Here is a 576,716-nt window from a genome sequence, read left to right as displayed (position 1 = left end):
AGAAACTGGACCCCAACCATTCAAGTTATACCATTGAAGCTCTCGCCATCAAATATACAGTACATAAAGCTTGAATTTTTGAAGGTTCCACTTTGGCTTCAGATCTGGGGTCAGGGAACACATCCACAGGTCTGAAAGGACATGTAGCAGTCAAGGAGCAATTAACAAGAAAAACATTAACAACATTACTGAATGTGTGGGTGCAACTTTCTGTTAAAGGATTTAAATGCTTTAATTGTGATGATGAAAAATGAATAACTTGTACTTAGCTACTTGTACTGTTTTGACTGGAAATTAAATAAAGAATCGGTGGTCTCTGAATTTTAGACAGCACTATTGCTTTCATCAAGCAAACTGTGCATCTCCAACAAGGCATCATTTTTTAACATGCAATGAAAGTTAAAGGAAACATAGTTTTACACGATATACATTTCTATAGTTCCAGATCCATTCATTACAAAATATACACATGATGTAAAGAGGCACTGGCATGTTCAAACATTGTAGTTTCACACTGTGAACACACTAAAGCAAATCATCACTGTGGAACCAAACATTAGAAAATCAACATTGCGTGTGAAAAATCATCCACTTAACTTTGACCAGTTATGTATATTTTTTGGAACAGTGGCACACATCTCAGCATCCACTCAGCACTTGAAGTCCAACAAAACAAAGACAATCTTACAATGAACAAAAACAAGATCACACTTTTAATAAAATATACACATGCTGTACACTTGGCCCTCGGGCCACCCACTAGAACTGACCAAGAAAACCTCTAGGACAAGAAAAAAGCTCCTACCTCTTCTCTGTCTCTCAATTCAGAGTCCGCTCCTGTCACGAGTCTTCCTTTTTAAAACACACCTGTCTTTTTCCTGTCCTCCTCGCCTGGAAAAATGAAGCGTGTTCTGTGGTTCAGGAAGACCCCAGCAGAATCTTAAAGAGAGCGTGTGCCTCCGTGGGTGTGGATATCCCAGAAGCAGATAGGAATCCTCTCTCCTCCAGAAGCAGCAGCAGCCCGGCTGACTCAACAGCTCAATGAGGGTGACTACAGGACTACAGAGGCAACAGCAGAGTCAGGCTCAAACACACACACACACACATCCCATCTCTCTACATACACACACTGCCTCGGCACACACACAACAGGCCCTATCGCAACTATCCATACTCATCGCTACCCTATTCCTTAGAATAGCTGCTCCCCTATTTTCTCTCCATCACCTTCTCTCACTTTCCTGAGCCTGGTTTGATTCTCATATTTTCAGCATCTCTCTCCTCCACCATCATTATTCTGAATGTGTATTTTTAAGGATGATTGAGGAGAAGCCGTTGGAAAATCTAGACTGATGCCCAGGGTAACAGGAGGTCTCTTAATGCTTGCTACATGAAGGACAGGAAGCAAAAAAAAAAAAAAGCAGAGTGCCAGTCTTCAAAAGAACTGCAGTGGGAATTCAGATCCTTTCATATTCATTCTCTCTGACACAGACATATGCTATATTTACAGTTAATTAGGAAAGAGGTTGTAAAAGAAGCTTTAAAAAGGCACTAGGTGAGAATAAAGATGTGAATCTTCTAAGGGAGTGAAGTACAAAAACACCTGAACGATTTTAGAGCCACTTGCCAATCCTGCACATCAACTCAAAGCACAGCCCTAATAACCATGGTGGCATGTGATGTTCAATTAGAATTTGAGTGCCATGACTTCTCTTTCAAGCAATGAATTAAGGCTGTCTAATAACCCTTCAAACGTGAACGTCCTCTGTATTTAATAATACAAAACAATTTATTATAAATACACACGAGAATAATCAGCGGAATATACCCATCCGAAAAACACCACATTTATATTAGTGCAGGAAAGTATCCACAAGCGATCCGACTGGGACAAAACACAAAATTACACAACGTACTCTCATGTTCTACCTACAACATGATAAATATGCAAAATATACAAAAGGTTTGCTTTGCTGACTAGAGATTAGCACTTGGGATGGATGCAAGAAAAAAATCAGAGCTGCCTTATTAAGATTGGTTTTAAGACAAGTATTCAAACAGTTCATTATTTTATACATATAGTGTTTACTAGTGTTTTAGTCAGCCCCTTCAAATGAAATACATTTTGTGTTTCAATTATACACTTGTATTTTATGTTTTCATTTAGTTATTCACTTTGTTTCAGTTACTTTGTACTAGGTATGGATGGGCGGTATCCACATTTTTCATACCGTAATATCGCCTCAAAATAGTATCGTGGTGTACGGTATTACCGTGGGGAGGCGGTGATGTCAGGCTGCGTTGTCTGTGAGCACAAACTGGAGTGAATTTAGCTAAACACAGCCCGACAGAGCACACCGACACGTGTTTACGATAAAACACCATTTCTGATGGAGAGCGAATTTCAGTGACTGGTGCTGGAGGAACAGAAAAGCTCGAAAATAAGCAAAATAAGACGGTTCTGCACTGTTCAGAAGCACAACTGGGGCTAACGGGCACTTGTGGTTTAGCACACCACAGCACATTTTTCAGCAAATTGAGGCTCAAAACACACATATTTAGAGAATAAAGCCATATACCCGTGAGCACAAAGTCAAGCGAAGGATTTTCTGAGAATTTTGTCTATTTACCGCTTTCTTCCTTTCTTTTAACCCGAACTCAGCGTTAAACTTACAACTGCAGTGGGCTATGGGGCTTGTGTCTTTCTCCACCCGTTTTCAGACCGTTACATCAGCAGTCAATGAGCTCCCACAGCGCCCCCTCCCTGTGACTCTCTTAAATGCACATGAACATTTTACCCGAGATTTAAAGACACAGAACAGAAATTTGACACACCACACACCATGAATACCGCCCTCATTTTGAGATACCGTCCACATTTTAAAATACCACAGTTTACGGTATCATCATTAGCATCCCTAGCACTAGGCAAAAAAAAATCTAATAAAATATTTTTGCTACCATTTATGATATTTAATATTAGGAGAAACACCCAGAACTGTTAACTGAGTTTTATTTCTATGCAATTATTCATTAATATCACAATATTTTTTTTTGTGAAATGTTAAATGGTAAAAGTTTTTAACACACTGCATGTAACTTTCAAACCAGTTTCTAAACCAAACCTAATCGTAAAGCCAGGCAACAGTGTATTCATCAACATTTCATGAACCAGCTTCGTGATGTAGATTTCAGAGACATGAAAAAGCAAATCTGATGCATGGTATCCATTACCTTCACTGTAAACAACTCTGATCCTTTCTGTAAAAGAGGCGTTTCATATTAAATTACGTTCCACAAAAAAATGTTTTCTTTGTTTTTCTAAATCGCTAGAGCTTACATTTAATGTAATAAATGCTGCAAAAAATATTAGGGGATGTGTAACCCATACTGACAGTGCTCTGCATGCGTGTCTGCTAGGCCTCACCTGCAGAGCTTTTTCCAGCAAAGAGCTGCCCTGGCTATCACGAAGGTCCTTACCATGGCGTATTTACAATGTCTAGAACATTATAGAACGTTCCTTCACTCACGTACATTCACAGGATGTTCAACAATATCCCTAAATAATGTTTGTTAAGTTACTATTTGAGAACAGCTGTCTTTGGTTCCTCACAGATGTTTATCTCGCAGCAGCACTCTCTAATGCCTAATGTCTGATTATACCACAGTTAGTTCTGACCCTGCAGTGTGATTGGCTGAGAGACTGGAAAGGCACGCCATTATTGCACGATAATGATACTCTGATCGAAGCTCTTCTGGTATTACTCTGCAAAATACATACGTTTAATACCTGTAAATCTTGAATTTGGCTCCATAAATTTGTAACAATATATAATATATAAAATGATAATGTCAAAATGATGATTACTTTCTGGTTTACTTTAATACTGCATCAGATATGGGTTTTTATATAAAAATGACATGCTATATTTTTGTTATTTGTGCTGAACAATGCTTCTCATTTAGAACTATGTCAAGGCCATATTTTATTTTCTATAACACTAGCCTCATCTTTACAGCCTAAATTTGTAATACATTTGTAACATCTTGCTTTAATGCTATGAAAATTGAATAAAAGTCAAGGCTGTATTGCTGCACAAGCTTCAGTGATTACAGTCAGCATACCTTTACCAGTAGGACAGGGTTATCATAGTAGTTTGGGCAAAATTAATACAACCTCTGCATCCAGCCATTTGTGAAATGCCTGTGGGTTTCAAGGGGTTTATATGGCTGAGTTAACCAGACCAGGACTTGCACTAATGGCTCGGTCTATTTTTGTTCAGTGTAAAGCAGCCTCATTTGGCAGAAAAGGTTAAAAAATAATAGGGATTAAAATAAATTAATTAATATCTGATTGAATTTTATGGAATGAATTCACTAACCAAAGACTTTTGGCTTGAAATTCTAAAATCATACTGAAATATTATTAAATATGATATTTAGTACTGAATAATTTGAAATTGTGTTAGAAAATGTATGTTTTATATTTATTTTTCATCAGTGATCAAATTATTTGGGTGGGAAGAATTCAAATTCATTTTCACTGATTCAATGTACAGACTTATTGCACACATAAAAATGTAAGTCATTTATAATTCAGTAGGTTTTCATTCAGTTTAAAGTATTTCATTTCAAAAACATTAGTCAGTTAAATACTATCATAGATTTATAGTTTAATTGTAACATTTGTAAGCATTCAGTTGGAGGCAGGAATGCATGGTTAGAAATATTTACAGTCGGGGCATAAATGGATCAATATAAGTTAACTATTTATCCACATAATAATCCCTTTTCCTTTCAGTTCAGTTACATAAACAGTTCAAGACAATCTGTTCAGGGAAATGATTTGAACCTCGTGACCACTTTATATAGTGGAATTTTGGCCCATAGCAAGTGTGCCTCTCTTCTTTGTTGGTTTTTCTGTGCACCATGAGTCACAAATAGTGAACTAAGCCATGGCCTAATGGTTAGAGAAGCAAGCTTGGCACTGGACGGTAGCTGGTTTGATCTCCAGCTAGAAATTTGGAGACAGCATAAATAAAGAAACATGGTGTGTACTCAACTGTCACTAGTAAACCGCGCATGTCTGTGTGCGTTCACGGCCATGGATGGGTTAAACGCAGAAGACAATGAAAAATAAACAAATGTTTGTACTTGCACAAAAGAAAAAATGCACAAAATAGCTGAGATGAAAAATAAGACACAACATTAAGTAGCACTTAAATATAGACACAGCTTCTGTGCGAGGACTAGTGTGATTTGCAGGTATTGAATTGTGCGCCTTCACTTCAGAAAACACAGCTCCACTGCTCCATGGCTCAGGGCTTGGGGTTTTATACCCCTGTGGCTGAGGCTTGGCAATTTTGCAATTTAGCTTAAAGTAGCTGAATGAGCTATTTACAAATAATTAGACACGGTGTATAGTAATCACTTATAATAAAAACTGAAATATTTCACTGAAAAAATGTGTTCTCATTTAAGCTCAGGTAAGTTCAGAGTGAACCAAGTGAAGGAAGGGATACTGTGAATTTCAAATATGAACGTTGATGGGTTAACTACACTCTGTAGCAGAGAGTGGAGGTGGTAATGGACATCTCAAAGATCTACACATCCTTCCATAAAGGAATGACACTTTTATCTATGTAAATGAGTAAGAGTGAATCTGAGGGACAGCTTCTGTCCTCCATGTTAAAGTTCATTAGAGCCACTGGGCTGGAACATTGACCTTAATGATTATGTTTAAGCAACTCTTAGCACCAAATAAAGGAGAAACTAAGCAGGCGGAACACATCTTTAAAAATATATATAAATAAATAAATAGATAGATAAAAATAAAAAGGTCTGGCTGGGCATGAGTCAGGCAGCTGCATTTGAGTGTGATGATGAGCGTGTTTAACCCAGGTTTGCACTAGGCCTAGTTTGTTCTGACTGGTGGCGTATGCAGACACTCAGAGGTAATTACATTTCCAGTCAGAATGAGCTTTCACGGATTCCATTCCGCTTATCAAATGTGTCCAATGCTGATCTGAGATCAGATTGCACCATATAAAAGCTCATTAATTACCTCAGGTTAGCCAGCAGCCGAGCAGCAGGACGGTGCAGGGGTAATTGAAAAGGCTTCCTGCTGTGTGTGTGTGTGTGTATGTAATGGATTGTATGTGCATGTTTAAGAGATTTGATTTGGGCTCTAGTGAAGTTTGCTTGTCCTTGTGGCTGTATGGATGAGAGACACGGTAGGTGTATTGTGGTATTTATACAGTGTGCATTTAGAAATGCTGTATGATCTGTTGGTTGTGTGTGTGTGTTTGTGTGTGTGTGTGAGAGAGAGAGTGAGAGAGAGAGAGGGAGAGAGAGAGAGAGAGAGAGAGAGAGAGAGAGCTTGAGGCAGCGCTTTTAGAGATGAGCTTGTCATAGTAAAACGGCCGAGGGTTTTGGAGGTTAAACAGTGTCGGCCATTTCTGCTGATGAGGGCCAAATCGAATGTCTGCAGTCTGGTTTAGAGTGTGTGAGTGCAAGGGAAAGAGAGGGAGAGTTAGAAAGAGAGGGAGCGAGAGTAAGAGAGGGGCAGGAAAGATAGATAAAGAAAAGGTAGGGCAGGAGAGATAAAGGAGAAAAGAGGGGGAGTGACAAAAAGGAGGAGAGTGTAAAAGATCGAGAGCTATAGGCATCATGTTCCATAAAAAGAATCACATTATCTCATAAGACTGAGTAAGAAAATTTATATAACACAGTGTAGTCTGGTCATAACACAGCTTTAACATGGTGAGTGTTCAGAAACAGTGCAGAAGTGTATGCATGACTGTGGTGCATTACTATTAGTTTTAGTTAGTGGTCTGTGCTGTTAGAACAAGCGGTTCAGCTCATTTGCTATTCATCTTAATTCTCCTGAAACATACAGGTACATTATACACATACACACACACGCACACACACACACACACACACACACACACACACACAAAAGCCTCCGGCATTTTCTACGCCTTCACGCCGTCTCATCTCTCGAGGTTAAAAGGTTGTCACAGTTCCTCCAACAAAGACTGATGGGTTAGTCATCAATGAGCTGAGCCATCCTTCATTCCTCTTTTCCTCCTTTTCCTCTCCTTCTTCCCTCCATCCAAAAGCCAAATCAATACAAATTGCACTTCTCCCTCAAGCCTGCTCTGTCCCATTCTGGCCAGCAGTATACACTCATAAATTAGGCTCTGAGCCACAGAGTGGACAGATAGAGCTTCTAATCAGAAAATGAGATGGAGGGAGCAGCCTGCAGGAAAGACCCACTGCATCCATTACATTATCACAGAGCAGGAGAGGGATCTGCACAAAACAGCCTATAGCCAGCCTCTAGCATTACAGCTTACAGCCTACTAAGATAAAGGCATAGTATCAGGATTTATAGCATAGGGTATAACACAGAAATTACCATATGCCATTAATTTCTGCTTCTCTTTAAACTTACATTAGAGTCCAAAGAAAGATGTATGTTTACAGTGCTGTAGAAATATATACGTGATTAAAAAGGCTGCTGAAAGTGTTCCAAACAATTTAAAATTCTCCTCCAGCTCTACCAACATTGTGACGACAAAAGGTACCATAAGAGTGTCAGCTTTTCTGACAGGGTAGGAAAATATTTCAGTGGACATGTTTGATGATTTCTAAAGTTGAATTCCATCTTGACGTCCTGTATGAATGATTTCTTTTGCACTTTTGTTCCTTGCTGCTGTGTTAGTTTTAAAGTGTATGGCGGACTGTGTTTGAAGTGTCCAGCAATATTTGAGCATTTGGCTACAGCACTGTCAAATGCACTGTTCTGCACTGCAATGGGGTGGTGAATAATGAGCGCAGTACAGGGCAGGCGTTCAAATTGTACCTTTTTTTGCAGTTGGAGTCATAGTACTCGCTCTGCCCATGCAGGATATGAAAACTTTCTCTGGAATGATCCATAGCTGTGCTGCATCTCTGAAATGCTCAGCTCACATTTCAGCATAATGCCTCTCTTCCATATATACTTCTCCTTAAAGCCATTTTAGATTTTTCCCCAATGCCTCAAGGCCTGAGGGGCACAACATACCTGTAAATTCACCAGACATGGACCAAAAAAAGATATACACAAGATATAGTAAAAATGCAAATGAGTCGGAATAGAAACATACTGCTATTTGATTCTGTTGAAGGGCCAACTCTGTATTTCAAACCCAATAACCAATGAATTACAAAGGAATCCTTAAGCACAGCATCGATTTTCAGTTTAACACAACACCTGAGACAACGGGACCTCAGTAATGAGTGCTTCTACAAACACACTGCACACATGCTCATGCACACACAGGATTGTCTGGTCAAAATGCCAGGAAAATGCAGGATGCACATCAATCACACAGCAACAACCGTCAGACAAACATGTGTCTGCAATGCTCCGGAAGTGGCACAAACTCAATTTCAATGCGTTTATGGAGAAGAGGGCCTTGAACAAAGGAAATGGGTTTAAACTGAGGTCCGGCTATTGTCTGACAGGCAATAGAGTTGAAGGGTTTACACACAAAAGCAGACAATAGGGGGCTATCTAGCAGACAATAACACTAGAATTAGGCTCTCCAGCCCTCTCTCTCTATTTCTCTTTCACCCAGACATCAAAAGACAGGGGTGCAAGGGGATTCTATTACTCTGAATGGTGAAGGCGTGGTGTCCATTATAGATATGTGATCATAGGTGTGTGTGTGTGTGTGTGTGTGTGTGTGTGTGTGTGTGTGTGTGTGTGTGTGTGTGTGTGTGTGTGAGAGAGAGAGAGAGAGAGTGAGAGAGAGAGAGAGAGAGTGAGAGTGAAAGGGGTGCCCCTTTCCAGTCTGTTTTTACAATACAGCAAGCTTAAGCCAACAAGCCTAATGCATTTAAATGAATCCATATTGGGCAGTGAAGATGCATACAAGTAATAAGGGGCCCAGCACTGTGACTCACAGCAAGCACAGCTGACCACTTTTTCCCTGTTTCAGTGGGGGTCCATCTTCTCATTTGCATATTCATCCACTCACCCGAGAGGAGCATTTAATTTCCTCAAGTCACGTGAATATTTATGAGCCGATTTACCCCAAGGCTTAACCACATTGGCACTGAGGCTTAGTTACTGGAAATGGTCATCCATTTGTCCTTCGCTTCTTCAGTTAAGCTCCTCTCACTACCTCTCATGTGCTCTCGTTCTCTGCCAGATTTTCTTTCCTTTCTTTTACACTTTGCTTTCGTCCTTTCTTTCACTTTCATCTTTCTCCTGTCTTTCTGTCTTTCAGTCTCTCTCTCCCTGTGTGTGTGTATTTCTCCTCAAAATTTGTCTCACACACATCTCTATCCCTCACTCATTTTTATCTCTCTCTTTCTCCTCATCCCCATCTCCTCTCGCTCACTCGCTCATCTTTGCCCTGTCATTTTATTATTTATCTCATTAATGCAATATCCAATGATCATTTTTCACTTATGGGCACCCCAACAGGTCAGAATATTAATATCTAAAAAAAAGGCAGCAGTCTTTCCATCAACTTAATGAGGATGTGATCCTTCTAATACTCTCTCTCTGCAGGAAATGGTATCTATATAATTCCAGTCCTGTGGAGAAGTGTGCATTTAAGCAGGCAGGCCATCAGCTGCATTATCAGGATTCAATGGTTCTCTCTAGTTCTCCTGTGTACAGTTTCACAGGATGATGAAGTTACATTTGAGAGAGGGAGAGAAAGAGAGTGTGGAGCGGTAGGGAAGGAAAGAGAGAGAGAGAGAGAGAGAGAGAGAGAGAGAGAGAGAGAGAGAGAGAGGAGAAAAAAACTGAGTTTGCAAGTGAAGTGTGGATCTACCCTATTATAAATCACACATGCCACTCTGTGGTAAATATTTGCATGTGCTAATTGGGATCATTAATGCTTAGACAGCAGCACAGAGGCATGTGAGCAAGGCCTAGCATTACTAGATAAGTTCACTCTCTTAATGGGAGATCATTTAGCCTGGGCATCTATTGTGCTGATGAATACAACTGGACCCTGATAGGGGCCTGAGGAAGTGAGCGTGTTTCTTTAATGACTTCTGCCTGGGGTTACAAGAAGGATATTACAGCTAAAAACAAAGAGCACCATCATGTCATTAATGCTTTTAATGAATAAGAGCAAAAACTGCACGAGCTTGTTTGTGTTGATATCCAAAGTAGTGATGGATTTGTTAGCATGTTTACATGTTTTTGAACCAGTGACTCCAATTCATTAAAAGCTTTTTTTTTGCCCCGACAGTCTCATTGCATTGGAAATGAACTTGCTACTGAGCGGATAGTAATATCTTATAAAAAGTGCACTAGCCAGCACTAACAAACACTATCTGTTGCCAAGTAGCTATCTTCCCACAGTGGATCCTTAGCATTATTACCCAGAGCGTGCTGGAAATATCCACTTTCAACTATTGTAATAAATTTGAATGAGATTACTGCCTTAAAACCAGTTTAGAGACTATATGTACTTTACCAATGAATACTGGAAACATACAGTAACAGTAGACAGAACTGTGAAGAGTTAGACTTCATGAACAGCTCATTAAAATCCTTCTCCCTAAGATGTCCTCCTCTAAAGTCATTAAGCTGAAACTGACTGAGCCTTTTAAAACCCCTCTTACATTTCATCGTCAATAACAACTGCAATCAGTGTGAATGTAACCATAATGAGATACAAAACAGCTTACAGATCTACAAGTTTGCTGTATACTATGAAAAATATAATGCACACAAAGCAAAGCACACCTGTAATTTCCAACGGTTCTGTATGTGACTTGTCCTATGAGATGTGTGTGTAATTTGCAAACCAATACTTTTTCCACATGCACCTAGCCATACAGAAGATATGTTCCCATTCTGGTTCAAGAATAGAACCACTATATAATACGGTTAAACACACACACTGATCTGCTATAACGGGCAGCACAGTGGCGCAGCAGGTAGTGTCGCAGTCACACAGAGATTGTGGGTTCAAGTCCCGCTCCGGGTGACTGTCTGTGACAAGTTTGGTGTGTTCTCCCCGTGTCTGCGTGGGTTTCCTCCGGGTGCTCCGGTTTCCTCCCACGGACCAAAAACCGTGGATTAGCAACTCATAAAAGTGTCTATAGGTGGGATTATGTGTTTGTGTGTGTGTGTGTGTCACCTTGTGAAGAACTGGCCCCCCTCCAGGGTGTGTTCTTGCCTTGCTCCCTGTAATTCCAGGTAGGCTCCGGAACCACCGTGACCCTGAACTGGATAAGCGGATACAGACAATGAATGAATGATCTGCTATAACAATAAACTAATTTCCTTGTTTCTGCTGTCATTTTCTTTATTATCAGATTCACTTACCATAAGTGCACTTGCCTCCTTTCCTCATATTCTTCAAATAATCAATACCGCTAAAGCATCACCACTAAGCAGGTATTATTCGAGTGGTGCGTTAGTTTGGGTTGCACTGACACAGCCACAGAAGTACTGTTGGAAATGTTAAACACTGTGTACCCTCACTGTCCATTCTTTACAGAAATCTACATTATTGATCCACCTTCTAGATAGATAAGAAACAGTAGCTCACCTGGTGCTGGAGTTTGTGTTAGTTGTCCTCTAGTGGACACAGGATGCTGCCCAAAGTACGCTGTTGGCTGTATCTATATTGGTGGACAGGGTGACAATGTTTACACACACACACACATACACACACCATACACACTATATTGCCAAAAGTGTTCACTCACCCATCCAAACCTTTGAATTCAAGTGTTTCAATTACTTCCATGACCACAGGTCAATCTCAGTTCAGTGAATTCATGTGTGGTATCATGAAAGAATGCCACCTGTGCAACATGTCCAGTCGTGAAATTTCCTCGCTACTAAATATTCCACAGTCAACTGTCAGTGCTATTATAACAAATTAGAGGCAATTGGGAACAACAGCAACTCAGCCCCAAGGTGGTAGGGCACATAAAATAACAGAGCACCGTTCAGATGCTGATGCGCATAGTGTGCCGAACTCAGCAACTTTCTGCAGAGTCAATCGCTACAGACCTCCAAACTTCATGCGGCCTTCAGATTAACTTAAGAACAGTGCATAGAGTGCTTCATGGAATGGCTTTCCAGAGCCAAGCAGCTGCATCCAAGTTTTACATCAACAAGCGCAATGCCAAGTATCGGATGCAATGATGTAAAGCACACTGCCACTAGACATTAGAGCATTTGATATGTGTTCTCTAAAGTGACAAATCATGCTTCTCAGTTTGGTGAATCGATGGATGAGTCTGGGTTTGGCAGTTGCCAGGAGACTGCATTGACTGACTGCATTGTGCCAAGTGTAAAGTGTGGTGGAGGGGGGGATTATGGCATGAGGTTGTTTTTCAGGAGCTGGGCTCAGCCCTTTAGTTCCAGTGAAAGGAACTCTTAATGCTTCAGCATACCAAGAGATTTTGGACAATTTCATGCTCCCAACTTTGTGGGAACAGGGTGGCAATGGCTCTTTCTGTACCAACATGACTGGCACCACTGCACAAAACAAGGTCCATAAAGACATGGATGAGCTAATTTGGTGTGAAAGAACTTGACTTGCCTCGCACAGAGCCCTGACCTCCACCAGATAGCACATCTTTTGGATGAATTAGAGCGGAGACTGTGGGCCAGGCCTTCTCGTCCAACATCAGTGTCATCATGGTGCCAATTGACTTTGTTCTCTTGTGAGCCAGGCTATTCCTAAATAAGGAGTTAAAAGTATATTTTAAACCATTCTAATCTCTGTATGTATCCTTGGGAAAAAAACTGGTGAGATAAACAAAGCACTGTATTGCTTCTGAATATCTTCAATCAGTCTGGTGTCTTTTGGGCCCCTGCAGCTTAAAGGCAAACCCATCCCTCAGCATTAACCCCACAGGGGTTCTACTCCTCCAGCCTGGAGCTTTTATTCAGGGGAAACCCAGCACATGAGCAGCTCAGACAGACATAGACAGCCCCAATTCACACTCCCAGACAGCCTAGACAGACTCCCAAACCCAGCATCAAACCCCCACCAAACAAAGAGTTTTAATGGATTAGGGGGAAAGACAGAAAAAATCAAAGGCTTTACATGTAATACGTACATCACCTCTATGTGTCAAGGCTTACCCCAGAGTAAAGGGCATTGAACAATACTGCAGTGCTGATATGGGTTTAGGTGAATATAGCTAGAAATCCTACAGATTCAGTGACAGATAAGCAGAAGTACTTTAACTTTGTTTCTGGTTCCTGCACTTTTATATATGTATTTTTACATGGGTCTTCCCTACTGCAGTGTGAGTCCACGTAAACCCAGCAATTTACCTACGTATTATTGTACCTGGGAAATTACTACAAGAACGCTTTTCTGAACAGTAGGTGACACATTACCAGGAAATACTGCAAAACTGTCCTGTGGAGAGTGGGTAGGATGGCCCTTCACTCAGGGCAGTGCTAGCTAATGCTGGTGTATGTAAGCTGAACAAAACAGAACTTCAATGTAGAGGAGGCGATATAATATCATTCAGGTTAATACCGGTATGTATTTTAATTCTATAAGACGTTTGCCATATCGCATATTGTGACGTAAGCGTGAGCTTCTGACGTAGGCGCGTGAACGTGACTTCAGCTCAAGCTGGGGGATATATCGACAGATTCCATAGTATTTTTTACACCATTTTGAAAGTGACCATATTCGTTTGATTGAGTATGCCGAGGATATGCAGGTTTCCATCTGAATACATTTAAAACTATGCATAAATGTCCCATTCAGCTGTTTTTCTATTTCTCGCACGCACCCACCTACGCATGCGTGTGCACAAACAAACAGACACACATACACGCACCTCGCTGTCCTGCGAATCTTGTTTTAGCACCGCGTCTCAAAAAAGAAAATACATTTAACACATACATTTTTCCCTCAACACATCTGTGATGGCAATACAACTGAATGACTTTTAGAATCAAAGTAATTCTTTATACATAAAAATCACATTAGATAATAAGACTAAAAGTAATATTGTGGCGTTACCACTCACATAATGAGTGGCGCAGCAGGTAGTGTCGCAGTCACACATCTCCAGGGACCTGGAGGTTGTGGGTTCGAGTTGTGCTCTGGGTGATTGTCTGTGAGGAGTTTGGTGTGTTGTCTGCGTGGGTTTCCTCCGGGTGCTCCGGTTTCCTCCCATAGTCCAAAAACACACATTGGTAGGTGGACCGGCGACTCAGGTGTGAGTGTGTGTGTTGCCCTGTGAAAGACTGACGCTTCCTCCAGGGAGCATTCCCACCTTGCACCCAATGATTCCAGGTAGGCTCTAGACCCACCACGGCCCTGAACTTGATAAGTGGTTCCAGATAATGAATGAACGTGGAGCTGGGGGGAGGGTACTGTTTGTGAAGACACCATTTATTTACTTTTTTTATTGAAAAAATTAAGCAGCAGCTTGGATGCAGGCAATGTGTTTCTTAATGTGAGATTACTTTAAGTGTGCACAGTAACAGTACTATCTAGGAAAGGATCAGATCAGGACAGTGTAAGGATTAGGGCAAAAAAAAAAAAACTTGATCAGTTGATGTTGAGTTGTAAAGTTTAAAAATAGAAGTGACTGGCTTCACATGTCTTTGAGGATGCATTTCATAGTTTTTACCTTATCAGCTTTGTTGCAGTATGCGACAGGTGGGGTCTTGGGTAATGGCTGAAACTGAAGGGGACAAATGAAACAGTTGGTTGCTTTGGTTGTTTTGATTGATGCAGAATGAAAATTAGGTAGTACTGTTACCCTAAAATTACATCTTCAAAATCATTATGATGGTTCACTGACCTGAAATAGTGAGAACAGGGCCTATGTTTTTGCTATTCTTGTCTCAGTTATAACACTCTGCAATGGTAGGGGGAGCCTTAGAGCAAAAATACCAAATCTTATATGTCATTCTTTTACGGCATATAATTATTCTACCATTCACTGTAGATCAAAGGTAAATTCAGACATTGGAGCATTAATTCATTCATTGTCTATGACCGCTTATCCAAACTCCTCACAGACAGTCACCAGAAGCAGGACTCCAGCTCACCCTCTGTGTGACAGAGACACTACCTACTGTGCCACCCGACACTGGAGCAATTGTTTATATTTGTCTCATCATTGTGTTAACTCCCTAAAACCTACATGAACATTACATGTAAAGTTACCTGCTAATTTGAGGCTTTAAATATCTGATAATTTCATGGTAGATATTTCATGGCAGTCAGGCCAAAGCATTTTAGCAATATTTAATCTGTACTCATTTTTAATTATCTCACAGTTTCACAAAAGTCACTACATGGGTATTTACACCCATATTTATAGTGTGTTAGGATTAGTGAAGATTTTATTTAAACAAGCTTTCTCCAGGTTTGGCATCAAGCACAGTTTCAGTGTTTGAAAGGAAACAAAACAACAGCAAAATACATCCCACTGGCAATCTGACAGGATTTAGATAAGCCATGTTTGTGTGCATTTGTCTTAGAATTTATGTAATAAACTCCTCTTTATGACATTTTTCATCTAAGCATTTGTAAATTCTAAATATAAATATATATCTCAATGATTGCACATTCTTAAGATTAATGCCTTTAAAGAACATGTAAAAGTAGTATATTTAAGAATATGTTAAACTATTTTATTTCTTTAATGACCTAGTTAGGTTATTTGTTCTCTTTTAGTTATTCAGTAATTTATGCCAGATAATGAGAAATAGGTCTACCCAATCTACACAGTCTTTATATAGATAATAAGCTGCAAAATCAGTGTTTTTGTGATAACCAACACATTTCTATTTCTCCACCTATTCAGTCTACAGCAGTTAACTTTGCCTATTCATGTTGATAATGTAATGAGTGTTTCATTCCAAACGGCTCTTTTAATGAGGTATAACACAGGGCAACCAGCCTGAACAGAAGTCATTTACACCCCCCCACCCCACCCCCCACATGATAAAAACTTTGTATCTCCAATAAAGGAGTTTTATGAGCGAAGGAAACATCTGCTTAACTTTCACTGCATGTTATTTTAATAATATTTTATTTAGAATATCATCCCAATTGATCTGGTCTTCATGGAATCTTAACAATGTAAAACGTATGTCAAAATTACATTTAAAAAATGGAGATATGATGTTAACACAGATCCCTGGTGTTTTAATTAAATGTCTGTGACTTTTTTCTGAAAGACCAACAAGGATCAAACACCACAGCACAATTCTCCCAATTTCTAAACAGCCATGTTCAGAACAACTGGCTTCAATGTCTGTTCTTTTTATGAGAATGATCCACAGCTGGGTTCAGGGCGAGAGCCCAGGATCCAAATACAGGGTTATTTTGATTTCTTTGTTTCATTTGTGATTTTTGTTTTTATGAGGATAAGAAAACTGGAAAATAGAGTTGTTGTATTTGTGTTTGTGTGATTATTGAGAACAGGTGAACTGTCTGCCACATAATAAATGAAGATAGTGGCAAAATTCAAACAGAAAGGATGCCAGAAAGTGAACTCAAACAAAAGAAATCACTTTACTTCTTACACTGAAATTATTTCTTTTGTAGAGATATATATTCTGCTCTCTTTTTGGATCTCTCTTCTTTTATCTTTTATTTGACGCCGTCTTGTTTATCTCTTCTGATTTAGCTTTTCTTTAGAGCTATATTATTTTCTATTTTTCTTTGTCTTCATTTTTGAGCTGTATATTTTCACTTTTGGCTCTCTTTACTTTCCTTTTTCTTTCACTTTAAACTGTTGTATCCATTACCCCTCTACAAAGGTATATTTGGATGGGCTTATATACAGATCTCAGCATGTGAGCTCAGTCAGTACTGATTAGCGCTGAGGAGTCTGGGAGTTGGAGTTCTTTGAGCTGGTGGTGACAGTTGCCCTAGTGCGCCACCTAGGTCCCCTACTGGTAGGCTGCAGTGCCTCTTGACCCTTTATATATCTAATGGGTATAAAGAATATGAGAGATGGTCAAGTAAATATGAATGATGGCTGCTTTAGGAAGATAACTCCCTGATTGTTGTATGTGGATATAAAAATGCTAAATTTAAAAAATACAGGAAAATGTAAATTAATAAATGAGTTTGAAAGCTTAATAAATGGATCATGTGTGTGCTGTTTAAGGAGTTCAATCTTGTTCTGCATGCAAGCGTTTGTGTGTTTGCGTGCATGCACCTGAGTATCCTCGGCTCAGGCCTGTCAGCTTTCATAGCATCACAGCAGTTCAGGGTATTGTGGTGTATTATCAGGAGAAATACACACTATTCTTACCTTGGAGTCTGTCCCCTCTAAAAATACGCGTGTGTGTCGACAATGTGACGTTGAAAAATGGGAGCTGAGCAGCGAGCACCTCAGGCCTGAGCCTCGTAATGTAAACTCCAGCACCTGAAATATAAACCAGGGCCATGTTTAGAGACACACTCTTTGTTCTAACGTCAGCCAGCCCTGCCACTGACAACAGAATCCATTCTGAAAAAGCCCAACTAGCTCAGAAAAATGTGCAAGGACAAACTCCTCACCAAATATGGTCTGGGGCTTATCCAGTACAAGAGTGTGATGCATTTAAGGAGCTCACACCAGCCAAACTATTTGTTGCAGGTTTTAGATGTATGTGAGTCATTCAGTAGTACCATTCCAAGTTAAAATGTAAGAGTAGATGAGCACTGTTGGGGGTAATCAGTGTGAGTGGACTGAGCCTCAGATGATGTCAGAGAACTAAAACAGAACTCCATATCAGTCCATTACAGCAGTTTCCATAGCAGCCATCAGGCCACAATACACTTCAGTACACCCCGGACGAGGGAGCGGGCTTCATGTCTGATGCTAGTGCTGAAATAAATTTTGTTTCCTTTAAGGGAGAAATTTCTATTCATTATCTCAACAATAAGAATGCAATTTCACCACACACCCAAGCATATTTTATAACTTTAATAGTTTACTGAAACAATAAAAAAATGTATTATGCGGACAGTTGTGTTTGTTGTAGATACACAATAGTAGTAGTTTCAGCAGTTAATCAGGTTTATTATTATTACTGGTAGTGGTAGTATTAGTAGTAGTAGTAATAATAATAGATGTAGTAGGAGATGCAAGTGATATTCACATTTGTTTCTGTTGGTAGAAGTATGAATATTAGTAATATTTGTTGTTGTAGTTACAGTAAAATTAATTATAGTAGGTATAGTAAGAGTTGTAGCAACAGGGCAGTGATAGTAGTAATATTAAGTATTTTTAGCAATAGTAGTATTTTATTATTATAATCAGTGGTGTTGTAGTAGGATAGTAGAAGGGGTTTTAAGAATAGGAGCAGTAGTAGTAGTGATAGACCTCTGTAGACATAGATGACAGACTCTGCTGGGTTAGGTCTTTTCAAATCGATTGGAAGTGCTTTAACCTTTTGTGTAATACCTGCATTAATTGTAATCTGGTTGAAAGGGTGCATTGGTTTCTGAACATTCTGGTGACAGATTCGTTTTCTGTAACTGCTTCATTATATTCAGGGTCACATAGGGGCCAGAGCCTACCTGGAATCACTGGACACAAGGTAGGAACACCCCCAAACAGGGCACTAGTGCATCACAAGATACCACACACTCACACCTATAGACAATATTGAATAGCCAAATTGACCTATCATTGTGTTTTTGGACTGTTGGAGGAACCTGGAGGAAATCCGTACAAACACAGGGAAAACACAAAACTCTTCACTGAGAGTGATTTTATATATATCTATATATTCATTCATGTGTTTAATGGGCCTTGCGCCCAATGATTCCAGGTAGGCTCTGGACCCACCGCGACCCTGAATTGGATAAGCGGTTACAGATAATGAATGAATGAATGTGTGTAATGGCTTATCCAGTTCAGGGATTTGGAGGTATATATGAATTAATTGATATATATAGTTTAAAAAAATACCATCCGGGGTCGCCACAGTGGGCCAACCGTGATTCACACACCGATCTGGCACAGTTTTTACTAAAAAAAATTCCAATTTAAAAGTAAAAAAAACTCAGGCAGTTATATTAAGAAACTGCCCTTTGGGGCAGAGAAAGTAGTATTAGGCTGAGACTTCTTTTATGTTCAAGCATATGCTGATTTTATTCTCTCAGTCCAAAACAATGAAACACAGCAGATTGTGAATGCTTGTCCTAAGATTGTTGGTGTACAGTGGCAGTCTTTATGCATATACTGTTAACATAAGATGATAAGAAAAAACATTGTCAGCACTTACATTTTATTGCTGTTGGGAAGAAATCGTCAGATCACAAAAATGATAACTTTACAGGAAAATGAAAACACAAACCTTAACTTACGATGGAGGTTAATGTAAGAAGAATTTTTATTTTTCATGTAAGAAGACAATTTAATTTGATCCATTCATCAGGAAATGTCTACATAATATGATAGCTGACAACAAAACAAATAAATGGAGATGATTTTGACAGCCCTAGTCACCAGGGAGGCCAGTGTGGATTTACATTTGTTGATGCTTAGGGGTAAGGTAGTAAAGCTAGCTTAGAAGGGGGTGGGTCTGGGATGTGAGACTTCACTGTTAAGCCTTCTGGAGGTGTCAAGGGCTTAATTCAGCAAATCACTGAGGGGTAGTGCCTACCTGATGACCCCTGTGAAGAGCTAGTGATACAGTGGGTGGTCTGGGTGCTCATGTGATGGGCTCAATGAGTAACCTTAGATGTAAAGGGTAACTGGTTGCTGATTGGATCATAAACACCCACAGCAAACTTAGGGTGTATGATTGGAACAATAGAAATTGTGTGGCTGCCGGTAGGAAGAGTGTGGAGTGAGTGAACATCTAATGGATGGGCATAGGATATTTTATATCTTATCTTGTGTATGACTATAATTAATTGGGCCATTCATCATGGAATTCTTACACAATCAGCAGGAATGCTTTGTTCAAATGGTGTAGTAAAATGATAATTGACAAAAATGGAGATACATGTTTTCCAAAGAAATGTTGGATACAGGTTTCCAAAAGCCACATAATGTGTTTTTTCATTATTTTATGTACATGTCATGTAAACATAAACCCAGTTACTTTTTTTTATGGCTATAACAACAAGTGGTACAACAGGTCACATAATTGTCTAACAATTCCAGAATTTTGCAGTCTTGGCATTGAACCTCACGTCCGGTCACTGTCAGAACTTGATCTTTGTGTGCTCCTGTGTAAAAATGGGTGGGCACAATTATTCTTTATAAAGTAATAAACAAATGCAAACAAATGTAGGGGCGCAGGAGAATTGTTTTTTGAGTGTGTAGGGTGCAGTTCTGTGCTTTACTCTGTGTCACCTGCTTGTATGCCTTGCTCTCCCATCACAAGGTTGACAAATTTCTGAAATCAAATTAAGGAAGGCGAGACTTGGGAGGATCTTTTCTATTTTGCAGATAATGTATTACTCTGTAACTGCTGTACTATTTTCAATGGTTCATTAATTACAATAAGATCTGAAGTTAAAGAGCACCTGGAAGAAACCCACCAGACACAGGGAGAACATACCAAACTGCTCACAGACAGTCACCCGGAGCGGGACTCGAACCCAAAACCTCCAGGTTCCTGGAGCTATGTGACAGCGACACTACCTGCTGTGCCACCATGCCACTCGTAATATAATTATAATGTTAAAACATATTCCCTTTGTTTTTACTGTTATGTCTTATTTTTAATATACAGTATATTTGGCTTATTTAGGACTCCTGAATTTGTCTTACATGCTAAGAATGTTTTGTTAATTTTGTGTATTTGTGATTTTTTATGTATAAAGAATTACTTTGATCCTAAAATTCAGTCAGCTTTTTTGTCATCACAGATGTTTTGAGGTAGAAATGTAATGTAGTTTCATTTGTGTGGAATTAGCTCTGGCTGACTGTGTGGGCTTTGGTCCAATTTGGCCCACCTATGGCTATGCCCCTGCTGTCTGTAAGCAGCTTGGTGTGTTCTCGCTGTGTGTGCATGGGTTTCCTCCACGTGACGTATCCAGTTACAGAAGGATACAAAAAATGAATGAATGAACATTGTACTACTTATCTCCTGGCTGGGAGTATTCATGAAATAGTAAAAACTCTACCACAGGGCAAGGTCACATCAGGATTCCTGTTTATATTTTTTCCCTCTTTTTTCTATATGTTTTGGCTGTCTTTCTTCCCATCTTCTGTACTCTTCTCTTGGCCTCTTTCATCTTTCTCTTCAGCTCTCCCCTTTATTCGATAAACCAATAATAGCCTTTGATGCTTACAGGGGTAGTACAATCTTCCTCCAAATCAATCCCGGCACTTTTCTCCCCAAACTGGTCTCAGAGGAGCTGGATAACAGTGGGTTCATGCTGCTATTGTGTGGGCTTTATCGCTCCCTGAAAGCTACTTAAATCCATGCCTGGATGGCTGCTCAGTTTCACACTCCCACCGTTTTGACACCATTTCAGCCGTTTACCTGCCTGGACGTCTTCGGAGGTAGAGGAGAAATTCATGAGGAGCAGAGAGGGTGCTGGTTTATATACTGTGTGTAGTAGTGTTAATTACACTATATACACCAATAGCAATTTCCAATTTTTCTAGGTGCGCTAATTTGCAAAACGTGTTTATTTGTGCATACACAAATTGTACAGTCTGAAAAGTACTGCACTGCCACTGTCCCCATACCCAATGACAAGCATCAACAAGAGGACTGTGAAGCCCTCAAGCTCTGGTCTGTGGAATCTTGGTAATTCTTTAACATCAGTACCTGACCACGCTAATATTTATGGGACTGAGCACAGTCTAATTTTCACAGCAGTGATTTTGGCCATATGGTGTACAATAAGCCACAGAAAAGGCTGCAGACTCTTAGAGTTAACATGTGGCTTGTTTTTGGTTTACAGATGAAGTGGTTAAGGAAGTGTTGACAGAAAACTGTGGGGGAGGTAATAGGATAAACTCAGCTAATCTTTCAGAGTGACAGACGACCAATTTCACTCAGCACTAGGGAAAAGAAAGAGAATGTGTGTGTGTGAGAGAGAGCAAGAGAGAGAGAGAGAGAGAGAGAGAGAGAGACAGAGAGAGAGAAAATGAAGTGGAAGTTAACACCCACACAGCACAGACGCTGTGCAACGTCTGGCACAGTGTTTGGAATAAACTTCTATTAAAGTGAGTAGGGGGTGAATGGCATAGTAAGGCTTACAGTCTACACTAAAATTGTCGTGTACTCATTCATTCATTCATTTTCTGTTGCCACTTCATCCAGTTCACAGTCATTGTGGGTCTGGAGCCTACCTGTAAAATATACAATAAATGTCAGTTTAGATGTCACTTAAGTACTGAAGTAATGTCATTATACAGTACATATATTGTACAGCAGTCTACAGTAATGTTACTTTAATTCTACAGCAATAAAACCACTGCAAGATCCACTAGTGAACATCTGCCTGGCACTGAGACCCAGTTCATTCCGAGAACACTACCCCAACCTCAGCTTTGCTCTACCAACAACCTACTGATTCACTGACCCCAGTCTCAGATACACATCACACATATTACTGCAAATTAATTATTACATTATCTTTTTCATAAAATAACGTATTGTGTCATTAGCTTTAGTTTTACTTCGATATAGAATGCAGGGAATTCTGGAATAGTTCCGTTTTACAAGAACTTTAATATTATACAATACACTGTTCCAAAACAATATACTCCCAGAATAATAAAACATAATTTAAAAAGTGTGTTATTGTTATTGCTAAGCCCTGTCTTAAGTTTGACCAAATACACCAGAAACATAGAAAATATTGTATAAATCATAAGAGCTTAAGAAATGTACCTTAAGCTAATGTTACGCCATCCTCACTGTACAGAAAAAAAAGCTTAGATATTATTTCTTTGCCACAAAGCAGACTAGAGCTTTATATACACTGTTAGCAGTGGGTTTTATTCCAAAGCTGCGGATATTCTTCATATTTAAATGTTCCCTCCAGTGCTTCTCGACTTACTTAGCCGATTAACCAAGTTCACAGCTGGGCCACAGCGCTGCAGCGAGCTCCTAGTTGGAAAACAATTCATTTTGTAATGAGATGTTTATTTTAGAAGCAGCTTCAAACAGCCATTTTCCTCGTGTCCTTTTGTGAGGAGAAATCTTATGAAAGAATGAGTGGGGGAACAAATGGAGAGTGGTCTTTAATTAGCATTCAGGTACAGTATGTGACATCTGCTGCCACTTAGCATACGTCACCCCCCCCCCACACACACACACACACACACAAACACACACACTGTGACCTCAGTGAACTCTGGAGTAGCCATGCTGACATCCTCAGCAATAATGACCAGTTTCCATTAGACACACACACAAACACATTGAGAGTGTACACATCTCTGTCAAACAGGAAATACACACAATCTGCAGAGAAATGCTTAAACAGATATTTCAGCTTCAAAAAGTCATTTTTACCACCAAAAAGTAGCTATGAATATTTATGGAAGTAATTATTTATTATTTTATATTTTGTACAAATAGCAATACACATTAGAGTCAGAATCAAGCTGCTTTGTTGTCTCAGTTTTCTCTACAAATTCAGTCCCACACAGGGAAACCACTTTTAAAATGAGGTAAATTACATCTTTGATACAGCTAATAGGTGTCAGAATAATGACAGTTTAATAACATGAATAAATGTCTCACTGGAAAGATGACTGGTTGCTGTATTCAATCTAATTTTTATTCATTTATTTTAAATTTGAATAACTTTTTTTTTTTTTTTTTTTTTTTTTTAGAATTTCCACCAAATTACCCTTTTTTTCCCAATTATTTTTTGCTGGATTCTTAGCTCAATGCCATCCCCACAACATCATCAACACGAGAACAAATGTATGCTTCCTCTGAGACACATGATGCCCCAACCAACTCTTTTGGCACTGTTGCGATTTCCATTCCACCCACCCAGAGAAAGTGAAGTCAGTTACGCTCTCTTAGGACTCCCAGTCTCAGCTGAGATGTTATTAAGAATTGAACTGGATCTTAGACCACTAGTCTACTCAGGAGCCAAATCAGCCAAAAATCATTCATATTTTTAGCATGCAATCAGCTTACCTATTGTGAGTTACGTCTTCAGTATAAAATGTAAAAAATTGAGAGGAAAAATCACCTCTACAACAAGGTAATAGTGATGACATAAATGCACACACACACACACACACACACACACACACACATACACAATGTAATTAAATAAGGCACTCTATCCTGTGCAGAGAAAAGTTCAGTGCAAAAGGCCGCCCCACACTACCCACTCTCAGCCCACCCTAACCACAAAGCAAAAATGTCAGAGGCCATTGGAAAAAGCCGAGAGCTCCTCAGACACTCTGCATGCAGACAAGCCTCTCTCCTCCTCTTCTGCGTTTAATATCTCAGAGTGGGGGTGGGGTGGGGTGCAGCCAGGGGGATGGGGGCTACCGCTGAGACCAAGCAGAATATCTCTGTGATATTACACATTCTCCTCTCGTCTAGCAGACCTCATGGCTCAGGCAGGGGGACATTATGAATTCACTGCTTGTAGGTCTGTCCACTGGATGGAGGTTGCAAGTCTGGCAGAGGGAGGGAACAGAAAAGGGGTAGAGAGAGAGAGAGAGAGAGAGACGTTTAGTCATCTTAAAAGTGAGAGATCAGCAGTTTTAGAGCTGTATAAACTTGACACGGGTGTCTCAGTGGTCAGACGTAAGTTGCAGGGAGAGAAGAGGCCCTGCATCTCAAAACAGGAGTTAACAAGCATTTCAGCAGCGTGGATACTGATAGCACTCTGTCTGGTGGTGAGAATCCACTTAAGACTGGAAGAATATTTAATCACCTTGGAGGTTTTATTATTCTACAGTTTGGGTGCCTGATTGTGTGTGCAATAGTTTGGAGGAGTTTTTAAGTCTACATTCACCTCACTAAGACTATTAATTCATTATTACTGCTAATTTCCAATGAGGTACACTAATAAATAATCCTATAAGCATATCTAGGTTCTGTGAAAACAACTTGCAAGGACATGTAACTGCTATGTAGCCACCATTAGCATTAAAACTGCATCGCAATATCTATCAAGCTACCTATATAGACCACCATTAATAAAACAATAGCAATACTACATGCAAACAACTGGAGACACCACCATTTTCTCTCTCTCTCACTCTCTCTCTCTCTCTCTCTCTCTCTCTCTCTCTCTCTCTCTCTCTCTCTCTCTCTCTCTCTCTTTCAGCAAAAAACAGAATTTCAAATCAAGGATTCAGCTTTAATCTCACTGACCGCACAGTAACCATGGCACCGTTGCCATGTCGACTGTCAGTCCTGCTGTTTAGAGAGAGGGCCGCAAGTGTGGCCAGAAAATATAACTCTCACATTTGCAATGGATAAACAGGGATGGGACATGGTGTATTTACACAGACACACAAAAACGCACACAGACCTCAGACCCTATTCTTGTGTGTAAAATAATATTACCCTTTCAGAAGGGAATTAGGCTAAGCTAATATTACTGTGATCAATAGAGACAACAAGGTAGCTGTCTGGTGTTTGTTTAATCGGTCTGTATGTTTACCAGGAGTGTGTGTGGGATGGGGTTGCCTGTGTGTGTGTGTGTCTGTGTGTGTGAATGCAGTGTTAATATGATTTCACAGTGTACTTTCCTCGCTGCATGCACTGAAGGTCACAGTGGGAAAAACATCACATACTGGGAAAAAGCTCTTAACCTTAGACACAATACACCTAAAAGCTCTGCCCTTTACATTTACTCAATTACTGTGTGTGTGTGTGTGTGTGTGTGTGTGTGCGTAAGAGGGACAAATAGGCTGTGTTATCTATTTTTACCATTCATCATTCTTTCAGCCATCTAAAATTTCAGCACAAACAGACTTTTCTTCATTGTTCTACCTTCATAATGGTAAAACAATGCACATATTGTACACAACGGGCAACAGAATAACACTGAACATACTTCAAAATATTGTGGCATTTGCTTACAAAAGGCAAGCACAACATGTAGTGCATATTGGTGAAATACATTTTACTGAACCTACCTGGAATCACTGGGTGCAAGGCAGGAATACACCCTGGAGGGGGGTGCCAGTTCTTCACAGGGCAACACACACACACGGACACTTTTGAGTCACCAATCCACCTACCAACGTGTGTTTTTAGACTGTGGGAGGAAACCGGAGCACCCGAAGGAGAACTCACCAACTCCTCACAGACAGTCACCTGGAGCAGGAATCGAACTCACAACCTCCAGGTCCCTGGAGCTGTGTGACTGTGACACTACCTGCTGCACCACCGTGCCACCCTAGTGTCTTTTTATAGTTTCAGTCAAATAACCCTTGTGGACTCTTTTTTAAAGTGTAGTTTATTAATCACATAAAGGATGATACATTTCCAGATGATAATAAAATTAGAAACATCATTAATATTTGAATTTGACAAATGGTTATTGGTGTGTACATAGTCTGTGTGGAGCACACAAAATTAATTAAAGTTTCAGAATGAGAAAATTCTCAGTGTTAATATAATGTCTCATGATTGTAATCTTTTAGTCGGAGTATTTCTAAGATCTAGGTCCTGTGGGGTGTTCTTGATATGCAGTAGTTAGTTGCTACCAAAAGCTGGCCAAGGAAGAATAACTGTGAACCAGCAACAAGGTCCAAGGCCCACTGATGCATTTGGGGAGTCAAGGCTGGCCCGTGTGGTCTGACACCACAGAAGAGATACTGTAGCACAAACTGCCAAAAAAGCTGATGCTGGCTCTGACAGAAAATTGTCAGAAACACAGAGTGCATCACAGCTTGTTGCATCGTGGGCTGCATGCCCATGCTGACCTCTTCACTCCCTCATTCATCAATAAGCCTGGGCATCCATGGTCCTTTGACCAATTGTTTTGCAGGTACTAACCAATACAGTCTGAAAATAATGCACAAGACCTGCTATTTTTGAGATGTGTTGACCAAAACATTATTCAATAGTCATTATTTGGTCCTTTTCAAATCACTCAGATCCTTATATGTTTCCATTGTGCCTGCCTCCAACAAATCTACTTCAAGAGCTGACTGTTTACTTACTGCCAAATAGATGCCACTTCTTGACAGGTGAATTGTAATGAGATAAATGATGGCATTCACTTTATCTGTCAGTGGTTTTAATCTTGAGGCTGATCTGCATATAATTTACATGATGTGTTTAGCAAAACGAGGATAACTCCAAACTTGAAAAGGTTAAAAATCTAGATAGATGGAATTCTTGGGGCATTTTGGCCTTCCACCAAAACTGAGAGGCAGAATGTTTGTGGTTATGTTGTAGAGTCAGGGGGGGTCTAATTGTCCTTCTGTGCTGAATTTAGAGAGACAAGGACAGGCCTGTGGTCACTGTGCTGACTGTGCACACCTCACTGCTTCAGGACTACTCTGATAGAAGTATAATTACATACAGCCAATGGAAGATACTGGAAGCAAGGTCTGCTCAGTAGGGGACTTGGATGAATACATGGACAAGTGTCTTACAGACTGCAGGACAGCCTGAATAAACATTACCCCAAATGTGGCAAACGTGCTGCATATTCTTGGTGCTGTTTCTGGGAGGAACAAACATGGGCAGAGTACTGTGGTAATACACAGAAAAATACAGCAAGAAAGAGCCATTGCTTGCCAGATATTGAGACCTCATTCATCTGCATTATTAACGTGTTAAACCTGACTGATTAGTTACTGATAAGCTCCCATAATCTCCTTAGCTAAAACAGTGGAAACAAGGTAAAGCCATTAGCCCTTACAGACGTAAAGTTAGTGCATAAAGGACATAATGTTAGTGCATAAAAATTATATACTACATATAGTTACACTATATATATATATATATATATATATATTAGGGCTGTATCACTCACAATAATATCGTCTTAATTTTTATAACAATGAAAAAAAAAATCAATATTGTGATAATAGTGATATTCTGACTTGTTTACGTAATGATGTCATGCAATTGCCCATAATATGGCATACATTATTTACATGAGTCATATAGGCACAGTGAAGTACGGTGGAAAGTGACTCTGAGGTGGAGGAATTTGCTCAAAAAAGGGGAGTGACTTCAGTTGTGTGGAGGTGGTTTGGTTACAAAATATCAGTACAATAAACCATTGTATTATGCTAGAAATGCAAGAAGCCTTTAATATTATTATCACTTTTACATATATTTTTATTGAAATTAAATATTGTTTTCTGTGACACCAAGAATATCGTTATTGCCAAAATACCCTGAAATATTGTGATATTATTTTAGATCTATATCGTCCACCCCTAATATATGAACTACAAAAGACTGGTGCCAATTCTAGGGTCTGTTCTTTCATAGCACCCAATTAGTCTATATTGGCTCCAGTCATTACAGAAGTTGAATGAATAAATAAATGAGCTACACTGTTGTACTCAGTTGGATTCAGTGATGCTCTATCCAGAGAAGAGTGTTCCACTAAAACACAACTCAGTCCTTAGGAGCTTATACCTCTCAAGCTGACACTTGGCATTGGGCATGTTCTCATTAGATTTATGTGGAATGCCTGCAATGCATCACATTTTATTTCATGTGGCAATTACATAGTCTGTGTGTGCACAACTGAATGTGAACTATAAATTAGCTGAACTGAATCATGGTGTCTGAGGTGTCTACAAAACTTTTAGACATATCCTTTAACTATTCTTGCCAGCTGAAACTAATTATATAGACCAGCTCAGACGAAGTCTTTTGATTGGATGTGAGAGTTCCATGGGCACTGATATAGAGTATAACAGCACTGAGATTTACAACTCTACATGTATCCCTCTGCTTTACAGGAGTGCTTTATTAACCATTCATTAAGGAAGGTCACACCAGAGGAGCTCTACAGTATCAGCAGCTACCTTGGGCTTTGGGTGGATTTAACTCCTTATAAACATACATAAAAGTATTCTGCCTTGTAGTAATGCAGATCTACACAGAGTAGCAAGCTAATGAACAGGTCAGAAAATAGAAAATTGCAAGGTGGAGATGCAGGGATTTGCTCTAACTACATATTATCACCTTCTACAAGTCTTTTTTCTTTATTTCTTAGCACTGGCAATCATTAGCTGAAAATGCTGTTTATACCAAACATTAAAAACACTACCTTTATAAAATAATAATCCAGGGTACAAATTATAGTATACTCACTGAAATGTGTTTGTCTGTGTAAACTGTCTCTCTCAAGCCACTAAACGATGTATAGTTGCTGTGTTTGATGCTGATTTATGTACCTGCTTATTTTAGATAAAAGAAGCAAAAAGGAGTTGATCACGGACAGAAAGAGCTTTTCTAATGCACTCTCAATGACTCCCATGAGGCTCATTACCAGAACTAAAGTTCCTCACACACTGAACTTCTCCTGTACTCTGTGACAGGGCTATTTTTTAATGAGTGAGAGAGCTTCACCACTAAATGGAGTCCACTGTGATAATGTGACATCACTCTTCTCTTTCACTCTGCCTTTTTGTACATTCCACTAATTTATTTCTTAAAACTTCTTTCTTCAAACGATTCTCTCCATCTCTCTCTTTCTCTCTCTCTCTCTCTCTCTCTCTCTCTCTCTCTCTCTCTCTCAATGTATGAGAACGCCCCAAACAATTTTCCAAAGCCCCAACAGGAATATTATATATAAACATATACACTCATTAAGACCATTAACTAGAGAACCACGCAGAGACAGAATTATGACCCTCGCACGAAGAGTCCCAGTAACAAAGGCTTCAACTCCAACCAACTCCACTGCATTAGTGCTGCAGTCTGACTCTCAGACAAAACAAAACCCAAAGGCACTCAGTTATTCCACATCTAAGAGAATATCAACACTGAGCAAGCAGACACACTGCCAGGCATCTGGAGGGGAGAGAGAGGCAGACACACAGAGAAACAGAGAGAGCGCCGATCCCACTACTAATACAGCACTGACCACCTTCAAACTTAAAGCCCACAGACTTATAATGACACATCAAACCCATGGCCTTAAGGTTAGAGAAGATGGCTTGAGCTACTTTTTCAGTCCTTTGGACTGGAAGGAACAATATGGTTGGTGGAAGTGAAGGAACAGCACCTTGTCCTGCCTCAACATTCATACCTAAAGTTAGCAACGAACCTAACACCCAACTGCTCCCTGGGTGCTGAGGTGCCTGAAATTTGAAATATATAGTCAAAATGTGCTTTTTTTAAACACATTTAAATAAAATTTTAAAAAGTCCACCTTAAAATATTTGCATTCACTAGTTAGAAAAAGGTTCTGGGTAATTTTGGAGTTGCTTTTTGGTAACAGATAGATAGAATGTATCCTCAGAAGGATCCAAGCAGCCCCTTTTACATTTATACATTAAAATATGATGTTCCCATATTGTTGACACAGCCTAAGCTCACCATGTCTCATGAGAGATTTAAGTTGCTGAGGCTTGGTTTGATGCACAAACACAACTGCCAGTGTGACAAAAAAAAAGAAAAAACAAAAAAGACACTAGTATGTAGTTGTTTGTTTTTATCAGAAAAACTAAGACTCCGTTGTTATGCACAATGGATCCTATATAGTCCAACAGCTAGATAAAGTAGATAGTCTGTATTTAAGTAATGTTGATTTTAGTATAAACCACCTGGCATCACCTATTATTTCATTAATTTATGTGTTAATTTGTCTTAGGTTTCAATGGCTCAGTAATACTTGAGCCTTGCAATGAAGAACAGTATATATGATATTTTTTCTAAGCAAATCTTAACCCCAGTGGCAGCACAGTGGTGCAGCAGGTAGTGTCGCAGTCACATAGCTCCAGGGACCTATAGGTTGTGGGTTCGAGTCTGTGACTGTCTGTGAGGAGTTTGGTGTGTTATTTCCGTGTCCGCATGGGTTTCCTCCGGGTGCTCCAAACACACGTTGGTAGGTGGATTGGCGACTCAAATGTCACAGTGGCTCCGACCCCACTGTGACCCTGAACTGGATAAGTGGTTACAAACAATGAATGAAATCTTATGCATGAAATGACACTTTTTGTTGCCCTCTATTTAAAATAAAGCAGCGACTAAAGCACTAAAAATAAATGCTTTTAACTATAAGAAATGTATTTTTTTTAAAAACATTTACTTGGCTATGAATTATTTCAAGTAGGGTGGTACAGCAGGTAGTGTCGGAGTCACACAGCTCCGGGTGACTGTCTGTGAGGAGTTTGGTGTGTTCTCCCCGTGTACACATGGGTTTCCTCTGGGTGCTCCGGATTCCTCCCACGGTCCAATTTGGAAAAATTTAAACAACACATTCACACGCAGACTATCACACTCACTGGAATAATGTTCATTCATTCATTCATTATCTGTAACCGCTTATCCAGTTCAGGGTCGAGTCCAGAGCCTACCTGGAATCATTGGGCACAAGGCGGGAATACACCCTGGAGGGGGCGGCAGTCCTTCACAGGGCAACACAGACACACACACACATTCACTCACACTTTTGAGTCACCAATCCACCTACCAGCATGTGTTTTCGGACTGTGGGAGGAAACTGGAGCACCCGGAGGAAACCCACGCGGACATGGGGAGAACACACCAACTCCTCACAGACAGTCACCCGGAGCGGGAATTGAACCCCTCAACCTCCAGGCACCTGGAGCTGTATGACTGCGACACTACCTGCTGCACCACTGTGCCACCCCCTGGAATAATGTCATCTGCTTTTATTCTAATGTTGGGCATTATCTGTTGTTTATTTGTTTGTTTCTTAGCAAATAAACACTCACTGCTCAGATAAATAGCTTTTTAAATTTCATAATCTCTGGTGCCTAAAACCATTGCACAATACTGTATATTCAGTGTTAATTCTCTACTTATATCTTATATATAAACTGTTAAAAAAGTGAAGAAAAACAGATAAACCAGGCTTTTGATTTAACCTCCGGCTCTAATTTGGAAAGCTAAATTCTTCCTGTCTTCCCAAATAAAACTCAAACTCAGCTCAGACTGTCTGACTCTACACAGTCAGAAAAAACTGTCACTATGGTGATAACTTTTGCCGTCACTGTGGTGGTACCCTCAAGGGTACATATTCTGTGCCTTTAATTATGGAATATAATTGTACCTTGTTCTATTAGAAATGTAGATTTTAATTTCATGTCCAGAACTTATAATATTTTCTTTTATTTTACACAGTTCTATAATGAAAAATTGCAAATACTCACCTCTCCTTCTGAAGAAGAGATTGTAATGTATCTTTAGGGAACAGAACTGGACTTTAAAACCACTGTGGTACATTTAATGATAAATTTACACCGTTTGTACCTTTAGTAACCATGCCTTTTTTTTCGGAGAGTGTGAAGAACCTGAAGGTGAACTTCTCCTCCTCCTCTGTGGCTGAAGACAACGTACAATGTTTCAGTCCAATGACATTTCCACAATAACAGTTCACTCAACACCTTCTCCTCCATCCACTCTGACACTGTGGCCGTTCCACCCGTCTGCCCGATGTCCTCCCCCTCGTCAGGATGCCATGACAGAGTGACATTTTCCTTGTTAGGGGCCTAACGAGGCCAATGCCTCATTAAAGGTTATCTGTTAATTACCGCAACGAGTCAGGGGCAAAGGCTTGGGGATAAGAGGCAGGCTTCTTATCACATCGGGTTTAACCTTTTCAACAGCCTCCCACTATCCGCCCTCGTCCTGCTCCCGTACACAAACACGACGTCACCATGCACCGGCTCGCCAAGGGAAAACCTGTCCGTCTGAATGGCACGCTGTTAATGTGAGAAGCTGTGGAGAAGTGGCTGTGAATTGAAAAGGTCTGGCCACTTAAGGTTTCATCTGGAATGAGGACACACCTCACAGAATTCAGTGAGAAACTTGGCTGAGGTCTTCCAAAGCCAAGACAATCACCATAAGCACTTGTCGCCACTTGATTTCATTTTTCCCCGAAGTACGCACTTACAGTTGAGTGCCAATAGTTGCAACTTTTTATTCTAAAATGTCAAACAGAGTCAGAAAGAATGTTATTCAACAGGTAGTATCACTGTCACACAGCTCCAGGGTGCTCCTTTCCCCCCCCACAATCCAAAAAAAAAACCCACATGCAGCAGGGTGGATTGGCTGTGCAGATGTTTCCATAGGTGTGTGTGTGTGTGGTCCACAGGTGTGACTAGGGCCTGGTGCCTAGGGTATGTTCCTGCCTGTGCTCAGTGATTCTTGAGCCACTGCAACAGTGAACAGGATGAAGCGGGTTAATGGAAGCTCATTCATGCATCATTCATTCATTGTCTGTAACCACTTATCCAGTTTAGGGTCGCTGTGGGTCCGGAGCCTAGCAGGAATCACTGGACGCAAGGCAGGAGAACACCCTGGATTGGGCAACAGTCTATCATAGGGCAACACACACTCACACATTCACTCACACCTATGGAAACTTTCGAATAGTCTAATCACCTATTGATGTGTGTGTTTTTTATTTTGTTTGTTTGTTTTTTGTTTTTTTGTACTATGGGAGGAAACCAGAGCACCCGGAGGAAATTTACATAGACACTGGGAGAACAGACCAAACTCCTCACCCTGAGTGGGCTTGAACCCACCACAGGACCCTGGAGCTAGCGACACTAGCACTTGTGCCACCCAAATGGAAACTCAGGTTTCCCAAATGTCCCACAAGTCAAAATCATCTGCACCGGAAAGAAAATCTAGATTTCTTGTATATCTGGTATAATGTAGTGAAAAATGTAGGTGGTCTCTACATGGCAGACTGGGGTTGCCAGCTTCGATACAAACAAATCACTATAGAAATAAGAGTCCTTGGGCAAGACTCCTAACAATGGATTAACCACTCTCTGTAACATGATATAAGTTGCATGCCACTCTGGATATTTGTCTGTCTGGCATTGCGGTGCAACCAATAGTGTAGCTGCCACACAACTCCAGGATCTTGGAAACCTGGGTTTGAGTGTGTGATGCTCTGAGATGAATAGGTACTGTGCTGGCATCTCTCTACCTCATAGCTCCTCATAGCTGATCTCTGGTCATTGCTTTGTTGCGACTTGGCTGCTGTTGCTGGTGGATGCTGTACATTGTTGGTGATTGAGGCAACTCTCTAATTGTCCAAAGAATGTATTGTGCTTCAACCAGCTTCAGGGTCTAAGCATGTCTAGGCTGCTCAGCTGCAAATGAGAAAAGGAGAAACTAATGTGAACTAGATTTTTCACCAATCTTTTACTTTAAAAATATGCTCCTCTGCTTTCCTCATCATTAAAAAGGGATGTTACACTTCAAGTAAGTTCCCCTTTCAGTTGGCATAATATTAAACAAAAAGCAGCTCTAAACAAATGAGGCTTTTATCTAAATGAGCCTAATGTCTGCTGCTCAAACCAGCACAATAAAAACAGTGCCTATCAGCTTCATACGCTCTGAAGAAAAGCAGGCTTACATAATCCCCTCTCTCTCTCTCTCTCTCTCTCTCTCTCTCTCTCTCTCTCTCTCTCTCTCTCTCTCTTCTCTCTTTCTCTGTCTCTCTCTCTCTCTCTCTCTCTCTGTCTCTGTCTCTCTCTCTCTCTCTCTCTCTCTCTCTCTCTCTCTCTCTACATCCAGAGCAAGGCCAAATTTCACACGTACAATACAACAATGCCTCTTCTGGCAACCTCTCTTTCTCTTTTCAACAAATCCGCTGAGAGAGAGAGAGAAAGAGAGAGAGAAAGACAGCCGTGTGTAATTCCTCAAGGAATCTTATAGAATAATGGAGCCAGTCAGCAATCTCAATCGAGACACTGCAGACACGTTCAGCACACTGTCACTGGACGCTTCAAAGAAACAGCAGCATGGGAGGAAAAGGAGACTCACAAAGGTCACTGTCCTGAGAGCTCTCAGAGGACTGAATGGTAATGCTATTTGTCCCCTTGGACGCAAACTCTTTCAATGTCAACTGTGCCTTTAAAGAGGGCTAGAGGAAATGATTTAGGGATAAGAAGTGAGACTGAGAGCAGTGAAAATGGATGGAGGAGAGGAGTTTGACTAAATAAATGCTTTCAGTGATACTTTAAGGAGTTATTCTGTGAAAAATGTTCGCAATGTGTCTCTTAGGCCCTTGCCAAGGCAGGTTTGGTGTGTGAATTTTGCACCAGACAAAAGGATGGAAAACACTAGCCTGAAGGAAACTGCAGCTTTATGTTAGCAATATATTTGCAGATAAACAGAAATACAGAATATTAGACAACAAAGTATTAGTGTCTTTGATGCAACACACTGAACAGCACCCCATTGTTGAGCTGCTCTTAAACATGGATATGTATGTGACAGTGAATTACAAGCCATTTTTATGAGTTGCTTCACTGCTAAAGATAAGCAGGAAGAGGAGGTTTATATAGGTACTTATAATGATGATATATTAGCTAAATATAACTATACTCTATATTGGATATTTCCATTACTTGTTACATAACTTGTGATTATTACCAACAGCACTGGCCATACTTCCAGTGTACAGAACATAAATGGAGCCAAATAGAAGTAGCGGGTTAGGTAATATAACAGTGCACAGCAGGTATACACAGAGGTGTATAGTGCACTATCCACCAGTTTAGCACAGTGTAATTTCTGTGCTTAATTCATACAGTGATCTTTTAAACCCATATAGATTTAGTCTTCTACATGAACGAGTTCTATTCTGGAAGCATTTTCACAAGTTCAATTTTTAAATTCACTTCCCTATGCAGTTTCTGACACTGTATGAGACTCATTTATCTATAATAATGGACAAATGTACATCACATAGTGGCAGACATATTGAAGACTGAATTTTGTCTGCACTTTTCTCAGTTTTTTAGATCACAGTATGTCATGTAGCATCAGAAAGCACATAGGCAAGTCTATTTGAGACTCTAGTGGAGTAGGAGCAAAGACTAGGTACACACACAGAGAGAGAGAGAGACAGAGCGAGGGAGAGAGATTGAGTATACAGAAGAAGTTTGCAGCGGTTTGATCCATGTCGGTGTCAGTGGGTGCTGAGGCTGCAGAAAGCAGACATATTTACAGATCACTCACTGCTAATGTACTCCACACCATTAAACCACTGCCTCCACAGCAGCAGGAGCTAACCCTGGAGAGCTCCCCTAACAACAGGCCATTTTCCCTTTATAACAGCAAAGACTAAAGCAAGACTGGAGTTAGTAGAGTACAAGCACAAAGATGAGGTACATGGGACCAAAGAGAGCAGACTGTGTACCATGTGAACCAACTTAGTGACAGTTATGAATGGCCGTACTGAACTCAACTAAAAATAAAGGTTTGTGACAGCTTCTTTCTTACTGTGTATTACCGTAATTCCACACTAGCCTCCCTGGTGACTAACGCTGTACCTAGCCCCACTGGCACCGTTAATGCATGCTCAGTGCCCCCAGTTCCATGTGAACTTTACATGCTACATGTGCAACAATCAAAATAGCATCTCTAAAGTGCATTTCTCCAAGTAATCTGTGCTCTCCTTGTCCACAACAACTAACTAGAGTTTTCAACTGTTTCTGATAACTCCTTCACAGCTGCCCTTAATTTCCAGGCCCTGATGCCGAACTGTACAAGCAGGGATGTGGCCGACTTGGATGCAAATCCCATAACACCTATCTCCATTGGTCTTACATGTGCCTGCCACCCGTGTTTCCTCACCCCAGCCACCAAGTCCATGAATCTCAGCTTATTCCTTTTGAATGCTTCATCTACTGTATCCTCAAAAGGAACTGTTGAACTCTATGAAATAACCTATCCAGTATTATATCTTGTAACTCAGACACATGGTCTCTATTAAAAATTCAGTTCTTACTCCCAACTCCTGAAGTAAGCAGCCCTGGTATGAGGGTGGTCCTTATCAAATGTATAAATAACTATTCTGTTATGATTTCTTCAAAAGGTAGATCAGTAATGTATCTGATTTAACATCTGATTTGAAAAAAAAAAACTGTCTGAACAGAAAGGAAAGCCCAGACTAAGAGACACCCTGTTTAATGTGATCTCAGATAATACCATCTTTTAACCACTCTTCTTTGATGTGAATCATTTCTCTGTCTCAGGAGCCAGAACTGGGGCAAACGCATGTTGAAAGACCTGGCACAATACAAAGGAAACCATAAAATCACATTAATCGTATGTGTGCTCCTGCTTTGATCTTGCTTAGGCTCTTGACTGGGTGAATCATTTGGTTAAAGGGCACTGTGCAGAACCACTGACAGCAAGACCTACTGAACTTTTCCTTTAACCACGTCACACTCCACACAGCTGCCAAAAGCAAGGCCAAACAGCCAAGTCAAATATCATGATATCTATGTGTGTGTGTGTTTGTGTGTGTACTGAAGACAAAGAGCAGTTAACCAAACCCCCCGAGAGGCACATTTACTCCAGACATACGAGCTCTTAAAGCTCCCCCTCAGCTATGTGCTACTTGGACCTGAAATGCTCTGCTTTCGCCCTGTGGGGCGGCAATGCTTAAGAATAGCCAAATTGTTTCTGACCGAAACTGTCGTTCCAGCTCCAGTCCCTATGCTGCCTACAGACACAGAGCGCAACGCTGAATGGCAAACTTCATCTTCTCTCAGCTCACTCCTACTCCACTCAGCATTCTTCCTTCCCTCGTCCATCTTCCTTCAGTTAAGGGTGAGCTATCCATTTGTCTGTAGCTCTTTTTTGCTTTATCAAGTGTAAGGAGCCAATCACAGGTCACCAGTGCTGTGTTATAGGAGGAATCCTGTGTTGCAATTCTGTGACCATGGAAAGGTTATAAGGAAGGGCTGCAGTCCAAATGAAATTATAGTCATGTGCTGATTGGGCATGACTATAATTTAATTTGGACTGCAGCCCTGCTTGCCTTGGGTAACTACAAGAAAGTGGCAATGACAAAGCCACACTCTTAAACAAAGCTGCTTCAGCCAATCAGCTCTTAAGTAACTTATCCTTTCTTGGTAGTTTCAAACCGTGCTTATTATGAGCATAATTACAACGTAGAGCTTTATCTACCTTGTAGGGTTTCTGGTATCTACCCACTTGTTCACTTCTCTTGATAGTTAAACATGTTTATAAAAGAAACATGGTAATTTAACAGTTCCTCAGTGTTAGAAATTGAGTTGTGAGTTATTTATTTGAGAATGCACTTGGATTCTGTGTACCCAGGTTACTAACTTTCCTATCAATGCCTTTAATTAGAAAAGTCTGACTCTTAGATAATAAATATTCTCTGTCTTTTCACTAAGATCATGTGTAATACTTGGTCTTATCCATTTAATATATGTCCTCTATATGATCCACAATTTTTTAGGTTAGAGAAGGTTAGAGAAGCGAGTTTGAGACCGGAGGGTCTCCCAGGACAGAAAGGGAACATTTTTGCACTTGAGCAAGGCACCTAACCCCCAAACTGCTCCCTGGGCTCTGAGGTGGTTGGCAGCCCACTGCTCCAGTTATGTGTGTGTGTTCACTGCCCCTAGTGTATGTGAAGAATTACTTGCGAGTGTGTGTTTGTGTGATTACTGACACGGATAGGTTAAATGCAAAGATTCTAGAGATTAAAAAGGATGTTTCTTCTAATAGTTCACTGTGTAGGCCTACCTTAAAGTGGACATGAAACACCTTCATTATTAAGTGTTTTCTAAAAACTTAAATGTGTCTGAAATTATTTTGAGAATATTTTAATAATCAAACAGTTACATGTAAAATTATAATACATTAATATTTGATTCTGTCTGATAGTGCCGTTTGGGTCGCTGACATATTGCCGTTGCATCAGTGACTACATCATGAGGTTGGTTAGTTGGAACTAGATACAGGAGAACAGGCGCGGTCAAGGGAAACGTTTGTTATTTTGACGATATCATGGCTGAAGAAAAGATACTGAGGAGAAATGAAAGAAGAATGGTGCAAACACACATTTGTGTAGAGGAGGATCCAGCAGTTCTATGATGTTTGGAGAGGGTGGGAAACACTAGCTGGTGCACGCATTGTCACTGCACTGAAATACTGACTGCAAGCTAGTCCAGCTGCTGCCAGGAGGCTAATGTGGACCACTTGCTCAGGGATCTTTCATGCATAACCCTGACCCGAACTTACAAAATCCTTTGCTGCGAGCGAGAAGTCCATGCTCTCTGCGTGAAGTCCATGCAGAGTCGCTGGCGCAGCCTATCAACAGCAGGCATTGTAGCTAACTTTAGCTAACAATTTCAGTTTAGCTATTTAGCATGTTAAAGGGACAGAGGAAAGTTTGAAACGTCAGTATATGAAAGTCAATTTTATTTATTTTAAGTCATTGATATAAGCTGATGTTAGATAATATCCCTAGTCAATTTCTGGTTGATAAATGCAGTTCAGTTTGGCAGCTAGTAGGCCTGCTAGTTAGAAAGCTCATATCACCAGTTTGCTAGTTATAGTAGGCACATGCAGTGGTGGTGTCACTTACCACGGCTACGAAAACCAATATAATGTTAGTGAAATCTGTAATTTAAATCATACATTTTTGAAGCTAGTTTATTAAGTATAAGACTGGAAAGCTAGTGTATAATGGCATAATATAATCTGTTATTTTACAAAAATGGACTGCAAGTTAATCTACCTGGTCAGTAAACCAAAGAATATTGTCTGTCTGTCATATTTATTGTCATCTTTTCTGCTTATTCCATTTCAGGGTCATTGTGGCAAGAGGACAAGCAAAGAAACAGAAAGACATGTGTCCCCCACAGCAGCGGTCACCAGTCTTTACAAAGGGCTTGGGTGGCTGCAGGTTTTCATTCCAACCAAGCAGGAGCACACCATCTATAACTAACCAACTCTTCAAAGGAATACTAGGTAACGTTTGGGTTTTTTTGCTCTAGGGGCTCCCCCTAGTGTACTTCATATTTACAGCACTGTACTGAAATCAGTGGCAAGGGTTAAGGAGGATGGTGGTTTCCTACCCTCTTCCAAAACTCACATAGTGCAGTTTCTGCAGTGCTGAGCCCAGAGTAGCAATGACAGATGCTCTGTTCTCGCTATTACAGGTCAGTGGAGAATCGCAATGATTTTGAATCTGTATTTTATAGTAAAAATATTACATAAAGTTTCTTTAAAGAATAAGACTACAATAAAGAACACACTGCAATATTTTGACCTTACATTAGACCTTAAAAAACAGTTTCAAAATCATTGTGGTGCTCCACTAACCTGTAATAAGAAGAATAAGGCTTCTGTCATTACTACTCTGGGCTCAGCAACTACCCCCACCCCCATTGATTTCAGTACAGTGCTATAAATTTGAATTACACTAGGGTGAGCTCCAGGAGCAAAAGGCCTAAACCTTACATAGTGTTCACTTAAACAAGCAGAATCAGGTTTGCTTCTCCTTTACTGGAATGTAAACCTGCAGCCACACCAGCCCTTTGTGGATAAGATTGGTGACCCTGCCTCACAGTTTCCACCAGCTCTTCCTTATTTACTTGTAATTATATGTATTTACTTGTAATAAATTTAAATGAATTTGAATAAACAGTGTTATTATTCAGAAAATATTCACACTTCAGGTGTTATTGTTTTATTATTTTTCTGTGTCACTCCAACAGTGTTTCTCAACCTTGATTATGGAGACACCTTGCTGTGCATTTTAGTGGTTTCCAGGCTCCCAACACACCTGATTTAACTAATCAGCTCATTGACATGTACTTTCAGAGTAGTAGGTGGTGTGGTAAAACAGGCAAACCACTAAAATGTGCAGGGTGTCTCCAGGATCAGGGCTGAGAAACACTGTTCTAACAAGCTTACATTACCAGTTCCATATGAATATTATTAAATCTCCTATTATTATTTCCCTGTTTCATATGAGTCAAGCACAGTGCTTAATTAAATGACCTGGAATGTCAATCTTGCTAGTCGTACATATTTTATTTTTATATACTTTTATTATTATCTTTTTTAGTTTTTATTTTGTAGAATTAAATGCTGCATCCAGGGCAATACAAAACTGACGCTTTTGCATCAACTTTAACTTACTAACGCAAGCTAATGTAAAGTAATGCAGTTTCCCCAAGTCATCCAACCTCACGATGTTGCATTCAACGATACAACAACATGGCACAACACTTGTCTAATAAGTGCCATATGCATTGTCTGTTATTTTTAATTTAGTTTCACTGAGTGTTAAATCTATAAGATTTTTTTAAGAACGGGATTTGTCTTATAAATCACTTAACTTACATCTACTGTTTCATGTCTATTTTATTAGCATGGGCTTATGTATGTACTTACATACAAGATATTATTAGCAACTCCACTATAACAATTTATATCTGAATTTCTCACTTTTTCTTTTCTAATTATTTTAATGTTGATACCAATTTTATATTGAAAAAAAAATCGGCTATGTGTAATTAAAGCACTTGACTTAAGGAGTCTGATTTAAATAGGCTGCCATGCTCCGACTGCTCAGGCACTCTACTACCTTTAAGGAAAAATCTATAACTACAACTTGACAACAGAAAGAGTGAGTGTTCACAATGGATTAGTTATGGGATCAAAGTTGGTTCACTTTTCCTCTGATATTCCTTTCATGTATTGTCTGTCTTCAGTCCACTACTTATTCATTGTGTTATACAAATGGTATCATATGTCTAAAAAAAAAAAAAAAAGATCAACAAACATAATGTGGTAATGTTTGTGGACACCTGCTTATCCAATTATGAGTATTATACATATTTTGCCCATCTATTCTGCAGCAATAAACACTTAATCTTTTAGGAAGGTTTTACAAGATACATTGGAATATGTCTGTGAGGATTTGATGGCAGAGAACCTTAGGGAGTTGAGGTTGCTGAATTGTTAGTTCACAAAGCTACTCCAACTCATTTCAAACTTTCCTGAATGGTGTTCCATCTCTCCAGAGAATTCCCTTCTGTAGCTGCACAGTTAAATATGGATTTATGCCCCTCCAGCTTATGCTTGGCATTAAGCATGGTTACCATTGTTAAACAACAGAGCCAGCAATGGGTGCACATTTCACTAATATGGGCCATGTCAGTGATGGCTAAATTGGGGAGGCATACTCGGATACGATTTCTGGACAGGAGTTCAGGGTGGCTTCTGGATGTATCTGAAAAAGGGTGGAGATAATTCAGAGGTGGGAGCGAATTTGTGAATTTGAGGTGGAATTGATATTAGTTTGGAGAATATATATACAGGGCAGAGGGAAGACGTTTGTTATTACATGACTCCAATGTGCTATTACGAACCACGCCCATGAATGCTGAAATGCGAATGCAAACCCAGATTTTAGGCAGGAGTCCACACATATAGCTTCTGAATGTGTGTGAAGCTGAGCCCCCAAAATTACAGGCATGCTAAGTGCTCATTGACGAGAGAGTGAATGTAAGATAAACTTGATAGCTCTGTTGGTCGAGGATTTGGTTGGTATCTTGGGTCCTGAACTGCCTCTTATAAACTGGTGCATGACTAGTGGTGGCGGAAGAGCATTAATTTTGGTAAATGAAACGTCCTTTTTTAAAATTATGTTGTTGATGGAAGCATTATCGAGAAGAAGACCTGACAGAAGTATTTGTGTCCACGAAGGGCCACAAAGGGGTAGCGTTTGCGCAACAAGATAGTGTCACCAAGGTCAATTGCAACAGTTCATTAGGCAGGCGGGACTGTACCAGTGGCTGCCATAAAAGCTACTGAAACTGAAAAGGAAGCTGCAATAATGACATTTGAGACGTCCTCAGCTGGTAAAAAAGTTTAGCTAAAAAAATGCAGTTCCAGTTGCACACAAGGAAAAAAGTGAGAAAGACATGAGAAAGGGATGAGAGATTTATTGGAATGATACACATGGAAAAATTGAGAAGCCTGAGAACATCACCACGAGAACATTCTTCCCCTTCTGGCTATATTGGAAAGTTTAGTAAGAGCCTTTCAGTAAATCTGTCTCCTTTAACCGCATTTCCCTCTGTTTTGCTACACGTGCTTTTATATGAACCAGTAGAACAGGGTTTTTTCAAAGGGATCTGAAATGGAACATATTCAAATTCCTAAAGGCCAGTCTCTTTCCAAATATATTATTAATAAATTATTCATAACAGCATATTCAAAATATGAAAACACAAATTTACTAAACAGTTGCTATATAATTAACTACTGAATTTCATTTGGGAGGCACAGTGGTGCATCAGGGAGTCTCGCAGTCACACAGCTCCAGAACCTGGAGGGTGTGGGTTCAAGTCACGCTCCCGGTGTCACGGATCACGGGGCGGACTGACAGAGGCGGACGCATTTGCTAAAACACGGTGACATTTAATTTAACAAACAATATACCAAAACCAAGACAGACAACAGAGGAAACAACAATACTAGAAATTTAAACTAAACGACAGGACTTGGACTGGAGAGAAACAACAGGACATGAACAGGAACAAACAAAGGTGAAACAATACGACTGGGAAACTAAACAAAATGACATGACTCGACTAGACTTTAACTTGGACAGAGGGAAACAACAAGACTCGATACATAGCAAAAGACACGACATGACTAGGGAACCAACAGTACAATACGAAGTGAAATGAATGACAAACAGGACGTGAAACAAGAGGGCTTAAATGCTGACACAAATGAGACACACCTGGACAGATAACGAGGAGGACGGTTTAACACATGACATGGACGAGGAGGCGGAACAAAGGCGGGACAAGGGCGGAGACAAAGACATAAACAAAACATAGCCATGTGCTAAAAGCACATGACCGGGGAAAACAGACATGACGAGACGAGGGCGTAACACCCGGTGACTGTCTGTGAGGAGTTTGGTGTGTTCTCCCCGTGTCCACGTGGGTGTTCTCCATGTGCTCTGGTTTCCTCCCACAGTCCAAACACACACACATTCATAGGTGGATTGGTGACTCAAAAGTGTCCATAGGTGTGTGTGTGTGTGTGTTTGTGTCACCTTGTGAAGGACTAGCAACCAATTCAGGGTGGATAAGCGGTTACAGCCAATGAATGAATGAATGAATGAAATTCATTTTAGAGCATTAACTGCTGCAGGATATCAAGAGAGTTCCTTCTCTCTTGAAATCGCCGGTTCTCACTGCCAACTTTTTTCTTTGCTGTAGCCATCACCATATGTCATTCTGTGAATTACTTTGCTGGCCCAGAGAAACGAATGGCGTTTAAGTTTACCTTAGTTCATTAACACATTGGTGCAATCTGCTTGTATCCAATGGTCTCCAATTTTTTTTTTTCATAATAATTCGCTAGAAGGTCTGCAAAGGCATTAAATCCAGCGGCATAATCATTAACTTGGCTATTCCAAGCAGCAGTTTGGACCGTGACGTCACAAGGTCGATGTCACAATTTAACAAGCAGATGTCCGATATATTAGCGCACAGCTGCCACCGTCAGGTGAAAGAAAAATCTGCCAAGTGCCAGCGGGTCACTAATGATGTATTCTTAAAAGTGAAGCAGCGGGCCAATTAACATCTTACAGCGGGCCGCACTGGGCATGGGGGCCGTATTTAGTATACCCCCGCAGTACTCACTAAACAGCACTCACTAAAATAAAACTTTTACATTCATACTCGAAGAACTGAATTAATTAACTAGGGGAGTGAATGATGAAGGGAGACAGTGGGATGATGAGAGGAGAGGCAGCTAGTGAGAGGAGGAGTGCGAGTTGATGATGAGGAAGCCACGCAGTGAGGAGGCAGTGTATGGGACACAGCGCAGAGCAGGAGAAGAGCTGCACCAGCAGACAGAGCACACGCAGGAAAGTTACAATGGAGAGGGGCTGGAATGATGAGGGAAGTGGAGGGATCATGAGGGAAGTCTGGGGAGTTGATGATGAGGGGTTGTGATAATTAAACTTAAGTCAAGAGATAGGATGTTTTCATGCCATCGCATCGTGATTTGGGAGCTCCATGTACCATCACTGGGGACAAGAAATGAGGAGAAATTTTCTCTTGTTAGCAGGATGAGAAAAGGGTTTGCCGTGGTGCTGGAGCCCTTTCTGGAGCCCCGCAGCTGTCCAGGCAGCGATGGAGGAAAAAGCTGAAGGGCTTGGAGCAGCCAGAGTGGCAGTTGAATCATGCACAACGATGGCTGAATGCCTCTTCCAAAGCACAAGGCACAGGATCAGCAGATACGAGGCCAGAAAAGGAAGATAGCTCACTAGTAAATTAACTAGAGAGCATATAAGGCCAAAGTCACTGCAATAATTGTCAACACTGGTGAAATTGAGTCACTAGCAAAATATATGTATTTACAGATTATTTTGCTCAAGTGTAGTGTGACCTTGTCATTGTTTTTTTCAGGGACAGATGCTAAAGTAGCATCATAAAGGTGAGAGAATTAGGTGGAAAGGGTGTGTTTTCAAATCTCTCATTGCGTAGCATCATCATGCACCTACATATTCAAGCTCTTCACTTTATCACACCATTTAAAGCAGAGTCAGCTTAAAGCTCATAACAATCACTGAATCATTCTCTCATCCCAGTGAGAGAAGAGCCATTTGCACTGTCCCCACACAACGTGTGGCACACAGGGATACTAAACCTGCATCCTTGCTCGAGGAAGAAACACTGCTGTGTTGAGCGCTGCTTTGAACAGCTGCACCCTGGGCCAGGATGTGCATTATTGATCTGCTGCAACCATATGAACTGCAATCTGAGACAAAGGAAACCAAACAAAAAATATTCTTATGTTAGCAAGCTTGTCGAAAAACAGGCAAAAACATGAAAGTATTTTATTTAAATTGTATCCCTCTGATAAAAAATAAACAAATATTAGGTGCTCAGATTTTTGTGTGACGTTTAATTGAAAATTATAATTTTAACTCCTGATCTTTTGTCATCTTATGGTATCTGACAAATGTCATTTTATTTTTTTTTTAAATGTAATATGCTATGTTCACCATTGCTAACTTCAAAATTCTTTAAATTTTCTAAACCAAAACTCATACTCTTGGATATACAATTATCCCCAAGAAAAGTACAAATCGATGCACATGCTTTGTCATGCTTGTTTCTTGGTGGACCTCATAACGGATGCAGGGATGAATTACTTTTCTCATACTACTTAATTGTATATGGGTAGTTTTGTTGTTGAGTAAAATGAGAATTGTCATTTGTAATACTATGCACAAGTATAAAATGACAAAAGAGGAGGAGAATATTTTATTATTTTATTATTTAATAGTAAGTTTTAACATCACATAAACAAAAACGACTAATAATACACTAGAAATCTCAAGAATTGAATGTGCATAATTTGGAAAGCACTCCTTAAGCAAATCCAAGCTCTAGCAAGTTAACACACAGAAATTATTCATTAGCAAGTAATACATTGAAATGAAAATTACACTCACCAAATATTTAGTTAGCTAGCTAACACAGAAAAATGTTCTAAAACTATGTAGCATATTACTAAACATGCATTGGCAAGCTAACTTAGTAGCTATGTAGCAACCACATACTAGCATGCTAACCCACCATGTCCTACCATGTCCCTGCTAAAAAAAGTTGCTATTTTTGGAGATACAAGATTTTCATTGGACAACGATGATATTTGTCTTGAAAACCAGTATGCTGTTCAATCAGTATGATTATGCTAGGTGATAAGATAAAATAGCACAAAGAAACCTACACTAACCAGCCTTGTACTGGCAAAAAATTTAAAGGTGTACTCTTGCTAATTATGCAAGAATGTGAGAAATTAAGTAAGAAAATGTGCTCATGTTCCCTGTTCATTTGATGTATCAGCACATGACTCCAAATAACATCGTCAACACTGCAGACATGGACACTGACAGAGGGCCATTTAGAGCTATACCCTCTATACCTCACATTATCCTTCTGTCTCTCTCTCTTTCTGTACTCTCACTATCCTTCTGTACTCTCTCTATTAGCCTTCTTCTTTTTCACTCTGTCCTCGGTGAATAGATGGGTCTGTCAAGCACATGTCTGACTAATACTAACTAATTTCTCTCTTTCTCTCTCTCTCTCTCTCTCTCTCTCTCTCTGTCTCTCTCTCTCTCTTCGTGCTCTCTCTCCCCCACCTCAAGGTCACTACTGGCTTTATGGACAGTGGCCTTTCTTGTTGCCACAAACGTCATCTATTTCCCTGCCAGGCTCTTTGGGCAGAGTAGAGCCCAGGTCAGACTGTGAATGCTACCTGAATGGACAGCCTCTCTGACCCATCTCCATGGCAACACCTTGTCAATTACACACCACAAACACAAACTGCCAGGGTCACCTACAACTCAAGGGCACAGAGAGGGAGAGAGAAAGAGAGAGATGGGACAGGAAAGAGAACCAAGCAAAACCAGCGCTGTTAAGAATGGTGCTCATCAGTGTGAGAATGGTGCTGTGTTTGATCCGTGTGGTATTTGGACAAAAGCATGTCAAAGAAATATTATTAGGACACCAGGGAACTGTGTTAAGTTGTAAAGAGGGGTATGATATGCCCATTTTACAAATTATTTTCCAAGTTACTCCATGGTATGATGTGTTTTTAGGAACAAATAAGTTATTTGAATTAACTCTCCACACAGGCTTCTTAAATCTAAAAGGTGAATAGGTTATTCTTATACGTTATGGTCGATTATGTTTTTTTTTAACTGAGCAAAATTAATAACAAGCTAAATTAACACACATATACTTTAGCATATTTCCAGTACATTATTTTCAATTCCTTAACGGGCCTTAAATCGGTTATTAATTAAATAATCTACAAATCAAGTGTGGCACTTCAACTTACTCAACAACTGGCTGTTTTGTAAAATGAATCAGCATGAGTCAGACTACAGCAGTTACGTTACATTTTTATTTTTAATTAAGATAAACTTTATATTTGGTACATCTGGTTTTTTTGGAATCATGAATGGAGAAATAATCAATTATTGGAATTGGCTTTATCAATTGTCTTTGAGATTGAAATCAGAGTTGACCCAGGATTTCTTGACTCAAACAGCCACATGTGGATCATCACAATGCGTCCCATATTCAACTTTTGGAGAGCTGGGTTTGATGCAGTTATTTACTACGAGGCTCATATAATTGTACATAACAAAAAGATTGAGATAAAAAGCATCAGCATTATAATTCCACTATGTGCCATGGGAAGCAGTTGCAGGCCTTGAATAAGCTAAGACTTAACTCAATCTATAGGATAGGGTTAGGGTTATCATAGAAGAATGAAAGATCATCTAGGTCTGTCAGAGTAAATACACTTTGGATTAATGAGTCTTCAACACAAACACGAATATTCTCTCCCGAACTTAACGGATATCTTTGTTGTGCTGAAGTCCAGAAATATTAGAAAATAACCAAAACATAGTCAGAACATATTATGAATATTATGCTACACTATTGGAGTACAGCTGCAAACTTCGTAGAGCACTCACTTTGAAGTCAACATGTAGAGGTGCATAATGAAGGGCTTATTTTCTGTGTTAGCTCAATAACTTATTTTATGAATCACTCTTATGTTGTCTGTCCTTTTTGTCCCCCATGATGCTAACAGGCTAATTATCTTCCTTTGTGCTCCATGATGCTAACTGCATGGGTATCAGCAGGCAATTATATATTGATGAAGAGATGGATCAACACTGCATCCCATACAAATAAGTCTGTAAAAAAAAAAAAAAAAAAAAAGTAATTTTATTTAGTAAAGAGGCTCAGCAGGAGAGAAATTATATTTCCTCTACTTATTTCTGTGTGGCATAATTGTCACAATTCATTCAAACTTTAACATATGACAAAGGCATCTTGAGCAAATAAAGTATACAGAATATAAATACTGACCTGCTGAAAAAAATAAAATTTAATCCATCACCAACTGACCCTGAGTGAAAAGTAATAGCAGTGGTTCATTCATAATTTACTAGCTAACAAAATGTGTTTAGGCCCAGTAAAATGGTTAAATGCCCTTACTAGGCATCAAAAAAATAAAAATAAAAACCATAAATAAAGATCTTGGATTGGCTAATCAATGCCCTGACTCTTATGACATACAATGTGTGCCTAAACTAAATGAGCAATGTGAATGATCCTCAGCTATAAGGAATTGTTTGTACTTACAGTATTTACTAGTAGCACAACCAGTTATCAACATAAACATTTCTTCAATAACTGTTATTTCCTTATCTCATGGTAAGTATGGATATTTGGAAAACATGTGACAAATATACAAAAATTGAGGACCACCTAGAGGGTGTAAATACTATTTTCACATTTGGCCATGTTCCTGAAGTTCTGCTAGGCCCAGCTACCTAAGTGTAGAAGAAATGAAAGTTCATCTTTAAGTTCCTTTGAGAATAAAACGGCAATATTTAATTGACATTAAAGTCCCCAACTCAGTTCTGATCCTTTTGTTCAGGACAGTGGTGAAGAATTAGGGGTAGTTTTTACTCTTTTTCATTGCAAATGAAATGTAGGAAATAAAGGAAATATGATAATGAGGCAGAGCTAAGGTCCATAATAAAACCCCAAGGCTGCCAAACTGTGAAATATGCAACTAGAGATCTGACCCCAAATAGAGGTCACTCTACCACTGCGGGGTATTGGTGAATCATTCACACACATACACATACTGTGGGCCACTTTTTAAAAATTCCATCCATGCTTCCTTATAAAAGACTTCTCATTAACTACATGGTGCACACAACTATTATCCTTGTTTATTAAACCTTAGCCCAGTGTGTATTCAACCATGCCCACTTTTTCTGAGATTCAAACAACTGACATAATTGTTGAAAACAAACAATGTATAACACTCGTGTGAATGTGTCTTTGTATTTATATCAGTGGAGGATTCAGTAGTTATATATCTATTCCCCAATATAAAAACACCTTCATTCTACTGGAGCACACTCACCACAGTGCTGTAAGCATTTTTGAAATCATAAAATACAGTTCTAGCACCCTGAATAGAATTCACACTGGGAATTGTGACTCAAATCACTCAACACAAATTCTCATGCACCCACTTGAAGACTCCAGCAGAGTTACGATCCTCTTTCATTGCTCCAGAGCAGGTCAGTTCATAATGAGAAGTTTATGAGTGCACTCCTCCACAGATGGAGAGAGAGAGAGAGAGAAAAAGAGACTGTTCTCACACATACTTGGCCAAACAACAGGCACATTTAGAGCCAAAATTGTGGTATTAATTATTCATAGAGCTGGGAAAATAGGCCCTTGCAATATTTATCCATGATATTGACTTGACAGTGAGCAAGTGCCAGAGCAGTCACACAGTCCTGTGCTGAGGAGGGCTCAGGACCCCTGCAGCTGAGTGCCCCAGCCTTCCCACAGGCCACATTCAATTAAAGAAAACACACATACACAAACACACGCCAAGGGAATGAACCAAACTTGTGCACAAACATGCAGAATAATAAACAAATATTCATGATTTTACACACACAACTGACTGCAGATTTGCAAGAAAAAATATTTGCAAACACAGGCACACACACACAAACACACACAGCACACCCACGTGCACACATTAATTAGACAATTGTCAATAAGCAAAGCTCAGAAGTGTAGAAAGTATAGTGCCTAATAAAAACCTAATAAAATATGTAGGGGCTCCTGAGTGGCACAACCAATATCTGGACTTTAAATCTAGTTTCCAGTTTGGGGTTATGTGACCACAAGGTATGACACTGGGAGGTCAGTCAGTTAGATTAACATTTCCGCTAACAGCTAGTGATTATAAAACACAGGATCTTGAAGACCTCTGGTCTAAGCATGAGACCCTCTTTTTCAGGATATGAGATTTTGTTTCCTGCAAATCAGTGGCTGTGAATCCAAAAGAATGTAATTGGCCTCTCCCTCTGTGTCTAACAACAGTTAAAGCTGTTACAACTATGAAGATCCACTTGTGTAATTATAAAAGGCAAAGCTGAAGTTTTGATACACATGTAATTACATAAGCTTTACTACGGTAATCCATCTGTAACAGGTACTAATTCATCAGTAGTTACATTGTTGTTGCATATGTTGTTCATGTGTAACTACACAGTTTGACAATACAAAGTGGGACCCAAAAAAATGTTAAAATTCATAGAAAGCATATGGTTATACAATGTTTTATATAAAATTATGAAAATACAGCATACTACCTGCCTCAAAATAGTATGATCCACATTTTCCCTCAAACCCTTCCCCAGCCCCACTTTCAACAAAGCCACACTCGCGCACACACACACACTCACACACACAGATGCTAGTGCCTGCTACATTTGGACTGTCTGTGTTAGAGAGGTGGAGGGAGGGTGTTCATTTCCAGAGAAAAGAGCCAGGTTCAGGTGAAAAAAATGATGTGACTCCATTGCCCACAGTAGGGTGACCAGAAAAAAACATCACTGATTTAGCTTTAGTAATATTTACTGTATGAACAGGTTAAATGGAAAGCTGTCTGTATGTTGTATCAAATCACCTATGTAGACAATTATTCCTGCTTTAAGTTATTGACATCAAACCAGATAATTGAGTGTGCTGTAGCTACTGGTCTCACTGGGTGCTCAGCACCTGTGAAGCTCTGGTCCTAGAATCACCCCTGGTTACCAGCATGGTAACTGAGTGAGCTGGAGACAAAGCTTGTTGAAGGAACTGAGGGAGGAAATGGGAAAAGTCGTTTAAGATGGGATCTGGACTGCAGAACAGCACTACCACATAAAAATGGTAAAATCCAATGCCCAGTGTGAATAACAGACCAACAAACAAAATCTGAATTTGACCTCAAAGTGTAAAATTGATCAAGGTCTATGTACGATAAAATATCACTAAATTGATTATAATGCTTTATATAATAATTTAATGTATGCTGAGACTATATGGAAATATATAGTGTGTCTTTGCTTGCATCTGTTTAAACAATTCTTTTATTTAACACTACACTTACATATGGTTGAAAATTGTGAAAATGCTTTTATTTTTGCTTTTATTTAAATACACAAATACTTTACTGACCATTGATTTTTAGACTACTTTGCTTTCTACAAACACTAAATATTAGCATGGGAGTATGTGTGTGAAGAGGTTCTAGCTAGACGCTCTAGTGAGGTGCTCCATCACAATCTCTGAATATCTGTTACCCCTACACAAATACAAATACTAACACTTTATACATGAACAATGTATAAAGGACTTAATGGGAGTTGAATACAAAAGTGCAAAAGTGCAGCTTCTGATTGCCCTGAGGAAACAATGCCCTTCTCTCTCTCTCTCTCTCTCTCTCTCTCTCTCTCTCTCTCTCTCTCTCTCTCTCTCTCTCTCTCTCTCTCTCTCTCTCACACACACACACACACACACACAGACACACAATCATCCAGCTGCTAGCTTGAATTAAATATCATTTAAATAGAGAATGGGATTGTGCATGTGAATGTTGTAGCAGAAAAAAAGTCACTTTGATAAATAATCAACAGCTGCATGAGAGCTGTGTGTGTATAGATTGTGGGTTGCATTTGGGTAGTTTATAAAAATGGCAACACAGTGAGTTAGATCTGAAATGCCATCTAACTCAGTGTGCAGTGTTTGCCTTTTCCTCTGATCTGATTACAGTGTGAAATGGAATTGGAATAACATTACTATATATCATTGAACACAGTGCCTATAAGTCAGAGCAAAGGGGCAGGTGTGTGTGTATGAGTGTTTGTGTGTGTGTGTGTATGTGGTTGACAGCAGTGTTTGCGTCCTCAGAACCCACTACCAGTGATGTACATGATTATCTAATTTTCTCATGCTCTCGTTCGCTCACACAGACAGACAGACACACTCACACACACACACACACACACACACACACACACACACACACACACATCATTCTGCATGACTACTCCATATTCCCCAATCTACACAATGCTCTTCAACCCACAAATAAACGTCCTACACCTAACTGCCCAGTTATGTTCCATTATGTCATCGGATGCCCACACTGGCTAGTTTGCCATTGATAGATGATGGAACATAGAGGGCCATCTTACCCTCCCAGGGAGATTCAGGCCACTTATACTTTACTGGACTCATGGCTGAGGCCTCACTGGGAATGGAAAAACCTCCTAGTGCTAGAGACCAGGCTCACGCATTAGTGTACCTGAGTTTGTGAAAGTGACAGTTGTAAAAAGCACAAATGAATTGAAATTGTAGGTTCAGAGAGCTGTGTTTATATCAATAAGGACATGCTCATGCAAACATACAATCCTTAGATTGAAAAAGTGTAGAATGTGTTTGACATGTTGACATGTTTACAGACATGTGATTAGACTGCAATGATGTGCTCTTCTTTTAATGCTATTTTGAAAATGGCCTGTGCCTGTACATCACACACATACAGCAATCTGTGACTGGTCATTTTCAGTGTCAGTCAAAAGGCTCTTCCCTGTCAAAATACTTTGAGTGTTTCTTGGCCAGAGTAACCAAAGAGAGCTGACAGTAACCTAGGACTACAATGTAAAACTATCTACAGCAAATTTTACAGTAATAAGGTCTATGTTAAAATAAGCTTTACATTAGTTATGTAAATGTGAGTGACAGCAATCAGACGAGCTGAAAAATATATACATTATATTTTATATAATATACTTACCTCTGTCAACTAGTTACAATCATCTCTGAAGATGCTTCATAGCATAATTCACTGATAAACTGAGTGGAATATGTAATGTTAATCCTGAAGTATTTGGAGGTATACTATAAGTAATAAGCTAATTAAAAATGATGTAAAGCTGTTGGATACAAACAGATAATAATTTAACTTTTTAAGAATATTATTGTCTTTCCAGGTGGCAGGTAGTATCGCAGTCACACAGCTCCAGGGTCCTGTGGTTGTGGGTTCAAGTCTTTTGTCCGGGAAACGACGGAGCCTACCATTGAACTAATGTGGTACGATGCATCGTTAAACTAACCAACATCTGAAGTCCGACCATTTCCCAAAACCGTCGCACTGCACACAGTAGTTTGAACCATGTAGTCCGAAGTACAATGATTCCAGACGTGTTTGCTCAGGCGTTCACAGTGGGAAACTTCCAAAATCTCACACATTTTGTTAAATTATGCAAAAATATGAGAGTTGTGACCGAAATTCTTCATATTGTAATCATAATCAGCAGCATAAAGTATAAATATGCTTGATTAAAAATTAAATGCATATTTAGAAATAAAATGTAAAAATAATAGGCAAATAATAGGCAAAGATAATTTGTAACAAAAAAAAATTCTGTTTATTATTATGAAACATATATTGATAATATTGATTATATTGAAAAGTTTATAGTTCTGACAGCTGAAGGGTTTAGCAGTGTTCCTCACAGTGGGCTACATGTGAAAACCCTCTTTCATGTATAGCACGGAGGTGGGTTCGAGACCCTAGTACGTTCATTGAATGGTTTTTATAATGGCAACTGAAGCTCTCAGTGATGAATAACTGATTCAACAAAGTACTGTAACGTGTTCTATGTTACCTCCTTTCTCTCTCTCTCTCTCTCTCTCTCTCTCTGTATATATATATATATATATATATATATATATATATATATATATATATATATATATTTGTAGTATATAACATCTATATTTGAAGTTGATAACATCTTTTTACACACACACACACACACACACACACACACACACACACAAACACTTGTGTCTTCCATCATCGATGACGTAGGCACCAGGAACTAAGCTTCTAACCACAGGTCTGAAACTGTAGTTCCAACTACACAACTTAACAACAGTGTTTGCGAACATTCGGTGAAACCACAGTTTTGAGAAACACCTGTGTTGTTTAACGATGGTTCGGACTATGCAAGTTACCAACGTAGTTACCTTGATAGTTCCAACGACGATTTTGAGAAAGACTTGCATCTCAACTGCATCATTCAAACTATGTAAGCTGCTAACATATAGCAACTATGCTTTTGGAACACGCACCCCTGGTCAACTGTGTGAGAAGTTTGCGTGGATTTCCTCCCATGGTCCCAAAACACACATTGGTAGATGGATTGGCGACACAAAAGTGTCCCTAGGTGTGAGTGTGTGTCACCCTGCGCCCCCTCCAGGGTGTGTTCCCGCCTTGCGCCCAATGATTCCGGGTAGGCTCTGGACCCACCGCAACCATGAACTAGATAAGCGGTTACAGATAATAAATGAATATATTCTCTTTCCTTAAGCCAGTATGGAGCTTTCTGAGAAGGAATGGAAAATAGCAGAGGAAACTGGACGGAATAAGACAGTGTGATCTAACTTTGTGTGTGTGTGTGTGTGTGTGTGTGTTAGAGAGAGAAAGAAAGAGAGAGGAAAAGTGAGTTTGTGCTGCCTTATTCATGACTCTAGGCTGCTATAACAAAGACCCACCACAGAACACATTATAAAGAATACAACAGGCAGGCAACAGGTCACCCCAGTGGAAACAGAAAGCAGGGAGGATGATATTGTGGCTGAAGGTTATAAATGTGTAATGGAATGCCCTGGACATCCATGTGGACTCTTGAAGAAAAATAGAACCATTGCAGCTCCATTGACTCATCGCATCAAGGGACGAAAGCCTGGAGAGTAGCATAGTGCCGACACGTAATGTATTCTATGATTCAGATGAACCTGATTACTCTTTGTTTGCCATATTATGTGCTGTGTTATGTAATATTCTGTGACACCCACTCTCTTAGGAGTCTGAACCTTTTCACAAAGTTTAAAACTAATTGCATTTCAGGGTGCAATAAAATCTATAAATAAACTTGCATATACACTTGTGTAGTCCCATCCATTGTCAGGGGCTTTTTAGTTTATTATTTCCCACAAGTTTCACTTATAATATTGTTTATGTAGTATGAAGAGTCATAATATAGTTTACATGACCATATCTCATACTGTGTCTTTAAGATTGCTATTTGATGAGCTCCACACTGTGTCCACGCCCTGTCTACACATATCTTATTGGTCCACCTTGTCGATCAGAGTATGTTGGTCATCTTCTAATCCTTCGTCAGTGGAGAATTGACACTGATATTATTGGTTGGTGAAATATTCTTAGTCCAACAGTGACACTGACGGCTTTAAAAACTCCAGCGGTGCTGCTGTGTCTGCTCCACTAGTACCAACAAAACACACACTGACAATGATCCATCCATCCATTATCTGTAACTGTTTATCCAGTTCAGGGTCGCAGTGGGTCCAGAGCCTACCTGGAATTATTGGGCGCAAGGCAGGAATACACCCTGGAGGGGTCACCAGTCCTTCACAGGGCAACACAGACACACATACATTCACACACGGTCATTTTGAGTCGCCAATCCACCTACCAACGTGTGTTTTTGGACTGTGGGAGGAAACCGGAGCACCCGGAGGAAACCCACACGGACAACACACCAACTCCTCACCGACAGTCACCCGGAGCGGGAATCGAACCCACAACCTCCAGACCCCTGGAGCTGTGTGACTGCGACACTACCTGCTGCGCCACCATGCCGCCCCACTGAGAATCCACCAGCCAAATCATACCAGCTCTATGGTGGCCTTGTGGGTGTCCTCATCACTGAAGAATAGGGTGTGTGTGTGTGTGCAAAGCAACAGATGTTTTTGTGACATCACAAACATTATGGTTTTGCAGCTTAATTTCTATATACTGTAATAAATAATATATAAATGCTACAAGCAACCTCAAAATATTTTCAAAAAGTTAGCATTATTGTTTATCAACAGAGGGCAGTAGTGAGATGCAGGAAAGAGAGAAGATCTTGTTTGTTGCTGTGCATTTAATATCAGCTCTGTGTAGGGACAGGTTTGTTTTCTCCAACAGAAATAGCTTTGCTGTTTACATCTTCTAATGAACTCCTCTGGCTGAAATCTCCATTCACTTAACATAATGTAATATAAACAGTGCAGCACAACAGTAAACACACTGTTACAGCCCTTTGCCTACCCTTAGCTGTGAGATTTTACACCTTTCAGTTTCATCCCACTGCTTATATGCATTTTAAACCTTTCTTTTAAACACTTTTGTGTTTCTTCTTCCGTAGTAGTCGAGCATTCAGGACAGATTTGATGTCAACAAGAGGGGAATAAAAAATAATTAGACTAAGCAAGAGCAAGAAGTGCAAGAGCAAAAGTGAAAGTGATGGAGTACCATCACCACTGGGAGGAGTTGGAGTGGCATTTTCTTTCTTTTTCCTTGTCACTAGCTTGCTGCTTTAAATAGGTCTACATTACTGCAGTGTTTATGGGTTCAAATTTAAAATTATTCAACTCTATCTGTGAGGATTATCAACAGAGAATGGATGACTCATTCAATGGTAGAATGCAGTGGAATCTGGCAAACCAATTTCACCCATTGACCCTGCCTATTATGCCATGTACACACTACACAACTTTCAAATTCATCAGATCCCTGTACCTTTTTGGATCTTCTTGTAACCAGGAGTCTTGGAGTCTTTTGGTTTGCACAGTACATGACTCATTGCTCATTGTCAACATGGGGGACACAAATTACAAGATCTTTTTCCTTAAGGAACCCCAATGAGTCTGTCTCATCTCCAAAAATTCATTTGTTCACAAAAAAAGAAGAGAATATGCTACGGATATGGATGAGATGCATAAAGAAATGCGGGCCATGGGGATTGTCTATTCTACTTTTTTTTTTTAATGAAAACATAGCTGCCTACTGGTCAGGGGCGTAGCCGCATATGGGCCTGGGTCTACCCAAATTGGACCAAACCCCATCCAGTCAGCTAGAGATAATTCCACGTGTGCAAGTGCACATGTGTAGATACACCCCCTGTCCCAATACTAACACTTGTGCCCTCGCACAAATGCACATTCCCACTGGAGCATGATGGGATATATTTACGGTTGCCAACCGTCCTGTAAAACGGACAGTAATTTCTGGCTGTGCCACTGCTGCTGCTTTTTCTGAAAATGTGCATTCTGTGTGTATGCACATGTATTCTGATTCTGAATATATTATTGTTCAGTTAGCAGGCTTTATTGTCATGTCAGCTATGCATACACAGAGGTGAAAACAGTGACTCTCCAGAACCATGGTGTGACACAAAACGAGTGCACACAATAGTTCAATAATTAGCAAGGATGCAAATAAAAAATAGGATCAATAGACATTTTCATCAGCCGTATCTCACCATCACCGCACTCACAGCCAGTCACAACACTTTTACCACTACCAGATTCAGAGTCCCTGACAGGTTCAAATATTAAACCTGACAGATATTTGTCAGTTGTGTGCGAGGCAGCAGCAATCACTCGAAGAGTTCTCGGATCATAAGTTTCAGAGGTTCGCACATAGCGACTAAGCCTCTGATTTGCCTCTGACCCAAGGATTTCTTCAGTGTTTTTCAAATCACTATGACTGGAAAATTGGAGCTAAAATCATGTAGGGTGAGCCTGGTGTTAAGGAAGATTCATGCTTTGCCGTTTAATCAATGCGGAGTCTATGCTGTAGCCTGTGCAATGGCCTTTGCTGTTGTGAGCATTTATACTTGTGTGTTGGTACTTCAGTGTCAATTTACAGTTACAGCCAGGAAAGGAACAAATGCAATTCTGGTACTTTTTTCCTGCCTTGGGCCCTGCTCCTTGTAGTGAGGGTTTTTTTCTGCTTGTTCATACATTCCAAGTTGTCAAAACTATGTTTGAGGAAATCACTTCCCATGAATTTGCTGCCATCTGGCTGTTTTTTTAGGTGTGGTGAAAGGCAAGGCTTTAGCTGACATGTCCCTTGAAACAAAGATTCTCAGTAATTATCTAGTAAATTTTCAGTTCCACCTTAATTTCCGAAGCAGTTACATTCTAGTGCCATCCTGATGCCACTACCACATTTAAGGTGAAACTGGAAGGTTTAAAAAAAAAAAAAACATTGAGTAAGAAGCTGAATTAAGTCTCATAAAACAGAAAGGTAAGGGGTGGATAATAATGGACATTTCTGAAGGTGTATGATGCACTGAATTGGACTAAAGTCCAGCAGCACCTCTCTGATACCACTGCAGAATGAGTTGCCTACAGAGTACAGCTAGCAGCCAGGTAATAAAGCGCTGTTCTTTATTATTTGTGTTCTGATGATACATCAGGGTCCTGAAGGGTTGTTTCATTTTGTAGTGGAAGATTGTAACCACGACAAACTGTAAGTTCCAAGGGGCAAGGTGACACTAAAAACAAGGGGTAATGGTATAGATAAGGAATGAGATTGTATCTCCATAAATAAAAGGGCACTTTTAGCAGTAGTCTCAATCCACCAGAAGCCTGAGGTAGCTGCTGATGCTGTTGAGCTCCCCTTTTAAACCCCCTCTGGTGTGATAATTCTTAATGAAATGTTAATAAAACATTCTTGTAAAGTGGAGTAATACATGCAGCGTTTAAAGTCCCACTGCTGTAGTACTCTATGTCAGCACTCGTGGAATATCTTTTCTCCAATCAAATTACTTGGTAAGAATGAACTGTTGTGTAACTATTTTTATAATATGCTCTTCATATTTTACAGTTCATTTCTTACTATTTAGAAAATAATTCACAGTCTAATGTAAAGACATGTACTCTTAGAGATAGGCAAATGGATGGAAGGATAGATGGATGGAAACATCTCTTTATTCCTCTGTGAATATGATAAAGAACTGGGCTTGTGACCTTCAGGGAAGTGTTTAACACCCATGTCAGTTGCCAAGTTGTCACCAAGGGACAGGGTTACTATGGAAACAAAAAAGTAACAGACCCTCGGACTTTGCTCCATGTCGGCAGCCACAGTTAATTACAGAATCTGCTAGCCAAAGTACAAATACAGTAGGGCATATGTACAGAATATTAATTTGTGTGTGTGTGTGTGTGTGTGTACCAAGAATATATCACACTGTGGGGACCAAAACCAGTTTACACAATTCCATTTTGAGGTCTTCTCTTCCTTGTCTCTTCTTTGCACATTAATAGATAATAGCTGAAGACATGTTTTAAGGTTATGATTACAGTTAGGGTTCATCTCCACAAAATGAATGGAAGTTTATGTAATGAACCCAAAATTTCTAGAAACATGGATAAGTGTGTGTGTGTGTGTGTGTGTGTGTGTGTGTCTGAAAGCTCAAGGCATGACTACTGGCTTTAGAAAAGAGATCAGGTGTTTAAAGAGTCCCCGAGTGTATTCTGTTTCCCATCTGCCTGTGTGTTTTCCTAATGGCTGCAGGAGTTCCTTTAACCCCCTACACACACTCGGACACACACACCTTTTCTCAATGATCGATATGTAATGATTAAAATGATTAATAGTGGGGCCTGGTTTGGCCTGACTCTAATCCATCTCTGACAGACAGTGTGTATAATGAGAGGCTGGATATAGCATACATCCCAGTCTCCCTGCAGACACACCAGACGCCCCCCGGCCACCTTAACCAACTAACCCACTTTCACTGAGACAGAGAGGAGGGGTGTGTGAGAAAGAGACAAAAGCAACGTGAGAACGGTAGTGACTTATATGTTGTGGGTGATACTCTGAATCCAAAATATTATGATACTTCACAAATGAAAAATCACTATAAACAACACATCACATGATTTAGGCAGATATTCCAGACAGTAGCTGAATACTAGTTCCATAATCATTGAAAATGTTATGGTGTTATGGTGTGGTATATGGACAAAACCAAGGAGGTAAAAGAAAATCAACTGAAACAACAACAAGAAAAAAACAGACAGACCAAAAAAACAACTTTAGCTTACATAGAATGCTAGGCAGGTTTTCATATAGGCCTGGCATTGTCTTTCTTCATAACCCTTGAACTAACAGGAAGAAGGCATATGTCTCTCTAAAGTTCTCAAAAACAAGCAGAAACATGGACTCATCTGACCACAGCACATATAACCACTGTCCTTCATATAATCTGGTATGAGCTTGGGCACAGTTCATCTTTTTGAAAAAGAAATCTTAACTTTTTAACTTAACGTTTTGGGAGGGGGTAACACGATACAAAGGAACGTGTCACAGTAATGTGATTACTTTTTCTGTAATGATGTAACAAAGCACTGTTAAAAATTTTGTACTCACATTACAATTACTAACTTAATAAAGACTATGTTACTTTTCCTTGTCACATTTTCCTATAAAATGTAATTTATGTAATATTTTATCTGTAATGTAATATAAGCCCCTTGTCAATTTTGTACCTTTTAATTGATAAAGACTTTAAAGTTGTTAATTCAGTTGTAAAGCTTAGAAATGTGTTTTAGATTTTTTTTTTTTGTTTGTTGTTGATCACTTAAGTTTATTTGACTATATATATATATATATATATATATATATATATATATATATATATTGAGAAAACAGAACCATCAAGTGAAAGTAGTGAATTGAGTAAATTGATACATGCTTAATATTGCTGCTACTCGTATATGTTCCTAATTAAACTGGAAATAACTATTGTCTATAATTTTTGTACTTTCCTGATTTTTTCTTTGGTTTTATTCCAATGTTTTTGCATGGGTTTTAGAATGAAACTTAAAAGTAAAGTAATGAGGTTTCAGATTACGTTTTCCAATATTTCATTAGTAAAGGAAACCCATTACAATTTTAGTGAGTAGTGAGTAATCAGTAATGGATTACTTTTTTTGAGTAACTACCCCAACACTGCTTGCGAACACTTACCGGTATAAAACAAGAACAAAGTGAGACTAGGCAAGCCTAGTTTTGCCAGATTGCCATTAGCCGTATAGCCATACAGCCATTGTCACAGAGTTATTTCTGGCATTTCAAAAACAGGAAATCCCAAAATACATTCCCTTGTCATTGGAAGTCTGGAGAAGATTTGGTGCTTCATATCAATGTCTTTGTTTGCATATATCAAATAATACAAACTATACAAATAGTTTATCTTCTCAGTTGCTGACAGTGTGTGTATGATCAGGGAAAGTCTGTTATTTTCTGTTTAAACAATGCTACAAAACTGAAGCACCTTATTGAGATTCACCAGAAAGCAACAAGATTAACAGATAACAAGATAACATTTTAACTTTTTAGTTTTTCTAAAACCAAGCACTTTAATATTTTATCATCCAAATAATCTACAGTTGATAAAGAAACAGGGCATCTCTGGAAACTAGTTATTTATTACTGATATATATTTCTATAAGGGTCCGACTGATAAAACAGTGCTGTCACTAATCCACAGCCTCGTTTATTTTGAGTAACACCTCACTCTGGTGTTCTGGCTTTAATAATCCAGAGATGACTTTTAGTTTGTTAAATTTATAGTACAAAACAAAAGGCTGGGTCACAGAAACATTCTCCAAAAATAAAGAAGAGACTGTAATAAATATTACCTCAACAACATTAAACACAGTTCTGTTCGAGGCCCCAGTAAAACACTGAGCTGCTCACTGCGGTGGATGGTGGAACTACAGTGCTGAAGAGATTGTGTCCCAATTCAGCTCTCAACTCTCTGATCCCTTGAACACTTCAACCCTCGCACTTTCTGTTCACATTTCAACAATGTCATCAAAGTAAACACTTCAATGAAGGATTTAGGGGTTAAAGCAAGAAATTCGATGTGGGAAAGCCTGCAGACAGCAAAATCCTGGACATTTTTGCCGATTTAGAAATCCCTTTTTTAGATCCCAAAAAGAGTACTTCACCGGGGAAAAGTGGACATTTGGTCACGGCCAAATGGTTTGATATTTAGTTCATGAACTGGAATGTGAAATATGGCTAAACTAACAACAGACGGTGTAGTGATGTAGTGGCTCTACCTTAAGTCCTTTCTGTGAAATACGGCTGAATTAACGGTTCCTACTTATGCATCCACGTTTCAACAAATAATGTGTAAGTAAGTCAGCGTAAATGCTACTGTGGTAGGCAGTCTGGCAAATTACAGAATAAAGCTAGCCAGATCACTTTCAAATACTTGATATCAGATATAGCGATAGATGTAATGTTATGCTATTTAGCCAGCCAGCTAGCTAGCATGGAAAGTTTACAGTGATCTCCAGTTTACCCCACAACATATGTGTTTTTTTTTTCTTTAGTGACACAGACACTAGGAAACTGTAGCAAAGAGTAGAACTTTGGGATTTTAAACTGATTTCAGATTTCTCTCCTAAAGCAAATCAGTGTACATATGGCTTTCGTCACTCTGACACATTGGCATTTGAGTTTCAGCTGGATCAAAAGATTAGCTGAAGACAAAGGGATTGCGGCATTTGGACTGACCTAATTTTAGACAATAGCATCTCTCCAAACATACTGACACACTGCTGAAACACACTGCAATGTGGGATAAGGTTGTTATTTGCTGCGAGTGTATGATGGATTGACCCAGGACTAGATGGCTATTTATGGCCATCTGAAACCGGTGTTATCAGGTCGATGTGTTTAACTCTAGTGCCCTGCTATAGACAAAAACAAATGACTCAGCTGCACACACACCCACAGCACACATGCAGACAAACACAGTGTGAAAAGAACGGAAGCCCCCAGATAACAATGGGCTGACATTTGAACAGATTGCATCTCAATATAAAAAACTATATAAAAGCCCATATTGGCTGCTCATTCATTGTGATCCTGAACCTAACATATACTTTCTATCTTTTATTGCTTTCTCCAAACAAAAGACAATAAACTATATGTCCAAAAGTCTTCGAAGACAAGTAAAGGCTGTTACTGCAGCAAAGAGAGAGAAACTACCAATTCATATTCTTCATTTCAGTGGAAATTCTGGATGAGTAGACACTTTGATCAGTACCAAAGAGTTTGGCAAAATATACCTTATTGAAAAAGATGTGTTATGTTTAAGTATTATTTAAAAATATGAGTTGTAGTCCATACCTAATATTTCCAACATGGTGAATTTAAAGAAGAATAAAATACAAATTGTTCCTATAAAATTTGGAGCATTTCTACTGCTCCACTCATCATAAGATATGAATGATTTCAAAGGGAATTGGGTGTTTTCAAAAAAAAAAAAAAAAACACATAAACTGGGAAACATGAGGTTTTGATCTGACAGTGATGATGTATGGTGTGTATCTTAGTTCTGGACAAGAAGTTTTTTAATCCCTGTGTACTGGCTTTGGCAAACATGGGGCCTAGTGAACACTGCCTAAATTCCTCCAAGAGAAATTTCTTCATGGTAAGCAGCCACATATTAAATAATGGATTAAGGATGAAGACTCTTCAAAGCTGTTGGCACATAAAACAGTTGTGATATCCATTTGACATCAGTGGAGACACCATTCACGAGAATCACCAATACACTGTGCAATTACAAACCAAGAATGAGCAGAAAGCTCACACAGACTCTTTCATTTTCTCCCAGCTTTCATTTCCCTCTCTCCCTCCCTCCCTCCCACTCTTTTCCACTTGTGCTCTCTCTCTGTCTGTTTGAACATTGCACTGTTTGATAGGTCTGACCTTTTCATGCCTCTTGAGTTTGAATAGATTTGACTTCTTTTCTATGAGCTGCCATCATAGCAGTGTTCAAACAGACACTGAGGCAGATACAGGCAGGCGCATTACGTACACACATACATATGCCATTTAGTAAAAAGTGAGACTCACAGCAGGCAACCACAGACACACACACACAGAGTCCAGTGCACTAAGCTGGACTGTAGGGAACAAGTGAGCAAGAAAGGAATCCAGAAGAAGGACACAAAGCACCTCACACTTCAGAGGCCACATCCATCACCTGGACAGCTCTGTGTAAAATGTGTGTGTCTGGGGGCTGGGAGGTAACATGGGTATACTGCGGACAGAGAGAGTGAAGGTGCTTAAGGGCTGAACAAAGACAGAAGGAGAGGTGACTATAAAACATAAAAAAAATTGGCTGCAATGCCCTAGTGGCCGAAGACAATGCTCTAGTTCCATTCAGATCTTTGATCTACACTGAAGCAAAATAGCTTTCTGTCCAATTCTAATAAGACCAAAGCCAAATTTGGATCTCTTAAATACTGTCACCAACATAAGGGTACACCAGCATATCAGTTTAAACACTTAAAAAAAGTCTTAAAATACTGAAAGTTTAGCTCCAGAGTAAAGTTTAGAGTGGACCTGAAGCAGGTGGGGAACACAGAAAAAAATCTGTTAAGAAGATTGCAGCAAACTGAGCATGACATATAAACCCAACCCTTAGGAAAATATCTTGTCCACAGCAGCCTTCTGGTCAGAAAATGACCAGTGATGAATGGGGCAAGAAAGGCTGACAATGATACAGATCATCAGTCATGGCACTTTCGAGTCCATTTTCTTTCACTGAAACGAAGTTTAAACCATGATAAACAGCCCTAGACCATTACTTGTGCTCCACCAAACCTTTCACTGTGTTAACATTTTAAGTAGGCAAAATTTTCTTGGCCTCTGGCAAACCCAGATTATAACTGCATACTTTACACATTAGATTAACATTATATATAGTATATATTTTTTTATAGTTACTGAATGTGTCATAGAATTACTAGCTGAATTCTAACCCTGTAGCTTACGATGACTGATATCCACTCTTTTACTCTGTTTCACTCTAAAAATTTGCCTATTGTAAGTCCCTAGTGAACTTGAGCACTCACATGGTGAGGGGCTTTCATTCTTTCCATGTGAGCCTACTCAAGCACCAAAATTTCAAGTGCTGCCATACACACTTAAATCAACTCTAAACCCATCTACCGCAGTATATTAAGCTTTCCCTTATGCCATGTGATCTCCTCCCTGAGACTTGCTTTAGCTGAGGCTGAGTGATGGTATGTTTTGGCATGTGTCAGCTCACACTTTCATGATTAAGATATACTCTATATAGGCTCTGCTGCTCCTTAGGTAAGCAGGCCTCCTTCAAACCAATCTGCTCTGAGTATACAGACATGCTCGTGTGATCAGCAAAAGGAGTTTCCACTTTTCTGCAAACTGCAGCCGTTCTGTTGTGCAAACAAAAGTGTGTGAGTTGCAGAAACTTGGTTCAGTGTTGTTCTTTCACAGACACTTCAACATGAACATGAGCCACCACAAACATGCAGAGTAGACATCAGGAACTTGGCTTTGACTGCAGCAAAATCATCACTGGCCCGTCTCTCTCTCTTTTTCTATCTATCTCTCTAGCTGTTTACCTCTTTCCTCTCACACACCTCTTTGTTCAGTGCAGCAATTGCTGTATCTACTAAATCTACCTCTCTTTTCCAGCTTTACTTTTTTCTCTGACTCTGTCTGTTTGCTCTTTCTTGCTTCCTTCTCCAGGAACAAAGAGAAAAGCTTTGTGTTGAAGATTGGAAGCAGAATGAAAGAAATAGGAGAAAGAAAGACAAAGAGACTTATGAAGGAAGCACTATGGTGAGTATGTTCAGAATTCACAGGAGCTAAATGATTAGGGCAGAGAAGAGCATTATGAAAGATCACAACATGGCTTACATTTCTAGAATTGTGAGTAAAAAAAAAAGAAAAAAAAAAGCCTGACAGGCACTGAACAATGATTTGTTCACAGTAAATCCAACTTCTCCACTCATTATTCCGTACCTTTTCCCACTGAGACTCTCTGAGTCGGAGCAAGAGGTGAGTGAGATGCTAATCTCAGCATATGTAGGTTACTCTGTATTCACAGCGCTGTGAGTTATGCTTGGCTGAACTATCCTCCAGAGTGGAGTCTTATACATCTACAGACCACATGTACCCAAACTGCCCATCAAAAGTTTATCAACATTTTGACTTCTGTTTGACTTGCACTTTTATCATTCGTATTAAATGTCACAGGGGAACAATGGACCAGACCCCAGGTTTCACAGTCCCAGAGGTTGGTTATGTGGGAGCACAATCAGACCCTTTGTTCTCCCCATGACTGAAAAAGTTCTCTTTTAGGTGCAATCTCGAGAAACAACTTCCAACTTGCCAGAGTTGACATTTTAACCTACCTTAAGGTTCTCCCTGTTCCCTTTGTAATGGGGTTTCCTACTTTCAGTTTGAGTTCTACAACATCTGGGGGCTTGATCTGATGTAGCACAAGAAGTCTTTTGGTTCCACTGTGACATTATGTAAGAAAGTTACACCTTGAGTTCAAACGTGTGTAAATGCTCTTTTAGTGTTTATATAATGGCTTTTATTTTTCCTGGGAAGTCTTTGAACTAAACCTTCAAACACTGCTGTGATCATTTAATTGGACTGAGCCAAAAGAGCAGTAGTGAGGTCAGGTAGTGTTGCTGGGTGTTATTTCTGGATTGTTTTGTCTAGTTTCATTTTTTTAGGGCTGTAAAATAATAATAAAGATAATCAGAACTTCCTTGTTAGTAGTTTAGGTTGATGCTGGGAAGAAATATGGAGAAAATAAAAATATGTAAATTATTTTCATATATTTATTTGTCACGCCCTTGTCCTGTCATGCCTGTTTTCCCTGCCATGTGTTCTTTGCACATGGCTCTGTTTGTTATTGTCCATGTCTCCACCCATGTCCTGCCTTTCTTCCTCCTCCTTGTCAGTGTCATTTGTAATCCTGCCCCCTCGTTATCAGTCCAGGTGTCCCTTGTCTGTGGTGTTCATTTAAATTTCCTTGTCTCTGTGGTTCTTTGTTGGACGTTCCACCTTTAGTTTGCTTTCTACTGTCGGTTTGCTTTCTCCAGTCTGTCTGTCTTTGTCTGTTACTCATTCCCTTTAAGTCAGTCTTTGTATCTCTCTTGTCTCAGGTCTGTTTGTGTCTTTAGTCTGTTTAGCTTTCTCTGTTCAAGTTTATTCTGTTTAGCTTCTTTGTCTAGGCTCCTGTTAAGCTCTCAATGTATTGTCCTTCTGTTGAAGTCTCTCTGTCCAGGTGATTCTGTTCAAGTCTCTCTGTCTTGGTCTTTCTTTGTTTCAGTATCCTGTCTCATTATCCTAGTCTGTCTATCTGTTTTGTTCTTTTGTATAAATAAAAGTATTTTGTGTTATAGCAAGTGTGTCTGCCTCCGTCAGTCCCCGCGTTCCTGACATTTATTACTTATATAATGTTGAAAACATAACCCTAACACTTACTCTCTTCTGCAATCTGTAGACAATGCAGCACTTAGTAATCATTTTTAGTATACTGTCTTATATCTTTATTAGTTCTATACCTAGTGAAGATTCAGAAGATATTCAGTAAATATCAGATATATACTTGTAACTTTATCTTTAAATAATACACTAAATTCTTCAAAAATGTAAAAGTGAAGAATAAACATGATTGTGTTGCTGAGCTCTACACACTGGCTTTCTAAGAATAAGCATAGTGTCTTTGGCCCCTGAGCTTTGGGGTTTCCTTACAGAACAGTCTCTCCTGTCTGACGAATCCAGACGCTGTGACACTGCTGGCCCTTGGAGAAGAAGGGAGACGGGTGGCAGGCAGCATTTTTTTCGTTAGGAGAAAGAGCTCAAAGCATAAGGCACTGAGCAGGGAAGACACTCTCCAGCCTGTCTCTTTTCCTCCGCCACCGAGACTTTCCCTTGCTCCCCCTCAAGCCGCTACATCCCCAAGCGTGGGAATAATGAGCGTCATTACCGGCAGCAGGCAGTGCCATTGTCCACGAGGATATTACCAACCGGCACACTCAGTCAATTATTCAACCCTTCTCTCTCTCACATACACACACACAAGCGTTTGGGGGGTGGGGGGGAGTGTGCTACTTACACTGCTTCTAAGTAGGCCAAAGAGACAGAAATGGAAAAGTACAACACAGAGACTGAGCCGGGACCCCCGGTGTGTGTCGGCTGAAACAAGCCAAAAGAACAAAGCAAGTCTGGAGCCGTCAAACCCATTTAGCTCTAATGCCACTACATGAGCAGATGTAAATGTGATTAGCCTATTCCCATCTCGGGAAGTCATAGCAATGTCTATTCATTTACTGAATGAGTGGGTATTAATGAAGTCTACTGTATGTCAAGTTCAAAGAAAGATTAATCTATTAGAACCCTCCACTTTGATTACAGTGTCAACTTAAACTTTTTTAAGCATTGTGTTTTAATTACAACAAATCCCTCGTTATTCAGTGCAACTGTCAAACTACTTATATATATATATATATATATATATATATATATGAGATCCATTCGAATTGGCTGCTAATTAATTAATATAAACCTGAGAGGTGCAGCACAATTTTGAATCATTTTCTGGGTGGTCACAATTGTGACCTCACATTCTCAATTCATCCAAAATTATTGGTAAATCTGATTGTCTTTTTAATTTGGTCTGATGGGTTAAGTCATAACAGAAATCTGATTGATATATCCCAAAAAACAGGCTTGTCCCACATGAATAGTATCTGCAGATTATTTATTCCCAATAAAGTAAGTGAATTTATTATTAAAGTACGTCCAACCTTTTATAGAAGTCCAGATACTGTACTAGTGGCAATAGAAATGTTTCCCATTCTCATCACTCTCCTGCAGGGAGATAGGTGCTAATGATCTATGTCTAATCAGTACATATTCCTGATTGGTGACAGTTAGTGTGCAGCCACAGTTTCACTGAGCTGTTCTGTCTTATCAGGTTCACCCAGACAGCTTGTGTAAGTGTGTCTATCAACAGAGTCAATTCAGGAACAGTCCATTCACTCTAAACATAATCCTTTCCCAATTATCGAAGGGTCACCTGATTCAGCTTAGCACTAAAATATAACCGAGAGACTCTGTCACGCTCAGCTTTAAACTCTGCTTCTTCACAATGAATAAGTATTAGCAAGAATTTGGAAAAAGGTGCCATGCTCGTCAAGTGAAGGAGATGCGGGGGATGGAGGCATATGCAGAAGTGGACATTTAATCACAAAGACAAACGGAAACACCGGAACACATCATTCTAATAAACAACAGTGAACAAAAAATGCTGAGAATACAAAGGGTGCTAATAAAGGGGGATGCTCAGGGCTCACAGGTGTAGACCATGGCTAGAAGACAAGATAAGGAAAAACACGTGACAGACTAAACCCATGACAAATGGCAACAAAATACATACATAATTGTAAGCAAGTATATAAATATATTATAAATCTATTTATAAGATGTATGAAAAAGATCTGAAAAAGTTAATGAAATAGATGCAATCGTTCTGTGGCAAGCTTAATTAAAATGTTTTCAAATTACATGTTTATGAAGGAATATGAACAGGTAAGTGATGTGAATGATAAGTAATATGAATTCATATTGACCAGACATGGTAATGAGATTTTTTTTTATCTAGCTGCATATGAAAATATGTTGAGTGATGATGAGTTATGAGTAGGTTACTGTGTTTGAAAGTTAAATGGTAACAACTTTCAGTAGGTACATAACTATAATTAGATGATTTATTGAGATAAATATTTGTGTGTTAACAACCATTTGTTAATGTACCCTTTTTGTAATATGTTATCCCTTGGCACATGCACAGGGTATTTAAAAGCCATTAGTAAAACAGCTACATTTATGTCACATTTCTATGCTTTATGCATTTCTATGCTAATTTGTATGTTTCTATTTAAAGGGCATTTTTAATTTAGCTATGTAATCATAAAGCAACAAACCTTCAACTAAAGAGTAATCACAGATGCTTAGCAATCTTAGCGATCCGTTAATACCATACACAATCTTTAAGTATTCTTTTCTGGATACCTCCCATTGCCTTCTGCTGGAGCTAAATAAGACCCTGCAAAGAGATCAGTGGAGATACGTGGAATAAAAATAGAAATGATTCTAAAATGCTAATTACAGCATTAACACTCTTCTTTGCTGTTAGCATGAATTAGCATTAGCGACACTTGCCTGACTCCAGCACCAAATTCACTCTGACAGTAATGCATTAGAGAGAGAGAGAGAGAGAGAGAGAGAGAGAGAAAGAGAGGAGGAGGAGGAGAAGGGAAATAGATGACGAAGAGGGAGCGAGGGAGTTTATAATTTAGAGCTGGGTGGAAAAGTGCACGAGTGACCACAAAGATCTGTGGGAGTTATTAAGCCGATGTTGTTAAAAGTTGAGGAGTCCCAGTAAGACCTTCACAATGGAGTCGATCTCTGCATGTGTGTCATAAAGTATTGGGGCCTGCTGCAGTATCCCAGCTGTGGATTAAAAGTAAGAAGAGAGAGAGAGAGTGAGAGAGAGAGAAAGAGACGCACAGGCTTAAGTCTGATGTGTATCATTGTTGACTGTGGACTGTGTAAAAGGGGTCAGATAAATACATTCAGAGGTTTTATACTAATTCCTGACAGTGTGAGCGCTAGGCCACTGAAGCAGGCCCCCTATCCATTGAGATAACTGCTGAATATAGCATCCGCCGCTAATCCCATTTACTCTTTATGAACCAGCAGCCGCACTGAGCAGTCCAGGCCTCTTTTCTACTGTTCTTTTTATCAGCATGAGCTACCAAGCTCAGTTATTGGGTAGCACCCTCTCAAAGGCATACATGTATATAGATAGACCTACTTTTTTAATGCTGGATATATGAATAAGTTATTCCCACTGATGCACAAGAGTGGAATTAGAAAAATCATAGTGTATAAAGTCAACACTCTCCAGCCCTTTACAGTATCCATTTTAATCTTCAGTACATGCTGTTAGAGATTTAAGGTTTGGAGTATATGGGTGAGCATTCACAAACACACACACGGAGCTTAAACACAGATCATGCATAACTGACATCATGTCCTGGGGCTCAGTGAGTGTTCTGTCTAGTTTGGTCAGAGAGGCTGCTGACTGCAATGCAAGGTCAAAGGTCAAACTGCAGCTAAAAGCCACAAGCAGTGGTTTGACAGTGATGGGGGGGTTGGCCGTGGCTGTAGAATTTACCCCCTTTCCTTAGTCAAATACCCACCAGACATAAATGTGCCCTATATTTACCATTCCCTTTCCTCCTATCTAATTCCCTCCCATTCGTCCTCCTTTCCCCTCGCCCACTCTCTCTCTCTCTTCAGTTCTTTTCCTTTTAACTTAATTGAAAAAGACATGCTATCCACTTAATCCTGTGCCAGCCATTTTCTTAATTCACAAAGCCGCAGGTGACAAACTTAGGTGTTAAATATCATATTTCACTGTGTCTTTGATCTGAGCCTGCTCTGTGTGCCATGTGTGTTTCACTGACTGTTTTTCCAATAGACACAATTTACTTAAGTACTGCAAGATTTATGCTGTATTATTGTTGCATCTTGTTAAACAGGTTCTTCTGTGAATTTGTACATTCCCCTAGCATTCCCCTTTGTACATTTCCCTAAAATGAAATACTGTATCTCAACAAACATTTTCATGAATAATAGGTGTTTATTTTGTTGCTGGGAAATGTCCTGCTCACCAGCTGAATAGGGATTGTTAATAGTTCTCCCACTGAGACTGACTGTCCTTATGCAGTTAGTGATTATTCACCGATAACATCTGTCACGCTTTGCCCTGTTTCATGTGTTCTTGCTTTGTCTGTCTGAGCTTCCTTGTTTGCCATGTGCTAAGGAGCACATGGCTCTGTTTTTGTTCTGTTCCTGTCTCTTCCCTTGTCTCTGCATTAGCACCGCCCTCTCGTCAGTGTCGCCACCTGTGTCGCCTTTGTTGAGTTATTAAGGGGTGTATATATATATATATATATATATATATATATATATATATATAAAAGAGTTCTCCATTGTATATATACCCATTGATTTCAGTGCAGTGCAGATGTGTATTTGTCAGTATATGTCCTCAATGGTTCATGGTGCTTTTCTGTTTGTTCCTGCTTGGTTCTATATATTCTAGTTTGTATTTCTCTTTGTCCTACTCGTGATTATTTTCTGTCTGTGCTTTTGTTTCTCATAATAAATATTCCTTGCGTTTAAGTCCACCTTCTTGTCCACTCAACCATGACAACATCAGCCTCATCGCCATCACAGTGTCACGCCCTTGTCCTGTTGTGTCTGTTTTCCACGTCATGTGCTCTCTTAGCACATGGCTCTGTTTGTTATTGTTCATGTCTCCACCCTAGTCCCGCCTTTGTTCCTCCTCCTCGTCTGTGTCTCATTTGTAATCCTGCCTCCTCGTTATCAGTCTCAGGTGTCCTTGTGTGTATATAAGTCCCTTTGTCTCTGTATGTTTGTCATTCATTCGTTTCATGTCCCAGGTCATGTTGTTTAGCCCTCTAGTCTGTCTGGTCTGTTTGGTTTAGCTCTCCGATTAGTCTGTCTGTCTCTGCTGTTTCTCGTTTCATGTTGTCGTTTCTCAGTTATCTTTTTACTCAGTCTAGTCTGTCTGTCTCCACAGTTCTCAGCTGTTTCACCGTTGTCATTTCCTCCGTTGTTTTGCTCCCTGCAGTCTGTCTGTCTTGTCTGTCGCTCGTTCTCTTTCCTCATTCCGTTTTTTTCCGTTTGTCTGTGTCTCGTCTGTTCCTCATTTTGTTTTTGCCCGAGTCTTTGTCTTTTTATATTTCGTTTCTATAAATAAAGAGTTTACTGTGTTTTAGTGTGTGTGTCCGCCACCGTCAGTCCGACCCGTGATCCTGACACACAGACTGCTGGATCAAACACCAGGCTCATTGTTATTCCAGGGACTATGAATTGAAATTTTTTGGCTTAAAACATCCTCTACATTTAATAAATCATTCCCTGAATTTATTAATTTGTCTGCTCAGTTGAATAAATTGGGCCCTCAGTTTAATAATTAGTTTTATGTATTTAATAATTGTTCCCACAGTTAAACTAAGTGTCCCCAGAATAATGTCTCATTCCATTTGACCAATTCAAGGCACAATTTATTATACAGAAAGAATGAATTAATAAATTGAAAGGACACTTTAGTTTAACTGAGGAAATGATTTTCTTCAGATGTCCCTTCTTCATACTTTAAGCTTTTTAAAGCTGTGTCATGGGGGAGACCAAGCAAGTAAGTGGAATTGGCAATGATTGAGAAAAAATGTTTAATAATAAAAAGTATGAGGTAAGTATTTCCCATGTTCTTCTATTTGGAACAGATACAAGCATCTGAACCAGAACCCTGTGCTCAGGTGATTCAACTCCGGGCAGAAAGCCAGGTCACAAACTGTGAGCAACTCAGGCTAACCTCAGAACTTGGGTATAGACTGAAAGTTCAGGTGTAACTTTCCCACTGCTATATCTAACAAAATATCAGTAGAGAGGAATGAGAGCTAGTGACTGGGAGACATGTTTTATACACGCTCAATGATTGAGCTTGACGTTAAGGAAAAGGGGGAAAAGAAAGCAGCCCACGCTCTTTCAATACACGTTCTGCACCGAATATGTACTTAGTTCTCCAGCAATTTTCATACAGACAGATTCGAGTAACAAACCGATAAAGCCTGTGTCCAATCAAAGAGAGAGAGAGAGAGGTGGGGAGGAGGAGGGAGACAGAATAAGGAATGTGTCTCACACTGAAAACCCCTCTCTGCTTTACAAACCAGAGAGAGAGAGATCCTGTTTATTGATCAGATAAAAGCAGAGACACGCAGTAACAGAAGGGCTGCTACAGAAGATTGTCTCTCCCATAGATTCAGTTCATCTGGAAACAGCAGCCCCCTATGGAAGACAGCATCGAACAGCAGAGGAGGAGCAGTAAGAGCAAAACGCAGCAGTTTAAAGCCTAATTGGACTCTGGAAGGAAAGAGGAGTAAAAAAAAACCTTGCTTCAAAGCGTCTCTGTCAAGATTCCTTTAAATGTGTTATTAATATGTAATAAAAAAGATTAAACTAGGGCACAGTTTGGTTTTAGTTAGTGAGACACAAATATATTGGAGCCCAACATATTCAAATTAAATTCCGTGCTTTCACTTTTTATCTGGCTTTCATATAATCACTTGAATAAATTTGGGTGCACCTAAATATGGGTGCCATAAATACAGAAGCTCTGAAAGACCATTGTCTGCAAGTAATGTTTTACTCTTTGTTATATCTACGTTTAATTTTAAACCCCAGGGCCCTGGGGTTGTGGGTTCAAGCCCCACCTCAGGACACAATTTGTGAAAAGTTTGGTGTGTTCTTCCTGTGCTTGCGTGGGTTGTCTCCAGGTGCTCCAGTTTCCTCCCACAGTCCAAAAAGCCGTTGGTAGATGGATTGGCGACTCAAAAATGTCTGCTGATGTAATGTGGGATGCTCTGTGTTGGACTGGAGACTCTTGCAGGGTCTATTTCTGCCTTGCACCAAGTGAGGACCTACTAGGCTTCAGACCCACCACAACCTTGAACTGTATAAGTGATTAGAAAAAAAAGAAAGAATGAATGACATGACAGGATAATTTTTTTTTTGAAATTTCATATTATAAAAAATGTTTTTTTTTCTTGATATCTCAATACAATTATCCACAATATTTCTTGTGATAAATATTTTGCAATCCCAAATCTTTTGTGTCTTTACAAAAGAAAAAATAAATCTGCAAGCAAAATTAATCAAGAGCAGAAACAATATGCTGTGAATGCAAAACAGAAAAATATATCAACATTATATTTTTAAAAGATAGTTGGTTACCTCATTACTATTTGCAGTTATTTGATATTTTTGTTTGCATTTTGCCAGTTTTTGCTTTCATATATATATATATTCTTCTTTTTTTTCCCCAGTAAGGTCTTTTGCTTTTGGAATTTCTCTTTGCTTCAGCTTCGTTTTTTTGCTTCTGACTTTTGAAACAAATTTCACGAGGGAGGGTCTTAAAAGAAGGCATTTACTTTGAATCTCCATTTGTGGCCTTGGCTAGTGCCTAGATTAGTGTAAGCCCGACTACGCCACCTAGGGAATTTCACCCTAGGAAATAACCCCAAGTACTTTCCCAAAAGCACACAGGTACGTTCCAAAAAAAGAGAAGAGACACGAAATGGAGTTCAGCGTACAAAGTCCTTTACTCTCAGTTGTCTTGCAACATTTAAAATAACGATTTTATTAATAAGTTTAAAAAAAATAATAAAACAAAAGAATACAGTGGGGTTTTACCTACTGACTACTAAAAATAACCCCTACAAGGTTATTAACTAGATTCGCTCATCATAATGATCCTACCATTTGCATACATTTTAACTGGGTTCCAGCAGACGCTATCCTATACAGAGTTCCAATACTAGAGACTATACAACCCACACACAGGTTACCAAAAAGAACCCCCTTGGGGTAGTGACTTCACACACAACAGATCGAGTGCCCAAGAAAAAGGAAAAAAAATGTACAAAAAGGATAACCAGTCAACCAAAGGGACACTCATATACCAGGTTGCTCTGCAAGAACAGGTAAAAATACACAAGTACGTTAAACAGGCAGATCACACACTTAAAAGGACTGTAATACCCACAGCCCGAACACCATCCAAAATAATAACCAAAATAAAAGGGTTAATTTAAAAGGCAAGAAAAACAAAAGAACTCGATAACAAGAAAAACCCACAAGGGCAAATAATCAAAATAAAAGAGACAACCAGATAAAACAAGATAAAAGTGGTTCAACCCCACAATGTATCCACACAGGCAAAACAGCAGGAGACTAGGAGAAGCTCTGCTCCACACCACCTGGGCCACCTCCGATGGCGACACCCCAGAGCACCTAATAAAAGGAGCATTTTAATCATAAAAATATAAAACCGTCATAATAGGTGGGATAAAGCTAGCCATGTGCTAAGCACACATACCCTCTGTGCCTCAAACCCTTAAATCCATCTATAACTAAAAACATTCACCAGCATAACTAAAAGAATGGAATTTGTACCTTGATGCAGCTTGAAAGCCCACTCGTTCTCAGGCACACCAACATACATCAACTGCCTTATATGCACTGTCCCGGATTAGAGCTGCCGCTAACGGCAAGCAACGTGGTGAATCGACAGGGGGTGTGACACCTGTCTTCTTTCCAATAAGATCGTCCAAGACACTCAGAAGCAAGCACCGCAGTACCGCGACCCAAAGAATAAAAAGTGGGAGCTTAGCCTACCACATGCTAACTGCGTGTATATATACACACTGGAGCTAATGAGCAACAGCATGACCCAGGAGAGAAAGGGGAGGGGGGGGGCGGAGGAAGACTGCTCCTGAACTATGGTGGCTGCACAAGCCCAAAAATAACTAATGGCCCAGTGACAGCTCTACCTGCTACATTCTACCCCCACATTTTGTGTCGGCGTCCCGTCGACAAAATATTACCCAACACATGGACTAACACCAGGGTCTGAAATGTACAACAGCCATACTACCTGAATCAGATACCAAAGGTGCCGGGTTAGGAGCTACACTTGCCATGGACATTGGTAGATGATGAGGGTTCCTATGCTGGCCTGCTGTTACTCGAGTTGTTCGTCGCCTCTTATCTAACACTTGCTCAGCAACTTCTACCTCAGATATAACAGGGGAACCCGGACCACTAGGTCCAGCCCTGGGAGGAGGACTGGCTTCAACTGGGTTAACCCCTGGTGGAACTGGAATGGGCAATGGCTCCTGGGACCCAGCTTGAGGATAACCTACCACTAGCCACTGACCTAACTCTTCCTCCTCTGACTCTGAACCATCTTCTATGTTTGGGTTCCCTACTGGAGGAGATGCTGCAGAAGAGTTTGGAGAAACTAACTTTAACATTACCCGGTGTACCTGCCGGACCTGGCCCAAGTCTTGCAACGGGGCCACTGAATACACCACACCCCCAGGTTCAGGTACTTTTACTACCTGGTGAACAATGGCACTCCAAGCATCCTGGATTTTCTTACGTCCACGAACAGAATGATTCCTAAGATAAACCAACTGGCCTACCTGCAACTGGTCAGCTAAAAAAACCCTGATCATGACGTTCCTTGCGCCGCTGTGCTGCTACCAACAACCTCTCCCTTGCCCCTTTGAAAGCAACCTGGAGACGCCTCTGATGCTCCTGAACCCAATCACCAACTGCTCTACCCTCAGTCTCTGGGACCCTACCCAACAGGAAGTCCACTGGGAGTTGGGGTTCTTGGCCAAACAAGAGAAAATATGGTGATTCCCCTGTAGACTGATGAACAGATGAATTATAGTTAAAAACTAACTGAGGCAAATAATCTGGCCAATGGCTCTTCTGTTCCTGGGATAATGTGCGCAGCAGGTTATGCATTGTCCGATTAAATCGCTCACACTGGCCATTGCCTTGTGGATGGTATGGAGTAGTTCGTGTCTTCTGAATTCCATACAAATCGCAGAGCTGATAGACAAGAGAACTCTCAAAGCTTGCACCACAATCTGAATGTAAACGGGCCGGGACCCCATAACGATAAAACCAGTGCTGAACAAGCACCCTGGCCACTGTCTGAGCCCTTTGATCTCGAGTAGGAATCACTTGAGTAAACTTAGAGAAAACATCAGTTATAACTAAAACCTGTTCAGTACCATCCCTAGCAGGCTCCAGAAAAGAGAAGTCAATGGCCACTACCTCATTTGGTCTCGAAGCCAAAAGGTGTCCCATTGGAGCACGCAACTGTCTCTGTGGGGGTTTAGCGATGGTACACCTCTCACATTGCTGACACCACTGCTTAATATCATTAGCCATTCCAGGCCAATAACACCGCTCCCTTACTAATGCTGAAGTACGCTCTACCCCTTGATGGCCATGCTGGTTGTGCAATTGCTGCAGCACTTCCTCCTGCAGGCATTCTGGAAGCAAAAGCTGCATAATCTCTTCTCCACCATCTGGCTTTAGAATCCTACGGTACAACAAGTCATTACGCTGGACAATCCTATCCCATTGGCGAAGGAACCCCTGAGTCCGGGTTGACAAGTCTTCCTTCACACTCCGACTAGGTAGTCTATGCTCCTGCCAAAAAGAATTAAAACTGCGGATAGCTGGATCGGCTTCCTGCAAACACTTCAGGTCCCCAAAATCACGGGAGGGAAAAGCAGAAATAAAAAACTGAGCTACTGATGAAGGGGCTGACTCCCTACCCGGCTGCCGAAGAGCCAGAGGCAATGTCACACCACCCACTACTGAACCCTGCAGCTCTTCTGGCGTGGGCATTCTCTGCCGAGATAAGGAATCAGCATTTTTATTTATACGGCCTGGCCGATAACGGATAATATAATTAAATGCTGACAACTGAGCAACCCAACGCTGCTCTGTAGCACCCAACTTGGCAGTATTCAAATGGCTCAGGGGGTTATTGTCAGTCCAGACAACACACTCCTGACCCCAAAGATACTCACGAAATTTTTCTGTCATTGCCCACTTCAAACCCAAAAACTCCAGCTTCATTGAGCTATACAACTTTTCATTAGGGTTGAGGCTACGACTTGCATAGGCCACGGGACGCACTCGACCATCCTGTTCCTGGGAGAGCACTGCTCCCAAGCCCTGGTGACTAGCATCAACCTCTAAAATAAATGGAAGCGAGAAGTTGGCAAAGGCAAGTGTAGGTGCGTTCACAAGCTTGGACTTAAGGGTCTGAAAGCTGGTCTCACATGGCTCTAACCAGAAATCTGACAACTGGGAACCAGGGCCCTTCCTAGTCCTTGTCCCACCCAATTCAGCAACTAAGCGGTGCAAAGGAGCAGCCATTTTTGAAAACCCCTTAATAAACCGCCGGTAATAACTAGCAAAACCCAGGAATGAACGCAACTCTGAAACAGACGTGGGACGGGGCCAGTTAGCCACAGCAGATACCTTCTCAAAATCTGGGGATACTCCCTTATCAGACACCAAATGACCCAGGTACCGGACTTGATGGCGGAAGAAACAACATTTCTCCAACTTGGCCTTCAGCCCGGCTTGATCTAGTCGATTTAGCACCAACTCCAAACGACTCAAGTGCTGATCTAGGTCAGAAGAGAACACAATAATGTCATCCAGATACAGCAACACTGATTGGCAATTCTGATCACCGAACATCCTTTCCATCAGTCTCTGAAAGGTGCTAGGGGCATTACACAACCCAAAAGGCATGCGATTATATTGGAATAGACCAAAGGGGGTACAAAAAGCTGTCTTTGGGCGATCACCCTCCGTAACTGGAATTTGGTTGTACCCACTAGCTAAATCCATTGTCGAAAACCACTGGGCACCTGATAGGGCATCTAAAGTCTCCTCAATCCTAGGCAATGGAAATGCATCCTTCCTGGTTTTGCTGTTAAGCTTACGGTAGTCAACACACATCCGGAGGGTACCATCTTTTTTTCTAACCAGAACAATAGGCGAGGCATAAGGACTACAGCTTTCCTGAATAACCTGATTCTCAAGCAGCTGCTGAATGTGAGCCTTAACAGCCTCATAGTCAGATGGCTGGATGCGTCTGTATCTCTGTCTTACTGGCACCTCATCCAACAAAGGGATGTCATGGGAAACCAAACCCGTACAGCCAATATCCCCTTCGTAGGAAGAGAACACTGCAGCATACCTACAGAGAAGGGACCGCACCCTTCCCTGATCTATTGGGGACAAAACAGACAGATCCAATGCGTCAATTTGCTCCAAAATTGAACTGGGCTGAGCTGTTTGAGACTGAACCTGGGCAACCACCGTAGGGGGCTCACTCATTTCTTCTGTAACTCCAAGAGGCAGACTCACAACCTGTGCGCTAGTCAACAATCCTAAGGGACGGCGTGGGGGCAAAACAACCCTAGAGCAACCCACATTTACCAAGGGGACATACACGGTCCCTCCGACTACCTTGACTAGAGAAACAGCAACCAACAAGCCATCAGGTAAGGCACCTAAAGTATCAGGAGGTTCGAACAAAACCCCAGTAGTGCACTCACTGAGATGACTGGAACAGGTGGCAGCAACCATCTTGAATGTACCTGCTGGTATATGAATAGGTCTCCGCCCCCTAACCCTAGCTACCCCTGTGTCTTGTATAGAGGACCTATCAGAAACCTGATGACAATACTGCAGGGCTTGCTGCCAAGGTGGGGATGCGTGCACAACTGGCGGTAGGTCAAACAATGCAGGGCCATGCTGACAGAAGAGTTCCTGATAACACTCTCGAATGACGTTCATACCCAACACGCCAGGGACTATAGGTGAGGTACTACAACCTGGGGGATCTTTAATTACCAACCAACCACGGTTAGGGAGGGATTTTCCAAGTACCTCCACGGTTAACTCAACGTAGCCCACATAGGGTATTTCTAGCCCATTAGCCGCACGAAGCTGCAACCACCGGCAAGAACGCAAATCACCCTGAATGTGTTGACGAAAGAAACTCTCAACTATGGTTGAAACCATCGACCCTGTATCAAGCAAACAGTTCACCACCACACCGCCCAATTGAATAGCCACTTTTGGGCACTGCCCAACTAAGGACGGACTGGTCAACTGAAGTAAAGCAGGCTGTGAGGTAGAGCCAATACTGTCCCCTCCCACGGTGTGGCTCTGCACCTGGAAGGGAGCTAGTTTTCCGCCGGCTGAGAATTAGGGGCTGCACGACTCTGAGGAGGAGTCCCTATTGGGTGCACTGAAACACGTTCATTATCACAGTCGCTGGCGTAATGCCCTGGTTTTTGACAGCGTCTACAGATAATATTAGGCCGGCTAGGACCAGTAGGCCGAGAAGAGGCACCTAATTTAGCGATGCTCTGGGCTAACTGATTAATCTGTTCTTGCTGTTTAAACAGCATAGCCCTTAATTCTGTCATCTCAGAAGATTTAAAATTATCTGCAGCATGCTGAGCCTGATAAGACTCCCCAGACATCTGCAGTGCACACATAGAGGGGACAGAATAGCTCCTACCTCCCCCATTATCAGCTGACCTACTCTCACGCTCCCATCGGATGGCCGCTGCCCGCACCTGCAGCATAGAAAGTGCTGGTGTCTGACGAATCAACTGCTTTAGCTCCCTACACAAGGCAGAGTCTAGAACACTCTCCACAAACTGGTCACGAACCAACGTATCAGCATCCGGTACTACAGAAGGTGCACACTGCTTTATTTTTTCCATAAGGGCTAAAAGGGCATGAGAGTACTCCTGTAAAGATTCCCCTTCCCATTGCTTACGGCGAAAGAAACTCTCCTGCAGGGCAATATATGACTTCGAGCACCCATATAGCTCTTTAAGGATAGATAGAATCTTCTGAGGATCCTCCTTTTCCATTCTAGGCCTATACCTTATTTCATCCTTAGCTTCTCCTTCTAGATGATCTAACATAAAATAAGCCTGATCAATAGGCGCCAAATGGCGTGCCCGAATGCTTGCCTGTACCTCTTCACTCCACTCTTCTATACCTATACCAGCCCTGCCTCTAAACACTGGGCATTTACGCTCACGAGGAAGGTACAACACCCTTTCGACTGGGGTAGGGTTACTCACCAGCCCTCGAGATTCACCACCACTACTGGGACCTGGCTGAGACTGGGAAGAAGCCCTTTCCTGTAAAAGGCGCTCATTATCTGCCCGGAGCTGTTGCACCAAATCCCTCATTTCCTGAAGCTCACTGGCCATCATAAGGACAGAAGGGAAAGAAACAAATAAGAAAATGAATTAGCTTAACACCTCCTTACAGGCACACAAGTACAATCCTTGTGACCCAACGTCAACTGCTGTTTTGCCTTTGAATAAGAACAACAAGACAACACAACTGAACTCCAAAACACGTCTCTGTTTCTGGATCCTGCCGACTACGCCAAAAATGTGGCCTTGGCTAGTGCCTAGATTAGTGTAAGCCCGACTACGCCACCTAGGGAATTTCACCCTAGGAAATAACCCCAAGTACTTTCCCAAAAGCACACAGGTACGTTCCAAAAAAAAGAGAAGAGACACGAAATGGAGTTCAGCGTACAAAGTCCTTTACTCTCAGTTGTCTTGCAACATTTAAAATAACGATTTTATTAATAAGTTTAAAAAAAATAATAAAACAAAAGAATACAGTGGGGTTTTACCTACTGACTACTAAAAATAACCCCTACAAGGTTATTAACTAGATTCGTTCATCATAATGATCCTACCATTTGCATACATTTTAACTGGGTTCCAGCAGACGCTATCCTATACAGAGTTCCAATACTAGAGACTATACAACCCACACACAGGTTACCAAAAAGAACCCCCTTGGGGTAGTGACTTCACACACAACAGATCGAGTGCCCAAGAAAAAGGAAAAAAAATGTACAAAAAGGATAACCAGTCAACCAAAGGGACACTCATATACCAGGTTGCTCTGCAAGAACAGGTAAAAATACACAAGTACGTTAAACAGGCAGATCACACACTTAAAAGGACTGTAATACCCACAGCCCGAACACCATCCAAAATAATAACCAAAATAAAAGGGTTAATTTAAAAGGCAAGAAAAACAAAAGAACTCGATAACAAACAAGAAAAACCCACAAGGGCAAATAATCAAAATAAAAGAGACAACCAGATAAAACAAGATAAAAGTGGTTCGACCCCACAATGTATCCACACAGGCAAAACAGCAGGAGACTAGGAGAAGCTCTGCTCCACACCACCTGGGCCACCTCCGATGGCGACACCCCAGAGCACCTAATAAAAGGAGCATTTTAATCATAAAAATATAAAACCGTCATAATAGGTGGGATAAAGCTAGCCATGTGCTAAGCACACATACCCTCTGTGCCTCAAACCCTTAAATCCATCTATAACTAAAAACATTCACCAGCATAACTAAAAGAATGGAATTTGTACCTTGATGCAGCTTGAAAGCCCACTCGTTCTCAGGCACACCAACATACATCAACTGCCTTATATGCACTGTCCCGGATTAGAGCTGCCGCTAACGGCAAGCAACGTGGTGAATCGACAGGGGGTGTGACGCCTGTCTTCTTTCCAATAAGATCGTCCAAGACACTCAGAAGCAAGCACCGCAGTACCGCGACCCAAAGAATAAAAAGTGGGAGCTTAGCCTACCACATGCTAACTGCGTGTATATATACACTGGAGCTAATGAGCAACAGCATGACCCAGGAGAGAAAGGGGAGGGGGGGGGGCGGAGGAAAACTGCTCCTGAACTATGGTGGCTGCACAAGCCCAAAAATAACTAATGGCCCAGTGACAGCTCTACCTGCTACACATTGGTCAATGATTTTTCATTTCATTCATTTATTGTCTGTTACCGCTTATCATGTTCAGGGGGTCCAGAGCCTACCCAGAGTCGCTGGGCAAAAGGCTGAAACACACCCTGGAGGGGGCAGGTAACCAAGCATCTTTTAAAAAAATATTCTTTTGATATATTTTCTCTGTTTTACATTCACAAAATATACTTTTTATCCTTGATTCTGGATTCTACATTCTAGATTTTGCATGCATATATATTTAGGCTTTTTTAGAACCTTTGACACACAATTCACTGCATAGAAAATGCATAAACAGTACAATTTATAGCTAACAGTGAATTAAAAAACTATGACAAGCTGTCTATTTGTGTTACACATTGTAAAATGTTTTTTAATCATTCTGAATAATAAAGAATCACTGAATTCTTGAATCATCATATTCACACCGTTAACAAGAGGCCAAATGTTTATGAACTCGATTTATGTTTTTCAAGTTCATGTCAAGCTTTTGTCATGATTTCATCCGGTTCTGTTACAGTCTATCTATACATCCCTCTAAAAAGGAAGCGAGTCAATTCACTCAGTCACTAGTCCATGTGGCAGCACAGTGATACAGTCCACACATGACACCATGAGGTCACACAAGGTTTCTGACCCCATGGTCTTCTCTGGCTGTCCATAATGAAAAACAATTGTCCTGCCATGATGGGCCTGGGCCAGACAATCAGGAAGGATCGATGAGAGTGAGTGAGAATACACATTACCTTCTCTGGCCTGCTCTGGCCTCCGTCCAAGCCCTGAGCCACCAACACAGCATTTTCTCATTACAGGGTGAAACAATTTGAAGGCAGAGGGTCAGGGGGCGAGTGCAGGGTCACTGGGACAGAGTGAAGAGCTAGAGAGGGGCTAGGTAAGATGGAGAAAGAGGGCGGATCAGTCTGCTAAAATGAAATGAGAGCTGGCAATAAATGTGTCTGGGGAGGGTCTACAGATGTGACGCAGAGGTTAGCCACACAGATACATTCTTAATTTCTTAGCTCTCTTTCTATTACAGGGATCTCACCCTACATGTTTTCACTTTCAATTATCCTTGTATTCTTTAAAAAATAAAATATCCTTAATATTTTTTTTATGTTTAATGGAAAAAAAGTTGATTCAGTGTAAAAATCAATTTACACTAAATTGTAAATGTAGGGAAAGAGAAATAGAAAAAGAGAGAAGTAGAGTTGTGTGTGTATGCATGTCTTTGTGTATGTGTTTGTGTGTGAGTGTATTTGTGTGAATATGATCTAATGACCTCCGGCTGCTGACAAGGATATCATTCAGCTCTCACACCCCACTGAGACCCCTAACAGGGCCTGAGCTATGAGTCAGCTCCTCACTGACACACACATACACCCGCAAACACACAAGCTCTGCACTGTCTACTGGCTCAAATATTCTCCTTCATTTACGCCATTTGGTACCGTTTCATATGTTCCCTCCTACAGTCTCTTTCTCTCTCTCTGGGTAGAGTCACCTTAGATAACCCGAGATATAAACAGCAACCTTGTATATCTTTCCTGCTATCACGATTTACCTCTAGAGTCTTTTTTTCAGTGTAAATCTAGGATCTTCCACCCCCTGACAGTCCAAAATCTCTCTGGAGACTTTGCCCCCTGATGTGAGATAATCATCAGTGACACAGTGCCGCTCACGTTTGAAACAAACATTCTGTTATGTTAGAAAATAATTGCCATGTCCCAGACACATCTGGAGGCATGAAGTACAATCTTCAAACCGTCTTCAGTGTGCTTATGCTGTAACAGTGCAGTCATTGCAAGTATTCAAGATTTTAGTGTAGTTTATGTATTTAATAGGACAGTCAAAGGCTTAAATCATTAGCTGCATGCACGGTGCACTTGCACCATCACATTAGAAACTGCCCACTTGTTTCTGCTATAAACATTTTTGAAGTCAATAAGCGTCCTATTCTTTTACTGAATAGAGGCAAATGCATTAAAATAATATACACTAGTAGACACTTCTTCTTATTATTGCTTTCCCATTGCTGACAGAGAAGTGCATGCACAGTTTTTTCTACTTCCACAGAAAAACAAAAGGGTGGGACATATGAGCCTAAGCTCACCATACCCAATGGCGAAAGTGAGAAAGATTTGGGTGATGGAGCAGTGGAATTATGTGTTCAGATAAGCACCATCTAGTATCCTTGGAATGAGTTGAATATGTACAGTAGCTATGATATATGTGGAGTTGTACCTTGATGGGTGAGGTTTGGGTTTATTTAGCATGATGCGTGACTAGATCCTGGATTCAAAATTTGGCTTCTAAACAAAATATTAAGCCCACTTAATTCCTTATTTTAACACAAAAGAACTGACTTGCTGAAAATTAAAAATCACTCCATTGTATTGGTAACCGCAATTGGCCGAACCACATTATGTAGTTCTGCTTTAAATTACCAGAGAGTAGTAACCCTGCTTTGTCCTTCACATAAAAAAATGCTCAGGATCATGCAAATCATGACAACAAGACTAAACATACACACACACACACACACACACACACTCCAGGACCTCTCATCACTGTGAATTCTACTACTGCTTATGTACTGGCTCCCTAAACTAAGCATGACGTTGTTATGCTGCTAAGGAGCATTACTACACCCAATATATAGAAACATTTGCCCACTATAATAAGAAGGAAGTGGGGAAAAGGACAGTGGCAAAGAAGGCATTCAAACAAAAAAAGAGTGAATAAAACCAGAGTGAACTTTGGTTTAGTTGTTGGGTGTTTTGTTACATGTTAATGAGACATGAGGTAGGTGGATGCTGTTTAATAGAGAGGTATTGTGCGCCTCCCAGTTAACTTATCAAACCAAGTGGGCTTTTGGACCTAGAAAAGAATGTAGGCCGTGGTACTGTTTTGGTTGTAATTTCTCACAAACTGGCTTACATACTGGATTTTCTTCAAAATAATCTACCGCAGGTTTTAATGTCTACATTTAATGTTCTGTAATGTCCCCTTAAATTTCCCAGTGTCCCAGCATATATTCTTTGAATGGTTTTAACTTCCAGAAAATCAGGCTTTAGATATTATTGCTATTTTATTGGCAGGATTTTCACCCAGGAGCTGACTCAATGAACTCAATGAACTGTGAGCTGATCCACTAACTCTATTCCCAGATCTTCAAAGATGGCCATATAAAAGATAATTATTACACACACTGACCAAGGGGTCACTTGGACAGTGTGAGGGCAAACGGGCAGGGAACAAGGTGTTACCAAGTTTGTAAATTAATATTGTAAAATTTTATGATCATTAACTTCAGCTATTTTAAGGTGCACCCGGTGTGGACCCAGAGTTCATCAGACATGCAAAGCTTGTGTAATCTCTGTTGAAAAACCATGGAATGAAATGGGGTGCTCTAGAGCAGCTACATTAGTTTAAGTACACCATTCCCAATGCCAGTCCTGGGTTAACAGTGTATAGAACTGACTTGTGGAACTGTTTTTTTGTAGCATTTTAGAACAACATCCTATTCCACTGCAATAGACCCAACATGTAGTGAAATATTCTTTAGAGATGAGAAATGAGTAAGTTCTTGTTCATAGCTTTGATCTCAGAAGAAAGTTTTGGATGGGGAGGTTTCTAAAAAAGATCAATATCAAAGAGTGTCAATGCTCTATTAAATATCATCATTAGAATGTATTTTTAGAGCCGAAACACCTACAGTTACACTGGTTAAGTGGTATGCAAAGCCTGAGGAGTAGACACAAAACTAATTTCCGTTCACTTACACAGCCTTTGATCTGAAGAACAGTCAATCAACACATTAAACTCGCTGCACACCACTATCAGGCCCTGAGACAGCAATACACCCACTATTCCATTATACACACATTGATTTCTGATCGCTTTGGGAAGCAAGTCCAGGAAGGTAGACTCATTGCATGCTCCCCCTAAAACAGAGAGACTTTCTATATGAGATTGATTCTCAATTGATAAATGGGTTACAGCCAATGATTCATTGAGCGAGACTCAGAACCTGTGCATACCTAATAAGGCAGAGATATGTGTGGAATAAAGGGTATTGGATGCAGTGCTAACTGACTGCCAGCTTTTTATGCCAGCCATTTAGCACTTAATGTCTACAGGACAATAGGAAAACACAAAAATGTCATTGTGGAGACATGGAACAATACTTTCTTACAAGAAATTCTAGCTTTGTGAAAACGCAAAAAATAAAAAGATAATTTTTAAAGATCTGAAGGAAGGTTGGGCTAATTTGATCATTTTGATTTTCCTTGTGTAGCAGTTAAGAATACAGAAATGTAAAGGAAACTCCCCACAAAGACAGGAATACAAAATAAAATAGTGTGTTGGTGTTTAGTTTAGAGACCCAAAAATTATTTCTGGAGCATCCAAGCAGCAGGAGGCCAGCCTCTTCCTCTTTAGTGTGTTTTAATGACCACAGCATCATACTGCAATTAGATGGTGAAACATTCCCTCTAGAACAGCAAACTGACATAACAAGGTAAGTAAGTTCCTGTCATGACATCTCAAACCAGAACAGCAGTTCAATAAAGTCCTATTATAACAAACAAGTAATGTTAATAAAACAAAGCAGGTTAAAACAGATGCTACAATTACTATATTATATGGTAACAAACAGCAGACATCACCTGCTCATCCATATTTTGTGGATTTTCCCCTTCTGCTGCAATGAGTCAATATTTCTGAGAAGAATTTACTAGATGTTGGACTGCTGCTATGAGAATTTAGGAATTTAGGTCATGACGATCCCTTCCTGGATCAGGGCCTTTTCGTGGCAGAAGGGCTTGTGTGGTCTCATGACCTCCAGGGCTATGTTGTCAGGAGCTGTTAGCTCCCAATAGGGTCTCCCATGGTGAACAGGTCTGGAATGAATATCCAGACAAACATGATCCAAAAGCATCCCTATGAGTATACCCATTAAAACTCAGTGTACCCTGCCCGGGAGAGGGATACCGGGACCCACCCCTGGAGCCAGGCCAGGGGGTAGTGTCCGATGGCAAGCGCCTGGTGGCCAGGCAGCCCATAGCTCATCCCGAAATGGCAATGTGGGAGGATCATGTGGGCTCACCAACCGAGTGGTAGGGGTGCGGTGCAATGCCCATCAGGCACAGAGCGGGGGTGAAGGGGCCCTTGGCATTGTGAAACTTGTCAGTGGAAACTGGTTCTTGGTACGTGGAACATAACTTCACTGAGGTTACCGGGGTTCACCGGCTTACAGAGAGGAAAACTTTGACTGTTGTGTGTGCGTATGCACCGAACAGCAGCTCAGAGTATTCTGCCTTCTTGGAGGTAGTGAATGGAGTTCTAGAGAGGATTCCATGCACTGACTCTCTTGTTTTGCTGAGGGACTTCAATACTCACATTGGCAATGACTGGGAAACCTGGAGAGGAGTGATTGGGAGGAAAGGCCTGCCTGATCTGAACCTGAGTAGTGTGATGTTATTGGACTTCTGTGCTAGTCATGGTTTGTCCATAACAAACACCATGTTCGAACATAATGTTGCTCAAAAGTATACTTGTATCTAGAGCACCCTGGGCCAAAGGTCAATGATCGACTTTGTGGTTGTGTCTTCTGACCTGAGGCCATATGTTTTGCACACTCGGATAAAGAAAGGGCCTGCACTGTCAACCAATCACCATCTGGTGGTGAGTTGGATCCGATGGCAGGGAAAGCTGCCGGACAAACCTTGTAAGCCCAAACATATAGTGAGGTAGGGGGAATGAAGTCTGAATGGACACTGTTCCGGACTTCCATCATAGAAGTGGCTGCATGTAGCTGTGGTCAAGAGCTTGTCGGTGCCTGTTATGGCGGCAACCCAAGTACCCGTTGGTGGACACCGGGGGTGAGGGAAGCTGTCAAGTGGAAGAAGGAGGCTTTTCGGGATTGGCTAGCTCGGGGAACTTCCGATTCTGTGGATGGGTACTGGCAGGCGAAAAAGGCTGCAGCTGTGGCAGTGTGAAGCAAAATCCAGAGCATGGGAGGAGTTTGGAGAGGCCATGGAAAATGACTTCCCAGCAGCCTCAAAGGGGTTCTGGAAAACACTCTGACAGCTCAGGAGGGGGAGGGGGGACACTGTCCAAGCTGTGCTCAGCAAGGATGGTGAAACTCTGAATTCGACTGAACGTATTGTTGGGCGTTGGAAGGAGCACTTTGAGGAATTCCTTAACCCGAGAGACATGCCTCCTGTGCAGGATGTAGGGCTAGAAGTGTCTGGGGGGACGGATTCCATTTCCTTGGCTGAATTCTCTGAGGTGGTGAAAAAGCTTCGCAGTGGCAAAGCTCCAGGAGTGGATGAGATTCGCCCAGAGTTACTGAAGGCACTCAATACTGTGGGGCTGTCTTGGATGACACTATACAATATTGCATGGACCTCGAGAACGGTGCCTTTGGATTGTCAAACTGGGGTGGTGGTTCCTATTTTCAAAAAAGGGGACCGGAGAAAGTGTGCCAATTATGAACAATGCATTTCCTCCTGGTCGTGGAACTATGGACCAACCCTTTATTTTTCACAGATGATTGAGGGGGCGTGGGAATTTGCTACTCCATTATACACATGCTTTGTGGATTTGGAGAAGGCATATGACCATGTTCTCTGAGAGATTCTGAGGTTCTGTGGGAGGTGCCAGGTGAGTATGGGGTGCCAGGGTCGCTCCGGCGAGCCGTACGGTCCTTGTACTCTCAGAGTTTGAGTTGTGTTCACATCCTTGGTAGTAAGTCAAGCTTGTTCAGTGTGGGCATTGGACTCTGTCAGGGCTGTGCGTGGTTTCCACTCCTGTTCCTGATATTTATGGACAGGGTGGCGAGGCATAGCCTGGGACAGGAAGGCTTCCATCGAGGAGCTCAGGAGGTGGCATCTCTGCTTTTTGCGGACGATGTTGTTCTTCTGGCTTTTCCGCATGGAGGCCTCCAGTGTTCACTTGAGCAATTTGCAGCCGAGTGTGAAGCTGTTGGTATGCGGATCAGCACCTCCAAGTATGAGGCCATGGTTATCTCCCAGAAACAGATGGCATGCTCCCTTCAGGTAAGGGGTGAGAACCTGCCCCAAGTGAAGGAGTTCAAGTATCTTGGGTTCTTGTTCACGGGTGATGGGAAGAGGGATAGTGAGATTGACCGTAGGTTAGGTGCAGCGTCTGCAGTAATGCGATCACTGGTAAAGTGGAAAAAGATGATGATGATGATGATGATGATGTTGTTGAGGTCATGACGATAAGGTCAGGAACCCAAAGGAACTGATAGGTGGTCTTTCGTTTACATTAAAGGAACACTATGTAGTATTTTTCTACCTTACAATTACAGTTTCTAAATGACTGTAATGTTCCACAGAACTGTAATAGGGAGAATAGAGCCTCTGTTGTGGCTACCCTGGGTCCTCTGTTAGTTTACTGCACTAAGCAACTTCTGAATCATGTGGTGAAGGACTCTCATGAGAAATGGGCAATGCTTAAAGGCACATAGCTCACAAGTGAATGGTTGCCTAGCTACAAGAAGAATCTAGCTCCGTATTCCTGGTACGGACATTATATAACAGAGAGAGAAAGGAGGAGAAAAAGAGAGAGAAAGATAATGAGTGGTCATACAAGAGTTAATACTGGACTGAATTTACACAGTAGAGTGAGCTGAAACAGACATGAAGACACAAGTTGGAGCAGTATTTGTTGCCCTTTTTTCATGTGTTGGGGTGCTAGTTAGTAATAGATTTGTTGATGGAAGTGTTATAATAGGGTGACCATTGTAAGAGGTCTGCCTGGGGCTGGGGCGAGGCTGCCTGCTAAGCCACCTCAGTCACTAGAGGGAGACAGAGACACTCTTTATTTGAGGCAACTAGTTCAACCTGGGCTACTCCTACTTAAGGGAAGCTAACACATACCTCAGTGCTCAGTCTTGGGCTTCTCTTTTCAGAGTGCCGTGCAAGCCTGGCCGGTAATTTGGTAAAGGCTCTTGAGTTTTCTCCTGGGTCTCTCTATCTTCTGTTTCTCCACCAGAGCTTTCCTTCTGAGTTTCTCTGAGGGTTTTTCTGGTTTCTCTAGGGATTCAAAATGTTCTTTTCTTTACCATTTTTGGTATAAATAAATAATTAGAAATAAAATAAGTTGTGTTCTATCTTTAATTTCTTTTGTCTTGTCTTGTCCCTCCCATTTGTTTTGGGAAACTCTCTTGCCTTTGTTTTCTTTTGCTCAATTTGGAGCTGATCAGTTTTCCCCTGATATCTTAAGTTTTCCTCTCTTGTTTCATTTTTTCCTGGCACTCTTAACATCCAGAGGAGTTGTTTGTGTGTCTCTGCACTTGAGACCTATTTCTCTAGTGCTCTGTTGGTGGCTTGCCCTGTTCTGATCCACCCCTGGGTGAGCTGCCACATTATAACCATATTTGAGGGCAACTGCAAAATCCTCAAATATTCAAATACACCTGTAAAATCCTGCAAAATTAAAAAATGAGACACACGAGGCAGGTTGGTAGCACAAATGCTTCCATAACAATGAAACAATGCAGCTGACATATAATAAATAAATTTAAAAAATACTCTAAAATGATTAAAAAAACAAATGCCTTTCTGGATAAATTCCTTTCCATTCTACATTTGGCCCCAAGCAAAAATAATAAAATATTTTTGTCTTTTCTTGACTATTTTAAAGTGACTTGTTTACACCAGAAAACACCAGATAATGACAAACTGATGCGTTTTCCTTTTAACTGTGTTTTTAATCATTACAAAAAGCAAGCACCACATTTGATCAACAATATAAAAATACTTATTTCATATTTTATAAGGTCTGGCTGATAAAAACGCGCTGTATGTGAGAGCTATAATTCAGTTTCTCCCCTGTTTCGGCTTTAATGATCCAGAAATTTGGCTGGTTTTCTTCTAAAGTTAATGTTAAATAGAAAAACTGAAAAGATGTAAGTTGATTAATGGTCAGATGTGTCCGTGTATTTGTGTCGTTATAGGGACAGAAGTGACGACTTTTATTTTTTTAATACTAAGAGCAGAAAGTGAAAGGCTCGTGTGACACAAACACTTCCAAACTATGATTAATTACCTTAACAACTTTCAAAACATATCTGTTTGAGGCTCCAGTAAAACACAGCTGTGGAGTGGAGCTCGGCTGAAAGCACAAGAAGGTTTCTGCTCTGAGCTCCGACAGCTTGAATGTCATCAAAGTGCACACTTCAAGAAAGGCATTAGGGCTCATTGTAAGGATTGGGACAGGGGAAAGACTGTGGACAGCAAAATCCCTGACAGTTTTGGAATCCCGGCTGGACGCATTTTTTAGGTCCCGAAAAGAGGACCTAAAACACCTTGTGTAACAGTACTAGGGGAAGATCTGTGTGTACCAAGAGCAACAAAATGAGATCTATTGGTAAAGTAGGAAATGAACCAGGAACGTGCCGTGTCAGTTATGCCAATAGCTAAGAGACAGGAGATAAGTATGCTGTGATTAACAGTGTCAAATGCTGCACTCAAATCTAAGAAAAGAAGGATACTGAGTGCACCAGAGTCAGTAGCAAGTAGGATGCCATTTACAACCCACTGAAGGGTTGTCTCAGTACTGTGCTTTGTGCGGAAGCCAGACTAAAAAGGCTCAAAAAGGTTTTTGTCCATCAGGAATGACTGTAACTGAATGGCCACCACCCTTTCTAACAGCTTAGAAAAATACTGGAGGTTTGAAATAGGTCGGAAATGATCAAGATTGGCTGTGTTCAGACCAGGTTTTTTGAGAATGGGTGTGATGGCAGATGTTTTAAGACCTATGGGGACATGACCTGAGGTAAGAGAAATATTACTGAGATGGGAAATAGGGTTGGATAAAATGGTGGATTTTTTAAGAAGTGGGGTTTGAGCAGCATCGAGGAGACAGGTACAAGCATTGAATTTAGCTATAAGCTCTGATATAAAGACTGGATCAATGGGAGAGAAATGAGCCAGGGGTTTATGAGCTGGGATCAGATGAAAACTATGCTCAGTTGAAGAAGAAAATGAGAGGAGGTGATGGTCTATGAAAATCTTCACATTGCTCAGCAGTGTTAAAGTTCTTGATTGTGGCTAAATGTAGCAAAAGGTGTTTGGGGCTTGCTAACAGAATTATTAATAAGAGATTAAATGTATGCAGAATGGGCAGACTTTAAAGCAGCATTGTAAGAAATCATGTGGTCAGTGTAAGTTATTAAGTGCACAGTAAGGCCAGTATTCTTGAAGCGGCATTCCAGACGCCTACCATTGGTTTTCAAAGCACAGTTCAGGAGTGAACCAAGGGGAGGAGCGACCAGCAGGAACCTGTCTATTCTTTAAGGGAGCCAATTGGTCTAGTATCCCAGAAACAGTGTCATTAAAAAGAGTCAGAATGTCATCAGGACAGGACAGCCGAGAAATAGATGAAAGTGCAGAAGACTAAAAGAGGGCAAAAAATGATTGAGGTTCAATAGCTTTGATATTACGAAAAGAGACAGTAGATTTACTGCACTGGCGTGCAACCAAGATGTTAACAGATGCTTCAATATGTATGTCAGGACATCCTACACTATCCCAGAAACACCTGCTCGAACAAAGGTCTTGAAACCCCAGTGGTGTGGTTTGCTTGGAAGATATTGTCAAAGAGACCCAGCCATTGTTCCCTTGTAAGGGACCATCATCTCATTTATTGGGAACAGGTTCTCTCTCAATTTCCAGACACTTTTTCCTTATGTGCTCCTGCACTGGCCTGATTTTGCAGAGATGATCCTGGGCAGGATCTGATGTCTCATTTTGAAAGTAAATTATTCTTGAAAGGCATTTAAACCTTTTTATGGGCATCACAGCAGCAATTTTGGGATAATGTGTGGCTTCTGCCCAATAGCCATTTATAGATGGTATATACCAGCCCCAAGATCAGCTTAATACCAACATATGAGCTCATCCACAGTGGTTTTAATGCTGGCTCCAATTAGTTGACAACTGTAGAGATTTGTCTGTTCAGCAATAAGCTGGAACAGATCATCATCAAAGAACCTACAAAGAGAATCCAGCTCATCAGGTGCTCAGAATTCACTGGCAGCTGCTGTACACTGGTGCTCAAACCTTTTCTTCTGCCAACTGCTTAAAAAAAGCTGATTATAGCTGATTAATTTGCTAACTCAATTAAATCTCACAACTATCCAGTAGGTTTGTTACACATAACATCAATGTTATACTTATGTTTTATTGATATTACAATTTTGCATAGTTGGATATTTTACACCAAACTTATTATGGATTTCAGCATTAAAAAGTTGAGGATTGCACTTGGCTTGGCTTTTTGGGATTTTTGAGCCTGCTCCTCCTCCTCTTCTTCTTCTGTAGAAATACACCCACTCTCTGACTCTGTGTCTCCCTGCTGCCTGAAACTAATTTCCTCATCTTCATCACTGGTCTCTGAATCTGAAGAGCTTGCAGGGATCTCCTCTAACTCTCTCATCCTCTCTCTCATTCATCTACTCGCCTGTCTTTTGCCGTAAAATAAGCTAACTGATGCCCTGCAGGAAAATACATATACTGTTAAATAGCTAAACACAAATCTGTGCATATATATATATATATATAATCAGTGGCGGATACTGGTCTTTCAAGGAGGGGAAGCTCAATTTCAGCCTACATCATAAAATGTGTCGGTTCATTTATACATAAATTCTACCCTCCGTTCCTTTTTAAGAAATTGATCTGTGACCCTGTCGTACCAACAAGGCGTCTTTTCCAGGGACTTGACTAGTGTTCTCTCAATGGCCAGCAGAGCTAGGCTGCTTAAACGGCCTTGGCCCATGGGAAGTGTGTCCGCCTGTGCTCCCACGGATCTTTACACCAAAGGATCGCTGATTCGCTCATTTCGCTGTCAATCAAAAATGGATTCAGCCTCAGACAGATCATCCAATCATCATGCAGAAGCTGAGCGTCCGGGCCAGCGGAGGCCAGCCCACTGCCCCATAGACCCCCAGAGACGCTGAGCGTCCGATGGGTGGGACAAAGCCCAGCATTTATCCAATGACTCGCCTCGTTTCGCTGCACTTCGCTGCTTCACTATTGAACTCTGGACTCTCAGCGTCCTCACTGTTTAAAGCACTGTGAAACTGCAGGAATGATTGAGAGGAAAGCCGCGTCTTTACCAGTGATAAGAAGCTGATTCTGAACAAAAGTTGAGCGCGTTGTAGTGCATATTTATTCAATGACATGTACACACAACAGTATAAATATATATGGGTGCACGCCAGCGTCAGGTCAGTCTGCTCCAGAGAACAGAAAAAGAAAGTGAGAGGGGGAGAGAGACGAGAGGAAATATTACACAGATCAGTACAACTCAATGTGGAGTGTTAGTCAGTAGTTAGCCCTTCTCTTCTTCTTGTGACTGAGTTACCCTGGCGGATTTTAATGCCGCTGCTTCAGCTCCGGGAAGGAGCAGCTGGGCCGGTTATCAGCCCCCAGGTGTGGGTGGTTTCTCGCCCCGCCCCCAGGACCACGCGGCCGTTCGCTGTCCAAAACAGCGGGTATTGATGTCAGATCGGTGGCTTCCACCGCCGACCGAGAGGCCCGTGGCTGGCGTGGCTTGAAGCAGCTGGATTGGTGAGACGACCCTCGGCCACAATATATATACAGGGGTTGTACAATGAAACTGAAACACCTGGTTTTAGACCACAATAATTTATTAGTATGGTGTAGAGCCTCCAATACTGTGTCAATTCGTCTTGGGAATGACATATACAAGTCCTGCACAGTGGTCAGAGGGATTTTAAGCCATTCTTCTTGCAGGATAGTGGCCAGGTCATTACGTGATGCTGGTGGAGGAAAATGTTTCCTGACTCGCTTCTCCAAAACACCCCAAAGTGGCTCAGTAATATTTAGATCTGGTGACTGTGCAGGCCATGGGAGATGTTCAACTTCAGTTTCATGTTCATCAAACCAATCTTTCACCAGTCTTGCTGTGTGTACTGGTGCATTGTCATCCTGATACACGGCACCGCCTTCAGGATACAATGTTTGAACCATTGGATGCACATGGTCCTCCAGAATGGTTCGGTAGTCCTTGGCAGTGACGCGCCCATCTAGCACAAGTATTGGGCCAAGGGAATGCCATTTCATGGCATCCCAAACCATCACAGATCCACCTCCATGCTTCACTCTGGGCATGCAACAGTCTGGGTGGTACGCTTCTTTGGGGCTTCTCCACACCGTAAAGGATAACAGTAAACGTAGACTCATCAGAGAACACCACATTTTTCACATTGTCCACAGCCCAAGATTTGCGCTCCTTGCACCATTGAAACCGACGTTTGGCATTGGCATGAGTGACCAAAGGTTTGGCTATAGCAACCCGGTCGTGTATATTGACCCTGTGGAGCTCCCGACGGACAGTTCTGGTGGAAACAGAGTTGAGGTGCACATTTAATTCTGCCGTGATTAGGACAGCCGTGGTTTTTTGGAAACAATCCGGGTCAGCACCCGAACATTACTTTCAGACAACTTCCCCTTGCGTCCACAGTTAATCCTGTTGGATGTGTTTTGTCCTTGCAATGTGCAATTAATGAAGATTGGCCACCAGGCTGGTCCAATTTAGCCATGAAACCTCCCACACTAAAATGACAGGTGTTTCAGTTTCATTGTCCAACCCCTGTATATTTTGCAGTGAGAATTATAGTCTTTCAGTTTAAATCTAAATTTTGAATACTATGCAATGACTCACTTTCTACCCCTAATCAGACAGTGTATCTCAGGGGAAACAGTTTTTAAAAGTTGCTGAACAACACAAACTGTTAGACAATTTTTTCTTTATTATATCTTTATATGACATTGCATATTAAAGCAATAGTCATAATTACTATTATCTAAATGTTTTATGTTTATTAAAAGTAATAATATAAACATCTAATTATTCACCATTTGGTCAGTAAGTCCTGCACTACTGGTAGCCATGATGATTTCTGAGCAGGCTGACAAAACAATGACAGATAACTTGAACCAAATCATGTGACCTACATACTCACACCAGGCAAGTCTTTTGATAAATGATAACTTAATTGGGTGAAAACATTCTCTGATGCCTTACAGGATGTTAAATATGTTGTTTCTCCTGATGCATGCTGCCTGTTTTTAGAGTTAAGTGACTACTTCATAGAAATGGTCACGTTAAAGTAAGTGCCATAGACGTCAATGTATGTTTTGACTGGGTGGGCACACCTTTCTTTAAAATGTGTGTATGTATTTACACTGTCATAACACTAACAAATCTGCCGGTAAGGTTCCAGTTCGCGAACTAAATTTGGAACCGTTTGGCACATTTCCATCAACATAAACTGGTTGTCGAACCAGAAAATTTAGTTCTCAACTGGAACCACAAAAGTTGTTTTATCAGTTTTATTAGTAACTCAGGAAGGAGCTAGAGCCTCAAACACAGCATTATAAACTTGCACGGGGTCAATTTCAACATTTCATATAAATAAATAGGAAATAAAACAGGAACACGCTACAGTTCTGGGGCTGTGTTTGGCTCTGCGTTAGTTATGTTTCTCCGCTGTTCACAAGCTCAGCAGGACAGCTCGGAACTTGGCAACATTAACACGTATTATATCTCACTCTGATCTGACTCTGACTCCACGGTAAACAAATAATAAACAATGGCTCTGTCGTGACTCTGACTGTTTATTTGTGACTCTGGCACTGTGTTCAGCCACAGTGATGCCCCCCACTAATAACGTATCCTTGGTTCCCCTCTAAACTTGTAGAAACGCAGGCCAGTTCATTGGAAAGAACCATGGTTCCAAGATTCAGGAATGGAACTGGTTCAAGAACTACAGTTCTTTTCTTTCACTGCCCTTCTAAAAATCTCCATGACGAGAGATGAAGTAAAATGAGAGGAAATATTGGCCTTGTGTTTGAATAGTGGAGAGATTTTACAAGCAGCAACACTACAGAACAGTCAGAGCTGGCAAATTTCCTCTTGAACAGGTAACAGCAAATTATTACAGCAAAAATATATAGAAGTATAGACACCTATGAATAGGGGAAGCCCCAGTGGCTGCCTCAGGCTCCAGAACGCCTGAGATCAGCTCGCTCAGGGGGCCCTGGGTTGCACAGAAGCAGCTAGAGTTCTAGTTGATAGTGAAGGGGAAAAAAAATAAGAATATTCTACAATGACAGAGAAAACTAGACCCATTGACTAGTCCCACAATAGAGAACGGAGACCACTTTTCAACCATTTCCCGAAAGCTGAGCTCATTCGTCAGACTCTAATCGTTCTCCAGGGTACTGGTGTGGTGTTTCATATTTGTAGGAAAACCCAATTTTGCTTCTAGTCTTTCTCCTATGAAGTACACTAGCCCCAAATTGGAAAAAACATGTTATACTTGCTCAGCCCTGAGACACATTCTGTCCATACAGGAGCAGTGATGCACACTGGCCCGGAGTGGGCAGAGCACAAGTCAAGGAACAGACGGTTTGGCTGATTTAATAAGATGCAGTTTCCTATCAAATGAACAAGGTTCTCATTTGTGGTGAACAAAAAATCAAAATTCTACCATGACAGACAAAACTAGTTTCACAGATTACATATTAGCAGAGAACACAGACTCCTTTTTTCAAACATTCTCCAAAAGCAGAGCTCATACTATCAGTGGGTAATTCCACTGGCCCTGCCCACACTGGCGCTTAAGGCATGCAGCTCACCCACATCACATTTAGAGAAAGAGGAAGGTTGTCTTACATACCAATCTACTAAAATAACGTTTCCTATCAAATGACTAAGGTTCTTAATGATGGTGAAGAAAAAAAGCCAGATGTTTAAGAAAACTAATTTCCCAAATTAACTATCAGCAGAGAACAGACTCCTTTTTTCAACCATTCTTCAAAGGCTGAGCTCATCAGTCTGACCCTACTCTTCCTCCAAGGGCCTGGAGTGGCGTTCTCCACTTGGCAGGGCAGCTCATTCTCTGGCCCAAAACAAGAGGACCACCTCATTCTCACTCAGTTTCCAGACATCCATTGGTCCATACAGAGATAGTTTGAAAATAAAGAGATATTCTCCGCGGAATGAAGCTAAACGTGCAATTTGCACCATTTAAGGTGAAACAGAAAATCCGAATAAGAAACTGGCGAATAAGTAGCCAACTTCGGCATCATGGTTGGATGTTGGTTCGATTGGAGACAGAATCGATTGCTTATCCTTTGTATCCCGGATGTGTATCTGAATTTTTTTAACTCGTATTTTGACATCTTTATTTCAAAATATATTGTTTGAATTTTAAGCTTGAATTATTTTAATTTCAATTTATTAACCTTGAATAATTACAGTGAAAACGTGTTCTTGAAAAGTTTGAGTTAAATCAAGAGCAATTATATTCAGATGCATAATTGCGAAGCAAAATATTCAGAAATCTGGAAATATGGAAATCTGAAGACTTAAATTTAAAAGCAACAAAATTCAAATGCATAATTTCAGTGCAAAAATATTCAAAAGTGGTAATATTTCAAAAGCTGATGAGACAGATTTGCTTCCGTACCTGTTCCTTTATCAAGTATAGATTACTTAGTTGATAAAATGTTAAGATGCTTGGTTTTAGAAATGTTCAAGCTGCAATTTTAAGGTAAAAACACTAAATAGGTTTCCTTTAAAGAGACAGTGGCCCAATCGGATATTCTGAATTACTGTGTGAACAATAATTCACCCATTTATTTTAAAACTAAGGGTTTAGCAAAGATACAAAAATTCAATTCCAAAAGGCAGACATGAACTCCAATTTGTCATCGCAGTCACTTGTGAACAAATCCAGAGGGGTCTGTGTAAGGGCCCAGACACCAGGACATGCTGCATGTGTTGTACAAGGCTTTGAATTGTAATGTCACCATTAGAATGTGTGTCCTAAAACAACAGGCGCACAAGTGTTGGGAAGGTTAATGGGAAATTATTCAAACGCATTGGTATGCTAATCCTTCATCCCCGCACCACTGACAGCTTCCCTCTGACTGCTGTAATACATCATCTCTCTCTGTTTTTTTGGTGAGTTTCAATGAGGACACTGCTGAAAAATAGAAGGAGAAGCAAAATTTGAGTGTTTAACAGCAATGGTTTATTGAGTTCTGGGTGATGGCATGGCTGGAGTGCAAGCATTGTTCGATATGGAAAGAGCAGAGAGCAGTTTGATGAAGCGAGAGAGGATAAAATCCATACACAGGGCTTAAATGTGCATGTGCTAGAAAAATAGAGGAAGACGAGGACACAGAGTTCACATTCTGTACTTAATGTAATCACATTTTTCATGCCCATTCTGTATCATGTACTACTCTAAAAGAACAAATGTTTGAGTAAATATATATGTTTACTCAGTATTTCTTCTAGTCCCCCTTTTACTGCATCCTCTAGTATCCTCTAATCTTATGGGAAAGGCTTTTCATTTAATGTTTGAGTATTGCCATCAGGACTGACTGCATTCAGCTACAAGGGCTTTAATGATGTCAGATACATTTGAATGATTAGTTCTCACTAAAGGCACTTCACCTCAACACAAATTTACTGGAGGTAGGTCTATCACACCAGAAAACACAGATCCACCACTGCTGGGAGCCCCCTCCAAAGTGTGTGACCCACCACAACCCTGAACAGGAGCTTCAACTCTTCTGGGAAGGCTTTCTGCAAGGTTTAGGAGTGTGTTTATGGGAATTTATGACCATTTATCCAGAAGCACATTTGCGAGGTCAGACACTGATGTTGGATGAGGCGGCCTGGCTCACAGTTGAGGTTAGTACTCTGTACAGGCCAATCAATTTCTCGCTCATCCTTTTATAGACCTTGCTTTGTGCGTTGGTGCACATTCATGTTGGAACAGTAAGGGGCCATCCCCAAACTGTTCCCACAACATTGGGAGTAAAAAATTGTCCAAAATCTCTTGGTATACTGAAGCATTAAGTATTTCGTTCACTGGAACTAAGGGGCCGAGCCCACTTTTGGTAATAAAGTGTATGCAGGTGCACAGACTTATCATGTGCTTGGTCAGAAAATGAAGAGTCCTAAAATGTAACTGTTATAAGCATGCTCCAACTGTACCACAGTAATATGAACATTTGCCATGTTCTATGTTAGCAAACTAAGAGCTTGTCCCTTGGGCGGATGGCATAATTTTTTTTGCAATTCCAGATGGGGCCTTTAATCTCTGTGCAGCTGGCTAAATGCATTGTTAAACTCTCTCTTATCTATAATGGCATGAGGAGATTGTTATCTTTGACTCGAGGAGATCTGAAGGATAAAGACGCAAAGGAACTGTGAGCTGCACACACTCTCCCTGCCTGATAACAGCTCAGGGGACTTATTAGAGATGGAAAATTATAACAGGCAGCAAAAATAGTATTTTCAAAATGGCAGAGATTTTTATCTCTGGAAAAAAGCCTTCTAATCTTGACACGTTCTAACTGTGCTTAAAATAGTGCCCCCTGTCGGAAGAGACAACTAACGTGTCAGTATCTGGAACACACATTCACTCACGCACTCACACATATGGAAACTTTTGAGTCGCCAATTCATCTACCAGCGTGTGTTTTTGGACCATGAGAGGAAACCACAGCACTCGGAAGAAACCCACATGGACACAGGGAGAACAACACACCAAACTCCTCACAGACAGGAGACTGCCATTATTCAGTGCTTTAGAAATAAACATGTTGATTTGTTCCTGTGCCTTTAAATGTGTCTCCAATGAGAAGTTATGTTATACTTCAGATGAAGTCTTCCTTTCCTTCCAAAATTGATTGTGAAACATCTGTATTGCACACTTTCCAAACTACAAATCCGGCACCTCATTGGATGCTGGCTTCTGGTTCAGGTGGTAGAACCATAGCAACAGATTCTTAAATTACATAGGCGGAATCTTCCACACCTTTACAGGAAAGACTTCATCTACAGAGAGTTGGCTCTATTTTTACTAAGTGGGTCAGGTTTGTGCACTGGAGGCAACAGGGAGAGACCAATTTCACAGGCATAGCCCACATTAATTAAGGCATAAAAGGACTCACTATTTTCCGTAAAGGATGCCCAATGTTAGATAGATAGATAGATAGATAGATAGATAGATAGATAGATAGATAGATAGATAGATTCAGGAGAAATGCAGTTACCATCTACTAGAACAGCAAATAGGCATGGAGTATATTATGTATATGTTGTGCTTGGTACCGGAAAGTTGCTGGTTCACTCCCCAAGTCCGACTGAAAACGTCTATGGCTGAAGTGCCTTTAAGCACGGCACAAACCTGCTCCCAGGGTGCCTGCTCTGGGTGTGTGTTCACAGTCCCTAGTGCACTGTGTGTGTGTGTGTGTGTGTGTGTGTGTGTGTGTGTGTGTGTGTTCACTGCCACAGATGGGTTAAATGTGGAAGACACATTTCGTTGTACAATGACAAATAATGGCACATAATAAAAAAAATTATTATTTTCAAAAATAATACTAAAACAAAAAGGTTTGTGCTTTACTCAAAGGCACTTCAGTCATTGATGTTTCCATTCATCTTGGGGCGTGAACCAGCAACCTTCCGAAACCAAGCCTGGTTCTCTAACCATTAGACCAGAGCTGGGACTATAATATATACATAATAAATATATTTTCAGTAGATGAGAAGGAGTGCTAGTGGTGAGGTGAGGAGTTCAGCAGAGTTCATGTTGTGCTACACCTATTTACCATAGTGTTATAGTCTAATCTGAACTTAAACTGTTCTACTGCTTAACCTACACACAGTTTAATAAGGCAATACGGAGTACATTAGTCAGAACACCAACTCTTCACTGTATTATACTGCTGCTGTCTGAACCAAACCTATATTTCCATTTGTCTTGTTTTGTTTAGAAGATTTCGGGAATTCCCGCTTCCTCGTACATTGTGTAAAAATATGATGCTTAATAAATTCGTTAAATTAACTTAGCAATCTTTCTTGTCATAGACACAGAGAAACAATTATATAAACAAAGTAACTATTGTCTTAGAATACAATATCAGAGGAGGAATTTCAGAATCACAGCTAAACAGACACACAGGAGAATAACTGTCAAAGGAAATATTGAAGCAAGGCAAAGATGTCACTGTTTGGAGTGAAGAAAAAACAGCATATATTCTATAACAAATCATGTTTCTGAAAAGCTGTGAGCAAATGTTTGTGTATTGAGTAAGGTTTTTTGCTAATTTTATTAGGAGGGCACTACATTTTCTGCTCAGCAGCAGGTACGTGATTGTGGTTGTGAAAGATTTCTAGTCAGATTTTGGGAGCCAGATTTGCAGGGTTTAAAGTCTGGCCACCTACACTTGGGAGACACACAGCAAACTGCCTTTACACGTGTGAATGCGTTGTGTTTTAGCCGAGAGAAAATTAAAAACATGCTACAGGACCAAATCCCCCAGTGCTATCCCCTCCAGCACTAGGGCAGAATGATATATGAAAAAACCTATCATGCATATAATCCCTTTTAATATATTAAATATAATTATTTGTTGTTTTAAAAACAATTACTATATGCATACTGCAAATTTTAAGCATATATCATATAACACTCTGTGCACCATTACAGATAAGATGTATCAGTGGATTGGAGAGGACTGATTGTTTTATCCATCCAATACCTTACCTGATAATCTATTTTCTGTTGCCACCAAATTGGTTCCATCTCTAACTTTAAAGGTGCATTATCTGAGACAGCAGCAAGCAATTCATTTCAATGTAAAGTTGTAGTGGAGAAAGAAGCAAAACTCTGCTCAGTTTTGCTGTTCTCAAGGCTATATATTCACCCTCGGGACCAATCCCCAATGACAGCAACACCGAGCTCAACTATCTCTAAGCAAGTTGGTGGATTTTGCTACAAAACATACAGGACAACACAAACAACCACATAATCCCTAAAGAGAAAAAAAAAGTCCTTCAGCAAAAACAGCCTCCAACAAAAAGTGAGAAATGACAACAATCAAAACTAGACTGACGTTTCTAATATGGAGAACATGATTTTCCGCTGAAAGGCTCCAACAGGGCTCACAGTTATTCTCCTAGAAGCGCTCTCCCAGGTCAGGGACTCCTCTCCCGTTGATGTGATGTGATGGCACAGAAGGAACGATTGCTATCTCTTCTCTATTTCCCTTCATCAGGTAAATTCCTGCTTCACTCACTGCTGTGTGGTGTCTGACAGACTGAGAGTGTGGTTTTTCACGTTCCACATTAAATCCTGCTGCAATTACACACTGTGTAAAGCACAAGACTTAACTACCGCTCAGCTAGCCATGGCTCATTCAGACGTGGAGAATCTCTGATTTTATCGCCTACACCGTGGTGAGAACTCGCTCACGCAGGTGAAGGTGAGGCTTACTTCACACCGACAAAGAATGACAAACACTTTGTGTCCAAACAGTGAGTCCCCTGAACACTCCTGTTCTCACTGGACTTTTATAGTCCATGCTGGTTTGTACCCATTTGTATTGGTGTTTTGTAGACGTTGGTATGTGTTTTGGGTGATAGAAAAGCACTAGGTTGAATGATTATAATGTCCCATGTCTGTTTTCTTGAGTGGCTGACATGATAATGTTAGCTGTTGAGAACATTATGACTTTGTTGTGAAATGTATTCACTCAGCTGGAGTTAGTCAGTGACTTTTTCACTAGTGCGACCCCTGCTGGCAAAATCTCGGATAGTAACCCAAGATGGAATAAAAAGATGATAGAATCGAGGCATTCTAAGGGTCTGAAAGAGCTGAACCAAATACTTCAAGAAAAAAAAATGATTCACTGTGGAGAACATCCAGCTCAGCAGCATCACAAATCCCTTTTTTTCAACACTCCCCACCATTACTAAGCAGCATTTTGAAAACAAAAGAATACAAGGCCTTTTTAATATCAGTATAATGCATAAATCAGTAGAGGAAAGTAAATGGTAAGAATGTAGTTTTTCTAAAATCAGAACCCAAAATAGCTTTTAATCTTATTTGTGTAATATTGTGGAGAATTGATCAATTACACAAAGCAGTAAGATGACTTATTCAGTGAGTAAAAAGTGCTCATTGTCAGTGTATCAATTTAGGAAATGTTTTAAGTTCCTGACTGAGAAATGATGGTATTTATTTCTTGAAAATATGCTGAACCAATTAAATCGATATTATTACTGTTATATGAAGCACAGCAATTTGGCTGCAACACAGCAGCTGTCTGTTTTAGTCTTCATGCTGACAGGTTTAATTTACGACAGGACGAACTGGACAACTCAATCCTATAATCTTGTAGTTAGGAGGCTGAATGGCTGTCTGCTTGACATTTGAGTCACCAATCCACCTACCAACGTGTGTTTTTGGACAGTGGGAGGAAATCGGAGCACCCGGAGGAAACCCACGCGGCCACAGGGAGAACACACCAAACCCCTCACAGACAAGGAGCACGACTCTAACCAGGACCCTGGAGCTGTGTGACAGTGACACTATCTTTTGCACCACTGTGCCACACCCAGAGCAGATATGTAAAAAGTAAAATAAATAAACCTCTTCAGAATGTTATTGGCATGGTCTAACATCTAAAATCAGCGCCAGAAGCATCAGGAGAGTTGGCAAAAAATCTGGAAGGGGGTTTTACTTTCTGAACCTAAACTTGGCCACTTCTGGACGGGAGTGTTAGAAAGAGACTTCCATCACAAAAGGAAGTACTCTTGGCTTTTCTAGATATTTTGTGGCTCTCAGCTTACCATACACACTGTATTCTGAGCCACAGGTTGAGAGAGCTTTTAATTGGCTCAGCGGGTGATGGCCAGCAGCTTGATGTTCCTTATGCAATCTTACAGTTGGTAATGAGTTTCTGCTTCAGTTCCCCCACGGGACCAGCAGGCCCAAGGAGCATGGCGGCTAAATTAACGTGTTCAGAAAGAAAAGGAAGAGCTTGAGCAACAGCGCTGCCAATTTCAAGCCAAAGAAAAACACACACACACACAAATCCAATGTTATCTTTGGGTGTGACTGAATGGGCCATGTGATACTGCTGATCATCTTTGGAGGCTCTGAAGTGCACTTTCCCTGATTTTACTTTATATTTGATGGAGAAACATGAACAAACGTGTGACGATTTATATCTGCACCAGCTATAACCTTATAAAATCCTTGTTTCTACACTGTGTCCAATTTATCAGCTCCACTGACCACACAGGAGCACTTAGTAGTTCAACACTCACAGGCTGTAGTCCACTTATTGCTCTGCATACTTTGTTACATCATCTTATTCTCCAGTGGTCAGGTCCACCACAGAGCAGGTATGATTTGGGTGGCGGTAGAAAAAAAATAAGGTCTTGGGGTAGTAGGTGTACTTCTACAGTCGACGTATTTCAGTTAAATATAGATTAGACATGTATTAGATGTTTTAAAGCGTTTGTGTGTGTGTGTGTGTGTGTAGCATATAATCGCAATTCAAAGTTTAACCACTCTCCTGCGCCTTTGTAATTTTTTTTCAACAAAAATTGAGTAGTTTGAAAATGGCGAGCGAGAAGAATTCATCACTAAATTCAGAAGTGTTTGAATTTTGAATTACACGTTAAACAAAGATGTACAAATAAGTTTGAAAGCATTTAATACTTTCCTTAGCTCTTAAAAATGCTTTTGTCTTATCTTTCAAAATTGTTGTCCGAATAAAAACTGAAAAACTTTATTAAAAATAAAAATAAAATTGAGTGAGAGCTTCACTTTTCTTGCTTCACTCAGATGTTCACAACGAAATCATTTTCTGTTCTTCGTCTCACAGCTAAATGGTGAACACTGATCCTGGGTCGTCTGAGTGCTCAGTCTGGAGAGTATGGCTGCTGTGATTTCTGCAAACCACTAGATGTCACTGTTTTAAGTCCTTTAAATCTGGCCAATCAGGATGAAGCTTCAAAACAGCCTCCACCTGTTTGAGACTTGAATGATTACTAATTGCAGTCAGCTGTGTTGTCTCGGTTCAGTTCAGCAGCTTTCCCAGCAGTCTTGTTGCTTTCTGAAAACAGGACCTTATTTTGTTGTGTTTTGGCTGTTGTCTTTAGATGAGGCTGAATTTGGCTTCTCTTGGGTAAATGCATTTTAGAGATTTGATTTATTCATTGCTTGATATATTTACCAGCTTTAATGAATGCTGTAAACAAGGGTTGTTTGTAGATTGTAAAGTTCACTAGCTTTTTATTGTGTGTAGTTTTCTGTTATGAAATGTGCTGTTTTTGTTTGGTTTCATTTTATGGAACTTGTTGGATTATGTTTGAAGTCTTCCAGGTCTTGGTTGTTTGAAAGGGACAACAAATGTTTGATTTAACCTAGGTCCATTCAGTAAGGGCCAATGACTGAATCCATCTGAAGTTCCCATTCAATCCACTCACATCTGAAAGGGCTTGGTTCCCATCTGTAAAGCCAGTGTGATCCTCTTAAACTGTTTGAGCCAGGTCTATGAGGTAAGTCAGAATCTTTTTTCACACACATACACACAAATCCAATGTTATTGGATTCTCAAGGGCTATGTTCTGGTTTATGGAAACACTGGGTTCTTTCTCAAAGATTGATTCCAACCCGTAGAACCAGCTGGACCCATCTTTGGAGTCCAGAAGCCCTCTGGTGTAAAAGAAGGCCAGTTCTATACCCATCCCCATTCCAACATACAAACGTGCACACACACACACACACACGAGAGCAGCACTGTGTGAGCAAGCGCACAGCAGCAGGCACTACAGCTCTGTGCCTTTTTGGGGTCCCCTGTGAGACACAACCCTTCTGCCAGGCTTGAGAAGAGGAGAAACATCATCTTTAATAAATGAGCAAAACAACACGTTCAGGCAAAACCACTCTTTTCTTAAAAATGGTTTCTGTATGTCTGGTTCTGGGCAGGTAGTGTTGCAGTCACACAGCTCCAGGGACCTGCTCCAGGTGACTGTCTGTGAGGAGTCTGGTGTGTTCTCCCCATGTCCGTGTGGGTTTCCTCCGGGTGTGTGTGTTCACAGCCAAACCTGATGGGCTAATTGTGGAAGATGCATTTCAATGCATGTTGTACAAAAACAAATACATATTTCATGTTTCAAACATTTTATAGCAGATGAATCACAAAAGGATACAAGCCCTTCGTACCACAACAGTGAAATCTAGGAGATAATCCTGTTGCAAAATATATCCCAATTCACAGTATTTTAAAATCACACTCAAAAGTGGACAAAGCACCATTATAGGTGGGTTTCTGTTATACAGCATCTATTTAATCTATTTTGTATGCTGATATCACACCAAATATAATATACATGTTTGCATAGACTAAGAAAATGTTTATATTTAGCAGCACCTATAGAAGACATAACTTGTTTCTGGCCTTTGATGTATAATATAAATTATACATTTGTCTCCATTGGGCCATTTATAAAATTCTAACAGATTATCAAAGCTTTGTCTAAGCTTATCATTCCTTTCCTTGTTCTCATAAGTGTCCAATTTCTTCAAGCATTTATATGGAGAAAAAAAAACAACATTTTAATAGCAATATACACAACAAGAAAAATCAAGAGACAGGCTATTACTAATGGAGTTGGGAGTGGCTCTATCATGACAGGATACAGGCCACAGTGAGGACATATTCTCTGTATTGTTTTACAGAAACTTTGTGTGACCGTTGCTTGGGGTGCAAATAAGGGTTGAAGAGGATAACTCTTTGCCGTGTCACACTAGCGTAAGTATATTGTCGCTGTCCAAGGTAAAATGTATCTCCCAAAGTAACAACTTTACAGGAAAAGGAAAAAACCTTATTAACTTTCAATATAAGTCAATGTAAAAAATTTATTACAAATAATTCTGTAGCATTTCTATTGGCCCATTCACCGTGACATTTTTAAAGTTTGAAGGACAGCTACTCTTTTCAAATGATGCAGTAAAGTAAAAATCCAGAATAATGAAGATACATGTTTTTTATTGGAGGGTGATAATATAAAGCATTAATAGCTGTCTTAGTCTTAATAGCTGTTTGTTGGAAAACTGGTGTTGGTTAAAATCCTTTAAGCATCAGTTCATTCTCAGTTCAGTCTCTGTTACTGACAAGAGCTAGTGACAGGGCACATGTTCAGTACTGAGGCTGTTCACCACGGTATGGACCTGAGAACTTTTGTGGCAAAGGTACTGTTGCTCTCTATATTATTCCTCCCTTTATTTTCTTCTTTCTTAGCTTTCTCCAGTAGATTTCGCACTGTTTTAGAAAAGGAAATACGGGGATCAGAAGCAGGAAGGGCAGGGCAGTCACACTTCTCACGGAGCTCCAGGGCCTGCAAAAATAACAGACAGGTGAGCACACAAGATGCAGAGCATGATCTTTGACCTTACACGCACCTGTCTCCCAGCAGAACAGTGCTCTAAAGTTTAATACCTGAGGGAGGAAGGATTGGGGTGGACAGATCTATATTTACTTCTGGTGTTCAGGATGCAAAATACTTCACCTAAATAAACTGGACAACTTTACAGAGACAGCTCTGAAATCAGAGTGATCTCTAGCCTTGGATGTTTCTTTGAGTCAGTCCAACAAAAATGGGGACAGTGAAAGTGAAGGAACATCACTGTCCTGTTCCCTCAATCCAAGCAGGAAATGCCCTTGAGAAAGGCTCCCAAATGCTCACCAGGTGTTCTAATAAGAGTGGTTTCCTCTAAACTGTTTGTATACCAAACTACACAATTATTGGTTTACTCTCTAATCATGTTTAATCAGAGAAGGTTGGTTTTTTTTTTTTTTTTTTGTTTTGTTTTGTTTTGTTTTGTTTTTTTCCCCCCCAGCCATGCTCTCCTGGGACTCACAAGCACAATTTGAGCTTGTGATATTGTGACAGGTTAAATAAGTCTTGTTTTAAAAAGGTCATCACTGTTGATGCTACTCATACTTCTTTGATCCAAACCAAAGAACAATAACTGTGTGTGAAACCATACTAAACATCAAGTCTAACAATGTTCTGGGGAGGAAGGGACCTACAGGGAAAAGCCTAATTCAGAAGGCTTTTCTGGTCAAATCCTTACTCTGAACAAATCTCCCCAGAGGAACGTATCAGATACAGCTCTTGACACAAACTCTTTTCATTAGCACGGGAGACGGGCGGATTTAAGAAGTGCGTGTATGTTTGAAGATCAGGCCATTAGCGGGAACTTACAGCTCTGAACAGATAAATACATGTAAAAGTCTCTTGATGAAAGAGCTGCTTGTCCAAAGCTTATTGGCAACTATTACCCAAGGGAACATATTAGAGCCTTCGTGTGTCATCTAGTTATTCAGGGACCGATCTAAAATTGTCCACCCCTTTTAATAATACAAGCAGCTTTTAGGTAAGACCATACCAGATCAGTTATACATGACTGCACAAAGTAAACTTGCGATATGAGAAGTAAATCATAAGGAAACATCAGGAATACACATGACATACTAATGACTAATCACTACTTGAGTATGAGAGTTGGTTTTGTTGAGTTAATGCAACAATGCAAACATTTCATCCATGCTTGAAAGATATTCTTTGACTATGCAGAGATTTTGCAACAGATTTTACTATACAACATAAGTCATTCATCATCCACATATCAGTATGTGTTTATGGACTGTGAGAGGGAACAAAAGCACCCAGAGGAAATCCACACCGACACAGTCAGTTATTAAAGGAGTAATCAGTATATTTATGCACCAAAATGTAGCAAACAATATTTAGGAAAGTAATTATTTTTGAAACTTTGAGGTGGAACTCACATAAGACAAAAACTGTATGTAAACCTTTAAAAGGGTTTTACACAAGGACAGGAATGTTTAAAATTGTTTTATTACAGAATTTATTTAGAAATGAAAACAGCCATTAGATGTCAGTTAATGGGTTTGTCATAATTTAAATAAAAATCATTATGAAAAATTATTTTGCCATTCCACTGGAGCAAGCTTTTACTTAAATTTTCTTGATTTATTATTTCACTCAAATAAGTAAACTTTTATGTTTGGTTACTTCCTCTTTGATGTTGATGGCTAGCTCCCTAAACATATTTTAGAAGTGCACCAGAGCAACACTCTGACGTAGTAAAGGAAGACAGAAAGAAACAAAAGAAACAAGGGTTAGGATCCTCACTTATCCAACTACAGACCTCAGAACTACAATCAACTCACAGAGAAATCTCATGGTGGTCATTTTTAGCAAGATGATTGACCTTTTGTCTTGCTTTCCCTGTCTTTGACTGACACACTCACACTTCTACTTGACTTCTCCACAGGTGAGCTAAAGCTGCCTCTCAGAAACCATTCTCACACAGCACTGCGTCCTTCCACACACTAAGCCACTGCTTTGAGTCTATATTACCAGTGTTACAGGGTTGAAATCTACACTAATTAGAAAGTAACCTTGGTAATAGATGAGAGCAAAAGAAGAGATATTGGCTTGACATTAAGCAATGGACACTAAAGAGGATACATCTTATTGATGTCACAGCACTCTTGAAAGCAACATCTTTAATGAGTAATGCATGCAGTGCTTATAGATATACACTCAAACTTCACCTCCCCTTGTTTTTTATATAATGTACAACTCCACGCCATAAATGCATTAAGAAATCTCATTGTTTTCTTTAGGCTTCATTTGAAAAGCCCAATGCATTTTTTTTTAAATCAATCACAATCCATGTTTGATTCTCTTTAACCCACTGTAACATTGTTTAGGTGTTAGTGCTGGTTTTTGGATTCTTTATTTTTAAAACTCCATTGTTTTCAATGGATTTCTTACAGTTCTCAGTTGACTTTTTTATCCATTTGTATTTAGGGCCTTTTCATGTTTTCAGTGGAAATTGCTTTAAGTTTTTTTTTTTTGGGGGGGTCTTGATGCTTTTTCTCTGTTTATCATTAGGTTTACCTTTTTATTATTTTCCCCCATTTTGTTTTAACTTGCACAAAATGTAGACACAACTGACCTGAACAACATGAAATTAAAATATATTTAACCTTTTTGCTATACTCTGTGCTGGATTTCCTTCTTAAATGAGATTTATAATCCTTTCCAAATTTTAATGGATCTCTCTCTTGTTGAGGCCATGTTGGCTTTAAAATTAACCAAGTACAGTAGCTTGTTAATGTCATTGGACACTATCCATTTTAACTTCAGATTATTCAGAATATGTTCATTTTTATAAATGCAAATTACCATATAATACTTTAATAGTCCCCCTCTATTTGGTTAAGTTTCAGAATGCCATAATGTTAGGTTATTTAATGTGTCATTTGTGACTCGATAATTTGCTCTTAATAGGTTCACCACACTTAGAGAATGCTCACTGAAATTAATTATGTGCACAAGCGGTTGTAGCAATCCCACTTTGTCTATAGCTTCTAATGATTTTGAAACCCTAGTGTAGGAACCTAATCTAAACTACTCCTGCTATATGAATAAGTTGCCTTTCATTATTATAATGATTAAAAGAGTTGTCTCTAACTATTCCATAATATTATATATGATCACACAGTTCAACATTTGTGAACATGGTATTGAAATTCCTTTGTACCACAGCACCTTCTTAGGAACAACATAACCTTGTGAAGAAAGCTTGTGCAACAAGCAATAGCGGCCACACACTTTGGCTTGGGTTATTGTCATTATGAAGTATGTGGGGTTTGCATCTCTCTAGTTAAGTCTCTTGCAGGCCACTCAAAAGCAACTTCCCAAAGGAGTAATACAAGTGCACTAGGTTTGCCAGTGGATACACACACACACGCGTGCGCTTGATGGACAATTAACGTCTTTACCATCTGTTCCCCTCATGTTTGGAGCACCTCAGTGCCAGCATGCAGACAGGACTGTTTCACTCACTGTTACAGGTTCAAGCTGAAGGTTAAGTAAGCCCCAGTGAGTGATGAAAACAAACACACACCAAAAACACACACCCACAGCCACCTCCACCACTTTGCATTGTATATTAAACATCCATTTTGTGGAGTCAGTGGTGTGTGACGGCAGAGAGGACTGTGCATGTTCCTGTAAATGAGTGTCCTCCACATTCAACTCACTTGCCAGCTTTCTCTAAGCCTGCAGTGTGTCAAACTGAGCTCTTCATCTACAGACACACATACACAAGCACCCACACATCCAATCATCTGCAAAGAAAAGAAAAGGTGCCTGTGGAATTTGAGGAGATTCCAGGCAATGCAGGAAATGTGTTGAGCCAAGCAAGATTCAAACTATCACAGACAAACCTATTTCTTGGGTTTAGCAAAATACAGAGGAGAGAATATTCAAATTAGATGAAACAGCAAGATATATAATTGTAATTTATATTAAATACATAGTAGTGGTATTAAATTTATATTAAATGTGGTCCAGTGGCAAACATTTTGCAAATAACACACTGCTGCTGTTTATTATTGTCATGATATCAAAAGATATAAGACAAACTTGTATAGCACTGGCTGCAGGATTCATGAATGCTAATTGCTCTGTCTGTTCATATTTAAAACTTTGGTTTGCTGCATTAACATTTACTTTGGACTAAACAATGCTGTAATGACTCATGTTCTCCTTGCTCTCTCTGGCAAACTGACCATGAACAGTAAACAAACCATTTGATTGGCTTAGTTCAGTGAAGCTATAGCCATATTAACTGGATTAGCTGCGCACATTGTCTACTGCTGTGAGGGTCTGAAAAAAATAACCCAACATAAACATTATTTATTTATTCTCAAACTGGTCACAGATCCAGACTGGCCCAGATCTTGATTGAGTGATGATTCAATGTCCACCATTTGTTGGTGCCAGATCTATTGAATGTCTTTTGATGTGACTGTAATGAATTTACATTTGATGTACTAAGAGTGCAGCTTATCACTCCCACTGTATATAGCCCTGCCTACTAATTTTGGTGTTTAAAACACACAGGGTAATATTTAGCATCAATAGTCCAAAAACAAAACACAAACTGAAACTTCAGTAACAAAAATAGTGGTGGTTAAAACCTTCAGTAAAATGTTGCACATGAAGGTTATTTTACTTCAGCTTAAAAATAATGACTGTCATATTCAGTACATCTGGCCCCAAAAGTTTACATACTGTTATTTGGAAAGCAAACATTGTTTCAGCATGTATTTGAGGCTTGCATCTCTGTCTAACCGCTGCTGTGAGTTGAAGGAAGTCTCTAAATAATACATTGTTTGAGAATCTAGAACTAAGTTGCTGTGAAAGGCAGTGGAAAATGATGCAAAACCAGCCACCGTGATTTTTGTAATCAGCCACATGTGTAATATTTCCCTTTGCATTCCTGTGAGCCTCCTACATTGTGCATGGTTTTTGTGCTTATGGAAAAGAAGCTCATTTATATTTTGCCATGCATGTATTTAGACATATTTTACAATACATTCTGTCCTCTGTATCCATGGGGTATTGGCTCCAGGAACGAAAATGCACAGATGGTTAAGTTCCCTTTTGGAGCACACCCTGGACAGGGTGCCAGTCCATCACAGGACATATATGTGCGCACACACACACACACACTTTGAGTGAGTGTTATACACAAAATCAGAAAAAAATCTGCACATGTTCAATACAGAAGAAATTAGAAAATCAGTGCTTGACACTCTAGAACGTGCTCAATTTGTGCTTTTTTCAATACATGTATGTGGATACCTTGTACTAATTTTGGTTGTTAACATATAACCTGTCTAAATGGGTCCCTTTCATAATACTAGCAGCTGTTCTGTGATATAATACTAACTATAACTATGATTATCTCAATGCCATGGCCTCATTTATCACAATAATAACAAGATATAATCCCACTGCCCAACCCTAATTGAGAGTGAATAATTTACTATTGTGAACCAAGAAATCATTTCTCCTGTATTGGCTTACTTTGGCTAACCCAGTAGCCACAGGCATACCTTCATGCTTTGTGTGTGTACGTGTATGTGAGAATGTGAATATGAACCCTAACGACTGCAGAGCGGCAGGACAGTCTCTAGGCATCTTGTTAGTCTAGGTCGAGGCTGTAAATTGCAGACAGGCCTGGGAGCTCTGCACACTGCTATTCTGACTACTTCTCCTCACACCAGGAACTTCCAAACGAAAACATCATATCTTTGAATTATATTCCTTTGTTTCATTATCCATAAAAAGCAAAGGCACCTTCATATAAGGTTTACCTGCTAGTTCTGCTGAACATATTTAACTATTGGCTGCAGTGAGTCCTCTAGAGCTTTATCCTAGGAAGGTATTGAGAACAATCTAGGAGAGCTGAAATGCTTGTTTCTTCTAGGATCTAGATTGAAACCTGAAAATGTCAGAAACTGGAAGACTATGACAATTCGTCACTCTCTACAGGGAATGCCTATGGAGCCAGACTCAGAATTATAATGGTCATCATTCTGGGACATTTTACATTAATAACTAATATACATGGCTGTTTTCATTCAGATTATTATTGAAAGACTAAAAAGATGTTGTTGAATACAAGTCAATCAATGGTGTGATATAACGTTAGCCTATTTGAGTGTGATGTTATAGGTGTGTGCATTACCTCTGGGATCAGGCGATCAAGGTGTGTGACACGGCTGCGATGGGACGGGTGAGTGGACAGCCACTCTGGGGTAGTGTGTTCTCCCCTCAGTTGTTCGGCTAAATCCATCTGCTGCCAAAACACAGGTCCAGCCCTCACATCGGCACATGCCTTGGAAGAGACAAATGCATAGGTAAACAGATATGCAGACACAGAAACGCTCTGATTCATGTAAAAAAGATTTCCAATATTTTCACTGACTACCTTGACTGTGTTTTGTAAGTATAAAAAATAATTTATGCATACAACACACTCCAAAAAAGTTGGGACAAGGGCAAAATGAAAGTGAATGTATGACCATTTAGAGGAGAATCGGGTAATGATGTCCAAGGACTGTTGATCAGCTGAAGCCTTACATCAAGTCAGAATGGGCAATTCCCCTTGCAAAACAAGTCCCTTAACAATTAGTATCCCCAGTTCCCAAACAATTAAACAGAGTAATTAAAAGAAAAAAATGGTATGAGACAGTGTTAAATGTGCCTCTGTCCCAACTTTTTTGGAGTGTGTTGCAGGTGCCAGATTGTAAATATGGTTATATTTACAAATAACAGTTAAGTTCTTCAAAGAAAACAGTCAGTTAAATAAATCTTCAAGAAAATTAACAAATCACTTATTCCTCATTTTATTGCATTTAACAAAATATTTCTTCTGGAAATGCTGTTTGTAAATAGACATATTAAACAGCGTGGGACAACAGCAAGAGTTATCAAACAAAAGGTAAAAGAACTGTTTGATCAATTCTCCGCATATAAATGCATACAAACACCTGTTGCAATTTGTGATATTATGATTTTTTTTGCATGTAACACAGTGGCAAATATTTTCATTGATCTGACCCTGCATTGTTATGATTAAATACAGTGGAATTCTAGCTAGAATTTCAAACTGGAAATTCACTGTAATTTGATGACTAAACATTCATTCATTCATTCATTCATTATCTGTAACCGCTTATCCAGTTCAGGGTCACGGTGGGTCCAGAGCCTACCTGGAATCATTGGCAGGGCAGGAATACACCCTGGAGGGGGCGCCAGTCCTTCACAGGGCAACACACACACTCATACCCTCACACCTACGGACACTTTTGAGTCACCAATCCACCTACCAACGTGTGGTTTTTTTTTTGGACTGTGGGAGGAAACCCACACCAAACTCCTCACAGACAGTCACCCAGAGCGGGAATCAAACCCACAACCTCCAGGTCCCTGGAGCTGTGACTGCGACACTACCTGCTGCACCACCTATGACTAAACATTGCTAAATGTAAATAAATGAGTCAAGTTGTACGCCACACTTGGGTTTATCCACAATTGCAACAGTTGCTATGAAAAAGACATTGTGAGTGAAGCATTTATAGGATCTTCTCAGTCAAATTGTCAACCATGTGTCCTGTGCTGTATATAATCCTAAGCATTTTCTTCAGACAACACTGACCTTGGCTCTGAATATGTAAGTGTCTTTAGTCTAATTTCTGCCCACACATCTTTATTAAAGAGTGTTGTAGCTATCTGCAGACACTCTCCACAACAGCCTGACTCACGACTAGCCCAGCAAGGTTCTCTCCGTTACCGGGGTAACATGTCCATGTCCTTCACCGCACTGTGCAGTGGGTGGTGTGAGTGGATAAGAGCAAAGGGCGGGTGTATGTTTGAAGGGAGACTCCCACTAACAGGAAAAAGGGAAGCTGACCACTTCACACTAAAGGTCTGCTTAGAATGAAAATTATGAGGGCAGCACAATGCTCAACAAAGTCTCTGAACAAGCACAGAATGTGCTACAAAGCCTAAATTGCATGTGTAAACACTGCCATCTCATGGACAATGCAGATATGGCATTTATTAGTAGTAGTGGTATGCACCCCCCACATCACATTTATTTAATAATTTTTGCAGTTTACCATTAGCTTTTTCATGTTGTCGTAGTGACCAGCTCCATCAATCTTCATTTGCATGCAGTGTCTTTGTTTATCATCAGTGATGGGCAATGTGGCAATGTAGTAACTTTAAGGCACATTTCATCCAGGTCTTGTTATATAGTCTACAGACAATAATTAATCATGAATGCTTTATGTGGTGAGAATCATACCTATTCACATATTCTTTAAAAAAAAAGGTTTAGATTGTAGACTTTCCTTGCTGTTATGACCATTATTTAACTTACTAATATGAGTGTAGATTTAAATACCTTAGCAGCCATTTGCAGGCCAACCTGATCTGCCTCTGCTTCCAGTTTCCTGCTGAAGGGTCGGTCAAACATGAACTACAACACAGCCACACAAAGCTCTTACTCAGTATCAAGTACAAACTAAAAGAGTTATGTGAAAGGAAAGGTAATAGTTAGGGTTAAGGTTTATTTAAAAAAAATCTAATTTACAACATTTGACCTTTGGGCTAAATTTAATCAGTCAACTAAAGCCCTTTTTTGGTGTTGGTCAATTTTAAAGATTTGCAAACTAGCCAATATACATAATTATAGACCAATATTTAATAGTGCAAAAAAACTGCACATCTAAATTGTTCACTTGCTGAGTTGATCATGTGTCTTTTGACCCTGCATGTCAAAAAGAATACAAAATTCCAGCTTCAATTTCTATCTTTGTGCAATAACACAAAGTCTACAGTATTAAGCAGCTTGTGTCAAATGTATCATGGTTCAACCACTTATTTTACACAATCCTAACTGGAGAGCATAAGCTAAGATTACAATTAGCTTCATAAGACTATTAAAAAATCTAAAGAAGCAAACTTTGGAAACCACATTTGTTTTGTATGATCTTCTATACACTTTGTACAAGTTTGACTTGTACAAGGAAGTACTTTAGATAAGTTTAGTGGAAACAGGAGGGTGCTGTGAAACCGACACAATAGAAGAAATTAAACAGAACAATGGAGAAATAGAACAAAAGATACAACAAATCTGTCAAGTGAGAGAAAATGTCTACTTAAATAGAACAAAGGTTCAATACAATCCAAGATAAATTACATTTAAAACTAATTAAATCACGTACTATTATTAAATAGAGGTGTTAACATCTGCCAGCCATAATTTATTTCTAAACCAAACAAAGTAGTGATATTGCAGACTTTTAGAAAAGCAAGTAAGTGTGAAAGAAAAGTTAGAGCCACTAAAGTTCTAACTCTATGTAGATTTATACTTTACATTTCATATGCAGGTTGCATGACAAAAAAAATCAATAAAATCAATTTGCAGATTGTGCTGGCTTTTTATTGGGGGAACCCAAACTTTTCTGAGAATTCCTGATTTTCACTGAATTACTATATTGTGCTTGAATTATAACAGAACCTCTATTTTCATGGAAGAGATACATAAACTCTAAGCTAGCAAGATAAACCTTACTTTGTCCTGTTTCATTACAGGCCTAAAAGAGACAATCATGGAAGAGTAGTTTGGGGAAAAACCCAATCTTTCAGTTTACCTCTTTACTTCAAATGTAGTTTTGCAATGGACTAAAGGGCTCATGAATTATTAGATGCTATTAGCATTACTGTTTTTCCTATAAACTTATAGTGTTAAGCTCAAATAGACTTGCTTGTGTGATTATAGTACTGAATTGGACGATGAAAAAAATACAGAGAAAACTGAGGATGATCAATTAGTTTTAGAGAAAGGGAACATTTGTATACATTTGATGATCTGCCAAACTGTCACTTTAATCCTCAGGCATCTCTTACCTGGACCAGTTTGCTTTGAATCCAGTGGCCCAGCACAGCGAGGCTGTCTCTAGGACAGATGGCCCATATCGCTGTCAACATGATCACAGAGAAAAGATCCACCACATGAGACATGCTAGCCTGCTCAGCCTAATAGATAGACAGACAGACAGACAGATGGACAGACAGGGACAGAAAATCACAAGAATGAGAGAAAAAAAGATTGAGAGAGTGAGTGAAAAATGAGACAGAATTAATATTACATAGAACCAACTCACAATAAAGCTCATTATTTTAAAATTCAGTGTAGTGTAAGAGGCAGCCCTTTGTAGCTTTATTATCTTTGCTCATTTCATCATTCAAGTACTAATTTGTTTGTGTTTTGCAGGTGTAAAGTGAAATTACAGAGCATGTTATTTTTTATTGTTTATAGCCCTTTTTTTTGACAGTCCAATTATGCATGAGCACTTATCATAGCACCAGCAAAATAATAATAATAAAAACCTCCACAACAAAAACAACAAACTGTTTTGAATGAACCCAGATAAAAAAATAAATTTAATTACCACATGAATTAAAATACCACTGTGCAAATCAAGGCAAGTGACATCCCAGCAGTCAGAGCCCTGTCAGCCAGTGGCTCAACGAGCAGCATTAGCAAAATGTGCCGTAATGCAGATGGCATCAGAACTTTATATTACCTCCCGGAGCCATCAAAAGCAATCCTGTTCAAAAAAGCCTGTCTTTTCAGAAAGCTAACTCTTGCTCTAATATGCAACAGTCATTTCATTCACAGCAGCCTGGCAGTCACAGAGGTCTTAAAATCATTCTCATCTGTGTCTCATGGCACACAAAGACCATATTTGTCTTATAAATATCCAGTCTTTCTCCAAACTCTGCACTGAGGGCCCTTCACACACAAAGCCCTGAGGAAAACAAACAATAGAGACAGATCTAAAAGTCTCAATATGACTGACAAGCCTATAACAGCATAACAGTAATTGCTTGGAGACATACAAAAGAATCACCATCAAAACTTAAAAATACCACACTAGCATAAAATTGATTTATGGTACATAAAGTATGTGCTCCTTTAAGGAATAATTCAGAGAATAATCTTATTTAAGACAAGGACATCAATCAAAAATCTAGGCCAAACCCCCACTTCAGAATACACTCTGCCACAAAGCAAATTGGAAAAAGCTGTCAGTAGATAAAATCAGTATACAGGGGTCTTCGACTTACGACGTTGATCCGTTCCTACGTCGCATCGTAAACCGATTTTCGGTGTAAGTCGGAACATACGTACATACTGTACGTAAATAGCATACTGTAAGCACTTAACCTGTCCTAACACCTATCCTCCTCGGTCCCGAGCCGAGTAACCGTGTATTCTTCCGCCACGCACAACAAACACGAAGTTCGCGTTACGACGTTTACGACGCAAAACCACTTAAGTCGAAACAAGGCTTTATACAGTAAATGGGAGATGTGTCGTAACCATGAAACATCATAACTAGGGACTGACGTAACCCGAGGACCTCCTGTACATAAAATAATATAACTAAAATGATCACAGAATGTGATACACCAGGTATCTTTCAATTATGTCTGAAAGAGGCAATCTTGTAATAGAGAGGGCGTTGTATGTAGGATTTTATTAATTCATGCAATATATTAAGAGTTAGGGGGAAAGTATATTAAATTTAATTATTCACAATTTTAAACTTCAAAATAGTTCTTATGATTCTTTTTTGGACTTTAAACAAATGCAGCATATATATTTTCAGAACAGTTGTTATAAATGGTAAAATGAGATGAGGACTCCATTAATAATAGTCATAATTATCATGGGCCATTCTAATATTACCACGCTAACTGAGGTGCGCTCCTTCACAGTCTGCCCTGACACTCACCTCAGTGTACTGATGCAACAGCACTGAAAATACACAAATTCTCATTTTAAAACTTAACTGCAGTTAGTTCTTAATTGCACTTAGTACATTTAAAAGTGGAAGGACATTCCACTGCAGTTTAACCCTAGACCTGGAATGAAAGTAACATGATATGGCCAAAGAAATATAAACAATCAATTTTGAAGAGTTAAGAGTGTTTTATCTTTAAGGTAGAACGCATTTGGACAGCAAATAAGAGAATGCAATATTAATCCATCTGTTTAAAAAGTACAAGCTGCACAGCTCTCGCAGTAGAAAAAAAAGGTTAATTAAAATGAGTCCATTCCACATTCATGTAGTAATGACAGCAATAAGATCCAACAAATAAATCAGCAGGACTTACAGCATGACCAATCAGAGCATGAGCCATCTCATGACCTAGTACATAGACCAGCTGATTAATGTCGGTTATGGCCTCAAGCATTCCTGTAAACACAAATATTTTCCCATTCTGTTACACACACACACACACACACACACACACACATACAAAAACACACAAACACACAGAGATTAAGGCAAATATATGGTTCCAAACATTCAAACAGCACTTAAAATATTTTGGGGGTTTTGTTTGTTTGTTTTGCTTTAAGGGCTGCTAAAAATCTGTGAAAAATATATCTAGTCTTGTGTGCTAGCAAATTTAGGGACTAACCTGTTCAGGTCTTTGAAAAATAAAACAATGTATTCAAAATTAAATAAGTGCAGAATTATTTTTTCTATGTTTAAACTAGGGATGGGCGATATTGCAAAAAATAAAATCTCGATTTTTTTCCAAATTTATAAACGATTATTTTCTTTTTTTTAGTTCTTACCTAATGCAACAGACAAATCACAATCAATTTAATTCAACCTCTTTATTAGAAGGGACTAGAGGTGCAAAATACTGACATTTGTAAAAAAAGAAAAACGTTTAAAAAAAAAAATTTAAATAACTATTTCCATTTAACAATAGTAAATAGCAAGCTTAATTTTTTAATTTCTTTATTAAATAAAAATATTAAACAATTATATTCAGGAAAAACTTTTAATGCAGAACTTGCACATAACCCTTTGAAGTATAATACACCATGTTATTTGAAGTTTGTGTTGCTTGTAGTTTTCAGGTTTTGATGATTGTTTATTGGTGTCCCTGAATGATTTATGGAATGTTATCTGCATGGAATTTATCACAATTTCTATCCACAATTACACATAAGACACCCACATTTCACACCAGAGAGATGTGCACATACCAGTAATTATGCATAGTCTGTGTTTGTGGTTGCTTTTTAAATAGATTTTTTTTTTTTTTTACTTATTGTTTAGTGATTTAATTTGACAGCAAAATCTCGTTCTTGGGCGGCACGGTGGCGCAGCAGGTAGTGTCGCAGTCACACAGCTCCAGGGACCTGGAGGTTGTGGGTTTGATTCCCGCTCCGGGTGACTGTCTGCGAGGAATTTGGTGTGTTCTCCCCGTGTCTGTGTGAGTTTCCTCAGTGTGCTCCGGTTTCCTCCCACAGTCCAAAAACACACGGATAGGTGGATTGGCGACTCAAAAGTGCCCGTAGGTGTGAGTGTGTGAATGAATGTGTGAATGTGTGTGTGTTGCCCTGTGAAGGACTGGCGCCCCCTCCAGGGTGTATTCCTGCCTTGTGCCCAATGATTCCAGGTAGGCTCTGGACCCACTGCGACCCTGAACTGGATAAGCGCTTACAGGGGGATGCTGTGGCCGAGTTCAGAGGCGTCCTGCTGACCTTGTGAACAGCAGAGAAACGTAACCAAGAGGTCAGAGCTTCAAATACAGCATTATCGCCCAGTGGAGCTTGACAGGGTCATTTACAGCGTTTCATATAAATAAATAATAGGAAAAAAACAGGAACACGCCCCGTTTTTATTTGTTTCTGGTGCAGTTAGCCACAATGCCATGCGCATTGGTCAGAGCCGCAGCTCTTGGTTACGTTTCTCCCCTGTCCATAGAAACGCGGCGGTTCACTGGAAAGAACCAAGGCTCAAAGAATCAGGAATGGAACCGGTTCAAGAACAGGGGTTCATTTGGTGGAAAAGCACTATGGTTGACAGCAACAAATCAATGATTCAATGATTCTGATTGGTTAAACAAACCTTGCGATTTGATTGGTCCAGCTAAAGCTTTCCTATTGGTCCATCAATTGGCCGTCAAAACAGGGTCTTCTGTTTTGACGTTTTTTTGTCAAAAAAACTTCTGTTTTTTTTCTCTTTTTTCTGCAACTGCAAAAAGAGATTCACACACGCAGCAGAGAAGGCGAATGTGTGGGTTTTTTTCACTTCATTCAAAAAATCCCACTGTCACATTTGGAACATTAAAAAGGTTTGCTCTTGCACATTTTAAGCTGTTTGAGAAGGTACCGATTCACACATTCACGACATTTGATTTACAAATGCAAATCTTTTTTTCATATTTGTGAATTTAAATTATTTTTTTAAATAATAAAATAAAAAATAAAAATAAAAAAATAATAAATTATTATTGTTGTTGTTTTTTTAAATTTGTGCATTCCAATACATGTGGATTTTAGTTTTACGTGTATGTAGTTACTCAAATGCAATTAACAATTCAGTTAAATTTGTGAGTATTGTTTTACAAACTCAAAATCTTTTTGACCTTTTTTGACTCCATACTCCCCATGTCCACGTGGGTTTCCTCCGGGTGCTCCAGTTTCCTCCCACAGTCCAAAAACACACATTAGTAGGTGGATTGGTGACTCAAAAGTGTCCGTAGCTGTGAATGTGCGAGTGTGTGTGTGTTGCACTATGAAAGACTGCCGCCCCCTCCAGGGTGTGTTCCTGCCTTGTGCCCAATGATTCCAGGTAGGCTCTGGACCCACCGCAACCCTGAACTGGATAAGCGCTTACAGACAATGAAAGAACTATGGAGCTAATTTAGGTAGCATTTTAAGGAGGAGACATGCAGCTTTTTTCTGAGGAGTTTCCTAGCCCTTTGGAACCGGGAGCGTTGCCCGCGTGACACAAAACTAATTGGATTTTAGTTTTACGCATATGTAGTTGCTCAAACACAGTTACAAAGTCTGTTACATTTGTGAGTATTGTTTTACAAACTCAATCTTTTTGACCCTTTTTTGACTCCATAAGTCAAAAAACCAACTCCTCACAGACAGTTACCCGGAGCGGGAATCGAACCCACAACCTCCAGGTCCCTGGAGCTGTGTGACTGCGACACTACACTGTGTTTTGTTTTGTTTTTTTGTTTTTTTCTTTTTAATAAATATAATTTGTTTGATAAGTAGTTCCAAGCCTTTCAGCTGCACTAAACCACCATTAAGAAAATCTGATATTTGGAATGTACTCCTATTGCATTACAAATTTGGCATATTTGGTTTTGATACATTTATATACTCTGTAGCAACATTTTTATTATTCTTTAATTCAAGGATTTTTTTTACTTACCGGCAGAACAAAGGCATTGACACTAGGGCTCTCTACCAAGTGAACATTCCAGGGCAGCGAATTAATCCCTTCGATGTCTTGGTTCCTCTGGACCACGAACTGGACAACTTGCTCAATCAACTTATGTCTGGAGTCCGAAACAGGAAGGAATGAATTTGCATGCTCCTCCATACACTGTACGAGAGACAGAGAGAGAAATCTCCTTTTAATTAAAAACTCCCACAAAATTTTGTAAAATTTTCTTTTTCTTTTCATTTCTCATTTCATTTCACTGTGGCATTTCACAGGCATAAATGGCCGTGCTATACACTTTTCCTTAAAGGTGCATTGTCTGAGATTTTACACACTTAAATATCATTAAACGACTCATTTTAATATATAACTCGTGGTTATTGTCCTCTAGCTGTGTGTTATGTTTCTGTAGAAGAATATCCTGATACATATAGAGCAGTGGCGATTGCTCTAAGGCTGCAAGGGAAGCTCAGCTTCCCCTAAAATGTAAAAAAAAAAATGTTTCTTATCACTGGTAAAGACGCGGCTTTCCCGCAGTTTCACAGTGATTTAAACAGCACAGAGTTCAATAGCGAAGCAGCGAAGTGCAGCGAAACGAGGCGAGTCATTGGATAAATGCTGGGCTTTGTCCCGCCCATCGGACGCTCAGTGTCTTTGGGGGTCTATGGGGCAGTGGGCTGGCCTCGGCTGGCCCGGACGCTCAGCTTCTGCATGATGATTGGATGATCTGTCAGAGGCTAAATCCCTTTTTGATTAACAGCGAAATGAGCGAATCAGCGATCCGTGGGAGCACAGGCGGACACACTTCACATGGGCCAAGGCCGTTTAAGCAGCCTAGCTCTGCTGGCCATTGAGAGGACACTAGTCAAGTCCCTGGAAAAGACGCCTTGTTGGTACGACAGGGTCACAGATCATTTTCTTGAAAAGGAACGGAGGGTAGAATTTATGTATAAATAAACAAACACATTTTATGATGTAGGCCGAAATTGAGCTTCCCCTCCTTGAAAGACCAGCATCCGCCACTGATATAGAGTATTGTAAAAATGTCTTTGATCGTATATGATCGTATTGTGATGTTTTTTGCAATATTTGCTCATCCATAATAATCAGCAATTTAATTTTCACACAATACACAACTCTAAGTCTATTTCTAAACTGTTCTTTGTGAAATTAAATAATATCTCTTGAAAACAAATCTGCACAGAGAATTATGCTAGATTTGAAGTAAATTAAGAACTTGAGTAAACATGGAAAATGCATACACACTCACTGTCCTGATCATATGGGGATGGTGTTGTTTGTTTCCTAGTTTATGTGAGAGAAGCTTCTTGCATTACAGAATAAATATTCCTACCACATCTGAAGCATGCTGGGCCAGCTCCATGAAGTCCTTTCTGCTGATGACCAGCAATCTGCTCCTGCCAGTAATTGGAGATTCTTCTAAGTGGGTGAAGAAGAAAAGTGAAATGAAGAATAGAAGACCTGTGCCCACTCCCATCAGGTGCCACCTCCGTTGCCTTGCCCACTCATGGAAAAGCTGCTTTTTATTGGGCGGTAAAGATTTCCACCACTTCCTGATACTCCTACAAAAAAGAAACAGATAAAGAGTCTGTGAGAAGCTAAATAGCTTCACAAAACATAACTGTTGCACCACCTGCCGCCCTTTCACTATTTTCTGTTTTCTTCATTGTAACATGTTTTCTGTGTAGAATATTTTCTTCAAACAGCAAAAAACAAGATAAATATGACATTTCACCCATATTCATACCTGAAATACAATATTTATCTGTTACATGGCAATGTGACTAAACCTGAAGAACCAGAACACTTCATCTAAATTTTATGTCAGTCCAACTTCTCATACTCTCAATATTTCTCATACTTGTCAGTGATTATATAGAGGCTCAATAAACAGTGATATGAAATGTTTGGGCACCCCTGATAACTATCATGATTTTCCTTTATTTAAAGTATTTCCTGAATACTTTTAGCACTAATTATTCATTCATTATCTGTAACCGCTTATCCAGTTCAGGGTCGCAGTGGGTCGAGAGCCTACCTGGAATCATTGGGCGCACAAGGCGGGAATACACCCTGGAGGGGGCGCCAGTCCTTCTAGCACTAATTATTGGAACACAAAATTTATTTTGTTAGCTCAGTGACCCTTGACATACAGACACAGGTGAATCCAATTAAGAGAAAGGGTTAAGTGGCCAATTGCAAGTTTTTCTCCTTTTTGCATCTTCTCTGAAGAGTGGCAACATGGGAGCCTCTAAACAACTCTCAAATGACATGAAAACAAAGATTGTTCAATATCATGGTTTAGAGGAAGGATACAAAAAGCTATCTCAGAGATTTCAGCTGTCAGTTTCCACTTTGAGGAACATAGTGAGGAAATGGAAGACCACAGGCAAAGTTCTAGTTAAGACCTGAAGTGGCAGGCCAAGAAAATTCTCAGATAAGCAGAAGCGAAGGATGGTGAGAACAGTCATAGTCAACCCACAGACCAGCTCCAAAGACCTACAACATCATCTTCCTGCAGATGGTGTCACTGCGCATCGTTCAACTATTCAGCACACTTTGCACCAGGAGAGGCTGTATGGGAGAGTAATGCAGAAGAAGCCTTTTCTGCGCACACGCCACAAACAGAGTCGCTTAAGCACATTTGGACAAGCCAGCTTCATTTTGGAATAAGGTGCTGTGGACTGATGAAACTAAAACTGAGTTATTTGGACATAAGTGGCGGTATGCATGGCGGAAAAAAAACCCAGCATTCCAATGTTTTGTAAAGAAGAATGGTCCAAAATACCTTCAACCAGAATGCAGTCTCTCACTGGAAGCTATAGAAGTATTTAGAGGCTGTTTTTTCTGCAAAAAGAGGATCAACTAAATATTGATGCATGAAAATTTAATTAATTCCAAATGAAAACTTGTATCTTCTTTTAAATTTAAAATGAAACGCTTTGAACAGAATGTAAAAAGACCTGCCATGACAAGCATTTTTCTTTTGCAGTCAAATTGCTGTGTGTAGTAGGTGTATAAATATAAATATTTCAGCAAAATATGCCACCAAAATATGGTAACACATGTAGTGTCGCAGGCACATAACTCTAAGGTATTCCACAAACAGGACTGAGGTTAGCCAGATAAAATAACCCAATGTCAAGTCTGTTTAATAGGAAGAGATCTGAGGGACGTCTCTATTAGACAATCCTCAACTTTGTGCTTAAAGGACCCCTATGTAACTTCCTTTCCTCAAATTTACAGCTTCAAAATTGTTGTGATGTTCAAATAGAGCCACTGTTGTTGCTCAGCACCAGAAAATCTGCACTGCATAACCTTAAGGGGAGGAAAAGGAACCACACATCTTCCATCCCACTTCTTGATTTCAGTACAGTGCTACAAATAAACCCAGATCTTACTTAGTGTTTCTTGTTGTTAGTTCACACAGCCCCTCAGAAGACTATCTGTAAGACGTTTGTTGCGTTCTCCCCAGGTCTGCATGGATTTTCGCCGGGTGCTCCGGTTTTCTCTCACAATTCAGAAACACGTTTGTTGGTAGGTTGGCTGCTCAAAATAGGTGAGTGTGAGTGACTGTGAAGCCCTGTGATGTCCAGGGTGTGTTCCTGCCTTCACCCAGTGATTCCTTGTAGGATCTGGACCCTCCACATCCCTGAACAAAATGAAGAGGTCACAGAGAGTGAATGAATATCACAATAAGACTGACCTTCAACAGTACCTGTTTATGAATGGACCTTTTGTACATACTACATCCAACTATTTGATTTACATTACTTACATACATGTACATTATTTATGTATACCATGTTAAAATGCATTACAATTTTTTTCTTTTTTCAGTTCCTTTGTTGTAAAATTGTAATGCTCAGCTACATTTTAAATGAGGGTTTCCCCTCAATGTACTTCCGAGTGAAAATAAAAGTTTATGGATTGATTGATTTCTGGCACTTTAAACCTTAGGTTGCATATTTGAGATTTGGAAAAGTTATGTATATGGTTTCAGTCATAATAGAGCTGTAAAATCTCTCTCACCTTCCCAGGATAATAGCTGCCACTTTCTGGAGAGGTTTGAAGACCAGCCAAACGACGGGAGCTGGCAGAGCCCGGAGTGTAGAGGACGTGTGAAAGTTTTTTACGGATTCAGTTATTCCTGAGAAACGGTGAGTAAACTGGCGGACAGTTACGGAGCCAGATTCCAAGAGATTTGTTTTCTGGAATCTACACCAAACTCCAGACCTTGGGACTGGGGAAAAGAGGTTGGCGTTTCCCTGAAACGTGTGAAGATGCGGCGAATGCCGCCACCGAAACACAGAACGAGCATGAACTGCCTGAAAGGTTAGACGATGGATATAAATTAGCGCCATTTTACAGGTTTAAGAGAGGTCTAGACCGTTCAAACTGATCAGCTCTGGACTAGCAGGCTTTGAAACTGTCGGCATCACCTCAGTTAATAATTTCACATTACACAGTCAGCGCAAACTAGAGGAACACACACAGGACCGCCAGCGTTACCCCTGACTGGAGAATCCTGTGGGGTAGAGAACCTACAACAGTAACTGTACTGTGTATTAAAATAAAGTGTTTTATCTCACGGTGGTCAATTTAATATTAGTGACCTCTGAAACTCCTCTTCTGAACTTCAACTGTAGCGCTAGTGTGTCGCACGATAAACAGCCACCCCCTGAACAAACCAGGTGATTGTGGTTCCACACGAGCATTGCTTTCTACTGAGCGCGAGTTCTTGTGATTTTCGTTGTTTAGAATTTGAGTCACTTCTTTAAACGTGTATTTTTACCAAAACATATCGAAAAATACAGAATGGTGTGCAGTATTAAATTTGTCCATAGGTTTGGATGTGTTCCTGCGGATCTTGGCTCGGGGGTGTTCCCCGTCTCACAAATCAGACATCCACATGAGGCTGAAGTTGAGGATTATCCATTAGGAAGGTCACATTATAATATTGAGTGTATAATATTGCATGTCAGTTATAATATTGTGCATGTCTCATTCTAGGCTCAATTTTCTGAATAAACTGAGGAATCTTACTTTGTGGAACATGGTTCTGATTTTTACAGGTCTCGTGTTGCTGATCACACAGCATAACAAAAGAAAAACAAACAAACAAAAAAAAAAAAAAACACAATATATGTTACTTACTACTAGCAAGGAACACGTAAGGTTTAATAGAGATTATACCAATGGCCCAGCTTTACTTTGAACTGATGTGCTGGCATTCATAGCTAGAACCCACGTTTCAAGTTTGCTTTATTTATATAGTTATTTTTTCAGAGTTCACTAAAGTGCTTTACAACAGGAAATTAAATAAATAAATGACAAAGCCAGATCATATCAGACAAAAAAGATCATAAAAGACAAAATGACAAATTTCCACAAACACACACTCATCTTTTTCAGTGGCCAGTGAAAAAAGTTGATTTTTTTTCCCCTTCCCCCAGTTTAAACAAGCAGTTATTCCCCCCTAGTGTCATTATCAGAAACGGTTTCACTGTCTTGCAATGGGTTCTCAATTGAGATTGAGCCTGATTCAAGTCTGGTCCATGGAACAACACTGAAAATCTAGGCTCTGGGAGTCTCATATGCACAAAGCATATCCTGGATATAAGATGGAGCAAGGCCATTATAGCCTTAAAACCCATAAGAATTTTTTATATCTTAAAATGCACAGGGAGCTAATATAGACATGTATTTTGATATAAAATGATACAATCTTCTTCTGAAATATATTACATTGCAGTAATCCAGCCAAAATAGTTAAAAATACTGTTAAAAAAAAAAAAACTGTAAATGGCGGCATTGTAGCACATCAGGGTTATTGCCACTCAGCCCCCGGTTCCTGGGGTTGTGGATCAGAGCCAAAGCTCAGGTAACTCTGTAGTTTGTTGTGTTCTCCTATGTATGTGTGGGTTTCAGTGGACAAAGTACACAAACTATGTTCTTGAGTTAAAGTACAGATACTCAAAGTAAAATATTACTCCAAGAGTAGAAGTCCTCATTGTTGATCTCCACTTGAGTAAAAGTACGAAAGTAATTTCCGTTAAATGTACTTAAGTGTCAAAAGTCAAACTACCATGATTTATTATGGCTCTTACGTCCTATTATAATTTTTGTAACCAGACTGCTTAATCAATGCATTATAGGTAAAAACATTCTAGAGTTACTATTGGTTCACCATTCTTTTAATTAATCTGACATGAGTAAAAACAGCAGAAATGGCCAAAGATTAAATACAATGAATGGTGTTAAATCAACAATTACATACACCCAAGGTGCTGCCCCTCCAAGCCAACAGAGGTCGCTGTCTTCTGAGTATTAAGCCCAATTTATGATTTTGTGTTGAACCTAAGCAGTAGTCAGTGCTGCCTGATGTGCAACTCTCTGGAAATGCAACTTGTCACATTTACACAGACCACAACGACTGTGATTGGTCTGCAGTCGGACAAACATGGTTCAAATTGCTCAAGTCAAGAAGTTCAGAAATATTAACACTTTAAAGATTCATAAAACTAATACCACTACATTGTGTAGTACATAGGGTTGAAAATTATGTTTGAAATTCAGCCCTAGTGGTTTGGTGGTGTAATTGCAGAGTGACACAGACACCAACGCACAGATATAAGCTTTGTAGTAATTGGTAGGGAGGGGGAGGGAAGGGCTGGTATCCTACCCTCCTTCAAAAGTTACATAGTGCAGCTTCTGCAGTGCTGATTCCAGAGGAACAACGACAGAGGCTTTATTCTCTGATACAGGTCATTAAAGCATCACAATGATTTTGAAGCTGTCATTTTAAAGTAAAATATTACATCGTGTTCCTTTATGCTCTGTTTTGTCGACATAGTTGCAGAGGATTAGTTTGAGCTAGTTCTGCAATTCTGAGACGCCTGTTTTTTTCTGAATTTTTGCCTGAGTTTTTTTGTCTTTTGGACTTGTTTATCTCTCTGTACTGATTTTGGGGTTTGGGAATATTTTCTCTGGTTTTCACCTAGTTTCACGTATTGTGTTTAATAAATCTTCAACTGACTCTCCCCCTCGGTGAGTGCTTTATGACATCTACAGATCTATAAACCGTACACATTAATGTATAGTAGTTACTGATGACTCAAATACAGCAAAATAATACACTGTACAAATCGTTTTGTGAATTCATAATGGTTCTAAGGACTGAAAGTGATTACTTACAATCTCAAATTCGCACAACAGTTGATGAAAAGTCTTTTGTATGGTTGGTTTTAGGCGCAGAAATATTTTCACTTATTTTAGCGCTGTGTTCGTTCGTCTCCTACTGTGTCAAGCGGAGAGCTGTGCAAAGCCGGGAGATTTGTTCAGACACGTTATGGTTTACCCACACATCAACCTAAAGAAACAGATTTTCATAACGGAGTGGAGTAAAAAAAAAGTCGCACAATATGGAAACTAAAGTACAGATACACTAAAAAATATTTCAGTATTAAATAAGTGTTTTTTGGACTGTTGGGCAAAACCGAAGCACCCTTTAGAAACCCACCAGTGGTGCTTCAGTTTTATCCAACAGTCCAAAACACACTTTGCTGGGTGGATTGGCTACACAAAACTGTCCATAGCTGTAAGTGTGTGAGTAAATTTGTATTTGTGTGATGGGCTGGTAAGCTGTCCAGAGTGTGTTTCTGCCTTCCACTCAGTAAATCCAAATAGACTCTGGAACCACTGTGGCCCTGAACAGGACAATGTGGTTACAGACAATTAATGAATGATCAGTGATTTATTAAATTTTAGGTTAATATCAATAATAATTCCCAAATTTCATATGTGGAGTCTAACCTAAGCACTTGCCATCCACCTATTAATATCGGAGACAATTTTTTAATCTCATTAAAGAGCACTGATTACCAAATTCCAGAGGAAGGGACAACTGTTAATCTTCTACATAAGAGTGAAAAAACACATCTTCAGATAATCTAACCCAGGGGCAAAATGGAAAGAGAAAACAATGGCCCTCAAATTTACCTTGGGGGATGCCATAACTTAGATGTGGGGAAATGTTTCATTATACTTTATGTAAAGCAGAGAAAATAATCCAGCAGGAATTGCACAAATCACTACCCTACCCAGCCATTAACAGATCATTTGTCAGTGTGTTTTTCATACTCTGTAATAATCTAAAACACAAGCAAAAGAGTTCATAAAATGTTATTTTTTTCCATTAAAGAAAAAAAAGTAACATGATAGTAGACATTTCACAGAGTCATAGATTCTATACTATAGCTTAAAAGATGGGGCAATAATTACACTGGCTTTTTAGGATCCTTGTTATGATTCTTGAGTACTGCATATACTGTATATGTAGCATACTGAAAACTGCATGTCCTAATTATCGGACACAATCCATTGTCTCCAGGTTCTCTATATATTTTAGTATTGATATTCTGCATAATAAATACAATTTTTTTTAACAATGTATATAGTCTAGGTTATACCGTACTTTAAGACAATGAAATTCTGATATTGTAGCTTTCAAAAAACAAAAAATAAAAAAACAACAAAAAACATGCATCTCCAAAATAATAATTAAAGAAGGAAAAAACCTTTTTAACTTCCAAAGGAATTCAAAATAAAAAGATTTTATTCCAAGCAATTTTGGAGCAATTTTGGTGTGTTAAGCGACATTATTTTGGGAAAAAATAAATCCAAATAAGCTTTTGCTTTCTAAATAAGCAGAAAATATAACGACCTTTCATATCATCACTGTCCAGTGAAAAACCTGTATCTCCATGTTTGTCATTATTTTGTTTACTCTGTCATGGGAACAGAGCAGCTCTCATTCACATTAAGTGAAAATGTCATGAGGAATGGACCAATAGAAAAGCTCAAAAATTGCTTGGATAATATATTTTTTACATTGACTTCCATTGTAAGTTTTTTTCTTTTCCTATCAAGTTGCTATTTTGGAGGTACATGTTTTTCATTAGAGAGCAATGACATTTTCAAGACTTTTTAATCACTGTGTGTTTACAAAAATAAATACTGACAACAGTGTTGATATTAAATGTTTTTCCTTTTATGAAAAGGAGAATAAACAGTAATTTTAAAATTGGAATGAGAAATTGAGTGTACTCAATTAATACACTTAATACTTAATACACTTACATAATACACATAATTAATGTAAAATGTTCACCATGTCATCCAATTTGTATTTCCATTTTCTATTCTGTGTAGGCATGTTTTGTGAGGCTACAAAAATGTTTACAACCTAGGAATTTAAGAATGTAACACTTTTTTGACATTACTCTGCAACAACAGAAGTTTGTCATCAGGTCAGACGTTCTGCAATGACTGACTGCATTATAGGTACAATGACGTCTGTACTGGATATAACATTGCTGCCAGGACTTAAAGAACACCTTTTATCCAAATTGCTGCCATTAGTGCCAGACTGTTCCCCTGCAGTACACATCTCATCAAGACCTGCACCCCTGTCCTCTGGCTCAGAAGTGGCAAATGTATGTATAGGGGACTGTGTAATTGTTTCATGAAGGTGCAAGGAAGAGTTTATCACATCTTGGGCAGTCTCTCGCTTATCAATGAAATGTGAAATGAACAAAGTTTCAATCTGAACAAGGAAGGTTTCAGATTCTATTTCAGGTTTGTCTTCAAGAATCTTCCTTAATGACACAAGCAACTGCAAAACAGATAAAGGATCACAGTTACCTAAACTAACAACAACTATTGCATTACATAAGCAAATCAATGTTGTACTTTTATACCTTTTCAAGACATGTGAGAGAGGAATCTCGACGAAACAGCCGGTCCATAGGTACACATCTGAAAGAGATTGAATAAAATAGATAACCATTATTTCTTCATGCTAAATGTTAAGTTGCATATAAATGTGAGGTTGTTTCTATGATACCTTTGTTACTTGGTTTATTTTATTTTTCCAAGGCACTGAAATGTTGTTGCTTTGGTATTTTAGATGTACTATGGTGTTTATATGGGACTGGTATGGTATTGCAAGTGATTTTTGTGTGGTCACCAAAGTAGTTGTTAAAGGTTTGCTAGATGATGTCAGTTATGCTGTCCCAACAAGGGCTAGTTGAATCCTATGATACCAAGGACACAAATGTCCATTAGTAATAATCACCTAGCAATGGTCAAATCCTGATCCATGCCTCATGTGCCTTATGGTTTTTTTGTTTTTTTTTTACTGCTCTGCCTAAACCACCATCCTTCAGGTTGCATGGTAGAAAAGCATCAAGACTCTTCTTTCTTCCAGATGGTGGAATGAACTTCCAGAGTTTCACGTTGACAGGGATCAACGCTTATTGTTGTTTAGTATTTTTCTCTCTTTGGGTATCAGCACTGTTTCATTCTTAATCACTATTTTATTTGAAAGGTATTTGGACTTGAACATTTGATTAGTTTAGAATGCCTTCTCTGAGAATATGAAAAATCATTTTTTAAGATGCTCTGGATGAGTGTGCCTGCTAGATGACATAAATGCAAACTCTGGCTCATGTACCACTTTGTTGAAACTGTATATTAATGGATGCGGTGTATGACAAACCAATGAGTAAAATTAATTTTGAAAACTGCACAAACCCATGAGACTCTCTGTATTTGAACACCACCCATTCTGCTCTTCTCATCACCTCCATCCAATCAGGAAGTTCTGCAGACACCTGGTACTCAAACTTATACGGATCCCCTAAAATACACACACATCAGACACAAACCCTAAAATTTCACAAAAAGAACCCATCTCTAACTAAGTTACATATTTATTTGATATGTTAATAGATTCTAAAACACTTTTGGTACTATGGTTCATAATATACAGGTGCTGGTCATAAAGCTAGAATATCATGAAAAAGTTTATTTCAATAATTCCATTCAAAAAGTGAATCTTGTATATTATACTCATTCATTACCCACAGACTGAAATATTTCAAGTGTTTATTTCTTTTAATTTGATGATTATAACTGACAACTAATGAAAACCCCAAATTCAATATCTCTGAAAATTAGAATGTTACTTAAGACCAATACAAAAAACAGGATTTTTAGAAATGCTGGCCAACTGAAAAGTATGAACATGTACAGCACTCAATACTTAGTTGGGGCTCCTTTTGTTTTGGCTCCAAAAGGAGCCCCAACTAAGTATTGAGTGCTGTACATGTTCATACTTTTCAGCTGGCCAGCATTTCTAAAAATCCTGTTGCTGAATTACTGCAGCAATGCTGTATGAGTCGATCAGTCTGTGGCACTACTCAGGTGTTATGAGAGCCTCATGTGTAATGAATGAGTATAATACACAAGTTTCACATTTTGAATGTAATTACTGAAATAAATAAACTTTTTCATGATATTATAATTTTATGACCAGCACCTGTATGTTTTTTTTGTTGTGGTTGAAAGGATTTATGAGTACATTTTTATATACGGAACAACGATGTTTGAACATTCAAATTTATTCTCATTTGAAAAGATGCTTAGTACACACTGTGAGTGCCGGTGGGCCCCATCTCTTCCTCCACAAGTAGACAGGTAGTCTGGGACACAGGAGAAGGGTTAGTGGGGTTATATGGACTGACAATCATCCCTATAAATGGAGCTCCTCCTCGAGAGAAATAACTCTGCAGGAGACATAAAAAATTTGTTAGAGTGACAGACAGAGAAACATATAGTAGTTTTCTTTTGTTGATTTTTCAAAACCAAAGTGAGTTAAATCAGGTGAATTGAGACAGCTACACTACATTGCCAAAAGTATTCACTCACCCAACCAAATCACATCTGTGAAAGGATGATTCGCTCTCAGGAGCTCAGTGAATTCTATTGTGGTACAGTGACAGGATGCCAACTGTGCAACAAGTCAAGTTGTGAAATTTCTGTCAGTGGTATTATAACATATTGGAAGTGACAGGGAAAGACAACAACTCAGCCATGAAGTGGTAGGCCACATAAAATGACAGAGAGGGGTCACTGGATACTGAGGCGCATAGTGAGCAGAGGTCGCCAACTTTCTGCTGAGTCAATTGCTACAGACCTCCAAACTTCATGTGGCCTTCAGATTAGCTCAATAACAGTGCGTAGAGAGCTTCAAAGAATGTGTTTCCATGGCCAAGCAGCTGCATCCAAGCCTTACATCAGCAAGCGCAATGCAAAGCATCATTATGTTATGACATAAAGCATGCTGCCACTGGACTACACTCTCAGGGGGAAGGGGAGAAAAAAAGTAGAGGTATATATTGGTCACTGAAAGGTACACACAGTGTAAATATACCTTTAAAAAGGTATTAACAGTGGTGTAAAGTCAGTTTTGTTTCCTAAATGCACTTTACATTCCTTTATACATAAATCCTGGAGAATAAATGGGGCATATCAACAAAATTTTTAATTCTACAGTTTAATTCTACCCTAAAGGTTCTTAATACGTACCCTTCAAGGTACCACCAAAGGTAGAGTTTTTGTAAAAATGAAGAGCAGTGTTCCCTGGAGTGACGAATCACGCTTCTCTGTCTGGCAATCTAATGGACAAGTCTGGGTTTGGCAGTTATCAGGATAACAGTAATTGACTGACTGCATTGTGCCAAGTGTAAAGCTTGGTGAAGGTTGGAATTATGGTGTGGTGTTGTTTTTTTTTAGATTTGTGTTTGGCCCCTTAGTTCAGTGAAAGGAACTTTTAATGCTTCAGAATATCAAAAGATTTTGGACATTTTCAGTTTGGGGACAGCCCTTTTTTGTTCCAAAATGACTGCGTACCAGCGCACAAAGCAAGGTCATAAAGACATGGATGAGCAAGTTTGGTGTGGATGAAATTGACCGGCCTTAATCTGACAGAACACATCTGGGATGAATTAAAGCAGAAACTGTGAGACAGGCCTTCTCTTCCAATATCAGTGTCTGACCTCACAAATTGCGCGTCTGGAAGAACGGTCAAAAATGAATTTTCATACTCCTAAACCTTGTGGAAAGCCTTCCCAGAACAGATGAAGCTGTTATAACTGCAAAGGGTGGGCCATCATTATATTAAAACATATAGATTAAAAATAGGATGTCACTCATTCATATAAGTTCATATGCATGCAAAGGCAGACGAGCAAAAACTTTTGGCAACGTAATGCTTGTGCAGAAATTAGGTTCAGAAAGGTTATCGACAGACTGTGTTGTTTACTTTCGTTTTTTCAAGAGCCAGGAGCATGCATTTCCTTTCATCTTGTACTCAGCAATGTTTAAGAACAGTACAGAATTTCCTGTATAAACTCCTCCTACAACGCTGTATTTATCATCAGTATTTTTGAATTGGTCTAAGTAAATCCCAAACATTTCTTACCTGGTATTTGGCCTGGGTGTCAATATCTCTGATGGAAGGGTTGGGTTCAAAGGCAGGATGAGAATGATACCAGCCAACTACACTGTGACCTTTGCTCTCCAGCTGCTCAGAGGCCTGTGTCTGGGAGACAGGGTCCATTTCACACTGCATTCCAGTGCTAAGGCTGTTACAAGGCTCTGCTGCACAGATCTACAAACACACACATCTTCAGCGTACTCGGACATATCAAATTAAGATTAAAATAATGACTTAGTAATATTACTGGTGACTAAAAGGTTTTTGCATTATTGATTTTTCCTTGCGATTAGAGTTTATCAGAACATAAAAAACATATCAGAAAACACCAAACCCCAAGGAGTGGCACTGCTGTGTCTTACTGTGTTTTACCTGATACATGTGCATTTCTTTAATTTTATTTCATTATTATCATGAAAGAGAGATTTTTGAAAATGGTGTTGTATGGATGGATTTCCTTTTTTTATGTTTTCAGTTATATTCAGACACTTATGAATAAATCCTGAGTGAAGGTCCCAGCCCCTTGATCCATCCAGTCTAATTAAATGCCAATAACAACCCAAGGTATAATGCCCCAACACATTCTCTGAACATAATATATAATCAGTCTCAAAGTCACTGAATACTGTGGCAATGTAAGATGGTGTGGTGATGATTAAGTTGTCATATCACATAACCCAGACTGATTCATATTTCTGGAGTGACTTCATTTAAATTTGTCAATATCTTCTGTTAAAATTAAAAGCCTGAGTAACAGCTCTTATCTGCAGCATCAGTATCTCTTATCATATTCATTAAACCTCTCACCCTCAGCACTTTATTTTCATCATCATAAGATCCACCCAGCAGTCCAATCACCTCTCCCATAGAGACATGAGCATGCTGGCAGAAAAGAAATAAATTAATTTCAGAAATGTTAATGTACTAGTACATTCCAGTATAGAGAACATAGTGTGTTAAATAATTTATGAGCTTTAAACACCAGAAGGTAATCTGTTTTACTGAAAAAGAATACACTGTAGTTAGTACTGTAAAAGACTTAAAGGGACATTAAATATAATGCACAAAATTGTGGCTACAGTGGGTCACACCTACAAAATATCTGTTGCAAACATACCACATCCATGACAACCAGGGCTTCAACACACACTATCACTCTGAACGGTTCCTGAAAATAAAGGACATTATAATACTATTGGTCAGAGACTCTATCAAAATATTTCTGACAAAATGTGTGCACAAAACACTTACTTGTTTCTCCTCTCCAAAGACCTTGCATGGAATAAGCTGGAATGGATCAAAAGAGCTGCAACACAAAACATGGAGAGGACCAAGTTAATTTAGATGCTTCTCATAAAGAACTATGTTTCCCAAACATTAATCTTTAATGAAATACATTAACTAGTTCACACAGAAAAAGACACATGCTCACCCTCGTTTAGGTAGTTTGCAAGGCCTTGGTTGCTTCTTCCTCATTTCCTCCCTCCTAAGAGCAAGTTCCTCTGCACTTAAGTGCTAATCGAAAAGGGTAGAATAGACAAAAAATAAATCTTATTAGTTTCATTATATTCAATGAACAATCCATAGTAGTTACTAAGCATTGTATACAATTCATAACCTGAGTAAATGCCTAGGGTTCAGGTTAATGTGATAAACAAAAGTATTCTCAAAATCTCAACCGCAGTATTTAAAATTAATTAATCTTTTAACTACAAAGTGATACTATGATGTGAAAACCCTAGATTATGCTACAAAATATTTGACATATTTCAGGAATTTTATAAACTAATAAAATCAAAAGTAACTACCTCATATGTCTGACCCTCCAGATCTCTTGCATCACACCAGTTTCCCCACATGTCTCGCACACGTCTTTTTCTTGTGCGCTGAATTATAGAAAGACAGACCCAAACAGTTACTCCAGAGCTAGCTGTCAGAGGCAATACTATCTTAACCTTAAGAAAATAAAAAGTCTTTGGTTAGTGTTTAATATACGATACTATATCTTCTAATTCTTGTTATAATTATTCAGAGAGGGGTGAAATGATAAAAATAGAAGTTTGCTACTGAACATTTGTAGAAGCCTCTAGTTTACTGGGAGAATATTGTGTGGTCAGAGATCATCATCTTTGGAGAATAAATGGATGCGCATTTGACCCAAAAATATTATGCTACATTGAAATTAAGTGGTAGAGGCCTCATGGAGTAGGCCAATTCACTAATCCAATTTTTTATAGGCAAGGTAAATTAAGCCATGTACTGGATGATCCTTAAGAAGAATCTGTTGCCATTCAACAGGAAACAGATGAGATGGACTTTCCAACATGACAACAATCCAAAACATTCTGTAAAGGAGACTCTCAGCTGGTGCCACAAGAACAAAATAAAGCTGTTAAAATCATCCAGTCAGTCACCAGAATTTGTGAAAGGAAAATATGACTGAGATTAACCAGAGGCACTCGCCTTCTATGTAGAGCAAGGTGGCCAACTTCTGGCTCTTATCCTGTACAAGTGTAGCTCTTCCTTTCATAATACAACATATAGCTGTTATAAGCTAGTTAAAGGTATAAAGTTATTTAGTGATGGTAGGGACATGTCTCTACCAATATGCAGCGACCACTGAATTGTCCCTAGCAAAAATACAGTATGGTCCATAAATGTCTAGTCAATGTATTTGGTAAACAAACCGTTAAGATCTCGTTCTCTAAAGAAGTCTCACCTCCCAGGCCCACACACTAAGAAGCCAAAGCACTGTAAACACATGGCTGAGGGAAAGACACCATACACATTTTGTCTCATTGTGACATGTGTGTGAGTTTGTTTATGTGCATATGCACTCAGGCAGAAAGGCATCCAGAAATAAAGAATGTAGAGAATTATGGTAAAAATATACAAAAGGTATAAAAATTCCATGGATTGTACATAATACAAGGAAGAGGTCACAAACCCACTTGAAAACTGGGGGAAATTTCTATTATAAAGTTTCTTTTTATAAGATGCATCTTGCTTCTTACATTTAATTGAATAAATCTCACTTAGTATGTTCAATAATAAACAAATAAAGTTTACAGTTTTCAAATTAAGACACAATATTTGTTAAATAAATAAATAATTAAAACTAATGGTGCCCATGCCTTCTTGTTCAGTGATTTTGCCTAAGCCTCAACAGAAATGTTGAACAGTAAATACCGAAGTAACAGCCACAAGCTTCTCTCACCATAGACTGCAATCTCTGAGCCAGCTGATAGGCCTCCAGGCTGTCTCTGCTCTCCTTCAGACGAGAGCGATCCACTGGCCGTGGACGATTGTAGATGGCTTGATCTATGGGTTGGAATGAGGGATGGGTGTAATAAAGGACAGTACAGACTGTTGTGTTGAATAACTTGCCACACCTGATTTTTTTCAGGGAGACCAACTAAATGAAATTCAGAGACAGATGGTTAGAGCTTTACCACAGTTGAAGTTGATGGCTCCTATGAGTTCCAGGTAAGTGTGAATTCGACCAATGCAGTTCACGTCCCCACAGTTCTTTAACCCGGGACGCACTGACGTCTTATTCAAGTACTTGGGTTTACATTTTTCCCTAAAACACCCCCCACCCAAATACACACATTTAGTACCTGATATGAACGTCTTTTTAATAAAATTGTTTCATTACATTTCTAATATATGGTATTATTTATTTATTAGACTCTCCTCTAAAAACTCACCATTGGTCCAGTATATAGTTGCGGATTTTCAGATATCTCTCAGGTGTTTTTGAAGGACGGCCTTCAAAAAACTCAGGGATGGCTTGCTTTTCCTCTTCCGTGATAGTGCCTGTGTCCAGTGTCACTTCCTGTTCAGGGGCCTTTAACTCCTCCTCTTCCTCCTGGTCATCTTCTGCCTCCTCCACTGAACCACTTTCCACCTTATCTACAGCGAAGAATACCCATACCATCAGCATGTCAAATCAAAAAGTTTCTCAATAATTATTTGTGTAACTACTGCCCCATGGAATTATACAGAGCCTACAAACATGCAACATGCCAGTGTTTGATGCCATGATTACTATGATTGAGAACAGACAGTTGACACTATAATTTTTAAAAACATGGAAAATAAGATAAAGTGAGAAAAAAGTCTGCACACATTCTTACTTTTTAAACAGTATATTGCTGTAACCCAGTTTTTAGCTTATGATGGTAAATTATTAAAGTGTTGTGTATACAAGACACGTAAAGCTCTTTTACTTAAGATATGTATGCTACAAATTTTATGTTTATGTAATAGGTTACATTCAGCAAAGAAACAGTAGTTGATCCCTTTAGAGTAGTGGTTCTCACACTTTTAAGACCAAGTATCACCCATTATAAAATCAAAACCTCCAAATACCACCTTATAATAGAATGAGGCATGAGGCAAAGTCTTGCTTGAATTTTTGCGTGTGTTGCATGTTGCCTTTTGACTTGAAATTTACTTGCTTTAAAGAAAAATATTCTAAAATAATTACTAAAAATTGTAGACGGAATAAACACAATTAAATTGAATTGTTAAACACTATTATACATTTATGGGAAATTATGGGCCTTTTGAAAGATACAAAAGCAAGAAGAGTGGTCAATTTATGAGTTATGTGCTATAGGTGGAAACTGTGGTGCTTAGAGCAGGTGCTGACAGCGATTGTCTGTGCCTGTGTCAGTAGGTCAAGGAGGCACTGCTATTCTACTGTAAAACAGTGTTTTAGGACTCTAATGATTGGCCACATTGTTTCCCTTCAGCTGAGCGTTTTCTTATATTTTGTCTTTACATGTACAGAATTCTTTTGTCATTTTTTGCCTCTGGGCTCTTAGTTCTTCTGGGGTCCGGAGTATTTCTCTGACTTGTTCTTAGCTCGTATTTCACATTTCTGCCTTTCTCTTTTTGTAATAAAGTCCACATTCAGTCCATTTCTAGGCTTTGCTTACATCCAGTAAGTAGCTAAAACTGAGCTTTACATGGAATTAGAAAAAAGAATATTGAGGGAATCACGTGTCCTCCCTGGAAAAATGTGGGAGAACACTATCATTCCCCACATTCCCTTACAGGTGTAAGGAACTACAGCCCAGTGTACATTTTTTGAGGTCATCTGGCATGCCACTTCTTGCTGCTTCATCTACCACCATTGATAAGTGTACCACAGTTTGAGAACCACTGCTGAAGAGGATATCCACTTATTTTCACATACAAAAAGTGATCATTTGATCAGGGACACTGAAATTATTACATACAGCTATAGACTTATTATTAAGTAACATATAAAAATGCATCTTGCTACCATATTTTGACTTTGAATGTAATTGCAGTGATCTGCATGTACCTTGAGCACTTTCATCTCCAGGTAGGGTGTATGCATCTCTGCTAGAGTCAAAGTGACAGGCCTCACTCTGCATGACAGATTCTGGCTCAGACCCTGACTGAGAATTTTCACTGTTCACTTCAGAGCTTGTAACTGCAGGTCCAACAGACGTTTCCGCTGGAGTCGAGAAGTGGTTGTTCAATTTGCCTGTAGAGTCCACTACTGGAGCAGTCTCTCTTTGGTCATTCGGTTGCTCAGACTCTTGAGGTTCCTCTTTGAGATCTAACTGGCCCTCTGGCTGGGATACATTGTCACTGAGTTCATCTGTGATGTCAACATCTTCATCATCAGAAAGCTGTTCAATCCGTACAGCGGTGGACAGTACCGATATCTGTGGCTGGGCAGAGACATGGCTAGATCCAGGCGCTGGGGTTTGAAAAAGTGAATTCTGTTGTTTGACAGAGGACTCTTCAGTAGGACCATCACCTTTAGCCTTGAAGTTAAAAGGAAACACTAATAAAATCAGCTCATTAGATGCAAAATGCTTTTTGTGTAATGAAGATATGGGTTCCTGTTTGCAATGCCATACCTTGTTTTTCATATACTGCCTAGCATAGCTCTTAACCTGAAGAACAGTCCGAGTGCCAATGAGCTTTGCAATCTTTGTCCACCTCCGTCCATATTGAGCCTAGAAATCACACTATAAAATTCATAAACGGTACCTGTATACTAAAATATTAGAATTATAAGTACAGGTACAAGCTTGTACAAAACAATATGTTTGTTCCTTAACTTCAGTCTAAGATATCAAGCCAAAAATAATGTAAAATTATGGTAGATCCACACATACTAGTCCTTTCTCAAAAAGATCCTTCTCCTCTTGTGCCCATCGAGCTGTAGATACAGAGCTCTTTAATGGTGACCTGTTCAAAGAGACAAAATTCTCATCATTATTCTAGATACATATTTAATGATATTTACTGCTGGTGTCAAACTGATAAGGTAGAAAGTCAAAGGTAGAAGGTGCTGTATTTCTTACTTTTTTACTTTTGGCTTTTCCTCAGTCCATGACACTTTAGGTAATTTCTTACCTGTAAAGTAATACCTGAACCTAGTTAAGGAAATATTGAACTGATTTCTGTAATGCAAATAAAGCAAAATATACTCTGAGAAATTCTGACAACATGATATAAAAAAGATACTGCTCTTCCAGAAGCATGCTCTCAATAACTTCTCTGTTCTCATCACTAATTGAGCTGTCAAGAGTCCAGGGCTACAGAGGAAAACAAAAAACATTACAACATTAAACCAACGTATAACCACACGATGTATTCAGTGAAAATAACCCCCACCCTCCAGCTTTGCACTCTATATAGTCACTGAAGGATCTAATATAATGTAACGTAACTACCTAATATATGATATATAGTCAGGCTGGGCAATTAATCTAAATAGACAATTCAGAACTTCTAATCGACATAATCTTGTCTATATATCGATTATTGTCATTCTGTTATGTCCCCATTGTGTGTGTTCGTGTACTGTCCCTTTAAAACCACGTTTCCAAGCTGTATTCAAGTGATTCTACACCTATCTGTCACATGGTAGCATCCTAAATGCTGAGGCAGAGAAAGTGACTTCAGCAGCTCGTACCAAAGAAAAACACAGTGTCTGTGGTTTGGATGTGTTGTATTTTGACTACAATTAAGATGACACTGAACAAAATGAAGTCAAATGTAAACACTGAGAAAAAACAGTTTTAGCGTCCAAAGCACAATCACACACCAAATATAAACAGTGCTCAAAAAACGAGAGAGAAACAAGCTACCAACAACATTAGAAAAAAAATACCCCAGCTTTAATACTGGAATATATTTACAGTACAAGCATCGACACTGAACTATCAGGGTCAAAATACAAAAACAAAATAACTGTTCATTAATCGTAATAGTGGTAAAATGTACTATTAATTGTGATACTGATTTGCACTCATATTGCCCAGCACTAATATATGGTAAACATTAGGTAAATGTATCTCCAAACAGTAACTTTATAGAAGAAAGACAAAACCTTCTTAACTTTCAATAGAAGTTAATGTGAAAAAATATTTTATTCCAAGTAAGGGTAGAATCAGTGACAAACGATGATTTGGGAGAAATAATGACAAACACTAAGGGTATATAAAAAAATAAATAAATAAATTTTTAAAATAAACAATGTATATGTACTTATTGTGTGCACACATGCTGTCCCCATGTTCAGAAGGTTGAGTAAACCTTATAATAACTGAGGCAGACAGCACTACACCAATGTTATTGTCCATAATGTTACCCTACCAAGATAGCAGTGTTGGTCTTCCATGCTGACTGTAAGTACTGATCTTGAAGTATCTTCCCTCCAGTAAGATCACTTAAAAAAAAAAAAAAAAAAACAGAAATGCAACATATAAACATAGGATTCTCAAAAACCTGCATAAGCTTATCTTTATAAACCTACAAATATTTGTAAAAATTACTCAAACATATGTTGTCTTTCATAAAATCTAATGATGTCAACACTATTTGCAAGTTGACATATCTCCTCTAAGAGATTTATTTTTTAGATACATTTTCAGATGACTCGACACATGACAACAAAAGACCTTCATCACAGTGATATAATGCTAATGAAATATAGTCTCTGTCTAGACTGTCATAGAAGAAATTTTTTTTACAATTTTGAACCCTTTCTACTGGTCAATTTGTCATGAAATTGTCATGGAATAAATAAATAAATAAATAATGCTACAAGGTTTCCTTAAATGGCAAACTGAAACTTACTTTCACTAACAGCTAAAGAGCTAAAAAATGTTTTAAAAAAACATTTTTAAAAATGGGGACATATTAAAATATGCTGTCCGGTCAACTTAAAGACCCCATGCCAATCATTGATTAAACCCATATAATCTCATATCTGTTCATTAAATTAATATTTGAGATTCATGCCTTAAAAATGGCTTAAATGTAACAACATTTATTTTGTATGTGCTGATCTACAGGTGCATCTCAATAAATTAGAACATCATCAAAAAGTTCATTTTTTTCAGTAATTCAAAAAGTGAAACTCATTACATAGATTCATTACAAACAGTGTTCTGTTTCAAGCATTTTTTTTAAATGTTGATGATTATGGCTTTCAGCCAATGAAAACCCAAGATTTATTATCTCAGATAGTCAGGATATAAGATTTTTAATACAGAAATGTTGGCCTCCTGAAAGGTATGTAATGTATTTGCACTCAGTGCTTTGTTGTGGCTCCCACTGCATAAATTAGTGCATCAACGCAGCGTGGAGTGGAAGCGATCAGCCTGGCACTGCTGAGGTGTTACAGAAGCCCAGGTTTCTTACATAGCACTCTTCAGCTCATCTGCATTGTTGGGTCTGTTGTCTTTCATCTTCCTTTTGACAATACCCCATAGATTCTCTATGGGGTTTAGAATAGGCAAGTTTACTGGCCAATCAAGGACATACTGTGGTTATTAAACCAGGTATTGGTACTTTGAGCAGTGTGAATAGGAGGCAAGTCCTGCTGGAAAATGAAACCCACATCTCCATAAAGCTTGTCAGCAGAAGTAAGCATGAAGTGCTCTAAAATTTCCTGGTAGACAGCTGCGCTGACTTTGGGACTTGATATAACACAGTGGACCAACACCAGCAGATGACACGGCTCCGCAAACCATCACTGATTGTGGAAACTTTACACTGGACCTCAAACAGCTTGGATTGTGTGCGTCTCCAGTCTTCCTCCAGACTCTGGGACCTTGATTCCCAAATGAAATGCAAATTTTACTTTCATCTGAAAACAAGACTTTGGACAACTGAGCAACAGTCCAGTCCTTTTTCTCCTTGTCACAGATGAGACTCTTCTGGCGTTGTCATGAGTGGCTTGACACAAGGAATGTGACAGTTGTAGCCCATGTCCTGGAAACATCTGTGTGTGGTGGCTCTTGAAGCACTGACTCCAGCATCAGTCCACTCCTTGTGAATCTCTCCCAAATTTTAAAGGCTGCAGTTATCCCTGTTGCTTGTGCACCTTCTTCTACCACACATTTTCCTTCCGCTCAACTTTCCATTAATATGCTTGGATACAGCAAGAGGGTGTCAATGACTGCCTTCTGGACATCTGTCAAGTCAGCAGTCTTCACCAGACTAAGGGGACAATTTTAAAGGCCTAGGAAACCTTTGCATGTGTTTTGTGTTGATTATTCAAATTCTCTGAGATAATTACTTTTGGGTTTTCATTGGCTGTAAGCCATAATCATCAACATTAATAGAAATAAACGCTGGAAAGAGATCACTGTTTGTAATGAATCTATATAAAATATTGTCCCACTTTTTTAAATGAATTAGTGAAATAATTTTGAACTTTTTGATGATATTCAAATCTGAGATGTAGCTGAATATATATGAAATTTAGTCTCCATCTCCACTAACCCCTACTATACCCTATTTTTCTGACCAGTGCTGCAATACTGCTATTAAATTACAAATATTTGATATACATTAATGACCAGGCATGTTTTTATAACCAAGATCTGGTTTTTGAACACTGAATGTAGAGTCTCAGACTGACATTCCGTTCTAGTTGATGTCATGTACACGACACAATATCTGGCGGCCCTTGTTTGATCAATAAATAAATAAATAAATAAATAAATAACATTTTAAAAGCACTGTTTGGCTCTTGCAATTCGTAAATCACACCATTTCAATCTGCATTATCCGCATAAAAGGGACTATTTGAGCTCTAACCGCTCGCCTAGTGCTGGAGCTACCTGGATGTATCAATGAGACACGGCGCCGGGGTTTCTGGCTTAGTGCCGTAACCGTTCACCAGACAGCAAAGAAACAAGGGTTACAAACTGAGTGGCGTTAAAATATTATCAGTCTAACCCTGCCTTACTGCCAAAGGTGTGTGTATATGAGATTCCACTGGTGAATAAGTCTCTAATGTGTTTGTAGCTAACTCCGCTAACGATAACGTCAATAACCTGACTCAAATTAGTGTCGCAGCACATTTCACAAACTCACTATCAAACCAGAACCCAATTACACATCTCATTCTGAGTATAAGATGTATCATAAAAGGTTTCAAGCTTTTTTTTACCTATCCTCAGCATCACATTCGTCCCCCTCGATGTCAACAACATCTATCTCCTCCGCCATGACGGTGGTCAAAACAAACAGGACGAGAGCAGCCTCCAGTTTAACATGACGACCCCTCTTGGCTGGGAGTGTAACCTACAAGCCTGTAGTGAAGGTTTTACTGTGGTGCTGTAACGAAATACAATCATATCCATTTTAAAAGAAGCAATCTGTGATATTGACACCAAGCGTTTAAAATCGGAACTATAATACCGTTTCAAAAGAGTGGAGAGAGTTCTCTGCTGTTTCTCAATTTAAACAAATTGCAATAAATAAAATAAACAATTAAATCAGCAACTACAAAAAGACAAATTAAAACAAAAATAAATACATATTTTTCACACATACTAATCCTGCCCTTCTGTGTCCTCTATGAATTGCTCCAGCGATTAAAAATTCATGCTGATATCAAAATAAAATCCCAGAACAGAATAATCTAGTGTAATAGCATCACACTGCTACATACGCAATAAAGAGTGAACATGTGGGCACCATTTCCCTGCATTTACAACTCCACCTGAAACATTTAGACTAGACAAGGCTTAAGTTACTTGTCGATTTTCCCTTCCACCATAAATGTCATAGGAGGAGGCAGATCTTATCCACACTTTTCTTAGTCAAACATTTTGTGCCACCTCATTTGTGTCCGTTTACGAGTCCTAATGTCGTTAATCGCCATGGTCTTGTATTCTCTGTTCCTGAGGGACAGAGCTGAGGGACCGGAGAAAGTGTGCCAGTTATCGTGGTATCACACTTCTCAGTCTCCCTGAGAAAGTCTATGCCAAGGTGCTGGAAAGCAAAATCCATCCGATAGTCAAACCTAGGATTTTGGAAGGACAATGCGGATTTCCTCCTGGCCGTAGAACTATGGACCAACTCTTTACTTTTTCACAGATGATTGTGGTAGTGGGGGAATTTGGTACTCGACTCTACACATGCTTTGTGGATTTGGAGAAGGCAGTGTTCCCCCAAGAGATTCTGTGGGAGGTGATTTGTAAGTATGGGGTGCTAGGGTCACTCCAGCGAGCCGCGTGGTCCTTGTACTCTCAGAGTTTGAGTTGTGTTTGTATCCTTGGCAGTAAGTCAAGCTTGTTCAGTGTGGGCATTTGACTCTATCAGGACTATGACTTGTCTCCACTCCTGCTCCTGATTTTCATGGACAGGGTAGCAAGGCGTAGCCAGGGACAGGAAGGCTTCTGTCAAGGGGCTCGGGAGGTGGCATCTCTGCTGTTTGTGGACAATACTGTTCCTCTGGTTTCTTCGCACAGAGGCCTCTAGCGTTCAATTGAGCAGTCTGCAGCCAAGCGTGAATCGGTCAGTATGCAGATCAGCACCTTCAAGTCTGAGGCCATGGTTATCTCTTGGAAACAGATATCATGCTCCCTTCAGGGGGTGAGAGCCTACCCCAAGTATCTGGGGTTCTTGTTCACGAGTGATGGGAAAAGGGATAGTGAGATTGACCGCAAGTGAGTAATGCGATCACTGTACCGGACCGTTGTGGTGAAGAGAGAGCTGAGCCATAAAGCAAAGCTATCAATTTACTGGTCGGTCTACGTACCCCCTCTAACCTATGGTCATGGGGTCTGGGTAATGACCGAAGGAAAGAGATTACGGATACAATTGACTGGAAGGAGCCTTCTCCAATGGGTTCCTGGGCGTACTCTCTGTGATCAGGTGAGGAGCTCAGTGATTAGGGAGGAGGTTGGAGTAGAGTCTCTGCTCCTTTGTGTTGAGAGGAGTCAGTTAAGGAGGTTCGGGCATCTGATGAAGATGCCTCCTGGACACCTCCCACTGGAGGTATATCAAGCATGTCCAACTAGAAGGGGGCCCTGGGATTATACCTCCCGGCTGGCCTGGGAATGCCTGGGGATCCCCCAGGAAGAGCTGGTGGAAGTTGTGGGGGACAGAGACGTCTGGGCTTCTTTGCTTGCCCTGTTGCCACTGTGACCCTGAAATGGACAAAGATGATGATAATGACAAGTACAATTTTAGGGATTTGTAAAATCAGATTAGTTTCAAACTATAATTATTTTCCTGCAATCAACTGCATTTGTGAGAAAAGTAGTTCACAGGTTATTCACTTATATTTTAAGTCCTTTGTTGAATTGAGCATCTGTTCGGCTTTATGATCTATAGCTCTCAATATTGAGGTTTGGCAGGATGGTACGACGTCATGTCACTGTCCCAGGGATATGGGGTTTTGGGTTCAAGCTCCACCTAAGATGACTGTGAGGAGTTTGGGATGTTCTCCTTGTGTTTGGGTTCCCTCTGGGTCTTTTGGTTTGTTCCCACATACTAAAATTCCATGTTGGTAGGGAGACTGGCTACACTAACGTGTCCAAATGTGTGTGATGCCTTGTGATGGACTAGCACCCTAGCACTAGCATCTCCAGGGTGTGCTCCTGCCTGGTGCCCAGTGCCCAGTTTTTTTTTCTTTTTCAGACCCCCCCCCAAAAAAAAGACCTTTAATGTTCACTGCACTTATGGAACTACTCAATAACTGTTTAGTATTTTTTAGATGCCATCATTGGAATATTATTTTAGTAGTTTTTGTGAAAGTAATTTTATTGCAGTCATTATGTTAAGATTAGGCGGCACGGTGGCGCAGCAGGTAGTGTCGCAGTCACACAGCTCCAGGGACCTGGAGGTTGTGGGTTCGATTCCCGCTCCGGGTGACTGTCTGTGAGGAGTTTGGAGTGTTCTCCCCGTGTCCGTGTGGGTTTCCTCCCACGGTCTAAAAACACACGTTGGTAGGTCGATTGGCGACTCAAAAGTGTCCGTAGGTGTGAGTGTTGCCCTATGAAGGACTGCCGCCCCCTCCAGGGTGTATTCCCGCCTTGCGCCCAATGATTCCAGGTAGGCTCTGGACCCACCGCGACCCTGAATTGGATAAGCGGTTACAGATAATGAATGTTAAGATTAATTTTATCTTTATATAGATGTAGGCTACACTCCCTACCGCAGTTAGATATTAGTACTATTTTGCTCATTTAACACATGAAGAGGTTCTGTTCCGTTGTAGTGTGAGTTTAAATATATTAATTGCAAGTCTGAATAACAGAGGATTAGAACCAGTGAACGTGTGACACAGTTGTGTCAAGCCACTTTTATTTCATAGATTAAAAATAGCATTAAAATCATATATTGGCATATAACAGAAAAGCTGTTCAGAAGCATATCCTTCCCTTAAAACACAATTGGTACCAAAGTATTTAAAAGTGAATAGTTGATTGCCAATTGCTGGAGAACAGCAGAAATTGTTTCATGAGGCTTTTTTCTTCTTTCATCCCTGCCGCCTACATTTGTGATATCTTCATATCTACAGAGGACAAGGTGATCTCAGCGAAGACGATGTGAGCTCCCCAAAGATTAACAGCTGTTCAACAGTTTAGTAAAAATTAGATAGAATATTTTTAAAAATATAATTTAAGTTAGATGTTACAGTGTAATACCAGAGTTAATAGTTAACCTGGTTGTCTGTTTATGCTTGTAGAAATGTCAGTTAATATAATATAAAGGTGTATTGCTACACCCCTGAACACACCAGCAGGCCCCCTGCTGAATTACTTTACTGTTTTCCCAAAACAGTGGACTATTTATTGTGTCCATTTTAATGGTCCTGTTGTACTGCCAGTGCCTAGAATTTGCACATTTTATTTTATGCCGGGTATGTTCTGATCCAGAAACTTCCAATATGTGACAATTGGACCTTAAAGCAGGATTTCCTGGCAAATATGGCATGGCTGGAAATTCTAGAGAGGGCCTGTACACTGCCCACTCAGAGAGTGAGAACAGGTATGCACCCTTAGACTCCTGACCACAAATGCCTGTGGCATAACCAGGGATCAAACTTACCATCTCCCATTGATAGGTCAAACACAATTTAGAGAGCTACACATTTTAAAGTGGATATTGAACACATCATTGAAAAACATGTTCTTTTTTTGTCTATTTTTGGTTAACTACCTCATTTGAAACCAGCAGCTGTCCTTCATATTGTGTGAAAATAGAGATGCTCAAAACTTACTTGTGATAAATCTTTTCTCCTTGACTTCCATTGAAAGTTAAGGTTTTTCCTTCTCCTGTAAAGTTACTATTTTCCTTTGCACAACAAAGATGTATAGGAAAGGTTAAAAGGGGGGAAAATCACTTAAAAGCAAATCAAGACAACGACCAAACATAGTCATTAAACCTTTATTAAATTTCTCTTCATTCAGACGACCAGCCAGAAAGCTGAACCCTTTATGAACAATCACAGGAATTATCAGCGACATTCTCCTCAAAACCCTTCTCATCCGACTCTACATACAAGTCTTAGTAATCTATCACTTACTCATTAATGTGGTGCGTACACAATCGCCCTGTGCAACATTTACACATGATTAAGGTGCTCAACTCACATGAACATCTAGTTTCTGTTTTTACAGTTACAGTTAATGTGGCATGGACATCACAATGTGTTGCATGGCGTCAGGGGAACTAAGAGAAGTGGATCGGAGTAGAGAGGAACCTGTGCCCTAGGTTCCATCACTCTTCAGGCGGATCAGCAAGCACTAGCGACATTCACAAGACAACTACAAAACAGCAGAAAGACAAACATTAAAAACACTTTACAAAAGTCAGTAAAAGAGTATGCCTGCTACACTATACTTTTCATCCAATTGTTGGTAGCCACAATAAAACTGACTAAAACTCAAGGGTGAACTAACTAGCACTCAACTGACATGTTTGCTTTAAATATACCATACTGTTTTGTGCACATTTCTGTTTTCACCTATCATTGAACATTTAAATCCTACACATAACCACTAGGGTCGCTGAGACTGTTTATGATTTTATCCACAACCATCTACACCTAACAACATTTAAAGATGTAAGGATAATCCATATAAGCTTTATCAAAATTTGGATTTATTACTTTCAGAGTAAAACCATGAGCCACTGAACTTATAGGAATACTATGTAGTATTTTTACAGATTCAAAATTACTGTGATGCTCCTCCAACTTGTAATAGGGAGAACAACATCTATCTCACTGCTCTCTGGGGCTGCAACTCTAAAAATTAAACTATGCAATTTCTGAATCACAGGGCAGAGAATTGTCACAAGAACTGCATAATGATTTACGACATATCTCGTGTGTTTAGCTTGCTTGGTTTTCCCAGTATTGATTTTATGGCAGAGACTGCAATGACACCAAGTTGTCAGAGGAAGCAAGAAGGAAAAGAGTGCTGTACAAATAGTGGACTGATTTTATTCAGGGGAGGAAGCTGAGAGAGACATGACAAGACACCTTCTTCTTGTTGGACTAGTAAGTAATAACATGTTGTTGCATTTTCTTAATTGGTTGCTGTGTTAGTCAGTGATAGCTTTGTTGACAAAATTGTTATAATCAGGATTTAGTGTTTAGTTTGTTACACTATATGTTTCAGCTGCTCCAGGATTCAGAATATTATATTAAACTCCATTCACCTGCTGTGTCTCACTGGTAGAATTTTATCTCCGTGTCCACACAGTCAAAGAAGAGGTCGCCTAGCTCCTGGCCTTCCACCTCCCCTCTCAGCATGGCTTCAATCTCCTGCAGACACTGCAACTCTAAGAACCTCATAGTCTCCTGTAGAAGCAGCCCAGCATCCTGACACATACACGCATGCAATTCAAGTACAACTAAACATGCAAAAACACTCTTGGTTGTTCATTTGTCTATAACAGCAACACAAAATTAAAAGGCTTTTACATATTATATCATTCATTCATTATCTGTAACCACTTATCCAATTCAGGGTCGCGGTGGGTCCAGAGCCTACCTGGAATCATTGGGCGCAAGGTGGGAATACACCAGTCCTTCACAGGGCAACACAGACACACACACAAATTAACCCACACACTCACACCTACGGACACTTTTGAGTCGCCAATCCACCTGCAACGTGTGTTTTTGGACTGTGGGAGGAAACCGGAGCACCCGGAGGAAACCCACGCGGACACGGGGAGAACACACCAACTCCTCACAGACAGTCACCCGGAGCGGGAATCAAACCCACAACCTCCAGGCCCCTGGAGCTGTGTGACTGCGACACTACCTGCTGCATATTATATCACAATATGCTATTTAGGTATAATGTTAACAGTAATAATATGTAACGGTAAATGATAGCATACACCCCAAAGATGATTTTCCAGACATCAAAAACACAATGTTATATTACTATTTCAGTTTGTGTTTTCACATCTTTTTGTAGACAAACTGAATTCACTTGGTCAAACATTACTATATCTGTAGTTGGAATGAAAATAAACATGATGGATTGGTTGTATCCCAGCAATTAAATTCTTATTAACAAATGTTTTCTTATACTTATTTGGTCTTAATGCTCTTTTACCAATTTTTTAATAAGCTTGAATTTGTCTGGGAAATCTGCAAATACAGGGAAATAGGGCACAGCCATGGCCGTAAGGTTAGAGAAATGAGCTTTAGACTGGAAGCACACCGGTTCAATTCCTGGGACCAGCAAGAAAAAAATAATTCACAGCTGAAGTGCCCTTGAGCAAGGGACCTAACCCCCAAACTGCTTCCCAGGTGCTGAGGTGGTTGGCAGCCCCCTGCTCCAGTTGTGTGTGTTCACTGTCCCTGATGTCTATGAAGAATTGCTCACTAGTGTGTGTTTGTGTGCTCACTACCATGGATGGGTCAAATGCAGAGAAGCAATTTCCCCAAGGGGATCAATAAAGGTGTTTCTTCTTCAGAATAACTAAATGTAAAACATTCTTAGAAATATAAGTGACATGTAAAGTAATGCAAATAAAATTCCAAAGACTTTAGAGGGAGACTTTTCAAAGGTAGATTTTTGTACAAAATGCACTTTATATTTTAGGTGCCCAGCTTGGCAGGTCTTTTGTCTAGAGTTCCGTTGAAAAAGTTGAATTTGAAGGCAGGCCTCCAGTGATCACTTTAAACAGACCAGGGGTTGCAGACAAATAGTCAAAAAGACTAAAAAGCATATGGTTTAAATTCTTATCAGAACTAGCCAATAAGAGCTCACTTACAAAAATGCCACTAGCAGACTTTTAGCTTAGGCTATATGCCTAGTCAATTCAACCTCACCGGGTTTGCCTCCATGGCAGTCAGAGCTCCCTGATGGGCTTTGTAAAGCTCATGTTTCCTGTCCACTTTGTGCTGGAACCGAGGTTGTGTCCTCAGTGGATCATCTTTGCCATACTGTGGAGACACCACCATAGTAACTGGGCTCATGCTTTCAGAGAATATAAATGGCTTGAAAACAGACCTGTAGGATTAGAAATGCAATGGAAAGAAATATTTATACACTCAAGTCCTGGTGCCATTTTTTTCAATGATAGATTCCTTAAGATGACATGATACTGTCTAATGCAAAATGATTTTAAATCAATTGAATGTCTTTGCTATCCTTGGCTAATCCTTTTAAAACAGACTGCATGTAATGCCCCAGTCAGAACTCCATGTTTCATGGAGCATATTTTGAAAAAATGTTTTGCAGGGTCAAAGTATAGTATGCTAATGCTCAAACCGATTTGGTGTACTTGCACTTGATCAAGCTAAGAAACTTTAGTTAAGGGCTCTTGCAAGATCTCTATGTACATTGTAACTTGACTATAATGTCTAGTTCAGAGAATTACCTTGAAGGGTCTGGTGTGGCAGTGAAGAAGTGGACGCAAGGCATGCTGACATCTCGTGGAAGTATAGACACCATACTGCCAGTGGTGCGGAAACCTTCAGAATCCATACATATGCCACTGGTCTTGTCCCTCAAGATGTTCATCATCACCTCGGCTGTTACAGAGCCTGCAGACAACAAACACAGAGACAAAGTTTAAGACAAGTCCTGGAGAGGACTTGAGACACAGCCCTTTTGTTGATTTAGGAATAACTCTAGTTGCCCTTGTGCATTTGTAAACCTTAATGCAACTAACACTCTGTTGCTGGTTCATGGTTTGTCCCTCCTCAGAAAATGTGAGTAGCTTCTCAACACTGCTGACCGTGACCACATCACAAGTCCTACCATTTAAAGCTTAAACAATTGGCAAAGATACAAGAACCCTGGTCATGAACACTCAAACACTCAAACACTCAAAAACTGACTGTTTTTCTCATATATTCCAGTCTCTGATGTGTGCCATTGTTACTAAATAAAATACAATATAAATCATTAAAATACGCTACGTGTAGTCACAGCAAATTATTTTAAATTTCAAAAATATTTTAATAGCTTTTTTATTGTTGTTACGCAAATTAAACTCAGCAAAGCAAATTCTGTGTGTTGCAGTCACATATATATTCTAATCATACTATATACTGGTTCGTTACAGCTCACTTACCATCATGTTCTTGAAGCAGGGCCGTGCCTCCCTTATAGCGCTGCTTGGCTAACTCCATCCTGGCAGGAGGGTTATCTGGACTAAACACAGCAGTGAAGCTAAACTCCCCCTCCCCACTCCACCAACCCTGAGCCTGGGCCACCTGGCGTAGATCCGAGTGCTCAGCTGTGATTTCTGTGCCTATTGTCAGCTGGTTAGAGATGTTCTTAACTCCCTCTGACAGAGAAAAAAAATCAGAAATTATAAAATATTCTTTATTTAAACACTGCTTTAACTTAAGACGTATATGATAATATATATTACATTATAGGGTTGGGCGGTATAAGGATAATACCGTGGTATTAAAAAATGGTATTACGGTATGAAAAATGTGGATACCACCCATCCCTATTATATTACTCTAAAAACATTATATATTTGCAAATTTTAACTGCACTCTGTACAGGCACCTAAGTACCTTAAAAGTAGTGCCAGTTACCCTACATGCAGCGCCATCGTGCTGCCACACACAGGAACAGCTGTTTAAAATATATTCCGTTCCAAATACATCCAAACTACGAGATGTCAATTTAATAGCTGTTTCAAAAAGTAAAGAAGAATCACTGGAGAAAATCTCTGATTGTTCCTTTAAGGCCAGTGACAATTTTGTCACCCGAGGAATAAACCCGTCTCTTGGGATTTTTATTTTGAACCAAGCTATTTAGGCTATGTCCACACAGCAGATAACAGCGGCCCAAATCCAGTCTGTTTCTTCATATGTGATACGGCTGTGGCGTTTGTGTGGCTGTGTGAACAGCACAAATCACATTGGCATAAATCTGATTTTAACAAGTCAGATTCACTTTTCATATGTGAAATTGAAATCCAATCCATATCCGATCTGTTACAATGTGACTCGGCCAGATCAGAATTAATGTGATTTTTACATCACTCCGACAGTTGAGAATGATCCGTGGACCCGGGTCCAAAGCATTTTTGTGTTAATTTGAGGTGCTTGGGACATGTAAACGGTCTGGTCAAAGAATTTTTGCTTTGTTATAGAAATTGGGAAACGATAAATGTCTTAATCTAGATCCCTGTCTCTGATTTATGAGAAAATAAAACTTGTGTAAGATTGTATAAAGTGTTTTAATAAAACAAACACAAGACCAACTTCTTTAAGTGGTTCTATATCAGTTTATATTGTTCATGTCTATATGAAGCTTCTTAAAAGTGGATCATGTATATGTTGAACTCATTTTGTCAGCACTTGTCTCCTTTTTGGAGATATCTCGATGTTTGCAAGAGACTGGTAAATTTGCGCTCAGAGTGAAATAATCATCAGTTCATGTTTTAATTTTCTTTAAAATGTTAGAACTTTTTTTTTTTTACCATAGAACCTATCTGGAATAAACAATAGGGTCTTTTGTGATACTGCGCTGCACAGTGAAACAGTCCAGTCCCATTCCTTCAATTAAAAAATGAAAGTGCTTTGTATGAAACAGACTTGACATTTCTTTCTGGTCAGAGCACTTTTCTGCACATGCATGTCAGTTTAAAAGAGTGATCTGTTCAGACTGATGTCAGATATACAGTAGGTTACATTATATAGACAGTGCGAACAATCATTCATTGAATGTAACCACTTATAAAGTTCAGGGTCGCGGTGGGTCTACACGGAATCACTGGGTGCAAGGCAGGAACAGGGGGCGCCAGTCCTTCACAGGGCGACACACTCACACCTACGGACACTTTTTTAAGTATTCAATCCCCCTACAAACACAAACGTGTGTTTTTGGACTGTGGTAGAAAGCCAGAGCACCCAGAGGAAACCCGCATGGACACGGGGAGAACACAACACAACTCCTCACAGACAGTCACCTGAAGCTGGACTTGAACCCACAACCTCCAGGTCCCTGGAGCTGTGAGACTGGGACACTACGTGCTGCGCCACCATGCCGCCCCACAGTGTGAACAGCAGAACAAAAAAAAAGACAAGATTCAAAGACAATCCATAAAGCTAAAGTAGACTTCCTACTAGGGTATATCCACATCATAACTCAAAATACTGAATGGCTCTGACCAGTGATTTTCTGGGCGGCCCACAGTTTCCCAGCAGTCTCCAGGATCCAGGCTTCCTGGCGGTCAGCTAGCAGGAAGGTGTTATGGTAGCTGAATGGTTCAGGGTCTTCCTTGCAGGTCCCACCCTGGCCATGTTGCTCCAGGAGTTCAGTGATAACATGCAGAGCAGCCTTTGCACTGTCTGCTCGCTCCAGAGCCAACCTACCAACAAAGAGTGCCCTAGATTTATACTCAGAAAAGTATGACCATCCTATTACATTTCAGATGATTCAACAAACTCCATGGTTTGAATTCAAAGTCTCCATGGTATATATCTTTACACATTTGGTAGTGCACTGAGCTGAACACCTGTCATTAATTGGTTATTCATTATCTACATCATCTCCTTATTTCTCCATTCATTTTACCTCATCCACCTACCATAAGTACACCTTTGTAGTTCTACTATTATAGACTGAAGTCCCCCCCCCCAGTCCTTCATTTGTCAATACTGGTAGACGTAGATCATGCCCAGCAGTGCTGCAGGAAGGTTAAAAATATCACTGTGCACTCTTATTAGACACTCTTCCCTGTCTAGCACAGCACTCCTTTGTCTGACCCATTTCTGCCAACTCACACTAACACATCACCACTTTGTCAGTGTCACTGATGCACTGAGAATGATCCACAACCTACATACTTTTACCATCTCTTATGAAGTTATTTAGTGGTCTTGACCAAAGAGGTACAGATTGAAGTGGGCAAACAAACCATGAAGAGCAACAGATGGACCACTGGCCTCACAACTCGGCTGACAACATCAGTTCTTACAGATGTGTGCTTTACCCAAGCATCAAGTCAAACCCTAGTCATCAGCTCTTATCTGTGCTTTTCTCAGTCAGGGAATCAAACCTAATTAATCAGCTCTTACTCATCTGTACTTATTCAAACTAGGATTTAAAGGTGAAGTTTACACATTTTATAAAACTCATATGTTTCTCTGCTATTTGCTTGTTGTGCAGTCTGTTTGCATGCCCGATATCAGTCTAATGTGTTTACGAAGCTCCACTGTTCACGATGTCCACTATGTCAGATTAGCGCTATAAATGTGTGCCATGTCTTGGATGGGAGACTGGCAACACTACATGTTTGACATGGACCATTCTTCCTTTGCGTCATTCCGTGAGTTCAGAGTTTCTCAGGGAGGTGGGTCAAGAAACTGTCAATCATGGCTACAGAAGCACTGTGCTGCTGGCGATTTTGTGTTCCAAAAAGAACATGATTGTGAACCCATTCCTTTGTGTTTCAATTAGGAGACAATAGACTGCCTCCTGCAAAGAGAACTTAAGATAATATGTTAACATGTCAAGTGCATTTCCTCAGTTTCATTTTTTCACCTGACAGCGTTCTCTCTCTCATGACAGAGGCATCTGGAGTTATTTTAGACAACAGAGAGAATTCCAAAAGTTCAAACCAAAATGGGGATTGCTCTATTCTTTGCTTTTTTGGATTACTTAAGGTGGAAAGGTCTCGAGAAACGGCTAACTGCATTACCAAAAGTCTTACAAACAAAGCATCTCGAGTTACAAATGAGTTTCTGTGGTTATTCAAACAGTCAATAATACTTACAGACAAGTTCAAATTTAGCCATGTACAAACAGTCATTATTTTCCTCTCAAACATGCCGTTCCATCTTGAAAGACGCAGTGCTTAAAACATGAACTTGAACCCCTAATCTTTTGCTTGGAAAGCCATCTAACTACAACAAATATTATCCACTACCCCAGTAATCCAAATCATATCAGCAGTCTAAAATCACAAAATCTCCAAATAAAAAGTAGGGAAGAAAATTTGAATTTAATAAACAAATATTGAGTACATTGTTTATTCAAATGATTCCAGTGTGTTATTTTCTTTTTAAATGTCATATTGACTCCAGAAGCTATAGTTAAACATTCTGTAAATTAAAGTTCTTTCTTATAAAAGCGATCATATATCATATATATTCATCCTCAGCAAATAAAGCAAAAGTAACAAAAACAAATGAGGAAAAATTGATCTGCAGGACTCACCGCACCAGATCCATGCCTAACAACGCTTCCTCTGTACCCACAGCCTCACGGGTCCAAACCGCCTCATTTCCTACACACACTCCATGTTCATTGGCCCCCATCTCAGCCCCCCACAGCCAAGCAGGCCTGCTCAGTACCACTGCATTGGTGTGTTCTACTTGTGGAATTGAGATGTATGTGCACTGGAAAAGAAAACAAAATCTACTTTAATGAAAAACTATAATAACTCATTTTTAATCCGCCTTCATATGGTGCAACTATGATACAGTCACAGAGACAATAATATCAACATTGAAAGAGATGGGTGTGATGGCAGTGCCACTTGGTTTCATTACACTCAGCAACAGATAGAGGAAGCCCAGGAGGCTTTCATAATATACTTTTAAGCATTTTACAACCACAGAATTCAGAATTTATAGGATTCATTGACTCTCTTTTCCTTAGTTCACAGGGAACAGAAGCCAGGGTCCTAAAAGCCAACAGGTTTTAATTTTTAACCTAGTCACAAATTAATCAAGAAACTTTTGTTTACAGATATAAGCACAAAGGGCAAGAACTAAGAAGTTAATATTTCATTAAAGAAAGCCAAAATATATGGAGTACAGCATAAACACATACCCACAAAATCACACTAAATTTGAAATGTATATACAGGGTGGGCCATGTATATGGATACACCTTAATAAAATGGGAATGGTTGGTGATATTAACTTCCTGTTCCTCTTCTCCTGGAGAAATCCTAGCACAGGTTTCCAGTATCCGTAGTTTCAGATGCTGCACATCTTGATGGTATGGTGTGGTATATGAGGTACAAAGATAGTGGGGCCATTCTTCATCAGTGGAAACCTTAAGGCCACTGGATATGCGAAATTGCTACATGACGATGTGTTTTCCTGTTTATGCACTGAAGCTGGCATGTTCGCTGAGTTTTTCCAGCAAGATGGTGCACCACCACATTATGGGTGTCAAGTCCGAGCATTCCTAGATGAACAGTTTCCTGGAAAGTGGATTGGTTGTCGTGGGCCAGTTGAATGGCCCTCAATGTCTCCCGATCTGATCCCCTTAGACTTTTATCTTTGGTGTCATCTGAAGGCAATTGTCTATGCTGTGAAGATACGAGATGTGCAGCATCTGAATCTACGGATACTGGAAGCCTGTGTTAGCATTTCTCCTGTGGTGTTGCTATCAGTGTGTGAAGAGTGGGAGAAGAGGGTTGCATTGACAATCAACACAATGGGCAGCACTTTGAACACATTTTATAAGTGGTCAGAAACTTGTAAATAGCTCATGAAAGAATAAAGCTACGTTAAAACAAAGCACACCATTGTTTTTCTTGTGAAATGTCCAATAAGTTGATGTGTCACATGACCCTCTTCCCATTGAAAAAACAAAATTTGGATCCAAAATGTCCGACTTTAAAATGACCACCATGGTCACCACCCATCTTCAAAAGTTTTCCCCCTCCCATATACTAATGTGCAACAAACAGGAAGTTAATATCACCAACCATTCCCATTTTATTAAGGTGTATCCATTTAAATGGCCCACCCTGTACAGGAGTCTTAAACAGACCACTTTTCCCAACATGTCCTGTAGATATTTCTTTTATGTTGCCTGTAATAATCTGACTACTTCCGTGCATTTCTGCACATTAATGTGGTGCGAACATTTTAAAAGTCATGTCACTTACTTCCACTGTGGCCCCAGGGGCATGTGAGGCAGCAGGATAGTAAACCACTTCTTGCACCTCATCCCTCGGTCGGTCTGAATTCTTACCAAATATCACATGATCATATTTAGAACCAGGCGGAAGAGACACAAAACAGTCACATGACTGGGGTGGGTCAGCCATCCTAAAATATATCAATGGATCAAAGAGATTAATAATCTACTCTCCACCAAAATCAACCTCAACAGACCTCAATAAAGATGTTTAAGGCAAAAAAACAAACAAACAATAAAAATTTACAAGTCACCTTTGGTATAGAGGAAAGGTTATAGAATTTAACACAGAAAAAAATGCCCTTTTGGGCAGTAAATATACTGTTTTTGGCTGCCTTGTGTAAAATTAATTTCTTTTGTGCCTTTAATGTCTTTTGTGCATTCCTGCCTGTGTTCCTGTTTCACTGTTCTCCCTCTGTATTAAGCTTTTTGGCTACATGTTTTTTTTTTTGTAGTGTATTGTTTTGATCCTCATCACACATTTATTTCTGTTCTGTCATGTCAACTTTTACAAAAGAGGCAGTGGGCCTTGTGAAGGTTTCTTTGTTTGGATCAGAAAAATCAGCTGATACTGCTTCTCCAATGCAAGCAGTATCAATGCATGTAGCTGCTTAGCCACTGCCCCAGAGATGCACTTTCATTCATTCATTTGGTCTCAGGTCACAATAGTAAGGTTTGTGAATTTGAAATGAATGAAATTAAAAAATAAATGTTGTTTTTTTGCAATATACAACAAACAAATTTAAAGAAGGTTTCGCATTATTTTCTAAAGGATTTCCTTTGTTGATTTACTCATTCATTCATTATCTATAACCGCTCATCCTGTTCAGGATCACGGCGGGTCCAGAGACCACCCAGAATCACTGGGCGCAAGGCAGGAACACACCCTGGAGGGGGCACCAGTCCTTCACAGGGCAACACACACTCTCACATCTTCAGACAATTTTGAGTCGTCAATCCACCTACTAACGTGTTTTTGGACCGTGGGAGGAAACCCACGCGGACACGGGGAGAACACACCGAACTCCTCACAGACAGTCACCCGGAGCGAGAGTCGAACTCACAACCCCAAGACCCTGGAGCTGTGTGACTGCGACACTCCCTGCGCTTTTACTCCTTCATTCCCTCACTAATTAATTATTGCTACTAGCCTTAGCAATTTACATATAACGTTCTGCAGCAGCAGTCTTGTTTGTCAGACGTATAGAAGAGTTAATGTTTGGATTATATTTTTATAAATTGATTTGTAAATAAAAATCTATGAACAGAAAACGCCGAATCCTTAAAAATAATGAGAGAAGAAAAACACCCATACGAAAGAAGATAATCTCTTGAGAGGAACCAACGACTTTAAACAACCGTTAGCACTTAAGACCTAGTGTAGTGAACTAACGGACACTTAGCTAACAGGCTCCGTTAAGATTTAAACACATGTTTAACTTTAAAGTTGATTTAATAGTTTTAAAAGAGATGAATCTAGGTGCTGTTCGTTACAAAGAGATTAGACAGCACTGTTAGTGTTAAATCTCGTTCAGTGCTGGATCAGAGCGGAGACACTGCGGCTTAGCGATTCACCTTAACGCCTCCAGCTCCTCCACCCGCACCGACACGGACAGTCCGACTGTCAGCCCGAGAGACGAGCGCTTGGTGGATAACAGAACCAAACAAAACAAAGCCCCTGTTACCCGCACAATCATCACAGAGAAATAAATAGTCGAACAGGAGCAGGTTCATCATCTGACACTTCACAGATGGCCTGTCTCTGTTATCAAATATAAACATAAAACACATATTACAATTACACGCATGACACACAGATGCAGTGCTTGTTCTGATGCCTGACCTCGTGCCCATGGCTCTCCAGCGCGGTTACGTTTGAAACTGTTGAAATTTATACCTGTTTCAAGCTCCAGTTCGGGCAGCAAGCCTGTATAAGGCAGGGCTCTCGTCTGTGAACCTGCGATGTCAAAATAAAAGCCACCTCCTCTCAATTCTAGGCTGTAATTTATTTATCACTCTGTGTTTAGAGGTGTGTTTATCAACCAGTTTATTAATGAAGCAAAGAGAAAGGCTGTGTTAGAAATGCAGGCATTATTTTTATTATTGTGAAAGATAATTATTATGTTAGCATAGTCTGACAGTGCAGTGAGTTCATGCTTTGAACATATAGGAACATATAAGGTGTTTTTTAATGAGAAAAACGAATAAGGTTTCTTTAGGGGTAAAATCTGTGATAGATATAAATGTCCTGTTTCAATATATTCAGTCTTGTGCATATCTCCATATGTTCCTTGATCTATTGAACTGAGCAGTCACAATCCAAGTATTCAAACAATCAATCTTAGCAGTTGATAAGATATTTCAGGTAGTTTATAATGTGTCAAGGACAGTTGCAAACATGGTGAGGGTATGTGTTTATTCTGTTAAAATTCTCCCAAGATGGTTGCTAAAGTTGCAAAGGTATTTTTGGTGGCTGCTAAAGTGGTTGCTAGGGGTTGCTTACAAGTGGATGTTAAGGTGTCTCAGGTGGTTGTTATAATGTTGCTAAATGGATGTTCTTAGGGGGATACTTTGTGGTTGCTATAGTATACTAGATGAATGCTGGGGTGTTTGCTTAGAATGACCCAGGCCATTCATTGCTAGATGTTACATATGGTGATTTCTATGCCATTTCAGGTCATTGCTAAGGAGTCCCTAGTGACTGCTAGGCTAATTGCAATGGTATCACAAGTGGTTGCTAGGGTGATTGCTGTGGCTTTTCAGGTCTTAACTTAGGTATGGCTAGGTGGTTGCTATGGCCCCAGGAGGTGGTTAAGGAGTTTCTTGATGACTGCTGTGGTACTCCATGGGTTTAGTTGGGTGGTAGTGGTGTATGTGTGTCATAAGAAAAGTGCACACACATTTGTGTTTATCAGGTAACATGCAATCACAAAGCTGTATACAAGCTTGAATCACACAATAGGACCAAATAAATAAACAAAATATTCATCATCATCTCCTATTTCTGTCAGATGTTTGTCTGATATTTTTCCTGCTGTTTGCAAGATTTTGACAGCTCCAGATTGCTCTGTCTGATTGTGAGATGTACAATTGTATACAGCCTTTTGAATTCTTGTAGATATGTGGGTTCTTTCCCATACATCACAAACCTGTAAAACCATAGTATAGCAAAATATAGCAACATTTTAGCAACTGGAATGCCCCAGAAAGAGTTCTGCCTTTTCCTAATAAAATGCACACTTTTAGTTGGAACATATAGAGGAGTTTACATACAATAAAACAATAAATAAATAAATAGTCCCAGTGAATCACAGGATGTATTTCATTCCTCACATGAAAGTGTAGTATAATGGAATGAACATCTATTTGGATGATAGTGAACTGTGACTTGGTACTTAATCAATTAACAAAAACGAACCTTGGATTTGTTTTTGAGGATTGTCATTTTATCTTATCTCAATTTTTTCTTTTAAAGGAACAGCGTTCAAAGTGCAACACAGTGACCTGCTAAGAATATAAACTAATTCTAATAGATCCCTCAAGACATTTTTGGAGTGTGTTTTTGTTTGTTTTTTATGTGTTCTTTTCTAATATGTTATAAAATTACAGCAGCTTATATCCCAGCGATCAGTGCCATCCTAAACTTATCAGAAACATCATACTATAGTTATAGTAAAATATCAAAATATAGACTTGACGATTTATTACATGACCATAATTTACATCACAGTATGCTTTCTTGAGCATTCTTTCTGGATCATGTCAGTAGAGAATGTATGTAAATCCATCATGAAACGTCCTGTTTGGATGGATAGCAGGTTGTAAAATATTTTTAATACAACTTTTTTGTGAATGTGTTTTATGTGATTGCAAAAAAGAGAGTGATTTTTCCCACTTTTCTATCAAGCAATATTAATTCATTCATTGTCTGTAATCACTTATCCAGTTCTATGGACACTCTTGAGTTGCCACTTCACCTATCAACCTATATATGGACATAAGGAGAACCCACCAAACTCCTCGAAGACATTCACAAGTAGCGTGGCTCAAAACCACAACCCCAGGACCCTACAGCTGTGTGACAGCCACACTACCTGTTGTGCCATATCAAAAAATATGATCTTCATAATGTGGTTTTATACAAATGAAGGAAATGTACACTATAAGGTCCAAACATTTTTGACACATGCTTCTGAGAAATTTGTTCTGAAACTAGGATTAAACGGAAGCCTGTCATACTTTGATTCAATAACCACCACTACTCTTCTATGAAGGTTTAAAACTAAAGTCACTAAACTTTTAGTGAACAAGTAAACAAATTGCAGATGACGCAACAATTTTTAATCAAATGCTCATAGCTGTATATTCTGGCTTTATTAAACATCTCAGATAAATTAGATTTGTTTAATTAACATTATTGAATATTACCATTAATTCATTTCATAACTGAGCTCACAAAAAAAATAATGACATTATATTTTCCCCCCGTATCAAGTAGAGGATCATTTTGATGCATAGATAGATCAATGAATTGTTGATAGATGGATTTCACTAAAATAAATAAAAAAAATCTTCAGTCAGAGAACCAGACCCCTTTCCTGAAGAAAACCTCTAACACACTTTGCTCTATGGCAATTTGCATTTACAATCCTGAGAAATCACACGATCAACACTAAACACATATTCTATTGATAGAATGACAAAAGATAAGTTAAATTAAGTTACATGTATACACTGACTGCTAGGTCTCTTGGTCCTTTACCTGATGTGACAGATACCTGAGACAGTTTTATTTTATTTGAACGTCACCTCACAATAGTTCCAGCATCCTTTCTGTGGTCAATGCATGTTCTTGTTGCATCATTGAATATTATTTTCGTCCAATCATCCACACTCCATGATTGCTTGTCTTTTGTCCACTGTAACCTTGCTGTTCCTCTGTTTAGAGGTTCATGCTGGTTTCTCTATATGTTGGTTGCTGTGCATTTTCAATTTTCAGTGTACGTGGCTTTCAGTTTCAGTCCCAAAACGTTAATGTATCCCTGGGTCTTTTGTCACACAGTGTTTGTATTTCCTTCTCAAATGAGGTTTATAATCCTTTCCATTGTTTCAGCTGGAAACTCACTTGGCAACTCCATTGTCTCTTTCAATTAGCCAATATATGTTTAACATTGATAGTATATTTTTCTCTACATTACCTAGAAAACAAATTATGGTATTTACTAAAATAACTACATTTTATTTGTTTGATATGTTTCTTTAAGTCAGGAATGGTCAGCTATTAAATAAGGACTTTATAACTTTTTTTTTTCCTTATAAGTGCTTTATAACTTTCTAGCAAATGAATGACATTAAGCTCATGTATGGCTGCTCCACAGTATCGTGTTTTATTTAATGCTTTTCTGTACAGCTTGTCCAAACTATGCACACAATTAGATGTCTGTTCACTGTGGGTGTACCTTAAAGTGGCTGCATTCACTAATTAGTATCTGTGTCAACAGACCTTTGGAAATATGCCATACTCTATTTCACAAGCAGATCAATGTTTATTAATGATCCTGTTCATCTGAGGTGACAAAAGTAAAATCAGAAAGTACAGTCCTGTCCAGAATGTAATTTACAGTGGCTGTCTTCTCAAACCATCCCAAACTTACTTTAGAGATTTAACGGAATTAGAAAGAAAAATTCTGGGAAATGTTTTTAATTTCTCTATTTGAATTTGTCATCTCTGGTGTAAATAAAGTAACGCCAAAACAATGCTAAAGACACAGTCATGAAAGACAAAGTGTTTTATTTAGAAATTCACAGTTTCTATTGGCACTACATCTTTGTAGTTACAGTTACTCCTTTCCAAAAAATACTGTGCAGTACACCTTCACAGATTTCCTAGTGTGTGGGTTTTGGCGCCATCTACTGGTCAATGTAAGCAAGCCTTTGTCCACTAGAGGGCACCAGAGTATAGAAACAAACTTGGGGGAGAAGAAGCACTTGAACAGAATCTAGTGTAGAAAAAGACAAAAATAAAAGGCATGAGAACTCCAAAGTGCAGAAAAAGTGTCTGTACCACAGACATCGAATCACTGGGTTATAGACAGGTTAATATCCAAATATTCTTTTCCTTCTTCCACACTGTTCACAATAACATCCATATGCACACAAAACACAAAGTTAAACAAATGCGTTTTCATACATGGACAAAAAACAAAAACATAAGCACAAGGAGAGCATCATAGACACACACACAGCATTAAAATCCCCTCAGAATGTGGAATAACTCTTGGAACCATTCTGGATTTTCCCTTTAATTGCCAACCCCACCAGGAATTCACATTTTCTACCCTTACTGTTGTGTTCAGAGACGAGGTGATCAGACGTGTAAATTAACCCAATGACACGGACTGGTTAGCTAAAAACACAATGTGTAAACAACTTGGCTGACACAATAAAACTACAGTGGGACAGTAGAGTGGTCCAGTGAGCGCAGACACACATATAATGACAGAAAAAAGAGAAAGTCTGAGAGAGTAAGATGTTGTAAGTAAAATGATGCTTAATTTTTTTTAAAGGGGCATGTGCAGTTATAGAGATCCATGTGCATTCAAAATAGGTGTCGCACATAAAAAAGCAAACAGAAATGTGTCAGAAAGAGCAGGCTGATAGACATGCACAAACACCAAAAGATACACAGAGCCTCAGTCTCCTTTAAAACTACTTCCAGTAAAGATTAACCCATCAGAACAGACCCATCTTCAGCAATCCATTCTATTATATATATATATATATATATAATTTATTATATTATTATTATTTTTTCAACCCTTAACCAGGCTCAGATAGAGCCAGACGCACTTTCCTTAACTTATGCTTGACGTCTGGACATTTTAAAGTGTTAGGAGTCAAAGGCTAATTGGAAAAATTAAAAACTCTGATCATCATCAACATAATGAAATGTGCAATGGCTTTTTGGCTAGGACTCAGACTCTAGCTATGTCTGCACTAAATAAAACACAAAGGTGTTCAAGAGAGAAAAACCAAAAAATCTCTGGGAATATCTGTACCTATGTGCATGAGTGTTCTTTAATAAATACTGACGACAACACAAGGACACTGGAAAGGCTAGAAATTTGACTTGACCCATGATCCTAAGCCCCAAATGGCCCAAGTCAAAAGTGACATTTAAATAAATAAATAAATAAATCAGCAAACAAGTGTCCACTGTCGAACCCAGGTAGGTGCCAGAATATACAGTGTGTATGTGTGTATATATTATATATATGTGTGTGTGTGTGTTTGGCATAGACTACTTTCTGCAATGTTGGCTCATAGGAAACAGTAAACATGTCTAAAAGAGTTGGAGACTCTGCAAAATGCCACTGCAAAATGCCTTAAAGAAATGAATGAATGAATGAATGAATGAATGAATGAATATGATGTGGTTATCATACGTGTTGCCGCTGTGGATTCAGGCCCTGCCTGAATTTATGATCATCATCATACCATGAATATTCATTCAGGTCAAAACACACGAGAGAAAAGAAAGTGACGCAGTTTTTACAAGACCAGAAAAGAAAGAGAATGAAAAAGAGCATGGAAAATTTGGAAGCTGAAATGGATCTGTTCTTCATTCAGTTCTGCTCACTGGACTGAATAATATTAAAGTGCTGGAGAGCCCTGGGCTACAATGACGCCACACTGGTCCCACCAAACAACCACCAGGAACAATGAAAAAGATGGAGTTACACATACGCCCATAAAGAGACAGAGAGAGAGAGTGAGAGAATGTTAGTGAAAGTAAATCTGTGTCCCAACATGGAAAATTTCAGGAAAACACATGAATGAGACAAGCACTGACCATATTTAAAAAAATTAGAATAAGTGTTAAAGCAGCAAAAGGTGGAGAAACAGACAGCAGGCAGAAACCTGAGGCCTGTATTAGTGTGTCATAAACAGAGGGGGGTTGGTCTTAATGGTCACTGTTCTTATCCTCCTTAAGAGACTCAAATGAAATCTTCTGCTCATCATTGTGGACTGAGCAAAAACTGTAATATCTATTGATGGGGTAGCAAACTGGTCCACTTGAAAAGAAAGGAAATGGGGGGAGAGAAGGAAAAAAAAAAAAAAACAGACAATCCATACTACTCAAATGTCTTTTTTTGTAGTCCCCTCTGGAAGTACATAGTTTTTCCCTCCAAAAATGAAAGAAAACTAAACAAAAGGACCCTTCACCACTATTTGTGGACTGTTCAACTCTTCAAGAGAGTTCAATAAAAGAAATAAAGGCACATAAATAGGAGAGGATCTCAGAATAAAACAGAAATTGTATTTGTGGGGAAAAGTAGTGAGTTCCACTCTGTGCTTGAGCATATATGGCAGAGTCTGGCTCTGAGAAAGATGTGAAAGAGACAGAGACAGAGATAGAGGGAAGGAGAAAGACATATTGAAGATAGGATTAAATCCTCTAGAAACAAAATAAGAGGTGATTTATTGGAGGAGTGAAATGTCACTTTGTCCATGTGTTTGTGTGTATGACATACATGTGTAATACAGTGCTGATGGAAGGGTGGGCTTAAAACTTAAACACGACCGGTGACAGCTGCAGTCACTCCAAATGCCCCTACTCCCAATTCTTGCTTCCCCTTCATCAGCTCCTGCAATGTTGGCATGACGCCTGTTGTCACAGGAATGGAGGTGCGCAGAAGGCCCGTCCCAAATTGTCCATGTGGCTGTGATTGCTTTTGTCGCTGCCGCTGCTGCTGCTTTGGCTGCTGTTCAGCTGCCTTGGAGTGATGGCGCTTGATTGACCTCTTCTCCGTCCTGTTTTTGGATGGTGGGATGTCTGATGAGAGCTGATCATTCCATTGCACGCTGCAGCAGGACTCGTCTGATGCCGTGGATGAGGAAGATGAGGAGGAAGAAGAGGAGCCTTCAGAGCTGCCCTCAGACATGACATCTCTGGACAAGCAGGTGGATGCATCACCATCGCATATTGATGGCAGGAACAGAGGCATGTGGATATTGGTGCTCTTAGGGCCGCCATTAGCAACCATCACCTCGGCAACAGAGGCCCTCAGAGTCTCTGCCTTCTCGCCACCTTTCGTTTTGCAGCGCTTCTTCTGCAAGCAGGATCAGAGAAAGAAATATAGAAAAATATTTAATTTGGGTGCAGTAAGCAGTTAACACTTAAACCCATCTATAGCCATCTGAACCACCTTTATGCTGAGAGAATATCTAGATTTTTTGCAGAAGTTTATTGCAAAATTTGTCATTTTAAAATATATCATCTTTTATGAAAACAACTTTTCATACCAGAATCTAACCCTAGCTCAGGGGTCGGCAACCCGCAGCTCTTTGATCCCTCTGATGCGGCTCAGCTTTTGAAAATAATTACTGAGTATTTAATTAAAATGTAATTCAAATTTTCACTGAAATGTATTTCAGTTCATTTTCAAAATGTAATTCTATGAAGATTATGGCGATCTTGTAACATCTAAAATATTTTAAAATTAAAATATTTATGTCGCTTTTAATACACGTCACAACTTCCAACGTGCGACACCCGCCAGTGTGCGGTTTCTTGAACTTTTTGACCGCTGACTGCACGGCGCCAGTAAAATAATGACGGCACGCAGAGAGAGGACAGCATTCTTGTTTGCTGCCAGTGGATAATTCAAGTTCGGTGTTTTTTCCCCATTACTACAAGGACTCGAATAGACATTGAGTATTTTACTTAACCGTCAACACAACGTCTTTTTTTCAGAGTTATTTCATTTTTCTGCAGTCGTTCACTGATTTCATAAATGTAACACAGTATAGTCTGTTTATACATAGCACAAAGGCAAAAAAAAAACTGTTATGCGCAGTGTTATTTCATTTAGAATTTCAAAAAGGTTTTGTGGCTCCTAGTGTTTTCTTTACTGTGTGAAACGGGTCCAAACGGCTCTTTGGGTGGTAAAGGTTGCCGACACCTGTCCTAGCTCAAATGTATATGCAAAGACATTTGGTGTCTTTATACATATGTGCCTTAAACTGTATTTACTGTTTAATACTTGTGATATATAGGCACTGGTCATAAAATTTGAATATTACCAAAAAAAAAAAAAAAGTGTGGCACCATGTATCTTAAATATTGAACCTTTTCACAATATTCTAATTTTCTGAGATACTGAATTTGGGGTTTTCATTAGTTGTCAGTTATAATCATCAAATTAAAAGAAATAAACACTTGAAATATATCAGTCTGTATGTAATGAATGAGTATAATATACAAGTTTCACTTTTTAAATGTAATTACTGAAATAAATAAACTTTTTTCATGATATTGTAATTTTATAACCAGCACCTGTACATCTGGTTTGTATTTGTGATATACATCCTGGAATCTGCCCTATACACAGTATTTTCCACATTATTAAACATGTGACAAATTATTTATAGATGCGGTCAGAGACAAAGTTGTACCACATTTGATTTCTGGCCAGACCTGCACTTTAATGTGGAGAGAGAAAAATAAATATAAATAAATAAATAAAAACCCAACACATTTGAAGTGAACTAATTTACACAAGTGGATGAAACCAATGAAACCAGGACACAAAAGGGAAAAAAAGGAGAATATGATAAAAAAAAAAAAAGACCTAGTCCTACTTTATCCTCTGATCACACATCCATATAATGACTTTACAGCTTCTGTACTTCAGTCGGCAGAGAAGTGGTTCAGTTCAGGGCCAGTAAAAACACTAACAGCTGGGGCTGTGTTCCAAAACACTCACTATGTCCCATGTCCAGTATATGTATTAGATAACTCTTTTCATTATGTCTCACTGCATGTTTTGATAACTGGGCTACGTAGTGTCCAGTTTTTAATTCAGTTTCATTTTAAGTTCCCTGCTCATTATGGGTTAGGGAACACCAAGAACTCAAAAGACCAAGTGACTGGTTCAGAACTTAGCCCCTTACTTCACTATGGTCATGTACACACAGTAGCCCACCAAGGCAGGCAAACAGACACTGTACCTTTTTCTCTGGAGAAAACCTTAGAGGTTCTACAATGTACAAGTCATCTGGACCTACTAAAGAGGGGAGAGAGGGGGGCAGGTTAAAGGAATGGTATGGCAACCATGAACACATACAAGCATGAGTCCAATTGCAAGTAGTAGAATACAGTGCCAAAACAAAACAGCAGAAGATAGCATTTAAAAAAGGAAGTAGGCTGCAAAGAATGTTTCTGCAGTTTGGAAAAGCCTTTTAACAGGACCTGTTCATGTTTCTTAGCTGCTACTACTTGCAAATGTCTGAACAATGAGCCAGCCAAAAGCTTTAAAGCAAAAAACAAAAATATAAACCGTTTGTACCCTGAACACAAACGGGTAGTGACAAGTTCCCAACCCTGAGGGCAAACACCAACCGCACCTACATGTAAACCAGAGCAGTCAACACGCAGCAAAATGTGAGTGATCATAATGGAAATGACAGATACGTGGCATAGCCCTTACTTGCTTGATATTAAAACTGATGTTTAATGTGTCCAGGCCAATAAACATCTTTAATTCTATAAAGCAGAAATTGCAAGGGGCACTACTGCTGCTGATGTCTAGAACCTATCAAACATTTTTTTCCCCCCAATCTGTTTACGGAACTGTGCAAAGCAACATGTTATTCACATGCAAAATGACTGGGCCAAGGTAAAGGTCCATTCCACATGGTGTTCAAATAAACCAATTCCTCTGTAGCGCACAAAAAAATATGGAAGCACACAATATACACGTCTTTCATATAACAATCTGGGGTGATAGCACAATGTTAGTAAATACTAATGCTGCACTGGGAATTATGATGAAGGAAAAGGATGCAAAAGGGCTGCCTGGAGATATGTGACATGGAAGGAGCTGAGTGGCATGACCGAATTAGAGAGAGATAGAGAGATAGATAGATAGAAGCAGGTAGGGAGACAGAACTATCCCCTTGTCCCCTTGGTGACTTAGCAGAGACCCTTACCTTCAGAGGTAGGCAGCTGAAATGATTTGGAGCGTACGAGAGGGCAGGGAATTCTGCGCTTCAGACTCATATCATCGTATGATGAGAAACATCTGAGAAAGAGAGAAAAATGACAAGGGAATGAAAGAAAGAAAAAGATGTAGAGACAGAAGGAAGTGTGACAACAAGAAAGGAATATTAAGGAAAAAAATAGAACGAATGAGGTGAAACGGGAGAGAAGAGAGAAAAAAAATATATAGAATAAAAAGTAACAAAGGTACAAAAAGTAAAATGTCAAATATTTACAGCTTGAGGGCATGGCAGATTGACAAAAAACTTTTTTTGAAACTGTAGCATGAGAGTATGCATATAACATTGTATCAGAGGGTGTGAGAGAGAGAGAGAGAGAGAGGTGTGTGTGAGTGTACCTTTTGGGACTGGGGTAGTGGTTGCTCACAGGAATGGCAGAACTGCGGTTGTTATTAGAGGAACCACGACAACACTGCATACACAGCACCAGGCCCAGAGCAAGACATAATACCAGAGACACCACCAGATAACTCTGCCTGTCTGACACCTGCAACATAAAACACATTGGGTCTTAAAACAGCTTTGTCATGTGAAAACATGTAACAGTTCTAAAACGAGCATTGCGTGAGCAGAGTATGGTGTAGATAGATGTGTGCGAAAGTGCTTGCATACTTCTTTCTGTAACTGGCACACAGTAGCAGACAGGTTAAGCATGATCTTGGTAACATTCTCCAGCTGGCTCTGTAAAAGCTGGATGGAATCTGTTTGTTTCTGATCCTTTAAGAAAGCACAAACACAATGAGAGCAAGTCAGAGAGTGCACACACACACACAATTGTGAACATGTGCTCATCTAACAAATCTTTTGAAATTAAGGGTATTAATAAGGGTATTAATGTTTTCCCCCTTTGCTGCAGTAAGATGAGTTTGGATTCTGAAAAATAATGGGACCTATCCTGAAGGTCCTGGATGGTGCTCAATGTCTCCACAACGCAATGATGGGGTCTTTACTTCACATCAACAAAATTGGGATTGATTGTGGGTGCTTCAAGCTGCTCTATGTCATGTTTGGTGGTGGGACAAATTAAAGCAGCAAAAATCACCATTTAGAAGGGGTATCTACAAAGTTTAGAATAATATACAAATATTGTGATAATGACCTGCTCTTCTGCAATTCTGGAAGTGTTCTGCAGTTTAATGATGGTCTTATTGAATGCCTTTTGCATCTCCTCCATTTGTTTACGGTACCTAAGGGACAGCAATCAGAACCATCAAAAACAAAATAAAAAAATATAACAAGGAAACCATACTTCACTGATAAAAATAATTTTTACAACTTTATTAAGGAAGAGGATATGCATAAAATAGCCATACACTGTAAACAAAAATGAAATGCACCTACCTCTGGCTGAGTTCCTCCAGATATCTGCTACTGAGGGACATGTTCATCTCCAGTGCTTTGATCCTGTTGTTGAGTCTCATGAACACGGACTCCTTCTGGTTGGAGCCGTGCACTTGGTTACCGTTTCCATTGCCATGGCCCAGCTCTGATGCGTTTTGAGGCTCTGCGTAAAAGTCTGTGGCTGACCGTTGTGTGCCACTCTGGCTTACTGCTACACTGAGGAGGATGTCCTCCACCTCCTCCTCTTGGGGAGTGAGGGGTGGTGCATCTGCAACTTCAGTAGTTTTATGCTGGAAGTCTTTGGGCCCTGCAGATCGATTTGGATCTGTGGTCTCAGGGGCCAGGGTGGGGAGTTCGGTGGGAGGGGGGATATCTGTGGGCTGTGTGTGTGTGGGGAGAGGCTGGAGCAGTTGGTCTTTGGTTGGCACAGGGAGTTCTACTCTATCTGTTACAGTACTAAGGAGATCAGAGGTGGGAGCGTGCATGGAGGTGGTGGAGCTGGGACTGAGAGAGAGGTTACTGCTAATACTGCTGCTCTCTGCCATTTGCTCCAGGTACTGGGGCCTGGAATCTTGAAGTTCGAGCGTAAGGGGTGGCGTCTCTGGGACATCCTGGGTGGGGCTGGGTTTGGAAATTGAGGTGTCAGAGTAGCTGTGAGGGGGTATGGGTGAGGTGTGGCTGGGCTCCAGCAGAAGAGTATTAGGGGACAGCTCCACACTGGGCTCCAATTCTGCTGGGACTATTTCAGATGGGTCAATCTCATCCTGAGGGGCTTCAGAGGGCTGTTCTATTTCCAGAAATTTCTCAGATGATGGTGAAGAATCTTCAGCCGGGGAGGGCACAGTGAGTGGTGTGTGTGTTTTAGTGTGTGTGCTGCCGTGCATGTTCCGATCCTGACGCAGACGTTGGAGAGCCAAAGCGTCTGAACAGTAGAGGTGCAGGTGCTCGCTGAAGCTGGCCAGGCAGGACAGGGTATTAAGATAGCCACAGTAAAAGATATTCTCCTCCTTAAAGGCTTCTTCTCCTTCCCCTATCTTTTCCTCCTCTTCCCGCTCTTCCACCTCCAGCAGGGTCACAGTGGGTGGAGTTGGATCCTCTTCCTCATCTTCAATGAGGATTACAATGGGGCTCTCCTCAGAGGGAATCTCAGGAACTGGTTCAGTAACTTCCTTCACCAGAGTGGAGTCTAGCTCAGGAGTGTGCATCCTAGCAATACACAAAAAATAAGGTCAACCCTTTCTGCTTTTTTTTATTATTTATCTTTACTTCTCTAGAATACCTGGCAAGTTTGTAGAAACAATTCTAACAGAGGAGCACATGCTTACTCTGAGGCAGCCACAGCTTCATTTCAAACAGGCCTCAACAAAACATCATTAAACTCCTAAGCGTAGATGGCAAAGAATAAACATATTCTCCTGATGATGGGACCAGCATTTAGACAGTTACCAGTAGGATTAGTTTTCTTTAGGTATGGGCTTAACAATTAACAATACATATATCTGTATATCCACCAATGTCTACCGCAGAAAAGCAGAACACGAAGCCAATATAAATTTATGAAACTGGTGGGCCAAACACGCTTGTGTGGAGGGCATATGGGCTCTAGGGCTCCCACTCATGCTTTAACTGCTACTGGAATCTGAATCTGGAAGGAATGGAGGAGCATCCAAGAGTGATATTTTGGTGTGGCAAATGCTGGGAAAAAGAAAATAAATTAATAATAAAAATAAACTTATAAAATAAAACATTCTGCAACATTATGACAAGCTACAACATAAGGTATTTCATGACTAACCTTAAATATTAAGTTTGATAATTCTACAGACAATAATTTGTGAAAATGATTAATGCCCGTTTGAGCTTAAAAAAATAAATAAATAAATAAAAAGACTATAGCTAGAGGCAAAATATTGGGCAAAAATCTGGTAATCTTGAACCATGTGAAGAGGTGTAGGTTAGTGTGTGTGTGTGTGTGTGTGTGTGTAAAACATACATTGCTTCATTCTCAAAGGGAGTGGGTGTTGGTGAGAGCTTGCTCTCTGACGACAGTCCTGTGAAGTTTTCTGTCCCTGAGGATACATTCCCTACGAGGGGGCAAATACAATTTATTACAGACCTGTTTATATATCAGTAAAGGAAATAAACTACTTAGACAAAAGGAAGTAGAAATATAATTTTAAAAAGGAAATTGAAAAGGCAGTGGCCTGCAGCATTGAACTGAGATGAAGAGCAGAGAAAAGAGAGTCTGAGAGAGTACATGCGTCAAAGGCTCTACCCACAGCTGAGTTTAGCCAAGCCCCCACACCCCCAGCTGAATTCAACTCTTCATACAAAGAGATTCATTGTGCATCAAGAAACAAACACTCCACACACACACACACCCCAATTGTGGGGAACAGCAGCTCTTTCTGGTTTGTTCATGTTCAGAACCTGTGACTTTTAAGGTGACTGTTATATTTAAATGACTGAAGTTTGACTTGTCTCTAAATTTTTATTCACAGAAACTCGTTTGTAACTTGAATTGTTTCATTTTATAGCACTGTGTGTTCATTTTATGCAGTCAATTAGCTTTCAAGATTTTCAAGTCTTTCAAATTTAGAGTGGGTAATCTGGAACAACAAAAAAGTCACATTACCCACGTATGGAGCAGGAATAAAAAAAATCTTTTGCAACTAATATACTCATGATTTTCAAGATTTTCAGGAGCAGAGAGAGAGAGGAAGCCTAGCATGTCTGACTGAGACACTTTGTTCTTTTAATTGTTTGTTGACATTCTCACACACACACATATTTGCTCCATAAACCAGAAAAGGCCGCATTTATATATTTTTAACCTTGATTTAATTTAATTTATTTTGAATAAATATCTCCCATATAAAATGTGAGAGTTGTGGAGTGTTTTAAATTTCTTATGACAGATAGATGAAGACATAGGGAAACAAAATGATAGAGAAAGACACGTTGAATTAACCATCGGATTCTTAAGTGTTCTTTTGGTGGGTCCAGTCCTTGATTCTAAGCTTGTCAACATATTCATGGAGCAAGAGGTTCATATTACTACTGTGAAAATGCAGAGGAATAATGGACAATTTGAAATTTGAAAATTTTGAGCAAGCCTTGTGTCTGCTTCAGCTCAAACAACAAATGTCTGGGTTGTTCAAGGTCAGTTAAATGGTCAAGAGCCAAATTTGCGTGTCATATTTTGCCAATTACGTCAATATGTGCAATAACTCCCAAACTAATCACTTCGGGCAGCAAGGCAGGTTTGTTTTTAAGAAGCCTCTTGGCATAATGCCTGTTTGCTCAATGAGAGGGATAAAACTTTGCATTTGGAAAGGCCAACTCTTGGAAAAATAAATATGGTGCCTAGTTCTCAGAGTCAGAAGTTATTTGACTTGCAGTAAACACACTGTGATATACAGATTACCCTACTGTTCATTTGAAATTAAGAAGCTACCTTGAGGCAAACCTGACAAGGTGGTGTTGGCATGATCCCATTAACCACTCAGAAGAATATCAATCATAACTACAGCCAAAGCTATGTATCCAGGAATTGTGTATTTAGCTGTTCTTATAGATTTTTAAAAGCATTTACACTTCATCCTTTTCTCTAGACTCAGCCAAAGGTTTTCAGAGCGTTTTTAGTTGAGCATTCAGGCTTTTTGTTGTGCCGTTTCTCTTTAACTGCACTTCCACATCTTCATCAGTTTAAGAGAGTTACACTCTGGCAAACTCCCTTACATTTCCAACACTTTTTACTGCCAGACCTCTCAGCTCAAGCAGCTTTGGCAAAGCACCTTAAACACCCCCCACCCGTCATACACAGCTGTGAGCAAAACAGAGACTGTAGAACACTGCAAGGACAAGGAGGTGCCACCTTTTAAAATCTAGACAATTGTTCACGGACTCTTTTTACAGTTTATAATTTACTCACTACTATACACTGTTGAATAACTGCTAGAAAAATCTACTGGCATTAATCTAATGCAAGGCCCAAGATGTGGAGCTGGCATCGGGCTCCCATATGGATGATTTTATGATAACTGTTGGAGAAACATGAATTAATTTATTTATTTATTTTGTGAATTTATATTTACAGCTAGGTACGTTTTGTTCATGTTGTTAGAAAGGAAAGCTGTTTGCACCATGGGTGAAATCATAATGCTAAAGCCATTGACCTTACTTAAGCCCATTTCAGACATGCACAGTATCCCACAGGAGGAGCTGTGTGTGCAACCGCTAATGCCTGAAACATGGTATTATCTGAAATTTACCCTGCCAGCCACAAGTACAGGTCAAGTCTGGGTAAGTCCATGTGTGATCAGAGCAAATTTTTTGGAGAATTAACAGTGAATTCAGGCTGTGCTTCCAGCACACATTACACTAGCACTGCCCCATGCCTAAACCCCATGGAATATCTCCTATAGTGAAGTGACATCTGAAAAGGACAATCTCCATCTGTATGAAACACATATGAAAGAGCAACTTCTTGACTGATACACCAGGGTTTTATTTTTTGTCTCTTTATTTATTTGGCACATAATATGACATATGTGAAACATACGTATAAAGGTTTTTTTTTTTTAAATAATACAAAACATGCATCACAACTATCTGTTTTATAATGCTGACAATAAAGAGATTATCAGTGCTAACACATGTAAAAACAGCTTCAGTTCATGGCTTCATGCTTAGTTTCACAGCAAATGTAACTTCTGTTTGTCACAGAATTAAAGGAGCGCAAGGAGTGTGGAACCACTTATAGGCCAGTTTAAGGGTCTGAAGAAAAGACAGAAATAAATGTACCTTCAATCTGAGTTCCATCCTCGAGCTCTGGTTTCCCACCAAGGACATTAGCAGCAATGTTGTTGACCATCGTAAGGATGGCATCTGAAAAATGATCAACAATAGAAAACTATAAAAATCAAGTTCCTAAAATGCAGCCATTTTTTGAACAATTAATTGTTTCATATTAAAACACTGTAATTAATATTATTGAAATAGCAAGAGCTGCAATTTTATTGTAATTGACATTAACTATATTATTTTACACTTTAATTGTTATTTAATATTTTTGAACTGCCTGTATATTATTTTGACCATTCAGAAAGAAAGGGAGGGGGAGAGAGAAGAAAAAAAAAAAAAAAAAAAAAAAAACACACACACACACACACACACACACACACAACCACCACCAGCTGCCAGCTGTCCACTACCTGGAAATGCTGATTTTCACAGCCAGTATTTTTTATTTTTTTTTGTGAACAGTTAGTGAGCTATTCTTAATAGTTTTTCATGAATCATTTATCTCTAAATACACTTACAAAAAGAAATCATCATTTAATACTAAAAATATTCAAATCAAAGCTACACTTACCTATAGAAACCACATTAAAACCAAACAGAAACACACACACATCTGACTCTATGGCCTATCTGTCACAGATTCTTCCTCAGTCCTGAGATCTGGCCTGGCCCACAAAGACCTTATTTAGACTATGTATGTGTGCATGCATTTTCTGATTCCTGCTAATTAACCCAACATGGGGCCCTGTGTTAAGCCAATAGGATTGCAGCTTTCTTTCCAACCCAGAACCTCCCCTAGTATAGAAGCACCCCATGTCAACACATGGAAATAGTAATGTGAATGTGTGTGTGTGCACGTTTCTTGCGTCACTGGGTATAAAAAAAAAAAAAAAAAAAAAAAAGACTCCGTGCATACTGTGGTACTAGAAAATACAAAATCACTGAAATACATGTTAAACACTCGGACAAGTTCAGGAAGACACAGGGGGAAATTGGATTCTTTGAAGACTGCCACAATATCAAAATCCCCAGAGTATTTAATAATATTCCAGGTACCTTTTAAAAAGAAAACTACATTTATAAAGAATTATAAATGGTTTAAAAAAGACTGTTTAATACATGGTTATTAATTACACTGTGAACACATTTTTTTTCTCATACTAAATGTGTCAGAGAACTTAATGAAAATATAATCTCAAACCTGAGGATGTGAGTTTAGTCATTTCACACATTAAGGTACATATTATTAATGCATAAACATATACTCTGTTGGTGGTTAAGTCATCAAATGGTTAAACTTACTGATAGATATGTGATGAAGCCAACTGACTACATGCTGACTGATGGGAGAAGACAAAGTAAGGCATCCAGCAAGATCTGAGCTTTAATTGTATAGATGGATGTGGGATTCACTATTTGGCAAACAACTTGTTACCCTTTCTGTCTATGTGTTATAACTGATTATCAATTAATATTAATGATTTAACAACATCATTAATAACTATTTATAAACAGATTTTACACCATTTATAAACCTTTATAAGTGTAGTCTTATTCTAAATTGGTACCAAATTCCAATATGCTGGATATATACCTGAATAATCCCTTCAAATGTCCTTCCAAACCTTTTGTAGTTACTGTTTAAACACCAACAATTAAACAAATCCAGCACATAATCTGAAGGGTTACAAAAGCTTTTCAGCTGACTTTAGACATGCCTTGGAGGATCTTTAAACATAATCTCCATTATTTAAAAATTGTATCCTTTGTGGCTTTTCAAGTTACCAAAAATGTGAGCTCATGACTGTATTATAAAGTGCTGAGTTGTATTTGTAAAGTGCTGTTTATATGTAAGACACACTTGCAACTTTCAGTATGTGCCCTTCAATCTTTATACATTCCCAAAAGCAGAGTATCAAAGTGCAAGTCTAAAGCCTTGAAAGAAAAATATCAGAAAGCTGTACATACTTGTAGCAGAACCCAGAAGATTCTTTGACGATTTGTCTTCAGTCGGAAGGTATCCTGGTGGGTAATCTAAGAAATTGAGGTCTAGAGTTAAGAGAACAGCTTCAGTGCATTGGCTAATGAAAACACAGAGCAACTACAAACACAACATGTATACACAAACATAAATAATTTAAAAAAAGCACATGGTTTATCAAATGCAATATGCATTCTCTGTCTGTATTAGTAACAGTTAAAGATTAACTCATGCCCAAAACACATTTTAAATATTTACTACATTTATATAGTGTATGCCAGTATGAATTCATTCATTCATTCATTGTCTGTAACCGCTTATCCAGTTCAGGTTCGCGGTGGGTCCAGAGCCTACCAGGAATCATTGGGCGCAAGGAGGGAATACAGTCCTTCACAGGGCAACACACACATTTAGACCTACGTACACTTTTGAGTCGCCAATCCACCTACCAATGTGTGTTTTTGGATTGTGGGAGGAAACCAGAGCACCCGGAGGAAACCCACCCGGACACGAGGAGAACACACCAACTCCTCACAGAGGGTCACCCGGAGCGGGAATTGAACCCACAACCTCCAGGCCCCTGGAGCTTTGTGACTGCGACGCTACCTGCTGCGCCACCGTGCCCCTCTAGATAATATTCACTAAAATAAAACTATACTCTACTCCTCAGACAGTCACCTGGAGCGGGAATTGAACACGACTGCGACACTACCTGTTCCGCCAGTATGAATTAATATGATTATATGTACTTATGTGTATTGATTTTTTTTTTATTTGGGTCAAATATGTCTGTGCTCAGTTGTTACATTTCTAACAGATAGTTAAACAGCAGAACTCATCCGTTTTGAATACAGCGGCCATGATTTGCTCTTTATAACCCTAATTATTTTTAAACATTTAAATTTACAAGGTTGTTTTTTTCTGTAAAATGTGTGAGCAAATGGGAAATTATAGTCTAAATAAATAAATAAATATACACAAAAAAAAATCTAAATTAATTCTTAATTAACGTGTGGTGTACCTTCAGAAGAAACAAATTAACTTTAACTTCTGGGTCCTATTTCAAAGTGAGCAAGCAGAGGCCACTAAATATCCAAAAAGTATTACAAAAATGCAGCAAAAAAGGTAAGGAAGTTATACCATAGTCCTCGTCAAGATATTCAACCCTCTCTGAGGGATACTGAGGGTCAGCTATTTCGTCATACTCCTCAACCATACTGGTGCCAAACACCCTAAGAACCAGGAGACAGAAAATCATGCAATAGTCAGAGATTAGAGTATAAGGGAGAGGAGACCAGAAAAATAATTAAAAGCTCAGAGTGGGGTAAAGGGGAAGAAAAACAAGGATATACATGAAAAATACATACTGTACGGTATAAACCACATTCTTTAAAGGGATACTTCATTAAATATATATATATATATATATATATATATATATATATATATATATATATATATATATATATATATATATATATATATATATATCTCATTCCAAAGAACTAAGCTGCAGCAACTGGAGCAAGCTATATAAAGCATGCATCTAAAGACCTGAAGCAGGCATTGGTCATTTTCAGTAGGGGTGCATTAGTTTTTTTTTTGTCTTTCCTTCTTCTGGATGTTTTCCCTGCCTGCTCTCCCAAAGCATTGCTTGACAGAACGATGCTTGTGTGTGTGTGTGTGTGTGTGTGTGTGTGTGTGTGTGTACACACACATTTCCCTTGCTATGTGGCAGGTTTGCCCCTTTCACAGGCCTCTAAACCACAGTCACCATTTTGCCAATGCAAACTGCACAGACCAACATTTACAGCAGAAACTATTTAGGCTCAACCCGCTAACTCGAAAGCTAATACACTTAAAAAAAAAAATACTATTGCATTCAGTGAATCCTGTACAGTTTTATTCACCAAAACACACTGCTTTTTGTTACTTTTACAAGACAAGATATATTTTAAGATTAAAACCATTGTCATACGGAGTAGATTGCCTTATTACAATGGCTCCAGAGAAGGACCAACATTGTTAGCATCAAATCTGGTTAATGGAGCAACGGAAGAAGGTTGGCATAGTTGTACTGCCACACTACAAAAATTACACAAGAATAGTTTTAGGATAATGACAAACATTTTACGTTGTTGACATGGTCTACATCTTACAAGTTTCAATGTGATACAACATAAATGAGCAAATACAAGTCTAACGCGTTTTAATGGACTTTGAGGATCTGCTGCTAATGTCTTGGTGTCAGATACCAAAAGATGCCTTCAGAAGTCATGCCTTTATGGGTCAGAAGTGTTTTGGTGAAGTGTTTCTACAGGCCAAACAGGTGGATATACACTACTGTATAAACTTTTAGTATTCCTGCCTTAATAAACGCTGTTATTCTATTCTAACAACGTAAGCTAAATATAAGCTAAAAATCACCATTGTGTTTCATGTTTTAAATCACTAAATCCTTTTGAAAACAACCACAATATATTTAAGGGGTATCTGCTTGAGATTGAATGCCATACATGAGGAGTTCTGAGTGTTTATTTTAGATTTGCATTCTCAATGCAACCTCACTCACCTGATCAAACTAAGGGGGCAGAAATGTTCAGATCCAAAATGAGAGAGTAGTTCAACCTACAAAAAGAAAAAGCACAAAACTGTTAGAAAACAGAAACTTTTAGAATGTGTATACATCTACCCTCCTCCATCACAGACACAAAACACCCAGAGTAACATATCTGCAGGCCATGTTTGTTTGCATGTGTGGTTGTTTGTGTAAAAATGTGTCGTCATGCATTACTCTATTTGGACCCTGCCTCCAAAGCTCCCATTTCTCTGCATTCAAAATATCTACAAGATGAGAATGCTAACCTTTATGTACTTGATGAACATCTGATGCAAGAAAAAGAAGGGAGAGAGAAAGAAAGATAAACAAGATAAAGAATTAGTAAAAAGAGAGACTTGAAACATGCAAAAGGTGGCACGTTCAGAAAGTAATAATTATTCCCAGAATTTTGTTTCAACTTCCTTGACAAATTTGAGGCTGGTTGGAGAACCAGAGGAACCAGGCAGTTGGAATAAAACCCTGGAGGGGATTTTTACATTTACTTTTAGAATTTTGCCACCTCTGCAAGCCATAAGCAGTCAAGCGTTTCTTTTGATTTTCACTACCATGTTGTAAGCAATTCACAAACGAAAATGAAATATTTCCTGCGTGAAAACAAAATGCAAAGCAGAGAGCAAGAAAGACATGACTAGGCTACAAAATTTCACATGTAAAGAGATATACACAGTATTCAGCAGCACAGTAGAGCATGAAGGCACAAAGATCATAGAGAGTGAAGCTTCAATCTTTTATAACTGGTTCTTCCTGAATTAACAGTCTGAAATGCAAAGTCTCCAGATAAAATGGTAAAGCCCAAAGCCACACAAAAAATACCCAAAACAAAAACACAGAAATAGAAACGTAAGGAGAAAAGAGAAAGATGATAGAAAATAGATCAAATAAATGAATTTTGATTCATTCAAATAAATGAATTTATTAAAAAATTAAAAAAATTTTTAAAAACCTAAAGTAAAAGAAAGCATATATATATAAAATAAACCTGTCTCAAAAATTCCTTAAATTATAAAAATATGACTTTAAAATGCCACCCAAAAACTACCCACAATAAGGAAACTCCATTTCTATCTCTCTGCATGGATCTGATGTCTTATAACAAGCTGCTCTTTTTTTTCTATGGACAGAGGAAATCAAGGGCTCCATGAATGGCAAGACAATCACATACTGAAAATGACTGCCATGTTCACAGCACCCTATTCTCTACCTTTCATTCAGCAGCATGAAGAGAAGTTCAATAAGAGGGCTGTTTAGAAGGGTATCAAATACCACCTAATTAGGTCCCTATCTGAAACCGTATGCCAAGGCTTACTTTCACATATTTGGCATACAGCTGTTCATCCAATGGAAAGCTCTGCACCGTGCGTTCATCCCGGGCATGGAATGTGCCAAGCTTGATCCACTTATTAGTTGGATATCTGGTAGAAAACAGAGAGGAAATGTATTAATAATGAGCCGTTACTATTTACCGATTTCTATACTGATAGAAGAAAGCAAACAGGATAAAGAACTTCAGATGGTGCTATAATGCAATTTCTTATTGTTAAAGGACTTGACTAACTTATTTGAGTAAAGGAATATATTCAAGTGTTATTAGACTTGAAGACATTACTAATATATATATATATATATATATATATATATATATATATATATATATATAATATTTAATTTAACTAGACTGTGAACTATTTTGCAGTTTTATAGTTTGTTTTTTATGCAGTTGTTCATAACTAAATGCAATAAAATATAGTAATCTGTACCTTATTTAGTATAACACAGGTCTGTAGCGGAAATTCATCATACATTTATGAATCTTTAATGTATGCATTAATTGTGAGAAACAGGCACAACATTCACTAACAATAACACCACCACACATTGTCATCAATACATACATTTATTGCATTACAGTGAGGTCAATTCAAATAGGACCAGGTTTGCTTCTGTACTGAAGAACCTCTTGGTACATTATAGGGAATATTATAGGGAATTTCTCACTCCAGAAATAAACTATTAGAAGCAAAATTATTAATTTATTTACATGTCATCTTACACTAACCAAGCTTATATAGCATTTGAGTAATCTCACAATGTAATTCAGAGAGTCTGAGAAAAAGTGACTCAGATTCCAGAATGCAACACGGGTGGGGAATTAAATAACATACCTGTCACTGATGGAAACAAGGAAATCTTTTGGTGTGGAGGAGAAGAGTTCAAAGTTTGCAATGTCCAGCTGTTTGACTTGGATTGGCTCACAGAGCTCAATGACAAACCTGAAAACCAAATGGGTAAATTTCCCAACTTTTGTCACTGTGCTTCAGGCATCAAATTATATATTGTTTATATTTACAAAACACAATTGAGTTGATAAATGAAATATCTTTTTTGTCAGTTAAGTAATGTTTCAAGAGAAGTAACAATTCTCATATTTTTGTTTTTATAACATTTAGCAAAAAAATCCCTATAAAATATATAGATATCAATATATTTCCAATAAAAATATTCTGTCTACATAATTTGACTCTTCTCCTTGCTCATTCTCTTACAGGCAACAATAGTGACTCACCAGATTTTATTACTGCATGGGTTCAGCATGTAGAGATCCATATTCTCCATTAAAATGGCAGAAGTGCTCTAGAGAGGAAGAACACACACAGAAATGAGCCAGCTCTTTGGACACATCCATTAATGCACACAAATATGCATTGAGGAAAAGCCATTAAAAGTCTGGACTCTTCCATTATTTAGTTTTCTTCATAATCTCCACATGCTCCTAGTGATAATTCTGCACAAGAAAGGATGTGGCTTATTTTGAATCTTGGAAAGAAAAAAATTCCATAGTAATTAGAGATGATAGGAATATTACATCTCTTTAATTACAATGGAATTATAAAAAGCCTGTGGTGTGGCATGCAGTGAGGCCCCTGGGACAAAAAGTGATAACTTATAACTTAACTTGAAAGAAAGCCACCAAATACAAACTATACATTTATAAACAAAAGCTTCCCCCATAGGTAGTCCTGTTCTACCTTAGCCTCACTGTTGGCTGAGAGAATTTTGGCCCCACATTCCACAGAGGCGTAGTTATTCTTAAAGTTCTTCTGAACCTTCTTGACTGGGTGTGGACTGCCATTAGGTGAAGTGTGCAGTGACTGACCTGAAGGAGAAAAGAGGGAAAAAATCTAATTAATTTAAAATTTTATTTAAACACTAGGAAATTTTACTGTGATGAATAGTAAATCGCAAAAGAGGTCAGAAGATTTGCTACAGCTATATAATTGAGCTACAGTTTCTGAATAGAGCAAAATTACCTTTGTAAACTGGGGTTTTGATTAAAAATTTAAAATTCTGTTTTTTTTTGTGCTGTTCCAATACACACAAAGGAAATATGTGTATAACAAAACGTGTAATAGCAATAATATTCTGGGAGAAATACTTCATTTTCTGGAAAATTTTCAAAACTTTCAATACTTTCAGCCTTGACGGCAGTTACTGGCTAATTATTTTTTTTGCACAATTGAATAATAAACATGGAGTTAACATGGAGTAATCATGCATAAGTCTTGAAATTCAATTTCTTGTGAATTGTTTATGCAGGAGAAATATGATAATAACTTGGACAAATCTGTGAATGAACAGCAAGTTAGGTATGTGTAGACTACAATACATCATGTATGCACATATTTATTATCTCTCACTGATAATCTTTTACTGGAGCATTAAATAAATGTGTAGATATGTGTACACCACAAACGCTATGGGTCGTTACTAAACAAATAAACCAACATCAATAGAAAGTCTGCCTTTAACAATAGTGCAAACAACAGTTCTGCCCTGCTGTCTAGGTGAAAGTGGGGGAAAAGAAACAGCCAATTTGTTTCCCCAATAAAACATCAAAGGCCTCAAAAGAATTTTTTTTTTTTTCCCATTTTAAATTCTTTCCTTCTTGGTTTCAATCATGCAAAGAAAGCTGCACAGATAATTTTCCATATATCATATTCAATTAGTTGCATTTTCTGCTTCTGATTACAAATTTAGAAGCTGCAGTCCAAGTCTGGCATGGTTGTTAGTAGTCCAATATATTAAATAATTACTACTAAACTCCTGTAAGTTCTTTCAGCCATATCAAGCATATAAGAGGAACGTACAAGCTAATGTGTGTTTAATTAAGTATGTGAAATAAATTGTTAGGATTACACAGCAGTAATACATTTTTTTTTTATTTTCAAGGGAAGGGATAAATCACCTTATACGTAAAAACAAAAACAAAAGAACAGCCCATGTCTTGTACACATTCATGTATAAATATTGTAAAAAAATGTTGTATTTTGGAAGGGTTAGAGTATGCAGCTGTGCTGTATGTGGCTCTAAGACTAATCTCTGCTTCAGTGGACTGGGCTAGTCAATTACAGCAAGCTGAACATGTATGTGTGTGCGCGTGCATGTATATATGCTGTTATGCAACACTCGCTGTGCATGCTTCACTTACTAAAAGTGCCACAAAACATTGAAAACTAGGACAGAGCAAAATGAATCAAGCATGAGATGAAAAGGAATGGATTAATACAGACTTAAAGAGAAAGAACGAGAGAATGCTAGAGAGAAAAAAGAGAGAGACACACACAGCACAACATACCAGCGTGCACTAGACTGTCAAACAGATTTGCTACACAGTGTTTAGGTTCTAGCTAATCGACTCAGTTGCCGCACCATTGCCTGCTATATTAATGGCCCCCTCAAAGTGCTGTGTGCACGTGTACACTAAGAAGCAAGAGATGTACTTTGAAGAATGAAGTTTGAAGAATGCAGTGTCTGCCAGTGCTTTTTATTTATTTATTTCCTCATGGGTATAGAAACTTGCAGAATTAGCATGCTGTTATTAGAAAGGCCAGGTCTTAATTAAAGTCAAACACAACACATCCTAATCACAGACATTGTGTTTTCTCTGGCACGAGGTGGTCGAGTTGCTTGGTTGGCCTCAGCATGAAGGTTCTACCCATGTTGCTTCCAAGTGGAAGATAGGGGCAGTATGACGTGACTACAGTGTGGTGGTGTGGTTTTAACGAACACACAGTTGGAACATAACAGAATGAAAAAAATGTTTATATAATCGTTGTAGACAAGATTATGTCGATTAGAAGTTCTGAACGTTGATTTTGATTATTTTTCGATTAACTTCCAAGCCCTATGGTGTACACTGTTTACACGCACAGCTGGTGCTAATAGGCACTTGTGGTTTAGCACACCACAGCAGATTTTTCAGTGAACTGAGTCTCAAAACACGTATTCAGAGGATAAGCCAAGGATTTTCAGAAAATTTGTCTTGGTTTTTGTTTTTCTCCACCCGTTTTCAGACCATTACATCAGCAGTCAATGAGCTCCCACAGTGCCCCCTCCCTGTGAATCTCTTAAATGCACATGAACATTTTAGCCAACTTTTAGCCAAGACACAGAAGAGAAATTTGACACACCACACACACGCACCATAAATACAGCCCTCATTTTGAGATACATTCACATTTTTAAATACTGCTGTATACGGTATTATCATTTTACTGCCCAACTCTACCAGAAGCTCAATTTTGTTACATAAGATTACTGACTCTCAACATAATTTGACTAATGTATAGCACCAACCCAAAGAGAGCAAGGACTAATATGTACACTACCAGTCATGAATCCCTGACCAGTGATCAAACATCACTCGAGAGCCCAACAGGAAGTTTTAATACAGTGTAAATGTGAATTGTCATTTTAATGTCCTGTAAACTAAACAAAAATATAAATATATAAAAAAAATAAACAAAATATAAAGGACTGCTAGCAAGGACAATTAATGTTTGAAAATATTTTCAACTGACTTTTAATTAGAATGTTACAGAGTCCTGCTACATGAAGCATGGAGTGTGTGTGTGTGCCTGTGTGTGTATATATATATATATATATATATTTATAGGGTGCATGCAATGGATTATTCACTCACTTTTCTTTTCTTCCACCTCCATTACTTTCTTCTTCCACTCATCAAAGGTAGGGATGTCCTCTTTACTGGGAACAGGGGGATCAGTCCCTCCCTCAGAGTCACTCTAAAACATACACAAAACACCATAAGAAGATAAGAACACTAACCTTAACCAAGAGTTATAAAGGAACATATAGCTGATCATTTTGAAAACCAGAAACCTTCATACTAAAAAAGCTGTGGTCACTTCAGTGCCGTCAAATTTCACAATATCCCTGCTGTACCTCTCATACTCAAAAAAAAAGCTTCAAATTAATTTGCACTGAGGCTCAAAGCCTAGTGAGGTGTGAGTGAGTATTACATAAGCACTTTATGAAAGAGCACTCAGAGTTTCCAGTCTGGAGAAAGAAACTCTTAAATCCGATTACAAAAGCACATACAAGCATGTGTGCACACGAAGAGAAAGTGGCCTAAGCTTGTCTGGATTTTATCCACAAAGAGGTGATTAAACTATCCAGATGTTTGGACAGTGTTCTAACACACAGAAAGCCAGTAACAGATGTGGAAAATTTAAACATAACTCGGCTTAGTTACTACAAATTACAAAATGAACAGTTCTGACAGTTCCTAAAATATGATTTTGATATGCAACACACAAGATGATTTCACTATGAATGAATTCCACTTTAAAGACACAAATAATAGTGATACCTTTGCTACAAATAATGGTGCCATTAACTGACTATTAAATTCCACACAAAGACAAAGCTAAAAGACTGCAGGCTAAACAGGCTAATACATATTTATTTTAATTGGCATGAGGTTCGCCTTAAAATGCATCACAGGTATTCAGCTCAATTTCTGATTATGCATTTCAGCAGCAGCTGTACTGTCAACTTAGTGTGCTTCAACACATTGTGTTAAACGTTTATCTATAAGAATTCACTGACTGACATTTGGTCATGAGTTCATGTTTCTGACAATCAGCAATTTGTGTGTGTTTGTGTATGTAACTTATATCACCATTATATATCTATAAGCCTTTGCATTACAGTAATTTTTGCCCAACAGTGCTGAAACTATGACAATTACAGTAAAGCTTTCAGTGAAAACTGAGAATTATGATAATATAACACCCTTAATAGCTACTGAATGGTCAGTCTTAACATAAATACATATATATTGTAAGCCTAGGGTTTTAGGGTTTGTGATGCTAACTTATATTTCCTAATTAAATTCTCAGTAATTTCAGAATATATAATATTATATTGACCTGCGGGTCCTCTGGAGAAAGTGAGGTGTTGACTGTCGGCTCCAGCTCTGCGAGTTCCAGCTCAGCTGAGTCCTGGGAGGCAGCCAAGTCAGGATTGGTCCCCATCCCCTCATTCTCCATTGGGTCCACTGCCACACTGCAGACAGGGGCAGCAAGAAAATAGGGAAGCAAAGGAAAGAAAGACAGCAAGAGAGAATTAGAGAAGTGAAAACTGCTTGTAACACACACCAAAAAAACACCCACAACCCATGACAATTAAAAATACGTATCTGGTTGATTATTTCAATGTTGCAGTACAGCAAGCGACAAATTGAAAATAAATAATGAAAAAAAAAAAAAGATGAATGAAGGAATGCCAAGTATAATGAGAGGGTAGGAAGAGCAAGCTGAAACATGTGCTTCCATACTTCCCTGCAATCTGGTTACCCTAAGGTTACCAAGTCATCCTGTTATGTGGTTATGAATTAATGAGCTGGTTAGATGCCAGTAAGCCATCTGCTCTTCAGTACTCACCTGGTGACTGTGATGTCTGAGGCAAGGGGCTGGCTGGAGAGGGCCACAGAGGCCACCTCACACTGACTGGCACTAGAGTTCTTTAGTGGGGCACCATCAGGGGCAACCTCTAGTGCACTAAGGGGGAAAGAAATCATAGGCCATTTACCAAGGAAGGAGAGAGAGAGCGAGAGCGAGAGAGAGAGAGAGAGAGCGAGAGAGAGCGAGAGAGAGAGAGCGAGAAAGAGAGACAGAGAGAAAGAGAGACAGAGAGAGAGAGAGACAGAGAGAGAGAGAGAGAGACAGAGAGAGAGTTTGGATTTTTAGTGTTCTAGTATTGCTGAAAACTGATTCCTGCAGATAACTGTACTGGTCTTGGCTCATTGTGCTGCAGTGGGTCTACTAGCTGCTCACAGAGCATACAGAAGAATGTAAATTCTTCCCAGTGCCTAATGCAATGGCACATTACATCAGGCATTGCAGGTCCTAAATTCCAGGGAGAACATAAGCCACAAGGAATACCAAGCTGCCAAGCTGGGATTAATTCACAGACTGGAATGAGGTAGAAGCTGGTCCATTAGCAAAAGTCCAATAAGAAATCCAGAGAGAGTGGAATTGTGCCGTTGTTTTACTCAGTCTCACTGATGTGGATCAAATATGAAATGAAAAAATGCACTCAACATAAAACATGACGTAAAAGAACTCAGAAGTCTGAATAATGGAAGTATGGTAGAACATTGAATGAATCAGATGATTCCATGAGAAACAAAAGGAAAGTTATCCTGATCATTAAAAGGATAACAATTAAATACAGTCTTCCAATAAAAAGCATTAATCAAAGAAATCTGCCAAAAAATTCAGTTATTGAGCAAATTTAATACATTCTCCCCATCCCCTTTCTTTCTTGACAGGTCGGCCTGGTTTTACTCACCTGGAGGGGGTTTCAGAGGAAGGGTGTGAGGTAGATGAGGCTGCTTCTGGGGCAATTTTGAGCTCAGCAGTGAGTGGAGCATCTGTTTTGGGGTCTATGTGCACCTCTCCATGGGGTTCATCAGCAGGAGGAGCAGGAGCAGTAGTCTGATCCAGAGTGGCTGATGGCTGGGGAAGTTCGTTCTCCACCTGGGTTTGTGCTGGAAGTGGTGTTGGAGTTGACGTGTGGGTTTTTGACTGGGTGTGCTGTTGTTGGTCTGGTTCATAATGGGGCTCTGGTTGGTGTGGTCCTGGTTCATTGGTAGGGGGCAAATCTTCCTCCACTTTCTCCTCATCTACTATATTTACAGTCTATAAAACACAAAGCAGGATAAATTGGTTTCTTAACTGATTTTATCTTAATAACCGTTATGCACATTAAAACTAAAATAAAACAATTAGAGAGTTGTTCAAAATTAAATATCCATCTGACACATTTGTAATAGGGACATATTATACCCCTTTCTACACAAGTTGACACAGCTCTCTAGATTTTTAATAATATATCTGTGACATGCTTTATTTAAAAAAAATTAAAAAAAATAAAAATTCACATGGCACACATAACAGAGCACTTTTCTTACCCTATATAAACAGCCCTATATAAAAGCCCAGTGGTTTCAGCCACTGTTGAGAAAGCCTCATGAAATGAAATGAACTAGCTCATTTTCAAATGAAAGGCACCCAGCAGTGAGGAATTTTATTAATTATTCGTTTGTTCTCCTTTTCCATTGTCATTTTCCCCATATTTAATCAGTTCTTTTATTTCTTTGCACTCTCCAAACAAACCACACCATGGTTGGAAAGACTCAGGTAGAAGGCTGTACAATTCTGATGTGCCTGCTATCTCTTTAAAAGGCAGGAAATAATATCATCGTTTGTTTTATCATCTTTAAAAATTGTAGGCAGATCACACACAAAAAAAAGACTGGATTGTTTTGTTTTACTATTCGGTCTGAGGCACTCAAATGTGTGTTCGCTTTTTTTTGGCATATGTCCCATTTAAGGAACATATCTGAGTGAGAATGACAAAGACCATCTTCAGACTTGAGTCAGGTCTGATGGAAGCTGAGAAATAGCTCAAATTTTACCATTATAAAACCTACAAATACGCATCATGCCTATCAACTAACAATTTTAAGAGAGATCACTGAAGAATCACAAACTAACAATAAAATATATTTTTAAGGTGAACATAAGCACAGAAAGAAATTTTAAATATGACAAGACTGGAGTAGTTGGAACCTGTTGGACAGGCTAGTAGGATATGTACACACTAAAGGTACCTGTTTTTGTTTGTCTTTGTAAAGGGCACTTTCTGTAAGCTGCTCTTCTAATGCAACTCTCTCTGTCTCCAGCCCCAAGCTGTACGATGACTGTGTCTCCCATTCCTCCTCAACCTGCTAAAAGAATACAAAAAGCATGTTTAAAATGCAGACACACAAAAAACACAGCTAAAGCACTCCACAGTGTATTCCAAACACACTGGCTCTTAAGATGACTTGGGATAAAACCCTAGGCAACTGAAACCTCTCTTTCTAAGCGACAACTGATACTGCTGAAAGAGGTACACAGACACATATATACATACACACACATAGTTCTTAAATTCCAAAAAGGTCTGAAAAATTCCCTGATACGGTTTCATTAAAAATGCCTTATATCACAAAAAGGAAATATTTTTTCTCATTCAAATTGACCTTATGGCTAGTCTAGAGATATGCGAGAATACACACTAAGCGTTTCGCTTGATTTAGTTGACTAAATTCTGTATGCTCATGACAGCTGAGGTGTTTTGTAAAAACTAAAGTTATGCTGTTCCACCACATTTTCATGGATTGTAAAAATGTTAAATTAGCATGGACCTTTGAATATGTCTTGAGTAGCAATGCATCACAAAACAAATCCTTTAAAGTCAAGTTGGGTAAATCATTCTTTGTTGAGCCATTTTTGTTTAAGGAGGCAAGAAAGAGACAAAGGTCCTCTGAAGGGAAACTACATAGGTCTACTAGATAGGCCTGCAAAAAAAAAAAAGGGGGGAGGAAAAAAAAAAAAAAAACACCAAAATAACCAGAGACCATGAAATGAGACTGCTTTGGAAAATATAAGCAATCAAATAGACAAACTCCTGCTTTCTAAATTAAACTATATTTGGCTCCAAATTCTTCTGCCCTAGGCTTAATCGTAAGAGTGGGTTCGTAGTGGGTAAGTAAAGATTAACTAGTAAGTCTGACAAAACACTGACCATACCAACCCTTAAGACACTTGAGACAAAATAAAGTCTATTCAATGCTATCTCTGTGTTATGCTAAATTGTGAGAAAGAAAAACAAATTGATAAGGGGTGGATGGGGCGCATCACTGAACGCCTTTACAGATTAACCTGGTGATATGTGAGCTGAAGACATTTCTCTGAATGCAAGCCTGTTGCACAACCACAAAGCATATCTACAGGCATTTACATACTCTGTTCCCCTAGCACACAAACCTTGACCTTTTCCTTCCCCCACTCTCACACACCAGATCTAGATGTCAAATGGAATGTGACCCATCTTCCTCATCCTCACTGATGCAACAGAATACAGACTCAAAGCTTTTCAACTTAACAATTCAGCAGTGTGACAACATATTAGAGGTGGGGGTTTTCATTGAATTAAGGGATTCCACAGCAAGCTACAACTGAATTTCACATTAGAAATTACAGCGAGGTTATGAACTAGGTTGTGTTGGTTAGGTTTGAATTTAGAGACTTTTTTTTTTAAAGAGTACATTGTTCATATATTAAATGAAGCCATACAGGACACACTGGGCTGAAAATTCCTGCTGAATTAACAATGCATAATAGCAAAATAACTTCTTAAACACAATGTCTTACTCTCAGTATCATCAAAATTATGTCTACGTTTATTATATTTTAAAAAGTTTTATTAAACTTAAAAAAAACCTTAACAGAAGTCCAAGTAAAAGACATTCTGTTGTGGAGATATTGCATGTGGAATTCTGTCAGATTCATTGATTCATTTGGTTTTATTTATTGCTGGTTAGAGTCATTACCTTATCATTAGGCACCTCCTCTTGTGTTGCTTGAGGGTCACTATCCTGTGCAGTGAGTATTTGGCCTGTATAAGACTGTTCTGAACAATGGACATGACGACCAGGAGACCTGCAACACAAATACGGGACATGCATAAATAAAAAAATCCTTTAAAAACTATGAGAAATGGAAGCATGACGATAAAAGCAAATATAGTCAAAAAATACAGAAGATTCCCACTAGACTCAATTAAAGTAAGCCAACTATTACACACCAGTTACCAAATCCTCTATAATTAGTCCTATAACTACTGTTAGATCAAGTCTATTGTAAATATAAATATTCATGAGACCATTGGGCTGGAAATTTTTTTTTTACTGTATTTTTAACTTACTCAAATGAATAAGGAGTTCCTAAGCGGTGAGCAGAGATTACAACAGGCCTTCTCAATTGTTTTCCATACATTTCCCAGTGTAATTCTGAAAAAAATGCCCTCTAATAAACGTCCACAGTGCACCTTTAATATGTATGATAGTTAAAACCAAAGAGCACAACCCAAACTAATGAAAAATCACAACTGGGAGGTCAGAGTGGAAAGAGTATTCAGCAGCATAAAGCTGGTATGAGAAGAATTGGTAGTATTTGTGCTATTAATCCCAGAGAGAGCTTGCCAAGAGGTCTTCTGTTCATCAAGCCTGTAGAAAACAAACAAACTATGTTGATGGAAGGTAAACCCATTAGTTTGGAGATCAAAACCTCAGTACTGCAAATTCAGGAGGTAATGGTCATGGACAGAGGCAAAGTATCAATATTCTTTATCTGTAATTTGCAGTCGTGACAAATTCAGTGTCTACCTAGGAGCACTGGGCAGGACACTCCCTGGACAGGGTGTCAGTCCCTCACAGGGCACCACATGCTCACTCAACACATAGATACATTAGTATGGCCAGTTTACCTACCAAAGTGTATTTTTGGACTATGGAAGGAAACCAGAGCATCCAGAGGAACCCCATGCAGACACCGGAAGGACACACAAAACTCCTGATAGAGAGTGACCTGAGACAGGGACTGAACAAACAATCCTAGGACACAGGAGCTGTGTGAATGAGACAACATGTTGTGCCGCAATAATATGTAATGTGTAAAGAATCCTAAAATTACTAAAAAAAAAATAATAATAATAATAATAATTATATATAGTTATAATAATAAGTGGGCGGCATGGTTGCGCAGCAGGTAGTGTCACAGTCACACAGCTCCAGGGACCTGGAGGTTGTGGGTTCAATTCCAGGTGACTGTCTGTGAGGAGTTTGGTGTGTTCTCCCCGTGTCCGTGCGGGTTTCCTCCGGGTGCTCCGGTTTCCTCCCATGGTACAAAAACACACGTTGGTAGGTGGATTGGCGACTCAACAGTGTCCCTAGGTGTGAATGTGTGAGTGTGTGTGTTGCCCTGTGAAGGACTGGTGCCCCCTCCAGGGTGTATTCCCGCCTTAAGCCCAATGATTCCAGGTAGGCTCTGGACCCACCGCGACCCTGAACTGGATAAGCGGTTACAGATAATGAATGAATAATAAAAAAGGTGCTGTACTGTTTGGACAATATATTTAACTAATATTTAATGACATCCTGAAGAGCAGGACCTTTACTGACAATACTGGCCATACTGACATCCTTTGCTAAAAAGTCCCAAATTTATATTCTTTTTTTTTTTTTTACTTGTATAAAGGCATATAAATGTTTTTTGTAAGGCTAAACCATGTGGATCTATTTTCAACTTATTTCTGGTTATAGCTATAATCTTATCACTAGGCCTGTTTTTCTGTATTATATGTACAAATTTATCCAAATGTCAGCAAAAAAAAAACAAAAACATGAAAATATAACATATGGCCCAACGTTACCATTTTGGTGCAACCTTATGCAGCTTTTAAATTTAATTTTGGAATTAAATTAGACTTTTAAATCCCATGCATTATCAGTAACATATGGCCCAAAGTTACCATTTTGGTGCCACTTTATGCAGCTTTTAAATTTAATTTTGGAATTAAATTTGATTTTTAAATCCCATCCATTACACAGTAGACAGAAGTAAACAACTTCAGGCAATGTCACATGCCCTTGCTTTATTTTTCGAACTAAATTTAGGTTAGTCACGATAATAGAAATCAGGCTATTTACATGACATGAACTGATGCATCAAAATTATCCTGTTTCAACTGATGCCTCATGAAGGTTCAGCTGCTGCACCATAAAAGCCCCATCCTAATCTCACACTTCTGATTCCTGAAGATCTGTGTGGGGCAGAAGGGTTGGAATACCCTAAGCCCATGCTAAAATCTTCCTTTCAGATGAATGCGGCAACAGCTGGGCCTAGCTGACTGTCAGCTACAGCACACACACACACAGTAACTGGAGATCGTCACCTTGAAACCTGGCCTGAAACCTGCACACATGGACACAAATGTTAGCCTGCTGTCAGCACCCCTGTCTGGAGACATGGAGAACGTGGTCACTTCTACAGATAACTTCACATCACTTTAAAGGAACATTATGTAAGATCTGGTTTATTTCTTTCTAGGCTTCTCCCACAGTTGCAGACTAATTCACTTTTACAGCACTGCTCTAAATTTAACAAGGAGAAAGGGATGACGGAGGTTTACAAACCCCTCCTGTAAATTTTCTATAGAACTGAGCCCAGAGAAGACAGAATACCTATTCTCCATATTTCAGGTCACTGGAGCATTACAATGATATTGAAGCTGTTATTTTAAAATAAATATAGCACGTAGTGTGCATTTATTGATCCAGATTTGATTATACTACCGCAGTATGTTAAATCCATTTTAATCATTGTAGAGTAAATAGAACAAACAAGGAATGTTCATTGGATACATTAATTGCTCAAGGTTAGTCTTTTTTAGATTTCCTGTATTGTCCTTATCTGAAAGGCATGGACATTCAAGGATGCTAGTCTGCTTGGAGATTTGCAGTGACTTATCAAGTCACAGACATCTGAGACCACCAACTCACACTGAACATAACATGAGCTCATGACTGAGCATAACCTTTACATATCAAATGGCAAATACTTTGCCAATAATAAAGAGAGAATATAAGAGACTACTTTGTGTGGTTTAGCCTATGAAATGTTCTAGCTCAAAAACAAAATGCTGAATATTAGAATATTATATTTGTGAAGTCACATGACCTAAATTAATGTTTAAAAAAACTTACATTCCAAATGGCTCTATAAGTAAATTCCAAAAAAGAATCAATTTCTGAGTGTTGTAATAATGTGGGTTTCGAAGCAGCTTGCACATTTATGCAGGGACTATGTTGTTGTCAATGCTGCATTAGCTTCAACTAAAATGCACTCAAAGAAAAAGCAGCTCTTCAAGCTGCCTGATTCAACAAAAATCCATATACAGTAAACAGTACAAATATGCACAGAGTGTGATTTGGGGCATGTCTGAGCTTCTACCTCTCTACTGACATAATGAACTTACGAGAACTCACCAGAACAGAAGCCCACTCAAGGGTGAAAAACATGTGAATCCAAAAGCTGTGTACTAGAACAGTTAATAGATGCAACTGGATTGAGTGTGTTGAGTTTTTAATAAAGGAAATTCTCTCTTAAAACAGGCAGTGTTGTAAGTATGGCATGGCTTTTTCTAGAAAAGCTACCATTTCAGTAATAAGATTCTTTTCAAAACCAGTCTTGAAAGGAAATGGTTCTGATACCAATCTTATTTTAAAAAATATTTAATTGAACCATCACAAAACAGGGATAAGGAAATGTACTGATGTAGAGGCTTTGAAATACAAGCATTTGGATATTTGGATTTCAAGCAGAAATTATTATATTGATTTAGAATACAACTAACTACAAGTGAGAATTTTGGCCTTCTAGCAGAAATCTACGTTTACCTCTGAGCAAGAGAAGAAATAAAACATTTCAGACATCTAAACTTCATGTATTGAGCCCAAAAACCTAAAACTTTGCCCATATAATGATCTATATATAAATAAAATAAAAATAAATGTTCATAAATAAAATAATTAAACTCAATACTAGTTTATGATAGCGAAAAAAAAGCCATTTGGTCGATTTACATGCCAAAGCTAAAGTCAAAAGTGAGTAATACGTAAGGTGAATACAGTTCTTTTGATACAGCACTTTCTCACTCCATCTTCATTATTCATACTGGTGTGGTTTACATTACATCCACATTTCATAGAGAAGTTCTAGGGACTGCAGCCAAAGAATTTGGCACCAAAGGCCAGTCAGCCTTATACAGTCCAGGTCTAAAGCATAGGCAGTGGAAGAGAAAATGGTTGACAGAGCACTACACAATAAATGTGCAAGATCAATGAGCCAGCACTCTATTCAATGTGACAAATCACTTGGTCCTGGGCCAGGGTTTATTCTTTTTGTCTGTCTGCCTGAGTGGGACCAGGAAGGTCAGGCGCCCAACAAAATCCCTCAAATATTTCCTGTTAGCTTTTAATCTATTCAGTCTGCCAGAGAAAAGGAAAGCCAAAACCAGTCCACTTCTACAAATGTCAAAACACAGAAGAAATATCACATTGATGCATAAAAAGGTTTCACCAGTGTCAGCATAAAATTAAACACAAATTATTTTTAATGAGTATGTAATGAGTCTATCTGAATTTATAATCTTTAAAACACAGAAATGGTGCTCAGGACATCAACTGCTGGTACTTTACTGGTGTTCAGATGTAGACCATTCCTATGGCCCAGCAACCCATTCACAATATACTTTAACTGCTTAAATCCTAAAATGTTACAGCACCTAAAATGCTAAAGTTGCCATTTGCCTTTTTTATACTTTTTCCCCCCTTTACACAAACCGGCCTGTCTGGAATAAAAACCAACTAGACAAACCAAATTCTCTAGCAATTCATAAACTATTACTCCAAATGTCTCTTCTGCCTAAGTGTGCTGCCAGGCTTGACAGATGCTGTTCCACTGGCTAGATCAATGCTATTAGCTATTACCACTCTAGGTGTTACCAACAAGGTGTTAAATTAGCTGCTGAGGCAATCACTGCATTATCACAGCAGTAATTATCAAAAACAACCTCGATCAGATTACATCAGCGCAGAATATTTTGGTAGATACCCGTCATCAAAAATAAAAAACAGAAAATGTGTGTTTGTTGCAAATACAGTACATTCCTAAAAAATATTCTATTATGCTGACCAAAATTTAGCCCAACATTCAATATCTTGGCATCTACAAAGTGTATAGAATGTCTAAAAATCCACCTGTTTTATTTTTTCTGAATAAGAGAACACAAAGACACAACCCAACAATATGCATGTTTTAAATTCTATATTAGCACTCAAGACTGTAGGATTAGTGTGATTGGCCTATATAATGGTGCTGTCCTCATCCTCTCAGGCACGGCTTAGGCCAGTTTAAGCCTGACCTCAACACATTACAACAAATACATGGCAAGTTTTAAATGATTTATTTGTTAAACATTTAATATGTTAATCATATAGAAGACTCATTCTTTTTGAATATTTGAATATTCATATATTTAAGGCGTCATGATTCAATTAGAAGTGTTTTAACATAAATATGCAGAACTAGATGCTGACTCATGAATGCAGTGATAATACACTTCTAATGTCAAATGTGGTTTCTCAAGCTCAGACAAATATATGTAATATGTAACGTCACAAATGTACAGCTAGATATGATATGCTGTTGCCACTTAAACAGAGACACATGCCCAAGATTTGGGTTAAGACTTCAACCTAATTACATCTAAACTGAGCATGTTAAAATGACCCATCTACTAACTATGGTGTGCCCAAGGCCACGTCAATGCAATCAAAGCTTCCTGTGACAAAGCTTATTAGCCTGGCCTGGTAGTCGGCACAATTCCAACTTGATAATGCTGTTAGCATAAATAAGCACCTACTATCTGCATTATGAAGAAAGCCGAGAAGAAGGGGGCTGTGGAAAACAATATAAACCCTTTAATTTTCCATGGCTAATTCAGTTTATAAAAAATCTAAATACAGTTTTTGTTAAGGAACAGTCCCAAGATGAATCTTGTGATGCTGGCCAAGTTGCACAACTCATGATCAAAGACTTTAAGCAAAAGGAACTAAAACAGATTAAGTATTAAATTTTAGAGCATATAATCTGGTTAATATAAATCATTAGATTTATAAACAAGGTTTATTTTGGGTACAATTCATTTTCATATTAATATACCCATATAGCAGTCATGGATGGCACAGTTGTGCAACAGGTAGTGTTGCTGTCACAATTCCAGGATCCTGGGGTTGTGGGTTCGAGCACACTGAGTGACTGTCAGTGAGGAGTTTTGTGTGTTCTATGTGTCCGTGTGGGTTTCCTCCGGGTGCTCCGGTTTCCTCCCATGGTCCTAAAACACACGTTGGTAGGTGGATTGGCTACTCATAAATGTCCATAGGTGTGAGTAAGTGTGTGAGTGTGTGTCACCCTGTGAAGGACTGGCACCAGCTCCAGCTGCGACCCTAAACTGGATAAGCGGTTACAGACAATGAATGAATGAATTCAGGGTTTTCATTAGTTGTCAGTTATAATCATCAAATTAAAAGAAGTAAACACTTGAGATATATCAGTCTGTGTGTAATGAATGAGTATAATAAACAAGTTTCATTTTTTGAATGTAATTACTAAAATAAATCAACTTTTTCATGAAATTCTAATTTTAAGACCAGCACCTGTATTAGTCATTCACTACAGTTCAATACTGATATTAAACATGTGCCAGAATTACAGCCCCATCTTTAGAGCAATCACTGTAATTTTATATATATATATATATATATATATATATATATATATATATATATATATATATATATATATATATATATATATATATATATATATATATAAATAAAATTAGGCTAATTTTATTAACTAAAATTAACGTGATCTGTTCCATGAATTATATTAACTATTTTTTTTAAATAGCTTGGTGCTAAGAGATTGTTTTTACACAATTATTTGGTGAAAAATAATCAAGTCTCTTTGAACATTCTTACACTATTAACACAAAACCACTGAAGACAGCTTATTTTTAAGTTCAGTTGGATACACAGAAATCCACCCTGAAGTACAACAGGCTTATGAGAAACTACATTACTTTAAAAGACAAAGCCTGGTCTCAAAAGCTAAAGTCAGTGGTCTTGTTTACTGACCTCTCAGCGATTAAAGACCTCTTGAAAAGAACCTGTGATTCTTATTAAATGATTTTGCTTAAGCACTTCCATACAGAATCTCAATTTAGTATTGTAGAGAATGGGCCTTTCATTGCATTACACAAATATGCCAACAGATGCTAGGCATGATCAGGTGAAGGACTCAATTTAGCATTCTGCTGTCATGCTGCAGGGAGATTCATTTTAATGATCATTGGTCTCTGCATTATTCAATGAAGAGACCATGACTGAAGCTTTAGAGCCATACAACTTGTTCATTAATGTGTGCAAAGAAAATGGAAAAGAGCACAATCATCAAGCAGACAAGCCATGAAATATCCAGATAATATTTTCTTTGGACTGTCTGTTTACTGCTTTTCACACACACGTCAAACATAAGCTGCCCTAACAGAGGACGGAAATGCAATAATGTTCCAAAACTAAAGTGCTGTTGCTCCACTGAGGAAAAACCACAGCCAGCAGACACAGCTCTTTAAATAGGACAGAGAAACAGCCTACAGAAATACCATGAAATGGCAGTGCAGAAAGATAATTCATTTTACATTGTGCAACAACAATGCAATCAGGGAGAAAAACAAACAAACAATGCACTGCATATGAATGTTTTCTTGTATATTTAAACCAGTAAGGACAGAAATTCTAATTCATTACAGGTCCACTCTTTTCTAAACTTTTAGGAGGAGAAATGCTGGTAAACTTGATGCAGTACAATAAAAGAAGGAAGTGATAGAAAAGAGATAAAGCAGCTCTGGAGTGTGTACAGAGCCACGTGGCTAGGGGAGGAACAAGGGAACAGGCAGGCATGACGCCAGCCCTCTCCTGAAAAGTAGGGCAGAGCTTGGGCCAGACAAAAACATTCTGTCACTGGCCCAGTGGTTAGGAGGGATGTAGCTCAGACCTGCCTGAGCCAACAGTGCTATGCAAAACGAAGCTAGCAAAATGGCATCAAATCCCACTCATCCAACATAATCCTTTCCCTCTCATATGGAATGACTGAAGCAGACTAAAGCAGAATCATGATGTACAGACTATATGGAGGTCAGCAACATGTTGTCTGTAAGGTCAGAATGTAATTAATTAATCCAAAAGGCCCTTTTTAAGTTACATTTGGTTATGTTGTACATTGTTATGTAAAGTCAAAACAGTTTCAACAATGAGCTTACTCAGCTAAAATTCAGTATGTATTTCCTCACCATTCGCTAGCTCTCAAATCTGTTTGTGTACTCGAATCTGGTCTAATGATTTTACGAAGTCCCAGTGTCTGTAAATGAATGAAAAAACAAACTGGCTCGGTCCGGTATGCTAGTCTCTCTCTGCTCATAGCAGAAGCATCTGGAGTTATTTTAAGCCTGGCTCACACTACAGGCTTTTAATAATCCTAACCAATGTTAAAAACGAGATACCCCACACATGAAGCCATTTTCCACAGATTTTTCCATGCTTGTCCTCAAAGTGATACATGATACACCCTGACTGAAACACTACATACTTTCTGATAGCATGCATCAAAAGACAGCTCCGCTCCTCAAAACCTTGTGGGAGAACAGCTTTTCATTGATTTAATCATTTTATATATAATCTCACTCGATAAATAAGTATTTTTGCTGTTACTGGAAATTTTTATGAAAAAATTAGTGACCGTACAGATTTTCAGTTTTTTCACTGCGCCATATTTGAGTCAGTGTGTACATATCATGCACCAATCGAACGGTCAGACTCTCAGAATGACAGAGATATACACTAAAATGTAGGACTAAGGAATTAAAGCCAAAAAAATAAGATATTCCAAACTTCCTCAACGATGACAAAACCGCTGCTTCTCGAAGCCTGAAGAGCCCACAAGCTGCTCACACACAAAGTTAGCATAGCAGTGCTTACCTTAGATAGTCCCCTTCAAAATGAGACTAAATCTGAGTCAAACTTCTCCGTCAAACCGTGTGTGAGTAATCCTCATCTTGTGTCAAGAGTACTGGCCAAAAAATAAATAAATAAATAAATAAATAAATAAATAAAATTTTATTGTAAAAAAACTGCAAAAATTGTAGATCCCCGTGGATCCATGTCACTGCGCTCAGCTTTCCAACGACATGTTAATCAAATTTGTAGACCAATCAGGGGCAGAGTTATGGCGATGTGCACCCAAGGAGGCGGGACAAACACGCAGCAGAGCATATGTTTTCAGCACCTAAAAGACCCAAACACCGCGGGAGAGACTCAAACTTTTCTGTTTGACCGCCACAAGCTCCACAAACAATAATCAAGTCAGTAAACATGTTTTAAAGCTTAGTTGTCTTTTACTAGTTACATTTCCCCCACTGAGGACATTTAAATGCAGCAGGGGGTGTGGGGGAGGTTGTCTTGCTCTACAGCCAATCAGAGTGCAGCTCTCGCCTTTTAACACATCAGTCATTTAAAGGAACACTGTAGTCGGTGAGAAACAAGTGTAAACATCAGAAATAAAATCAGTATATTAGAATAAAACACACCATAACTAAGGGTTTTTACTCTTTGGCAAGGTGTAAATGGCCACTTGGTGAGGGACAGGAGACTAATTTCTCACAGAAAGTAAAGAAAAACACTAAGATGTTGACATTAGGTCTAGACAAGATATGTACACTGTATTTTTGCAGTAAAAGTAATATTTTTCCTTATGGAGAGCTTGGGGTCTAAAGAGACACTTGGAGAGGCCATCTGTCCACTGTCTGCACCAGCTTGAATAACTTCAAATCAGTAGGAGGTATCAACTCCAAATTTTACCTGATGGAAGTAGCCCCCTGGAGACACAATTTTAAAAAGAAAAAAAAGTAATGGGACTCATGAACTCTTCAGTTTATAGTTTATATTTACAATTCACAATCTGGGCAACCCTGGGCGAAGACTGGAGGAGTAAAGTTTAGATTATAGACAATATATAAACGATTATAGGCGATTGTTGGGAAGACTGAATCGGCCTCAAAATCTGCCAGATTATCCTGTAGTGTGGGGCCAGGCTATAGACAACGGACAGAACCCCAAGCATTGAAAAGCACAAACCAAAATAAGGATCGCTCTAGTCCTGCTCCATAGGTGGGTAATACTGGCTTATTTTTGGTATTTAGGATCACTTACGGTGGAAATGTCTCCAAACTCAGGAGTCAGCTAACTGCAGTAGCGTTTACAAAAAGCATTAACAAATGTGCTACAAAACTAAACAGCTCAAGTTACAAATAAGTTTCTGTGGTACTTAACAGTGAATAAATATTTACAGACAAGTTAAACATAAGCCACGTACAAACAACAGTCATTATTTTACCTCAAACCTACTATTTCACCTTAAAAGATGCATACCTTAGAGCTGTGTTTCCACAACCAGAGATGCTCCCCTTAAGTTAAACAAATAGTTGTTTTTTCATTTAAATTTTTACCTCAAAATTGTTGCGTCAGCCCATATAAGTAAATGGGCAGAGCACATACTGAAATAACATGGGAATTTGGCAAAATCAGTAATTTAAGTTTAAAAAGCAAGTTGCTTTGCTTTGATTCTTATTTTTCAGTGTCTGAGATGCCTGATAATGCAACGCCTCTAGCAAAATCTACTACTGAACTGCTGAAGTCTGACAGCAGGTTATCTTTAAATGGTTGTCAGAGAGAGACATCCCTGAAAGTCTTTACAGCAATTCCAGAAGTCTCTAGATTTCAGAGTGAAATCATTAGACGGAGCAAGGACAGTTACTGCAAACTCTGCACTACAGCAATGCATGTCACAGACTATGAGCTCATCCCTAGTCAGATTACAAACCTGCCATAGATATCATCAGCACTTTAGTATCATAATGGTATATAATCAAAGTGAGAGTCTGGGGAAAAAAATCACTAGTAGCTAGTTAATTTTGAATATCACGGCAAGCAAAAATCAGACAATTTACAAAAATAAATTAATTAATAATAAAAATAAATAAATAATACTGGGCCAATATTTTAAAGCTAAACTTCATGATGACAGGTGGCCCAAAAAAGTCTGAGACTTAGTTCTACAGGAGGGGGCAGGTCAAGAAGAAATGTACTTCCTTGGGTGGCACCTGTGCAGCATGTGCAGGAGATACAGCAGGATTCTTTGGAACTTTACCGGCTCTACTCACACATGCCTTCACTCAGCCACTACCTGGACTTTGTACTAGGGGGCTAGCAGGACAAATCTGGGTAATGTCTTGTACAAATATAACAAACATTTGCATTCACACATACAGCTCATCATGGTTAAGTGTAGAAAATCTTTGGGTTACCATGCATGTGTGAAAGGGGCTTATGTTTGTCTCCTGTTTTAATGGATAACAAAAATTAAATATATTGAATCTAGTCCAACAAGTTTTGAAAATAAGCCAGCCAGCTTCTGGGTTAACAAAACCTTTGGCAGAATACAACAAACTCTCCTTGGACCCCTCCTCTGTGTTTCCATGTCAACCAAGCTGCCAAAGATCCATGGGAGCAGGGGGAAATTTAGTAGTTCCCATTGGATACACAAACAGCCTCACCCACAAAGGAGACTAAAAGCTAGGGGAACTAGATGACGCTAGGCAGAACATAAGCTTACCATCTTAATATCACATGTGGCGCATACAAATGTCTACACAGAAGAGACTGCTCTTTGCGGCATAAAAATCATTAAAAGGTGCTGTATGGCAATGCCTTGGCAAGTCTCACCATGTATTTCACTGGCGGCTTTTCCACTACCACATATTCCCCATGAAATGTAGCCGGTGAAACCCCATTTCTAAAAGGGAACTGAGGACTTTGAAAACTACAGTGGAAATGTTAGGCGCTGTTTACTTGTTGTTTTAATTTTGTTTGGACTGAAGACCGAAGCTCTGTGGCCCAGTCACAGATCAGAAGGAAGAAGGAGAAGCATCCATTCAGAGAGCGCAAGGGTGATGGTGTTTTCACATATGAACTCAGGAAAATATCTGAAGAATCATGTCTGGACATTTTCCAGAGTTGCCCTTACACAAATGTAGTGTACAGCTGGAGATTTTCCATGTCAGACACATTTTCACCACAGGAAACGTTCTCTGTGGTTTAGGCGTGGGATGGTGCCTGTGTGGAATGTGCAGGTGACACAGCATAAATTCTCTGTGATTCTCTAGAACATTACCTGCTCTATTCTCACTCGGGCATTACCCGGGCTCTGTACTAGAGGACTAGCAGGATACAGTCCAGGTAATGTCCAGTACAAAGGATTCTGACGTTTGCGTTCACACATACAACTCTGCCAGGTAACGTCTAGAAAATATCTGGGTTACTGTGCATGTCTGATAGTGGTTTAAGTCTGCAGGCATCAGACAGCTGGAGAATTATCAAATGTCAAACCAGCAATCTAATCATAGTCATGCTAAGACATTGTGCCGTTCAAAAATTCCACCACAAAATCTCAGGAATATTTTTAATGACTAATAAATCAATTAATTTACACATAGATAATGAAATATCTGCATTAATTTATGCAAAAAAAAAAACCTCTGAACAATTTTAAACCATTACTACACCATTGTTCTCTTTGTTTCTATTCGTCTCCAACTACTGCATGGATGCCCTTTTTTTCTTACTTTTTCTTAGGGAACGAATCTGTGACTCCATGTTAGTAAATGTGCAGAACCATGTGACCAACTCATACTGCCAAATCACTGAGCAAATAGTGATGCGTAACGGCCATTGTAAATTTATAAAGTGAAGTCAGTATATCCTGAATATTAGTCAACCTCTCCTTGAAGTGACTGCAAATTCAGGTTTAATACATTTGATGTGTACACAGTCTTATGTTAATGGGTGTGACGCAAATAGACAAGGTTAGCTCCATCTATCAGCACGTGAACAAAGCACAGAATATAGGCTGAATTCAGAACGGGAGATTCACATCTAGGAGCAGTTAAATGGAATGACTTCTCAGAGACACAGTCATGCGGAACATGTGACCTAACCCTAACCCAGTGCTGTTGTACCAAAGACACAAATTCTTAAACATTTTAAAGCCACACAAATCTTAATTTGCAGCAGCAAATTTACACCAAGTTAAATATTCAAGTCTGTATAAATAATAACGGACAATAAATAAACTTAACTTAGCATTAATCAACTCTATAATAAATCTTTGCTTATAAACAAATTTTCAAAGGCACAAAAAAAATGCTGGTAAATCATACATGTGGATCATAGACGCAGATGGCTAGGGGGGTGTGAGGAACAGGGGTAATAGAGGTGTGTGATCTAATGCCATGTTTCCAAACCAGGTATGGGTGTGCAAAGTTTGTCCACTCTGATATGTTCAAAGTTTGTGAAACAATAGAATATGCACATGTAAAATAACATGTAAAAAGTCATAATGTTGTAATAGTGTATCAATTGGTCTAACAGTTACTGACAGTTATTTGTTTATGTGCTGATGAATCACTTGTGCTCAAAAAGAATGATTATTATTATTATTGTTGTTGTTGTTGTTGTTGTTGTGGTAAGGATGTGTGTTGCATTCTTCTACCGCTGGAATGTCAAAAAAAACAACAAAAAAAACGTTCTTGTTAAAAGAATGAATGTCCAGCTTATGTTTGATGTTCAGCTAAATGTTAGCTGTCTTGGAAAGAGAGAAAAGGCACCAAAAGGTAAGAACAATACAATATATATTCATTTGCCAATAACAATTTGTCAGTTTATAATTATGCTTTTAGTCTGTGTGTGGGCTGGGAAGGTGGGGGTGTCACTTCGCTTTTCTCAGATACTTCTTGACGAGGATTCAAGAAAAGGTTGTGAAACACTGATCTAAATGTGCAGAGATGGCTGCATTAAAAATTAAAGTAATTCACTAAAGACAACTCAGAGTGCACTTCAGTTATTCATGAATGTGCAAATGCACAAAGAACATGTGGCTAAAAAGAAGAAAAAGATAAAACACGATACACTAATGCCTGAGGTATTTCTTTTAATTATCAGTTGTTTTCATTATTTAAAAGGTAAAAATGAACTGTTGAGCTTTTTAACATGCCCATGTTTTGTTTTTCAAATGCTAGAATATGTATAATAATCAAAATAAGCAATAATCCTAAACAGGCAAATACAAACACTCTGGGTTTTTGACGTTATAAACTTAAGTAACCTAAGTAAGCCTGTCAGCTTGCATGGTGGGGGTGATTTCTATGTCATTAGAATAATGCCACAGTGAAGAAGCCAGAAGAAAAGCAAGGCATAGCAACATATTGTATTTTGTATGCTTCCCAAGATTTTGGCAGAGATGTGTTCTGTTTTTAGCTGAAAAGTATTTACATGAGTTACGGTGAAGAGGCAAACAAACCATGCATAGTCACATGGGCTGTGAAGGCCAACAATCTGTCAAGGATTCACTACCATCAGATGTGTAAGGCTTCAATGCTAACATTTCACTCATTTGGCAGACAGGGAGCAGAGACCACAGCTTATAGATTATGTTGCCTTCAAAGCCCCATTGGGACATGTATGAAACTTTAAGCATTGCCCAGGCAATGCATTTTAAGAGCCCTACCATGCCTCACTTCAGGCCCCCCTCAAGTCATAACCAGTAACCCCTACAGCTCTAGTGTCATTTGGAGCAGCAAGAGCAGAATGGTAAAGGTATAGGTTTCAGCCAAAAAAAGTTTTTATCCTGGATGTTCAAATAAGGCACCAGATTGATTAAATACCAGCTGTGTTGATCATGTTACTGGGCAGTCTAACTCAGTGTCATGCTGGCATTTATAGAATGCTGGAAAAACTGGAAAGTTTGGAGATTTTATTGCAGCTTAACCACTTTGTAGGAAAGAGTCAGAGGGGTAAACCGAGTTTGTATACTTCGAGATGGGGGGATGGGTATGAAACAGTCTGATGCCCCTGTAGCCCATGTCAGTATATTTCATAACATATAATATGCAGTACAGTGGCCTAGTGCACAAGTAAAATGTTATACTGTCCCTTTAAATAAAGCCATTATAATGTTGTTAAAAATGTTATTTAGTTTTAATTATTATTAAAATAAATAAATTAAAAAATCTGTAGCTCCTTCAGTAGCAGTGCAGATAAAGATTCCAGATTATTTTGATGCCTACTTCAAGAGGATTGTTTTAAACAAACAAAAATAGATAGAGAAGACTCTTCACTTTCATATACATGGAAAGATTCTGTTTACATTTTTTGGGCTGCAGTTGAACTGGACTGCTTTATTATCGTCCCTGAGCAAAGTCTTCATCCTCGCATCATCTGCTCAGTGCCACTTTATATATATTCAAAGCTCCTGGTTACACCGCTCTCACACATAATCCAGAAACAGATTACCCAAAGGAGCTGTACATATGAACACAACCACCCACAACGCTCATCCCGGACCTTAAACAGACTTATCCTTCTCCTAACTCCAGATGAATTCCAAGTTAGCGCATGTGAGAATGGTGTGGGAAAGTTTCTCCTGCACACGCAGCACAGGCACTGCTCTAGGGTTCTGTATAGAGTTTGCATCGACACATTACATATGTTATGGCATATGTTCGAGGAAGAAGTATAAATTGGGCTTAAAAGCATGTGCTTCATTTCCTGCTGAAAGAGACCACCTACTGCAGAAAATCTCTGGCTGTGTGCTGCATGTGTAAATGACCACGCCAGGACATTGCTGGACCCAATACTCTGGAATTTCTCTAGAAATTCTTCGGGGTTCATGAGTGAAAGAAGCAGGAACCGATTCGTTCTTCAACTGTACATTTTTTTTTACTTTTACAGAGGCAGAAGATCTACCCAATGCAAAAATGCTGAAGCTAAACACCATCATCATCACAGCTGCACGGCATTTTGACTGTGGCAGCTAGTGTCTGGCTATCCTGTGCTTTGAATGTCTGGTTCTGTTGGGGAAGATTTTGCACTGGGTGGCAGTTTGCCTCAAGATGTCCCACAAGGTTGACACAGGATTGACAACTGAATACCTGTCAGCATGTCAGTGTGTATGTCTTTTAGCGCTGGGCAGTAAAATGGTTAATTCTGTGTACTGTTTAAATTTTGTGTCACTCTGTGTTTCTTACATATCGTAATACCATGGTATGCAACAAAAAATGCAGAACAAAATTTAGTGCTGGGTAATTGAGATGCAGCGCAAACACTTCTGACTCATGCTGCTAGCAGTAATAATACAGTCACATTGATTTTGTTTCGCTCCCTCTCATAACTGCACAATTTTGCAGATGTTGTGCAGATTATTTCTAGTTGTATAAGAATATACAAACATTTGAATTTTATACGTGCACTTGACACAACAATAAGCTACAAACCAATAAAAGGACTCAGTCATGCAAAAAAGTCTAAATAAGTATTTAAAAAAAATTATATGAAGCCAGCAGAAATATATAAAAAACACTTTCATACACATTTTGGCCATACCAGTCAGCCCTAAGCTAAACCAGAACCTCACTGGGCAACATGTGGATTACAGGCTGTTTGTGATGCTTATACAAGATTGTAATAAAATTCCCTCATAACTCAAAAATGCTCTTATTTGGTATTTTCAGCAAGGATTTAACACGCAAATATGGCAACATTAATAGAGCTGGATCTTTATCTTTCAGAAGATGCACTATTTAATTTGAAATGCAAATAACAGGATTTTGCTATTTGCTAAAGTTTCATACTTCAGTTGTTATAGGCGTAATAACGCCATCTTAGACACTTAGAGCACAGTTCCTCTTAAGAAGGGACTAACAAGCCATCAGGAATAAAAGCTAACCAACAAGAATGTCTAACCTGTAAAGTCTCATACCTCACACCAGGAAGACGAAACATTTACGGAAGATTTGACACAGGGAATAAACCCAAGCTTACATAAGTAAATTAGATAGGTTTATGGGAAAGGAAACAACTGAAAAAAATTATTAAACTGGCAAATGCTGCATGGAAATCATGACCTTTCTAACTGATTTCTAATATATCTCTCACAACATTTTAAATGTTAATATTTAGTAAATACATTGCACAATAATACATACTTGTATTTATATACAGCAACAGCAATTATTCATTATTTTGATTGCACAATTTAGCATTCAATTAACAGAGTAAAGACAAGGTTAAACAGAGCAAACTCAACAAGCATAGAGAAATAAGTTTACTGATTAAATATAACAAAAATTAGAATGCCAAATAAAAAAAAATTAAAAAGAGAGAGAGATCCAGGTGAAACTGGCTAAAAAAAAAAAAAACAGAACTTCTATTACTCACTCCGCAAGTTAAATATGAGCAGTGGTTCATTCTCATTTAAACAAACAGGCAGTGAATCCTGTCATTCTGGATAGAGTGAAAACGGGGCTGAACCATGTGTGTCACTCGTTCAGACCCCAAGGAATTATGTTCACTAGTGGAAAAATGTCATATTTAAAGAAAAACAACAGGAATAAAAAAAAAAATCCACACATTCAAGTACCAAGATAAATGGGATAGACTGACACAGAGGTTCATCCATATTTTTAGAGTTTCACTTACTAAATCTTCCACCAGAATATTTTCCCTTGCATTCCCAACAGCAGTCAATTCCCACTTATATCCTTTACACAGGCCACACAGCCTCGACTCCATTGTCCCGTTAAGGTAACCACGTCCTTCCTATATTACATCATCCCTCTAGTTTATAAGTTAACCACTCAGAAGCTAAAAGCAAGAGCACAAATAACAAACAGACAAGGACTCAGCTGAACTTAAGAGGGCTTTAGTGGTTTTTTTAAGACACACAAAGACACAAACACTCAGAGTGTCCCTAAAGACTGCACATGTGGAACAGTCTACCTCTGGACATTAGGTTTGTACTCTCTGTTGATGCTTTTAAGTCTAGGCTTAAAACCTATTTTTAATCAATGAGCTTTTGGTTCAGTAAACTGATCATTGTTGTTGTTGTTGTTGTTGTTGTGTGTGGTTTTTTTTTTTTGTACATTTGATGTTGTTTTATATTGTCCTTTTAAATGTATTTTGCTTGTACAGCACTTTGGTTTAAAATGTGCTTTATAAATAAATAAATACTTACTTATCCTAAGAAAGAAAGAGGTCCTTCAATATAATACAAAAAGCCATGCACAGCTAGACTTTACGTTTTAAGCACTTATCTGCAATTTCTGCAACACTATTAAAAATAGTTTGTAAAAGAGTCTCAGTGTCAGATTGGCAAAGGTTGTTACAAAGATAAAGAATAATCTAATAAAAGGAGAGACACCATAACCATTGACTCTGTAAAATTTACACTCAGTTAAACAAATCTCATTTGAAATTAAAGGCTCACAATCGTAAGCAATGAAAAATGTAATGATAGGTGCTAAAAAGCTCAGTCAGTGTAAAATCAAGAAATATTTAAAAAGAGGTGAACTAATACTATCTAATGTATCTATGAATCAACATCTGCTAAATATAAACCTATTTTCTCAAGGGGTGCTGGGTGAAATAAAGACAGAATTAAAGCAGTAAATTGTTTGGAGATGCTGAATATTTTCGCTCTGTAGCCATATGTAGTGAATTTTCCAAGATCAGTGGTGAAATCTACAAAAGCATCATGAAACATGCTTAAATTCAGAATGCTAAAATGTTACAAAAATTGGCCATGCCACTTTTTCTGTTGCCACTTAGCATAGTGCTGGAAATCCCCCCCCCCCGAATCCTGAACGGTTTTGCCTAAAGCTAAAGTTGTCATCTGTACATGGCCTAAAATATACCAAAGTCTTCTGCTCATAAAGGCATAATATGTGCGTGTAGCACTAGGAGTGTTCAGCAAGTGCAATTGTTAACCACAGAGCTAACTACATTAGATACAACAAATCTGGTTTTACTATATGTATTATTATATTACCCGACATGATTTAAGTTAAAGGATCCTTAGAGTCTTGCTACTGTTTGCATGAATAAATTTAACAAATGACTTTTTATTGGAAACTTATGCTAACAGTAAATTTTATACAATTACATAATCAGACAGACTCATCCCATTGGCACTGCATTTACACACTAATCCAGGCCGCTGACTGTATTTAATAATGTCAAAGTTAAATGTTTAATAAGTATTTGTAAGTGATTTGTAAGTTTGTCTTATTGATTGAAAATCTGCAGTCAAGTGTTTAGGCTGGATTGGTCTTGCTTATTCGGCAGTTGGCATTTATACATGGCCCAAACATTCCAATGGCATCTCACTGGCAGGCACAGCATGGTTCCCTGGGTGTGGAAATGTGCAAGGCCAAAATAAAGAGCAGTTGCAACGTAAGAATAGAGCTCTGCAACTGTGACATTGCGTTTTTCTTCTAAGCACTCAGATCATAAAAAGAGAAAAGCATCTGTACTGTATACAAGTTTACCTCTCTTGATCCAAAGCAGATGGGAACAACATAAGATGGTATCAGACTAAGAACAGTAGCTAATACATGAATGGCCCTTCTGACTCAACAGGCATTATATAATGCAGATTATATCACAACTTCATTAATACAGAGAGCTTAGGCTAGGAGCATATAAAATGGTTAGCTGCCTGCTTTCAAACTGGAAACAAGGCTTAGACATGCTATACAAAAGAAAGGATGTGATGTATAATAAGCAGTGCATGGTGAACCATTACCACACCACATGTAGTATGCGTTGGGAATGGCAGGCTGGAGAATGAAAACACAGGCCTAAGCTCTTGGTGGTTGTTTCTAAGGCAACCTGCAGACTCCTCCTCCTTCCACTTCCAGGGTCGGTGAGGAACCATTTACAGAGGAATCAGTCATAAAAACAGAACCATCTTTTCTTCTTCCCCAGGATATGGTCTTTTGGAAACTGACTTATTAATGGTGGGGGGGAGTGCACACACACGGAGCGGTGGGCAGCCACCCAGCACCCAAGGAGCGGGTGGGGGTTAGGTGTCATGCTCCAGCTATGGATGGTGAAGGAGGAGAGAATGCTACTTCTTTACACACCCTTCCCCCAACTTTCCTTCCAGTCGGGGGTGATCTAACCAGTAACCTTCCAGTCTCAAGCCCACTTTACTACCCAACAAGCCACAGCTGTCCCCCATTATTCAGTACTAAGCTCAATTCATTTTCAAAAGATAAGAATCAAACTACTAGAGAAAGGCCTACCAGCCTGTCCTTTTATAGATTTGTGCCAGAGCAGCACTGTGTTCTGTCCACAACTGCAGGCTTTGTGTTTATCTGTGACTTGCCTTTTCTTTCTAGTTTTCTCTCTGGCCCTGGAGAAGGGTTAGACTTGAACAGCAGAAGATGGCTCTGAATGCTGGACACAACTAATAGATGTACACAGAGAAAAAAGGAGAAACATGGCTATGTTCTAAGAAAAGGAGCGAGAATCACATCTTGTTTGGGTGGGAGGTGGGAGGCTGGCTGCTAACGCTATGCTGTCGAAACAAAGCATACCTTTCAGCAGCCAAGCACAGTTCATTTTATGCCAACCTCACATCATCATGCTAAAAATAAAGATCATGAGTTTTCTCCTTTGCCACTGCATTTGCTCTTCCAAGCAACGAAAGCTAAATTCCTAAGTATACAGTAAAATTCCCCAATGTTTAGTAAAAATATTTTATAACAATATCAATCTTTCCAGTTAAGTTGATTAACATTATTTTTGGATTTCTAAGCATCATAACCATCACATATTTCAAATGAACACACAACAGTTGTGTGTAATACAGACTTCAACAAACGTGTTCAGTCAAATACATTTGAATAATGAATATTTTATGATGGCTCAGACAATAGGTTTTAACAGGAAATATTTGTTTTAAAGTAAGAAAATGGTAAATATACAATAAAATATTTCATAAAAAAAGAAATCTAAAAGAGTCACACAGAGACTAGAATTAGGTTCACAATACATGGTCATAAATCTGACACAACTGTAGTGAATCACTACCTTTCCTGAGTGCTGCCATGTGGCTTGGGGACATGATCAGAATACAGAGTGTAAAAAAACAAAAAGCTCCTCTTCTAACCTTTCTCTCCAGTACCAGAAACACTTTAAAAATATATCAACTGACATGTTATCACACAAAAACTGTTCACTCACCTTACTGAAGAATGAGCTTTGATAGACTAAGGTGTATTATTGCACCATTTTTACCATCAAAAACGAGCTGATACGAGTTGGTATGAGTCAACATATGATGAACCAGTTAATCTGCAAATCAACTGTTAGGACTAACCATCACGATAACTTACTTTTTCACAAATTTAAAAAGCGAACCTTTGATTTCAATACTGCTTCATTTTAACTTTTCACAGACCACACATTTTAATGATAAGAAATAAAACATGTACTCCAACGTCCATGTCATGCACAATTTAATTTTTTTCAAATATTGAAAATGATGGGTCCATTGAATTGAGTGTTCACAGTGAAACTCTCAAGATGCTAAAAAGGGTACTAAAAGCAAGCCACATTATGAAAGAGTGCTGCAGTGTGTGAAGAGGGCGGTTTCTCAGTTTCTTTAGCAAAAAAGTGCCACCACATGTTCTAACACTGATACAGACGACTGCTTGTCCAGAAACTCTATTTCCATTAGGTGAGAAGACCATGTACAATATACGGTAAACTGTTTTTTATTATTATTGCCAAATTGTCTTTTACTTTTTAACAATATATGTAATTTTATTTACAGTTAAGACCAAATGTAATCAATGAAAAAAAAATATTAAAGAGCAAGATTTAGTCTCAAGATTGCTGAGTCCAATCCATTACAGCAACACGAAGGTTGTAATCTGTCGTAAACAGGGATTTTGTCACAAGCACTGTAGAGTACAGTCTTTCTGGCTGGCGAGGAGTGTAATCACATTCTTAAAGCTCACTTCAAATTTTGTGGGCAGTGTTAGCAACCTTCTCAAGTTAATATACCCATAACAGATGTTAACCCTAAAAACATACACAACTAAAACTAAATATTACACCAGCCTAGAAGAGAACACAGGAGAAAGAAAAATAACAGAGCTTTCTATACTGTCCTTCGGCACAGCATGGTAAATTCTAGCTTGTCATATTACAGAGAATGAGATGGCTTTTTAAACTTATTCTCATGTATTAAATTTATATAAAGCACAAATTACATGGAAAAACTGCTACAAGATTAAAAAGCCCATGTAATCAAAAGCCAAATTTTTTCACCTTCATTTAAAAAGGCTCAGTATAAATAAAACAATAACAATAATGACAATTTTGGCACAGCATATAGCACATATGTTACAGTGGAACTCTAATAAAATGAATTAATGAGGCCTTTAATTAGTTGAGCAATGTAAGGCAGTTACGACTCTACAATCGCAGCTTATGGAGACTATTCTCTTTTTCAACAGAACTAAAAACAAGATAAATAAAATAAATGTATGCGACAAGGATTTATATGTGTAAAAAATATGAAAACAAATGACAGTCCTAATTAAAACTGCATTGGTTTATCAATGACTGATTGACTTAGGATTACAGAAAGGTTCTGAACTGAATACCTGATTTTGTAAATAACATGCACGTTATCTAACCTATATTTTAACAGACTAATCCAACCTAAGACAGTGGCTGTTAGCCCCGTCAATTAACCGCTACATTCACATTTCACAGGAGATGGGACTGTAACTGCAGTGGTCCCAGTGCCCCACAGCCACCAAGTAAACCGAGCCAGGATCGGGTAGTCTGTCTGTACAATGTATATCATAATAACCAACGTATAGACTAAGGCTACAGCTAACTGTAAGACCAACCATTAGTAAGAACTGGCCATAACATAGACTTTAAAATGTGTTAATAAACAATAAATAGTCACGAATGCATCAGCTAGAGAATGACTCATAATTCACAGAGGATGTTTCAAACTGAAGATTTATAATCTCGGTTTATATGTCTGAGCCGCTAACCAGGCTAGCTACGCATCTCACACTGAAGACTGTAGGCCACCGAGGAGGAAGACTGTCATCCATACCAGGTTTATGAAAGCTCTTCTATTAAATTACGGTCCTTATTTTGATAAAAGTGGTACGAGTGTGGATAATGTAACGTTAACTCACCAGCACAGGAAAGCTACAGTGAGGCACACCAACAAAACGCGCAGCCTCTTCATTATCTTCCCGCGGGGACCAACATCCTCGCTTCTTTACGGGTCGTCCTCCACTTTTAATGTTCAACAAAGCAGAAGACAAACGTTTTTACAGATAATTTCTTTTAAAATCTAAAAGTAGCGAGAACGCTTTTCTCGCTTCTCACCCAACTGGCCGTTTAGTTTTTCTCCCTGTGTAAACACTGAATTCACTCTCTCTCTCTTTTTCTCTCTCGCTGTTGCTCGTTTTTTCCTTCCCTCTCTATCTACCTATCTCTCTTTCTCTCGCTCCCCCTACAGCGGTTAACCTTCTCAACCAATAGGAATCCACCCACTCGCAATCACTGAACCAATCAGAGGCGGTCACCTCCTACAGAGGTCGGCAGTTTCCACCAATCGGAGCGCCCCGTGACACTTCACCCCACCCATACCTCTTTGAAGCTGAGTTGGAAGGCCTCTGGCCGGACGCGTCACGCTGAGATAAGCACATTTCCCAATGTCTCTGTAACGTTTGAACACGTAACACACAATGGAAGACGATAACTGAAACTGCCGGTTATTCAGTAATATTCAATTGTCTCAACACATATTCAGGATATTCTTTGTTTAGGAGTCTGTTGATGTGCAGGGATGGGTTTAATCATTTTTGCTGAATATTTTCAGCAATAGTCCTTATTTTCCCATTTTAGAAAAACCTCTTATAATAAGATATTACAGTGTTCCCTCGTTTATCGCGGGTGTTACGCTCCAGGACCACCCGCGATAAACGAAAATCCGCGAAGTAGGGACGCTATATTTATTTAAGTATTTATACACTATTCAAAGGCTTTATAAACCCTCCCCCACACTTTTACGCTACACAAACCTTTCCCATTCCCTTAATAACCATTCGTATTCGAGAGTAAATATGCACTGTTTACTGTAATTCGTAATATTTTATGGTTTACAACTTTCCTTTATTGTTAGAATTATTAATCTAATTGCATACATTTTGGGATTTTGTCATGTAAAAATTAATCAAATATATATATTTCCCGCCGATCTCTTTCCGAAGAAAACCCGGGAAATAGCGAAAATCCGCGATTTATTTTTTCCATTAATACTATTTAAAAACCCACAACGCACTGAAGCCTCGAAAGGTGAAGCGAAGTGGCGAAGGACAACTGTATAATGTTTTTTTTTATTATTTTTTTTTATTTAGCAGCTTACAATTTTTAAAAAAATCAGGTAGTTTAAAACCTTAACATTTTTTTCACATTCTGGATGGCAACAGACAGACTTCTAAAAAGCCTAGCCCTACTGGTGAAATCCTGTTTAAATGATCTAATTTTAAAAATTAAAAATTGTAAACACTGTTTAAATGATCTTGGTTGAACACCATTTACCAGACATTTTGCATGTATCCTTTGGTATCCAGGTGAACCACTAGGTCCATCCACCTGACTGACTCCAAAGCTGATAAATTCATCAGGATCAGAAAAATATTTTTGCTTTGAGAATTTACTTAAAAGTGATGCAGGCTATTGGTGCAGCCCTGTCTCAATGCCAGTGACTCCATTATGTGTCTTTCCAAGATTGAAGTAGGCTAAAGTGTATTATCATCACTCATCTCCATTCTTCATTCCTCAAGTCATAATAGATCCAGTGAAAGTTTTTCTGTGTTTCACTTATTTATTGGCCTCATTATATTGGTAACACGATTAGGATGCATTTGTATGAGTAATAGGGCATGATGACGTATTTAAATATCGTGTTCAGAAACAGATTAATAAGGCTTGGGGACTACTTTTTTTGATACCTTATTCATATGACTCAAAGGTGACATTCACGATTTTAATCAAAAACAAGTCTGAGAATGTTTCTTCAACATTTGCTAGCTCCTCACTCTTTTTTCTTGCTCAAAACTGGTTTCATGTATTACCAAAGTGTCTGTAAATATATAAGAAAATACAAAGGGTTAGGTGTGCTGTTTTTCTGTCTGGTCACAGCAGTAAAATGAAATTTCGGAGGTTTTTAGACAACAAAGAGACCTCCAAATGTCGGAAACCATGAACAGAGAAGAGGATATTGCACTATTCCTGCTCCATAGGTGGGTAATATTGACTTTTTGCTGTTGATGGATCCGACACTCGAGTAGAGCTAACTGCATGAAAGCAAACATAGAGAGAAAGGGATACAAATACAAACAGTCGAGTTTTCCCTTCAAACTAGTGATGTGTCGGTCGCGAACGAACCGGTTCAAAGAGCCGGCTCTTGTAAGTGAACGATGAGAGCCGGTTCCCATCTAAGACCGAGCCATTTTTTTCTAAGGCTTGTCATTCAACCAATCAGAGAACAACAAGCAAGTTCCAACCCTCCAACCCTCCGAGCTGAGACACTTTGTTTTCCTGAATGCCAGTCTGCCTTCCAAAAAATAGTTGAAGAAAATGTTAAATCAGTTAAATGTTTGTTGACAGTTGTGGTTGTTTTAATCACTACCGTTGAATGCTGCTGTTTTGCACTTTGCAGAGTATTTGTTTATTTTATTTCCCAGAAATGGATGATTATTTAATTTAATGAGCTATTTTGTAATACCTACCTTTTGGGTTCCATTGGCTATATTTCAGAGTTTACAAGTGATTTTTTATTAAGGTGTTTAAATAAAAATCCAGTTATTTATACAATTGAATGTGTGAGTGCAATCAGTGAGTTATTACAAGACAGCCATAAAAACAATTGGCCATTGCAACACCATTTATTGTTTTTAATATTGAACAATAATATTTTGTCCATATAGTCATGTAAAATGTAGGTAATGTTGTTCTGTACCAGTGGAAATAAGTGGTAAAACAAAGAGCCATTTAGGAGCCGGCTCTTCATGAAGAGCCGCGCCAAAAGATCCGGCTCCCCAAAAAGAGCCGAAATTCCCATCACTACTTCAAACTATTTGTTCCACTTTAAACGACACCTAGTTTCTGAACGTAAACAATCTCAGATGTTCCCTTTAATAAGTCGTACCTGCGAATTTTATTATGAAGGGTTGTCACCAGCAGGGCTCCGTAGACAGTAAGCCATATAACCCTGATTTCTCAAAAATAATTCCCTAACAAAAATGTATAAAATCATCCAGATCTTTAGACTAATGTTTGGAGATAAAGCAAAAGCACACCACGGTAAAATCAGAGAACAACTAAATATAAATTTGGCTCAATCCCAGCACAGAATTTATTCGCATCAAATTGTTGATCGCAAACCGTTACAAGCAGAAAACTCAATTTCCCAAAATGCAACATTCTGAGTTGGCCGAGGAGGTGCCTGCACGGATGAGATGACTGAATAAATATTTGTTGCATATAAGTAAACAAATAGTCGTTCCTTATTGATACTCCTAGTCTAATGTTAAATAATAACGTGTGTGTGCTGGTGACATGACGCCCCGCAGCGTGCGAGAGGCGGTGTGTCGGGGTCCTGAACTCTCAGTGTGAGGGAGACAGCTGTGAGAGAAGTTTGTGGAGGACAGTGCCTGTGTGGGAAAGTTCTGCTCGACTGGAGCGGGAGTTTGTCGGGGTGGATCAGTGGATCATATATTCCCTGAGAGCGTGTGTTTTTCCGGTTAATCATGCGTCTGTTTTGTGTAGTTTTGCGGGCTGTGGTGGCGTTGTGTTTGTGTTTTTCTGAGCGCTGGGTGGTCTTCGGCGCTTTCTCCCAATCTCTGGACAGCGACTTCACTTTCACCCTCCCTGCGGGAAAAAAAGAGTGCTTCTTCCAAACCATGAAAAAAGATGCCTCCCTGGAAATTGAATATCAGGTATTTATCAGTCTGTGCTCCGCAGAGTCGGTATGGCTTAGTTTATGACGAAACATTGGTTTATTTCTATGAGTCAACACCGTGCCCTATTACACCCAGTTAAAGGCTGTTAACTTATGTCACGGTAATAGTAGAAGTCAGGCTGCTGAACGATATGAATGTGGCCCGTATTCACACTGTAAATCAACTTCTCGAAATCAACTGGAAGTCCTCTCCACATATTCATTGTTTAAGGCAAAACACTTTTAGACCGTTAACCCTAACCTAACCCTGAGATGTACTTGCCACATGCTGAAATTTGACTTTTCTTATAATTCCAACTGAAGAAAACCTCCCGTGAAATTTAAGTTTTTACCATGAGCAAAATAATCAAATATTATCAAATGCAGTGGCTATGTTCCAAACTGTAACATCAGTGTTCCAAAGTCTCAAACAGGCGAAGAAGCAGGGGCTAATTGCGTATTCAAATATCTGTGTACACTGAATGAAGCGTAAAATGCAGATTTGTATCTCAGACACTTTTCTTAAAGTATTATGAGATTTGTTTAATAGAAATAACATCTACATTTTTAATTTATAAAAACAGATGAGTTTTTAGGGGTTTCGTGAGGACCTTGTAGGGGGGACGCTAATGTTGCTGATTATATTGTTTTCATGTACTCTTTGTCAGAAATAATTTTCTCTATTCGTTGCATGTCAATGTCTTATAACAGTACTATTAGTTATCAGATATCTCCATAAGACTGGTTGTGTTGTAGTGAGAAACCGACCAATGATAAAAGTCTAAAAATGATTAATGCAGAATATCTCAAAATCAATTCCTGAGGTATTTGATATACATTTAATTAAGTTTAGAATAAAAATTTAATTACGTTTAGCAATCATAGTAACACTGAATAAGCAGACATGGGGCACTCACAAACCAGTTTTGAAACATATCTGGGACCAATGCAACATGTTAAAAGTAGGTTAAATGTCAAAGTTGCACACTATGTTGCATTGCAGTCTGGTTGGGGAACATGTACATTTTCAACCCTATATCCACAAAGGTGAAAAAAAAAATTGAGGCTGCTTGTTCCTGTCTGAATATATTTGTGAACCTGCAGGTTCTGGATGGTGCGAGTCTTGATGTGGATTTCTACCTGTCCTCTCCCGCTGGTCACGTGCTCGCCTCTGACTTTAGAAAATCTGATGGAGTTCACACGTAGGTTCAACCCAACCAACAATCTTTACACAAGTTTCTCTTTTCTGAATAAGGTTTTTGTTTTAATTCAGATATTTTAAAGCTGTCTAATCTCTTATTTCAGAGTGGAGACTGAGGAAGGAGACTACATGTTCTGCTTTGACAACACATTTAGCACAGTATCTGAGAAGATCATATTCTTTGAGCTGATTCTGGATAACATGGGTGATGGGGAAGATCCAGAGGATTGGAAAGAGTATGTGCAGGGAGCTGACCTACTGGACATGAAATTGGAGGATATCATGGTGAGGGGAAATACTCTAACAACACTTTTCCACTGCATGGCCCCTAAACTACTGTACTTGACTATACTCTGCTTTTTTCCCCTTTTACATTTGGCAAATGTAGTACCTAGTACCTGGAACCACGTGCTTTTTTATTGTTTTTATTTATTTTTTTCCCCCTTGTGGTTCCAAGTGAGCTAAGTACGGACTGTAATGGGACATATAAAACCTCCGGAACGCAGACTAGTCAGAGACCATTTTCATTCTGCACAATACAATGGAGACATTAAGCACAATCTAGCCATTTGTAAAATCTCCATGCTGCAGTAGCATTTACATTTTCTGACTCACAACCACAGCCTGTAAAATGTTTTTTGAAGAGGTTCACATGTTCCTTGAATTGTTGGCTAATGTAAAACTCCAGTAAGAGCTGGATGGTGCAACAATGAACGAAAGAAATATACAGAATATGTCTGAACTGATGTGTGGCTAAGCTGTGTTCAGTCCAAAAACACAAAGAAGACACACAATGAGTAAACAGCGCTTAACATTACCACCTTAGATGTAGTTCTCAAATCCCACTGTTTCTGCTAGTGACATGTTTGGTGTGGTGTGGTAGCAGTACCAGGTACCAAAAAGATTAGGGTCATGTAGTGTAGATACAATGAAATGAAAAAGAGCCATAACTCAGCTGATGAAGTGTCCATGTCATAAAATACTCTTTTTACCCTTTACACAAAATTTCAGTTATTCCTCAACCAACCTGCCGAGTATGATATTACTGTTAATTTTGATCATTTTGGTATTCTGATATTGTCAGTTTTGATTGTGTTTTGAAGGGATTACTAGTGTTTTCCAATGGTATTCCAAGGCAAAAAGCAAAATGCATGTTGTTTTGTTAATTTAAAAAATGTTGAAAGATACACATTGTAAACATGTTGAAAGCTTTCTCTCTTACTCTTTGCTTAGTGAAAGTGAGGGGCTGATGATAAACTGGAAAAAGTAGACAAAATATGGTTGTTAACTCAGCTGAATATTAAATGGTCAGAATCTACTTCTATTTAACAAGGAAATAATCACCAGCATAAATGTTGCGATGACTTGCAGATAGAATGTGTGTGTGTCTGTGTTGCCCTGTGAAGGACTGGCGTCCCCTCCAGGGTGTATTCCTGCCTTGCGCCCGATGATTCCAGGTAGGCTCTGGACCCCCCGCGACCCTAAAATTGGATAAGCGGTTACAGATAATGGATGGATGGATGGACTTGCAGATACAGATATTGGTAATGCAGTTAGCTGTCTCCTGAGTTTGGAGACATTTGCACCTTAAGTGATCCAAAACAGCAAAATAAGTCATTATTACCAACCTATGGAGCTGGAATAGAACAATTCTCATTTTAAAAGTAGCATACTGGACAGAAACAAGTTTGTTTTCTTTTCTTTACAGGCTCATTTACAGACACTGGGGCTTTGTAAAAACATTAGACTGGTTTTGAGCACACAAACAGGCAGCAAATTATGAGGAAACATCTGAATTTGATTAAAATCATGAACTTCGCCTTAATTAATTGACAGTGGACATTTTAAGAAATAATTTTTTAAACTGAGTAATCAGGAATAGTCAAGTAGTTGTGCTGTGCCCAAGATTGAGCTATATTATAGCATATAAAGATTTGGGATTAGATTTTTCAGTTCAGGCAAGTACATGGTTATGTGCTGAATGCTTAAACACGGCCGTGCTCATGAGTACTGAATGACATAGCCAAGGAAACCACTCCGTTACTTCACTAGTCCAGAGCCAAATCTGTAAGCTGTCAAGCAGGTGGTGTAACTTTAAGGGACATCACCCAGTGCCTGTCAGCACTAGTTCTTCAAAAGAAAAGTCATAAAACATACGGAGAAATCCTGAAAGCTGAGTCATCTAACTGCATATTGGATTGGGAATATTTATTTTCCGTTGGAATTTCTACAGAATATATGCGCTTCCAATTCATAATTTACAGGCATACGGATGCATTGGCACTTTTAATTATACTTTTATAGTGTAAATATTTGCATCAGAACTGATCTAATATTAGCTTGGGGTGTTAGCGCTTATTTAATTGACCAGTCGATGGGGACAGATTTTACTTCCCGGTGAGTTTTGTCCGATGTTGTCCCTAATATTACATTTTTGCTATAAAACACACAAGGAAACAGAAGTGGAAAGAGTATTTAAATATTATATTCAAGTAAAAGCACTGTTACTTTGATTAAATTTTACTCAAGTAAACGTAAAATTATCGGTCTAAAAATATACTCAAGTAAAAGTAAAAAAAAATAGTGCATTTGAAATTTACTCAGAGTAAAAGTAGAGTGTAGAGCAAAAAGGACAAGGGGATATAAAGTTCAAACCATATATATGAAACAAGTAATTCAACAATAACAAGTAATTCATTAATACCAATAATAAAATTCAACACACACTGATGTATTTTTTGCTAATCTTACTAAAATAGAAAATCTTAATTTTAACTATCAATGCAATGGTACAACTATTATTTAATCTACTTGTACATCTTCTAATACACTGCATTATAAAGATGTCACCTTTCTTGCACTTGAAGACGAAGTGGTCCTTTAAATTTGGCCGGCGATTAATTTAATTCCAGAGCGACTGAATTTGACAGGGTTTTGCATTCAGCTGGGTCTGCACCAGTGACGGACATGTCTGTCTCCATATTTCTTCTGATTTTAGCGGTAGACTGAACCCATCATTCATTCCAATAGTTTCCGGTGCGCAATTTTTTTTGGATGTGATTTTAAATGTAGTGAAGTATAATACTTTAAGCAAAATGTACGTAAGTATAAGTAAAGATGCAGATTTCAAAAACTACTTTCAAAATTACAAGTTACTTTCCACCTTTGCAAGGAAAGAGAGGAAAATAGTCCACTGTTTACACAGAAAAACATAACTTGTTCCAACCTGCTGCCAGTGTTTCTTTTACATCACCTCACTCGTCCATTATGCTTTCTTACAGTCCTTCTTTCCCATTTTTCTTGACCACTGTTTTCGCAATTGTCCTCTTTGAACACTAATTTTAAAGGCTCAACACATGTATCCGTATTTGCCTGTATTTATTTAATGCTCTCTTTCTATCTCTCTCTCTTTTCAGGACACCATAAACAATGTGAAAGCTCGCTTGGGGAAGAGTCTTCAGATTCAGACATTGCTGAGAGCATTTGAAGCACGTGATCGCAACCTGCAGGAGAGCAACTACGAACGTGTTAACGTCTGGTCCTGCACAAACGTGGTGGTGATGATAGTGGTTTCCTGCATCCAGGTTTATCTTCTACGCAGCCTCTTCGATGATAAGAGGAAAACACGCACGTAGCACAGAGCCAGACTGCCCTGCTAACATCTGGGAGGAAAATAAATGCCTTCATCTGGGAATGAAGATGGAAATAACCTTTCTGTTTTCTCTCTCGCTAGAACCTTTTCATTAACCCCAGCACACCTCCTTTACACTTTCTCCTCCTGTCTACTTTGATCCGAGTGAAGACAATCAATTTCTACAATTACTGAGCCAAGGACACCCTAGAACTTTCCCTCAGCCAGTAGAACAAGATATAGATCTGTAAGCTGCTATGACATTTCACAAGATGTGGGTTTGCTGAGGTCCCTTTTTTAACGTGAGCAAAGAATCAACAGACAGATATTTTTGGTGTTTCTTATAATAGGTTTTTATATTAGTGTCTTTAATAAATTAAGTAAACCAATGGTAGACTATATTTCAGCCGCTGACACAAAGCTGCACTGGCTTTTGCAGATAATTTTTTGAGCTTATGGTGACTGTGAAGTAAAAAAGGTTTAATGACGGGGGAAATTAATGACATTTCTTTAACGGTTTGCATGTTGTTTTCCCCAATTAATTATGTTGCTTTTTTTTTTTCAAAAACACCAATGATGACAATTGTTTAAATTAAGTTGTAGTATGTAAGCTATTAAGTTATTTTGCCTTTGTACTGTTCAACAACATACCTGCTATGTCTAAAGCTTGTCAAAGGGATAACTGAGTAAGAAACATACAGTTAGATGCTGCTTTGAATTTCATTGTTTGAGCCTTAGCCTCCAGGCAAAAGTTATTAACATGGCACAGAGTCTGACCTAACGTCAGATGACAACACTAGTTCTTAGAAAACGTCCATTGTGCCAGCTGTTCTGATATGATAATATGACAGCACAGAAGGCTGCTTTTGGCTCAAGCTCAATATGGAGTAAAGAGAAAGGCCTTTGGCCACTTATAAATCACCACAGGGTAGAGCACCAGAATTCTTGACCCACAAGCAGTTCCTCTAGCCTTGCTGACAGCAGCTCTAATTACAGTAACCTGGCAGCCAGCAGGGCAGAGGGAGTGAGCCAGGTGTTCAAAGAGTGAGGAAATACTTTCCCCTCTGTATTCTGGAGGCTAGTATGTTTGTGGAAGAGCAGCTTTGCCTCTTAAGTGGTTTGGATGCTGGAATATAAGTTGAGAACCTGGCGTATGACTTGTATGAATTAACTGACCACATGGGTTTTTTTTTTTTTTTTTTTATGTAAACCAAATAGAGGAAGCTTTGTGCCCCTTAATTAAAATGGGTTGTCTGCCTAGTGATAGACTACTTCAGCTAGTTAGTCTATCTGCTTATAGTAATACGCTGTTGGTTTTTAAACTATTTGGCATAACTATATGAGAGGAATAAAAGAATCTTCCTTATTGATAGAAAGATAAGAAGACTGACAGGGTGAGAAAGTTATATTTGACCTTTTCATTCTTAGGGCTCTCTTATTTTCAAAGCTTGAGACTTGATCTTCAGATATATTTAACTACGTATTAATGGTCAAATCCTACTCAATATAAATGCTGTACGGGTCTTTAAAGGTTACATTCATGTTTAGATTGCATTGTTTATGTTGAATATAGAGTCAAAAGGCAATTAGTTTTTAAGAGTTGAAGTGATGTTAACTGTTTTAATCTGTTCTGTGACATGGACTGATTAATAGGTAAGAAACTTTCAAATTCATATTTTTGTTTCGCCTGCATATTTAGTTATTAATATTATTATTATTATTGTGTACCAGTCTCCCCAGTATTGCTTTACAAAATACATTTAAGGGAAAAATTATTGTAAACTATGTCTAAGGCATCAGGCAGTATATTCTTCACAATTTTAACAATTTTACTTATGCTATTTCTAAGAAACAAATCCCCAAAGTGTATAATGCTACACCTTAGCCTTAATTCTGTTTATGCGCACACACACATGCTACTAATTTGGTGCATTTGTGTAGCTTTAAAGACAGGCCCGTCAAGTTGACAGGATTGGTTCCTTAGGTTTATGACATAAGAAACCCTGGCTGTCTGAATTGTGACTGTCTGTGAATTACTGCTGTTTAAAAACAGAACTGCTCAGCCATGGCACTGACTGCTTATTTTATAAATTATGCATACTTTAGCAAACAAAAACACAGCATAGACATGGTGATTTTCACTGGAGATGTTTTTTCAGACATCTGGCTCCCATTGTATTACATATTGCTGCAAATGGCTCCAAGTCTCTGAAGAGCACTGCATTTCACCTCATTCTGAGAGGCTTTGTTTACTACTCAATGATTAAATTATACAGTATTGTTGAAAAATCAGGAATTCTCATTTGAACAGCTCTTAAGCACAGAAAACAAACATCTGATGAAAGACTATTGAATCTTTTATATCTTTAGCTCCATATCGCCTCCTTCTGGACGTTTCAGGAAGAAAACATTCTGCACTACAGCCCTGGCAATCCTGCTGTTAGTTAGGCATCTAATGGGATACATTTTGCTGTTGTGTATTCACCAGCAGTGCTTCAGACAGTATGTTACTGGATTGCACTATAGGATTGTGCCAGAGAAAAGATTTGAACCAATTCCTCTGAAGGTCCTGGCGGCACGTGTGCCAGGCATATGTTGTTGTTTCATATTCTGAACTTGTGCCAATAACTGTTTACTGTGGAATTAAACTGTGCCATTGATCAATTCTGACTGTCTGTATTCAATCATACATACTGAAACCCTTTTTAATTACTACCTCTTTGTACTCTTTATTTCTATCTATGTTTATGTATATAATTTGTTGGATAATTCCCTTTAATTTGCTGTTTTACCCTTAATCCATATAACGTTTCTAAACATGTTAGAAGCCCACAAATGTCATACGTATATATTACATAAAACGAAATGGCTGCTTGTCCCACCTGTGAGAACTGTGCAAATTGCAAGCCTTTGTTTTCACCACTTTTACAGATATCTGAATTTTCAATCAGTGTGAGAAACCACATACACAAGTAACTTTCATAAAAACAAAGGTTGATGAATAAGTAAATTGGAACATTTTATAGATTCCCAGATTAGGTGCTGGGTTTGGATCTCCAGTGCATGAGGAAAAAACTGAAAATACTGGCACCAACAGTTAGGCTAAAGACCACTTCAACAGACAGTTATATTCCAGGAGCTTTAAATATCTGTAATCATTTTGTATTTAATTTTATATATAATCATATTTTATAATAATGTATATTTAAGAAGAGAAGTAACAGCAGTTCTTAAGTGTAAAGAGACATCACTCTAACCTGCATTGAGCCACATTACTGTCTCCAACATTACAATATACATCCAACAATTTAAACAGACATGTGGAGAGAGAATGTTTTGCAAATATATATACACATGCTTTCAAAGGTGCCTCTGGAGAATGAAGGTCCTGACGGGCTATTCCTGACACTGGATTTAGGGCTTGGGCTGGACTTGCCTGGGTGATAATCCGATCAGGTGTCTGACATATGGCAATAGTTTCCATCCGTTTTTTTTATGATACTGACTAGGGGAACACTGTTAATAAAATTTGTATTATCTATTATATATTTACTTATTTTTCTTTAACAAATGAAGTTGTGCAAGTATGGTTTGAAAGGGAGCTTCATGAATTTAAACATAGAAAAATAAGAGAATGCTGTGTGTGCTGTATGAAGGCAGTGTGATCTAATTATAAATTTGGCCAAACAGAAAATTGTTTTATTCTGCTCAGGGTCATGATGTTTGGAATCCATCTGGAATCACTGGGTGCAAAACAGGAACCCACCCTGAACAGGGCACCAGTCCATTATAGTGCACCATACACTCATACCTCTGGACACTTAAATAGCACAGTCCAATTCAGCATGTATTTCTGGACCCACACAGACACAGGGAGAACATGCAAAACTCCCCACAGACAGTGACTCCAGGTGGTGTTTGAACTCACAACCCCAGAGTTGTGTAATGGCAATACAACTTCTATATAATTTTGTCGTAACATTTTTGAGACTGAAAATATGACAGGGACTATTGTTTACTCATTTGTTGCCACAAACATGGACACATGGAAATGTTGTAAAATGGAACCTTGTTATAAAAAAATAATGGTGAAAAGCATCTCACTGAAAAATAATGTAACTTGCTCAATCCACAAGGGGCTCTATTTAGTGATTAACGATACTGTCTCTTCATTAAATAGATTATATAGCTTTACTGTCATTGCTCTGTACATGTACAAGGCCCCAAAATGCAGTGGTGTAGTATACCATTACAAATGGAGTAATACAGTCACTGGTGTCCCATAGAAACTCTTGTAGTGTACTAATATATACACTCATATATTTAATACATCTAATATATCTCACTGACAACAATATAGCTGACAACAAACATCAGATTTTAGGTGAATTGCGAAACTCAGATGGTTTAAGTAACGTCCACTTTCAAATAAGAGTTGTCTAAATTTTTACTTCATTCCATCACACTTAAAACATTACTCTGGCTCTAGCTGACATTTCAATACCATAAAGTGTTATATCATTAGATTATTTTTCTATAGTATGTTCCAATAATATTGACTTAAAACAACCCGAGTAAAATGCACTCTTGAGAATTTAGTTAAATATCTATTAAAATATTTATTGAAATCCTGTTAACAAAGATAAGCTAATTTTAAAAGGACATCTTTAGGCGTTAGTGTATAACTGCAGCTACAGATAAGGGGACATGTTTAATTCGAAAGGGTACTGCTGGTGTGTAGCACCGGACTGTGAGATTTGGGACGGCCCCTTCTCCCTCAGGCGCATTGTCGCAGTTCCCCGACAGGGGGCGCCCCCTGTTCCGCCAAGTCTTATGTTTCCATTACTCGTCACATCCGGGAACCCTAGTGGAGAGATGTGTTCAGCGACGAGGAACGAACAGCGGAACTGGTAATAATTATATTATTACTTTCAACTCCTTGTCCGCTTATGTTAACGTCGCGAAAACACACTTTTTCAAATCTGCTTTATTCCGGAGTCTGTGCTGTGGGGTGGACAGCACATCAACCCTGAATTTTGCGATTAAACCCTGCCTCACCGGCTCTGTGCCATTTCCTATTCTTCAGTGTACACACAGCTGTGGAGTATCAGTGAAGACCACGGAGACAGGGACAACACTGACAGAATTTAGACAGAATCTTATCCATTCTGTGTTTCTAGCTCCTTTTTGTCCATCACTATTCCTCACAGCCACCAATAGTGCTAATTTTGATTACCTGCGCTATTTGTAGATGATAACTGCCCAATACAGGCTTTCGATGTAAGAGATTAAAAAGTAACACAGCCACTGAGTAACACAGGGCATAACAGAAGTGTTCGAATCATCCCTGATCTTCTCTATTAAAACTTTGTTTTCCTAATGTTGTTTTGGCAGGTGATGGGTGCAGACAGTGGTCCAGATGCCCCCCCGTCAGTTCCATGGAAGAAGGTCCTATATGAGCGGCAGCCCTACCCTGACAACTATGTGGACTGCCGCTTCTTGGAGGAGCTGCGGCGCAACATTAGAGTGCGGCAGTATCGCTACTGGGCTGTGGTGCGGGAAGCAGGCCTGGTAGCTCAGCAGGTTTCATGCGTGGCCGTGTTCCTCACACTGTGGTTCTACATGCATCGAGGAGACCTGGGTCCATCTGTGCTGCTCTGGGCCAGTCTCCTGTGTTCTCTGCTGGGCTATGGGCTCTATGAGGCTCTAGGAGGAAGTATCAGAGAGCGGACACGTATGGCAGACCTCCAGAGTGCAGCAATCTTCTTGGCCTTTACGTTTGGCTTCTCACCTGTGTTGAAGACACTGACAGAGTCTGTGAGCACGGACACTGTTTACGCCATGTCAGCTTTGATGCTGCTGGCCCACCTGGTGTCCTTCCCATACACGCAGCCCAGCCCTTCAGGCAGCCTGTCACTGAATGCAGCACTGTTTGGGTCTGTGTGTTTGGCCTCACGGCTGCCCGGGGCCCTGCACACCTTTGCCATGCTGAGCTGTGCCCTACTGGTGTTTGCTCTATGGCCCTGCCTGCTCCATCGCCTCAGGGATCGTGCAGAATGGAGCTTCCCCTCTGCCACAGCCCTAGTATGTGTGGTTGGGGTCGGAGGTTTGGCAAGCTTTTGGCCAGAAGGTGCTTTTCTACTGTTTTTAGCTCTGCTAATTCTCACGCTAGCTTGTCCATTGCTGCTGGTGCATTTACAGAGGCACAAGGACAACATTCACGGCCCCTGGGACGAGGCAGAGATCAGTGAAGACTTGTCACGCTTTCTGAGCTGACACAAAAGCACAAGTGATCGCAAGGACCTCTTTTCTTTCTAAAATTGTAACAGTACTGGTTTGTGCATTGTGTTGCACAAAGAATGAGAGTTTGCATTGATATAAATGCTCAGGGAAAACATGATATAAGATTTGTAAGTATTAGCAGACTAAATCTGTAACTAAGGTGTTTGTGAAAAAAGGGACCCGTGTTTTTTGTTGTTGTTATTTTTTTATTTTAAGAGATATTAAAATATTTGGTAAAATGATTCCAAATGTTTTTTAATGAGATTTTTATTGTAATAAAATGATAAAATACGTAATAAAATGATTTATGGCCCAATGTAAAAAAACGTTCTTTGGCCTATTCTTATACGTAAGCTTAATAGTAATTAAGTAAAATGTGTGTATAAAGCACTTTGACCTCTACTATGGTGAGTGCTGTATTTAGCTTGTTTAGTCAACATGGCTGAGATGTCAGGCTGAAAAACAAATTTACACATGACCATCAGTAGCAGAGTTACTAAAGTGGAAGTGATTAAACACAGGCCTGGTTTTGGAAATTAAGGAACAAGTCTCACAAAAGATGTCCTTAACATGAACATGGTTCTTACATTTAAGCTTAAATTACATCAAAACACGTTACTGAGGATTAGAAGCTCACGTTAGGTGTACTAGCTATGGTCGTGCACATGAGGAATTGAGTGGGTTATATTTCAAAGTTACTTGTCAAAATATAAAACTGCTTTTCTTATGTTTGTGTAGTTTAGTCTCCTTTGTTGAAACCTTTTGCGATTTAAACAAGTGATCCTAAACAATGATGCTTACCTTAATCAGCATAGCCTTATTGCTTCAGGAGCCATTTATGATCTTCAACATAACCTGATATTGAGCAGGTTGAATGTAGATTTATGAATATATTATTATTATTATTATTGTCTGTTGTTTACTTCTTCTGAAGTCTGATTTTCATTAGGTACATTATATTATGGCCTGGGCTTTGAATGGGGTGTTCATTTAATTTGTCACCTCAGCCAACCTAAATAAAGAAACAGTAACCTGTTTAATTTGAAAGAATAAAGAGGAGTTGGTGAATGGTGAATTTGTATAAATTACAACAGTGTTATAAAAACAGATGTTGGAACAGTTCCAATACTTTCAAAGAAAAAAAGAGTCTTGTCATGCTCACAGTAAACCTGTAAAAAAAAAGCGGGCACTTGCTTGTGTGCTAACCGCAGTTATCCAGGAGCAAAAGAGCTTTGTACGCTTCCAGTGGTCTTACCATGACTTAATTGCCAAGTGGTCTGTGCACGGTAATTCAGAGCCTGTAGGGGGAGCTCTTGTCGAAAAAATGATATCAGCAAATTGTCAGAGGTTAGCCAAAACGGGTCAATACAAAACTTCAGTCCACCCTTTTTGGTCCTGTGGTAAGGTTAAATTATTTTTAACATTCATTTGCAGCACAGTCTATAATGTGTTGAGAAAATAGCTCGAAACAAAGTATTTCTCAAACAATTTGGAGGCATATTTTTAAAAATAATCTGTATTGTTTTTTTTGATGAGGTTGTATTCAAGCACATTATGAACAGATATGGCTACATTCATAAAATCAAGAAAAAAACATATTAAATATTTTTAAGTTCATTTTCCATAGCAACAGAACCTTTCCTGAACTTTGACATTACTTACAAAATTCCAAAACCTTGTTTGTCAACAACTTAACATTCACTCTCTCTTTTACAAATGCTTACACACAATAATCTACATTCAAAGCATGTATCACAATTAATGCAGGCATATATACAGTGCAAAAGCAAGACTACAGTATGTCAGTCTGCTTCATTCACAAGTACAGTATAAATAAAATACTGCATAATTCTGCTCAGCCATTGCTCATCACCACATCTGGAGGCAAACGATTGTTGGCCTGACTGGTGTTCATGTTAGCCCATTGCAAATGGACTCTAACCACAAATCTAAGATCTTGTCTACCACCTCTAATGCCACACCAAAGGCGAGTGGAGAAGACTGTGGGCTGTAAGTAAAAATCTGAATATACAGCATTTTAAATTTCAGTACAGTCATGTGGAAAAGCAATTTGCCAGCGTTTTATGTCCTTTTTGTGGTTGGTCTTCTTTAGGACACAGGCCTGGTGTCACCTTGTGGGTGTTAGTGTGGTTGTCGAGAAGGCACTGCTGGTGGCTGTCTCCTGAAATATATACATACACACACAGAGTCAGTCAGTTCTCCAGTTTATGACTACCTCACAACTCGGCCAAATCCTTACAGCAAAATTACAATGGCTTAACTGCTTCAGTGTTTACATATGTTTGTGATATAAACTTGTATGCCAGATGCTGTGTGTTTAAAAGAGACACTGAACATGCATAGTTATATCTTTTTTATTTGGATTTGCTTCCATGAGATTCATTTCCAGATATGTGCTAATGATAATCTCACACAAACTAATAAAATAACTGTCCAGTTTTCAAATGCAAAAGCCCTTCCTCCTGAGCTTGTGTATTGAAGAGTACTCTGGAAAAAAGATGGTCACAATAATATTATTATTCATCAATATTCACTCCAACAGGAGTGTGAACTGAGCTTCCACAAGTTGCATAAGGCAGTGTTGTGGTCTGTTAGGGAGTGTAACTAAATGATTGTGTGTGTGTGTGTGTTTGGAGTGGTGGGGGCAGGGGGGCAGCGTTCTTGCAGTGCAGGTCCAGGAAAGATCCCTGTGGAGATTCAGGAATCTCTCTCTAATGGAGCTGGCAGAGAGGGAGAAGCTTTTTGGGATGGGAATGTGGAGAAAGGGAGACAGAGTGAGAAGGTGGCTTGTATTTTTCCTGATCTGCGGCGAGTGCCAGACAACTGAAAGAAAAGGGAAAGATGATGGAAAAGAAAGCAAAACAAGGTTTGATGAAACCAAGCAGATCTAACACCCTGGAAATACTGAAGGTTTAGGGTAGGAGAGAGACATAATGCAAGGACAATTTAACCTAATTTAGTGTATTAAATAAGGGAAAAGAAAGAAAAAGGGGTTTAAGAGGAGAGAGCATGAAAACCAGTGAATCAGTAAGGGTTTGAGGAACGTCCCTCATTTTTGGCGGATCCAATTCCATATGTATTAACGGGTATGTAATGAAAATGTGCATATTAATATGTGTGTCTAGAGGGCTTAGCAACTACCAAAAAAAAATGACTGGGTTGTGTTTTTAATCACAGTTTGTGGGTTGGTGGGCCCTCTGGTAGACCCTCTGTCTAAAAGTACTAAGACAAAACAATGAAAATTAGAACTGAGAATAAAAGAATTCTGAGCAAAAATTGCTAAAATGAGGAACCTTTTCTCCTCATTCTCGCTGCTGTGGTAAAGAGTGGCACAAAAAAGGTTCTTCTGAACAGCTCTTCTTAAAGAGGGAGAACAATGCTGTGGTGCTTTATTCTTATAGTGTTTTGACCAAAGCATATTGTAGACGTTTTATTAAGACACCAGAACAATGTAAACGTGAGGAAGAGGGGTATATTTTGTACATTTGATCTGAGATCTGATTTTAGACTAGTTCAGTAACACATTTTTCAGGATTGATCATTATGCCAAAAAGGGTTCTTACAAAAGAGGACCATAGTTAGTTCTGTAAAAAATACTTTGTATTCAAAGAACCTTTTTAAAGTCTTTGAGTATTTTTACATAATCTAAAGTTTCTAAACATTCCATAAAACATTTCTATACAATGATGAATACTAGACAGCGACGAACCCACAGAGGCCACAACAGAGTACACAAACAGTGGATGATATACAAGAAAGAATGAATACAAAATAAAGATCGATAAGGGTGAAGATGGGAAAGAAAACGTTTAAGACAAATAACACATAATAAAACGGGAATATAAATAACAGGGAAAAACATGAAGTGAAAAACAAAAGGGGTGGAGGTTGGATGGGAGAGAAAAAAGCAGGAGAAAAAGGGTGGAGGTCCAAACTGACCCATTTCAAAACACAGAGGAAATGAGGCAGAAAGGAAATGAATAGAGAGCCAAAGTGAACTAGGGAGTGAGAAAAGGAGAGAAAGAAAGAAAATGAATAGGGCATCTCATGGTGGTAAGAAACTCGAGTGGTGAAGGAAACGAATGCAAATTCAGAAGTAGCAGAGTAGTGAGGAGGAGAGATACGGAAAGAAAGCAGATGACACAGCTGACAAATATGATTAAAGTTAAAACAGCAAGATATTTCAGAGTGTAATCATCACACAGGTCCTCTGTTATAACTCACAACTCATTTCATTCTCCTGCTTTATTGGCTTTCTGTTAATCATAAAACGTATCTGAAACCCACATAAAGCAATCAAAAAACTGTATGAAACCTAAGAATTATTTATTTACTGCCTTTGCTGACTAGGCTCAGGCTTCCAAGGAACAAGGGGAGAGAGAGACAGGGGGTGGAGACAGACTATACAGAATGTTGGAGAAAAGAATATGAAAAACACATTTTCCAGTAGACCCCCACCCAGCTCAAGTAACCTCTGCTCTCACTGAGGCGGCATCTTAATTCAAGTCTCTATGTATGTATGCATGTGTGCAGATTCTTTTCCTTTGATTTATGGCTATAGATGGTTTTATAAATAAATGTGTGCATTGCATCTGCTAATATACATTTAATAACGATGATCAATAATGCATCTACACATAATCAGCTTCATGTTTCAACCTTATATCACAGCAACATTTTTAAAGAAGGTGACAAAGACAGCAGGATTTTGTGTCCTTTCCAAAGATCTACAGGCACATACCACGTAACTTATATTTTAATATTTGGAAATAAATATAATACCAGGTTAAATCTGTCATTACATTTATATTTTTAACTAGAGAAATATAACTTCGTATTTAAAGTGCAGAAGATGCTGAAAGCTTCAGATATACAGATATTCAGATGTACATACACATTACCAGCCACTAAAGAGAGTACATGTCAGTAGCTCATACCCTATAGAATGTATTATATTTCAAACAGGGTGCAATTTGGGATTCTGCCAGTGTTTAGTCATAGGGGCCCTAACCGTTTACATACTGAGTCTATTTCAGTTCAAGCCCACCTGATTCCACTTGTCCTCAGACCATCAGGCCTTGATTAGTTTATTCAGGTGTACTGTGGAGAGATGGAGTGAATATATGGATGCCTGAAGCTGTTTCCTAAAGACTATAAAAACCACCATGAGCTAGCTGGCGCAGAGTTTGGAATACAGTAAATATAAAGTTTCTGGATGCAAGCTAAGACATACTAGACATAATTCTCAATTGCATATTAAAGTCAAGCTAACATATACATGAAACATTTTATTGTGTTTGTTCATGTCCTAGGTCATGCTGTAATACTGTCCAAACACAGAGATTAAAAAAAGGAAAAAAAAAACCTTGAGGAATTCTGCTCAGGCAAGCAGATTATTTAAAAAAAAAAAAAAAAAATTACACAACTAAAAAAAAAGAAATTGTATACACCATTTACACAAAACACAAAAAAGGATTTTACTAATGACATTAAATAATTTCTCACTCCATCAAAACCAAACTCACATTTCCCATTGCATCTTGTCTGTTCCTTTGTAAACCCTTAGACAAATCCACTGAACTTAACCATCCATAGCACAGGTAAACAGATGGACATAAGGTCAACACGGCTGACCAGAGAAAGTATCTGGGTGATCTGCAATGTCATATATATAGAGACAGCCAAGTCTCCGTCCGTCTTAAGAAGGCTAAAAATGTCCTGGTGACGTATCAGACCAGCTAATATCACCCCGCATATTAAGCAGGATACATGGTATTTTATCTTTTAAAGTAAAAAAATTCTTGCTTCATCAAAGTTCAGTGAGTTTTACTTACTGTAAGATGCTTAATTGTGTGCAATTACCTATAAAAAGCTATTAAAATTTTATTGACCAATTATAATTTTTAAACACTGATTTGGACAATATCATGCCCTGTCCATATTACTTCCTGTCCAAATGTCCTGTTTCACTCGGAAATACATCACGTTAAGAAAGTAAAATGTGTTCTGATTTCCGTTTTACATTGACTTTATGCAAGAGGGCACATCTGCCAGCGCTGGGATTTATAAAAAAATGTCATTGCCCCACCCGAGCCATATCACCACACTTGCCATTGTCCACATACTCCTTACCTTCAGACAAGTGAACACACAGTGAATCATGAATCATAAAATCACCCCTAGGCTATCTTTAAATTATTAGTGCAACAAGGGTTGTGTTTTCAGAAATAGGGTGTATAATGTAAATTAAGGGAGAATCCTGGGAAAAACAGGAAGGTTGACAGGTATGCAAGAATACAGAATCCATGCTACAGAGCACAGCCATGTAGTTCAGCTGAGAAAACATTTTAGCAATTCCCAGTCTAGTGGTTTCAAGCATAGTTCACCCTGATAAATCACTGCTGTTCTCTGTTCACAAACTGTTAAAATATACACTATATTACCAAAATTATTCATACACCCATTCAGATAATTGATTTCAGGTGTTCCAATCACATCCATGGCCACAGGTGTATAATACCAAAAACCAAGGCATGCAGACTGCTTCAACAAACATTTGTGAAAGAATGAGTTGCTCTCAGGAGTTCAGTGAATTCCACAGTCATATCGTGATAGGATGCCACCTGTGTAATAAATCCAGTTGTGAAATGTCCCCGTTACTAAATATTCCACGGTCAGCTGTCAATGAAGTAGGGTATGATTGGGAACGACAGCAAATCAGCCAGAAATTGGTAAGCCATGTAAAATGACAGAGCAGAATCTGCGTATGCTGAGGTGCATAATGCATAGAAGTTGCCAAATTTTCTGCAGAGTCAATCACTACAAATTAGCTTAAGAATAGTGCATAGAGAGATTCATAGAATAGTTTCCATGGCCAAACAGGATTACCCATGCCTTACATCACCAAACAAAATGCAAAGTGTCAGAAGAAGTAGTGTAAACCATGCACTGGACTCTAGAGCCTGGGTCTGGCGGTCGTCAGGAGAACGGTACTTGACTGGTGATCTAAAGTTTAGATTAGTGTGCGAGCTAACTATCCAGTTATTCACCAAACTATGGGAAGGGAGTGAAAGACATAAACAAAGCAAACACAGAACTCAAAAAAATACAGAATGAGCGTGAATAAATTAGGGCTGCGGTCAACAGAAGACGGACAGACGCATTGCATTGGCTGAATTCATTCAACTTTTCACTGCACTGCATCCCCCATTCTCGATGCACTGGACCCATGATGCATCTCATGTCTGACGGAGCCATCGCTTCCCATTAAAAACGATGTGAGATATGTTGTGGTGCGGTGATGTGCCGGAGTAGTGTAAATGTAGCATAAGTCTGTGTACAGTAGAGATAGCAGAAACATTCTGTCTGCGTGTATAACAGAGTAGCATCGGTGATAGCAGCCTCATTGGTTTGGCTCGCAGAGCAGAGTAGCAGCGGGGAAGGCAGACCCACAAGTCGGCAGGACAGCAGATATAGCGGCCACACTGGGCTGGCATGTACAAGAAAGTACAGCATAGTAGTAACATTCTGTTCTCCAGTGATAGAGAGCTGTCAGTCACACATGGTCATTAGTATATTGGACCATGCCCACACCTATCTCTGAAGAGCATATTTTGGTCATTTGTGAGGAGAGATTTATCATATTTCTGTTTTGTGTGTTTATTTAAACTTTGCTGGACATTCCACATAACATCCAATTTCATTTAAATTATATAAAAAAGTATATAAAAAATCTAAATTGGTTCCCTGGGGCTTTAATGCTTCAGATTAATGCAAGAGATTTTGGACAATCCAACATGACTGCACACCAGTGCACAAAGCAAGGTTCATAAAGACACGGATTGAGGCATCGAGTCCTGACCTGAACACAAGCCCTGTTAAAACACATCTGAGATTAATAAGAGTGGAGATTAGCAACATTGAGCCAGGCCTTCTCGTCCAACATCAATGTCTGACCTCACAAATGCGTTTCAGGAAGAATGGTAAAAAATTCCCATAAGCACACTCCTTAACCTTCCTGGAACAGCTGAAGCTGTTGTAGCTACAAAGGGTGGACAGACATCATATTAAACCCAATGGATTAAGAAGGGGATGTCACTCAAATACATATGTGTGCGAAGGCAGATGAGTGAATACTTTTGGCAATATAGTGTATATGTCTAAATTCAAGAAAAATTGGAACACTTTGTACAATGCAGTAAAAACATGAATCTGTGATTTGTTAATACTCTTGAACTTTTATTTAACTGTGTTTTGTAAATATAAACACATATATAATCTGATGCCAGGAACACATGCCAAAAACTTTGAGAAGGACAAAATATGAGAGAACATCAGAAATACATATTAAGATATACATAAAGCTGATTTTCAACTTGATTTTCACTGTTGGGGATTTTGAGCATAAGTAATGCTTTACCTGGGAATGCTTGGGGCAACTCTGTTGGGACGATCTGTTGCATGAGAGTCTGTGTGGTTGGGGACTGCAGGGACTGAAGGAGCAGAGCGAGTAAAAATGGGAGGGGCAGGAGGAGCAGGCCCACGAGCAGGAACTCCAGGAGCAGATTGAGTCCTCTTAGGAACACCCTGTCCCGGTGGACATCTGCATGTGAGAAAGTATGCAAGAGTGGATGAATACAGGTAATGGTGGATAATGGTAGGTATGCACCAAGATGTAAATATTGAGCCTATAAAATAACCAATAATTAACAAAGGTTTGTAATATATATCAATTACAGTAAATTATCACTTAACTCTTTTACACTTTAGAACAACTTTAATCCATATATTAAATGCCAAAGCTCTAAAGATGGCTCCTTACGTATTTTTCCAAAGAGCATGACACATTGCACATTTGTATCTAATCACATAATACAACAATTAGTATCACTAGTTGTCTATTCCAAGGATTTTTTTGTGGTATACTCTTTTTTGGTATATATATATATGGTGTGCTTACCAGGAGGAAGATTTTATCCATTAGACACTAGACATCTGTGAGTTTTTAGTGCATGTGCAAAATAAAAACAGGATGCTAGGTTATTTTTTGTACATAGTTCCATTATTGGACAGATAACAATGTTTAAAATTTTCAGTACTATACCTATATCCTGCAAGATATTGTTTGCTTCTAGCGTTTTGTTTATGTAGCCATAAAGAACACTGCATTTTTGCATGTAAGTCCTAAATGGACTTTAAACCTCTACCAGTACTTCACAACCCTGGAGTATGTCTGCCATGCATATTTAGGTTTTCCCTGCACACAAACCTGAATGAATTAAAAAGAACGTTAACAAGCCCTTCGTGAGTTAGGGTGAATTATAGGTGAATGGGTGGGTATCAAACCCTTGTCTGCCATGTTGAATGCAGTGGTGTTATTAACTAATAAAATAGGCTGAACTTATTGCACTACAACAAACTTCAGTAACTTCAGCTGTCTATCACCAGCATATATCATCCACATTGTCCTTTTGTCCTGGAACTTCTGCAACTTCATCAGAACTATGATTTATATCAGTCCCCAGTCAGCTGGCTATGCCAAATCCAACCAGTGTACTAGTTCATACGTATTGTACCTGCGGTTGATGGTGCTGGTGTGCAGCCAAGAGTTGTCTACAGGCGGTGGCAGTGGAGTGGAAATGGTCGAGGTGGAGATGTCTGTGATGATATCCAGTGCCTCCTTCAGGGCAGAGTGTGTGCGCAGAACCTCTTCCCTGCGCAAAGCCTGCTCTGGAGACTCATCCATCAGAGTTGCCTGATCCTCTGTAGAGTACAGCTGAGCCAGCAGCTCTGAATGTATAAACTCCTTCACCTGCACAAGTACAGAAAGGAAAGAGAGGTGACGTGTGTGTGTGTGTGTGTGTGTGTGTATATATATATATATATATATATATGAAAGAAAAGAACAAACAATAGATGAATAGATGAAGGATCAAGATAACTGAATAAAAACATACAATTTTGAATGAGAACACTTCAACTTTTGACAAAACATGGACTAACCTACAAAGAGTGAAGACTCAGAAGATAAACTAACCATCCCCACAAAGTGATTCTTAGTTTAACAAAAGGCCTTAACAGTTCACTGATCTAATTACATCCTCCACTATCCCCTTCAATTACACAGAAACACAGTTAATACCTACCTAACAGTATTAGAAAACACACAAGATGCATATTTTCCCACATATGGATTTATGCAGTGTCCAAAACATTAAATTGCTCTCTTTCTTCACTCTGATGTAGCTGTACATTCCCTCATGTACCTTCATGAAGAGGAATGTGATACTAGTATGCTGTGAATGGGTTGTTGATGAAAGTCCCTTGTTTGAGAACATTTAAACATATATAGGGAAAATGTAGGAGCAAACTGACATTGCTGATCATCAGGTGCATTATAGTTTTGGGCATCAGGTCTCGGATGCTCTTGTAGACAATGCTCATGTAGGAGTCAACTAGATTGCGGATGGTCTCCACCTGCCTCTCCAGCTGAGGGTCCATTGAGAAGCTTTCTGTCTGCCCTGAGCTGTCACCATCTACCTGATGAAGAAGAAGAAGAATGAGGGAGAGAAGGGGAAAGGATTGAGAAGACATATATGAGTGTGGAGGAAGTGTAAGGATGGAGAAGTGATGAAATTTACGAGATGTTGAGAGGAGAAAAATGGGGAAAAGTGGAAGGAAAGCATAAGACAGTAACAGAATGATGGTTTCAGAATATAAGAGAAACAGACAGCAAGGAAAAGAGAGAGAGAGAGACCGAAAGAGAGAGAGAGAGAGAGAGAGAGAGAGAGAGAGATAGAGAGAGAGGAGAAGAATCACATGATGGGGGGTGTGGTAGACTTGTGTCAAAACAAATTATGGGAAGCCCTGACAGAACTCTGACATCACTCAACAAGTAAGCAAAAAAATGGAATGAGAAAGAAAGAGAGAGAGAAAGAGAGTGAGAAATAGAGAGAGAAGGGAGAATAAAAGGAGAGGGAGCTGATTAGAAACAGAGATTGGTGCCCCTCCTTCTCTGCTCCTCAACACAGTGACACAAGAGCTGAGGAATGCAGGCGGCCTGCTGATGGTGGAACAGCCGGGAAAGAGCTTGCAGCCTTCTGACCACACAGCTGAGCAGGGGACACACATTCAGAAAGAGGATACACACTCTCAGAATGGGACACACACCCAGAAAATGGACATAGATTCAGCAAGAATATTTACACACCAAAAAAGGACACACCAAAAAGGAGACACAGAGAAGACAGCTCTGTGTAAAACGTCAGAGATTGTTTCTACTTTATTTAATATCCAGTTCAAACAACCACAAAGATACCATTCATTCATGTTCTCAGGAGATACTTTGGGAGACATTATTGAACCTGAAAAGATGCTGTTTATCCTCCCACTGGGAGTAACACTGTGTTTAAATGACTGTGTATCTCTTAAGAATCTGTTACTTAAAAAAAGAAATTAAATAAACCAAGAACATTATTCGCTAATCAAGCTGTTCAGAACAATGCACTGACCGACCCAGAGGCTAGACCTGAACATATTTATCTGAATACTGAAGCATTAATAACTTTAAAGGCCAGTTTGCCTGATATCTGCACAGTACTCAATAAATGTTCTGAAACATTACTTCAATTCAACACATAAAACGCCAAATTTACACCATCCACATTACATCTTACTGTTTTTTTAACAATCACAGGTTTTTGAGATTTTTTTTTATATAAAATTAAAATTAGATTAAAATACACAACAGGTTTGTATTCAATTGTTTCTCTCTTCTTTATTTATGGGAACTCTTTGTTGATTTAATATCAAAGTAAGTTACCTGTAGATGCAGAAATGATAGATACAGACAGATATTTCTCTTATAAAGGCTGGGCCAATATTCTTTGCATTATCACAAATATATTGGTTTATTATAAAGATAGAAATTTACTTACATTATTCTTAACAATTTTAAGTTTTAATACATGCTTATTTATAGGATCTCAAAAATTCCATTGTTCAAAACAATTCGTCTGCATAAAAATAAAGAATACTTATTTAATTCTATAGTAAAATTATTTTTCCGGCGGCACAGTGGTGCAGCAGGTAGTGTCGCAGTGTGGGTTTGAGTCCCGCTCCGGGTGGGTTTCCTCCGGCTGCTCCGGTTTCCTCCCACAGTCCAAAAAACACACATTGGTAGGTATATTGGAGACTCAAAAGTGTCCGTGTGTGTGAGTGAATGTGTGAGTGTGTGTTGCCCCGTGAAGGACTGGCGCCCCCTCCAGGGTGTATTCCTGCCTTGCGCCCAATGATTCAAGGTAGGCTCTGGACCCACCGCGACCCTGAACTGGATAAGCAGTTACAGAAAATGAATAAATAATTTTTCCGCAGATTAAATGTAGTTTAAATACAGTCTACAGATGTCCCAAACATTTAATCTTCATTCATTTATTCATTGTTCACTTATACAATTAAGGGTTGCGGTGGATCACTGGGAGCAAGGCAGGAACACACTGTGGAGGGGGCACCAGTCCTTCACAGGGCAATATACACTCACACATTCACACCTATGGACACTTCTAAGTCGCCAATCCACCTACCAACATAGGAGCTGTGTAACTGCGACACTACCTGCTGCGCCACCGTGCCGCCCATTTAAATTTTTCACTTCCTTGTAATGCTACAAATTAAAGTTGAAAATTAAAATAATGTATTTCAAAAATCACTTACAATAACTGCAATCAAGGAACATGTTTAAATTCTAATGGAAAATGTTTATAATTTAGTATGTGACATTATGCCATAGCTGTAAAATCAGAAAAAAATCACATATACCAGACTAGGGCTCTGCATTAGGGAATGAACGGGAAAATACTCAATTGGGAAATCCCTTGTGCAGGGTGGGGAGATTCTTACTGTAGTTTTCTCAGGGTAGACTCCAGCCCGCAGCAAAGAGGCCTTCCAGCTGTCCACCTCCTCCTGTGTGTCACACGCCAGCTCCAGATGCCTGTAGTCCTTATACACGTTTCTATAGTAACAACAAACATGCAGTCTGACTGTGGTCATGGTAACACTTGCACTTATACACAAACAAGACAAACTGGAATATGATCACACAACCACACGTTCCTAAGCCACTCTAACTCCAGCCCATTATACCCACCTCACAGCTGTACCTATAAAACAAGCTCATTTATCACTCAACCTTTACAAATTTAATTTACAAATTATTACTAATTATCAGCAGTAATTATAGTATACAGATATATATTTTTTCCATTTGCCAGCACAAATAAACTCTGCTGAAATTATTTATATAAAAAGTAGACATTCCTACAATTTAATGAATATGCCAATACTCAGAAGAACTCTCACTGTGATGGCAACCCTTCCGGGCCTATAATCAATACTTTTAGTTAGGGAACATAATTGTACCACATTCAATATTAATTGTAGATTATAAAGTTTTGTTAATTTCATACATCCCATTTCATCTCCATGACTTATGTTACTTTATACAGTTCTGTAATCAAAGCTTAAAAATGTTCACCTCTCCTTCTAGAGAAGGAAATGAAATGTACCTTTAGGGAACACAACTGGACTTTAAAAGCACTGTGGTACCTTTAATGATACATTTACATCATTTGTACCTTTAGTTACCATACCTTATTAACAAACCTTTTTTTTCTGAGAGTGTACTTTGTGGTGCAGAGACAATGCTGTTGCAGCAAAGGGTGGACAAATGCCCTACTAATAACCTTGGTCTCAGAAGAAACTTTGGAAGAAGTATCTACAACTGTTTCACCATATAATGTATATCCTGCAACCCTACACAGACCCTCAACTTACTCCTAAGTTAGTCAGTTCAAGTTGCAATTTCTATCTCTTGGGTTTAGCCAGGAGAGAGGTAGAAATCTGGAGTCCAGCTCCCTCCATCTGTTCCACATTCCCCCTAATGACTGTGTTGTTTCTCTCTTCTTTGTGTCCTCTCCGCTCTTTCTCCCCCTCTGTTTCTATAGCCTGTTGTTTTTCTTTGTTGTGCCTGTGGGGCACAAGGCTCTAGGGCTGATAGAAAACATGGCTTTGCTTCACACTGTATTTCAAACTAAAATCCTCACAACACCAAGAACACACATCTCTGCATGAATCTAATCCACCACAACCAGTTACACCTAAATTTGAGCATAAATACACATGCTGCCACACATCTGCATTCACACCAACTACATACTAGTTACACAAAACACTCCAATAAAACCACACACCACATAACCTAAACTCATAAAGAATGCCTACAAAACATTGCTTTAGCAATCTGTTATGACTCAGTGGTACAAAGCCTAATTGGTTACTACTTCAGTCACAATAGCCTTTTAAAACTGCCTACACAACTTGGTTGTAACCTCTGTTAGGTTTATTTTTTTATGCTACTCATCACTCACTTATGAAGTTCTAGTTGATTTTTCATTTGGCCAAAATGCAAGGCACATATGATGGGCCTGAGCTACCAGAATTCAAAATTATATCTTAAAATATGTTACTATGTGCAAAAACAACCAACGAGCTCTTGTTCAGCCAAAGAAAATGCTTTGCAGTGTTTCCGGAGTGCAATGCTTTTTATGAAGTGTAGGCTTAAACATGTGCTTTCCTCAAAACAACCAAAGCTCTACAGGGCAATGTGCCATCACTTATGAAAGCCAAATGATCGCTCACACACCCATGCACACACACACACACCAGTGTCACGTTTGAGGAGCAACTTCACTTTTTCCAAACAGTGACTTATTCAAGTATCTAAATTTGTTTTCAATGCTATAGGTATCTTGTGATCAGTGAGAGAAAAAGTAGTTTTAGATTAACTTTTTTTAAAACATTTTTTGGTTCTGTGTCTGCGTGCATGTGTTTGTGTGTCCAGCTGTGCACTGTGCTGTGGCTTAGCCCATCCGAATCCCCTCGCCTCGCCTTCATGCCAGAGTAATTTCAGCGCTCTGGCACTAAGGCTTTTGCCGTCTGACATGAACACTGGCACTAAGACACACAGTGGGAAATATTAAAACGTGGCCTCACTATTTGAGAGAGAGAGAGAGAGAGAGAGATAGAGAGAGAAAGAGAGAGAGAGAGAAAGAGAGAGAGAGAGAGAGAGGGGGGGGGGGATGAATGGTTGTGTGCATGTGCAAGAAATTGAAGCTATTGAAACTCTTTGCATCTCATTTTTTATTTTCAATGTCAATTACCCCCTTAACGCTAAAGTCACCAAGTTTATTATGATAATGAAAGTGACTACAATGAAAACACAAACTAGTCACTTTTAATCTAAAAATGTTTGAGAAGGTGAATGGAGCCATGCTTTAGTGAATAGCAGTGTGTGCAAAACAGAGTGAGACAAAAAGAGAAATACCACTTACTGTATGTACATGAAAGCAACAGATAAATCGAGCTGCAACGTGTGTCTACAGCCCACTGCACTACTCTCAATGAAACAATGTGTGTTTATTAAAGTGTAACTGTGTATTTGCTTGCCACAACATTCCAACATCTCTCTAATTAAATAACTAATCAGTCCCAGCCACACCCACCCTCAGAAATGAAGCTGCTTTTCCTAGGAAAGAATCTTGGAAAGAAAAGAGGGGAGTGGGAATACATCATGGCCAGGAATGTGACAGTGTGTGTCCTACCACACTGCCTTTGTGTTTCTGTGTGTGTGAGAAAGGGGAAATAGAGTGTGACCCGGTGTAGAACTTCAAAACCTGCAGGTTAGCATGAATCAAAACTGATTCCAAACCTTGTATCTTCAATTTAGTTGTGAAAACCAGTGCAACAGGTAGCTTCACTGCCACAGCTCCAGGGCTCCGTGGTTGAGAGTTCAAACATTGCAGCTGACATTTTTAGCTTTTGTACAAAAAATATAAATAAGGTACAAAAGTTTGTTAGTTATGGTTCTGACAGTTATGATAAATATACAAATATTATAAAGTTCCATTCAGCTCTAGATATTAAAACATCTGCTTCTGCAAAATGAGGGGTTGGTGTCATTATAAAATATGATGCCATAGGGTGGGAAGGATTCATGCAACAAGTGGCAGTAATGATAAACATAAAAAGCTCCTAAAGTTCTCACAAACAACATAAAACAACATTTGAATGGAAATACTTCATATTTTCTTGTCAGCACAATTACTCTGACAATACGCAGTTACAAAATTTCACAGAAAAATATTTCATAAAGTACTCTTAGAATTATGAAGGTTTTAAAAAAATGGCTGCAGTCACTAGATAAATGTTGTAGATTGACCTTTCTCTGGACATAACAGGTCTGTCCCAAAACCTAGTGAACTCCCTAGGTATGCACTGACTGCATAAACAGCTGTTTAAGTAGACAGCATTCTAACGGTCGTCTTATTGAGAAGCTCTAGTTAGAGTGATTGCGTCATGGTTTATTCCCATCCCATGTTTTAATAGGTCTGTCCAAAAATCTAGTTAGCTGTCTAACTAGAGAGCATTTTGCATCATCATTTATATGCTCTCGCCCTGTGACTGTCCCAATTCTTAGATACCTCATTATGATGTTTACTAAGATATCTTAACTTGGCTGAACTTTAAGGCAGCATCGAACCCTTCCTCAACCGTGAAGGCAATCCCATGATGCAACACAAGAACAAACCCAGTCTCTTCTCCCAGAGCAAAAATAATTCAAATTACGATAAAAACGGGAAGAGTGGAATCCACTGTACAGAAATGAGGTGGCGCTAGCCGCTGAGGTAAAAAAACACCAGTTGCGTGCAGTGGGCAGTAACAAGCCGTGACACAATCGCTGTCTAAGTAGAGTGTCACAATATTGTGCCTCATGAGGGCAGATGACTGTTAGAACACTGCCAAATTAAACAGCTGTCTACTGAATCAGTGTTTACTTAGACAGCTCACTAGATTTTGGGACAGACACTTTACCTCTGTTTTTATCCATCCATTATCTGTAACCGCTTATCCAATTTAGGGTCGCGGGAGGTCCAGAGCCTACCTGGAATCATCGGGCGCAAGGCGGGAATACACCCTGGAGGGGACGCCAGTCATTCACAGGGCAACACAGACACACACACACATTCACTCACACCTACGGACACTTTCGAGTCGCCAATCCACCTGCAACGTGTGTTTTTGGACTGTGGGAGGAAACTGGAGCACCCGGAGGAAACCCACGCGGACACGGGGAGAACACACCAACTCGTCACAGACAGTCACCCGGAGCTGGAATCGAACCCACAACCTCCAGGCCCCTGGAGCTGTGTGACTGCGACACTACCTGCTGCGCCACCGTGCCGCCCTCTGTTTTTATCATTATTTAAATTATTTCTTCCCTGGGAGGCGAGCAAAATGAATGGGAGTTGTTGTTGCATTGCATCCTGGGATTGCCTTTGCGGCTAAGGAAGGGTTTGATGCTGCCTTAAAATTCTGCCAATTTAAGATATCTTAGTAGGCAGCATAATGAGGTATCTAAGGGCAGCCTATGTGTCAAGAGCACGCACACTGTGACGTAAAATGCTCTCTAGTTTGACAGCTCACTAGGTTTTGGGACAGACTCAACATGAACTCCAACTCTCAGGATCCCCCAGGAAGTCATGAGGGGTTGAGCGACAGCCACTCCACAAATCATAGAGGGCAACACCACAAGATTTAATGTGTTAGACCCATGCATGTGATAATTAAGCTCTGTTTGTAATCTCAGTTTGCAAAAATATTGTCTTGTCTCTGTGCATAATTTGCATTGTATTTGACTTGGCTTCATTTTCACAGGTTTGCACTTAGTGTTTGCCTTTTCTGTATATTTGCTATATATCTCTTCTTTGGTTCTGAAATTTGCTTTTCCTCTCACACCTGTTTTGCATTGCCGTGCTTATGAAAACATCTACATCTCAAACCACTGCTCTCTGCCTTTGCCACCATGCAAACAGCTGATGTAGATTCACTTCAGAAAACTGGAAGTTCTCAGAGACTTTTACTAAGACAGCACCATCAACTTATGAAAAACCTATTTTGCTCCCAACAGAAATGACTAAGTGATCTCCAGTGTTAAAGAACTGACTCAAAAATCACAAATTCTAAGATTCCCTGATATTACTGCTTTATCTGCACATACTCCACATACACATCTCCTCCTGTGATTCATACTACTAGTTTTCTTGTTAGTAAGCCAAACTTTAATAGGTTTAATAGTGAAGCCAACAGATATTGTGGCTTTTTTCCTGCAGTGATCGGCATATATTTCAGACTCCCCCTGAGCTCTGAATAAAGCAAAATTGCTTTTGTGGTCTCATGTTTTACAGTTAAAGCATTGAAATTGTCTACGGTGGTTTGGAGCATTTTAAAGTAGTTGTGTTGTAAACTATTTTTAACACAATTTAACACTGTATTTGACCAGGGTAGGGCTAGAGGGGATGATCTGACTCAGATCTGACAAAGGAAATGTTCTGTTGCTGACTATGTATTGCAGTTCTGTACCATTGCTGCAGAGAGTGGATGGAACAAACCAGCTCTCATTGTCGCATTCCGCAGGGGTCTTAAACCAGAGATAATTTTGGAACTGCCCTCATCAGTTTGCCAGTTTGCTTGAATCAATTTTAAACAATTGCCATTTGCCAAATGTATCCCACATGCACCTGCAAACCATGCAATGGACTCTTCCCATATATGTTCCAAGGAGAGAAGAATACGCTGGAGGGAGGATTTGTGATCATTTTGTGGTGATTCCAGACACCTAGTATGTGAGGGTCAGTTCTGCTTCTAGATACCAAATGTCTAAATCTTTTAATTCACCTGTTAACATAAATTGCAAGGGAGTCTCCAGGTGAGTCATTCTTCTCTTTCCAGCACTAATCAGCTCTGGAGCAGAGGGAAATATTTTTCAACCTGGAATGGTTTGAGACCTTCAGATTTTGTATACTAATCTTAAAACACTGTTTTGGATTACATGTTAATCAATGACTACTGAAACAATTTCCCTTCATGTTTAACTGACTTCATTTTTTCATGTTTTAGACACTGCAAAATTTCACATTATACTTTGACACCCCTGGCTAATGTGACAAAATTCATGCATTTCCTGGTCTGACCAGAAGATTTTGTCATGTACCCTATGTTGATATGATAAATGTTTACAACTCCCTCAATGGCCTAAGGACATCTATGTGGGGCAAAATATTTCACTAAACCAGACCTCATATAATCTTCTCACTTTAAAAAAAGGAGGCAAGGTGGAAACCACTTTTTTGAACTACAGGGAATACTATGACATTCTTGTGATGTCATTTGGACTCTCTATTGCCCCCTCTGTGTTCCAAGACTTTATTATTTATGATCTATGAGACAGAAGTGATAGGGAAATATGTCACGCAGGGCTACAACCAATGATAATTTTTAATTAATTAATAAGTTGATTTTTTTGTCATTCATTTTTTCATCATCAATCAATATATTACAAATGCCTTTTAATTTTAAACATATGAATATTCCCACTGCCTATCCACCCTTCTTCTCCCCATAACCTCCCCAGAAAATAGTAAAAAAAATTTAAATTGGCTAGATGATTTATTGAAAAACAACAATTGTGGCAGCATTTCAATGAAATGTAATGAACAATGCCATTTATAACACCTACTTTCACCCACCCCTTCTCTTTCCACAGGAATTTTCATTAGAGAGAAAAAATATTAACATGTCACACGTTCTGGGCTAAGGCTCTCTCTATGTTTTCAAAGCTATATTGCCTGCTGTAGACAAGAGGATCTAGCTACTCATGTCCTGAGTCAAAGTATGGGCTCCTTTGGCATCAGATCCTCACAGCATTAATTTCAGAGATGAGATTAGCACACAGTGTAAATAAGTAAAGCTCTTTATAATGAGTGAAGCCCAGAAACTAATCATGGCCATTTTGTTGTCTAGTATTCATCCTGGGATTTCAAAGTGGCAGCTCATATGAAAGTTGAGATAGAAGCTTTTTAGGCTTTTTTCTGAAGATAAATAGAAAATTCAGCAGCATAGCAGCCCCTCTTACTGCTGTATTAAAAAGTAATCCTAGAAAATTTACCAGGACTAGTCAAGCCACCCAGGCTTTTTATGCTCTTAAATAAGCATCTACAAAGGTTCTATCCTCAAGCACCCAGAATCACCTGAAACTTTTGTGGTTGAAGTAGAAGCCTCAGAGACTGGCATTGAGGCACGCCTCTTTAAGCATAGTTGCCCTAACAATAAGCTCAGATCATCTATGAGAAAAGAAAACCTTTCAATCGCTGTCCCATCGCTACCAGTGGGAGACGAAGTTAGTGAATGATTTCAGACACTACCTCATGTGGGTTTTTACAAAACAACACTGTGGATTATGGTTAATCTGATATCTGCTAGTGTACATGGGTTGTACACTACTTTTTGCAGTTCATCGTGGGATTGTTTAAGTGCACTGAAAATTGTCCACTATGTTTTCGGACACTTCTTCAAAACCCCAATATAGTGCACTATATAGTGAATAGGGCACAGTTTCAGACACAGCATATGAGTTCATTCATATGTTTTGTTTATCATGTAGTGTTTGTGCTCAATAATAGACACCTTAGACCTTGACAGCATTGAGCCTAATGCTGTTGTCTGTTCCCAAATTCCTGGTCCCAGGTTGCTATAGATTTTGTGATTGATCTTTGTTTAACACATGGGTGTACTGCTATCCTCACTATTACAGACTGCTTGTTCAGTGAGGTTTGTATCCTTTCAGTTTTTCAGACAGTTGTGTCCATCTTTGAATATGTATTTAAAAATCTTGGTATATCCAAGGACATTCTTTCAGACAGGGCATCACATTTCACTTTTAGTGCTTTTCCATCAAAAGAACTCTGAATCTTGAACCGGTTCCGTTCATGATTTTTGGAACCTTGGTGATTACCAGCGAACCGGCCAGTGTTTCCACCAGTTTTGATGGAAACTAAGGATACGTCATCAGCAGGTTGATGCCAGCAATTCACTGCCAGTACCAAAGCCATAGAGAAAAGGACTGAGTCACTGTTTATTCTTTGTTTATAGTGGGTTCGGGTCATAGTGAGGTATAATATGTGTTTAAATGCTGCAGAGTTCTGAGCTGTCACTGAGCTTGTAAACAAAGGAAAATGGTTCCAAATTAGGTTCATATACAGGAACATTCCAGTTGCTCACTTGGGAAAAAGCACTATTTTAGACTTTAGACTACTTTTTGTACACTTAGTACACTTAGGGGTTAATATAAGCCTCACATCTGGGTATCATCCTCAAGCTAATTATCAGCGTAAGAGACACAACCAGGAACTGGGTAATTTAATGAGGGTGATTTGTCTTTCTAACTTCATAGACAAATGTGACTATTTAATTTGTACTGAAATAGCCCAAATTCTCTTATTAACATCACAACAGGTATCACTCCATTCCAATGTCCCTTGGGTTATCAGCCACCTCTAGCACCTTGGACAGCAGCTGTTTGTAGCTTCCCTCCTATGAGGTGGTGTAAGAAAATGCAGGAAGAGACATATCATCACATTGAGGACATTCTGTGTTGTAATAATTCCTTTGCTTGGTGTCAAATTGGTTCTACCCCTCGTATTAAACTGATGATAGAGTTTGGCTATCAACAAGGAACACTAGTTTTGAGGTGGAATGCACAAAGTTGCAAGCAATATATATTTATCTTTTTCATAGTTCCCAAAAATAAATGATGTTACATACAAGCTTAACTTACACCCTTATTATCATATGTTGCATTCCTTTAATGTGTCCCACATTAAACCTGTTATTCCAGTTACTGTGGATGATGCCTCCTTGGATAACGTACCACCAACCCAGACGGTTAATGTCATAGGTGGACCAGCTCATTTCTTTGTTTGCTTACCTATGTTCTGACATTGCTTTCATTTCTCTTGTTTTCCCCATATTTCTTCCCTTTGCTTGTTCTGTACTATATGTTTTGGACTGCCTGGTTTATTAAAAGGTCTCAAATGACTTTTCAATAGGCTCAATGCCTCTGCTTACAAAAATAAACTTCATACATGCATCTTTATGTTTTCACACAAGCAAAAAGAAAAAAAATAATAATAATCACGAGAACCATTTTGCATAACATACTAATAACACCACACTCACAGTAAAGTATGGAGGTGGGAGCATCATTAAGTTGATTTGCATCTCTGCAAATAGTACTGTATATACTGAATAAGTCAGATGTCTATATGTTATAAATACTGGACATTTATTTATTCATGTTCTGTAAAGGCCTTGTCTTGGTCAGGGTTGCAGTATGTTATGAGCCTACCTAGAGCCTACCTAGTGGCAGCGACTCTACCTGTAGCACAACTATGTTGTCATACATATGGGATATGTGCTAATGTCCTGCCAACATATAAACACAAACATTATTGTGTGTGTGTGTGTCATCTGTCCACAAGTTCTTCACTAGGCTTTCCAGTTTGTGTCTGCTGATGGAAATGAATGCTCAGGAAACTCCTAAGAAGAAAGCAGCAAGGAGAACAGAGTGCTAAATTTCACCAAAGCAGCACAGTGGAGTGTGTGTGTATGTGTGTGTGTGTGTGTGTGTGTGTACATGTGTGTGTGTGAAAGTAGGTATTTGTGTGATTTTAGGCGTTTTTTTATGAATCTGTATTCCTTTTACAACCATCTGGCAATAAATCAAAGAAAAACTGTGAGTGAAAGTCATGACCTCCTATTAGAGGCTAGCCAGATACACACATACACACACACACACACACACACTCTGGTCGGTATGTGAGTGCTGAGCTGTTGAGTCAGTGTGTGGTTTGACTGTAACTAGCTGTGTCTCCAGCTCCCGGTCTATGGCCTCACACGTACTGACAACCACCCAAAAGTAAACTCACTCTACATGTGTCCATAGCTTTTGTCTTCCTGCATGTGTGTGTGTGTGTGTGTGTGTTTGTTTGAGAGAGATTTCCATTTCATTTTCAGGAAACTCTTTTTGTATTTACATTGTACTGAATTTGTATGAAGGGGTGGAAAATCCTAGTATATCAGAAACAATTAATCAAAACTACTGTAATAAAAAAACACTTTTTATGATATTCAGAAGATTTCCATTCTCACCATTTGCTAGCTCTCCTCTCTGTTTGTGTGCTGGAAACTGGTCTAATGTGTTTACGAAGCCCCAGTGTGAATTATTAAAAAAACAATCTGTCTGGTATGCTAGGCTTCCTCTCTCTTTCTCTCTGCTCATGTGAGAGAAAAGGCATCTGTCATTTTTTCAAACAACGGAAATAACTCCAAACATTCAAAAGCACAAACTGAGATGAGGATATTGCTCTATTCCTGCTCTACAGGTGGGTAATATGTCTCCAAATTCATGAGATTGTTAACTGCATTACTGACAGTGCTACAAAACTAACAACTCGAGTTACAGATGAGTTTCTGTGGTAATTCAAACATCCATCCATCCATTATCTGTAACCGCTTATCCAATTTAGGGTCGCGGGGGGTCCAGAGCCTACCTGGAATCATCGGGCGCAAGGCGGGAATACACTCTGGAGGGGACACACACCTTCACAGGGCAACACAGACACACACATTCACTCACACCTACGGACACTTTTCGAGTCGCCAATCCACCTGCAACGTGTGTTTTTGGACTGTGGGAGGAAACCGGAGCACCCGGAGGAAACCACGCGGACACGGGGAGAACACACCAACTCCTCACAGACAGTCACCCGGAGCGGGAATCGAACCCACAACCTCCAGGCCCCTGGAGCTGTGTGACTGCGACACTACCTGCTGCGCCACCGTGCCGCCCGTAATTCAAACAGTGAATAAAAATGTACAGACAAGTTAAACTTCAGTCACATGGGAAACAGTTGTTTTTCTTCTCAAACTTACTATTCCACCTTAAAAGACGCAACCCAGAGAGAATTGCGCTTCCTCATAATCGTAGACATTCCCTTTAAGCTGTGTGCACAATTATACTCATGTATCAGTAATTGGCACTTGTTAAGGTAGCTGAATTCATAAATTAGGATGTCTGCATAAGCTTGCAAATGTTGTGTATGACCGCACACCCTGACACATTGTCAGAAAACAAAATGCATGTATAAGATAACACTAACCTCTGCTCTGTGTTAAAGATGGAAAAGACATGCTTGCTAGACATGAAGGTCTTCTCCACATCGCGCAACTTTAGGTTATCCAGAGGCAGCATGTACTTTTTCTCCTTCTCCTAAAGGGTCAGACAAAGTGCAAAGGTCAAGAGTCAAGCTTTTGAAACCAGCCAACCTCAAGTTAGTCTCAAATCCCATCTTTAACATTTTTACGAACTGAGCAATCAAATGACCCTTAAGCATCACTGCAATGCCACAGTGACAGTGAAAAAATATTCCATACAAAACAACAATTTAATTTGACATGTTAGCACTTTGGCAAACATTAGTCAGCATTTTATAGTTAGCAAAAAAACCCCGCTAGGAATGAATGGTAATTTGGTTCTGGGAAGTAAGCATAAGTGGCAAGCATTCAAACTTGAATAGTTCATGTTTTCTTATTGCCCTTGTTTTCACTCCACAAAACGTATTTTACAGCTCTTCTACACATTGCCTACAAACTAGAGGTTTTTTAAGCAAATCCTTCCATAAAAAAATAATAAAAGCATGCTGTACATTATTTATTATTAATAATAATTCACTCACTGAAATAAATTTATTTATCTTGCATTTAATATCATTTATATTTGCAATAAGGAGAAAAGACATTATTACAGTAGCAGTTAAAAACTTACAGTGGCTACAGTTGTTTTGTGCATTTTTTTTTCAGTTTAAACTTGTTTGTAAATTCTTTTACATTTAAACAACAAAACAACTAGTCAACAAAAGTTAAAATTATGTGCAAATTTATTTCAGATATATAACTCTATAACTAATTAATTATTAAGTTTAAATTGCAAGACAAAACAACATCTATGACAAAGACAAATAAGTACTAAATTATGAATTATGGCCAAAGCTGAATTAGGTGTAATATATTGGGTGGAATATGCTACACATAGTGTCCGCATATAATTCCACATGTATAGTTACTTGATTTCTATATACAAGATTTCAAAGACCAAGCATGCCACCCTCAAAGAATGAAGGAATATTAGTGAAGACTGAGGCCATCTTTGTGAAACTATCCAGAATAAGTGTGGTCTGTGAAAAATTATAGACACACTGCAAAAATAAATATATAAATTAATAAATAAATATAAATAAAACAACAACCTGTATAAAGACTGAATTCACACAGGCAGCTGGAATTATTGTTGATTATTTCTGTCTTTGAAGAGAAAAAAATAATAACAAGGATAAAATGAAACCAAATGCAATAATTTAAAACCAGAGCGCTGCAATTTTATGTTTAACACCAATCAGCTCTAACGACAGTCAAAAGTTGTGCTACACAGCGTCTGAAGACTTTCAGGGCTGTTCGGATCTGTATCCATGTAATCATAGTTAGCATAGCTGGAGGGGAATGGCTACAAGAACAAATGCATAAGGATGCTGCAAGACTTTTTCAGAGCAGTGAAAGGTTTGAGAGGGGGCGAGAAAGAGAATGAAAGAGGGATTGAAAGATAGAAGGAGAAAGCCCACATGTGGAAGTCATTATTCAGACTGAGCCTCTAAAACACAACATTTCTCAAAATGAAGGAGGGGGAGTTTCCCCCTCTATACCCCCCCCCCCCCCCACACCCACCCATTCTTCTGTCCAGGAGAGGCTGGGGTCTCAGGAAACGTTTTGGATTACACCATGAATAACGGCACAACAGAGAACTTGGAAAGAGACTGAAGCAGAGAATGTGGGAACTGAAGATGGAAAAAACATAAACCACCAAGCCAGTATTGGAGCCTTCTATGACAGAACAAAACAACATATACCTTCGAGAAGCAAAAAATCAAAGCTTATCAATGAGATCATAATTTAGACAACCACAGGTCCCCTATCTCTCTCACTCTTCTCCTCTCACCCCCACCCCAACCCCCACCATTCTCACTCACTCTCTACCCCTCCTTCTTCGTTCCCTTCTAAACTTTCTCTTTTTTCCCTTCCAGAGGGGCCCACTTCCTGCCTGAGTTTTTAGAGGTTGAAAAAAAAGGTCAGAAATGACGGGCTGGCGTTAAGACTACAACATCTGGTACCGCTTTAGGGGGAGAGAGGGAGGGAACGAGAGGGAGAGAGAGAGAGAGAGAGAGAGAGAGAGAGAGAAACATAGTGTAAGTAGTCCAGAGCAAGAGTAGGAGTACAGAAGAGGATGGAGGGAAAGACACTGGAAGACAGAAGAGTAGAAGTGGAGGACAGCAGAACATAGGAATGAAGAATCAAGAGTATTCCGGAAAAAAGTGATAACGCAACAACGGACCACTCAAAAAATCGATTTCCCCAGGGTCCCATCAACCCTTATATGGCCAGCAGGTCCCTCCCTCTTTCTCTCTCTCCCTCTGTTTTTCTTACTCTCTCACCCGGTCTCCCTCACTCACTCGTTCTTCTTTCACTCTTTTTTCGCTATGCCTTCCCTAAACGTGCTGCCAGACTGACTGCCGGCTATGGGAGTGAAATGTGCCACGTCAAGACTGGATACGGGACCTGTGCAACTTGGACAAAATACACGGCTTCATGGTTTCAACCCCGGGATGGAGAGACAGAGTGAGAAGGAGAGAGAGAGAGAGAAAGACAAAAAAGGGACAAACTGACAGCTGAGGCCCGGTGCGTCTCCACCAAGAAGACACAGAGAGAGAGAGAGAGAGAGAGAGAGAGAGAGAGAGAGAGAGAGAGGAGAGAGAGAGACAGAGAGAGAGAGAGTGAGTGAGAGAGAGAGAGGGAGAGAGCGAGAGAGAGAGGTGGGGGAGAAAAATAGAAATGGTGACTATTTCTATCTTGTTTATTTTCTATCTTCCACCTCCTCCTGTGAATGTCTGGGCCAGCAGGAATGGGACTAGCAATAGAGTAGGTAGAGAGGAAAAAATAGTAAAGGAGGGAGAAACACAGAGAGAGAGAGAGAGAGAGAGAGAGAGGGTTGGGGATGGATCTCCTGCTCCGTCATCCCAGTGTTCAGACTACCTGTTCAGGATCATTCTGGTGTACAGTAGTCTGCACATTGGTTAGACTGTGCATGGACAAGCTACACTTAAATCCTCCATAAGACATACGCTAACAGACATATGACCTCTGTAGGTGGAAGGAAAGATGTAGGTTTTTCTATTTCCGTAGTATTTTCTTTCACTTTTGCTCTCTTTATAGCTTTCTTTTAATGCTGGTAATTACTGTGTTTTGCACTGTATGTAGTCATGGTGACCTCCTACACTCTTGAAATTAAAGGTGGCAAAAAGTTGATGACATAGAAGAACCACATTTGGTTCCCTAATAATTGTTCAATGGAATGTTTTTAAAATAAATATTATTCACTCATTTGAAAGATTATTTAGGAAGTCACAGGTGGCTCTTCTACTGTATTATTCCAAGGAAATCTAGTTAGCATTTTAAACAAAAAAAAAATTAGACCAAATACCTTAGATCTTACTTAAAATTTGGTGTCAAAAAGATAATGTCATAGAAGAACCCATTTATTTCCCTGGACAAACCTTACAAAGTTCTTCTATGTATTGTAAAAACGTTTCATTGATTCACAAAAAAAAAAAATAATGTGGCTATAAGCAGTGGTTGGTTTAAAAGCGGCAGAAAAGTACATTTTAGTTCAGATGAACAAAATCTACATTTTATATCAATTTAGCCCAACAGTGTGACATTTTCCAAAGAAACTGGCACCTTTATTTTTAGGAGTATATCTGAGAACTAGCAGACACTGTGTTTTTATATGTATATGTGTTAACAACTAACTGCTCTCAGAGTTATTTTAAATTAACAAGCGTTTTTTAATACTTTTTGCATGAATATGCTTAGAATTTCTAATAATACAAATGTCTATTAGTCACTGTGCAATATTAAGTGTGATGGCATTTTCAATACATGCTGTATAAACTGAATGTGTTTTCTGAGCTGTGAATATACATGTGTTCCTCTTGCAGATAATTTAAAAAAAATGACAGGTCTGTCCCTTCAGCTTTAAATTAACTCCCAGCTGCAGGCCACAGCCCACACTTTAATTCAGCCTATATATTAATAATCTCTGACTTCTGAACATATGCACACATACATTATCAGTATGGCGGTATGGGAGAGAGGTGTAGAGAGAGTGATTATGCAGAGGGCGAGTGGGAGTGGAGGAGGGTAAGCTGAGCAAAAGTCATCTGTTTTCCCTCATGCAGCATGACTGTGAGAGAGCAAGAGAGAAGAAAGAAGAGAGAGAGAGAGAGAGAGAGAGAGAGAGAGAGAGAGAGAGAGAGAAAGGGGAGGTGCAGGAATGTGTGTCTGTTTAGTGTTGGGCTGATTTACCCAAAGCAGCAGCACCAGAGAAGAACCCCAGCCATACTGAGACATCATCAGCAGACAATGCATGTGTGTGTGTATGTATGTGCATGTATGTGAGAGAGAGTGTGTGTGTGTGTGTGTGTGTGTGTGAGAGACAGAGAGAGAGAGAGAGAGAGAGAGAGTGTGTGTGTGTGTGTGTGTGTGTGTGTGAGAGAGAGAGAGAGAGAGAGAGAGAGAGAGAGAGAGAGAGAGAGAGAGAGAGAGAGAGAGATATCTCATTGGCTGGTGTAGTTGTACTCTAAGCTAATGATAGAGTCTTGTGAGTATTGGAGTAGGACAAATCTATTTGTGAGATCCAGCTATACGATAGGCTGCAAGGGGTGACAGGGTGTAGGAATGAGACGACAGCCATGAGGAATCTTTCTCTCTTTCTGCTTCTTTCTCTGCAGGCTCTCGGAGGCTGGTGTTTGGACAAAGCCTTACAATTTTCCAGCTAGGAATGTGTATGGTCCCAGAGAGACTGCCAACCAAAGAGAGCACAAGACGAAAAAAAAGAGCAGAGTAAGAATGAGAGTATGAGACAGAGAGAGAGAGAGAGAGAGAGAGAGAGAGAGAGAGAGAGAGAGAGAGAGAGAGAGAGAGAGAGAGAGAGAGAGAGAGAGCGTGTAAGCGTGTAGAGTGTGAAATAAAGATGAATGTAAGAAAACAGCAGATACAAATAAAAGTTTGATTAAGCCCAAAGAAAAGGAGCAAAATGGGTGGGAAGCTGTGATTCAGATCATACAAATACAAGAAGAAAGCTTAAGAGTTTACAGTATCATAATGGGAGTTTCAAAAAGATTTTTCAACTATAGATTGTTTGCATAGAATTCAAAACTCAGCACTAACAAATGTATGAAATTATACTAATTAATTACTTTGAATGTGCCTTTTACAGCCACTGCTTCTGTCTCCTTGTATGTGACAGTGTGACTGTCTATGTCTCGATAATCTAATCTAAAGCAGAAAAAAACTCTTGAGTCATATATATATATATATATATATATATATACTTAAACACAGAAATATTTGTACAAATATTTCAGGGGGTGTGTGTAGTTATAATAGGCTTGCTCCATATGCACATGTAAGCTTTTATATTGCTGTGTATTTGTGTTACTATGTGTTTATTCATCTAGCCATTTGTATTTGGCCCAGGATTTGTGAGTGGTAGAAAGAGAGAGAGAGAGAGAGAGAGAGAGAGAGAGAGAGAGAGAGAGAGAGGGAGAGAGAATGAGAGAGAGAGAGGGAGAGAGAATGAGAGAGAGAGAGGGAGTGAGAATGAGAGAGAGAGAGAGAAAGGGAGAGAGAGAGGGAGAGAGAATGAGAGAGATGAGAGAGAGAGAGAAAGAGAGAGAGAGAGAGAGAGTGTGTGTGTGTGTGTGTGTTAGTTTGGCTTGGGGGAGATCCAGCTGTGTCAGGGTGATCTGATCCAAATGCTTCAATTCCCAGCAGAGAGATAGAGGGAGAAGGGAGGGAGGCAGAGAGAGTGAGTGAGAGAGAGAGAGTGAGAGAGAGAGAGAGAGAGAGAGAGCAAGAAAAAGAGAGAGGGTAGAGGGGGTCATAGGGGGCAAAAGACATAAAGAATAAATGAGGAGAGAAAGAGAGGGAAGTCAGAAGGGAAAATAGAGCAACTGGGTGGGTTTTACATTTTACCACAAGTTCTGCACTAGTCATATGCACTAAGGACATTTTAAAGATACTCCTTGTGTCCACATAAATTAACATAGCATAAGATTACATTGCTTTCGATGGCTTTTGATTACATTTTTTTACCTTATTTATCAACAGTTGCTCCTTACACAATAGATGGAAAACAAAACCCTAATCCTAACCTCTTTTTTTTACATGGATCTTTCATATTGTCAGTTAACAATGTTTTCCCTTCTGTTGTAAAAATATAATTTTAGAAATACCCTTTTTTTTACAGCTAAAAATGAAAATGTCATTTTGGCATGTGTTACCTGTCCCCAAATGTGTGCAGGGTCTCCATTGCTACTGTATTGCTGTCATATTTAGGTTGTTATGCGCCTCCTATCCAATACATTTTATATAAGCAGTACAACAGCACACTTGAAAATGTGTTTTGGCCAGATCACAAAAGTGGACGCATGGGAATATATGAGTTTAGTTCTATTGTCAGGTGTTTCCTTCTGAATCTCCTTCTTTTCCCAGTGTGGCAGGCTGTGCCACCATTGGCTGAGAGCGTTGTCTGTCTGCCTGTCTACACTTGCTGTGCAGAACTTCCTGCACCTGTACAGCAGGCACAGACAGGCAGACAGATGGCAGCCCACCTGGCAAGGCCCACAGCACCAAGGACACATCAGCCAGTCACTGGAACATCACTGTATTATTGCTTATGAGGATGAAGCTTTTGTTGAAATAATACAATACTATATACAATATAAAGTTATCAAACACATCGTAAAAAAACTGTTAAACATCTTAACTCCATAAATTCCATACACTACTTCAGTTTTTAATTACACTAGTAATAACTTTAAAGTCTAAGTCATCTTTGCCATTCCTTTTTTTTACTACATGTTCAGGAGATACTGAGATTTTTTTTTTACTTTGAATACAAAACCTAAACCTATAATATTTTCATCATAAACAGCTGTTATTTTAATCATGAGAAAACAAACATTGTTAAATATGAGCCAGTTGGATATAAGGGGTTAAAACTCATGATAAAAATAAAGAAAGGGCTAATATAGTGACTATGTGATTGCAAAGTGCACCAATTGTTACCTCATCATCTTTAAACCAAGAGAGGCTCTCTGCAGTCAGCAGGAACCAGTATTCTTTGGCCCCTCCCTTCATAAGACTGATGTTGTTGATGGTCAGCCAGCCTTTTCTGATTACCTGCAGAGAAAGAGAGAGGTCAGTGTGAAAAGACTAGAGGCTACAATTTATGGGATAAAAGTAGAAAGACAGCAGAAGCACAAAAACTTTCATGAAAACTAAAGTTTTTTGAAGAAAGAATTGAAGAACCTGCACAGTGAATGTTTCAACAAACAATGTCAGTGATTGGGTAATTCCTCTGAATGACTCAACTCTGAATTTTATTGAAAGAAACAGAGTAAGTAGGATGTGAAGCCCTGGCACAGTCAGTGGTATACATACAGGCCAACAGAGGAAAAGGATGAGATTAGGGGAAGGAAATAAAGGAAGGACGGACTAAAATAAGAGTGATATGGGCAGAGGATGAGAGAGAGTGGAGGGATATGGGGGTGGAGGTGATTACAGGAGGGGAAACAGGAGCCCAGCTGGCAAAAAGTGCAAGGCAGAAAGAGAAAGCTTGTGCAAGAGGCAGAAGAGCCATACAATGTCCAATTATACACCTCATTGTATCCATTATCTCGAACATCAAGCAGTTAATTCATTAGTATGCAACAATTTAATTCAATAAAAATAAAAATGTGAAATAATAAACAAAGAACACAATTCATGCATTTTATGGGGTGGGGGTAGGGAATGAATAACGCCGTCCTCCTAAACCCCAACTGCTCCTTGGGTGCTGGGGATAGCCACTTGCCTCACTGTTATGTATTTATAACCCTTTATTTATATTTATAACCCACCAGTCTGTGTATGTTCACTGCCATGGATGGGTTAAATGTGGAAGACACAGTTTTTGTAGGTTGTACAATGACAAGTAAGGGCATATTTATTGAATATCCTGAAAAAGTAACTCAGTGCAAACTGGCTTAAATATCTTTAGGATATGATCATGGAAAGTAAAAGAAAAATGTGTAGAGGAATGTTAATGTATGACCATTGAATAATAAAGCAATGACTTTGCTTCTCGCATTTCAGTTAAAGATACACAGTACTTGAAAAGTTGAACATACATTTCCTCTGCAGAAAACACAGAAGCCTAATCAACTAAATACAATATTAACATTTTCAGTAGTGCTTTACCTTTTTATAACTGTCATTCTATTTTGGAAACATACACAGTTTACACTGTGTATTTCTTTTGAAAAAAACTGTCACTTTAATTTTCATTTGAATTCCCCATCCATGCAACTGAATTATCTAATGTTCTCTACTGATGCGATCTCCTGAATACGATTTCCCTGTCCCCAGTGGCCATTTTGAAAGGATTTTATCTTTCAAAATGTTCTTTGACTTCTTTTCCAAAAAGAACATACATACATATATAAATAAATAAATAAAAATACAGATTATTTTTCTTAGTAACAAATATTTTCCATTGGCTGATTGGAGGTTTATTTGGCGTATAAAATCACTCAGTAATGGCTGTGCATGTATCTGCCCAAGCTTGCAGCACTGCATCATTTCAGTCCCTTTGAGTCTTAAATGAACCTGCCTGCCAGTACACTCACTCACACACACGCAGGCATGCACAAATATGCCAGATGGATTGAGACCCGAAGCTAGAGTCTATGGATCTGAACGTTCCACCGGAGTTGAAAATATTCAGACCTGTTTTAAACATTAGCACACACTTACCTAACACAGACACCCCCCACCACCACACACAAGGGTTGTAGCCTGATACACAGCTGCAAACTACAGATTCAGTCACAGACAAAGGAATTAAGAAAAACTTAAAGGAGAAGTGCACAGATGTTTCTACATTTTTATATAATTAAATGGGTTAAAAACAGTTGTTAAATAGCACAACATATAATTCATGTTTCCACTGCTGTAAAGAAGTCAGTAAGCTTTTATAGACTAACCAATTTAAGATCAAATAATCATAGATTTACATCTTAATAACTGAAGGGTAAAATTCTTTTAAAAATTAAGGAATTTCACTGTTTTTCACTGACAGAAAAGAAAAGTGGTTAAGAATTAAAGAATTCAAGAACTTTCCATTTGTGATTAAAAGTGAGCTTTGAACATAACTGACAAAAGGTTGGAATACTGCAAATAAACAAAAGTTCAAGCTGCCTCAGAAGTAAATGAAATTGAGAATAGTAATCTTGAGAACATGAATCAAATGTAATTTATTAAATCATTCATATTCTGATTTTGCTTCCTTATGATCAGGATCGTATTTGGTTATCCAGAATTAATTTTTGCTAGAACACATCAGCTTTCACTTGATTAAAAATCACTTACACACTCATGGTGGAAATACGGTCTCTATCCTCACTGGCAGTTATGAATTGTGAAATGTTTTAGCAGCTCAAGATAACAAATGGAAAAAGAAAGAAGTGATATTTGCCACAGTTTCCAGGTAGGCTCCGAACCCACCGTGACCCTGAACTGGATGAAGTGTTAACTGCACTTAACAATACCAAACAGTATATTTGCAAAATGATGTGTCAAAGACAAGGTATTGAAATGCAGATTAATACATTTATTAACTTATTAATTTTTGAATGATACCCAACCCTAAATGTAAATTGTTTCAGGTGCAGATATTTATTTTAAGAATAAAATACATGGTCTGGAAACATTTATCCAGTTGAGGGTCGCAGTGTGTCCCAAGCCTAGCCAGAATCACTGGACGCAGAATCACACCCTGGAGGGGGAACCAGTCCTTCACAGAACGACACACACTCACACCTATGGGCACCTTTGTGTAGCCAATCCTCCTACCAATGTGTGTTTTTGGATTGTAGGTAGAAACCGGAGCACCCGGAGGAAACCCACGCAGACACGGGGTGAACAAGCCCCTTACAGACAGTCACCCAGAGCTGGACTCAAACCCATAACCCCAGGTCCCTGAAGCTGTGTGACACTGACACTACCTGATGTGCCACTGTTATGCCCCAAGAATAAAATATTAACTAAAGAATTATATAATTACATCAGAAATATAAAAGATCATTATTATACACATTGTATTGTAATAACCCAAACAAAAGAGGTGTGTCAAATATAAAAATGAATTACAGTACAATGTGTATTTTATATATATATATAATTCTTTAGAATTATTTAGTTTTATATATACACACACAGCAAGTGAAATAAGTATTGAACACGTCACCAATTTTGTAAGTAGTAAATATTTTTAAAGGCTCTATTGACATGAAATTCTCACCAGATGTCAGTAACAACCCATCCAATCCAAGAAGATATACGTAGTAATGAAAAACGATATGGGGAAAAAGTACTGAACAAACTTGCTGAAATTTATTTAATACTTTGTTCAAAAGCCTTTGCTGGTGATGACAGCTTCAAGATGCCTCCTGTATGGAGAAACTAGTCACATGCATTGCTCAGGTGTGATTTTGGCCCATTCTTCCACACAAACATTCTTCAAATAGGCTCCTTCTATGAACTCTGAGCTTTAGTTCGTTCCATAGATTTTCAGCATTTTTCGGGTGATGCAATGGCTTTTGACCTCAAATCATGGTGTGTATTATGACATCCAAGTTCAATTTGGTCTCATCTGACCACACTATGTTCTCCCAGTATTTCACAGGCTTTTATAAACATTGTTGATAAAACTTTAAATGATCTTCAGCAACGGAGAGCATTGGGGAGCATGCATACAGGAAATGGCGATTGAGTGCATTTTTGATTTCTTTGACTACTGTGTGTACTACTTGTGTCCACAACTTGTGGGGAGCATTTGGTCGTGGCCGGTTTATGGTGAAATGATGTTCTTTCCACTTTCAGATTATGGCTCACTGAGTTTAGAAATTAATTTGTAGCCAATGCCATGAGTATGTTTAGCAACAAAATGGTTGATAATGCCTTGAGACAGCTCACTGATTTTTTTCTCATCATGAGATGTTTCTTATGTGGCACCTTGGTAATGAGACACATTTTTATTACCATCAGTTGATCCAGCTGATATTAATTTGCGCTAAATTGCAGGCTTTATAATTACCAATCGATTTCATCTTGTGTCATGGCTTTCCACGTTTTTTGCACCTCTTTCTTCATGTGTCCAATACTTTTTCCGTGTCATTTCTCATTATTACACATAATTTATGAATTTATGGTTTGATTCCTTTGCAAGTGTGCATTTGAATGGTTTCCTTACCAAAATCTGGTGAGAATTTCATGCCAAGAGCCCCTTTAGAAATATATTTACATACAGAATTGGTGATGTGTTCAATACTTATTTCATCCGCTGTGTGTATGTATGTGTGTATATAAAGCAAAACAAGGGACTTATTGTCAAAACCAGTCTCCATTTGTTCACTTGCATTGTGCTTCAGTCACTCCATACTTCCTTTGTATATATGCTCTGTGCATCCTTCATGTGTTTGACAGATTCAGACACAGTTTCTAGTAGACAGGTTGTACAGGGTCTGCTCCCCATTGGAGAACTGAAGTGAATGTGCCTTTCTCATTTATTTACACAATAAAAGTCGTCCATTCTCAGTAAAGCATGCAGAACCAACGGAATGAGGCTGAGGCATCAGTATGATTCCTGCTTTACAGTAGACATATACCCTTTTTTCACATGTTAATTTCCCTGTGGTTTTAATGAAACATCTTTAACATGCTTTGGTCACAATAGTGCAAGGACCAAGCACCACAGAACCATTCTCCCTCTGTCTAACAGCTTGTTTCAGCTCTTGGTACTTTAAGCGAGAATGAGTCACAGGTCAGTTCAACACAAAAGCCCAGATGTGAGAAGTGAGGAGGAGAGGTTCTGGTTTTTAACCATATTTGTCTTTTTTTTCTTGCTTCTTTGTTCTCGTTTTTGCTGAGGACTTCAAATTTCCTCACTCTTTGAGTCTGTTTTACTTAGTGTGTGCACTTACATCTGAAAATGTGGTTGGTGAAACTGTGATGAGGGTGCAGGACAATCAAATAGTACCTGCACTCTACATAACTGGTAGTAAAAATCTGAATGACTCACTTGATCCCTTGTTTACTGACTTAGGGAGTCTACAAAAAAACTGACCAAGCAGACTTTTTTCATAACATGTCCCCTCACCCAAATGTTATGTTTATCTTAATATATTAAACCTATATGAGCAAACCAGTGAAAAATTTACAAAGCAAGCAAATATGGCATGGAGTGAATAAGCAAAAGGGGGCATGTCTGGAAAGTAAATCCCAAGATTTGCTTATGGTGTCATTTGCTTCAGATAACACAAATCAAAATCAACACAAACACACATATACACAAAGAAAATATGTGGTGACAGTGACAGTAGTAAAGCTTACAGACACTGGGCTCGTACAATTTGACTGGAAGGTGAAGGAGCAGCACCCTAAAAATATTAGAAATATAATAAAGAAAAAATAAAAGCATTACGATAACACAATTGAGCATCTTTGACTGAGCTAAAATATTTTAAAACTTCTTTTTTTCTCAAGTATGGCGCAGAGCTTTGTCTGAGAATGTTAATCCGTGACTGTAATGACAGAGGCATCTCTATCTCACACATGCACCATGTGTGAAACTAATGATTACTAACCATGCCACCTGCAGGACGGGCTAAGTATTGAGAGTCTTTAAGGGTGGAAGAAATGGGAATAGAGTATAAGGACAGAATTGCAGTGAAAAGAGTGTGAACCATGCACTGGCATGAAATTTTAGAAGAAAGGTTGAGAATACTGCACTAGAATAAAAGTAGGAATATGTGTTCAAATTTATTTGGAGATACATGTAACTGAAAGGTATAATTAGATTATTCAAAAAATAAAAGAAGAACTGATATAAAAAAATCATAGTTCAAAGTGAAAAATTACCCAGAAGCACTAAAGGAAATTAGCAGCATTGGGAGTCATATTTCTGATATAAAGAAGTCTTCAGGACTTTGTGGGTTAAACCAGCAGGATTTTGTCAGATGACCTTTCAGTAATGGAAGCTGTTTAAATGTTAGATAATGCTATCAATAGAAGTGGTACAACAATAAATTGTGATGACGCTATATAGTGATAGTTGTCACATAATTTCATGATGTGCCAACATGTGTAATCATGTATACATTCACAAAAAAGAAATATTAGAATATTCTCCACATTTAAGGTTCTAGCTAATGCCAGCTAGAGAAGCTAGTCGACTTAAAACCTCAAGCTTCCAACCTCTAGTTTCTCAGCAAGCTCACACTGAGACACATGTGATTCTCTTTATTATTCATTAGCAGCAGAGTATAATTTAACACAATGGTTCATAACCCTACTACTACTACTACTACTAATAATAATAATAATAAAAACCATTAAGCAATTTTAATGTTGGACTACTGAAACCTGGATTAGCTGTGCACTGGAGTACCTGTGCACACTTCACATCGATTATCTTAATTTAAAACATTTTCTACATTTTCTAGGTTTTTCTAAAGAATATTATGTCTGTTTCAAGTGTTATTCATTCCAGTGGTAAAAATGAAAGGAAATGGTATACAAACAATTTGTGTACAGAAAGAAACAGGTGGTGAGATGAACAGATAAACAATGAACAGCCATTTAATGTAACACAATAAAAATGACCACACAGAGACATGCATGTGACTTGTTAACAGAAGCAAAACTTGTAAACTAAGATATTAGACTTAAGATGTTAATAAAATAAACTTAACAATAACAAAATTAAACACAGAAAGCAAAAAAAAAAAAACATTCAGCAACAAATTCTGAGTGTTCTCCTGCTTTCTTTCCAGCACCACACTTTAATTTTGTTGATATAACCTTGCCCACCCACCTGGTTCCCTGCTGATGCCTTTTTACTCGTCTGATTATTTCTCTGCTGTGCACTGGAGGCAAGATGGTGGGGGACACAAGCAAAAAAGATAAAGAGAACTGTTCCATCATATATTTTAAATTGATTTTGCATCTGTACCCATACCCAGCTTAAGTAACTCACTTAGCGAAACCAATGAAGTCTTCATGGTTTGTGTTGATATAGGAAAGCTGAATCTCCATTGAAAGCAAAACCTGTTTGGAGATACCACAGTATAAATTAAATGAAAAAAACAAAAATTGTACAAAATGTATTGTTTTAATATTAACATTCAAAATGTTGTACAATATATTATGACCTGGTCTTTGGCTTGACTCTCTCGTTCCCGAATGTATGTTGTCACAATTCTCTCTGATTCCTCTTGTAACTTAGGAAAGGTCCTTAACTAAACACAGAACAAAAAAATAAATAAATAAATAAAAAATGCATGTGCTGTATTATGAGCATGGAAAATTAATACAGTGTCTCCAAATGCAGTTGACTTTCAAAGACACCTTTGCTGTCCAGATTTTAAACCTTCAATTTTGCACTGATAACTACCCAGTACTGAAAGCATATAAACCACCAATTATAATCATGAACATTTGGGGTGTGTGATTTCTGAAATATGTACTGCACAAACAGATAGTTCTTATTACTGTTGTTGTTATTATCTGACAATGTATGAAATTCTTTTGCTGATAAAATCAATAATAATTGAATATAATATGTGTAAATTTGGGTTTTTTTCCCCACATACCTATTGTTTTTATACATTCACCTTACCTTATTTATGCACTGTTTCACTGTGGCTATGAGCTCCTGGACAACCATATCCACACATTTCAGACACGGTTCTTTCAGCTTAACTATCTGCTTCTTCACAATGGCTTCAAATGCTAGGTCAGGGGTGAAAAGGCCTGTCCTAGACGAGCAGAAACAACAGTTCACCACACAGTACACAAAAAAATAAGCTGAGAGCAGAGGCAAAATATTGTGGCTAAGGGGCTATCAGAGAAAGTGATGTCATATTTGGGACCCAGACCTGATCCCGTGAATGTTTTTGATGGCATAGCTGATCTCGCGTCGCAACTCCTTCTCATCGAACTCCATCTGACAAGTGAACAATGACTGTAGTCCATGAACAAAGCAGCAACAGTGCTCAGGTCATCAAAATAACCAGTAAAATAAATGAGAGAATATCCTAAGTAAATATATAATCAGTGAACCTTAACGAGTTCAAACGGGAAGCGCTCGTGAAAGATACGGTTGATTTTGGCTCCTCCTGAAAGCTCAACTGTGTCCACTTGGTCACCAGAGCCCTCAATTCTCTTCTCAAAGTCCAGCCCAAAGTGCTGGATCAGCCTGGACAAGAGAAATAAGGAAAAATACAGCTTGTCTGTGGTGGTCTGGTGTACACTGGTAGTGAAGCATCCTTTTTCTCATATTTTCATTTTTGAAGTCATAATTCACTCTTACCATTTTCCAACCTCTCTTTAACCCTATCAAGCCAAGTATCTTGCTAGAGATCCAATATTAGAATTTGGGCTCTTTTACTCATTTAAAATCCCCACCAGAAAAGTTATAATATATGTGTAGATCATAATCTAAGCTTCTTGTGAGCAACCATATTTTCTTTTACGGTATGTAATAAGCACATATATTTGTTTATTGCTGAATGCAGTGATGGTTATCAACTATGTGTGTAAGCATATTTAGTGCACAGATTGACTAGGCATTGCTTCTGGGTATTGTGATTCGCTACATTAATGTTATAGCTGCAAATGAAGCATTATAAGGATTTGCATAAGTGTGAAAGTGTTTTCTTTGTGTGTTTGTGTGCTGTATGTGTATATACTGTTACTCACTGCATCAGTGCTTTGGTCTTTCGTGTGGGATCCTCAGGATTCATGTGTCTGTATTCCTCGGCCTCTTTATCGAGAGAGAGGAGCTGAGCTTGTAGTCGGCTGCGGAACGCTGGTAATGTTTCCCGGATATGATTGGTCAGTTGCTAAGGATATATGAGAATGTTCAAAAGGTTCCCTAATGGGACACTGCTGTTTCTATAGTCTATAGTTAGTATCCATCAGCTGGACCCAAATTCAGATTTTTTGGACATTCAGACCATAGCGTATAACTAATTTTAAACCACATCTCAACGTCAAAGTTCACTTTCAGAAAAAAGGTAAGGTAAAAGTACATTATTGATCACTAAATGTACACACAGTGTAAATGTACCTTTAAAGTACAGTGGTACAAAGTCCAGTTTTATCCTCTAAATGATTATGTTCCCTAATAAAAGTTACTGAATATGTACCCTTGAGAGTACCACCATTGACCAGTTTTGCTGACAGTGTTATTTATACTCTGTGCATCTCTCTCTCACCTGATTGAGCGACCTCTGTAGGTAGGGTGTGCCCATGAATTCCGCCATATGCCTGTACGCGGGGTGAGAAAGAAAAAACATCCGCTCAGCAGCAAGAGCTGCACTGATGTCCTTCTTTCCTTCAATATCCTTCTGACTGCGATTTACCACCCCAATGTAACCTAAACCAATCACAAACACCCACACCAAAGTTATTAAAGTTTTTATTTTTATTATGCTTTTTATCTCAGTTTTAATTTTGATTAATTCTATGGCAGAACAAAATTGTTTTCCTTTTATTAAATGCAGAGTTTTAGATTTAGAGTTTGATTATGTTTAAATATCTTTGAAAAAATATTATCTTTCTGATATTTTTACTTTAAATTTTATCTCATAAAATGATAAAAACAAATACCTAAAAAAAACATTCAGGCATAATAAAAATTTTCCTCTTAATCCAGACATCGAAGGGAATATACCAGGAGGGTTACCAAAGTTTGTTTCCTCGGTTAAAAACTACAGTTGCAATCAAAATCATTGAACTCCCATTGCAAATTATCAGATGTTTACAATAAATCAAATCAATCATACAAGAATAATTTAAATATCTCTATACAACTAATCAAACAAGTGGAATCTCCAAACTCAACACGAAAGATCTGTCCCAAATCCTAGTAAGCTGCCTAAACAGACTTCATAGACAGCTGTTTAAATAAGCAGCATTCTATTCTTATAAGGCAGATTATTGAGAGTAATGGATTCTGCTCTTCCCATTTTTATTGCAATTCTAATTATTTTTGATCTGGAAGAAGAGGAAATAGAGGGGAGTTGTGCTTGCATTGCACCATGGGATTGTCTTAGTGGCTAAGGAACGATTTCACTCTGTATTAAAATTTAGCCAAATGAAGGTATCTCAGTAGGGTTAGGGCAGCATATTTAAAATTATCTAAGAATTGGGACAGCCAATGTGTTGGGAAGGTGCACGCTATGATGTAAAATGCTCTTTATGCAGACAGCTCACTAGGTTTTGGGACTTTTTGTCATTTTTTGGGAGGGGAGTCATCTGACTGGGTATTGTTGGACCTTCCAGCTGCAGTAGGTGAGGCATAAAGTAGGAGCATTTGCCAGTTTGCAAACGGCTTGGATTTCCTAACTTTTGATTGAATTCATCTGGCCCTCCACATGTTGCAAGTTTCCAGTGTTAAAAAGGAGGCAAAGCAGCCCCATAGCATCACTGAGCCACCGCAATTCTTCAATGTAGGCAGGGTGTATTCAGCTTATGCTTCATTTTTCCTCCTCCAGACATAACCCTGATCCATAGGCCAGAATATTTCAGTTGTGTTCCATTTTTCTACAGAAAAGAATCCCAAAATGTCTGCTTCAATTTTATATGGTTTTAAGCATATCAGAACCAATTATCTTGTGCTTTTTGGGGCAGTAGATGTGTCTGTCTTGAGACCTTCTGCGTTTAGTATGTGCCTTTTTGTACAGACTGAAACATCAGTGTCTGCTGCCACTAAATCTAGCTGCAAGTGTTTTGCAGTAACTAAAGGGTTTTTGACAACCTGCCTCTTTACTTCCACGTAGTGCACCAAGTGTTTCTTTAACTTTGAACTTGTTAATTATGTTTCTTTATAAACATTCTGTGTTTTTTTGTATCCTTATCTTTGTTTTGTGCAATGATCCCTTCTCTTAACTTTCTGGACCACTCTCTGTTGATTTTGCCATATTTCTAATATGCAATCTAACGTCACACTTAACAAACCCTTAGCTAGTCCATGTAATTGATGTATTATAGCTCAAGTACATGATTAGTTGCCTCAGGTGTGTCTGATACAACACCTTGTTTACTTGTATGATGAATTCTATTTAGATGATGAATACAGGAATACTTTTACTTTCGAGTTTAATTTGTTCTGTGACTGAGCTCATAACTCAATTTGCTCATATATCAAATTAAAATTCCATATTAAAATGAATTGAAATTCTATTAATCCTCTCCAGCCCCCACAAACCACACCAATTTTTATGTTTTTAAATAAGAAAAATGTACTGTATAAAAACAAATAATGTATAAAAAAATTAATAATACATAATAAAAGGGAATGTAAAAAAAAATAGTTCTATTAAATGGATTTACCTTGAAAATCAGACAAAGATGCTGGCAGAGGTGGTGCTCTATCGCTTAACTTAACTTACTCACTACACACTTAATGCACTCATAAGTCAAGGTTTCACAATATATATATATAGAGAGAGAGAGAGAGAGAGTATATATATATATATATAATCAACAACCTGCATCAACCAGTTTAAGAGTAGTAAGACAAATATGGGAGAAACAAATGTTAACTCAGCATAACAGAGATCATGTTTTAAACTAATCTGCATGAAAAATAGTAGAGTAAGATTTCTATGAGATATTTCTGATCTGTGCTCTGTCAGGGAACTACATGTGTAAATTTATGAAACTGTACAAGTGTGTGTCTAATGCATTAAAGTGTAAGCAGGAAGCATGAAGACTGCACCTGGCCTTGGTTTAGCTGCTGTTGAGAGCATGGCCTGTAACTAGCATTGCTGGCATCAGTTCAATTCATATAGGCCAGTTCTGGCTGTAACCCAAAACCCTGGGGCAGTGGGACTAAGAGATTAAGCCCAGGCTTGGGAAAAATATGTCAACAGCATTACATCATTCAGTCAAAGAAGTAAATGTTGTCTCACAATTTATTACATTAATGTTACCTTATCTGAGTAGATTTTGAAAGTCTTTATTGTTATAGCTGGACAGCTTAGGGCAGAGCAAACTTATATACAATAGACCTCACCTCTTCGTAAGGGCAGTAACCTGTTTTCCAGCACATTCCTGGCATCTGTGCCTTCGTCCATCAAGTCCAGCTTTGTGATGACACCAATGGTGCGCTGACCTAAGACACAGTAACAGATCATGAGTTCCTTTCCCACAAAGATTATTAATCACATAATTAATCACAAGACAATTAATTCAGAATCTACAACAAATTATTCAATAACTGAAATACACAACTCCAAACAAATTTGGAAAGTTATGTAAAATACTATAAAAAAACAGGAGTGACTGGTAATTTCTGTCTGACCTGTACGGAATTTAAACATTATAAAAACACAATTTTTTGCTGAAATCAAGGGTATTAATAAGGAGTGTGTACCTCTGTTGCATAAACAGCCTCTCCTAGTGAGGTTTCACTTTACATTCTTAATGCTTTTTGCCAAATAAATCAGCATATTTAGCAAGGACATTCTTAAAAAAAACAGCATATAGTACCATCAGCAAGAAATGTCAGAATTGATTATAAAATTAATGGTGCCTTCACATTAATGCTAATAGTGCCTATTTTAATGCTAATAAAATTCTTGGTGGTCTTTATCTTTCTTTGCTTGAAGAACATGACACCCTTATTTCCATAAACAATCTGTGAGATTGCTTGTTAGACCACAATATATTTTTCAACTGAGAACCAGTATATTCCAAATAATGTTTAACACATGGATGATGATTGTTACATATGCTTAGTCATTCCAGTTTCTATCAATGAACAGGTTTATTTATTTGTGGTTTCTGGCTTTGCCCTTTAGACGTTGTGTTGCAGGCATCGATTTCATTGTGTATATTTTACAAAAACAAAGATTAACAAGGTAAAACATAGTTGAATAATAGTACAAAGGCAATTTGTCAAAAAGTGGATTTACAAACCACTGCTTCCTGAATTTATTTGTATTTGTATGACACTGTTTCAACTTTTTTTTTTATTAGAGGCATGTATGTGAAACTATAAATGATTAAGTGTGGCCACATATTCAGATTGTTCCAGTAAAAGATTTTTTTTCCAAAATCCTGTTTTAAGTAGCCCATAAACCACAACACAGTGCCCCGTTTTCCTCACCCTGTGGATCAACGTCTTTGGCCAGTTTGAGGGCGTCAGAGTTGGCGAGGTCCATGTTGGCAGGTGTGACAGCCAGAATGAGGCAGTTCTCACGGCAGATAAACTGCATGATCATGTCTCTGATCTGATATTCAATGTCTGGAGGCTGATCCCCCACTGGAACTTTAGTGATGCCTGGCAGGTCTATTAGAGTAAGGTTTAGCACTAAAAAAGAAAAAAATAGAGATTGAAAGGATAAATTACCTATTCGTTTGTTTGATTTAAAGTGATTATGTGAAATCAAAAGCATATATTAAATGATAAACTTCTATATGAACAGGTCTCAATTTCTTTATCAGTTTTATTTTAGTGCATCACTACATAGAAATTTGTCAAATCAGGGCAGTCAAAGTGATAATCATACCATTTGGTGAGTAAACACGTAGGTTGATGGGAATGGAGGAGATGCCTTTGTTTGCTCCTGTAATTCTTTCAGTCTCTGCTTCAATTTCCTGACGCACCTCATCAAAATCCGTAAACTTTTTCCCTTTACAGTGAAGGAATTCAGCATACTCTTCAAAGGGAAAGGAAGAGAGTAAATGATGGAGAGAGTTAAGGAGGTAAAATGGAGTTCAGCAGGTTAAAGGAGCAGAATTAATATTAAATTTCATTGTTTTTCCATTAAAATACCATGAATGAAAGCAGAAAAAACACGGCCTGGAAGACACTGCCCTCCAGTGGTCAATGAATTTCATAAGAGTATATTAAAATGGGTACCAAATCCCAGGCCTAGTGATCACAATGCATCATCCCTGTCTGTTTCCTCATCTTGCACACCTACTTTATTTACAGTTAATTAATTAAAAAGCTCCTACAATGCAGAGCATTAAGTCCCTTGGACATGTAACCAACAGAAAACTAAGAAAATTATACACTGAGTCATTTATGTCTGTATTAAGCATTTATTTCCATGAAAAAAAAATCAACATGAGAATAAATTTATATAAGCATTAATGCAATAAACTGTGTTTAATAGCTTTACATACACAAGCATTAACATAGAAAAACTACATATAACCAAACTGAGTTACATCTGTATCTCTACTGTATCACAAGCAAAACATAAGTCAGTAATTTTTCACATATATATACACACAGATAGATACATAAAGGCATTTGTGTTCCCTACCTGAGGACTCGCAGATTAACTGTAACACAAGTGGTCGTCTTGTGACAATTCCTGAGCCTCTCGGTAAGAAATCCCTTTAAATAATTATAGAGATGAAAGATTACAAATTCACAACCAGTGTATGAATGGTACAATGATTAATCTGAGGATTTATTGGACTAATGTTGCAACTACAGTTTAAATTGTAGTTATTTTCTATAACTTATGGTCCAGACCGGTCTGTATGATTGGTGCCATCAAAAATATTATGATGTTGCTGGCATAAAAATAAAAATGAGTTAGAAAATTTTATGATGAAAACACAGCTACAACATAACAACAGTGAACAGTAAAAATATAATATAATATATCCTGTTTTGACCTGGTGGACATTTGGCCACGCACCTGAACCAGAAACTTCCAAGAATAAAATCATAATATATGAAAAATAAAGATAGAATATTTAGAGAATGAAGTCAGAGTATTTCAATAAATTAATTAAGAATATTTTGAGAATAAAACCAGAACAAAGAACTAAGATTTAGTTAGTATTTTGCATCTTGGGAGGGTTTTTTTTTTTTTGCAGAGCTGGAAGGCGGGTTTGCGATGTAAATGGATGCTGCAAAAATGCATTTCATTTGTGAATTATTCTACAAAAAAATCCAAATGCACTGTTCTCATCACATTTTATATTCAAGCAAGAACATTTAAATAATTATGGCTGATTACAGGTGCCAGTGTCTGTGTGTGTGTTATAGCTGTCAGATGGGTGCAGAGAGTATGTTTGTTTTATTTTATTGGGTGTGACATTTTGCATATTTTAAAGGGTGCCATGATTGAAAAAAAGATCTGGACCAAGGTCCACCATTTGGTCATACCTCGTATCTCTAATCTCAAAATATTCTGATTTTATTCTCAATACATCTGCAAACAGTTCACAAGCTGTGTGTTGTTGGGTTAAATTTCTATACATAAAACCTAAGACAACAAGGGCAAATGTGTGGGCCATAAAATATATTACAGCACTTGTGATTTAAAAAAATGTATATTTGCAAACTGTGACTATTATATAGAAACAATTTACCTTTCCACCCTATACACACACACACATACTTCCTGGCCTAGTGGGAGAAATAACGGGATGCTTAAGCAAGTCCTGTGTTGGGTAACACAGTGAAACCATAAACTCAGCTACTCTCACTCCTACACCTCTTGGCACTCTTTATTACACTCCTAGCTACATATATAGAAATATACGCACAGCACTACTGCACTGCACAGGGTAAAATCAGTAACCAGTAACCCTAGACCAGGGGTGGGGAACCCTTGTCCTCTGTGGGGCATGTTCATATTTACTGAACTAAAGATCTGGTAGCAGGCCACACACAGGCCACAATCAACCAAACAATGAATATATATATATATATATATATATATATAATTAGTGTGCTTATATATTATAAGCCAACTAATCTGAACATTTTCCTCCTTCACAAACATGCTTCCAGTGCCTTCACTCAACACACTCTGTCACACTATCCAGCTCCTGTTTAGAAAAACCTAGCCATGTGGATTATTCCTGAGGATCTTCCTTTCCATATATGTCTTTTTTTTAAGAATAAATGTAGTAAGAGCTTCTCCACACTTGAGGTCCACTTGCTTTCCTTTCATTCAGCCAAAAAGCAATCCATTATCCATTTGTCTTGAAAGACAAGGCAATGGTTAAAAACTTTCTGTGGCATATACATTTTTGCAAGCTAGACCTTAATACCAGAGACAAAGCTATAGTTGAAGTTGCTTTTAAGGTTCTTGCAGCCAGTTGAATTGATTGATTGAACAGTGCTCATCTTATTTACATAACATCCAGTGGCTATTGTAGGAAGTCAGAAAAAAGCCAATAAAAAGTAGAATATATCTGACAGACCATATACAGTTGAACTAATGGCAGTATATGGCCTGCAGGCTGGAGTTTCCCCACACCTGCCCTAGAAACACAGAAAGGTTTAGAAAGATTTATCTATGTAGATAAGTGTTACATCTAATACACAAAATAATTTGTTAAAAATCAGAGCTGGGCAAGGATTTGCATTGGTTAATGGCCATCATTGGTAAATCAAAGCCTACCACTAGCAAGCCTAAAATTTAGCACAAAGCACAATCCAAGGGCATAGTAAGACTATTCATACCATGCATGTCTTGCCCCATTAGTCTGGGCAGTAGGCCATAATATTCTGGTACTGCCGAAAGTGATGTAGTTGTCTAGGGACACCCTCTGTAGCTCCCCTGAAGTGCAATTTTAGTACTGTTCTACAAGTCAGTTAAGGAGTGTATTCCCTGAGAGAAGGGAGAACAAAAATTAACAGGCCCCTAGCATATTTGCCCCGAGTTCCAAGACTGAAAAAAAATTATAATAGAATAATAATAATAATGAATATTCTGTTCACTTATTGGTAAACATTCTCAAAGGTGCACTATACTGAAAATGTGCATACTGATCAATTTCAAAGTACAAGCAAGTGTTATTATATTCATGCCAATTTGTTTAAAAGTTTAAAAATCTTATAGTGCATACTTGAACCTGTAGATACAAAAATCAAAACAGTTTATTTATTAACCATGTAATTACTGAGTTAAATATATTCATTACAATGGGGGGTGCTAGTAATGCCAGAATTCTTAACACAAGATTAAGGCTAACACAAGAATGGTTTTATACCCTGGAAAAAGACAAGGTGCCTTTCATCACTTCAGAAGTTCTTAGACAGTAAGTTGAAGACAAGTGTGGGGGGGGGAGAGGATTCAGGACTGCGCTGCAGAGTTGATGCAGGAAACAGGGTGTGTGGTGCTAAATCAGGAACACCACCCAAAATAGAGGGATAACTCCCTTAGGAGCAGACCCAGTTAGAAACAGAGACAGAGTGAGAAAGGCCAGCATGCAGGTAAAAGGTTGTACAAATGAACAAAAAAAAATCACGACCGCTCATAAGACATGTATTAGATAGACATGTTGCATAATGTTCTTATTCATTCACTGGGAGAGGGAAGGAAAGGGAGAGCTAATAGGTCAGGGTCTATAGGATGTAGAACCATAATTTTCTGGTTCAATTTGGTTGTTTAGCTCAGTTTTGACTCTGGTTGGTTGGTCTGGTATATGCACATTCCTCCTCAACAATGTGTCTTATTCTTAGCCTAAATTCCACTGATTCACATCACTTACCCCTGATCTCAACTCTCTGGCCATGAACAAAGATCCCCTTGAAACCACTGTACCCCATTCTTTTCCTTCTTTCTTATTCTGTATGTACTGCCTGCACATACGATACAGCAATAACATTCTAACATCTACAAATGTTGCTGCAGCCTATATTAAGGACCTAAAAACTCAAATAATCAAGTATAGGCTGATATCAATTTTTATTTTATAATAGATTTATTTGTTTATTTAACAAGGGTCATGAGTGTCAATTATAAACTGTGTGATGTCAAATATTAATGACATGTGACCTGCTACATATATTAAATTAAAACATCCTGAGAATATCACAATCTCATGCCCCTTTCAGAAATGCATATATGTTCCGGAGCTGTATGTGTGAACGCGACCACCCGTAACATTCGTCCCGGACCTTACCCGGACTTTATCCTCCTCGAGCCCCAGTGAATGTTCCGGGTAAAGTCCGAGACAGCGCATGTGAGAACGGCGCGGGAAATGTTTCGGTGTCTCTCCTGTGCGCCACGCCTAAAGCATGTGTTTCATCTCCTGCTGCAAGGGCACGCCTGAGGCAAAAACTATAAGGAGTAAGATTACTTTCAAAAATAAACGTGTGCATATACGTTCGTACATAAATATTTAATATGTACACAAAAGTCTGTTTTGTGTATGTTTTGTACGAATACGACTTAAAAAACTTACGATTATAAAGACGCATACGACTTGAATTATTATGGGTACGACTTCTAGATTACGAACACGAATTGGAAAGTGAGAACACTGTCAAGAATACGTTTCTGGACTCACAGGCAAGATGGATAGAGCAGAAGGCCAAGCGATCCGATATAGTGCGCATGCGTTTTATGCTGCGTCTTGTTTTGAACTGGTGGGAGTGTCAAATGAAAGTTTATGATGCCCCTTGTGCCCAATATGTTATTTTATTATATGGTATTAACCTGGATAGAAGTGTATTTACATATTAGAGACCAATTTCTATGTTTTATTTTATTTTAATGTGGTAACTGATGAATATATTGGAATAAGGAGAGTTGTTGACAGACAGATGAGATCTTGATTATCTCAGAAATTAAGTAATCCCAGGTTTACATATAAATTGTATAACCACAGATCATGTTTTTGAAGTCGTATTCATACAAAACACACACAAAACAGACTTATATATCCATTTACGAAAGTATATGAGGATGCACACGTTTATTTTAGACAGAAATCTTTCTTACTCCATATAAATATCCCACTGTGAGTTGCATGTGTGAACGACCGTTCAGGTGTTTTGCTACAAATTCTTCGGAGTTCATGTGTAAAAGGCACATTGCAGTATATCCATGTGTTGCAGTCACATGACCTTTTTTAACTATGTGGTTGCCATTTTGGGGACTGACTGCCTGTAAATAGATGTAAAAAATTAATATCGTCCTTAGACTAATATAATAATCTAGTACACAGCTCCTCGCCCTTTGCTAGAGTCACTTACAGCATTTAAATGCATAGAAGCCCACCATCTCTTTGTGAAAAGGCGTAAAATATCGCATTGAGTTTCATTATGAGGAGAAAAAATTTGCTATCCTCTGTTAGCCATATTAAAATTTTGTACATAAGATTTATTGGACATTAGCACATAAGTATCGAATCAGATTTGTGCCAAAAAGAATCGCACAAAAAATCATCTCAAATGTAAAACTTGCAAACAAAATATCCAGCTCCGACCTTTGTGCTCCATGACTTTGGTGTGAGCTCTCTGAGTTCTGCGCGTGCCATCTGATTTGTGTGTGCGAGCTGCACTAGCTCTACACGTGTGATTATTGAGTTTTGGCACACATTTCACGCGTGGGCGGGTTTTCTCAGAGGTGCTTTCCTATTGGCTAATTAGTTTTTGAGTGACAGCTCAATGCCCTGGACATTGTTCACGCTCTGAGTGCTGCAAGCGTGCAACAGCTATAGAGCACAAAGGTCAGAGCTGGATATTTTGTTTGCAAGTTATAAGTTTCACATTTGAAATTTTTTGGCACAAATCTGATTCCAGACATAAGCCTCCAATGCATTTCTCTGCCCTTTTTACCGAATATATGAGTTATTCATGTGCAAACATTTTATACAAACAGTAATTACGTTATTTCACTTGTGCATTGCTTCTCCACTCACAACTCATTGACAATGTACTGGATGGAGCTCCGTCACACAAGAGAATTATATCTTGCTCTACAGCTTGGTGGCATTACACCCCTTTGGTACTACCATTTGTGGCTGCTCTAAAGCATACCGTTCATCTTGTCAAGTTTTACATGAAGAATATTCAAGCAGGTTGTGCACAGCTAAACATTTATAACCAGTGTGTGTCAGTTCTGATCCACTAATTATAAATATTCTCTCCAATCATTTGGCCCTACACAATATTCCATTATCTATTCTTATTTCTTTCTCTCTCCCCTCTTTTCCTTCTTTCTATGGCCAATCCACTGGCCCTCTGTCATGCCAACACTCTCTCCTCTTTTCCTGAGGCATCTAGTGAACCATCTGATATCCGCAAGCTTCTCTGAGCAGAAGATCTTCTCCTCAGCCTGGCAGGAAGTGTGTGGGGACAGATGGCTTAGGGTGCAATTCATCTTTCATTGCTATAGCTACATGTACCAATTCCGTCTAATAACACAGCTCTAAATAGGCCATAATGTCACAGTCGATATGACGCAGGTTCATTTGTATATGTAGGCCTAAACAGCATGGTATCACCTAGTTCCACACTAGTGCTACAATTTCAACTATAATTATTCAGAAGGAAAGTCTTCCACTTGACTGTGATTTTGAGCTCATGTACTTCCAAATCTGATACAAAACGAAGTATACAGTATCAGTGACCTGGGCCTAAAAATGACTCCTAAACACCTGCAGCTCTCTTATCTTGACAGTTACTGACACAGAAGAAAAAATACATGCTTCTTCAAATTTGAGTAGAAATTAAGATATTCTTTCTTAAAGTTCATCTTTGAGAGACAGGAAAATATTAAACGGTGTAAACTGTTAATAGCTGCATGTGTTCTCTGAGAAAAGGGTTAAAAATCACAGAAAGCAAGCCTCAATATCTGTGCATGTTTTAAAATCGCTAAAAATTGTGAGAAGCAAAATATGCAACTAAAAACTGAGCATCATGTGTGGAAAAATCTCTGCCCATTTCTTTGCAAGGACACACTAAATTCTGACTAATTAATGTTTGTTTACAAAACTGAACATGGCTGTTGCAAACGGACTTCCACAAATGTCCATTGAAGCAAAATCATATGCCCTTTTTTGCATAAATAACAGCTGAACAGAGTTCTCAAAAGCTTGTTTCCTCATTTTTCCAGCTCATTATTACTTCACAAATTCTACAATTTGTACCAGCTCCCTCTTTCTAAATAGCAAAGTAATGATCATGTTTTACAGCGTTGCTGAAACAACTGAGTCATGTGTGCAAAGACTCTCATTCAGGATGGGTTGGCAGTAGGAATAGTCTTTATCCATGCAGCAGTAGATTCCATAGCAAACCTTACAAGATTTTAATTTGTGCTGTTCTTCCCCATTTTTCCTCCATTTTATCTACAAAGCTTTATCTTTACAATATTTTGCTTATATTTCTGTGTACATATAAATAAACATGGATTATGATACATACTTGAATACAAAATTTACTTCTAGAATAAATGTAAATGTGTGATGAAAATCACTTAAAACATATAACAGTGTATTTGAAAATATAATTTACCTAGCTGTGCAGGTGATGAGCAGGACACCTTTTGATCTGACCAGTCACAGATAAGGTGTCAGTTTCTGCTGAGCATCAAACAGACATGATCATTTCTAGCAGCTCCACTACACTTCACTTCACTTTTCCCCTTTGAAACTGATATGCACTAAGTATGGCAAACAATAGTCTGGCGTTCGCTAACAGTCACCATTTCCTGTGGACATTAACTTTCAGCAAGGAAATTTGTTTGGCAAGAGAGTGTCTTCCGCAGAAATGCTGTTCTCCTCTCCTCTATAAAAGGAAAATGGTGGCCATTTTAAAAATGCTGCATCATATACTAACCTACAGAATATATATTATTTATTAAGTATTATACAGAATACAGAACTAGAAAATAATAACTGAACTGGCTTTATTCAACTCAAAAAATACTTTGAATATTGACTTATTCCAAGCATCCCTTGATTTTAGATACAATTATTTGCTTCATAATAATAAAATAAACAATATATCATTTACTCTTTGCTATTTTAATAGTATGATGAGATAGTGACAAAGCATAATGTGTGACAATGATATCAGTTTCTACAGTGATTTTTTTTTAGAGTGGGATTTGTCTGGTCTACCTACTGGAAAAAAACTGAAAGTTACAATGCTGTACATTATTAGAGAGTAATTTATAATGTTGTGGTTTCGGATCCGACTAACAGCTTAAATGTGAAGTTCACGATCATAATCAAAAACTCAGATGTTTCCTCTCCATCTTCTAGCTCTTCAGTCTGTTTGTGAGCTCAAAACCCATCTACTGTGTTTGCAAAGCCCCAGTATTTTTATATGAGTAAACAAACTGCCCCTGTATGGTAGGCTTTTTCTCTATACTCTGCTCATATCAGAGGCATCTGGATATATTTAGACAAAGGAGAGTAATCCTAATGTTGATAATTACAAACCGAATTGCGAATTGTTCTATTCCTACTTTGTAGGTGGGTAATATTAACTTATTTTTGCTGTTTTGGGTCACTTAAGTTAAGCCAAACTTTGGCAGACAGCTAACTGCATTACTTGAGTTACAAACGAGTTTCTGTGGCAATTCAAACAGTAAATAAAAACTTACATTCAAGTTGAACTTCGGCCACGTACAAACTACAGTCATTTTTACCATTCTACTGTTCACCTGTAAAGACATGGAGCTGCATTTCCCCACAATCGTAAACATCCCCTTCAAGTCTCAAAACAGTGGTTTGGTTTAAAAATGTGGACAGCATTATATTTTTTAAATAGTGTCAAAATGTTAGTGTTAGTTTGTCATATGCTGCTATTGGATGTCTTCTGTTGGACGTTTCCCTACACTATCAATATAAATCTCATACCACCTTTAAAAACTGGGCTCCTGCCTACCGTGGGTAACAGGCCAGCACTAACATAATCTCACCCAACACTAGCTTTGACATCAGGGAGGGGTCAGGACATACTCCTTTACACTCTCTGATGTCCACTGAACATGAGGTGCATCCTCCCACATGTTTGCAAACCTCCTCAACATAGCCTTGGCACAGCATTAGATGGAGGAAGTGAGAGCGACTGCTGCAAAATACAGATGAGTGTATGATTATCTGCACCTGCTGTAGTCATATACAGTAATCCTAAAATTTACATGCAGCACGATGAATCAAAGCTATTAACAGCCATTTCAAAAGTAAATGGTTTCACTAGCAGTACTTTCAAAAGTAGTACATTACAGGTTTGTGGAAACCTGCTAACCCAACAATTCTTCAGAAATCAAGAATACATTAGACAAGTGCAGTACTGCTGCAGTAACAACATTTAAACTCTAAGAAGGTTTTAACATTGCTGTGGGATTTGACTGAATTCAGCCACATATGGATGTAGAAGGCATTCCATAAGTGGCATTGAGTAAGACAACTAAGGTTCATCCTAGTGCTTCAGAGGATGTAAAATAACTGATGGTGTGTCTTCATTTAATCAGAAATATACACTACAAGACAGGAAGATCACCAGGAACAGAGCTGGTGATCACTCATTTAAATGATAGTAATGTTAAGGAAATATTCCTCACTGTTTTTACCTGCCCACGAAGTTCTCCAAGACGGAGCTCTTCCCAGCGCTCTGGCCACCGACCACCGCTATCTGAGGTAGGTCCAGATTGCAGGTCTGGCCGATGGCACAGAAAGCATCATGGAGTCGATTGACAAGAGGAATGACTTCCTGCATGCCCTGGTTCCCCATCTTAAACAAAGAGGACACAGATATCTGTCAAAGACAATTAGTGTATAACCAATGTTATTTCCATTTGTCATGCCATTCAGAATTTGATCTATAAAAGTAGAAAATAGAGAGAGAGAGAGAGAAGATCATTCCTTATAGTTTCCAGTAGTCTGTAAAGGATTGCTTGAGGAGTTGATACGACATTGTAAAAGATCCTAAAAGTGTAAAGATTAGCTAGGGCTGCTAGACATATTTCACAATTCTTTTATGTATCCAGTCCTGTTGAAAAACCGCTGGTAACCATTAAGCCAAATACCATTAGGAAATTCCATTAAAAAAAACATCAGGTTATTTGGGCAAAATTTCTAATGGACTTAAAATGTATTCTTCCAAAACTGTGAAAAAACATCTCGTATGGATAAACCGTTTGTCACTGACTCACGGTTTAATAGTTTCTGATACACTGACAGGCACACGTTAGAGGCGTGTCGTAGACTGATGTACTGGCGAGGTTTTCAAACCACAGATGTTTTTATTTAATGTTAGTTTACAAATTCGGTCCACATAAGTAATTTGTGGTCAATTTGGTTAGATAAAATAACGGACGAAGTTAAGGCAGTTTTTTAAAATGTTTTTTGGGGTTTTCCTACCTCGTCTTCGTCGGCTAATGTCTTCTATCGTTAGAGTTAGCTGTGTGTTGAGTCTCTGCAGTTCAGTTAAATCTGATCCACCTCTGGACACACTCCTCACCGCTCCCTCACACACAACGGACTTTTCTCAGTCTTTCTGACACGAGAACCGTCTTCAAACGCTACAGTGTCCAGTGAAAGTGTGATATCCAGCTCTGCGCGGAAAGTTTGGGTACATGTCCGCTGTCTGAGTCGGGACCAACTTCTCGGTCTCGGTCTGACTCTCGCAAATGACAGTTAACGGCGATAGGCTGCGCATGCGCACAAACTCGACTCCTCACACCCCTTAGTGGACAATAAGACGACTAAATATTGCTGTATATATTTTCGCTTCCCGGACAGCTAAATCTCACATTTTACATTACCTACCAGTACATTAATGTTTCAAGTACATATCTAAATTTCCTCCCAGTTTAACACAACGTTTCAGAGTACCTTTCTCCCTTTCAGGGAGTATCGTTACTCCCTGCGATACATACAGAGGGATTCAGAACTGCATTTTTTAAGGTTATCATTCTTTTGATAAAGTATCAAAGTTGTTGATGTAATTCAAAAATCCAACTGGATTTATGCACAATTTCCATTTTCACAAATAACATCAATCTTTAGCCTAATATAAGGTAATATAAGCCATTAATTAAATCAAATGTAAAGCATGGTGCCCTTTTTTCATTTGGGAAGACAACATGCAATGTTTTAGTGGAACGAAAGAAACGTACACTACAACTATTTTCAAATATATTTGGTATTAAATACTTCAGAAATAAACTTTTAAATGAATACCTTGAGTTCATTATATATACTACAAACCTCTCACAGAATAAAGGTGTGGGTGTAAGGTATTTCTTGACAGGCCATCTTAAAATGCTAATTTACACGTGGGACAGCTGACATTTTTCTGTTCAGATCCATGAAACCCATCAGCAGAATTCATGAGTAAATCAGAACATCAATCAAGACAAATAAAAGTTTTGTTACTTTTGTCATTGTAATACAGCATGGCGAGTAAAAGCCCAGGCTTTTATTACACACACACACACACCTTCCCATGACCATTTTGTGCCTACAGCAAATGTACACTAGGTGTGTTCCAACTAGGTCCTGTCATGTTAAGTTCTAGCCGAAAAAAAAATACAAAAACACTGCTAAATGTTTGGCCAGTACAGTGGTGAAAAAGGGAGTGTTGTTGCCACCAGCTCCATTGCCCTGGGGTTGTGGGCTAATTCCCTGCCTCAGATCATGTGAAGCGTCTGAAGTCATCTCCTCATGCCCGGGTGTGTTTTCTCAGGGCGCTTGTTTCCTCCCACAAAAAAAATAAAAAATAATAATAAATAAATAAATAAATAAAACATCATTAGGTGGATTGGCCTTGTTAAGATGCCCACAGGTGAGAGGGACTTGGTGAGCTTGTGATGCATGCCTGTCTTGCACCCAGTAATTCTAACAGTCTATGAATGCAACATGACGCTAAACAGGACAATGGTTACAGAAGATGAATGAATGAGAATATTCTAATTGTTTAAAACCTCCATACACTTTTAATTTTCATTATAGTGTCAGTATATACAATTTGACAAACAATTTTTTCAATTCTAAAAATGCCAATGTTTAAATGTCTTTACACATTTTACATTTGGTGTTGTTTTATATTATCCTTTCAAATGTATTTTGCTTGTACAGCACTTTGCCCTGTACATAGCAACGTTCAAGCTACTCGCAGATTCTTCAGCATTGCAGAAATGTCTATTTGAGGGTTGCACGGGGCATTCTGACTGCTGCTCCGTAGTGCCCCCTGGAGGCCTTTGGCAGCCTGTTGCAATTCTTGTAGAGTGACAGGATGTTGGTGTCCTTCACATTCACCCCTGGAACACAGCAGCACCTCATTGACCTCACCCTCAATGGAACGAGAATACACAGTTGAGAACACAGTCTGTATCCGCTCCATCACAGACTGCCTCAGAGCTGAGTCACGACACACCAGGTTCAACATAAATACTCCTGAAAGGGAGGGAAATAAACCACTTATTAATTTACTATACCCTGCATTTTTGGTGTAATTTATGATTAACTACACAACATTCATATGGTTTTATTAACTAAAAACCTGAGAGGCTATTTAAATGATGTTGTTTTAACTCAATAAGTGCTGAAACACTTGATAGCTGAGCAGAGCTTAACAATTGTTGTTTTCTGTTACCACCCCAAAAAAATCTGATTTTTTTTTGTATATTCAGCAATGTGTAACTCTACTTCAAATTCTTATTTTTAATGAAAAAAGCATGAAAAACAATTAGTCCAGAAAAAACAAAAACATTTTTAAGCAGTTACCATACCTCGAGGGGTTAACAGCTTACAGACTTTCTCCAGGTGTGATATTTCTACAAAGGCAGGCGGTGGGCAGCTCATTCCCAGGGTGGGGTCTTTACTGTCAACGTCAAACATGATGACATCATAGAAATGTCCCCCTAAAAATAGGCGCAGACAGAATGGTGGGAATGAAAAAAGTTGGGAGGGGCAATGTGACAGTCCATTGCAGACATTTCAGAATGCAACACATGAAAAACACATTGCCCCACACTTATCGCTGAAATAGCTATCAGCTGGCACTGTCAACTATCAGCTGGCATTTACAAATAACAGTACAGTGAATGAAGATATAGTGATACAAATATACAACATGACTTCGTATGCTGCAGGCATGAGAATGTAAATGCTGCACCATCAAAACTGGAAGACCAATTTTAACACTGTAGAACTTTAGATGATCTGAATTTTGCATTAACATGTCCACATTAACACTTAAGGATATTGTAAATGTATTATGTAAGTGGACATGTTATGAAAATTTCAATAGGGACTGAAGCACCTACCAACCAACAAACTGAAATAATACAACAAAACATGTCAGGTTTTCAGTTTTTTTGTGTATATATATATATATATATATATTAATCTAACATTACTGAAGCTAGTTTAGTTGTCAAATGAAAACATTTCAGAATTCATCTGCAAGCTTCAAACATCACATATGAGCTATCCCTCACCTTGGCTTGCCAGTGTGCTGATATGCTCCAAGCCATCACCCACTATGACTTTCAGTCTCTCATCAGTGTGGAACCCAAACCAAGTCTGTGCCACTTCCAGCACTGCTGGGTCCAGCTCCGCCACCTCCACCTGCACATTGGGCACAAAGTCCCGCAGAAACTGGGGCAGACCTCCACCACCCAGGCCTACCACTAACACTGACACCATTGCATCTGTTCAACAGAGGACATTTCATATAAGTTTAAGGCAATAAACATTAACATACATTAAATGTTACAGCAACTATCATCAAAACCTCTATAGGAAATGTTTCTCCTTAAAATTTTGGTACAGGGCAGCACAATGTTGCTGGTGTTAGTGTCATTGTCACACAGCTCTAAAATTATTTGAGTATTTGAGATGAATTATTTCAGAAATATAACAATTTTGGGCTCTTTACATGGTGTTTCAGATTTAATAATTAGCATTTTCACTATACGTTCCAAATATGAAATGATCCCACCCCAATGCCATGTTCTCGGAATATTTTAGAGAAAAAATCTCGGAATAATTCGCTGCGTATATAATGGAGCAGACACAGTGTAACTGTGGAATGCAGTGTGCTGCTTAATTTATGCTATGGCATAGATTTCAGGAATAAGCACTCAGTTCTCTTCCACATCAGGGCCACAGTGCGATTAGTGTTTAAACCCTGAATCGGTGCACAAACCCATGGCATGTAGTTTCACATGATACAATTAATGATCACGAAAATAATGGATCGAGAGCGAGAAGAACTCCGGTGGCCACGAGGCTCCATTGCGTTACGGCTCGGACTCGTACAAAAAACTAAAGCCTTATGCATGAATTATTTATTAAACGCATTCACACGACATGACGCAGCCCCTGACTGAGATGCATAAGGCTTTAGTTTTTTGTACGAGTCCGAGCAGTAACGCAAATTGAGCCTCGTGGGCGCCGGAGTTCTACTTGCTCTGGATCCATTATTTTCGTGATCATTAATTGTATCATGTGAAACTACATGCCATGGGTTATTGCACCTATTCGGGGTTTAAACACTAATCACACTGTGGTCCTGATGTGGAAGAGAACTGAGTGCTTATTCCTAAAATCTATGCCATGACTTAAGCAACACACTGTATTCCACAGTTACACTGTGTCTGCTCCATTAAACGCAGCGAATTATTCAGAGATTTTTTCTCAGGATTATTCCGAGATTTTTTCTCAGAATTATTCCAAGATTATTTCGCAGAATTATTCCAAGATTATTTCTCGGAATTCTGACTTTAATCTCGGAATCTTGTTTTTTTTTTTTCTTTTCAATGCTGTGGCCCTAGGACTCCGTCGTAGGTGAATAACCACTACCTCTCATGATTTTTGCAAGATCACATTAGCTCACCTTTATTTTTGATCGTCTCCATTCCTAGCATGGCAAGGGCCGCAACCATCACCTCATGGTGAGTACAACAGAGAAATCCTCTGTCTATGATGTGGCCTTTTCCGGCAGAAGCTGGAGTGTCATTAGCAATGGGTTTTAATTTTTTCTTGCCTTTCTTTTTATGAGAAGAAGTGGCTGGAAAAGCAGGAAAAACCTTCAGTATTATATTTAGTACAATCCATGCACAAAAGACACAGATAATCCCTGATAAAGGAAAAAAATGACTTGTTTTAAATTTCAATAATTGGAAATGAGTGACTCACATGCGGTGGTGGAACGGAGGCGGCTTTCTGACTGTACTAGCTGGGCATTATTCATAAAGACTAATCTACGATACAAATGACCATCCTCCCCTCGCACATCCTCCACAGAATATTCCCCAGTTAAATCACTGACCCCACGGCCAACCACCTCTCTCCAGCCCAGATCACCCCCTACAGACAAGAATGGCACCTAAACCACAACAGGACAAAAAAGAGAAATAAAGGAAGAACATTTGAATGATCAACATTTGTCTTCAGGCTTAGTAACTTATGAAGTACATTTCAACATCCAGTTTCAAAACCTAAAATCCACTATACCTGTTGATTGACTGGCATTCCAGGTGGTGCCAGTTCCATCACCATAGGTGAGAGTTCAGACTGGACAGCCTGCATGTCTTCATACTCTTGTTCTCGATGCATTGCAACAATGATCAATCGCCGGAATTTAGCACTGGAAGCTAGCTGAGCACGGCCCTCAGGAGAGCCATACAACCAATCAGATTCACGGCCCTGAGGAACTACAGATACCAAACCTGTCATCATCTACATCATCACCATCAATAACAGTAGCTAGATAAGAGGTGTGAATAATAACTGCAGCTTACTTTGAATATAATTAATTCATGGTGAACATGTTCAATCAGTGCTGAACTTTGCCCGTTATTGATATTACATACTAAAGCTGAGAGAATTTAGGTTCACTAGTTTTTTGCATAACATATAAAATAGCCATATTTGTGATGTAGATGCCATGATTCCTGTTTCCATTCACCCCCACTCTACATACATTAACTCTATAAAAAATTAATATTTCACATTTTATTTGGGGTAGGGGGAAAATTGTCTCCATTTTGACAAACTAGAAAATTATTCATATCATGAGAGCAATTACATGCCACCTTCTAAGCACTCACCAATAAAAATGGCAAAGTTGTTGGCACGAGACACCTTGATGGAAGGTAGACTGTCTTGAACTGTGAGTGTATACCGAGGCCGTCCTGTGGCTGCATGGCACAATGTGAGGGTAGGTGCGCTAGTGGTATCTGTGCCACTTCTCAGCTTTTGAAGCATAAGGGCATAAGCCTGGCGCTCCTTTATCACCCCCAGCAGCTCAGGAACCGATGCCAATCTACAGGGGGCCCCATCTTCTCCCTGGCACAATTCTAGCACTGCAAATGGAGCAGGTTGGCGAAACTTTGTGCAGATGAGGATGAAGACAGGTAGAGCAAAGGATGAAGAATCTGGGTCCTGACTCTGTTGACTCAAGCAGTGGATTCGTATAGCCCAGCCAGATTCAGCAAAGTACTCCACAGCCAGCTTTATCACATGCTCCTGGGCTAGAGTCACACACACATAGCGTCCTCCCACGGTTAGGACCCTGGCCACCTCTGCCAGCATGCGGCTTGCCAGAGCACCTTCCTCCTCTGAGGCCATGGCGTCCAGGGTCCCCTTGTCCAGAGCAGCCTGGTAGCTGCTGCTTTCATAGCCTGTTTGAGAGGCATCCACCTGCTGGAAGACCAGGTCAGGTCGCCGCTGGGCATTTCTCTGGGTCATGTGACTCACCACTGTCTCGCTGATGTCAATGTTAGTCAAGTGACGGTAGCCCACATCGTAAAGCTGTTCACTCAGTTCTGAGTTACCACAACCCACCACTAAAACCTGACACAAAGAAAGGGTACAGTTATACATATTCATAAACATATGCAAAGCTATTTGGAAAATTAATTTTCCTCATTTCTGAATAGCACACATTCTGTTTCCATAAAAAAATAATAATAAAATACACATTTAAAGCACTCATATCCTGAAGTCACAAGTTTGTGGAAGAATGTAAGTTCTCTCACATTCCCTCCCTGGTCCTTACAGTCCATATACAGTATGCACACTAAGCTATAAACAGTGTGGTATGCATATATGTTTGAATAATCATGGATATAGTATACAGCATTTATCTACAGCCCAGACAGATGACATCAGTGACTAGTGAAGGCAGGCAATACAGACTGAGAGGAGGGTCAGTATTACCTTATCCCGGGGTTTGATGTATTTGTGAAGCACTCCACACAGAGAATTGTAGTCTCCATACCACTCAAAAGCCTTTTCTCCTCTTTTACGGAAAAAACGCTCCCAGTATTCCGCCGAGCTGAACTCCTCGGCGCTTCTGGGCAACAAACTCATTTTCAAGCTTCAATCCCTCAAAAATTGTATTCCCCACTTTCAGTAAGATATTCCAGATGCATTAGCACTGCACGATAACGGATGTGTAACTAGTTTACATTACCTATATAAACCGACTTAACAACAGCTAAAGTGTCTTAACATGCGACAGATTAAGTATTATATATATGGGACATTATGCAAGCTTCACACTCAGTATAAAGCAAAATATTATTTTATAAACACCAGCCAAAGTTCTGCTCTCCACCTCACTCGCTCTCCCACATGTTCGGTGGATCCACACGGACCGGTGTCAGGGACGGACAGAGGGAAAAGTGAACAGGCCCAATCTCCACACTCCCTTTGTAGTGCACTAGGTACGACACTAGAATAATGAACTGTACACCAAGGCAAAGTTTAAAATGATAGCAAAGATTCACGATATAGAGCCACATATTTACTATTCAGTGTTAGGCAAACAGTGCACTACTTGAGTTTAAAACCAACACTTACTGGCTCACATAGTGCACTATATAGGGACGAGGCTAGCTGAAATTGAACTCACCCAGAAGGCGGGTTTATGATGTAGAGCGAGCTTTGATTTGACAGTCTTACAGGACGGAATATGTATGTGTTTATTGATTGGTTAAAAGTTAGAAAAAACTGAACTGATTGGTTTTCTGTGAAGCGAATGTGACGAGGGAAGACGAGACGGGGAGCCCGGGGGTGAAAGCATGGCGGGACCGGCAGGGAGGTCCGTGGTGTTTGTGACTGGAAACGCGAAAAAATTAGAAGAGGTGAGGTTCAAGTAGTGCTTGCAATAACTCAGGCAAAAAGATGTGCTATCAAAATAAAATAAATGTTAGCAAATTAAGGCTAGTGTTTCTAATGGTTGGTTCGTGTGTGTTTTCTTTATTCCACACTCATTCAAGAACACAAGGGGCTCCTGCATATGTCAAAGAGGCGTGTTAGATGATACAAAACACAGACATGAACATAGGGTACAGTCTTCAGTACTGGGATTAGAAACACCTGATGTATGGCATGTAAATAGTCCATGTAGTCACTCGGCCACACTTTGCACTATGAAAGTGTTTCCTGATATTCCTTTTTAAAAATTGATTACGTCACGGGGAGCTTGCATTCAGCTAAAAGTCATTGAACACCGAGTGGCACCAATGCTGCATCTGTCGCTTCGAGTTAGGCAGGTGCCACTGGCAGTGTCAGTTGGGAGCTGACCAATGTGGCAGGTGACGACTAATCTAATGTGCCAGTGGTTTCCATTAGGTCCTATTATGAAAATGCTAATGTGTCTAACAAAATATACCAGTTTCTTTCTCCTCATGCAAAACTCTGGGATTTTTTACCTTGCTGGTGCAGAGGCAGTAGGCTTCTGTGCTTCTGAGGGTTTTGAATCTCTCTCCAGCGCAGGCAGAGGAGCTATGTATGAGATGAATTAATCTTTTTTTTCCCCCGTGCGTTTATATTAGTGCTGTGATCAGAAACCAGAAATTCGATCCCAAATATTGTGACCACAGCAAAAAATAAAATAAAATAAAGCAAAAAAAAAAAATTATCTGATTGCAGACCATGAATAGTCACTTGGTGACTGGACAAGTGCCAGTAGTAGTGACCAATGTGGCAGGTGCCAATCACCAGTGTGGCTTTGTTTTGTCAGCAAATGGTAGGTGCCACTGACATGTGGCAAATAACCAGTGGGGTAAATCAACATGTTCTGGTTTTGATTTGTTACTGTCCTCTGTGTGAATAGGTTGTTCAGATCCTCGGGGACAAATTTCCCTACAAACTAATTTCCAAGAAGATTGACTGTAAGTATGGACTCAGGTTGCCATGTATACTGCCTTTTGTTATTTTGTGTTTATTTTGACTGTTTAACGTTATATCCAGTGCCTGAATACCAGGGAGAACCAGATGAGATCTCCATACAGAAGTGTCAGGAGGCAGCAAGACAGGTTTGTCCTCTCCTGTAGATGGTTATATACTCTGAGCACTGGAATGCATTTAATGCTCTCTTGTGTATTTTTGTATAGATAGATGGGCCAGTAATAGTAGAAGATACCTGCCTTTGTTTCAGGGCACTGGGAGGGCTTCCAGGGCCCTACATGTAAGAAAACACTTATTCTATCTTTATCTCAATTACAGTGCAGTGGTTGATTTGTTGAAAACAGGCAATTCCTATTTGTAAGGTACCCTTTTGTTTGTGTTTCTTTAGCAAATGGTTCTTGGATAAGCTGAAGCCTGAGGGTGAGGACTTTTGTCTGCGTTAATAATTTGAGTGCCCAACCAATTAATGATCTCCATGAAATGTCATTTTGTTTAGTCTGATATGTTGTGGGTTTTTTCTTTTTTATCAGGCTTGTATAAACTTCTTGCTGGTTTTGAAGATAAATCTGCTTGGGCTCTTTGCACATTTGCATTTTGTGCTGGCAAACAAGAGCCAGTGCAGCTCTTCAGAGGAATAACTGAGGTTAGCAATTATTCTACATACACAATACCAAATACATGCAGTACTGTTGCAGTGTCCAAAGATATGACACATGTTGTATTTCATATTGAATTTTCTTGCTGTGATTAGTATGTCTAAAACATTAACAGATCTATCTGTATTTAGTGAAATATGTATTCTAACAATATACAGATAACAAGAACCATTTAGTTAGGTTGTGCAAAAATGCAGTAATCCACATTGCAAATGGATTCTTTTCTTCTATTTAGGGCCAAGTTGTGGAACCCAGAGGCCCTAGGGACTTTGGCTGGGATCCTTGTTTCCAGCCTGATGGATATGATAAAACGTGAGTGAATCAATTTTCTTTTATTGTAGAATTTCACCACTAGATGGCAGCTTTTACTGAGCAGTTATATATAGCCATGCTCCTGGTGACTGACATACTTTCCTGTGGTCTTTAGCACTAACCCTAACCAATCCCACCTGATCCATCTTATACTTCCCGGAGAATTCTTAATTCGTTAAGGGAAGTATATCGTATGTAGATTTGGGGTGAAACCTGCAGGAAGCTCCCCAGGATGATGGTTGATGACTGCTGAAAGAGTGATTAATAACATGAAAAATATTTGTACTATTTCAAAGCAGATTACATTCTGTCTGTGAAATTCTGCATATTTATAGATCTGTTATGTTGATTAAGTCATTGATTAATGACAAATGAAGGTGGTAATCAAGTTTGCTTTTGGAAGGGAAAAAGAAGGAAAGATATGTGTGCCTGTCGAATGTAGAAGAAAATGCAGCTAAAATATTACAATTCGGTTGTGATTTATTTTTAAATTTTTGTCATTTTATTTTTACTAAATTTAAAGTCAGATCCAATTTGTACATTTATATACAAAGCAAATACCATCTACGGTAAGGTACAAGGAACTGTTTGCTATGAAATCACATTCATTTGAAAATGTTAACATGTAAAATATCTCCTAAAAATAAAATGGGTTTGTGTGTATTAGTGTATTGTCTATATCTGTATCTGAAAACCAATTACGGAAGTATTTGTCTATTTATCTTAGGCCAGTTCTTTGTTAGTAATGCAATAATGGTCAGTGGTGACCATACATACTTTTGTTTTTATAGAACGTTGTTTCTAGCTCATCTTGAGAACCCGAGTACAGCTTTGAGTTTGAAGTTGGAAGTTTTTCTGTTTTGCAGTGTGCCATACTTTATGCAGTTGAGGGAGATATAATATTCTGTCAAGGTGTATTCTGTTCTTGCTGGCCTTTCTCACACTTCTTCTACTGCCTGGTCTATGTAGATATGCAGAGCTCCCTAAAGAAACCAAGAATAAAATCTCTCACCGTTACCGAGCACTGGCCGCCATGTCGGAACACTTCTCACATCTCAAAGATGCACCAGAGACCAAACGGCCCAAACAGGACAACTAACTGCACACAAGCACAGATGGTGCTCAGGCTATTTCATCTCAGTCTGTCCCAGCAACATCCAGGTAGTTTTTCAGTTGGAAGTCTCAAGTATGTCAGTAAAAATAATGTTCATATAAATGTTCAGTGCTTAAATTGTCCACTACCTTGTAATAAAATATTGTGTGTAACACACTTGTGTTGTTTGGTTATTGTTATAGACGTGACTAATTCATACGTTTGCCTTGAGGTGTGTTGAAATTAATTATTTACAGATGGCAAGTAGACAGATTTTCTGTAAAATTAGGCAGAAGTGTGCGGCATAAAATAGGCAGTATTATAAGGCATGCCAAATGCTTGAATTTGGCTGGACTTTTGTTTATTTTTGAAGCATTGTTTAAATGGTGACTGTAAAATTAAGCAAATAAATCGCTGAAATGGGTGTTCAATCAACCGCATTGTTTTAACAGGATATCAATTAAAATATTTTTATTGTTCACTTTTTTCCTACAGGCTATATTGTTACACCTTAAAAGAATATGGTGGTAATCATCTAACAATACAAAGGACAAACTTGGCCGAATGTTAAAATCTTTGAATCCATTGAACAGTTAGGATGTATGTGCAAACACTGGTATGGGACTGGCAATTCATTTTTCTAAAATAATCCTGAAATATGCAGTGGAATTACTTTGTGGGTGGAGGTGGCCTAGTTTAGACTATTGGGCTTACTGAAAAATTGTGCTTTATGAAATACCCTGTTAGTCAGCCAAGCAAGTGGCTGATGACAGCAGCGCTGAGGATGGATGCCTGTGGGCCTCAGGCTTATAAATTTACACACTGCTACTGTGACAGCTGCTGTTTGTTCACAAGGCCCCAACCCAGTTCAAATGAAGCTGGCTAATCTCATCACATGACCCACTGCTTGTGTTTCTCATCACATATGGTATTTGGTGAATGCTTTTTTACTTCTGTTTCTCACATTCACACTTTCTTTCCCCCTTTCTTCCCTCCATGTGCCTCCCAGGTTACAACGAGATTGACTCTAGTAAAAAAGATAAACAGTCACAGTTAATTCACATAACAGTAGTCCTGTTTCCCTCTCATCTAAAAGAAGATATTTACAACAGTCTTGCATTGTATGAAGAAGGCAGCTCACTTTTATTATTACAGGAATTGCAGTGGCTGGGTCAAAATCACATTGCAACAAGTAGGTAGGGCTGTATGTGGGGTTGCTGCAATTGAGCTGCAGGATCTCAGGGTCCTGGGTTCTTGGGTGACTTATTGTGAGGAGTTTGGTGTGTTCTCCCCATGTTTGCATGGGCTGGGTACTCCAGTTTCCTCACACAGTCCAAAAACACATGCGGGTTGTTGAAATGGAGATTGTGCAATGGAGCACAAGTTAATGGGTTGGTGTGTGATGCCTTCAGGGCACTGTCCATGGCATGTTCTTGCCCTGCATCAAATGATTCTGGACAATGAAGGAAGTGGTTTCAGAAGATGAATGAATAAACAATTAGGTATGTGTAAGTGAAGCTAGAGAGTACATTTTTTTTCTTATGATTACTGTTTAAATTGAAAACTAATCACAACTTTAGTGCAGAGCACATAATATAGCGTAACTGTTATTTTTATATTTTTCATTCTTTTATATAATTTGAAAATGCCACTTTCCATTTTTAAAGTATACACGGACTATTTAATGAATAATCCTTAACTTGCATTTTACAAGTGATTCAGTAATTTAATAATGACAAAACCAATTTTACATACATCACTCAGGAGTCACAATTCATTAACTTGTGTGTGGAGCATCTGTGGCTGAGACTAGGTTCCCTTAAGTCCACCATTGCTTTGCAACATGCCAGCACAATATTCAAACTTCTTTGTGCAGTTTTATTATCACAGTACATTTACTGATAATATTGGAGTTAATGTTACTGCAAATTGCACAAAATCAGGTAATTCATCATCATTTCACAAGTTGAAATAAGTGTTTAGTAATTACTGTTTCCTGGGAAGCTTGTCTTTATTCAGTTTGTTTCACACAGGCATAGTAAAATAAAAAAGAAATTAGAGTAAATTTACAAAAAACTTATTACTGGGTTTCAGTCCAGGTTGTGTTTTTTTTTTTTTGTTTTTTTACGAGACTCTTAAAATCAAATAATTACTTGGTAATTATGGTAATCTTAGATGATTGAATACTAAAAAAAAAAAAACAATGATTGTATTGTGACTTTGAAATTTGAGGATGTTTTTTTTTCCTAATCTTGTATAAAGTCTATGTTTTGGAGATACAAAACAGACAGTGTTCTTGTGCATTTGCCCTAGTGGACAAATAGATCAACATGAATTCCAATATTGATGGTAAAACCATACAAAAAGGTGCAGGTAAATAAGGTTCAGCAGAATAACAACCAGGATTAATTCATTAAGCCTTAGTGCGTCATTTCCTACAGCCCTGAATAACAGAGGAAATGTCAGGTACTTGCTACAAGGATTACGAGATCCTGGCTTAGATTACCTGCACTTCCAGTAAGAGTCATAAGCCAGTACTCCAGAGAGCCCAGTATGCCAGAGGCTGTTTTCAAGTCAAGCTTTTGGCCCAATGTCTGCAACATCTCACAGTATGATAAATCTTATGTTGAAGTGTTTATGTCCCAGATATGAATGCACCAACATTGCCCTATTGCAAAACTTTATGGAGCATTAAAACTAACTTTTTAGGAGTTACTAGCCACTCCAATGATGCGTCTCAAGTAAGCGAGCCAGAGACTGATCAAAATTATACTGTTTGTGTGCCCAAGCATCAAGTTTCTGCCCATGGATAATAATTTTGAATGGTATGGGTTATAGGCAGCTGAACCCACTCACTTCCTGAAGGTCTGTAGGCATGGGATGAGAGAGATGAAGTTGGGTAAGAGTTCTGTGAAGTAAAAGAATTTGAAAATAGCTACCCCAGGTCTGCATTCCTGCATTCAATATTGGGTAGAGACACAAACAATAGTAGACATCAGACAATGGCACAGGGGCAAGTGCCTAGGGAAAACATTCCCAGTATTTAAGCGCTCCTGTGGACTGTCCCTTTCAGATCCACATCAAAACATCTGTGGTCTCCTCGTCCCATTTCCTGCTGGGCTTATGAGCAAGAGTTCTTCCACTTCCTCTGAGAATGGTACCTTGAAACCTCAATTAAACACAACAACATTCCACACCACTTAATTCTATGGAAATAAGGCTGCCCACCAGGGTGTAAAGTTGTTGTTGTTGGTGGTGGACATCCGTCGGAACTCGGAAAATAATCTGTCAATAGACATAAACATTGTCTCCAAACAGTCCTAAAACATGAGACTCTGTACACAGCATGAGCCTACACTGATTGAAGTGCCATTTATACACACTTGTACTTCATTTCATTTGAAGGGCCAATTGCTCAAAGGTCTACTATGCTTATACATTTTAAACAAATTAATAATACATATTTATAATTCTTATATATGATAATAATATAATTGTACCTGATTTTTCTATTTTAATTTTGATTTTATTTTTTAACATGGTTACTGAATTCATGATTGAAGAAATTTAGGCTTCGAGTAAGCATTAGACATTCTGTTTAATTTACAGTGTATCTTCACAGAAATGGCTTGCCATATTCATTGGGCATCAGCTAAAATCCACATCCAAATTATATTTTTCATATAATGCCTAGGTTAATGGTGACTATGTACAGATGATAATGATGAAATGCAAAATACAATCAGTTTTTGCCATAAAGTTTTAAGATTGACAGTCCACACAAAGACACACACAATCAGCACATTCATTAATTCAGTCATTTATTGTCTGTAACCACTTATCCAGTTCAGGGTCGCAGTGGGCCCGCAGTCTACCCAGAATGACTGGACGCAAGGTGGGAACACACCCTGGAGGGGGCGCCAGTCCTTCGTAGAGTAACACACACTCACACATTCACATCTAGGAATACTTTTGAGTAGCCTGTTCAGCCAATGTTTATTTGAACTGTAAGGCATTTTTAAATAATTCTCATTAATTGCGTACATGCTCTCTATGCAGTTTTCTGCAGTAGGCTACAAAATTCCAAATAATTCTCATTTAATTATTGGTGGAAAGTGTCTGAATATTTAAATCCATGAAAGTTAATTCCAGAATGTGGAGGGCCAGCTTTCTAATTATCTAACATGCCTTACTGCATTTTATAATAACAACTATCCTTAAATTGCAGATTTAGCATCACACTGAATATTTTTTCTTTCTTTCTTTCTTTCTTTTTTGTTTGTACAGATTAAAATAATCCTAGAAATTTGATGCTTTTAGGAAACTAGGCCCTGTATTTGAGCAAAGAGTAATTCTTAAAACACATTGATGCATATAACTGTTTCTATTCATAGCATTGTATAATAGCCAAGCTAACAAGACAAGCTAGAGCCTACTGGTCAGATTTCTTGGCTACACACACATACATTTATTAGGAAGTACCCACCACCACAATATACACCACACCTGCCACAGATCAGTGAATTTTAAAGCACAGTGAAAATCCATGAAAATTAATCAAAGACAGGTACAGGTACAAGTGATTTTGCAGGTGAAATAGGCATCCTCAATCACCTAAGCCTGTCTATTTGTAATAGGACCCTAAACTGCACTCTGTCTCAGCAAGAAGTCTAGTATAAGCAGGGAATCCAGTTAAACAGGCCATAATCCTCTAACCCAAAACACATCAGTGTCTATAAGAACACCTGGCCCTACAGCCTGGGAGAGGGTTAATACCAAAATGTTTCCAAGGCTCAGACTGAGGAATCTGTTAACTCATGAGTACAAAGGAAAATTATAATAATTTTGGCTGTGTTTATTTGGGTAGTACGATAAATACTGATTTTAAAGTTTCACTAGAATTTTGTGCAAATGTGTGCATCTGTCCTTCTTCCAGTAATCCAGTTATTTACTGTATCTGCAATCCATTTGCTAAAATAGAGGATTTCTCTGAAGGGTTCCTTTTTGACTGAAGAACTGCGGGAAGCAGTCCATACTTTTAAGCAGCTGGCCAGCATCTGTTTGGCGCCTCTTCCTCTCTTGTGCTGAGTGGGAATTGCTCCACAGGCTGACCAATGATGGTCACATTTCCTGTCTTCTTTCAAATGCAATACTTATGCAAATCAAAAGTGATTCAGATCCAGCCATGTTGGTGCTTTTTTTCTTTTGAACAAAATACATTATGGGTCAGTTTTCCAGATAGGAAGTAAGCACAGTCATTCTTAAACTCATCTTCTAAATATTGAAAGTAAATTTGCAATGCTTTGTAGATGTAATCCTTGTGCATAAAACCAACATTATATTTTCGAATGTTTATAGATAACTCCTCATCTAACTCTCCTTTTAACAACAAGGGTATGAATAAGGATTATCCTTCCTATGCTGCAACATCAGCCTCTGTGTTACTAAGAAGGCTTTACTCTTGACTTTGGACCATTGCTGTAAGAATCTGGCTGAATTCAGACACAAGTAATTTGTGAGGTCAGGCGACAATAGTAGGTGATTAGTTCTGGATCACAAATGCTCATTCAACTCAATCCAAAAATTTTTGAATCCAAGTAATTATAATCATACACAAGATAAGATGTAAAATATCATATGCCAATCCATTACAGCTTCACATAGGGCCCACCGCACTCTCTTCTTACCTGCAGCCACCAAAATCCCTGATGAATCCTATACATTAACACTGGCCATTTATGATCCCATCAGCAACCAGCTATCCTCAACAACTATGGTTACTCATTGAGCCCAGCCCATGAGTACCCAAACCAACCACTGTATCACTAGCGCTTCACAGGAGTCATCAGGCAGGCACCTCCTCTCGTTGGTGCTTCGCTGAATTAAGCCCACAACACCTCCAGAAGGCTCAACAGTGAAATCTGGCTTCTCAGACCCACCCCCTCCAAGCCAGCTTTACAGTCCTACCTCACCCTTTACCATCAACAACCGTAAATCCACATTGACCTCCCTGGTGACTAAGGTTGTACCTAGCCCCACTGGCACCGTTAATGCATGCTCAATGACACCAGTTCCATGTGATCTTTACGTGCAACATCACCAACCACTACAACAGCACCTAGCTATCCTTACCCTTAACAACAAGGAATAATACTTCACTTTATATAATGTAAATGTACACTATATACCCAGTTTTGTAAACACTCTTTATACATGTGATGATCAGAACTTCTAGTCCACCAACTCCTTAACTGTGGTCAGTTTACAGAAAAGTATATATGGCAGCAGAAGTCTGTCACTGAAGAGTAGCTTTGATCTTTGATGACCACAGGTTAAGAGAAATGATCTCTCTACACTGTTTGAAACATTTAATGAACAGATGTGGCTTCTCACAAGACAAATGACAAAATAGTTTCCACTGTTCTTTCTGGAAAAAAATATTGCTTGAAGTGAGACTCTCCAGCCTCCCTTCAACTCGTTATTTTTCAACTATTTATTCACTCACACAAATACACAGCACATAGGTGTGACATCATGCTGGAACCTGTATGATTGTAATTATTCGGTTCCTCAGAAAAGAAATGAACAAACTTTGTTAGCTTTATCTGATTCCAAAATCTGACAAAATGTTTCCATAACAGTCATTAGAAAGTACTTGGTGTTCCAGAACAAACTCTATTTCCTTGTTGACTGATTAGTTTGGTTCTTGGGGTCAGTGGACAGATAATTCGGTTTTCAGCCTGTGGGGCAGGATTAAATTGGAAAAAGTAAGGAAGGAGTTGTTCTAATCAGTGAGCAATATAAGTCGATAAAATGGTAAAGAATGTAATTAATTAAGGTATTCATTCATGCATTGTCGTAACAACTTCATCTTGACCAGCATCTCAGTGGGTCCGGAACGTATCCACAATCATTGGACCAAATAGTGCCATGTAATTTCCTTATTGTATTCAGTAACCTGTGCCTGTAGATGTATTTTTGTGGGATATTCAAGATATTATATGTGATTTGTATCTACATCAGCTTAGTTTGTGGAATACTTATAAACATAACTACTCATTTCACAATGATTTATAATGTTTTAACCTTATAAATCAGGTTTGCTTTAACACAGATTGGTCATTTTTACAAATTCCAGTCTGTACACTGAACAGCAACCAAATTTATTGTCCATATTATCAGCTCCACTCACCATACAGGAGCACTTTGTAGCTCTACACTTCCAAGGTATGTTTCTCTCAGTGGCGGATGCTGGTCTTTCAAAGAGGGGAAGCTCAGTTTCGGCCTACATCATAAAATGTATCGGTTTATTTATACGTAAATTCTACCCTCCATTCCTTTTCAAGAAAATGATCTGTGACCCTGTCATACCAACAAGGCGTCTTTTCCAGGGACTTGACTAGTGTCCTCTCAATGGCCAGCAGAGCTAGGCTGCTTAAACAGCCTTGGCCCATGTGAAGTGTGTCCGCCTGTGAGTGCTTTGTGACGGTGGAGGGGCTCAGCAGCACCCGCTGGACAGAAAATGTGATAGAAGTCAGAAAGAGTGATAGGAGTCAGTCTCCAAACACAGCTACAAAAAAAAACACCAGAAATAGAAGATCGATTTGTCGCTAGTCATTTTTAACAAAGAGAATCTCGCTAAGAGATTTCGGAAAGTCTCCGGTTCAACTCAGAACAGAATGGAAATGTAACGCTCCCACGGATCTTAACACCAAAGGATCGCTGATTCGCTCATTTCGCTGTCAATCAAAAAGGGATTCAGCCTCAGACAGATCATCCAATCATCATGCAGAAGCTGAGCATCCGGGCCAGCCGAGGCCAGCCCACTGCCCCATAGACCCCCAGAGATGCTGAGCGTCCGATGGGCGGGACAAAGCCCAGCATTTATCCAATGACTCGTCTCGTTTCGCTGCTTCGCTATTGAACTCTGTGGACGCTCAGCGTCCACACTGTTTAAAGCACTGTGAAGCTGCGGGAATGATTGAGAGGAAAGTCGCGTCTTTACCAGTGATAAGAAGCTGATTGTGAACAAAAGTTGAGTGTGTTATAGTGCATATTTATTCAATGACATGTACACACAACAGTATATATTTGATCACTTATTTTTTGACCTTTTAGGGGAAGCTGAGCTTCCCTTGCAGTCTTAGAGCAATCGCCTCTGGTTTCTCTCCATACATAGACCATTTCTTTTGCAGTGACACTGATGCGGTGGTGATGTGTTAGTGTGTGTTGTGCTGGTAGGAGTGAATCCAACATAGGCCTGCTGTCCTGACCATTGAAGATCAGGATGAATGGGCATAAGAAATTATGCAGAGAAACAGGTAGACTACAGTCTGTAGTTGTAGAACTACAAAGTGCCCTTGAATGGTCAGTTGAGTTCCTAATCCAGTGATCATTCTGTGTATAATTTCTGTAGAAAAACACTGCGAGTAGAATGTGTAGTTCATGGGCAGTCACCATGCCCACTGCCAAGTATCAGCTACAGAGGAATAAAGCCCCATTCTTTGGACTGTACAGCAGTAGAACTGTGTTCTCTGGAGCTGTGAAGGACTACCTTATCATTTAGTCATTTTTAATTATGAGCTAATTATCCAACATCAGTATCTGACCTCATTTCTCTGGCTGAATGCAGACACTTCTAGTTAGATGAGTAGATACTATTGATACAGTAAACAGAAAACAATTATCCTAATGTTCTTTACGTATAGTTTAGTTTCATTGCAACTACTCTCTCTGAGTGGGATAATATCTTTTTTCATCTGCTTCCAGTGGAATAGCATATTTAACTTAATTTTGGGTACATGTTTGTGATTAGCAAGCAAGCTCTGTTTGTTTATCTAAGATGAAGGTTTGTGTGTGTGTATGTGTGCGTGAGAGAGAGAGAGAGAGAGAGAGAGAGAGAGAGTGAGGGAGGGAGGGAGGGAGTGGGAGAGAGAGAGGGAGGGAGTGGGAGAGAGGGAGGGGGTGAGAGAGGGAGAGAGAGAGAGAGAGAGAGAGAGAGAGAGAGAGAGAGATGAAATGATCTCGTAATTTCTTTTTCTAATTTCTTGGGTTTTTTAAAAGGTGGGACATCTGGGACTCATCAGTCACATGTTTGGGCTTTTTTTTTTTACCTCTGGCCCTGCATCCCCCATTATTTGTCATTCATAACCCTACAGCACACTCTGCTTTGCTCACTGAGAAATTTGACCTTAGACTTATATGCAGCTGGCAAAAGCATGTGTAGAATACTTTCAGAGAATTTACATGAATGCTACTTCGATGATTTTCTTAGAAACTGAAGTAAGAATTTTATAATCATGATATGTGAAGAGCTCAAGAGATGGGAAGACAACAGGAAACTATCAACATAGATTTGAGACACTTATGTATTCAGTTTATGTTACTGTGACACACAGCCTCAAATGTACTTCAGAGCAGAGGCGATTGCTCTAAGACTGCAAGGGAAGCTCAGCTTCCCCTAAAATGTCAAAAAAATAAGTGATCAAATATATACTGTTGTGTGTACATGTTCTTGAATAAATATGCACTACAACGCGCTCAGCTTTTGTTCAGAATCAGCTTCTTATCACTGGTAAAGACGCGGCTTTGCTCTCAATCATTCCCGCAGCCTCACAGTGATTTAAACGAGACGAGTCATTGGATAAATGCTGGGCTTTGTCCCGCCCATCGGACGCTCTGTGTCTCTGGGAGTCTATGGGACAGTGGGCTGGCCTCGGTTGGCCCGGACGCTCAGCTTCTGCATGATGATTGGATGATCTGTCTGAGGCTGAATCCCTTTTTGATTGACAGCGAAATTAGCGAATCAGCGATCCTTTGGTGTTAAGATCCGTGGGAGCGTTACATTTCCATTCTGTTCTGAGTTGAACCGGAGACTTTCCGAAATCTCTTAGCGAGATTCTCTTTGTTAAAAATGACTAGCGACAAATCGAGCTTCTATTTCTGATGTTTTTTTGTAGCTGCTTGTGTTTGGAGACTGACTCCTATCACTCTTTCTGACTTCTATCGCAGTTTCTGTCCAGCGGGTGCTGCTGAGCCCCTCCACCGTCACAAAGCACTCACAGGCGGACACACTTCACATGGGCCAGGGCCGTTTAAGCAGCCTAGCTCTGCTGGCCATTGAGAGGACACTAGTCAAGTCCCTGGAAAATACGCCTTATTGGTACGACAGGATCACAGATCATTTTCTTGAAAAGGGTAGAATTTATGTATAAATAAACCGACACATTTTATGATGTAGGCCGAAATTGAGCTTCCCCTCCTTGAAAGACCAGCATTCACCACTGCTTCAGAGGATCTTTCGATTGCTAGATATCACTACAGGATTGATCTTAATATTTCACCTAATAAGGTTTTTATGAAACATCCTTCTAGAACAAATCGTCAGTGATTCTGAGACACAACAGATGGAGACAAGAGAATTTCAATATATAATCTATAGTATATTAGACAGTGCAAATTTTAAGCAGGGAGTGTGGTTTCCTTTCAGTGTTTCACTAAAGGTCTTTCCATTAGGTTCATCTCTCTCAGTGTATTCTCTCAGGGATGACTGGGTGACATTAATGACAGGCCACAAAATAAAGCCTTCCTGTTTATGCTGAGGAAGTCACAGTAAATTATATATGTTGCTTTTTTCTCTCCAAAACTATTCAGCAAGACTTTAAAGTTTATAGTCAGAAAGGAACATGCCAACTATGCACACACATAAATCATGCATGAGAAAATTTGTATACACACATCTGTGTGTGTATGTGTGTTCATGAATACACAATATTTATGTAAGGTCAAATAAGTTATACATTTTTCTGCATCAGCAAAAAGAACACTAAAATATATCAAAAACTCATAATTACAAAGAAGCCTTCAAATTAAATATCTATGTCCCCTCTGTTCATTTCAAACATTTACAGACTGTTGTTTAAGAACGGGTAATGCAATGTAGTGGTAAATATAACCCTCAAACAACCTCTTTGAAAATTGTTGCTGGAATCAAATTAAAATTGGGTAAAATTTAAAAAAAAAATAATTAAAACTTTCTCATTTTGAATGCCTAAAATGCTGTCTTTGTACTGCATTCAATTAAATTATTTGCACATAATTGCATTTTGATTTTATTTACATTTTGTGGACTACGTCGACCACTGGGAGTTTTTTCAAAAGCGTCCTGCCCTCTACCACCAGCATGGACTTCACCTTAGTCATCTAGTTTCTGCAGTTCTCCCTGGGAACATCGAGGTTGTTCTACGCCAGGCCTGACATATCCCACCCACCCGCACAAATCAGGCAAGTAGATTATACAGTGAGCAGGTAAGTGATTTTAAGGATACACTTACAGATAATGGCCATTTGTCTGCCCATAGCAAGAACAAATATATCTACAATGCTTGCTCTCAGAAATATAAACATTTGTTACAGTATCAAAACCGTGTCTGTGCCCCGAATCAAACTAAAGCCCAGAAAATATATAAAACAGCATGCCCCAATATCCTAATCATTATTTAACCACCAGAAATAGAATGCAGTAACATCCCCTCAGACCTAAAGCTCAGCCTACTTAATATAAGAGCACTTAGCTCCAAGCAGTCATTATAAATGAAATTATAATGGAAAAGAAATTTGATGTTATATGTTCTATGATAAAGTAATAATTGTAGGAGACTTTAATATTCATTTGGAAAAAAGTGCAGTCACGTCATTCATAGATACTGTTGGTTTCAATCAAAATGTATTAGGCCATATATATTATTCTAATCATACACTAGACTTAGGTTTGACCCTGGGCACTAACATAAAACACCTAAATATACTACCTCAATATTCCGCAGTCTCAGACCACTACCTAATTTATATTATAAAATATGTACATGCCCATGTTACTATCTAAAGCACTGACTAACCCCATCTACAGCCCCTAAATTTACTGAAAACATCAAACATTTATTGACCTCAGTCTGTGGCCCATCAGACCCACTGGAGCTATACAGACTAACTGATTATTTAGATAAAACACTTCAATCAACTTTAGATAGTGTCACACCACTTTAGTATAAAAAGTAAAGACGTTAAAAACTTGCTCCATGGAATAATGCAGACACACTCACCTTAAAGCAAACTGTAAGGAAATTAGAGCAGAAATGACGGTCAACTAAACTGGAAGTATTTCACTGAGCCTTAATGCACGTTCAGCATATCTGTCCTCCCCGACATCTCTTACAAACAATCAGACAGCTACTGGTCCACAGATCCCAGCCATTTTATGAACAACAAAATTGGTATGGCTGATATAGAACAAAACATAGAAAAAAGATTAGTGGCCTTTGACCCACTTCCACAGCTAGAACTGAAGAAAATCATCTACTCGTCAAACTGTACGACCTGCACACTTGACCCAATACCAACTAAACTATTTAAATAAGTTTTACCAGTTATAATCAATCCCCTTTTAACAATCATACATTCATCCCTTAGACTGGTCCCATACACAACGCATTTAAACTAGCAGTTATTAAACCTCTGATCAAGAAACCAAACCTTGATCCTAGTGTATTATCCAATTACAGACCTATCCCCAACCTATCCCGACATTAATATGTAAGGTCTTAGAAAAAGCTGTGACCCAACAACTTTGCTCATACCTGTATAAGAATAACATATATGAAAAAATTCAATCTTGTTTTAGGCCACACCATAGCATTAAAAAGTTTTATTTAAGGTAACATAAATCTTCTTCTCACCTCTGATCAAGGCTGAATATCCATGCTAATTCTACTTGACCTCAGTGCAGCTTTTGATACAATTGACCATGCTATTCTGCTAGAAAGACTACAGGAACAGCCATATCATGGTTTAAGTCTTACCTTACAGATCACTACAATGATAAACCAACACTAAAAATATGGAGGACTATGTTAAAGAAGTGAATCATTGGATGTCGCACAATAGCCTTCTGCTGAACAGTGACAAAACAGAGGTTCTCCTTCTAGGTACAAAACCTGTTATTAGTAAGGTATCATTCTTGATACAAAATTTTGCAGACTTCCCTGTTCTTCCTAGCTCTTCAGCTTAAAATCTGTGTGTCATAATTGACTCGGATCTATAATTTAAGCAGCATATAGGTAACATTACACAAACTACTTTCTTACATCTTCGTCACATTGCTAAGTTAAGAAATGCCTTATCCCTGCCAGACGTGGAAAAGTTAGTTCATGCTTGTATTACATGCTCCAGCAGAAACCTAAAACTACCTAAAACTAGAAATTCTGCACTGGCTTCCAGTAAAATTCAGTATTGATTACAAAATTCATTTACTAACGTATAAAGCCCTGCATGGTCTCACCCCTGAATACCTGCGAGACCTCATCACGTATGCTATGAACCACCAAGATTACTCAGATCACAGGGTGCCAGACTCTAACTAGTTCCCAGAATTCATAAGACTTCAGCAGAGGGAAAATCTTTCTCCTACAAAGCCCCTCAGCTCTGGAACAATTTTCCAGCTAGTGTTTGGGATACAGACACAGTCAATATTTTTAAGTCTAGGCTCAAAACCCACGTGTTCAGTTTAGCTTTTGGCAACTAACATCTTCTTCTAGTTTAAGGTTGTTGTTTCAGGAACTCATGGGCATGGGGAATCATGATAAATTCGGATGATGTTCTCTGTGATGTTATGCTCACAATTTCTCTTGTTCGAGGATGGTGGAGCGGATTCATGTCATTGTCTGAGGATGCTCTAATGTCTGTGTTGCTTCTGGTTTCCCTCTTTCCAGTCAGTTAAAGTCAGATCTGCTGGAGTTACTACATTAATAAAAATAATCACATATGCTTTTCTACTGCACTCAACTAAACAAACTTCTTCATTTTCTGAGAAAATGGCAGCCCACTGATGGACGATTTTTTGCTGGATTCTCTTGCTGCACACCTCCATCTACTGCTGCCAGCCTCTGAACCCTCATCAAAACCCACTTTAATAAATTACACTGAAGTAGAAATGGAATCAGATTAGCAACACTTATGCTTCCAGTCTGATGCAATATTGCGGTCTCAGATTGGTGTAACAATAATAATAATAATAATAATAATTATTATTATTATTATTATTATTATTATTACTACTACACTGCAGCATTATGACACTTAACTGGTGATACTTAAAATTTCTATCAGTAGTTTGATCAAAGGTTTCTTCCTCCAGCCTCAAGGGAGTGTCCTTGCCAATGTTGCCTTCATCTTGCTCGCAGTGGGCTTTGATTCAAATGATCTGTTCTGATTTTAATTATGTAAAGCTGCTTTGTGACAACTTCAGTTGTAAAAAGCACTATATAAATAAATTTTGGCTGATTGAAATTATTTTCATTTGATATTCCCTTTACTTTACTTAGTGGATTATATCCAACCCTACCTGCCTTTAGCATTGTACTGCATGCGTATAGCAGGAGCAGTTCATACTTTCCAGAGCAGAAGGCCAAAATACGCTAGTAATGATTTATTTTAAAAACCATTAACATTTTACAGATAGTCCTGAAAAAGTCTTGTGATAAATATGAACTGTTCAACAGCTTTGTCAAGTGCCATTTGGAGCACTCACAATCTCATCTTTTCAGTCAGCCAAATACTTCTCACTCCCAGGAGAAACTTTCTGCTTTAGCAATCACCATTGCCTGAGCATGCGGAAAATATTTCAAGCTCGCTCAACCATTCTACAAAGAGCTGCTGCATCATTTGCTGTTTATTTGTTTCTATTTTTGATCATCAGATTTTATGTGCGTAAATCATTTAAGGATTTTGTGCATTTTTAAAAATATTATTTATAATACTGGAGGAGGACTGGTTCTTCTCAGGCAGGCCCTGATATATGTTACATATTTGTAGCTCAAGTGGTTGACGCTAGCCCTACAGATATCTAGGGAAATATATGATGATGAAACCAGGTCTGAATGAACAATTTTGCTTTTAATTATTTTACAGATTTTATTCCACATAAAATATGTAAATATATAAATGTGTAAATAAATACTTCAGATTTGAGTGCAATTGTTTCTGGTCTTTATTCTATGGAATGATTCTTTGAATATGTAGAATATAACACTTTATACCAAAAACACTGTCTATTTGTTAAGTTTTACAATTACAATATATGGGGAAAAGACTGTGGACAACTGCTCATCCAACTGTTCTTTTGAAATTAAGGATATTAATAAATAGCTAGTCCTTTCCCTCAAGTCTGTAGAATATGGAACCATTTCTGTGAGACATGTGGCATTCAGCTACAAAAGCAATACCACCACTGACCCATTTTTACAATGTCTCATTATGTAATCTGACAATGCATTTGTCTTTTGATATGAAAAAAAGTGTTATTTCATCTTATGCAAATGTCATTGTACCATGTACATGGAAAGTGAAGATGTGGGCAGTGAAGATACACTCAGAGCAATGGGCAGAAATCCCCAGCTCCAGGGGAGCAGCTGGGGGTTAGGGGCCTTGCTCAAGGGCACCTCAGCCATTGTTTGAGGTAAGAGGAAAACCACTTTTCAGTCCCAAGCCCACTTCTCTTATTCACCATCTTAGGCTGGTGGCATTGTATGGGATTTGAGGAGTCCTAACTAGTAATCTGGTGGAACTGGGTTAATTATTGGGGAAAAACTGTAATAGTATCAAAAGCAAAAGTAGCTTTTGAATAAGAGAGCTTGTTAAAACAGACAGAGCTAAATGATCTACTAATAAGAAATTCAGTTATCTAGATATATCAATATGATGGCTTTGCACCCACTGATTTCAGGTAGGCCCTGGATCCACTGTGACCAGTTTAGGGTTGTGGTGGGTCCAGAGCCTACCCAGAATCATTGGGCGCAAGGCAAGGACACACCCTGAAGGGAACGCCAGTCCTTCACAGGGCGACACACACACACACACACACACACACACCTACCAACGTGTGCTTTTGGAATGTGGAATGAAACCGGCGCACCTGGGGGAAACCCATGCGGACATTGGGAGAACACACCAACTCCTCACAGACAGTCACCAGGAGCGGGACTTGAACCCACAACCACCAGGTCCCTGGAGCTGTGTGACTGCAACACTACTGCGCCACCGTGCTGCCAGATGAAGCAATTACAGAATAAATTAAATAATGGATGATACATAATTATTTGATTTAAAAAGGACCAGTTGATTAACTTAGAAAAGTAGGCACTATTTCACCACATATTTAGCTAAGTGACCTTGAACCTTCCTTTCACATTTATTGTAGCAACACAATGCAGTAAGTTAAAACAAAACACGTTAAGGCTGTGTTTCGTTATATTGTAGTTCAGTGTAGTTCTAAAAATAAATCAGATAAACAATAGTGCAAATATACAGTACACTAGAAAGAATATGTAGATAGTGCACACTACAGTTAGTATTTAAACACAGGTTGCCAATTTGGCCAGAAGAAGTCAAGAAGTCAGGAAAAAAAGAGTCGCTAGTCCAAGCTACACATGACCGCATCCCACTTTTGGACTTCCTGGTCATCTGAGGTGGAGCGGAAAAGCCGAAAATCACTACAACGCACAGACACACATATCCCTGTCGAGACTCCCCGTTTCCACTGACAGAGACAAACTCAACCTCCAGGATTTCACACATCATCATTCCTCTGAGTTGTAGGTGCTCTTTAAACAGAGGAACACTCTTCAAAACGAGGTAGATCCAAACCCTCTACTGAGGGTTTTTTATTCACAGAGGCCTGTTTACTGTGTGGTTTACTTTGTGTTTTTACTGTTGTGTTGCTACAGCAGGGACGCAGCAGTGGGATACGCAGCGGTGCTTCTCTCATCATGTTTCATTTTTCGATACTACATCTCATGGTTTTATTTACTGTTCACAACTGGGGCAGTTAAACACGAAAGTGAGCCAACGGCAAGCAGAAAATCAAATCCCCTATCTTTGACAGCCAGCTAAACCGATAGCAGGGGCATTTAGCGTCTATAATAATAGAAACAAAAGCCTTTGTGCTGCAAAAAAACGTCAGATTTTGGGCTCGTGGGAAGTAGCCAGCATTCATCCTCTGGTCCCGATATGTCCCTGCTTGGTTATACTGGAACATACAAAATAATCGGCGTTTTCTCTCACTGTTAGCCAAGCTAGCTAACGTTAGCAGCTAAATTGTCTGCGCTCTGAGAGATGTAGCTAGCTAGTCAGCTAGCTAGCTGATTTGAATGACACCCCCCATGATAGATGTAATTTAAATTATGAGGTAAATTATGTTTTCTGTCTGAAATAATCATTCTTTTTACCATATCATAAAACGGCTGATGGAATCCATTTCTAGAAATGCGAATGAGGTCATGCCACACATTTTCATATCACCTAACCTACATTCCCTTCTGACGAATTGTCTCGTTCCCACTGGTGCATCCAGAATTGTAAGCCTGAGAATATTATACATACACTTCCATACCATTGGTTGCTTTCCTGACCGATAAAACCTTTTCAGAACAGGATTTAGACACTCTTATTTTAAAATGATGTACATAGCGTTAGATATAACAGTGTGGTTCAAGCCTAGATGTTCTTGTGTTATCTATCTAAAGGCTAAGGCTATGACACTTCCAATACTGTATCAGTTAATTGGACAAATGAACATTCACGACCTTCAAAATTTTAAACTTTATAATGAATAGACCCCTCAGTCTTATTTTTCATTTTGTGTGAAATCATAATATTAGGCTAAAAAACACATACTATTAGGCTAATTATGTTATGGTTAATGTCTTGTGTCACATTCGTACAACATAGAAAATAGTGCAGAGACACCTTCAGATGAGTGAACTCTTACCTCCCATTGCAGGCACGGATGCTCAGTTGGGCATCAGTTGTACAATTTCCATAGAAAGGAATCACATGAAATTGGAAATTTGGAGCATCATTGTGTATTCCTAAGGTCCTTATGCCGAAACCCAGGTGTGGGCTAAGGGTGTATAAAGCCTCCAGCATTGTGACCATGTTCTCTGGAGTGATGGGGCCATTGGAGTAAAATTTATCTCCACCAAAAGGGAAAAAAATAGCATGTAAAATTGGAACTCTATAGATTCAACAGTTTTAACTCATAAATATCAAGAGTTGGACCCTATCAAACATGAAGCTGTGAATGATTTAAAGCCTTTTAAAGGCACATTTTTGCAGATGTTTTCACAATATTTTGACTTTCAGTGTTCAGCCTATAAGGAAGTCCTTTCTATGCATTCGCCATCGTCTCACTGTCCCTTCTCCATTTTGTATCATCACATGGTTTTTCATACACATGAATTTCTCATGCCCTGTTCGTAACTTTCCATGTTGTTTAATGGCAATAAAATTGATGCTTATTCCAAGTTATATAATCAAATTCTAATGACAAAATGAGTAATCCTAAATACTGCAGTGGTTGTTAAATATATTTAAGGCCTTGTGGACTCTTGCCTGTTGCTGTCTATTTTATCTCTTTTACTAAAGTCCTTCTTTTCCTGTTTCATGCTGCTTTACCTTTATCAGCTTTAACTCTCTCTCCTTTTTTCTTTCCCCTCCTCCTTTTCCTACCTGCTTTTTTCACTAGACCCTCTTTAACCCCAATATCGCTCTCCTCTTCTCTGATTTCTGGATAATTCAACCGCACTTGTGGCCAGAAGGAGAGCCAGTTTTCCTACTGCTTTTCAGCACATCAAGCAGAAAGCAGGCTCAGAGAGCGGACAGTGACTCAATGGTACACAATACTGAATTTGGATTGAGGGTGGGAGGAGGGGAGTCCAAGGGATGTTGTGCAAAGTCTTCTATGGGTCATGACATTACCCAGCCTTGATGGGAAGTACCTTTTAAGACTATCTCTGCCAGAATATGTGTCTCCCAGGATATATTTGGGATATTTTGTAGCCAAGGTAAAATGTAGTTATTTCCCAGCATTTGCATAAGGCTAATTGAAAAAACACAATGTTCATAAGTATTTATACACCCTAATAATACCTGTCATAACCCTGTCACTTCCACTGTCAAAACTTTGTTCATCCGATTGGAAACTGATGTTTATCTATGCAAATTAGGGCTGGGAAGTCATTTTATATATGTTATTAACAGGCTTAACTTTCAATGGCAGTCAGTGTAAAAATATTTTTTATTTATTGTATCAGCTGAAATTAAGAAATATATTGTGATATAAATTCTGGACATATTGCCCGGCCTTAACAAAAATGGTTAAATTATTCTTATATTACTAACAATTTTTTCACATGGTTGTTTTAGGATCAGATCCCTTCAATGTAATGTTTTATTAACGAGGCCTCTGGTTCTTTAGCTGAGCAATAAAGCAGCCCAGTGACTGTGAGATATGTTATAGGCTCTTTATGGTAGTTAAATGTGCAGGATCTAAGGCTCTTACATAAAAAACTTTGTGACAAGAAGCATTTTGAGAAAAGCTCTTTAAAGCAACTACAAAGTAAACTGATAACTGTGTAGAATGGCTTTCACATTGGTCTTAAATGGCTGCTGTTTGATGTGATTCACCTGAGAGATGGTGCAAAGACCTTTACCACATATAGTTAAACTGTCCAATAAAAGCGTACTAGTTAAACATAAGCAGCATTTCCAGAACTTTGGTGTTTTTTTTTGTTGTTTTTTTTAATGCTAATTACCAAATCAGTGACCCTGTGCATATTGTGTGCATTCTGTCTTTCTGTGTTTATTTATTTACCCCCCCCCCCCCCATGATATTGCAGAGGGAGCCAGAGAGGGAGGAGCAGCCAGACGCCAGCATGCCTCCCAAATTCAAACGGCACCTCAATGATGACGAGGTCACTGGCTCTGTGCGCAGTGAGAGGGTAAGAAACACCACACCACAGGGCATTGTGATTCAGGTGAATAGGAGGTTATTTATAGCTCTAAAATCTGTAAATTGTCTACTAGTAGTGGTCACCAGAAGGTGCTAATTAAGCTACATCAGTTTTACAACTTTAATATATTCAGTAGAACTCAAAGGTATGCACTCAGTCCTTGATCAACATTCAGGCTGTTTTTAAAGGTAAATACAAAATAGTATGTTCCATCACTGTTTTTGTGTCAGAACAGTCTGAATCATGCAAAATCTAGTCTTGGACCCTCCAACTGTCTAGTGACGTGAGAAGACCTTTAGTTTATTCCACTAAGTAGACCAAATGCACTAAATGTTCTGTAACGCTCCTGGAGTGAATGGTACATTCAGGAAGAAATATGAAGTGTAGGTGATCTTTTCTAGGGGTATACACTGGTTAATTTCAGAAATCCACATTTGGAAAGGAATATTGGTCTCCAGTTTCCAGGTACAAGCAATACAAATTTTAGCTGCAATTAAAAGGATCTCAGTGAGCCTTAAAGCACAACCATTTTTAAGGTCAGAGTTGGTAAAATTATCCAATAGGCAAACCCAATGGGAAAAGATACCAAAAATCTCAGATAATGTGTTACAAATTCTCTGCTATAAGTCATGTACTTTAGGGCATGACCATGTGCAGTGTAAAAAAAGTACCATTAGTTAAACCACATCTGTAACAAAAGGGGGAAACATTTGAATTAAAAGTATCCAGCTTAGCTGGAGTATAAAAAAAGTTGGTGTAGGAAATTAAATTGAGTCAGTCTATATCTTGAGCTTATGGTAGAAGTAAGACCTATACAAAATCTGCCCACAAATTTGGATCTATAGACAACCCCAGTTCTTATTCCCACTTGATTTTTGATCTATCTGGATTGTATATTGACTTATTAGACAATAGTAATCTATGTACCTTTTGAAATAGCCTTACTCAGTGGTTCATATGAATAACATATGGATTCCAAGGCTGACATTGTTGGTAGATGCCACTGAGAAACGGAATTTGCTCAAATAAAGTTCCTCCATTGTAAATAAGAAATCTTTGTTATTTATCCCAAATTCTTGTTTAAATTGATCAAAATACACAATTTCTCCATCTTTATAACAATGTTCCAAATAAATAATTCCTTTGGTAAACCAATCTTTAGCAAGTTTATTTTGTAAGTATACTGGCAATAGATTATTTCCCCGCAAAGGGGTTTTGGGGGTTAGGAAATCTTTCAAGAAAATCTTGTATTTTCTCCCATGAATAAAGAGAATGAATAATTAGGGGATAGTCTGTTGTTAATTTAGCTAATTTTAAATTCCCTTTGTATACCAAATCAGAGGAGGAATCACCACAGAGGACAGTTTCTTCAATATTAAACCAAGAAGGCTTAGATTCATCATGTAAAATCTGAATTAAAAATCTTGCCTGCGCTGCCGAATAATACTTTGAAATCTGGTAATCTTAACCTACCTTGCTCAAAGTCCAACATTAATTTATCTAGACTAAGTCTAGGAGTTTTACCTCGCCATATAAAACATCTTATCAATGTATTAATTGACGATAAAAGTTTTTTGGTATTCGTATAGGTAGGGATTTAAATAAGTAGAGAAATTTGGGCGTTATTCATTTTGACAGCATTTATTTTACCTAGCAGAGAGAGAGAGGGAGGTCCATCCATCTATCAACATCTATGCTCACGTTTTGCCAAAAGAGGGTCGATATTTAATTTAAATAAATCCCGTATATTACTATTTATATTTATGCCTAAGTATCTAATTCCAGTGGTAGTACTTTTAAAGGGGAATTCGTGGCTAATCGAGTTATAATTAAAATCAGAAAGAGAAAGAATTTCAGATTTATCTAAATTGATTTTATATCCGCTAAAAAGACTATATAAATTAAGGAGTTCTCTTAACTTAGACAAAGAACCTACAAGATTAGTTAAATATAGCAAAATATCGTCCGCAAATAGTGAGGAATTGATGTCTAATGCACAGTTGTAAATGATGAGACTGAGTAAACGGCTCTAAATCTTTGAAAATACATTGTGCAAACATCTCATCAATGTTCCCAGGCACTCTGCTTCCTTTGTGTGTTATGGGAGAACAAACATCATTAGACAGATTAATGGCTCTCATCACTCTCATCAACTCAGCCCTGAGTTTCTCTGTGCTAGTTCCAGAGGAGGAAGTACAGAGCCTCTGTTACATAAGACAGTCACACACGGACACTCACTCCTGTCCTCCTCCCACCAGTGCACCAGTAATTACTACCAGTCCAGTCTTGGAAACAGATTGTTTTGCTCTTTCTCTCCTGTGTCTCATTTTTATTCTGTCTGCTTCTCTGTGCCTGAGTTTGGTTTTGTATTTGTCTTTGAATTGCCCAACTCTGTCATACTGTTGTATAAAAGCATAAAAGAGATCTGTGAAACAATCTATGTACACAGTTACACAGAATGCTTATGTATTATTTGATACAGTGTACAGCTGTTATGGACCAATGTCCATAAAATGCAGTAACAGACTCACCTGAATCCCTACATTTTTAAGATCCTTGTACATATTATTAGGTACTTTAGCATTATAGCTTGAGTGTAAAACTAAAGAAATGAACTTTAGACCCCAAAAATGTTGCTTGATTGATTAAATACAGGGATAAGGAAATGTAGACACATGCACACACACTTTTTGCCCAATATCAGTATGTGCTCTCACAAATATACTTATTTAACGGTGAAGTGCATGCAATCTACAAATACATTCTAGCTGTCTACTTCCCTGATTCTTCCTAGTTTTAGGTAGGGCAGACCAGATAAGTTCTTTGTCAGTAACTCAAACATCATCGCGCAGAAGCAGGACAAGCCTTCCTTAATCTGTTGCCACAAGGTAGAAACATAGTTCTCTAAAGTTTTTGCTGTTAAACAGTTGCCACACTTAAAGATGAATGAACTCTTCTGTAAATGAAAACACAACATAAAATTTGTCCTGTGTTATGGTATTTATTAAATATATGACAGGCTACGAATTTATAAATAATGACATCTTTACATTTGTTCCCTTTAGAGAATGTATTATGTTTCATAAAACAAACAAACACCAAAGACAAAATATAAATAAATAAATAAAATAAAACACAGGTCCAGAAATAAAGAAAATCCTTTTCAGAATGTTTTTTTACTGACTTAACACCTCTGAGGCTACTTAGAGGTGATGAGAGAAGCCAGGCGGTTGTAGTAAAATTCTGGAGTGGAATTTTACTTTGAAGTTTCACCTTTGCCACCACTGGTCTGCAGTTTGAAAATGCTTAAAACATTTTAAAAGGACATAAATTTTGATGCTGAATGGAGTGACAGAAATAGTCCAAATCTGTTAAGAATAGAACTATACATTACATTAAATGTTTATGTTCTCCTGTGTAACATAGGTTTAGAGATTGTGATTTTGCTGTGACAGCTGTGATCTTATAATTGTAACTTGAGAAGTATAACTTAAATGTTGGTGATTTGCTTAAACAATTTGAGAAAAATGGTCTGTTTCCCCAAAAAGAAAATAACTGAAAGTGACATTGTAACACTAGATGTTGTAGACCTGGCAGTACACATTAGTTAATGTGTAATTAACGAAAGTAATTTGTATAATTTTATTTCTCTTCTGTTACGTCTCATGGAATATTTGCTTATGCAGGGACTATGAGATGATGTTATTCTCTTCACTTTATTTGAAGTTTGAAATGCAGTTTGAAAACCAGCTGTGTAATGCTGTTTGACAGCGCAAAACTTTGGCATGTCAGAATAAGTCTTCCCAACTTTACCTCACAGTATTGCAGACTGCTTTGAAGAATGTCTTACTAATATTTCACACCCTTCAGGTGGCTGTTGCATAATATTTTTAACACCATTCCACAAACTAAATTATTTTTATATTACTGAGTAAAACCCATGTCACTGGGAAACTCACCAAGGAATGTGGTGTCTTGGAGTTATGTAAGATCATCTGGATGTTGAATCACCCAAAAAACACCCAAACTGCTTTGAATCATGTACTAATCGATCCCCTACAGCATGTACATCAAGTACAAGCTTGATGTACAAACATGATGTACGTTAAGCAAAATGCTGTAAAAATGTAAGTCACTCATATGTGAACCAGTCCTCCATTGATGTTTCTAGAAAACATCTTTGATTTGTTAATGTATATGGACATTCCAAAGGCTCCTTATTTAAATCTCTGAAAATACAAACAGATACTCATGAAACAAACGCAGGCCTTGTCTTCATGTGAGAATAGCAGCCTGCATCCCTGATGTTCTTTTGCACGTGTTACTCCTTTTGTTGTGGACTGAGTCTGCTGTTTATGGTGTCAGCCACAGAAGAAAGCTATTAACCTGCACTGAAGGCATTTAATGAGGCAGTGAGAGTCTGCTCACTCATACCTCCAACATCTGGACTCCCGTCACACAGAGAACAAGATCAAAAAGCACTCCAAAGTAGTTCAGATTAGTCTGACCCCTGTCCTTCTCTTTCCACAGAGGAACTTGCTGGAGGAAGACTCTGATGAAGAAGAAGACTTCTTTTTGTGAGTTGGTTAATGTGCTTTTTTTATTATCAAAATAGTTATACCCAGTTTTAAATATAATATTCTGATGCATTTAAATTTGTTCAATAACCAACTGTCCTAAAATAATTGTGAACTAGCTAGCTCCACATCACTCATTCAGCCCTTCATAACAGCAGTCATGGAAATGGTAGTTCTGGTTCTGAAATTCGTTTTTAAAATGCTTGGAATTACACACACACTTGAGTGACTGCGTACATCAAATTCATTTTCAATTAAAGCTCACGGTAATTTAAAAAATTCCTACCACCACCATGTGTTATATTTTTAAATTATATTTGTCTTAAATATGTCAGGGTTGGTCTTTTTTATTTTAATGATTAATGAATTTAATCAGCCCTGTGAAGGACTGGCGCCCCCTCCAGGGTGTATTCCCGCCTTGCGCCCAATGATTCCAGGTAGGCTCTGGACCCACCGCAACCCTGAACTGGATAAGCGATTACAGATAATGAATGAATGAATTTAATCATCTAAATTCCTAGATAATAAAAACCTTGAAAGCTATACACACAAGTATAAATACGCACATCAGTAAAATAATCTTTTAAATAATATGATATCGCGTTTTGTTACTATTTTATAAAACATTTATTTAATATGTTTACAGGAGAGGACCAACTGGACCCAGATTTGGGCCCCAGAATGACAAAATTAGACAGTAAGTTATGTTAGTGTTGATTTTCTTCTTGTGATTTATAATTATAATATATTTTTATATGACATTATTATTCACTTCAATGATTTAAATACTTATCATAGACAATGGTTTCATAATAGATGGATGTGTACACTGGGGGTACTGATGGGGGATAGCTTGTAAGGCAGGGCTGTTCAGCTTTTTTCCAGAAAGGGCAAATAATATTTCAGGTTTTCATTCCAAGCATGCAGGAGCACAGGGTATTAGATATATGGAGACCTATTGATGTCTCAAGTGGAATGATGTTTGCCTATGCTTGTTTAGGATGAAAACGTATTGTCAAACCAAGGCTTTTCAGTTAAGACTGGATACTGTTGTTGATGGAAAATGGACCCTAACAGTAAACAGACTTCTCAGAGTCTTGCCAGTTCTGCGGGAGTGTCCTTGACTTTCCCACATCTATGGCAACTCATTTCTTATGACATTATGTTCTCACAAAATGACTTCAGAAAACACACACACCCCTACCTCTGTCCAGTGATGAGACAGAGACACAATGTGGACAGCTCTACCCAGCACGATCTACTTGTAAGGCAGAAAATAGGTGTCATTTGTGTTTCATGTTTCATGAAACCATATTATTATGTATCATATTATGTGTATGTGTTTATATGTGCTTTTTTTATGTCTATGCTTTTTATGTTTTGCTCTGTGACCCCTCTTGACATTGACTTATTTGGTGTCCCTGTGTCCATGCCTTGTCTACTATGTTTAAATTGAAAGATATGGTTGAAAATGATAAAGTGTGAGTGATGAAAATCCAAGATGTTGCATTGTTCTGTTCATAGAAAGATTAAAATGCAAACACGACCTCCTGGTTCTTCAGAGTGGTTTTTGATTAAACTCTAAGACAAAATAACAAATTGGCAAATGATTAAAAAAAAAAGGGTATTTGTGGGACTAACCATTTTGATCTTACTTTACCCAAGACGTTGATGTTTGGCATGCCGTGTGTACTGTTTGGTGTTAGGACTGTGGTCAGAAGTTCCAGTGTTTCTCCCAGTGGACCTCTGGTAGTGGTGTTTCGACACATGCAGCTGCACAAGTTGTTTTTATGTAACCCAGAGTGAGGCTTTCATTCCGTCTGCTCTGAAGTCAAACACTGAAGAAAATATTTTATATTATTGAAAACGTACTGCTGCCTTGAGTTGGATTACATTGAGACCAGAACAGTACCAGTTGACCTTTACTACTGACTTGTTTTGGTTTCACCTGGGTTTTATTTTGCCAGGCAAATGGACCGAGAAGTACATTCTTGCCTATGCCAGGGGTATGAGTTATAGTTGTGTGTTGGACACTGCTGAGCATACTCCATGGCCATTGGGAAAAACCTTTTGCACAGATGTATGAAACATTTTGTTGGCAGTAGCTACTTCACAGGTTAACCAAGACTGCTTTAAGCAACCACAGGGGTATTCACACCTACAAGAGTCTATATTCACATGGTTATAAAAGTCACTCTAATTTTGAGCACATCTGTAGAGCCTCTATCAATCTCATTATAAGAAAAATAACATACAAACACCCAATAACACAGCCCAATTTGAGGAATTCTGAGGAGATCAGATTCTCAGTCAGATAAGCATTCAAGATCTTAAAATAAATGATGACACTGGGAAAACATCTGCAAAAACTTTGCTGTCTCTCTATATCATTTTTTTTATTTGTCAGGGTGCAGTCTCAAGTTGATGAAGTCATTGATGTGATGCAGGAGAACATCTCAAAGGTGATTGAGCGTGGAGAACGTCTGGATGACTTGCAGGACAAGTCTGGTGAGAAATGAAAGCCTTCACATACATAGAGAATAAAAAAATAAACAGGGATTAGTTCTCAGTCCATAATGATGAGTTTCCATCACAGCCAGAGTTACCTGTTCAGTTGCCTCATACTTGTTGATGGTTGCTTAGGTGCTGTTTGTTGTGGTGTGTGCTGAATATCTTATCAGGCATATGAATAACAGAGGATCAGAATGAATGAACATTTGCAACACGCTTTGGCAGAAAAGGAAATTGCAGGAGAAATCACAGTTGCACACAGATATGAGCAAAGTCATTATAAAATTAATTACTTAACATGAATGATTTCAAGAAGTATGAAAAGGGCAGCTCTGGGAAAGTCATTAAAGGTAGATCTCTGTGGTCAATTGACCGGTGCTCTCTGCTTCTAGTAATACATGACAGCCTCATGCTCCAGCCTCTTTCTCCCCATCCTCCACTTCTGGACTCATAGCCACTGTAACCCTGAAATGGGTATCAAGTGTAGAAGAGCTTCAGGCTCATGGTTTTACTGCCAGAAAGAGGGAATATATTTTTGCATTTATATAAGAATTAAATTTGAGATTAAATTCTCCTGTGTTTTGAGCCATTGTTTTTTTATGTCTGGTTTTATAATGTGATGAAATTAGAACATATAAAAATTTTAAAATGTCACTGGGACGACTTTACCAAGTTGTTTGAGTGTATGGTTTGATTTTGTATCATCAATTGTTATATTATAATGCAGGAGTAAAGTTGACTACATATCTAACTGACCAATAGCCAACTACAGGGAAATAAGGTAATAGACGCCTAGCAGACAGTTCTGCTGAATGTTGTAAATGTCCATAGGGAGTAGTTTTGTTCAAACAGTACTATCTCTGCTCTGATCTCTGCTCAGTGTGCTGCTTCAGAACCAGTAGAGTCACCTGCTTGTAAGAGGCATCTCTCTCCCCATACTCATAAAAACAATGCAGGAACAATGCAACAATAGTGTGGTCCAGTATTAAAAAAATTAAACCTTCTCTTGGATCAGTTTGGATCAGTATCTAGGCTGTGTAAGAAAGCTGTATGTTTCTCTTGGTGTGAATCAAGCAAGAGTTGTTTAGTTGTCCCATTGGTTTTTAGTTTGCTGGAAATTTCAGCTTTGTCGGATGTCCCTGTCAAAGGAGCTGTTGTTTAAAGGAAACAGGAGCCAAAGCAGTAAAGGGTGTTGAGTGTCTGAGCAGAACTTGTTGTAAAGGTCTGTTCTAAAAGAATAGTGTGGTGCTGTGTTTTCTTTTTCTCTTGCTCCTTCTGTGTTGCTCTGCAAGATTTCAGCATTATACTAGGTCCTGTTCAGTGATTACATAACTTGGTTCTCCCCTTCATTCGTAGTAAGAATGTCACACAATACAGACTTTGTGCAACATCTGGAATACTCACTACTGAGGTGCAATGTTTGCCACATGTTGGCAGCTGTGTCTGTGCTTGTACACTAGAATGTGTATACCTTTTTGAGTGTACAGAATACTGCATGCTTACAGATTCTGTGCTTGTGTGCTACAAGTCTACAGTTGTAACTATTCTCAATTTTGGAGCTGATACACTGCAGTGGTACATTTGATACAGTGTGATTGAATACATTAAGCCAAATTAAGCAGTGCCTGAAAATGTGCTTAATATGAATTTGTTATTGTTTCCCTTTTATGTTTATTATTTAAACTATTTATCATATTTCAATAGAAAGATTGCATTAATGATATGCACTAATGCATTGCAAACTTAAATAACTTTATTCAAATATAAAAAATATTTTTTGTTGTTGTAAATACAAGCTGTTACCTTTGTTTTTTTGTTATGAAGTATTATTTCTATCCTTATTTTTATTGTATGTATTTATTGTTCAAATGTCTAGTTTCCTTTTCAAGACAGCCATGTGTTATAAGCCAGGGTGCCTTCAGCTTTTAGAACATGTTTATACATCTTTTATCCGTTTGTGCACCACCTTTCGTAAGATGTAGCCTAAAAATATAAATGGAAGTTTTTTATGTCCTTATTTCTCCACCATGCTGTGCTCAACTAATGCCACCTTAGTTATGGAACATTTGATTTGTCGTTCTCTTGTAATTAAAGTTTACCTTTGTCATCCCAGTTGGCCTTGGTTCTCTAAGTTAATGAGGGCTGACAAGATTTCCAGACGAAGAAACAAAGCCTAGTCTGCAGACTGGATGTCTCTGCCATCCCAGCAGGCCCAGTGAATGTCAACAAGCATCTCCTGGAGACAAACAGAGCCAGTAATGGAGTGATCTCAGAAAGGCTCTTGTGTAACCACACGCTGAGGGGCACTGCGGAAAAAGCCTGTTCTCTCCATTCTTTCCACATAGAACTTTAAATGCCTGATTGATATTCCATGGCTTAGATAGGTTGGATATGCAGATGTTTGTGTTGACAGATGGAGATAAAGTTTGGCTCTGAGAGCAAAGGGGTGCCTTTGAATTGGAAAAAAAGCTTCTTTGCATTATATTGAATTAGGTGTCAGTGCTTGCTGTGAAACGTGTCTACTTTTGCACTATGAGATAATGGTTACCCTAAGAAAGCCTGCTGATCTGATCATTGAGCGGAATGATCCCAGCCCAGTTGGAGTAGGATGAGCTTAAGCCTTGCTTTGTTATTTAAAATTCATGAATATTTGCGTAAATATTGCATAATATTTAGCCATTGATAATAGCATGGAAGTAGGATAAAGTCCAAAACAACAAATGTGAATTAGAGAAGACCTTTGTCTTGACCTTTATGTTCCAGAGAGTCTATCAGACAACGCATCAGCATTCAGCAGTCGAGCCAAGCAGCTGCATAGGAGAATGTGGTGGAGGGACATGAAGGTAACTTTGCAAATATTTTTCGTTCTGGATCCAAGGTCATTCCAATTTCAAAAAGGTATTGAAATGTGCTTCTTTGCTCCAGAGGACACAATTACACTGCTCCACAACTCAGTGTTTTATGGGATGTAACCCCCTTCAGCTGACTCTTGGCCTTGAAAAAGTGCCTTAGATTGATTTCATGCTTTTCTGTGGACATTATACAAGTTATATTTGCGCACAAATGAACTTACAGTCAATACAGTAGTTGAATACACATTATAATGCTTAAGCAGAGTAGTATTCTCTCTCTCTGTCTACAATGGGGTCTAAACCATACAGCCTCTGTGTACTCTGACTTTTCCTGGAGACAAAGCCTGATCAGTACATCCCTATGGTTTATGTAATGTTTTGAGAGTTCAGTGTAGGTATGGATGTAGTTTTAAATGGGTTTATTTCTCTTCAGTGAACAACACTTGTTAATTTTGTTCTTAACGTAATGTGTTTTGTATGTAGGCAATCCCATGTTTTTCTTTCTTTCTCAACAGATGAAGATGATTGTTGCATTGGTGGTGGTCATATTGCTGCTCATTATAATCAGTACGTAATAAACTCACAGACATATTAAGCATTTTAGTCATGTATTTATCCCATGTCAGCTGTTGATTTACTGTTCTACACAGTGCAGTTGTAAACAAGTTTTATAATTGTCTAATATTCAAATTATTCAGACTCTGATAAACCTGATACTGAGGCATTATCTAGCTTGCGGATGTTAGTTAACTCTTGAGTATGATCTGTCTCCAGGTGATAGACAGGGAGACTGTAGCTCTGAACATTACTTTTGACCTTCTGTAAACTTTCTAATTTTCTCTCTCTCACTCTCTCTCTCTCTCTCTCTCTCTAGTCCCTATAATACTGCGGTATAAGTAGTTAATAGCGGGGAGGTTGGAGGCTTAATCGGCTCTTCCTCCCTCCTCCTCCTCCCCTTGTCATTCCACCACACCAGAAGAGGGTGCTGCAGGCCCAGTGTATCAGCCAACTACAGACTCAGCGGGACCGTCATCACAATGGGATGTGGGAGTGAAGCGTGCGTGTGTGTGTGTGTGTTTATGTTTCTTTCTAAAGTATGTGCATCCATCCTGAAATATGACAACATATCAAATGCTCAAGGTGATGACCTATGATTTAGATGGTTGCTGAAATCTCCTTTTTTTTCCAACACGCACACATTTGAAATTTTCTGTAGCTCTGCACCCAGTTCTTCTTATATTTATTTAATAATTACATTTATTACCAGGATCACCTGCTTGTAGGTTATGGTCACATTAATACTTAATCGGGTTTAATTGTGCTGTTCTCTTTTATGGTAAATTACAGGCTACATTACAGGCTATTACAGGCTTTTTCAGTTCCTACTTACCAGCAGTATTGAATTTCTCTTTCTCTCCCGCACGCGCACATACACACACACACACACACAAGGACACACACAAGATAATTAATTTATATTTTTTCCATCCCCAGTCAGTGAAATAGATTACTGGAATTCTCTAGGTTAGGAATTGCCATACAATAAATGATTTTGCATACAGAATAATCCCATTTGATTTTTAAACAAGAACTTATACCTTATCCAGGTTCCATTGGAGGAGAGGGGAAAGAAGTGATGCTTTTAAATGTTTGCTGCTATTACAATTTTCTCTAAAAGAAAACTACTTGTTGGTTACTTGGCAAGTGTACAAACTGTTAAATGATCACAGGCAATTGTGGTGAGCTGTATTGTTTGGCTTTTAAGGGGTCTTTTATCAAGGTTTCTGTCTGATGATTGATTGTGTTTTTATGAATTGCTGTAATTTTGCTTGTTTTGTGGGGCTCACTGGTTTTATGAGCTCACTTTAGGTGTGAGGTCATTCAAAACTGAATACTTGTCTAATGGTTTTTAATGTTACAACATTGAGGTGATAGAATGTGGAGGAACTGGAGCTGGGAGCTCATTAAAGTACCATTTCAGCTAGTTTATTGATATTCAGGCCTTTTGTTGGGCTCTTACCAGAAAGGCAATATTGTTAATAACAGACCTAACTGGCTCACATTGAATATTCCCAATTAAATCCTGGAGATAATAACTGAAGTATTTCTTGGAGATCACAGCTACTCGTCACCAGTACACATGAGTTTGAATGTTCAGATTGTCAAACTACTGCTTTATTAAGAGCTACTGAAGAGTGTTCATATCTTTTGCACAGAGTAAAATATGACTCAATTTTATTTAGCTTTTTTGAGTTATTAAACAAGTAATCAGCTTTGTATGGCCTATGTGAGATTTATCTTTAAAGTTTTAATTGAGCCATCTGTTAATGGAGCAGGCAACATGTTAATAGAGGGCAACATGGACACATCCTGTAAATTTGTATTAACTTGTATTGCTTTACTGACTATTATTATTATTATTATTATTATTTTTATTTTTATTTATATGTAAATAACCATTCCTTTAAAAAGTGAAAAATGGAATTGCATTGGCAGACTGTGAACTACTTTTGCGTTTTGAAATAAAGTGATTTTAAAGCGAGTCTGGCCGGATGCTTTTCAGAACCAGACCAATAACAGGAAAGAGACAGAGGAGGAGAGACAGAAACGTCTGCCACGCTAACCTGCACCACACAAAGCACAGATGTCTCCAATCCTTCATCTAATCCCAATCTTATAGCTCTGTTTTTCTTGCTTCAAGTTTCATTATTCATTCTTTTATTGGGTACAATTAAGGCACTTTTGCCCTGTTCTAATGTGTAATACAAAGTCCAAGGTCGCTACTAAAAGTGCTTTGGTCTTTATTTGTTGTTCCAGTCATTATTTCCTTTCTGCTTTTATCTGTCCAATAATCCTGACCTCCATCCCCAGCACACATGCACACTTTATATACATACACCCCTTTGTGTTTGTATGCCCTTATTCTCTGCTCTTCTCATTGCTTGTATGTTGTGTGGTGGTCTGCTGTCTAACAGCATCTTATACAATAGCAACTCACTGGAGCAATAGGCAATCAATTTATAGTGATATAGTTTTCAAACGTACAATTCAATTTCACTTATACATTGTCATGCTTAATATTCTGTTTTCATTTTACTACTCTTTGTCTGGTTAACTGTACTGACACTGATATAAATTGGGCCTCTTTCTGGTGCAGCTGGATCTGCTTTAAAAGAAGCAATCTGTCAATGTAAAGGCAAGTCCTATTGATGAGATTGAGGTTTGAATCCCAGTTATGTCATGTATCACTCCATGTGCAGGTGATGAATATCCTACAGAAAGTAATCCTTTAGATTCTCTGTGGGATGCCTAAAGATCAGGGCACTTCAGAACATTGAGTTCTCATGAGAATATTTTTTGCAAAAACCTTGAATAGTAAAAATGATCCAACTTATTCTGAAGAAATAAATAGAATTTATTTGTTACTTTATAAAGTATAGATTTAAATAGTCTTTTAATATTAGGACTCACAACAAAAGTGACCTCTTATAGGTCACTTATATATACAACATGCTAAAATACAATGTGTCTATATATTTGTAAAAAGCCTTTGTAATTATTGAATTCAGCTACTTTGAGGGTACATGCAGCTCATATTCTGTCTACAAATTATGTGAAATGGGACTCTCTGGAGCGTCAGGTTGCACGTGAACTTAAAAGTTATGTATATGTATATGTATGATTATGTATGAACTTAAAAGTGGTATAAAGTTCCCCCAGCAGTGAGCTGTGGAGCCAAATTCTATGGAGCGACAGCATTTCAGTCAGTACCTTTAGAATGAGTTGGGAGTTGTAAATTATCTAACACGCTTACCTAATCACACTCTGAATATAATAAAATCCTCACAATTATGTCATTTAATACACAATGAACATCTAGTTTAAAGCCTTGCAAGAGCAGCAGAAACTGCTGAAAAAGAAATGGTCACAAATATTGGATGTGTAAATGCAATGTCTTTTCCCTCTGTAGTAAACTGATTAATTATTCTGTTAATGATTAAAAAAAAAAAAGTGTTCCTTTTTTAATGAAAACATAACTGAGCCAGAGTGTCTACTGAATAAGTTACTCAACATGTGGCTACTGTACACTTTCTGCACTGTGAATGATACCTAGTCTCTCATAGCTAATGTAACAGGACTTTTCTGGCTTGCTTAGAGGACACAATGTCACAGGAACTGGCTTGGATACAATAATATCTGTTGCAGTGTTTAGTCACACAGCTAATAAATGCTAACTCTCATCACTCCTATAAGTCACGGTTAGTGCTTCCTATTGCTCTGTAGCCAAGCCGCGAGCATGTCTTTGAGCTGTTTTTGGATTGGCCTTTCGACACACACACATCCAGACATCACTGGAAGAATACAGAATTCTGCTGGAGGGTCAGTGTTGAAAGAGATTGATGTCTTGTGCTCTCATGGGACTAATAAAATTGTCAATATTTATTAGTGGGGCATTTAATATGATTTGATGACAACTTAATATTTGTCCAAATGTCTGTAGACACCTGCACATAGAAACATTTGGAATATTTCTGTGAGGACTTGGCTGCATTCAGTCACCAGAGCATTAGTAAAGCCAGATATCGATGCTAAATGTTTAGTTCTAGATCAAAAAATCTATTCCATCTCACCCAAAAGCACTCAACACTGTTCTACTACCCCAAGTTCACTGCAAATATCATTGAGCATGGTGATGACAGGCTCATGTACAGCAGCTTCAGAGTCTCCCTTTTTAAATATAAGCTTTTAAATAGAGATTAATATTATACTAGGTTATTATGTCTAGGGTTCACCTCAAAGTAGCTGAATTTGTGTTGCCACAGACAATTACAGAGTCTGTTCATTGTCACAATAACAGCAGTGGATTTCAATTCTTTTCCAGGTCACAGCTGAGTGAATTTGTAGAATATATGTTAATATATTCAAAAGACATCAATGTGCAAAATTAGAAGACCATCCTTTATTTAGTTTATATCCAATCAAATTTCAATATTAGGAAATATTGCACACAATAAAGGTGCTTCAAAATGTTCTTTGAGAGATGCCATAGAAGGTATGGAGAGATTAGTCATAAAATACTTGATGAATGCGTAAATGTTCATACACAAATTAAACATATGTCACAAATATGTTTCACTCTTTACAAATAAATATACCAATCCGTGTCTCACGGTCTGCAGTTTGTACAAATACAGTTAATTTCATGAATACGTGTGTTTGGTTTTCATAGATATGTCATAATTTTATGTGAGAATAAATGAACTCATTTACATTTACACTGTATGTATTTGTAAAGTGGCGGTGGCTTGTTCGCCTGCTGGCCACATTTGTGAACCAGCCTGCGTTTGCGTGTGGATCGGGTGAAATGCGAAAGGAAAGTCTCAAAATCCAAAAACCCGCGAGAGGAAATGAATGGTTTGATCCACAAACGCAGATTCAACAATATATAATAACACTTTAAATTCGAGACTTTTTCTTTACAAATACAGGAGGTCCTCGGGATACGTTAGTCCCGAGTTACGATGTTTCGTGGTTACGACACATCTCCCATTTACTGTATAAAGCCTTGTTTCGACTTAAGTGGTTTTGCGTCGTAAACGTCGTAACGCGAACTTCGTGTTTGTTGTGCGCGGCGGAAGAATACACGGTTACTCGGCTCGGGACCGAGGAGGATAGGTGTTAGGACAGGTTAAGTGCTTACAGTATGTTATTTACGTACAGTATGTACGTATGTTCCGACTTACACCGAAAATCGTAAGTCGAGGACCCCCTGTATATACTGTAAATTTAAACAAATGAATTTATTTTCGCATATTATTATGATATATCTATGAAAGTCATGTATTCATGAATGTAACTGTATTTGTACAAACTGCAGACTGTGAGACATGGATTGGGAAATGTTTATTTGTAAAGAGTGAAACATGTTTGTGACTTGTGTTTAATTTGTAGATGAACATTTACGCATTTGTAAAGTATTTTGAGACTAATCTCTCTCCATACCTCCTATGGCACCGCTCACAGAATCTTTTGTTGCACTTTTATTTTTAAGAGTCAATACATAAATAATTAATTTACTGCTGTAGCTTTAAAATTTGGTAAATGTCTATCGTGAGTGTATGCACATTTGTAACTACAATGAACAAAAGCACAGAAAAGATTTGATTAATAAAAGTCAAGTTTTTTCTTAATTTATTGTGAACTCTGTGTGGTTAATGCAGATGTTGTTTGAATTTTCTGCTTTTCACATTTCAGATACTCCCAAACACACAGAGGGATGAAGTAGCAAAGGTTCGGCAAGGATTGTGTTCAGCACATTTAAGCTCATGTTATGTTATAAAAAGCAAGAAACTGACCTGCTGCTAAACAGAAAAACATCTGTTGAGTAGACACACAAACATCCTCATGCACACACATAAAGCACAGAACTGACACTAATTAAGTAACATGGATGTGCACATACCTACATATCATCAACATAGTGAAGCATCATCAGCATGTACACATACAATAACTATCCTAGAGCACACAAACAATCACCGCATACGTACATATCGAAGATCAAATAGGGCGTACTCAATGCCTACTTTCTCAAATGTATATCGCCCTCAAGAGTAATTGATTAACATATAGACCCCCATGGTGCCACGTCTGTGTCACTTCTGCCCATGGCAGGTTTTTGAACAAGGTAACTCTATCCATCTTTGCACCCTCTCAGCAGCTCGTGTCTAGTATGTCCTACTGTGAGGCCCCCCACATGATGGAGCACCAGCAGCAAGCTGATAGGGGCATGAAGGCCTACCACACACCAGAATTAGAATCCAGCACAGAGTAAGGCATGAACATACTCTTTGGATGTCACTCTTAAAAACACATGCATATACAGGGACACAATTATACAATGCATGACATATAGGAGATATCAGGCAGCAAGGGAACATATAGTTATTTTAAATGTCTGTTGAAAAGCAGGAAATTAAACAGGACCGTGTTGAGTAACACATGAGCCTAAAGGCACTATGTCCAATGTCAAAAATCAGCTAGAAACCCAGATAATTTTGCTGTGGAGCACTATTTAATATACTTGGGATAAGATTTTGTTTGTTGATTGATAGCTAATCATCCAATATCTGTATCTGGTCTTATCAATGCTTATGACACAATGCCATCAAGTCCTCACAACAGCGTTTCAGCATCTACTGTCAAGCTTCACTAGTAAAGAAAAAGCAGGAGAAACTATGTTTTAATACCCTTCATTTCACAGGATATGTTAGATGAGCAGACATCCACCAACTTTTGGCCTTATACTGCAGTAATAACAAGCCCTAAAATGAGACGAAATTTTGCTCATTCTTAGCCCTATCACTTGTACCTGGAGATTGCCCTGATGAAGAGTTCAGTCAAGTCAAGTCAAGAGAGTTTTATTGTCAATTCTGCATATGTACAGGATTGAAATTACGTTACTCTCCTCTCCAAGATGCAGTAACATTTAAGTATATAAATATATGAAAGTGAACAAACAGAAGACAAGTGCAGGACATACGATACCAGCAGCTTACTGATAGACATACATGAGTCAATGGGACACTGACAGAAGACAATAACAAAAAAAATAAGAGTTTTGCTCCTTCACTAAAATACCTGGTTATGACATTTAGTCATTAATTATAGCAGACTATAATAGATGGGTTTTACTGAGGAGGGCTGTAAACAGGGTTATTTGGACTGATTTTGACTGATGAAGTATTCAGAATTTTTTTTAACTTTTTAACAACTGGTAATTCTGGTAAGTTACCATGGGAAAGTTCTAAGTATAACTTCAGAAAAGTTTAACGAAGTGATATGCATCATTAAACCATTGGTAGACTGGCAGAAAAAGCCTGGATAACGTCTCATACCAGACTGTAGTAAATGTACTGGTATCTGGGGCTGTTTTCTTTATAATCATGCTGCTGAACTGAGATCATTAACTCAGTGTACAAATGTATTTTGGATGCAAACCTGCATAAAAAAACACTCCAACAATAATGTGAACTTGACCAGTCACACAAAATTATTCTTGAAATGGTTACATTAAAATAAATGCCACTTGGTTTGTTATTTACTTTTTTAAAACTCTTACTATATTTTTTAAGCATTCAGTGACATCAATACTTCATACAGTGAACTATTAAACAAACACCCCAGAGTATTTAGTCATCTCTCTGTCACTTTCCACATTGTATAACACGCCTATGTCCACGTGCTTAGAGAAACTATTTGGAAAAAAGGGGAAAGAAATGATGGAATATTTTTGTTGTTGGAGGTAGTCACTCCCTCCCTTTCTCTCTCTTTCTCCTCCCACCTCCCTACCTTCTCTTCTCTATTCAGACTGTATAAATAACTCCTGCTTGGGGTCCCCAGGCTCAGAGAAACTGCATCCAGACCTGAGAGCACACACCGAAAAGGGATCAACAACTATCAATCACCAAAAAGACCAGACTCTGCATTAACCTGACACCTGCTTGAGAAAACTCACCAGGGAAAGGCAAGAACAAGACCGAAGCAGCCAGAGAGATAAAAGAGACTAAGCAGACACCAAGGGTCACTGGCAGTGAGGCAGCTCTTCATCAGTCTGTCTCTCATTTCGGCTGGGAAGGGTAGAATAAGGAACAGATTAGTAACAGTGTTGCTTAGGACAAGATCAGAAAGAATAAGCAGGGAGGATAAGAGTTGACAAGTCATCTGCTGGAGCATCCTTGAATAACAGAAGCAAAAAAGAGGAAGACCCCTATTTGTGTGCTTCAGCTGTTTATGATCAGCTCCACCATGTGGACCCTGACCATAGTTTGGATCTCCAGTCTGCTCATGAGCACCCAGGCTCAGGCCACCGCCAGCCTTTTGAGAGGGAATGATCGCAGTGGTCGTTGCCAGTACAGCTTCACTGTGGCTAGCCCAACGGAGGCCAGTTGCCCCTCAGTAGGCTCGGGACCAGAGATGGAATCCCTGAAATCCAGACTGGGGGTGCTGGAGGTTCTGGTAGCCCGTTTGGCTGGAGGGGAAGCACAACGCACAGTTGCTGGGACAGGACTCCAGGAAGCCTACAACCAGGCAATGGGAGAGAAAGCTCAACTTCAACAGGATAAGGACAGGTTGTCTCAGCAGGTGGCTGATCTCCAAAAGAGAGTGGCCGAGCTTCAGAAGGAGGCTGAGAGGCTGAGGAGCAGACCCTGCCAACAGCCACCTCCTCCCACTATACCACAGCACGACACTGGACTCCGACCTGCAGCTGGTGAGTACCTTCCATCTGTGAGTTATTGCAGGTCCCAGATTCTTATCCTGCACATTTTAAGTATTCTTGATCCCAACATTGGCCCTGTTATTGCTGTAGCCCAGTTCCCAGTATACCTCTAAAATATATTCAGTGTTTCTACTGGCTTAGGTGAAATGTTTTAACTAAAACTAGAACTAGGCCTGTTTGAGCAGATGGTGATAAAATTTGCATTGGTGTTTGCAGGTGATCATGAAGACATTATTTATTTGTAGGCATGAATGTGATCTGTGTTTACTTGTAATTGTCCTTTAAACTTGTGTCCTACGATCAATGAGCAAAGGACCAGTGTGTTTGCAGGGCATCCAATCAAAATGTGTTTTTGCAACACATTGATCAGGTCTGTTATCTTTACTAGGAATGAAAACACACTGCACTGAGGGCACGCATTCAGAGAATAGCTGAATAAAGAGTGGTTTGATGTAAATTTGCATGATGACAAAACAACTAACATAATTTGAAAAGCAGAAAAACAGTCTAGTAAACAGTTCCAGTGAAAAAATTCACATCCCTTCCAACCCTGATATAGAATGTTCCAGTTTGTTCACTATGGGTTGCTGGTAAAGTGAATAATGTACCCCTGAGAATACAGTCACATGTGACTGGTTGCATTAGTCACACATAGAGGTGGGTCCAGCAGTCACAGAGTGGTCCTTGTTAATAATCCTGCAACAACATGAATGGGATAAAGTTTCAGCTAAGAAATCCAGTCCATTAACTTTATAAAATAGAAAGAGAGCACCGTGTGAAAGAATTGCACTTTATTTACTCCATCAGTTCAACAGATAAAAACACAAAAATGACATAGATATAATAATAAATTAAAGTTACAATGTTAAAAGATCAATAAAGGTTAAGATGCCAGCGGAAATGTTGCAAAGAGCCCCCCATAGTCCCACACACTTTCATATTCACTGTCCATATTCCTTACTGGGTCATAAAAAAACATCCATCTTCATCCTCACACGCACCAACATTTTAAAAACCAAAGCCACACAGTTCAGACCAGAGTCCGGTGTCCTCTTTCTGCTAATATAAATAGCAATTTCAGCTTGAATTTTAGCCAAAATAAATCAAATAAAGCCTATTTGTTCACACTTTACACTTATAAAACTAAATGGACACCAGGGGGTCACTGCAGTGTTTACAATGGGCACAAAAGCATTCATAGCAAAAACACCTTGTAAAATATGCCACTGTCTGTTCCTAGCTGATTTTGAGAGAGAGAGAGAGAGAGAGAGAGAGAATGCCAGTGTGAGAGGTTTAGGGTCACTAAATCTTCTCAAGTCATTTTAAACTCTACACTTCAAAATTGCATGGGTGCTTAGACCAACAGGGTTTGAAACTCTCCTGTTACTTAAAAGTTTTGTAGTGAAAGCTTACTTTAATCTGATGTATTTTAACACATCCTCAAAATGCTGTAAAAATATATGGCCTTCCACCTGGAGCAGAGGAGGAACTCAGATAGCAGCCTCCTGCACAAACCTCTCTCTTATTTTCTCCTTGTGCTCCTTTTGTCCACATTCACCATTTGTTCTGCTCCTAATGTTGACACCTGACCTCCAAGTGCCTTGGCCAGCAGTGTCCGGAATGCACACACACACACACACACACACACACACATAGCCATGAGGAGAATAGATCAAGGAGCATGGTCCAAAAGGATCCAAAATGTGAATGGAGTGAAACCAGGGGGAGAAAAGTTGCAGTATTTTCAGGGGAATCTGTTTGTGTTGTTTTACTCATGAATATTGCAGGAGAAAAAGAGCCTCTGTGCCTTCATAGTACACAGAACACAGAAAAAAAATTATTTATGTGCAAACATATACAAAATCATACATGTATACTGTATCCTAAACATCTGCAGTCTTGACAGGACTCTACAGGCAGGATATAACAGGAATAACAATGCTAGTCAATGTCACAATGCATCAATCTCCGGACATGAACAACTGATTAATCTGCATTCATTAAAGCTGGGAATTAGACCTGTCTCATTAAAGCTGCGAGTAGGAGCCAAAGCGGTAAAGTAGCAGAACAATGGCTCCAGAAATTCATCTTGCCAGTCATAATAAACTTACAGTCAATCAGGTGTAAATGTTTTTTTTTTTTTTTTTTTTGCACAAATGTAGTCTCCGCTAACCCTGAAAAGTTCTGTTTATACTACTTTGGAATCTGTCAAGCAACATATGGCCCAGGCAAACAAAACAAACCTCAAAAACATTGTGTTAACCTTTGAAGATTGCTGGGCTAGCATCTATGTGCAAATGAATGCATTAGTAAATGACTGGTCAGATTTACAGCTGAACTTGTATTGAACTCATCTGAACGATTGCTACTTTCAATGCAATTTATGGCTACAATACAAGTTTAAAATAAAGTTTACCTGAACTAAACTCAGGGTGGTACAGTGGTGCAGTAGGCCAGGGACCTGGAGGTTGTGGGTTCAAGTCCAGCTCCAGGTGACTGTCTGTGAGGAGTTTTGTGTGGGTTTCCTCCGGGTGCTCCGGTTTCCTCCCACAGTCCAAAAACACACGTTGGTAGGTGGATTGGCGACACAGGTGTCCATAGGTGTGAGTGTGTCTATGTTGCCCTATGAAGGACTGGCGCCCCCTCCAGGGTGTATTCCCGCCTTGCGCCCAAAGATTCCATGTAGGCTCCGAACCCACCGCGACCCTGAACTGGATAAGCGGTTACAGACAATAAATGAATAAATGAACTAAACTCACTTATTTGTAAATAGTTTTTTGTACATCCTCAATTGAAACAAACTGAGATGGCAGCACGGTGGCACAGCAGATAGTGTCGTTGTCACACAGCTCCAGGGTCCTGGGGTGCGCCGGGTGACTGTGAGGAGTTGTGGACTGCCTCCCTGTGTCCGTGTGGGTTTCCTCCAGACAATGGTTCTTAATGCAGTGCCTTCTGAGGGATCATAGATCACATTTTTGCTCCTCAAGAACTTTCCTGCATGCTGCTTTCATAAGAAGTCATGATCACATTATTACTTTTTTAACTTGAGGCCCTAAATGTTGAAAAACAGTGTGATTAAACTCCATTCAACTTCCTTGATGAACTTCCTAAAAGATTTGAGAGAAACAGCTCATCATTGTTTTTCAGTCACCTCATGTGGGATGCAGTGTGCTAGTTACTGTCTGGAGTATTCTAGTCTCTCCTTGGTAGGCTGCATATGACAGACAATGAAGTTCAGTTAACTTTAAATTTTAGCCATCTGGAACTTCAACTTCCTTTCTCTTGTTTAGGCCCTGCCCCTTCTCATATGGTTTCCAGGCCAAGCAGGACACAAGGAGACACAAGCAGCCTCAGAGGTGAATTCCATCTAACAAACAAACAAACAAACACACAAACACACCTAACAAGATAAGCCACCATTTTGATTATTAAAAAAGGTGTGATAAAGAGGATAAATTAATGAGCTGTGCAAGTTTATACAAAAATATTAAGCAACAGGCGATTACAACGTAAAATAGGAACTGCTCACTTTAGACATTAATGCTAACTTTTACATTTTGTCTCAGATCAACAAAAAGCATATGGACCTTTCCTTAGACAGTTTGTCTTGGATTGTTGAAAATCATAGACCATATATATACACCACATCTCATTTTCAATGTGGAAGAAACTGCTGCATCTGGCTTCCACCTTTTGAATAAATGCAGAACTTTCTTTTATTTATTTATTTATTTAGTTTGCAATTTTTTTTTGCTCTCTGCCCTTACCTAGACCCTTCTTGGCAATATGGGGGCCCAGGATACCAGGAGCTGAAGGCTGAAGTGGCTGAGGTTCCCGCCTTAACCCCAGGTTTGACTGAAGTTACTACAGGTAATGCTAATTATACACTGCAGTCTTTACACAAACTGTAATACACACACAGAGAGAGAGAGAGAGAGAGAGAGAGAGAGAGAGATTAAAAACAATATAACAGAGAGAAGATGAAAGTGCTAAACAAATCTGAAATTGTAATCCATCAGAGAGATAACCTTGGGGACATTGTTTGCCAAGAAATTGGACTAAAAAAAAAAGTGCTTTACAATAGATATTTTAAACCTGTAACCAACATCATCAGCTTTTCCTTGTAAAATGTTTTTTTTTTTTTTTTTTAAACATTTCTGTTTATTACTATTATACCTTTTTTCCATTTATATGAAGAAGGTCATGACATTATGCATCTATATAGTGGATATGTGCTGAAGGAATATTAAATAACGACAACAAAATATCTAAACATTTCACACTATATGAATATTTTTAGTCTTACCAATTGAGATGCACTATTTGAGATGCAAGTTGATGGCGCACAGTCTCTGCTGACAGCACAAAAGCAAATACAGCTATTTTTACCAGAGGGCCTGGACCCTAAACAGTCCGGCTTATAAAAGGACTTGGATATTTTTGGTAAGGCACTAAAAAGGTAACATCAAGGATCATTTGATAAGACCTCGATGCAAAACAAACTCATGGGTTTTCCCCCTCAAGTCCTTGTGCATCCTGCCAAAGAACTTTTGCTCATAGCTACCAGTTATCTGTTTCAGAATATTTTAGGAAAGGAACAGAATAGCCCTGATCACTTGCAATAGAAAGAATGCCAGAATGACCTGCTGTCTCTCCAGTGAATGTATCTCAGTTAATTATACCTCTGTACTAACATCTTTTAGTCTTGTGTTAGTATACCCACACACATTTCTTAGAATAAACAAGTTTCAGACAAGACTTAGATCTATTGAATTCTTCACCTTTATAAAGATGCACCTGTTGTGGACACAGGTATTCAGTTGGGCATGTACAGCTTGTATAATCTCCACAGAAAACAAAAGGAAATGGAATGCTCTGTAGAAACTGCACATAATGGAGTTTCCACATTCTAAATGCAAAATGTAGACTAGAAGGGTCTAGAAAAGCACAAGTCTTTGAGCTCTGGAGTAGTGGAACTGCATTCTGCGGGGAGGCCGGGCCCTTTCAGTACCTCTGAGAAGTTTCATTTATGATGTTCTGAAATTGATCAAACGATCATTTTCTTCAGATGACTCTTCCTCAATCTCCCTGTGGTCTCTAACAGGCTGTGGTGAGCTGCTGTATGTGGGCGAGCCAGTGACACATCGTAAAGCAGACAGCATTGCTGGTAAGTACGGTGTGTGGATGCAGGATTCAGAACCTGTGGCACCATATGGCCCAGGAATGGTGTGGCGGATCGATTCAGTAGGTTCTGAGGTGCGGCAGCTCTTTGGCTATGAAGACATGGAGCAACTGTCCAGAGGCTTCCCTACCAAAGTTCTACTCTTGCCCGAAGCCGTGGAGAGCACAGGGGCCACAATGTATCGCGGCTCACTCTACTACCAGCGGCGCCGGAGCCGCACTCTCATACGCTATGACCTGGCCTCAGAGAGCGTGGCTGCCCGCAGGGACCTACCCCATGCGGGATTCCATGGGCAGTTTCCCTACTCTTGGGGTGGCTACACTGACATTGACTTTGCCGTAGATGAGGAGGGACTGTGGGTCATCTACAGCACTAACAAAGCTAAGGGAGCCATTGTGGTTTCCCAGCTGGACCCCCACAGTCTGGAAGTAAAGAGAAGCTGGGAGACTAACATCCGGAAAACCACAGTGGCCAATGCCTTTTTAATCTGTGGAAGGCTGTACACTGTGGCCAGCTATACCTCCCCCAACACCACAGTCAACTACAGCTTTGACACAGCCACCAGTCAAAGCAAAGCCATTTCAGTGCCCTTCAAGAACCGGCACCGCTACAACAGCATGATCGACTACAACCCAACTCAGAGGAAGCTTTTTGCCTGGGACAACTTCCACATGGTGTCGTATGACATTCGACTGGGGAAGAAACAGTAAATCTGTGTAATAAATACAACTGCGAGCTATCATAAGATGGGGAAGCGTATCACAGACTGCAAAACTGATCACGTTGCTTTGTGATTATTCACAAACTACAGTTTAAAAGAAAAGAATGATCATATCTAAGAATTCCATAATCAAGAACAAACACAGCCATATACACAAGCAAGGTCAACTCGTTTTCCCCAGTCATTAAAAAAACAAACAAAAACACAAGAACTGCATAAATATCAGGGAACTTCTAGACTCACCACACTTCACTCACCTATGCAGTCAAGCCTTAAAAGGCGTATGCCAGGATTTATGATTTGGCTTCTTCATTACTAAGCTACAAATGTAGCTAGAGAAATTCAGTCAACCACTTACAGCTGCTCTGGTCTCCAACTGTATGTGGTTGCACAATGTTCCTATCAACTTTTAATATTAATATTCCATAATGGACAATCTACACATTTTTGTGGTTGACATTGTATATGCATTATAACTTGCAAAAGATTATTTTTTATAGGTTGATTTTATGTATTCTTTTCTTTGCAGTGGCATGGCCCACTTAATGTGTTAATAGAGATTATTTTTCTACCTTTGCTTGTCTGAGATGTGTTTGTGTACAGCACTGAAAAGTTGTGGAATGGAAGGGTCTTTCAGCTACGAACATTAAACTGGATTAAATCTCTTTCAATATTTAAGATATACATAACATTTTACATGTAATTTATTTCTATTTTACATGTATAAGTATCAATTTCTGCTCAGTGAATACAGTATTGTTCTCAGATTGTGGTTATTCAGAGATTCTATACAATTTACAATAAATAAAGATTATTGAACAATGGAAGAACTCTGCACTTTTTTTTGGGGGGGGGGGGGGTGCTTATCACATTATTACCGAAATATACTGAAATATATATTTGAATATACAATTTATAGGTTTTATATTAATACAAAAAACACTCACTGCTGAATATCATTTTTAACAGCATATTATTTTATTAGTTTCTGTAACCAAACCAAGAGAATGTAAATAAGACCTTACATATTTTATTACAGCGATTTTACCCCTGTACAAGTAAAACAAAAAACAAAGAGGAAAAAAAAAAGAAAAAAAATCATTCCTCTCTCCACTCCTTCCTCTCCTGTTAAGTTTCTTCTTTGAGAGGGCCACACAAACACCTGTATATCTATAGCCCTCTCCCTTGCCAGAGCAATCTGGGAGGAATGGACTGGAGAGGGTAAAGGCCTAGTTGAATGAGGCCTGTGGTCATCACAACAGAAAAGTCCTTTTTGCTTCTGAACTAGAGTTCATTCTTTTTTTTCCATCCTTTCATGCTCTTCATTAGAGGCTGACTCATACTACAATGTTTTGTCTTCGTTTAAATTTTTATTATTAAAATAAAACAGTGCCGCTCAACTCAACCCAGACCCTACCTGACCTCCCTGTGCTGCAACTGGCTGTCAGAGAGATCAGGGTCCCGCCCTATGGCATTGTCAGCAGCACGGCTGGGAGAGTTGAGGCAAGGAGAATGAAAGACTAACGAAGTTTGAGTTGGCTGGGAAAGAAAGTGAAGCATTTGGAACTCCTCCACTTGTACGCAAATCAGTGAAGGGGAAGTTCTTGAAATAATAAGACGTCAGTCATAAGACTCGTCTAGTAAACAATTTTTTTTTTAAATAAAAAGAATGGGGAAAAACTATTTAAAAATAAAAGTAATGTACTATCTGTGGACCAAGCAGAGCTGTGAGCTATTATCAGACAACCTGTGTGTAGAAGGAAGTGGCTTTTTTTTTTTTTTTTATTTTTTTTATTTTTTTTTTAATAATGCCTAACCTTTGGCTAATAATTGAAAGTAGAGGTTTCAAATACATACATGCTCCCACTATCAACAACCATCACAATTTAAAAAAAAAAAAAAAAAAAAAAAAAAAAAAACCTACAGAGAAGGCAGGAAGGCTCACAGTGGAGACTGCAATCAACAAATCCATCCGTATTCAATCAATACTGTGTCTCTAACAGCACATTTCTCTTAGGGAGATCAAAAGCGCAAAAGACCAGAAGCATGTGAGAGTTATCAACTGATTTGTTTTGGCATACCACTTGTTCAAAAGTGATTTCACCACAGTGAGAAGGAATAAGTGAGCAGTGACCCTGCACAGATTGTGCACTCACAAATTAGGTGATGTGGGTAGTGCATGTTTTCTTCATGTCTTATACACCAAAACCTGAACAGCAAAAATTGAGCTTGAATAATAAAGCCAGACATTGCTCAAAACCTATTAAACATATTTGTTCCTTGAACTTTAAAACACAAAAAGAGGGGAGAGATAATTCTTCAGCAGAAATAACAGCGCCTCTAACAAATGCATCCTTTCTTAAAGAGGGGCGCCGTGGGGTGGACAATGTGGGGGGAGAGAAAAAAAAAAAAAAAAAAATCAAATTGCACACTCAGCAGCAAATTTAATTCTCCTGTTGCTTTGTATTTGTCCTGTACCCTACTCTGTGTACAGTGATTGATTTTCTCACTTCTGTTTATTTAAAAGGGGGGAAAACAAACAAAAACAAACAAACAAAAAAAAAAAACGCGCATCCATGCTAAAGGTGCCAACATACAAAAGACCCCTCATTCATAGTCAGAAGAGTACAGTGGGGAATCTGGAAAAATGTAGCAGGATGGGGGTATGATAAAGGCAGCATAGTACCTCTTAATCAGTATGCTATTGTTCATTTTGTATACACATACGTCTCTCCACAACCCAACTGTCCTGCTCTCCAGCAAGGCTGTATGCGTTATAGCAGATCTCTGTTAAGTCTCTCTATCTGTTTTCTGTCTTCTTGTAATTGGATGCCTTTACTTGCTCTCCTCTGGTTTGATGGCCTGGGGCTTGATTGGGCCGGTACGAATAGGCTTGGTTGTAGTGAGTGGTGCTGATTTGTCAGACTCAGCACGGTCAGGTGGAGCCCCCTGGTGGTTAGGAGCGACACTGTCAATAGGCTTGACCGCTGCGTCCATACGAGCCTTAGAAGCTGAAGCCTTTAATTGCTGCTGCTGCTGCTCAGAGAAAAACTTATGAGTGGATTGTAGTACCTCTGCTCTTTGCTTTGCCTAGAAGAGAAAAATTAAGAATAAAAAAAAATTCAAATCGTAAAGAAATATTTAATATATCCCTAATAAGTGAGTAACTTTTCCCATAGTTTTGCATTTATACCTTAAGGTCCTGCTCAGCTTTGAGAGCAGCCTGTGTGCCACGAGGTGCTAGAGGAGGCCCAGAGGGGACACGGGGTGGATGCTGGGGCCTGGGATGAGGCATCAGCCCCCCACTCATGTTGGGAGACATAGGGGGACCCATTGGAGTACGCTGCACTCCTCCAGGAAAAGAGTTGGCATGTGGGGGGCGTACCAGTGGTGACACCATGTTAGGCTGAGACAACATCTGAGGAAAACGAAAATGATAATGGCTATATTTAACATTTGTACTCATGCAGATAAAGACAACAAGTATATCATGAGTATTTTTAGCTGTTCACCTGTGGGTTGAACTGTCCAGGGAAGTGCTGTGGGATACGCATGCCTTGTGATCCAGATTGAAACTGTTTGGGATAGAGCATGCTGTTCATCTTACTTGACTGACTGCTAGGGCTTGTTGAGCTTGCCCTAAAGGGAGGAGGGGAAATTTTTTTTTTTAAAAAATACAGATTTTAAAAATGCTGCTAATACACATTGCATGGGAAAAAAGACGACATCTTGGATATATCCAGATGAAATAAATCTGACCATACCTATAAGGACTTGAGGTTGGAGTAGTGCTCCTTGCACTGATTGGAGGAGTTCCAGGTTTAACATCCATTCCACTTCCAAAAAGCTTCAGGTCCATCTCGCACATCTATCACATACAGAGATTACTCTCACTGAACATTAAAGGCTTCACATATATTGACAAAAAAATAAAACTTTTTAGATGCATTAGATTAACACAATAACAGTCAGAATTTTACGAATATCAGTCACAATTTCCATAAAAATAAAAGTGCATTTACAAATGCTGAGAACAAATTAATGTATGAGAAGTTGCGTGTACCTTGCTAGAAGGCTGAATCATGCTGTGTGTATTCTGGCCGATAAGGCCACGGTAAGGCTGGCTGGCTGGGGGTTGGCGGTTCAGGTTTGGTGGTTGGGCCTGTGGTGGAGTTGGGGGAAGGGACTGTGGCAAGGCCAGCAGTGGCTGACCCCCACCAGAACCAAAGCTTTGCAATGACAGCTGTGAGCCTGGCATAGGAACAGTAACCTGGAGAAAGATGTAACAGTAAACTGATTAATTTAAACTTCATTATGTAAGGATGGTAAATTTGGGAAACTTGCAATCTTTCTGGTAGTAATATGGAATTGCATGAAATATGCGGAAGAGCATTTCATAACCTTAGTCTTCAATGTTATGGACTTAACATTAAGCCCACTTTTTTCAGATTACTGAAGGTAATCTTTCAAGTATCAGATTCGGAATCATATTCTGTAAAAGCTAGACTAAGTAACTTGCTTGATTCGACGTGTAACAGAACATTTGATTATACAGTGGAACCTCTACCTACAAACTTGATCCGTTCCATGACCCGGTTCGTAAGTGGAAAAGTTCGTTTCTCGAGTCAATTTTCCCCATTTAAAATAATGGAAAGGCAATTAATGTGTTCCAGCCCCCACCCCGAAAGTCACCCTTTTTGAACTGATATGTTTACAAAACCCGCAAATTAGTAACAAACAAATAAATTTAGCATTACTAAAAATAAAATAGAAATACATTGGAAACAGTAATAAAAAAGAAATAAAAAAAGTTTTAAGTGGTTACATATCAAAGACATGTCGACTGGCTGGAGGAGTAACAGGCACTGGCTGCATGACGGGAGGTGGGGGATGGGTGGAATAACGGAGAGTAGGCGGGTGAATGTGGGGAGACGAAGCGTGGATACGGCTTAACTTAGCACGAATTTCGATGTCTGCTATTTACACGAATGCTAAATCTACAATTTGCCAATCTTAAAAGCTCACTCAAGTCTGGGCGCTGGGAGACTCGCCTATTGAGGCCAGTGGCCATTTCCTTCCAGCCGCCAGCTCGGCAGAGGCTCGGATTAGTTTCTACGTTCGTTAGTAGAGGTTCCACTGTATTACTGGTAATGGTCTAAAGCCTCCTTTCACTTGCTCTTTGCCTTGTAAGAAAGTTCACTCAACACTCCATTCAGCTTTTGCACATCCATTTACACTCAATATGGGTGCGTCCTAATTGTGCACTTAACACTAATACTAGTCTTTGAGTATGAAAGTTGAGAAGTATATAGTTAGAAGTATCAAACTAGGATATCCTGCAAAATTCACAATCCATATTTAGAACCAATTATATATTACTATTTAAACAAAAATTATTTTAACATGTTTTTCCTGTAGGATGCTATACATTACTCATATTTTTAATTCAAGGTTAGTTAATGAAGTACCACTCTTCTATGGGAGTCCTTGACATTTCAAAGTAAAAAATTTGTACTAACCTGCTGAACTATTAAGATTAGTATATCGATATATTAAAATATATCGAGATAGAATAGAGCGAGATGTGGATTGAGGCTATATTGATATTTGAAGTTTAAGTTTCTCTAAGCTTAAAAATTGTACAGAGCCATTATGTTCTCTCACTATGAGGCTTTGCTCTCAGTCAGTCTCTCACACACACAAAATGGAGGCGAGTAACAGAGTGACGAGGATTTAGTCTATAAAAAGAACATCGGTTCGGTTATATGGATATGGTTTGGATTTTACCGGTCAGATGAGAAGCAGAGACAGACTATCTGCAGGGAATATGCCGAAAGGAGGTAGTATCAAAATGAGGGAGTACTTTGTGCTGCTGTTGTAAGTGGTGAAATAGGCTGGTACCAAACTTCTGTACGAAGCCGTTAAACTCCATGGTGCTACTGTTCTGAATTATTCATGTCCCAGTACCACTAAACCGGTTCAGACAGCATTGCAAGCTTCATTAGCTAACGCTGTGCCTTACGATAATTGATATTATTAAGGCGATTGTTTACTACACAGCAAGGGATATGCCCCCCATCTCAACAGTAGAGCCAAAGGGCTACAAAAGGCTGATTAAAACTCCTGACCCATGTTTCCCCAATGTACAATTATGGGGAAAATATAAGACACCCAATGAAAATCTTTGTCTTAAACATATTTAAACATGGACATTTGAATATTGAAAGATGAGGTTCAGATAACACAAACCTGAATGTTCTGTTTATAAAATGTTCATATATTATCGTATATTGCCATTCAGCTAAAATATATCAGGATATAATTTTTTCCATATGGCTCAGCCTTAAGATGAGAACATATTATATACCCTACAGTATTAGTTTGTAGTACACAGCTGGGAAACAGCATTTATGTCTGTACAGATCAGCATGAACAACAGTCCCAGTAACATTACTTGGGTAAATCAGCCTGTTATGCTGAGCCACCTTTTTTGAGCCTATGCATATAACGTAAATCTGCGCAGATATTTGTTGTAGGCTGAACTTTAACCAAACACGACCTGAGTGTTGGATATTTAAGGTCCTACAGAGTGACTCGCAGCAGACAGATGATACTATTGTAGCAGATATTTCTTCTAACTCACTTTTCCTCAACTTAATTGTAACACATCTTAAGGGTGAAACTTTAAATACAAATAAATTAATGGTTCTACTGTACTGCACAGAAACAAAAATAAATAATATTAGAACACTGGCAATAATTCTCATGTATTTGTTCAGGGCACAAACATTAACTATAACAAACCCTTTTTTTTTTACCTGTTGTAATGCAGAGCTGGGACTTTGCGTGGAGCTGTAGTAGCTATTCTGTGTGTGCTGCTGAACTTGTCCAGAATACAGGTTTGAATGCTGACTCATCCCCGGGCGCTACAATAAAACCATAGTACTAATTAGACATACTATAAAGTAAAATGCTTATAAACGTTTTTGTATACATAAATTTTACATTTTACCAGTAAAAGACGTTAAACCCAACCTGTAATATGTGTGTATCTATGAGCTGGGAGCCACCCATCCCTGATGGTTGGTTGAGCTGGGGCTCAAACAAGATGGGGATGTGCTGGGTGTTGGAAGTCTGCTGGAAAGCCAGACTAGACTGAGGTTTGGCCAACTCTGGAGGCTGCACACCTGGGTAACTATGCAGGGCAGTTCCTGACAGCATCATAGGAGACGGCTGGGATAGGCTATTCTGCATGAATGCTTGCTGAGACCTGGAGAAATAATAAATATAAATAAATGAAGTGCCCAGTTTGGCACAAAACACAAAAATAAATTAAATGACTACAATGCTTACACAACAGGAGATACTCTTGAGTTCATTACGTCTGAATGATTAGGCATACCTATATGGCTGAATGGAGGAGCTGAAGAGATCTTGTGGCTGAGAAACTGGAGGGCCAGTGCTGAGGCCAAGCTGAGCCTGGTGCTGGGGTTGACCCTGCAGTGGGGCGTAGATGGGGATGGGAATCTGCTGCACTGCTGTAGGCTACAAGAGCACAAAATATTTAGATGTCAACAAACAATATATTTTACTGCATACATGCTAAACCTAGCAATAAACCTAGCTTTTATCTTTAATTCCGAGGATTTTAAGCAGAGAAAATATAAAACCGTGCTGAAAAAAAAAACTGATCCTCCCAAACCAACATCGAACACATGAATTGCACTGATCAGAACAATGTCATTACAGTTATAAAAAACCTGTGACAAATCCTTGGCAAAATTGTTTTCCAATTCAACATTTTTCTCCAGGCATACATTCAGAACATGTGAAGATTCACAGTTCATACCTGTGACAGACCAGGCTGAAAGCCTTGCTGCTGGGCAATGGAGGGTGGAGCTATGCGAGCATGCGGTGTGCCAAACAGGTGACTTGTATCCATGTAGAAAGCTGGGATTTGGGCTGCAGAACCTAGAACAAAAATATACAAAGTACTCTGACAACTTAATCCAAAAAGTTCAAAGAACTGAATAAAAAGTAAGAAACAATAAGAAGAAAAAGTAACAAAACCCAGAGAAATCAAGTCAATTTTCACTATATACAAAATAGAGTCTTAGCTTGTATTAGCATGTGTGTATTTATGAAAGAGCTACATTAATGACATACCTGCTGCAGACTGGGATACGAAGACTTGTGGTGCCTGCTGCTGCTGCGGTAACAAAGAGGGAACACAGCCGAGCTGGGAGAAACTGCTGTTGGACATTCCAGAACTGTGCAGCTGCTGAGGCTTCACTTTACAGATGTTGGGAGGGTCAGATGCAGACGTAGTCTTAGTGCTCAAAGATGATGTGGTGTAGGTGGAGGAACCTGCAAAATTAAATGTCATTAAAATCAAAATCCTGAAGAACAATGAGAAAGTACAACTACTTGAGAGCTTTTTGTACAAAGCAATATTAGGCAAAATAATGTACAATTACACTAAACACTGACATTTGAATCCATGGTGTTATTTGATTACTGGGTTTTTTTTAGTTCTATAGAGAATTTTATATCCTACCTGATAACGATGTACTAGGCGTAACGGAGGCCACAGGTATTGGAGGCACAGAGGCGCTGGAAAAGGAGCTATAGGAGGCACTGCCTGCTGCTCCTCCACTAGTGATTGGGGAGGCAGAGGAAGTGACAGGAGAGCTCTTTTCTCCCAGACTAGGGGAATTCTCCCATGCTTTACGAGCTGATTCCATCTGTATAAGTGGCAGAAATTAGCCATATTAATGCATACCACAACAGATTAAACTGAGACAGAAATGTATTAATTTGGTAAACATGGGAGCATCTGTAATGCATTATGTTGCAAAGCATTATAGAAGTATACCCTTATCTGAGTATGCTTGCTTATTGAGTCAGAGAATTGTAGCTTGTGCGCAAGTGCTTTACCTTCAGTGTAAGGTCCACTGTAGCAGGAGAGACAGTGCTGAGGCTGGAGCTTTGCTGTAGGGCTTCTCTTCGGGGCAGGGGCAGAGAGTGGGGCAGCGCCACCTGAACAAAAAGGAAAACATGGAAGGCTTCATAACATGTAAATTCATAACATGCAACAAGCAGACCAAAAGAAGAGACCAAGCATGCAAGAGGAAGAAAAACAAACAAGGTGAACACCTACAGTGCAAATATCACTCACATTAGCAACCAGGCTCTCCTCCATTTTGCTCCCTCCGGTGGGTACAGTGTCAGCCAGCGAGGAGGATGGAGTAGTGTAGTCAGTTACAGACTCCTGTTATAATTATATCATCCTCATTACTCATGGCATACATCATTGAACTCCATATAACATAAATCAACAAATAAATTCTTGTTTCTATATTCAATATATATTCATCAAATACAGGCAAGTTAAATTGCATTATCAAATAAGAAACTTTCTGCAACCAGCATAAATTATGGACATCCTGCCAGTTCTTTACCTTGGAGCTGTTTGAATATTCAGCAGAGGGGACTGTGATCATACCCTCAATATCTCCAAGTTCTGAAACTTTGTCTTTAGGAGGAGAGCTAGAGTCTCTGTCCCGACTGCCTCCAGGACCACCTTTCTCCAAGCCTTCTCCATCTGATTGGCGGCCATCTTTGGCCTTCCTGTTCTTCAAAGAGCGCTCTTTACCAATGGGACCCGGCTTATACTCCTTCTGTTCAGGAGCAGCCATATCAGGCAACTGGTGGATATACAGTCAGGGTTAGGTCATGTCAGTATTTATACTTCACAAGAATATAAGAATCACTGTATAATATTAGATACAATATAATCTATGATATATTTAAGAGAGTGTGAGAGCAACACAGCATATACTGGACTTTCATTAAATTATTAAAAAATTACTTACTTTCTGTGATTTGATAGGCCCAGCACGAGGTTGCTTCTGTCTCTGTTCTTTTGGCTCAGGTAATTTATTTTCAGATGTTTTTTCTAGCAGAGCTGGTACTCCATCACTGTCTGTGCTACCCGCAGAAGAGGGAGCCCCAAACTGGATACTCTGCATACCAAGCTCCACACCACTCTCTGTTCCAGTTTTAACACCCTAATCACATATACAAAAACATTAGAACATATTTAAAAACATATAGACTAAATAAGACACATATTGGAAGCATTATTAAGACTGTTGAAGTATTAAGATGATTTTAAAAGTACATTTTGAAAAACCCTTAAAATGCAATAGTGTATAAGAATGTAATCTGTTCCTTGTATGGGCCAAACAAGTCAGTGAGGTTCAAGTAAAAATCAATTTACATTAAATACATTTAATGAAATCATGTGAATATTATAATGTAGAGAGTACCACATTCACTTCAGAAGTCCCAGTGAAGGATGTCAAGGGCTTATTCCAGGCACTGACTGAGGGTGGTTGAGGAGGGCTGATAGGTCCAACTGTAAATAAGGACAAAGCAATTAATATAATGCTAATATGACAAAGACCAAAGGTGTGATATTTCGAAAAATCTACATTTGAATTTGCAGGGCTGCAAAAAAAAAGGGTAGTTAAAGGACAGTTTTCAGTCCTGATGGCAAGTTTACCATCTGTCAATTTAGCCCAGACAAATACAAATTTACTGTGATGTGAACTTAACCATTTTTCCAAAGGGTAGTTAAAAGGGTTTAAGCCTTGTCCTAGACCATGTCATTCTTTATACAGGGGGGGAGTGTTAAAAAAAATTCAATTTGCAGTGTAGTCCAAGACTAGGCTTAATCTCTGTCTATGGAAATCGTGTGCGTGCGATATGGTCAGAAGAGTCACTCATTACAATATTCTCTGCTAGCTTATGAACAAATATGAGGAAGTACACCAAATTAGACAGACCTGAAAGCATGACTTGTATAGGAAGAAAATGCAGCACTACTATGCTCTGAATTTGCTGTGAATTTCAAGTACCCCTCAACAATTCAACTGTATACATTGAAATTTGGACCGATACTTACGTTTCTTGACATCTGGGAGCACTGTGGAAGCAGGGACTTTGTTTTCCCAGAGCTCTGTACCCAGTGTATTGTGTGTCTGTGTTTTTGTAGAGAAGTCTACAGTTGCAGGGGGCAAAGGGGCTACAGCACCCTCTAAAGGCTGGGGAGAGCTTGTGGTCTGGGCCTGAGTTGGAAGGCTGTGCTGGGACACAGAGGCAGATGTCTGTGGCTGAGTCTGAGGCTGCTGGGATTGTTGAGATGAAGCAGTCTGGGACTGACTGACTGGGGTGGCAGCCTGCTGCTGTGACACTGCTGAAGCTTGCTGCTGTTGCTGCTTTTTGGCAAGTCTTGGAGGCAATTTAGAGCCGCCACCACTTCTGCTCTTCTCTCCTGAACCCTTTTTACCCCAATTCTATTAAAATAAAACAATAAATAAATCAATAAATAACTGATTAAAAAGTGGGAAAATATAACATGTATTTTTCTAAACCAGCATTTAAACCTCCCATGAAGTTTAACAAGAGCACAGATGGCATTAACTATGTTCACCGGCCAACTACAAGTCATTTTTACTCACCAGTGACTCAACTGCAATCTGTGACAATAAATGACAACAAAATGATTAAATCTGATTTTGACCTGTACAGTCTGTTCTTCCTTCTTTCTCCTCTCCTCATCCTGCAGACGTTTCTGCTGCTTCCGAGATACAACTTCTGTGAAGCCATCATCATTAGTGTTGGACTGCGGGTCCTCAAGAGTTGTGACCTCTGGATGATCATCAATAATCACAACACCTGGAGTAATCATGAAAAACAAAGCAAAATTAGCAATGTAATTTGAAAAATAAGGCTAAAATCTTCACGCATCAAACGCATCAAAAAATAGTTTAAAAGAAGAGATGGCATTATAAAATATGACACTCACTAGCATAGTTATTGAGGTCAAACTGAGAGAGAGCATTCTCCTTCTCTTTAGGTTTCTTCACGGCTTGCTTGGCCTCTTCTTTGCGGCGTCCAGGTGCTGGCTCTTTACTGGCCTTTTGACTTGCTCCTGCCTGAGTGATATCTGCACTCTGAGCTGCAGCACTACAAGGACAAACAACTCAGTATAAAAGAGACAGCAGAAATTTGCCTATAGCAACCTTAGGCAGTTATACAGGCTTGGGGTGTACTATAAATAACAGGAACAGAAACGTTTCAAATATGGATTAATCACAAATGGGACATCAGTACAGTTTACATAAAATATCACTCAAATCTGCAGTTTAATGGCACACATTTGAAGACAATAAGAATGATCTGGAATACTATGACAAAGCCATAGTAAAATAAATATATGAATGGTGACTGTAGGTATCAGGGTCTGAAAAACAAGTCAAAATGAAAGTCCTCTTCCACTTTCACTGATAATCAATGAAGCACTCACCCCCTACGTCCAGATTTGGCTCCAGAGCCACCTCTGCGCTCACTCTTGCCTCCGCTGTACCCTCTGCCTGGTTTGGCCCCACTGTTGCCTCTGCGATTCTGCCGATCAACTGGCCTCTGGCTGGAGAAGCTCCTCTTGGCTGTGGGGATAACCTCACGTTTTGGAGTTACCCCTCCATCAGCTGAGGACCTACTCTGGGATCCTGCGATTTGGGGAGGTACAGAAGCAGGAGTTGTGGCAGCAACAGCTGCTTCCAGTGCACCCTTCCTTTCCTCTCGTTCCCTACGCTCATTGAAGTCACTGCTTTCTGACGCAGTCTCCCATTCCTCGTTGGCCTGGTCTGAAGAGTTCTGATTGGATAGGTCAGGTGACTTGCTGCCAGCAGCAACCACTCTGGTAATTCCCATCTCAGGTAGTACTGTCTCTGTGACAGGAAATTCAGAAGGACTGGGGGCAGAAGCAATGGGTGCCGAGGTGGCAGCAGCACTTTCGGGTAAAGTGACAGGTGTTCCAGGAGCTTTGGATAAACTTGGGGAAACAGATGCAGGTGCTGGGTCAACCACTGCCTCTGCAGCAGCTGCTTCACCTGCTATGACTGCTGCTTCCCTTTCCTTAAGGCGCCTGAAACGTGGAGGTTTGTCCTGCCTGGGAGGTCGTGCAGGCCTTGGTCTTCGTGGTCTCTCTCTTGTGTTTTGGCCCCCTTCTCTTACTTTCTTGCCTTCATATTTAGGTAAGCGATGATCGGCTGGTGCACCTTCCAAGCGGGATGTGTCTGCTTCTTCTGGTCGGAACGTTTCCATGGGCTTGGAAGGCCATGATAGACTATCTCGTGCACCGGCCCTTCGCAGAGGAGCTGATCTTGGGGCACCTCTTTCTCTGCCGCCTCCTCTTCGGTTGTACAGTCCTCTACCACGTCTCGACGGTTCACCCTTTGGGAGAAATCCGGGTTTAGGGCGACCCTCCTCTTCAGCCCTAGAACCAGATTTGTCTGTCAGATGTCCAGGCCCAAACCCTGAGGCAGCTTTGGTGGAGGGGCGAGACTCGGGTAAATCGCGACGCAAAGGTCTACTGGACTTAGCACTGGGTTCACGATCAGAAGCTCCAGTGTCACTAGCAGACTCTCTCCCCTCACTTTCTGAATCTGTATCTGAGCCTCTTCTGCGTCTGCGTTTGGGTAGCACTTCAAAGTCTGAACTTTCGCTACGAGTCTCACTTTCTTCACGACACCGGAAACCTGTCCCACCCACAGCAGTTAGTAAATCTGAGCGGGAACGTGGTTCTCTATATGGCAATTCGCCTCTACTGCGTCCACGGTTGCCCCGCGCCCTACCACTGTAGCTACCCCTGTAACTACGGCCACGTGAGTAGTATTCACCCCGACCTCTGCCTTTAAAGTTTGCATCAGAAGACCAGTCATTTTCTCTCTCCACAACCCTGTCTCTTTCACGTTCCCTTTCTCTCTCCCGCTCCTCTCTCCGGTAGGATCTAGGTGGAAGGTTGGACTCTTTCCGAGAAGGTAACTTGGGTTCTGAACGTTTCTCACTGGGTGGAGGCTTGCTTGGTTTTTCATCATGTACAATTGCAGTAGCTGTACCTGCTGGGAGCCCTTGCTCTTTTGCCTTGCTAGTGCCAGTAGCAGCCATCTCCTCTGGTTCAGCCATGTTCTCCTTCTGATCATCAGAGGGCTTCTGTCTCTCAGACACTGCAGCTGCAGCAGACGAAGGGACTTTGACAGATGACCCTTCTTTCTTTGATCGCTCCCCTCGCTCATGTCGCTCCTCTTTTTCTCTCCTCTGTTCCCGTTCCTCCTTCATGTCCCGCAGGACAGGTTTCTTTATCGGTCCGGACCTCCTAACAGGGCGCTCCCCTCCAGCTCCATCTCTTCTACCTGTACCTGACACACGTGAGCCCCAACGCAATTCAGCCTTCTGCTTGCTGGATGCTGGCAATGGCAGCTTGTCAGTTTTGTGTACGCTTTCAGTAGCTGTAGGTGGGGTGCCCCGGTTAATTGCAGGTCCTGGAACAAAGGGCTCCTTTCTACTTTCCTCCAACCGTTCTGTGGTACTAGGGAGATCCAAGGCCTTTGGCGTTATTGAAACTCCTTCAAACCTTGGTTCTTCCAGTTTCAGTGAGTGGCTAGAACCTTGTGAGATGGTCCTTTTAATAACAGACTGCCCAATGGATTCAACCTCCTCTCTGCCTGAGTGTGGCGCTGTTTCTGGCTCAAAGGTTGATATGACTGGTGTTCTGTCTGTCTGTATGAGACTTGGCACCTCTTCTGGGGCATGGCTAAATGCAGAGAGAGTCTCAGAAGAGTCTCTAAAGAAGTCACTCTTAGTCCTGGGCTCCAGTGAGCTGGGTTCCTGGGGGTACACTGCCGACAGTCGCCTTTCCAGCTCCAGACCAGCATCCAATCTGGGAGAACATATGATGAAAGAATTTTAATCAGTTATGCTCATAAAATAATTTACATTATTTCATTTTGTTATTGACAAAGGTCATTCAAAATATGAGAGGCCTAATAGAGTTATGTAGTTGCTCAGAATAATCATTTGTAATTTGCCACATTAATGGTGGAAATTTAAAGACAGATTTTCTTCCATTTATTGGCATATATTGACTGCTAATACATTTTCCAATGCTGCAGCCAACAATTAATTCATTTGTGCAATTCTGTCCTCAAAACCAACAAATGTGACGAATATATAATTACACATAATTTCCTAACCTTTGCTCTTTGCAATCTTCCCGACATTTAGGGGGTGTGGCAGAGGGCAATGGTTCAGCTGAAGAATAAGGGTCAGAACCCCAAACCATTCGTGGTTCACTAGGAATGCCATGCTCTCTGATCGGACGGGTGAGGTGGTCAAAGGTGTCAGAACCAGAACTGCTGTTATCTGTGGGCTCTCTACGAACCAACTGCTTCTGAGGCATTCTACCTGCTAGAAATGAAAAATAAAATAAAACCATTAATGACAATCTGAAATGCAACTTAAGGATTAACACAATAAAACAATAATAGCCAGTAAAAGGTAGAAAGTAAAGCACATATAAGGAACACCAGAAATGCTGTAGAAAATTGAAAAGAAGCCAAGTCAGTGGTAAAATGAGATAAAAAGCACCCCTTATAAAGCATGTGTTTGATTAAGTACATAAGTGAGCAATATTCAAGCCGGTAACATGAAGTGCTTCATTGGGCAGACCAAGAGAAAGAACGTGCACCAAAGGGGACAGAAGATGATTAAGGATAAACACTCTGAAGGTGGAATAATCTACCTGGATGCATGGGTGGCATATCCATAGGAGGCCGTCCAGACATCATACGTGGGTCCATGTATGACTGCATCATTAACCAACGTGGATCAAAACCCATGGAGGCCAGATGTTGGTGGTGAGGACCCAGGGGCTGATAAAGAGAGCGATGCTGAGGAGGAACTGAACCTCCTGAGGGAGACACTGAGCCTCCACCACTCTGTTGTTGCTGCTGCTGCTGTTGTTGTTGCTGTTGCCATTGCTGTTGTTTTAGCTGCTCCTTTGAAAGAACAATGCTTGTCAAAATTTTGGCATTCTACCTATACTCAAGCATCTGATCTGACATGAAATCTAAAAGTTTTCTTTGTATGCCAATCACTCTACACTGTTCAAAGGTAACCAGAACTAACATATTCCTTCTCATTGGTGAATGGAGCTACTTTATATTAAAATAAATAAATAAATTAATAAATAAATAAAAATAAAATTGCGGTACACAGAAGTATTAATACCAATTGCTTAAATATCCATGTTGGCAACACTGGCAAAAACACTTTCATGATCAACATGCCTCATATAGTTCTTTTGTAGTCAACTGCCAACAAAGATTAAGACATTTATTTAACTTCTTTAAAAATAATACATTAATATAAAGTAGAAAATTTACATCTTGCATGTACGAAGAAATAATACTAACTTTGCCAGAAGACTTGATGCACACGTCAAATGCATAGATCTAATTTAATAGTACAGCAGACATTCACAGACAGCATAGTGCTAAAAGGTTCAGTGCTTTCTGCCAAGGAGGGGAGCAAATTAGCATTGAAGCCTGTATGCCCTTGATGACAAATACTGTGATTGTAGAATCCTTATATTTTTCACACCAAATCATGAGGAAAAAAAATTTGGATGAAACGGCACAAAAATGTAACACTTTCAGAAGTATATACCTGTTGTCTGAGGAAGCGTGGTGGCAGAGATTTCTGAAACTGTTTGGAGTATCCAGAGGGGAGTGATGGACGGACACTGGCAGCTGCCTCACCCTCATTTTCAAGCTGAGGATGAGGAGTGTCCTCATTGCCTGAGTGATCCAGCCGAGGAAGAGACAATTGAGGCTCCTCCACTGCAAAAATATGAATCATCATTTGATGTTGCATAGAGTGGAATAGGGTGAGACTGTAAAGCTTACCTTTTTTAAAAGACACTACACAAATGTTATGTACAAGTTCTATTTTTTACTACGGTGCCCTGAATACCATTTTTAAGACTTCAGTCATAGCATTTGACAAGGTCGATCTAAAATAAAGACTGAGCTGCAGCCCCAACATGCTTCCTTGCATTAGGATGTTGTAATGTGTTAAGCTGTTTTAGGCTTCATTCAGGATTTATGTTGACAATGCTGAATATCGGTGGATTGCTGGGACAGCAGAGCAGTTCACTTTTATGGATATGGGTGGATAGGAGCAGCGCCTTTATAGATAAGCACATTTATCTAGTATTTAAGATAATAAAATCTAAAACTCCTACACATAAAAACTAAAGACCTACCCAGTGAATGGTATCAATATATAGGGAAAGCCCCAGTTTTTAATCATCATCTAAAACTACATGTTCAGTTGGCAAAATGGTTAAGTTCACATCACAGTAAATTTGCATTTGTCTGGGCTAGGCAGACAGATGGTAAACTTGCCATCAGGAATGAAAACTGTCCTTACCTCGACATTCTTCAGAGTTAAAGTAGTCTCTCATTGGTTGTCTCTCCACCTGCACCTCATCAGTTACAACAACGTCTACCTCTGTTACTTGGGATTCCTGATCAGTCCTGTGGGCAGGAGGGCTGGGCTGCCTAGGAGCAAACTGTGACTCCTCCTCCACACTTGGTTCTGGTCTATCATGAGAAGGCATGGGCACAGTTGGGTGGGGCTGTTGTGGAGGACCAGCTTGAGGGATAGATGTTTCAGTAGGCAGGTTAGGCACTGCTTCAGTTTCTTCTGTCTCAGCATTGTGAACTGGTGTGGTTGATTTTGCAGTCTCTGTTGTAGCAGCAGGTCGTAGTTTCTCATTGAGTCGTTTGAGTTTCTCAGCACAGGCAGCTAGTCTTTGTTCCTCCATACGCCTCTCTTCTTCTTCACGCCGTCTCCGAGCACGTTCCACAGCTTCAGAAAGCTCAGACTGTTTCTTTCGTTTCTGCCGCCAGGCCTCAGAATCATCCTCATTTGCAGCTGCAGTGGACGGCTTTGCCACACGAGCAGCACTACTTCCTACAGTGCGCCCTGCTGCCTGACCCTGTGCAGATTATCATAAAACAGCTGTTCAACAACTTCATATGAACATGACCATATGAAAGAAAAGTCAGCTGTCTGAATTAAAAACTCATCTTATTTACAATGGGCACTTTAACCAAACAATTTTTATTCTCACATGCAAATATACAGTGAAACCTTGATTTACGAATGAATCAACTTATAAATTTTCCAAGATCTCCCCTAACATCCTCCACCTCTGCCAGCATCTTCGTCTTAAGTTAAATACACTTAATAGAACCAGTTTATTTCTTTACACACACATATATATATCCCCTAAATATAAAAAAGTTAATTCTATCATTACTTAATGATAATTAGACTTAATGATAGTGTGACCTGACCTAACTATTTACTAATGCTTACTGTCTTAAAGCCCCTTAGTCCTAAAAGTGGGTAATGTTTATGTCAGTATTTCCCTGACCAATCGCAAGGCTGCCCATAGCCTGAATAGGGTCAAGAGTACAGCAGAGATAGCAGCAACATTCGGTTGGTATGCTTAACAGCGGAGAGAGAGGTCACACCGGGCTGGCCTGTACAGCAGAGTAGCAGCAGGGATAATAGTCACACTTGGCTAGTAGTACAACAGAGATGGGAAGCATCAATTTGGAGAGATCTTAGAAGGCATCCCGTTAACGAAACCACACCAAAGACTTCTGTAGGTTCGTACATGAAAGGCTGTATAATGCCATTTCTACCCATCTGTGCCCTTTTATTGTTTATTTTGTGTAAATGACAACTGCAGTTCAGAGTAAAAACGCAGAAAACCAGCGACGGCTCGAGGCTGTGTTGCCATGGTAACAAACAGCATTCTGTCCGCCAGTGATAGAGAGCTGTCAGTCACACACGGTCATTAGTATATTGGATCACGCCCACACCAATCTGAGGAACATATTTTGGTTATTTTTGAGGAGAGATTTATCATTTCTCTATTGTGTGTTTTGTTTAAACTTTGCTGAATGTTTAACATAACATCCAAGTTTAAAATTACAAAATGGGTTCCAAGGTATGGAGGACCAAACCTGCCAAAACTAAAAAAAATAAATAACTCAAAATTAATTTTTTTACATAATAATGCTAATATAAAAATAAATTTAAAAACCCAGAGAAAATAAATAAAACCTTAAATTAAAATGTGTTTACCTGCATGTGTTAATTTATTTTCTCCTGACAAATTTATTTATTTTTTCTTTAAAAATATATTTGTTATTATTTTAATTTTTATTTATTAACTTAATAACTCTTCATTTATTTCTATGTATTTTTTGCATTCATTTGTTTGTTATTTTCTCATTTTCCTTGCTCTTATATAATAAGGGGGATGTCCATCAATGACGTAACCGTGTCTAAACATTCTTATTGGTTGATTGATGCCTGATGCTGTAAATCAACTGTACATGCCTTGCTCCATCAGCGGTATAGAAATGTCGGCCTTAACATACCCACAGCACAACCTGATGGAACACTGGGACACAGTCTGCCCACCAGCTCTCACACATCAGAATGAGCTGCAGAATGTGCTGCCAAAGACATATTTTTTTCTGAACTCCTGAACTGGATTACATCATTAAGGCATTCCGCTTTATTCGAAGAGTAAACACATCTATGAATGTATGACACAGGGCTGAAGGCGCAATTGAATCCATGAAATGGCATGGCCACTTAACAAGTGGATACATACATTGCTTCATTTCATTGAGGCGAGCAGCTGGTTCTCTGAGCAGATCCAACGCCAACCTTCGCCCTGACATTTGCGCTCTCAGAAACTTGCATTAGAATCAACCGCTCTGTTCTTGACTCGAAAAACACGCCCCTTTCATTAGCATATATTGTAGGAAATACAGAAATAAATGTGAAAAAATAAATAAATTTTGAAAGTGGTTTCTTGTCTCATAAAGACATTTATTTCTTTTGTTTTAACATTCCTCATTTTTTTTTCTCTTCTTTAATTCCACTTTTATTAATCTATTTATTTATATTTTAATTTTGGTCCTCCATACCCAGGGTCTTCTGGTAATGTTAATTACGTTACCCTTACTGTAAGATGCTACCGAAAACCTGTCACGACAGCTCCCTCAATGATAGTGAATTTGAAAGTGGGCTAATTTAAAGTGCCTTTTCACCCAAACCACAATCTTAGTTTTAAAGATGTTTAATGATAAACTTTTCATTAATATTAATGCATTCCAGTACATTATTTCTCATTATTTTATTGTATTACCCTGTAAATGTCCCTGTAACTGTTGTACTGTAAATTGTCCTTCATTATCTTGAAAAGGTGCTTATTAATAAAAATGTATTATTGTTAAATCTAAACGGAATAAATACCACTCTTTGTACATTAACCTACAATGTAACAAAATCACTTGTCATGACAAAGTCCTTATGATTAATACTTTGCAATAACACAAAATGCATTCTTTTACCTGGTAATCTGGCAATCCTGTTTTGTTGTATTGAGTCATATTTCCTGGAGAAGGAGCTCTAGGGTCTACATTTTCTGCCCAAGAGCCCTTGCTTTCGCTTTTCTCATCACCACCCTCCTTCCAGCCTTCCTGGGTCTCAGTGTTGCGTGAACGTATTCTGTCCACCTTACTCATCCACTCCCTGAATGTAAAAATATCCATGTCACATCCTATATTTATAATGCAGTGGTTCCAAAATTAGTTAAAAATGCCCATGGGATACAACTTCAATAGTTACAACAGATTTTGTTCAAGGCCAGTAATTATTCTTTTTAAATAATCAGCAAATTCTCCATTTAACGACCTTCATGATACAAAAGAATGTTAAAAATATGCAACAATAAAATCAATCAAATGACAATACAGATTAATCATTTACCAGTCTCCTTTCTCCTTGGCTGAATGGTTTTCCTCATCATCACTGAAGTTCAGTTTCTCTGTGTAGTCAACTTCCATTTGGGCACCTGCAGATAAATACAAATACAAAACATTATGATCTGCTGTATATTAATACTGAAACCATAAACAACTTCTATGCGCATTTGTGTAACAAAAATATCACGTTGCTTACCAGCCCAACCCTCATCAGCATCAGTGTCTAGATTGTCAAGCTCCTTCAGTTCAGAAGCACTAACAATAGAGGGCCGATCTGGATCCTGCATCCAGGACTGAGGTGGTGCTTGAGAAGGTCTTAAACCGCCTCTTGTACTCCTTAGGGAAAAGAATAAAATGAGCATGTTATTGAAGCTATCTAACAGTAAGTTTCAGATCATACTCAGAAAATAATTGGGACACACTTGAAATTTGTAAATCATCTTTGAGCTGTATTGCATAAATAAAAAAATAAAAAGTCTGAGGTTTCACCAAGAGGCCAACAAATATTACGGTGCCCACAATTGCATTTTGTTTTTCCAAAATTAACCAAAAAAATCTATATGGCACATTCATGGCTGCAGGCAGGACAGTTACCCTCTTCAGCAGCCATGTCTTTGCAAAATGTTGAAAACATCTTGAAAGCAGCAGATTGCTCCAAAATCTCTTTGAAGTTGAACGTTAATGGCATTGTCACAGTAGTGTAACTACCTTTGCCAAGCACACAGACAAAAACATAACAGATCTTAGCATTTAGAATTATTGCTGCTAAAATCTGGATGGACCCCTGGTCTAGAGAACATGGGCAGTACAATCCTTCTTTAAAAAAATAAATAAATACATAAACATTTCCACTGTACAATGGTCCATCCCAGATGCCATTGGCATGCCTGGAAACACAAAAGGCTTAATTTGGGCTAAGAAAATTTGTGGATGTAACTAAATAACATATATTTGACAAAGCAATTCTGAGCCCATGGGTTTACATTGATCAAAGATTAATGAGCATTGTTCCTGATGCATTGTCATCTGAGGGACTGGAAATCATGTTTGTTTTCTACTTAGTCTCATGCTCTCTTTTCTGATTCCTTGAAGACTTAAATTATGCATTATAAACAAATATTTAAATATAGTTCTATATTCTTCAATCATTTTCTTGCTCATTTCTTGCTAAAGTTGTGTTCATTAAGCCAGTTTTGGCTCCTAATTGACTAGGACTTTGCTGGATGCTGCTTTTGCACTAAATCAATCACATTCACTTGTTGACACCACCTGTTTCAATCTTATTACCATTTGATGGCAATAAAATGACCTTCATATACTTTTTATTTATATATTTATCCTGATTGACATATACAATTCACATTTTCTACATGTCCTTTTTTTGTGCTGTATTTATGCAACATAACTGCAAAAACGGAGCTAGCAAAACTGCATTAACATTTTACCTAAAATACAAAAGTCAGGGTTCAATAAAACCAAGGACTTCTGACTTATTACAATAATTTGCTTGTTGTGTATAACAAACTACTTTCACTAAAAATGACCAAGTGACATCATCTAGTGCCCTGACACAGGCATCTATTAAACCCTTTTTAGTTTAACTTGAATTACTCACTTTGATCCATCAGGTTGACCAGAAAATCTGAAGTTTCCCTGAACAGGTGGGTATGGCATCCGAGAATATCCAGCGAACATCTACACAAAAAATATGATTAATCTGGTTTTATTATTAAAAGAAAACTTATATATATATATATATATATATATATATATATATATATATATATATATATATATATATATATATAATAAAATATACCCCCCCCCCCACACACACACCACAATAATGTACAGACACACCAATCACCATTCTTTAATAAACTAATTATTTTCCTATACTATAAACACCATCCTAAACAAGCTATTTTTCTATAGCAGCAAGAAATCAATCAAGCCAATATCTTTAAAAGCGAATGAACCACAGCTCACATTGGGAACGAGCGTCCAGGGACGGTGAGTAGAATTTGCTTTTTAGCCAAACAAGAGCAAGGAGAACCTAGGCAAGCCTAGTTTTGCCAGACCGTCATTAGCCATTTTCAAAAAGGTGTTCCAAAAGACGTCCAATTTAGGGCATTTCAGAAACAGATACATACCCTTGTCATTGGAAGATCTGCAAACAGCTTTGGCGCTTCATATCAATGTTTGTTTACAATAATATCAAACTATAAAAATAGTTAATCTTGTCAGTTGCTGACAGTGTGTATGATCCGGGAAAACCTGCAATTTTCTGTTCACATAAAGCTACCAATCTGAAGCACCATGCTGAGATGACATTAAAGCAACTCGTTTACCAGAAAACAACAAGTTAAATTAACATTTCTAAAACCAAGCACCTTAACATTCAACCAAATCAACCAAGTAATCTATACTTGATAAATGAACCGGGCATCGCTGGGAACTAGATATTTATTACTGACTTACATTTCTATAAGGGTCAGAGTGATAAAGCGGCACTGTAACAAATTCACAGCCTCATTTATTTTGAGTAACTGCCCTGACGTTCTAGCTTTAATAATTTATTTTTTTTACTTTGTAAAGTTAAACAAAAAGCTGTGCAGATGTAATTTACTCAACAGAAAGTCAGTAACGGTTAGATGCATTCAGTTAGATAGCAAGAAATGGGGCAGGGGAAAGCCTGCAAACAGCAAAATCCCAGACATTTTTGGCTATTTACAAATCCCTGCTGGACGCATTTTAGGTCTCATATAGAGGACTTGTCTGAGGAAATGGGGACTATTGATCACTCTAATGTCAGTGGAAACATGCCGAACAGTTAAAATTTTGTTCACAAACTGGAATGTGAAATATGGCTGAAATAACAGTTCCTACTCATGCATGTGCATTTCAACATTAGGCATCAGTCAGTGAAAATGCCTCTTCTAGGCCAGCCCAGTAAGAAATAGGTGCACTGTGAAGAGGTTTAAGCATCACTGATCTAAAGCTAGAGTAATCACTTAAAAACATGTCAGCATATCCATATAATCTGATTGTTACACTTTTTACTAAACAGTGCCAATTAAGAATTAATATATAACTCATGTCCATTAAAATAGTTGCTCATGACTTAAATCACCTTTTCACTTACATAAGGTGGCATCATGTTCCTGAACTGGGCATGGAACTGAGAAGCTACACCTCCAGGTGGTTGCTGTCCACCATTAACCTTGTGCTGGGCAGCAGGAGCAGAAAGCCTGTCTCTGGCATCTCTCTTTTCCCCAGCAGCAGGTTTCCCTGCCTCATCGGAGTCCCCTGTGGGAGAAGGAGTGCCTCGACCAACCCCCACTTCCTCAGTGGCCTTGCTGTCCATTTCGGAGGGGCTGGGAGCTACGTTCAGGTTTCTACCTCCACCCTCCCGCCAGCTGCCCACATCTTTGGGGGGTGGGAAAGAACAGATTAAAACATTTAGCAACATTCTTAAAATTATTATTTGCCATTAAATTTCTGGAGTTAAAGAGTTCTTACTCTGAGGTCTGAGGCTGGGCCCTGGTCCATAGGGCTCCTCCTCCTGTTCGACTGATTTCTCTGTTTCACCTGCTGCCTGCAGACTGGGGAACTCCTGGTGGAACTGGCTGCTTATTCGCGGACCTCCTAATTGCACAGAATATTTTAATGAAAAACAGTAAGGTATGCAGCCATTAATTAAAAAGGCAAGGTAACAAAAATAGCTTTTAGTTCCTAAAACTAAGTTACAATTTCAAAAACCATTCTTACCATGCATACAAACAGAAAATTAGGTCACAGTGAAAACCAAAATAAAAGTTTATTTTCTATCAACCACATAAAGAAAAGCATGTGTACTGTTGCTAACCATCAAGTGGTCCAGGTTGCTTGTTGTTGGCCCACGAGCGGCTTGGGCCCAAAGGGGCTTCAGCCACCTGAGGAACAGCAGGCTTTGGCTGCGGAGGAGGGGTCTCCTGCTGCCTATAATCACAAAGAGGAGAATAAAAGCAGAGGGGGGTGGGGGAGAAAAAAAAATCTTAATTCAGACGCAATGCTGTCATTAGCAACAACATCAAAAAAAATGGAGCAGGGGAAAATGAAATTTTCCATGGCAGTAACTAAGGAGACTAGCATAAGGAGGAAAGAAGGATTATATAAAGAAATAGGAGTGTAGCAGTGGCAATAACCAAAAAAGTCAGAGAGTGGGTGCAGATGGTAACTTATGATATTAAACGACAATGGCTGTATCCTCATTTCACTAGTTCATAATAGATTAAACTGCTAAAACCACATTTTTATATATATATATATATATATATATATATATATATATATATATATATATATATATATATATATATATATATATATATATATATAAACCACATATATATATGAAATACATTTCCACAATCTGGATGTCTAATGGTCTAAGATTTAACTCTTCATTCCAGTGATTATATATTCCTAACTCTAGAGAGTTATTGTTTAGTGATTTCCCTGCTTAAACAGGCATACTAAATCCTGCAATAAATAGAAGAGCTGGATGCCAGACCTCCAGGACCAGAAAGGAAGAACCCAGCTTTATTCCATTTACCAATTATGATGGAACATTACAAAGATTATATTTAACTCATGCAGTTATTGAACATACATTAGGCAAAATTTACTGTTCATCCAACAGCCATAGTTATGTCATTTATGTCATAATTATCACAGCTGTTATTTTTGCTGTTCAGGCTCATTTATCTTAGGTACTACTTGACAAAATTGTTTTTTGGACTAGTATGTTGTACCTTTCTTCTCCAGGCTGGTCTTGTTTGGAGGCCCACCCACTACCGTCCTTTGGAACAATGCTGACGTTGGGATCGTTGCCTTTGTTCTCTGCCTTCAGGCTGGGAAGGTTGGCCGGTGGGGGCATACGTCGACTGACCGCAACTTTCCCCAAACTCTGGAGCCCATGTCTGGCGGCAACTAAAATGGAATATGTGCAAATTTGTTTTCAAGCTTACCCACATAGGATTTTTTAAATATTTATTTTTTTATTTTAAAAGCATAAACATGAAGTTAACCCAGAATTCACAAAAGGTTTAGCTAATCAAGAACGGCAGTACTCATGATGAACACAGAGTGGCTCACAAACTCTTTTACTTTATTTCCTCTCTCCTAAGGCTCATAGGCATGCATGGTGGTGAGTCAAGAGGACAAAGGCTGCTTATTTGAGTGGATGATGCTCTAGAGGGGAGCTGGGGGTAAATGAAACAAGGGGAACAAAATCCCATCCAGTACTTTACGTTCCTCCTAGATGAGCAACACTTAGTGAAATAATGTATGGCATCTTAAACTATATCCTTGTCAATGGAAGCACCTTGCAAATTCTGCTAGTCTTAAGACACAGGACCCTTTTAATTGTTCAACAAATCATACTGTACTGAGGAAAATCACGGTTGTGTTTGGTAAAGCATCCATTTTTGCCTTACCTGCAGTTTTCTGGGTCTCCAGAGACTTGCCCTTGTAAGTGTTGAAGAGGCTAAGGGTTGCATACTTGGTCTTGCCATCCTTTGCCTTGGTATTCTGCCCTGACTTCTCTGACATTTCGCTGGAAACTCATTGAGTCTGGTCCTTCGGCCTCGCCCCTCAGAACCAGCCTCCTGCAGAGGCAGAGAGAGAAAGAGAGAGAAATGTGAGTATACTATTCCTCTCCAAGTCTTGAAGGCAAGTTAGAAATGCCTCAGAGTTTACTTCCTTCCTGGCACAGAAATACATGCAAAAGCCCAAGTAAGATTTTGTAAAGTTAGACTGCCTAAAAAAAAAAAAAAAAATTAATAAAATAAAATATCTCTCAGTGGTTAGTTACAAAGCCGACACACTGGTGGAAACCTTTCCTATAAATGCCTTGTACTTGTATGAGTATGATTTATTGACTTAAATCATACTCCAATTACAACATTAACTTACATTCGATTCCTTGCTTGCATATTATGAAGTGTTTGTATGTTTTACCATCTAACAGACAACTTAAGATGCAAAACTTTAAACTTTAAAAGCACATTGCCATAAATCAATGAAACGTCATGTTGCCGTGCCGACTGGTGGACTGACAGCCAGAGGGGGTGGGGCAGAGCATACAAGAGCCACATGGAGGTCCATTCATAATTTATGATGTAGTGTCAAACACCGAGAGGGGCCAAAGCCAAATGACAGAAAATCATAGGGGCTGAGGTCAGGGTCACTTCAACAAACCTAGTTATTAACTCCTCCATACACTAAACCTACTTCACTAGAACATACAAAGGCACCTTCTCAGATCATAAGCATCAATGTTTTACTCTCATACAAACAGCTCAACCATCAAAGCCAGTTAAAAAAAAAACACCATAAAAAAAACTGGCTAAATCAATGCTGCATGGACAGAGCTAAAATAAATATACTGTCCAGGATCTTAGGGTAAAAATAAGCCTTTAAAACAGGCTGATGAGTTTTATTTCAGCTGTCAAAAAAAAAAAATCATACACTTCCAAGATGAGAAATGAAAGTGAAAGCAGTGTTGTTAGATCATCACTAAGTTACTAGGAAACACATGCATAAACAATTTCATTAAAATTAGTTTTCAATACAGATTTGGTTGATTTTTTTCTTAACAAATCCAAGGCATCTCCTTGAGCACAAAGTAGTGTTTAGATTAGGAGGAAAATTGGGAAGATAAGAAACTGAGGTTAAACAGACCTCTGTTGCAAAGAACTGGCCAAACAATCAGATGGAGAGCAGAGGCCTTAGAGGCAGGTGTCAGGCAAGGACACCATGCTAAAGCACTACAACCAAAGGGACCAAAGTGTCTGTCAAAGCTTTTGTCACTTCATTAGGGAGAGGCCAATGCGTTTGTATGTCCTTTATGCTTTAGCCTTCACCATCCAAATACCTGCATTAGTAACAGATCAAAAGATCAGTGACTAGCAGTTTGTAGTACTGAAATTATGTATGGCCCAAAAGAGGTCTCTCAGATTTGACAGTTTGTAAAAATTAAAGGAATGTGCTGGTATGAGGACATAGGAGACTTTTTTTTTGCTGGCATTAAACTTATTTCAGAACCATAATATATATATAAATACACCAATTAAATAGGACAACTTGTAAGACATCCTTAAATACCATTTGGCAATTTGTTGTTTATCTACTAATTTCCACCAGTGCTTCCTGCCAATTTCAATATATCTAGCATCTGTCTCCTAAATGCACAAAACTTCCACATAGGCACATAACCCTGATGTGCATCCAAGCAACCACCCTTACTGAACTAGTGCCCCTGGGGAACAGACTGAAGTCAATAGCTCATCAATAGATTGGGCAGGAGTGCTCCTATATAGAAAATAGTACTGCTTTGTAAAAGACAGCTTTTGGTCTCCACTGAGACTGGATCCTTAGAGTGAAACAGACACTGAGATCTTGCTCAAGTCTGTCAAATTGATCCTAATTCAGTATTAGAGGACCTTCAGTTACTCTACCTATTTTGTATAGGTTTTTACTCCAACAAGGAAGTACAGAGATGAACACTTGCTTGTCAATGTCTTCCCTGATTTCCCCCTCTTCTTATTACTGCAAAAAGGGAAGATGAATCATGTCTCATCTGTTCCTGCTTCTGGTGAGTCTAATGCCCCCTAACTGTGGCCCCACCAAAAAAACCAAGACTAATTTACTGTTAATTTCACACTGAGTATACAGTTGAATTTCCAATAGAGGTTTCAAGCTCTCCTTACTTTGTCAAGCTTCATGATGTAGGGCTAGCCCCAGCTTAGTCACAGCCTGGAATCACAGGCCTTTTCCCTCACGACTGTTGAATGGACTTCTGCGTTTAAAAGCCCATATGATTGGAAACTACAAGAGCCATATTTTTATATTAAAAGCTTTTCAATGTTGTTTTCAAAGTGTTGAAGTTATAAAACATTTGTTTACTCTCCAAATCTATATATAGAGAGTTAACTAAAAATGGCCCGTTTCGGGGATACCAACGTTTGTTTGTGTACTCGTTTAGTCTACTGTAGTTTAGATTCAGTCATTTATGAAGCTACAAACAGTACTTCACCTACGATTGATATTTTTTGGCCGAGGCACATCACAGAGGACCAATCAGAACAGAGTTAATATACATACATTGGTCTTAAAAGTTGGGCACACTAAAATAACCATTATATGGACTACGGAGAAGCCATGCTAAAACACTTCATGAAACATAAAACCACATACATTTAATGGCCTTCGATGCTACTTTGAACCCAAAGTGACTCAGTCCTAATATAAAAACTACCAAACCCGGACGGAAAAGCAAAGGTAGGGTTACCGTGTAACATTTCCAGGCAGATACTGAAGGGAAAGTGTGTTTTTTTTTGTGGATATGGGATTTGGGGGAGACCCCGGCCCGGTGAGCTGGCCTCTAGACACAAGCCCTCCTTAACGAAATCAACCTGAGCTGTTCACCTGCTCGATTCGGCCTAAAGCAAAACAAAAACCGACATACAACACAGCACACAGGCCCCAGGCGCTGTATGCGAGCAGTAACACCGCAGGATTACCGCGCTGGGTGGTCTCTGGAGGTGAATTTCTCCCGGATCGACCCTCGCAGGGCGCTAGCTTTAGCTCGACTCTCCTCCCGGCGTCGCCGCCGTGCTGAACACAGCACCGCGGCACCATCTCCAGAGAAAGGCTAAGCTAACCTGAGCCTTGACACGCCGCCCAGAGCTATGAACAGAGATGTTCAAATCATCCAGTCATGAAAATACCTGGCGTATGATTCCCCGTTTCCCATTCTACCTTAAACCGTGCAGCGGTTTACACTAAACCGCACCATTTAAGGTGGAAGTCAAAATTCGGATGGTAAGCTGAACTCCAGCTTCACTTGAAAAGAAGAAGCGTCTTAATGCGAAGCGTGGAGCAGACGCCAGGGGGGTACCACTACATCATATAAGATGGCACGGAAATTAAAATAAAGAGATCTGGAGATTTAGATGAGGACAGAAGTAGCGTGGAGCGCGCCTCCTGCCCATTATTGTTACCTGTCTCCGCCGGTCCTTCTCTCTCTCTCTCCGTAAAGCGGCTGTATCTCCGGCCCAGTGTGTGTCTCTCACTTTCTCTCTCTGTCTGGCGGTGGATTACAAAAGCTAACAAGCTAATATCTGCTATGCTACGTTAGCTTAGCTCCAGCTCGCGGTCTCTCTTAGCGCGAGGCCCCACCGCTCGCGGTCCTCCAGCAGCTCTTCTTTTCGTTTCTCGCTCCTTTTTTAACCGTTACGGGTGCTACGCTGCAGGGCCTGTACTGCGAGCCCCTGTCGTGTTTCGGCGCGGTCTTTTGTCCTAGGTTTCGCTGCTGGTGTCTAGCGTGAGACTCACCGGTCTCTTGCACTCTGAGGCCCGCGGCCTGCCGCTCGCTCAAAGATGGCACGCCGCCAACACACGGCCGTGACGTCACTGCGTTCGGAACGTTATTTGAGAAGCGGAGGCGCCGAGACGCCACGCCCGCAGGGGGCAGCACGAGCTAAAGGCTTAGAAGAAAATTATCTTTATTTTCTTTGTCACCATTTTTATTATCATTATTAGAATATATGCACGGAGAGAAACTTATGTATTTCCGCATATAAACAAGCCGACTGTGCTAACAGCTCGTTCATCTATTTCTAAACGCATCTGAACAATTGCCACATTTGAGTTTTACCACAGAAACACGTGGTTCTTCCTCTGTTTCGGGGGCAAAAGATAAAATCTTGCTTGAATGTTTTTGTTGCTTTATTACTGGAAATTTGAATGCTGTACACAAAATATATATATAAAAAAAAATTACTAAAACTTCTAGAGAGAACATAAACGACTAGCATAGGCCTTAACTGAATATTGTAAACACAATTACACATTTATGATAATATATAAAATTTATGGGAAATATAAGCATTTTAAAAGAAACTAGAATAAGTCAGTTTAATATTAATAATATGCTTTAATAAGCTATGCTCACAGCGGCTCTGCCCTTGTATCGGTAAGTGAAGGAGTGTGGTGCTGTGTTAAACAGTGCTTCAGGGCTCTAATGATACGAAGATCTATCCTCACGTACAGAATTATTGTTTTGTTTCTCTCCATTAGTGCCTCTGGAATTAGGTCTTCTGCACTCCAGAGTATTTCTCAGGCTTTGCCTCTGCTTGTTTTTCTCGTTTCACAGAAATAAACAGTCAACTACATGATACATTTCTACTTTATAATTGCATTGTTCCAAATATAGTTTGAAACAGGCAAATTCAGACAGCCAGGACTTCTTACATCATAAAACAAAGGAACCAATCCAGGACATGGTTTTTAAGCTGTAGGTAAATGGAGGACGGGTTGGTGGAGATAGTGAGGCAGAGACTAATTGTATAATCATAGATCTGTGCTGAATTAATGCAAAAGTGTAGGGTCAACTATTAACAATTTTAGGAGGATTTAAGGACAGAAACTTGTTCAAATGTGTTAAGGCCAATGCTAGAGAACAAATATTTAAGCAAAGTTTAATGAAACGATAGATAGAATGGCATGTTTAACATCTGCTGTTAAAAGTGCTGTTGACTCCAATCTGTTTGTGAGCTCGAAACCAATCTAATGTTTTTATGATGCCCTGGTGTCAGTAAATGGGGAAAAAATCTTTTAACTCTTCTTTTAGAAGAGATGCTATTTCATTCATTCATTGCTCAGTGCAAGAACTAGTAAAATTCAAAGAGGTGCTCTAAATTTTTAATTCAGTATCACAGTATTTCAAGTAAAGCAAGAAAATGTTTTGCATTTGCAGACACTGTACGATTTTTTTTAAAGGCAGCACAATCAATAGTTTGTGGCAACAGTGCATGTCTGGCAAATGCATAAATCTCACACTAAACTTTGTTTCTAGCTTTGGAACACTTCATTCCTCTACTATGTAGCAATTAGGTTCCAATTTCCTTTTTCAATAAGGTTTGAATGCTGTACAAAATAAAAAAAATATACAAAGATATGCACAGAATTCATTCATTTTCTGCAACCGTTTATCTATTTCAGGGTCACAGTGGGTCAACAGCCTATTGGGAATCACTGATTGCAAGGCATGCAAATAAATGATACAAAGACAATATTTAAAATGTTGAAACCAAGAAAAGGTTTGTCCATTTTGAATTTGATTCCAGCAGTTCATTCCAAAAAATGACAGGGGCATGTTTACTACTGTGTTGCATCACCTCTTATTTTTACAATAATTGATTTTCAGTGGGTGACAGGTCTGGAATTTTTTTTAGCACCCAGACTCGTTTACTAAAGAGCAAGCCTGTTGTAATCAATGAAGAATATGGATTGTATTATAGTTTTACCAACACCTTACTCCTGTTTGAGGGAAACAGATTTATATTAAAAACCTTAAAGCTAAATGTGAATCACTATAACAGAATGAATGTACTTAAATATATACTTCATTATAAATAGTATCCAACAAATGCACTGGTATATGAAGTGAGTAAAATGTGACTTCCTGGCACTCATTAAGTTTTGTATATTTTAACATAGAATACATATAGATGAATTTCTCCTCTGTAATACTGTATGTATTTGGAATTTTCTACATATAACAAAAACTATTTAATTCATAATTAATGTAGTAAGATTGTATACAAATCATATATTCATACACAGTATTTCACAAAATTATTTGCTAATGTTACCTGACAAAGACAATATATAAAGTCAATTTAAGATCACATGCAATTAATGTCAAATTCCAATACTGAAATTTTCAGTTAACTAAATTAAGAATTTTATTTTACATATCACATGCAAAAATAATTAGTAGAAAACAATAAGCATTATTAAATCAATTCATAATAAATGAATTAATTTTTTTTAATTAAAATGTAGGCTACATTACATGTAGATCCAGTTTATATTTAAATGAAATGTTTATTACAAACCAATACTATGCCCTTAAAGCTAGAATACAGGGCTTCATTGTAATAACGTTGCACCACTTGCAGAGGGAAGATGTAACGCCTTGTGAATTATTTGACAGAGGCTTATCCATAAGATTTAGAGTCTGTAAATTATATGCTTTTATATATAGTTTTAAAAATATGTAATTTTAAAAGGTTTCACTACCCTAAGACATACTATTCCCAGCAGCCTTATTTCATATATTATTCCTAAAGGAGATGAATCAGCAAAAATCTGCAATAAAGTGATCACTGCCTTGACCCGAGCTGTGGTAGATAAGCTGTTAGCCAGTTGAGGTGGGACGAGAAGTCTGGGAGGAAGCCAGTCAGACTAGACTTCTTGTAGTACACAGCTGAGAACAGAGTAGCAGCAGATAAGAACAGGACAAGAGGAAGAGAGGAGTGATGCGACTCCCTCACAGGGATGTTACGTGTTTTCATGGGCTGAGCCACACGTTCCCACTGGGTGAAGATAGCCTGGCGAGCCCCATCCCAGCGACCTGGACCATTCAGCCGATACTGATATGGAGTGACAGGACCAAATAGAACCCTCCAACCCAAACCAGGATCCGTTACAAATAACCATAGTAGTCTGGGACGCACACCCACTTGATCAGCCAGCTCATCCATATAGGGGAGGTAGTCCACTTGGATGGTGTGTCTCTGGGACGGCACATACCTGAGGGAGTATATCTTTTGTAAGTTTTTTTTTTTTAATTAATGAATTAATTTTTTATTTGCTACAATGTTTGCTGTTCCATAATTTTGACCTGAGGGATCTGGCAAATTTTTTTATATATAAGAATTACTATTGAAAGCTACTTCTGTGGGTGTAGATTTGTGTGTTCTACAAATAACAAATGCAGACCTTTCCTGAGGTGCCTATATTATTTTTTTATCCCTATTCCGGCAGCATTAAATTCTCTGAATGAGACACTGAAATATGCATATCAATCACACTATACATACAACTATTTATTAGCCTGTAGAGTAGAACAATAAGGAAAATGTCAAACTATACATGATTCAGGGCCTCTAGGACTAGAACTAGATTCCCCAGATTCCTGTTAAGAATTTAATAATAGCTTAATTTATTTTAAGTTTATCATATGTGCTGCAATTTCATAAACATTTGTCAGTGAGTGTTTTTTATTTTTTCCAGTATTTATTCATTCATTCATTTTCTGTAACTACTTCATGCTGGCGGCACAGTGACACAGCAGGTAGTGTCACAGTCCCACAGGTTGTGGTTTCAAGTCCCGCTCCAGGTGACTGTCTGTGAGGAATTTGGTGTGTTCTCCCCATTTCTGTGTGGGTTTCCTCCGGGTTCTTTGGCGACTCAAAAGTGTCCATAGGTGTGAGTGTATGAGTGAGTATGTGTGTGTTGCCCTGTTAAGGACTTCCAGGTAGGCTCCGGACCCACCGCGACCCTGAACTGGATAAGCGTTTACAGATAATGAATGAATGAATGCTTCATCCTGTTTAGTACTGCAGTACAGGTATGTAGTGGTTTATTACCTTTTAGCCATGCTATCCTCCTTTGCTTTGATGTCTTTTAGCATGTATTGCATTGATGGAAGCTTTAGCTGTCCTATAATGCGACATAAAACCATATCAGTCACATGCACATCGTATATTCTGGGGAAAATAAAACAATCTTTGATAACAGAAAATGCAACAGAAAAAACGGTACATAACATAGATATAACAGGTAATGCAGTTGTTTATTATGTTGAATCTCATAGCAAAATGTAAGATTTAAAAAATATTAACCAAAAAGGTGGGCCACAATCAGGCTGCTTTGGAGATTTAAAATGGTTTACCTTTAAAGACACGTGTAGCCCAGCGGGCCTGCATCTCAGAGATGGGCATGATGGCTCCCAGAGGTTGGATAAGGCCAATCACAGCAAGAGTGTGCCTTTCAAGGCCTGGTGGGAAAACATGCTTATACAGCGATGTCTTGTTTGCTTTCACTGATAACACATGATCAGGCAGGAATGGGAAAGAAAAAGTGTAGCCTGTAGCAAACACCACCAGGTCAATGTCATCCTCCACTGTACCATCTTCAAAGGCCACACTTGAGCCACGAAAATCCCGCACATTGGGCTTGATCAGCACAGTGCCCGATATGATGCGATTAGGCAGTTCATCATTCACCATGGGATGCTGGCTAAAAAGCCTGAGGGAAAGAAATGGGTTTGAGAAACTGCTCATCAAATATCCAAAACAAAATAGTAACCACCGGATTATACCTTCCAGCATAACCTTAATGGAAATACGCAAATGTTACATATTACAAAAACATATAGCATTTAACAAGAACTGAAAGCCAGTCCACTCTCTCCTTATTTATTTACACAGACATATCTTATGTACATTAATTCTTCCATACATCATCTAACACCAATTCTATTGTTGTTTGTGTCAATATACACTGATCTGCCATAACCTAATGATGCCCTCCTTGTTTCTGCACTCTTTGTCCATTCTCTCAGGTCCATTGATCATAAAGGAGCACATACTATAGTGTTTCTTTAAGCATCCTTATCTTAACAGCTGCTTTATGTACAGGCTGGGTTGATTAAAACTGACAATACCTTTGCTATCTCCAGTGAGGTTTAGATTAAACTGGGGTCAGGTTATCTGAAAAGATCCTTTATGTACCTTGAATATAATAATACAGATAATGAACTGAATGTTTTTAAACTAAATTAATATACCTGTGTTTTGGCTGTAGGCCATACATAGCATGGTTGAACCTCTCATTGAGCCTCTGCTCTCCCTTGCTGCACATCAATGCAAAGGGTGTAATAGATTGCATCATTTGAACTGCCCTGTTGAAGACCATGTCCAGGGGAATACCCTTATTTCCCACACGATTCAGGATCCAGGAACCCCTCCTTGTGCTCAGAAAAACCTGGAAAGAGAAAATACATTTGAGTTAAGACCAATGTCCTTCTATATAAAATAAGATAACACTTTATTGATCCTGAGGGAAATTGTATATATATATATATATTTTACAGAGATAACAATCACATTTGAGCAGGGGTGTATCAAGCTTTTCAAAAGTGGGGGTGTTCTCGGATGGGAAATTAAAATCCTTTCTGAAATACTCATAGCTAAATTCTAATTACAATCACAACCAATGATATCTTCTGGTTTTTCTATATTTTATGTACATCTAGGCCTACAGTATGGAAATACTGTGACTTTTGACTTAGCTATTGTGAGGATAGCTAATATTCCTTCTCTCCCCATACTACCATTACCTATGCATTTCAACCTATGCTGCCTTGCATGAAGTCCCAACTTATATAGTTAGTGCCAGGTGAATAAAACACTTGAAGGTGAAGAAAGTGAAGAGGTGAACAGGTGAAGAAAAAGCTTCATGGTCCCACATTTCCTAGATCTTTGAGTGAAAACCACAAAGCAGACACACAAGGGGTTACACATTGCAAGGTCGCAAACTGTCAACTCCATTTAATTGGGTTTGCTTGAAAAAGGAGTCTATCTTCCCCTGCCTTTTCCTTTTGTGCATCCTAATATTTCAGGACAAAAAGAGAACGATTTTTCAAAACGTCACTACAGATTAATGACTAGGGGGTCTAGTCTTTAACCAAAGCAAAGCCACAAGTAGCCCCTGCCTTTACAAAATAAGAGAAAAACAAAACTGAGTTGTGAACAGCTTTTAACTTTTCAACCAATATATACAGTTATCTAAAATATACAGTTATAATATCAGGAAAGGACACAATTATGAAATCAGTCTGCCCAAAATACTGCAGTGTTTAATGCTTGAACATATTGACTGGCTTTTTTAGCAGGCTTACTTTACATTAATCAAATCAGGTTTCCTCTGCTAGGATAATGCTATTTCAACTAGTGCATCAGTGGCTTTTTAATTTGGTTAATTAAAGATTGTAATAGGCATTCATTTAATGTTTATTCTTTATTTTAGTCTTGAAATGACACTCGCCGTCAGGAAACTCACTGCACCTTCTCGTGTACGTAGGGTTGCCAACATTCTAAAATCAAAATAAGAAATGCAAGGGCCTTGTAAATCATTTTCGACTGTAGTAAATCAGATAAAATATTTTTGTTGTCAGACATTTATTAAGCCAGCTGCCATCAGTAGAATCTGGCAAGTAGAATCTGTCCATGTATTTTGCAAATACTGTATTACCAGTTTAAAATTATTATTTTAAATTGTTCATTAATTACAATAGAGAATGGGCAACTACATAAAAGCACATTGCATTGTGGGTAGTGTTCACCATTTTAGAGGACAAACTCCATAGCAACAGAACAAAACAGCAAGCGCTCCCACTATTTTGCAAAATCCACGTAAAGAAGGAAAATAAACAAGCTACCACAAGTTACGTTTCCCGACTTGTTCCATGGTTTCACAGATTTATTTCCAAGCTGGAAAACTGAAACAACCCCATTCCATTTGCGATAGGTTTTCCACTCAAGTAGTGAGAACAATTATGGCAGTTAATAACACAACAATCTTTCACCATTTCACTGCGTTTTAGGCCGGATGACATACACAACACTGCAATGTGTATGTATCCACTCTACGCCACTTGTCCTCTTTTCCCAAAATGCCTTGCGTTGCTCACAGTGGTTGATGTCACATTCCCGTTCTCTATAAGATTTGAAGTGAAAGAATCTTATTGGTCTAAGAGTCTAAAAGACAGTCTCATCAAATTATCAGATGTCCAGTCAAAATGCCATAGAATTAATTGTGTTTAGGACTCATAATTGTCTTACACTAACTTTAATGTATATGAAAATATCTAATGTGATTAAAGCATAAAGAATTACTTTGATTAAAAAATTCATCTGTGATGTGTTGAAGGAGAATGAAATGTAATTTCTCCAGGACACAGTGCTAACATTATTTCTATCTAAAAGCAGAGTTGTAGTTCCTAGTGTTTCAGCTCTGACCCGCTGCTCTCAGTGCGGCTGCAAAACAACCCCCTGTTGGAGGGACTGTGACTCCATTGGCTGCAGAAATGAATGATGGACAGATAACTCTGGCTGCTGATTGAATAAATAAAGGTCAGGACCAATGAAAAGCTCTTTCTCTGTTTAGGTGCAGTGGAGATCTGCCCCTCACTCCGACTGAGAGAAAGCCCTGTGTTTCTGTCTATCGCCATAACAGTGTTACCTCAAAAATATGGAACAAAACGCGTCCCGCATCGGTTCAAAACGGAACACAGCTGATACATTTGCTGTGATTGGCTGAAAAGCCGTCTATGTATTCGTTTGCGTGTGTGTGTGTGTGTGTGTGCGTGCCTGCCTAGGCTTGCCGACCCCTGAGTTTCAAATTTTAGTATCGTTTTAATCTAATGGAGGAATGGAATCACACACCATCTAGTTGACTCAGTTGAATGCAGGATATTGCAGGGAAAAGGTGAAATTAATGCGGTTGTAGGACAATTATGTAAATATTCAGAGGGCCCGATAAAACAGCCTAACCGCTGTAGTTTGCCCCCCACTGGTGTACATGCTCAGAAACTGAGTAGCATCACAGCCAACACTTTCTGTATATTAATGTTATTAGTTTATGTTATTGGAGGAGATGGTGACATATAGAGCTTTGTTATTTTAAGTACCCTAAGCCTGACATTTATGCTGGTAGATCTTTCTTTTTTTTCAGATTTCAGAAGGTGTCTCAAAGCTGCTGAAAGCTGGTGTTGATGATTGTCATGGGTTACCAAATGTCATTTTAACCAAAACCTTGATGTAATACACATGTATAGGAACTTTGCTGTAGCAGTGGTGAACCTACCTGTTTGGCCATCCTGCTAAGCTCTACTGCAATGTCTCCTCCTGAATTGCCGATTCCAATCACAACCACTTTCTTGTCACGCCATTCTTCTGGAGTCTTGTAGTCCCGGCTGTGGAAATATTTACCCTTGAAACTGTCTAGACCTAAAGAGATGTAAATAATTATTTCCAAGACATCTCAAGATCTGACTGATCACAAAATTTAAAGAAGATTAAAACGTGTATGTTGATAATCATTTTTCTTATGCCTAATGAATAATGGTTTGCATTGCTTAATTGTTCTTGCACTAAACTAAATTCTGCCTATAGTTAATGCATTATTCTCTTACTACAGAGAAATTCTCTCCTATAATATTTAAATTTTTGTCACAATGTCTCAGTATGGTTTAGTGCTTGAAAACAACAGTTTCTTCTTCTTGAGCTTGATGTAGTGTGCTTTATATACGAAATGTGTTTTTACAATGCACCTATTTTCTGATTCTGATTTTGTTCTACCATGAATAATTGCAGGTAGGCTGAGTCCAACTAAAAATCCTAGAACTATAGCATAGCTTCAGGTGGTATTTAAGTTAGACATAGTAGACATAATATAAATTCTTGAACCCTCAAAATTCTTTTTTTAGAAAATGTGTAGTGGATGGCTACTGTTACCTGCAATACAGTGTGCTGTTAAAGCTTCTGTGTCACTTATAACCTTTATTAAGACAGTCCAAAGTATATCTTTGAGTTTGTGTCACAGTTTCCAATATTGACATTTTGTAACAGTCACTTTTTCAGACATTGTATCTTACAGAATATCATCAGGACTCATATTCACTGGCAGCATACTGCTGGACCAGAAAACCCCTAAAATCTGGTGAATGCACAATTTCTGGTAAAATATTTTCCTTGTAAAATAAATTCAAAATAATGTGGCTATGAATATTTAGCATTGTAAATATATCCATAGACAAACTGAATTGTGCTGATGTACCTGGAAAGTCTTTAAGAGGAAGGGAAGGGTGGCAGTGGTGTCCAGTGCAAACCAGCACAGCATCAAACACGTGTTTCTCTCTGTTTCCCTCTTTATCTTCTGTCTCAATGTCCCATTGGCCAGAATGAGCAAAGTCTGATCTTGGAGTGACTCTAAGGACTTTTGTCTGGAATTTAAGCAAAGCTTAAGAACTGGCACTTACTTATTTACTTACTTACTATATATATATATATATATATATATATATATATACACCTCGGTGGCACCTGTAAACACAGTCCAAAGATTACTTTGGTTGCTGCCACAATTTCCAATATTGACATTATGCAACAGTCTAAACTTCAAAGTTTTACTACAGTTCACTTTGATTCTTGCCATCTATCTACGCCTGCAGAATCTTAAAGACAATATTTGCTTTAATTGGTAAGCTCTTTTATCCCCATAAAAAAAATAAAATCTAGGAAATGCACAATATCTGTCAAAATATACACATAAAAGGTCCAAATAAACAAGGATTTTGAACCTTTACATAAATAAGCATTGGTTGTTTAATTGAAACATATCTAGGCATTCATTCATTATCTGTAACCGCTTATCCAATTTAGGGTCGCGGTGGGTCCAGAGCCTACCTGGAATCATTGGGCGCAAGGCGGGGAATACACCCTGGAGGGGACACACACACACACATACCTACGGACACTTTGGAGTCACCAATCCACCTACCAACGTGTGTTTTTGGACCGTGGGAGGAAACTGGAGCACCCGGAGGAAACCCACGTGGACACAGGGAGAACACACCAACTCCTCACAGACAGTCACACAGAGTGGGAATCGAACCCACAACCTCCAGGCCCCTGGAGCTGTGTGACACTACCTGCTGTGCCACCGTGCTGCCCCATATCTAGGCAATTTATGTTTATTTTGAGCATTGCCCTATTCAGAAACTCCAGTAGGCTTCCTTAAGGCTAAATAGGGAGACTGTGTTCATATCAGTAGAGTTGTAAGCTCACCTCTAAGTGAATGTACCGACTGAGCTGGAAGTGCTCGGCGTACATACGGAAGTAGTCCATGATGTAGGAGTTATGCATGTAGTTTGGGAAATGGGCAGGGATTGGAAAATCACTGAAGCACATCATCTCCTTTGAGGTGTTGATGATCACTGAGTGGTAGATGCTGGCCCTGTCTGCCTCAGGATTCTCCTGTGTAAGTCAGTGTGAAAGAGGAAAAACTTTTTGAGCATTGGAATTATTCTGACAATCTGAGGAAAACCATGTAGTAAATAACAACGCAATCTTACAAAAGTGACTTTTCACAATAACATTCAATGCAAGACCAAGGTTTATCCTTTCATCTCACTTTAAACCTCCAGAGTCCACCAATGTCATCACTGCTCTCGAAGCACACTGGCTCCAGCCCCTCGTCCAAGCAGCACTTTATGCAGGTAAGTCCAGAACTACCCCCTCCAATCACAGCCACTCGTCGAGCCATACTGGGAGGTAAAAGAAAAGAGAAATATACATCATGCAGACAAGAAGGGGTTGTTCAATCAAAGTTCATACACTTTGATTCATACACAATGATATGTTTTCTTTACCATCACAACAGCATAAACTTCATATAACTATAATGAACACTTACACAACTCAGTAAACAATTCAGTAAGCTAACATTATTTATTAATTCTTTCATCTTCTCTAACCACTTCATTGGTACTTTAAATGGAACACAGATAAAGCAAGGAGCCCACTCGATTACCCGTCTACAATCATTAACACAGTGCTGAACCATGGGATTATAATATCAAGTCCTATGGGCTGGACTGAATAGCTTTCAAATGAAGAGAAATGATGACTATAGTTTTAATTTTGCACAATACACTAATAATAATAAAACTGGTAGGTAGGATAAGTGCTGGAGTATACCTTTGATTAATGCTGATTATTTGTGATCTGTATTTAATTAGTTGCATCTGAGTCTGAAAACAATAATTGTCCAAAATCACTGTCACAATTTCAAGATGCACATAATCACAGTTAAGCACTGAATATCACAATGCCATAATGTGCATTACTACAGTGCTGGTGCAATATTGATTTTTAAATAGGAACAATGTGTCATTCTGTTAATTGTGTCTGTCAAAAAATTGTGATATTCGTTGGTCAGAAAAGGTAAGACTTCAGAAAGTATCCAACTCCTAAACTGACAAGTTGTACACATATTTAATAAAGTCGGGGCACATTCTAAACAGTACAAACATCCCTAAAACTGAGATATCACCACACACGGGTTTGGACGGTGCCTTTTAAGCAGTGGTGGAGGAGCAGTGTGAAGCTGCTTTTGTCGTTAGATGTTTGTTCAGAGCAGGTTTACGCTGATTTGTCCTGTAATATTTACTATGGTACGTTTTAACAGATATTAATTGGTCGTTTGCAGAGTAGACCAGCTGTTTCTCTGGCGAACCAAAGAATTAAGAAAGTCAAAGGATTAAAGTTTTCATTTCAGCTTCTAAACCTTCAAAAATTCAGAGCTCACTTCTGAAATGGTTGAGATTTCTTGTAAACATCTAAACATGTTGATACATGTTCATAATCCAATACTGAGATCAGACTGTACTAATTGATAGCCTCGATATCGACAACTCGACTATGGATTAATTTATCGCCATGTATAAAAAGATTATGAAGCAGAAGTTTGGATTTTGGCACACTCACCTTATTATCGAAGAGTCAACACTGTAACTGAATACAGGCAAACAGTAAACCCAGTACTTCCTCCCACTCCCCTTCCTAACCGCGCAAGAGGCGGAGAGAGAGAGAGAGAGATTGACCATTCCCTCTCCCCCACGTTTAAAAGGCACGAGAGAGAGAGACCTCCCTCTCTCCCACGTTTAAAAAATGCAGCTAAGATGTAAAATGTAATTATGCTGTTTTCTAGACAAACGAATCAACTTGAAACTTGTGTTAAATGATGTAAAACATCATAAAATGGCATGCACAAGAAAGACATTTTTACAATTACACCACTAATACATTACACTGTCCTTACAGACAGCAACAACAAAAAAGCTAAGAATATATGTGTAGAGTCACTGGTAATAAAGAGTAAAATTATATGTTGTTTGTTAGATTTGTGAGACCGTGAGATGCCTACTTACCACAACAGGTGTAAAGTAAACCAGAACCAGATGTTTTTTGTTTGAATTAACCACTTCACCTCATACTCAGAATTATGTATCAGCTGTATGCAAAACAGTTATAGAAAGCCAACTACCTAGCAACACTTAAACATCAACCCAGGTTACCAGGTTAGCAATCTTCTGGGATACTGCAGCCACCTCTTAGCTCCTGGGGCATCATTCAAAGACATAGAAATTCCTAGACACTACCTGGATTAAAATAACAGCCACTCTCATGATTACTGTGATTCAATATAAGGGACAGATCTGAACTGCAGGCAGGCCAGTCAAGCACACGCACCCTGTGGCTATGAAGCCACACTGTTGTAGCACATGAAGAGTGAGGCCTTGTTGAAATAACCATTGACCTACCAGGAAAAATGTCAACTTTATGGCTATATATTCATTCATTCACTTTCTGTAACAGCCCCCTATTAAGTTTGGAAGTGTGTTCTGTGCCTACCTAGAATCACTGGACGCAGGGCAGAATCACACCCTGGACAGGGCAGTAGTCTATCACAGGGCAAGACACACTCACACTGTCACTTACAAACCCACACCTATAGATAAATTTGAATAGCCAATCCAAGTTTGGACTGTGGATGCAAACCAGAACACCCAGAGGAAACCCACACAGACAAGGGTAGAATACACCAAACTCCTCAGACACATGGTGGGGCTCAAACCCACAGTTCCACAAAACTGTGTTACAGTTAAACAACCTGTTGCACCACCATGCCAGATGACAACATATATTTCTCAAAGATCCCAATTGACACCTTCACCTAATAGGTACATGTATTCATACATATGCAATTCATGCACTTTGAAAAGTGGTTCCAGCCTTGCCTTGTCTAGATTAAGATTTCCTTTCTATACTTTTTCTCAGCATTATGTATGTTATTGAAAAATCATAACATTTTTTGCCATCTTTGAATTGAAAAATTTACTTTTTGTATTCTCTCATGATGTTTGGCACCAGTTGGTTAGCCATGACACCTCACAGAAACTGAGCTTTTAGATGCACATTTTATTTTTTACCTGCTTTTTGTGTAGCATGTCAAGTAATTTTGACTAGTTGTGTATATTTACAAAATTTATATTTAATTATTTTTAATTCCATTCAAAAACTGAAACTTGTATTTTATACTTATTCATTACACACAGACTGGTTTTATTTCTTTTAATTTAATGCTTATAACTGACAACAAATGAAAACCCCAAATTCTCAAATGTTTTATAGGCATTTCATATTCATTCTTTCAATGATGCAATGAGTGTATCAGAAACAATTATTCTGGTTTTGACACACAACACAAGAAATCTATTTTCTTTCATATTGGGATTATTTTGTTATTTAAGCCTGTACCTTTGCAAGCTCTTTAACCTACACTGGTTCATTAACAGTTTTTTTTTTGTGATCAATTTTTTATTGTTTTAACACGGACAGTAACCAGTACTGCAAATACACATAACACAAATCTCACATATACACACACACACACACACACACAATAAACACGAGTACAAGCATAAACAGAAAAAGGATACTAACAGAGAAGAAAATAATAATAATAATAATAATAATAAAATAAATAAATCAATCAATCAAAAGGGGGAGGGGTGTTTTACAGCATATTCTTCAGGGAGGCAATTCCATCGTACCAAATATTAACATTTGCTTCATTAGCCCCATTAACTCTGGCAGTAGAGAGTTTCATATACATTATGTCCATGAAAGAAAAGGTCCAGGCACTAATTGAGAGAGAATGAGGAGGTTTCCAACGAACTGCAACCAATTTCTTTGCTGCAGTGAGACCTGCTAAAATAATACGTTTCTTACTTTTGGAAAGAGAGAGTTCTGAAAAGTTGTTAAGCAGCAGAGTAGGTATGTTGACAGGTAACTCCAGCGAAACAAGATTTGAAAGCCTAGTAGCAAACCTTGCCCCAAAATGAGGCTACAGGAGGGCATTCCCAATACATATGTATAAATGTACCACAAGCCTTTGTAAAACAAAGTGTGCACATAGGGTTATTAAGGATATTCATAAAAGAAAGTTTGCGAGGAGTAAGGTAGGTTCTGTGTATATAGTTCCAATGAATTAACTGATGATCAGTGTTCCGGGAAGTTTCTTGAATATTAGACCAGACCTTAGACCAGTCAAAATCATCATCTAAATCAGAGCAGTCCCGTTTCCAAAGTGAGTATGAAGAAAGAGGTAGATAGGATGCTTCTAAAAAAAAAACGATAAAGCCTAGAAACTAGACCCTTGGTTTTATTAGAGTTACTAAAGATGTCGTGAATTGGGTGGGTAGATAAACAATGTTGTAATGACATACCAGTTGCTCTAAGGGCAGATCTAAGCTGTAAATAAAAGAAAAATGAGGATGTGGGTAAATTAAAGCTGGATTGAATATCCTTAAATGGAAGTAAGCCCCTATCATCAAAAATGTTTCTTAAATGAAGAATACCCCTATCGACCCAGTGAGACGCAGTAATAGGCCTTCCTCCAATTAAAAGGCCTCTATTATTAAAAATTGGGGAATCTTTATGCCACTTACAAGATATATTAGCTAGTTTTTCCATGTCCCGCCAAGTCTGAATGAGATATAAAATAATTGGCCCAAACCGTAGTTGGCAGTGTTTGTTACTAAGGTTTGCGAAGAGAATATCCTCCAGTTTCCAAGGATTTATGGCATTTTGTTCAATCAGGCGCCAAGCGACACAAATTGTAGAGTCCAACCAGGAAAATAACTTAAAATTAGGAACTGCTAAACCACCTTCCTCTTGTCGCCTTTGTAGAATGGACATTTTTAGACGAGATCGCTTATTCCTCCAAATAAATTTAGACGTAACAGAATGAAGTTTTTCCCAATAATCAGAGGGAGGAGGAAGGGGAATACTGGTTCATAACAGTTATCAAGACATAATGATATGAAGATGATATAACAGATGTTTCCAAGATGATAATATCATTTTAAAAACAAAAAATCTAAAGAATCTAAAAAGATTTAGATATTAGCAACATCACTCAGCAGGCGGTTAGTTTATTGACTTATGCTCATGAAAAGAAAATACTCACAAAGAAAAGTGGAAAACCACCCGTTTAGGGATAAATGGACTGAAATTATTCACTTAATTATCTCACAATCAACCCCTCTGAAGTTTCAGCGTTGTGAAAGTTTGATGGACCTATAAGAACTTCGTAGTGGACCTCCAAAATTCATATTTCAGTATCACTGCTCTACAGAGAACAAAATTCACAATGACATTTTACAGCAAAATTCATACATCTCTTCTATCCACAATAAACTCTAAACTGTGCCAATGATGTAATGTTTCCCCAATGTGTTAAATTTTGTTATAGTGTATTTAAGTGTGTATGAGTGCCTCACTATATATTGTAAATGACTAGATATTCAACAACACTTAATTTGTCTTCTAAGATAATTGATTCTACCAGGGATATGGCATATGGACACTATATACTTTTCTGAAATCTTATATATTATTTGATTTGAGACTGTGATCTTACAGTTCCACAATGACAGAACTATATGAAGGTGATAAGGGATTTCATCCATGTGACCTGATCCTGAAGGAAGCTGGGGTTTCTCATTTGCAGTGAAATGACAGTGAAAATCAGCAGGATGCTCCCGGCCACACTCAGCCAGTGGATGTGGCTGGAGGATCTGGGCTCTGGAATGGGCCGTGTGTTTAAAGGCTGAGTAATGCGCTCCCACTGGGTAAAGATTGCCTGGCAAGCCCCCCTCCCAGCGGCCTGGACCCCTCAGCCGATACTGATATGGTGTAGTGGGACCAAACAGAACCCTCCAACTCAAACCAGGATCTGTTAAAAACAGCCAGAGGAGGTTGGGACGTACACCCACTTCCTGCGCGATGGTTTCTATATACGGCACGTAGTCCACTTCTAGAGCAGCACTCGCTGGATTTGAATATCTACAAAAGATTGAGAGACAAGTTCAAATAACAGGAGCACAGACGTTATAGTCTTCAATAAAAGAGAGGACCCTAAATATTACACATAAGTTTATATTCTCAAATGCTCAAATTTTCAGAGCACTCTAACTGACTAGGCCAAGCTGGAGAAAAAAAGAAGATTAAAGATAAAACCTGTTAATTTTTGCTTCCATTTCTTTCTTGATAATTCTCTGCATTTTAGCCAAAGGAGGAAGATGGATCTGTCCTTGAGGGAAAGAGAATATATTCAGTAACTTTAATAACATGTTTTACTCACAGTGTACTGCACTGAAAAATACTTTTAATAGACACTTGAAATATATCAGCCTGAGGGTGGTGTTAGAAATATCCATCCATCCATCCATTATCTGTAACCGCTTATCCAATTTAGGGTCGCGGGGGGTCCAGAGCCTACCTGGAATCATCGGGCGCATGGCGGGAATACACCCTGGAGGGGACGCCAGTCCTTCACAGGGCAACACAGACACACACACATTCACTCACACACTCACACCTACGGACACTTTCGAGTCGCCAATCCACCTGCAATGTGTGTTTTTTTGGACTGTGGGAGGAAACCGGAGCACCCGGAGGAAACCCACGCGGACACGGGGAGAAAACACCAACTCCTCACAGACAGTCACCCGGAGCGGGAATCGAACCCACAACCTCCAGGCCCCTGGAGCTGTGTGACTGCGACACTACCTGCTGCGCCACCGTGCCACCCTGTTAGAAATATACAAAATGCAATTTTCATTCATTCATTCATTATCTGTAACCACTTTTCCAGTTCAGGGTCGCGGTGGGTCCAGGGCATACCTGGAATCATCGGGTGCAAGGCGTGAATACACCATGGAGGGGGCGCCAGTCCTTCACAGGGCAACACACACACTCACACATTCACTCACACCTACGGACACTTCTGAGTCGCCAATCCACTTATCGTGTGTTTTCGGACCGTGGGAGGAAACCGGAGCACCCGGAGGAAACCCACGCGGACACGGGGAGAACAAACCAACTCCTCACAGACAGTCACCCGGAGCGGGACTCGAACCCACAACGTCCAGGTCCCTGGAGCTATGTGACTGCGACACTACCTGCTGCACCACCGTGACGCCCACAAAATGCAATTTTATGCAAAAGAAAAAAATACAAAATGCAATTTTATGCAAATAATTTAAACCCCACATTTAACTGGAAATAATACAAAGATAACATTTTATATGTTGAAATTGAGAATATTTTTTAAATTGTGCCTGTTTTGATTGTGTTGCCAGAAACACATTCCAAAACAGTAGGGACAGGTTCATGTTTAGCACTGTGTAACATCACCTCTTCTTTTAACAGCACTGTGTAAGCATTTTAGAGCTGAGGAGAATACATTAAACATCTTGGCATAACCTTAATATTGTTTTCCATTTCATAAAATACCAGTTGTTTTCAGTGGGTGACAGGTATGGACTATTTTAGCACACAGACTCTTTTACTAAGGAGCCAAGCAGTTGTAATCCATGCAGAATGTGGTCTGACCTTGTCTTACTGAAATAAGCACCCAACACTGTCTGGATAGCAGAATGTTGCTCCAAATCCTGTATATGTCATTCAGCATTAACAGTGCCAGCACAGATGTGTAAATCACTCATGCCACATGACCCTATAACATCAGAGATGCTACCTCTTGAATGCTGTGCCCTTATAACAAGCCAGACAGTCCGGTTCCTCTTTAGGGCAGAGCATCCATGATTTCCAAAAATCATTTGCAAATTATTCATTTGCAAAAGTTTCTTTTTATTGGTAGAAATTTTTTAAATGCAAAAATTTACATTACATTCAATTCTGTTGTAGTGTTACATTCATTAACCATTCTGTTATAATGAATTGTCCATATGTAACTAAACTATTAAAATTTCTTATTAATTAAACTAAAGGAAACATTTCCCAATTCACCTCTCTCCCCTGACAGTGTTTCTATTTATATATAGACTTTTCTTTGGTATAGTTAACTTGTATTTTTGGATGCAACGACAAACTGTGTTCACAGACAGTGGTTTTGGGAAGTGTTTCTGAGCCCATGCAGTGATTTCCACTACAGAATTATGTCTGATTTTAATTCAATGTCACCTGAGGTGGCGAAGATTACAGCCAGCTAGTGTTATATTTTGGTGCCTTGCAAATGCATATTGAGATTTCTCTAGATTCCCTGAATCTTTAAATTATATTATGTAATGTAGATGAAATTCATAATTTGTTCCCTATTAAGTTGAGAAATGTTATTATTGAATTGTTGCACTATTTGCCTTAGCCATTTATCACCAATGCAAGAACTGGAAAACACAAGATTACATGCTTCAGGAAATCAGGACTTAATGATTCATTCAATACCTGTGAAGACTCTGGTCACCCAGCGTGCCTGCATCTCTGCCAGAGGCATTATGGGTCCTGTGGCATTAAGAAACCCAATGAAGGCCAGTGTTGGATGCTCCAAGGACAGAGGGAAGACCCTTCTGAAGAGAGTCAGTTCTCCTTCTGGACCGTTCTTAATGAAGGGTGGCAAAAAGGGAAAGGACGCCTTGTACCCTGTACAGAAGACCACTGCATCAATCCCTCCTTCGATTGCTCCATTATCAAACACAACAGTGGAGCCACAGAACTCTCAAATGTTAGGTTTAATCTGCAGTGACCACTGGAGGATTCATGCTGGCAGCTCATCATTAATTAACGGGCGCCTGTCCAGTATCCTACAACAGAGAGACATCAAATAATTCAGAAACGCTTGACATATATCAATCAATAGATACTATGAGTATTATCCTTTCTTATTTACTTTCAGCTAAAATAACCTTTGGCTGTGAAAGTATTTTTTAATCATTAAAACCCTGTCCTGTGGGCTAAAGCTCAACTAAAATAGACTGCACAGTTAAATATTTATGGGCTGACAAGTACATGGTTAATGGGATGCAATGGGAAAACTAAAAATTACTATTATGATCTATTTTTCTGTTGTTTATACTATTTTGTAAACATGAATTTTTTTAATATAAATGACTATTTTCCTAATCACATGTTGAACAGAACTGAACTGAGTAGAATCAGATCCTAATGAAATTTGAAATGTTGTGATGCACTGAATCATTTCCTAATTACAGAGATTTATCCCTTATCTGTTGTGTCTGCAGGCAGTAAGCTCACTTTCTCAGCGAATCTGCTGATCTCCACTGCAATGTCTCCTCCAGAATTCCCAAACAGTACTCTCTTCCCACAGAATGCTTCAGGATCCTTATAATCCCAACTGTGAAGACATTTCCCTGGGAATGTATCTACTCCTGGAGAAGAAAAGAGAATCATAAGAGAATGAGATTGAAATATGAGGGAACTGTCTGAGTTTAGTGTGTGTGAAGAGAAGTGTGATCATACCAGGAAAAGCCAAGAGAGGAGTTACTGGACGTGTGAAATGTCCAGAACACACAAACACAGCATCAAACACGTGGGTTTCCTTACATCCGTCACTGCTCTCTGTTACCACCTCCCACTGACCAGAGTGAGAGAAATCATGTCGAAAAAAGAAGAAAGCCTTTTTCATATTGAAGGAGAAACCATATGTTCTTAATAATTAGTGGATTCTGTCACTTTAGGTGAACCCATTGCAGACAATGTTGTTCATGTCTGCACTTACAGGTTAGCCTCCACAGAAAAGCAGTCTGTTGGAAAAGCCCCCATCATTGTCCTGTGTAGCAGTGTTAACTGTTATATCTAGTCTAAAAGGTTCCCTAAATGTTCTAAATGCAAACTGCCTATTAATACCTTTCATTTCCAATGGCATGCTGGATTTGCAGATGTCCACAAACTAAGGATGGGAAAAAATGTGGTTCTGCACACAGCTTTGAAAGATTTTTTTGGACAGAAGTCCTATATCAGCTGCACAAACAAAGGAGGTACTTTCAGCTCAGAAATGTGATTCAGTACCCTGCAAAAGTCGAGCCATAAAAGTATGCAAATTATTGTTATAATAAACCGTACATTTAAGTTTTTACATTTAAGTTTTCCTGTTTTTGTAAACTATTAACAACTTCAGTTTTTTGTGTGTTCAATTTTAAAACAATACATTGCTTTCACTGGCAAAAACACATTTACTGCTGATAAAGAAAAGTTTTAAAACATTTGTTTAGGTGCCTATGGTATTTGTACACTATTTTACATACAGAAGAAAAGAGTGAAAAAGGACCTGAAATGATGTAAACAATTGTTCAAAAACACAAAGAAAGCAACCTTGAGGTGAATGTATTTGAGCAAGTCAAAGTGCTCTGCGTAGAGTCTGAAGTACTGCAGCAGCAGAGAGTTGTGCATGAAGTTTGGGAAGTGTGCTGGCATGGGGAAATCACTGAAACACATCATCTCTTTGGAAGTGTTCACCACCAGAGAGCGGTAAATACTGGAGCGCTCAGGCTCTGTGGTCTCCTGCACATGGAAGAAGCACAGAAACATGATTAAGGATGTGCAAAGTCCTTAAGACTACCCTTCATGTAGAATTTTGTAAAATAATCTAAGTACTGGTCATTCATTTTTCAGATCATATTCTTGAGGAAATTAGATATAAACTCATTTCAAAGGAAGAGACTTTCCAAAAGTCCTAAGTACAAGACATAGAAAAACCTTGGGAGATCCAGTAAAACACCGAACCATGAGATAAACAACATGTAAAAGATTTTATTTCTGACAGTCAGGAAAAATCAAGCTACACACTTGCTCCTGATTTCAACAAATCCACAAGTAATTCTGTCAATACTTCCACTGCAAGAATCCAGTGCTATGGGACTGAAAAGACGTGCAACTGTCAGAAAAGCAAGTATAATAAAGGTTGGCCATTTCAGTATATGACTAAGTCTATAACGGTTTAAGCATCAATTAACTGTCCGCTAAAATATCATAACTGACATGTGTAAGGACCGTAATGTGTGTTTGGAATGACGAAACAGTTTTAATATATTGATTCTGCTTGTTTTTTATCATTACAAGCTATTGTTTTTCATATTTGTTTTTCACAGGGATGATCTAAGGGTGGCACTGTGTTCTCCCCATGTCCACGTGGGTTTCCTCCCACGGTCCAAAACCACATGTTGGTAGGTGAATTGGTGACTCAATAGTGTCCATAGCTGTGAGTGTGTGTCACCCAGTGAAGGACTGGCACCCCCTCCAGGGTGTGTTCCCACCTTAGCTCCGGACCCACCGTGACCCTGAACTGGAGAAGCGGTTTCAGACAATGAATGAATAAATGAATGAACAGGGATGATCTAAACTTCAGCCCCTTTACTAGTGTGCACGAGTGAATGAATTTCATATTATGAGCCATCGTACCTATTTTGATGAAATGTGCAAGCTGCCTGTTTGTGCCCAAATTTATTAAACCTACTGCAGGGGGAAGAGCCTTTTCATGTAGAGCCTCCCTAAGCTTTGGAATGAGCTTCCAGTCCATGTTTGGGATCCTGACAGGGTCTCAATTATTAAGTTTAGGCTTAAAAGCTATTAATGTAGTCAAACATTTTGTAATTAGGTTCCCATTAAACCATATGGTGCAGATCTGGAGGTACATGGACATAGAAAATTGTAGTAAGATGTTGTTTGTTGATGGTGGAGCAGAGGGATGATCATATCTCTGGAAGCCATCATGTCTGTGCTACCTTTAGTTAGACTGTTCTAATAAGAACTTACACTCTAATAATTCTTGTGATGTCCAGTCATGTGGAAACTATTATCAAAATGCTGCATATATATTTCATTGCAGTGCTGAACTACCGATAATCTCTGACCTGATGCTGGAGAAAGACTGAATAAAGGTGTCTCTATCTGCCTGACATGCTTACATGCTTTTACAATGAGACAGCACCTACACGTCCCTCAAAACAAGTCTTAAAATTTGTGGATCGCTGCGTATTTCTGCATGTGCCTGGCTTTGTTTCTGGCAGTATATTGTACACACTGCTGAGGAAACCTCCCAGCTGTATTCTATTCCAAGTTGTGTGTGTGTTAATGAAGAGTTGGTGGATGGGTCACTAAAGGCAGGTGTAGTACCTCAGGCCCATGTGTCCTCAGCTTTCATGCCCTCTATAAGTCTATCACATCATATCCCCTGCACATTTTCTCACCTTAAACCTCCAGAGTCCTCTGATGTCATCACTACTCTCAAAGCACACTGGCTCCAGCCCTTCGTCCAAGCAGCACTTGATGCAGGTCAGTCCAGGATTGCCCCCTCTAATGACTGCCACTCGTTGAGCCATTCTTAAGAGTTAACAACCAGGGGGTCACTTTGACAGAACGCTGAAGGCTTATGTCATCATTTAAGAGCATTTATTTTGAAATGCCACAATGTCTTGATATCTTTATGATGTGTGGCTTTTCTTTTGAAATCAGTTCTCCTACGCGCTCTTACCCTAATGTTTAGGTATGTCAAATGTCAATGTCACTGTCACCTGAGAATAAGATGCGAATACCTGTGCCAGCGTCACCCGAACGTAAAGTGCCGATGCCTTTCTATGATATTACCGCTACTGCCACTGTGCCATTTTTATCAAAATCCACTCCAGCAGTTTCTACCAGGTACAATGTGGCCAAACCTGCCATCCTGATCCTGTTGGACAGTCCTCGGGTCCCTCCGTCTGTAAGCGACAGTCAAGCCCCATAGATGATTGGCTCACGCAGAAGCTAGTAAACAGAATCAGTGGAGGGCTGCTTTTCCACCTTAAACAAAGTTCATGCTTTAAAAAACACTCAACTCTATAAAAAGACAGGTGGCAAATGATCTCCTCCAGGCTCAGTCCACCAGTCTTGTGTAAAACAAACTTTACCATATTCCTTCATAGGGCTTGCACAGGACCTAAAACCTAATGCAAATACTGGAGCCTAAAAGGGGCTTTTCGGCTGTTAAGATGAATAACACCCTGGACTCCCTCATCTCTTGGTAAAAACAAGACACTTCGCTGGACCCAATGAAGTTTGTTCCAAATAAAACAAGAGCCTGAAATCCCCATTAAAAAGCCCTGTGGAGGCTGGAAGACAACCAAACAATTCCAGAGGGATGACACTATTAGAGAGAGACTTTTCTAATTCTATGGAAGCAAATCTGTCTCATCAGACTTTGAAATATTACCACCTATGCATTTGTAGCACTGAATTGTTTTTGCACTGAAATCTGAATATAATTGCTCTTGCATAGAGACTTTACTAATTCCCCTACATTTAATTTTTTTTTCCAGCTAAGACATAATTCTGCTGCTTCCTATAGAGCTAATTTGGGTACAAGAGTTTTGTGCATTTGGGAAACAAAATGGACGCCATCGACAGGAAAGTGCTGGTGGGAAACTAAAGTGTAGCTGTGGAACTATCTGACAGAGTTTATTGCTCTTATACTATGATTGGTGCAGAATGCTGTCTAAAAGCTCTCATTATACAGGACATTGTCATTAGGTTTTACAATGAACATTGTTTACAGTGTGAGTGTTCAGTGATATTTCTCATTGTCAACAGTGAGGAAGGTCCTCCGCCTTCGTTGTTATGCTGTCAGTCATCACCTCCCACGACAGAATAGGTAGTGATGTTCAATTCCACCAATTTCCTTTTTGATATAAAATGACTATACTGAAAATGATTTACTAATGTAATTTCTAAAGACTAATAAATGAACCAAATGAATGAAAAAAATTGTAAATTGGATTGTGAATGGAAAAGTGCTCAAATGTGACATTTTGTCTAAAATTCTATTTAATCACAGGTAATTCACCCAGAAAATGCTGCAGCACAGACAGACACCACAAGAGTCCAAATTCACAGGGCAGAAATAACTCCACAAGACTCCATTTACGCTCACTCATTGTGTGTGTCTTTAGGCTGAGTGACTGACTGGAACTGCACTTTTGCATTGCACACGTACCGAGGCAGAAGAAACGTAGTATCATGTAGACCAGATCTCAACAGTTTAGTTATTTTCCACTGTGTTCCTGTTAATGATACACATTACCTCAAATGACTTAAGTAGCATTTTAGAGCAGAAAGATCTGGTATCGGAGGTATAGATTTTTCAGTATGATCCACACATCAATAAGAATAGGGCCAAAAGTCTGAAAATGACAAACAAGGATCCGGAAATGAAAATAAAGGAGGGTCACTGGTCATAAGGAGTTAAATGAAATGATGTTTACTAGATTTGTGAGACCCTACTTACCACAAATGGAGACAGTGAATCAAGTTCATTGGTTTCCAATTACAAAACTACCATAAAGCATTCTCCCGTACTCGGGGGTATGTACTTGCCAGTCGAACTCGCCAAATTTGTACTACAAAATAAGGCAGGTTGAACTTGACATACTTTATAATGAGAAACAGCCACCCTCATGGTTACTGTGATTCAATATAAGGGACAGATCTGAACTGCAGGCAGGCCAGTCAAGCAAACACACCCTGTGGCTATGAAGCTACACTGTTGTAGCACATGAAAAGTGAGGACTTGCTGAAATAACCACTGACTTGCCTTGAAAAAATATAAATTTTATGGAAATGTATTCATTAATTAATTCACTTTCTATAACAGCTCCCTATTGAGTTTGGAAATGGGTTCTGAGTCTACCCAGAAACACTGGACGCAGGACAGAAACACACACTGGACAGGACAGCAGTCCATTACAAGGTACCACACACTCACTAACTCCTATGGACACATTTGAATAGCCAATCCACCTACCAGAGTGCATTTATGGACTGTGGCAGCAAACCAGAGCACCCAGAGGAAACCCACGCAGAAGGGGGGAAAATACACCTCACAGACAGTCATCCGTAACATATAACATGTATTTGAGATGATAAGACTGTGTTTATGGTTTATGCCAAAGTATGGGTCAACATTTTTCTTTGTCCAGACTCACCATCTTGTCTTAAATATGTAATACATGAATCACTAACAAAGAATTGAATACATTTTAATATAATTTTAAATACATATAAGATTTAGATTACAGCAACATCACACAAAATGCAGTTAGTTTGTCGACTTGTGCTCATCAAAAGCTGCTTGGCAATTTGACAAAGTTAATATTGCATATAAGATGTAAAATGGAGTCTTCTGGATTACTCACAAGGAAAACCACTCGTTTAGGGATGAATGGACTGAAATTATACACTTAATTATCTCACAATCAACCCCTCTGAAGTTTCAGCTTTGTGAAAGTTTGATGGACCTATAAGAACTTCGTAGTGGACCTCCAAAATTCATATTTCAGTATCACTGCTCTACAGAGAACAAAATTCACAATGACATATTACAGCAAAATTCATACATCTCTTCTATCCACAACAAACTCTAAACTGTGCCAGCGATGATGTAATGTTTCCCCAATGTGTTAAATTTTGTTATAGTGTATTTAAATGTGGATGAGTGCCTCACTATATATTGTAAATGACTAGATATTCAACAACACCTAATTTGTCTTCTAAGATAATTGATTCTACTAGGGATGCCCAAATGTTTACATATGACATATGCACACTATATACTTTTCTGAAATCTTATATTATTTGATTGGAGACTGGGATCTTACAGTTCCACAATGACAGAACTATATGAAGATAAGGGATTTCATCCAAGTGACCTGATCCTGAAGGAAGCTGGGGTTTCTCATTTGCAGTGAAGTGACAGTGAAAATCAGCAGGATGCTCCCGGCCACACTCAGCCAGTGGATGTGGCTGGAGGATCTGGGCTCTGGAATGGGCCGTGTGTTTAAAGGCTGAGTAATGCGCTCCCACTGGGTAAAGATTGCCTGGCGAGCCCCCTCCCAGCGGCCTGGACCCCTCAGCCGATACTGATATGGTGTAGTGGGACCAAACAGAACCCTCCAACCCAAAGCAGGATCTGTTAAAAACAGCCAGAGGAGGTTGGGACGTACACCCACTTCCTGCGCGATGGTTTCTATATACAGCACATAGTCCACTTCTAGAGCAGCGCTCGCTGGATTAGAATATCTACAAAAGATTGAGAGACATGTTATACATAAATGTGTCTTCTCAAATGCTAAACATTAAATGAATGAGCTACAGGGCATGGAGTTTTACTAAAATCAGCAATTTAAAATAAAAAGAAAAAACCTGTTAATTTTTGCTTCCATTTCTTTCTTGATAATTCTCTGCATTGTAGCCAAAGGAGGAAGATGGATCCGTCCTTGAGGGAAAAAGAATATATTCAGTGTTTTTTAAAATAAAAAAAAACTTTACTCAGTGTACTGCACTGACAAAAGACTTTTCAGACACAAGGAATATATCAGTTTGTGGGTGGTGTTTGAAATGGTGTTTAGGAATATTATGATTAATTCTAATATGCTAAAATAATATTTAGTATTGCATTTAGTATAGAATTTCTGCTATTCTTATTTTTAATTTTTCATTTGACCAGACATTCTCAAACATCATCATACAACAGTACAAAGAGAACAATTAAAACATTCATTCATTGTATTGTAACCTCTTATCCAGTTCAGAGTCGCGCTGGATCAGGAACCTACCCAGAATCACTGGGTGCAAGGTAGGAACACACCCTGGAGGGGGTGCCAATCCTTCAGAGGGCAACACACATTCAAACATTCACTCACACCTACGGACATTTTTGAGTCACCAATCCACTTGCAATGTGTGTTTTTGGACCACGGGAGGAAACCAATGCACTCAGAGGAAACCCACGCGGACACAGGGAGAACACATCAAACTCCTCACAGACAGTCACTTGGAGTGGGACTTACACCCAGGTCCATGGAGCTGTGTGACTGCTACATTACCTGCTGTGTTACTGTGCCGCCCATAATTAAATCAATTCTGGCAAATAGTAAATATCAACATATTTACAAAACACATTCAGTAATCTTGACAATATGATCCATCACAGCGTTTCTTTTACAAACCCTATTTATAAATTAGTTAGACACTGAAACAAAGAGAAACTAAGCAAGCCTGTGTAATGGACAGTTTCACTTCTGTTAAGAGAAATTTGAATGAGGGTGTTAAAATGTTACTGAAACTCAAAACTGCATATGCAGCTACAAGATGTGTTATATCTGTATAAAACATTTTGTGAAGCTCATTATCCACTGCACCTTTACAGCATCTCTTATCACAGATTTCTGGTTCAGGCTAATTTTGAGAACAGAGTGCATAACAGGAGAAGGTGGGGGGTGAGCTAGAACGGTATAAAAGATCACTGTGAACTTTTATCAGTATCCTTGAGCTTGTAACTTTCATGTATTCTGCTGAGGGATCCTCTGTATGCAGAGCAGTTAACCCATTCTACTCTTTACAAATTCAGCTCCTGACTCTATTTGAATTCTTCCAATTATAGTATAAAGAATTCCACCAACACAATTTGGTTTTGCCGGACCACCATTAACCATATAGCCATTGTCACAGGTGTTTCTGGCATTTCAAAAACAGGAAAGCCCAAAATACATACCCATGTCATTGGAAGGTCTGGAGAAGCTTTGGTGCTTCATATCAATGTCTTTGTTTACATGTGTTTTTTATGATGTGATTGTGGTGCAGCAGGTAGTGTCGCAGTCATAAAGTTCCAGGGACCTGGAGGTTGTGGGTTCCAGTACCGCTCCAGGTGACTGTCTGTTGGTGTGTTTTCCCTTTGTCTGTGTGGGTTTCCTCCCTGTGAAGTCATCCTGTGAAGGACACGTTAAGAACACACCAAACTCCTCACAGACCTGGAGTGAGTCTTGAAACCCACAACCTCCAGGACCCTGGAGCTTTGTGACAGAGACACTATCTGCAGCACCACTCTGCTGCATAATGGAATCATTTTACAAATTAAAGAAACTGCTCATGGACAGGCATGTAGATATGAACATGAGTAAAATAGTTGAAGATATGTCTATTCAACATCATTCATTCATTCATTATCTGTAAACGCTTACCAAGAATCACTGGGCACAAGGCAGGAACACACCCTGGAGGGGGCACCAGTCCTTCACAGGGGGCCATAAACACACACACCCTTACTTGAGTAGCTGATCCACCTACCAAAGTGTGTTTTTGGACTGTGGGAGCAAACCGGAGCACACGGAGGAAAACCAACACACTAAACTCCTCACAGCCAGCCACGTGGAGCGGGACTCAAACCCACAACCCCATATCCCTGGAACTGTGTGACTGCGACACTACCTGCTGCGCCATTGTGCTGCCCCTATTCAACATCATATTCCTATTAAAGAGATATTTCTGTTGTTTTGAATCGAGTATGTATGAGGTACTTATGCCTTATTGCATTATAATTTCCTTCTAGAGTAACTCAGAATTTGACAGGGTTTTGCACTCAGCTGGGTCTGCACTGGTGATGGTGATCTGACGAGTTTGTGTTGTGCTACATTGTTAAAATGTGTTTCCATGGTGTACTTTTATACGTACAGTTATTTATATAAAATAGTAGGTAAGCTAAATGTAGGGTATCAGAAGATACTGCCCATGTGTAAATCACTTATTCCACATGCACTAATGTACCCTATAACATCACAGATGCTAGCTCTCGAACGCTGTGCCTTTACAACATGCCGGACAGTCCCCTTCCTCTTTAGCCCAAATGACAGCATACATGATTTCCAAAAATTATTTCAAATTATCATTAATTTAACTGCAGGAAACACTTCCCAATTCACATCTCTACTTCATAAATAAATTCTGACTCAGAGAAGGTGAAAGTGTTTCTGGGTCCTGTTTATATATAGCCTCTTCTTTGGTATGGTTAAAATATTTTTGAAAGAAGCAACAACCTATGTTTACAGACAGTGAGTTTGAGAGGTGTTTCTGAGCCAATGCAGTGGACTTGCTGTTGCATATAGAGATTTCTCCAGATTTCCTGAATCTTTGAATTATATTATGTAATGTAGATAATGAAATCAGAGAAATGTTATGATTGAATCGTTGCACTATTTACCTTAGCCATTTATCAGCAATGCAAGAACTGGAAAACACAAGATTACATGCTTCAGGAAATCAGGACTTAATGATTCATTCAATACCTGTGAAGACTCTGGTCACCCAGCGTGTCTGCATCTCTGCCAGTGGCATTACGGGTCCTGTGGCATTAAGAAACCCAATGAAGGCCAGTGTTGGATGCTCCAAGGACAGAGGGAAGACCCTTCTGAAGAGAGTCAGTTCTCCCTCTGGACCGTTGTTAATGGAGGGTGGCAAAAAGGGGAAGGACGCCTTGTACCCTGTACAGAAGACCACTGCATCAATCCCTTCTTCGATTGCTCCATTATCAAACACAACAGTGGAGCCACGGAACTCTCGAATGTTAGGTTTAATCTGCAGTGACCCCTGGAGGATTTGTGCTGGCAGCTCATCATTAATTAACAGGCGCCTGTCCAGTATCCTACAACAGGAAGACATCAAATAATTCAGAAACGCTTGACATATATCAATGAATAGATGCTACGACCATTATCTTTTCTCAAGAACATGGGAAAATGTTGATGATGTTTTGTCACCGGTGTTGGGCCTGTAGTCCATAAAGCCTGTGGTCATATTTCTGATTGTAGACTCTCTCTACTGCCCAGTTAACCAGTGCTCGAGGAAATAGCTGTTGGAGCATGGCAAATGAACGTGTGACCATCAGCACATCAAGGGGTAGACCACCAGTGCCCATTCGGCTTACTACCCACCTACCTTCACGTATGCTCAGGAAAGTCTAAGAGAGAGAGAGAGAGAGAGAGAGAGAAAAGGGATGGGGAAGGGTTACTGAACTGGAGCAAATCTAAAACTCATCTAATAGTTGATGAGTTTGGAGTTGGAGTCCTGCACAGACTAAACCTGCTCTTTGTAAATTCAGAAATGAGAGCTGCTATATCTGTATGTTCCAAAAGCTAGAAGACATATAAACAAGAATGTCCTGACCTGTACATGTCTTTAAAACATATTTAAAAATCTTATAAGTAATAGTTATTATTTAAATGTATTTTTTTATAATCATACATAGGATAAGATGTATAATGTCAATCCATAAGACCTTCACATAGGGCCCACCACACACCCTTCCTATCTGCAGCCACAAAATTGATGTTGTTTGAATCCTACACTTCAATACTAAATGTTGCTGTGGCCGTTAATGATCTGATCAACAACCAGCTAAGTCAACCAGCCACTACATCACAGGGGTCAACAGGTAGGCTCACCTTGTCTGTGTTTCGCTGAATTAAGCCCACATATACCTCAGTGCTTTGACAATTATTCAGAATTATAATTATTCTTACCTTAATTTTTAAAAATAATTTAAAAAATTTAAAATAATATTTTCTTGGTACCACTGAAAACTAAAAACGAATATAGATCTATATTTTATGTTGTTTACACCATTTTGTAAACAATTTTTAATATAAATGACATATATGTCATTTATATTAATGACATATAATATATGTCATTAAATGATATTTTCCTAGTCACATATTGAACAGACCAGAACTGAACTGAGTAGAATCAGATCCTAATGAAATTTGAAATATTGTGATGCACTGAATCATTTCCTAATTACAGAGATTTATCCCTCATCTGTTGTGTCTGCAGGCAGTAAGCTCACTTTCTCAGCGACTCTGCTGATCTCCACTGCAATGTCTCCTCCAGAATTCCCAATGCCAACAATCAGTACTCTCTTCCCACAGAATGCCTCAGGATCCTTATAATCCCAACTGTGAGAACATTTCCCTGGGAATGTATCTACTCCTGGAGAAGAAAAGAGAATCATAAGAGAATGAGATTGAAATATGAGGGAACTGTCTCAGAGTTTAGTGTGTGTGAAGAGAAATGTGATCATACCAGGAAAAGCTAAGAGAGGAGTTACTGGACGTGTGAAATGTCCAGAACACACAAACACAGCATCAAACACGTGAGTTTCCTTACATCCGTCACTGCTCTCAGTTACCACCTCCCACTGACCAGAGTGAGAGAAATCATCTTGCTGTCGCACACTGCACACTGTAGTCTGAAACACACACACATTGCAGGTTTTAACAGCTCAAATTAAATTATATTTTGTTGAGACACAGCACAAGCCTGATCTGGATAGCAGAAGATAAATGAATGTGTGAATCCTCTGCAGGAAATAGTTTGAAACGCGAATGCAAATTTTAGTGATTGAATTCTGTTTATTATATGAGTTTAAAACAATTAAGTAATATACAGGGTGGGCCATTTATATGGATACACCTTAATAAAATGGGAATGGTTGGTGATATTAACTTCCTGTTTGTGGCACATTAGTATATGGGAGGGGGAAACTTCTGAAGATGGGTGGTGACCATGGTGGCCATTTTGAAGTCGGACATTTTGGATTAAACTTTTGCGTTTTCAATGGGAAGGGGGTCATGTGACACAAACTTATTTGGAATTTTACAAGAAAAACAATGGTGTGGTTTTTCGCTTGGTTTTAACGCAACTTTATTCTTTCATGAGTTATTTACAAGTTCATGACCACTTATTCAAACTTCTTCAAACTGCTGCCCATTGTGTTGGATTGTCAATGCAACCCTCTTCTCCCACTCTTCACACATTGATAGCAACACCGCAGGAGAAATGCTTGCACAGGCTTCCAGTATCCATAGTTTCAGGTGCTGCACATCTTCATCAATGGAAACCTCAAGGCCACTGGATATGTGAAATTGCTACATGATGTGTTTTACTCTTTAAGCACTGAAGCTGGCTTGTTAGCTGAGTTTTTCCAGCAAGATAGTGCACCGCCACATTATAGGTCAGGTCCGAGCATTCCTAGATGAACAGTTTCCTGGAAAGTGGATTGGTCATCGTGGGCCCGTTGAATGGCCCCCAAGGTCTCCTGATCTGACCCCCTTAGACTTCTATCTTTGGGGTCATCTGAAGGCAATTGTCTATCCTGTGAAGATACGAGATGTGCAGCACCTGAAACTACAGATACTGAAAGCCTGTGCTAGCATTCCTCCTGTGGTGTTGCTATCATTGTGTGAAGAGTGGGAGAAGAGGGTTGCATTGACAATCCAACACAATGGGCAGCACTTTGAACACATTTTATAAGTGGTCGGAAACTTGTAAATAACTCATGAAAGAATAAAGTTACATTAAAACCAAGCACAACATTGTTTTTCTTGTGAAATTCCTGTGAAAATCTTCCCATTGAAAAAACAAAAGTTGGATCCATAATGGCTGCCATGATCACCACCCATCTTGAAAAGCTTTCCCCCTCCCATATACTAATGTGCCACAAACAGGAAGTTAATATCACCAACCATTCCCATTTTATTAAGGTGTATCCATATAAATGGCCCACCCTGTAGAACCAATGATAGAAAGTGTGCTATTTCTTTTGCATTGGCCACATTTGCTAGCACTCCAGTCTGATTGTGTGCTTGAAACAAAAAAATAGTTTCTGTTTGTTATGTTAGGCTTTCTCTCTCTCTGTTCACAGCAAAAAAAAAGGCATCTGGTGTTTAGACAATGGAGAGATCTCCAAACGTTAAAAAGCCTGAACTAAGATTTCTGCTCCACAATTTCTGTGTCACTTGTCAGTTATAATCATCAAATTAAAAGAAATAAACACTTGAAATATATCAGTCTGTGTGTAATTAATGATTATAATATACAAGTTTCACTTTTTGAATGGAATTACAGCTTTTTCATGATATTGTAATTTCATGACCAGAACCGGCATACTTGCTTTAGAGCATCCCTGTCTGTTGGAAAAGCCCCCACCATTTTCCTGGAGAGAGGTGTTAACTGTTATAGCTTGGCTGGGGTACATGAACTTACTAATAATCCTGTGGCTGTATGCAATCAATTTCTCTCAAAATGTTTTTCCAACATCTAGTCTAAAAGGTTCCCTAAATGTTCTAAAGGCAAACTGCCTATTAATACCCTTCATTTCCGACGGCATGTTGGATTTGCAGATGTCCACAAACTAAGGATGGGAAAAAATGTGGTTCTGCAACACAGCTTTGAAAGATTTTTTTGGACAGAAGTCCTATATCAGCTGCACAAACAAAGGAGGTACTTTCAGCTCAGAAATGTGATTCAGTACCCTGCAAAAGTCGAGCAATAAAAGTATGCAAATTATTGTTATAATAAGCTGTACATTTAAGTTTTTACATTTAAGTTTTCCTGTTTTTGTAAACTATTAACAACTTCAGTTTTTTGTGTGTTCAATTTTAAAACAATACATTGCTTTCACTGGCAAAAACACATTTACTGCTGATAAAGAAAAGTTTTAAAACATTTGTTTAGGTGCCTATGGTATTTGTACACTATTTTACATACAGAAGAAAAGAGTGAAAAAGGACCTGAAATGATGTAAACAATTGTTCAAAAACACAAAGAAAGCAACCTTGAGGTGAATGTATTTGAGCAAGTCAAAGTGCTCTGCGTAGAGTCTGAAGTACTGCAGCAGCAGAGAGTTGTGCATGAAGTTTGGGAAGTGTGCTGGCATGGGGAAATCACTGAAACACATCATCTCTTTGGAAGTGTTCACCACCAGAGAGCGGTAAATACTGGAGCGCTCAGGCTCTGTGGTCTCCTGCACATGGAAGAAGCACAGAAACATGATTAAGGATGTGCAAAGTCCTTAAGACTACCCTTCATGTAGAATTTTGTAAAATAATCTAAGTACTGGTCATTCATTTTTCAGAACATATTCTTGAGGAAATTAGATATAAACTCATTTCAAAGGAAGAGACTTTCCAAAAGTCCTAAGTACAAGACATAGAAAAACCTTGGGAGATCCAGTAAAACACTGAACCATGAGATAAACAACATGTAAAAGATTTTATTTCTGACAGTCAGGAAAAATCAAGCTACACACTTGCTCCTGATTTCAACAAATCCACAAGTAATTCTGTCAATACTTCCACTGCAAGAATCCAGTGCTATGGGACTGAAAAGACATGCAACTGTCAGAAAAGCAAGTATAATAAAGGTTGGCCATTTCAGTATATGACTAAGTCTATAATGGTTTAAGCATCAATTAACTGTCCGCTAAAATATCATAACTGACATGTGTAAGGACCGTAATGTGTGTTTGGAATGATGAAACAGTTTTAATATATTGATTCTGCTTGTTTTTTATCAGGGCGGCACGGTGGTAGTGTCGCAGTCACACAGCTCCAGGGGCCTGGAGGTTGTGGGTTCGATTCCCGATCCGGGTGACTGTCTGTGAGGAGTTGGTGTGTTCTCCCCGTGTCCGCGTGGGTTTCCTCCGGGTGCTCCGGTTTCTTCCCACAGTCCAAAAACACACGTTGCAGGTGGATTGGCGACTCGAAAAGTGTCCGAAGGTGTGAATGTGTGTGTGTCAGTGTTGCCCTATGAAGGACTGGTGTCCCCTCCAGGGTGTATTCCCGCCTTGCGCCCAATGATTCCAGGTAAGCTCTGGACCCCCCGCAACCCTAAAATTGGATAAGCGGTTACAGATAGTGGATGGATGGATGTTTTTTATCATTACAAGCTATTGTTTTTCATTTTTGTTTTTCACAGGGGTGATCTAAGGGCGGCACTGTGGGGCAGTAGGTTGCAGTCACACAGCTCATGGGACCTGAAGGTCTGTCTGTGAGGAATTTGGTGTGTTCTCCCTGTGTCCACGTGGGTTTCCTCCAGGTGCCCTGGTTTCCTCCCACGGTCCCAAACTACATGGTAGGTGAATTGGCGACTCTATAGTGTGCATAGCTCTGAGTGTGTCACCCAGTGACGGACTGGCACCCCCTCCAGGGATGTGTTCCCACCTAAGCTCCGGACCCACCGCGACCCTGAACTGGAGAAGCGGTTTCAGACAATGAATGAATGAATGAACAGGGATGATCTAAACTTTAGCCCCTTTAATAGTGTGCATGAGTGAATGAATTTCATATTATGAGCCATCGTACCTATTTTGCTGACATGTGCCGGCTGCCTGTTTGTGCCCAAAATTATAAAACCTACTGCAGGGGGAAGAGCCTTTTCATGTAGAGCCTCCCTAAGCTTTGGAATGAGCTTCCAGTCCATGTTTGGGATCCTGACAGGGTCTCAGTTATTAAGTCTAGGCTTAAAAGCTATTAATGTAGTCAAATATTTTGTAAATACGTTCCCATTAAACCATATGGTGCAGATCTGGAGGTACATGGACATAGAAAATTGTGGTAAGATGTTGTTTGTTGATCGTGGAGCAGAGGGATCATGATATCTCTATGGAAGCCATCATGTCTATGCTACCTTTAGTTAGACTGTTCTAATAAGACCTGCCAGAGCAACAACTTACACTCTAATAATTCTTATGATGTCCAGTCACGTGGAAACTATTATCAAAATGCTGCATATATTTCTCTGCAGTGCTGAACTACCCATAATCTCTGACCTGATGCTGGAGAAAGAGTGAATAAGGGTGTCCCTATCTGCCTGATATCTTATATGCTTTTACAATGAGACAGCACCTACACGTCCCTCAAAACAAGCATCAAGATTTGTGAATCCCTGCTTATTTCTGCATGTGCCTGGCTTTGTTTCTGGCAGTATATTGTACACACTGCTGAGGAAACCTCCCAGCTGTATTCTATTCCAAGTTGTGTGTATGTTAATGAAGAGTTGGTGGATGGGTCACTAAGGGCAGGTTTAGTACCTCAGGCCCATGTGTCCTCAGCTTTCATGCCCTTTATAAGTCTATCACATTATATCCCCTGCACATTTTCTCACCTTAAATCTCCAGAGTCCTCCGATGTCATCACTGCTCTCGAAGCACACTGGCTCCAGCCCCTCGTCCAAGCAGCACTTAATGCAAGTCAGTCCAGCATTGCCCCCTCCAATGACAGCCACTCGTTGAACCATTCTAAAGAGTTAACAACCAGGGGGTCACTTTGACAGAATGCTGAAGGCTAAAAACAGGGCATAGTTTTAATGTTTTTTTACTTTAGGAGTTTAGAGTCATAGCAAATCAAATTTCATGAACACTTCACACACCTCAGAATTTTAAATGCTAAACACTACAAGGTTTGAATAAAATTGTTACCATTTTCTCGTTTTTGTACTGTTGGAATTCAATAAATTCAATCCTGAAAATTATTAATGGCATTAATTTGTTGTTAAAAATAAAAGTTTAAAACAAATTATACTAGAGGACTCTACTGCCCTAGCTAGATTATTTTTGTACTAAATCTTTGATAAGATTACCTGTAATGTTCCATTCATGCAGGAACTAAAACGTAGACTCATGTGAGCATGATGTACAGTTGCTTATTTGATCTACTAAATGGCACTTTTTAATTTTAATTATTTATTTTTTAAATAGTGTAGTTTATTCAATGTGTAAATAAATATCGCCATCTACTGGCGAAATACTGCAACTTTAGAGAAAAGGTCAATACAATTACATCTCTACAGGTAAAAAATATCTCTGCAGATGCAAAAACAAGCTATTTGCACATGTAAAACAAATGCATCTCATTTTATCAACATGCACATATGTCTTGACATGTTAATATGGAGAATCCAACATGTTTTGAGACCAATGGCCTTCCATAAAGGCAGTGCAGGCGATCAATAGCATCAAACTGGCAGAAAGTCTTGAAGAAGATTGTGTCAGTGCCAAATCTTGAATTAACTCAGATCTTTCTCTATTCTACCCACTAGTTGAAGCCTCCAGTTACAAGCGTAGCACTAAGGCAAAATCAGTGAACTTCACGACGCAGATGGTTGACTACTCGAATGCATGGTCAAATAGCAAGTAGCTATATCATCATTCATTCATTCATTGTCTGTAACCATTTATCCAGCACCTACCCGGAATCATGGAGCACAAGGCAGGAACACACCCCGGAGGGGATGGCAGTTCTTCACAGGTCTGCATGTGTCTACACATACACACACACATTCAATCACACCTATGGACACTTGAGTCACTAATCCACCTACCAATGTGTGTTTTTGGACCATGGGAGGAAACTGGAGCACCCAGAAGAAACCCACGCAGACACGGGGAGAACAAACCAAACTCTTCACAGTCAGTCACCTGGAGCGGGACTTGAATAGGGTGACCAGACATCCCTTTTTGCCGGACATGTTAATTTTTCTTCCCCCGTCCCAATTCTTACAATAAGCCTTTTCTTGAAGTGTCCACTTCCATGATGTCTGATGACGTTGTTGTAGGTGAGCAAAAGGGGCACGCCAGGATCAAGTGTACAAGAGGTCGGAACTCAGAGCAGAAATGGGACACACTTCACTGTGCACACCTTGTGCTTACATCACTTTCAGCTGAGCTCCGCTCCACATCACAGTGTTTTACTGGAGCCTCAAACAAAAATGTGTTGAAAGTTGTTAAAGTAATTTATCATAGTTTCTTCTTCATATGTGGAAGCATTTCTGTGTCACACTAGCCTTTCACTTTCTGCTCTATATTTTACAAAACTTAAATCGTCACTTCTGTCCCTATAACGACACAAATATAGAGAGCCAGCTGTAGCCGAAATGTTACTATGCTGTCCCCTTTTGTCCTGTCACACTTATACCAGAAGTATGTCACAACGGCTCCTGTGCCAGTACACACAGCAGCACAGCGGCTCCTGTGCACATGTTTTAGTGTGACGGGACAAAAGGGGCCAGCACAGTAACATCTCGGCTACAACTGGCTCTCTGTATTTGTGTGGCATTGCGGATGATCACATACAGAGAAGCAAACAGATGTGTGTGACCTGCAATTTCTCCCAAAGGCTCTGGACAGTAACGTAAGCAAAAGTGCAACACCACTGACTGTGCATAATGTGAACATAAGACCTAAATGGCAAGGAAAATGTGTTCCATTAGTTTGTTATAGGTGTGTGTGGGGGGGACACAACTCGGGACTGTCGGTTTATAAAAGAAAGGTGCCATGGGTGTGGAAAGATGGAGAATGTGAAGAAAATGTGCAGGTCCTCACCTCCTACTGGCCAGCAGCAGGTTAAGAGAGGAGGGAAACATAAGAATTTTTTGAGGGATGAAAAGGATAGCCGGAAAGATAAAAAGTTGTCAGCACATGATTTGAGTGAGTCCTCTGGTTCACAGTCCAGTGATGAAGAAGTCTTTTCAATGCACAGCCTAAAAAACTCAAAAATGGTAAAAGTAGACCCCATTACCACACAGCTAGACAAAAATGGGAGCATGGTGAAATTTAAATTGGATACAGGCTGTAGTGTGACGATTTTGACAGTAACTCCAGCCGTCACCATTGAATGTCTGTGGAAGAGTTTCAGCAATCAGGGATTACCAGAGATGACTGTGTCTGATAACGAATCATGTTTTGTGAGTGCAAAGTTTAAGGAATTTATGAGTAAGAATGGTATCTAACACATCACCTCCGCGCCTTATCATGCTTCTTCAAATGTCTGCGCCAAGCGAGCAGTCCAGACATTTAAATGCATGATGAAAAAGGCAGGTGAAGCTAGCATCACTACCAAAGTCTCAAGAGTGCTGTTTAATTACCACATTACCCCTCCGTCCACCACCGGGCTGTCACCGGCAGACGAGTTACAAGGCAGGAGATTAAGATCAACACTAGACCTAGTGCATCCTGACCTTAGAGCCAACGTCAAGCAGGGAGATCAGAAGAAACATCATGACAGGCAAAGATCAGAGAGAAGTTTCCGAGTGGGGGATGCCACAATCACACAAAACTTCTGTCATGGACCTAAATGGATCCTGGGTTTTATTACCAAAGTCACAGGACCAGTGTCTTACAAAGTCATGTTAGGAGATGGAACCATAGTGCGAAGACATGTAGACCAGATACTTGCAATTCCTGGAGACAAGGATGTGGCAGAAACCGAGATAACGGAACCACCTGAAATGCCTTTGTTATCAGCTGAGCTCAGAGAATCCTGCAGCAGTGAGGATTAGTTGTGGATCAGAAGGAAAGGCTCAAGACAACACAAAAACATCAGTGACGTGCATTCCATCCCCCGAAACAATGCAGGAAGCACCACCACAACAATCAGATACACCTGCACAATGGTCTCAATGCAATGAATGGTGACTGAAAAAATATATATATCATTAACTACTTAACTGATTGTCATTCGGTGTCAGGGTTAAGCTAATGTTGAGGTGACTAAGTAAAGGTTATGGTAGAAGTAATAGCTTAAGGGATGTAGAAGATGGGAATGTCATATTATAAAATGACCTGTTGGGAGCATTAGAGGTTTTTTGAATAGCAGTGTGTTATGTTCCCGTGTGGGATTGTTAGTGTTTTTCTAGAGCTGTGGACCGTTGAAATGTCTAAAACCAGTTGTGATGCTCTGATCATTTATCAAGTCTACTTCTGGTTGATAAAATGTGGTGCTTGCTTTTTAGAAACTTTTAATAACACAGTTAAAAGGTAAACTCGTCAGTTTCTGCCATGATAAAGAGTTTTCTGGTGTAAACAAGTCGCTTCAGGTTTGAAGTTTGGTATGAACAGAAAATAACAGGTTTCCAATGATAATATACCGTCAAGAAATGACAAAAATATTATTTAATTATTTTCGCTTAGGGCTAAATGTTGAATGAGAAGGAATCTGTCCAAAAATGCATTTATTTATCTTGTTAAAGAGTGTCTGTTTATGTATTATATTTCAGCAGCATTGTTGCATGGTTATGGAAGCATTTGTGCTACTAACCCACCTCATGTGTCCTCTTTTTTGAAAACTCAAATATGGTGACCCTAGACTTGAACCTACAACCTCCAGGTCACAGGAGCTGTGTGGCTGTGACACTACCTGCTGCGGTAGCCCTAGTAACTACGATATATCTCTACCCTAAAAATAGAGAGGATAACGTAGTTAGCGTACGTGCTGATTGTTAGCTGCTCCTCGTTAACGGAACTTTATCAGCAGTAATATGTAAAAACTCAGTTTAAGCTCGTTCATTATTAAACATTAAAATCATTTACCTCTGAACTTATGCGTCCTCCGCTGTTTTATTAATGTCTGCTTCCAGTTCACAGCTTCCTCAGCAGCTACGCAATCTCCCTTAGCAGAGACTATTAAATATGAAGTCCGTTCAGCTTCAAACTTTCAGAGCTCGCTTTTGAAATGGGTGAGTTTTCTTGTAATTATGAAAAAGAAGAAACATCAATAACATCTCCTTAAACTGACTCTCTGTATTTGACCAATCCGTGGCGGTGAACACATGCACAACCGGAGCAGGGAGCTAACCACGGTGGCGCCTCGGGAACCGTTTGGGGTCAGGTTTGCTCAAGGGCACTTATGCCGTAAATGAACTTTCTCTTATTCAGTTCCGGTAAATTAACCAGCGAACCTCCGGCCTCAAACACCTCTAAACCTGAAGGCCACGGTAACCCAACATCTACACATCGATATGTTCAATATCAAATACAGACATCAGAATGTACAAAGTGATAGCCACGATATCGACAACTTAACTATAGGTTATTCTATAGTGGCACATAATCGAAGAGTCAGCACTAACTGAACACAGGTAAACAGTAATTCTAGTATATCTTGAGAGAGAGAGAGAGAGAGAGAGATTTATTCACCATCAGATAAAAAAAAAACATTAGGAATCAAGTGCAATTTTTATTTTAACACATCAGAGAACAGTAAACCACACATTCCAAAATAACAATTTTATTAAACTCAATTTTAATTCTTGATTGCAACAAATGTTTACAAGTTTGACAGACATCACAATGTACACCAGCTTTTCTTTCTGCTAAAATTCTGGAAAAATGTGAAATTTGAAAACTTGAAGGGTAAGACATTCATTAAAATCATGAAAAAGTGAAGTTAAAACTTTATTTACATTATCCTTATTAGTCTAAAAGTGTGTAACAATGAAACACTGTTCTCTCAAAGAGCTCTCACAGTGGGACACAGTGGGATTTAAGATGAACACAAAAGCAATCACAGCAACTATACTGTGTAATATTCTCCATTGCAGATGCCCAGCTGATTTGGTCAACAGTGGTTTATAGAGTGCCCTCCAGGCAGTCTTCACATCACTGGCAAGGCCAAAATGTGTCCACCTGGCTGACCAATTTAGACTAGAATTTGAACCCACACAAATTTTATATCTGACAATTAAAATGCAGACCACACAAACCTCCAGAGTCAGGAACTGTTAGAATGGATGACCCACAAACACGGGAAGTGATCCTCTACCTCCAGGCCTGTCCGATCACACGTCCATCTTCTGAGAAGTCTTTCATCCTCCTCAGTGAGAGCTTGTTGAACCCCTCTGCAGGGCGAATTTCCCGGACCTCATCCCAAGCCATTCACATAGGCATATTATGTACGGGTGACAGTGACATATGCCAATGGCATTTAATTTTTTTGTTTTTGTGATAGTGGCATACGTTGATGTCAGTGACATTGGCATATATTCCATTGTGGAAAATCTGCCAGTAAGTGTACGTTTAACAAGCACTTATGTGCACCTAGCTAAAAGTTGGCGCCAAACATCCATATGCTAGCTAAGTGTAGATGTCTTAAATGCTAGAAATCGAATATTAAAGCCAACCAAGTGGCAGGTTGCAAACATATAGCATCTCATGTTAGCACACAGCCCAATGTCACTGTGTTCACAGACCACTGAACTACAAGCTGTTCCCAGGCTAATATCACGATAAATGACTGTGTCAGCACAAAAAGCAGAGTACAAAAATTCATTTATAGGTGGTAGGTGGTACATCGCATTGGCACAATTTACAACACTGTATTTCAGGTACTTGAAAGCTGACATTTCAAACAAAACATTATGACTTTCTGAATTAGGCTCATTAACATATCACATAATCCAGATTTCCCCTAAATATTTTTTATTTGTCAGTCTTATGAAATGTTTGAACACCTCTGAATGAGTTGTTAATTGGTTTTCTAAGTGACAATAAATTAATAGCCTCTAGAGGGAACAAAAGTCTTTTCGTTTTAATTCATTTAACTTGCAGAAAAAATGTGAAATGTGGCTTGGCACATATTTCTCTCTCTCACACACAAACACACACACGTGTATATATATTATATATATTATTATTTATATACATATAAACAGGTAAACAGGTCACTAAACCTTAAAAAATGACTGTATTGAATTTTTTTTCTCTCTGTATAGGCGGTGTTGTTTTTCATAGTTCTTTAAAATTTCCCTTTTAATAATTAATTATATTTGAAATTAAAGTTACAGTAATGTGAAACATAAAGGCCCTTTATCTTAAAATAACATAAAAGAATGCTTTGGTGTTAAATGACTGACACATTCTCTCATTTTTATATGAAATTGGTGTAGCATTCCTTTTAATAAATTTGGTATAAAATCGATAGAAATGTCATCATTTAAGAGCATCTTACCCTAATGTTTAGGTATGTAAAATGTCAATGTCACTGTCACCTGAGAATAAGATGCGAATGCCTGTGCCAGCGTCACCCGAACGTAAGATGCCGATGCCTTTCCATGATATTACCGCTACTGCCTCTGTGCCAGCATCACAGCTTTATCAAAATCCACTCTTGCAGTTTCTACCAGGTACAATGTGGCCAAACCTGCCATCCTGATCCTCTCGGACAGTCCTCGGGTCCCTCCGTCTGTAAACGACAGTCAAGCCCCATAGATGATTGGCTCACGCAGAAGCTAGTAAACAGAATCAATGGAGGTTGGCTTTTCTACATTATACAAAGTTCATGCTTTAAAAAACACTCAAGTCTCTATAAAAACAGTTCATCAGGTGGCAAATGCTCTCCTCCAGGCTCAGTCCACCAGTCTTGTGTAAAACAAACGTTACCATATTCCTTCATAGGGCTTGCACAAAACCTTCTGTTAATACTGGAGCCTAAAAGGTGCTTTTCGGGTGTCAAGAGGAACAACACCCTGAACTCCCTCATCTCTTGGTAAAAATAAGACACTTCGCTGGACCCAATGAAGTTTGTCCTACATAATACAATAAGAGCCTGAATCCCCATTAAAAGGCCCTGTGGAGGCTGGAGGACAGCCAAACAATTCCAGAGGGATGACGTTATTAGAGAGAGACATTTCTAATTCCCCCACTTAAAGTGCGTTTTTTTTTTTTCAATTTCAGTTAAAATGTAATTATGCTGCTTCCTAGAGCTAAATTGGGTACAAGAGTTTTGTGCATTTGGAAAACAAAATGGATGCCATCGACAGGAAAGTGCTGGTGGGGAACTAAAGTGTAGCTATGGAACTAGTCTGACTGAGTTTGAACATCGTTTACAGTGTGAGTGTTCAGTGATATTTCTCATTGTCAACAGTGAGGAAGGTCGTTCGTTGTTATGCTGTCAGTCATTACACCACGTCCCTCTGAACTGATGTCCCGCCTCCCATGGCAGAATGGGTAGTGATGTTCAATTCCACCAATTTCCTTTCTGATATAACTATACTGAAAATGATTTACTAATGTAATTTATAAAGACTAAATGAACCAAATGAATGAAAAAATTGTAAATTGGATTGTGAATGGAAAAGTGCTCAAATGTGACATTTTGTCTAAAATTCTATTTAATCACTGGTATTTCACCCAGAAAATGCTGCAGCACAGACGGACTCCGCAAGAGTCCAAATTCACAGGGCAGAAATAACACCACAAGACTCCATTTACGCTCACTCATTGTGTCTGTCTTTAGGCTGAGTGACTGACTGCCACTGCACTTTTGCATTGCAAACTTACCGAAGCACAAGAAACGTAGTATCATTTAGACCAGATCTCAATAGTTTAGTTATTTTCCACTGTGTTCCTGTTAATGATACACATTACCTCAAATGACTTAAGTATCATTTTAGAGCAGAAAGATCTGGTATCGGAGGTATAGATTTTTCAGTATGATCCACACATCAATAAGAATAGGGCCAAAAGTCTGAAAATGACAAACAAGGATCCGGAAATGAAAATAAAGGAGGGTCACTGGTCATAAGGAGTTAAATGAAATAATGTTTACTAGATTTGTGAGACCCTACTTACCACAAATGGCGACAGTGAATCAAGTTCATTGGTTTCCAATTACAAAACTACCATAAAGCGTCCTCCCGTACTCGGGGGTATGTACTTGCCAGTCAAAGATTGAACTTGACATACTTTAGGTTGAACTTGACATACTTTATAATGAGAAACAGCCACCCTCATTGTTACTGTGATTCAATATAAGGGACAGATCTGAACTGCAGGCAGGCCAGTCAAGCACACACACCCTGTGGCTATGAAGCTACACTGTTGTAGCACATGAAGAGTGAGGACTTGCTGAAATAACCATTGACTTGCCTTGAAAAAATATCAACTTTATGGTAATATATTCATTAATTAAATCACTTTCTGTAACAGCTCCCTATTGAGTTTGGAAATGGGTTCTGAGCCTACCCAGAAACACTGGACGCAGGACAGAAACACACACTGGACAGGGCAGCAGTCCATCACAAGTTACCACACACTCACTAATTCCTATGGACACATTTGAATAGCCAATCCACCTACCAGAGTGCATTTATGGACTGTGGCAGCAAACCAGAGCACCCAGAGAAAACCCACGCAGAAGGGGGGAAAATACACCTCACAGACAGTCATCCGTAACATATAACATGTATTTGAGATGATAAGACTGTGTTTATGGTTTATGCCAAAGTATGGGTCAACATTTTTCTTTGTCCAGACTCACCATCTTGTCTTAAATATGTAATACATGAATCACTAACAAAGAATTGAATACATTTTAATATAATTTAAATACATAAAAGATGTAGATGAAAGCAACATCACACAACATGCAGTTAATTTGTCGACTTGTGCTCATCAAAAGCTGCTTGGCAATTTGACAAAGTTAATATTGCATATAAGATGTAAAATTGAGTCTTCTGGATTACTCACAATGAAAAGTGGAAAAGAAAAACCACTCGTTTAGGGATAAATGGACTGAAATTATTCACTTAATTCACAATCAACCCCTCTGAAGTTTCAGCTTTGTGAAAGTTTGATGGACCTATAAGAACTTCGTAGTGGACCTCCAAAATTCATATTTCAGTATCACTGCCCTACAGAGAACAAAATTCACAATGACATTCATTATTCATTCATTATCTGTAACCGCTTATCCAATTCAGAGTCACGGTGAGTCCAGAGCCTACCTGGAATCATTGGGCGCAAGGCGGGATTACACCCTGGAGGGGGCCACAATGACATTTTACAGCAAAATTCATACATCTCTTCTATCCAAACTGTGCCAATGATGATGTAATGTTTCCCCAATGTGTTACATTTTGTTATAGTGTATTTAAATGTGGATGAGTGCCTCACTATATATTGTAAATGACTAGATATTCAACAACACTTAATTTGTCTTCTAAGATAATTGATTCTACCAGGGATGCCCAAATGTTTACATATGGCATATGCACACTATATACTTTTCTGAAATCTTATATTATTTGATTTGAGACTGGGATCTTACAGTTCCATAATGACAGAATTATATGAAGGTGATAAGGGATTTCATCCATGTGACCTGATCCTGAAGGAAGCTGGGGTTTCTCATTTGCAGTGAAATGACAGTGAAAATCAGCAGGATGCTCCCGGCCACACTCAGCCAGTGGATGTGGCTGGAGGATCTTGGCTCTGGAATGGGCCGTGTGTTTAAAGGCTGAGTAACGCGCTCCCACTGGGTAAAGATTGCCTGGCGAGCCCCCTCCCAGCGGCCTGGACCCCTCAGCCGATACTGATACGGAGTAGCGGGACCAAACAGAACCCTCCAACCCAAACCAGGATCTGTTATAAACAGCCAGAGGAGGTTGGGATGTACACCCACTTCCTGTGCGATGCTTTCTATATACGGCACGTAGTCCACTTCTAGAGCAGCCATCGTTGGATTAGAATATCTACAAAAGATTGAGAGACAAGTTATACATAAATGTGTCTTCTCAAATGCTAAACATTAAATGAATGAGCTACAGGGCATGGTGTTTTACTAAAATCAGCAAGTTAAAAGAGAAAAAGAAAAAACCTTTTAATTTTTGCTTTCATTTCTTTCTTGATAATTCTCTGCATTGTAGCCAAAGGAGGAAGATGGTTCCGTCCTTGAGGGAAAGAGAATATATTCAGTGTTTTTTAAAATAAAAAAAACTTTACTCAGTGTACTGCACTGACAAAAGACTTTTCAGACACGTGAGAGAAACTATATGGTCTTTTTGCAGCTTTGTGTGACCTTTTGCTATACCCCTCAATCCCATCCCCCGTTCCCCCCAATCACCCCACCCCTTACATGATACCACTCCTCTCACACCTCTTTCTCCCCTTCCTTATTCTCATCAATGCTCTTACCCCTCCTCAAACTCCTCCTATTCCCTTTGCCCATTTCTCCAATGTATATAAGGCCCTTCTAAAATATTTGGTGTTAGACTGGATTGGGAACAGACTGGACTGAGAACAGACTGAATTGGGTACAGAATGAACTGGCTATAGACTGAACTGGTGACAAATTAATGACCAGGCTGTGCCTGTGCTTTTCTGCATGCACGCGAGGAAACCTTTGAACCTCCATTTTCCAAATTTCAGAGGGAACTGGACAGAGAAACCTAGAGGGAGCTAAACAGACTCAACCTAGACATAGAACTAAATAGACAAACCTGGACACAGAGAGCTAAACAGAGACCTAGACAGGAAGAGCTAAACACATACCTGGACAAAGAGAACTAAACAGACTAACCTAGACAGAGAGAACTGAAGAGAAACCTGAATAGAAAGAGCTAAAGATGCTAAGCTAAGACAGAGAACTAGACATGGAAGAGCTAAACAGACAGAGAAAGAAAGCCAAACTGAGTAACATACAAGACAGACAGACTGGAGATAGCAACCCAACAACAATGGAGCAGGGAAACGATGAGACAAAATAACAGTGGAAACAAATGTCTGACAAACATACAGCGACAAAGGGACTTGTATACACACAAGGACACCTGAGACTGATAACGAGGGGGCAGGATTACAAATGAGACACTGATGAGGAGGAGGAACAAGGCGGGACTAGGGCGGAGACATGAACAATAAGAAACAGAGCCATGTGCTAAGTGAGCACATGGCGGGGAAAACAGACATGACAGAACAAGGGCGTGACAAATATTTAGTATTGCATTTAGTTTAGAATTTCTACTATTCTTATGTTTAATTTTTCATTTGACTAGACATTCTCAAACAAAAGCACACAACAGTACAAAGAGAACAATTAAAACATTCATTCATTGTCTGTAACCTCTTATCTACAAACCGGATTCCAAAAAAGTTGGCCTTCTTTGTCGCACCTTCCTCTTTATGATGCGCCAAAGGATCTCTATAGGTGAAAGATCTGGACTGCAGGCTGCCATTTCAGTACCCGGATCCTTCTCCTACGTAGCCATGATGTTGTGATTGCTGCAAAATGTGGTCTGGCATTATCTTGTTGAAAAATGCAGGGTCTTCCCTGAAAGAGATGATGTCTAGATGGGAGCATATGTTGTTCTAGAACCTGAACATAGTTCTCTGCATTAATGGTGCCTTTCCAGACTTTCAAGCTGCTCATGCCACAAGCACTCATGCAACCCCATACCATCAGTGATGCAGGCTTCTGAACGGAGCGTTGATAACAACTTGGGTTATCCTTGTCCTCTCTGGTCCGGATGACATGGTGTCCCAGTGTCCCATAAAGAACTTCAAATCGTGACTCATCTGACCAAAGAACAGTCTTCCATTTTGCCACACTCCATTTTAAAAGACCCCTGGCCCAGTGCAAATGTCTGAGCTTGTGGAGCTTGCTTAGAAATGGCTTCCTCTTTGCACTATAGAGTTTCAGCTGGCAACGGCGAATGGCACGGTGGATTGTGTTCACTGACAATGCTTTCTGGAAGTATTCCTGAGCCCATTATGTTATTTCCTTGACAGTGGCTTTCCTGTTTGAGGTGCAGTGACGTTTAAGGGCCTGGAGATCACGAGCATTCAGTAGAGTCTTACGGACTTGACCCTTACTCACAGCAATTGTTCCAGATTCTCTGAATCTTTTGATTAATGTTATGCACGGTTGATGATGATAAAGGTTAACACCTTTCTGGTATTGCTGCACTATCTTTTTGTGCAACAATGGTGGAATTGGTGATCCTCTTACCATCTTGGCTTCAGAGAGACGCTGACACGCTGAGAAGCGCTCTTTATACCCAATCATGTCGTCAATTGACCTAATTAGTGTTAATTGGTCTTTCAGCTGTTCGTTATATGCTCAGTTTCCTTTTTCCAGCCACTTATTGCTACTTGTCCCAACTTTTTTGGGATTTGTTGACACTGTGAAATTTTGAATCAACATATTTTTCCTTTAAAATGTTACATTTGCTCAGATTAAACTTTTGATCTCTCATCTATATTCTATTACGAATAAAATATTGACATTTGCCATCTCCACATCATTGCATTCAGTTTTTATTCACAATTTGTTTAGTGTACCAACTTTTTTGGAATCCGGTTTGTAGTTCAGGGTCACGCTGGATCCGGAGCCTACCCGGAATCACTGGGCACAAGGTAAAAACACACCCTGGAGGGGGCACACACTCAAACATTTACAGACATTTTTGAGTCACCAATCACCCTACAATGTGGACCATGGGAGGAAACCAGTGCACTCAGAGGAAACCCACGCAGACACAGGGAGAACACATCAAACTCCTCACAGACAGTCACTTGGAGTGGGACTTACACCCAGGTCCATGGAGCTGTGTGACTGCTACACTACCTGCCGTGTTACTGTGCCGCCCATAATTAAATCAATTCTGGCAAATAGTAAATATCAACATATTTACAAAACACATTCAGTAATCTTGACAATATGATCCATCACAGTGTTTCTTTTACAAACCCTATTTATAAATTAGTTAGACACTGAAACAAAGAAACTAAGCAAGCCTGTGTAATGGACAGTTTCACTTCTGTTAAGAGAAATTTGAATGAGGGTGTTAAAATATTACTGAAACTCAAAACTGCATATGCAGCTACAAGTTGTATTATATCTGTATAAAACATTTTGTGAAGCTCATTATCCACTGCACCTTTACAGCATCTCTTATCACAGATTTCTGGTTCAGGCTAATTTTGAGAACAGAGTGCATAACAGGAGAAGGTGGGGGGTGAGCTAGAACGGTATAAAAGATCACTGTGAACTTTTATCAGTATCCTTGAGCTTGTAACTTTCATGTTTTCTGCTGAGGGATCCTCTGTATGCAGAGCAGTTAACCCATTCTACTCTTTACAAATTCAGCTCCTGACTCTATTTGAATTCTTCCAATTATAGTATAAAGAATTCCACCAACACAATTTGGTTTTGCCGGACCACCATTAACCATATAGCCATTGTCACAGGTGTTTCTGGTATTTCAAAAACAGGAAAGCCCAAAATACATACCTATGTCATTGAAAGGTCTGGAGAAGCTTTGGTGCTTTATATCAATGTCTTTGTTTACATGTGTTTTTATGATGTGATTGTGTTGTGGGAGGCATGGTAGTGCAGCAGGTAGTGTCACAGTCATAAAGTTCCAGGCACCTGGAGGTTGTGGGTTCCAGTCCCGCTCCAGGTAGTAATTCCAGGTAGGCTCTAGAACCATCATGACCCTGATCTGGGTAAGCGCTTACAGACAATAAATTAATGAATGATTATATGGTTCAGAAAATATGGAGGGCAGGACTAATAAATGCAGAAATGAAAAAGGAGCATATATTTTTTATATATTTTGTCCATAATATATTACCGGCATCAGTGTTTCTTGTTCATTTTATTTAAAAATACACAATAGATGATCTACCACTAAAGAACAAAGAAGACCAAGAACATTTTGTTGATTTTAAGAATTACAGTGACTTATTTATTCAATATAATAGGTTAAAGCATGTGAAGTTTAAAGGGGCCGTGTGCAGCTCTATGGAGTTTTATAAACACACTAACACCACAAAATGTCTCCTCACCACTTCCCTTTATGAAATTTCAGGCAAACACACACACACACACATTTTGCACAGTGGGAGAAAATCCACCCGGACACGTTAAGAACACACAAAACTCCTCACAGACAGTGACCTGGAGCGCGGCTTGAAACCCACAACCTCCAGGACCCTGGAGCTTTGTGACAGACACACTATCTGCAGCACCACTCTGCTGCATAATGGATTCATTTTACAAATTAAAGAAACTGTTCATGGACAGGCCTGAAGATATGAACATGACTAAAATAGTTGAAGATATGTCTATTCAACATCATTCATTCATTCATTCATTCATTATCTGTAACCGCTTACCCAGTTCAGGGTCGCAGTGGGTCCAAAGCCTACCTGGAATCACTGGGCACAAGGCAGGAACACAGGGCGACATACACATACACCAGAGGCGATTGCTCTGCAAGGCTGCAAGGGAAGCTCAGCTTCCCCTAAAATATCAAAAAAATAAGTGATCAAATATATACTGTTGTGTGTACATGTCATAAATAAATATGCACTACAACGCGCTCAACTTTTGTTCAGAATCAGCTTCTTATCACTGGCTTTCCTCTCAATCATTCCCGCAGCTTCACAGTGCTTTAAAAAGTGTGGATGCTGAGCGTCCTCAGAGTTCAATAGCGAAGCAGCAAAGTGCAGCGAAATGAGACGAGTCATTGGATAAATGCTGGGCTTTGTCCTGCCATGGGACGCTCAGAGTGTCTGGTGGTCTATGGGGCAGTGGGCTGGCCTCGGCTGGCACGGACGCTCAGCTTATACATGATGATTGGATGATCTGTCTGAGGCTGAATCCCTTTTTGATTGACAGTGAATTGAGCGAATGAGCGATCCTTTGGTGTAAAGATCCATGGGAGCATTATATTTTCATTCTGTTCTGAGTTGAACCGGAGACTTTCTTAATCCTCTTAGTGGCATTTTCTTTGTTAAAAACGACTAGCGACAAATCGAGCTTCTATTTCTAGTGGGTTTTTTTGTAGCTGCTTGTGTTTGGAGACTGACTTCTATCACTCTTTCTGACTTCTATCGCAGTTTCTGTCCAGCGGGTGCTGCTGAGCCCCTCCACCGTCACAAAGCACTCACAGGCGGACACACTTCACATGGGCCAAGGCCGTTTAAGCAGCCTAGCTCTGCTGGCCATTGAGAGGACACTAGTCAAGTCCCTGGAAAAGACGCCTTGTTGGTACGACAGGATCACAGATCATTTTCTTGAAAAGGAACACCTCTCTACTACATAAATAAATTCTGACTCAGAGAAGGTGAAAGTGTTTCTGGGTCCTGTTTATACTGGGTCTCTTCTTTGGTATGGTTAACATATTTTTGAAAGAAGCAACAACCTATGTTTACAGACAGTGAGTTTGAGAAGTGTTTCTGAGCCAATGCAGTGGACTTGCTGTTGCATATAGTTATATATAGTTGCATATATTCTCCAGATTTCCTGAATCTTTGCATTATATTATGTAATGTACATAATGAAATCAGAGAAATGTTATGATTGAATTGTAGCACTATTTGCCTTAGCCATTTATCACCAATGCAAGAACTGGAAAATACAAGATTACATGCTTCAGGAAATCAGGACTTAATGATTCATTCAATACCTGTGAAGACTCTGGTCACCCAGCGTGCCTGCATCTCTGCCAGTGGCATTACGGGACCTGTGGCATTAAGAAACCCAATGAAGGCCAGTGTTGGATGCTCCAAGGACAGAGGGAAGACCCTTCTGAAGAGAATCAGTTCTCCCTCTGGACCGTTGTTAATGGAGGGTGGCAAAAAGGGGAAGGACGCCTTGTACCCTGTACAGAAGACCACTGCATCAATCCCTTCTTCGATTGCTCCATTATCAAACACAACAGTGGAGCCACGGAACTCTCGAATGTTAGGTTTAATCTGCAGTGACCCCTGGAGGATTCGTGCTGGCAGCTCATCATTAATTAACGGGCGCCTGTCCAGTATCCTACAACAGGAAGACATCAAATAATTCAGAAACGCTTGACATATATCAATGAATAGATGCTACGACCATTATCTTTTCTCAAGAACATGGGAAAATGTTGATGATGTTTTGTCACCGGTGTTGGGCCTGTAGTCCATAAAGCCTGTGGTCATATTTCTGATTGTAGACTCTCTCTACTGCCCAGTTAACCAGTGCTCGAGGAAATAGATGTTGGAGCATGGTAAATGAACGTCTGACCATTACCACATCAAGGGGTAGACCACCAGTGCCCATTCGGCTCACCACCCACCTACCTTCACGTATGCTCAGGAAAGTCTGAGAGAGAGAGAGAGAGAGAGAGAGAGAGAAAGAAAAGGGATGGGGAAGGGTTACTGAACTGGAGCAAATCTAAAACTCATCTAATAGTTGATGAGTTTGGAAATGAAGCTGTGTCCTGCACAGACTAAACCTGCTCTTTGTAAATTCACAAAGGAGAGCTGCTATATCTGTATGTTCCAAAAGCTAGAAGACATATAAACAAGAATGTCCTGACCTGTACATGTCTTTAAAACATATTTAAAAATCTTTTAAGTAATTGTTATTATTTAAATGTATTTTTTTATAATCATACATAGGATAAGATGTATAATGTCAATCCATAAGACCTTCACATAGGGCCCACCACTCACCCTACCTATCTGCAGCCACAAAATTGGTGTTGTTTGAACCCTACACTTCAATACTAATGTTGCTGCGGCCATTAATCATCTGATCAGCAACCAGCTACGTCAACCAGCCACTACATCACAGGGGTCAACAGGCACTGAATCATTTCCTAATTACAGAGATTTATCCCTCATCTGTTGTGTCTGCTCACTTTCTCAGCGAATCTGCTGATCTCCACTGCAATGTCTCCTCCAGAATTCCCAATGCCAACAACCAGTACTCTCTTCCCACAGAATGCCTCAGGATCCTTATAATCCCAACTGTGAAGACATTTCCCCTGGAATGTATCTACTCCTGGAGAAGAAAAGAGAATCATAAGAGAATGAGATTGAAAAATGAGGGAACTGTCTGAGAGTTTAGTGTGTGTGAAGAGAAATGTGATCATACCAGGGAAAGCTGAGAGAGGAGTTACTGGACGTGTGAAATGTCCAGAACACACAAACACAGCATCAAACACGTGGGTTTCCTTACATCCGTCACTGCTCTCAGTTACCACCTCCCACTGACCAGAGTGAGAGAAATCATGTCGCTGTCGCACACTGCACACTGTAGTCTGAAACACACACACATTGCAGGTTTTAGCAGCTCAAATTAAATCACATTTTGTTGAGACACAGCACAAGCCTGATCTGGATAGCAGAAGATAAATAAATGTGTGAATCATCTGCAGGGAATAGTTTGAAACGCGAATGCAAATTTTAGTGATTGAATTCTGTTTATTATATGACTTTAAAACAATTAAATAATATTGAACCAATGATAAAAAGTGTGCTATTTCTTTTGCATTGGCCACATTTGCTAGCTCTCCAGTCTGTTTGTGTGCTTGAAACAAACAAACAAAAAGTCCCTGTTTGTTATGTTAGGCTTTCTCTCTCTCTGTTCACAGCAAGGAAAATGCATCTGGTGTTTTTTAGACAATGGAGAGATCTCCAAACGTTAAAAAGCCTGAACTAAGATTTCTGCTCCACAATTTGTGTGGCTCCTCAGTTATAATCATCAAATTAAAAGAAATACACACTTGAAATATAACAGTCTGTGTGTAATTAATGATTATAATATACAAGTTTCACTTTTTGAATGGAATTACAGCTTTTTCATGATATTCTAATTTCATGACCAGAACCGGCATACTTGCTTTAGAGCATCCCTGTCTGTTGGAAAAGCCCCCACCATTGTCCTGGAGAGAGGTGTTAACTGTTATAGCTTGGCTGGGGTACATTACCTTACTAATAATCCTGTGGCTGTATGCAATCAATTTCTCTCAAAATGTTTTTCCAACATCTAGTCTACAAGGTTCCCTAAACGTTCTAAAGGCAAACTGCCTATTAACACCCTTCATTTCCGATGGCATGCTGGATTTGCAGATGTCCACAAACTAAGGATGGGAAAAAATGTGGTTCTGCAACACAGCTTTGAAAGATTTTTTTGGACAGAAGTCCTATATCAGCTGCACAAACAAAGGAGGTACTTTCAGCTCAGAAATGTGATTCAGTACCCTGCAAAAGTTGAGCCACAAAAGTATGCAAATTATTGTTATAATAAGCTGTACATTTAAGTATGCCAGTTTTCCTGTTTTTGTAAACTATTAACAACTTCAGTTTTTTGTGTGTTTAATTTTAAAACAATACATTGCTTTCACTGGCAAAAACACATTTACTGCTGATATAAACAAAAGTTTTTAAACATTTGTTTAGGTGCCTATGGTATTTGTACACTATTTTACATACAGAAGAAAAGAGTGAAAAGGGACCTGAAATGATGTAAACACTTGTTCAAAAACACAAAGAAAGCAACCTTGAGGTGAATGTATTTGAGCAAGTCAAAGTGCTCTGCGTAGAGTCTGAAGTACTGCAGCAGCAGAGAGTTGTGCATGAAGTTTGGGAAGTGTGCTGGCATGGGGAAATCACTGAAACACATCATCTCTTTGGAAGTGTTCACCACCAGAGAGCGGTAAATACTGGAGCGCTCAGGCTCTGTGGTCTCCTGCACATGGAAGAAGCACAGAAACATGATTAAGGATGTGCAAAGTCAGAGACCACCTTCATGTAGAATTTTGTAAAATAATCTAAGTACTGGTCATTCATTTTTCAGATCATATTCTTGAGGAAATTAGATATGAACTCATTTCAAAAGGAAGAGACTTTCCAAAACTCCTAAGTACAAGACATAGAAAAACCTTGGGAGAACCAGTAAAACACCAAACCATGAGATAAACAACATGTAAAAGATTTTATTTCTGACAGTCAGGAAAAATCAAGCTACACACTTCCTCCTGATTTCAACAAATCCACAAGTAATTCTGTCAAGTATTTAAGTGTATAATGGTTTAAGCGGCAATTAACTGCCAGCTAAATTATCATAACTGATATGTTTAAGGCCTGTAATGTGTGTTTGGAATGATGAATGTTTTAATATATATTTTTTTTAGTTTATTATGAGTTATTGTTTTTAATTTTTGCTTTTCACAAGGATGGTCTAAAGTTTAGCTCCTTCACGAGTGTGCCTGGAAGGAACCTCAAAGAATGCAGAAAGGCTAGAAACACTAGCTAGGAACGTTCGATTTATCTCTCTTCAAGGACTGATTGTTATAAAATAGGTTACTGTTTAGCACAATGCCACATGGACTATGAAACAATGAAGAAACCTCAGCTATCACCAGTTTGTAGTAGCAATGACTTTATTATTAGTAGTAAAATTGAAGGTTACAGCCACAAAATCCTATAAACAAATAACCTTAATTAACCTACAAATTTATGCAACAGAGTGCAACAACTACTAATGCTATTCAGATGAATCCAGTTAAACACATTTCCACCTAGAAAACATTGCTGTGCAAATTTGCATACAAATTACTGAAGAAAATATTAATTATGCGTCGTGCAAGCCTCATAGTGCACACCTTTCCAGAAATACAGCTAACTAACTTAGGACACATTTGTCAGCCACATTTGAAGGAGCCTCTGAAATAGGACAATCTATTCACGCCGCTGTGACATAATCGGCCTACAAAAGCATCCTCTACAGGATGCAGTCCCTGAGACAGCAGCTAGAGACTGCAGATAGCAACAAATTTACCGTCAGAGATTTTCTCAGACATTGAGATGTCTGTATTTTTTTTATTCATTCTGTGACATCCAAACTAGAGTTTGCGTTGACAGAATTAGCACTGACAGAGGCTTTATTCTCCCTATTACCACTTATTGAAGCATCATAATAATATTGTACCTGTAATTTTAAGGTGAACAAATACTACATAAAGGTCCTTTAGGCTCTCCGTTTGGTCTTCATAGTTGCAAAATAGGCCTATTCTTTTAATCGGTTTCTTTTTGCCTGATACTCAGATTTGGTTTTCCGGATTTTCCTACTGGACTTTCTTTTTTTTCCCCTCACTGCACTGATTTTCAGGCTTTGGAATATTCTGGTTTGACCTTGCTTCATGTATTGTGCTAATTTACACTGTAAATTACACTGTTAAACACTTTTAAATAAACCTGAAACTGATTTTCATACTCTGATAAATGACATCTACAGGTCTGTAAACCATGTAATATGAATGAATAGTAGTGACTGTATTTGCACCAAACAGTACAAATAATTTGTTAATCTATAACGGTTCTAAGAACTAAAACAAGTGATTACTCACATTCTCAAATACAAACAACAGTTAAAATAAAAAGTTTGCCTTTCTTATTACTTGGTTTTATCCAGTGTGTCCCAAGGGGTGACACACACAAACACACACACACACACACACACACACACACACACACACACACACACACACACACACACACACATACACACACACACACACACATCCCTATGGACATGTTTGAGTCGCCAATCCACCTACCAACATGTGTTTTTGGACCGTAGGAGGAAACATTTATTGGCTACTAATCAAATCCTAAATATGTCACAAACCTATTTGTTGAATGAATTTCATATTATGAACCATCGTACCTTTTTTGTATTACGAAGTTTTAGGACCATGGTATTAAAAAAAAAAAGGTTCAGAGAATAAAGTCAGAATTCTGAGAATAATCTCGGAATATTTTGCTGCACATTTAAAGGGGCAGACACACAGTGTAATTGTGGAATGCAGTGTGTTGCTGAAGTCGTACTATTGTATAGATTTCAGGAATAAACACACACTTCTCTTCGCATTCAGGACCAGATTGTGATTAGTATTTAAACCCTGAATCGGTGATCGAACCTTTTATTCAGAAGAAGACATGTAATTTCACAGTTGAGATGTAGTTGAGATGTCGGTGCTGTCAACTCGTTGCTTGTTGATCGTGGAGCAGAGGGATGATGATATCCTTTGGAAGCCATCATGTCTATGCTACCTTTAGTTAGACTGTTCTAATGAGACCTGCCAGAGCAACAACTTACACTCTAATAATTCTTATGATGTCCAGTCACGTGGAAACTATTATCAAAATGCTGCATATATTTCTCTGCAGTGCTGAACTACCCATCATCTCTGACCTGATGCTGGAGAAAGAGTGAATAAGGGTGTCCCTATCTGCCTGATATCTTACACACTTTTACAATGAGACAGCACCTACACGTCCCTCAAAACAAGCATCAAGATTTGTGGATACCTGCTTATTTCTGCATGTGCCTGGCTTTGTTTCTGGCAGTATATTGTACACACTGCTGAGGAAACCTCCCAGTTGTATTCTATTCTAAGTTGTGTGTATGTTAATGAAGAGTTGGTGGATGGGTCACTAAAGGCAGGTTTAGTACCTCAGGCCCACGTGTCCTCAGCTTTCATGCCCTCTATAAGTCTTTCACATTATATCCCCTGCACATTTTCTCACCTTAAACCTCCAGAGTCCTCCGATGTCATCACTGCTCTCGAAGCACACTGGCTCCAGCCCCTCATCCAAGCAGCACTTGATGCAGGTCAGTCCAGCACTGCCCCCTCCAATCACTGCCACCCTTTGAGCCATTCTGACCAGACCACTCCACTGCAGCTTTGAACCTGTACTCAGGTACACAGTGTATAATTTTCATGAGTTTTGCTGTAGGAATTTGGAGTAATATAATTTCAAAATGCTGTAAAAATCATGTTTCGTTTAAAATAGTTCTTAATGGGGTTAAATTTAACTTACCAAAACCTTTGACTGCAGAAGAACATGTTCTCAAATACACAGGATATATTTTTCCATACATTTTTACTATAGGAATTTGGAGTAATATAATTTCAAATTTCATTTTTAAAAAATGACAGTTCAATTCCATAAACGGCAGAATGCTGATGGTCATAAAACTTTTAAATCAACTGTTACCAGACCACCCCACCTCGGTCTTCAGAGTAATAACAAACCAAATTTCATGAACACTTAACACACTGCATTTTTAATGCTAATAAATGGTAAATGCTAAAAGGGTTTAATCAAACTGTTAGCAGAGAACTCTACTGTAGTCTTGAAGAACATGTTCTCAAGTACTCATTTTATAGTTTTTAAAATAGGACTTGGGAGTAATAGCAATACAAACATATTAAAAATGATAATTCAGTTCTATAAATGGCCTTTTGAGGCCATAAAAGAGTTAAATCGATTGTTAGCAGATCTGTTTCATTCTTGAAAAACATGTTCGTTTACATATCACAGTGTTCAAGTTTTTGAAACTGTAGGAATATTGGGTGAATTCAATCCTGAAAATTATTAATGGAATAAATGTTATTAATCTTGAGTGCCATTAAAAACAAAAGTTTAAGGCAAATTATACCAGAGAACTCTACTGCCCCAGCTAAAAAGCTTTTGTTTTAAAAACTTTCAGAGAACATTACCTGTAATGTTACATTATTTTTTCAGCAGGAGCTAAAAAGCTCATGTGACCATGATATACAGTTGTTTACTTGCTCTACGAAATGTCTCTTCTGAATTTTAAAGTCTTTTTAAATTGATTGGTGAGGATCTGGGACAAGAGGTTTGAAAAAGACCAGATGCAACTGAAACATGAACTCCAGCTGTGTGAGACACGCCACCTGATGCCAAATTAAGTCTAAATTGAAAGTCTTGGTCAGACTGTTATTGAAACTAATTTTGCATTTAGCATAATAAACAAACCTAAATAACCAGAGTAATGACAACTCCGTGTTAAGGCGAATAGTATAATTTTATGTTAACGCGCAAATATTTATCATGTTATGCTGCAAGATATGTACATGTTAAGTAGTTTTTGAATGTTAACACATTACGTTTATGTATTTGTATTTTTTCCACTGTGGGGAATCTGGGGGTCTAGACAATCATTGGCTGCTGAAGTTAAGCACCGCCTACCCAGCTCATTATGCACACCTCACTTCGTCAGCAAGAGCGCGCCAAACTTACCCGATTGGAAAATGGCTGACCGGCCAACGCAGCTAAAACATATCAACTATTTTTAATGACTGTGTCTTGTAGTAATGCACAGTTCATTATAGAGGCTTAGGGGTCAAACTACTAACTGGTTAATCTAGGGTGTGCAGAATGGGTGGGCAGGGCTTAACTTCAGCAGCCAATGACTGTCTAGACACTACTGGTGTATAGTGTTATTGCTGAAACAACATAGCCTTAAAGCCCAATTTATATTTCTGCATCTACTCTACATGTCGATACAATCCCTATGCTGTAACCTGATGTGCACTTTTCAGAAATATAACTACGCATCATGCCGAAGCGGACCAAAACGCCTGTAATTGGTCAGAAGTCATGTGGACATTGTTCATGCAGAACATATATGAACATATGTTCTAAAGCATTTTAGCATTTTAAAGCATAATTTTGGATCAAACGAGCATCACTATTCTCCCACACTATGAGTGTGACGCACCTTGAGGCATGTGTTTAGGGTCATTTTCCACATATTGTTAATGTACAGAACCAGTTAAAAGTTTAGATAAATCTCATTCAATGTTTTTTCTTAGTTTTTTTTCCTACAGTGTAAATGAATATGGATAACATTAAAAGTATGAAGGAACACATATGGAATTATGTAGTAAACATAAATATGTTAAACAAACCAGAATATGTTTATATTTTAGACTCTTCAAAGTTGCCATCTTTTGCTTTGATGACAGCTTTGCACACTCTTTGTTTGGATTTTCATTCCAACCAAACAGAAGCACAGCCTGTAAAGCTGCTTAGATGATGCTTAACTACATTAAAAGCCTGCAGCCACATCGGCCCTTTGTGGATAAGACTGACCCAAGCTCTGTGTGTTAACATGAATCCAACATGTTCTGAGCCCAAAGGCCTTCGATAGGGGTAGTGCAGATGATCAACAGCATTACACAGGCGGAAAGTTTTCAAGAAGACTGCGTCACAGAAAAATCTGCAATTATCCTCATCTTTCTCTTCTGCCTTCTAGTTGAAGCTATGCCAATACCAATTATGTCTCTACCCTAAAATAGAGCATGTGTTTCTCTTTGATAATTGTACTTTGTCAGCAGTAATAAGTGACAGCACAAGCACGTCTGCAAGATGTAGATGCGATGCTCACAATTACATTACATTATGTGATTTACACAGTTCCATCGTTATAGCGTCTATGGCAAATCGTTTGCTCATTGACACTGCGTAGTTGAGACCTCGTTACCTGATGGTCAAGCGACATCCCACTGCTTCCTGGGCGATGTACCTGCACAGCAACCTGATGCTCCTGAGATCTCTATAGGAGGTCTGTACGCCATTTGGAGCCATTCACCATGCCTCATTTGGAAGTTTTCTCGTCGCTGATGCTGTATGTAGGTCTGCTTCAGATACATCGCCCAGTGGGACCATCATGTAACGATGTCTCTATGACGCAGTGCCAGCAAACGACTTCCATAGACGCTTAACGATGAAACTGTGAATATCGCATAAATGCCATAAAGACCTCTCAAAACAGGCGAGTTGTCTGGAAAGCAGATTGACAGCGTTTTAACATCAGGTTACGATGTCTCAGCGAGACGTACTTGAGCGTCGTTTCAGAACGACGTGATTGTGAACATTGCATTTAGCTACAGCTTGCCGACGTGCCTGTGCTGTACGTAGTCAGTTGCTCTTCAATAATTGTACTTGTCAGCACTAATAAGTAAAGCCCACTTTAAACTCGCTCATTATAAAATCTTTTACCTCTGAACTTAAGAGCGTCCTCCACTGTTTTATTAATGTCTGCTTCCAGTTGAAAGATTCCTCACGCAATCTCTTAGCAGAGACATTAAAAAAAAACAGGGTGGCCTCACCCTGTTTTCCTGTTATTGCAAGTCTTCGGAGCCCCTGAAGGGACGTGATGAGATTTTTTTCCCGTGAAAACTACTTAGTAAGTAAGTCATAAGCACGACTTCCACCGCAACAGCTCTAACGGGAACCGCATGTTTTGCAAACCGCAACAATGCCAGCAGTAAAGTTAGGCGCTGTTTACCTGTTGTGTAATCACATGTTGTTTATGATTTTTGGACTGAACATGGATCCGCACCCCATTTCTCACTGATTTCCTTGTTGCATGTTTAGCTTTCACTAGAGATTTTTGTCGGTCATCAGCTCAAACACCTCAGGTAATGGTACAAGTTACCTTCAGTGAAAATGTGAAAGTTGCTGAGTTTTTACTAGCATTGATTTTGTGTTGGAGTTCTGTATTGGGTGGTGATTGACAGGTCTCTCTGGCCAATCAGTGCCACAATTTGTACCTGCTCAGCTCCTAACTGTAAGCGAACAGGGACAAAAAAGTACCCAGTTCCAGGGACCAGATTTGGCTAATGGAAAAGCAAAAGAGCTGAGCTGAATCATGTAGGTTTCATGCAGTGAAAAAGCACTGTTAGTAAATCATGAGAACCACTTTGTATGTGGTGAGAACAGCGTTTGTTTCCTGACTGGAAAAATCTAAAAAGACAAAAACAATGAAAGCAAAGATGGGCAAAATGCAAACAAAAATCCGTATAGAATAACAGCAGAGTAAAAAGGTAGGTAAAATATACTTTTGATATATTATTTCTGTTTTGCATTCACAGTATATACTTTCTGCTCTAGGATTTGTTCTTGCAGATTTATTTTTGCGTTTGTAAATTTTTTGACACCAAATTTACTCCATAGCTTAGGACTTAATAATTGGTGCTCACGAAGTATTCAGTGGTGTTCTTGACTTATTAAACGCCTATTTCATGACTGAAATAAATGATCAACTAGTCTCTGTCTCTAGACAGTTATACAGGTTGTGCTCCTGTTTGTTTGGAACAAAAACATGCAGCCACACAGGCCCTTTGTGGATAAGCTTGGTGACCCCAGCTGTAAATGAATGAAAAAACAACTGGCTCCAAATGTGCTAGCCCTGCTCCATATGTGGGTAATATTTACTTATTTTGCTGTTTCTGATTACTTAAGATGGAAAGAAAAAACTGGCATCTATCCTGGACTCAGCTACTGAGCTAACAGACTGCACAGTACAGCGTCAGGACAGAAATAACGCCTCCGGTAAAAGGTGGGGGACTTTAAACGTGGATTTAAAAGCGGTGCTCCCCAAATTCTACTAGCAGAGCTGGAATCACTACCACACCTGGGCCAATGTGACCATTTGTCCTTGCTTTTAATTCCATCTTACATCCATCTCAGGAAAAGTGCTCATATCACAACCAGAACTGTTAAAACCTGGCCTGAGGGAGCCTCTCAGGGGCTGCAGGACTGTTTTAGCACTACATGTTGGGATGTTTTTTAAAATCAGGATCTTATCCTACATAAAGCACTACGCTGACACAGTGGACAAACACATCTGAGTTTATCACAACCAGATGAAAATATTGCACAGTCCCATGTTATATAAAATGAATTTGAAGAGACCTTATATTGAGTTACTGAGTGCCCGTACAGCAGCGGGGTAAAAGCTATTTTTCTTTCTTTCTTATTTTTGGTGCTCACTTCAACCACGTTACTGACAGAAGGTCTGTTTGTGTGTTATTCTGAATATAAATCTATGTGAATTATAGTTTTTTTAAAAATGAATTGGTTTCAACATTGTAAAGTATTGCACCTTAATGTTGTTAAATCTGGTATAATGACAGTAAAGATATTATGATTCTGAAATGGCTAGAAATTCTGGAAACTAAACAGCTCCAGTTACAAATGAGTTCCTGTGGTAATTCAAACAGTGAATAAAAACTTGCCAACAAGTTAAATTTCAGCCATGTACTAACAATCATTATTTTCCCCCAAACATAATGTTCCACCTTAAAAGACACGCTTAGAGCTGCCTTTCCCCACCTATTGTAGACATTCCTTTTACGTTGTACTATTGACTTATTAAGTGGTGCTCTTAACACACTATGTGGTGTTCACAACATACTAAGCGGTGCTCATGGCTTATTAAGTGGTGCTCACAACACAGTAAATGTTTTTTTGCCTACATTTTTGCCTAAAAAATCTCACCATATCCCTTCAGAGGCTCCATACAAATTTCATATTTGATGGCAAAAGTAAAAAATGAATTTAAAGTTTGAGAGAAAGTTAGCGGCTTAGAAAGAGAGAGATGGAGATGTGTAATGTTATAGTATATAAAGTATGCTATTAATAATATAAAACATAACTGTATTCTTTACAAAATGTTACTGGAACTGAATATAATTAATTCTGTATTCTAAATGTATTCCCAATACTTGGATTCTTATATAACGCAGATGTTAGCTCAAGAACATCCCCAAAACTTCCTGAGAATTTACTTTTGTCAAAATATTGTGTTAGAGGAACATTTTATAAAAGCATTCTATAAACATTCTATAAAAGCATTATAAAAGCATCACAGGTTCCAATAATTTCCATGATTTTTTTCCAGAACATTTCGCTGAGAATGTTCTTCTCTTATTAAGTAACATTGTGAGAATGTTATTTATAAAACAACATTCTACATAAGAACATTCTGTAACCACAGCAACATCCCCAGAACATCCTTAGAATGATGAAGGCCAAACCTTCTACCTTTGTTAACATCATGTTACAGGAGCATTTAATAAAACAAAACAAACAAAAAAAAACATTGTAGTCTCAGGTCTTAATAACATCCATATTACATTTTTCAAATGTTGCTATGAGAAAATTCTTCCTTTTCTATCAGGTAACAATCTTTGGCCCTGACATCATCTTTAAAACATTCCCTAAATGTTGCAGTTAAAATGTTATCTTGGGTAACATTCAACATTATAGGAGCATTGTTTGAAATCACAAACATCATTAACCCTATGGACCCTATATATATAGCTATTTTGCTATTCCGTTTATTTGTCAGTGCCTCTTTCAGTTGCATTTAAACAGTAATTATGTGACATATTGAATATGGCTATGTTGTTTTATTTTCTAAAGAACCTTAGCTACTCAAATATGTAATCACTTGAGGTTTTCATGCTGACCGATAAATCAATTTTTCTATAAATTTGTCATGTTTTGACCAAAAATTTTTTTGCGCCTGCTTTTTTTTTCATATTTCTCAATGTACAGCCTTGAAATAATATTCCTACAGTGGATATCTTGACACAGATTGTTAGTGTGAGGTGTATTTTAGTTGAAAACATAAGCATTTTTGATGCTAATTTATTACATGTCATATTACTGTGACAAAATAAATTTTTAGCATCAGACGGACATATTTTTCTTGATATTCTAAGCTCTGGGATGTATGACTGATAAAGTTCTGACAGTCACAGCAGGCCCAGACTTTCAGGAATTTAGTTCAGGGCAAATATGGACAATATCCCAACAAATAAAAAACATTTTGGTACTTTGGCAGTTTTTTCAGATGCTGATAATGTTTACAGTTATTATTATAATTATAATCTTTTTAAAAAATGATAAAATAATATTTGTTTATTTAGAAAACACACAATAAATAATTATTTAAGTTTTTAGTTTATATTTGTTGATCTAATGCAGTGTTATTTGATGTGAAACCTAAAAAAAACTATAAATCAATAATAGGAATATGTTTTTGCTGATGACTCATATTTTTCTGCCCAGAGACAGCGTGGGTTGACGTTATGTGAGTCAAAACGAAACTGAAAGTAAACAGCGTCTTTCTTGTCCCTTTTTCAGCGGTTTTTTTTTATGATTTTAGCGCCTATCATTAGTCTTTCATGACAAGGACATAAGACCAAAATTTTGAAGGAGCGCCTTGATTTTTAGGTGGTTTTTCACACTGGATTACTCCCAGAGGCTTCACAGCACCGCGATGAGAGCGCTATTTTTAGAAACAGTAGGATCTGCGCTTTCTAACGATATACGGAGCTCACAGAAGCATTCAGTCATTCAAGACTTACAAAGCTGATTATATAAGGTGTGTTTCTCTCGGGTTCATTAAAACATTCTGTGATTAGACTTTGCTTTAAAACTTTTTAGAACTTGTAGGTAACATCAGCCAATTTTGAGGGAGTGTTCGCTGCTAGCTGAGGCAGTATTAAAGAACATGTTCTTAGATACACATTATAGTTTGTGTTTTACAGTAATAGTAAATCAAATTTCATGAAAGTGAACATTTCATACACGGTAGAATTTGAAATGCTATTAAACGGTTACATTCATATTTTTTACCAGAAAATTCTAATATAATCTTGAACAACATACACTGGGTATGATTTTCATCTGTTTCTGCTGTAGGACTTGATTGATAGGTATTTACATTTCATGAAAAGTACAATTCATTGGAATGGATGTTGAAATTATTTAACTCCAAATGACTACAGTAAAAACAAACAAACAAACAAAAACCTTAAAAAATGATACCCTTTGTATCTGAGAACATGTTCTCAGTGGTGTGTTCTGGTCACAAATTGATTTAACACTTTACAAAATCTGCCATATATGAAACTGGAACATGATTTTTTTTAAAAAGTATTTATAGGTATTACTCCAAATTTCTACAGAGAAAAACACACAAAAACTTGTACATAAGAACATAAAACATAAGAGCTTTAAATGTTTTCAGAATTCTGTAGTAGGAGATCAGTGTTTCACACAACACCCAGGAACTTTGTCACAGTTAATATGATCATATTTAAAATCAATATAATGTGCTTACAACAGCATACATTTGCAAAAATGCTATGCAGCTCTCAGTATATAGTATACTACATTTCTTATATCACTGAGGGAACATTTCTTACCCAAAGTCAGTCAAATGCTGTGTCGTCTGCCTGAAACGTGTGAAGAGTATTGCACAATCTAAGGAAGACTTTGGCCCTTGTTAGTGTTAAATGGGAGTCCAGGTCAAGATTTAAATGCTGACACAGCTGTATACCTCCGGAAACTGTCCTTGTACATTTTGAGCATTGGATGTTCGCTTGGAAATGGGAAAATGAGGCTGGGTTGTTGTACCGAGGCGAATTAGGCACGATCACTTAGATAACTTTACTGGTAGCAAGTTTAGGACATCTACAGTTAGCATCATAAAACTGACTTTTCCACCAGTCTTGAAGGGTTTGCATTATGTTGCAAATGCCATATGTTTATATAATAATGCACATTTGTACATTACAATGATATTCCTATAACAATATTAATGAATAACCTGCCCTATATATTTAATTTCAGTATTAATTATTTTACTGCTTCTAAAATGTTTGCCATGGTCGGATATCATTCTGGAAGTAAGTCTCCATTCATAAAGAGTCATAAATAATGACAAACAAATATTAAGTACATTTATGGCAATTCTGTTTTTTTTTGTACATATTGACAGCGGAATATTAGAGACATTTGGGATACTACACTTTAATTAGGCATAACTTAGGTATCTATACAGGTGCTGTTCATAAAATCATCAAATTAAAAAAAAATTAACACTTGAAATATGTCGGTCTGTGTGTAATGAATGAGTATAATATACAAGTTTTAATTTTTGAATGAAATTACTGAAATAAATCAACTTTTTCGTGATATTCTAATTTTATGACCAGCACCTGTATATACAGTGTGTATATTAAAGGTTTTGTCTTAATATATTTAATACCATAATTTGGCGGCACCTGGTGTTGTCTTCGGGAACTGTTTTGAGTCGTCTCTCAATTTGTTGTCCCATCAACTGTTACCGTCAGCCTCATCTCTGTAAATATTGTCAAAAGAATTAACTAAAACTATTAACTATACTCAACATTCTGATAAAATCCGATTTTTATCCATTTAGCCCTATATTCATCCTCAATACCATACGCATATATCTGCCACTAATAATATATATCATACGTAGATATAAGCAAAGCAAAAAATAAATAAATAAATAAATAAAAATCACTAATCAGAAGCCTATTTATCGAGCCACACAACTCTAACCCTGTTATATCAGAACAGAAATATCAGTGTGCTGTCTTTTTAACACCTGTAGAATTGGATGCTAAATTTTTAGAAAGACAGGACACATGCTGCTGTTATAACACATTACATTGCAATATGATTGGACTTCACCAACACAGAAACACTGACAATTACAATAGTGTTTGCTCGGGGGTTGGTAAATGACTTAACTATTTAAAAACTATAGATTTATTAGAGTTACATAGAGTCTTCTTTCATTGTGGGAATATACATTAATTTTAAAACTCCTGATGCTGAGACAGACATTAACTGAGACTGAGTCAAATTTTTATTTCTTAAACGATGTGTCTTACCGTGGCCTTTATTTACAAACATAATTTCTCCGTTATTCTTTTCTTAACTTGACACCGTAGATAGAATTTTACAGAAAAATGTCCCTGTATTTTTAGTATTTTTACTATTATTTTTAATAGTTTGGCTGAGAATAATGTTTCAAATAATATTTAATAATAAATTATATTTATTAACCTAATAATAGGTTTTATATATATATATATATGTGTGTGTGTGTGTGTGTGTGTGTGTGTGTGTAATGATTCTCAGAGCGCCGTCCTCGGTCACGTGATTGTCAACCGTCATTATCTTGGACAGTATTTTCCCAGAGTGCACCGGGTGGAGGTAGTGAATGTTGAAGATGGCGGGTTGCTGTTTCTCTGGTGTGTTTGAGCTATAGAGGACTGATCTGGACGCGTTAAACCAGTGCTTTAAATAAATAAATAAATAAAGACTCCCCGAGTCCGTGGCAGTGCTGCAGTGGGGGGAGATGCCTTCTCCTAAATCCCGGAGTGGCGGCCGGTACGAGTTCATGTCTCTGAGTCGCTCCCCCGCTGCTCCCGGTTCCCCGGTGGCAGCGGCGGCGGCTTTGCAGCGGCAGGGCTCAGGCTCGGAGTCCTCTGCGACTGCACGGCTCCGGGCTGCGGACAGTCCGACCCGCCGTCGCGGCTCCGGCTCTTCCAACGCCTCAACGAGCTCCACCGGAGCGTCGCCAATGCCCGAGGAGGACTGCATGCGCCTCAACCCGTCGCTCCTCGGCATCGCGTTCAGCTCGTTGCTCGCCGTGGACCTGTGGCTGTCGAAACGGCTCGGTGTTTGCGCCTGTGAGGACTCCTCGTGGGGCAGCGTGCGCCCCATCATGAAGCTAGTGGAGGTCTCCGGACATGGGATCCCGTGGCTTCTCGGAGCCGCGTACTGTTTATACAAAAGCGACAGCGCTGCGGGCCAGGAGGTCATGCTCAACTTGCTCATGGGTAATGTAGTATTTGTTTTGTCTTTTTTTTCTACCAAAATTTTGAGTATTAATAAGGTTGTTATTAAAATTTATTTAAATAAGAAAAAAACTTCGGGACCAGTCTTATAGCTCATTCAGTCACACACGTTCCGGTTTAAGATGTGCTATGACAATGCTTTTAACCAGTTAGTAGGTCTCATCCAAGACTGGCTTACAGTGGCATCACATTTGAAAAATAAACAACTTGACGTCAGTAACTGTGAGCACCTGAGAGTAGCCCTGGTTTGGTTTTTAAATTGTAACCTGCACCCGCCAAGACACCTGTAACGAAGTCTTTTTCTCACTGCCACAGGTCTCTAAATGCTGGGCAGGAAGGGTTGTTTCCAATGGCAGAAAAAAATGAGTGTAAAACAAGAGCCCACTCTCTTACATCAAAAGGGTGGGGTTTCTACCAGCTGAGTTCCTGTGTCCCACATTTTTTCTTATGGCTTCTGCTGTCCCTCTCAGGAGTCACAATCTGTGTATTCATTACACTGGTTTCTAGCATCATTAAACCAAACTTACTATATTGCAACCTAACCTATACTTTGTATTATCCTGACCTCATTCCCTGTTTGTCCATACTGTCCTGAAGTTTCAGGAATACCACAATCCTCTTGCAGGCCTACCTTCTGATTTTGATGTCATTGTCCTAACAGCACTGCATGTTTAGTTTTATATTATATATTCTTACTTTAGCAGTGTTTTAAACCACCTGGCAATGCCTTTTGGTTAATTGCCAGCAGGTCAGCATAATCAGTTATTGCCAGGTTTTGCGGTAAAATATCATTCACTCTTCTTTTGAATATAATTGCCACCAGTAATGGAGGTAGCCTAAATGAGGATACTGCTCAAGACAATGCAGATTCATCAGGAGAGATTGCCAAAAAAGCAGAAACAAGAACATATATAACTTTATAATAATAACTTTATAGCCATTTGTGTAAGTTATTTCCGTTGCTGCTTTAGGGATCGCATCAGAGATATTTTTAGTGATAATTGTACCTGTTTTGCTCTTCAATAATTTTTTAGTTTTTAATGTTTTTGTCACTCTGCTTTTGACTGACTTTGTAAATAAGAATGTGTCCTTCGTGGCCTGCCTGGAAAATAAACTCTTGGCCAATACTAAATTTATTTCAGTATTGTACTTCTCTTTGTTCTGTGGATGTATATAAAATATAATCTTCCCCCTCCCATATTTGTTCACAAGTAGTTCAGACTGAATGTTTGATGTTTGGGGACATTAACAATATGAGCCTCACAGCAGTTCAGTTCAACATGCAGGCTCTTAACAGAAATGTCCTTGCACAGTGTCAGTGCTTTTCTCTAGATGAGTGTCTGCTTTTAATGTACCAGTGTTGGTTTTATCCTCAAACAGCCCAACAGAGAGACCACAGATAGCTGGTCCATCAGACAAAGCTTTTAATGAGTGCTAGAGGTAGAGCTGTGTATTAAAGACAGATGGAGGATAGCCATAAGGGAAAGAAGAGGCAGGCAAACCACCAAGGTTTTCCCTATGTGACAGTTTGTTTCTGAACAGCTTGTTTATCTGTTCAGAGAAAAAAATGCTCTCTGGGTCTGTCCTGTAGTGTTGCTGCTTCACTCTCATTTTGTTCCGTCTCTGGTCATGGAGTTTTTTAGCATACTTTTTTAAAATCTACCACAAAGTTTGCTCGGTTGGTCACTTCATGGCTGAAGGACGCTATGCCTGTGTAAAATATTATGTGTACTGGTAAAGCGGAGAGTTTGGAGTATAATGTGATTGGATAGAGGATGGAATCTCAGGTGAAACCCCAATAGAGGTATGCTTTGGATTGGGCACGTCTCAGAAAGAATACTGGCTTCAGCACTGCACTCAGGGTTGCCAGTATTTCAACTTAGCCTGTGTCCTTAAACAGTGATCACACACCATGGACGTTTGGCCCTTTAGGTTAAAAAGGTTAAGAAAACCAGCAGTTGCACTTCAAATGTGACTTCAACTTATAACTATACAATGGACCTGGGTGTTCTGTGGATGTATCCATGGACGTTGTTAGTGTTTTATGATTGTCATCAGCCTATGTTTGCTCCTTTCTATATCGATATTTGGCCAGTTTAGTAAGAATGATAATGGTAAGAAGGAATGGTAAGTATGCACTTCCATCAGCTTACCTTTTTAAATGGAACTCAGTAATGCTTCCATTATTATTTTTTATTGTTGATTAAATGTATAGGACAATATAGAATGTTTAATGTCTGATGTGATAGTTCTAAAGGTCATTAAACACTTTTTGCAAAACTGAAACAAAATTCTAATAAATTCTTCAATGCTGATGCCCTCTTTCCTTTCCCTCACAGCTTTGGTGTTGGACCTGGTGTTGGTGGGCATAGTTAAAGCCTTAGTGCGACGCCGACGTCCTGCCCATAACCGCATGGACATGTTTGCCTCATTTTCAGTGGACCGTTATTCCTTCCCATCAGGCCATGCCACTCGTGCTGCTATGTGTGCCCGCTTTCTGCTGGCCCACCTGGTGCTGGCTGCCCCACTGCGTGTGTTGGTCCTGCTCTGGGCAGCCTTCGTGGGTTTCTCCCGGGTACTCCTTGGACGGCACAATGTGACAGACGTAGCGTTTGGTTTCTTCATGGGATACTGTCAGTACAACCTGGTGGAGGCTTTGTGGTTGTCTCCTGTCATGTTGCAAAGCATGATTGGACAACTAGAGTAAAGCTTAGGTGGATTTGAGTAGAAAACTGTAAGGAGAGTCCAGTCAAGTTAACTCCTGACAGCTAGAGGACCCCTCTTGAAAATATGTAAGAACTAGACACTTAGACTAGGCCTTATGGTTGAAGAAATATCATGTCACCAGTTTCATTCTTTGTGAATGTATGTTGTGTATGTATTTAAAATATTTTAATGTAATATTCAATCATTCATTTGCAATACAGGTCTAAGGGAGGTATTTTTAAATCAAGCAATTTAAGAATTTGACAGTGGCTAGGGAAAAAAATGGAAGGTAAAGGGCATTGCTGAGAACAACTGATTAATTAAGTGGACCAGCTAGTAATTCTGCTTGACTGGAATGAAAACCTGCAGCTCCTTGTAGACATCATGGTTAAGACGGTTGAAAGATAGATCCAGAAGAATGACCTCTGATCTCTTCTAACAATAATAAGTATGTGATGACTGTTCACGTTCATTAAAAAAAAAAAAACATAATATTTAGGCTTGCAGAAAAGTGTAATGTCCATTATTCTCTGCTTGTAATACAAGCCATAAATCATTTAACTTGCTCCATTTGCAGCTAACACCTGCCAGACATTTTGCTGCATTTTAGAAAAATGGTGTTGGGAACAAAATATCTGTTGTCTTTTATTTGAATATTAAACATGCTGCAGAACGGGAGCTGTATTTTGGATATTATTATATTGTACTTTTTCCCCCATGCAGGGAGCCTCAATGCAGAGTCCTGTCTCTTTAAGCAGATGAGCCATACTATGCGCATTCAGGACCACTAAATGTTTGTTTTATTGTTTTCATTCTTTATGCAAATGAATATGTTTTTCTTTTCTTGGTGTCTAATTTGAATCTCTAATGCTACAAACATTTATTACAATTATTATTTTTTACCTTTTTACGCTCTCAGCTTCACCGTTTCATACTTTTTATTTTGTTTTAAATAAGATATTTAAATGGGTTATGGCCACAGCTGTGAGAGAATTTTTTCCAGAATAGTTGCTTCTCACTTTGACAGTGTGTGGTTTTTTTTTTGGTTTTTTTTAACAACAGCAAAATACTGTTGCACAGCATTCCATTGATTTTTTGTGCTGCTCAAATGAAGCATCATAAGCTAGTTCATAGCTGATTCTGCCGACTTGTGCAGAGTATTTATTCAGCTAAACCTGGATAGGAGTGTGAGTGGCCTGCCAGTACCATCATGTATGTTCCACAAAAAGTATTTTTTAAGGTAGCACCACATGTTTCAGCAAACCTCACTAAACATGGTGTGTACAATTTGCTAGTAAAATTGAATATTTATATATATCATTTTGCAACTACATTAATGTTATTGTAGATATAATGCCCACTCCCATACCATGTGTTTTGCCTGAAAACGAACTGAATGTGGAGCTGCTGTAGGTCTTTCTGTTGTACTTTTTCTTAATTATTTTCTGTTGCTGTGGAAGAGTACTGTGAGTACCAAATTTGTTTGATGTACTTTCTATCTTATGTTAAGATTTCTGCACTGGAAGAAAAGAAATATTAAACTGACTTGAGCAGGTGTTAAATCTGTGGCTTTATTAACTTGACAGCACTGTGTAAGGCCTTAGCTGCTGTTTGTCATAGCTCTAGAAATATTATGTTAGATGTATATGTGCAATTAAGATAAATTTAGAAACATGCACGTTTCCCCTCAGGCAGGATCCTCCTAAGAACATTCTACATTGATAATTTAGTGGAGTAGCAGTTCAGTAGTGCTCTCTGTTTCTTCCCAAAGCCATAACAATAAAGAGGTTTAATTACAACCTCTTTAAATTTTCCTTCATTGTCGTAGTGCAGATTGCATGTTTCCCTCTTTTCACTTGTCAGTTCCTTGTGTTTTATTCATCTCTGCTTCTGCATTCCTCAGTTTGAGCTGTAGCATGCATTCGTTTATGTAACACTTCAATGCTGCTACTCAAGTTAACTATTTACAGTGTGGTTGTGAGATAGTAAGCGTATATAGCTAAACACTAAAGATCATATGCTATCTAGGTTCTGTGTCTAGCAGAGTTATTACACTTTGCCTATAGTGGTGGTGCATGTCTTCAGAGCAATGAGCATTTTTTTGTTGTCTTTGTGGTGGTTTTTAATTACTTTTTGGCAATAAACGGATAATCTATTTTAGGGGTGCAATATAAAATAAAAGAAAACACAGGCTTATTGCTATCTTTGAATGGCAATACTTTGTGAAGTTTTGTGGTTGTATTTATTGTAGTCGATGGCCTGTATTCCATAAGAGTACTGTTCTACATGAGAGCATAGCAATTGAAATTTAGGGCCTGTTTTAACATACCTCAGAATACTGATTCTGGATTAGAGGTCTGCTTCCCAATCTGAGCCTGATAAGAAATGATAAAGCACTGTGTTTCAGGCTAGGTTTTCTGCCATTATTTTCTGCTCCAAAACTGTCTTGATTTCTTACAACTCTTGTAGTCTCCATCACCACCTTTTCCACTTGGAATAGGGCAGCCAAAAAGGTCCAGATATCTCCCTCCCCTGCAACTTCCACCAGCTCTTTCTGAAGATCCCCAGACATTCCCAGGCCAACCAGGAGATATAATATCTCGAGAGTCTTTGGTCTACTCCAGGGCCTCTTTCGAGTTGACTGTTACTGGCATACTTCTAGTGGGAGAAGTCCAGGAAGTATCCTTATTTGATGCTCAGACCTTAATTAGCCTTATCAAAGAGAGTAGGCCCAACCCTGTCAGAGAAAACTAATTTCAGCCACTTGCATTTGAGATTGATACTTGATACTGATACTTGTTTATGTTTTTACTAAAAGCTCATGACAGTAGGTGAATGTTGGTATACTGCACACTAGTACATTGAATGCATTACTGCAGACGCTATACCTATCCTGTCAAATTTGCAATCCCTCTTCCCATCGCTTTTGAACAAGAACCTGAGATACTTCAGCTTCTTAAGTTAGGGTAGGTTTTTGCTCCCTATCTTGAAAGGGGCATGCCACCTGTTTCCGGGAGATAACAATGGCTTTAGACTTGGAGATGTTGATCCACATATTGACCGCTTCCCACTTGGCTGCAAATCGCTCAGGTGTATGTCAGGGGCCACCTTTCCAGGAAGCCATGTCACGATCCACCCTAACAGAAACCCTCCTGTCGTAGGTTATGCTTTGCCACCCTGGCCATAAATATCAGGAACAGGATTGTAGATGAGGCACAGCCTATACCTATGCCCACACTGAACAAGCTTGACTTACTGCCGAGATTGTGAACACAACTGAAACTGAGAGTACAAGGATGATGCGTCTCATCAGAGGATGAAACTCTGAGCTTGACTAAGCTTATTGTCAGGTGTTGGAAGGAGCACTTTGAGGAACTTCTATACCTGAGACATGCCTCCTGTGCAAGAGGTTGGGCAGGAAGTCTGGGGTGTCTGATTCCATATCCCGGCTGCAGTTGCTAGGGGTGGTTAGAAAGCTCCACAGTGGCAAGTCACCTCCAATGGATGTTTTTGCCCAGAAGCTTGACTGACATGCCTCTGCAATACTGCGTGAACCTTGAGTACAGTGCCTTTGGATTGACAAACTGGGGTGGAGGTTGCCATGTTTAAAACCGGGACCAGAGAATCATACTTCTCAGCCTCCCTTGAAAAGGGTGCTCGAAAGGAGACATAGGTCTCCCTCTTTCTAAAAACCATCTATATTTTTTGTGATAGAGGAACTTTCCCCGTGTTCAGGCTTGTATTGGGTCTGAAGCATTTCTATTACAAGAAAAAAGCAGTAGAGTGCTATAGGACTAACTGTGGATCAGAGGGTTATATGCTGTACACTGTTACATGCAGTCAACCATATCACAAAAATAAACTGCCAGTAAATCTTGTTGGTATATAATAAATTGACAGAATACCAGTATATGTCAGTTTGTGTCTGGTTCAGGTTTCAAATTTAACAGTACCACTCCAACCAGGTTGTCTTGAGTTTCAATTTCATAAACCAGCAGACCTCTATTCTAGATCAGGTTTGCTATAAGACTGCTGAAACTGTGACTGGTTTTCCTCTCCTGTATGCATGGGAGGACATAGAAGGACCTCAAGTTTTGCACTTTTTAAAGTTTTCCTGCTCTGTCCACCCCCAACCCAACTCCACAAGGGCTTATTTATTAGTTCATAAGTTGGAGCAGGGGTGTTGGGACCAGTTAAAATTAAAATGTGCAAGGAAAAGATGAGATTAGTGTAGGAACCAATGGTCTGAAATTCCCATAGGGGACTTTTCACACGTTTTCTTGGTTTATGTTGGTAACATACCAAGAATCCAATAAGTGATTATTAGTTCCAGAAATCTTGTGATACTGGACAAGCTCTTTTTTAGTATGCCATCATATTCAGTGACTTCACCAGCTTTCACAGTAAATACAGTAATTATAATCTAATGTTTGACTGCTGAATAATGTAAAATAACTCATCTACATTAAAAAATGTGTCGTGTTAGTGTAAAATAAATGAATGTTTGAATGTGATGTATATTTCAAATTCTTGAGATTGTACTGAGATGTATTTTCTAAAATAAATTCAGTGTAAATTGTGGCATTGTTTGATGTTTTATTCCCACTGTGATCACCATAAACTTTAGGTTTGAATATTTGTTCAGTTCCTTGACCAGCCTAATCAACTGATGAATGCAGGGTTCAAATTTTGTCTGTGTGAGACATATAACAATTAAAGGACGATAGATGAGAAAAAAAAACATCAAGTTCTATTAACAGAAATAACCTATATAATAAATAACCAAAGTAATTACTGTACCAGCTGTATCAACTACAAAATTAAGAGGGAAATTAGCCTTGACTCATTTCTTATCAAAACAACAGTAAAGTGCAAGTCAGTTTTTTAGGAAGTACGTCTATGGAATCTGTCGCCTAAAGTATTCACTTGCCTGCTTTTGCATGCTTATGAACTTGTGTGACAACACATTCCTAATCTATAATATGATGCCTGCCCACCCTTTGCAGCTATAACAGCTTCAACTCTTCTGGGAAGGCTTTTCACAAGTTTTAGGAGTGTGTTTATGGGAATTTGGGATCATTTTTCCAGAAGCGCATTTGTGAAGTCAGACACTAATGTTGGACAAGAAGGCCTTGCTCAAAGTCTCTGCCCTATATCACCCCAAAGGTATTCCTTTGAGTGGAGGTCAGGGCTCGGCGCAGGGCAGTCAATTTCTTCCACACCAAACTCGCTCATTCATGTCTTTACAGACTGCGCTTTGTGTTTCCCACAAGTGTTCCCCTACCTGTTGTCTTAATACTGGTAGTGGTGCAGAGCAGCAAGAGAGACAAGTCTCAAGTTTAAACGCATATGCTTAACAAAAGTTTGACCATCAGAGGATTACCATAGCTTAAAGCTTGTGAAAAGTGGGAAGTGAATATTAGTGTTGAGCTCTCCAGCTTCTTTATTTTGTAAATAGTGTATGCTGTTTTTTTGTTGATAAAATTAAGGGCCTCCATATTGCCAGCACACAGATCCATTCTACCACACCCAGTCATGGTGTCTGACTTTTGAAGAAGACTGAATTTTGGTGGCATCAATTGCCACTTATGGTTCTGCACTAATAATCAGTTCTCTTGTCATAATGCTCTGGAAAGTTCCACTAACTAGGGAACTATGAACGAAGATGTCAGATTATACATATATTCATTGGGCGCAAGGTGGGAACACACCCTGGATGGGCCGCCATTCCTTCATAGGGCAACACACACACACACTCACACCTAGGGACACTTTTGAGTCGCCAATCCACCTACCAAAGTGTGTTTTTGGACCGTGGGAAGAAACCAGAGCACCCGGAGGAAATCCACGCGGACACGGGGAGAACACACCAAACTCCTCACAGTCACCTGGAGAGCCTCCAGGTCCCTGGAGCTGTGTGACTGCAACACTACCTGCTGCGCCACAGTGCCGCCCAATGTATATATATACAGTAACTTGATGTCAAGGTGAACCAATAGTGAGGGAACACATCTGTAAAAATGAAGAGAATGCACTACATCTTCCTGGCACTTAAGCAATCACCTTTATAAACAGCACTATTAAGTTATTGAAAATCTCAACATTAATATGAATAACAATGATAAGCCTTACATAACATATATTTACCCTAAAATCTGATAAACCCAAAACAGCTGTACATTGTGTGTTTCAGAATAGGGGTGTGTGAGAGTGTTTTATATTATTTATTTCTTTTATTTTCATAGCTCTTTACAACACGTTCACTGGCAAAGCTGTGATGTAGAGAAAAATTACTGTTTGTATTTACTCATGATATTTTATCTGGACCTCACCTTAGGTAAAGAGTGCTCTAAGACAAAGCAAAACTGGAGACCTTTTTTACAGTCAGTAATTACATTCTTTTACCACTGGAAAGAAAATGTGTAGACATCACTCTTGAGTTCTCCTTTAGGAAGTACAATTTAATTACATTCACATTCTTCATTGATCTCATGTTGATAAGATTAGAAAATGGCATTAGTTTTGCAGTACAGTCTGATTACATTCTGATGCATGAAAGGCTTGCACCACAGAACTAGACTAGGCCTGTCTAAATCTAGAGGCACATTAAATGTGAGAATTAGAATTGAGACATAAATCCTTCTAGCTCTGATAATTTGCTTCATTATCAACTGCTCTCCTTAATTAAAGATTGTAGATGAGTTTAACATGTATGGAATAAATGATCCCTCCAGAAAGAGTTCACCTTATTTCCAGCATTTTCTAATGCTGATTGCCAACAGATATCAGTCTGGACTGCAATTTTATCTCAAGTTCCATGCAATAAATTAAATAAAATACAAAGATTTGATGCCTAAAACACATACAGAGGCTCTAAATACACTCCACACTAAAATCACTTGGAACTATATATATATTTTCCTCACTTTGATCAGTTAAATTAAGTTTCAAAAGCATTCAGCAAATCAGATTCTTTTTATTTTTTTTTCTATTAATACCATTTCACAAATCCCAATTTACTTGGGAACAGGATTAGTAAAAACAACCAAGGCTGACTTTATTTGATAAAATAATCTTTTTTTTTATCTCGCAGTCACACTGCTCCAGGGGCCTGGAGGTTGTGTGTTCGATTCCCGCTCCGGGTGACTGTCTGTGAGGAGTTAGTGTGTTCTCCCCGTGTCCGTGTGGGTTTCTTCCGGGTGCTCCGGTTTCCTCCCACAGTCCAAAAACACACATTGGTAGGTGGATTCAAAAGTGTCCGTGAATGTGTGTGTCTGTGTTGCCCTGTGAAGGACTGGCGCCCCCTCCAGGGTGTGTTGCTGCCTTGCGCCCAATGATTCCAGGTAGGCTCTGGACCCACTGCGACCCTGAATTGGATAAGCGGTTACATGAAGACAAAGCAGCAGAACAGTTCTGGTTCAAGTATAGCAGAAAAATTGGTTCTTCTGTGGCCTAATACAGGTTAGTAAATAATTTATACAAATTATGTTAAATTGCATGCAACATATGTTTGACGATGATTGCCTTTCTTGCTGCCATTAATACTGTGCCCAATTGTATATTATAAAAAATCTGATTGGCTGAACTGTGTTCGAAGCTGTTGTAAAATACACAATATATGCACACCTATAACCGCCTCACAACATCTGAATTCCATATTAAAGAGCCACTGTTTTAAACCTTGGTAGTGGGCTAGTGTGCAGCATATTGTAATGGAAACTTTTGATATATTCGGTGGTAGTTATGTTCGATATCACCAATTTCCTCTTCAGTCTGATACTGATATTTTGTGCAAATACAAAAAGTAGTGTATTTCAAACCACCAGTCGGACTTACTGCCAGCCATATGAACCAGACTCCTGCTCTGTTTATACAGGGACTGGATGGCTCCTAGCAAAGAGCCCAGTACCCTATACTCACAGAGCACCCCCCATAGGATATCCCGAGGGACACTGGCTGAAGAGTGCAATCCCCCTATAGTTGGAACACACCCTCCGCTCCCCCTTCTTAAACAGAGGAAACACCACCCCAGTCTCCCAGTCTAGAGGCACTGCCCCCGATGTCCACGCAATGTTGTAGAGATGTGTCAGCCAGGACAGCCCCACAACATCCAGAACCTTGAGGCCAGATCTCAGTCAAGATCAACAACTCCCCTCTCCCACCATATACAGTGCTGGTGGAAAGCTGCATTCCCCTCCTGAGTCACCTGATGGTTTGCCAGAATCTTCTCGGAGCTGACCGAAAGTCGTTTTCCATGTCCTCACCGAACTCCTCCCACATCCGGGTTTTTGCCTTGGCGACAGCCGAAGCTGCAATTCACTTAGCCCTTCTGTACCTGTCAGGTGCCTCCGGAGTCCCTTGAGCCAGCAAGGTTCGAAATGACTCTTTCTTCAGCTTAACAGCCTCCCTCACCGGGGTGTCCACCACCGAGTGCGGGGATTGCCACCACAACAGGCACCAACAACCTTGCGGCCACAGCTCTGTTCAGTAACAATGGAGGTCTGTAACATGGCCCATTCGCACTCAATGTCACTGGCCTCCCCCAGGATGCAATCGAAGCTCTGCCGGATGTGGGAGCTGAAGACCTTTCCTGACAGGTTCCTCTGCCAAATGTTCCCAGCAAACCCTCAGCACACGTTTGGGCATCCCCCCTGCTATATGATCCAACTCACCACTAGGTGGTGATCAGTTGACATCTCGGCACCTCTCTTCACCCGAGTGTCCAGAACATATGGCCGCAGGTCAGATGATACGACTATAAAGTCGAACATCGAAGTGTGGCCTTAGGTATCCTGATGCCAGGTGTACTTATGAACACCCTTATGCTCAAACATGGTGTTTGTTATGGATAAACTGTGACAAGCACCAAAATCCAATAAATCAACACCACTCAGGTTCAGATCAGGGGGGCCGTTCCTCCTAATCACACCCAGGTCTCACTGTCATTGCCCATGTGAGTATTGAAGTCCCCCAGCAGAACAATAGAGTCCCCAGAATGAGTACTCTCCAGCACAACCTCTAGGGTCGCCAAGAAGGTTAGATACTCTGAACTGCTGTTCTGTGCATAAGCACAAACAAAAGTCAGCTCCCTTTCCCCAACCCAAAGGCGCAGGGAAATTACCCTCTCATCCACTGGGGTAAATCCCAATGTACAGACGCTAAGCTGGGGGGCTATGAGTAAGCCCACTTCTGCCTTATGCTTTTCAACCTGGGCAACTTCAGAGTGAAAGAGCCTCCAACCCCTCTCAAGAAGATTGGTTCCAGAGCCCATACTGTGTGTTGACGTGAGCCCAACTATATCTAGCCGGTATCTCTCAACCTCGCTCACCAGTTCAGGCTCCTTTCCCACCAGAGAGGTACCATTGCATGTTCCAAGAGCCAGTTTCAGTAACCGAAGATCAGATTCCCCGTCCTCGGCTGCCATCCGATCCACATCGCGCCGGACCCAGATTACTACCTGTCCCACAGGTGGTGGGCCCATGGGAGAGTGGACCCATGTTGCTCCTTTGGGCTGAGCCCGGCCGAACCCCATGTGTGAAAGCCCAGCCACCAGGCGCTCGCTGAGGAGCCCCTTCCCCAGGCCTGGCCCCAGTGGGGTCCCAGTAACCCTACTCTGAGCAAGGGAAGCTGCGTCTCTGCTGATCTTTTTTTCAGCTGGGTTTTTATGGTTCACTCTTTGTCTGGCACATCACCAAGGACCAATTTGCCTTGGGAGACAAAAAAAATCTAGGTTTTTTGTCCATGTGAGATTATTTCAGTGATACCTTGCTCATAGCTGAACTCATGCAGATATTTGTTAAAGCATAGATTTATTTTCTTACTTATTTATTAATTTGAACAACTCCAACAACAACAGTTTTTAGCACCACATTTCTCACTCTGTACTTGGATAGTGCCTGTCAGCAGCAATCACAGGTGTGGCATATCAAGATGGTGATTTAGTGACATTACAGAAGATTAAACCAAATGCTATAAACTTTAAAAATGAAATTTGTGTTCAGTTGTGTTGAATGCATTTTACAAATCTAGGAAAAAAAATAAGGCTGTTATCACAGCATAAGATTAACCCATAAGTTCAATTCAACTATAACCACCCACAAAATAGAATCTTCGCTCTACAATGAGTCAGTACCAGACAGAATGTTTATCACTGAAAAATAACATAAAACCAGCAAACACAGATAATCTGTTCTTATACTTGTCACATTGTGGGGCCAATATTCCAGCGGGAAATAGTTTGAACTGAGCATGAGAACAATGTGTAACTGAAGAACACTTGATTAAAAGCAAGTCTACATTTTATGAATGTCAAATATGAAATGGATGGGTAAACAGAATACTCTGTTTTCTTTCCTGCTTAACATAAATGACAGTGCTCTGATTTGCTAAGTCTGATTTCTTAATTTTATATATATATAATATAATAAAAAGTATATAAAAAATTATATAAAAAATAATGTTTTTTTTTTTTATGAGCTAACGTAATGTAAGCAATCTTTTCTGTCATGGCGCCCTCACGAGGCAAATGTTTTTGCCCGCTCTGCTCTAGAATACCAGCTTTTTCTTCTTTTTTGGGCTCTTTACACACTCTTTGCAGTGCACAAAGGCCATGCACTGCTAACATATGACAGACAAACGCTGCTGGACATTGCAGCTCATAATCACTTTAGTTTTACCAGTTTTATTCCACCGGAGCTACAATACACTGTTCACTCCCACAGCCACCACAACCACCATCGCCAGGATGGCCCGTGACATCGACCTCGAGGGAGCATTTCTGACAGCAGTAGAGAGATGTCTCATCCTGAAGACTGAGGAAAGCCATCACAGCAGCCAAGAGGCAGTACAGGGAGAAACTGCTGACTCCAGGCAGATATGGCAAGGCCTGAAGCATATCACAGACTACAGGACCACCACCCACACCATCAGCTCTGCAGACAGCCTACCAGACGACCTCAACACCTTCTACACTTGCTTCGAGACCTCCAGCAGCAGCACCAAGAGGCACACACACACACACACCCAGCCCTCACAAACACTCTCCTCGCCACCATCAGTTTCATCAGGCCAGGTATGCAGAGCTCAGAAAAGGATTAACATGGCATGACAACTTTCCGGGGTGGGCCCTCAGAGCATGTGTCAACTAGTTGGCTGATGTTCTCACCTCCATTTTCAACCAATCCCTCAGCCAGAGCATCATTCCAACCTGCTAAAAAACCATAACCATAATCCCCCTCCCCAAGAAAAGCCCCCCTACCTTAATGGCTACAGGCCAGTGGAACTCACTCCGATCATTATAAAGTGCTTTGAGAGAGTGGTGCTGACCCACATCCAGTGCAGTATATCAGATACCCTGGACCCCCTGCAGTATGCCTACCATGCCAAGAGATCAACCTTGGATTGCATCGCTGCTGCCCTCCATTATTCTCTCCCTCGCATGGAAAACAAAGACTCCTATATCTGGATGCTCTTAGTGGACTATATTTCCGCCTTTAACACGGTCATCCCCCACAAACTTACCCACAAACTGTCCACACTCTGCCTGCACCCCACCCTCTGCCACTGGCTTTTGGACTTCCTGACAGGCAGGCCTCAATCTGTCAGGATTGGCAACAGGAATTCAGCCATTCAACACCTACACTGGGAATCCACAGGGATGTGTCCTCAGCCCCATCCTCTACACCCTGTTCACCCATGACTGTGTCGCCTATCACACGGACAAAATCATCCTGAAGTTTGCAGATGACACAGCAGTGATAGGACGCATCACTGATGGAGATGAAGCGGCGTATAGGATGGAGGCTGTTGTTATGGTGTGAGGACAGCAACCTCACCCTCAACACAGACAAGACGAGGGAGCTGATAGTGGATATGAGGGAAAAGAAGAGACCTCATCAGCTACTGTTAATTTGGAAGCTTGAAGTGGAGAGGGTGAGCAGCATTAAATACCTGGGCATCCACATCAGTGAGGACTTCACATGGACATTGAACACCACACAGCTGGTCAAAAAAGCTCAACAGCGGCTGTATTTCCTGAGGAGACTGAGAAAGTTTGGGATGTCTCCTAAAGTGCACTGCAATTTTTACAGCTGTGCCATTGAGAGCCTCCTGACCAGCTGCATCACCATGTGGTACGGCTGCACAACTGTGATGGAAAGTAAATGCTTGCAGAGAGTTGTGAAGACTGCTGAGAAGATCACCAGGACTCCACTGCCCTCTGCAAAGCATCTACCACCAGAGAGTCCGCAGAAGAGCTGCCTCCATTCTTAAAGACCCTATCCACCCCCAGCATGGATTTTTCACGTTTGCCCTTAGGTTGGAGGTACAGAAGTGTCAAATGCAAGACCAATAGGTTAAAGAACTCTTCCCCACTGCCATCAGACTCCTGAACCTACCCCAAAAATAACACTGCACTTCAATGTCTATATGTTTACATGCCACTATCATTTACTGTCATACAAATGTCTCTTTCAAGTTATAGCTGCTTGTGATTGTATATATCTCACTGAACTTTGCACTTTACTCGTTATTTAGTTATTCATTGTATTTTCTTTTCAATTTGGCATTCTTGGTGAGGAACAAAGAAAGAGTTTCATTGTACATGGAAACCTGTTCCTTACTGTGCAAATGACAATAAACTCTCTTTGACTTTGAAACTGGCTTTACTTGCTGAGTTCTTGAAGATTTTTAAAAATTGCAGTCATTATCATAAAAAGGAGTACTTTGTGTTTAGACTAACTCACTCTTACTGTAGGATGTGAGATGATAATACACAAAAGAACATTCAAAAATATCCAAAAATCTCTACTAATCAGTGAATTCAGCTCTTATTGGGCTGCCATTGCTGACATGTGTGAAGAGAAGTAGAGCTGGGCGATATGGACCAAAACTTATATCTCTTTATTTTTTGCTGAGAGGCGATATCCAATATATATCTCGATATATTTCTTCTCATGAAATAATAACTAAAAGGCACCTCTGAGTCAAAGCTACATGTCCCAAATGTCACACAGAAACTTTTATTAACATTCAGCTGTATATGTACATGAGAAATTGCTTAAAAATAAAATACTGGCATATAATAAATTATAATGCTCCTTAAATAAAATTATTTTCTTTTCCTGCCTAACTAAAGACTCATCAGCAGTCACACAGCTCCAGGGACCTGGAGGTGGGTTCGATTCCCGCTCCGGGTGACTGTCTGTGAGGAGTTGGTGTGTTCTCCCCGTGTCCGCGTGGGTTTCCTCCGGGTGCTCCGGTTTCCTCCCACAGTCCAAAAACACATGTTGGTAGGTGGATTGGCGACTCAAAAGTGTGTGTGTGTGTGTGTGTGTGTTGCCCTGTGAAGGACTGGCACCCCTCCAGGGTGTATTCCTGCCTTGTGCCCAATGATTCCAGGTAGGCTCTGGACCCACCGCGACCCTGAACTGGATAAGCAGTTACAGATAATGAATGAATGATTTGTTCTTTAAAAAGTCAGTTTCCTGTGAAGCACACCTCACCAAAGTGCTTTCTCCTGTGTGTATTCCTGCCTTTCATATTTTTTAGACACTTTGAAAATAATGAGATAATATTTGCGGGAGGAAGCTAACACTAGTTTTTCCACGGTATGGAAGTTGTGTTCGTATTTCGCCATCTAGCGGCGACAGAATGCAACTAGTGCAGCATCTAAGGTGAAACAGAAAATACAATGAATCAATTGCTCATCCTTTGTATTCTACGGAGCCCTGGAGGGGACATGGGTAAAAAAAAAAAAATAATTCGAGTGAAGATTTTACAATTCGTTCACACGTTTTAGCTAATTCGAGTGAACGAATTAGTTATTCGCGCACACGATTTAGTTATTTCAAGTGAACTAATTAGTTATTCGTGCGCATGATTTAGCTACTTCGAGTGAACAAAGTAGTTATTTGTGCGCATGAATAAGGAATTAATTCTCTGGGGGCTCCGTAGAAGCCAGCTGCCTTTTGCCAAAACTCTTACAATGTGCGAGCCATGGTACTAATGACTGCAGTCACTGCACATGAAGTAAAATAACCTTATTAGTTCGTAAAAACAAAAGATATCAGTTCAGTGTTGATCACACTGTGTACATATGGATTATGAAGTGAGTGTAAGGAAGTGTTGAAGTAAACAGCGTGCATCATCTTTTTGGCTGAGCACTAGAAGCTCATAGCTGTCATTTAAACACAACGACACCAAAATAGAATAATTATTTGCACTGGATCGAATTCCAGAGCCCTACATTTCACACAGTTGTCCTGTTTATAACTTAGGAGCCATAGATATTTTACATAATTGCTGTGAAGGTTGGTTAGGCTTCTATATGTGTGTCAGCCTCCGCAGGGACATTAAGCGTTTTAAACTCGCGCATATATAAATAAATAAAGAACAATACGTAGGCTTAGTTAAAAACGAACTGAAACAACCTTCAAATAAACAACAAATTAACAAATTAATAATAAGAAACAATATATTTCGAAGTTGCTCAGATTCGGCAGAAGAAATTCAGATACCAAAATACGAGTTATAAAAAAATTCAAAGTACACATCCGGGATACAAAGGATGAGCAATCAATTCATTTATATTTTCTCTTTCACCTTAAAGGCTGCACTAGTTGCATTCTGTCGCCGCTAGATGGCGAAATACGAACACAACTTCCATACCGTGGAAGAACTACATGTTTAGCTTCGTTCTGCGGATATTATCTCTTTATTTTCAAAGTGTCTCAAAATTCTGAAAGGCTCACTAAAGACACAATATAATAGACTATTGATATTCTGAAGATGAAGAAATTTTACTGTGGAAATGTTTTGTAATGGCCCTGTGAACAGAGCGTGTGATATGACAGAATATTGCATATATGACATATATGCTTGTATGCTTAGCTGAACCCATGTGTGCTTTTGGTCATTTACACATTTATTTGTAATATTATATTACACATTTATATTCATTCATTCGAAAACTTACATTTACGTTTCGGCATAGCTGCTAGAGATGAGGGTAGGTACATGAGCTTTGCCTGACGTAAACAAGGATTACTGACGTGCAGACTGACCAATTAAATGTTTACAGAGAAGATTATCAACCAATAACGGTAGCGCTACAGTCAGACCGTCCAATCAGAAGATTTTAGGCTACTTCACCACGCCCCCTTCTCACTCAAGCGAACCAATCGGAGCAGGGGAGGGCGGGACTAGTTTGTGAACGAAACGCTTCTCGAAGTTCTAAGTAAGCTCTAGAAAAACAACATCCCGGACGTTTGTGAAATTCCGCCCGGATATTTTTTTTTAAATCTAAAAAAGAGGATATGTCCGGGTAAAAGAGGACGTCTGGTCACTCCAGTGAATAATAATAAAAAAAAACTCACAGACAAGTTAAACTTCAGCCATATACAAAGAGCAAACTTACCATTCCATACCATTCTCCTCAAACTTATCACTCCTTACCGTTCCTTTTAAGCATAATGTTGGCAAACAGGGGACTGCTTTTAACAGGTTTGCTATGGCCAATTTTTCTCTTCAGCAGCTCTGACTACTTGTGGTATGCCTCAAGGCTTTGTCTTAGGTCCTGTATTGATGTCCCAAGGCTTGATTAAAGCTTAGTTAAGTGCTCTTTCTCACTCAAGGTGCTGCAAACTACTCAAGTAAACGTTCAACACTTGGAGATTTTAAAATTTGTTAGCATTGGGTATACCAAGACTTGATTAACATCTTAGAGGTGCTCTTCCTCAATTAGGATGCTGGAAAACCACAGACATGAATAAAGTCTTTTTTAACTGTGACTGTCTGTACAAAAGCCTTTCTGAGGCGGTAGATCTCAGGAATGTTCTAATGCTTTTATTTTTCTTTATGTTTGCATAATAGAGATGTTTATTTATATCTGTTTTAATCATACAGAGTTTTTATTTATTTGCTCTTATATGTTTGAATCTTCTCATTAGAAAAGCATTTTGACTAACTGCAGTGTATGAAATGTGCTATATAAATAAATTGCCTTCCCTAAAACCTGTCACTGACACCTCTTTGCAGAACCACTTTAATTCCCTTACACAAACCACAAAGATCTTTCTTTAATTGAATGACACACAGACTGGAGTCATTGTTTTGGTAATCCTGAAATCATTAAAATGACAGCAGAACAGCCGAGACATTATCAAATAGCATGCTGGTACCTTGGGTTAAGGTCCCATCTTGGTGGAGTTTCCATGTTCTCCCCATGTCTGCGTGGGTTTCCTCTGGTTTCCTGCCACAGTCCAAAAACAAGGTTATCAAGGACTGGTATCAAGAAAAGAGAAAATATTGCTGATGTTTTTGCCTCCCAACACTGGCTGCCAATGATGTACAGAATTGAAGGTTTCATTATTTGTTCTCAAATCCCTTCATGGCATGTTTCCAAATTATATTTAAGACCTTTGCTCAATGTTCACTTCCAGACTGCAGTTGGGATTAATAATGTGCACCTTTTCTGTGGCAGCCCCCAATATTTGGAACAATGTGTCCTCTCCTCTGTGAACTGTAGATGGCGCCAACGGATCAGGGCTAAAAAAAAAAACATCGCGGAGAAATGAATATCACGTTCGAATCTCTCAGCACAACACAAGGATGAAGCGGTTAACATTCGTATTATGGTTTGGGCACGTTAATGTTGTTGTGGATGTTTCTGATTACATTATAGGAAGTTAATGCTTGTTCTGTAATATATACTGTAATATAATAAATAATGTTCTGTAATATAATAAATGTAGAATAGGCTTCAATACACTTCAAACATACTACTATACTACTTACCTGATCGGTTGGAGATATATGCTGTGTCATATATATGTATTCATTTTCGTTTTTATTTAACCAGGCAAGTCAGAACATATTCCTATTTACAAGCCTGGCAAGTAGCAGAAATTGCTTGAGGGAAAGGGAGTATAACAACAACAACAAGCATTCTCGTTCTCTTATTAATTAATTAATTCATTCATTCATTCTCTTTTTTCTCTAAAGAAGTAGTTTATGTCCAAAGTTTAGCAAACCACAGGGTGATTCATTTCAGAAAATGTCTGTGCTGTCTAATGTTTTTCACACCCGTATTAAGACAGGCCCCGTATAGTCCTGTGGTTGCTTTACCGGGGAAAGTCGAGCTGCTGTGGGAATAAGAGTGTGGATGAACTCTTAGCCGATGGACGGAACGGTAATATCCAATCACAGCGCGGGTGGGCGGGTGGGCGGGCTGGTCCGAATACGGGTGTGAAAATCTCCGCGTTTGGAGTGGAGGGTGCGAGTGTACTAGGACATTAAGCAGTATGCAGGTAACGACCGGCACGGAGCTGGAGAAAGGGGGCTGAAACTTTTGGAGCTCTCAGCACGAAGAGGAGAAGAGGAGAAGGGGAGGAGGAGGAGGAGGAGGAGACGGAGGAAGGGGACTTAAAACTCGAGCTGGAGTTCCAGCTCTTTTAAAACCCCGCTCTCGCCTCGTCCCCCCCACAAGAAGCCCTCTAACAGCCAGAGCCGAAGCGGACTCGAGCCTCCACTCACTGAAAGGACACTAAACGAGGGGCCATTGTTTTCATTTGATAGCCCAAGACGACACCCCGCGTTTACTTCACTCGTTTCAAACAACTCTTCGTGTTCATACAGACACAGAGAGTGAGAGAGGATCCACAGGACAACACGTCTACCAACTTTTAATGACTTTTCTCATCACCTAAACTGGACCTCGACTCCGCATCATCTTGACGAGTCCGTGTTGTGTAGCCGTTACTTTTCAGCGGGTTCATCTTCTCGTGTGGACTGAGGTGGTTTTTAAAAGCGAGGAGGACGGAGCTCTCACATGCCAAAGTACGTGTATGAGAAGGCAATGGCACCCGAAACAAGAAACGGTGGAACCTCGACTTTAAATAGCAGCAGCAGCAGCATCAACAAGAGCAAGAGGAAACTTTTAATAGTCCTAGACATCCTCTGCCTTATCTTAGGTAAGTGTTCAAAAGCATACGTTTAGAAAATCGTTCTTTCACGTCAGCTTCACTGAATCCTGTCCAGCGCCAGCAGCATCTTTTAAGCGGGCGGCACTTCTGCCGTTGACCTAAGTAAAGTTAAGATAAGGTCTTGATAGGATTGTGTTAGACCACTTGAACGACTGGAAGACACTAGGATCGGTCGAGCTGTTGCCAAGGCTTTTGATATTCAAATAAAACGCACGATAGGCTTGTGTAACAAAATGCAAATCCCTAAAGCCTGTATTTTGCAACCCGTGTTTAAGTGAGGCTGTTTTTGCATCGTTATCGCGTTAAACAGAAGCAAGCGTCGTTAAAATGCTCTTATCGCAGAGAAATACGGGGTGGACACAGATGGCACCACTGTTTAAATGGGACTGTCCAATCGACTTAATAAAGTGGGTGTGAAATGGGCGCCTATAAAACCCACCACACATTTCCATGCTTATCGTGGACTGGCAGTGTTTGTTGTCAGCTTTACCAAGGAGAGCCTCCCTGACTAAAATAGTCAATTTTTTTTCGAGGCAGACATTAATTAATATTATTTATCAGGAGCCTAAAACAAGTGGAGGAGGCAGTAGTTATATTCTCAGGTTTTATTGCCCCATTCAGGGACACATGATCTTGAGCACCCTGTGAAATGTCACTGCTATTTTGCCACTGATTACTCTGCTCTGTTCTTATGTGGGGGTCTTTATCATGAAGTTTTTTTTCATTTGTTTATTTTTTTCAGGGTTTCATGTCACAACAATCTTTTTTTCTTTATTATTGGGAACATTCACACCTTTTAAGTTCAGACTAATGCTTCCTAGTCTCCAAATGATCTCCCAGACTTTTGCGTGTATGTGATATATCATCTTTGCTGTCAGACACCTGTGTGCTAGTCACCTTCTGCACTGGGCTGTTTAGAACAGGCGAAAAGTGGGCAGCTGAAGATGTGTGAAGTCCCAGGGTGTTGATGGCTTGACTTCACTCATATTGTTTGAGTGTCTGGAAGCTGTCAGAGCGAGCTGTCCCAAAGCCAGTGCGCATTCAGGGACTGGGATTACCGAGCATCAGGCCAATGCTCTGCATTCTTCCAGGAGCCCCTCTCCTCAAATTCTCCTTTCACCAGCTGGCTCATCTCCTTTCAGAGCATGCCACGGCATCATATCGACTTTCTCTCGGAGCGGAGAGGCAGGTCGAGTGCCCCTCTGTCCTTTTGTTCCCGGGAATGTGGAGAATAATCGCTTAAATGTGTGGTTTTAGAGAAACAGGGCCAAGCTCTTTAGAAGAATGGGATGGGGTGGGAGAGGGGGGTTTGTCCTTAAAGGTGCTGCAGAGATTTCAACAGGCAACTGCTCTGGGAATCAGAATCTTGGCTTGGAAAGTGAGATTGGTCAGCAGGTGGTAGAGAGAATAGTTTCAGCAGTAGTATGATATCCAAACAGTTGGAGACATTTTTGGATGTTGGTATAAAAACATAAACACAAGAATTGAGCTGAGGCTTCTAAACCTTTCAAAGCTTAATGTGCTTACTGCAAAAACACCCATCACCCCCTCCTCAACCAGCTTCTTTTCTTAATGGAAAAAAAAAATGTAGGATTGTGAAAATGTAGGATTTTACAGTGCTTGTTTTACAAGCACTTTCAAACAAACCCAAACAAGGCTCGTGCTCACATGTGGTGAACGTAGGCATGGAAAGACATAAACTACATATGGAGCGAATCTCCTGCCTAAAACCGACTTCCTTTCCAATTTAGGAGATGGCGCTGCTGACGATTGTGCGCATCAAAAGCAGGGCACAAACAAACATGTTCTTTGTGATGGTAAAGAAAGGGTGGGTGCACTGCTTTATGTTGAGGGGGGTGCTGTGAAAGAGAGGAGACTCTTTTAGATGGGGATTTGGGGAGGGGGGGCCTGCAAGGTTGCAGGCCACTTGAAGAATGTCTGATTGAATGGGCTTTGTTCATGCAGACGCTATGGGAATAGTCTGCGCAAGGGCGGGATGCTTGGGGTTCCATCTGTTGTATGGATGTCCTGCTATGGTTCTCTCTCTTTCTCTGTCTCCCTCTTTCCATTCTGCCTTGAGTGCCACATTCCGTATCATCCTGTCTTTCACAATATTACCTCTTCCATATTTAAAAGCAGGGGTTTTGCTTTTAAGTAAGTTCCCTCTCTTTTCAAAGTATCTCTCCAATTGCAGTTTTGATAACTGCAAGAATGACATAGCACAGGTTACAGACTGACCTCAAATTGGGCCGAGTGAGGTCATCTCTGATAGACTAGATTTTTTTGTGTAACTTTTGTCTGAATTTTCATTGATCTCCACAAAACCATTTGCTAGCAAAACATCTCTCTTATCGTTATCACTGCTGCTGATGGCAGTTTGGTGCTGTCTTCTATCAGCAGCATGATTGTGAGCAGTTAGACAGATCGTGTCTGAAGAGCCATGCCTCCCACTGAGATCCTCCAGAGAGAGTGGAGGGCTGGCAGGCTCATTACCATACAGTAGTGCACTAAAGCAGAGGAGGCTTGTCCCTTGGATCATCCTACCCGCCCCCTCCCAAGGGGGCTATGAAGGAGGGGCAGGGTCAGTCATGACATACATTCCTGTCCATGCTACAGCATCAGCCGCAGCCACCAGACACCCCCCCCCCCACCAGGTTGTATGGTGGGCAGCTTGATATATAGTTGGAGCCTAGGTATTTGCATCAAAGTTTGGCTATCTGTTGATCAGTTAGCTGAGTGTGTTGTGGTTCATACCAGGCACACGCTATAAGACTGTGGTGGCCACCAGTGGTGAACTTATTGGGGAAGCTCCAGACAGAATTTGGTCAGGCTGCAGTTGAGTTTGGACAGAATTTTATAGGGTTGCAGACCAGTTTTATAACTTGGCTACAGTTGTGTTTGGAGTCTGAACTTGGTCGTTTTTGCCAGGCTGGGTGCAGATTGTTCTTGGGCAATCCTCAGTCCAGAATTTTAGGTTGGATTCTTGTGACGCCGTACTTTCCTTTGGGATGTTTGTTATGGAGAGACATGCTCGACGGCAGGAAACCATGTTCTAAAAACAGGCACTCACCTAAGCGGCATTGTGCTCTATGTCTTTCTTTAAGCTCACAATGCAGCTAGGCCACCATTCAAGGGTGGGCAGAGCCTGAGCATGCTCTGTGCATTTTAACGCAGTCTGTCTGAACAACATGCCTTGTGCTGGCATTAAGATGACTTTTAGCCCAGTTGGCTGCAAGGAAATGCAGAAACTCTGAATGGAAAAAGTTTGCTTGTTTATGTGTGGAAATGGAAGTGATAACTGTCTCTCTGTGGTTACTGGTGTGTTTCAGAGTGCACTGAGTTAAAACAACACCAGAACCACTTGGCACTCTTGACATTTTTTTCTCTCTCAGGGTTTACCTGGGCAAGTGCATGATCAAAGTGGAGGAAAAGGGTTTGGCCGCCTTGATTCTGGCCATTTATAACTTCTCTCTGATCTGTGGCATTCCAGGAGGGGTAGGCGGGCAGAGTTATAGTGTGGTGGGGAACCCGTGGGAGACTGGCTCGTTTAGGACCCTCAGCTCCAAACCTGGCCACGTCTATAAATATTTTCCAAAATTTTTTAAATTCTTCAACCCAGGTCAGCTTAGCCCCTGCTCTAGACATGACATCTGGTATAATTTTGGGCCGAGGCGTATGCAGAGCCAAACTCAGGAAAGGGTGGGAAGAGGAAAAGGTAATCTCTCTCTCTCTCTCTATTCTTCCACTCGCGGTCCTAGGTGTGGCCAGCTGTGCTGTGAAACGTAATCCTTCTCTTTTTCCGGACCATTTCCTCGAGCACAAAACCTGTCTCGCTCTCCTTTTTTTCTCTCTCCCTCTCCCTCATTGACTTGCAGGAGACCCTCTGAAGCTGCCATGCAGAATTTTGGAAAAGCCGCCTGCTCCGAGCTGTCATACACTCAGCCTGATGAAACCCTCCTGTGCTGTCTGTAATAGCAGCATCAATAACACTAATATTTCACTAGGCCTGCAATTGTTTAATGCCCCCGCCCCCCACCACCTCCATGGAATTGCCAGCTGCCCTTAAGATTGTGTGGATGTTTAATAGTGAATAGCTTATAAGAAACACATATAATAATTATTATAAAGTTACCATTCTGAAGGCGTTCAAACACTAACCACAATAAATGCCTGTTTATTTTGGCCACCACCAACCTCTCTCACTCAGTATAGCCTTAATATGTCCAAGACACTTTTGCCTGTTGTTACCAGGATATTTGGGTTGTATGCAGGATAAGCTGTATGTTTGTAAACAAGCCCAGCCTAATGTACACAGAGATGGCATCAGGCAGGCGCCGGGGGATGTCTTGTGCTGAACCCCAGGCCACTCTCTGTATACATCAGACCGTTTAGTCAAAGACGCTTAATTTCCACCTGGATGGGGCAAGAGGCCATGATTGTGGTCAGTGTAATGCACCCTGGAGTTAGGAGAGTCATAATTTCACAGTGGGAGAGACCGGTGGTGTTTAGAGAACACACTGCGAGTAGAGCACAGGAGCATCCTAATACATAGCTAAACTCCTGCTGGTCATGAACTCTCATTCATGCCATAGTAATTTGTAATATAAGCTGATTGTAACATTTGTTGGTATTATGGCTGTATCTAGGAAGAAGAGAAATGTTCCCTGTGTTGTACAGTGCATTATTCGGCATTGCTAGAAGTCATTGCTTGGGGTCGTCTCTGCAAGGACAGGTATAATTATTTAAATGTGTAGTTTGCTTGCATCACAGTTTTGAAATTGCAATTACAAAGCCGCTCACACGTTGTCGAAACAACAGTGGCTTAGTTAGCTTCAGCAACACCACTGCTTTTTGGTGAACACTATTTGGTGATCTAGTGTTTAGGGATGATGGTGAATAGCTGATCATCATTACTTTATTAAAATATCATAAAATGCTAACAGTGCTAAACTGGAGCAAACTAACAGTGATACTAACAGAAATAATTCCCAGCTCTGACTTATGAGGTCAGTGGAAAGCGGCATGCATCATTATCAAATATGAATGTGCATCTTTTAGGTCTGAAAATCCTGTTAATTACAGTGAAAGCAGGTGAAAAAATGATTAGTAATAAGCTGGAGAAAATGACCAGCACATTCCCACACAGTCAACTGTTAAAACATCCTCGGTTTACCTGACTTTTGTCCATTTGTGTATCACTTTGTGCCCCCTTGCGTGGGAAGAACATGTGTTTTTTTTTTTTTTTTTGTGTGTGTGTGTTCTCAGTTCAGGACTGCAAGAGTGCGTCTCACTGCGCACGTGTGGCTGGTTTCCGAGGCTGCTGGCCATGTGGTTTAATTACACAGCCCCAGGATTTATGGGACTGAGCGGCCTGCCTGAGGTAGTAATTAGATGGATGCACATGGGTGTCTTGCAGCTGTGTGTGTTTGCGTGGGGCAGTGTTATCAAACACTGCAGGAAACGTCAGTGGAGCAATGCACTGATAACATACCTCTGCCTTTTGTTAAATACCTGAAAGCTTTTCTTTTCCACTGAGGCTTCATTATCAGCCAACAAGCTAATCAAGTCCACATGCATTTTACTCCTTTATTGCCATCAAACTGTTTTGTAGTACAATAGGAAATTTGCCTAATCAATTGGAGCACGAAACGCATACTGTGCCCACCCCCCAACTCCCCCCCCCCCCCACACACATCTCCTGCTTGCTTTGTGGGCCTATTTTCCATGGAGACAGAATCCATTTAACTTATTTACACTGATCTTAATTATAGTTTATTTCCTCTTGTAGGCCCCTACTGAGTTCTATAAACCATTGTTACTGAAAAGTGATGATTATTGTGTCTTTGTGTGTGTTGGGCCTGTGTACCCATGCACAGAGAATTTTGTGGGGGGCAGCAGCTCAAAAATAAACTTAAATTTTAATTTACAGCATTTTGCACCCATTTTTGTCATGTTTTGGATTAAACCAATTTTGACCCAAATGGATCTTAAGGAAATGTCATATCAAATGCAGTTATAATACACGTTGACCAAGAAGGCACCTACAGTACCTACCTTTGTTGTGAACGCTGTGTGTGTATGCAAGGATAAAGTGTTGGTCAGTAGTAGTAGCTTATATAGTAGTATTATAGTCTCAACCCTACTTAACCTGCTTAAGACTGGACAGAACAGTCTCCCCTCAGTTTATGGAGCAGGGTTATAATTCCAGGGTGTTTTCAGGAATGTGATTTTGTGGAATCTGGTGTGTGTGTGTGCGTGCATGCACTCTGGAATGAGATTTCAGGAATCTTGTGTGGGCATCTGTTAAACAAACCGCATCTATGTCCAAAAGGCCAAGGACGATTTCAACAGGCCCCAATCTTTCTCTGTCCTTATTTTCTCTCTCTCTCTCTGTTCTCTCTTTACCAGTCTCTTTATCTCTCTCTCTCTCTCTCTCTCGCTCTCTCACACACACATCTCTCACTGGGTCATATGGATTAAGACCTGGGTGTTCTACATTCCACTGTTTGTGCCTAGCTGCTCTCCCTAAAGGCCAGTCACCTCAGGGTCACTTGCAGCCTCTAATTCACTTCCCCATAGAAAGAAACAAGAAATCATAATATGTGCTGCCATATTTGAAGTTCATCAAATATTATTCAAAAGTTTCAAACGTTGACATAGCTATTCCAAAATAGTCATGTCATCTCTTTAATCCTTTGGAAAGCTATATTTTGACAGGCAACTAAAGTTCCACTTAGTGAGGAACATAACGGCTGTTTATTTTGCTGGAAAGTGCAACACACTTCAGTATGCAAATGTGTAGCAGAAGGGAAAGAAAGAATGAATGAGTGGTGGGTGAGAGCAAAATAGAGGTGGGGGGTAATTACCTGTGGGTTGATGTTTCCTTTGTGGGAACTTTTCTTTTTTCTTTTTTTTCTTTTCTCTTATGCCACATGATGACACAGTGCCTTGATCCTGTGCACACACACACAGTTGACATTTTTTATTGTACATGTCATCTTAATTGAAAAAAAAATTGTAGTTTATATAACACACAAAGCTCTCAATACACACACACACACACACACACACACTTCACATGCAGAATTGGTCTGAGCTCTGCAAAGATGTGGTTTGTGGCATCACCACATGAAGGAAGTAGAAACTAAAAAAAGATTTCCTATTGTTTCTGTAGAAAGAAAACATGTCTCTCAATTTTTTTGTTGATTTTTGACATTGTGTGAAAATTTGATTATGAATGAACCAATGGAAATACTTCAGAATTACTTGGAGTACAATCTTTTTACATTGAGTTACACTGAATTTTGTTGATACCTGTTTTTTCTTTGGACAGTGACTTTGCATACATATACAAAATCTTCTCAGGAAGCCCCAATTGGATGTGTTATGTCTTCTATTTGGTGACCGTCCATTCTTAAATCTGCCATTTTGTATGTAATGTAATTCCATTCACCCTGCACAGTAGATGCCTGTTTGGAACGAGGCAGAAAATGTCAGAGCCAGCTGTTAAAACCATCCTGCTAATCCTGTTAGCATCTTTATTGGCCTCTCGCTACTAAATTGCAACCTGATTTTGTTAAGGCTTTGGCCAGACACTGAGCTTCACTAAATAACGGTGTGGATAAATAACTGGGGTTTAGCTATAAGGTTTGGTACGAGGCAACAAGAGAGGATGTGTTGCACAATGAAGTGTATCTAACCCTTAATCAAACGTACACACCATTTCTTAAGTCTGCACAATATCTCGGAAGTCCTTGCATTCAAATATAGAGCAAACATAAAATAATACACTACTGCTCATTCCCAATGCCACACAAACATAACTCAGTCTAACCCAGACGTGCATTAACATCTCTCCCATGCCACCCCAAAACGGGTCTAAATGTAGCTGTAGCTGTCTGGTTAACATGACTGCAGACTTCTATGTATAGGCACGGTTATAACATCATGTTCACAGCAGACAGTGATCCTGTAGCTGCAGGGCTGGGTGGGTAAAAGGGCCAAAGGCTGAGATGTAGCAGAGTAAGCAGCCTCTGAAGGTGGCTGCACAAGCCTGGATTAACCTCTTAACCTCTGGGATTATTATTCAGTTATAAATATTGAATGTTTCAGGCTGCTATGAATTATGTAGTCGTAAATGAATGGAAGTCTGTACCCATGGTCAAATTTGAGGGTTTGTGAATAAACCCGACTTCCAGTTTTGCTTTTTAATTAAAGAAAGGAATGGAAATACAAAAATGAAATCTTGCTTATGTTTTTAAACCTCATAAGTAATGGTCAGTAATAATTAAAGTATATTATTTCAATACATTTTTGGATCTCATAGAAAAAATCAGAAACCTGTGTTGATGCTGTGGTAACTTTAAATAAATGCCACATATGTGTTCACAAGCAGAAGAATTTATATTGGGATTTTAGTTTAAAGAACAAAGATATTGATATATTTGCCATGATTTGATCCTGTCAAAACAGAATGTGAAATGAATAATAACTAACACCGTCAGTGGAATATGTAAATATGTTTCAATGTAACAACAAAACAACATCAATAACCCTAAACTTCTTAATGCCAAAATCAGAAAAAGCAAATCCGCTTAAGTAAGTGAGACAAACTGCTAGTGTTCCTTTCCTCTTATTTTCTCCTGTAAGCAGAAAACACATGGGTTTGGCCTTTGACTCAGAAAAACAGCCACAAACAGTATAAGCAGTGCAGCGGAAACACATAACATGTTCAGCAGAACTGCATGTTGAGACATATTAAGGATTTTAGTGGCATGCTATAAGAGTCTCATGACTTTTACTTTGACATTCTAGGGCCCTGCACTCTTGAGACTTAAGTAAACTGTGAGCTTCTTTATTTTCTTTAAGGAAACCACAGTAAATTATATTTATGCACACCCACGTCCACTCTTAGGTAAACACATCTCCTTCTCTGCCCTGCCATAAGCTCTGTATGTAGTAGGCCGAAAAGGGATCAAAAAGGCAAAATAACAGAGCAGCGTCAATGCGTCTCAAGAAGACGCTGCACTACAATTTTCCCCCCAAGTGGGTCATTTCTGCTGCTTCGCTGGGGGATATCTTGTAAATACAGAGAGCTTGCTTGAATACAGTGGAAGTAAATAGAGATGCACATGGACTGTACAATGTCTGTAAGCATGTCAATGTAACTGTTTCCTTGAAACATGGACACTAGTTTTTCAGTTCCTGGTTTGGCTTAGTCTTTAAATAGTACTTTAAATGTTATTATATATTATATATATTATATATTATATATATAATATATAATATATGTATATTTCTGAGAGATTCATAGTTTCCTTGGATGGTGCATTTGTATAGCACACTCTGGTATGTGTCCTTTTCCATGTGGTGCAGGTGTGATAGGTCTGTGACGATGCTGTCCGATCAGAAGCCTGCATGCAAGTGAAAAGCCAGTGTCCTGGCGCTGATTTCTGTGAGTGGAAATTGCTGTGCATAAGCACATGTTTTCAGCTGGTCTGCGGCCCCACGGCCTGTCCAGTGCATTGAGGGACTGAGAAAGGAAGGATTGGCACTGAGGGTGATTACGCTGACCACAGCAGCTTGCACAGACAATGCTGAGCGGCTCTCAGTGTGTGTGGGTATGAGAGAGAGAGAGAGAGAGAGAGAGAGAGAGAGAGAGAGAGAAATAGCAACAGTGGGGCTCTCCCACTTACAGTACACACGTGCAGGCACAAATCTGCCATCTTTGATCTACTGACAATAACAGACCAGGGAAAAGACTCACATCAACAGTTCCTGTATCTGGCATCAAAATGGCATCATTAGCTTATCATGTATGAAGGGGCATTACACTCCCTTAGTAAGCTCATTTATGTTGTTCTATTCCTGTTACGCATTTTAAGGTCAGAATGTGGTACAATAATTTACCGTATGCATATATTTCTGACCACATTAGCCTTGATATTAAGCACAAAGGGTATACATCGGAAACACACTCACTAGCTCATCTTTTTCCACTCATAGTTCCTGTCAGTCATCCTTTAGCCTTCATCAGTGGTCAGTTTCTGACCACAGTGCCACTGAATTTAGCACGGGATGTGTGTATCTCATAAGCCCCTCCCCTTCTATTTTTGGTGCCCAACCCAGCAGTGACATTAAATTCCACCTGATGCATCCAAAACAGTGCAGTAGCCTGAAACCTATGCCTACAATGTAGGTGTCAATGCTGTTTTAATATTAATAATTTTAATAATAATAATAATAATAATAATATTAATATTTGTTCAGTGGTGGTTCTATGGTGGTCCCTTTCCACGGCAAAACAGATATATGATATAGTGATGATTTCTATGTTATATTAAAAGGAATAATACAGTTCAGCCTCCTATGACCATTTCTCATTTTCGTACCAGTAGAAGCCACTGTTATTCATTACTGATTATGCATCTTATCATATTTACTTGGGGTCTGGAGGGAGATGGGCTTTTACAATGAGCACACCCACGTACATACACACACAAACAAGATCTAGAAGTGGATATTTATTTAATCCTTTTTTATTCAAGTCTGTGAGTATTTTTCCTTCAGAATCTAGAATCGTGTTAAAGCTGCTAAACACAACATAAAAACAAGCAGCACAGTGTATTCACATATGTTCACTGAAGTTTCTAAAGTTTATGGCCAAACTTTGCTGCAGCTGAACATGAGTGTACACATGTTCTTGTGTGTGTGTATATGTGTTTATGTAAGGGTCAGTGCCTCTTATGCCACCAGGAAGGACCGGAAAGGGGGGATGCAGGCTTAAGAGTTCACAGTTCAGAGGACAGAGGTCAGCTGGGGCATTAATTTGAGTTTGAAGTGATGGCGCACCACACACCATGTGTGTGAGTTTTTGAAATGCCAATCCAGCTTGAAATGCACCTCTTGACTCCAGAGGAATGCCACCCAGTACTGCCTAATACCAGCAAACAAGTGCAGCGCACACACATATGTATATATAAAGTGCTTAGTAGTAATACCCCCAGCACACACACACACACACACACACACACACACACACACACACACTGACCTTAATATATAAAGTCAATAGACCAAGGCCATAGACAGCAAGATTATTTCCAGCTGATATTGATTTTCAGTATCAGTGGTATTGACAAAAACCGAAAAAAAACCAGCAATGTATATCATAAGGATGACTTTCTGGATGACTTTAAATTCAATGCACAGTAGATAACAACTATATAAATAAAGCTTATTAATAGTAAATAAACAAAATACAAAGCTCACTTCTATCTGGTTAATGTTTCCAGTGTTTATAGTATGAAAGGTGTGTAATGAATTAATTATTAGTGTAATTGTAATTAATTGGTAGGGGATCCTTTGAGTATATGGATTCAATGACAGAGAAACATGGCTATATTAACGTTTTTCATTTATACCATTCTGAAGTATTTAATTTTGTCAGGAACTTTGTGCCGGTTTCCCGCTCTTTCTCCTCTTGCTCGCTTATTTGTTCTCTCTCTCCCTCCCTGCCCCCTCCCTCAGTAATTAATGAACTCTTCCTCTAGAGTTTCCCTTGTTCCCAGCAGCAGTGTCCCTCTCTCATTGTGTGCCTCTCTGGCACTGGCTGATTAGGTCTGGCAGCGCTCCACTCATTCTCCACAGAGCCATTCCCACAGGGGACTGTATGCCCTTGTTTGTGCCCCCTGTGCCTTCCCTTTCCAGGTCTTTAGGACTGGGAGTTGGGCCCTCACCCCCAAGCCTCTCGTCTACTGAACATAAAGCCATCTCTGATAATGCAATCAGCAGAGCTGAAAACCTAATTTGACACAAACCTCTTCTCAGTGGTCTTTAACTCTTGTGTGGTGCAGTTACTGGCAACCATAACAATCATTATGTAAGTCTGTATTCATTACTTTGTCCTTGATGGTCTTTGAAACAAAAAATTATGTCAGATTTTTCAGCAAATGACACAGTGATGTTTGTAAGCAGAAGAGGGGAAGATTTAACACTGTCTTGTTTTACTTACAGAAATCACTGTAACCACTTTCTCACATGAAAATGAAAGGGAAAAGGTGAGAATTCTCAGTTAGAGTCAATATTAGTGCCTTTGTTTTGGTATAGCATTAGATTAGCAAAGTAAAGGTGATATTCCCTTTTCTGGATTATTGTGTAGTTATTATGACTATTGAAAATTTAAAGACTACTTATACACTTGCCTCTTTATTTAGTCAGTTTTATCTACTGTAAAGCTTGTATTTAAAATAAAAGGGTACATGTTATGCTTGCACCTCAAGGTTTAAATGCAACAATAAAATAACCAGACTAAATATGATGACTAATATGGACCACTAACAGAGTAAGACCACTTAAGGGTTTGACACATTTCCTTCCCTCAAACAGCGTCATGCTGGTGGTGGAGCATAGCTTGGGCCGATGGCAGCTGTAGTAGTCAGAGAAGCTGTCTGGAACAAATTCCCCCATATCAGGTTGTGTGTGAGTGAATTTCCCCCCTCAGGCAAAGTGAAGAGGTGTGTGCGAGTGAGGTGGCAGAGGCAGTTAGCCAATAACTCTTCCTTTTCTGCTAGCTCAGACTAGCATTGCTGACTTGATGTGTCACTGAAAGAAGAAGATCAAGTTGCGTTATCAGAAAAGCTACATTAATTATGGGTTACGTTGGCATACGTCAACGATGCCAAGTCTCATACTGAACAGGAAGTTAATCTCCTCTCACCTGTACATGAGTCAGCATCCTTTATTATTAATGCTGCCTCCCTAGTGAACTTGGCGACGGCAGCTCATGACTACTTTTGTACTTAGGATACTTCCCAGGAATAAACCTGGAGCTATTGGATTGATTTGGATTAAGAAAATTTGCACGAATGCAGGAGCTTAAAAAGGCACCTGCTTATCTCCCATAGACACAGCTAAGCTGTGCTCTCTGTTGCCAATTTAGCTAAATCAGATTTCTTTTGCATGTTCACTGTAAGAACATGCACATGCTGATGCATTGTTTGGATCACAATAGAGCTAGGCAGTACGTTTTCATTTACTTCTCTTACAGTGTCTTAAAAAGTGTCTTTAGACATGTAATTGAACATGGAATTGTAAATGATGATCAGAAGTAAATCAAGAACGTCATGATGAAGTTTGTTCATTTATGTGTGTGAGTTAATTATAGGAATGAGTCTTCTCTCATCATGTCTCTCCAGTGGTTTTAATGTCTGAAGGTGTTTTTTTTTTCTCACTTAGTGTCATCTTGCTTCACGTCTGGCACACGCAAATGCCAGCCTTCTCACATGAGGGCTGACCTCTGCCCCTGTCCTGATCAGTCTTAATAGTGTCAGTAATGCCTTTGTGGGTTTAGCAGAACCTCTGACCCAAATGTGTGTGTGTGTTTGTATGTGTTTTGTGTGGTTCCCTAGCATGTCAAAGCACATATAAAGGATTTCCTCAACTCGTCTTACAATGTACCCTTCCGATTCCACTCCCATGCCCATCATGCACCTTTCACCTAATAATGACCAATCTAAATTTAATGCTAATTCTGCTATTCAGGTTCGTACTCATTTGTGGTCAGTGCTAAAGAGGTGTGGAAGGGGCATCCTGAAACTGACAGTTGTATTCATCATGTCCAGCAAAATAAGAGTACATAATTCTCAGCAGCAGAAAAGTGATGAAGAGTGACCTAATTTGGACAGGCATGCAGACAGCACATGGTACTAGTAATTAGTCTAGTGATTTTTAAAGCACCCTGACATTTTTCTCAAAGACTAATGTTGCATTAGCTTGACACACAGTAAATACAGCTAAGTTCACTTGGTGTAAATTGGGCCATGGGAAATGGCACATTTTAATAAATAGATTATATGGTCTGGCCATATTTAGTTCATGTGGACCAGGAAATGTGCGATTTTAGGATAACATTTGTGGAACTTGATCGCAGCTCTTGGTGATTTTGAATGGTTGAAGGTGGTTGCGTCCTCTCACGCATGTAAGGCTGTATCATTATAGCTGCTTTAATCCAGTTAAACTCTCACACAACCAAAATTAACCCTAAAGCCAATCAAAATAATGCTGTCCATTAAGAGCACACGCACTTGCCCTCTTATTACATGTTTAGGCTGGATGTTTGGAGTTCTCACCAGAGCATCATCTCATACAAAGCAGTGCCAGCAAATCACTTAAATCTTCTCATTTTCTCATGTAAACAGTGCTTTTCACACCACCTCAAATTTCCATTATGCCTTCTTGGCATCTGGGTCATGCTCTCTGAAACTTTAAGCCGCCCATGACGACTGACCGCCTCTCGCTTGTTCCCTGTTTCCAACCAAACGGAACTGTGTACCCACATCTGATAACAACTGGAAAAATCCCCTCTCCTCACTGTGCTCCACTTTGCCACCCACTTCTGATTGTTGTTGTATATGTGTGTGGTATGTGCGTGTGTAGGCCCCTTTGGTTTTTGCTTTCAGTAGTTTTTCATTAGCCTCTAGCTGAGCAATCTGTACTGGAAGCAGCCCTCGGTTCGAAGCAAATATTTACGCCAAACAAATCCAGAGGCTCCTGGGAAATATTCACCCATACTCTTCTCCAACCCATTCTCTCATGACGGTCATTCTGTGACTCTGCCTGATGGCTCCAAGTCTAGCACACTGGCATAAACACCCTGTGTGAAGATGTTTGTTTAACAATTGATCCGTTTGTTTAACTTTTAAGTTACGCTATATTGTGATAGAATTGGAGTTCCATAATAAGTGCTGTGTACCTAAAATAAATAATCAGTAGGATTCACCAGTGTAGGAATTGTAAACAAATCTCTCCCAGTACAGATAGACAAAGATTTACAATGTATAAATATATGAACTATGTGAATCAGAGAAAAATTTTATGTAGCAGTCACATCTAAACATCAGCCTATTTGCAATATTTTTATAAATAATCAGCAGACACCAGTAGTACCCCATTATTATTGTACATCTTATTGTAGCAGGTTTTAGTGTATAATTCCTTTAATTTTTAAATATATGAAAAATTTTCATATTCTGCAAGACAATTTGTGCACACATCAGTCATTTTTAATCAATTTCATTTTCTGAGAGAGAGAGAGAGAGAGAGAGAGCGAGAGAAAGAGAGAGAGAGAGTCTGTTGGTGAACAGGTCAACAGTGCCAGTATGAGGCTCTGATAGGGACAGAGCTGTTTTGGATGAAGTTGTTCTTTGGCTTGCTTTCCGTGATGCAAAAAAAGAGGACTTGGGAGAGAGAGAAATAGAAGATATGGCGAGAATCTCCACATACCACATTGCTCTCATGGTGATGGCATGACCAGCAGAACAATGCCAGACTGGCATAGCAAAGCGGGCACACATAGAGGGCCTTTCATCAACCACTCACACTCTTACACACTCTATTCAGGACTGTTTAGTTTCTGTGGCTGGTCACTTCTCTATGCTCTCCCATTCTGCTCTTGTGCTTGTTTGTAAGACTCTGTGAGGGGTCAGTCCTCTTCCACTGGAGTTCCCACATACACTAAAGATCTGACTCTCTCTCTCTCTCTCTCTCTCTCTCTCTCTCTCTCTCCTTTCTGTCTTATTCTCTTACTTATTCAGCATGTCTCTTTTCTAACTTGCATTTTTGTGCTCTCTCTCTCTCTCTCTTTCTCTCTTTCTCTCTCTCTCTCTCTCTCTCTCTCTCTCTCTCTCTTTCTCTCTTTCTCTCTCTCTCTCTCTCTCTCTCTCTCTCTCTCTCTCTCTCTCTCTCTCTCTCTCTCTCTCTCTCTCTCTGTCTCACCAACTCACTTGCCTTCTTGATTTTCCTCGTTCATTTGCATTATAATTTATCTTTGTGTATGTCCATTGTGCTGTGAGGGGAAATTTCTGAAGGCTTGATTCACACTGGAATTTCCCTGCCCACCAAGCAGACCAAGTTTTTCTGTTAGTGTTGGTGGAGGATGGAAACATGCACCACAGAAACATACACAAGCGTTGGTGAATCCGTGTATGTTATTCAGGTTTGTGAGTGTGTGCACAGATATGTACAAGTTCTGTGTATCTTTGTGTTGCAGCCTGAGAAGGAACAAAAGCCCAAATATGATTCTAGGTCTCAGGTTGCTTCTCTTTATCATCACTGTGACTGTATTTGACACGGCTGGGGGAAGCAGCCAGACTTCTGTATGTGTGCACCCATGTGTGGGTGCATGTGTTTCCACAGCTCATTTCCATGGACTCCTTCCCAGTATCGCAGTCCAATCTGAACCGGTTAACCCTCACCCCTGCCTCACCTTGCATGTGAATGTGCTTCATCATTCCAGTTGGTCTTCGGTGCCCACTAGTCGCTTGTACAGAGCGTAAAACCTCAAAGACTGACAGGCTTTGTTTATGCAGGTGGATAAAAAGTCTAATGCAGCAGTAGTAAGCTGCAGTGCTAACATTCACTAAAACAATATTTTCCAGAAACTAAGTGGCATTAAATGAGGTTATTAATATTAATGATCAGACTTGCCAATGATTGTCGGTACTACGCATATGCAGCATAGCAGTTTCTTTCTTGAAATTTGTAATGCTCAAAATGGTGAAGCAAAAGTAACATAAAAGTGCTGTGATGTCTAGGTTATCTAAAGAGAGTGGAAAATTATGAACAAGCACAAAATATGTTGTGGAATACATGGTTTGGCATACATCCAGCAGAGCATACTGCAGCGTTAAAAGTCACATTTGGGAATGGTGCTGTGTGTGTTTTACAATAGACCTAGATGGTTCTGTCATGAGGAATGCAAAAAAGCTCACTTGGAGTTCAACGACATGTCCCTTCCAAATGAAACTTAGGTTATACTCCTTGAAGTGTGTGTGTGTGCATTTTCATGTGTGTGTGGTGTCGCCCTTCTCTTTAACCACAAGAACCCAGAACACTCCCACAGCCCTGCCTTCCTCGCCCAAAACTTTGGGTGGCCAGAGAAAGCGTAGCTTTGTTTTTCTTGCTATTCACACATTTTACAACTCTTTAGGGCAGGCTTTCCAAAAGCTCCCGCCACAGTTTTGAGCCATTTTGTATAGGCTTTGCTTTGATTTGGAAATATAAATTTATTTTCCCCACTGGCGGCTGGCTGGTGACAGCTGACGTGTGTTTTGCTGTAGGTGTGACATTTTAATGAGTCGGCCATTTTGGGCTCAGCTCCCAGACTGGCATCTCTCTTTTTTTTTTTGAGAGAGAGCGCTCTGAGCCATTTGTGGAAAACCACTTCTCTGGATTGAGGTTAGTCATTAGGCTGCTATAGTAAATCATCATGCTGTATGCATGTCTTTGCCACATTGTTGGCTGCCTTTGTATTTATCTGTTTAAGTATGCCCCGGCTTTTATTTTCTTTCCATTCAGAAGAGTCTTCCCATCTTTCACAGGAGACACAGCTTCAGGCTGTGAGTCAATAGACCTTGTTTAGCAAAGATTGAATCTCAAATATCTCTGTACTGCATAGGTAGTGTCTTTGGTAGGTCATCAAATAACAACTCCTGCACCCATGTGTGGTATTTGTCAATTTGGGATTCAGCTATTCAGCATGTGTAACATTAATTGCAACTGGGTGTAGAACCAACAGTTTCATAACAAGTCATGTGAGTTTAAACTAGCTTTGTGTAATCATAATAATTAAGAGGAAATGGCCTTTGTGCAAAAATCCATGTCTCATTTATAAAATCTTGAAACCAATATTAGCGTTAATATGAAGTGATGCCATCTGTGCCTACGTTAGCCCCATCAAAGCTCAACAAGTGTATAACCAGAACCCCAACTGCTGATAAAAACTTTAGATTAGAGCCACAACAAACTTGCTCCATATTACACCATTGTGAAGCTATAACAAGACTTAACTTGAATCAGATGGTATTAAGCAGGTAAGAAGTTCAGTGAAGTTCTTTGAATCCCTCTCTCAATTTCAGTTTACCTAAAGGCTTTCATCTAATGCCATTAGTCTGCATTGTCTTAAGCTTTAGACTGCTTTGGCGCTGACAATAGGCTTTGACAGTCTGAGCCTTTTGAAAGGGAAGCTGCTGCTTCTATTGTGCTGCTCTGAGTCAGGCTCTTTTTTTTTGTACCCACTTTACAGCTTACAGTGAAGTTCTGTATTGTTTGAATGTGCTAGGCATACAGTACATGTGTTTAGTTAATGGATAAAATGGTTTAAAAATTGGATAAAAAATCACAAGCAAACCTAGTTCATATTTAACTTCACTGTTAAAAGGTGAGAATCTCTACTCACTGTTCACTTTTGAGAAAGAAGGGAAGTCTTTACAGTTCGATTGATGCAATAAAAGAAATGTGCTCAGACATTTTTTACATTTAATTGCATCAGATGTGCACAGCTTTTGAGCACTGCAACCCTCCAGGTAAGTGCATGTGTGTAAGTGTGTGTATGTGTGTCCTGTACAGTCATGCTGCCCTCCATGGTGCTGCACAAGTCTACAATACAGCCATACCAGCGTGGCTTCTACTGCTCTGACGACAGCATCCGCTACACCTATAAGAACAGCACTGTGCCATCGTCCGCGCTGATGGCCGTGGGCCTGCTCCTGCCCCTCTCCAGCGTAAGTGCCCCAGCCTGGGGCATCTGGCTGGTGGCATGGGGCCAGAGGAGCTGGGAATGGCATGGGAGGTCCAATAATCTAAAAGAATGACAAGCACCCAATAGGGAATATATATATGTATGTATGTATGTGTGTATATATATATATAAATAAAATATAGGCCAAAAATTTGGAAGCAATCCTTTATTTAAAAATTTGCTGTTTTTAATGATGTCATAGAACTTATTTACATATGTTCAACTAAGCCAACATCATTCTAGCTCTGGTCCTACATTTTTATTATAACAGATTGCTTCTATATTTTAACTTGTATTATTATTTATACCACAGATAAAAATATCACTAATGTCGAAATGCTGAATTTACAGGATGATATCATAGGATTTTAGCTGGTGTAGTGTATAGTGGCTCAGTCTTTTAGATTTCAGCCTCCCACGCCAGGTGCCACCCAGTATCCCTGGTGTATCCCATGATCCTCAGCTGCTGTGTGCTGTGCTGTGCTGTGCTGTGCCACGCCACCCTGCCCCTGCGCGTGTGTCTCTCTGTTTGTCTCTGACTGACCTGGAGCCTCTCTCTTTCTCTCTCTCTCCCTCTCTTTCTCTCTCTCTCTTTCTGTCTCTCCCTCTCTCTCTGTCTGTCTCGCTATAGCTGCCCTACCTTTCCTGTTAATTGAAACTAGCATGATCGAGCCATACCACCGCGGGTTTTACTGCAGTGACCAGTCCATCCAGTACCCGTATAAAAACGGAGACACCATAAGCGATGCCGTGCTCTGTCTCGCTGGCATTCTTATTGCCATCTTCTCTGTAAGTCCTTCTTATATCAAATATATCATCTTTAACACCCCTCCCCCTCCCCCATACATAAACATTTTCATCCCCGTAATAAACCAGTTAAAAATCTAAAATTTAGGAATTATAGAAAGTCCCTCACCTAGTCTAGAAATCCATCCATGAACCACACATTTCCATCCTCTAAAGAGAACCAGAGGTGATAATATATGAGAGTTCATCATGGTCAGTAGTCAGTGGTGCTGTTGGGCTTCTTGTTCTATCTGCATGCAATCCTCTTCCACCTCACTGTCTTATTTGTGCTGTTGTTTTTTTGTGTGTTTGTTTGATTTGTGTTGCACCAACAGTTTTTGTGAAGGATATTGATGCTGGAATAATATCAATGAAACTTAAATTGAAGCAGACACGATGTTAATTATAAATGAATGAGTAGGGTTAATCAGCCAATATACTCTTGGTCTATAAAATCTGCTTCTTCTGATGAACTGATGATATAACCACTAAATGGCATCATGCAAACTGCATTCCTATTTTACCTAATCTAAACACATACACAAGTACATTCGGCAGCTGAAAACAATAAAAACAATCATTTTGAATCATATAGTTTGAGAAACCTCAAAATCCAGGTCTATCTGAGAATACTCAACGACTTGATTTGGTCTTAGTCAAATTGTACGCAGCTAGATAACAAGCAAACATCCGATACCAAACTTGCTGGGCTTCATATTGCTTCAATTTAAATATTTATGACTCAAACTGAATCTCACCTAAAAATATTGAGGCTAATATTAGTTTATCTACAGTCTCTATAATATAATAATATGAGGCAAGTATTTAATTGTATTATTTTTGACTAGTAGTGTGACTTCAATAAGAATTGATACTGTTTTCCATAAATAAAAGTCCAGGATTGTTTTCTGGCCAATAAGACTTTTAAGATCAACCTAGGTCAGACTCTGCTGATAAACATATCCCGGCAGCTGCTGGTGGCGGACTGCTGTCTATTAGAACACACAGGACTTTAATAGCATCAGCAACAGCCGGCGACAGCTTCCTGAAATACAGTGAAGTCCATGCCAGCACAATTCTGGCACACACAGAGGAAACAAAACTAGTCAAACAGGACACAGGCTTTCAGGGATTCTTTAGAGAGTGTGAGGTGAGGAAGTTGGAAGGGCTGTGTGAGAGAGAGAGAGAGATGGCGAGAGAACGAAAGGGAAGCTGAAATAGCAAAATGTTAGGATAAAGATATTCTCTCTCAGAAATATTGCATGTGAAAGCTGTGGTATATATTGGAAAATTAGTCACATCTGTGCCAGGAACAGTACTTGGCAAAGCACCTAACCAGAGACATGCCTACCTAGTGTTTAGGGCAGAATAGGTCTTAAATGCAGGGATTAAGATATGTGTGCATGTGCCTGTGTGTGTGTTTGCACTATACACACAGCTGTACATAATTAGCAGTGTCTCCAGTCCCAGTTTGGTTAAGGCCTCTGGGAGACCATGTCTTCACTGCCACCACAACAGCTTTCCACTAGAGTGTGAAAAAGACTCAATAACAGAGAGAGACAGACAGAGAGAGAGTACGCATTAAAGAACATTTAATCCTTTCGTGATGGTTGTTCCTCTCATAACTTTAAATGTTTCAATATGTATACAACGTAAAATCATCAATGTTGAAACATATAAATAAATAAGATAAAAGTGTTACTTGACTGGGGGCCGTCACTGTCACACAGCTCCATGATCCTCCATGAAGTTGTGTGACTGTCTATGAAGAGTTTGTCAAGTTCTTTTGGTGTCTGTATGGGAGTCCTCCCACAGTTAAAAAAAATGCACATTTGTAGGTGGATTGGCTGTTTAAAAGTAACCGTAGATGTGTGAGTGTGTGGTGCTTTGTGATGGACTGGTGCTCTGTGCAGGGTGTGTTTCTGCTTTGCTCCCAGTGGTTTGGCGGGGGCACCGGACACACCATGACCCTGAACAGGATGAAGAGATTACAGAAAGTGAACCATAGAGTATACCATTGAGAATAACCATAGTAAAACCACTGAAACCTTTGCAAAGTATTCACAAAATATGGTGAAATTCACTATTGAATCTGTAAGTAATTTAAATATATTAATAAATTAACTATTTTAGCTATAGATTTATCATTCCTAACAAGCACAAAAGAATTGATAGTCACCCAACTATCTTCCACATGAACGTAACACTACACTCTACCCAGGTACTCATCAAGGTCTCACAGACTGGTGTGTGCTTTAGGCACATTCAGCTACATAGTGAAATTCTGTTAATTTTTATTGTTCACTGCCATTTGTACTATGTACCGAAGCACACCAACAAGCCTGTGCAATTTTCCTGAAGACTTTCACTGTGGATAAAAAGATAGTTTGAGTCTATACTGCATGAAGCATTTGCCCTGTAGCTTCAGCCCTAAAGGAAAGAATTAAAAATAAGTTTTGTGCCAAGCCATTATATTTATTCATAAGTTAAACCACTTCAACTGAAGGCATTGATTCAACTCTCATGTTTTATGAACCTTCTCTTTAGGCCCCCTGAACACTCACTCATTCATTCAGTCAAACCCATCCTCAAATGTATAAAACACAGCTGTTTACTTTTATTAGAACCTGTATATATATATATATATATATATATATTCCACCCCATATATATACATATGCCATCCCTATAGTCACCATTGACTGGAGAAGCAGGCCATGCTCAGTCTCATAAACCTGTTCTCCCTTTCCTCTCGCTCATCTATCTCTCTCTCTCTCTCTCTCTCTCTCTCTCTAAGTGTGCTTTCAACTAATTTCACCTGCATGTACACCTAACATTCATTTTTCATGTCTGAGACCTGACCATTATGAATTATTTTGTTGTGTTGTTTTAACATGGTAATACCTACTGGCTACATTTTATGTGTTCTGAGATGGTCTAACCTGGTGTTACATTGTATGATAGTATAAAAGTTTGGAATCATTTGTCATATTAATAGTGTTTGGAATTTAATATGTGGACTGCAGCGTTGATTACATTATGAATGTTTCTGCAAAATTATATACAAATTAATATTGTACTGTTGAAAATTTTGATTCCAAACTTTTATACAGTGTAAAAGATGTATAAAAACATGGCTGATTTTTTTATATGTTCTTCCAGATTGTGATCGTTGAGTGCTATACGGTCCATTACCTGAAGCAGGGCACTCAGTCTTTTGTCGGAAACCCTTATGTCTCGGCCCTGTACAAACAGGTGGGTGTCTTCATCTTCGGCTGTGCGGTCAGCCAGTCCTTCACAGACATCGCTAAGGTGTCAGTGGGTCGCTTGAGGCCACACTTCCTGGACGTGTGTAAGCCAAGCTCTGTCAACTGCTCTCTGGGCTACATCACAGAATACAGTTGTACGGGGAACAAAAGCATTGTGCAGGAGGCCAGGTGAGTCTCACACACACACGTTGTGCTCTCATGCTTGCATGATGTTATTTTACATAGCAGCTTACAACATTCTGTAAATTTGATATATATATATTTTATATAAATATATATATTTTTTCTGTCTTTGTTAGGAAATCCTTCTTTTCTGGACATGCATCATTTTCAATGTTCACCATGCTGTACCTAGCAGTAAGTACCTGTTACTTGTCAGTGAGTGTGAACACACACACACACACACACACACACACACACACACACACACACACACACACACACACATCATGCCTGTAAGTGTAAAGGGTGTTTATTGTGTTTTGCATTTCTGTTTCATCTGTGCGAACTTTCTGGCTACTTAGTGTGAAATGTGATTCACTCTCATTTTCCTTATTCATGTCCTGGTTGGATACAGAGCAGCTGTTTTTTATTTGTGCAGCTGCAGAGACTTCCTCTCCTACTCTGTCCTCCTTCTGCCCCTCTCTCTCACTGATTATTTTCCCCTCACTAAGGTCCAGTCCTCTTTCTTTGTCACCTGTTGGAGGCCATGTTCAGGCTGTTCACTTTGCTTAAGAGTTTCTCGGCTCAAACATCCATTAATTAGACACCCTGCCAGTCCACAACCCACTTCACACACAAGGATAAACATTCAAACATGCAAGCACGCATAGTCTCTCACACAAATGCTATTACCTCAGGTGTTTCCACTCTCTAGATCAAAGATACTCCCCTTAGGTCTCCCTTTTCTTCTATTTCCTTTTCTTTTAACTCACACATGTTCACTTTTTTTCCTCTTAGTCATAGTCTTTTTAATATTAATGCCAGATATTGGCTATATTACTTTAATGGCAAGCACATGCAATTCCACATGAACAGTTACACACCCTTAAACTTTCTTTAAGGGTTCTTTACAGATGGAAAACTTATTTAAAACTCTGAACCATCAAATAATAATTTGACTACATAAATATTACTCAAACTGGGTTAAGTAATGCATTGCTGTCAGCTTATTACTTAATAATTTATGCCTACATCACAGTTCTTAATATTACCCCTGCTACCACCAAGATATCAGTATTCCACTATGCGTACAACATATCATCCAGCCATAGCAGTCATAGCTGTAAAGAGAGCTGTAAAGTAGGGTGACTAGCTAAGGGTCCAGGTTGGTAATAGATGTGGCCAGCTGTGCATTCCTGCTGCTTTTAGAGATTAAGTAGTAGTGTGAGAGAGGGCAGAGAGGAGTAGGAGAATTGCCAACAAAGTGTGTGACCCAGCGTGTGTGTGTGTGTGTGTGTGCGCGCCCGTGCGTGTATGTGGCCGCAGAGGGACAATAGGGAGTAAGCTGTTTTACCTCAGCCTATGTTCCCCCTAATACACACTGAACAGCCATTAAATTAATGTGTGACTTTGACAGCTTTCAGAGCCTTGAAGCCCCAGCTGCATCTCCGGCTGCACTTCACTTAGACCAGAAGTGTGGAGAAGCACAGCTCATGTTAAAGTTACAAAGAGCTCAGTGACAAAAGAGATTTTTTTTTTTTTAATTATTTTTTTAATTTTTAATAATTAAAAATTTTTTTAATTATTATCTTACTCCAATGTAACCACTGTGTTTAAACACACACATCAGGCTAAGTGCTTAGATGGTGTACCCTGGCTTTACACTGCTAAAAGGAATGAAGGCCTTTAATTGGACTGGTACCTCTGCTGCACTGAACCCAAGCCTTTTCTTTCTTCACTTCAGTGTCTATAGAGTGTGCTGAAGCTTCTCTGTCTGGATGTCTGACTCAACAGGCTGTGATACTATTGTCTGATCCACTAATGCAGACAGAGTTCCCCTGTCTGACTTATCTTAGTGTTTTCCCTGTTCTAACATGCCCAGTACAATAAATCAGCACATTAACCCTGCAGGACCTTTAAGCTAAATGTGATTAATCATACATTTTAATTCTTCAAACTTCAATTTACTCCTCAGTAAATACTATGAAAGAAAATTGTAGTTTCCACAGTTATATGATCTGGAGCCTTTAAGGTAATCCACTTGAGTAAGTTCTTAAAGAAAGAAAAATTAACAGAAAAAATGCAAGTGAAATAGTATAAACATGTGCAAAGATGGAGAAACATAATGATGACAAACAGTAACAGGGTTCTGAATACTCTTGGCATGTGTTCTGACAACACAAAAAAAAGCTCTATATTTTTTTTCTCCGTCTCTTTCTTCAGTCTATGCTCCTGTTTTTATCTGTGTCGTGGGAAAGACAGTGATGTCATGATGAGGGTAGACTTCTGCTCTAGCTGTCACTCTTTCCTTTCTGTGTACTGTAGCCTCAGTTCAGCCACAATACAGACAGAGGTTTGACAGCCCCCATCTATTAATGTCTGGCTTCATTAAATCAGGGATTTCCATTAATTTATGGATGGTATATTTTCTTTACATTGTGAGACATCTTGTCTGCCCAAAAGCCACTTACTGCCATGTTTCTGTCTCTGTTGATTGTATTTTTTAACCCGAGATAGAATAGAGGAAGATTAAAAGGCTATCTTGAATGGAGGGACTACAATGTATTGAAGCCAAAGAATACCTTGGGGTTGGACATCATGATTTCCCCCTGGGTTTTACTTTGCCTTGTTTATAAATTTATACCATTATTTAGCCTAGGTACCATGTTACTTGCATCTTATTCTGATTGGGGTGGTTTCAGTTCTGTTGTGAGATTGCTCTGACTGCTGACAGAACAATTGCATGTGATTCAGCCCCTCATTATAGTACATTGTGTTAGATTTTATCTCTTTTTATCGGACCGCCTACCGGGCCAGCCTAGAAGAGGTATTTTAACAGAATACTAATGTTGAAATGTGCAGGCATGAACAGGAACTGTTAGTTCAGCTATTTTTCACATTCCAGTTCATGAACTAAATTGGGAATTGGTCGGCAGTGACCAAACGTCGTCTTTTCCACAGACAAGGGGATATCACCAAAATGTCTAGGATTTGGCTGTCTGCAGACTTTCCCCCATCTCATTATTTCCCCACCCCTAAATCCTTCATTGAAGTGTTCACTTTGATGACATTGTTGAAAGGTGAGCAGAAGGTGCGAGGGTTCAAGTGTTCAAGGGATCAGAGAGTTGAGAGCTGAATTGCGACTCACCTGCACCGCTTCAGCGTTGTAGGTCCACCATTCACTGCTGTGAGCAGCTCAGTGTTTTACTGGAGCCTTGAACAGAACTGTGTTGAACGTTGTTGAGGTAATATTTATCTTTATGTTTGGAGAATGTTTCTGTGACTCTTTTGTTTTCTACTATATATTTAACAAACAAAGTCATCTTATCTGTCCCTGTAATGACACAAATACATGGACACATGTCACCATTACTGACTTTCTGATGAGTAAATTTCGTCTGCACAGCTTCTCATAGCTCCAGAAGCAAAATCTGGATACCAAACTGATCTTGGCAGATGGACTGTACCTTTAAGAAAACACCCATGCAAGTTCCCAGCATGCTGCTTCTTTCTTTTATGGGGCTAGTGTTTGGTGAGAGATTGGAACAGCCAAGTTCTCTAAGGAGACATCCCATGGCACTTTACTGGGAACTTTAACCTCTAAGTGACATTAAATAGCGTGCTGATTGATGGCTGACTTGGGGCACTATATATATGTGTGTGTGTGTGTGTGTGTGTGTTGCTGTGGCTGTGGCTGCGGGGATTTTAGTGGGTTTGGGATTTGGGTATTTTCTAGCCTCTCTCTAACCTCCAGCCTCTCAGCCCATGTGTTCTGGTTTGGCCTGAGGCACTAGGAGGCGTCTCCTTTGCACCCAAACCACACTGCGACACACGAGCATGGCAACTGTCCAGCATCTAGCCGGCCGAGAGAGGAAATGACAGGCCACCGCAAAGGAGCACTGAACAACGGCCTTAGAGAAGAACCATGTCTGAGGTAGTCTGTGACAGTGGTTGATTTTACTTGGAGAACTCACAATGTTGTGGATTACGCTCATCATTTCCAGTATTGCGGTCACACTGAAAGAAAGCCCAGGTTCACAGTGTTGGCCACTTCATGCCTGACTTGAGGTCAGGGTGTGGAAAGCCCCAGCGGAAAAGCGAAATCTGGCAAGAACCTCTGTTTTGGAGCAGCAAATTGGGGAAGGACAAGCTCTGACAAGGCTTATGTTCAGCACAACAATGCTGCATAACATCAAAACAGCCTTGTCTGGTCAAAGCCCTACAGAGAAAGCACAATTCCAGGCCCTTCTATCATTCTCTCTTTCTATTCTGAACTCTGTCCTTTGGCCAAAAGGATGTGGTCTTCTTATTGTTTCCTTTTATTTTGCTTATCACACCTCTAGTAAGTTTGGAAAGAAAACTCATTATTATTAAGGCAAAACCTATACAAAGGTAGACTCTTTATTCCTGAGGAGTAACAGTAAATATCAGACATTATTTTGTAATTTTAAAAGTTTAGTGTTTTGACACTTGAATGGTTTCTTTACCTTTTTTCTGCTCTCTTCATCCTCCTGTCTCTTTTCCTTATTTTTCCACATCACTCCTTAATTTACTCTGGCACTGTCCCCCAAACTTGGAAATCCTAACAGTCGCTCCAAATATTTACTGCATGCTGCTTCAGTTCTTGTCCATGGCCATGCATGGAGGCTGTGGAGTTACCAGACCAAAAACAGCCATGGGGTTAAAAATACACCCTTCAGGAGCTTTTCCATTGTCTCAGCCAGGGTACTAATCCCCCCACCCCACACTGTGTATCAGATGCTAACATCCACTTGCCTTCAGGGAAGGCTTGGAAGAGAATTTCAATAGCACTACACATGTTATCTGCTGTACAGGGTGCTGTGTTTGTGTGTGTGTTTGTCTGTTACACTACGCTAAGGGATTAGGGTATCAGGGACACTTCATCGGACATCAACGCATCTCTGGGTTGCAGAGGATCAAGGCATCTGAGCATGTGTGTGTGCATGTGCTTGTTTGTGAAGTGTCCATGGCACGTTGAGCTAATCTAAACTCTGATAGCTGAGGACTATCTCTGATTCTAGAAGAGTGTCTTCAGGACATTTCTATTATCAGTTTTTTGTGGAGAGAATGTGTGTGTGTGTGTGTGTGTGTGTGTGTGTGTGTGTGTGTGTGTGTTTTCTGCTGACTTTTTCTTAGTAGCATGTCAAAGCACATATAACAGACTTCCTTAGCACATTACCTTATAACTTTCTCTTCCAATTCTAGTACCCTTCCCAATTTTCCCTTTTGACCTTACCTGTGTTTAATGCTAATTCTGCTATTCAGCTTCAGGTCACACAAGGTCAAACACAGTAGCAGAACTTTTAGCTTGTAGTTAACGCTAATTTTGTAAATTGCTTAAGTGTAATTACACAGTGGACAACATAATTATGTGAATGATTAATATTTTGTAATATTTGTATCATTGTTCTTCAAACTCATTCACACCTACTATTTTATAGAAACAAAATTCTTATGTTTCTTATTTGTTTTATATAATTTTAATAATTTTTTATTCACTGTGATTATATATATATATATATATATATATATATATATATATATATATATATATGTTTATACAAGCACCACACTTACTGAGAAAGCAGTTTAAATACATATAATTATCTTAGGTGCCTAAGACATCTGCACACTACTATATATGGAAACTAATATATGTATTATTATTATATATTATATATTAGAAGGTATACAGCAGTTCACACTGAAGGTATGAATGTTTTAGCCTGAAATGTTTTTTGAATGGGACACAGTAGAGGACAGCCATTCAAGGAATGGGTCATTTACATAAGTAAGCCTTAGAGGCATGGCCTCTTTAAAGTGAAAGAAAGTCCACCATATAGTAAAGTAAAATTATTATTTTTGTTACAAAACCTGAACAAATGGAATAAGGCCCAGTTTGTATTCAGTTACAGCAGACTTCTCTTTTCTGACAGTAACAGTGGCTGTAAATTCTTGAAATACATCACCTTACTTTGCCGAAACTGAAGTCATCTGCTGAATAGTTATGTATTTTGCACAAGTCCCATTCTGTGGTGAGGTTATTTACATTAATTGCCAGCCTTTGATCTTTTAGCAGATAGTCCAGTTTTAGCATGAGCAGTGGTTTAGGGGTAATTGAACGTGCTGCATTCCTCTGGTGTGTGTATGTGTGTGTATGTGTCTGTGTGTTAATGAGTGCTTGATGTACACTCTCCTGAGGCTCTCGTTGACTTGTTTGTTTTGTGGTCAGTTGTTTATGTTAACAGTGAAAGGCAACAACATTCCAGGCATTGCGCACAGCATTGTGTAACAAAAGCCAGCAGGGAAGAGAGAGAGAGACAGAAGAGTTATTAACTTTCTCTCAATTTTCCATTTAATTTCACTTCACTGGCATGTCTGCAGTGGTTTATCACTGCGACAGATTTTCAGAAGATTAAGTTGACTAGAGTCAAGTCCCCGTGTTTACATCTGTGGTTTCTGGAACAGTTATTATCACGGTTTGTGTATGAGAAGAATCTAAAACTCTACTTCATAAATACTGTGTTTTCTATCAATAGAGCAATTACATTTTCTTTCAGTTAATTTGTTAAAAAAGTATTTAAAAGGCTGTTGTTGCTATTTTATTTTAATTAAAACCATATTTGTGATTTACAGTTGCCAAATGTACCAAAATCACATGGTACATATGAATAGATTATGGATGAATAGTTTTTTTTTTCAGTTTATGTGTCAAAATGTAAAATTATCATTATTTTTTGAGGAGCATTATACATATACAATACTTTGTCATTGAACAATAAATATCATGATTGCTTTCAATCCAAATGTACTTAATATTAGCACTTCACAAACAGCAAATGTCAGTTTTCATTTTATTTATCTATTTATTCATTTTTTTTGACCTGCAAGAATGAGAAGCTGTAATAAAAAGCCAATGACAAACAAAAGTCATTCTTAGTCATTTGAATCAACCACAAATAATGCTTTCTCTGCTAGCCAGAATGAATCATAATCTGGATATACTTGTAAAGAGGTTTTTAGGCTTTTTTCTTGTTATTGTCTTTGTTGTCACTATTTTACAACTGGAATTTTGAAAAAAAAAATTGATTAAACATTTCTTTGGTCTGAGAGCATCCCAAGTTTCTGTGGGAAAAATTCCACATTCAAATACTGTATTTGCACATTTGTTTTTAATTCCTCAGTGGATATTGGTCTGTTTTTCAGAGAGAGAAACATGTATCCACAAGACAGCAGTTAAAATAAGTCTGCATTCTGGGTTAGAAATCCTTTTTCCTTTGCTGCCAGTAATGAGTCTGGATTGGCACAGGGCTGTCAGAAGGTGCCAAATCTAAGCAAAGACATTTAGTTTCAGTTCAAAATTGTGGATTTCTAAGCTAGTGATATTAACTGTTTACAAGAGATTGTCGGTGAGTTTTTAAGGCATGAGTGGCAAAGCCAGCATTGCGGTGATTGAAACTAATAAAATGTGTTCATATAAAAGTTGAAACAAGATTCAGGCTTACTTGCACATGTTGCTTTCAGAAAATGTGTTGTTAGTTTGGCCTTTGACTGCAGTTAAGTCACCAAAATATATCTATTTTTTTCTTTCAGTTCAGTTATTTAATCTGTTGGTAGTCCTACATGAAGAGACTTTGTGCCCTTGAACTTATTAAAATCTGCCACTAATGAAGATAAAAACACATACACATGGTGGGCATTCTAAAATGTATCAGCAGGTGGAATTTCTTTAAGCTTTCTTTAATGAAAATCTCATATTTTAAACAGCATTCCCTATTGCTACAGCATCTATTTTTAGCAAACTAATGAGTCTAGAAGAGAGAGAGAAGTAGAGAGAATTGAGTAGAGGTGTGTTTTCAGGTTGCTGAGTCAGGGTTCAACAGTTTTTTTTTTCCCAATCTTGTGTTGGCTCATACTGCATGCTGCAACATGACTAGGTAATGAGTGGTTTAGTCTGCCTGAGACACACAGTGTACGGGCTAATGTCTGCAACCTGCATATTCTTTCACAGATATCTTTGCATCATCTTCCTGCCTTGAGATATTGGTGTGCAGATCAGCAGATAAGATTAGCAGAGTGACAATAGATGAGGATATGCAGGCAGTTATCATGATTCATATCTCAAAATACTTTTGCAGTTTTAACCATGTATTTAGTAATAGTAGAAGAAGTAGAAGAAGATTAAAATACTCAAAGGAAGAAACTGAAAACTGAACTTTGTGGTGAAACTGTAGAAATGTTAAAGTATGTTTATGTCAGTTGTCCTGAAAGTTTTATGTTAGTTTATTGCAGCCATAAGAATGAAGACCTAGAGTGAAACATTACAGAAGATTTGAATCAAAACACAACAATCTTTATTTTTGAGATTGGACTGTAGAGTTTGAGCTGCACCTACCTTAACATTACCTGAGAAGCAGCGAGGAAACGCCAACTCCCAAACATCCTTTGGGAGGGATTCCTTCCTCCTGGCACACACAATGGCTGTGATGTGAGTGACGTACAGTCCAGGAAGACAGAGCTGACCTCGTCCACACCTCAGCCGGCAGTCTGCACGATCTAGTTGATGGCAGTCTTGTAGGCTATTGTATGCTTGGTGTAACACTTTGGTCTTCAGTTACTTTGGTCTTTGTCTGGTCCTGTGAATTTGATTAAAGGTTGTTAACGGCCCGTCTCCTTGTGGTGCGTAAGGGAAGTTGTCTGTATGTTGCAGGCTGATGCTCAGGGTCAGGATGGGAACGCAGGAAATGAATGGCTTTTACATTGACCTGTCTGAGAGGCCCTCTTTTGCCTCATTGCGTCATAGAGCCACCGACCCCCACTTACCCTCTGCATCCATGACTCCTCCCCACCCCTTCCTAACCATCTTTCTCTCACGCTGATTCTGTTTTCTTACCCTGATAAGCCTTCCTGTTTCCAGACAGATTATGCGTTTTATGATTTAAATCTTTGTTTTTGGGTCCAAAACGTTAGAAATTATGAGGTGCGTCTGCAAGAGATAACCTATACTGTTGTGTTAATTTGAACCTGTCATGTAGTGTAACTTAAACAGCATTCTTTAGTGTTGCTTTGACCCTTCTAATGTAGTGTAATTTAAAATTTTCCCTTAATGTAACTCGTAAGCTTGGCCCTGTCCCGTAGTGCAGTCTTAGCCCTGTCCTGTAGTGCAGTTTTGGCCCTGTCCTGTAGTGTAGTCTTGACCCTGTCCTGTACTGTGTTTTCAAACACATCTGGTGTCATATGTTATCTGAAATGGAGTCCAGTTTCCTTCTATTTTGTACAGCTGAATTTGAGCTGTGTATGAAAGACAGCCAGGCGGCTTTGTCCTTTGCCTTTGCACTTTTGTGTCTGGTGTATGTGCATGTTTATCAGAATGCATGCTTGAGATTAACATTTGTATGTCAATGTGTTCCATGTAAGTAAACTTGTCATGAAATATCGGCTATTTTTAGTGATAACTATTTTTTTGTTAAATTTTTCCTTTTTTTCCATTTCACCCACAACACATTTCCATATGACAGTTCTCTCCTGTTGTCTATCTATAATTTACCTCTCTCAGTGTTCTCCATACTCCATATGTTGATACAGTGATACAGACCACATGTTTTACAAAACATATTTTCCTAACTTAAAGAATTCTCTCTTTCTCTCTCCCTCAAGTTCTACCTGCAGTCTCGGTTCACGTGGCGTGGAGCTCGCCTCCTGAGGCCTCTCCTCCAGTTCACTCTGTTAATGATGGCCTTCTACACTGGTCTGTCCCGTGTGTCTGATCACAAACACCACCCCACAGACGTGCTGGCTGGCTTTGTACAAGGGGCTATTGTGGCTTACTGCATAGTGAGTATCTCTCCCCATTTCTATCTCTCTCTCTCTTCCTTCCCCCCTCTCTCTCTCTCTCTCTCTCTCTCTCTCTCTCTCTCTCTTTCTCTCTCTCTTTCTCGCACCTTTCTTTACCTTTCTCCTCATTTCCTCAGCCTTGTGTAAAATTTTAAAACCTCAAAGCTCTACTTCCATTGGCCTCTCCATTATTGTTGGAACTGGGGTACAAGCTTTAAAAAGCTTTGTAAAAAAATAATTTTGTAACTACTTACAGTTGCTACAGAAGAACACATTTCTGGACAAAGCCTGTATAGGTTTCTCATATTAAGATGTACAATTTCATAGAAGTTACTAAATAAATCTTAACATGATAAAGCTGCATTTAGACCAGGGACAGATCACACATACCTCTGCACAATATTTGCACCAGCAGCTTCAAACAGCACACAGGCATGTGCTAAGTGTTGTAGCTTCCCCTTTCTATTACTGCCTTCTATAGCCAGGAGTTTATGAGCTGGCACATTCACCCCACCACAAATGTATCATTCCCTGTGTCTCCTGATAGGCCGGAAGCACTTTGCTGTGAGCTTTTGGCCAGATAAACTTGTCACACTTTAAGAGGCAATAGAAATTTGAGTTATCAGGGGCTTTTTATTTTTTCACTTACGTCAAAGTGAAGACAGAAGACCATTTGGATTCTGATCTTGGAAACGAACCACGGAATTTACTGGAAATGGACCAGGACGTTTCCCAGACCCCACCCTCTCCTGCTTTGAATCTTTCACTCTCTTTCTCACTCTCTCACTCTTTCTCTATTTTGTTCCCACCCCTAGCCCCCCAGCCCCTCCCCATCCAGCCATTACAAGGGCAGCAAATCTCACTAATGAGGAGCACATTGCCTCCCTGGAGCCTCTGGGCAACATAACAGTAGTCAGGAGGCACAAAAGAGAAACAGAAGAAGCCAAAGAGACTGAAAGAGTAGTTCAGGAGGAGAAATCTACAGTTCCTACTTACAGTCCACACAGCTGGTGCTAGACACTTCACTAAGCTGGAAGGTGCTGAGGAAAATTAACTCTGGGCAAAGCAATGGGGTGGGGCGGGGACTGTGAGTGAGGTGGAGAAGAAAGTGGAGAAGGGTATAAATTCATGAAATTTCTTCACTACTACTTTTTTGAAACCTCTGTCCTCTACTTTAAGCATAGTTTGCCTAATTGAACTGGGGTGTGACATTCAGAGACTTACTTTAGCTTTGTCCCTGTTTGACTCATTAAAATCTGTTTCTAGAGTAGATGCAACATATCTATGCTCATGATAGTCATAATAAAATGGATCAGCATGTGGAATCGGAACTTCCAGGATGCTCACATCTTTTCTAGCATTATGTAAAAGAAGCATGATGGAGCTTTAACTGTTGAATGAGCTGTAGTAGTTATTCAGATCACAAAGGCTTATTATTCATATAATCAAAATAACAGTAGTCACAGTTACAGTAGTTATGTATAGGCAGATTTATGCTGAAAAAATATATATGAATTGTCAGCCTTAGAAAATCGTGTAATTTATATTTTAGTAGAAGAACAGAATAGATTTAAATAAAATATATAATAACTAATTTTGCTTGTTTGCTTGACCATTTTAGGGTTAACTACCCTGTAGCGAATCTTATTAGCGGCAGAGAGCAGACCCGCAGACAAACGTGGAAACTGTTAGCTGTGCTAAAATGCAAAGAAAAGTGCTTTTACAGAGGCTCTCTAAGCGACTGCCAAACACTGGCAAAGCCTCAGTTGCTCCGCTTCTACCAGGTTGATTGCTGAGTAGAGACTGGCACAGTGTGGGGCATTTCAGATGGAAATTTAACAGGGTGGAGAATTCGACACTTGTTTTTCCTCATTCTGATTGGCTGCAAAGTGGTGCCACCTCTGATACTACAAAAATGATGGTCATAGATCTGTCCAGCTGCCCTAATGGATTGTGCAATATGAGTTCTGATGATACCTCGGATCTAGAATTTAGAACAGCTCAATTCCCAGTGGATTCATTCACCAGTTCTATTTCATAAGAGTAAAACAAACTGAATCATGGTCATTCCTGATTTTCTTTTCTTTCATTCTTCGCCTCAGATATTCACAGTATTCTGTCCACAGTTGTTGCACAAATAGACTCCAGTAGAACATAACCAAAGGGAGAGTGGGGTAATGTAAAACAGCAACAAGAAGCTTAGCTGTGCAGATTGAGGTTGAAGCTCTTGCACACCCCACTCATCTCCTCCCTCCACCTAACTCCCAGTCTTCTAACACGCACACATCTGTGAACACTTTAGAATCCCAATTAGACTATCTCTAATAACCTGAGTTCAGAGGGAGCCTATGGGGAGAACATACAGTGCACATGACTGCAGATGAAATAAAAACACAGCAAGGGTCTAAAGTTATATTTCCATACTTTTCACATGCTGAGCTGCATCAAAACACATTGAGGGATATCCAAGGACACAGGAAGTCAATTCTGGTCACTACAGGCTTTGTATAACACTGTTGTCATTGTGAGTGTGAATGCAGTTTTAACCTGTAATGTTGCATACTTCAAACATTATTCACTGAAATGACCTTGCTTGATACGGCTTCATACATTTATGGTTTGGTGACAGTACATTTTGATCAGTAAACTTTGATTTTTATTGGATCTAGCAATATCTATAACTCTGACTTAATAACATTGTTGCCATAGTAAAATAAGTAATAACATTGTTGCCATAATAAAAATGTTATTGATGTAGTTTAGAGCTTTATGGTTATTGCACACTATAGCACACCGAGCAAACTAAATGAACAGCTTGTATGATAAAAAATACTGTTTCTGTATAATGTGTTGATGGTATGGTGCCATGTAGTTTACAGTTTCACTTCAATATTCAGACATCAGGCTAAGACATGGTTAGGCTCCTTTACTCCCTGCCATGTAATGGTAATTCTGATAATGGTAAAGTTCTCTTATTCCGCCCCTACTCTACCCCCACCCCAGCCTGGTTCAATGGACAAGTTCTGTGCCGAGAACTCATAAATCTGGATATTGTAAAAGAAGGGAATCTAGGGCTGGTGGAATTGATTCTTCCCTCTGGAGCACTTCTTTCCTTGCATGATCACCGCTCTTCAAGAGTGGTCTCTGCACACTGAATGCTGCCTGAAGGTCCATTTCAGAATGGCAGGCTTTGAAGTGAACCGTAGGTCCTGGTGAGTTTTGGCAGTTGGAGCAGAGCTGCTGACAGGCTCGAGGTCTGTCCCTCATTAGAGCGAATCAGCTCGAGCAGCGCCACAGGACGGAGCAGCCCCAGAGAGAGCAAAGCTCTCAGACCAACCTTAAATGTCAACCTGCTGGCTAGCGTCTGATGAAAAGAAACTCCAGGCCTGCAGCTCCTTGAGCTTAACAGTGCCTCTGTGAAGAAGGAGCTCCTAAAGCCTCTGTTGTGCAGGCCTGAGATGGAAGCCTGGGCTATGTCAGTACAACCAGAGTCATGGTTGTAGTCTCTGGTGGGATCACTGGCTTGTGTTTTTTCTGACAGAGAACCTAAAGAAAGTTTCGATTTTTATTTACTCGGCCTGCTAGGACTTCTGCCACATCCTCCCGCTCTTCCTCCCAGCATTTTTCAGCCAATTCGTCAAAGCCGGCCGGGTTTCGGGAAGGCTAATGAGGAGAGAGCGCGAGATGTTATGGCCAAGTCAGGCCTCTGTTTCAGAGATATTTCCTGCAAAATGATGGGGGTTGATGTAGAGGGGAAACAGCTGGAGGGAATGCTCCAACTGCCTTTTCCTCCGTCTCCCTCTCCATGTCCCTCTCTCAGTCCCCGTACTCTCTCTCTCTCTGCATTTCCTGACCTCCAGTGTCCCAGCATTCCTCCAGAGCATGTAGGGTCATGGTCAGTGTGCCTCCGATAAGTCTCTAAGACTGAGTGCTTCTTTTCAGATAGAGATTCCAATATGCTATCACCCACTCACATGTGTTCACACATTAGACTTGCCTCCTATCTTTTATTTTTTTTTCATGCAGCTTTCTGGAGCCATGGCAATGATGGAGGCAGCGCGGAGCCAAAAATAGTCACATAGCTATTTGTTTCCAAACCAAGGAAGTTTTAAAAGTGTTATTAAAGTCTACCCATGTTACGCGGCAGAGTTGTGAGCCAAATGTAGACGCCATTATGCACATAAGCCTTAATGCAGTGGCGCCTTAAAACAACAAGTTATGCCATGCACCAAACACACACACACACACAAACACTCCATACGTCCTCAATTAGGACAGACCCACACCCATGGAGGACCACACACACACCCAGACATGCCTACCATTAACGTGTTAACAGTGTAGCTTAGTACATACGTCTTTCCTTAAAAACCTTTTCTGTATATCTGCTATAATAAAAAATTCCCTTCTGTGTATTAACAGAACCACTGACAATAATTTGTAATTTGCAATAATTTCTAGCATCCTTTCACTTTGTGCATTGTGGCCTCTTATATATAGATGTGTCACAGAATGATATCATTTTCTGGTCTGCTTATGTGTGTATGAGTCAGATAATGCAGAGTCCTGGCACTTAAACGGTTTTGTATAACAGCCATAAAGTTTCACCAGCATGAAGTTCGGTTGTTCTGCCTCAGATTACTGATTGCCAAAGTCATGGAGGTTCTTTTGTTCTAAGAAATTCTCCATTTTCTTAAATAAATTCCACAATGAGGAAAACAAACAGACCACAGCTCAGGAGATAAATACTTAGGGCTTGCATTTAGAGTACACCTAGTGGTTTAGCTAGGGTTCTTTTAGCTTTATCACTGTTGGGTGCCTCCTCTGAGTAACTGAATGAACACACATTCACATTGCTGAATATTCCAGCAAGAGAACAGTTCCATCCTGCTGCTCTATGTGGTTATTTTGCACAACCAAACAATTGGCAGTAAGGAACACCAATAACCTGCTAGGCTAAATTATTGTGGATGTGACAGGGACAGGGAATTATGCAAGAATCTATGGTGCGCTTTAAAGGAACAGTAGATAAGGGTATTTTTGCTTCTGGGCTCCTGAGGGAAAGGGCTGTGTTTTTACCTACCCTTCTCCAAAAGTTTCATGCTTTTGCCTTAAGGTGCATTTTAGCTTTCTCTCGCAATGTTTCCTGTGGACTGTAATAAAGCAACACATGACAACTCATGTGCACATACACATAGGCACATATCAGGTTCCTGTTGCTGACTAAGCATTTTTAGCACAATAGCCTGAGCGTATGGAGGAAGAGCACTTTCACATGCAGGGTCCCTCCACAGGAAGCTCTCCCGCCACGATAAGACTTCATTAGCCGCCTGGGGTCAAATGAAGGAGGTCGCAGTGTTAAGCAGCCCATTGTGGAAAGGGCTGGGTCATCTGCCTCAGAGCTGTGATAGACACAAGAGCCCCTCACTGACCAGTGAACAAAAGACGAATGATGGCATACATGCATTCATAGTTTTAGACTTCCGTGAAGAACCAGTGAAGTCTTGTAAGTTGTGATGTCATTAGTACTCTTGTATGAAGGTTGCACTGAAAATGGCTAATGATCTAATCATGCGAAAGCTTACACCCAAGCTACAAGCATTCACTGCACTGGCTGAGAGTGATTATATATGGTTACAATAAGCCATTCATTCTCTGCACTTTTCAATTTTATTAGTTATTAGTCAGATATTTATCTATATTATCATACCATAGGGAAAGAATTGTTCTAAAGGTCTAAAATGTCTAGCAAAATCTGTTTGCTAACTCATATACCATCTATAATACAGTGTTTTACTTGGAAATATGTTACTGTAGGTAAATAATATGCATTTTGATTTTTGATGCACATTTGATTCAAACTCGACATAGGTCCTAGCACGAGATACTTGACAAAAGAAATCTCCCATGACCAAGTCTCTTTCTGGCTAAACCTGTTACATTTCCTTTATATAAGACCAGCAAGACCGCTAGTAGTTACAGAGTTCCCGATCAGTCATGAGCCCGAAGAGGAAATCTCCTTTTCTTTTTTTTTTTTCTTTTAATTTTTTTTTTTTTTTTAGCCATGACTGTATTTCTTCCTTTGGAATCACCCTTGGGCATTACCCAGTTATGGTGTGGAAATGCAGATAGCATGGCAGGAAGTTCCATATCAGGACACTGTAGCAGCCTGCTCCACCACTAAACTGTCAGTCGTTCCCATCACACTATAGCCCTGCGTGTTTGTGAGTTGGCAGGCCTGCTGGAATCTGTTATTCAATGCTAAGAACATCCAGCTCAGCTTTTGTCCAGGCTTCAGCAACTCCAGTGGGGTGTGGAAAACGGAACAGGCCAAAAAAAGACTGCTTCATCTGTACATCAGCTCTTGCAGGCCCACTAACTGTCCACTCTCTCTGCAAGTAAACTTCAGATGTCATTATTCCATTTGGCATCCCTCATAAATTGGTCCAGGTGGAGGGTTAAGTCACCAGTAAGGCTCTCCAGAAATCCTTGAGTATCCTTCGGGTGGGATCTTGGCCCTGTGCTGCTGGCACATTTCCTCCCCACCCGTCCTTGTTTTCCTGTTTTTTTCAGTGATGTCATCAGGACGTAAAACCATGGCTGCCAGGCAGTACCTTTTCCTCCTTCAGTACCTCCCACGCCAAGCAGCCACATGCATTCTGACCTCCCTCTCTTAGAAGCTTGTCTTTCTCACTGACTCAGTGAGCTTGAAGGAATCCAGTAATGTGGTGGGGTGCTTCTTATCAGTAAATGACCTCAGAGACGGATGCAGTAAACTAGAGCTGATGAGGTCAGGTTCACATACTGTACCTTCTGACTGCATTACACACCGACAGCTGCAGTAAATGAGGCAGTGGGGAATTTTATGGTTCTGATGCTTCAGAGCAATTTCCTTTGAGATGCTAATATTGTTTAGGGACTATCTACTTAGGGTTAGAGAGAGAAAGAGGGAGAGAGTTTGTGTGTGTTTTGTGTAGTTTGACAAATGTTAAAGTGAACTGAATTACAAAGAATAAAAATGTGATTCTACAAAGCAGAAATTTACAGGAGAAGGAGAAAACCTTACATTTTAATGGAAGTCAGTGTAAAAATACTTACTTTATTCCAAGTAATTTTGCAGCATTTCTGTTGGTATGTTCTTCATGAGGGGCAGCACGGTGGCGCAGCAGGTAGTGTTGCGGTCACACAGCTCCAGAGACATGGAGATAGTGGGTTCACGTGTCCGCGTGGGTTTCCTCCCACGGTCCAAAAACACACGTTAGTAGGTGGATATGGACTCTAAAGTGTCTATAGATGTGTTAAAATGTGTGTGAGTGTAAATTTTAAAATGTTGTTTGTATTTTGTGTAACATATAATTGTAATTCAAAATTCCCACATTCTCCTGAAAATGAGCTGCGAATACATATGCATTAAATTGCTCTGTTCTTGGGGATCATATTGTATCCAAAAGTGTATGGTAGGTTTGGTTAAGACAATTTAAAGATAGTGATTTCTATGTTAGTGATCGTTTAATACTTAAATTTGTAGGTAAATTTTTTTTTTATAAAATGGCAATTGTCATTTTTAATCCTAAATAAGTTACCATAAAATGAAAAAAGAGAGTTTGAATTTCGAATTACAATTATATTTTACACACAAAATGCTTTACATTTTAAATTTGAAATGTGAATTTCATTACACCCTGAAATTCATAAACCAGAGATGACATTCCTTTGCTTACAAGTTTTGAATTTTGAGAGCTGATTGATATGTTTGTGGTAAGACAGTTGACAGATCTCTAATGGTCTCTTATTGTCTCTTGTCTTCTCCCTAGGTCTTTTACGTGTCCGACCTCTTCAAGCCCAAAGTGAAGTCTGCCACTCCTCCGCCCTCGCCAATCAAGAAAGAGCTCCTCCCTTCGGCCGATATCATAGACAGGAACAATCACCACAACATGGTGTGAGATGAGGGCCATGGGAGGAACCACCTTTAACCCCCTTCCCACCCGCCTCCTCTGAAGAAACCTGAACAGCCACCTGTGACTGAGGAGCAGCAGCACTTTAGCTGTTTCTCTCTCTCTCTCTCATCTGACAGTAGAATGTAGAGGCAGGAGACAGAGACCTTTTACTATTGAGACTCTTTATTTTTGTACTGATTACCCTCCTTGCGCTAGTCTTTATTTTGAGCCCTATTCACTTAAAAAAAAAAAAATCTAAACAAAATATACAAAAATGAACTTACTACTTGGGAATTTCTCCCCCAAAACCGTGTGGACTAAAGTGGACCTGCAGCTTAATTAGCAGGACACTGAGTGGGGTTATAAGGGCTAAGCAAAGGAATGGGGCAAAAAGAGAGTTATACGTACTAATGAATGAATGGATGAATGGATGGATGCATGCTTGAATGACAGAAAACAAAAGGAAAAAGAGGTCATGAGACTAGTTTCTCTCTCTCTCTCTCTCTCTCTCTCTCTCTCTCTCTCTCTCTCTCTCTCTTTCGCTCTCTCTCTCCCTCTCCCCTCTTAGTCTCTCTCTCGCTCGTCTCTGTGGCCTTTCACCAGTATAGGACAACAAATTCCTTAGTTATAGGAATGATATTTTAACCTGCAATGTTACTAGCACAGATATATTTACAGTATAAAGAACAGTAACTTATAGCACTATATCCAAGTCCATCGTAAATCGTTACCACTTGCTGTCTGAGGGGTGTAGCCTTGAACAAGCTTAATGCAGTTTGAAGTGCCTGGTAGACTGAAAAGATCTCTGATGAACTTTCCTACACTGTGGTGTATAGCAAACACACACCATTATGATACCTAGACACTCCTGTGCACAAAACACATTGATGCTGTTCTTAGCTACCTACTCAGTGGCCTAGCTCCAAGGGATGTTGCATTTAACTTGTTTTTTTTAAGGGGTGGGCTGGGGAGGGGGAGCACTGTGGGGAAAAATAACAGTGATGTCTCTAAATTGTAAAATTCAAGATGGCTGCCCATCTACAGCAGTGTTGTGAGCATGGCTGAGCCGTGCTTCTGGATTGTGACCTGGGGCACCAAGGAGGATGGTGGAAGGGACATGGGGAGGGCTTTACTATCTCCATTTTGTCACCAGAGTATTTTGGGGGTAGACTCCCATTGACTACACAGGCTTTGGCATATTTAATTAGGAAGGGAAGTGTGAGCCTCTTCTGCTGGCTAGTATGGACTCCTCTCCCTTCTAAACAATAATCACTCAACAGATGCAGTGCCATTCATGCCGTTGCCTGAGGTGGCACTATTTGAAGTGTCCTCCAACATCTGTCCTAATGAAGTGTGGTGTCCCACCACAGTCACTGAATGCCACGTGTTGTGTATGCATGGATGTATGTGTGTATGTATGTGTGTTTGGGTATTTGTTTGTGTGAATATGTTTCTGCACTTGGTCCTTGACTCTGTGCAGAGGACTATTACCATGTGAAGAAAAAAAATGAAAGAAAACTGTGGATTTTTTTCTTATTCTCTTTTTCTAACGGCCTCTCCTTGGATTTATCTCTTCTCTAAATAATGTCTACTGTCTTCACTAACAGCTGTACAGTTTTACCAGAATATTTTACAGTGCACTCCATTATCGAGCGTCTTTACCACATCAACACAACCCAACACCACACAGCCTCCAACATGTTGCACATCCCCGCACATTGTATAGTCCGTCCTATCATTTCAGCAAGCTGTTTTATTTTATTTTTTCTTTTAAATATATAAATAATGTATAGATCACTAAAATTAACTATGTAAAATATTATTTCTGAACATTTTTAGATATATCCACTATGAATAAAAAAGCAATGTGTCAAGACCTGTGTTATTTACAAGTTGCTGCTTCATCAAGCATTGATTGACAGATTTTTGTATTTAGGTAACTAAAATATTGTAGATTTGTGATAGTAAGTTTTTAATAAGCATTGAAAAAACACAACTACAAATGTATCAAAATGTTACTATTAGTATTTTTGTATTGTCTCATTTTGTACAAAAGAAATAATAGCAAATGTTTTTTCTGCTAAATGTACCTAGCTCTAATACATGTGCTTTTAAATAAAAAAAAAAGCTCATTATGAACAGAAAGTGTAGTATTTATTTATTTATTTGTTTGTTTGTTTATTTATTTATTTATTTAATATGAGATTTGTTTTGTATGGTTATGTTTTCATCATAATGAAGCTTTCACACTAAGGGAAGACTGCGTTCCAAAGGCTGCAGAAGAACTGCATTTCTCGGCTGCTAAGTCATAGAAAGGCTGTTCTGATGTAAAGGACCCTTCGTATACAACCTACAAATTCAGCCTAGAAATGCAGCTTATGTTCGAGTGATTTTGATGGCACAACTGATATATCCTTCATGGCCCTCACAATTTTTTGCATACATACAGCACAAAGGTGAAAATAAACAAAACATGGCGAAAATAAAACAGAGACAGAGTTTGTTTACCTTGTAAAATTTAAAATAATTGATTAATTTAAATATTTGTCTCTTTACCATATTTAATCAATAAGCGTATTGACATACTGCAATTCCATCCATCCATCCGTCCATGCATCCATCCATCCATTATCCACTGCTTATCCGTGTCCGGGTCGCGGGGGAAGCAGTCGGAGCAAAGAAACCCAGACCTTCCTCTCCCCAGCCACCGCCTCCAGCTCCTCTGGGGGTATTCCATAGATGGCATATATTTTATTTAGTTGTATTTAGAAGTAGTTATAGTTTGATGAAGATTGAAGTATGAGTTTTAATAACATTATTTTGTAGGATAATATTAATAAGCAAATACAATCTATTTTAACTTACTAGGCGTCTTCATAGGACAGTCCTACCCAGGAAACGTCGTACCTCGGCCGCAGCCTAGGCTTTAGAACGCAGCTGGAGGTTGGCGAAAAGCAAGGGCATAATATTAGTTTTCTGGTGGGTCCCCCTTGTGGAGAACGTTCAGGCTGCTAAGCATGAGTAAATGAGTTATAAGCCAGGACCATGAGGTACTATGTGTCTAAAAATAAAAGAGCTATAAGACTCTCTTAGGGCAGTGTGATAATCATCGGTGACTGTTGCCTTGTGCTTGAGGTTTTTTACCACTAGCATTTGGTGCCCATGAAACTTTTTTCTTGCAAAATATATCATGTAATTCCTTAGATGAGAACATATAAATGGCATCATTCATGCAGCAGTACATGACACTAAAGTCTTAGTTAGAAGCAAAGGAGAGCAAGATTGGGTGATTAAGTCATGAGGTTGTTGATGTGCACTGTAATCTATAATAAGACTTTCTGAATGAGTGGGAGGCTTCACCTTTCTGGCAGTGGGCTGCAGTGCCAAGAGCTTTCCTGCCAGTGTTATGGTAGAAAAGCCAGTATGTCATACTCTCCAGTGTAAACTTGGGTTCAGATCCATAAAAGCACTCAATGCCGCCACTTGGACTCTGCTGGTTTCTGGCTTTCTGTTTACATCTTTACAAATGATTGCCCAAGCCTGGAACCTACGGATCAAACTTAAGAGCTCAGTGACAGCAAACTCAGAATCGCGGTGAGTAGTAAACGTGTGTTAAGACAGCTGCCAAGTCAGCAAATGAGTCAGAGTAGAGTTAGAGCTTTTTGGCTTGGAGAAGCACATCGATAGATCATAGCCGTGGCATCTGGAGGAGTTCTGAGGGAGCCGGCAGTCCTGCGGTCATGTTTGGCTGTGGAAAGAGGGAGAGAGAGTGAAAAAAGAGAGAAAGAGCTGGCATTGGCCTACATTCAGGACCAAGGCCAGGAATGAATGGGTACTAGTAAGAGCAAGGAGTGTTTGTTATGGAGACCATGAAGAGGCTCCAGCAAGGGAGTTCCAGATGTTTAAGTCTCCTCCTCTTACACCAGACAGACATGTAGAGCTGAATGTTTGCTGTATTGTAATTTTAGTGCCAGATAATGCCACATGCCTGCCTTCACCCTCCACACTGAACTGTGCACCCTGATGAGCTCAGTTCAGTTTACTGTGAATGCATTCATTCGTTGCAAATCTTAAAAAAATATGCAAGCTTTCATGCTTTAACCAGTAAAGCAAAATATTGTTGTTTTACATTCAAAATGGTAGCTTTTTAAGACCTTTCTTAAAAAGGTCTTTTAAGCAATGGGAATGCAATAACAGCTGTTTCTATGTAAATATTAATTATTTATAATTCCACCTTTAAAAGACCTTCCACAGTGTCAGTGACAGCTGATACCTCTGTCAGGTAGTGTCACTGACACACAGCTCCAGGGTCCTGGGGTTGCGGTTTCGAGCTCCACTTTGAGTTATTCAGATAATGAATGAATGATTCATATGTAATTGTTTCTCAAAATTGTGAAATCTAATTTTGGTCATTGAAAATTCCAGCCAACTAGGTCTCCCCCAAACACAGTAAATATCACGCTTTCTCTGAGACAAGTGAAACAAGTCACTACTCTTTTCCAACCTGTTACCAACATATAATTAAATAGCTAAACACATTTGTAAATATTTGTATGAGAAATCTAACTGCCCAACTCTGTAAAGCTAAATGATGCCTGCATTGTTTGGCATCGCAGTGAGTGATAGGGAAAGAATTGGGGCCATCCTACCCCTCCTGATAATAGTGCTGACACTTCCACAATTGCCCCACTCAGGAACCACAGGTTTTCAATGGTGCCACATTGCTGGACACATGAAAACATAGTTATTAATTAGAATATTTACATTTTTCATTTCACAGCCCCTCAAAAATACTAATGCACTGGCTCAACCACAAATAAATATAGCCACAATATCCAGAGCCATAGCCTTGTCAATATATGAAGAAGACTAATAATGGCTTGAGGATTACCACAGTGAAATTCAACCCAGTGGACTGCGAGGTGTTATTTGTTTTATAGGTGCTGGAGAGGAGCACCACCCACATGGCAGCGGCCCGTCCTGAACAGAAGCTTATTTAGTCTTATGATGACTGCAGAGCACATGGGTGAGGAGTGTAAATGGATTTGTGGATGGGTGAAGGAAAAAATAAACAAGGCAGTTGAATCCAGGGCTCTTCGAGGCCTCTGGGACCAGCACTCTGGTTTGAGCTGCGGTGGAGAACTGATAGTGATTAAAATTACTGAAGAAAAACTAAATATTTCAGGCTTTTTTAGTAATATTTGATATGAACAGAATGTTAGTGTACTACAGAAAAGGAAATATTGTAGCATTAATATATGATTTGCCTATGTGTGGATAAACAGAGAATGCAGCTATCTCATTTTCCCCCAGTTTTCACAAAAGCCTTCTCTGTATTAACCTTTACCAATTCTACCAAACAAAACAGCTAACACATATTTCATATGAGGCACATAGTGCCTGCTACTGTTTCATTTTTGTGCTGTTAACATAACACCGTTAAACAGCTCAACACACTTTGAAGAGATTGTTAACTGCCCAGTGTATGTAGCCCAGTCTTGGCTAGTGTGCTGAGAGATGGGGCAGAGGCGGGGCTATACAAACCCAGAGAGTCTCTTAGATGCCTGGCCACAGATGGCAGTGGCATCACCAGGGAATGAACTTGTGATTTCCCACTGATAAGACCAACCCTTAAACAAAGACAACATTCAAGATCCCCCAAAAGCAGTGGTCTTCTTGAACACCTCTGCACTAGTTTAAACTTTAGAATTTATTACAGTTTGATCCCATGGGTATAACTGACAAATATCAATATCTCTGGACACATTTTCCAGGTTCTCTTTCACACACACACACACACACACACACACACACACACACACACACACACACACACACACACACACACACACACACAAACATTCTCTTCTCCATCTTCATTCACTCCATGCAGCCATCATGTGTGTATGTGTGTAACCTCAGAAAATATACAACACCTAATAGTCCAGGTGCCTGCTGAAGCTATGCAGACGATACTCTGTTTGCTGTCTCACAATAAACTTCTGCCAGAATCAGTTACACTGACCCTCAAGATCACATCTCATTCGCTGGCCTTGACTTGGCTTGGTATTCCATTACAAACATTATAATGTGAAGGGCTTAATTTGTAGATTGCACAGTGTGAAGCTGTGAGAAACATCTGGCTAATCCCATTATATTAGTCTTTTAGCTTTTGTAACTCCTAAAAAACTGAAAACAGTAAGTTTATGGGTTTTTTAAACTTTAAAAGGTTATTCACCATTAATAAACATGCTTTTTTTATGGAACCAAAAGTTTTTTTCTATGGCATCATTTAAACCTAATTATCCAATCCAGTCAACTTGTGACATGGGCCTTTCAAGCTGCAGAGTAGCTGCGCAGCGGTGTGTGGTGATAGAGATGGGGAATTTTTGCATATGTATATATCCTCACATGCTTAATGAAAGCGAAGGTGTACAGTTACAGCTAAGCTCCTTTAAAGTCTTTAAGAAATGTATTTTAGAGCTTTTAAGTATGTATGTTTAATAAACAGGAATAGTTTTTTAGGGGTTAATTGAATACCAGAGGGTGATTTAATTTGTTTTAATCAGTACTTTTCTTTTCATTTGTACTAATTGCCTGTATAATGTCCATAATAAAATATAATTAAAAATAATAATATACAATATGCTAAGATATTCTTATTTTCATTATATTAAACCAAGGGCAGCATGGTGATGCAGCAGGAAGTGTCGCAGTCACACAGCTCCAGGGACCTGGAGGTTGTGGGTTCGAGTCCTGCTCCGGGTGACTCTCCGTGAGGAATTTGGTGTGTTCTCCCCGTGTCTGCGTGGGTTTCCTACCATGGTCCAAAAATACACGTTGGTAGGTGTATTGGTGAGTCAAAAGTGTCCGAATGTATGAGAGTGTGTGTTGCCCTGTGAAGGACTAGCGCCTTGCACCCAATAGTCTCTGGACCCACCGCAACCCTGAATTGGATAATTAGTTACAGATATTGAATGACTGAATGAATTAAATTAGATATGTTGACTTTTCAAAATGCTTTTCCTTAGATTAGTATTAACAGAAACAGGGAAGATTACACTTTAATGGTATATATATATATATATATTTAAAGTTATATATAAAGTTTCTTTAGTTATCTCATGAAAGTTATGAACAAACCTGCATCTGTACATTAATGAAACAACACGTCACAGTTCACAATACATCACTCTTTATGACTTGGTATGGTACCAATTACAAATAGGTGCAATTTCCATTGAATTTATCATAAGGCAAGCTGGTTTTAGACAGTGTAACACGCTGTTATCTGTAATAATGTTGCACATCACACTCTGAAGTCTGAAGCAAAACACACCTGCAGCTGCTCAAAAGTGTTTTTGTTTCATGTTTTTCTGTGTGGATAATATTAGCCAGCATAGCAGATTGTTTGGGTAAAAAATGGGTGTACCTTAATGTAAATTAATTTATAAAGGCTGTTTCTACAGACTTATGGATAAGTATCTTGGCTATGGGGGAGACTGCATATGTTTGCTTTTTCATATGTGGACAAAATGAAGGCTTGTAATCATCTGAATCTGCCGGAAGTGAGTATGTGTACTGGAGGGTACATAAATGGCATATGGAGGGAAATGGCAACATACAGTGGCATACAGTAAGACTACATATACTTTACTGTATACTAAAAAATGCTGCCAGGGACAATGGGGGCACTGTGGTGGGGGTGGAACTGTCCAGCTGTGGTGGGGACGGGAACTGGGCTGAAGTGAGGGTGGGACCCCAGCAGGAAGAGGGTCTAGGACTTAGAAAGCTGCCCTTGAGTCCCACATTGACCCACAGACAGGAGGACAGACCTGGGCAGGGCTCTGCTTCTTACTTCCTTTAGGGAAATGGAGCACATTCCTCAGCCCTGGAAAAGAGAGAAAGAGAGAGAGAGAGAGAGAGAGAGAGAGAGAGAGAGAGAGAGAGAGAGAGAGAGAAGTTAAGCCTATATAATCAAAAAGAATACAGGATGAAAAGATAATGAAAGCAAATCCATTTTTCATCCCAACACCATTTTGAGACAGTAATCCATTCATAACTGCTTGGATATTTCTGCAACCTCTCATAAATTTGCTCTTACTGGAATTAATCAAAGTTCCTATTTTCATGGGATTATTCTGTGGTTTGACGGCTGTATCAAAATAATATCATTTCCTGTTCGCTTTATATATAATAAGGATGTAATCCAAGAACATCCTTTTAATTGTGAAAGGCAGGATTGCCCCAGTTTTCCATGCTCCAGTTGATTTTTTTGGGGCCTGTGTCATGCTGGGTCTTCCCTGACATTCAGTGATGAAATTAAAGCACTAAATATAAATTACCTCATTAGTATAAATTACCTCATCCCTTAAGCCTCTTGCACACCCATATATCAAAACAGCAATTATGCAATATGGAAGAAATTTATTAAAGGGCTCATGTTCTAAATATTTTAAGATGTTTTTTTCCCACACCAAGATCCACGTATGATGTCTGTATAGTTTTAATAAAATTGTACATGATCATGCTTCAACCTCTCTTTTTGCCTTAGTATTAAACAGGTGGTTTTATTACTGTGATTGTGTTTTGCTTCACAAAGCAGTACTGGTAAAATCACAATTCTGTTAGAATTGGAAAGTTGAATAAACCTTTTCCTCTGACAGTACAAAAGAATGAATATGAATTATATATATTAAAAAAAAAAACTAATTTTCACATATTGACTGGGGTACGCACACCTTAACAAACTTCATATAAAACAAATTCTATTTTTTATAATGATATAAACAAGGAGAGGAAAGAAAAACCCTAAATATAAAATAGTGAGTTGTGTTGAGCACCATGTCACAATGGAATAATATTTTTTATTATATCTAGGAAATGAATAAGTCCATTAAATTTTAAATAAATGAAAAAAACCTGTCACATTTTCACTCAGAATTTCACTTTATTTCCTTATTTCGCCCCTCACCTCTAAGCCCTGGGTTAGTCTAGTCAAGATGGCCACCGTTGTGCTATGATATGTATGAAGACAATAATTATGAAGAGGTCTAAAAACCTTTGGACATATACTGCTGAAAATCAAATGTACTGATTCCCTACAGCAGTCCATGAATAACAAAGCACATATGAGTATGCAGGCCTATTTTTTTTGTTTTATTTTTTAAGTTATTTTAACTTCACAATTGGTGACATTTTAAAAACAAACAATGTAATTTATTTTATTTCACTGGTTTATTTGATTTATATAGACAATGTGGTTTGCTTGTGCTAAATCTTAAAGTGTTTTATTGTGTTTACTGTACAGTGTGTTCCTGGTCCTGATGATTGAGCATTCATTCTTATTCATGAGTGCATATAAAATAATATTAGGACATCCTCAAGGAAGAGGCCGTTCCAGGAAATGTTTGACTAAATACACATTTACAGCACTAGTTTAAAAGAAAGAGAGTGGTGGGCTTAAAAAGAACTTCATTTCAAATATATAAAAATCAATGACATTAACAGTTAGCTTCCAAAAATGTTTGATTGACTAGATTACTGCACATAGCTCTGCATAGAATTGAATCTGCATAGAATTCTGCAAAGAATGCAATTACTTTCTTTATGCAGTGACATCTGAGGGCTCGAAGGTCATGCTAATGCAACATTGATGTTCAGCCTTTCCCTGCGTGTACTGGTATTTCTCCAGATTTCCTAAACATGTCCTGATTGATTTAGTACAGTTGGAGTAAGTAAATTTGAATTTTTGTGGAGCTATGTCTTTAAGTTGTAAAGTGTATCTAGTTTCAATGCTTTCTCAATAAGTTATGGTGAGCTTAAAGCTACTACAGGGCCTTTGGCAGATTGTTGTTTCTGTTTAGCAGTGCTTTAGGAGACATTTGGGAGTCCAGACTTTTAAAATTTCCAGATGTTAGTAGTGTAGATCATTGTCATGTGCAGGTAAATAGTAGCCTACAGTCTCCTACAGTTTCTCTCTGGACCCGGTTCATTGCCCAGTTCCTGCCAACCAGCCACTCTCACTGCCCTGGATACACACTCTGCAAGCCAGTGCTCTGTGGAGAAACAGCCTCCCTCTCTACTTCTCTCACTCACTCTCTTGTTCTCTCTCTCTCATATCTGCAATGGTCATTACTAAACTAGAGTCCAGGGGACTTCATGTGTCGAAGTCCATTATCCGGTTTGCAATCTTTTGTTACTGATCACATGATAAGGGGATAGCAGAAGTTAAACAGAAAAAAATGTAAATATTAGGCTCTTTGCACTCAGGATTTCATTAGTAAATTTGGAGGGGAACAACACCAGAGTAAATATTTGTGAGTTTTCACAATGCGGATGGCTTCGCTTGATTGGTTCTGGCTGTTGGACTCAATGTTTTATTATACACAGTACAAGTGAACTCACGTGCACTATGTTCTGGGGTAATGTACTGTCTTACATCAGCAAAATGTGAGAAAACATCACAAATCTGGTTTGACCACTAGCTGAAGGAAAAACACTTCGTTTCTGGAGCTGTCTTTCCAAGCCTGAGAGAAGCCAAGTGGTCATGCCTGCTGAAAGCATCCGCTCTCTGGGAGGGTAAACAGACGGCCTGCTCATGGGAAGCTGAAATGTTGATATTTGATGGAAATCGCTCCAAAGTGTTTGATTAACAAAAGGCGTACTTTCCTTTTCCCAAAAGCTTCCTGTGATACAGTTCCAGTTTATTCAAATTAGGGCCAAACATGGATGTTTTTTCTCTTCATGTGCAATCTGCTTTTCGCAGCTGAGGAATTGCTGTGAATGTGTTTTGTTTTTGTTTTGTTTTGTTTTATGTTGCTGTAAATGTGTTTTGTTAAGCCCTGCCCAGGAAAATATAGCAAATTGAATGTTGGCACTTAGTGAATGGAAAGCTAGCACTGAAATGATCTGAAGATCATTTAGAGCTAAATTACCATGCTTTGTTTTAAAATGTGTAATTGTAAGTGTCCTCAAACAGTATTTTTTTGATAAATAAACAACAAGCTTAGTCTGGTATTTTAATAATAATAATAATAATAATAATAATAAAACAAAGCGAGTGGTAATATGTACATTTTGTAAGGAGTCACTTTTTGAATGATTAGTTCTGGATAGCTTTGCTGCTCCATGTTCCAGTATTAAATCTTCAGTTTGTATTGCGAAGTTAGTATCTATTAAGTAATTTTGGTTCGTCACCACTCACCTCATCAGCATCAAATTAATGTTTTGTGAATTAGATGAATAAGGCAAGGAGGACATGTCTTTTTTTTGGCTAAATGCTTTAATAGAAACAAACTCAGGCCACACAAACTCAAGTTTACTGGAGACTGGACTTTCTGGAACCTGAACATTCCTGAGAGCCTGAGGTCATAGCCCTGCTTTTTTAACTCCACATCAACAGCGTTGATTCGAACTACTCAATTCGTGAGTAGTTCCTCACACTCACCTGGATGTGTTGCCCTTTGAGGCCACTCTTCCCCCATTGACTGATTTCAGCTGTCTGCTGATTGGCTTCCACTCCTCTGGCATGCCTACAGCCATATCAGGAAGCATTCTTGGCTTTTGTAGTCAGATAGAGTAGAGCTGATATCCACCATGGCAGTAAATTGAATGCCCCGATTGCACAGGTGATGACGTACTTATTGACTACTCCACCTGGCATTGGATAGTCTTGTGCTGTGCAGCAGAGGAAGCATGGTGCCTAACATGCTTTTTATCCTACTGCTTCATCCATCATGCAGAATAAAGCCATATTCTGCAGTGGTCTCATGTTCAGCTTGAGTATGACACACTCAGAAAAAACTGTCACTGTGGTGGTACCCTCAAGGCAGAGATGGGGATTCGGGTAGGACACTCAGACTAAAAAAAAGGCCAATGTTCAAGATTGTAATAAAAAAAAAATGTGAAGAATCATCAGAAGATAATTCCTCACCATTTGCTGCTCTCTGTTTTGTGTGTGCACTTGAAATCGGTCTAATGTGTTTACAAACCCGGGTGTTGGTAAATGAGTAGAGAAAAAAAAAGCTCGCAGACATTCTAGGCTTCCTCTCTCTGTGCTCATGGCAGAAAAATGGCAAAGAGCCCTCCAAACATTGCAAATCAGGAAAAGATGAGGATATTTGTTTATACCTGTTACATAGGTGGGTAATATTGACTTATTTTGGCTGTTTCAGATTATTTAAGTAGGAAGCCACACTGAATTTGTGAGACTGCTAACTTCATGTTACAAAACTAACCAGATTGTTTTCTGTGGAAATTCAAACAGTGAATAAAAACTTACAGACATGTTACACTTGTCAGCCACGTGCAAACAAGTCATTTTTTCTCCTCAAACATGTCATTCCACCTTTAAAAAGACACAGAACTTCTGAACATAAACAAACCAGAGAGAACTGCAATTCCCCACAATCTTCGATGTTCCCTTTAAATCGCTTTTAAACTGTGACTTAGTATTTGAGTTCATATGATATTGATGAAACCCTTTAAATATGGCTTATCCTGGGCATGGCCTTCAGAGCCAGGGTTGACTTGTTTTGATTGTTCTTAGCACAGTGGTTTATGCCACTAGCAGTTCCTGTAGCTGTTGTTAGGACCTGTAGCAGTCTGCACTGTCAGCCCGGACCAACTTTAAAGTTTGTTGCTGGCTAGTTCCATCAGGCCCAATGCTCCCCATTCTCATATAATATAATCAGGCTGTTGCAGGGTTCTCTCAACATCTGTTAAATTCCAGGTTGTGACACCAATGTAACAGATTTGTCAAATAAGATGAGGACAATATGGCTCTGTTTGGTAAAATGCTGTATTAGAATCAAGTGCACACACTCAGCTCGTGCCCTTACAAAACACTACACTTTGAGCAGTATTTCTTAAGCTCAAAACCCTCCATGTCTGTGCATTGAGCTCCTTTTTAATATTAGGTATTCTGTAAAACAGTACAGTAATATAACCAATTTTTTTTTGTCTCTTTTCTATTTTTTATTTTAACATATTTTGTTGTTTTACAGCTTTCAACACTATGTAAATGAAAGAGCTGTGATTCTAGAGTCTACAGTCTTTAAACATCTGAGGTTGCTTTTCCTCTTAAAATATATATTCGGAGATCTGAGCTTATCTGATGTACAGAGCACTTTGAGGCCCACATACCTGAGCCAAGCAGTCGAATAGAGTTTATATTAACAGCTAATGCACTGTTGATGCTCTTCAGGTAATGCGTTTGATCTTCAGCCACAGCTCCAGGTCCAGACTCTTTTGAAGTATGTTGGTGTTTCTGGATATATGCCTGTTACTCCCTGTGTAACAGCTACACCAGCTTTGATCCAACCAGAGCTTGTTTTATTATGTCCCTCTCTGACATATCCAGCAATAATTGGAGATTAGCTGATGTTTACTATTGGGTGAAATATGAAATTCAGAAATAAATTTGCCTGAGGTTTTTGTGTTTTAGAACAGTGGTTCTCAAACTACTTAGACCACGTACCACCCATTATCAAAGCAAAACTTCCAAGTATCACCTATGAGACTTTCTGTGATAAGAAAGAATTTCTGTGATCATATTCTTCCTCCATCTGGGCTGGGGGAAATTGGCATGCTTTTTTATTATTATTATTATTATCGTGTAAAGTAATACAATTATTACCAATTATAGAATAAAAATACTAGGCCTAAACTGAACACACTTATGTATTTATGAGAACATGTAAAATTGATGGGAAATATGAATTTTCATATATATAAATATGAGAATTGAGATCAATTAAATATTAGTTATACGTTTTAATAGGCTATAGGTGAAAACAGTGTGGTGCTTGGAGCAGGTGCTTACATTGGCTCTCTGCTTTTGTATCAGTAGGTGAAAGAGGCGTGCCGTTTGAGTTAAATGGTGTTTTAGGACTCCAGTGATATGAAGATCGACCATTTGGTTTTTCTTCAGCTGAGTGTTTTCTTCTATATTGTCTTCATGCGTAAAGAATTCTTGCCCTGTTTCTCTCTATTTTTGCCTCTGGATTTAGTCCTTCTGAACTCCAGAGTGTTCTTGGACTTGGTCTTGGCTTGTTTTTCTCTTTTCCAAGTAATAAAGTCCAAAATGCTCACATCCACCTCTAGCCTTTGCTCACGTCCAGTAAGTAGCTGAAACTCTGGGCTTTCATTACAGGGATTTTGCAAAATACTGAGGAATGACATTCTGTCCCTGGGAAAAAAAAAAAAACAGGGAACACTACCCTACATCTTCTCTTAGAGACAGTTTATGCATAGCTCATTGTAATTACTTATTCATTTTTAAAAATAAAAACAAATTTTATTAAAGCATAATTAGGAAAACTCTAAAACATTATGTAAGTTTTGTACGTTTTTTTTTTTTTATAAATAACAGTGCAGTATGTCATATAATGCCTGATTAGCAAGTCTGCTTAAGAATGCATTTGCAGTCTGCAGTGTAGTTGCAACTGCCAGGTAAATGTAGAGAAGCATGACAGCTGAGTCTTGGCAGATCAATCCCTTTTGGAATTAAACATGAAAAAATTATCTGACAGGATTTTGGACTTTCACTAAACTTTCCCTGCAGAATCAGGTCAATGGTTGATTAGACTGTGATCTTACGGTTAGTATGTCATTATTATTTTTATGTTATTATTATTTTTTGCAGTCCTCAGCTGAACTGTAATTACTCATGAATGAGCAGGATTGCACCTTCCACTGGTCTTTAGTGATCACTTCTCCAGTAAACTCAGGGGGTCCAAATCCCACTGCGTCATGCCTGTTTTATTCGCTGTACAGTACTCGTCTGTTTTGCCGTAACGAGGGGGAGAATGTTTGGAATCTGTAACTAATGTGGGGCGGAGGGAGATGTGGATAAATGCACTGCTTGGACACCTGTCTTCTCTGTCATGCACTTGGAATTACATGAGGATGATCTGGAAAACATCAGCTGTGCTGTGTTACAGGCATCTTCTCTTGCTTTCTCTCATGCACTCTCTCCCTCATCACATGTTCTGTTATAGCACTGCATTTTACATATAACTAAGATGAATGGAGTGATTATAACATTATGTATGCTTTCTGAAGTTTTTGAAGTTTTGTGAACTAGATTTATGGACAGGTTTATGGATAAATGCATGTGTAACTAATCAAACATTTGCTTTGTTAGGTTCATGGTTATTCAACAACTGGCTGAATTTCTTATACATTTTAATCTTTTTTAAGTATAAGGAAAAGGGTGTGACTAATTTTTTAGACATGTTTCATGTTCAAATGTGTTTACTTGTACCTTATTCTTAAAATGTCTTAATTTCTTATTTGTCTTACTGCTTAAATTTGGTCGAAATTTTATTCTTTTATTTTTCACTTGTGTAATGTGCCTTGAAATGACACCACCATTAAATTGAAGAGGCATTTCCACTGACTGACTCCTAATGTTGAAACTAGGACTGTTTCAACCGAGGTATTCAGTGAATATTTGAATACTCTGAGAGTGGGGTGGTGTATATTCTTGTCATTGACAAAATCTGCTTCAAATCCCCTGCTTTAATATCGCTCCCTCCCGGCTGCACCGTGCCTCAAAGTGCTCACTACCTACGCTCGCTAACCTGCTAACTAGCTCACTAACTAAGAGCATAGACTATACACAATTTAAACTGTCTGAGCGGAGGTGCTCTAATTTCAGGCAGAAATCTGACAAAATGAAGTGTGGTGTCGCATCGTATTGTTGTAAGTGTGTTGTTGCAGCATGTTAGGCTGTTTTATGTGACTGAGATTTAGGCTTCATTTGCACTAAGACTTTTATGTTGATGAGCCTGAATACAGGTGAAGTGGGGAGAGCACTGTTTTTACTGCTGGAGCCTGAATGTGGTGGAGTGTTGCCTTCACCGATAAACACATTTGTCCAAAAATATAGAATCTCAAAATTAGAAACTGAATACACACACAACGAACACATATCTGAATACTCAAATATTTGGGGCCAGCTACTGTTCAGAAAATCAGCTGTCAGTGCCTGCTGTAAAATTGAAGCTGCACTTTGGCTCCCATCATGGCTACACTTGCTGAGTCATTCTCTACCTTGTGCGCTACACAGTGCCACTAAAGCCACAGAGTGTACACAAATAAACCAGAGCTTCTTGGAGGTGCTCTAATTGGAGGTGCAAAGCTGACAAAATGAACTGTAGCTTTTCCATGCTTTGTTGTAAGTAGGTTGCTGTAGTGTGTTAGGCTCTTTTAGACTTCGTTCAAGACTTTAATTTTGACAAGGCTGTATACATGTAGAGTGGAGGGTTGCCTTTATCGCCATATTTGAATCTCAAAATTATAAACCGAATACCTACCCAACGAATGTATGTACTAATATTCAGGGCCAGCCCTAGTTGAAACAGTTAGGAACTGTTATTTCAACCATATTTTACAGAGAGAACCTAAGGTGGCACTACTACACAGTCTGTTGTTAGTTCAGCCACATTTCACATTCCAGTTTGTGAACTAAATTTGGAACTGTTTGGTTTATGTTTCACTGACATAAACTAGTTTGCAAATCATAAAAAATTGTTACCAGCTGGAACCAAAGAACAGTAGGTTCTTTAGTGGTTGAATAATAGGAAATAAAACAAACGCTCGGTTTGGGTCTGTTTCTGGGGCTCTGTTTGACCATGTAGGACTGTAAAGGTCGCACATCCGACCTAATTTGTCAATGATGTGACCAAAATCCGTTCGAGGGAAAAAGAAAAAGTCTCCGCGACTCAGTCACCCTGCGGTTCAACAACACATTAGGCCCATCGTGGTCTAAACCAATCAGAGATAGTGAACGGTGGGACACCCACTCTGATTGGCGACGGGACCCCCCGCTCTGATTGGCATTAGTCCAGATATTCCTGTACGTGTGTGTACATTTGAAAATGCATGTGCAGCAGTCAGACAGAACTGAGAGGTGAGAAGCCTAGGCCCAGTGCCGTACCGCCCTATACACTCACTACATACATTGCGTAGGGCCCCGTGAGGGTCCCCTCGTCTCAAGTTAGGGAGAGGTTGTGTATCAGGAGATGAAGAGAAACTATCCTTCAGAAAATGAAAAGAGGGGACAAAAAGACTCCGCGAGACTTAGTTGCGGGAATAGCAGTGAAGTAAACCAGTGACGGTTCTTCTCGAGGTCGGATTGTTAATAAATAATAGTCTACACACTTAGACGCAGGAATATATTTAGAGGTGGCGTGCACTGCGCAACTGCTCTCCACAACTTTATAAGCCTTGCCGCGTTAATTACAGTACCAACACAGAACCAAACTTTGAAGCAGAAAAGTGAAAAGTTAACATATACAGATGTTTAAACTTTCCAGTACACAACAGTACAGTCTAAAAGTTGCTTACCATTACATTCCATCTTATAAAATGACGTAGTTTTGTTTATAAACAGCTGCATATGTTTCTTTTTCTTCTATTCCACCTTAAGGACTTCAACGGTTAAAGAATCAGACATATGCTGACTTGGGTGCTGAAGGGATGATCACAAAGTTAATTATGTTAAAACTGTTTATTTATATATTGTTTTTTTTTTATATAAATATTGTTTACACCTCATTTCGTTCAGTATATAGCTAGCTGTTTACTCTTAGGCCAAAAAAGGAGAGAGTACTTGTGGATAGTCATATGCAACTTAATCCAGAAATACCTCTGTGACAATTGCTATAGTCCGGCAAAAGTAGCTTTGTCTTTGCTCGTTCTCTCTAAATAATATTCATTCTGTCTTATACATATATTTATTTTTCTTTGTTTGGTATATTCCACTTACGTAAGGTTTACTCAGAACAGTCCAGTGTCTAACATGGCTAAGCCCTCTCTGAGTCTTAACAGCTTTGTGCTGGAGATGGCAGTAATTCTGAGCCTCACACGAGACTGACCCTAAGTTAAAGCAGTGCTTACTCTGCTGCTCACAGGAGGCTCCCATTGACTAAAACCAGTGCTTGATTTGTTGCCTGTGCTGGCTCCAGAGCTCATAACAAGGCTTGCACTCAGTGAGTTATCTTCTCATTTGTACGTTCATGCATGTATGACTGTATAATCCAAATGCTCCCTACATACTAAATTATATTGTGTATCAATAAATGGGATGGTACCTCGGTCAGAGAGATCAAAACTTTAGTGATCCCTAAAGATATGAAAATCACAACAGCAATTCAGTTCTGACCCTCACACTGACTAAACCTTGGCGCTCATTCTGAGCCTCACAAAGACTAAACCCAGCGTTCGTTCTGAGACTCACATAGACTAAACCCGGCGCTGTTTCTGAGCCTCACTAACTAAACTCGGCATTCGTTCTGAGCCTCACACTGACTAAACCCGGTGTACAATCAGATTCTAACTGTATGTACCCTTATGTTGTGTATCTATAAATGGATTGCTAGCTCAAGTACAGAGATCAAAGCTTTTGTGAACTCTACGGATCTGTGAAGTCACAACTGCAATTCAAAGTAAAAAGCTAACAAAAAACAATACAGATACTCTCTTAAGGCTGTGTGCATTGCCACAGAAACATAAGCAAAACTTTGTGTGTTAGTCATAATTGTTGGCCCATATTAGTAATAAGCTACAATAGTGTTTTTGCTAGATGATGAGCAGAAGACAACATGTTAGGATTTTGTGTTTGTTTTTAATTTTGCTGCTTGTTTTGCCAGATTGTCCAGAAAATTCAGCAGCCACCACTTACAAAAATGTTTAGTAAGAAAATAATTTTGATATGTGGTTGTCGATTTTTGAGTGGTGTCACTTTACTGCTCTAAAAAATTATTCTTATTGTATTTTTAATCTGTGTACTGTAGAGTATTTCACACATTTTATATCTGATAGTTTTATGTATTGCTGCTGCCATTGTTAAGTATGTACATATTAAATATATTAATTGGCCCATTGTTCCCATTATGGTGATTTTTGATGTTCACTAATAATGGCTGGTATAGTGTAGTACGTTTCACCACAGGCTTCCATGAAAGTGTTGAGTTCCCAGCTTGGGAAGGAATATAAATCTGTTTCACTAACAGTCCTTGGATAAGATTTTTAACCATACATTAGCATTCTTCTGTAACATGATTAAATCTGTAAATTGCTCTGGATAAAAAAATCTGTCAGACGCTGAAAGTGTAAATGCTTTTGAGGTTATCAGCGTACAGTTTCATGATTTGTATGCTAAAAGAAATATGGCATACTTGATGAATAAAAAGCACTTTAGATTCTGTTCACATTTGATGTTGTCTGCTCACATTTTAATCATTTTAACTGAAGTATGTTTATGTATCAGGTTGGTGTCATGCTCAAAATTGGAGTGGAAACCAAGTGTAAATAGCTAGTTGTAAGAGTATTTCAAACACCAGGCAGTTTCCAACCTGTGTAAGTGTGATCTGTTCACACTCAAGCCTCCATTCCTCATCTGAAACAACCTCCTTTAATCCCACTTTTCCTCACACTACCACCCTATCTATTCTCACCCCACCATTATGTGACTATCTGTCCATCCCTCTGCCCATTTGTCTTTCTCTGGATCTTTCAGTCACACTCACAAGTTCTTCTTTACCTGTAATTTCAAAGACTGTATATCACTCATCCATCAGTCTGCTCCCTCCCACCCTTTAAGTCTAGTGTAAACACAGATAGCCTGGAGATGTTGCTGCATTCCACACTACGTCTGCTTCTTGTCTCGCTTGTGCTCCAGTGTCTGTGCTTCGAATCCAGAGCACAATGAATTGTCCAGTTTAATCAACAATCACAACATCTCTGACTAATAGCTAACAAAAGGAAATTACAAGCTATGTATGTTTAAAACATGTGTTTTACATATTTGATTAAATATTAACATATCACAAAATATTCATGTTTTATAATCAGTTCAGAAATTTGTACTTGATGTAAAAGCAAAAGATAAGAACTTATTTTAAAGAACAAATTAAGAAAATTTCTTGAAATTCAAGAAAATAAAATTCTGTATTTGCAGCCCCTTGAATTAAAATAAGAGGTCAAATTTTCACTTACCCCCAACTGTATACTCATTCATCAGGTTTACAAGATTTACACTGGTCCTACAAGCTTTGTTTAGATTACAAGCAAACTACAATCCGAAATCTCCTCAAAACTGCTTCTGATTTTACATTTCAAATAGATTTGCTTTTGTAGTTTGCTTGGCACAACCTAGATTAAAGAAAAAACAATAGCCATTATGAAACCTGAATTTTTCATTATAATTTAAGAAACCACATTAGCAAATATATTAAAGTTTACTTTAGGAACTGATGACACTTTTCACATGACATTGATAGTATGTTTGTTGCTGATGTTGGTCATTTTTAAAAAAAATTGCAGAGTGATTTTTGCATCTTGCCACAGAGCCAACGAAAACCATGTGGACTGAATGACTTGACCAGCAAAGAGTTCCTCAATCTGATGTGGAAATGTATGGCGGATGGGTGCAGGGTGCTGATGGTTATTGACATGGCTTCATAGATGCAGGTATTTGGAATGCTGACTACAAAATATATGAATACATATATATTAATAATTCATTCTCTTAAATCAACCTGATTAGATTTTTTGAACAGCACTGATTTTACTTGCAAAACAACCAGCGGCTATTTTATAAAGCTGAAATCTAGTCACAGCTTCCCCATCCCTGTAGTAGAGCATAAGCTTCCATTTAGTTTCACAGCTCCAACAAGAAAATTTGGGATAAATGTGAGTGGTAAAGTAACACTAATGTACCTCTTGCCAGCCTTATCTCATACAAATGGAAAACATTTGGCTATAAATCTAATTTTGCTAGCAAACCTGTTTTGCCTGTTTAGCCTGCTTTGTTTGTGGTATTGATTACTCTATACAGACTACAGTATTTGAGGGCTTGTTTTTTGTGTGGTGGACTTTTCCATAAATGTATTCTACCACTGACGTTTAACACATAGCCAGTACACACATGATGATAAAGCCATTGTTTGCTCTTGCAGCTGCAAGCTTACTGTTGGTTTATCGATAGTTTAATAACTGTGCTCTCTGACAGGTTAAAATTCTGCTTCACATTCGTATCACATTTCGTCCATAGCTTCTCATACATTCATAACCAAAAAGGTCATGAGAATTCATGCATGATTCATAACTTGCTGATGATGTAAGAGCCTCTGACTTTCCCCGACTAAAGGATTATGCCAAAAAAGTTGGCTGTGGACACAATATTTCTGGCACATTTTCCCCTCTTTTCTGCTATGTCCGTAGACTTGTGGCTCAAGATTCATGTCAGTATTAGGCCCCCCAGCTGTGCATCTCATACAACGATCTGCTGGAGCTTTAAAAGGTGAATGAGTCATGATACTTCACTGATCCATGTTGAGCTTTTGCTTACTTGGTCTTTTCATAGAGTATAGTTTGCTCTCTCTCTCTCTCTCTCTCTCTCTCTCTCTCTCTCTCTCTCTCTCTCTCTCTCTCTCTCTCTCTCTCTCTCTCTCTCTCTCTCTCTCTGGACAGAAGTAGAGAAGGCCAAACCTGAAGTCAGTGTTTTGGCTGCATTATCTGTACACATGCTTTTTTCATGTCATAAAATAAGCTGTAGTGGAAGAAATATAACAAGATGACAAGATGAGTAAGTGGGGAAAAACTCACCAATGTGAACTCTTCCATATGGACTGTATACAGCAGTTCAAGTTAATAGGTGTTGGTCCTTTTATTCTATTTATTATATTATAAAATTTTCTTTGAACTTTTCATTTCTAGAATTTGAAATGGTATTACTTAATTTATTATATTTAATGTATAATTTCAGTAAACGTTTAACACTGATATTTAACAAAATCATAGATAATGCAAAAGTATGGTTTATTTAGTCATATTAACATTCAGGTGGTTTATTGTAGTGTTCATGTAAAGTACTCGTTGCTGTCAGACCAAAACATATCAAACTTGTAAATTTACAAAAGAAGAAAAAGCATAATGGTTAGAACTTTCCTTCAAAATCAAAGTGTTTCTATTATAGCAGAAATATCATAGTTATTCCAACCAGAACCAGTTATGTGACTTTTTACTGTTTTGGATTAGTTAGGAGTTAGGAGCAGTCCTTGATTAATGGATTCATCTCTATAGCTTGAGTTTACAAAGAAATGATGAATGCTGTCTCATCCCTCTCTCTCTCTCTCTCTCTCTCTCTCTCTCTCTCTCTCTCTCTCTCTCTCTCTCTCTCTCTCTCTCTCTCTCTCTCTCTGTATGTGTGTGTGTGTGTGTGTGTTTGTGTTTAAGAGAGCAAGCTATGCAGAAGTAGAGTGTGGCGAATGCTGGTTTCCATGGCAGTTTAGTACCAGGCCCCAGAGCTGTGTATAAAATGCTGAATCATTTTTCATCTGTTTTTGAGGGTCACGCGCTGCCACGGAAATAATCCAGATTCACAGCAGCTGCAGGAGGCAGGGGGTGGGGGGGGGTAAACTTTGTTACTGTGCACTAGTCATGTAGAGTGAATAATATACTATGGTATGAATAACTCAGGGCTGAATCAGCTGCGGCTGTGCTCAAGTCAGTTAGTCCGAACCACATTGTGACCATGCAGTGTTTCAGAGTCCAGGGGCCCCAAATCAAAACTGTTCTATGCCTATGAAAGTTTCCCAGAACTGTGTGCTCCAGCTCATTCCTTCAGAACCAGGTTGAAGAGACACTCACTCACTGTTCTCTCTCTCTCTCTCTCTCTCTCTCTCTCTCTCTCTCTCTCTCTCTCTCTCTCTCTCTCTCTCTCTCACTTCTCATTTAGGCATTTTTTTAAATAATTCAGGCCTTCAGAGATAAATCTTTATTCTCAATTCTTGTCTGTCTGTAACATACTTTCGTCAAAATATCACAAGGATTAAAAACACAGCTCTATTCTTACCCTGTCTAGACAGCCATATTTCTCTTTTTTGCTCTTTACTCATATTTCAACCTGAGCTGCACCTGAATGTGTGGACACATTATTGTTTGTATTATTATTATTACTATTTTTTTATACGATCTGTTTCTAGTGTTCTGCATTTCAGTACAGACCAAGATGACGTGAAAAGCAAAATGCTGTAACGGAATCCTCTTAATTCCGTTATTTGTTAAAGTAGTGTCCAGCTTGTTCTTTTTTTGTACAAGGCCCACTGTTGTTTGCAGCCCTTAGGTGATGCATTCTGTCTGTGTTTGACCTTCATGGTGTGCCTGTGTTTCTGGTGTTCCATTCTACCAGTTCATGCTAAACTAAGATAAGCGTAGTCACGTGATGTGAGATGACCCAGGCACATGGGTGGGTTAAGAATGCATCACTGGGAATAAGACCTTGTTATAACAGGGGATGCCACTACTGTAATAGACAGCATCTGATCTGCTGAAGTAAACCTTACTTTAAACGAAAGGCTGAAATCTGATTATTGCTGATTACTGCACCATGCTTTGGAAGATTTGTGCATGCTCAGTTACTTCTCCTAAGTAAAAGAGGCCAAGGACCTCACATACATCTCCTCCAAGTGCTTAGTGGAGATCTCAGTAGTGTCTCATGCTGTGTTCATATTTGGTGAGAAAATAAATCCCAGGTTTATATACAAGTGAATTAAAATGAGGGTCCCAACCCTTTCGCATCGAACACTAAGAACTTTCTCAATTTTTAAGCTCTGAATATTTTTCTTTTACTACTCAGTTCCAAATAAGTTGTGACAGTGTGTAAAATGTACATAAATGTAAATAAAAACAGAATGCAGTGATTTGGAAGCATGGGTTTTTCTTCATTTTTCCAATTTTATAATTTTTCATTTCTGTTCCTCAAAATCAGAATTTCAGAAAAATTATAAAAATTACTCTTTTTCCATTTTCTCAAATTCTTGTAATGAAAATGATAGGACTGTATCATCAGGGGAGACATGCTCTCTGAACATAAACCACACCACTAGCTTTCAACTAAAAAGCAGATAACATCTTCATACTTGTTAAGGGCAAATTTTATACAGCGACACGGAGCAGCAGTGTCAGCTTTTACTGACACTGTGTTCAAACCATCTGCACTTCACGTAAACAGTCATACCATCTATACTAGGTTCCTCTGTGCGCGTCAATAGCGGTGTTTCTTGTGGAAAAGCACAGAAAACTGGACTCTAAACTTTAATTACACACTATTTACTGGGTTTTAATCACAAAATCAAACCTTACTGGTCAAAAAAGTTCCATAACCCTTAAACGAGAGCAAACTTCATAACCTCAATGAAATTCAGTGTTCCAGCTATTAAAACATCCAGTTGTCACGATGTGTGTACCTTATTTATGTGTATATGCTGACACTGCTGCTCTGTGTCAGTGTTTAATGTCGGCCATTGACTACATTATTCGCTGTTTGGTGGGCAGTCTGTGGTTAACATGCAGAGAGGCACAGCAGAGGTACAGTCATATCATTTTCATTACAAAATGCAGTAAAGGGGAAAATGAGAAAATGGAATAAAGCGTTTTTTTTTTTTGTTTTTTTTTTTGAAATTCTGATTTTGAGGAACAGAAATTTAAAAAATGTAAATTGTAATAATGAAGGACAACACATTATTTTCTAAATATACCAAATGAAAAAAATTAAACCCAGTTTCTTACATTTGTATTTAGCCTCAAACTATTAGGAAATTGAACTGATAAATGTTATACGGACCGTTCAGGTCCTAAAATCTGATTGGCTGAGCCGCGTTCAAAGCCAATGTAAAATACATGATATATGCACACCTATGACCACCTCACAACATCTGAATTCCATATTAATGCACCTCTGTCTTAAACCTGGTAAAGAGCAGCTTATAAAAATGGAAATTTTTGATATATTGGGTGGGTTAACAGTGGATGAATGGATTGAAGAGATTGTCCAGATTAATATAATATTAATTAAATTCCAGATTAATTCCAGTGTGTGTCACCCTGTGTGTTCCCACCTTGCGCCCAGTGAGTCCAGGTAGGCTCCGGTCCCACCATGACCCTGGACTTGATAAGCGGTTTCAGACAATGAATGAATGAATAAAATGAATTAATATAAATGGCAGTCCAATTATTAAGTGGGCTTTCCTTTACTGTCTAACTTTTCATGTTAGACTGCTTAGTCTAAAAGAAGTATAAATTAGGCTTAAGGGTCCCTTCAGAAAGAGGACAGAAATGTTTGTATTTATACTCAACTAAAAAAACCTGAATATATGTGAGCATATTTAGTTCAATGAAGTAGCTATGTATCGCCCTTATGTTGCTTGGCAACAGTGTTCACCGTTAACAGACTATACTGTGTGGCAGAAGAATATTTTACTGTGAATGTTTGTTAATGAATAAATCCGCCTATTAATTAAACATTTGTGTATTTTATTGTATTTTATGTTGCCGTTTTATAACTGCTTTACGTTGTGCCAAAACCTACCTTACCTGTGATGAAATCGCAGTAACGCAAAGCCTCTCATGATTTATTGCTTTATTTTACAATTTCATGAACTCCTTTAGAACTTGATGGCAGCAAAACATCAAAAAAAAAAAAAAAAGTTGGTACAGGGACAAGTAAAGGCCGGAAATGTAAGAAGTATTATTTAAAAAAAACCCAGCGCAAATCACATGGCTGGGTATAAAAAACGTTTTAGAGAGAGGCTCTCAGAATCAAAGATGGGTGGAAGTTCACCAGTTTACAGTAAATGATATCATCAAAAGACAAGAAATTTCAGAAGAATGATCATTACGTCTCTTGGGCCATCAACAAGTAGCTCTGAGCATTAATGTTTTCCTCTGTGGTGTCTGGATCCTTTTGGACACAGTGATAATATGCCCACACACTCATCCAGTGACTCGTGACATTCTGAGTGGGAGCAGGAAATGCCAGCTTTAAGCTCTCATCAATTTCTCTCTCTCTCTTTTCTCTCTCTCTCTCTCTCTCTCTCTCTCTCTCTCTCTCTCTCTGTCTGTGAGAAAGAGAAAGATATGCCAGTCCCCACAATTCAGATGTTGGTGTGTAACCCCTAGAGGTCAAGGGTCATAGGACAGGTCAGTATGTCACCAGGTTGCGGAAGATTGTTATGGAAGATGAAAGACAGACTGTGCTAACTTTTGTCTCCAAGACTGTTACGTGTTATGTGTACAAAAGCAGGAATGTCTCTCTCTCTCTCCTACTATCTCTTTTTACTTTTTACCTTTGGGTTTGCCCTTTCTCCCCCGTTACCCCTCTTTTTCTTTTTCTCTCTTTTGCCCTCACTCTCTTATACCTTCTATGGTGCGCAGTCTTAGTTTCCCCCTGCCTTTTCTTTCTCACCTTTTTGCTCTTTCGCTCTCTCTCTCTTGTTCTTTGTTGTTTTGTCTTCTTATAATTATCCATTTATTTTATTTTCACTATGACTCGTTCTCTCTTTTTTCTGTGTGTGTGTGTGTGTGTGTGTGTGTGTGTGTGTGTGTGTATGTGTGTGTTTTTCACTTTTCTGACAAGTGTGTAGCAGATGTGTGCTAGTAGCTGTGTGTTGAGAAATGCAGTAATGCACTGGGGAGTTCTAGGTTATGAATCATATTGTCAATAAATCTGAGTGTTTGCGTCTCTGCTGTTCCCTTGACGTTGCTTCTGTCTGAATGTGCCATGGAGTCTTTTTAAGCTTTGGTTTTTCTAAATGTTGCATAAGTGTTGGTTTCATTTTATTGAGAAACATAAAATAGGCATGTTCATTTTCAAACCTTGGGCAATTTGAGATGTGTGTTCCTGAGATTGTGTTGACTGATGATGATGATGTTGCCAGTAGGTCTGCATATTGTCCCCTTCCTTTTAGCATCATTTAGTTAAAAAATCTTCCTGGTAATTCTACCTCTGGCTTCAGGGAGTCTCAGTAAAATTTTACGTAGATTTGTTATTTAACTAACAGTATAGATAGATAGATTGTTTGATACTGAGTTTAAGTGTGTACAGTTATCTCAATAGGACAACACAATGCAGGTATTTTCCTATGTTAACATGAGATTTTTGATGATAAATCAACAGAGTTCTCAGACATGTAAAGATTCAAGTAGAATTCTGTATCAATGTATCATTGCCCCAACTGCTTATTAATATAAGTTTATTGCTTATTAAGTTGGACTCTTAATGGAACTGGCTTGAAACTCACTCATTCACCCACTAACCTTAAGAAACTGTTCCACAAGGGAATGTTATTCAGTGCTTTGCATTAAACCCACTCTGTCCTTGTTTTAAGAATCTTCAAGCCCAAAGTTATGAAGTAACTCTAAATGTGTTAAAATTTGGTAAAATATGAAGAAAAAGAAGAAACAACACCTTTATTGACTCCCTTCTCTGCATTTAACCCATCCATGTCAGTAACACACATTAGTGAGCAATTCTTCACACACACCAAGAGCAGTGAACACACACACAACCGGAACAGGGGGCTGCCAACTACCTCGGTGAACGATGAGCAGTTTGGGTGTTAGGTGTCTTGTTCAAGGGCACTACAGACATGAATTAATTTTCTTTTGCCGCTCCCAGGAATTGAACCGATGACCCTCCTGTCTCAAGCTCGCTTCTCTAGACTCTTATCAAGGCCATGGCTGCCCCATAACTTTTATTTTTATTCAAATGGGGGCGGCACGGTGGTGCAGCAGGTAGTGTTGCAGTCACACAGCTCCAGGGACCTGGAGGTTGCGGGTTTGATTCCCGTTCTGGGTGACTGTCTGTAAGGAGTTGGTGTGTTCTCCCCGTGTCCGCATGGGTTTCCTCCGGGTGCTCTGGTTTTCTCCCACAGTCCAAAACACACATTGGTAGGTGGATTGGCGACTCAAAAGTGTCCGTAGGTGTGAGTGAATGTGTGTGTGTGTGTCTGTGTTGCCCTGTGAAGGACTGGCGCCCCATCCAGGATGTATACCCGCCTTGCGCCCAATGATTCCAGGTAGGCTCTGGATGCACTGCGACCCTGAACTGCATAAGCAGTTACAGATAATGAATGAATTAACTATTCAAATGGCTCTTAATTAGTTGTCCTCTTGGTCATTGTCTTGTGTATTTTACTTGATGCTAGTCATTTTCACCTGCTTCCTGTATTTTCAGAAGGGGTGATTTTGTCCAACAAAAGCCAGCCAGTAGATCTGTAACCAGCTCAGCCAGAGCTAGTATAGAGGAAGGTTTATTCCCAATGTTTTTTTTCTTTTTGCTGTTTTAGTGTTTGCGACACTACCTGTTGCGCCACCGTGCCACCCCTGGTCTCTCCAGTACTGTAGAAATCATTTCTCCTTCCATCCAAAAATTTTCCTGTACAAGTTTTTCTTTGACAATCGACAGACTTCTAGACTTGCTTGGTTTAACTTTCAGCCTAGCCAACCTTAGATTATTATTTAACCTCCCCAGCAACTGCTGCATGCAAGGCACTGTAGTCATCATGTCGTCCATGTAAGCCCTGATTGGGGGAGGCCGAGTACTATTATGCAACCTCTGCCAGGCTACAACCCACTTAGAGGCCCATATTACTACCTCCATCGCCATAGTAAATATTGATGGTGAAATCGTACATTCAGCCATTATACCTATTTCTAACCACTGCCATGATGTAACAAATTCCCCAGTAAGAAGGCAAAACTGAATGTCTTCAAAATATGCATTAACAAGCCTGGTAACCTTATCTGGCACCTGGAAAAATTCAAAGACTTTCCACATAAGTTTATATGGCATTGAGCCAAATGCATTTGCTAAATCTTGGAAACGACATGAAAATCTCTACCCTCTTTCTTTGCTGTCTGAATCTGATGCCAGATCATGCTGCAAATAGAATGTGAAATTAATCGCTTCATATGTTAAAGTATACCACATTATCTTTAGTGTCTAAAGGAGAAATTCTGTTAGTGGTTAATTAATTAAATTAATGAGATTCATTAAATAAATTCATTCATTAAATACAATTATTAACAGATGTGTTGTAGCTGACTGGCTTAATGTTGACAGATGGAGCAGACAAAATAAAGTAAGTATCTGATAAGATCTGAGGTTTATCTCTATATATGTATGTAGTGACACTATTTGGCAAACAATACGTCACTTTCCAATTCAGTATATGTGTTAAAATGTATTATTCATGATATTTAAAATATGTACACTCTAATTAATAGCCACTAATAAACAGATTTTAAACAACTGATAAACCCTTTGAAAGGGTCGTCTTATTCTAAAATGGTACAAGCTTGCCCAGTAATATATGTATCAGTATATAATTGTTTTTTGGTAAATGTCTGAAAATGTCAAAGTTCAGGTCTGATCAATGTTTCTAATAAACTAATAATTTGTCATGTATTTACTGGATATGTGATGACCATGTTAAGGTTACACTGGGCTACTTGTGCTAAAATGTCTGTATTTTACATATTTACACATTTGTAAGCCTGTAGAAATAGTTGTGATAGTTTACTGTTCCTACATTTTTTAGATGTCCCAGTAGATACCAGAGAAAATACTGCATATCTCTATTGACCCATAATTCACAAACTGATGTGTCTCGGTGGTTACTTGTGGTTCTTCTTGTGAGTATTTCAATATTTGAGGAGTTTGAGAGCGATAAAAGGAGTCAATTTTAAAGCTCAGCAATTTTTGAACAAATAAAATTGTATTGCGTTGGCCCACATTTGGGGAGATAATATCGGAAAGTGGGGGGTGGATCATTCATTTTCCACACTTGTGTAAATGGATCTTCTAATCATTTGTGTATTCAGAGATTAAAAAAAAAACAAACTCTGAATCTTATTTAATTCATTAGAATTAGACTGAAAAATGTGGCCAGATGTTTGTAATGCACTTAAACATTTCCTAAACAATCATAATCAAATAAAAGTGCGGTCAGATGTTATGAAATGTGATCACACTGCAAATATTTCCGTATCATTTATATGTATCTTCTCTACTGACCTTACTGTTATGTAATCTATTGATTTGAGCTGCATAATTCTTTCGTTTGCAGAGAGGGGCCTTTAACGCTGAGTGTGAACTGTCCCCCTCTTTGGGAAAATAACCCACTGTTTACAAGCCAAATATTTTGGCCCCCACAAACAAAAACACAAAATGCCTGGGTTTGGAGTTGGGCTTTGTTAATTGGCTTTAGTAATTCCTGTGTGAGAGAGCTCTTTGCATGGAGTCATGTGAGGGTACATTCCACTGTCCCTTTTCTGTGTTGTCTGAGTGTGTGCGGTTTTAAGTGTGTGAGGCTGAGGGCTTAGCAGTCAGTTTGTCTTTTACTCAGAGTCCATTTACTCTACTCTTTCTGCTCAGCACGCCATACCTCTTTTTTTTTTTTTTTAAAGATCTTCTTTACATTAGCCCCAATACCACTGAGCTACCATGTACACTCATTTGCTCTCATTTATTCTTACGCAAACCAGGTCCACCAGCCACATATCTCTGGCTCACCAATATTTTGACATAGAACAACTACATATAAAACATAATCAGAGTGGAGCCACTAGAATTAAAGCTACTTCATCCTGATTAATTTAGTCTACTACAGATACACTCATATAGGATCTGTGTGTAAAAACCGAAAATATGCATTTAAATCAAGTGCATCAATAGGACATTTGTCACACGTTGTCTGAGGTATAACTTCAGATCTTCTGGGAGGGCTTTATGTTGACATTGAATTGACATTGGAAGATTACTGTGAGGCTATGATTGTATTCAGCCACATAAACATCATTGAGGTCAGGAATGGATGTTGTGTAATTTGTTTATTTCAACTCATCTTAGAGGTATTGGATGTTGCGCAATCAGACAAATTCTGATTGACATCAACTGAAGCTTCTACCACCAGTTTAAAGATAAAAATATTTAATTTTGAATGACAGACTGAGTGATGAAAGGGGATAAAGAAGAAAGGAATGTTGGATAAGCATGGGTCTGGACTTTGGCTTTTGGTCTATCTTAATTTGCCTCTTATATTAAGCTTGGGGAAAACCACAACAATGTTTTTAAAACTGCCACTCACGTTCCTGCAAACCTCACTCCCCTTCTCTTCCGTGATCGAGGTTTGTTCTGTTTTCTCACACCAAATTAAAGGCGACATGTCCATGCCTTGCAAATACTGCCGGCTCAGTCACTTCACAGGCCTTTGTTTCCTTCATGTGGTAATGGAGCAGGAGAAACAGTGTTTTCTGCACTGGTTTTCTTCTTGCCCTAATTTCCTGCTTATAAAAGGAGGCATGAGAGAGAGCTTCCATTTAAAAACATTTTCTCTGCACCAGTGTTGTATGTCAATGTGTGTGTCTCTGTGTGCGTGTTTCTGACACATGTTTTTGATTGCATTGAATGTCTGAAGACAACTGAACTGATAGCTCTGGCTAAAGCTGTCATACGGTTTGAATACTGCATGGTAGTTTATCAGTTTTAAAAAGCTGACTTACGTTTTTGGCCACTCCATGAATTTTCAGTGAAAACCTGTAGCCAATGAGTTATGGAATGTTTCATGACAGGCCTTCAGCAGCCTCACTGTGAGTCTCTCCTGAATTACACAGCGAATATGTGAGAGAGATATCTGTGCTTAACTCATAGCTAATCTCGTACATAATGATAATATTAAAGTAACAAATCTTTCTGCCTAGACGTATATAGAGTTTAGAGAGCTTTTAAACAGAAGACATAATATTCTGAGGTCCGTTTATTAAATTTAAGACACCCCTATCTACCATTTAATGTCTTGACAAAGTACTCTTAACAGTAGGGCATGGTGTCCTTGCCCCAGCTGGGAATTGCCTTGTACTCTCTAATGTGGGAGGGGGCAGTGTCACTCACGTGGTCCTTTCAGTTTTTGCCATTTTTTTTTTGCCAGTTTTTAACATGTGAAATTTGCTGTGTGAGTGAGTTAGTTACTTTAAAGAAGGGTATCTGGCTAGTAGGGGTATTTGCACAAGCACAGATCATTTTCTCTCTAGAGTTCATAAAGTAGCTTAAATGGTGGGCATAGTGAGGTTAAGCTTCTTACCAAGGTGGTCATAATGAATTTGAATTGCTAAGCAATTAATGAATGTGTAGTTATTTTGAATTAATTCTTTGAATTCCCTCGGTCGAATATCAGCTTTACAGTGATGTTTATATGGATGCTATCACAGTTCTGTTTAATATTAACATTAATTCAGCATATTAATGATGTTCTCATGCTCAAAACATTGAGAAGAATGGCCAAATTTAGCAGTTTTCAACCTAATCTCTTTCACCCTGATCGGCACTCTTAAAAATGAAGGTGCTCCAAAGGGTCCTTTGAACCATGCCATTGAAAAAACACTTTTACTTCCATAAAGAACCATTTTTGCTAATAACTTTTAAACCGGAAAAGAATCTTCACATTAAGTGAAGTTCCATTTAAACCTTTACATTTTTCTTTACTCTCATACATCCCTTCAAACAACATGGTTTTTTATGGGACCAAAATTGCTTCTGCATTTGGCAGGTGCTGTATTCCATGAATAATCAAGAGAAAATAAGTGACTACTATATATGAATTAAATTTGAAACTTCAGCAGTTATAATCTATCAGCAACAGAGGAAATTCTTCAATTTTTCTGTTTCTAATCTTTATACATATTTTCAGATTTTTTGTAAAGCTCACAACTAAGAGACATGCTACTCGACTGTAGCAATAATTTTTATTTTATTTTATTTTTTAAATAAAAGAAAAACTAATTAGTGAGTGTGTGTTGCCCTTTGAAGGACTGGCGCCCCCTCCAGGGTGTATTCCTGCCTTGCACCCAATGATTCCATGTAGGCTCTGGACCCACCACGACCCTGAACTGGATAAGTGCTTACAGATAATGAATGAATGAATGAATAAAGAAACTTCCCAATGACCTCTGTTGTATATAAGCTGAAGGTCAATATGTTTTCTGTGTTCTAAAAATGGAGATGAGCAATGGTACAATAATGAAGGATTTGATGGTGATTTTGGCTGAATTGCTTTAAATCTTTTATATCTGTGGGCTGATGTTGTAATGTAGTGTTTCTTAATTCTACTCTATGATGTTGGGGGCACTGAAGCAGCTGCACATGAATTTACATTTACAATGCCCAATGCCAGACGAGGCATATAAAGCATCCAGGCTTTGGTCTCTAGAGCAGTGGAACTGTGTTCTCTGAAGTGATGAAACTCCGTCATTTTAACAAATTATTACAGAGTTGGGTCAGGTGTGTGGAAGTGGGGAATGACTGAATCTGTGAAGGGCAGCTGTTCAATAGAAGGAGGATTAAAAAAAGGTCCAGTAAAACGTTGCTCATGTTTTCAGACCTCGTGAGGAATGTGGACATGCCACGCGGGGCTTTTGCCCTTCCATTTCCTGTATCCAATTCACTCTTAATAGCAATCATCTGCTGCTAAGTCTTCACTGTTGGGTTCAGCTTGTCTGCTCTTGTTGGAGAATCCTGGATTTGCCTGTGAATCATCACAGGCTTAGTTTATTAGGCAGAGAGTCAAGTGGTTGTGTTTTAATTTCCCGTAAGCAACTGAACAGGCTTCCCAGTATTTGGCTTGTGCTAATGAGTTCTTGTAGGGCTGAGCGATACTGAAAAACCGATTACGGTTTTGATTCTTTTAGTTTTTACATTATACAACAACAAAATCTCCATTTTGTTCAACTTTTTATTAGAAGGGATTGTAGAGGTGCAAAATAGTAACAGCATCTATAACAAATAATGGTTAATTTGATATTTTCTTTAAAAGGACTGAAACTAATTTGTAAAAAAATGTATGATAGTTTAAAATAACTATTTCCATTTAACAATAGTAAACAGTATGATCATTTTTTTGTATTTTTATTAAATACAAAGATTAAATCATTATATTCAGGAAAACTGAATTAGTTTTGTGTCATGCGGGCAACACTGCTGATTCCAAAGGTCTAAAAAATACTCCTCTGGGAAACGCTGCCTGTCTTCCTTTAGTGCAGATGGAGTTTTTGGCTCATTTTAGAGCAGGTTGTACTACTCCACTTTCTTATAAATTCTACAAATAGTAGAACAATCAGTCAAGGTGTAAACCAATGTAGAAACTTGGGCCAAGGCATTCTTTCACCTTCAGGCTTTTGATTTCATCATTTAAGTTCAAAATGAGAACCTTTAAAAACAGAAAAAAGGCTAAAAACAAAATTGTTTCTTATTTTAGCGGTAAACAATGTGTTACCGGGTTCTGAGGATAACAAACTAGTCATTTCTTTACATTTTCTGATTCATTAGTGTCTTGGAAGACAACTTACAAAATGTAAAACATTTTCTGAAAGTAGACAATATGTACCTCAAAGTGCCCAAAAGTTTAAAATAGTCTGTCACAAAGGTTTTATTAGGCTGTTCTGTGATGAAGCAGGTAAATTTAACTTTATTTTCATATATTTTGGCCCGGAAGCCATTCCATAGTGCTCTTTCAGCCACAGGCGCTACTTTACTGTGCATCTCTGGAGCACTCCTCTTGCTCCCAGGTGCTCCCTCCCTCTCCCAGGCCCAGAGAGTGAATGGTCTCTGCACATCTCCTCTGTTTGTTTTTGTCGGACTCCCTGCTACTGGTTTACAGAGGTCTCAATCCCTTCTGACCTACCTACTGAGAGCTGTGAGCAAATCCTTGTGGAGAGTGGCGTCCAGCAGCGCACACCCCCCTGGTTAATAGGACCCCGCTCACAGCCGGCAGCCACTCACTGGTCCACGGCTACACTGAATCTAAGAAGGAACGTCCTCAACTTTGAATTCATGAAGACTTACATAAAACCTTCCCATTGCCTGGGTGCCAGGAGCTAAAGAATAGTACGGTACTGTTAGTGTGCATGCACACCAAAAGCGATTTACTCTCTCAGTGTCAAATTAATGACTTCCGGTCTTGCTTTTAACAGCCACATACAGAACCAAATGAGGTGTAAACAAAAACTATTATTCAAAAAAAGCAATATATAAATAAACATTTTTAACATAACTTTGTGATCAGCCCTCCAGCATCAGCATTTGTCTGATTCTGTAACAACTGTATGTCAAATTTGCTGGTGTTTGTGTGATTGTGTGAATATCGCAGCAGTATTTAAGGTACAACTGAAACTTTGAAGAACTCAACTTAGCACTTGGAAATAAATAAGTTATTTTTTCTGAAATAGTTAGCAACTTTTAGACTATACTGGTGTGTTTGGGGAGGTTTAAATGAGTATTAGACAGTAGAAAAACTTCGATATAAGTCAACTTTTCACTTTTCTGCTTCAAGTTTGGTTCGTGGTACTGTGCCACTGCAAGGCTTTAAAGGTTGTGGAGAGCAGCGGCACAGTGTGCAGCACCTCTAAATATATTCCTGCAGCTGTGTTTGTAGACTATTATTTATTAACAATCCAACCTCAAGAAGAACAATCGCTAGTTTTCATGACTGCTGTTCTTGCAGCTTAGTCACGTGGAGGCTTTTTTCCTCTTTTCAAATCATGAAGGATTGTTTCTCTTCATCTTCTGATGATACCCAAACTGTCCCTAATTTGAGACGAGGGGGCCTTTGTTAATTTGCAGGGCACTAGGCAATGTGTGTAGTGAGCGTATATGGCGGTCCGGCTCTGACTGCAACTATTGTGAGTGCATTGCTAGCCATGTTTTGGTCACTCACTCTGTTCCCCAATAAATACACTTTGGTGTATGCTTAAAATCCTCTCTCTCTCCCTCTCTCTCTCTTTCTCTTTCTGTCAAACACACAATCACACACCTGTAATTTAAGTTCACCTCTGTCCTGACCCTTGGCTTCCTAGTAAACCAGATGTCAGGGAGCTTTGATATGACATATTAAACATGGCCTGTGACTTTGAGGGGAGGCTGTGTCTGAGAATGTGTATGTGTATGTGGAGGTCATTCTAGAATAGCAGGTGTGCTAATTGCAGACTGTGCTGAATTCCGTCACACCCTTAACCCATTTATCTTTATGTGTGAACTGGTGTGTGTGTGTGTGGGAGAGAGATCAGTGAATGGATTTTTTTTCTTTTAATTTTTTCTTTGCAGTCCTATGCATTTAGTTAAACTGTCTTTAATTCCAAATCTCAAATATAAAATATTTATATTAGCATACATTTTGGAAAATAATCTCCTGATTATTTTGACAATGTATTTAACTAGTATAGTAACTATAGTATAGTACTATTTAGCTAAATAGTAACATTAATAACGTAACAACAGCAAACATAAATATTGACAGAGGCATGTTTACTCCTATTTTACATATATATATATATATATTTTTTTTTTTAATTACACATTTGTATCATTTGGGAACTGAGGATACCAATTGTTGTGGTTTTGCAAGTGTCAAATTTTGCCCATTCTTGCTTGAAATAGGATTGGTTCTGTAGTCTGATTCTTCTCTTTATGATGTGCCATACATTTTCAGGAACATACAAATCTAGATAGCAGTCTGTGAAGTCACGCTGCTATGGCTTATGCAGAATAAGGCCAGAAATGGTTAAAGTAACCATTCATTTCCAGAGAAAAGACATCAACTTGATGACAGCATTAGTTAGTGTTTTAGCTAAAACATGTCCCTGGTACCTTCACACATACACAAGTCACCCACGAGTCACTGATGCCCACTGTACTATGACATATGTTGGCCTTTACACCTTTCTCTGGTGACATGGCTGATGATTCCTTTCGTCTTTAGTCCATAGAACTCTTTAAAAACATACACACCAAAAAAAAAAATAAATAATAAAACTTGATACATGGATACCATAGCAAGCATTTCTACTGTCGTTTGGATATTAAATATTGCATACTATAGTGATATTTATTTTAAAGTGAGATTTATTTTAAATAGAGCAAAGTGTGTGAGATGAGAAAGCGAGAGTGCAGGGCCGCAAGCAAAAACTTTAGGTTTTGGGGCATTCCTCTGTCATGAGCGAGGTGTTTGTGACAGCCAGGGGAACACACACACACACACACACACACACACACACACACACACACATTAAACCCTATTCACTATCCAAATAAAACCAACTTATATTTACAGCAGGAAATTGCTGACAGGGAGAAGTAAGGTGGCATGAAGCACTCTGGGAATGAAGGAAGAGACGTAATTTTCTCTGTCTTTCTATCTCTCTGCCTGTTTTCTCCTTTTCTGCTTTATCCTTATGCTCCATTCTTCTGCTTTAACTCACATTCCATTTTAAACTTACTTCTCCTTTCAGTTTGTCTTCTTTCACTTTCTCTCTTTTTTTCTCTGTCTTACAGGCTGACTCCCTGACCCGGAGACTGGTCAGTAATTATGGTATACTTTTAAGGGAAGTGGTTAAATTCTGCCTGCACTGTCACCACAGCCATATAACTCAGGACACTCAGTCATAATGGGAGGTCATATTTCATATTTCTCTCAGTGGCAGCTGGAAAATCTGTGTATATTCAGTGTTATTATGTATGATACAGTAGTATTGGGGCAATATGGCATATATATATATATATATATATATATATATATATATATATATATATAATGTAAATGTACACTGTGGTTTGGATGCACATTTTTCCAGAGTGACTTAGTTTGTTCAAGAACTAGGTATGTGTAACATTAGTAAGTCTGACTACTGCAACATGGCTTACAATATCTGCTCATGATAAATCAACTTAGGCAATCTAATATGTCTGATGTAATCATGTCACCAGTCAGAAACATGCAAAATTCTAGCTCCCAAATGGCAAACCACCTAAGCGTGTACATCTCTGCTGGGAGAATGAGGACATTGGTGTTCTGCTCCATTGTTTTATTGTTGATTGATATTGTACTAAAAGCTGTTCAGAAAAATTGCGTGGCTAATAAATTATATCATATTATATATATATATATATATTATATCATATATATATATATATATAAATTTATAGCAAAAATTGGACAATTGCACTAAATTAAATGAGTTAAAATATACATTTACTTAATGTAATCCTGCAATCTTCCTGTAACAGTCAGCCTCACAATGCGAAATATTAGACATATGACCTAGATTTAAGATGGTTTAACTTGCATTCTCAGTAACTAGTTTGCAGACTTCCAAGAGTGTTGAAACAGGACTTTCCCTGGCTGATAAGTGGGACAGTCCAAATGGAGGAGTTTCACTTTGTCTCAATGTCCTACAACCCCTGCTTTACAGGAAACATTCCTAGAAGTTTAATCGACTGGAAAATGGCAACTTTGTGGTGTATTGTGCTCACACGGATATAGGCTATGATTTTAGTTTCAGACAAACCACTATGAAGCAAGCTCTCATTCACAAACTCTTGGGACATTGTCAGACTGAGAAGCATGCATATTTTCTGCACGCTTTCCCTCCCTCTCTCTCTTTCTCTTTCTCTCTCTAACTCAATGTACCAACTTCATATCATTGCTTAAGAAACGTTCTTGTACCAAATCATACATTTCTCTCTGACCGGGTGAGTAATCTTCCACAAATAGGCTTTACCACAATCTTTTATGTATTTAACATATGACAATATATTTTTTCCCATAAATCCTAAGGCAAGAAACTCTTAGGCCTTCTCACAAGCTTTAAATGGCTTAAGACAAAAAAATAATAATAATAAAAAATCCCCACAGGTTTAATGTTGTATGTAAACATTGTTACACGTTTGAAATGTACTCCCTACAGTCCACACACAGAAACTGAGCTGCAGAATCAACTGTTTTAAGCTGTGTTTATATGGTGTTCAAAACAAGAAAAAACAAACAAAAAAATACTGCTCTTTCAAAGATTTGTGTCTTTTGTTTAGTTAATAAAAAATCATACACTGTATAAAGGATTTGCATAACTACATAATCATAAAATGTTATTAATCAAAAGCCACAATTGATAAAGCATCCGTTTTGCTTTTAGAAGAAAAAGTCAGGTTGAAAATGTTAATATGAAATATGACTGCTATTACTGCATAAAACTACCAAGATATCATAAGGAGAACTCTGGGGAAGAAAAGCTTTTGCTGATATTACAATAATGAATAACTTCGTGCATTTGTTGTGCTGGCGCACACGCACTGACACCGTCTGGACGTTTTTCACAGTTTTTGCAGAGAAGAGTTTCTGGGATTAAATATCTCTGTGGTGAAAACTAATTTAAAATATGACTAACGCTCAGTACACGCACACACAGAACACACACACAGCAGGTTAAATGACAGAAAGATACTCTCAAACACCATAGTGCAGGAGCCCCTTTTATATAAAACACATGAAAATATAGAGTCATTCAGCGTCTTGAGTATTTTACTGAAACACAATGATAAATGATTACAAACACTCGCACAAACACTCTTTCTCCCTCTGTAACGCCCTCGTCTCGTCATGTCTGTTTTCCCCGGTCATGTGCTTTTAGCACATGGCTATGTTTTGTTTATGTCCTTGTCTCCGCCCTTGTCCCACCTTTGTTCCGCCTCCTCGTCCGTGTCATGTGTTAACCCGTCCTCCTCGTTATCTGTCCAGGTGTGTCTCATTTGTGTCAGCATTTAAGCCCTCTTGTTTCACGTCCTGTTTGTCATTCATTTCACTTCGTATTGTACTGTTGGTTCCCTAGTCATGTCGTGTCTTTTGCTATGTATCGAGTCTTGTTGTTTTCCTCTGTCCAAGTTAAAGTCTAGTCGAGTCATGTCGTTTTGTTTAGTTTCCCAGTCGTATTGTTTCACCTTTGTTTGTTCCTGTTCATGTCCTGTTGTTTCTCTCCAGTCCAAGTCCTGTCGTTTAGTTTAAATTTCTAGTATTGTTGTTTCCTCTGTTGTCTGTCTTGGTTTTGGTATATCGTTTGTTAAATTAAATGTCAGTGTTTTAGCAAATGCGTCCGCCTCTGTCAGTCCGCCCCGTGATCCGTGACACCCTCACTTGCTTGGAGATGCTTTATGCTGCTCTCTCCCTTGCTCTCCAAAACAAACCTGGTGCTGCATTAATTAGCACGCCTCTAGAAACCATTCATGCGGAACCAGAAGTAAACCTATATTATAAAATATATTATATAATATAAATATTAGATATAACTGAACGACAACTAATAAAATTAAAAAGTACAGAAATGTACAAATACTGAAGAAAAAGCATGTCCTATGACAACCTGTGATAAAAAGAATTTGTTTTGCTTTAATCCAAAGTGAATTTGCTTTAATTACAAAAAGATTAAATTATTGGTTATTAATGTCGGTATTGGCTATCGCATTGGCCCAAAGATTCAAAATCGATGCATCCCTACTATGACAAAGCAAATTCTTTGTGTCACTGGACAGAATTACAGACAGCATTTTAAACCACACATTTTTCCTTCCTCAGTGTTATAAATTCCTTTAGCAGTGGTAGCATTTCTGCAGTAGGACTCTGGGCTAAGTGCAGTGTTGTGGTAATGATCAAGGCTAATAGGTAACAGGAGAAGGCCTGATAGATGTAGCTGGCTGTATCCTGAAGAGTTTTGAGAAACATTAAAGTTCTCCCTGCCACTGGCTTCTCTACCCTCCACTTCATAGCTGTTGTGACTGTTTGTGTAACCTCCTGTTCCTCCATCTTGAATTTCTTTCTTTGTCAGTTTTCCCAGAAATGTTGACAGCTTTCATGAGAGTGGATATAATTTGGGATGGGCAACGTCTTTCTGCATCATTCTAGCTGGTGTTGAATCTATACACAGAAGCTGACTGATGCATTTTGTGGTTAAAGCATTTCTGAGGTGAATAAATATAATATTAGAGGAACTGTTTGTGGAGAAAGCATAGATTACTTTATCCCAGCAGTGAAATATAAATGGCTTCTTAGCTTCTGTTATTTTAGTCTTTTCAATGGAATCACACCTGCGAAACATATGAACACTATTCCCTCATGTGTTCTTTATGAAACTCAGTGGTTAGCTTCAGCATGTCAGTGGTCTGACTGACTAAAGAATATCAGAAAGTAATATATATGCTTTGCCAGCTTAGGGACCATTGTAAACAATCACGTCAACATCACTGTGAAATATATGTTTTTCTTAATTTTACTTCTGTCATGCTTGTTCAAATAGCAAGTTCATAGGTCTTTTTTATATTGTTGCTATCATATTCTTGCTTGTATATCCAGTTATGTTGTTTGTGATTATCCATCCATCCATCCATCTATCCATTATCTGTAACCGCTTATCCAATTTAGGGTCGCGGGGGGTCCAGAGCCTACCTGGAATCATCGGGCGCAAGGCGGGAATACACCCTGGAGGGGACGCCAGTCCTTCACAGGGCAACACAGACACACACACATTCACTCACACACTCACACCTACGGACACTTTCGAGTCGCCAATCCACCTGCAACGTGTGCTTTTGGACTGTGGGAGGAAACCGGAGCACCCGGAGGAAACCCACGGGGAGAACACACCAACTCCTCACAGACAGTCACCCGGAGCAGGAATCGCACCTGTTTGTGATTATATTATCAATTATTTATTTGTTTAAATTATATCTAAATTTCATAAGGTTCTGACCAATTGATTCTGACCAATTGATTCTCGACATACTGTGAATATGATGCAGTGCACTGAAAATGATAGATTATCTTTGTTGATGCTGTGCAAGTACAGTGAGATAAAGTTAGCAGCTTGCATAGCAGATGCTGTGAGGATAATAAATACGAAATAGCACCTTCTTTTGGAGTAACTCCTAAATGTGCTGGAGTGTGAGTGAGTTAAATGCCTGTTAACCAATGGTTGTCAACGGTAGAAGAGTATGTACTGGTTTACCTGTTGCGTAGGAGAAAAAAAGAAAAGACTCAGTAGACAGTGGGGTGTGTGGCCTCTAAATGTTTTTACGTGAAACATGATTTTAGCTCTTTCTATTTGAGAGCTTTATATGGTGAGATATAATTTAATAGGCCTTGTTTATCTGCGGTATCAGCCCATGCCTTTCTAAAATCAGAATAGCTTTGAGCTTTAGACCTGGTGGATTTACAGTGAGTTATTCTCTTCACATGCTCTCATGTGTTTTTATCATTAAGGCAACAAAGCCCATTTTCCAGAGATCTTTTCTCTTTGGGTCATGTCTGGGACAGTATATGATGACACATTTCCTGGCCCTCTACTCCAGTTCCTTAGTGCTGTGTCATATTTGTGACATAAAAGAGGGGAAATCACCTGCTCATACTTAAACTCACTTGTCGGGGGAGCTATAGGAGTGTCCACTGCTTACTCAGGGGTCACTGCTTACTGGAACTGACAAATGGGAACTGGCTTTGGTCCAGCCAGTGATAGTTTTAATGGTAGTCTTTACATCTTAATGTGTTGACTCTAGCACACTTATAAAACCAGTAGGAACCCTTTCATGTCTATTCTGTGAAGGTTTCTGAAGTTTAGTCACACAATTACAAAACTGCAAAGATTCATGAATTTAAAGCTTCTTTTGGGAATGAAAAGTGCATTATTTTTGGCATCTCTCCAGGAATTCCCTTTTATTTTTGGAGAGCCTTTAGTAATTTCTTGTTTGATTCACAAGTGTACTTTCAGGTATGTCAAATTTAACCATATAAAAGTCTGGACATGCCTTTTGAAAGAGGACTTTTTCCTCTTTTAGAACAAGAGTAAAGACATGCAAACAATCAAATAGCACAAAGAATTATGTAGAAACATCCCACCATTTCCAGTAAAGTTTTTGTATTATTTCTACCTCGCTTGGCTTGATATTTATTTTGACTTTTCTTGGTTTTTCTTAAGTTGTTTGATGACGAAACACCTCAGATTTTCTCTGTGCATAAGCCTGTGTCTAAGCCTTTGACAGGTTTTGCATATTCCATGAAGGAATTGTTTACTGGGTTATGAAAGATTGATTTTCTGCACACACATGAATTTGATCTTGGGTTAGAAATGGATTTTCACTGGAGATTCTCCACCGAGAGTACAATGTGGGCACAATTCCATCAGTGCGTATATTGAGTTGATCTGGAAAGCTGCTGTAGAAAGGGTGACAGTGGGAGAAATTCAGCAGTTCGCTCACCACCTGCCATTCTGACACATTGTTAGAGTATTTAGAGCCCCCTTCTCTTTTCCTTCCCCTGGACATCAAGGCCCGTCTGGTACACGTGTGCTGGTCTATTCTGCGCCCCTTTTCTTGCTTCCTCTTCTCCTCAGGGCTCCGGCCCCTCTCCAAGCAGTTGTTTTCATAGGGAGAAGAAAAGAGGATGGAAGTGGGGAACGGGAAGAGGGGGCCATCTTTAACCTTGTGCCAAGATGTTATGCAACCAGTCCCAGTAAGCCTGCAACATGGGCTTTAGAGAAAGTGAAATGTGTGTGTGTGTGTGTGTGTGTATGTGTGTGTGTGTGTGTGTGTGGGGGGGGGGGGGTTGAACAGAGTGAATATGAGAACTGAAAGGCAAGATATGTGTCTCTCTGAAAACCAGATGGAAATCCCTTAGAGTGCACTGACTACCGGTCAGTGGAGGCTACAGCTGTGGCTGTTGATGCAGAGGGATGTGCAGAACCATGAGTGGTCATTGAAATTTTGTAACCTGCCAAGAGCTTTCACTTTTTTTATGGAGGAGGATTACTGCTGAATCATTCCCATCTTTGTTGTGTGTTAGAATGCGTCACTCCTTCTGGAAGGAGAAAGTTTGGCTAAGAAAAGGAACGGAAACAAGAGCGCTTTAACAGAATCTCAGTTCTGTCATCTGAAGACTCCCTAGTGCAGAATAAGACTTGTGAGCAGGTGGTGTTTATTAGCAGATGTCATTCTGTTGTGCTTTGTTTGTTTGCTCTGGGAATCCAGCAAGTCAAGCTTTTTCCCCATTGTTAAGGAATAAACTTTTGATAGAGACGTAGTTAGGATATAATGTTAAGAAATGAAAAACTGTGCTTTAAAATGCTTTTTAAAATAGAGCATCACTGTCCAGGGAAAGGGAAAAAAGATATGGAAGTCAATGGAAGAAGTAATTTATGCAAAAAAAATTGGTAAAAACTGCAATGACAGCTGCTACAAAAACAGAGATATATGTTTTTTTTGGACAGCAACGGTATCCATAATATTTACAATTAGCATATTCCTCATTATTCATTCATTCATTCATTCATTGTAATTGTGTATCCAATTGAGGTTCGTGGTGGGTCCAAAACCTACTTGGAATCACTGGGTGCAAGGTGGGAACACACTCTGGAGGGGATGCTAGTCCTTCAGCGTGACACACTCACACCTATGGACGCATTTGAGTTGCCAATTCACCTACCAACGTGTGTTTTTGGACCGTGGAAGGAAACCGGAGCACCCAGAAAAAACCCACAGGGACACTGGGAGAACACATGAAATTAATCTAATAATTAATCTAGTAATTAAGATAGAGTTGGTATCGGTATCGGAAGGGAACAAGCAGTATTGGTGCATCCCTAATTTTCAGTATTGATTTCCAACTTGATTACACACCCAGCAGTATTCTTCTGTAAAGATGCATTAGCACACCATAGTGAGTGTTTATCTGCTGGAGATCTGCTGCAGATCAGAATGTGGTATATATAAAATGATTTCAAGTGAGATTGGAGGCAGGTGTGAGGGTGTACAGTTAACTGGGTTACACCTAATGACTGCGGCAGGTGGGGGATCTAAGCTGCATCTAACAGAATGAGAGGTTTTTCTCTCTTTACTCGCCTGTCTGGGTTTTACTTTTGAGCTCAGCAGGAACGTTTCAGGCCGTCTGCTAATCCACATTTCACACATTCCAATAGGGGGCCTCTAAGAAAGACAGAGGAGAAAAAGAGAGTGAGCTTAGGAGCAGGAAGAAGAAGAAGAAGAAGAAGAAGAAGAAGAAGAAGAAATAAGTAAGGTGAACATGGAACGGAGCCATGAGAGGTCACAAGGAAAGAGGTTTTCTGTGTGTTGGTAAATCTGAAGCTCATCAATAAAGTGTTGAGTTTATGTTGGCATGATGATGTAGTGAAGATGCCAAGGCTCCAGGACTTTGCAAGCCAAGATGGCAGAATTTGGCATCATTTCATATTATTCAGTCAAGCATTGATGTCTTCAAGCTGTGGGGTTTTTCCAGCCAAACAGGCCCCTTAGTGCACCTTTAGGTATACAGTAAAATTGAATAATCTTGGAATGCCTTTGACATTAAACAAATTTGAACATAATTAAAAAAAACAAACAAACACACACACACACACAAATACTGAGCCAGAGTTCTTTGAATGATTGGCTCAAATGTATGTCTTAATTCATGAAACACCCACAGAACACTGGTCTGGTACGTCTGAAAGTTGTTCTGGATTTTTCACGGCAAAAAAATATCTGTCATATTTTTTACAGGCCTCATTTGCGTATTGTAGACTTCTGTTATTTGATTGTTGCAAAGGACATAGCTGCAAAAATAATGAATAAATTAAGGACACTGTGTTGAACTGGTCTGAGTGTAGAAATTTTTGTGGGGTATTTCAGAAATGTGTCCTGCATATAAGGCTTACAAATGCACTGTGGTGTTCTGATTGATGAATTACAAGCGCTCTGCTGATTCTCTTTCTCTCTCTTTCCTCTCTTTCTCTCTGAGATATACGACCACTTTATTGCATCCAGACGCCTCAGCCAAATAAGAATACTTTGGCTGGAAGAACTGTGGCCGCGAGGGATTCGCGTGCTGTCCAGGGGCTGTAAATACCACCAGAGCAAGGGTGGTTTATTTACTCTGGCCAGATCCATCTCAGCTCACTATGTCTCTGAGAGTGGGGGGCAGTGGCCAGTGGGACATTTTTACTGATTTTGGTCCTAAATGCTTAGATTTAGCTTTAGTTTGAGCCATATCTGCAGATCCACCATTCTTTATTCTTAGTTCATATCTACATAAGAATCATATATATGAAAAATTCCAATCTGGATTCAGGCAACATCATAGTACAGAGACAGCTATAGTCAAGATAACAAATGATCTTCTTCTTGCCTCTGATCAAGGCCACGTATCCCTGTTGGTGCTTCTTGACCTAAGCGCAGCCTTCGATACAATAGACCACAATATTCTCATAGAAAGGTTAGAAAACATGGTTGGAATCACAGGGACAGCTAATGCTCCCCCATAGATAAAGGCGGCAGATCTGGGGGGTCCATGGACACAGGGAATTATAGTAAACTGATACGCTGGTGCTGTCGTCCCGCCGCTTCTCGCGATCACTCAGGTTTGTTGACGGTGGAGCGGAGGGATGCCAGTGTTTCAGGATGCTCCCGTGTCTGTGTGTCCTACTGGTTCTCTCCTTTTAGTTAAAGCTGTCATAGTCAGATCTGCCGGAGTCATTAGCCACACTCTGGAAATTTTCATATTTTCTACTTTACAAACACAAAACAGTTCAAAACTAATTCCATCCCTTTACATCTTTCCGAGTAAACGACTGCCCACCTGTCTGTCTGGACACTGATGGATGACTGTCGAGACCCTCCTCCACGCTTCAGACCAGCTGCCCACGCTCCAGCAACCACCAAGTGCCTTGAAGCTGTCCCTACACTGAAGTTCTCATGGACTACTAACTATCATCACCAGTAGATTGACCAGAGGAGGATGGGTCACCCCTTGTGAGCCTTGGTTCCTCCCAAGGTTTCTTCCTCAGCTGGGGGAGTTTTTCCTTGCCACTGTCGCCCCTGGCTTGCTTACTTGAGGGTTTACATTTGTTTTTACATTTCATGTCAAATCTTGTCTTACTGGAATTCTGTGAAGCTGCTTTGTGACAACATCAGTTGTGAAAAGCGCTATATAAATACATTTGATTTGATTTGATTAATAAATGTGTGATGGCCAAATCACAGTGCACTGGAATTTTCCATTGGCTTCACATGCTTTGGAGAGTCCAGTGAGAGAGAGGAAGTGATGTCGTTATATGAAGATGCACAACTTTCGTGTGTCAGTGCACTTCCTTGGCCATGTTGTGTAAAAAGGGTTCAGAAGTGTGGGTTGAGTAACTAAGTGCATTTAAGGGACAGTGTGTTGAATAGGAAAAGCATGCAAAGACTCATATTCTCTTCATAGATTTGTTTCAAAAACAAATTTCAGGTTTTTTTTTTAGAAAGTGTCCCAGTGTATCTAGGGCCCTATAAAATTCATTTTTTTGCCAAGTTCTGTTTTCTTTTTTCAATCAATTTTTTGTTTCTCCTACACATTTTTTTAAAGATAATAAATGGAATTAAACAAACAATAGCAACTGGCAACTTTGTATTTATTGAAACTGCTGCACTACTATAGCAAAAAACAAATGAAAGTTGTTAAAATAATTTCAGGGCACATAAATTAAAACTATATAATTATAACTATATATAATTTTTTCAAGAGGTATGTTGAATTAGGCAAAAAAAGCAATAAAATCTTCCACAAACTCATGCCTTGCATCTGGCAACTTTTCTATTTCCTCTATAGTTACTTGGATGGGCATATTTGCTGAGTTTGATTTCGCCTTCTTTGTGAGGTGTGTTTTGGACTTGAGGTGATCATTGCAGGTATCTTTTTGTGTCCAGTCTATTGTAATCTGACTAAACTTGTAGAAAACTGCCTTGCCCTGAATTTTGCCGTTAAGGCTGTGTCTTTTAGTTTTTTTTTATGCTTTTGTTTTAAAGTTTGTTTCTAAGCTTGTCTTTTGGGCATTCCCACACCAGCTAGCCAGTTATATGCGCACACACAGTGATGTATGTGCACAAAAACAGAAGCATTTCGGCATTTATATTAATTACAGATACTAAAAGAACAAATTCGCTGTTTCCAGATTGCATTATTATTTATTTATTTATTTATTTATTTATATTTTGATTATCTTTCATGTTCATATGTGAATTCCACTTTTATTTCTCAGTTCCATGACTCCGTCCATGTTCTCCATATTGCAGAAATCATTGGGCCCTATTTATGTGGAAATTTATTTCATAAATGTATAGCCAGAGACTAGGCATTATAGACAACGTAAACAATTTTGGAAAACTAAGCTTCTCACAGCTGTTTGTTTTTGTCCAGTAACTCTGCATATTTTAAGGTGTATTTGTAGGTTTGAGTAAGGAATTGACTTATGTATATGTGGCTGAAGTTTAACTTGAGCTGTTTAGTTTTGTTGCACATTTGGCCTGTGTTCACTTTCATGTACTTATTGGTCTCCTGATATTGGAGTCAGTTCCACCTTATGTAATCTGTAACAGCAAAAATAAATCAGAATTACCCACAACAGACTTTTCTATTTTTAACTTTTCAATGTTCTGATTTATCTACACAATCCAATTATCATCAGGTGTCATTTTTCAGCCGTGTCACAGCCAGCGAAGCACAGAGAGAAAGCTTGCACCATTTTTGACACATACACATCATTTGCAGGGCCAGGGACTTTTTCCAGCATGAAAACTAACTGGACAGCTAGCTTACGCTGAGGAAACATCATCTAAATGTTATAAAAAGTGCTTGTAGATTAAAATCATGAACATCACCTTTAATAATGGAAATGGACTTTAATAGATTGTTATGGTGCAACTTCCTGATTTCTCTGTCGAAACTATTCATTGGCTCAGTTCAAACGTTCTCTTTTTATTTTTTATTCTTTTGCTCGTGCACAGTCACTATCTGCGGAAAATTCCACTCTAATTACGGGAACACTCTGATCTATGGTCACTCTTGTCCTCTGGAAAAATTAGGGTATGTTTGTGGAATCTGGATATTTTTCCTAGGAAAATACTTCATTGAAATGAAGAGGGAGAAGAGTGCCAGCACACACCCAAAGCTAATCGTCTATTATTTTAGAAGAAATAAATATCTAATTTAAAAGGGAGTGTCGTGCTGGTATTTGTAGATGCTAGATATGTTCATCCCATAAAAGTGCCATAGCTATATAATGGTGAGTGTTAAAGAGATATATGTAGGGAGCAGAGGTGTTGAATGACCCCTGCCAAGTATATTTAGAGGCAGAGAGCAACAGAGGCCAAATTGTGCGTCATCTTCTGCCCTCGTTCGTGCTCACACACTTCCTGTAGTGCCCCCATTTTAATCTGCTCTACTTCCATACTGCCTTCTTGTTTCTGCTGAAGGGAAAAACTACTGAAATAGAATGCATTGCAGAGAATATCTAGTTTCACAGGAGGTTGTGTGATAAATACATGTCGAAGTTCATGCAATATTTGTCCAACAGTTATAGTCCTTGTAGCTTATCGTCTCGTAGTGAATCAAGCTGCTTCATTTATTGCTGACATACAGTACCTTATGTCATACAGTATGTTATTTTACCTACTGTACAGTACAGTACCTACTCTATGCTGACATACAGTACCTTATTTTAGACACCTGAGGAAATGAGATTTAAAAAGCTGTTTATCTGAGCAGTGTTTTTTTTTTTTTTTTGCTCCAAACAAATACATTTTTTATAGTTATAGATATTCTGTATGTGAATGTGTTGGATTAACCCCTTCCATATCTTTCTTTGTGGCATTTCAGTATTAGATGAGATTATAAGAGATATAAACCTACCTGCATTTGCATTCTCTGGAATGTCAGATATTCCTCCAGTACCTGATGAATAGGAGTGGCATTTCAGATACAGATCTAATTATGCAGTTTTAGAATATGACTTCACTAATGCTCCCATTGTAGAATGATATTAAATGCTGACAGCAATGTTGGCATTTAGTGTAAAGAATTTGCAGAGACAGAGGCTGTAGCTGCAGCAAAGTGGAGACAAACTTTTGATTTCAGAACAAATGTTGGACGACCGGGTGTCTACAAACCTTGTTCATATTGTGTATTTTATACAGTTTTATATAGTGCCCTTAATCCATGCCAAACATTTTTCCGCTGGCTCAGTTCAAGCTTTTCCAGACATGAGGCTTAGGTAACTAGGGAAATCGTTTGTCGCAGCTCATTGATTTTTAATCTCTTCCACCCACCTAGATAACAGTTGGTACTGGTTTAATCCGGTGAAAACTAATGGTTTTTATTGTCAGTGAATCTGAGTGGTGTTTTTCATTTTGGGAAATGGTGTGACTCAATATAGATTGCGGTATCTGTGTTTGTGTGCCTGACCTTGTAGTGGTGTGAATGTGGGGCAGATAAAACATACATCAATCAACTGTAACATTAAAGTGACCTCATTATTTCTACACTCATTTACATTTTTTCAGCTCCAATTAGCAAAGAGGTGCTTTCCATTGTTCTAGATTTAAAGACATTTTCACCATTTTTATTAATGGTCAGGACCCCTACAGGACCAACAGTGAGCAGGTAAAATATGTCACTGTAAATTAACAGTAAATTACTGGAAGCAGATATGCCAGCGTTTTACTGTTGTTTAATAGTGCAGCAACTGAAATTCATTTTGACAGAATTTTACTGTATATTGAATTACAGTATATACCAGTTGAAAGATTTTTTTGGTAATTTTACAGTAAATGCCAGCAAGTTACTACTATTTTAAAGTGCATCTGATGTAATTTAACAGTATATTAATGTATATAGGATTACAGTTTGACATTAGAATATATTGTTTTACAGACAGTTTACAGTTGCTCATTATACTTTGCCCAAATATTTTATTTTGCTTGGCAAATGTAAAAAAAATAAAAATAAAATGCATTCTCACTTCTGCTACATGGTGATTTTAAATTTTAAAGAACTTCAAAGTAATATAAAATTAGCAGGGGCAATAAATGTTTTTTTTTTTTTTTTTTTTTTGAAAGTGCATAAATGATCCATTCCTGAGAACATTCGTAACAGACCTTTATATAGTTGAAATCAGTGAAAAAGGTTTCTGACTCCCAGATACATGATTTGGAATTTTCATATGCCAAGACCATAGTTCACTTTAGTGCTTGGTAAAGCCTTATTTGTTCTCAAAAGATGTGGACATGTGTCCTTATCTACATGCTTGCTTAACGGTGTACTGTATTTCCTGTATTACTTGTTTGCTGTATTTCCACGGTTACATCAATAACGTAATAAGGCATCTTTTTGCAAGGCTGCAGACAGTTAGTTCACAGGTCACAACACATTTCACCTCTTCACACCTGACCTTCAACTAAACTTGAACTGCATCTTGGAAAGTTTTCACAAACATGAACCCTATTTTTACATTGCTTGTACATTTCCTGATGAATAAAACAGATTCATGTTTATTTGAATTTATTTAAATTTTTCTGCCAGTTAAATGTTACAGTAAATGAAGGACAGCCTTCTCTAAACACCCTCAAATGCGTTTTAAGTAGGGGTGTGATGAGATCTCGTGACACAAGGTCTCACGAGATTAAAACATGACGATATTTCTCGTCAAGCTTAAACCCGTTTCGCAGGAAAAAAAAAACAAAACAGTTCGTTAGTGTGAACATTTTAAGAGAGATCTATCACACAGTAGCAATGCGGATGAGTGCAACAGCTCAGCAGTCAGCAGCTCTCACCAGAAGAGGTATAGCATGTAATGCATTATCTTGTCAGTTACAGAGGACCTTTCCTAGTAGCAGCCAGTGTAATGTCGGAGTTGTAGGAAATTTGCATAGAAGATGCTCCCGCTATTTTTAAGTTGAATGTCTGGCTGCATTTTGGGTTCCCAGTTAAAAAAAATAAAAGAGCGATTTTCCACCAACGAGTAACTGGAAAAAAAAATCAATTTTGAACCAGTATAAAATTTTCCTGTACAAACTGGTAACTGTCAGTGTCTTGAATGCTTCTTGTTCTTGTTGATTTAACACCTCAGCACAATATTTATAATGTGCTGCTGAACTGGGTAGCTATTATGATTAGTAATTATGAAGTTATTAATACAGTGCTCATTTCCTGTGTGAAAATTTTCTCTGGCTGCAATTCAGAGAAGTGAGATGTCAGTTAATGTGAAATGTGTTTAGATTCATATAAGTTAGTTTTAAATATAGCCTTGGAAGTGTGTTCTAATGAGTGATATAACACTCATAACATGATTATGATAAAATGCGGTATGCGAGTATTAATATTTAATGACTCAAAAATGTCTGATAAAAATGAACGTATATATGCATTTTTCTAAACAAAATATTTACATCCTTTAGAAAATATTTAGATATCCTTGCTATAATTCTTAAATACATTTATTTAACAGATTAAAATACTGCAAAAATAATATTATAAGCATTGTGCCTGCCTAAGATTTTGCACAAAACTTTTGTACATCAGCACATCATCATACATTTTATTTCTGAATTGAAATCTTTATAGAAGATGAAAATAAAATAAAAAAAACAAAAGCTAAATATGGTGTTTGCTGGAATCTGTAGTGTTCACTGACAAAACACAGTTATTGTAATCACATATGCTCTTATTGCTAAATGCTATTTAATCATTTTAGAAATTTCTAACAAATATATATACACGTGTGTGTGTGTGTGTGTGTGTGTGTGTGTGTGTGTGTGTGTGTGTGTGTGTGTATTCACTAGTTATAAACTAGTTATAATAAGTGGTGACCTCCAGGATTAATAATTTTTTTTTTTTTAATTAGCTTTTAATAATATAAGTGGATTTTATATTGGCCAAAAAGAATGAATCTTTATAAATACATAAGCTTCTTAAAACATGTCAGTAATATGTTGGATTCAGTCAGCCATTTACTTTTAATCTGAATTATATTTATATTTAGGAATTTTGGCTGACACATTATCCACAGTGACTTTTAAATTGAATCATGATGCTAGAGTTACTGATGCTAGTGAATGCAGCATTAGGATTCTTTCCAAAAGATATAGTGTGATGTTCATGCCCAAACTGAAAACTAAGATGTTTTCAGCTGTGTGGAGAGCATTGGGTTTTACCCACCAAGCTAGCAAATCACTGAATAACATCAAGGGCTTGCAAATGACGCTCCCACACACTGGCATCTGCCCTCAGTTTAGCGGCAGAACTGAGAACATGTCACAGCTGAGTGCTGAAGTTACTGAGGCAGAGTGAGTATTATTTTTTTCTCCCCTGATTAGCTAAATGCAGTGTGGTCCAACTCTGCTGAACCTTTGCACCAAGTTAACACAGTTTGCAGTGTCTTAGTAAAATATCAGTGCTTTGGTCAAAATTCCACAAGGACCAAGCACTACAGCATCATTCTAACATTTAGAAATAGTCTTGTTCAAAGTAACCTGTTTGATCGCCTGTTCACTCCAACACTAGCACACAGCAGTTAGGAGTAGTGAGGAGAAGAAGCTCTTGATTTTAGACATTTTAGCTTGGATCCCTTTTTTTCAATCAATTCAATCAATTACACTTGATTACACCATGATTTCTTATCCAGTATGAATCCACCATAAACGTGACTGCTGTAGTGTAGTAAAATGGCACTACACCAGCTTCCCATGTAAAACTAATTCCATCTGAACAGGGTTTTCAAATGTGGTCAAGCGCGATGAAAAATCAGTTATAAATATGAAAGATCATAAAGTCTCCTTTAAACTTAATAACTCCAGACTAAATTTGCCACAACAATGTCAAAGCAACCCAATATAAACCCATCTACACATTCTTTTTTTACATTTGAATATCTCTTCTCCCACAGTGAAATATACATGCAAATAAATTAAGGTCAGGCTCTAAAATACAGTTCAATGTTAAGAATATAAAAATTTTGAATTTTTAAAACATATAACAACAGAAAACTTTTCATGTTAAAATGTGACAGAAAAGTTTGACTTTCAGCTGGATTTTGAAAGGATCCAACTGATTTGCTGAAAAGAGCTGGTTCATAAGGATGGTTTGTTCTTCAGATCTGGATTCATGGATAGGCTCGCCAAGTTTTCCTAAGACTTAAAGCCTCTGGGAACCTAAATCTGAAGTTTTCTTTAATTAAGTTAAACTGATTCCTCAGGGCCCACAACTTAAATGTAAAAATGATTTCTTATGATTATCTTTCCAAAGTCTAATAAATATCTGCTGTTTTTCACCAGTATTGCTCTTCACTCTGTGTAAAACAGGTGGTCATAAAATGTGTTAAACTTACATAACCTTTCCCCTGGTCTCAGCCACAGACGCCTCCGCCCAGACAGAGAGTCTGATACCTTCAGTGTATTAATCTTGCCTCACTGACAGGATTCTGCTAGCTGCACATCCAGGTTTGATCTGTACATCCATGTTTACGCACTTGTGTATCACTTTGTCCTGGTTCTGGTACTGGTCCGACATGAATCAAAGCTTCCTTTTACACGTCTTTCCAAAATAGCAGACTTGTAATTGGTCCTTTTGCATGTGAGTCAAATTTATTTTTCTTTCAGAAGTAGGCAATTTTTGATCACAGGGCAAACTGTACCAAACTCTTCCTAGAGTCTAGTAATGCAAGACTACCTATAGCCGGACCATCCACACGCCTAACATGGCTCCATCTTCTGTTTGTGTCTTAGCAATCTTGTTGGAGCTGGCAGTAATTCTTGGCCTTACATGAGACTCGCCCTTCGTAAAGCTTGTTTTGAGACTCACATTGAGGAAAATCAGTACTCGTCCCGAGGCTCACACTGAGTAAAATGAGCACCTACTCCACTGCTCTCATGATGCTCAAACCAGCACCTACCCTGCTGCTCACAATGAGTAAAACCAACTCTCGTTTCACTTCCCGCACTGGCTCCAGAGCTCAGTTATTCCGAGCCTCACACTGAGTAAGCCCAACTTCTGAATTATCTTTCACGGCCTGTGCTGTCATGTTGTGTATCTAGTAATGGAGTGGTAACCTGATTACAGAGATCCAAACCTCAGCAACCCCTAAACATCTGTGGAAAAATACAGCTGCAATTCAAAGTAAAAATCTGAAAAACATAAGCTGTCTCGAGGCTGAATGTGTTGCCATAGAAATAGAGTTTGGTTTGCCAGTAATAGAAGGCTGTCAGTCTCACAGGTTCATTAGAATATTAATACCACGCCCCCACCAATTTGGAGAAGTCTGAGAAAAGCATTTTGGTGATAACTGAGGAGTGATTTATATATTTCTTCTTTTTGTTTTCTGTTTGAGCTTTGCTGAAATATAATACAAAAAATAGCAATATGTCCGAATGTGTTCCCAAAGGCTTTACAAGCTGGTTTGCAGAGTACCTTGAAGTGCATCAAAGTAATTTGACATGCTAATCAAAGCCATATGGAGAATTTTTGGATTAGTATTACTGTTGCTTGGTGGATTGTCTTAACAAAATCTGTTTTGATGGTTGTGTGTGTGTAAGAGGGAGAGCAGGGTTAAAGCAATTTCTCTGTGGTTTTCTCTCAAATAAATGTCAGTGTATGTTATTATGCAATTTCTGCTGTCCACAGCTGATTATGTGTAGGCAACAAGCTGTACAAAACACAAATATTCAAATTCTCATGGTTTTATAGTATACACGCCCAGATACATACACACATTCACATGGACACAAGAACTTTCACAAAGGACACATAAAGTTCCACAGCTGAGTGCTTGCCAGCATTCTCCCAGATTTCGTTCTGAAGCACTGCATGTTGCCAAAGACATGCTGAAACTCTTAAGTTAAAAGGGTATTAGGCACAATTAAGACTCTTGTATTTTTCTACTCTAACTCAGCTCTGTTCCAGCATTGGAACAAAACAACAATAGCTTGTCAAACACAACCGTTTTACAGTGAGGCCTGTGGCTTTCTCTGGTTTCCTATAAATGTGGACCTCATTTACTGTCTCTCTGATGGTACACACAGGCAGTAAATGTCAGGATGCCTCTGTACTCGTCCCGAATGCACACTCCATTCATTGCTCACTTTGTGGCCGGAGCTTGACTGTTTCAGTCTCAGAAAATGAACAGAAAGAGTCAAGTGGGTTATAGAAGCTCTCTCAATCACTGTACAGCACTTCACTCCTGCATTTTCAATGGCAAGTGCCCTCATGTGGCAACTGGGAGTACTGCACTTAGAGTTCTGCACATTTTCTCCTTTTTTTTTAATTTATTTATTTATTTATTTATTTTTTTATTATTTTGTGGTCAGCCTTGAGCTATTAATATTTGATGTCCAAACAGTTTTCTTTTTTTAATCTTTGCTTTACAGTAGTAGAGCAGACACAGTATACTCGGTCTGCAAGTCTTGTAGTAGGCAGTAATGACAAGTTAGCTTGCAGTGTATGCAGAAGTTTTTAATGGTTGTTTAGCTGGAGCTTAATAGTATAGTATTTACGATTTACAGTCAGCAGCAAAATGAAGAAAGCAAGCCAACATCTCTCAAATTCTTTTCTAAAACCTTTGCTTGCTTTGTTTTTTTATTTTTATTTTTATTTTAATTTTTTATTATAAATATGGACACAATAATTAACTATTGTTCAGAAGTTTCTTCTTTTTTGTAGCTTGCTCTTATGAGTGAGTGAATGTATGAGAACTTGAGTCAGTTGCGAGCTGGTTCCATCTTAAATTTGGCTAATTTGGAGTTTCTAAAATATTATTGATTAATTGCACCAGAATAATTGCCCGAATCAACAGTTAAAATTTGATTGGTTAACATTAATTCGCTTGCTACAGTAAGTTGGTACTTAGTTACATTACATTGCACTTAGTTACATATGATTAGATTGCTTATTGTTTATGTAGGTTTGAGGAGCATTCTGAAGAGTATAAATTTACTTCACAAACCTGTCAACTGACAATAATTAACAGACTAGATCAATCTAGGTCGAATGATATGGTCAAAATGTATATCACAATATGTTTCTTAATTTCGGTCAATACGATATGTCTGATTTCGATATGAACATAAAAGCCCCACAATATAAAAGCCACAGAAACAACTGCGAAGAAACAACAAGAAACATGACATCGTCAACCAACATAAACCTCTTGGCTTTTTCAATATTCAATTTAAAGTTAGTTTAAAAAATATTGAACTGAAGGCAGCGCCCTGATGATGTAACTAAGGTATATATGTTACTAATGTAATCATATTGTTGTAATTGAAACCCTGCTGTTCCACCTTCACATATAACCCCATGCCTTTTTATACCATGAGTGTGTCACCTGGAACCATGAGAAAGTCTTTCATTACAGCCTTCTGGCAGTTGACTGTAAAGATGAATTGAATATTGCTTAATCATTTTTTTCTGGAGATCCACTTTAGTGATAATTTCCTGCTGATGTCACATGACTCTCCCGTATGCTAGACCCTTTGTTTTACTACATGAATAAGGCAGTGGGTTCATTGAGTTCCATTAACATGGAAACAAGGCACTTCCTGACACATCAGCATTAATGCGCAAACAGCCTTAGCTTTCTAGTCTGGTTCTAAAAGTATCACAAGTCGGATGACTGTGAAGTTTAAAGAACTTGAGTGCTTGAGGAGTGCCTGCTTTTTGTGCATTTTTGTCTCTCACAGAAAAGCTTCATCTCCGTCATCTCCTTATCCTGCTTACTACCATAAACAGAACAGCGAGCAAGGGAAAGGCACTCAGTAACAATAGATCCAGCCACAAAGTTAAATTTAGCAGGAGGAATGTATGTGCACATCCGTATGTGTCTGTGTATGTGTGTAAATATGAATAGCAATACGCGTCTGGGAAATAAGATGACAAATAAAGAGTCCCTTTCTTGGCTTATAGGTTGCTCTTTCAGTGGTGGAAACCACAGGAGGTGTCCGGCATCCTCTTCCTCGCTCCTCTTCCTCGACATTTTGGCACAATACGCTTCCTGGCGTCTCAGCATTCCCGAATCCTTCCACAAATGAGAAATGTCACGTTGTCTCTTTTCCATCTTGGCACTGAACACTTAGGTAAAAACATTCCAGGTATTGTAATTGAATGTGTAAAGTTTGGGTAAAGTTAGCTAAACTAATACACCACTAACAAGCATTGTTACAGACATAACCCATTTAAAGTATATTGACCATCAGTCTGAGGAGTGTTCTATGAGTGTTCATAGTTTTATCTAGATCCACTGTCACTACTGAAATACCCTTGCAGAATGATCTTTTTAAAAGAAATACATAATGAAATCAGTGATGATCTCTGTTAAAGGCTGTTATACTAGACAGTGATGGCCCACACAATTGCTCAGTATGGACAGACCTTTGATAATGCTTGATGATCCTTTGTGGTCATCTGTTAGCAGATATAACAGAACAGAGCAGTTAGAGTTCCCCTGAATACATTCAAGGGTTTAACATGGCATTAATGACATTGTGCTCAGTGGTGTTGCTTAAATGCTGCCCTTCATCTTCCCAACAGAACTCAGTATTCTGGAACTGGACTGCCTTCACAAAGAACTGGACTGGAATGCCTTCACAGAAATGAAGGCTGGTGTCAGTGACTCTGACTGACTGACAGATTCACGTCAGAACTAAGGTGACAATTCAACCTGAGGAAGTGCGAAATATGAGTTCTATAAGCCAAGGGTTAGACACATAGGCAATTAGCTAATCTAAGAAAAAGCATACTTGTTTTTAAAAAGGGAGGCACGGTGGCGCAGCAGGTAGTGTCACAGTCACACTGCTCCAGGGGCCTGGAGGTTGTGGGTTCGATTTGTGGGTTTCCTCCGGGTCCTCCGGTTTCCTCCCACAGTCCAAAAACATACGTTGTAGGTGGATTGGCGACTCAAAAAGTGTCCGTAGTTGTGAGTGAATGTGTGTGTGTCTGTGTTGCCCTGTGAAGGACTGGCGCCCCCTCTAGGGTGTATTCCTGCCTTGCGCCCAATGATTCCAGGTAGGCTCTGGACCTACCGCGACCCTGAATTGGATAAGTGGTTACAGATAATGAATGAATGAATGTTTTTAAAAAGTTATAGATCGACAAACATTAATTTTTTTATACTGATGTGTAGAACAGTAAATTATATGAAGTTTAATGGAAAATTAGGTAAGATATTTGTTTGTTGCTCCTGGTGTTCGTAACGTGGTTTTAGAGCACTGTACTGAAATCAATGGGAAGGGGGAGGGAGTGTGTTTTCCTATCCTTCTCCAAAAGTTGCATAGTGCATTTTCTGCAGTTCTGAGACCAAAGTAACAATGCCAGGGTCCCTATTCTCCCTATTACAGGTCAATGAAGCATCACAATGATTTTGAAGCTGTAATTTTAAAAGTAGAAATACTGCGTAGTGTCAGTTTAATATAAATGTAACAGTGCCAGGGTCACATATACCAGCATACAACCAGGGCCAACTCAGAGAAGCATTATATCCATAACCATAAATCAATAGATATTTTGTTATTCACTGTATGAGATTTTGACTTGCATACTGTGAAGTGAAAGTCTTCAGGAGATTTTCAATTATAATAAATACTCTTATACTTGAAAGAAATGTGAAGTTATGCAAATACATTGACTAAGTAGTAATATTAGTGGTTCACACAGTTATTAATCAGGCCTGTGTGTGAGTTTTGTGTATGTGTGAAAATGAATAATAGGAAGAATAAAAGTGATCCAGGTAAATGACAAGATTACTAGTCCAAAAGGGTCAGAGTACATCGTTCTTTGGGGCAGTACAGTAATACTTGGTAGATTTGCATCCACTCTTTGACCCTACTTTTGGCACTCTGGTCTCTCCATGTCCTCACAGGCACTTTCACACACTTCATCATCGCTCTGGCTCAGGGATTCCCAGTTTCTTCACACAGCAGCTGCCAGACAGCTGGTAGACGTGCCATGAGCTGAGCCCTGTCTTTGTGTTCAGAGCGATTTGGAGGCGGTATTGACGTAAGTGCGCGTGTGTGGGAGCCAGAGTGAGTATGAAGTAAATGTTCATTGCATGCTTTGCTTTGGAAAGACCGATGTTTCTAAAGCTCATGGTCTGTGATCAGTTGTAAAGAACTGAGTGTTAATGATAAGATTTTGACGCTGAACGTATGTGTGTCGTGTAAGTAATAGTGGAAGTATTCCTAATATACAAATGAATGGTGGGTATCTGCTCTGAAATGAACAAAAAGAAAATGGCCTGTAAAAAAGATAGAGGGAGAAAATAATTTTTGAATGTGAAGCACTTAATGAAACGTTCGTAGCTTGCTCAGTCAGTCAGTCACTTTCTAGAGAATGCTCAATAAGTGATGCCGTTTGTTAATGACAGTGTGTTCTAGTTTTCAAAGGAGACAAAACAATTCACTTCTTCAGCAATGGATCTGTGAATTAACTCAGTCAGTGATAAAACAAGTCATTCTGATGTGGCCCTATGTCTTTAGACTTTAGAAATATCCTTTGTCTGAATATTTCTGATCACAGCACTGAAACTGCCTTAATGTGAGAGTGCAAACTCAATGCTAACAGAAGAAAACAAACACAATGGGTGCTCAAAAATATGTTCTAAATGACAAAAATCTAGATAAAAAAGATAAAATCCAGAGATTCTGCCCCTCGCTCCTGGGCTCTCACACTGAACTGAGCTGTGGCTCATTCACATTTAAAAGAACAGTTGCTGAAACCAGTCATTCTGAACAAAACTGGTTAGATAGTTTGAACAGTGCTGTGGTGTTTTATCCTTGTGTTATTCAGATCAAAGCAACTCACCGCACTGTTTTAAGTTGTGGAGAAGAGTTACAGAGTGTCTTCTGTAGACGGTGTGTATTTTTTTCACACAGAAATCCAACAAAGCATGCCGTTTCACCAGGGTACCCAGACTTTTGGATACAACTGTGCACACACTATTTACTGCACAATTACAGCATGCAAAAACAGGGCAGTGGTCAGCTAACTGGACATAAGACGGTGACACAATGTCCCCAGGGTGTGAGAGTTCACTCGCTGAAATGTCAGCAGAGTGGAATGGTCAGATGTCCTCATGTTTACTCCTCCACCCATTCACATATTCAGACTACACAAAACAATGTACCATTATCTGTACATAGGGCTGGACAATAATACAATATCAATATATATCGTAATATAAATCATTTCAATATCAACAATATGATCTTTAAACACATTTTCAATATTTTAATATACATTATTTACAGTATTGGTCACTGACTGAGGTTCATTACAGGGCAGTTCTTTGCATTCGATTTTAAATTTAGTTTAAAAATATTAATATTAACAAAGTCATGAGGTTTCGTTTTGTAGGTGATGTCATGTATCTTGTTTCGTCCTGGCAATTTTTCTGTGTCTTTTTTATTGTTCATATCAATATCGGAATTATATTGTACGGATAGAAATGAATTAATATATCGTGATGTAAATTTTGGCCATATCATCCAGCCCTATCTGTTCATACATTATATTAACATATATACAAAACTGCATATGTCAGAGTTCAGATAACTTACAGCTAGATATTGAGACATGGAACCACCTGTCTGTCATATTTCTAACCCTAGGATGCTCCTGGTATATAAATATGGATATGTATTATGATAATATAGATCTTATGGCTCCTAGTGCCCTGTAATCTTTAAAATGTTTTGCATCATTTTTTAGATTTCATTGCTGGCTGTTGAGAAGTTGTGCACATATATGTATAAAATCATTTTGTCACACCTTTCCATTAGGGCTATCTTGTCAGAACTGCCTGACCACACTCCACTCCACTGTTGGGTGAAGGATGTCTGCTTTATAACAACCTTTTACCTTGACCATGAACACAACTCTCAGCCCATGGTCTGTCAGTATTTTAGTGATGACACACTATAATCTGTTGTCAAACATTGCTAATGCAGTGAAACCATTCCAGCCACTCTTTCAGTCATCATGCCTGCCAAGCAGAACTCTGAGTGTTTGGGAAGTTGTCCAAACTCTAGCCATTAACTGATGAGGATTTAAATCAGTGGTCACTAGCCTTTTTACATATAAGATCACCTTTTGAAATCTTAACAAATGAAAGATCTACCAGCAGAAATGCCAGGCTTAGGCTACTTAAAATAACAAATCTGTATATGTTCCATGTATATGCTCCAATTACATAAAATGAAACCACATATTTCATTAATGTACAGCTGAGTGTTGGCTGTTGGCTGGGTGGTACTCGGTAAAATGCCTGAGGCTGCACATTGTCTGCAAGTGCTTTTTAAACTGGTGTTCTGACAAGTTATGCTACCTATCGATACCTGCCCTACCTAACTGTAGCTCTGTGCATGCTCAGACCCATAATTTTAAATGTTTTCATGTATTTAAAGGTAAATCTTTCCCTTTAGACTGTTCACATCTTCTGATTTACTTCTGTTGGTAGCGTTTTCTGATATACTTCTTGTAGTTTATCGAAATATCGTACCTGTTGTTTTATTTAGGCGACTGTACTTATAAAAGTACGCTATGGTAGCACATTTCGACAAGGTAGCACAACTTGACAGAACACCTGGCTATCGTGTAGCAATCGCTTGTGTTGTAATTTGTAATCAGCATGAAATCGTGGTATAATATCTCACATTTTAAAACCGAAACGTAGACAGGGCAGAAACAGTACAGATCAGCAGTTGTATTGGTCAGCAACGCAAATTCCAGTGTCAGAATTTGCTCACACAAACACAGTGTGACAACAGCTTTATATGTCCCTGCTAAACTAACTAGTGAACCTCTCCACTATAACTTAAATGTGAAAACTGAAGCAGCCATATAATTTTTTGTGATTATCTGGTTGGCAACAACTGATGTACATATTTTGAATGGTGATTAGTACGTGTCCTTGAGCTGAGAAATCTCCCTTCTGTTTCTCATCCTCTCTCTCTTTTATGCAGGTTTATTCACCCATGACCTTCTCTCATTCTCTTATGCTTTGGTTAAATTGAATAAGAGATTGGCCATTTCCTTAACCCTCCACTTTCTCCTAGTGTCTCTATCATGTTGTCTCATTAATCATAGTCTTATATTGAGGGTTGTTTACAAAATTTGTGATATTTATTAATTCTGGTTTCTGTACATGTAGCCACTCATCTTTAGCTTTACTTATCTACCTATCCAGCCATCTTTATAAATGTTCATGCATCTTTTCATCTGTCATTTTCTTTTAAAGATAACTCTACCTTGTAAAGTCTGCTGCAGTGCATTATTCCAGATGTTGGGTTGTTTACCCTGCCCCTAGGAGCTATGTTAGTGTGTGCGTGTCTGTCTGTGTGTCTGGATGGTGGTTCCTCTCCCACTTTACCCAACCTCCCGACCCCCTGGACCCTCTGAGGCGGCCAAGGCTTTGCTGCAAAGATTTGTGATTTAGCACCGGCCAACATAGAGGCTCCCCATGGATTACATCACTGGGGCTTTAATCGTTATAGTAACCACTGCCAAACTGGCTGAGGTCCAAAAGCAAGGGAGAGTGGAGGGGAAAACACCCACTATCTGCTCTAATAACTAATGTTCACTGGCCTCGGTTGGGAAAAACGTTCAGACTCCTCTGTTCCCCTTCTCTACTGTTATTAGTGAATGTGCTTATGGGCCCCCCATTAAACTCCCCCAATCACAGGGTCACACGAAGCAAGTGCGAGAGAGATGATCGGATCATGAGATCGTAATTAGTGGAAAACTAAATGTGAAAAAGAACTATAAAAACTGACAGCTTTGGCGTAAATGTGCATTCCACAGACTAAAAAATGCCTAATCCTCCATTAAAAACAGCACAATAATAAGTCAAGCCAGAACACAAAGAGGGAGCGTGATTAAAAAAGACAGCTGGACCTGCACTGCTGTCTTTATCACTGGCTCACATCAGGATTCAGCATTTTTAGCATGCCTAACTTTTTCAGGATATGTCGTTTCTTTACAACACTAAAATAGTTTAAAGATTGCAGACACTTTTTTCACTTTTTAAATTTTTTCTTAAATATTCTTTGAATAATGCTCACGTGCAGACTCACAGTCAAGAAGTATGTTTAATTCTCACTTTTTAAAACTAAATAAATTATATCTGATTTAGCTAGATAAGCTATTATCATCAACTACATCATAAACCAGAGTGCAGAAAAGCTCAGAGTACTGCTTTACTTGTTAACATTGAAGTTAAAAGAACTTGAGATGTTTCAATGTATTTGAGAAATCATTGGTGTGAGGGCCCTTAAATCTATGAGCCCTCAATTTGTCAATGAGAGACAAATTCTCAGTCAAAAGTCTGTGATACACATTATTTTATGAGATTAATATCATGCAAAAAAGAAGAAAAAAAACACTAGCTAAGTGTGTGTTCCTACCCTCCTCCAGAAGTTACATTGTGTAGTTTCTGCCATGCTGAGCTCAGAGTAGCAAGGACAGAGCTTCTATTCTTCACTTTACAGGTCAGTGGAGCATCACAACTATTTTGAAGCTGTAATTTTAAGGCAGATTAATACTTATTGTTCCTTTAATCTGCGAATCATTATGTCTGAGCATTTGTAACCGGCCAAAAATTTGGGACAGGCCCTAGCTTGAAGCATTTTGAAACTCTTGACCCTAAGGCTGCTTTATGTTTTTTATTCCTTTTTATTCCTATTTATGTCCTATTTATTTCTTATATAGTTCCCCACTTTCCTTTGCTTTTTTATACTTTTTATTTATTTATTTATTTATTTATTTACTTACTTACTTACTTACTTACTTACTTACTGATTGCAGAACTAAATGCCCATAGATTTTGACCACCCATTTTTTACTGGAATTTATTAAAATGTCACGCTATTGTTTTGAGTACTTACCAACATTGTGGTAGGCTGGAATGTGTACCTTATGCACTGCTATATAGCATGTGGTCGAGTTTCTGTGTTTATCTTCATGTTTTACGAGACTTATGTTGGCTCCCCAGCCAGTGACCCATGCCTTTCAAGGTAAAATAACTTTGTTTGCATGAGAAACCCATCCAGGCAACTCTGGGCTATAAAGATGTTGAGTGAGGCAGGCCCGCTTCCCTCGTATTTTGATGAGATACAATATATATATTTTTATGGTTCAGAATGGCAGATGTGTCTACAGTGTGCTGTGTACATGATAGTGATGTGTTCATGTATCTTCTCCTTCTGAAAGTGTTTTTTGTGTTTGCTGTTTCTTTTGGAATGTTCATTAATGTGTCTTAGTATGTGTGTTTTTGTATGAAATTTGTCCTGACCTTTCAAATTCAGTTTAGTAAGCATGTCTTTTTAAACGTGTGTGGTCGCGTTATGTCTCATTTCTTGTCTTAACCCCTTGGTCACCTCATATCATTCCTCATTTTATCTTGTCTCAATCCTCATCTTGTCTCATGTCTTCCTCCATTTCTTTCTCATCTCCTTTGTTCTTGTTTTGTTGTTCATCTTATCTGAGTTAGTCACATGAAATCTTGCCTCATTTCTCATCTTGAATACTGTTGAATTTAGTCTCATCTAATTTTTGCCCTGTCATTTTTCTCTTCTCAGTTTTATTCTCAGCTGCTGTAGCTTCACAGATTGGTCGCTCATTATAACTTATACGTTGCCCTGTGAAGGACTGGCGCCCCCTCCAGGGTATATTCCCGCCTTGCGCCCAATGATTCCAGGTAGGCTCTGGACCCCCCGCAACCCTGAACTGGATAAGAGGTTACAGATAACGAATGAATGAATGAATTATAACTTATACAACACATTTCCAAAATATTGAGAAAAGTGTCTTTCTTTGTCAGAGCAATTTTCCTGAAGTGGCAGTAGATACTGAAAACCTTCAACACAAGTGAGCATCACCACTCTCCACAGAAATGCAACATGTTTAGCGGGATGGGAGAAATAGAATCTAGTTGATTATGCAGGTTTGTTAATGGGGACATGCATTTTTTTGGAGTGCATTAGCACAGTAATTTGAGCATCTGGCACTCCATTGAAATAAAACATCCCAGTCAGTTTTTTTGTGATCTGCCTAAGTCTGAGGACATGGGATAAAACAGGCTGTACCCTTTGAGTCTCTCCAATTTAAATGGAGCAAAACAAACACAAGTGCAGAGAAATTACAACACTGATTAAATGTGGAGAATAGGAGAACTGCGAAGAATGAGAAAAACATGATAATGACACCCCCCACACCCCATTCCTGGGCACCAAACATTTGAAAGTAAACATATTCTTGTTTTGACCAGGGGATGGGAAGAACAGAGCTGTGGTGTTTGATCCTTGCGGGATGTTGACCAATGCATGTCATAGATGCTTTATTAATTTGTGGAAAAATGAGCATATGTGCCCTCTAAAGCCTTTTAATGAAATCTTTCGAAATCACAGTTTCATTCATTTGTGCATTAATTCGTTTAGTTTTCTGAAACGACTTCATCCTGTTCAGGGTTGCTCTGTGTCTGCAGGCTACCTGGAATCATTGGGCACAAGGCCAGGAACACACCTTGGACTGGGCGCCAGTCCATTACAGGGCAACACACTTACATCTATGGACAATATTGAATATCCAATCCACAGGAAACTTGGAGCTGTGTGGAGAACACAGCAAACTCCTCACTGTGACCTGAAGTGGGGATTGACGACCCAACCCCAGAACCGTGGTGATGTGTGATAGCAACATTACTGTGCTGCAAATCAGAATTATTAAATATATAAAAAACACATTATAGTTGAAAATGATAGAAGTAGGATTGACATAAGGGAAAAAATAAACAAACTATATTGTGTCTGTGCTCTTGTGAGCCACCTGTAAAGACTGAAGTATTCAGAATCACATCACTCTTGTCTCATTTCAGAAGTGTGCTTTTTATGAGCTGTTTGCATTTCTTGTCTCTTATCATGTCCTGTTTTGTCTCATTTCATTTCTATTTCTTATCTCACCCCTCATTACATGTCTCATCTCATTCCTTGTCTTTTCAAATTGTCCCTATTTGTCATTCCATCTCATTCTTCTCATCTTGGCTTCTTCCTCTTGTTGTGTCAGTGTTGACTTTATAACAGTTATGACAAAAGTGATTTTTGATTTTTTGAGTTATAGTTATAATTTAATCCAGTGGTTTATGTTTCATAATTTTTGCCTCTCCGCAGTGACACACTTTTTTTTTGTCGTTTTGTTTTGTTTTTTATTCGCAGGGACTAATATGCTGAAATTGTTCATTTTATTGTGTCCCAAAACACAATACACTCCATCAGTCTGAGAGTCTACTTAATGTCTATGAGAATCAATGCATTTGTTAAATCAATGCTGTGTTTACAAGGCAGTAAGGAAAATGACAACCCAGCTGTTCTTCTTACTGAGTCCAGTGTGGAGCTGTTGATACTTGGGGAATGTTTTAATGAGGGATATTTATTCACAGACCTTCACTCCACTCCTTGAAACGGCCAAATTCATAGTTTAATATACACATAATGAATAACTGGACACATCAGTTTTATCTGCTGGAGCCAAGAGATTAAACATCTTGTTCATTGGCTTGGTTTATAATTTATATTATTTGAACCAAAGCTGAGTGACAAAACACTGATTCACATACTTGGACCAGACAAAGTTCAAGATTAAGAAGTCAAAATGGCCATATTGTTCTGTATTCGCTGTATTTTGCAAGTTTGTTATTTATGGGGAGTATTGATATCCTTTAGTGTTTAAGCAAATTAAAGAATTTTGTAATACTCATACCTTGCCAAATTTGGCACAAGTTTATGGTTGTTTGAGACCACTTCTAGACTTTAAAATGCATGTAATACATATAAAATTAACACTTTATTATAGTTAATCATTTGTAAGGCTGCATCATTCCTGCATAATCATTTCATGACAACTGACATAAATCTACATGATTGTCTATAAAATTAAATCCAGCAAGCACCAGTTGTCATAATGATTTCTAGAATCATATTTTATCACAGCTAACATTGGGGAAATGTATAAAAATTAATAGCCCAAATCTGCTTTAATATAAGACATTACTATATAAATACTATTTTCTGACAGTCCTCTGTCAGGCCAAAACATGAAGGACCAATTTCCCAAACCCAGAATAAACCTCAGCTTAGAAACAGACACCAAATCTTATTAAAGTCCACATATGTTTGAGTGTTTGGTGGGATATTGATCACAGCTGTATTTCACTGCTCTGTTCTGACTAAAGCAGAATGAGGGTCCAGCTTATTTTTATTGTTTTATTGAGTGGAATATTAATATCTGTGATTTAGACTAAACCTTGCTTATCATCTGCTCTCTCTTTATTAGTCTTTAACCAGCTTTTTAAAGTAAGTACTGTTTATTTCTCTAGCACATTCCAAACCGCTGACATTACACCATAAGAGCCCAAAAAGAATAGAACTCAGGGCCAGTGACAATCAACAAGTAAAATAAGTAGACAAGAGTAATATCAGTGAATGAATGAATGAAAAAGTGAAGTAAGAAAAGAAGAAGTGTGATAGGCAATGAAATATTTTGGCCAAAAAATGAAAAACCACATTATTAGTAACAGTTCTTTATATGTCAGGTACTCATCAGCTACAGTTTGAGGATTATGACAAAGCATGTGTGATATTTATTGCTCGAAGGTTGCCCTGTAATGGGCATGTAATGTAAAATTAGAATTGGACAACCTGGAAACGTGAGACACAGGAGAGATAAAGGAGAGGTGAGTTTTTAGTACATCTCGGCAAAGACTTTATGAAGATCTCTACTCTGTTTTTCAGGAGGAAAATATAAGCAGCATAAGACTTTAGCATTCTCTCTGACCTCAATTTTGTCTAGGAGCAACTACCAAGAGATAAATATCTAATTTTTCTTTCTATAGGCCTTCCACTATTGGTACCGTCTTTGAGAAAGCCCAAGCTCCTTTCATACTACAGTGTTCACCATTATACATGCACACACCGCCATATTCAACACACAGGCACACACACAAACACACAGACACGCTCTCCTTTACTAATTGCCCCATCATTATACCATTTGTTGTTTACTGTTTACAAAAGTCGTCCTCCACTAAACAAGCTCACCAGTGTGGAATCAATAAGCAATGGAAAATTTAATAACCAGCTTTCCCCCCACAGTGTAACACACAAATTAGGGTAAGCCATAAAATTCATCCGGCTGACAGATGCAGAGCAGCTTTTACTGAGGTTGTGTCTTTCCTCTGTCTCCAGCAGCCTGTCCCGCCCTGCTTCTGCATGCACAATAATCCACATATATTCTAATTGTTTCAACATTTAGCTCAACATCTTGCAGAAAGCACGGAGCTGCCGAGCAGGAGATGGAGAAAAGGCCCGTACAGGAGAGAGGAAATTGGAAACATGTTTATGAGCTGGCTCTCTTAAAGAACAAAGGCAAAATAGGCCCGTTTGTAAAAAGAGGGTGCTTGGGGTGTGAGTGTATGCACAAATCCAAGAGTTAGTGTTGGTAAGTGTTTAAAGAGACTGCTTTTTTTTTTGTTCTGGATTGTACTTGGTACCGAAGCCAGTTGGTGTAGTGACCCTTAAGAGCCTACAGATTACACCATGTCCGTTACCTCTTTGTAAATCCCCAGTCCATTAT

At 39.1% G+C, this 576,716-nt stretch overlaps 18 protein-coding genes and 2 long non-coding RNA genes across 43 annotated transcripts; 9 read left to right on the top strand and 11 right to left on the bottom strand.

Annotated features, from left to right (window-relative positions):
• Positions 1-108,189: 108,189 nt before the first annotated feature.
• On the top strand, positions 108,190-112,288 carry LOC136702310 (uncharacterized). Its single transcript, XR_010803909.1, has 4 exons — positions 108,190-108,317; positions 109,501-109,573; positions 110,063-110,178; positions 112,126-112,288. It is a non-coding gene; the product is annotated as an uncharacterized lncRNA (long non-coding RNA).
• oma1 (OMA1 zinc metallopeptidase) lies at positions 108,931-132,816 on the bottom strand. 4 transcript variants are annotated; one of them, XM_066677315.1, is made up of 9 exons: positions 129,560-129,689; positions 128,929-129,179; positions 126,861-127,089; positions 125,495-125,668; positions 122,412-122,519; positions 120,135-120,263; positions 118,627-118,701; positions 116,404-116,553; positions 108,931-110,159 (listed from the first exon to the last, which is right to left on the bottom strand). In XM_066677315.1, the coding sequence occupies exons 3-9, from the start codon at positions 127,002-127,004 to the stop codon at positions 109,977-109,979; spliced, it is 963 nt and encodes a 320-aa protein (XP_066533412.1). In that variant the 5' UTR covers positions 127,005-127,089; positions 128,929-129,179; positions 129,560-129,689; the 3' UTR covers positions 108,931-109,976. The 4 variants fall into 4 exon arrangements, with proteins under 4 accessions (XP_066533412.1, XP_066533413.1, XP_066533415.1 ...); XM_066677316.1 differs by lacking the exons at positions 128,929-129,179; positions 129,560-129,689 and adding exons at positions 127,566-127,627; positions 128,316-128,332; XM_066677318.1 differs by lacking the exons at positions 128,929-129,179; positions 129,560-129,689 and adding an exon at positions 132,725-132,816.
• Positions 132,817-134,167: 1,351 nt separating this feature from the next.
• Positions 134,168-149,472, bottom strand: mysm1 (Myb-like, SWIRM and MPN domains 1). Its single transcript, XM_066676799.1, has 20 exons — positions 149,332-149,472; positions 146,523-146,595; positions 145,389-145,459; positions 145,226-145,291; positions 145,037-145,109; positions 144,776-144,874; positions 144,208-144,679; positions 142,580-142,784; positions 142,322-142,452; positions 142,087-142,190; positions 140,678-140,755; positions 140,302-140,384; positions 140,121-140,175; positions 139,987-140,037; positions 139,677-139,751; positions 138,855-139,043; positions 137,025-137,157; positions 136,124-136,229; positions 135,289-135,346; positions 134,168-135,203 (listed from the first exon to the last, which is right to left on the bottom strand). Exons 1-20 carry the CDS (start codon positions 149,388-149,390, stop codon positions 134,835-134,837), a joined length of 2,550 nt encoding a protein of 849 aa, XP_066532896.1. The 5' UTR covers positions 149,391-149,472; the 3' UTR covers positions 134,168-134,834.
• Positions 149,473-153,555: 4,083 nt separating this feature from the next.
• scrn2 (secernin 2) lies at positions 153,556-165,535 on the bottom strand. Of its 3 annotated transcripts, none has more exons than XM_066676781.1 (9): positions 165,456-165,535; positions 163,527-163,689; positions 161,837-162,018; positions 159,787-159,986; positions 157,725-157,940; positions 157,026-157,191; positions 156,475-156,655; positions 154,842-155,004; positions 153,556-153,943 (listed from the first exon to the last, which is right to left on the bottom strand). In XM_066676781.1, exons 2-8 carry the CDS (start codon positions 163,686-163,688, stop codon positions 154,852-154,854), a joined length of 1,260 nt encoding a protein of 419 aa, XP_066532878.1. In that variant the 5' UTR covers position 163,689; positions 165,456-165,535; the 3' UTR covers positions 153,556-153,943; positions 154,842-154,851. The 3 variants fall into 3 exon arrangements, with proteins under 3 accessions (XP_066532878.1, XP_066532877.1, XP_066532876.1); XM_066676780.1 differs by having other exon boundaries at positions 165,402-165,491; XM_066676779.1 differs by lacking the exon at positions 165,456-165,535 and adding an exon at positions 165,134-165,299.
• A 3,803-nt stretch (positions 165,536-169,338) lies between these two features.
• Positions 169,339-221,619, bottom strand: suco (SUN domain containing ossification factor). Of its 7 annotated transcripts, XM_066676530.1 has the most exons (25): positions 221,564-221,597; positions 221,368-221,470; positions 198,116-198,224; positions 196,349-196,465; positions 195,025-195,374; positions 194,115-194,231; positions 193,602-193,737; positions 192,350-192,452; positions 189,396-189,523; positions 188,933-189,000; positions 188,532-188,639; positions 187,676-187,781; positions 186,615-186,635; positions 186,322-186,377; positions 184,890-184,981; positions 183,737-183,817; positions 181,769-181,852; positions 178,956-179,046; positions 176,963-178,168; positions 176,721-176,808; positions 176,234-176,338; positions 175,960-176,108; positions 175,553-175,644; positions 174,572-174,627; positions 169,339-172,671 (listed from the first exon to the last, which is right to left on the bottom strand). In XM_066676530.1, the coding sequence occupies exons 2-25, from the start codon at positions 221,418-221,420 to the stop codon at positions 172,132-172,134; spliced, it is 4,056 nt and encodes a 1,351-aa protein (XP_066532627.1). In that variant the 5' UTR covers positions 221,421-221,470; positions 221,564-221,597; the 3' UTR covers positions 169,339-172,131. The 7 variants fall into 7 exon arrangements, with proteins under 7 accessions (XP_066532627.1, XP_066532626.1, XP_066532628.1 ...); XM_066676529.1 differs by having other exon boundaries at positions 221,368-221,619; XM_066676531.1 differs by having other exon boundaries at positions 183,737-183,802; positions 221,368-221,619.
• A 3,221-nt stretch (positions 221,620-224,840) lies between these two features.
• Positions 224,841-232,666, top strand: tmed5 (transmembrane p24 trafficking protein 5). The gene is made up of 4 exons (XM_066677812.1): positions 224,841-225,183; positions 226,290-226,387; positions 226,491-226,671; positions 229,803-232,666. Exons 1-4 carry the CDS (start codon positions 224,995-224,997, stop codon positions 230,019-230,021), a joined length of 687 nt encoding a protein of 228 aa, XP_066533909.1. The 5' UTR covers positions 224,841-224,994; the 3' UTR covers positions 230,022-232,666.
• A 2,158-nt stretch (positions 232,667-234,824) lies between these two features.
• On the top strand, positions 234,825-236,605 carry pigc (phosphatidylinositol glycan anchor biosynthesis, class C). Of its 2 annotated transcripts, none has more exons than XM_066677554.1 (2): positions 234,825-234,927; positions 235,412-236,605. In XM_066677554.1, exon 2 carries the CDS (start codon positions 235,415-235,417, stop codon positions 236,291-236,293), a length of 879 nt encoding a protein of 292 aa, XP_066533651.1. In that variant the 5' UTR covers positions 234,825-234,927; positions 235,412-235,414; the 3' UTR covers positions 236,294-236,605. The 2 variants fall into 2 exon arrangements, with proteins under 2 accessions (XP_066533651.1, XP_066533652.1); XM_066677555.1 differs by lacking the exon at positions 234,825-234,927 and adding an exon at positions 235,024-235,297.
• Positions 236,606-237,801: 1,196 nt separating this feature from the next.
• On the bottom strand, positions 237,802-291,900 carry dnm3a (dynamin 3a). Of its 3 annotated transcripts, XM_066676405.1 has the most exons (22): positions 291,632-291,900; positions 290,842-291,002; positions 281,827-281,900; positions 281,062-281,211; positions 280,659-280,862; positions 279,564-279,662; positions 276,760-276,920; positions 276,242-276,384; positions 275,603-275,738; positions 275,419-275,486; positions 275,160-275,298; positions 274,693-274,779; positions 274,518-274,588; positions 274,356-274,407; positions 272,890-272,919; positions 267,509-267,622; positions 260,431-260,540; positions 249,218-249,329; positions 246,695-246,859; positions 245,896-246,131; positions 244,740-244,922; positions 237,802-238,481 (listed from the first exon to the last, which is right to left on the bottom strand). In XM_066676405.1, the coding sequence occupies exons 2-22, from the start codon at positions 291,000-291,002 to the stop codon at positions 238,442-238,444; spliced, it is 2,535 nt and encodes an 844-aa protein (XP_066532502.1). In that variant the 5' UTR covers positions 291,632-291,900; the 3' UTR covers positions 237,802-238,441. The 3 variants fall into 3 exon arrangements, with proteins under 3 accessions (XP_066532502.1, XP_066532505.1, XP_066532503.1); XM_066676408.1 differs by lacking the exons at positions 290,842-291,002; positions 291,632-291,900 and adding an exon at positions 286,512-286,533; XM_066676406.1 differs by lacking the exon at positions 272,890-272,919 and having other exon boundaries at positions 237,803-238,481.
• A 1,301-nt stretch (positions 291,901-293,201) lies between these two features.
• On the bottom strand, positions 293,202-298,886 carry mettl13 (methyltransferase 13, eEF1A lysine and N-terminal methyltransferase). Of its 2 annotated transcripts, XM_066677612.1 has the most exons (9): positions 298,820-298,866; positions 298,442-298,577; positions 297,331-298,075; positions 296,735-296,934; positions 296,417-296,606; positions 296,115-296,288; positions 294,715-294,927; positions 294,004-294,135; positions 293,202-293,668 (listed from the first exon to the last, which is right to left on the bottom strand). In XM_066677612.1, the coding sequence occupies exons 3-9, from the start codon at positions 297,968-297,970 to the stop codon at positions 293,376-293,378; spliced, it is 1,842 nt and encodes a 613-aa protein (XP_066533709.1). In that variant the 5' UTR covers positions 297,971-298,075; positions 298,442-298,577; positions 298,820-298,866; the 3' UTR covers positions 293,202-293,375. The 2 variants fall into 2 exon arrangements, with proteins under 2 accessions (XP_066533709.1, XP_066533708.1); XM_066677611.1 differs by having other exon boundaries at positions 298,442-298,886.
• A 352-nt stretch (positions 298,887-299,238) lies between these two features.
• Positions 299,239-302,643, top strand: itpa (inosine triphosphatase (nucleoside triphosphate pyrophosphatase)). The gene is made up of 8 exons (XM_066677613.1): positions 299,239-299,370; positions 300,345-300,402; positions 300,482-300,546; positions 300,625-300,698; positions 300,807-300,838; positions 300,949-301,061; positions 301,310-301,386; positions 302,356-302,643. Exons 1-8 carry the CDS (start codon positions 299,308-299,310, stop codon positions 302,483-302,485), a joined length of 612 nt encoding a protein of 203 aa, XP_066533710.1. The 5' UTR covers positions 299,239-299,307; the 3' UTR covers positions 302,486-302,643.
• Positions 302,644-318,941: 16,298 nt separating this feature from the next.
• On the top strand, positions 318,942-334,914 carry vamp4 (vesicle-associated membrane protein 4). 2 transcript variants are annotated; one of them, XM_066677669.1, is made up of 9 exons: positions 318,942-319,165; positions 321,057-321,203; positions 322,210-322,311; positions 326,854-326,900; positions 327,547-327,597; positions 329,308-329,408; positions 332,175-332,254; positions 332,779-332,830; positions 333,138-334,914. In XM_066677669.1, exons 2-9 carry the CDS (start codon positions 321,201-321,203, stop codon positions 333,161-333,163), a joined length of 462 nt encoding a protein of 153 aa, XP_066533766.1. In that variant the 5' UTR covers positions 318,942-319,165; positions 321,057-321,200; the 3' UTR covers positions 333,164-334,914. The 2 variants fall into 2 exon arrangements, with proteins under 2 accessions (XP_066533766.1, XP_066533767.1); XM_066677670.1 differs by lacking the exon at positions 321,057-321,203 and having other exon boundaries at positions 318,947-319,165; positions 333,138-334,912.
• Positions 334,915-339,054: 4,140 nt separating this feature from the next.
• On the top strand, positions 339,055-348,223 carry myoc (myocilin). The gene is made up of 5 exons (XM_066677552.1): positions 339,055-339,094; positions 340,634-341,534; positions 344,834-344,899; positions 345,315-345,413; positions 346,648-348,223. The coding sequence occupies exons 2-5, from the start codon at positions 341,057-341,059 to the stop codon at positions 347,433-347,435; spliced, it is 1,431 nt and encodes a 476-aa protein (XP_066533649.1). The 5' UTR covers positions 339,055-339,094; positions 340,634-341,056; the 3' UTR covers positions 347,436-348,223.
• Positions 348,224-348,417: 194 nt separating this feature from the next.
• Positions 348,418-377,604, bottom strand: prrc2c (proline-rich coiled-coil 2C). 4 transcript variants are annotated; one of them, XM_066676128.1, is made up of 34 exons: positions 377,262-377,604; positions 373,695-373,865; positions 373,011-373,188; positions 372,083-372,195; positions 371,737-371,862; positions 371,360-371,643; positions 369,830-369,909; positions 368,411-368,550; positions 368,219-368,303; positions 367,801-367,981; positions 364,787-365,357; positions 364,022-364,194; positions 363,096-363,351; positions 362,548-362,761; positions 359,820-362,234; positions 359,319-359,479; positions 359,034-359,188; positions 358,416-358,806; positions 357,778-357,866; positions 357,322-357,516; positions 356,908-357,153; positions 356,625-356,717; positions 356,384-356,485; positions 356,004-356,190; positions 355,613-355,813; positions 355,296-355,417; positions 354,849-354,991; positions 354,482-354,716; positions 354,265-354,372; positions 351,510-351,716; positions 351,211-351,314; positions 350,959-351,085; positions 350,640-350,864; positions 348,418-350,536 (listed from the first exon to the last, which is right to left on the bottom strand). In XM_066676128.1, exons 2-34 carry the CDS (start codon positions 373,807-373,809, stop codon positions 350,282-350,284), a joined length of 8,277 nt encoding a protein of 2,758 aa, XP_066532225.1. In that variant the 5' UTR covers positions 373,810-373,865; positions 377,262-377,604; the 3' UTR covers positions 348,418-350,281. The 4 variants fall into 4 exon arrangements, with proteins under 4 accessions (XP_066532225.1, XP_066532227.1, XP_066532226.1 ...); XM_066676130.1 differs by having other exon boundaries at positions 357,787-357,866; XM_066676129.1 differs by having other exon boundaries at positions 362,548-362,758.
• Positions 377,605-378,226: 622 nt separating this feature from the next.
• LOC136702084 (flavin-containing monooxygenase 5-like) lies at positions 378,227-389,793 on the bottom strand. 2 transcript variants are annotated; one of them, XM_066676955.1, is made up of 9 exons: positions 389,485-389,523; positions 388,309-388,441; positions 387,963-388,151; positions 386,953-387,118; positions 385,981-386,123; positions 382,901-383,097; positions 382,004-382,359; positions 381,699-381,771; positions 378,227-380,859 (listed from the first exon to the last, which is right to left on the bottom strand). In XM_066676955.1, the coding sequence occupies exons 2-9, from the start codon at positions 388,438-388,440 to the stop codon at positions 380,430-380,432; spliced, it is 1,686 nt and encodes a 561-aa protein (XP_066533052.1). In that variant the 5' UTR covers position 388,441; positions 389,485-389,523; the 3' UTR covers positions 378,227-380,429. The 2 variants fall into 2 exon arrangements, with proteins under 2 accessions (XP_066533052.1, XP_066533050.1); XM_066676953.1 differs by lacking the exon at positions 389,485-389,523 and adding an exon at positions 389,664-389,793 and having other exon boundaries at positions 378,228-380,859.
• A 3,571-nt stretch (positions 389,794-393,364) lies between these two features.
• On the bottom strand, positions 393,365-400,381 carry LOC136702703 (flavin-containing monooxygenase 5-like). The gene is made up of 8 exons (XM_066677851.1): positions 400,250-400,381; positions 398,376-398,564; positions 397,524-397,680; positions 397,299-397,432; positions 396,492-396,645; positions 394,263-394,335; positions 393,718-394,088; positions 393,365-393,372 (listed from the first exon to the last, which is right to left on the bottom strand). The coding sequence occupies exons 1-8, from the start codon at positions 400,379-400,381 to the stop codon at positions 393,365-393,367; spliced, it is 1,218 nt and encodes a 405-aa protein (XP_066533948.1).
• A 2,710-nt stretch (positions 400,382-403,091) lies between these two features.
• Positions 403,092-418,362, bottom strand: LOC136702524 (flavin-containing monooxygenase 5-like). Of its 2 annotated transcripts, XM_066677629.1 has the most exons (10): positions 418,012-418,362; positions 417,744-417,877; positions 413,811-413,943; positions 411,481-411,669; positions 408,948-409,113; positions 408,712-408,854; positions 407,624-407,823; positions 407,153-407,508; positions 404,235-404,307; positions 403,092-404,111 (listed from the first exon to the last, which is right to left on the bottom strand). In XM_066677629.1, the coding sequence occupies exons 2-10, from the start codon at positions 417,746-417,748 to the stop codon at positions 403,709-403,711; spliced, it is 1,668 nt and encodes a 555-aa protein (XP_066533726.1). In that variant the 5' UTR covers positions 417,749-417,877; positions 418,012-418,362; the 3' UTR covers positions 403,092-403,708. The 2 variants fall into 2 exon arrangements, with proteins under 2 accessions (XP_066533726.1, XP_066533728.1); XM_066677631.1 differs by lacking the exon at positions 417,744-417,877 and having other exon boundaries at positions 403,093-404,111; positions 418,012-418,358.
• Positions 418,363-422,624: 4,262 nt separating this feature from the next.
• On the bottom strand, positions 422,625-438,903 carry LOC136701873 (flavin-containing monooxygenase 5-like). 2 transcript variants are annotated; one of them, XR_010803874.1, is made up of 10 exons: positions 438,844-438,903; positions 435,559-435,722; positions 432,527-432,715; positions 431,120-431,285; positions 430,884-431,026; positions 430,143-430,342; positions 429,672-430,027; positions 428,377-428,504; positions 424,076-424,148; positions 423,899-423,950 (listed from the first exon to the last, which is right to left on the bottom strand). XR_010803874.1 is itself a non-coding variant. In XM_066676635.1 (9 exons), exons 2-9 carry the CDS (start codon positions 435,688-435,690, stop codon positions 423,545-423,547), a joined length of 1,665 nt encoding a protein of 554 aa, XP_066532732.1. In that variant the 5' UTR covers positions 435,691-435,722; positions 438,844-438,903; the 3' UTR covers positions 422,625-423,544. The 2 variants fall into 2 exon arrangements, 1 of the variants encoding a protein (XP_066532732.1); XM_066676635.1 differs by lacking the exon at positions 428,377-428,504 and having other exon boundaries at positions 422,625-423,950.
• A 6,720-nt stretch (positions 438,904-445,623) lies between these two features.
• Positions 445,624-453,558, top strand: plpp6 (phospholipid phosphatase 6). The gene is made up of 2 exons (XM_066677413.1): positions 445,624-446,300; positions 448,658-453,558. Exons 1-2 carry the CDS (start codon positions 445,817-445,819, stop codon positions 449,023-449,025), a joined length of 852 nt encoding a protein of 283 aa, XP_066533510.1. The 5' UTR covers positions 445,624-445,816; the 3' UTR covers positions 449,026-453,558.
• Positions 453,559-466,419: 12,861 nt separating this feature from the next.
• On the top strand, positions 466,420-509,114 carry plpp3 (phospholipid phosphatase 3). 2 transcript variants are annotated; one of them, XM_066677437.1, is made up of 6 exons: positions 466,420-466,993; positions 486,214-486,371; positions 489,531-489,805; positions 489,937-489,994; positions 499,478-499,654; positions 507,469-509,114. In XM_066677437.1, the coding sequence occupies exons 1-6, from the start codon at positions 466,852-466,854 to the stop codon at positions 507,595-507,597; spliced, it is 939 nt and encodes a 312-aa protein (XP_066533534.1). In that variant the 5' UTR covers positions 466,420-466,851; the 3' UTR covers positions 507,598-509,114. The 2 variants fall into 2 exon arrangements, with proteins under 2 accessions (XP_066533534.1, XP_066533535.1); XM_066677438.1 differs by lacking the exon at positions 486,214-486,371 and adding an exon at positions 485,411-485,565.
• Positions 509,115-527,952: 18,838 nt separating this feature from the next.
• On the top strand, positions 527,953-565,746 carry LOC136701714 (uncharacterized). Its single transcript, XR_010803849.1, has 3 exons — positions 527,953-528,072; positions 565,005-565,174; positions 565,629-565,746. It is a non-coding gene; the product is annotated as an uncharacterized lncRNA (long non-coding RNA).
• Positions 565,747-576,716: the final 10,970 nt, after the last annotated feature.

Source organism: Hoplias malabaricus, chromosome 7 (genome assembly GCF_029633855.1).
Source record: "Hoplias malabaricus isolate fHopMal1 chromosome 7, fHopMal1.hap1, whole genome shotgun sequence".
NCBI lineage: Eukaryota > Metazoa > Chordata > Actinopteri > Characiformes > Erythrinidae > Hoplias > Hoplias malabaricus.
The sequence above is the reverse complement of the archived record's forward strand: the minus strand, read 5'-3'. Positions and strand labels throughout refer to the sequence as shown.

What these genes read in the sequence shown, in the direction of transcription:
- oma1 (XM_066677314.1), bottom strand. Translation starts at nt 129,891, where the DNA reads ATGGCGCTAATTTATATCCATCGTCTAACCTTTCAGGCAGTTCATGCT. An exon ending in GCAGCTATTATCCTGGGAAG is followed by an intron (nt 127,090 to 129,559) that starts GTGAGAGAGATT and finishes TCTTTTTTGTAG; the next exon opens with GAGTATCAGGAAGTGGTGGA. An exon ending in ATGCTCTGATTGGTCATGCT is followed by an intron (nt 120,264 to 122,411) that starts GTAAGTCCTGCT and finishes TCTATCTATTAG; the next exon opens with GCTGAGCAGGCTAGCATGTC.
- mysm1 (XM_066676799.1), bottom strand. Translation starts at nt 149,390, where the DNA reads ATGGCGGAGGAGATAGATGTTGTTGACATCGAGGGGGACGAATGTGAT. An exon ending in TGGAGGGTCAGACATATGAG is followed by an intron (nt 140,385 to 140,677) that starts GTAGTTACTTTT and finishes CTTTTCGATTAG; the next exon opens with CACTTAAGTGCAGAGGAACT. An exon ending in TCTTTGGAGAGGAGAAACAA is followed by an intron (nt 140,038 to 140,120) that starts GTAAGTGTTTTG and finishes CTTTATTTTCAG; the next exon opens with GAACCGTTCAGAGTGATAGT.
- scrn2 (XM_066676779.1), bottom strand. Translation starts at nt 165,255, where the DNA reads ATGATTGTGCGGGTAACAGGGGCTTTGTTTTGTTTGGTTCTGTTATCC. An exon ending in GGCCGCCCAGAAAATCACTG is followed by an intron (nt 157,941 to 159,786) that starts GTCAGAGCCATT and finishes TTTCTCTGTCAG; the next exon opens with AGGGAGTTAAGAACATCTCT. An exon ending in GCCACACCAGACCCTTCAAG is followed by an intron (nt 156,656 to 157,025) that starts GTAATTCTCTGA and finishes CTAATCCTACAG; the next exon opens with GTCTGTTTTCAAGCCATTTA.
- suco (XM_066676529.1), bottom strand. Translation starts at nt 221,420, where the DNA reads ATGAAGAGGCTGCGCGTTTTGTTGGTGTGCCTCACTGTAGCTTTCCTG. An exon ending in CCCTTTGAGAATGAAGCAAT is followed by an intron (nt 178,169 to 178,955) that starts GTATGTTTTACA and finishes GTGTATTGCTAG; the next exon opens with GATGCACACTCCTGAGCTAG. An exon ending in TCAGCTGCCTACCTCTGAAG is followed by an intron (nt 174,628 to 175,552) that starts GTAAGGGTCTCT and finishes TCCCCTCTTTAG; the next exon opens with TAGGTCCAGATGACTTGTAC.
- tmed5 (XM_066677812.1), top strand. Translation starts at nt 224,995, where the DNA reads ATGCGTCTGTTTTGTGTAGTTTTGCGGGCTGTGGTGGCGTTGTGTTTG. An exon ending in AAATCTGATGGAGTTCACAC is followed by an intron (nt 226,388 to 226,490) that starts GTAGGTTCAACC and finishes CTCTTATTTCAG; the next exon opens with AGTGGAGACTGAGGAAGGAG. An exon ending in TGAAATTGGAGGATATCATG is followed by an intron (nt 226,672 to 229,802) that starts GTGAGGGGAAAT and finishes CTCTCTTTTCAG; the next exon opens with GACACCATAAACAATGTGAA.
- pigc (XM_066677554.1), top strand. Translation starts at nt 235,415, where the DNA reads ATGGGTGCAGACAGTGGTCCAGATGCCCCCCCGTCAGTTCCATGGAAG.
- dnm3a (XM_066676405.1), bottom strand. Translation starts at nt 291,002, where the DNA reads ATGGGGAACCAGGGCATGCAGGAAGTCATTCCTCTTGTCAATCGACTC. An exon ending in TCCCGTTTGAACTCGTTAAG is followed by an intron (nt 275,487 to 275,602) that starts GTTCACTGATTA and finishes TTCACTTGTCAG; the next exon opens with ATGGAGTTCGATGAGAAGGA. An exon ending in AGAGTCAAGCCAAAGACCAG is followed by an intron (nt 274,589 to 274,692) that starts GTCATAATATAT and finishes ATCTCCAAACAG; the next exon opens with GTTTTGCTTTCAATGGAGAT.
- mettl13 (XM_066677611.1), bottom strand. Translation starts at nt 298,594, where the DNA reads ATGAGTTTGTTGCCCAGAAGCGCCGAGGAGTTCAGCTCGGCGGAATAC. An exon ending in CCTCCGTTCCACCACCGCAT is followed by an intron (nt 296,289 to 296,416) that starts GTGAGTCACTCA and finishes CTGCTTTTCCAG; the next exon opens with CCACTTCTTCTCATAAAAAG. An exon ending in GGAGACGATCAAAAATAAAG is followed by an intron (nt 294,928 to 296,114) that starts GTGAGCTAATGT and finishes TCTGTTGAACAG; the next exon opens with ATGCAATGGTGTCAGTGTTA.
- itpa (XM_066677613.1), top strand. Translation starts at nt 299,308, where the DNA reads ATGGCGGGACCGGCAGGGAGGTCCGTGGTGTTTGTGACTGGAAACGCG. An exon ending in ACGCGAAAAAATTAGAAGAG is followed by an intron (nt 299,371 to 300,344) that starts GTGAGGTTCAAG and finishes CTGTGTGAATAG; the next exon opens with GTTGTTCAGATCCTCGGGGA. An exon ending in TCTTCAGAGGAATAACTGAG is followed by an intron (nt 301,062 to 301,309) that starts GTTAGCAATTAT and finishes TCTTCTATTTAG; the next exon opens with GGCCAAGTTGTGGAACCCAG.
- vamp4 (XM_066677669.1), top strand. An exon ending in TGTGGTGGAGGGACATGAAG is followed by an intron (nt 332,255 to 332,778) that starts GTAACTTTGCAA and finishes CTTTCTCAACAG; the next exon opens with ATGAAGATGATTGTTGCATT. An exon ending in ATTGCTGCTCATTATAATCA is followed by an intron (nt 332,831 to 333,137) that starts GTACGTAATAAA and finishes CTCTCTCTCTAG; the next exon opens with TCCCTATAATACTGCGGTAT.
- myoc (XM_066677552.1), top strand. Translation starts at nt 341,057, where the DNA reads ATGATCAGCTCCACCATGTGGACCCTGACCATAGTTTGGATCTCCAGT. An exon ending in TGGACTCCGACCTGCAGCTG is followed by an intron (nt 341,535 to 344,833) that starts GTGAGTACCTTC and finishes TCTCTTGTTTAG; the next exon opens with GCCCTGCCCCTTCTCATATG. An exon ending in AGACACAAGCAGCCTCAGAG is followed by an intron (nt 344,900 to 345,314) that starts GTGAATTCCATC and finishes GCCCTTACCTAG; the next exon opens with ACCCTTCTTGGCAATATGGG.
- prrc2c (XM_066676128.1), bottom strand. Translation starts at nt 373,809, where the DNA reads ATGTCAGAGAAGTCAGGGCAGAATACCAAGGCAAAGGATGGCAAGACC. An exon ending in TAACTCTGAAGAATGTCGAG is followed by an intron (nt 364,195 to 364,786) that starts GTAAGGACAGTT and finishes ATATTTTTGCAG; the next exon opens with TGGAGGAGCCTCAATTGTCT. An exon ending in TAGATACACACATATTACAG is followed by an intron (nt 354,373 to 354,481) that starts GTTGGGTTTAAC and finishes GTTTTATTGTAG; the next exon opens with CGCCCGGGGATGAGTCAGCA.
- LOC136702084 (XM_066676953.1), bottom strand. Translation starts at nt 389,782, where the DNA reads ATGGTCAATCTCTCTCTCTCTCTCTCCGCCTCTTGCGCGGTTAGGAAG. An exon ending in GTCGGTACATTCACTTAGAG is followed by an intron (nt 387,119 to 387,962) that starts GTGAGCTTACAA and finishes CTTAAATTCCAG; the next exon opens with ACAAAAGTCCTTAGAGTCAC. An exon ending in GGCCTACAGCCAAAACACAG is followed by an intron (nt 382,360 to 382,900) that starts GTATATTAATTT and finishes TCTTTCCCTCAG; the next exon opens with GCTTTTTAGCCAGCATCCCA.
- LOC136702703 (XM_066677851.1), bottom strand. Translation starts at nt 400,381, where the DNA reads ATGGCTCAACGAGTGGCAGTCATTAGAGGGGGCAATCCTGGACTGACC. An exon ending in TCCTCTCTTGGCTTTTCCTG is followed by an intron (nt 397,433 to 397,523) that starts GTATGATCACAC and finishes TTTCTTCTCCAG; the next exon opens with GAGTAGATACATTCCCAGGG. An exon ending in GGTGACCAGAGTCTTCACAG is followed by an intron (nt 394,336 to 396,491) that starts GTATTGAATGAA and finishes CTTTCCCTCAAG; the next exon opens with GACAGATCCATCTTCCTCCT.
- LOC136702524 (XM_066677629.1), bottom strand. An exon ending in GAGGACTCTGGAGATTTAAG is followed by an intron (nt 411,670 to 413,810) that starts GTGAGAAAATGT and finishes TTCCATGTGCAG; the next exon opens with GAGACCACAGAGCCTGAGCG. An exon ending in GGTGACCAGAGTCTTCACAG is followed by an intron (nt 404,308 to 407,152) that starts GTATTGAATGAA and finishes TTTTCCCTCAAG; the next exon opens with GACGGATCCATCTTCCTCCT.
- LOC136701873 (XM_066676635.1), bottom strand. Translation starts at nt 435,690, where the DNA reads ATGGCTCAAAGGGTGGCAGTGATTGGAGGGGGCAGTGCTGGACTGACC. An exon ending in TCAGCAGATTCGCTGAGAAA is followed by an intron (nt 430,343 to 430,883) that starts GTGAGCAGACAC and finishes TCTCTCTCTCAG; the next exon opens with ACTTTCCTGAGCATACGTGA. An exon ending in ATGAAAGCAAAAATTAAAAG is followed by an intron (nt 423,951 to 424,075) that starts GTTTTTTCTTTT and finishes AATCTTTTGTAG; the next exon opens with ATATTCTAATCCAACGATGG.
- plpp6 (XM_066677413.1), top strand. Translation starts at nt 445,817, where the DNA reads ATGCCTTCTCCTAAATCCCGGAGTGGCGGCCGGTACGAGTTCATGTCT. An exon ending in CATGCTCAACTTGCTCATGG is followed by an intron (nt 446,301 to 448,657) that starts GTAATGTAGTAT and finishes TTTCCCTCACAG; the next exon opens with CTTTGGTGTTGGACCTGGTG.
- plpp3 (XM_066677437.1), top strand. Translation starts at nt 466,852, where the DNA reads ATGCCAAAGTACGTGTATGAGAAGGCAATGGCACCCGAAACAAGAAAC. An exon ending in CATCCTCTGCCTTATCTTAG is followed by an intron (nt 466,994 to 486,213) that starts GTAAGTGTTCAA and finishes GTCTCGCTATAG; the next exon opens with CTGCCCTACCTTTCCTGTTA. An exon ending in TTCTTATTGCCATCTTCTCT is followed by an intron (nt 486,372 to 489,530) that starts GTAAGTCCTTCT and finishes ATGTTCTTCCAG; the next exon opens with ATTGTGATCGTTGAGTGCTA.